The sequence below is a fragment of the Trichosurus vulpecula genome, chromosome 4, assembly GCF_011100635.1.
Source record: "Trichosurus vulpecula isolate mTriVul1 chromosome 4, mTriVul1.pri, whole genome shotgun sequence".
In the NCBI taxonomy this organism is placed as follows: domain Eukaryota; kingdom Metazoa; phylum Chordata; class Mammalia; order Diprotodontia; family Phalangeridae; genus Trichosurus; species Trichosurus vulpecula.
In genome coordinates this window covers 97115338-97671736 of record NC_050576.1, presented here as the reverse complement: position 1 = coordinate 97671736, position 556399 = coordinate 97115338, and the positions used below count along the sequence as shown (strand labels likewise).

General features: G+C 36.5%; 1 protein-coding gene across 1 annotated transcript; it reads left to right on the top strand.

Moving 5' to 3' along the window:
- The first annotated feature begins 124473 nt into the window (after window positions 1-124473).
- DENND1B (DENN domain containing 1B) lies at window positions 124474-512917 on the top strand. Its single transcript, XM_036754915.1, has 22 exons — window positions 124474-124867; window positions 127577-127641; window positions 229312-229355; window positions 304972-305021; window positions 317154-317273; window positions 355292-355361; window positions 358942-359022; window positions 382317-382370; window positions 385900-386010; window positions 409751-409851; window positions 420017-420062; window positions 425788-425889; window positions 437731-437856; window positions 449205-449306; window positions 480929-481019; window positions 484462-484502; window positions 485153-485221; window positions 488110-488166; window positions 489008-489115; window positions 507630-507709; window positions 508818-509034; window positions 509794-512917. Exons 1-22 carry the CDS (start codon window positions 124851-124853, stop codon window positions 510337-510339), a joined length of 2298 nt encoding a protein of 765 aa, XP_036610810.1. The 5' UTR covers window positions 124474-124850; the 3' UTR covers window positions 510340-512917.
- The last annotated feature ends 43482 nt before the right edge of the window (window positions 512918-556399 follow it).

The window sequence follows — 556399 nt, the reverse complement described above, 5'->3', positions numbered from 1 at the left end:
GCATATATTCTGGTTGCCCTGTTCCCCACTCAGCCCTGCCTTCGGTCACCCTGCTCCCCTCCCATCCCCCTTTCCCTTACTTTCCTGTAGGGCAAGATAAATTTCTGCGCCCCATTGCCTGTGTATCTTATTTCCTAGTTGCATGCAAAAACTTTTCTTTTTTGTTTTTGAACGTCTGTTTTTAAAACTTTGAGTTCCAAATTCTCTCCCCTCTTCCCTCCCCACCCACCCTCCCTAAGAAGGCAAGCAATTCAACATAGGCCACATGGGTATCATTATGTAAAACCCTTCCACGATACTCATGTTGTGAAAGACTGACTATATTTTGCTCCTTCCTAACCGATCCCCCTTTACTGAATTTTCTCCCTTGACCCTGTCCCTTTTTGAAAGTGTTTGTTTTTGATTACCTCCCCCCCGCATCTGCCCTCCCTTCTATCGTCCCCCCTTTTTTATCTTCTTCCTCCTTCTTTCCTGTGGGGTAAGATACCCAATTGAGCGTGTATGGTATTCCCTCCTCAGGTCAAATCCGATGAGAGCAAGATTCACTCATTCCCCCTCACCTGCCTTCTCTTTCCTTCCTACAGAACCACTTTCTCTTGCCACTTTTATGAGAGATAATTTACCCCATTTTATCTCTCCCTTTCTCCCTCTCTCGATATATTCTTCTCTTATCCCTTAATTTGATTTTATTTTTTTAGATATCATCCCTTCATATTCAACTCACCCTGTGCCCTCTGTCTATATACATATATATATATATACACACACATACATCTATACATACATACACACACATATACATATGAATATATATACATACACACACACACACACATATATATATGTATATAGATAGATAGATAGATAGATATATGCATATTCCCTTATGCTACCTTAATACTGAGGTCTCATAAATTATACACATCCTCTTTCCATGTAGGAATGTGAACAAAACAGTTCAACTTTAGTAAGTCCATTATGATTTCTCTTTCTTGTTTACCTTTTCATGCTTCTCTTGATTCTTGTGTTTGAAAGTCAAATTTTCTATTCAGCTCTGGTCTTTTCACTGAGAAAGCTTGAAAGTCCTCTATTTTATTGAAAATCCATATTTTGCCTTGGAGCATGATACTCAGTTTTGCTGGGTAGGTGGTTCTTGGTTTTAATCCTAGCTCCATTGACCTCTGGAACTTCATATTCCAAGCCCTTCGATCTCTTAATGTAGAAGCTGCCAGATCTTGGGTTATTCTGATTGTGTTTCCACAATACTCAAATTGTTTCTTTCTGGCTGCTTGCAGTATTTTCTCCTTGATCTGGGAGCTCTGGAATTTGGCAACAATATTCCTAGGAGTTTTCTTTTTGGGATCTATTTGAGGAGGTGATCTGTGGATTCTTTCAATTTCTACTTTGCCCTGTGGCTCTAGAATATCAGGGCAATTCTCCTTGATAATTTCTTGAAAGATGATATCTAGGCTCTTTTTTTGATCATGGCTTTCAGGTAGTCCAATAATTTTTAAATTATCTCTCCTGGATCTATTTTCCAGGTCAGTGGTTTTTCCGATGAGATATTTCACATTGTCTTCCATTTTTTCATTCCTTTGGTTTTGTTTTATAATATCTTGATTTCTCATCAAGTCACTAGCTTCTACTTGCTTCAATCTAATTTTTAAGGTGGTATTTTCTTCAGAGGTCTTTTGGACCTCCTTTTCCATTTGGCTAATTCTGCCTTTCAAGGCATTCTTCTCCTCATTGGCTTTTTGGAGCTCTTTTGCCATTTGAGTTAGTCTATTTTTTGAGGTGTTGTTTTTGTCAGTATTTTTTTCCATATTTTTTGGGTCTCCTTTAGCAAGTCATTGACTTGTTTTTCATGGTTTTCTTGCATCATTCTCATTTCTCTTCCCAATTTTTCCTCTACTTCTCAAACTTGCTTTTCCAAATCCTTTTTGAGTTCTTCCATTGCCTGAGACCGGTTCATGATTTTCTTGGAGGCTTTGGATGTAGGAGCTTTGATTTTGTTGACTTCTTCTTGCTGTATGTTTTGGTCTTCTTTGTCACCAAAGAAAGATTCCAAAGTCTGAGACTGAATCTGAGTCTATTTTTGCTGCCTGGCCATGTTCCCAGCCAACTTACTTGACTTGAATGTTTTGTCAGGGTATGACTCCTTGTAGAGTAAAGAATACTTTATTCCAAGCTTGAGGGGATGCGCTGTCATTTTCAGAGCTATTTTTATACAGCCAGCTCTGCCACACCAGCACTCCTCCTTCCTCAAGAACCACCAACCCGGATTGGACTCAGATATTCAGCAGGCTCTGCACTCCTGCTCTGATTCACCACTCAATTCCTCCTACCAGGTGGGCCTGGGGCCAGAAGCAACTGCAGCTGTAGTTCTGCAACTGCCCCACCTCTGCTGCCCCTGGGGTGGTGGCAGACCACAAACTCTTATCACTCTGTCCCAGAAGCTTTTCCCACTAACCTTCTCTGTTGTGTTTGGTGTTTGTGGGTTGAGAAGTCTGGTAACTGCCTCAGCTCACTGATTCAGGGCACTAGGGCTCGCTCCGCCTGGCCCCTGGCCTGGGGTCTAGCTGGTCCTGCCACCACACCACCCACACTGGGCTCTGCTCCCAGCTCCGTGCGTGATAGACCTTACCCAGAGACCATCCAGGCTGTCCTGGGCTGGAGCCCTACTTCCCTCTGCTATTTTGTGGGTTCTGCAGTTCTAGAATTTGTTCAGAACCATTGTTATAGGTTTTTGGAGGGACCTGGCAGGGAGCTCACGCAAGTCCCTGCTTTCCAGCCACCATCTTACTGCTGGTGCCAATTCTACCTCATGTCATGGTGTTCTAGCTCCTCATCCTGAAATTTTTTAATTAAGTGAAGGAGTTCTTCATATTTTCTGGCTCCTCTTCCATTAATGTCCTAATTTGGTTATCATAATGGTGTACTATTGACTCTTCTACAGCCACAGTGCAAGCCATTGCCCCTTCCTTCCCAAGTAAGGTTATTCCAGCACCCAAGACAAATCCCATTACATTCCAAAAGGGCATCAGAATAGTTGGTCAGACTCTAAGGTGCCAAGATTACACCTACAATATCATAATTTTTCCATTCATATAAGTACTGCCATCATTTAAGTTGATGGTTCCCTGTCATATTGCAATTGATTCCTGATAGGCCTATGCCTTTAGCCTCTTCCCAAGCACCCAACTGCCACTCTATCGTATAAATTAATTTACCTTGAAATCTTTAGTGGTTTACCATTGATTTCCAAATACAGTTCAGAATCCTTGGCCTAATATTCAAGGTCGTATGTGATCTTATATCATCCAGTCTTTTGGGCCATTTGTCTCACTGTATACTCTTTCAGATATTCTACATTCTAATTACACTGGGCTCTTACTTGAAACCATCCTTAAATAGAGAGTATGTTTTTATCTTCATATTTTAACTTCTGTCCTTTTTCTCCCCCACTTTGATATACTCCACATATTTGCCTTTTGGTATCCTCTAATCTCCATTAAACCTTTCCAGGTAGAATTTAGTTTCTTTGAATCCTGTATTTGGATAGCCATCTGAGACAGAAGATTGTACAGATAGCTGGAGAATGAGCTGAGCCTAGCATTAAAAAGAGAAGAATGATTTGGATCACTTTTGAGTAATTGTAAATCTCTTTTACTGACCTTTAGCTTGTTATGAAATCAAAGGCCCATCTTTTCAATACTAACATTTTAACAGAGCTACTATATTACAATAAGATGTGGAATATACCTCTGAACAACTGAAAACAAGTATCACAGAGAAGGCAAAAGAAAGGTCTATGATGGCTATGAAGAGTCTATACAGTATAATCAATGAGGAACTCTGAAAAGGATGTCAGTAAGAAATTGTGTGGCTAGGAGAGAAGATGGACTGGTCATATGGCAACAGCAAGGGGTGAGAGATTGCCAGCCTCACATACCCTCAAAATTTTGAGAGAAATTAAGTAATGTTTCTAGCATATTGGATGCATCCCATATGGTCAACTTGTGGGAGAACATGGACAAGAGACACAAGACAAGCATGTGTGGGTTGCTATCCGCAACACTGCAAAGAATTCTTGAAAGGATGAACTCCAAACCTTCAATTAAGGAGAGAGCCCAGCTCAGACATCTCTTCATTTCTCACCTGGTTGGACTACTTTGGAACTTCTCTGACTTCTCCACCATGGATCCAGTTGGTACCTATTCCTCACCCACCCTACCCCCTTTTCAGCTTCCTTTTTTGTTTTGTCTTCCCCCATTAGATGTAAACTCCTTGAAGATAGAGACTTTCTCTTTTGGTATTTGTATCCCCTGTGTTTAACACAGTTCCTGGCACATAGTAGGAGCTTAAATATTTATTGACTGACTACCTCGAACATACTTTACAGTCACTTAATAAACGCTTATTGATTGATTGAAAAGAGTAATGAATGGGGCAGCTAGGTGGCACAGTGGATAAGAGCCTCATTCAAGCATCAGGAGTATCTGAGTTCAAATCCAGCCTCAGACATAACACTAACTGATTGTGTAATCCTGGGCAAGTCATTTAACCTCAATTCCCTCACCAAGAGAGAGAGAGAGAGAGAGAGAGAGAGAGAGAGAAACAATGTATCTTGTTCATTTTTGTATCCTCCATAGAATCTAGTACAGTAATTTGCACTTAGTAGATGTTCAATATTTTTGTAGGAATAAAGACTAGACCTGTGATTTTACTGGTCTAGGAATTCTCTGTTGAGTAAGTTGTTTGTCAATGCAGATTTGAACCTTCTCTGCAGCTTCAAAGTTTTAGAGAGTTTTCTAGAACACTTAGAGATTAAATGATTTGTCCAGGGTCACCATGGTACTTTGTGTTAGAGGTGAAATTTGAACCCATGTCATTCTGGACTCTGAGACTCTCACTCTCTCCAGTATTCCTCTTTTGAAGATGAATTCATAAAATGGAAATAAGAACCAGGCCCCCCGAAGATCCCAGGAATTTAAGAAAAGTGAATTCAGCAAAGCGGAAGAAAAATTTGTTTTGAGTAAATTAACATAAGCCAAACAGCTAAGAAATAGAATTAGAGTTAGCATCACCACTAGTCCATCAGGAAGCCTAGACAAGGGAGGATTAAAGGGTAAAATTTTTGTTTTTCTCCAGCTTTGTAGGAAGAAAGAAGGCCTTGACAAGTTGAATGTCCAACTGCCTTGGTAGGTAGACAAAATGGTAGAACTTATATCTATAAGAAGAAGTCAACTATTCCAGCATCATCATTTGACATATGAGGAATCCAAATACTGAAGAGGTAAATGTGCTTTTTGCAAGTGATATTAAATAGTAGAACTCAGTGACCTTTCTCCTAATAGGCTTAATAGATTTAATAATACTGGAAAAGGGTAATTTGTCAATATATCCTTGCTTCTTTTCCCCTTACCCGCTTAAACTCTGTATTCACAGGTCGGTCTGATCTTAATTTGGTTTTCTAAGTAAATATCTCCTTACTGGGATGAAAATTTATAACCACCTGAAATCAGAATATGGTTAACTGGCCAGTTATAGATCTCACTATAAATTAATGATTTGACATTCCAGATTATATCAGTATTCTTTTTCCTTTACATTTGATTACATATACTTGTATACATATATTACATATATATGTATAAATACAAACACCAAGATTCAATAAAACTCTTCTTACTGTAAAAGACCTGCTCAGACTAAACCCTAGAGAACAGATCTATACCTAGTTATGTATCCTACCTTGAGACCTAACAATAAAATACAATAAATAAGGAAACTATAGTTAAAAATGACAGCTTTTATAAAACTAAGCACTTAAGAAATTAAATATTTCTTAAGAGTAATTTAGGGCATAGAAATTCTCAAAAGCTAAATAGCCTTTATGTTTATATGGCATCCCTTCTGGATCCACTCCTCCAACTGGACTCTTGCATTCATAGGTTGGGTCCCTTGCAGTGAGATGACTACTGCTTGCGGGTGTAGGGGTAATCCTAAGGGTTTAGAATTCTAATGCTGTTGTTCATGAACCCTCACCAATGTGTTCCCCACTAAGAGTCTTTCACTGCTGTAGACATAATTAGCTTTTAACAAAGGTGGTATGGTAAGAACAGCTGCAACAAAACATTCCTCTCAAATATGGGGTCACCCTCCTACAAATAAGCACAGAGTTCATGGGGCAAGTGAGAGAGAACCATGTTAGAGAAGAGCATGCATAGAGAATACTTGTTGCAAAAGGGTGATTCTTAATTGTACTGGAAGTCCTTTTTTTCCCTTGGTGGAATTGCTAAGCAGCAACTCTTAGGTGTTTGCTGGATCTTGAGGTACTTTTCTTACATCCATAGGCTACAATACTCTCCACACCTCAGGAGACTTTCTCCATTATCATATGACTTTTTCTACACGTATTGCTGTTTCTTTTATTGCCATTGACTTTGCCACGTGTGGTGGACACACCACCACTGCTAACATTTAGCCACAATAAATAAATAATATGACCTCTGGAATTCCAGAATTTACAAGGTCATTTGGACACTTCCATCTAGGAATACTAGTTCACCCAAGATCATCAAAGAACAGATGCAGATAACGTAGCTCATGTATTTAGAGCCTCTTTGGCTGAGTGAGACACAGGGAAGCCACCCTTCCCCCACCTAACTTGGGGAGGCAATTCAAAATGTTTCTGCATCACTGGAAGCAGCAAAAGAAAAGAGAGGATGGGCTGCTTCTTTTATATTCCCATTTAGTTCTGGCTCAGCAATCCCTGAGCCATCAATTCTTCTGGCTCCATGGCCAATTAGAAGTCTTTTCATGATCACACAGTACTAGCCACTCTATTTTGCCTGGCCAGAAACCAGCTCACCTCAAACTTCCATGTGGTCCCCTGGAGTGAAACCAGGTAAGGAATGGTTATACATGCATCTATTCCCATCATACTTCCTATAGATAAACATAGAGAGTCGGAGTGTTTGTTTCTTGTTCTCAGGAGAAAGGTCTTTTCTCTATATGAATGGCAACCAATGGATTCAGTGTTCTCCTGAGGCTCCATTTTTACCATCTTCTATCCCATCAGAAATCCTTCCCTAGAGTCTTGGTGGAAATACCTTAAGAAAGGAAAGATCTCTGTCTTCCTAGCAGGATGTGGAACAAATAAATTAATATTCCTAATAAGTTAAAACTAGTGATGTTTTCCTCCCTGCCACACCCCTTGACTCCTTTCTTAGCATTATATAATAAATAGCTTTCTTCTGAGCTCTTCTGTATCACTCTTGAATATTTCCTGATAAGCCCTTTTGTTCTCTGCAAGGTAGATTAGATGCCACTTCTCTATGGATGCCTTCCTTAACCTTCCCAGTTATTAGTGTTCCTTTACTCCTTTACTCCTCTTGTATTAGACTTATTTGCATTCCTATTTCATCTCTCAAGTAGAATATAAGCCTCTTAATGGCAGGAACCATTTCCTTTTTGCTTAGCACAAAATCTTTCACACAATAGGTACTTAATAAAATCTTCGTTGAATTGAGTGAATCATACGATGTGGCACTTTGTGAATGATCATTTTCCTTAGTTGACTTGCTTTGTTTACTTAGTACCCATCAAATATCTTAGTTTTGAATGTAATTCAGCTTTAAAAAGTAATAAAAATCATTTTAAAACATTCTGTAATTAAAAACTTTTATCATCAGAACAACTTCTTCATTCTAATTTAGTAGCGATTTTTAATGTCATAATACTTCTAGTAAAGTTGACTTTAAAATTCAACCTATTGAAACTTGGGAAGCTGAATATAATTGAGAGACTGAAAAGAAAGAGCTAAATAAACTTTCCTATTTTAATTATTTTTAGTAGCTTAAATTTATTTTTCTAACTGGAGTAAGATGCTAGTCACATGACTAACACTGAGGTTTTTATAAATAAATTTTAGTTCATGTTTCTTCAATCAGCATTTTGTTGCTTTTCACTTTGATTCAGGTCACTACCTGTCCTTGTTGCTCTTAATATATTTTAAAATGTATCCTTGGTCCTCCTTCCTTACCTTTTTCATTACAATCCAACTTCTTCCACTTGTTTCTCTAATTTTTGTGCTCCTGAAATCATAGAATTTAGATCCAGAAGATTTCTTTTCTAACCTCTTATTTATAGACAAGGAAACTGAACTCCAGAGCAATGACATTATTTGACCAATGTTACATAGCTAGATATTGGAAGCATAGTCAAAACCTTAGTCCATGTTTTTCCTAACATGTAGCCCTGTTATCTTAGTATCATACCCTGCCCCATACTAATCTGTTTCATCACTGACAGCATTTTTGTGCCAGATCCTAATATTTATCTTTGTGTTTGACCTGGTTATTCAGGTTTACTTTCTGCATGGGAAGTCTGGGTTGGGGTAATATTTAGAAGCATTATCTTATACCCCTCCCACCAATTCATTACCATTAGGTTTTGAATATTATTTTAAATATAGTGTAATTCTGATAAAATAACAAACACCTGTAAAACTCACTCAACCTTATCAATATTTAGGTTCACATCTTCAGCATATGCTTGTCATTATTTTTGTAATGTTGGTTTTCTAGCTTCAGATGTATGCTCCCAACTGTTGGACAAAAAATGTTATATGACGCTTTTAATGAATTTCCTGCACATCAGACTACTGCAGTATAGTGAGCGTTTAGTATGTTTTGAATATTTGCAAGACTGACCAAAAAAAAGCAATATTCTGAAATATTTTTGGATTAAATTTATTGATTTAAAGTATATGTCTTGCAATGGACAATAGGGTTCCCACCCAAAGACTACAAATGAAGCCTGAATTTAATATAAAGGGTGCCTATTATTCTTGATAAACATGGAATAAACTAATTTTTTTTTGATTTGTAGACTTCCTGAGTAGCCTTTTTGGATTCCTTGGTACTGTCCACAGACATCACACTAATCCTCTACACTTCACCTGTTTTGTACTGTCCTCTCTTCAGACACTGATTTCTGCACTGGGTGTTTTTCAAGTAGCTGAATGGTGTCCTGATATGTCATGCTCCATGCACAGTGAATTATCACTATCAATTCTCATGATTGAGGGCAAATGTTACATGCCCTTAAGGTTGCCTTTAGGAGATCCTTCTATCCTTTAATGGGACATCCAATAGCATACTATATACCACAGAGCTGACCATAGAAAATTCTTTGGGGGATTCTAACATTTTTGTAGCATAACTAGTTGAATCTGTGCTGATACCACAATGAACTTATTGCTCCACTGATATTACATATTTGGAACAATATCTTAAATTGCCACTTTGCATGGGTTATCTTGTATTGAAGGTGCATATGAAACTTACTGTTTTTTATGTGATGATAGTAAAAGTCTACGATCATATAGTTTAACAAAGTAATGAGTATTATTGCATGATACAAGTATGATGTGCTCCTGACTTTAACTTCATAGTACTGACTCTCCTCCAGCAAGCACTTATTTCTTCTTCAAGAAAAGTTCCCTGAGAAACCTACTAAGATAAGAGCTATCTGAAAAGGCAAGCTTCAGCAGCACTTGTAGGTGTTGTCTCCAATGGACCAAAATAAAGTTGCCATGGCAAATTGACCCAGTAATTGTTGTACAGCATTCTGATGATCAATCAACCTTCTTTTCTTCTTTAGGTTTTGATTTGTTCCCTCTTCTCCTTTTTCTCTACATTTTTTCCCTTGGTGTTAATATTCTCATCTGACCTCATTGGTTCATTTACCATCTTTTAAAAAATGACTCCAAATCCAGGCCTGCTCTTTCTTGAATTCCAGGCCACCATGGTCTGCTAGATTTCTCTATATTGAGCTCCTACCTAATTAATGTTCCCACCTAAACCTCTCCTACCAAAAAACTTCCCTATTCCTGTTGAGAGCATCATCATTCCTCCAGTCACACAGGGTCATAACCCCAATCATCCTTGACTCTCTTTTCTTTTCTCCCTCATATCTAATTAGTTGACAAGTCTTGTGGATTCCATCTCCAAAACATCTCTTCCAATAATCCCCTTATTTCCATTCATGTGACCACCCTATTTCAGATTGTAATAACTTCTTAGATGGACTATTATAATAGCTTCCTAACTGATCATCTTACCTTTAGAATCTCCCCTCTCCAATCTATCTTACACATCAGTGGCCAATATTTTCCTAAGACACAGGTCTGACCATTTTATTCCTTTGCTCAAAAAACTGTCTGTCATTCCCTATTGCTTCTAGAATTAAATAAAAACATTTATCAACCTAGTGTTTAAGGTTCCTCAGTCTGGATGGCCTATCTTTCTTGACTTATTTCACATTACTTCTGTGTATTCTGTGTTTGTGTCAAGCTACCCTTAGAGCTCTTCCTTGAACTCAACTTACCATTTCCTGCCTATAATCATTTACAGAAGCCATTTCTGACACTCTTTCCTTATCTCTAACTTTCAGAATCATTATCTTCTTCAAGCCTCATCTCATATGCCACCTGCACGAAGCCTTCCCTGATAGGCCCAGTTCTAATTGCTCAATTCCTTACAAATTACCTAATATTTCCTTATCCGTACATATGTTTTATTCCTCAGGTGGAATATAAGCTAGTTGAAGGCAGAACCTTTTTCATTTTTGTCACTGTATCACAAGAGTCCAGTATAGCACTTCTATAGTGTCTTGTATTTGGTAGGCACTTAAATATTAATTAAATTGAACTTGCCTATCTATGGCCATGTTCAAAGGGATGGCTTCACCCCCTCCTCTGTCTCTTCCCTTTTTCTCCCCACCTGGACCACCACAAGGTGCCCCATGAGCTCATGTCCCTGTTATTGCTTCTGTCTCTTTTGCGCTTATTACTGCTTGCTTGTAGGTGAAGGAGTATTAGGCTATAGTCTTGTGAATTTTAAAGGTTAGGAGATCTAAGTGCCAGAGGTCTGAGAGCCAGAGTCTAGACTAGAGTTTGTGATCTGACAGCATATCCCTAAAGAATGATCAGGACCCAGGCCAGCAGTATATTGACCCTATATCCTAGATATGAGTCCTATAAAAGGGAGGGGCTCATCTAGTGGTGTGTTGGTAAACGTTTAACAACTGGCTGGAGGGAGGTGGGGGGGGGAACGCAAGACATGCTTTTAAGTTTAATCTGCATAATTAACATTTTCTCTATCACTTTAAGCCTAGACAATCAACAAAACAATAAATCAAGCCCTAATTTGTAGTGTTTGCCAATTTACAAGGTGTAAATGTTCACACTGAAAATTTAACAATCCACCTGGCTCCCACACATCCTTTGGTTATCCTGAATTTGGCATTTGCCACTTAGAGGGGCAAATGCTTTGTAGAAACTCTTTTAAGTTTGAACTCCCTATCCTCAGGGATTATGAGATGGTATAGCACGGAGTACCCTCAGGTATATTGGAGGGAAATGTTTATACATCCGTTCTTCTTATACCTTTTCAGTAAATATTCTTTTGTAGAATTTAATTGACGTCAATCAGTTAAATGATGATGGAATACTAATCACTGGTGATTGATATTGGGGAGAATACAACAGAATCAGGGCTTAAGCCCATGGCATTAGACAAAGATATTAAATAATCTCTCGGGGTTATCCTTAGAACCCTGAAGGGAAGATGTGGCCTTGCTCTTGAGGACCTGACTCATTAGTGTGAGTATAAGTCAGGATGAGGATCCCCAGAGGTTTATTTGGGCTATACATAAAATAGCTTGAATGATTATCATAGGATCATAGATTTAGAGCCAGAAAGGACCTTATGGCCCATTTAGCTCAAGCCCCTAATTTTACAGATAAGGAAACTGAAATCAAGAGGGTTTGAGTGATTTGCCTAATTGAGGTCATCCAGGTGACTGGGGAGCTGGGATCTGAACCCCAGTTCTTTGGCTCCAAATCCAGCACACTTTGCATTGCATCATGCTTCGATGTGGAATCACAGCTTAAACGTATCTTCACTTAGCATTAATACCTATTACCTAACACAGTCTTTGATTGCTGGAAAAATAGTTAATAAATAGTAATGGTATTTTCAAAGGTAGCCCTTTTTGAGCCCTAGTAGACACAGAAAATGTATTTACATGATTTTTAAACATTGTATTAGAATCTGATCTTTTAAATAATTTTTCATATGCCAACACAGTTACCAAAGTCAAATGCCTCGGCTGAAGTCACAAATACAGTATACAAATCACAGTGCCGTTCTTGGCACTTCTGTAGTTGCTGAGGGAAAAAAGCGTGTCTGCTGTTCCATGACTGGAATGAAAGCTTTACTGACTTTCAGGTCAAGTATCTCTGACTTTGATGTGTACAACTAGACTACTGAGTATGATACATGTTAATATCTTCCCAACGGTGGACAAGAGAGATGTGCTTCGATGATCATCACACCATCCACAATCCCCTTCATGTTTTTACAGGTGTATAGTCAAGGTCTTTGAAATCCTGTGGAATGTGGTTTGCTCTCCCCCATACGCAGTTAAATAACAATAGCTCATGTTTGTATAGTACCTGGTTTACAAAGTGCCATACATTCATTATTTCACTGAATTCTCTCTTAAAATAACTTTTATTTGTAACTTCAGAGTTTACAAAGCACTATTCCTCACAGCAACCAGGGACATTGGTATTACATCTATCAACATCTCCATTTTATAGATGAGGAAACTGAGGTTTAGAAAAGTGAAGTATATTGCCCAAGGTCCCACCCAGTAAGTGCTACAGCCAGGACTCAAATCCAAGTTTCCAGACTCCTAGACCAGTGCCATTTCCACCCCACATTTCTGCACAATCTCAAAACAAATGGTTAGTGCTGTTCCCATGTGACTTATTGATCATTCTAGACCAACTATCAGCTAATGAGATAATATATGTAAAGCATTTTTCAAAACATACAAATGCCAGTTATTATTGTTATTATGCTGACTGTGTTAACTATATCCATTAAGCTAATTGGCTCTTTCATTTTTGTATTGAGCCAAGGAATATTTCATTCATAGAATCAGTTGTTTATTGGGCAAAGATATATATAGGAATAAGGAACCATTTCTATAGCAATCACCCTTGGGGTGTAACAACTCCAGATTTCTGAGATGTTCAGTGTCATGGATATTCAGGGAGCTTTTAACCAATTAGAAAATGCCTAATGTGACTTGGGTTCAGGACCCGTGCACCTAAACTGGAGCAGCTCTAAGATGAATGCTGATGGAATTTTTTTAGATAATAAGCAGCATGACTCATCAGAAACATTTATCAATATATATAACCACGTGACTCAGCACAAGCATCAGTCAATGTCTATAACATGGAATTATGGTTCAATAGGGATCCATCACTGCAGCATAGATGAATATCAGGGCGTGACCACTTATAGCTGGGGTGTCACGTTCTATTTACACCTGAGTTGTGGAAGGAAAGGGCATGCAAGATAAGGAAAATAAATAGTTCAAAGCTTATGAAATAAAAGTCACTATGTCATAAGCATTTTTCTAAAGGTCTCTAAGCTCTATGCTGGCCAGGTTACCTGGAGCAGCATAATGACTTTGGATATTTCTCAATGTCATGAATACTAGGAGCTTTACCAAGTTACATTTGTTTGATGGCCTAAGTCATTTGAAGCAGCGTTGATGGAAATGTAGATCTTCAATTGGTCTTACACTGTGAGTAAAAAAGTGATTATTAGGTGCCTGAGAATTAACAAAAAAAGAGAGGAAGAAAATGCTTTGTCCATCACTCCATGCTTGTTAAAGTGATCGATGCTGTGACATCTTTGGAAAATGGAGTTTTGAATCATTTCATGTTACTTCAGTCTAAAGTTTCCCCCCCACCCACCCAGGTACTTGTTTCTCTCATCTTCAGTTCTTTCTGCCCACAAAGCTTTGCTTGATTGCTTTACTTAGTTTGATTTGCATACCAGCTTCCTTGATCATTAAAACTGAGTAAGAGTTTGCTATAGTCACTGAGAAAATACTACAGTATATGTATTACCATGGTAAAGAAGCCAGGGCAGATGAAATTTTGGTGCAGAAAAATAGCAGCTCCAGGCAATAGTTATGAAAACTGCACCAGCTTCCCTCTCACTCAGAATATGCCTAGAGGCAGCAGATGAAAGTAGGGAGATACAGAAATTTCTGGCCGGTAGTAGACTGGCCCATTCTATTGTTGCAAAGCTGTTTGTACTTACTGGCAGAAGGGAGAGCTAGTGAGCCTCTTCAAAATAGGGCATTTTCATTAAGACAGTCTTTTCTTCCTAGGTGGCTCCATAATTTGCAGCCAAATAATATCACTGGGAGAACATTGGCATTAGAGAATTGGTATTGGACTTTTGCAACAAATAATTGTTAGGAATTATTAAAAAGTACTGTGCAATTTCCCAAATATGACTTGACTGGATCTCTTCTTACTCACTTTCATCCTATCTCATTGGCTCGTTGTCCATCTATATGGCACCTATTCAAGATATACCTATATATCTAACTCATAAATATCTTGCTCAATAGGATGTCTGTCATAGACTAGTCAATATATTTTTCATCCACTTTGTTTTTCAGTGTTGGTGGTTAGATCACTCTCTTTCCTGCCTTCTTTAAAAAGGGACAGAGCCTCTCCTTACACAATTAGAGCAAAAAGGCTGAGAATGCAAATGCCCTATTTTAAAAATAGCATCAATTGAAACTCATTCACACAGATGCAGAATCAATGTGTCAAGAAATGTAAATGTTAACAAGGTACTTTCCCATTTTAATAGAGGAAGAATGAATTAAAAAACGGGACTACAGTGGATACCTGAACAGATGGAAGGGGGAAGCAAGATATCAAGGGGAGAAAATGAAGGAAGGGAAAACTGAGGATGAAGATTATATTTTTCAGAGACTTTGTCATTTTCCCCAAGATGTTTACCTTTATTTGTCCATGAACACTGGCAATTTAATGGGAGCATCAGTATTAAGTTGTATGACACACGTCAACATTATTCTCATTGATTTATGAAAATTCTTTGGAATTTGATTTCCGTAGGGTTTGTTCATTAAAATATCTCCCAAATTTGAAAGAACACTGAATTGAGAGTTAGACCTGGGTCCTTGTCCTGGCTCTGTCCACTAAGTAAAGGTATCATATTGAGAAAATTTGTTACCCTTTCTGGGCCTTCTTTTTCTCGTCTATAAAATTAGGATATTAGGATAGATGAAGTGTAAGGTCCTTTTTGGCTCTCCAGTTTGGAGATTCCAAGTCCCAAATGAAACATAAAATTCAATTTAATTCACCATTTATTAACTGACTACTATGTACAAAGTATCAAACTAGGCACAGGAAATACAAAGACTAACAGAAGAGTTCCTGATCTCTGAGAACCTCCTATTGTGTTTTGGTTTGTTTTTTTTTTGTTGTTTGTTTGTCTGTTTTGTGGGGGGATGGTAGATATAGGAGTGGGATATAATGTGCACAAATAACTAAACACAAAATATATACAAAACAATGCTCCCCCAAATTAGTTTTTGGCATGAATCTGTTTTGTTGTTTTATTTTAGACTCATACACCAGAATACAAATACAGGAGAAAAGAAAAAATATCATAAACTTAAATATTGGAACTTAAATACAAAGAAAAAGGTATGTCATTTGCATAGCAGAACATAAGAGAGGATTCAAAATATGTAACAATAAATTTTCTTTTCAAGAAAGCCTGCATGATAAGTCCTACACGTTGTGTTGAAAGCTGTCCGTCTTTTCTTTGCTTCCTTGTAAGTTTTCTTTTGTTCTCTGCTGTGTACTTTTTAGTTTGATATTTTTTCAACCTTTCTCTCCCACCCCAGGCTACAATTAAGTGCAGATATATTTCTATATAGATATATACATACACATATATAGACATACATATATAGACATACATTTTCCCTAACAAATTCTACTCCTGATCTTTGTTTTTATGTTTGTGCACATCTCTTGTTTCCTATCCCTCCTGACTCCTCTCCTTTACTTCTACCCACTACCTTGCCCTCCTCTTACTTAGTGTACCCTGCTCCAAGGATCCCTCCCCTATTCTCCCATTCGCATAAATCTAAAGACCCTTCTATAGCCCCCTATAATGTATTCCCTCCTCCTCCCCTCTATAGATCCCTCCCTTGTCCTCTCCCCCCTCCCTATCCCCTTACCATTTTATTTCTTCTGAATTTAGAAGATTTGCATATTCTTCTAAATATATATGTGTGTATATATGTATATATATATGTGTGTGTGTGTGTATGTATATATATATATATATATATATATATATATATATATATATATATATATATGTGGATTGTTCCCTTTTAAACCCATTCCCGATGAAAGTAGGTTACCAGAACTAACAGCCCTCCTCCCTCATCTAATTCCTCTATGTTGATTGTTCCTCTTGCACTTCATTTGGCACTATCATATTTACATTGGTTTTTTTTTTCTTGTTACTTTTTAACATTTTGTCCTTGAGTGGGGGTTTCGGATTTGACTATAATATTCCTATGAGTTTTCCTCATAGGATCTCTTTCAAGTGGTGATTGATGGATTTTTCTATTTTTACACCCTACCCACCCCGTTCTAATGCTTGAGGACAATTTTCTTTAATTATTTCTTATATTATTCTATTGATTCTTTTTTTGATCATAGCTTTCGGGTAGGATGATTATTCTTATGTTTTCTCTTCTTGATCTGTTCTCCACATCAGTTTTCTTATAAGATGTTTCTCTTTCTCTTCTATTTTGCATTCTTCATGTGTTAATTGTTTCTTGATCTCTTATAACTTCACTGGCTTCTCCTTGCCCAATTCTAATTTTCAGGGTGTCTCTTTCTTCCTTAAGATTCTGGATCTCCTTCTCTAATTGGTTGATTTTCTTTTCATAATTTTCTGTTTTTCTTGGATTATTCTTAATTTTTTTTGTTTAGCTTTTCCTCCATCTCTCTCATTTGATTTTTAAAGTCTTTTTTAAGTTCTATGAATTCTTTTTGGGCAGATGACCATTTGATGTTACTTTTGGGGGTAGAAGAGGGTTTCTTTGCTTCAATATCCTCCTCTGAAGATGAACCCTGGTCTTCACTGTTCCCATAATAACTTTCTATGTTTGGATTCTTTCTCCTTTGCCTGTGCATTTTTTTTTGTAGTAATAGCTTAATTTTTGTAATCACCTCTAGTCCTGGGGTATGGGAATGGTGCCTCTTGCTCCAGATCTTCAGTTCTCCCCTCTAGCCTGGAACCAAAGTCAAACCTCCAGACTCTTGTAAGTGCCCACAGTCAGCAGAGCCCTTGCCCCAGTACTTCTGCACTCACTGAGCGTGAGCTGGTTCCGTCTCGCCCCGGTTGTTCCCCACAGCACAGCTTGGTCCGGCGTTCCTTCTCAGCAGAGATTTCCTCAATCTTCCCTGGCTCAGATGCCCAATTCCCCTCATTATACCTGGCAGTAAAAGCTACTTTAGGTGGGGTTGAGGCAGCATCCCAAACCAACTAACCCCAGGGCTTCCTGCTTGTTGTTAAAGCAGACCCTAGGCTGGAGGTGTTTACTCTTCACAGGGACCAAACCCAGTCCTGAGATTTTTCTTCATCTTCTGGAATTGTCCCAGGAAGACCCCTGTTGTCCCTCACTCTCCTTTATTTTTACTCGCACTCTGTTTGCCCTAAGGTGCTATTTTACCTCCGGTGGGGGGGAAAATCTTGAGACCTTGGAATTTTCTGACCTACTCCGCCATCTTCCCAGAATCCTCTCCCCGCCAAAATTCTTAAGTGCTTTTCATATAATAGTTGCTTAATAAATGTTTGTTATTGAAGAAGAAGAGAGCATTACAACTGAAGGGATCAATAAAGGCCTTGCATAGGAAGTGGCAACTGAGCTGTGGTTTGAAAAAAGCTTCAGGATTTTAAGAAGTGGAGCTAAAGAAAGAATGTATTCCGGATTCGTACAACCTGTGTAAAGACATGGAGGCAAAAAATAGGTGTTCAAATGTAAGTAGTAAGTAAATAAAAATTCAGGTGGGTGAAAATTCAGTGTAAACAAGCCTCTGAAGTTATTGTATCTTCTTTGATCTCTACTGCTAAATATAGGTGGGCATTTATTCTTAGACATCTATACTCATTGTCAAGGAACCAATTCTCTTCAGTAGCTATAACCCCTAGAGTCTGCCAACTCCATGACCAAATCTCTCATCCCCAACAAAGATCAGTGGGTGTTCACCAGCAGTTTTATCTTTTTTAAAAGTTTATTTGCTGCTCTTTATTTTTAATAGCGTAATAATTTTCCAATATCATCTGTCCTCTCTTTTCCTCCCCCATAGGGCTATTTCTTGTTCAAAAATAAAATCACTTAAATAAAACCAATTGACACATCACATTCATTTGGCAATGCACACATTTGGTACTCATAGTTCCTCATCTCTCTATCTAAATAGAATTTTCCCTCAAACCAATATCGGCCATTGCCTATAATTAACCTTTAGCTCCTTTTTGAGTTGTTTTCTTTTACAATGTTCCCTTAGTTCTTTCTTTAATCTCAGTTTATGTTAGACTGCTCAGGTTTCCTCATATTTGTCCCTTACTTATGGTACAATAATAATTTATTCACTAATATTTAGTATTATATTGCAAATTAATATTTGTATATTATACTATCGACAAGCATTATATATAATTTTAAAATTTGCAAAGTACTTTATATATGTTATCTCATTTGATCCTCATAACAACCTTGTGAGGTAGGTGCTTTTATTATCTCCACCTTAAAGATGGGGAAATTAAGGCTGATCGAGGTTAAAACGTGACTTGCCCAAGGTCACATCTAGCAAGTGGCTGAGGCAAGATGTGAACTCAGACATTTCTGATTCCAGTTCGACACTCTATTAACTACACCAGCTAGCTAAATGCAATAGTCCATTACATTTTATTGCTACAATTTGTTCATCTACTTTGTTTACATTTTTTGGCTAGTATAAGAAAGTGCTGCCATGAATATTATATTATATATGAGGACTTTCTGTTGTTGACCGACTTGAGGGTATCTGCCTAGTAGATGGATTACTAGGACAAAGGATATAAAAAGGGTATTTACTTTTCTTGCACAATTCCAAAGTGTTTTCTGGAATGGTTGGCTCAGTGAGTTATGCATCTTCCTGTAACCTCTCCTACATCATTTCTGTTCTTTATCATCTACCTGTGTAAGCCTGAGCAAGTCATTTAAGCTCTCTGTTTCAATTTCCTCAGCTGTTAAGTCATAGGACTGGACTCAATGGCCTCCACACTCTCTTATAACTCTAACTCTATGATTCTATGACATTTTCCAAATGGATGATTTTGAGGCAAAACCTCCAAGTTGTTTTAATTTGGATTTTTCTCCTTAATGATTTGGAGCATTTTTATATATTATTGTTAACAGTTTGCAATTCTTCTTTTGAAAACTGTATATTCATATCCTTTTACCTCTTAAAAACATTGGAAAATTGCTCTTTGTTTTATATCTGTATCAATTCCCTAAGTTTCTTGGATAGGCCTTCATTAAAGATATTTGACACAAATACGTTTTCCTCTAACCAATAGTTTCTCTTCTATTTACATTGATTTTGTTCATGCAGCAACTTTAAAAATTTTATATTATTGAAATTGTCTATTTTTTCTTTTGCAACTTCTAACACATGATTGTGAATTCTCCCATTAATCAAAGGTGCTCTCACTGTTTAATTTAAATTTACATGACCTTTTACATTTAGATCTCTCAGCCTTTTGAAAATTTTTATGATATATGGTATATGATGTCTGTCTGAACCCATTTGCTACCAAATTGTTTTCCATTTTCCCAGGAGTACAGAATGACAGAATCACAGAATTTGAGAGGCAAAAAGAGACTTCAACATCCATCTAGTCCAGGGGTGGGGAACCTGTGGCCTTCTAGATCCTTAAGTGCAGCCTTTTGATTGAGTCCAAGTTTTACAGAACATTACAGCCAGTCAATCAAGTAACACATTCCCTAGCACACCTGTTACCTAGAGTGCTTAGAATCTAAATTGAAAACTCCTACCTAATATATTCTCCTATTAGAGTCTAATAATAAAAGGATTTGTTCTCTAAAATTTGGATTCAGTCAAAAGGCCACTATTAAAAGTTCAGCATCAGAGTTGCTTAGTAAAATGAACCATAAAGAAACTCGGTCATTCACAGATCCATCTGTGCAAATTATTCCATTAGCAAAGCTGAAATAGTAGGCAGGTTAGATAACAAACATGTAGAAGCTTCTTATGTTGGGTTTTATAGCTGCTAAAACATTATTGTGTATGGGAGGGGCAACTCCTCTGTAGAACAGTTGCCACCATGTGGGGTATATTGGCCATGATTCACAAAATTTATAACTGAATGCATAGACGTGTTTGGACTTTTCTGCTGTTGAGCAGAAATTAACAATGGATAAGACAGCTTTGAGTTAGAGTCGTCAAGAAAATTTATGGAAGAAGCTATTTCAATTAGGCTTTAGGAGCTCGATAGGCAGAAAAGTGAGCTTTGCAAGAAGGTTTAATAGCCTGGAAGATGCTCATGACATTTTTAAGGGATGATAAGTAAAACAGGCTAGCTGGAGTGGAAGGTTCAAATTAGGAGAAAAGGGGAAGGGAAAGGAATAAGCACCTATATAATGCCTACTATGTGCCAAGCACTATGCTAAGCACTTTTTACAAATACTATCTCAATGGATCCTCCCATCAACCCTGGAAGGTACGTGCTATTACTTTACAATTGAGGAAACTGAAGCAACTAGAAGTTAAGTGATTTACTCAGGGTTATACAGCTAGTAAGTGTCTGAGATAAAATTTGAACTCAGGGCTTCTTAACTCTAGGCCCAGAGCTCTATCCACTGTACTACCAAGTATCTCTTAAAGAGTAGTATGAGATAACTTTGAAAAGCAATGTTCGGGTTCAGATTGTGCGGGTCCTTGAATGTCAACTGAAGAGTTTTAATGTTACCCTGGAGATGAGAGTGAACTCTTAAAGGTTTTTTTGGCAGTAGGGGAATTATGTGTCTAATTTAAGAATTAGAGACCTTGGGTACATAGCATCTCTGAGGGTGTCTGAAATGGAGATAGTCACCAAGAATTATGGCAGGGAATGGAAGCAGAGAGGAAGACTGTGAGTTTCCTTTCATTAATCTCTCTTGGGGCTGGGAGAGACATCTGTGGATACTCAGGATGGTCTTACTAACCCTAGAGTAGGAAATCCTGATTCCCCACTCCGATCAAATTTTCCACTTCTTTTCACCAGATGCCTTTGCATCAAGCTTTCATCCTTATTAAGCACAGCTCTGTAAATTAAAAAAAGTATACTTAAAGTTATTAGTCTGTTGCACTTTAGTGTAAATGCTAGATGTGAGGTTTGGTTTTAGTGATGTGGTTGAGGTGGGGCAGGCAGGAGGGAGGTTTGGGAAGAATTCTCTAGTCACCTTGTGGGGAAGAGAAATCATTGAGGTTAGGAAGAATAAAGAATAAGAATTCTGGAGCTTCAAGAGCCTTTTTTTTACCTAGGGCTGCCCTTATTGCAGAGCCCAAAATTCTGCAACAAAATTTTAGCAAACAATGTTATCTGATTTGCAGCCCCCCCCCCCCCAGGGTGACAATATCAGAGGGGAGAAGGGGCGTATGAGAGAGTTGTTACAAAGGTAAAACCAACAGGACTTGGCAACATATTGTATGCTGGGGGGGGGGCGGGGGAGGGTGAGGTGATGAGGATAATAACTAGGTTGTGAGTCTGGGGGACTGCAGAGAGGTCAAGAAGGATGAGGATTGAAAAAGATCATTAGACTTGGCATTTAAGAGATTGTTAGTAACTTTGGATAGAGCCATTTCATTTGAATGATGAAGTTGGCAGCCAGACTGGAGAGCCAGAGAGCATAGTGAGAGTGAGAAGGCACTCTCACTCTTAAGGAGACAGTGAAAGGTGGAAAAGTGGAGGCAACTATTGTATACAGCCTTCTCAAGAAATTTAACCACAAAAGGCAGAAGAGATAAGGGGATAACAGTTGTGGGGATGGAAAGTTCAAGTGAAAGTTTTTCGAGAATGAGGAAGAGATGGGCACGTTCGCAGGCAATAGAGAAGCAGCCAGTAGACATGGAATAACTGAAGATAAATAGAGGAGGCAATCTACAGGAGAAGATGGGATGGAATAGGATTACTTGTGCATATAGAGTAAGGAGAAGGAGAAGGAGAAGGGCCACCTCATTATGTGAGACAGGAATGAAGGAAGAGATAGGGGCAGAAAGTATCTGGGTGATGTGAGATGACAACGGGAGAAAATGGAGCTCTCCGAGAATAGTCTCAACGTTTTCAGTGAAATATGAGGCAAAATTATCAGCTGAGAGGGTGGTAGGAAAGGGGAACCATGGAAGGTTTGAGGAAGGACAAAAAGGTTTGGAAAAGACATTATGGAGAGTGAGAGGTAATAGAATTGGGAAGTGTAAAAGGTTTGCCCTGCCTCAATGAAGTCCTAGTTGAGATTATGTAACACATATTTGTAGTTGTCCAGTCAGCATGGTTTTTTGTGTTTTTCTCTAGCTTCATTCAATAGCACATGAATAGGAACAAAGAAAGTGAATGATGGGGTTAATGCAAAGACTGGAAGATCAAAACTGGTGATAAGGAAAGGGAGAAAGGAACTTGAAAGAAGAGAGGAGCATAGAATCGAACTGGTTCACTAAGGGATTAAAATGAGGAAGGAAGGAGGATATAACCAATGCAGGGGTGATAGCCTGATAAAGAACTGAGGGGTGGAGGGATTGGAGGTCATGATGAAGACAAAGAACAAGGTTAATGATTTTATAGTAGAGGGAAAGGTAGAATAACAACAAATTATGATCAGATAAAGAAATTTCAAAGTTCATGAACATGGAATTAGAATTTATGGATTATGGCAATTACATATGGATTATGTATATGACCATCTCTGTGTATACCTGAGCTGGGTTGAAGGAATAAGTAGGTCAAGAGAAAAGAGCATAAACTCTGGAACATGAAATTTAGAGTGTTTGGTAGAGTGTCTATATACATGTTTTCTCATTTAATTCCATCAGTAATGAACACATTAAAGTTCAGAAGGATCATGTTTTTCTTTTCTCTCTATTAGAATGCTAATTCTACATCATCAAATAGCTCCTTCCAAAAAAAAAATTACCTTTCTAGGTTTCTTCAACTCATGCTTGTATGTCAGATATTCTGTTCAACTCTTGTTTTTTCATCAAAAATACTTGAAAATCCTCTATTCCATCAAAGATTTATATATTCCCTGAAGAATTATTTTCAGCTTTGCATGGTCCCTTATTCTTGGTTACAAGTCTGTCTCTTTTGCTTTTTGTAATATTGTATTCCAATATTTCCTCTCATATATAGTGGAAGCTACCAAATTTTGTGTGATTCTTACTGTAATTCCTTAGTATTCGAATTGTTTCTTTCTAGATGGTTGCATTAATTTTTATTTGATGTGGGAGCTTTGGATTTGGGGCATGAAATTCCTGGGACTTTACCTGATAGGTCTTTTTTCCTTAGGAAATAAACAGTGGATTCTTTTCATCTTTGCTTTCTGATTCTAACAGATGTAGGCAGTTTTCATTTAGGATTTCTTGAAATATAGGTTTTCAAAGATCCATTTATTGGAAAAAGTTTATTTCTTTCTCTTCTAAGCTATTTATTCTTCTAACTCTTCACTCAAGAGCTTTTATTTAATTTTTTATCTCTTGATTAATTTCTCCTAGGTATTCATTCATGTAGTCCTAGTGGAAAAAAAATCTTTTTTAGCTTTGAGTCTCAGCTTATAGTTTTATTCATTCCTTCTTTGGAGGACTCTCTAGATTTGAAATAATTTTTTATACTGGTCAGTATTTTATTTGATTTTCTCAGCTCTCCATCTTTAATTCCTGAATTGGGACTTTGCACCAAGACTAGACTCTGCCCCCTGCTTTGGGTGGAGTTGTCATTACTTCTTGGCCTTGTCCGCAGTCCTCTGGGTTCCTGTGCTGACCTTTACCTCCCAGGGTTGGACTTTCTCTGGATCAGGGGTGGGGAACCCTTGGCCTCGAGGCCACATGTGGCCTTCTAGGTTTTCAAGTGGCCTTTGACTGAATCCAGGTTCCCCATCCTTGCTCTGGATCTTTGAGGTTCAGCCTACTGGATCTTCAAGTTATTCTCTTTCATCTCAGGGCATAATATTAGGGACCTCCAAACTCCTTTCTTTGATTCCCCTAAAGTATAGAAATACAATACTTTGCCAGGCCATAAACCAGTGTTCACACACATTAAAAGATGTTTCATAGACATGTAAAACTTAACTAAACAGAGGAAAAATAAAGTCTTTCCCAAGTTTCTAGAGGCAGAAAGTAGAAAAATTCAGAAGTATATGAGGTATTAAAAACACACCTGATTTCGAATATAATAATCTAGAAACACTCACCTAGAAGTGGCATTTGGAAAATATTTGTTGAAAAAAAAAATCGGGTTTAAGGAGGAAGAGATAAACAATGTAGCATTTTACAGTCCTAATTGCCAGACACCTTTGGCTGTCTGGTAAAACCTGTGGCACCTTCTCAGAACAATGTTTTCACATACATAAAATGCATAGTACTGCAAAGGAAACCAATTACACTGAAGTACAGCTATTGAAAAAAAATTTTTTAATAAGTTAACCAACCCCAGGTTAAGAACCTTTGCTCTAAATCGTTTGACTAAGAATAAATCAGGTCGTTGAATTACTTTTCTCCCTCTTGGCTTAAAACTGTAATGTCTGTAACAAGCCTAGGGCACAGAGTTTAAGAAGTCATTGGGGGGAAATAGTTAGAAGGTTTAGAAGTTATATTTGGTAAATCATTGTCTTAGCCATGGACAGGGAGACAAGGCTGTCAGTCAGGCCCAGGAGAAACAAGGAAAAGGCTGAGAATGATGAACAGGAGTAAATTAAGGAGACAGTCAAGACCCCAGGGACGCACAGAAGCCAGAGAACAAGGCAGAGCAGTAGGTCAAAGTCAGGCAAATCTAACAGAATAGGAGAAGCAACTCCTATTTGACAAGAAAACTTTGAATCAGAAGCACAGGCTGCCTCAAAGAGGAATCTTCTTATATTCTTCTTGCTGTGGTTTAATAACAGGAGACATGCAAATTATAATAGTTTTTAAGTTTCACCTCACACCCAGCAAGCTAGCAAAGATGTTTTGTTTTGTTTTTTGAGCTGGGATTTCACTGGTATACAGTATCGTTGATGAGGAAAGATGACATCTGAATGATACAAGGAATAGCTATAAAATCACAATAGTAATCCCCAGTGTACATTGTATGAATTAAATAAAACCTATTAATGGACAGTTTTCAAAAGAAGAAACAAATAGTGAATAATCACATGGGAAAAAATGATCAGCCTAACTAATAATGAAAAGAGATGTAAATCATAACAACTTCAAGATACCATTTCATGATCACCAAATTGGCAGAAATAACTAAAAGAAACAAAAAATTCAGTACTTATGGGGGTTGTGGAGAAACAAGGGCACTCATTTATTGTTGGTATAATCTCAAGCTTGTAGAATATTTTTGGAATGGAATCTGTTATCATGAAGGAAATTTTTTAAAAAATCATAACCTCCAAGCCAATTGTTGTGAATATACCCTGAAAGTATTATGTAAAACAATAAGAAAGAGCTATCTGAAGACTTTCAAACACAGAATCACAGAGTTCCAAATTTTGAAGAGCCAGAAATGACATCAGCAGCCATGAAGCCTCTCCACTGCTTTTATTTCAACATGATACTATACTGCTTCTTATTTGACCCAACTCATTCCTAGTCCAGTACTCTTTTCGTTATTAGATGATTGGTGTGGCTCATATATTTTATCATAGAGTGATTCAAGATAGGGAGAATTTGGGTATATCTTCACCCCTGCAGAATGGGTACACTCACAAAATCACAGACTCTGAAAGTTAAAAGAAACCTTAGTGGCCATCTTGTAATAACTAATATTTACATAGCATTCTGATGTTTGCAAAATGCTTTACATAACACATCTTATTTAATCCTCATGACTACCCCATGAGGTAGGTGCTATGATTATTCCCATTTTACAGGAAATTGAGGCTGAGAGGTTAAGTGACTTGCCCCCAGGTCATATAAGCCAGTAAGTGTTTGAGGCAGGATTCTAACACAAGCCCTCCTGACTTCCAGTCCAGCATTCTGTGGATAGGTCCTCCACTATTGTAACACACGTGACAAGCAGTCATCTAAGCCTCTATTTAAAGACCTCCAAGGAAGGGGAATGTACCATTTCTCAGAGGAAGCCCATTCCATTTTTGAACAATTTTACTGTTAGCAAGATTTTTCTGACCTCAAGCCTGACTTGTTCTTTTTTAAGGTCTATCCTCTCTTAAGGTCCAAAATAAAACAAATGTAGCCTCTCCTCCATGTGACCGCTCTCAAATTTCCCTTAGGCTCCCCTTTTCAGATTAAACATCAATTAGACAATCAAACATCACTTACTAAGTACTTCCTGTGTGCTGGACTCTGTGCTAAGTATTGCAAATACAGATGAAAAGCAAAAACACTCCCAGTTCCTTCAAACAATTCTGATATTCTGTATTTTCAAAGTCTTCAACATCCTGGTTGTCCTCTGGAAAACATCCTCCAACTTTTTTTATCATAAAATGGAGAAAATCAGTGTCCTTAAACTGTGGTACTCAGCATTGAATAGAATACTTCTGATATCTGCTGAGGACAGATTACAGAAGGACTTATTCTTATTCCAGATTCTGACTCGTATTGAGCTTCTAGTCCACTAGAACCGCCAGATTTTTTCTAAAAATTTGCTCTCTAACCACACCTCCCCCATCTTATACATGTGAAGGTGGCTTTTTTACATTCAAGTGTAAGACGTTACATTTTCTCTATTGATTCATCTATTATTATTATGTTATATAATATATGCTATATTACTATGTTATATTTGTCCCAATGCCCATCAAGATCTTTTTGGATTAATAATTTTTTAAAAGAGCAAAACATTAACTGAGTTCTTAGTAGAGAATTGGTCCTGTCAAGGAATTCTATGATATCACAAAAGTGAAGAGCCAGAATGAAAAGTAATGGGATGAATAAGTAGTAATGTTACTTAAACTTTTTAAAACCTACAGATTTTCAAATATATGGCACTTTCATTTGGCCTTCATCTTTGTTATGCTTAATTATCAATTTTTGTTAATCACTTAATAAAGTTATTTAATAAACTTCAATGAAGTTATTTGGATTTTATTAAAATATTATAATTACTTAAGACCACTAACAATAACAAAACAAAATATACTATAAAACAATAAGAATAAAATTGGTTTGGTCTTAGAAAAAGAATAAAGAAAATAGATCCATGGAGCAGAACAAATCTACATTTTAAACCACAAGGGAATGGAATCACAAAAAATTTTGCTGAAAAACTAACCAAAAATGAGTTTAGAGCCAAACCTCACACTAGACACCACAATGAACTCTAACTGGATCAGCAATCTAAATATATTTTTTTAAATCATAAAATGAAGGAAGAAAGAGGAAAAACATGCATTGCAACTACATAGAGAAGAAACATATTTACCAAGAAAACAAAAAAATAGTCCTTGGACAAAATTGGGAGGCGTGATTCAATAAAGATAGAGGGATTCTTGGATTTAGTCCTTAGTGATTCTGATTTAGTCTTCAATTGTTTAGCAGCTACATTTTGATGAGTGATTACTTTCATAAAATATTAATTTAATTGTTCAGTATTAATTTTTTTAGAATTTGAATAGTTTTTGGTATGAAGTTCTAGAATTTCTTTACTTTTATAGGTCTAAAAAAGTTTTCTGAGAATCATAGGTAGAAAAACAACTTCTGAGGCTGCTCTCCTCCATGAAAATCCATGTGCCAAACAAATGCTTAACTCTTGACCTATGTTTAGAGTTACAGATTTTGAGAGTTGAAAAGAACCTTGGCATCTACCTAGTCGACCCTATCCTTGGAGGACATGTGGCAGAACCTCAGTAAATAAATATAATAGCTAGCATTTATAGGCTTTTAGGTCTGCAAGGCACTTTACATGCTACCTTATTTAATCTTCATAACAACCCTGTGAAGTGGATGCTACTTTTATTCCTATTTCATCAATCAGGAAACTGAAGCTAAAAGAAGTGATTTGTCCAGGGTCACAGAGCTAGAATGATCTGAGGCAAAATTCGAATTTAATTCTTCCTGATTCCAATCCAAGAATGACTCTGAGTACAAGAAGTATTCATGATTATTTCCATTCGTGCAATGAGAAGAACAAAAAGAACAGGGGCAAAAATATACACCCCTATATACTATAGGGGTGCTTCAAAGTATCATAGTGATTTGTGCAGGAGTTCAGCTCTAGTGCAGGGGTTTTTAACCTTTTTGGTGTCATGGACCCCTTTGTCAGTCTGGTGAAGCCTATGGACCCTTTCTTCGCATATTGTCTTTAAATACAGAAAATACAATAAATAGGTGTACAAAGGAAACCAATCATATTGAAACATAGTTACTAATGTATTTTTTCTTTTTTATTAAGATTTTTTATTTTTAGTTTACAACACTCAGTTCCACATGATCCTGAGTTCCAGATTTTCTTCCCCCCTCTCCCCCATCCACTCCCTCTCCAAGACAGCATGGAATCCGATACATCTTCTACATATAACTTCACATTGAACTTATTTACACAATAGTCATTTTGTAAAGAAGAATTATGACCCGTGGAATGAATCATGAGAAAGAAGAAACAAAACAAAGAGAGAGAGAGAGAGAGAGAGAGAGAGAGAGAGAGAGAGAGAGAGAGAGAGAGAAGACAAAAAGGGAGCAAACAGTTTGCCTCAATCTACACTCAGTCTCCATAGTTCTTTCTCTGGATGTAGATATCTCTCTCCCTCATGAGTCCTTTGGGGTCATCTTTGAACCTTGTATTGCTGAGAAGAGCTAAGTCTATCAAGGTTAGTCATCACAGAATCCATATATCTGTGGTTGTATATAATGCTCTCCTAGTTCTGCTCCTCTCACTCAGCATTACATCGTGTAGGTTTTTCCAGGTTATTATGAAGTCTGTATCTTCCTCATTTCTTACAGCACAATAGTATTCTGTTACCTTCATATACCACAACTTGTTCAGCCATTCCCCAATTGATGGGCATCCCCTTGATTTCCAATTCTTGGCTACCACAAAAAGAGCGGCTATAAATATTTTTGTACATACGGGTCCTTTTTCCACTTGTGTGATCTCTTTGGGGTACAAACCTACAAGTGGTATTGCTGGGTCAAAGAGTATGAACATTTTTATAGCCCTTTGGGCATAGTTCCAAATTGCTCTCCAGAGTGGCTGAACCTGTTCACAACTCCACCAGCAGTGTAACAGTGTTCCTATTTTCCCACATCCTCTCCAGCATTTATCATTTTCCTGTTTTGTCATTTTAGCCAATCTGACAGGAGAGATGTGGTACCTAAGATTTGTTTTGATTTGCATTGCTCTAAGCAATAGTGATTTAGAGCATTTTTTCATATGTCTATAGATATCTTTAATTTCTTCCTCTGAAAACTGCCTGTTCATAGCCTTTGACCATTTCTCAATTGGGGAATAACTTGTATTCCTCTAAATTTGGCTCAGTTCCCTGTATATTTTAGAGATGAGGCCTTTATCAGAGACACTGGTTGTAAAGATTTTCTCCCAGTATTCTGTTTCCCACCTAATCTTTGTTGCATTGGCTTTGTTTATACAAAAATTTTTCAATTTAACATAAGAGAGCATTTTGTAATGCTCTCTATCTCTTTTTGGGTCATGAATTCTTCCTTTTCCCATAAATCTGACAGGTAAACTATTCTTTGCTCTCCCAGATTGCTTAAAGTATCAGTTTACTCCTAAATCATGAAAACTTTTTGACTTTATTTTGGTATCTGATGTAAGATATTGGTCTATGCCCAGTTTCTGCCCTACCGTTTTTCAATTCTCCCAGCAGTTTTTGTGAAATAGTGAATTTTTAGCCCAGAAGCTGAATTCTCTGGGTTTATCAAAGAGTAGATTGCTATAGTCATTGACTACTGCATCTTGTGTACCTGACCTATTGCACTGATCCACCACTCTGTTTCTTATCCAGTACCAAGTAGTTTTGATAACTGCTACTTTATAGTACAGTTTAATATCTGGTATGGCAAGGCCACCTTCCATAGCATTTCTTTTCATTAATTCCCTAGATATTCTAGATCTCTTGTTCTTCCAGATGAATTTTGTTATTATTTTATCCAGCTCTATGAAATAATTTTTTGGTGGTTCGATGGGTATGGCACTGAATAAATAAATTAATTTAGGTAAAGCTGTCATTTTATTATATTAGCTTGGCCTAACCATGAGCAAGTGATATTTTTCCATTTGTTTAGATCTGACTTTATTTGTGTGAAAAGTGTTTCATAATTGTGTTCATATAGGCCCTGGGTTTGTCTTGGCAGATAGACTCCCAATATTTTATAGTGTCTACAGTAACTTTAAATGGAATCTCTCTTTCTGTCTCTTGCTGTTGGGCTTTGTTAGTACTGTATGGGAATGCCGAGGATTTATGTGGGTTTATTTTATATCCTGCAACTTTGCCAAAGTTGCTTATTATTTCAAGTAGTTTTTTACTTGATTCTCTAGGATTCTCTAAGTAAATCATCGTATCATCTGCAAAAAGTGATAGTTTAGTTTCTTCTTTGCCTATTCTAATTCCTTCAATTTCTTTTTCTTCTCTTATTGCTACTGCTAACATTTCTAGTACCAAATTGAATAATAGGGGTGAAAATGGGCATCCTTGTTTCACCCCTGATTTTATTGGGAATGCATCTAGCTTATCCCCATTAAAAATAATGCTTGTTGATGGTTTGGGGTAGGTACTATTTATAATTTTAAGGAAGGCTCCATTCATTCCTATGCTTTCTAGTGTTTTTAATATTGAGATGATCATATGGTTTCTGCTAGTTTTGTTGTTGATATGATTAATTATGCTGATAGTTTTCTTAATATTGAACCAGCCTTGCATTCATGGAATAAATTCTACCCGGTCATAGTGTATTATTCTCATGATAAGTTGCTGCAATCTTTTTGCAAATATTTTATTTAAATTTTTTGCATCAATATTCATTAGGGAAACTGGTCTATAAGTTTCTTTCTGTGTTTTGACTCTTCCTGGTTTAGGCGTTAGTACCATATTTGTGTCATAAAAAGAATTTGGTAGGACTCCTTCTTCACCTATTTTCCCAAATAGTCTATAAAGTATAGGAATTAATTATTCTTTGAATGTTTGTTAAAATTCATGTGTGAAACCATCTGGCCCTAGAGATTTTTTCCTAGGGAGTTCATTGATGGCTTACTCAATTTTTTTTTTTGAGATGGGGTTATTAGGTATTTTACTTCCTCTTCTGTTAACCAGGGCAATTTATATTTTTGTAGATATTCATCCATATCCCTAAGGTTGTCAAATTTATGGGCATACATTGGGCAAAATAATTCCTAATTATTGCCTTAATTTCCTCTTCATTGGAGGTGAATTCACACTTTTCATTTTTGATACTGGTGATTTGATTTTCTTTTTTCTTTTTTCTTTTTTTTAATCATATTGACCAAAGGTTTATCAATTTTATTGGTTTTTTCACAAAACCAGCTCTTGGTTTTACTTATTAATTTAGTAGTTTTCTCAATTTCAGTTTTATTAATCTCTCCTTTGATTTTCAGTATTTCTAATTTTGTATTTAATTGGGGTTATTCAATTTGTTCTTTTTCTAGCTTTTTCAGTTGCATGCTGAATTCATTGATCTCCTTTTAATCTATTTTATTCATGTAAGCATCTAGAGATATAAAACTTCCCCTAAAAACTGCTTTTGCTGCATCCCATAAGTTTTGGTATATTGTCTCATTATTGTCGTTCTCTCGAATGAAGTTATTAATTGTTTCTGTAATTTGTTCTTTAGCCCACTCATTCTTTAGAATTAGATTATTTAGTTTCCAATTAATTATTAGCTCATTTTTTCCATGGTTCTTTGTTAAAAATAGTATTTATTGCATCCTGATCTGAAAAGGATGCTTTGACTACTTCTGCCTTTCTGCATTGGATTGTGAGGTCTTTATGCCCTAGTACATGGTCAATTTTTGAGTAAGTGCCATGTGCTGCTGAGAAAAAAAGTATATTCCTTTTTGTCCCCATTCAGTTTTCTCCAGAGGTCTATCCTATCTGCCTCTTCTAGAATTCTATTCACCTCCTTAACTTCTTCTTTGTTTATTTTGAGGTTAGATTTATCATGTACAGAGAGGGGGAGGTTGACATCCTTGACTAGTATGATTTTCCTGTCTATTTCTTCCTGTAATTCTCTTAACATCTCCTTTAAAAATATGCCTGCTATACCACTTGGTGCATATATGTTTATGATGCCTTTTAGCAGGATGTAGTCTCCTTCCTTATCTCTTTCAATTACATCTAGCTTTGCTTTTGCTTTGTTTGAGATTAGTATTGCTACCCCTGATTTTTTTACTTTAGCTGAAGCACAATATATCCTACTCCAACCTTTTACCTTTACCCTGCGTGTATCCCTCTGTTTCAAATGTGTTTCTTGTAAGCAGCATATTGTTGGACTATGGTTTTTAATCCATTCTTCTATCCACTTCTGTTTTATGGGAGAATTAATCCCATTCACATTCACAGTTATGATTACTATCTGTGTTTTATTTCTCCATCCTATTTCCCCCCAGTTTATGCTTTTGTTTCTCCCTTTCCCTTTCCACTCCTCAACAGAGATTTGCTTTTGACCTCCGCCTTCCTCAGTTTACCCTCCCTCTTGATTCCCCTCCCTTATCTTTCCCTTTTCACCTTGCTACTTCTTCCCTCCCTTCTGACCATCCCCCTTTCTTTCCCCTTTCCCCTCCTACTGCCTGTAGGACAAGTTAGATTTCTATACTTATCAGGATATGTTATTCCCTTCTTGAACTAAATCCAATGAGAGTAAAGCTCCAACACTGCTCTTCTCCCTCCCTTCTTTCCCTCTACCACACTGTGTCTTTGTGCCTCTTCATGTGATGTAATTTACCCTTTTCTACTACCTCCTTACCTCTTCTCCCAGAACCATCCCTTTCTATCTCTTAATTATTTTTTATCATCACATCAGTTATCTTATACTGATACCCACAGTCTATGAATATTCCTTTCAATTGTCGTAATAAGTATACGATTCTCAAGATTGACATATATATAAAACATATATAAAACAAAATAATCCTGTATCAGGATGTAACTAATTAGCCTTATTGATTAACAAGGGTTTTTTCTCCTGTTTACCTTTTTATGTCTCTCTTGAGTTTTGTATTTGGAGAGCAAATTTTCCATTGAGCTCTGGCCTTTTCATCAGGAAGGTCTGGAATTCCCTTATTTCATTGAATGTCCAACTCCTTGCCTGGAAAATTATGCTCAGTTTTGCTGGGTAGTTGATCCTTGGTTGTAGTCCAAGCTCCTTTGCCTTTTCAGAATATCATATTCCAATTTCTCCTGTCATTTAAGACAGAAGCTGAAAGATCCTGCATGATCCTGACTGTAGTTCCATGATATTTGAATTGATTCTTTCTAGCTGCTTGCAGTATTTTCTCCTTGACCTGGTAGTTCTGGAATTTGGCTATAGTATTTCTTGGAGTTTTCAACTTGGGATCTTTTTCAGGGAGTGATCGATGGATTCTTTCGATGATAATTTTACCCTCTGGTTCTAGGACCTCTGGGAAATTTTCCTTTAGTATTTCATGGAAGATACTGTCCAGGCTTTTTTCATCAAAGCTTTCAGGTAGACCAATAATTTTTAGATTGTCTCTCCTGAATCTATTTTCCAGCAAAGTTGTTTTTCCAATCAGATATTTCACGTTTTCTTCTATTTTTACATTCTTTAGTTTTTGTTTGACTGATTCTTGATGTCTCATAGAGTCATTAGCCCACTTGCCCAATTCTAATTTTTAATGTTTTGTTTTCTTCCTTTGTCTTCTCTATCTCCTTTTCCATTTGGTTGATTTTACTTTTCAATGAGACATTTTTCTCCATTTACATTCTGATTTTCCTTAACCAATTGCCCAATTTTACCTTTTAAAGATTTGTTTTCCTCATTGAATTTTTTTTCTATTTTTTCTTTTGCCTCCCTAATTTGGTTTTTAAAATTCTTCTTGAGTTCCTCCAGGAATGCTTTTTGATCTGGAGACCAGTTCACTTTCCCTTTTGAGGTTTCAGATGTGGGTGTAGTGTCCATGCTGTCCTCTTCTTAACTGGTATTTTGGTCTTCCCTGTCTCTGTAATTCAAATCAATCGTCTTTGGCTTCTTAGTGTGTTTTTTTCATGGTGTTTTTTTCCTCCTAGCTTCTAAAGTGGATCTCTGTTTCTGAGGCTCAGGGGGCTCTGTCCCAAGTTTCTTGTTCTGCAATCTGTGGGTCTGCTCACTGGCTTTATGTTCTATGGCCTCTGGTTTCGTGAGGTGTGGGAGAGGGGTGATCTGGCTGCTAGAGGTCTCCTCTTCCCCAGGACTGTTCTACAGAATGGGTGGTCTCAGCTCTTGTCTGTGCTGGTGTCTGCCACTTCCCCTGGCTGTGCAAAGCCCAGTCTGGGTTCCTGGTGTTGACATTTAGCTCCATCCTCTGGGGCTCAGTTAGTCTCAATGTTCTACTGAGGTGAGGGCTGCTGGGACACCTCTCTTCCTGAACTAGACTCCTTTTGCCACCACAGGAAGGGTCATCTCCCCCACTTCTCTCACTACTGAAGCCCCCCTTCTGGCTTCTCTGTTTCTCCTGAGGTATTATTCTCTCAGTTTATTCAAGGGAGGGATAAAAGCCATTTTACCTGCACATCATGGCTCCCAGAAGTTCAAGAAGGCAAGTTTCAAACCTTTAGACTGGGGGTTGGAGGCCTCTGGGCTAGCTGTTCTCATGGCCACAGGCTCTGCACTCTGACAGACTCCTGTCCAGGGCTGAGAGGTCTGGGGCTCAATCGTGGCCATAGCCGGTACTTCCGCCCTGGGCCTGTTCCTGCTCCAGCATTTCGCTCACCCAGTGACCTCTCAGACCAGCATGCTGGCTCACTAATCTATTTTTTTTTAAAGTTCACAGGTCCCCCCACCCCAGGTTAAGAAACCCTTCTTCAGTGTATCTAGATCAATTGTTAAACTGACGGATTGAAAACATGTAAGATTTGTTGATTTTAAACTGTTGGGAAGTGAAGAACAAACACATTGTTATGACTTCCTTAAGTTTGGGCACTTTATTATTAGTGTTTGCATTTTGAAAAAGTTGGATGATCCCGAAAAGAGTCATGTAGATGAGAACAGACCAAGAACAGATGTGGCACAAGACACTTTCCTGTATTATATGCCTATTGTCCTACAACAGAATCCTGCCTGTCAGGCCTTCTCCTGTCCTGGATAGCTTACCAAGAGATGATGAAGAAGCAGAGTAATCCTTCCTTTGTACACAGTGATTGGGGCCAGTGTGATTTTATAATTTTAAGGTATTGATCAAGGGGTTGAATTCTCCTGGGTCACTCAGTAGTCACGATGTATTAATATTAGAATACAGTGGGACCTCTGCACTGGGTTGCCCACCATTTCAAATATGTAAAGTGCTTAGTACAGTAACCAGCACATAGAAAGTGCTTGTTCTTTCCATCCTTCAAGGAGAGGACCTCTTCATCCCATGTGGCAACTTTTGTGTCACTAGCACCAAGGAAGTATGCTGTGGTGCGGTGAAAGGTGTGGTGGACTTGGAGTTAGGAGACATCTGCATGTGAATCCAGCTTTTGACACTTAAAGTAGCTTTATGGCCTTCGACAAGTCATTTAGCTTCTGAACTGGTTTCCTAATCCAAAAAAATTAATAATACAGTTATCCCTTCCACATCGCAATTTTCCCCATTGAGGTTTTGATATATTGTGGGTCGGCATATGACACTAACTGGGAATTTGGGGGGAGTTTTGTGGAAGCTACAGAAGATACACAAAGGCCAGGAGAGGACCCAGAAAAAGTTTAGAATCTCAGAAATGCATTAAATATTTATGTAGAATAAAAATATAAACATATTTTATCTTTTAGTACCATAATAATTCAGACTTCTTCTCTGGTATGAAGAGAGGGCCAAAAAATTTCACATGGATTTTCCAGATCATGAAGGTGTCTTGCCCCTTAACCCCCAACATGTGGAAGGGATAACTGTGCTTGTCCTACCCATATCACTGGGGGAGGGGAAGATTCATCCCCATTGTTTGATACTCCAGGGATGGCTCCTAGAATCAGTTTATAAGATGGGCATGCACTTTCCAACTCTTAATGGTTTTATAAAGGAGTCATTTGAAAATAAGTAGTGAAATCAGATGGTTGAGATAGAGACTCAAATACTATAATGTATGTAAACTGCTTTATAACCCCCAACTGTACTGGAAGGTTTTGGCCTCCCAGTAGGGGTTATTAAACTGGGATCCACAGAACCCCCATGCCAGGAGACCATGAATAAGTTTCAGTGGGTCCATAAATTTGTTTGTTATACTATTCTGATCATTCTATTTCAATATAATTGGTTTCTCTTGTGATCTTATGTGTTTTATTTCATGAGTTTAAAAGCATTATTCTTAGAAGGGGTCTATAGGCGTCACCAGACTGCCAAAGTAGTCCATGATACAAAAAATGCTTAAAAACACTTAGAGGGTGTTGTTTCCCTGTGGTTTCTTCCAATAGTCATTACAGGGTCATCAAAACCTCAAATGACTTTGTTACTCTGACTTAGCCTTCTTATGCTTTAGGAAATTCATCAACATCATTCATTTCTGTGGCCCTTGCCCATTGTTCCTGAGGTGGTTCCTCCCTGATGCCTCTAGGATGAGGTCTTATTTAAAAAAAATTAAATATTATTTAGAAAACACTAAAATCACTTTAATATCTGCTAGTAAGGCTACTTTAGTTTTTCTCTTTAGCTCATCAATTTTGAATTTCTGAACACAAACTAGCAGGTCTGAAGATAGTCTCTATTTATTTTAGAAAGGATGTAAGTACTTTTTAAGTGCCTAGCATGTGCCAGGTACTGCTTTATAAATGTTAACTCATTTGAGCCTTACAAGAACCCTGAGAGGTAGGTGCTATTCTTATCCCCATTTTACAGTTGAGGAAACTAAAGTAGATAGGGGTTAAGTGCCCTGGCCAGGATCTTGTAGCCAGAAAGCATATGAGGCTAGATTTGAACTCAGGTCTTTCTCACTCCAGGCCCAGTCCTCTTTCTACCTTGCCACCTTGTTGCCTCTTTACAATACGTGAATAGAAGACTATAGAATACCTTCCCTCCTTTAAAATTATCCTAATAACAGCAATAATACCTTCTATTTATAAGACACTTTTAAGTTTTGAAATTACTTTTATATCTGTTAGCTCATTTAATCCTCAGAAAAGTTTTTTGATATAAGTAGGGCAAAGTATTATCATCCTCATTAATCAGATTTGGACACTTACACTGACACAGTTACATACACAGAGGCTAGATGATTTGACAGAGTTCACACATTTATTTAGTCGCAGAGTCAAGATTAGAACCTCAGACTCCTGGTTGCAAGTCCAGGACCCTTCACCTTCACACAATTTCAGGGTTAGAAGGGAATTCGGAAGTCATCTAGTCCAACCCATACCTGAGCAACATCCCAGACAAATGATAGCCTCCAAATAAAGACCTCCAATGAGAGGAAACTGGTTACCTCCCAAAGCAGCACATCAAACAGGGCTACTCTAATCATTAGGAAGTTCTTTATGATGTCAAGTTAAAATCTTACTTTTAGCAACTTTCACCCACTGTTCCTTATTCTGCCCTCTGAGGTCAAAAGAACAAGTCTAAGACCTTTTCCACTAAAAAAAAAAAACAACCGAGAAAAATACTTAAAAGACAACAAGCTTGCCCCTCTCCAAGCTGAATTTCCCAGTTCTTTCAATCAGATTTCATTTACCTTGCATTTTTAATTTTTCTTTTTGTTGTAAATTTAACAATCATCAACAAATAGAAACATATTGTTCTGCAGAAAAGAACAAGATAGCAACGTGTATTCGAAACTGCAGACTTCTATTACATTGTTTGTTTTTAAAGTCTTAATTCAACACATTAAAGAGAAAAGGGGCAGCTATTTGTGTCCCCTTCTACATTTTTTCTTCTGTGCCTTTAAAAAAATTGGTTTATTTATGCCTTTTTTAAGCCATTTGCCACCTTTCCCTAAATTCACCACTCCACTCAGTAGAAGTCCTCCTTTAAAAAAAATGTATAGGCAAAAAAATTGTCGACATATTGGCCCTATCTGAGGATGTATATCTTATCCTACATCTTGAGTCCATTTCCCCTCTGTCAAGAGATAGGAAATAAGTTTCATCATTAGTCATTCTAAGTCATTATTATTTCACGCTTTAATCAGAGTTCTGAGGACTTTCAAAGTTGTTTTTCTTCATAGTATTGTGGTTGTCATTGCATAAATTGTTTTCCTGGTCCTGCTCATTTCAATCTATATTAATTCATGCAAATCTTCCCATGTTTCTCTGAATGTTTTATTCATTATTCCTTATGTTTCCAGTTCTCTAACCACACTAGTTGCCCTTTGCTGGACCCACTCTAGTTTGTCAATATCCTTTCTAAACTATGGCCCCCAGAATTGAACATAATATTACAGATATGTTCTGGCCCAAGAAGAGTAAAATGAAAGTATCATACCACATCACCCTGCCACTACCCCTCATTTCTGAGCTCCTTGTCTCTGTCAATGAGGATTAAGACTATTTTAGCTGTTTTACGGGTGATTTATTATACTGTTGTTAACTCATAACGAATTTTCCACCACAGTGTCTTTTTCACATAAATTGTTTACTACTCCCATAAACCCCATTTCGTACTTATCCAGTTGGTTTTTCTAAATACAAATAATTGCTTTCACAGGCAGCCGAGTGGCACAGTGGACAGAATATTAGACCTGGATTTAGGAAGACCTGAGTTCAACTCTATCCTCAGATATGTGTGACCCTGAGCAAGACAGTCATCTTCATCTCTTGCTTTCCCTGGCTTCTTCCCACCTAAAATTCTACCTTTTTCAAGAAGCTTTCCTGACCCCCTTAATTCTAGGACCTTCCGTCTGTTGATTATGTCCAGTTTATCCTATACATATCTTGTTTTTATATAGATGTTTCAATGTTGTCTCCCCCATCAGACTGTGAGCTCCTTGAGGGCAGGGACTGTCTTTTTCCTTTCTTTGTATCCCCAGCACTTAACACAGTGCCTGGCACATAGTAGATGCTTAATAAATGTTTATAGAATTAATAACTTCTATCTGCCTTGGTTTTCTCCTCTGTAAAATGGGGATAATAACAGAGCCTACTTCCCAAGATCACTGTGAGCAATAAAATGAAAGAATAATTGTAAAACCCTAGCTATTACTGATTCTTGTTGTCATTGTAATTGTCGTTACTATTATTATTATGGTCTCTCCCAGCTTTGTGTCTTCTGCAGACTTGGTAAATATTATTATCATCTATCCCACATCTCTCTGTCTTATCTACAATAATGGAATGAGACTTTGTGGAATAATTTACTGGCATCTAAGTATTCTAAGATTATGACATTACCCTGATCACACCACCCAGTAGACAGGAGTATAGGAACCATGTCAGGAAAAAAGATATGATTACTTTAGCATGATCTGTTCTTGATGACGTTGCTAGTGATCCCTGCATCCCTGTCTGCTAGTCAGTGCTCCCTCTTATGCCTAATTTAACAGCTGTTGCCTCAAACTAGCCAGTCGATAATTCCCAAAACACCTCAGGGGGAGGGGAAGATTCATCCCCATTGTATGATACCCCAGAGATGGCTCCTAGAATCAGTTTCAAAGGTGGGCATGCACTTTCCAAATCTTAATGGTTTTATAAAGGAGTCATTTGAAAATAAGTAGTAAAATCAGATGGTTGAGATAGATGAGCTCCAAATTCTTCTTAGCTGTAACATTCTTTGATTCTAAAATGATTCTAAAATTGTAAAATGATCAAGCCATTTTAGAGGCCAAAAAGGCTGCTCAGCTACACAGTTCCTATTAAAAATCTACCTTAAATCTCATTATCTTTGTCTTAAGTCAGCCCACCCTTCTTATCAGCTTTAAAGGCAAACACTTTTAAAAAGCCAATTAAACAATTAGACCTGTTTAAAATGTATTTATCTACCTCGGAAAAAACCCAGAAATCCAAAATGTAAATGTAAATGTCAATTTGTATGAGAACATCATCATATAAAAAATGTAAAACTCATTTATTTTTAGAAAATTTAAAACTTAAAATCCTTTAAAAATGAAAGTGACAGAGGAGTTGTCTTCAATTGATTCAAGTTTATGAATTATTAAATCAGTTCAAAGAAAACTAGTACTGGGGACACTCTGAGTTAGGAAATGTCTTTACAATGTGACAGATGGTGGCAGGAGAACTGGTTAGTCTGAATAAAATAGGTCCATTTAATCTCTTTGCTACTTTCAAAAATGGAGGGGAAAGTCTACTATTAATGTCGGATAAAATTTCCTGGGTAATTACAATTCAGCAAGATTTGTGTTTTTTCAAAATGGGGTGAACAAAAACTCCATAATCACCTCCTGTGGCTACTTCCTCTTTAGGAGTCTATTTTTTAGTGTTTAGGAGTTTTAAATTATGGTGCTAAATCATAGCAGTTCTTAAATGTAAGACAGAAGTGAATAGTTCTGTTGGTTCTATGGTATAATCATGAAATCACTGGGTAATGAAAAGTGGGAGACGTTGAGAAGGAGGGGCCAAGGAGTGGCCTCTTGTGACCTCTTGACTCCAAAAGTATGCAAATCATTTAGCAACATAAAAGGGATTTAACAATAATACAGTCCAAATTTCTGTAGTAAGAGTAATTTATATTCCTGCCTCCAATCATTGAGAAAGAAGGACAAAAAGATTTGTTGTGTTTAAACTGATAACTCAAAAGACTAAAAATTAAAAACATCTTAAGTGTCCGTCAGAAAAAAAGCACATGGTAATAGAGAAAGAAAGCTAACATGGCTATATCTCGGAAGAGTCTTTGAAATACATCAGATGTTCCTCACTACCTTCTTGTTCTGTCTTCATCTTTGTGTTGCTGGGAAAAGAGGACTGCCTAGGGAGGAGACCAGAATTCTCTAACAGCAAGCAATCACATTTACGTAGTACTTAAAGGTTTTTACAGAACTTGACTCAAAACCCTATGAATGGTAAGTAGATGAGAAGAGTGAGGCTTAGAAAAGGGAAGTGCGAGGAAACATGGTCATAACAGACAACATCAGAACCGAGATCCCTAGCCTCCTGGCTCTAAGATAGTACTCTTTTTCTCTACCACACTGCCTTAGCTTCTAGTGCTCTCACTAATTAGTTATGTGATCTTGTGCAAATTGCTTTACCTCTCTGTGCCTCAGTTTCTATATCTGTAAATTGAGAGATTTGTACTAGATAATCTTTATGGTCCCAATTTTTAAATTCTGTGTCATTCAATTTGAATGTCTTTCTCTATGCATCTCTATTGAGCCAGTTCCTCAAGCATACTGAATTGACAGAAGCAGGTGATCATCAAAGAGCAGTTTGACAAATAATAGTGAAGGCTAAGATAATAATAGCTGACATTTATATGGTGATTCAAAGTGCTTTCCATATTAACTTGTATTCGGAGCAGTTTGTATTCCCAGTATGCTTCATTTCCTATCCTTGTCCTATCCTATCCTGTCCCTCTTGTATGTTTGGACCTTATACTCTTGGAATTCTTACATTAGGATCATGTTTGAATACATGAAGATACATCTAAGAAGGTGACAATATGGGAAGGTACAAGATAAATGGGGTAGAAAAGGGGGCCTGGGATCTAGGAATGTATGAGTTTTTTTTTAAACCAACTAATTAGTTGTGATTGTGAGTGGTTTCTTTCCATGTATAATATTTTATAACTCTAAGCACCCTTTTCCTTAGTTTGAACTATCTTTGTAGGAGTAATGGGCTTAATCACCACAGACGGTGAAATATCTTCTAGAATGGGAAAAACAGTAATTACTATAGAGGTTACCATTAATTCTCTCTACCTATTGGTCCCCCCTTTCCTTCCTTCCATTCCAACTTTGGCTTCTCCTCCATTCTTCCTGTTTTTGGGGTCACCTTCATGCCTATAAATTTTAACAATAATAGCACTTAAATGGTCCTTTAAGGTTCATATAGTACTTTACAAATATCTGATTTAATCCTTACAACAATCCTGGAAGATAAGATCTATTATTATCCCCAATTTTAAAATGAGAAATTGAGGTGGACAGAGGTTAAGTGACTTGCCCAAGGTCACACAGCTAATACGTATCTGAGGCTGTCATGGAACTCATGGCCTTCCTGACTCCAAGTCCGTCGCTACATCTGTTGTGACACAATCCCATTATTACACACAACCTAGGCCTGGCACTTAGAGTATAGGGCTATAATAGGAAAGAGATCTGTCCCCTTCTTGCATACTCTTTATTGTCTTTGGAACTGACCCTGTAATATGACATCACTTAGAGCAAGATGACCCTTGATTCACTCAGCACTTAGCATAGTGTCTAGCACATAGCAGGTAATAAATGTTTATTGGTTGATAAATTGACTGATTCTGGTTTGCTTGAGTACTATTTCCAGGCATTGTAACCAATGACCTCTGTAGGTGAAGCTCCTATGGTCTTGTTTTTCTGGCAAAAGAGAAAGAATGTTGTTACTCTATCACAATGTTTTCTTTGGAACCATGAATTAGAGAGATGGCAGATTTTCGTGGCTATGGAATAGGACAACTATTAGGGATAAAGATAGAGATCGGACCCCTGATTTCCTTGGTACATGAATTTCTCATCTCTCCAGATGAGAAAACTCCCTCTACCAATAAAGGTTAACATTCCTCTGCAATTGATCGTCTTAGAGAGTTGCCTAGAGCATTGAGATGTTAAGTGACCTACTCAGGATCCAGTCAGCATGTGTTAGAGGTAGAACCTGAACCCTTTTCTTTCTTGATGTGAGTCGTATCTGCTCTATGAGTGTGGTCTCATTTTTAACTCTAACCTTTGAGCTACTTAGCTATAATGCCAATGAAATAGACAGTGACTGAGATAGAGGAAGAACAAGGTGAAATAGTTTTTTTTTTTTATAACTGATTTCTAGCTTATAACCCCATTTCCAAGAAAATACAAACTGCTTGGGAATGTTGCTCTTGCTTTTCTCTCCTAGCCTCCATTCCTGTTCTCTTTTTTTTCTTGCTCTCTTGTCTCCTAGTTTTCCTATTGTCTCCTACTATTTCCTATTATATTCAACTTTCTTTTCCCCCAAAGAAATGGATGTGTAGCCTAACAGGACACCCACTATTTAGATTTTTTTTAGAGATTGTGATATTCTATAATTTGCAGTCATTCTGCATCATTGGCAGAATAGTAGTTTTAAAAGGTAGTTTTTTGTGTCAGAGAACATCTTGAGATCTTGCTAAGATCTAACCCAGGCCTGCACAACATATGGCCTGAGGGCCTACCCAAGGATTTCAGGCAGCCCATGAAAAATGTAAGGTTGCCACTGTGCACTCTCTCCTGTTTGTCCTGTGACCCAAGGCAACCAGCCATCTTCAGTCTGTCTCTAGTCTAACCTATCTGTGGCCCAAAGAAGTTTAGCCTGTTTTAATTTTGGCCCCTACCTACCACCAGTTGTGCGGGTCTGATCTAACCTAAAACCTGCTTATTGTCCAGAGGTCTTTCTTATCCTAAATATTTCTTTTATGATCAGGGTTGAATGAAAAGGATGACACAAAGAAATAGGGATGTGAGTCAAACAGGAGAGTTGACATGAATGAGTTACAATCTGTATGATTAGAGGAAGTAACCACATCAATAAAACCCTAAATCCATTGTGAAACTTTTGAAATAATAATACAAGGTTTACAAAATGCTTCCCTCACAGCCATGTGACATTGGTAGCACTATTTTACAGCTGTAGCAACTGAAACTCATAGAGATTAACTGACTTGCTTGGGTCACAGAACTAGGAAGTGTCAAAGGCAGGATATGAATCCAGGACTCTCTGGCTACAGATTCAGTGTCCTTTGCCCTACTCTGTGCTGCCATTAAAACACCACCAAAATGATATTTTGAAACTAACTCATAATAGAATTTTTATCGTTTGATGATTAATAATTATCAAAGTGATTTCCAAAAGAAATTAAGATTCTTAATTAGATCCAAACATTTACTTGTAAATTAATTTTTTACAAAGTCTGGCAATTCTCAATGCCATCATCAACTGAATTAGACACCGATATGACTCAGAAAGACTACATTGGACAACTGGTTTGCTGTGTTTCTCAATTTATAAGTGTGTATACTTAATTATACTTATTGTAATAATAATAACTAGTGCTTATATAATGCTTCAAGGTTTGCAAAGCCCTTTACAAATATCTCATTTAATCCCCACAACAACTCTGGGAGGTATTTGTCCCATTTTCATGGGTTGAGTTGAGGAAACTGAGGAAGGCAGAGGTTAAATAATTTGCCCAGGGTCACAGAGCTAGTAAGTATCTGAGGTTGGATTTGAACTTAGTTATTCCTGACTTCAGGTCCAGTGCCCTAGCTATTGCACTGTCTCTTCCATTTCAAAATAGATTCTATTAGTACAATATTCACATCATCTTTAATTGACTTTCAAATTTGTAGTTTGGGTTTTAGGATGTCACATACTCATTAACTGAATAAAAGGCTGTTATCAATTTAGAGAGTTTACATAGTATAATCATTTGCCATTGGAATACGTTTCTCTGTAATAATTTTACTTTTGTTCATTGGTTTATGAAAGTACAGGTTAATCTAATACTTTTACTATTTCAGCCATTTTGGGATTTCTCTCTAGAGAAAATGGCAATGATGAAATAAAGTAATGAATTTGTCTTCTTCTATATGCCCATTAAGAGACTGTCCAAATTCCTGGCATCATTTTCAGTAACAGATTCACAAAATCCAGGACATCATAGTTGAATATGCAAATTACAAGAGCAATTTAAAAAAAAATTCTCAGCAGACTTAGGTGAAAACACAGCTGTCTTTCAGATAATGCCAAAAGGTAAATTACTAATGAATGTACAGTAGGTTCAAACAAGTACTACTGCTCATACCTATAGGTTACCAACCACATGGAAGTAACTGGACAAAATACTATGAGGCCAGGTCATGATACTGATTATATATGCTGGAACTTACTTTTCATACTGACCTGCTCTATTGATTTGAAATAAAAACTAATGAATAATGATAAAGAACTTGGAAAACATACATTTTGTGGAAATACTGACTTAAGAGTGACTAATTAGAAATGGAGGAAAAAAAACACTAAGTTATAATTTGTTTCAAATATGGAACAAAAGAAATTAACCTCATATTAGAGTAGGAACATAGCACAGCCAGTGGAGTACTAGCCTTGGAGACAGGAAAGCTGAAATACAATTTCTCCCTCAGAGAAGCTTTGTGATAAGGAGCAAGACACAAATTCTCTGAGCTTCAGTTTCCTCATCTATAAAATGGAGCTAATACTTCCCATAGTCCTATGTCCTAGGGTGGTTGTATGGTTCAACTGAGGAAATTCTGTCACTGCCCTTTGTATACATTAAATGTCTATATAAATGTCTATACATATACATATATATTTTTTATTTTTTTTACTGAGGAGTTGAATGATTTTTTTTAAAGAACTCAGATATGATATGATTAGGAATTCCCCTAGCCATGGAGGGGAAAAAAGTGTTGATACACTTTCAAATTTTCCATGACAAAGCCTGAGTGTACACTTGGCTAGGTGCAAGATTATGCTATAGCCCTATAAGCATCATGCTGGAAATCAGACATTATATGCTCAAGACCCTGGGCCAGCTGTCACTAACCACTTGTGTGACCTTTCCAGGCCTCAGTTCTTTCATCTGTAAAATGTGGAATTTGGACTACATAGTCTCTCTAAGGTCCCTTCTCTAAGCCCTTGAAATGTTGTAATTTTGTGTTTCAATTATTCCTAATTATTGTAACAACCTAAAAGTATGGGCTTCTGGGCTTCAGAAAAAGATGTGTTAATGAGAAATGCTAGCTAATATATGTGCAAAATAATATGTGAGAAACCAGGCATTAAAACATAATATCATTAATACCATACATACTTATCTCTAGTTATAATTCCCTGGGGATACTTTAGTAGTCAGAACATATCATGTCTTCTGATTCCTCATCCTTTGGTTCCTTTTTTTCTGGAAGTAAAGTATCAGGAAGTAGTCTGAAGCTTTCCCCCAACTCCACCGCTACTTAGCATTGCATTAAGGAGTATTTCACAGAATTTTCTTTCCTTTTCTCTTGTTTCTTCTTTTTGATTCTGTCTCTCTTTTAGACATGCCTAATTAAAATTCATCTTTATAGGGAAAAATTATATTCTCAGTTTCCTCATAGCTAGCAACAGTGTAAATTCTTGTAGCAGTTTCTAAAGATTTCAGAGGACCCCAAATTTCAGAAAGAGTCCCCTTATACTTTTTATACATTATTTACAAAATTAACCATTTTCTTTTTTTTTTTTTTGCAAAATTAACCATTTTCTATTCCCAAGGAGGCCATTGATAAGAAAAAGTCACTGTATACACCAACAAATATGTGGCAACACTTCTTGTAATAGCAAAGAATTGGAAACAAAGCAGATGCTTTGACATTGAGATGTGTGAATGGAATGGAATGTTACCATATTGTAAGGAATATAGAGAAGCATGGAAAGATCTATATGAACTGATGATACATATAATATGACTACAACAGTGTAAATGGAAGGAACAACCATAAAAAATTAAAAGTGAACACTGCAATTTTATAAAGACGAGCATGACTCAAAAGAAGAAATATGATAAGATGCTACCACCTCTGCCCTTTGCAGAGGTGGGAGATCCACAAGTATTGTACATTGCACATATTTTCAGACTTTTTCAATGTATTGATCAGTTTTCTGATTTTTTGGTCTTCTTTGTCTTTTTATTTTTTGTCTTAAAAATACTATTTGTTGTGTGGAGTGGCTTTCCTTCCTGGGTGAAATTATGATGATGTAAAAAAAATTTGAAATAAGCTGTTTCCATATTCCTCTTTAATACAGGGGTATATCAAGCAATATTTATAGTAATGAACAAAGGGAAAGAAGATGCCCAACAGAAACTATTTCCCTTGGTCTGAGTCTGGCTTATACTCAATCATCCTTTGCATTTTTTTTTCATATAGACTATGACTGGATAATTAATCTGCGATAAGTTGAGTAACCTATTTTTAGTAGGTACTTCTTATAGGCTTACAGGATATTGCTGAAGTGCATACTATATCATAAGCGCAATATTTGATGGAACCCTAGGTTATTCTGAGAGTCTATAAAATCTCTTGTTAAATTATTGGCTACAATACCCTGATCTGTCTTGGAACCTTTTTATCCTTCAGGCCCCCTGGGATTCTCAGAGGCTGTTGGGGCAGTAATAATTCAACAAACATACTCTGTGCGAGAAGTAGTAGGTGCTTGGGATACAAAGGTAAAAAATGACAGTCCCTGACCTCCAGGAGTTTATATTCCACTGGAAGAGGGATACAAGATTCTGTATAATATATAACATGAAAGAATAATGATGATAAAGGGGCCCTTCATATGAAGGTTCACTCTAATCCAGTCACTCCTCAACTCAACGGCTCCATGTTGCCTGCTAATACAGAATAACTTCTTATCTTGGCATCTGAAACGTTCTACAATGTAAACTTTGGATTCTCTGTTTCCTACTCTTATCCTACCCTTTCCTATATCCATCTGTCCTTTAGTTCATAACTTCCTCCACGTCAAGAAAGACTTCTGTCTCCTCCACATCACTCCCTACCCCTTACCATCTTTGCCTGTTGAACGCTCTCCCTTCATTTGAGATCTAAATCAGGTACCACCTCTTCTGAAAAGCCTACCCTGATCCCCCACCTAAAAGTGACCCTCCTCAAATTTCTCAGCCCTTGACTTGGTTGTCTTTTTGTGTATACATTCTCCCTTATATCACAGTTACTCATGTACATGGCTTATCTCCACTGTAAATTTATAACTTCTTAGAGGGGAGGGGCCCTGCCAAAGTTCTATATTGATACCCTCGGTGCCTAGCACAGTGCCTTGCACATTGCAGGTCTTAGTAGATGTTTATTGAAGCACAGAGGTAGCAAGGTATATGGGGAAAGAGAGCAAGGGAGCTTCGGTTGGAGTCTGGCCTCTGACACTGGGAGATGTGCCACCATGGACAAGCAAGTCACTTTACCTTAATAATCCTCAGTTTTTCATCCTTAAATGGGAATAAGAATATTTGTAGCACTAACCTCTCTTGGTTCTAGTTGTCGTTGTTTGGTTTTTGTTTCAAAGAGGACTAATGACATCATGGGGCAATGCCTTGACTTGGGTGTGAATTGGAATTAAGTGAGGCAGGTCAGCCTCGCTCTCTCTTCCTGAGTCATCGAAGTCCAGTGGCAGGACAAAAGTCAAGACAACTGGCAACGGCCCAGGAATGTAGTGGATGATCTTGGCACCTTCAATGTCTGACTAAGCTCTAAGCGCTGTACAGCACCTACTTCATATGTCTTTATGGCTATTGGAGCAAATTGTTGTCCTCCACCCATTCTGAAGGGGAAAGTCTTCATGTGCTTGGGCTAGACAAACCAGGTAGGTTCTAGTAAACATTGGTCAGTTAATCAGCATTTGTTAAGATCCAACAAGCTAATGTATGTAAAGCAATTAGTAAACCACATTACACTCTATATTAGCGTTACATCATCATCATCATCATCATCATCATCATCGTTAAGCGGAAATTCACCACAGATCACCAACAATCAGGAGGGAAGGGATGTCATATTAAAATCCGTGGTCTCATTCAATAATGAGTATATATCCGTTTTACAGGCTCTTAAAGTGACAGTTCCTCTCTATAGCATGTTAATGGGTTTTTTAACTCAAATGTACAGTTAAAAAAAAGAACACAGAAGGAAAAAAACATATGATTCCTGTGCCCTAAAATAAGAACTTTACCCCTTGGAGCACATACAGGCATAAGTACAGATTCAAAAAGATCACAGCGTTAGGAAGAGTATGTAAGGAGGGAGGAGTGATCATAGCATAAAACAGAGCACTTCTCCAACCCCAGAACAGAGAATTGAGTTGGCAATGGTGTGCTAAGGGAAGATGACCCTCTTTCTAAAAATGGGGAGGGGGAAGAACATGTCAGGCTTAAAGAGAAAACCCCTACTGTCCATGGAGGCCCATGGCATGTCCTTAATGTTTGATGAGGTTTCGTGTAGCTGTTCTCATTCATAATTTTGCTCATCTCTCTTAAAGATTTGAAATTAAAATATTTCCCTCAGAAATCCTAACCTCTGAACCTACTGTGATTTGTGTTTTCTTTGAGTTTCTACAGCACATGATCTGCTCTATACAATCCAGCACTTAATTATATTCTGTCTTGTATTCTTTTTTAGGAATTTCCCGTATGCCTTTTCTCTCCAATTAGTTTCTAAGTTGGAGGAAGAGGCTATAGTTCCTCTTTTTCATTTCTAGAGCTTAACAGGTCTGGAGAAACAGTTGGTACTTAATACATGTTTACTGATTTAACTGACTGGCTCAATTCAACAAACATTATTAAGTGCCTACTATAAGTGCTATGCTAGGCATCGAGGATACAAAAATGAGACAGTCATTTTAATCCCTGCCCACCTCCTTGACAGCTGTCTTGCTACCCAGATCAAAGAACATGCCTTGGAGGATTTAACTTAATCTTTCATCTCCAAAATCCTGCCCTGGGGCCTTGCTGTCCTGATTGGTGAGTGCCTCAGGTGCCTTATAATATCTGGGCAGATCCGTTCAAATCATGTTTCATTTCAGTCTCTGGCAATATATACACCTGCTTGACTGCTGGGTGCATACTCTCTTTCTTACTGCACCTCCTCAACTCCTCTTCCCTAATCTTGCTATTTAGTTCTGGAATTATAATCAGGTAAATACTTCCTTTGCTGTTGAAAAGAACTTGTCAATTTACTGCCCTATGGAGCAGCTAGGTGGGGTAATAGATAGTAGATTTCCTTCCTGGTGGAAACTATGATGATGTAAAAAATCAAAAATACATATTTTTTAATACCATGGGCAAGTCACTTAACCTCTGTCTCAGTTTCCTCAACTGTAAAATGTGAATAATAACAATAGCACCTATCTCCTAAGATTGTTGAGATGATAAAATGAGATATTTGCAAAGCATGTAGCACAGTGCCTGGCACATAGTAAGCACTTAATAAATGCCCTTTTCCTTCCTTCCTCCTTTCCCTCCCTGCCTTCCTTCCCTCCCTCCCTCCATTCTTTCTTTCTTTCCTTCCTTCCTTCTATCCTTCCTTCTTTCCTTCCTTCCTTCCTTCTTTCTTTCCTTCCTTCCTTCCCTCCATCCTTCTTTCCTTCATTCCTATGTCTCCAGTCTCCATTCTTCATCCTTGTAACTTTCCAAACAAAAATACTCCTTCCTGGTCATCATTCTCCTTTATGTGTCAGTCTTTCTCTATTAGAATGTAAGCTCTTTGAGGACAAAGATTGTCTTCGATTTGGTGTTTTTATCCCCAGCACGTAGCACAGTGCTTGGCACATAACAAATACTAAATACATTCTTTTTTAATCATTCATTCAGTCCCTGCTATCAGGAAGGTTACATTCCCCTAGAGTATGGAGTATAATATACACAAATAAATATAAGGTAATTTGAGGAGAGAGTGGAATAAGGGGATCAGGAAGTTTCCCATGGGAGGTGGCACCTGGGATTCTAAGATTCTAAGTATTCTATGATGGAAAATGAGGGTAGAATTATTTCACCTGACAGTTATGAACTGCTACTGAGCTCAGAGGGAGCCTGCTCCACTCATATGCTCATCTTCTGGAGACTCACTCGTCTCTTCTAAAATGGGTTCAGTTTGGGGAGAATCTGAACCCCTAAAAGAGGCTTCTTTTTCACATTTTTGACACCCTCTACCCTGGCATCCCAGAGATCTGTTACTTAAGGCTTAGGTCATAGGATCATGACTAGTGTCTCCCCAAGAGGGGACATAGAAAAGGACTCAAAATATTTAACAATATAAATTGGCTATGGGATTGGTATTTACTTCCTGTGTACAAAAGAAACACCAAATACAAAACAATCACAATCATTGCTTGAGAGAACTTAAAGCAAGATTCAATGCCTTTGCTACTTGGTACTCTCCTAGGAGGCTGAGAATTAAATCTCATCAGACCATTAAGTGTTTGCAGGACTACTGAATTGGCATTGTTATAGTTTATCCTGCTGCCAGATAGCTCCAACCAAGGGATCCAGGACCTCTGAATCTTTTGACTTTCTTGAAGTTGCCAGGTGCCTGGACATGTCCATCGTGAGCTTAATGTTTCTCCATCCATACTCAGAAAAAAGTACAACACAGAAGAGGCAGCTGGGGCTCTGAGATCCAATCTTAGGCTCCAGATTGACAGAACATGTGCTTGAGCACCCATGTGTTCACTGCTCTGTGGAAGCTAGGGTAGGGGAAAAATGATGAGCTATTTCCCTCTCCCATACTCCACACCCCTCCCCAACCTCCTAGGCTTTACAGGAAATGGCTGGAAGGCTCCCACTGTGATTTTCAGACAGGAAGATAAAGGTTCACCTGAGAATGAGTCACTCCCTTATAAAGGTCCTCAGAGTCTTTGGCTAGCACTGCTCTATGGCCAGTAATAGGTTTGCTTTCCTATGCCAGAGTGCCTCTCAGTTCCAAGTCACACATGGCTAGCTGGAAGCAGCCAGGGGCTTTGTCATCCCTAAAGTGCCAAACTCCAAGCTAGCCCATGTGGTCAGCTAGAATCTGGCTGGAAAAGCCTTATGAACGAGCATATACACCAAAGTTATACAAGCATAGAGGTAGCCTGTGCAAACACATGGATAGAGGGATTGATGGAACATAGAGTGCATGCATGGGAGTAATAAGGAATGTTTAGAAAGGCCACATTGTGAAAGGCCTTAAATACTTTTTGCATTATTTAAAGTAAAGGGATTTTTTGAGTAAAAAAATATCATTCTCCACAAGTCCATCTAATCTTTGAAAAAAATTTTTTGTTTATTTTAAGGGAAGTAAAATCTAGGGTAATGGAATGGGGTATTTTCTAAAGATATTCTTGGTTTGAGAGCAAAAGACTGTTAATCAGTGATAAAGTTTGGGGATTATGAGTCAGAAATCATGAGGTCCATCACCAACCTTGTGCACTTGCTTTGTAAACATTCCCATGAGGCATTCTTGGATGATAGGAGCTGTTTGTGGAATGAACATCATACAACTTCCTTAACCCTTGGAAAATTCAATATTAAATTCAGATTTGTCCATTGTTTTCAAGTCCTGTTGAAAATGCTTTGTTCAATCCAGCTTCAAATACTTCCTAGCAGTGTGATCCGGGCAAGTCATTTAACATCTGTCTGCCTGTTTCTTCAGGTATAAAATGAGGATAATAACACCTACTTCCCAGGGCTATTATGAGGATAAAATGAGATATTTGTAAAGTACTTTGCAAACCTTAAAGTACTGTAAAATGATAGCTATTACTATTATAGTTCTATGTTTCAAATGTATGACAAAAATCCACATCATAAGACAACGGAGAATGGGAGCATACCTAGACAACCTAAGATGGTATTATTCATGTAAGGGGGCTGATTTCAGGATATTAGAGCATTGGAGAATTTGTGGACATTCTTCATTGGCCTACCACCTAGCTGGGAGCAGCCATTGTGCTATGATTTCATAGTCAGAACTGTTGATATCTTTTAAAATGGACAGACTCAGCAATAATTGTGGATTTTTGCAGGGCTTGAGTCTGAAGGTGAAGGAGTCTGCAATGTGTCATTGACTTGAGGTTAAATATGAAAAGGTTATTAATTAGGAAGCTCTGAAAAACACTATGGAAAAGTCACCTCTATGATGTGGTTTGTGATTTTCATAGAGGCATAGATTTAAAGCACAATGTACTATAGCGGAAGGAAGTCTGGATTTGGAGTCAGAAAACCTGGGTTCAAGTCTCAACTGTGTCACTTCCTCTGTGACTCTGACCAAGTCACTTCACCTAGAATGCCTCAGTTTCCTCATCTGTAAAAAGAGAGTGTTGAACTAGAAGGCCTTTGAGATCCCTTCTATCTCTAGTCTATGACATAGAATTGGAAGATATCTTTGAGGCCATTTCCAAGTTACAGATGAGAAAAAATGTGGCCCAAGAGAAATTAAGTGATATAGCCAAGGTCATACAAGTCCTAAGTGGCAGCATTAATGTCTGAACCCAAAACTTCTGAATCCAGATTGAGTATGGTGAACTTTGAGAGGACATGGAGGAGAGTCACAAAAGGTGAACGGGCACGGATGTGTTGAAATCTATGTCATTGGAAAGAACTCCCAAATTGCCAAGTGCACAAATCCTTTTGAATATTGAGAATGATGGCTATTAATAGTCCAAAGAAGCATGGGAAGATATATATGAAGCAATGCAGAGCAAAGTAAGCACTAGGAAAATAACATCTACAAAGACTACAATAATATAAATGGAAAGACCCAGTACTGAGAACTGTGTTCAGTGTTTTACTTTGGGATTGAGGCTGGACTCAGAAAAGAATTGAGATAATGTACCTTGCTCCCTTCATTGGAGAATTGCTCTTTTCGTTGGCAAAGCCTGTGTGGAGGGGTAGAAGAGGTGCAATACATTGCATAGGCTATAGGGTAGTCATTGTGTTGGTTAGCTTTGATGAATTGCTTTTTTCTCTTGTTCTTTAAATCTTTGTTACAAGCTATGTTTCACCGGGTAAGGGATACGTTTGGAAATGAAGATGATGTAAAAGCAAGAGACGTCAACAAAAATAAGAAAAAAGATCTTGATATTTCTCCCCCTGGAATATTGCTTTTAAAACAATAAATTTAGGTTCAAGTTGGTAGCAAGTCCTATCTAAGCCATGTGATTAGATAGTTATAGTCACAACTTTTTGGAGGGAAAGAGGAAAACAATCAGGATTAGGTGACTTGCCCAGGGCCATACAGCTAAGTGCCTGAGAATGGATTTGAACTCAGGTTCCCCTGACTCCAGGGCTGGTGCTTTAGCTACTTCACTACCTAGCTGCCCCTATAGTCACAACTTTTTGCAGATCATAGAATCAGAGATTTAGAACTGAAAGGGATTTTATAAGTCATAGTATCTCACTTAACAGATGAGGAAATTGAGGCCCATTATGGTTAAGTGACTTGCTGAAGGTCACACAAGTAGTAGATATCAGAGCAAAGTTGTTCAAACCTAGGTCCTCTGACTCCAAAGGCAATATTCTTTACATTATACTATGCTACCTGCAGTGACAGAGGAACAAAACTGAGGCAAACTTGGTTTCCAAGAAACAGAGCCATGAGATGTGTTACAGACACAACGCGACCCTATGGTATTGAGTTGACTACAGAGTATTCTCTCTCTTACAGGCATGGAAGAGTAAAGGATGGTTTGACTACTTGACCATCCTTTGTTATTTACTTTGTTATTCCATTCTAATTAAGGATCATAGAATTAGAACAGTAAGAAGAGACCACACATGTCATCTAGACCAATCCTCTCATTTTTCAAATGGGGAAGTCAAGACCCAAGGAGGGTAAGTGATTTGGGCAAGGTGAAATATGAATCCAGGTCCTCTACTTCTAAAGACAGCATTCTCTCCACTGTGCCATGCCTACCACACATAACTATGATTACCCCCAAATACCTCACACCAAACCTGGTATAGCTAGGGATTCCACAGTTAAGTGGGACTTCTGTTACACCTAGTATGTGGCTGGATTATGGTAGCAATGGTAGGCTGAACTTTACCATAGGGTCTCTCTGGAAGAATTGGTTGACAATTCTAGGGTTGGATAACTTAGCTGACAGCAAAGCAATGGGGGCTCTAAATGTGAGAGCAAGACTCTGGCAGAATGGGGCAGGAGAGTATTTCTATATTTAAGTTGTTTTGAATATTCATAGGGACTGCAGGAAAATGTTGTTTTCCCTAATAAATTCTTAGGAAGCTGGAAAGTGGTATTCCAATTTTACAAACGAAAAGACAGAAATTAAGTCAATTGTATGAGGCCCAAAAGAGAATCTCTTTCAGAACTAAGATTCTAAGGCTTCTATTCTTATATTTAATATCACACATTTCTTACTGTTTCCCTCTTAATGAAAACCATTACACAAAATACATAATTGTTCATTTCTTTCATTATCATTTCAGAAAGGTATTTCTCATGCAATATTTTTTTCCTATTCGGTCTATTTGCAAAGCATGAATCTGAGAGGTTTAGGTGCATTGATTTCTTCAATTTAAATTACACTGGAGATTTATCTGCATAATACATTTGTGCCTGGGGTTGCAGCATACAGTAACAGCAGGGCTGTGTTATTGCACTTTTGTTTCAGTCAGTAGAGCAAAATTCCAGATTTATGTTCTGCTGTGCTTTATGACACATGAGCAAAACAGCATCCTTAGGAAAAGGATTCTGATCCCAAGGGTAAGACCCAAGTGAGACGACAATATCCTTTCAAATGTGATTTAGTAGAAGAAATCTCCCATCTTCCTTTTATTAACGTTTTTCTGATAGTCTCTTTAACGAAAAATCTTGTTCCGGTTCGTTATTAATTCAGAAATAGGGAGCTGGAGACTGGAAATACTACTACTATTAATGATGATATAAAGGCTCACATTCATATAGCACTTGAGGTTTGCAAAGCTCTTTATGTAGATTATCACGTTTGAGATGAACACTAGGTCCGGAATCACAAAACCTGGGTTCAAATCTTGTTTCTACTACTTATTACCGATGCAACCCTGGGCAAGTCGCTTAATTTCTCCATATCTTACTGTCCCTATGTGCTACAATGAGGGAATTTAAGTAGATAAATTCTAAAGTCCCTGAATCTTAAGAGATGAGTTTTGGTATTTTGAAAAATACGAACATAAAGACGTATAGGGAAAAGTGAGAGACATCCCTAGACATTCATATCTGTTGTAAATGGCCATGAGGTGCCACAGTGGATAAAGCACTGCCTGGTACCAGGAAGACCTGAGTTCAAATCTAACACCATACATTTACCAGCTGTTTTATCCTGGGCAAGTCACTTAACCTTAGTCTGCCTTGGTTTTCTCAACTGTAAAACGGGGATAATAACAGCACCTACCTCCCAGGGTTGCTTTGAGGAAAATGTGAGATAATATTTGCAAAGTGCTTAGACAGTGTCAGGCACACAGTAGGCACTTACTAAATGCTTGTTTTCTTCCTTTCTATATGACTACAAGTGAAATCGACACTTTGTGATCTCAATTATTTCAATCAATCAACCACAAAACATTAAGTCCCTACTATGTGCCAGACACTGTTGTAAGACCTGGGAAATACAAAGAAAAAAGCAAAACATAGTTCTTACTCTCAAGGAACTAATTCTAATTCTAATAAGAGAGACAGTGTTAAAGATTAGTTTCACATAAGAGTTGTACGAAATAGATGGAAGGTAGCCTTAGAAAGAAAGACTGGATGTAGATGGAAGTACAAGGAAAGGATTCCTGCAGAAGCTGATATTTGAGTTGAGTCCTGAAGGCAACCAGGGATTAAAAGGTGAAGGTGAAGAAGGTATTGGAATCACCAAATGTGGACAGGCAGAGTCATCAGAGATGGAAGGTGGACCATTGTATGTGAGGAGCAGCAAGTTGCCTAGTATAGTTTGACTAGTAGAAGAGAATCAACCTGGAAAAGTAGGTTGAGGCCAGGTCATGAAGAGCTGTAAAAGTCAAACAGAGGAGGTGAAATTTCATTCCTGAAAAAAATAGGGAGTCATTAGCATTTATTGGAGGGTATGTTGTGTGTGTGTATGTGTGTGTATGTATGTATGTATGTGTGCACATACGAGATATAATTAGACCTATACTCTAGGGAAATCACTTTGGCAGCTTCTTTGAGGATGGATTGGAATAGAGAAATATATGAGGCAGGGGGACCAATTAGGAGGCTATTGCGATAGTCCAGGCAAGAGGTCATGAGGTTTTGAACTGTGTCAGCAAAGAGAAGGAACCTATGAGAGAAATGTGGAAAAAGAAAGGACAAGATTTGGCAACCTACAGGTGAGGTTATTGAGAGTGGGGTGTAAGGGTAACACTGAAGCTGAGAATCTTGGGTGACTAAAAGTATGATGGTGCCCTTGACAGTAACAAGGAAGTTTGAAAGGCGGTGATAGGAGGATTTGGGGCAGGGAGGGAAGATAATATATTCATTCATTTATTCACTGAGCAAGCATTTATGGAGCATTCGCTACTTGTAAGGCATTGTCCTCGGTTCTATGGTGGTTATGAAAAGTAAGAGATCAAAAAATTAAATTAAATGACCCAAAACTCTCTTCTTAAGGAGTTTAGAGTTTAAAGCAACTCTATACCTTTGCACATATCCCCTTTTGTTTAGAGTGTATGTATTCCCTTTTCACTTCTGCCTTATAGAACTCCCAGCTTCCTTTGAAGCCCTCCTATATAAGGCCTTTCCAGATACCCTTCACCACACACACACACACACACACACACACACACACACACAGAGTATCAATTCTTTGTTTACCTATATATACATTGCATCCCTGCTCCCTAGGATGTAAACTCCTTTAAAGATGAGACTGTCTTGCTTCTATGCATTTTTCTCATTCCCAGAGCCTAATACAGCTCCTGGCACAAAGAAGATATTTCATAAATGTTTATTGAATTAAATTTGAAAGCAATGAAAAAGGCACTTTCATTAAATAGAATATTCATTCCTGTGGACCAGACTAAGCACATTAAAACAAACAATAAGGACCAGTTGGAAATTTCTTTAGGTAGGCAGTCAGTCAGTCAACAAGCATTTATTAAGTACTTCCTATATGGCAGGTACTGTGCTAAGTGCTGGGAAAACAAAAAACAACATAAACACATACATTTCAGTGCTATTAATATGGCTATTTTTCATGTCATGTTTTTGGTTGTCAGTTCAGTCCTAAAAGCAGGCCCACAAAGATGTCTTCAAAGACGGTGGCAGGCCCCTTGGTTTGCTGTTACATCCTGTGGCCTCTGTTCCTACAGAACCTTGCACAAAGTAGGCAGTAAATATTTGTCAAATGAATTCATATTTCAGAAATTTATTTTGTGGCATGGTTGACAGAATATTTCTTGCTATTGCTTTGTAAGTATTCCCCATTACAGATTAAAACTAAATATGAATTTTCAGAAATTTAATTTTAAGGTGAGGATATGCTAAAAAAATCCTTTCTGCTGTATAGTATTTCCTTAGATAGTTTGAGTTATAGAATCCCTATTCTCCATATAGATTTATCATGCTTAGGGGAAAAATTGGAGAACTTAGAAGGTGATATTAAATGGTCACAACAGGATACTCTTTTTAATACTTTGCAAGCTTTCTTCACAACTAAATTTTGAAGGGGAAAATGAGTGATAATTGGCTTCAGAAAATGTATTTATAGTAAAAATGTATTTATACCATTTTGGTGACTAGCCTGATTGATAGACCTTTCACTTACTCCTATAGGGCCATACACTGGTACCTCAGTTATGTCTTTGGGTTGATAGAATGTCAAAGGCTCTTCTTGTTTTTTGTAGCTGATATCAAAAATGAATGGTCAAACACCAAGTAAGCTATGAAAGGTCCAGGGTCCAGAAAGAGCTTTTACACCAAAAGCTATCAAGCATGAAGTCTTCACAGGGATGTGGGAAATTTTTCTCTGCCTCTGCCTGGTATTGTTTTCTTTTTAATTAGCTTGCTTCGGAAGATAGCCCACTCACCCCATGCCCTTTGTGAGTGGTCACCTAGGAGAACTTTTGCAGAGTTTAATATTTACTAATGAGTGTGTGTGTGTGTGTGTGTGTGTGTGTGTGTGTGTGTGTGTGTTGTAGAAAGGAAAAATCAGTTTGCTGAGTGGTGGGAAAGATGTTTAAATCATTCTAAAGAGTATGAAGTTGGAAATAAATCTTCACTCATGCTCAGCAACCTTTTATAATAGATGAGATGTTTCTAAAGTGATGTTGCTGAATAAGTATCTAGAGATGTGGTCAGTTAACCAAAACACAAAACACCTCTCAGATGAGCCCCCAAAGCATTGCCCATGCTAATGACTTACAGACTTTGTTCCAAATACTCATGAAACACACATACTGACTTTACATTTATAGTGTATGTAATATCCAGGTACACTGTGTTCCAAGGACCAAACTCTATCCTCAGTTAGCTAGTCTTATAAGTCCCACATTCATTCACTCAGGGAGTTGGGTGTGAGTAATTGGAAAGGGAATTTAGCTCAGTGTCATTATAGAACTGCTAAACCAAGGCACAGTGTTTAAAAGAGAATTTATTTGTTCAAGGTTAGGTGGAGAATGAGTTCCCAGTTCATTGGCTCTGGCCAAGAGTTGTGTGATCATCTGATGAAGGGTTTGGGGATTCTAGCAGGGAGCAAAACTGAAAGTGTCAGACATGTATGATTAGGAGGCAATGGGAAGCCACAGGCTTATAGATGATAAATTTACCTCACTATATCTTAATGCTGGATCATTGCATTTTCAGTATCATAGAGGCATGTTTTATATTTTTGGTAAGTTATGAAGGCTTTTTATGGACTAAATTTTTTTAAAAAATTAAAATTATTTAAAAAAAGAATTTATTACTTTCTCTTTCTCCCTTCCCTTATCACCTCACCTATTATGGCACTATATGAACTCCTAGCTCTTAATAAGAGCACAGTTTCCTAGTGCCTAGGAACTCCAAGCACAGAAAGCTAGATTCTAAAGGGCATACATTTGTATTTGTATGTCATAAGTATTTGTAGCTTGTCTGTGAGGTTGGCCATTAGGGTGAAGCATATTTTATGAATGAGTCTTTGCATCAACTGATTACATTTAATCTAATTTTATCTTTGATAAATTAATGCTGCTGGAGCTTTCTAATCTCATTTTCTTATTTCCAGTTTAGCCTGGTTCTCTTCTGCATCCAGATAATCAGCATCCTAATCAGAGAAGAAGAAAAAAATCTTCCTCCTGCTCCATCCCTCAGATTCACTTAAGGAGAGAATCCAATCCAATTCAATCCAAAAGCAATTTATTAAGCATTTAATATGTGCAAGACACTATACTGGTGATATAAACTCCAAGTGGTAATCTTGTCCTCAAGGAGCTTACATTCTACTGGGGAAAGAAGGATAAGGAATAATACAGATTATATTTACATATGTAATAGATAGATAGATAGATATACATATGATATGCATGATAATTTGAGAAGAGAGCCATAATGACTAAAGGGAGCGAAGGGGGTCAGGAAGGATTTCCTGCAGGAGATGGGACATGAGCAAAGGATTTTTCTCGTGCCACTTAGAAGAAAGCAAAGGAACATGTCTGCAGTGTCTGTGGGAGAATTGCTGCCCATACATGGCTAGATTCCTGGATCCTACCCAACAGACATCAACCATACCCTTCTAACTGGAGCAACACACAAGACTCATGGTTACAAATAAAAATGCAGTGCAAATATGTTCAGTGTGCGATTCGCCCTCTTCTGTGTGTGAACCTATTTAGGGATACTCTGGGCATCCCTCTGTTGGTATGTGATAGTCTGCGCTCTCCTCTCCAGAGTGGGGAGCTGAGTGCCATATGTTTAGAAATAGCACCAGAAAGAGATAGAGGAGCATTCTTGGGGAGTGAGGGGAAAAGCTGCTTAAAGTAAAATTGTATGTACAGTGCATATGGGGATGAAATGAAAGCAGCTATATTCCAATACTTTGAAATTAACTGGCCAGGAATTATTTATGACAGCAAAAAATGTGTATCTAACAGGGCCACTGACATTAGACTCAATTTAGGGATAATGATGATTTAGAAGCTAGCTGCTCAGAGTTTACAGTTTTGAGGGTTTTAAAAAAATTCTCCCACCCCCACATCCAATCCAACTGGATTCTAATTAGCAAAGGTACTCTCAAGTCAACCCATTCTGCTATCAAAAGAAGATTAAGCAGAAAGGGGGATGAGGCAAAAGAAAAAAGGGAGAGAGTCTTAAACCTAACCTGTCAGGCTAGTAATCTCTGAATTCTGTCTTTTCAAACAAAAGAGATTGCTTACTGTTTTCCTTTCAGACAGAGCATGCATATCTGGCAAGGTACCAGCAATTCCATTTATTCACTTGGAGTTGGGAACTTGGAAAATACAGAAAGACCAAAGTGCTTCTTGTGGGCACTCTACACAAATGAAACAAAAGCCGAGGGCAGCTGGTGAGGAGAAAATGAAGGACGTCAACGAGTGATGCACCCTGCAAGCGATAATGACTGTCACCAGGCTGGGCTTTACTCAAGGTAGAAAGAATTGCAGACCCTGTCCACGTGGTCAAGTAAGAATGATAACTTCACTGGGGTTCATTGTGCCCCATTAAGCAGGCCCTCCTGTATTTATATGAAACCTATGGACCCACTTCTGCGTTAGGGAACAAAAGGGAATAATGTAAAGAGAAAGCAAACTGTCCAGTTATTTTTCTGTAGACAGTATTGGGATATCATCTGCTCCTTCTCCTCTTCTTCCTCCTCCTCCTAACTAAAATTTATATAGTACTTTAAGGTTTGTAAAGCACTTTAAGAAAGGAAAGGAAATAAGCTTTTATATAGAGTCTACTGTGTGCCAGCTAGATGGCTCACTGGATAAAGCACTGGGCCTGGAGACAGGAAGACCTGAGTTCAAATCTAGCCTCAGATACTTACTAGCCGCATTACCTGGGTAAGTCACTTAACTTCTATTAGCCTTAACCCACTGAAGAAAGAAATGGCAAACCGTTCCAGTATCTTTGGCAAAAAAAAAACCCTCATGGACAATATTGGTATGCTATGGCCCACAGGGTCATGAGGAATAGGACACAACTGAACAAACAACACTATGTGCCAAGCACTGTGCTTTACAAATGCTCTGAAGGTAGGTGCTATTATTATCACCATGTTACAGATGAGGTAACGGAGGTGAACAGAAGTTAAGTGACTTGTCCAGGCTCATAAAACTATGAAATATCTGAGGCAGGATTTGAACTCAGGTTTTACCTGACTGCATGTCCTATGTTCTATCCACTGTGCCACCTAAGTGTTTTCCAGTATCCAGTGTCAATCTAAACTATGAACTTCTGACAAGAAAATTGGGGTCTACATTATTGCCTCACTTCATCCCCAAACCATGAAGCATGGATATTCCCAAGGGAATACAATGTTTGGAGAACTAGATTTCTGTTTTGAATTATCTAACTCAAAGACAGCCAGCTAGCTATACCAACTCTGCTTGGCTCCTCAAGCCATTCCTCTCCCTATAAGACTTCATGCCCTGATCTCCAAATTGTGACCTTCAGTTATTAGGACCTTTTCGGGATAAATGTTAGTCTATTCTTCTACCATTATTCAAATCACTACAATAACTATTTATGGAACACATATTATATTCTCAACTCTGTGCCAGTCACTGTAAAGGGATATACAAGAAATGTATGTTGTTTCTTCCCTAAAAGAGCTTATGGGCAAGATGAGATGTCTACACATCTAGTTTGTTTTATTCAACACTTCAGTGCATCTGTGTTCTCTTTTACATGGGTATTCCCTCTTCCAGCACAGATTATAACCTTTTCATCTGTTTTTAGCCTGTGCTGCTCTTATTCATGTCTTTCCATTAATCTTCCATAGAGTATTTATCAGATGTGTTAAAGCACTTAATTTTATTTTAATATTTTGTGACTACCAGTACAAAATGTAGACTATCTGCCTGAGTCAGCTAGGTGGTGCTGTGGATAGATTGCTGGACTTGGAGTTAGAAAGACCTATGTTCAAATCAGGCTCCAGAAACTTAGAATCTATGTGACCCTGGGCAAATAACTTAGCCCTCATCTACCTCAGTTTCCTCATCTGTCACCTAGGGATAAAATAGCACCTAGATCCCAGAGTTCTGGAGATTAAATGAGATATTTGTAAAAGCACTTAAAGCGCTATATAAATATGAGTTATTTTATTATTTTAGGTCTCACTTTTGCTCCTCAACAGGCCCATATTCTTTTCCATTCATTCATTCTTTAATAATGTGTTTTATGTCACATATATCACATAACCAGCTTACCCCCACAATTGCCTTGCAGCTAACCTATAATTATTTCCGTTCGGAAATCATGGTGTTCCTTGATCCACAATCGTGTAACATTCCTGAAAGAATATTGATAATGAAAAAATAGACTTTTGCAACAGGGAGCAGCTTGATATCATGATATCAGGGTAAATTATTAATAAATCAATCTACCCAAAATTAAGGTGGTCTGCTTTGGGAGGTGGTGAGATTCCTCACATGGGAGGTCTTCAAATGAAAGATAGATTTATTGGACATTCTGTAGTTTGAGATTTTTTTCCAAGTATGTGTTTGTTTGGTATGTTAGGGCCTATGGGATTTCAGCTCACCTATAATTGCCAGCTGGCCCATCATGTAAATATGTATATGTATATACATATATGGAAATATATGCATACTTGTATGTATCTATATTTATACATGTCTGATAACTTAATATCTGAGGTATTAAACTAAAGGAGGTTATTGACATCACAATGACTGAATGTTAGCCTATTTATAGTATCTACACAATACTTCAGAATCTGGAGACTGACTCAGGTGAGTGAAGAGTTAAATAAGCCTGGCCTAGGTGAAGCAGAATAGGCTCCTGTCTATGAGAATAACCCCCAAATCACCCATGAGGTGAGTAAGACTGTCTCCCAGCTTCCTTTCTCTTTCCTTCATCAGTTATATAAATCCTTATATAAAAATGCTCAAAATCCCAAAAGGTAGTTCTAGGAGAAGTAAGAGGTAACACCTTGCTAACCCATTAGTCGATACCCTGAATGTCTCTGAGAGAGAAGGAAAACTAACACACATTGGAGATGGGATCTTTCCTGTACAAAAATGTTGGGAAACCATTTTTGTGAGCTAATACCTTGTCTTCATCTATAAAGAATACCCTTGGGGCAGCTAGGTGGAGTAGTGAATAGAGTACCAGCCCTGGAGTTAGGAGGACTTGAGTTCAGATCCGACTTCAGACACTTGACACTTACCAGCTGTGTGACCTTGGCCAAGTCACTTAACCCCAATTGCCTCTCCTCCCCCCTCCAAAAAAAAAGAATACCCATAAATAAATCTCACTTAGATCTATGAAGTTTTATTAGGGGGGAGAAATTCTCTCTTTTCTCCTCCCCAGTGTAAAGACTGATATAACGCAGAATCACTCATTTGGAGAGGCATTTGCTGTTGAATGTAGGAGTTAAAAAGAATAAGAGAACTTGATCGATTCTATACATTTTACTGTGGATACCCAGAGAGAAGGGCCTTGGATCCCTTCACTCTAGACATGAACCAGCATACACTTTAGGCAAAATGAACAGTCCTATTTTTCATAATTTGGGTTTATCTCTCCCTGTGCTAGACAAAAACATTTTGCCTAGTTCCACTCAAAAAGTTAACTTCAGAATGAAACAAGTTGCGCTATTCTGTTTGCAAGACTAGCTAGAGACAAAACCAAATTATTTTTCCTAGACTACAAAACCTTGGTTGTATATTCATTTCTGGAGGATCCTTTATTCTAAATTCCCTCTTAATTATGTGTTCCTGAATAAAATTTCTGACCTGAACCTAGACAGTGAGCTGAGCTTCTTGCCATGATACTATAAACTCAAAGATACAGCATGAGTTCAAAGTTTATGGAACTATTTATGGTAGGAGAGGCATTTGCTAGTAGTAGATAGAGAGATGTCCTTCCATCCAGACAGACTTAATTCAAGTCGTGACACTAACATACAGTAAACAGTGTATTGTCCAAAACAAACAAACAAAAAAGACAATAATTAGGCACCAAAATGAGTGATAGAGCTCACTAGTGTGAAGTCAGGAAAGGGAAAAATGAGTGAGGGTTACAGTTGTGGGAAAAGGCTTCATATAACTGATAGTATTTGAGACTGGTGAAGGATGGATAGGTTTTAGATAAGTGTAGAGGAGTGGGAAGGGCATTTCAAGGTACTAAGGGTATTAGCAAAAAGCAAAATCATGGACTTATACAACATGATATATTGGGGTAGGATACTGAAGAGACTGGCATGACAAGAGTGGAGACTATACATCGGTGATTATGGGAGATAAGGTTAGACAGGTAAAGTCAGATATTGGTGGACCTTGAATAACAGGATGAGGAGTTTGGGGAGTATCTCCTTTCCTTTTGTCTGTTATCCCCAAGATGACAAATAGTGCCTTGTGATTAATAAATGCTTATTGGATTGGATTGGAACAATACTCCTACATCTAATTAAACTAAGTGATTATTCAGCATGTGCAAAGAGTCAGCCAGTAAGCTACCACTTAAGTTAATGGAAGTTTACAAAGTTAAAAATCTAAATGTGGCAAATGTTGCAGAAATTTTAGCCAAAGTGGTGTCATAAATTTGGTCCTTTAAAAGGAAATAGTCAAAAGAGCTTCAATGCTGTGCCAAGTCAGGGGAAATAACCTGTATGTGATTTATAGCATACCATCGAGTTAGGAGAAAATCTGAAGGAGGATTTACTTAAATCTTATGAAGACAATGAATTAGAACGTGGAATTGAGCCATCAGTGTGGGCAGGAGTAAGAAAGGTTATTGAAGAAACAGCTTGCCTCCCCCTGGAGAGAAAAACCCAGAAGCAGGGAGGATTTGTAGACTATCAGCATGTCTAAATGACTCTGTCACCCCAAAAAATGCAGGTCAACACATGACTCTTCAAAGTTAAGAAAGATTTCAACTCCTTTTCCACCCCCTCCAGTTCCTGGAATAAACCATCTCTTGTATTCCATGCTAGAAAGAACCATCGATGAGTTGGAACTCAGATTTGGAACAGAACACTGTAAAATCAATACACCAGCTGGAACACTGAGTTCAAGAAATGTAAATTTCTTGGAAAATGACCCCCCAACTTGGCAGTTATTACTCTGAATAAGGATGGTTCAGCATCTCCACCTGGAACAAAGAAGTAGTATATTTTTTCCAAACTCCTGTACTGTGTGAGGATTACGCTTGTTTATATCCTTGACTTATGATGGCAGTAAGATTTTTTAGTATTAATTCATTTAGTTTTTAAAGGAACATCACTGAATTTTTTCATGTTCTAAAATGTTTTAGCCTTTATTGTCTATAATCTCCAGTAAAAGTTTTTAAACAGAATTCTTTTTCTCACCTTATTTTTTTTAATTTTGTCTACTATTTTTTTATTTTTTTTTCAATTTTTTTTTTATTTTTAGTTTACCACACACAGTTCTACATAATTTTGAGTTCCAGATTTTCTCCCCTCCCTCCCCCCTCCCTCCCCAAGATGGCATGGAATCTCATATAACTACCATGTATAACTTCGCATTGAATTAATTTATACACTAGTCAAGTTGTGGAGAAGAATTATGACCAATGGAATGAATCATGAGAAAGAAGAGACCGAACCAAAAAAAAACCCCAAAAACAAAAACAAAAGAGAAGAAAAAAGGCGAGCATGTAGTGTGCCTCAATCTGCATTCAAACTTCACAATTCTTTCTCTGGATGAAGATAGCATTCTCCATCGTGAGTCCCCTGGAGTTGTCCTTGCACCTTGCGTTGCTGAGAAGAGCGAAGTCTATCAGGGTTGGTCCTCACGGAATTCATATATCTGTGGTTGTGTACAATGTTCTCCTGGCTCTGCTCCGCTCACTCAGCATTATGTCGTGTAGGTTTTTCCAGGTTGTTACGAAGTCTGTATCGTCCCCATTTCTTATGGCACAATAGTATTCCATTACCTTCATATACCACAGCTTGTTCAGCCATTCCCCAATTGATGGGCATCCCTTTGATTTCCAATTCTTGGCTACCACAAAGAGAGCCACTATAAGTATCTTTGTACATATGGATCCCTTTCCCTTTTGTGTGATTTCTTTGGGATACAACCCTAGAAGTGGTATTGCTGGGTCAAAGGGTATGAACATTCCTATGGCTCTTTGGGCGTAGTTCCAAATTACTCTCGAAAATGACTGGATCATCTCACAACTCCACCAGCAATGTAACAATGTTCCAATTTTCCCACATCCTCTCCGGCATTTATTATCCTCCTGCTTTGTTATTTTAGCCAATCTTACAGGAGAGATGTGGTATCTAAGAGTTGTTTTGCCTTTCAGACTCTCCCGGCTCAGAAATTTGCCCCACGCAGACTCCTTGCGGTTTCTGACTCTCTCAAATCTGCTCAAATTCACTTTTTTATGGGAATCTGACAGACCTTGTGAGAGAGAGCTCCGGTAAGACGCTGCCTTCATGTGGCCATCTTGGCTCCGCCCTGTAATTTTTTTAAAGATAAAATGAAATAAAGGACTTCGTGTAATGTTTCCAAGGGACAGAAAAAGCTACCTTAAGTCTGAGTAACATCCAAAGTCTCTTTATATGTTTTAGCCCTTGCTATTTAATCTAAATGCTACTCTTTAGGGGAAACCAAGGTGACTCAGCAGACAAAATGTTGGGCCTGGAGTAAAGACGACCTGATTTCAAATCCAACCTCTGTTACTTACTAGCTCTATGACCCTAGCCAATTCACTCAACCTCTATTTGCCTTATTTCTTCATCTAATAATAGCACCTATCTCCCACAATCTTGGTGAACATTAAGTGTGATAATATTTGTAAAGTACTTAGCACAGTGCCTAGTACATAAGTACTATATAAATGTTAGCCATTATTATTAACTATTGCACCATTGCTATTTGACAAATAACCAACAGAAAAAATCATGGCAAAAATGTCTTGTTGCCACTTCACTAATTAAACCCCCTTACAAGGATCTTTTCCATCTCCCTCAGAATCTTTTATAATAGGGACCCTAGAATATTTTTATTTATTTTTGTTTTTAAAGTAACAATTTTTTTTTGGTTAAGCTGGCCTTCTCACTACTACCTTCCCCCATTGAACGATTAAAAAAACTTGACAAATAAATCCCTCAATACAGATCTATATAATCTAATAAAATACATTACCATATTATGCCTGTATTCAGCTTCTTTCTGCATTTTAAGTTCATCACCTCTCTGTCGGGAGGTCAGCCATTCGTTTTATTTCAGTCTTTTGGACTCACGATTTAGCACTGTGTTGATCTAAATTCTAGAGCCTTTCAAAATTTTTTTCTATAATATTATCATCGTATAAATTGTCTTCCTAGTTCTGCTCACTTTGCCGTGCCCTAATTCATAAAGATCTTCCCAATTTCCTCTGAAATTGTACATTTCATCATTTCTTACCATAAAATAATATTCAATAAAATTCTTATAGCACAATTTATTTAACCATTCTCTAAAAGGAAGACTTCCTTTTAATTTCCAGTTTCTGGTTACCACAAAAAGAATTGCTGAAAATATTTTAGTATATATGGGTTCTTTTCCTTTTCAATGTCCTAGGAGTTTAGGCATAGTAGCAATATATTTGGGTCAAAGGGTATGTAATTTGATGACTTTCTGGGCATAGTTCCAAATTGCTGTCTAGGATGACTGGGCCAATTCACAGTCTTACTAATATTGCACTGATGTACCTGTTTCCTATGGCCCATACAAAATTTGTTGTTTCCCTCTTTTGTCATCTTTGCCAGTCACATAGGTATGAGGTCAAACCTCAGAAGTTGCTTTAGTTTGCACTTCTCTAATTATTAGCGATTTAGAGCATTTTAAATGATTATTGATAGCTTGAATTTCTTCCTTTGAAAACTTCCTATTCATGTATTTTGACCATCTTCTATTGAAGAATGGCTCTTAAGATTATCTTGTTCATTCCCCTTATCCTACACATAGAGAAAATGAGGCCTAGAAGCTAAGGCTCTTATCCAAGGTTTGTTGTTGTTTAGTTGTTTTTTGTCATGCCTGACATTCATGAACCCATTTGGGTTTTCTTGGCAAAGATACTGGAATAGGTTTGCTGTTTCCCTCTCCAGCTCATTTTACTGATGAAAAACTGAAGCAAACAGGGTTAAATTACTTGCCCAGGGTCAACTAACTGATAAGTGTCTGAGGCCAGATTTGAATTTAGGCAGATGAGTCTTCCAGGTGGGGCACTTTCTCCATTGAGACACCTAGCTGCCCCCTTATCCAAGGTAATGAATTCTTAAGTATCAGATCCAGGATTCAAACACAGGTCTGACTAAATCCATTGCTCTTTCCATTATGCTAAAGCTATTCGAGATGAGCCTGTTTCAAACTGAATTCTACTCCATAATGAAATCATCTTCTCCCTTGCATAAACTCACTAAACATTTCCCTTTAAAAGTTTACCCAAAATGGGCTTATATGATGACTTGTAGTTTGAATAATCAACCAAAGCAATACCTCAAGTTTACTTTTTACAAAGTCCAAGAATTTTAAATTTTTTCGTTTACGGAGTTTCATATATTCCAACAACACTTCTCTGAGTTGGGCAAGAGGCAGTTATAACTCTACTGGTGGGGAATCTGGCATATATCCATAGAAAAAAGAAATCATTTAGCCTAAATGACATGGTCACATCCCTTATTAGTGGCACAGACAGAACTAGAGTCCCAATTCCAAGTTCAGTGCTTTCCCCATTGTGTGCCACTATAGTGCTTCCCATTTGACACAACTCAGACTGAACATGGCCAAACTGGGAGAGGGGTTCAGGTAATCTAATTCCTAGTCCAGTGCTTTTTTTCACTATTAGATTATTGGTGGGACTCATCTTATCATAGATGGTTACCAGACAGTATTTGGATATTTTCTTTGCTGCTTCAGAATAAATATAACTATAGAATTATAGAATTTGAGAGTAGAAAAGAATCTCAATTGCAATCTAGTCCAGCCCATTCATAAAAGGAAATTCCACAGTAATATATATGGCCAATGGTCATCCAGCCTTTGCTGAAAGACTTCTGAGGAAAGGCACCTACTTCCTTTCAAGGCAGCCCATTTCATTTTTGGATTGCTAGGATTTTTTTCCTAAAATCAATCAAAAATTGCCTTTTTTCTCCCAGTTTCCACTTACTGCTTCTGCTTCTGCCCTTTGAGGCCACACGGAATAAGTCTACTCCCTTCTCCACAAGACAGCTCTTTGATTACTTGAAGAAAATTCTCATGTTCTCCATGAGTCTTCTCTTCTTCAGTCTAAATATTCCCAATTCCTTCAACCAGCCATCATATAACTTGGACTCATGGATCTTCACTGTCCTGGTTGCCCTTCTCTGGACATTTAAGATCAATCATATCAATATCTTTGCATATCAAACATATCAATATCTACTTTAAATTGTGGCTCTCAGAACTAAACATAATACTACATCTAAGGTATGATGAGAGCAGAGTTCAGTGGGACTATGACCTCACTATTCCTAGAAAATATTCCTCTCTTAATATAAACCAAAATTGTACTAGCTTTTTTAGATGCCATAATCACACTTCCAACTCACAGTGAGCTTCTGGTTCACTAAAACCCCTAGATCTTTTTCAGAACTACATGCCTCCCCAACCCCATTTCTGTGAAACTCATTTTGTATATCCAAGCCTAAGACTTTATGTATTTTTTTCTTTTGTAGTTAGTTTTGGATTTAGCTCTATGCTCTATCCTGTGGAGAGCTTTTGGGATCCTGTATTAAGAAGGCAGAATTTATGATTTCAAAGAGAATCTCATATATGTCTGAAAGGTTCGGAACCGCAGGATATAAGGAATTCTCTAGGTAGAAGGCAGAAGGACTAAAGCATGTATTTAAACTCCACAGTAACAGACCCACAAACCAGCATCCCCATTTTGATATTTTGATCAAAAGCTTCCAGGCCCAATAAGTCCACCTCACAAGAGTAACCAGGAGGCCACAGAGAAGCATGATGGTATAAGGTAAAATCGCGTACATGCTTCCTCTCTACGGTAAGAAGATTACCCACTGGCCTCAAGTCCTTGCTCAGCACTCCTCGCTCCACATGTGGGTCAGCTCTGCTACCGGCAGCTCCTGCGTCAGCTTCGGCTGTAGGCGTCTCTGGCTCCAACTGGAAAAGGAAAAAGGGATCTTCAAGCTGTCCTCTCCCCTCTTATAGAGTTTTTGACATCATCAAGCGCTGCCTGAATGACCAGGGCCGATTGGTTCTTGAGTTGGCCCCTCCTCCTAGCATAGACTAAGTTAACACCCAATAGGCCGTGGCTCTGGAGTCAACACCTCCCCTCAGCCAGCCCCATGACTCATCACACAGGAAGTTCTCTGTTCCCAGGCATGGTCTCTGGGCTTCCTGCCCCGGAAGAGGAGCACCAGGCCCAGCACCCAATGAGATAAACTGAGCCACCCAAAGAAAACAAAGGCCGTTCTGGTCACAGATCCTGACTCAGTTGTATCTCTTCTGTCTTTGCATCAGGGGTAAAAACTGATAAGAATGCCATCTATGCCTCTTTCCAAATCAGGGCCAAGAACAAATCCCAATAATATTTGTTGGACCACATTTCTTCATCATCAACTCATTACTTACCCTACTGTAATCTTACTTCTATCCCCATCACTCTTTCTCTAAGTTCACCGAAAAGCTTGCTAGCCAAATAGCCCTCTCTCAGTCTTCATACTCAGGTATTTCTGTAGCATTTGACACTAGGGTCTGACCCTTCTTCTATATATTGCCTCTTCCCTTGTTTTCTACAGCTGTTTTCTCTTGGTTCCCCTTACCTGTTTGACTTCTCCTGTTGGAATCTCAAAACATACATTCAAAAGAGGAGAAGAAAGAGCAAAAGTAGATGTTGTTCCTCTTTCTTGAGCCTGCTGAGTTGATGAATCCTTTTGTTCAGTTGCCAATTATCTTTGGAATATACCTTTTCTGATATACTTTCTCTTCCCTTCACAAAGGCCAAGGAAAAAAACCAGAAGCCTCTTGTCTGCTAACAAGAAGCCAGAGCATGTTTCACTGAATTGATCCAAGCACATGCTCAACACCATCACCACAATTCCTTCTTCCTATTATAGGGACCCAAGAACTGACAAAAGCATCTAGTCTCCTGTGCCTTTTTAATAAGAGGCCTAAGAAGATATCATTCCCTTTGGCTTTGTGAATTTGTGTGGACAATTTTCTTCCTCTAGTTTAAGGTCCTATTAGAGTTAAATACATCCATAAAATATATTTTTACTGGCCCTAATGAGATATACTCCATCCCTAGCCAAGAGCCATGGTTCTTTGGTTTTAAACAATAGTCCAAAAATCTAAATCTCATTTTCAGACTTGATCAATTGTTCGTTTCCCAAGACTTCCTTTTTTTCTGCTGAATCTTTGTGGTGATGAAAATACCACCCATCCCTTCAACTTCTTGCAAGCACTTCATAATCCCTAGCCACACTTTATAGGTTCATTATGGTGTAGTCATTTGCCCCCAAGTCTTGAGAGAGATATTAAGCCTCATCAGGTACAGGACAGCACAGCTCCCTAAACGTCACTGCTGAGGCATGTAACAATCTGCTGACAGCCAGCACCACTTGCTTTTCCTCTTAATAGCAGCTTTGAGTGGGTGCTGACCTTTATATGATCTTTTGTCCAGGGTACTGGGTCTCAGTTTGGAGAGAGGAAGCTCACCTATGAGATAAGATATGCCAAGGCCTACATGAATTTTTGTACCTTTTTTCTTGGGACTTCCTACCTTTTATACTCTTGCTGAGATATAAAAATAGGTATTTAAATGTTATGATGTTAAAGAATTTAAACTGGAATTCAGTTTTCAACAGTGGAGTAACTTTGACCAGAAGAGATAATGTATGTAAAAGCACTAAGTAAAACTTACAGTGTTATATGAATATGAATTACTACTACTACTACTACTACTACTACTACTACTACCACTCCTCCTCCTCCTCCTCCTCTTTCTCCTCCTCCTCCACTTCCTCCTCCTCCTCCACTTCCTCCTCCTCCTCCTTCTCCTCCTCCTCCTCCTCCTCCTACTACTACTACTACTGCTGTGTGATGTAATGAAATTAGCACCAGACTTGGAGTCAGAGAAATTTGGGCTTAGCTCCCTGTTTTGCCAGTTACTCGTTTTATGGCCCTGGATAAGTTGTTTTTATCCTTTCTAAACCTATTTACCCATCTGTAAAATGAGTATAAATAATTCTTGTGCCTATCTGGAAAGGTAGTATGAGCTAGGAAATCTCTAAGATGACCTCAGAAGCAGAAAAATCTGGGTTCACCCCCTGCTTCTGACATATACAGCTATATCTGAATAGAGACAAGTGATATAACCTCTCAGTGCTTAGTTTAGAAAACTCTCTACAATTAAATTACAGACAAGTTGCTTTGCCTTGGAGGCAAAAGTCTTAATAGCAGGAAACTACCTTCACTGATGAAATCACTGATCCAGACTCTCTCTACTATTCCCCTACAAAGACAAGACCTGGTAAGGAAGTTCATGCTTTTAAGTTCATAGCTAGGTGGTACCATGGATCGAGTGTTGGACCTGGAATGAAGAGGACCTGAGTTCAAATCCAGCCTCAGGCACTTACTAGCTCTGTAATCTTGAGCAAGTCACTTAATATCTGTCTACCTTTGTTTTCTTATCTGTTAAACATATATAATAACATCATCTACCTCTCAGTTTTGTTGTGAGGATCAGAGATAACACAATTATCTCTTCCACAGCATATTACAACTTTCCCTAACGAGGTTTTGTTATATCATGGGTCGGCATAAGAAATTAGGGAATCTGGGGAGAGTTTTGCTGAAGCCGCTGATGACACCTGAAGGCCAGCAGACACAGAAAAAAGTTTAGAAGCTCAGAAATGCATGCAATATACATAGTATTATATAATATCAAAACTCCATAAAAGAAAAAGAAAAAATTGGACTTCTTCTCTGGTACAAAGGGAAGGTCAAAATATTTTATGCATATTCTCCAGATCACAGTGCCCCTAACTCCCATGATGTGGAAGGGAGAACTGTATTTGTGAAAGTGCTTTGCAAATCCTAAAGTGATATATAAATGCTATTATGCTAGCTAACATCAGAACTCTCAAGCAATTGTTTCAGGAAATAAGATCCCAGATTAATTAGGAATAAAAAGCAATGATTAAGAAAAAGTCGAGAAATAGTTATAATACTATAGAAAATTTTCAGGTAATAATCTGCTTTGGTCTTGCTTGAAAGACAATCTCATAGAGGATAGAAGGCCAAACTTGGAGTCAGGAAAATGCGCCTGACACAAACGAGTTGCGTGACCATAGGTGTGTCACTTAGCCTCTTGGTGTCCTAGGCAATTCTGTTAAGAACGTAGGCTGGAAATGTGGAAGGACTTTCCAGAATGGGAATTTCCTAGACTTGATGAAACCAAAGGTTTCATTCAAACCTTACTCCCACCCTCCCAGAAAATGCAATCTGCTCTTTACGTCACAGAGTTGCTGTGAGGACAGTGCCATGTAAGATGTAAAGTCCTATATAAACATGAGCTATAATTATTATCATCTGGTGGTAGAGTATAGGAGTTTGCCCTGGAAACTGAATTGGAGTTTACATTGCTACTGTTCATCATGGCTGAATAGTCTTTTTGCCATTACCACTGCTACAGTAAGTCACAGTATTAGACACCCAAGAGACAGCATTGGGAGTTTTGCTGAAGCTTGGTAATACCTTGCCTGATAAATTGTAGCTCTATTCCACAAAGGGAAAACAGTAAGAAGAATTGTAACATTGCTCTGTATTCATTATCATCATAACCATTCCAGGAAGTGTTAAGTAGCCAATGTTAGTGTGCACATGTTACGGATGGAGACGCTCAGGAACTGAAAGAAAGTAGCTTCCTAAGGGAGAAATAGTGAGTAAGAAACAGAGTCATGAACAGGTTTTCTGACTCATAGGCCTTAGCTCTGGAGGGTAGTGATGGGATAGGGAGACAGAGAACGAAAAAGGAAAGACAAGAGAGACAGTGTGGCAATTGTGGACAAAGAGAATACCAGCCTTGTAATCCATGCTGACACATACTGGATATATGACCTTGGGCAAGTCATTTAACAAGTCAGTGCCTCAGGCTATTCTCTCTCTCTCTCTCTCTCAAAGCTTTATTGTTGTATTCTGTTTTTTATATTATAATCATTTACAGATTATAGATGGAGTTTGCTGAGATATGCAGGAAGTCAGAGAAGCCAAGAAGCTGAGTTGAGTAGAGATAGCATTCCAGCCATGGGGAACAGTCATTGAAAATGCCCAGAATTGGCAGGTGGAGTGTGATGGGTGAGTAACAATGGAGAAGCCAATGTTCAAGGCCCAATTGAGAATTCCTACTTTGGAGCCAAAATAGGTTCTCTTATTACTAGGCAATTTCATACCATTATATTATATATAACATATTACATATATATGACATATGATATATATGTGTGTGTGTATATATAAATATATATATATCAGGCAATATGATACTATTATAGATTTAAAGCTAAAAGAGAACTCAGAAACCATCTAGTTGCAACCTCCTCATTTTACCAATAACAAAATAGAGTCTTAGGGAAGTCAGATGACAAAGAAGATTTAAACTAACATGGATTATTTAGAACCTGTTACTGTCAATGTATTTTTTCTAGATTCTCACTGCCTAGTTTCCCTTCTCCCAATATCAACTCTATCTACTAATGTAAATATATCCATCTGACCAAATAAAGTGAAATTTATTCTTTATCTGCCTCTCTTACTACTAAATTTTCCTTCTTGTGCCCAGGTATAGATGCAAAGATACATGATAGAATGCTAGGCTTGGAGTCAGAAAGACCAGGATTCAAATTTCTTCTCCAACACTCATTGTATCACCCTGGGCATATCATAGGGTCTCTTGTGAGTTGGATGGCTTCCTAAGATTTATCTATAAAGTACCTTAGGCAACTCTCTCTGATAGATACTATTATATGAGAACTTGTGAAAAAAAAACCAAGGAGCAAGTAAGCAAATAGAATCCTAGTTAAAGCATGTATGACACATGGAGTTACCATACAGTAGGTAGGAATGTATACAAATGTCTTTTATTGTGTTAGATACGCCATATTTTGGGTTGCAGAAATAACACATGGTTGAGTCATTTGGGGTCTTGTAAAAGAAAAGTTATGTTCTTCTTTTGGTGTTAAGATTATAACGGCCCTTAAAGGTTCTGGGTCAGAACATATGTTTTCCAACATAATGTTTCCTGGCCTTTTTTGAGTAGTTAGAATTCTTCAAAATGCCATATTTTAGTGATACAGAATTTCATTTGCAATGTAATTTGCTATGGATAAAAATATGTAATGTTTGGTGGTTGTTTGTTATATTCCTTTTGTCTACTAAGAATGAAATTTGAACTAATGAAAACATTTAAAACATCAACAAGCTTTGGCAATCACTTATGTTTTAGTATTACAGAGATTTTTTTTTTGCTTAGATTCATTTAGATTCTAAGAAAAAGAAGTTAATCTGTTTTGAGAAGTGTCTTAAGGTTCTATAGGGTTTATAATGATTTAAATAACTACAATGGCAAATCTGAATCAAATGGTTTATTTTAAGGTCTTATTTTAAAGGTAATAGCAACATTTTTGTATCATGCTCGTTTTAAGAAAACCAACATACATACTGCGTTCTGTTTAAAATGTTTTCTCTTTAAATGTTATTTGTTTGATGTAAATCTTCCATTTCTGTTTATTTAAAATGATTTATTCACTGTCCTCTAGAGCTATCTTATTTAGACAGGTTTATTTAGATTGGAGGTACACTGGATAAAGCAGTGAACTTAAAAACAGGAACACCTGAGTTCAAATTCTGCCTCATACATTTACTAGCTGTGTGACCATGGGTGAGTCACTTAATATGTATCAGCCTCATCTTCATTTATAAAATGGGGTTAATAATAGCATCTACCTCCTAGAATTGTTGTAAGGGTCAAATGAGATAATATGAAAATCACTTTGCAAAACTTAAAACAAGATGAGATAGATGACTTCTAAGATCCTTTTCAGCCCTAAATCTTTTATCTATTTTTGCTCGTTCAGTCTGAATCATTAGAGCAATCTCTTTGCTGTAAGGAACAAGTTTATGTTTTCTAGGCTTAACAGTGGGAAGAAACCAGTGGTTTCTGGGTTGACAGCAAGGAATCAATAGCTGTTTAACCTCTTCCTTTTTTCATCCATTCCTCTTAAAACCTAATAAATGAATCAATGAAATAAGAACAAAGAGACTACATGGAATTAAAAATCTCTTTTTTACATAGATCTCACAACTCTTAATTGTAATAATAGGTTTGGGGTTGTTTCAGTTGTTTTGTTTTTTTGTTTAAACTTGACAAAAACCCTTTTGGATGTCAGGCTGAACTCTGGCAAAGCACAAGGAGTGAAGCTAGAAGAGATGCTAATATTCTGCTTTAAACAGGGATTTTGTCTGCCATTTTCTAATTGTTTTTCATTGATATGCTATTAGCATTTCACTTAACAGAAACAGTCCCAATTAGCCCAGCCCAGCAATGGATTAGGACCAGAAATGAAGATACTTGAACAAACTAAAAGTCCAAGGGAAATTTTTGGTTGGCAGAATGTAGTTACTGACGTTGGAATATGGCCATAGCGCCCTGGGCTCAGTCCCAAACCACACAGCAGCACATGGCAGCATCTGGGTGGGGATTATCTGAATCTGCCGTTTTGTGTAGGATTTAATCTCCTGGAAAGTAAATCCTCTTTAGGGACTATGAGGTAATTTATAAAGCATAACAAAGGTTCAACAAACAAGGTTTTTAGAAATCTTAATAAAAATGTGTTGTTCTGTGTACAGAGTAGACAAGAATGTGTAGAAAATCAAAATGTGTAGAATGAGCATCTTATTTATTAGACCACTACACCTGCTCTGAACACAATTAACTGAAAGGTGTCAAGACTACAAAATCCTACTGTGTTTATTATTTGGGCATGATAAGATAGCATGAGACTGTTAGAATGTTGCCTTCAAGGTTCTTTTCCAACAAGGTGTCCCACATACATCTGGCAAAATCATAGGAGATGATTATATCTTGAAAGATAGAGGGCAGAGCCAAGATGCCTGAGTAAAGTCAGGAACTATCCCAAGCCTTCCCAAATTCCCCTCCAAACAACTTGAAAATAACACCTCAGGGGGCAGAGCCAGAATAGTGGAGAGACGTGCTTGAGCTCTACCCCAAACACCTCCAAATACCTGTAAAAATGACTAAACAAATCCTAGAGCTATAGAACCCACAAAATGACAGAGTGAAACAAATTTGTAGCCCAAGACAACCTGGAAGGCCTACAGGATGGGTCTATTGCACCATGCTGGGAGCAGAGCATGTTCCAGTGAGGGCCATGCGGGTACAGCCCAGGCAGTGCAATTTTCAAAGGACTGAATCACTGGCAGCTGTGGCAATTTCCAGACTTCTCAACCTGCAAACACTAAAGACAAAGTAGAATGTCAGTGAGGAAACTCTGTTAGACCTGAGTGAGAGAAGAGCATAGTCCGACCCCAGCCCCAAGGTAGCAGAGGTGGCAGTGGTGGTGGTGGCAGCAGCTGCAGCGTCTGCTTCCAGAGCTCCAGGCCCACAGACCATGGGGGTAAGAAGTGGCTGATCAGAGGAGAATTGCAGGGATCTCTTTGCTGGCACTGATGTGGGATTCTTTTGTTTTGCCCTGCTTGGATCTGGGTCACAGTCCTGGGTGAAGGTCCTAGGGTGAGGAAGAGTGCTGGTGTGGCAGAGCTTTTGGCAGCTGTGGAGAGGTGATGCTTCTCACAGTTCCAAGGCAGAAAAGAGTGCTTGTGGTCACTCACAGACAAGAGCATAGGCCAGGAGAGTAGTAAACACCTCTCCTTTGATCATACCATCTTAGAAGAACTGCAAATCTACAGGGGCCTAGAAGTATTTCTGACAACAGCTGTGCAAAACCCCTGAAACTTGGGACACAGCATTCTCAACTCTGGAAGCAGAGTCCTACCTTGACAAAGAGCTCAAAAGTCAAGTAATTGGCTGGGAAAATGAGCAAACAGTGTAAAAAATCAGACTATAGAATTTTACTTTGGTGGCAAAGAAGATCAAAACATACAACCAGAAGAAGACAACAAAGTCAAAGCTCCCACATCCAAAGCTTCCAAGAAAAATATGAATTGTTTGCAGGCCATGGAAGAACTCAAAAAAGGATTCTGAAAATCAAGTAAGAGAAGTTGAGGAAAAATTGGGAAGAGAAATTAGAGGGATGCAAGGAAATCGTGAAAAATGAGTCAACAGCTTGCTAAAGGAGACCCAAAAAATACTGAAGAAAATAATAGCTTAAGATAGACTAACCCAAATGGCAAAAGAGTTCCAAAAAGCCAATGAGGAGAAGAATGCCTTAAAAAGCAGAATTGGCCAAATGGAAAAGGAGGTCCAAAAGCTCACTGAAAAAAAATAATTCCTTGAAAATTAGAATGGAGCAAATGGAAGCTAATGACTTTATGAGAAATCAAGAAATTATAAAACAGAACCAAAAGAATAAAAAAAGAGAAGACAGTGTGAAATATCTCACTGGAAAAAACACTGACCTGGAAAATAAACCTAGAAGAGATCATTTAAAAATTATTAGACTACCTGAAAGCCATGATCAAAAAAAGAGCCTAGATATCATCTTTCAAGAAATTATCAAGGAAAACTGCCCTGATATTCTAGAACCAGAGGATAAAATAGAAATTGAAAGAATGTACCAATCACCTCTTGAAAAATGTCCTGAAAGGAAAACCCCTAGGAATATTGTAGTCAAATTCCAGAGTTCCCAGGTCAAGGAGAAAATATTGCAAGTAGCCAGAAAGGAACAATTTGGATATTGTGGAAGCACAATCTGAATAACCCAAGATCTGGCAGCTTCCACATTAAGGGGTCGAAGGACTTGGAATATGATATTCTGGAGGTCAAAGGAGCTAGGATTGAAACCAAGAATCACCTACCCAGCAAAACTGAGTATAATACTTCAAGGTACAAAAATGGACATCAATGAAATAGAGGACTTTCAAGCATTCTTGATGAAAAGGTCAGAACTGAATAAAAAAAATTTAACTTTCAAATACAAGAATCAAGAGGAGCATGAAAAGGTAAACAGGAAAGACAAATCATAAGGGACTTATTAAAATTGAACTGTTTACATTCCTACGTGGAAAGATGATATTTTGTAACTCATGAGAGCTTTCTCAGTATTAGAGTAGTTGAGAGGTATATATATATATATATATATATATATATATATGCATATATATATAGACAGAAGGCACAGGGTAAGTTGAATATGAAGTTATGATATCTAAAAACTAAAATTAAGGAGTGAGAGAGGAATATATTGGAAGAAAGGGAGAGATAGAATAGGGTAAATTATCTCACATAAAAGAGGCAAGAAAAAGCTGTTACAGTGGAGGGGAAGTGGGGAGGTGAAAGGGAATGAGTCAACCTTACTCTCATTGGATTTGGCTTAAGGAGGGAATAACATACACATTCAATTGGGTATCTTACCCTACAGGAAAGTAGGAGGGAAGGTTATAAGGGGGGGATGATAGAAGGGAGGACAGTTTGAGGGAGGGGGTAGTCAGAAGCAAACACCTTTGAAAAGGGAGAGCATCAAAAGAGAAAATAGAATAAATGGGGGGCAGGATAGGATGGAGGGAAATATAGGTAGTCTTTCACAATATGACCATTATGGAAACGTTTTGCATAACTATACATGTATAACCTATATTGAATTGCTTGCCTTCCCAATGATGGTGGGTGGGGAGGGAAGAAGGGATGGAATCTGGAACTCAAAGTTTTAAAAACAAATATTGAAAATTGTTTTTACATGCAACTGGGAAATAAGATATGCAGGCAATGGGGTATAGGACTCTATCTTGCCCTCCAAGAAAGTAAGTGGGAAGGGGATAAGACAGGGGGTGGGTGGAGAAGGTGGTAGAAGGGAGGGCAAACTGGGGGAAAGGGTAATCAGAATACATGCCATCTTGGGGTGGGGGATAGGGGAAAGATGGAGAGAAAATTTGGAACTCAAAATCTCATGGAAATGAATGTTGAAAACGAAAAATAAATAAAATTTAAAAAAAAACACCTGAAATCAAATTCTGGAGCAGCAGAATCAACACAAGGTCAGGGTGAAACAATTTTCCAGCCCAAGACAACTTGGGAGGTCTGGAGGAAACATATGTCTCACCAGGGTAATGATCCAGCCTAGAACTCAATGAATATAGGCTGTACCCTGGCAAGCCTGCAGTGGACCTTGGGAACAGCTACATCAGCTACAGGGGCTTTAGGAGCTCTCAGCTCGCAGATAATATGGGGGTCAGATAAATAGTCAAAAAGAGATTACAGGGGACTCTTGCTGGCACTGAGTGCAGGACTCTGTTGCATTGTACATACACAGTTCCAAGTCCCAGGGCAAGGAGGAACACTAGTGTACTAGCTATTTCAGTGAGAGGGAAGCAGGGACCCTGGTAGTAGCTCCAGGATGGAGAAGAGTGTTCACAGCAGAGCAAGGGCTCTAATGCCAGGTCCATGGCAAAAAGCATTACTGATGTTTGCAATTGCAGGAAAGCAGGAGCCAGATTCATGATCCCATGTTCTTAAGGAGCAAAAACACTTGTGGCCACAGGAAAGCAAGGACCCTGGTCACAGTTCCAGGGTGGAGAAAAGTGCTTATGGTCACTGACAGACCAGCACACAGGCTAGGAACTCAGTGACCACCCCTCTCTTTAGATCATACCTTAGAAGAATCAAAAACTTACAGGCCTCCAGGCCTAGCTCTGAAAATAGCAGTATAAAAAAATCAGAATCTTGGGACACTATCCCTTCACCCCAGGAGCAGAAGAGCATAAAGTTAAAAGTCAAGAAATTGGCTGTAGAAATGAGCAAAAAAAAAGGACCTGACTATAACAAATTACTATGGTGATGGAAGATCAAAACACAAACCCAAAAGACAACAAAGTCAAAATAGTTATATGTAAAGCTTCAAAGAAAAATGTGAATTGGTCACAGGCCCAAAAAAGAAATTACTGGAAAAGCCCAAAAATTTTTGAAAAATCAAATAATAGAGGTAGAATAAAAATTGGGAAAAGATATGAAAGCAATGCAATAAAATTATGGAAAAGAGTCAACAGCTTGATAACAGAGACAGAAATAAATAAGAAAATAGCGCCTTAAAATAGAATTGGCCAAATGGTATAAAAGGGAGTGGGGTGGAATCCGCTGAAAAGAAGAACTCATTAAAAAGCAGAACTGGCCAAATGGAAAAGGTGGTATAAAAGTTCACTGAAGAAAATAATTCCTTAAAAATTAGAATTGGACAAATGGAAGCTATTGACTCCATGATACTCAAGAAAGAATAAAATAAAATGAAAATAGTGAAAACATAGAAGAAAATGTGAACTATCTCATTAGAAAAATAACTGACCTGGAAAATATATTCAAGAGAGATCATCTAGGAGTTATTGGACTAAGTGAAAGACATGATAATTTTTTAAAAAATGTCTACACATCATCTTTCAAAACATTATCATGGAAAACTGCCCTGATATCCTAGAACCAGTGGGTAAAATAGAAATTGAAAAAAATCTACAAATGATCTCCTGAAAGAGATCCCAAAATGAAAACTCTTAGGACTATTATAGCCAAATTCCAGAGCTCCTAGGTCAAGGAGAAAAAAATGTAAGCAATCAAAAAGAAACAATTCAAATATCATGAAGCTATAGTCAGGATAATACAAGATTTAGCAGCTTATACATTAAAAGATCAGAGGGCTTAGAATAAGACACTCTAGAGGGCAAAGGAGTTAGAACCAAGAATCACCTACCCAGCAAAACTGAGTATAATCCATCAGGGGAAAGAATGGATATTTAATGAAATAGAGGACGTTCAAGAATTCCTGATGAAAAGATCAGAGTTGAACAGAAAATCTGACTTTGAAATATAAGACTCAAGAGAAGCATAAAAAGGTAAACAGGAAAGAGAAATCATAAGAGATTCAACCAAGATTAAACTATATTCCCATATGGGAAGATGATACTTGTAACTCCTAAGAACTTTATCATTATTAAGGCAGCTAGAAAGAGCATACATAGACAGAGGACATGAATATGAGTTTGGCTATGGTGGGGTGATTTTTCAAAAATAATATTAAGAGGTGAGAAAGAAGAATGCACTGGGAGAAGAGGGAAGGGAAAGTTATAATGGGGTAAATTACCTCAAATAAAAGAGGAGCAAAAGGAAAACCTTTTAAAATAGAGGAGAAGATGGGAGGGGTGCCAGGCAATGCTTGATCCTTACTTTCATTGGAATTGACTCAAAGATGGAATATACATGCTCAGTTGGGTATAGAAATCTATCTTGCCCTAAAAGGAAGTAGGACAGGAGGGAGATAATAAGAGAAGAGAGTATAGAAGGGAGGTTCGTTTGGGGGAGGCAGTGGTCACAAGCAAAACAGACTTTTGAGGAGAGACAAGGTGAAAGGGGAGAGAGTGAAGGATAAACAGGGGGGAAACTAGGATGGAGGGAAATACAGAGTTAATAATCATAACTGTGAATGAGAATGAAATGAACTCATCTATGAAACAGAAGCAGATAGCAGAATGGATTAAAAACAAGAATCCAGCAATACGTTTTTTTTAAGAAGTAAACCACAAGCAGAGAGACACACATATGGTTGTATGTCCAGAATAAAAAAGTTGGTAAGTTGTGTAGTGGGATAAGAGGTAATTAATGAAAAGCCTATGTTTCATTGTCATGATCATGGAGAGCTTTATAAGCCAAGTTGATGAATTTGTATACAATTCTACAGGCAATAGGGAGCCATTGAAGTTTATTGGCCAGGAAAGTAACATAGTATGAACTATGCCTTAAGATGATTTTGACAGGAGTGTGGAGGATGGAGTGCAGAATGTCAGGTTTAAAATCAATGAGACTAGGTAGAAGGTTATTGTAATAGTACAGGCAGAGGACTGAAGGCCTGACCTAGGGTGATGGCTGAGTGAATAGAAAGAAGGGGATAGATACAAGAGATGTTGGCCTGATAGGAATTGCTTGGCAACTGATTGTGCACAGTGAGGAAAGTAAGGGGGGAAAATAAAAGAGAAAGAAATACTATGACTCTAAGGTCCTAAACTTGAGGTTGTTAGTGCCCACAACAAAAAGAAAATTTTGAAGGAGAGGCAGGTTTATTGGTAAAGGTATGACTTCAGTTTGGGCCATGTTGAATATGAGATTTTTATGGGAAATCTAGGTAGAATTGTTCACCTGGCAGGTAGAGATGCTCTGATTCTCAGTTTTTAAAAAATTTTTCCAAACGAGCAAAGGATGTGAACACAGTTTTCAAAAAAAAAAGAAATGCAATCAAATGACAACCCATATAAATTAGTTTTTTAATTAGTTACTAATCCAAATAACTAATTAGAGAAACACAAATCACTACTATGAGGTTTCACTTTGTGTCCTTACAATCAGCAAAAATGATGAAAAAATTCTCTAGACTTAAGTACCATGCCTCAGATGCCTTCTGACTCTCCTTCTACAAGTTTCTTCTCCCATTGATAAATTCTTTCCAGCACCTCCATTTTGGGGAAGGGTCCCAGACCAATCATCTCTCATTCTCCTGACTTTGCCATGATGCTCTTTCTGACTACTTCCACCTCCACCCCCCCCACTCCTTGAGGCCTATCTTTCTTTTTGCTTATATTTAAATCCCCACCATTTAATACAGTATCTGGCATTTAGTTCTTAATAATTATTTTGAATGACTGAATGAAACACAAAAATAATTTATGTTGGAAAGGCTATTGCAAAACAAGTACATTAATACACTACAACTCAGGCTGTGAATTAATCTAAACATTCTAGAAAACAATTTAAATTATATAAGAGAAGTTATCAAACTGTTCAGATCCTTTGAACCATCAATCCCATTACTTTGTATATACCCCCAAGGAGATCAGAGGTTTAAAGAAATGCCTCATATATAACAGAAAATTCATACCAGCACTTTTTGGGATGAGAAATTGGAACTGAAGTACCCAGAAATTGGAGCATATCAGCACATACTTTGTTACATAAATATAATGGAGTAAGAAACAAATGTAAGAAATTCAGGGAAACGAGAATATTTGTTTGCTTTGATTCTGAGTGAAGTAAGCAGTCAGGAGAAAAATATATAAATGACTAGAGTAATATAAATGAAAGCAACACTAAAAGGCAACTGAATGAAGATGATTTATAATAAGTAAGGGCCCTGGGAAACGATAACATAAACTTCCTTCTAATTAAAGAGGAAGGGTATTATGGGTGCAGAATGTTGCATATATTGTCAGACACAGGTGCTCTATTGGCTAGTTTTGCCTTGTTGTTTTTCTTTGTTATAATGAGGTTTCAGTGGGGAATGGGGTATTTATGAGGGAATAATTTTGCTATTTTATAATGTAGTGATAAAATAGGTTAATAATATATTTATTATGTAAAATGAGCCACATTTGTAATTTCAATCAATAAAGAACATATGATAAATTTTGGAAAATGTTAGTTCATCATGGTTTGAAAGGGAAAGTTGAGACCCATGGTCTCTCAATTTCTGTTGTCAGTCAACAACATTTGAGTACATACTGTAGATAGAATGTCATACTAGGTACAGGGAATTACAAAAGAAATAGAAAGTGTAATTCTTGACTTAAAGAAAATAACATTTACTATATAGTCATTTGACAACCTATGAAATCAAAGAGCAAGGTCAGGGTGCCCAGAGAAAATGATGTATAAATAGGCTTCCAGGTCAATGCTAGTTTTATGGATAAACAAATTATGTGGCTTTCCATCCTTCGTTTTGAGGCCTGCCTTTTCCTGCCCTCCAAATATCCTGTCTTTTTGCCACCTTCCTACTACCTCTTCTGAAATTCTTACTATTAAATTGACTTCTTAGATTAAACAACAACAACAAAAACAGAGGGAAGATAATCTAAACAAGACAATAAGTTAAGGGCCTACTCTATACTCAGCATTGTAACAACCTGTTGTGTAAAAAGAGAAGATGGTAGGAGCTTATGGAGGTGGAGGAAAAAAATGGGAGGGAAAGGTAGTATGTCATAATGGTTAGCGAAGACCTCTGAGAGGAGATAAGAGTTGAATTAGACCTTGGAGAAAATGTAGTGGTTTTGAGTCTGGGGCAGAGGATGGGCAAGTGGGTGGGGAGGTAGGGAATATGATCAAAACATGGAGCATCACTGTTAAAAGTACACTTGTTACATGGAGCAGGGCTTTTGACCCACCCACCCCACCTTTTTTTAAACCTTAGGATAAACATTGCCTGGAGGAAAGGGGAGTTTCCTCTACCCTAGACATCTACCTTAGCAAAAGGAGAAGTCTAGGTTGCCATTACTGATTAGTTTGTTGAAATAGTTAATTGTCACTTTAGAAGGAATAAAAAGCCTGGCCCTGAGGGAATAAGATCCAGAGCAGATCAGTATCAAACCCCAGCACCCCTCTGGAAGTGATCTCTATCCTCCTGGGAGCTTTCAGAGCAATAGCTTGGTGTTTGTGTGTCCCTTACTGAACTCCCTCTATTCTATTTTGGATTAGCATTATCTGTGTACCTGTTTTTATCTCTTCTAATAGATTGTAAGGTAGGAATTGTGTCTTACTTATCTTCCTCTCTCTTTGTATCTGCCCCAGTCTCGAGCAGTAACATGGGTGTAGTAGGCTTCTAGGGCTTGAACGCTGGGAGCAAACATGACAGAATCAGAGCAGAGGGAGAGAACTAAAAGGGCAAATGTGCTGTCAAGAGGGAGCAAAGTGGTCCAAGTGACCGCTTTCCTTCTCTTCCCCCACCCCACCCTCCCTTCCCAAAATGTTTATAGTCTAATGTTAGTCCTGATGTTAGGTAAAAAATAGCACATAGTCAAATATAAATGAAATATAAATGACATTTTCTAAAGTCTTCCCATGTATATGTATAAGCATGTGTTCATACTTATTTATATTTTATAACCCATCAGCTTCCCAAAGAATGTAGGATGGCTTACAAAATTAAATATACAATAACCACAGATAGAGACAAAAAAGTATAGTTTCTGAAGGAGGCATTTATGCAAGCTAGAACAAGAAGGAACCTTAGAGACCACCTTGTCCAACTCCCTCTTTTTACAGATGAGGAAATCAAAGCCTAGAGAGAGGAAGTGATTTGCCCAAGGTCACATAAGTAGTAGCAGAGCTGGGATTGGAACCCAGGTCCTTAGACAATACATCCAAAGGCTCCATTTGTATATCATTTCTCTGCAGGAAGACTTCATATGAGTTCACCTAGCTCCTAATGATATCCCTTCTCATATCACCTTCCGTCCACTCTCTACTTATCCTACACATGCCTAGTCAGTTTCGTATTTGTCTTCCCTATTAAACTGCAAAAATCACCCCTGGCCTCAAGGAGCTATTATTACAGTTAATCCCTGGCACACAGTAAGTGCTTAATAAAGGCTTGTTGACTGACTGACTGGGCAACTTGACCCTTTTCTTTCTCCCATACTATACTGCCTTTGCAATTAATGTGTTATCTGGAGTAGAGCAATTAAGCTAAAAAATAATAGCCTGCACTAATGTAATGCTTCATGCTGACAAAGCATTTTCATATACATGATAGTATTTCGTCCTCATAATGACTTTATGAAGTAATTAGCTCAAATTATTGTTATCCTTGTTTTACAGATGAGGCAACTAATACTTAGATTAAGTTCTTTGCCCAAAGTCACCCAGCTGGTGTTAGTCCTGGGAACTGAATCTTGCCCTTTCAAATTCTTTAGTCTAGTTCTCCTGCTATTATTATACTATGCTCCCCTAAAAAAGAAGCATATTTATTAAACATTGTTACTGACATTCAAAAACATTTATTGAGCACCTATTTTGAGCAAGGCACTGGTGAGACAAAGACAAAATTAAAAGTAGCTCTGCCATCAATAATCTTCCATTCTGCTGGGTAGGGTCCAATGTGTGCACAAATAAGTTAAAAACAAGGTAATTTGAGGCGGGAGGGAAAGAACTCTAACCACCAAGAGGATATTATTGTCAAGGGCTTGCGTCATTTAAATGTGGAAATAACCATGGCCTTGGGAAGAACCCTTGGTTGGGAATCAGGAGGCCAGAAACTTTGAGTAGGTAACTTAAAAACTCTATAGTATGAGAGCTGGACTAGAGGTTCTGTTCAGCTCCATGACCATGGCAGTAGATTCTAATGACTGAAAGAATTAACATAATCTCCCCACAGGAGCTCTGGACATCCTAGCACAGTTTGTTAGGGTTTTTTTTACTCACTTCTTGAATACTAGCAGGACAACACCCAATACATCTACAGATAGTAATAATCACTTTTGCTTTATCCTGAAAAATTATAACAAGTCCTGGCCCACTTTGGGAAAGAACTGAGTGAGGGGAGGGGAACTTCAAACAAAGAATTCCTAAGTCTTGCTGAAAGCTCAGTCCAACTCAATCTTTTGATGAGTAAAAATTTTTGAACATATATTAGACAAAAAGATCTGGAGATATTATTTCTGTCTTTAGGGAATTTAAATACTAATAACACAAATGCAAATTCTAATAATAGCTAACATATAGTATTTACTATGTGCCAGGCCCTATGCTAAACACTTTATAAGTAGTATTTCATTAGATCCTCACAATAACTTTAGGAGGTAAGTGCTATTATTATCCCCATTTTACTGATGAGGAAACTGAGTCAAACAAAGATTAAGTTACTTGCCCAGGGTCACACAGCTAGTAAGTATCTGAGGCCTCACTTGAACTCAGGTCATCCTGATTCTAGTCCCAGTACTCTATCCACTGCACCACCTACCTGCTCTATTGAATTTAAATCTAGAGAAGAAGATGACAGACACCTACGCAAAACAAATAAAAATATCTCTAAAAGTAATATGTGCAACTATAGCTAATTATTGTCCTACAGAAGTATATACACATGTCTATTTCTTTGAGTAGGTTTTTTAAGACCAGTATGACAAGAATATTGGTTACACTTCTTTGACTTTACTCTCTTCCTGTATTTTCTTACGTTTTTTCTTTGCTAGTTCTTTCATATATGTAAATCCCACCCACTTTGTCTTCTTTTATGTGATTCCCCCTTATCCATTCCCTCAATATTAAAGAGGATCTACTTGGGTGACAAATCTGCCTGAATTTTCAGGCTCTCACAGCATTAGATATGAAAACTTTCTGGGTAGTTCGATCCAGTATTAGGCTTCATGCCTTAGGGACAGTTGTAGTTTGGAATAGGGCCAGGAACCCTTTATTTCTTAAGACTTTTGTTTGCCTTGGGGACAGAAGAAGTTGGCAGTTTATAAATTTAATGAAGGCTTTTTTCTTTAACTGGAAAAATAACTCCCCTTCCAGTTACCCAGGCAGGAAATCTAGGTGTCAACTTAGACTCCTCACTCTCCCTCCATAATCTAATCAGTTGCCAAATGTCATTTCTTTCTCCACATTTTTCCTTTAAGTCCCTTCTAACCATTCAACCCCTACTCTAGTTCAAGCCCTTATAACTTTACACTTGGACTATTGCAATATCCTTCTAATTGGTCACCCTGCTTCAAGTGTCTTCCTTCTCCAATCCATTTTCCACTCAGCTGCCAAACTGTTTTTCTGAAACCTTAAGTGATTATATTGTCCCCCTACTCAGTAAACTCCAATGGCCCCCTATTCAGTAAACTCCAATGGCTCCCTATTACCTGTAGGATCACATAGAAACACCCCTGCCTGTCATTTGAAACTCTTTACAACCTGGCTCCTTCTTATTTTCCCAGTCTATTTACACATTATTTCCCTCTATGAACAAGCTATGCTGGCTTACTTCCCGATCCTTACACACAAGGCTCCATCTCCCATCTCAGTGCTTTTGTACCAATTATCCTTCCTGTCTGGAATGTTCTCTCTCCTCACCTTCATCCCTTGGAAATCCTAGTTTCCTTCAAGGTCCAGTTTAAGTGCCACCTTCGAAGGATAACTTTCCTGATCCTTCCAGCTGCTAGTGCCATCCCCTCTAAGATTACTTTCCGTCTACTCTGTATGTGCTAATTTGTGCGTGTTTTATCTATTTCATTAGAGTGTACATAAACTTCTTGAAAATAGGGATTGTTACTTTTCCCTCAGTGCTTAGCACAGTGTCTGATACATAATGCTTGTTGATTGATTCTACACTCCTCCCCATCCCTAACACTCATAACCCCGCCAAAGAATGTCAATTAAAATGACCAAATTTTAAACCAGGCAACAGTATTCATTGAGCACTGACTACTGCATGTAGAGCCTGTGCTTATTAGGTATTATGGGAGGGTTATGAAAGAAATAGAAGCTTTTTTTCCCCCCTCAGAAACTGGAGGAGGCAGTGAGAGAGCCCTACAGACCTTGTCATCTATCTGTCTATCTAATTTTACTTTATTAGGTTCATAGATTTAGAACTGAAAGGGATAGTAGTAGTTTTATAGTCTATCTTCTCCATTTGATTGCAAACTCCTTGAGGGCAGGGACTGTCTTGTGCCTCCTTTTGTGGATCCAGTACTTAGCATACTACCTGGCATATATTAGGTGCTTAATAAGTGTTTATTGATTGATTGATCCCTGCAGATGAGGAAAATGAAGGTTGAGTAACTTGTTCAAGGTCACGCAAATAAGTCACAGAGACAGTATTTGAACCCAAGTCCTCTGATTCCAAATCCCACACTCTTTCCTTTAGCTCCTCCAAAAACAGTTTACATTTGCATGGTGCTTTATAATCTGTAAAGTAATTAAATATGTAGCAAACATGCTCGGGGCTCACTAACCCAGAACCAGGCTGCTACATCTTCCTTTCAGTGTCCTAGGGGTACCCTGAGGGATTGAGGCATCTGTTCTCTAATGCTATTGACTTAAGGCCCCACCATTGTGTGTTGCCACTACCCAACCCGTCTCTTACACTGAGAGCCACTGGTGACTATTGCCCAGCCATTTATCCACTTAACATTAATTAGCTTTTACAAAGGTTTTTCATTTTGAAGATCTATTTGAAAATATAAATATTTCTCCTAAACACCTCACTGCCTTGGTCTCTGGGGAGAGTGAGTAGATTTAGCAAAGTCTCTATATAACATTGGTCCCACCAAGTCCATGTTCATATATGTCATGATTGCCAGATGAGTTCTTGCCTCAACTACTGCTGGGCTGGGTCTTGAAGGTCACTCCTTATACCTTTCTGTTGTTCAATTGTTTCAGTCACGTGGGACTCTTTGTGACCCCATTTGGGGTTTTCTTGGCAAAGATAGTGGAGTGGTTTGCCATTTCCTTCTCCAGCTGGCTGGAAAAACTAGTGTGGACTCTGACTCCCAGACCCCTGGCTTCCTGGAGGACTCTTTTAGAAAGTTGTAAGTTCAGAGTCTATAGATTAATATATTTCCTCTAAAACAGAAAAGAACAATCAGTGAAGCAGAGGGATTCTGGCTTCTTTTCATGGGGCCGCATGTTGTCCTCAGAAGGAAGAAGGCCTAAGGTTTCACATCTTACATCCTTGTTTCTCACTGGAAGCCATAATCTGAGTCAAACCAAGATAGAGCAACCAACGAGACTGAGTGGCCAAGGCTGACTAAAGCCTTCTAAGGGTGCCCTCAGTTCCTGTGCTGCAGCTCCAGCCAAAACGGTCGCTATCCACCATGTGGTTAGCAGACCAGAATCAGCTAAAGAATGTTTACAAATGCTCCACAGTCTCTCCAAAGCACTTCTAAACCACATTACAGAGCTGACTTATCCTCTTCCACATGGGGAAGTGAATCAGCCAGGCTTTCTAGCATACTGCTCCATTATACATATAATAATAATAATACCTCACATTTCTCACATTTCAAACACTTTGCAGTTTACAAAGTGTTTTTCTATAGCAGCCCTACAAGGCAGGTAGTATAAACAATGTAATCTTGTATAGTCATACCTCCTTTGGCCTTCTCCAACACTTAGGGCCTCAGGAGTTCAGTCTAAACCTCCCAACTATCCAAAGCAGTTGAATAGCTTCATCAAGATGGGCCACCATAAATGAGATAATGTAGATTTAGTTTATATCAGCTTGAATGTTTTTACATAGAGGATGATATATTTTGTTTTAAGCCAAACAACTTGTGACTGATAAGAGGAAGTAGCCTACGTAGGCTAAGGAAAGGGGAAGGAATGACAGTGTTAAGTTGGATTAACTTGGCTTAAATACAATTTTGGTTAACTTGGTATATTTTAAAGCAACCTTCCATATCCACTTGTTTAAAACTATTACTTATTTGTTGTCTAAATTATCCTTTGTTGTGGGATTTTAAAGTACTTATTTGTTTTGAATTTCCAGCAGAAATTCACAAGGCATTATTAAGATCCTGCAATAAATACTCCTACACACCTGAGACTCAAAGTCTCACTCTGAAATCCTGAGCATCTGATCACTGAGCATTCATCTTATCTTGTCTACATCCAGATCAACCATGATACTTTCTTTTTTTAAAAATAAATAAATTTATTTATTTTTACTTTCAGCCTTCACTTCCATAAGTTTTAAATTTTCTCCACATCCCTCTGTTCTCTCCTCTCTAAGACAGCATGCATAGGCTCTATGTATACATTCTTATCAAACATATTTTCACATTAGTTATGTTGTATAAAAGAATTAGAATGAATGGGAGGAACCATGAGAAAGAAAAAAACAAAACAAAGCCAAAAAAGAGAGCAAATAGCTTGCTTTGAGCTATATTCAGACTCCATAATTCTTTTTCTGGGTGTGGATGGCATTTTCCATCATGAGTATTTTGGAATTGTTTTAGGTCCTTGCATTGCTGAGAAAAGCTAAGTCTATCAAAGTCAGTCATCGCGCAATGTGGCTATTACTATGTACAATGTTCTCCTGGTCCTCCTCACTTCATTCAGCATCAGTTCATATAAGTCTTTCCAGGTTTTTCTGAAGTCTGCCTGTTCATACATTCATATACCACAACTTGTTTAGCCATTCCCCAGTTGATGGGCATCCCTTCAATTTCCAGTTATTGACCACCACAAAAAGAGTTGCTATAAATATTTTTGTACATGTGGATACTTTTCACATTTTTATGATCTCTTTGGGATACAGCCCTAGAAGTGGTATTGCTGGGTCAAAGGGTATGCACAGATTGGTTGCTCTTTGGGTATAGTACCAAATTGCTCTCCAGAATGGTTGGATCAGTTCACAACTCTACCAACAATGAAGTGTTCCAATTTTTCCACATCTTCTCCAATATTTATCATCTTCCTGTTTTGTCATGTTAGCCAAACTGATAGGTGTGATGTGGTACCTCAGAGTTGTTTTGATTTGCATTTCTCTAATCAATAGTGATTTAGAGCATATTTTCATATGACTGTAGATAGCTTTAATTTCTTCCCCTGAAAACTTCCTGTTCATATCCTTTGACCATTTATCAATTGTGGAATGTATGCTACTTTCTCTAACACCTTCATGCTCTATCCACTCTCCAACACTGAGGAGCTAACAAGGAAATCAACATTACCATTGTGGGAAAGGAGGAGTCAATCAATTGCTCAATGACACCAATTACCATACTTCAGTGTCAGTCAATGTTGACTGATTACTGAGTACAATCAACAAATATTTATTAAGTGCTTACTATGTACTGGTCACTATGCTAAGAGCTGAGAATACAAAGAAAATTTAAAAAAAATATTCAAGGAACTCACATTTTAATGGGAGAAGCAACACACAAACAATTATGTGCATACAAGATATATATACTGTAAATAGAAGGGATGTTAGAGGAAAGGGAACAGGAAACAACTCCTGTAGGCAGTGGGATTTGAACTGAGTCTTCTTTTTTTTTTCTTTCTTTTGTTGTTTTTTTTTTTTTTGAGGGAGAAAGGAAGAGCAATTAGGGTTAAGTGACTTGCCCAGGGTCACACAGCTAATACATGTGTCAGGTGTCTGAGGTCGCATTTGAACTCAGGTCTTCCTGACTCCAGGGCCGGTGCTCTACTCACTGTACCACCTAGCTGCCCCTTGAACTGTCTTGAAGGAAACCAGGGAAACTAGGAATCAAAGGTGAGCATTCCAAGCAAGGCAGATAGCTAGAGCCAATGCACAATAGCAGCAGGTGGGAAGAACAGCAAATAGCCCAGTTCAACTATTTAGTACAGGGCAAGGAACAAAGCATAAGAAGACTGGAAAGATAGGAAGGATCTGGATTGTGAAGGGTTTTAAGTACCTAGCAGAGTTTATTTTTGATCCTGGATCCTTTCGTTTTTACATCACAGTCAATTCTTTGAATACTCTCCCCTCCCACCTAGACATTGAACCAGCCCTTGAAACAAAGAAATAGTTAAGCAGAAATACCAAACAGTTGATTTCATCTGAAAGTATATTTGACATTCCACCCTAAGCAGTGCTTTCTTTGAAAAGAGAAGAATACAATGTTTCATTTTCTATTCTTCAGGATTGTTCTTAGTTTTTCAGACTCAGGAGTTCAGCTTCCTTTTAAACCTTCTTCACTTGCATTGTGGGGAAGTGGATTTCTGTTCTATTCCAGCAGCCTGTACAGTTTACAGTCAGAGGGCCTGGATTCAATTCCTGACTCCACTACTTCTTAATTCTCTGACCTTTGGCAAGTCACTTAACCACAGAAAGTTTTAGTTTCGTTATCTGTAAAATGAGGGGGTTAGACTAAATACACTCTAATTAATGTCCTTTTCAGCTCTAAATCTGTAATTCTATGTACTGAACTTTATTCAAACATTCCACAGTTGATGTGAAATGAGGAATTTCCTTTGTTTCCAGTTCTTTGCTACCACAAAAAGTGAAGTTATGACAATTTTGATATACATAGGACCTGCCTTTGTGTCTCTAATCTTGAAGTGTTATTTTAAGAAATCTTTATAGAGAAGTATAAGGTGTCTGACAGTACTTGTTTGTGTGCAATTTACCTGCTTGGCAGTAGGAAGAAAGGTGGTACTTATCTTGTCAATTTGTGAACAGATGTTGCCCCAGACTAGCTGCATAGGAACTGTCTAATAGAAGAGTATATTAGGCAGGAGTTTTAAATTTAGATTCTAAGCACTGTAGGTAACAGGTGTGCTAGGGATGTGTTAATTGATTGACTGGCTATAGTAAGCCCATGGCGAGAGATGCTGATTGTTGTATCCTTGCTATTTTGTTACAGGGGAGAACAATAGACAAGATTGTCACTTAGCGAAGAAAATATTGAAGACTGAAGTCTTTGGGGTGGGGGTGGCACTTTAATAGCAGGAGAAGGTTTTGATTTTATTTTGCCTAAAGAACCACGAAGACACTTTTACTGCTCAGAAAAATGCCTTACCGTTTTGGGGGATTTTGGGGCAAAAGTTTCATTAAGAAATTTGTTTAAAATTTCCAGAATAACAAACAGAGACCTTCAGCATAAGTCCTGACAATACTTTGATAAATTGTTTTAGTGTGATGTTAGTGAGTAACCGTTAGTGAGGAAATATGAAACAGTGGCTTTTTCAAGTTCAGATAACCATGTGACAGGACATTCAATTTTATAATAGTAACAGCAATTTGAAAGAAGACAGCCAAGCAATGCGACCAGCAGGAGGAATCCCCACCAGTTAACATAGAAAATGCTTATGATAGCTTCACTTCTGAGTTTTTGGCATCTGCTGTGAAATAATTCATCAGGCAGAAGAGCCAGATGTGATAGCCAAAGAGCAATTTTGAAGGGACCTATGATGGTGGAAACCTCAAGATTCTTTATATCATGAAAGTGTAGAGAAGTTATTTTTAGTGTAAGTTGAGCTATTTTCTTAAAAAAAAGATGGAGTTTACACTCTATTTGTATTTAGTGATTTGTTTCCCACTAAGACACTAGGAAATGGTTTTGAAGTTAGAGAGAAAAAGGAATTGAAAATAGAAGATTAGATTAGGCAAATTGGGGTAAACTAGGAGAAGAATCTGGGAGCCACAGGCCTTTGAATGATATAGAGGTGGGTTATCTAGTGCCCTTGGGAAAACTAAATCTGCCTTATTATTGTCACCAGCACTTTCACTCACAGTATCCAGAGAATTTCTAATTTGTAAACTTTCAATTTCTCTATAGGAAGCTCCTTTTAAGCTTGAAATCTGTTCTTAAACAGATATGATGACTCTTGGTTTTTTTTGTTTGTTTTTCTTAATCTAAAATTTCATTTGTGTAAATTGATCTGAATATCTGTAGAATAAGGTCTTATAATAAACGAGAAGATTATCTAGATAGCCTCCATCTGATACTAGACAAAGGGTGAAGTACATCCTTCTGGCAAAAAATTTCAGCTCCTTTTGGTGAATGCTGAAGGGCACTGAACCTGGAGAAAACTGTTGATTTTACCTTGTGGCTCTCATATTTACATGAAATTCTTTAAATAAGCACCTACCAACACAGGGCCTGGTACATAGCAGGCAATTAATAATTGTTGAAATGAATTGAATCAGTTGATTGCTGAGAATTTATTGAACACTTATGGTCCTGAAATGTCTTCTCCTTCCCTCCCACTCAGTGGTATCTGTCCAATTCCTACCCATCCTTTAAGATGTGACTAAAATCCCATCTCTTCCATGATATCTTCTATGATCCCTCTAACTTGAGGTTATTTTTCCAACTTTTCTCATTGTATTTTCATATTATACCTTGTTTTATAATTATTTGTTATACATGTGATCTTCCCCATGAGATTTTAAACTCCACAAGTGTAGGGATCGTGCTTTATTCCTTCTTCTTAGAATGTCCTACCTGCCCATCTCTACCTCATTCTCTCTGTTTAATGCCTAACTGTCTTTAAAGCTCAACTCAAATGTTAGCTCCTCCATGAAGCCTTGCCCTGGTACTTCACATATCATTTTGCACATCTCTCCTGCACTTACAATTTATAATTTTGCTTTAGAGTTATTTGTGTATGTGTGATACCCCCTGCCAAACTGTTACCTCCATGATGGTTCCTGTATCTCATCTAAACTTTCTCTCTCACCTAGCACTTGCCACTGGGAAGCTGTGTGCAGAGGTCCTCAGCAGGGCTTTAATAAATATTTGGTGAATTGAATTACTGAACTGAAGGGAAAGAAGAAATATGGTATGGTTAACATACAATGCATTACTGCATCACTACCAAGTAGCTATGTGTTGGGGGTGGTGGTAAAAGGGAGGGATCTCTGAAGCTACTAAGACCTTAACCAATGCTATAATATTTTCCTTTTTAAACATCTTATTTGTGTTCTAACGACAGCAAGAAGCCAACCAGCAGTCCACATTTCGATGAGCTGATTTAATCAGTCAATTAATATATCCCCAGCGCACCTGCTCCAGGCACAGGAACATTTGTGACCTAAATTAATCCCCATACAATAAAAGACTTGATCACACCTGTCCCTGCTCTTACTATTCCTTCAAGGGAGTTACCACACAACCTGTTTCTTACTTGACCATGGTCCTTTCCCATTGTTGCTAGTGCTAGGGGCCTAAAGGTGCTTTAGTATCTTTTTATCTTTTGTCTGTCAGTTTATTTCCACAACATACAATATTAAGCTAACTGAAAAACTAAGAAAAAATGACAAATGTTATTTTGATGTCATCGTAATGACCTAACTTTGTGGGACATATGTTTATATAGATTCGCACAGCAATGCAGAGAATCCAATGCAAAGTGTGTAATTTGTACATATTTATATTGGGACATGTCTTACCCATGGAATGTAAGTGCATTGAGAGAAAACAATTTCATTTTTGTCCTTGTACCCCAGTATTTAGTACAATGCCTAGCACTGAGTATATCCTTAATAAATGCTTGTTAATTCATTAACTGCTAAATATAACACCTAGGGATGGCTTAGTGAAGGGTCAATGATTTTGTCAACTTGAAACTCATTTATGACTTGGTAAATAAGTAGTAGGGAGATGCTCAAGGCATATAAAAGTTAGGTGATTCACCCTGTACTAGGTTTTGAACCTAGGTCTTCCTGGTTCCAAGATGAGCACTCTATCAACTATACCATAGACATCAAGTCTAAACAATTCTACATCTCTTTCAAGGCCTTAAAAGATCCCTTGCAACATCCCTAGCTAGCTCCCTAATTTTCCACTATTCTCCTCTCCTTCAATGAGCAAACCTCATCAGTGTCCCACATATATACCATGTTCATCTTTGTCTTCATGCCTTTTCTCATTCAATTTTCCCATGTCTGGAATGTCTTCTTCCCCTTCTCCTATAACTATCCAAAGCCCACCTGTCCTTTACAGCCCAGCTCACATTCTTCTACTCTGACCATCTTGGACCATAGTGACTCTTGTAGTCAGGACTACAATTTAGCATGTAATTCTTTCAATCAGTCAAAGAGCTAGATATGGAAGAGACTTCAGAAGTTATATAAGACCAACCAGTAGACTAAACACAAGAAAACTGAGAGCCAGTGAAGTTAAGTGATTTGCCAAAGGTCATGCAGGTGGTGAGTAAAAGATGGATACTTCTTGCATCTTAGTTTTATCTCTCCCAACAAGACTGTAAAATCTTTGAGGCGAGGGACCATGTCTTACATTTCTTTTGTATCTACCATTTCCTCTTAGCATGAACAGTGGTTTGGAGGTGAGAAAGCTTGGGGTGTGCTAACAAAACAGCAAGAAGTCCAGTGTTAAGACTGGACTCTAGGGTGTATGTAAAAGTTAGTGGTGAGATATAAGATTAAAAAGGTTCATGAAGAGACTGAGGGGAATTTTCACCCATTTCAGTAGGATGAAGAGTAGAAGGTGCAACACAAAGAATGAACTCTGTGCCTCTTTAGTTATACAATAGGGATAAGGCTTTTTCTCTGGTAGAGAGCTTGAACATCTTAAGAGGAAGTAGTTTCTTAGGTTCTAAGGAAGGAAGACCCTACTTGTGTTTTTCCTCCTATCTGTTCAACTGTTCCTTCTCAGTCTCCTTTGATGGGTCTTCTTCCATGACATGCCTACTAATCTTGGGTATTTTCCAAGACTCTGTCCTGGGTTCTTTATTTTTTCACTACTGGTAGGTAGGTGGTAATGTGGATAGAGCAATGGACATGGAGTTAGGAAGACCTGAGTTTAATTCCGGCCTTAGATACTATCTGAGTGACCCTAGGCAAGTCACTTAACCTCTACATGCTTCAGTTTCCTCATCTGTAAAATAAGGAATAATAACAGTACCTACCTCTCATGGCTGTTTTGAGGATCAAATGATATATTTGTAAAAAGGCTTAGGACTGTACCTAGCACATAGTAGATGCTTAATAAATATTTGTTTCCTTCTGTCCTTCCAATCTTACCTGGCACTTACCAACCCCCATGGATTCAACTACTATCTCTGCAGATGATTATTCCCATCCCTAGACTCTCTCTTGGGTTAAGTCACATTTCGCCAACCAACTCTTGAATGTATTGAACTATGAGTCCTATAGACACCTCAGACTCAAGAGATTCAAAACAGAACTCATTAGCTTTCTCTACCCCCAGCCCTTTCTTTGTCCTGTCTTTCCTATTATTGTCAATGGCACCACTGTCCTCCCAGTTACCCAGGTTTGCAACCTAGATTCATCCTTTACTCCTCATTTTCATTCAGCTCCCATACTCAATCCATTGCCAACCTTATCCTCCCTACCCTTACAACATCTCTCATATAACTCCCTTTCTCTCAACTCACACAGCTCCTGCCCAGTTCAGATTGTCATTGCCTCTTTCCTGGACTGTTGTTTTTTAACTGGTCACACTTCCTCAAGTCTCTCCCTACTCCAATACATCTTCTACTCAGTTGCAATGTGATTTTTTTAAGTGCAGATATGACCAGATCACCCCCTTGTTCAATGAGCTTGAACGGCTCATTATTGCCTCCAGAATAAAAAAAAAAATGAACTCCTTTGTTTGGTATTTAAAGTTCTTCATAACCTGACCCCCTCTTTCCTTTCTAGTCTTCTCATACTTTACTTCCACCCACTTATGATCCAGCTATACCAAACTATGTACTATTCTTCAAATAGGACATTTTACCTCCATTCTTTGTGCTTTTTATTGGCTGTCTCCCTTACTACCTCTTGCACTCTGCCCCCTCATCTCCACTTCTTCATTTCTCTGGCTTCCTTTAAGACTCTGCTCAAATCCTACTTTCTACAGGAAGCCTTTCCCAAATCTTCCCACTTCTGCTGCTGGCACCTTACCCTCTCACATTAATTTCCACTTACTCCATATATATAGTTTGTGCCTAGTTATTTTCATGTTTTTTTCCTTCATTAGGTGAGGGCAGGGGCTAGTTTTCTCCTTTACATCTGTAGCAGTTGACGCAGTGCCTGACACATCTGAAGTGCCTAGTAAGTGCATGTTGACTGACCTACTGACAGAAGAATTAGACCCAAAGACGCTCTTAGGTTTGTGGTTGTGGTAGGAGTGATATGTTAACCCCTCCTTACCATGACAATTAGGTTACTTTCTCTTTAAAAGGTATTGAGGCTTGGCTCCTCAGAGAACTAAGGGCTAAGACTATCAAAGATCATTCTGTTTCTCATCTCTTGAGTACAAAGCAGTCATGAAAACCTAGGGATTGGGGAAAGACTTTACGATGCTCACTCAGCTGAATCACCTCAAGGAGTTCTCCATACAAACCCTAGTTGAATTTCATTCTCTTGCTCTGGCTAAGTGAATCTCCTTTTGTTAACTGTTGAATGACCTATGAGTATCTCATTTTGTTCCAATATAGAACCTAAACTACCAGAGGACTGGCCTCTGAGTTAGGCCTCATTCAGAATAGAGGTAATCTAAAAATAGTCAGAAGAAGAAAAAATGAGTAATGGTGGTTGTTTACTCCTTGCTGAGGGTCCTAAGGCAATTTTCATTGATTTGACCTAAAAGGTATAAAAGTCTGCTAACTTTTGGAAGTGTGTATTTGAGATAAGTATGAACCTCCTGAAATTTTGTCAAAGCTAACAACTACTTTTTACTCCTGGTAATTCATATGGGAACAAACTATACTAGCAGGAAGAATCTGGACAGTATTGCTAAGGATTATGAAGTTCTGAACAAAATCTGAAGACCTTAGAGGACAGATGGTATTTTCATTACTTAGCTGACTGAAAGCCCAGGGGATTCAGAGCAGGATGGATCTGGGAAACAAAGAACTGGTGGAGAAGATGGTGCTTTAAAACAGGATGCAGATTTTAGGATCAAGGCTTAAGAAATAGGAATGAAAAGCTCCTGGTCAGGGAAGGAATACAGCTAACAAGAGCTAATAAAAAGATATTTTCAAAGATTCTTCAGAATTCAACAATTTAGCAAACAAATCTCCCCACTATGTGCTAACCTCTGGGGATACAAAGAAAGAAATCCAATAGTACCTTCCCTTGAAGAACATACATTTCTATTAAGGGATGTTTCATGTATAGAGATAAGTAAATGCAAAATCTTTTCCATTTTTTGTATATGCAGGCCTATGATTTTCCCAGTGAGGAATTTCACTCCACCAATGCAGATCAGCAACTTTTAGTCAGTCAGTAAGACAAAAAAAATTTATGTATTGTTTGCTACATACCAGGCATTGCTTGGGATACTAAAAGGTTAAGTGATTTGCCCAGTCAGTATGTGTCCAGGATTTGAAGTTTGGTCTCCTTTTACTCTATGATTACCCCAAAAAACTGGGGCAGCTAGGTGGCACAGTGGATAGAGTGCCGGGCCTGGAGTCAAGAAGATTCATCTTCATGCGTTCAAATGTGGCCTCAGACAGTTACTAGCTGTGTGACCCTGGGCAAGTCACTTTATCCAGTTTACTTTAGCTTTCTCATCTGTAAAATGAGCTAGAGAAGCAAATAACAAATCACTCCACTATCTTTGCCAAGAAAACCTTAAATGGGATCACAAAGAGTTGACCACGACTGAAAAAAATGACCGAACAACAACAAAAAGTATTTACAAAGTAAATATAAAATACTCTAAGAGAGAGGGAAGAGCTCTAAAAAATAGAGGGATCTAGAAAAAGACCTTGGAAAGCGTATGACACTTGAACTGTCTTGAACGCATCTAGGAACCCCAAGAGATAGGAGTGAGCATGGACTGCATTCCTGGGAAAGGGGACAACTTGGTCAAGGATATGGAATTGAGAGGCAAGATATGAAATGTCATATATAGGGGAGCAAATAGAAGGCCAGTCTGAATGCAAAGGAAAAATAGTTTAACAGAAATAATATGAAAAGACTGGTAAATGTAGGAGGGGGGCCAGATTATAGAACACTTTAGATTCCAGGGTGAGTACTTTGTATGTATCTTTTCCTAGCAACATTGGAAACCACCAAAGTTTTTTTTTTTGAGTAAAGGATTTACATGGACAGATCTGTGTTTTAGAAATATCATTTTGGCAGCTGTGTGAGGATAGATTGTATAGAAAAGGAAAAAAAATCTTAATATAATAAATTAATCAAACTTCTTCCTGAACCCCTCTTTAAGGTAATGGAATTACCACATTTTGCTAGTGATATATTTTTAGTCAAGAATAGGTTGAACTAGAGGGCCTTGGAAGTAGTCTCAAGCTCTGAGATTCTGTAATTCTTTTATCTTTTTTATTGCTAGTTTTTAATATCTTCAAGTATCCTACTTGAGCTATCTTTTGAGGAACTAGTATTAAGGTCTTGTACAAACAAGAGGGAGAGATCATGGTTAGAGATATGAATTTTGTAGTCATCTGCATAGTCATGATCATTGAAGCTTTGCAAGTGGATGAGATCATCATGGGAGAAAATACAGAAAGTCAAGATGAGAGTCCTAGAGAATACACAGATTTAAGAGGCAAAAGGAAGAAAGGAAGACCGAGAAGGTGAGAGAATTATGGATAAAAGAAATTCAAATGCTATAAAAACATCAAGCAAAACTGAGAAAAAGGCCACTAGATTTGGTCAATAAGAGATCACTGGGGAACTTTGGAAGAGTAGTTTCAAGGAATTATTTGAAATAGAAATCATATTCCAGGGGGTTTAAAAGTGAAGCCAGGGAGGACAGACTATTCATTTGCTGCACAGTTATCCAGCTATCTACTCAAGCCATCTTGCCATCTGTCCTACTGTTGCTGCCCTACTTCTCTTCACTTGGACCTATATAGCCTCTATACTATAGTCCCAGAATGCAAACCCCAAGTCCCAGAGGAAGTTAAATCAGTCAGATTTAGAACTTCATCCCTGTAAACCACTTCAATTGATGACTAAGTGCAAACTTAACTAGCCCATTATATTTAGGTGGCTCCAGTCTTCTAGACCAAGATTCATGTCTAATCCAGCTTAGCACAGTATGTGGTACATATTATACATTTAATAAATTCTTTCTCATTCACATTTATTCATTATGAGAGCTTTGTTGGTGATGAAAAGAAAGTTAGCAAAATAATAATAACTAACATTATTGTGGTCTATTATGCTAATAATTGCATTATTGGCACAAGTCCAACCTGATATAATCTTTTGACATGTTGTTGTAGTGTCTTAGTCAATATTTTTATTTATTCATGTAATTTTTCATTTGGATATTGGGCTATAGTTTTTGTTTTCTGTTTTATCTCTTTCTACCTTAGTTATTGCGACCATAATTGTATCATGGAAGGAATTCGGTAGAATTCTCTTCCTATTTTTTTAAATAGTTTGCATAATATTGCTATGAATTGTTCTTTGAATTTTTGATAGAATCCATTTGTAAATCCATTTGGTCTTGGGCTTTTTTTTCCTTTGGATGTTCATTTGTGGCTTGTTCAATTTTTCTGCTGAAATTGAGTTATTTAAATTATCTGGTTTTTGTTCTATTAATCTGGGCATTTTATATTTTTGTAAATTTCAACCATTTCATGTAGGTTGCTGAGACAAGGATTAGAGAAGATCACAGAGTATAAGATGGACTGTTTTGACTACATAAAATTAGAAAAATTTTGCACAATCAAAACCACTACATTTCAAATTAGAAGGGTTTTGTGATGGCAAAAAAATTAAAAATTGAGGGGATGCCCATCTATTGAGGAATGGCTCTATGATATTCTTGTGATAGGATACAATTGTGCAATAAGAAATGATGAGCAATCTGATTTCGGAAAAACCTGGGAAGACTTATATGAGCTCATGCAAAATGTAGTGAACAGAACCAGGAGAACATTGTACACAGTAACAGCAATATTCTATGATGACCAACTATGAACAACTTCACCATTCTGATCAATGCAATGATCCAAGATAATTCTGAAGGACCTATGAAGAAAAGTGCTATCTACCTCCAGAGAAAGATCTGATAGAATCTGAAGGCAGATTGAAGCATACTTTTTTTCACTTTGTTTATTTTTCTTGCTTTTTCTTGTATCATGGTCAATATGGAAATATATTTTTCATGATTTCACATGTATAATTGCTATCACGTTTCTTGCCTTCACAATAGATGGGGGAGGAGTAGAAGGAAGGGAAATAATTCAGAATTTAAATTTCAAAGACATCTAAGGTATCAACAGCCATATAAAAGAACATTCTTCCATCAATGATAATTAGAGAAATGCAAATTAAAGCACCTCTCAGGTTCTAACACCCACCTGATTGGCAAAGATGATACACCTGAAATAAAGGAAAATGAAAAATGTTGAAGGGGGGGTTGGAAAAAAGAGGCACATTAATGTAATATTGGTCAAAATGTGAATTGCTGGAAAACAATTGGGAACTATGCCCAGAAGGTCATTAAGAGGTGCATTCCCTTTTATTCATTGACAACTCTACTAGGCCTCCGAGATCAAAGAAAGAGGAAAAGGATCTTTGTATTTGTATAAAAAGTACATTATTACAGCTCCTTTTTTCTTTATGTTGGCAAAGAACTAACCTAGTCATCAACTGGGTTAATGCCTGAACAAATCATAGTATATGACTATAATATTGTACTATCATGATGTAATAAATGATGGGGAGAAACCTAATACCTCTACGAACTGATTCAGAAACAGGAGAATAATAACAGTACAATAACAATAACATGGTTAAAACAAATAACTTTGAAAGACTTAAGAACACTGATCAACACAACTGACTATGATTCTGGAATATTGATCATGAAGAAGATTACCCCCCTCCTGGCAGGTGATGGACTCAAAAGCACAATGAGATGTACATTTTTTAATATGGCCAATATAGAAATTGTTCTGCTTGACTATGCTTAGTGGTTATAAGGGTTTTCTTTTTCTTTTTTCCAGCAGTGAGAGGAAGGGAAGAAAAAAAATGAATGCTTGTTAATTGAAAAACAAATTTTAGAATAATAGCTGGCATTAATGTAGTGTTTTAGGTTTGGAAAAATGCTTTACATACATTGTCATTTGAGACTCATAACTGCTTTCTGATATATGTACCAAAGGGATCATTATCCTCATTTTACAGATTAGGAAATCAGAACTCAAAGAATGACTTGGTCACATAGTAAGTATCAGGATCAGGATTAAAACTTCAGTATTTCTGACTCCAAGTCTATTGCTTTATCCACCATACCATATGAAGAGATAACAGGATTGAAAGTAGTTTTTAGGCAGGGAAGACCTGAAACCTGAGTATGTTTGCAAGCAGAAGGAAAGGAGTAGGAGAAGAAGGAAATATTGAATATCCCAGAAAGGGTGAGAAATAGTTTGTGTCTCAGAAAATGATGGAGAAGATGGTTGGAAGGCCTTGAAAAAGAGGAAAAACTCTTTTCTATAAGACATTAGGGAAAGGAGGACAGGATGGGTGAAGACTGAAAAAAGTCTGAGGTAGAAAGAAGGGACATTGAGGAAGTTCCTATCACATAGCCTTGATTTTGACATTCTTGATAATGGAGGAGGTAAGGCCAACTGGTAAGAATGAAGGTGGTGGTGAGAGGTGTTTGGAGAGTGTATGAAGAATGGAAAAGGCTTGGGGAAAAAACAAAGGATTTAGGGTAGGAAGAGAGGGAGAGGAAGGAGAAATGGAAAAAAAGTCATACATAAATAGGGTTGAACAAATAATCTGCCACAGAGAAATACTATGGATTATTGTCCTTGTGGCCTTGGCCTAGAAAACTTGTTTGGAAGCAGCCAGTGAGATTAGTAACCTGTTCATTTCAATTAGACATGCTTCTTGCTTCCTGTTCTCAGATGCATATAATAACTGTATTTTTGCTTCTCTAATCTTTCCCCAAGCCTACATCCTGATATTTCCTGGCTGATGGTTCCTGGGTTGGCTTGGTAATTTAGAGTCAAGAAACGGATGATGGAACTGCACTAGGATTACTAAATCTTAAGATGCCTACATTTTGTAAAGAGATGACTATGCAGACTGTATAGAGATTCACGTGAAGGGTTTGCTAAAATGAATAGTCAAAGGGAACTGAAGCATAGGATTTTAGAGGATTCAGTGTTGGAATGGATAGAATTCAATTCGTTGTTACCACTTGAGCTATTTGTATAGTAAATTCCTTAGATGAAATGGTAGATGAGACAGTTGTTCCCATGGGGCCATACTCCCAACTGGGTACTTGTATGTAATCTGAGTCCCAAAGCCTATTGATTTGAGACTTTCTCTTTGTTGGTTGAGATCAATATCACATGTGGCATTGAGGGGTGGAGTTGGTGAGAAAGGAAGAGAAGAAGGATCCATTCTTTTCACTCTCTTCTAGCTTCCAACATGAAAAGAGAAAGATGCAGGTGATTCCATCCTTTCTTCAGGTCCATGAAGAGAAACAGACTTTAGGAAGAAGTTGACATGTAGATTTTCGATCATGTTACTATTCTTAGCTTGCTACACTAGAGACTTTGGGAAATTTCCCTCTGGGTGTGATCTGGGACAGTTTTTCTTGGTAGAGCCTCATGAGATACCTTGCTCCCAATTGAAGAACTCCTTCAATCTGCATTGTCTAATGTGTATTTTCATATATATTATATGGATAATATATGTATATATAAGTATATATATGCACTTTCTCCGATTTCTGTTTTTCTATCATGTTGAGTAAATAGGTTGCTTTGCTATGTGTCTTCATTGTGTTACTGGCATTTGGTGGGAAGGGGGTCATGCTTTGGATATGGAGCTTGGGGTACTCCTTCACCATTAAGAAATAGCAATTAGGAGCAATTAGCTTGAACCTAAAGGTTACATGTCTTAGACTAACAATATTTTTTTTAAAATTTAAATTTATTTATTTAACATATTTAGTTTTCAGCATTGATTTTCACAACAGTTTGAGTTACAAATTTTCTCCCCATTTCTCCCCTCACCCCCACTCCAAGATGGCATATATTCTGGTTGCCCTGTTCCCCAGTCAGCCCTCCCCTCTATCACCCCCCTCCCCTCTCATCCCCTTTTCCCTTCCTTTCTTGTAGGGCAAGATAAATTTCTACGCCCCATTGCCTGTGTATCTTATTTTTTAGTTGCATGCAAAAACTTTTTTTTTTGTTTTTGAACATCTGATTTTAAAACTTTGAGTTCCAAATTCTCTCCCCTCTTCCCTTCCCAACCCATCCCACTTTATTGCATTTTCTCCCTTGACCCTGTCCCCTTTCCAAAGTGTTTGTTTTGATTACCTCCCCCCCATCTGCCCTCCCCCCCATCATCCCCCCTTTTATTTTTTTTATCTTCCTCCCTCTTCTTTCCTGTGGGGTAAGATACCCAACTGAGTATGCATGGTATTCCCTCCTCAGGCCAAATCTGATGAGAGCAAGGTTCACTCATTCCCCCCTCACCTGCCCTCTCCCCTCCTCCCACAGAACTGCTTCCTCTTGCCACCTTTATGTGAGATAATCCACCCCATTCTATCTCTCCCTATCTCCCTCTCTCAATATGTTGCTCTCTCATCCCTTAATTTCATTTTATTTCTTTTAGATATCTTTGCTTCATCTTCAACTCATCCTGTGTCTGCTCTCTCTTTTACATATATATATATATACACACACACACACACATATATATATACATACATACATATACATGTAGATATATACATACATACACATTCACTTATATATATATATATATATACATAAACATATATATATGCATATTCCCTTCAGCTACCCTAATACTGAGGTCTCATGAATCATACATGTCATCTTTCCATGTAGGAATATAAACAAAACAGTTCAACTTTAGTAAGTCCCTTGCAATTCCTGTTTCTTGATTACCTTTTCATGCTTCTCTTGATTCTTGTGTTTGAAAGTCAAATTTTCTATTTAGTTCTGGTCTTTTCACTGAGAAAGCTTGAAAGTCCTCTATTTTATTGAAAATCCATATTTTGCCTTGGGGCATGATACTCAGTTTTGCTGGGTAGGTGATTCTAGGTTTTAATCCTAGCTCCATTGACCTCCGGAATATCGCATTCCAAGCCCTTCGATCTCTTAATGTAGAAGCTGCCAGATCTTGGGTTATTCTGATTGGGTTTCCACAATACTCAAATTGTTTCTTTCTGGCTGCTTGCAGTATTTTCTCCTTGATCTGGGAGCTCTGGAATTTGGTGACAATATTCCTAGGAGATTTCTTTTTGGGATCTATTTGAGTAGGCGATCGATGGATTCTTTCAATTTCTATTTTGCCCTGTGGCTCTAGAATATCAGGGCAGTTCTCCTTGATAATTTCTTGAAAGATGGTATCTAGGCTCTTTTTTTGATCATGGCTTTCAGGTAGTCCAATAATTTTTAAATTATCTCTCCTGGATCTATTTTCCAGGTCAGTGGTTTTTCCAATGAGATATTTCACATTGTCTTCCATTTTTTCATTCCTTTGGTTCTGTTTTATAATATCCTGATTTCTCATAAAGTCACTAGCTTCCACTTGCTCCAATCTAATTTTTAAAGTAGTATTTTCTTCAGTGGTCTTTTGGCCCTCCTTTTCCATTTGGCTAATTCTGCCTTTCAAGGCATTCTTCTCCTCATTGGCTTTTTGGAGCTCTTTTGCCATTTGAGTTAATCTATTTTTAAGGTGTTGTTTTCTTCAGTGTATTTTTCAGTATTTTTTTGGGTCTCCTTTAGCAAGTCATTGACTTGTTTTTCATGGTTTTCTCACATCCTTCTCATTTCTCTTCCCAATTTTTCCTCCACTTCTCTAACTTGCTTTTCCAAATCCTTTTTGAGCTCTTCCATGGCCTGGGACCAGTTAATGTTTTTCTTGGAGGCTTTTGTTGTAGGCTCTATGACTTTGTTGTCTTCTTTAGGCTGTATGTTTTGGTCTTCTTTGTCACCAAAGAAAGAATCCAAAGTCTGAGACTGAATCTGGGTGTGCTTTCGCTGCCTGGCCATATTCCCAACCAACTAACTTGACCCTTGAGTTTTTCAGTGGGGTATGACTGCTTGTGGACTAACGAGTTCTATGTTCCACGTTTGGGGGGGAGGTGCCAGCTCTGCCACACCAGCACTACTCCTTCCCCAAGAACCCCCAGCCCGGGCTGGGCTTAGATCTTCAACAGGCTGTGCACTCCTGCTCTGATCCGCCACTTAATGGCGGGCCTGGGGCCAGAAACAGCAGCAACTGTAGCTGCCCCACCTCTGCTTCCCCCCGGGGCTGGAAGCCGAACCGCGAACTCCTTCCACTCCCGCAGCTTTTCCCACTAACCTTCTCCGCAGTCTTTGGTGTTTGTGGGTTGAGGGGGTCTGATAACTGCCGCAGCTCACATATTCAGGGCACTAGGGGCCGCATCTGCCCGACTCCAAGTTTGGTTGTTCCACGCCACTCAGGCTGGGCTCTGCTCCATTCCGTTCCCAGCTCCCAGCTCCGTGTGGGATAGACCTCACCCAGAGACCATCCGGGCTGTCCTGGGCTGGAGCCCTGCTTCCCTCTGCTGTTTTGCGGGTTCTGCCGTTCTAGAATTGGTTCAGAGCCATTTTTTATAGGTTTTTGGAGGGACTCGGTAGGGAGCTCACAGTAGTCTCTGCTTACCAGCCGCCATCTTGGCTCCGCCCCAGACTAACAATATTTAAGGGAACAAATAGATATAATGCTAGCCCAATACCCCTTCTCTCTTAGGAGAGCAGTCTCTGGCCCCAGTCTCTTGCTTTCCCTCCTATCAGGAATTAAAGTCTCCCTTGGAAACTTTAGGAAGGTGGGTGGAGGAGATATTAAAAAGGTCTATTCCTTCCTCCCTGAGATGGCCACATTACACATAATAATGGGTTTGGGTCCCTGACCCCAGATGGTAGCTGACTACTAGTCCCCTCAGGGTTGTAGGGGTAACCCTGAGGAGTTGTGGCTTCAAATATGGTAGATCCTTTCTCCACTGGTGTGCTCTTCATTATCAATCAATCAGTTAATGTCAAATAGATTTTAGAAAAGGGATTTACTGAGAAGGTATGGTAAGAACAGTCAACAGGGAGAAAACATTTCCTCAAACCAAGGGTACACTCTGCCCCTGCACACACAAGATCCCTGGGGAAAGTGTGTTCAAATGTAAATTACAAAAGAAGTATAGGTAACACTTATGGCAAAATGGTACCTCTTGACTCCTGATCCTGGGTGTCCTTTTCTCCCTTAATAAGAGATCTTGTGAAGTAATAAAAATAGCTACCTTTATATAGTGCTCTAAGTTTTGCAAAGATAATTTTACAATTATTGTATTTTAACAACAAATCTTCACAGGTAGGTGCTATTACTGTTCCCATTTATTAATGAAGAAACTGAGGCAGACAGAGATTAAGTGATTTTCCTAGGATTACACGGCGTCTAAAGCTAAGTCTAAAACTAAAGTCTTCTGACTCCAAGTATTGCCTGTTTCTATCTGCTAGGCTACCTACACATCCCAACAGCTAAGTTCCTCTTAAGTGTCTTCCTCCAAAGGGTAGACAGAGCAGCTAGGCCCAAAGGTCTGTGCCTCTGCTGAATCTATAGCCAGCATTTCTCTCTCCTATGGAGAGTTTTATTCACCAACAGTATCACTATTCTTGGGGACAGACTTCTTCTGCCATTGTCCCTACTGCTTCAGAGGCCATTGCTACTGACTCCTGAGAATTCTGTTACCAATTTCTGTCACTGGGGCAACTTTGAAGGGGATCTCTGCATCTCCCAAAATCATGATGTTGCTGCATGGCTGTGTCTACTTTGAAATATGTCTGATATCAGAAAAGAATACAGAAAGAAATGAATACAGAGACAGAGGTGGCTATGTACTCATAGCCTCCATGGCCTGTGTGGGATACAGAACAGCCAGTCTTCCTCTTCAAGAGTTCCCAGGGCATCAGCACATTTGTCACCTTCCAGATAAACAAACAGAAGGATTCCTGAGAAAAACAGAAGTAAAATCTCTGTTCTCTTACCACTTACCTTGTTGTATAGGGCAACTAGGTGGTGCAATGGAAAGTGCTGGGCTTGAAGTCAGGAAGACTCTTCTTCCTGAGTTCAAATCCAGCCTCATATATTGCCTAGCTGTGTGACCTTGGACAAGTCACTAACCCTGTTTGCCTCAGTTTCCTCATCTGTAAAATGACCTTGAGAAGGAAATAGCAAACCACTCCAGTATCTTTCCCAAGGAAACCCCAAATGAGGTCACAAAGAGTGGGACATGACTGAAGAACAACTGAAAAACAAGATAAGATGAAAGAGAACAGAGATTTTACCTCTCTTTTCTCAGGAGGTCCTCTGTTTGCTTTTGGTATGCACTTCTCTGCTCTTGGCTAGATCTGTTATTTCCTACTGGTCCAATTTTGAGATAATATATACACAAATAACTATAAAATCTGAAAATGTTATCAAAGGTACAAAAGGCTATGGATGCTAAAGGTATAAAGGAAGTATGTGTGACTCTATCAAAACCAATAACCTTTACAGAGACAAAGTTAGCTTGAAACAATAGGTGATGAACTGCTAAACTTCACCAAATGGTAGAACCAGACTTAATAATTAATTAGCAAGCCTGTTGTAAACCAAATATGTTAGAGAAAGATGAATTAGTGGAGAGACTGGAGTTTTTGAAAGTCTAAAGCCATAGAGACCTCCCAAAACGGAAAAAGTGTCAATGTAGGCTGCAAAAAATGGAATTATACTGTAGTTTGGTGCTAGAGAGGATAACTGGGGACCTCTTACAAGAAGATAAAACCTGGAAGCAGATTAAAGAAGGGATTGATGCACAATCCTGCAAATGGTGCCTGTCCAAAACTATGGTGGTCTAGAAATTTAAGTAGGCTTCTTTTTCAAAGCATCCTTTCCCTTAGCACATGTATTTGGGATAAGCATACAATTTACTTTCTACCTCACTCTCCACTACCCTCCATCTCACAAAATCTTTGAGAAAACAATATATATGTATACATATAGTTTCATTAAATGAGATTGTTTTCCATGAGGAAAAAACTGAGCTTTTGCTTTTCATTTTGAAAAATACATTAAAAATAAAATAAAAAAATTAAAAATGCATAGATTTCATTAATTTTTATAAAAATTTTAAAAACCTCAATTAATGCAATTTCAAATTAGTGACATTAAAACTAATAGTTGAAGTCAAGAAAAGACATTTTAAAAGCTGGACAGAAAATTAAATGGTTATCAATTAAGTCAAGGCAACAAGTATTTTTTAAGCACTTACTCTGATAAATACTGGGGATACAAAGAAAGAGAGAAAAAGGAAAAAAGGACTTGCTCTCAAAGAGTTCATGGTCTAATGGGGGACACAACATGCAAATAATGACATATAAGCAAGATATGTTCAAGACAAATTAGAGATAATCAATAGCATGAAGAGGCATTGGGAAGGTAGGATTTTAGCTAGGGCTTGAAAGAAGCCAAATAGAAAATACAAGAAGTGTAAACTCTGAAAAAGAAAATACTTAGTATCCTGAAAATAGCACAAACATTTTAATTTTATTTTTTGTTACAAACATGGATAAAAAATGATATTTTCATTCTGATTGTCCTCTTTTTTTTTTTAAGTCAAGAGCTGGTTCTACTCTGGGCTCATCCATGGACATATGAATACTGAGTCTTGGCAATGAGTCTTAACTAATCTCACTCAGCCTCAGCATTTTTTTTCTTTAAGCTGTGATAAAAGTACTTGGCAGTTCGAAGGAAGAAATTATTAGATAATTTTCCTTCTCAAGGCCATATGGCCTTTAATGAGACTAATCTTAGATGTTAACTTAGATCAATAGGTAAAGAAGCTGAGTTTCACCAAAGGATCAAACCCGCTATAGCAAAGTTAATTATTGTGTTTCATGAAAGCTGAACAGGTCAGAGATAAACATGTTAAGGTCAAGAACAGGAATAGAATTCCTAGCAAACATAAGTTAAGAGTCCTCCAGGAGGGACAAAGGAGTCATCTTTGGGAAGAATAATAATAACTTTATCCTGCTTCCTTACTTCTATAAATACTACTATTTGATCAGTAAAGGTCTTTCAGCAAAAGAATGACTTGGTCACAAAGTAAGTATCAGGGCCAGGATTGAAACTCAGGTATTTCTGACTCTGATTCTGTTGCTCTATTGCCATACTGAAGGGGGAGCAGGATTGAAAGAAGGCAGTTTTAGGGCAGGGCAAAAACATAATATATTATTAAATAAATATGAATAAAATTTCAGTGTATTTAAAAAGCACATCAGGATAGAGATGCCATATGGCCTGTAAATAAGCCTGTATTGAAATGTAGACCAACTTTACTTATTATTTAATTTGAAGAAAAAAGGGTGATATTCATATGATCTATAAGAAAAATCTTTTAAAAAGCGATGAGGCACTTGATGTTGCCTGGGTTCTCTTCCCTGGTGCTTTGGGTTAACAGGGAAAAGTACACTTTTCCATCTGTGTATTCTTAAGATAAAGAGTCCCTAGAGAGTTTGCTTCCTGCATCATCCATGAATGATACCTATATTACCTGCTAATCTATACCTCAGGATTGTTGAGACATTCAACTAATGAAAAAAGATTGTAAAGTACTTGGCAGCATTGCAACGCCTATAAAAAGGATAATGTATATGTGGTAAAGCTTGCTTTCTGGCATGGATGTAGCCTTATGTGCACAAAAAGGTCATGACTCAACTATTGGGAAATGCCCTTCTCTGTTTTCTTGGAATGGACAAAACTCAGTTTTGGTATTCAAGTGAACTGTTACTAACAATAGCAGGCACTGGCCTAAAAAAACTTTCTTCTAATCCTAACATTAGCCCACTCTCTGTGATTTCATTGCTTAAGAATATGTACCTGCTCATTTACAGGGGCGTATTACATGTTTGTGTGAAAAATCATAGGAGGAAATGGGTCCCATGGCAATGGCTTTATCCCTTGCATTACAGAATTAAAATTGGTTTCTATTGAGTAGCTTGTATAGAGTAACCACAAAGATATAATTATGATAAAAAGTGAACATAATAATTAATGACTCAACATGTCCCTAGTCCTCCAGCCAATGCAATCATATCTCGAGCTGAGCTTTCTGGTTCAGAAGTCAGCCCATCCCAGAGGAGCCCAAGTTTCAGGAGGGTTAGAAGAGTAGATAAGTGACTTGGTCAGAAGGGTAGAGTGGTAGGGCAACTTTATCAGACCCCAAGGCAAATCCCATCTAGACTACTGAGCATTTTCCAGGACTAGCCCCTTTGCCCCCTAAAACAGTTTAAGGAATGTGGATTATCCCTTAGAACAGTGGACAAGTATTTGATTATCAATGGAAGAGAGATGAGAAACCTGAATAGGAAGGAACAGGTAGTGTATTGTGACTAATTATTTACTCATCTCTAAGTTACCTACCATCAACACTGCTCCTGAATAAAAATTTATCTCTTTTTTTCTAAGAACTAAGCAATGTAGTGTAGAGAGAAGTAGGAGGCCTAAGGATACAACAATTTTTTGAGATTCTTTAGGATCAAATCCCTGAAAGGTTCTAAAATTGATTTCATAGAATTTGAAGGTTGGAAGGGATTTCAGAGACCATTTTAATTCAGTTTATTACCCAACCCCTCCCCCCTCCATCTTTTCTATATGGCACCTGTAAAAGCTACTGGCTAGTGAGGGCTCAGTATTGGGTGCATTCATGTTTGGTGAGCCTGTTCCTACCCGTGCCTGATAATGTGGAATATAGCAGCCGTGCTCTCCATGTCAGAACATGGACAGGTACTCTCTGACTATTTCTAGTCTGTTACTATGTTGTGCATAAATGGTTTTTGAATAGCAGCTGAGTTGGACTTGGAGGGGCATTCAAAAGTTACTAACCAGCCAAAAACCAGATGGCCGGCTAGGTTTGAGTGAGGAGGCAAGGACTACCATAATAACTTGGTAAGAAGAGACAGTGCCAGCTTACTGTTCCAGGCCGTGAAACTAGGCCTACCATTTTGGCTGTCCCTGCTGTCATCTATTCTTTTCTAACTTTGGCAAAAATAAATGTTTAAAAAAGTATAGAAGACTGGGCTAGGTCTTTGTTAGTTTTAAAAGGTTGGAAGAACAAGCTGTCTAGTTTTTTCTATTAAAAAGCAAAACCCTGAACAGTTTGCCTAAGCCTTTGTTGCAGTGGATTGAAGGAAGGCAAGAAGGAGGAATGTCCTCTCCACCATCTATGCCAGATTTGGAAATGAACTTGCTGGAGGCTAATGCTTTAAGTTTGAGCCCACATTCTCCACAAATAGAGGTGGTATAGGGAGAGGATATTCCCAGGTGTCATACTTCTGTTCTTGTTGTATCTTTTCAGTAAATGTCCCTCTGTAAAAGCTAATTGATGTTCATTGGTTGAATAATACTGAGGGGTTAGTCACTGGAAGGTAATAATGATACAAGGTGATAATAATCAGAGCATATATGCTATGATCCAGTGACACTGGTCTCCTGGCTATTCCACAAAGAAGACACTCCATTTCTTGGTTCCGGGCATTTTCTCTGGCTGTCCTCAATGCCTGGGACTCTCTCCCTCCTACACCCCAACTGCTGACTTCCTGGGTTCCTTTAAGTCCCCCCCAAAATGCCAAATTCTACAGGAAGCTTTCCTCAACCCCACTTAATTACAGTGCTTTCCCTCTTTTATTTATTTGTCCTATATATAGCTTTCTTTGTATATATTTGTTTGCATATTGTCTCCTCTATTAGATGGTAAGCTCCTGGAGGGCAGGGACTTTCTTTTCCCCCTTTTTATATCTGCAGTGATTAGCACAGTGCCTGGCACATAATAGGCGCTTAACATATTTTATTGAATTGAACTGAAAATTAAAATCGGAGCTCGCTGTATATAGTAATAGAAATATTGTTTTAAGAACAAGTTTGAGCAAGTAAGGACCGATGAAGAAAGATGCTATCTGCCTCCAGAGGAAGAACTAATAAATAGAAGTATGCATACAAACAAATATATATATATATATGTGCATGTATATATGTATATATATGTATATACATACATATAATATATATTAATTTGTGTCTAATGGTAGCCATCTCTAGGGTGCGGGAAGGGAGGGAAAAATATAAATAGTGCACAGCAAAGAATAAAAGAAAATGTAGAAGGAAGCATAGAAAGCAGAATAGTTTTGAAAATGACAAGTGTTACTTATATAGTTTTTCAAAAAAAGTGAACAGTGTGAAATTTAAATTTCTATAGTGAATCCTCTTTTTAGGTTATGCTATGTACATGGAAATGTTCTTTTTTTCTTTATTTAAATTCAAAATGAATAAAAAGTTAAAAAAAGAAAATTAACATTGGGGGAGAACATACCAGAATGGGCCCTTCCATCTTAGATCCATCTATTCCATCTTAGAACCCTGAAGGGGAGATTGAAGGGCAGATGTAGCTAGTAGTCAGCCCTCTGAGGGACCTGATTCATCAGTGCCAGTGAGCATGGGGATAACTAAAGATGAAGCTGAATAGCAGAAGCTTATCTCCAGTAAGTAAAAATGATGCTGGAAAGTTGGATAAACCCCCAAAAGAGAAGATGATTGTTGTGTTATTTTATTTTTATTATTTTTACCCTTTACTTTTTGGAGTATTTATTGAGCCTTATAATACAAATGCAAAAATTTATCTTTACCTTTCAGTCTCCCAGACATTAGAACCCTTGAAATCAGACATTAAATCAAAAGGAAAGAAGATGCAAAAGAGTATTTTCAGCAAACTAAAATCAGATTAACACCTAAGTTCCTTCAGAGCTTTGAGGTGGCAGGCAACTGGATTTGAGAAGGATTTGGTTTAAATCAAGGCTAAATGTTCTGTAATAGGTTGTTTGAGGGACAATAGATAGGTTGGAATTGAATCTTTAACTTTTTACAGGCATATGTCAGAGAGACCAACCACCTTGGGTCTACCAAGTCCTGGTAGATCTTAGTCTATACTTTGGTGGCACTTCAAAAAACAGAGGCCTAGGCCAGTTCTAGTTTTTTTTTTTTTTAAGTATAGAGCAGAAAATCATGACTATGGATACTAAGAATCTTTGTGGGGCTTAATGTTTTAATCAAAAGCAACTGGCAACAAAATTGTTCTGTTGAATGTTTAATGGTATGCACACTCATTGTGTTGCCTAATAATTAGGCAAAAATTAGTAGGCAGAAAGGCCCAAAGACAAACACCTTCTTCACTATTTTGCCTAGGGTTGGTCATGTGGTCAGTATTGTAGTCAGCCATGTGGGAAATTCTGACCCTACAAAGTTATCTTACAAATGTATTTATTGCTGGCTTGCAAGGTGTGTCTTGGTGGTGGTGTCGTCATTCTTCCCCAAGTGGTGCCCCAAGATGCAAAGATCCAATATCCTTGTTGCTCAGGATACAAGGGTGGCTTCTGAGAAAAGCTCTGAAGGAACTTGGTTCTTGATTTCAGTCTGCTGGAAATACTCTCTTTCGTATCTTCTTTCCTTTTGATTCATAGGCATTTTCAGTTTCCAATGTCTGGGAGACTAAGAAGTAAAAATGAAGGTGAACTAGTAGAAATTTATCTCAGTTAAGACAAAAAATGATGCTGGAGAGTGGAGCAAACCATCTGAAACAGGGGAAGGAGATAATTGTTGTATTATTTTGAGAAAGTTTAGCTGCCCTCTGTCAAAAAGGCTTAGCAGTAAAGAGACCTTCACATTCTTCAGGACAAAAAACATACACATACACCTTATATGTATACACACATATACATACGTATGTATGTATATATTTCTGTCTATGTGCTCTCCTTCCTCATGTCTGCCTCCTGGCTTCTTTCAAGTCCCAGCTAAAATCTCCTCATCCCCAATCCCCCTTAACTCCAGTGCTTTCCCTACTCTGTTGATGATTTCTTAAATATTCATTATGCAGCTTATTTGTACATATCTGTCTCTCCCATTAGACTCTTGGAAAGCAAAGACTGCCTTTTACCCTTCTTTGTATCCCCTGTGCTTAGCACAGTGCCTGGCACGTAATAAGCTTTAATAAATGTTTATTAGTTGACTATATATGTGTATGCATATATGTGTTTATGTGTATGTATACATATACACACATATACAATATATACATATACGCATGTGTATAAGTATGTGTTTACCTATTACTAAGAAAAGTGCCTGGTACATATTAGGTGCTTAATCAGTTGTTTGCTCATTGATTGTTAGGGGAATTAATTATTTTTTTCAGATTTTGTAATGTAGACATAAAATAATATTTGACCTTTTCACTTCAAACTAAAAGCCTTATTCCTTACCTGGGACTGCCTTTTAAAACCACAGGCAACAGTATTATCACTACAATAGCTACTAGTTGGCTTAGGCAAGATTTCACTGGCAAAGTAAACTGTTGAAAAAATGATCATCATGTTTCAGGCACCTTATCAGCTAAAAGAGTGTTCTACTTATAGGTGGTTCCCAATTCAAGAAGGGGTTGTTTTCTAAAGCTAGATTTGCAAATAAGTTGTTTGGAATTTGGAACACATTTTTCTGTAGAAACAATGTTATAAATATTGACTAGTTTATCAGTTCAGCCCACAAAATCCAGTTCATCCCATAGCATACATGAAGTACTGTATTAATATTATTAGTTTAACTACACAACCACTACTAAACACATTGTTTCTGTGAGAAATTACAGTTTGAGTTCTAGCTGGAGAAACTAGGAATCCACCCTTCCCCCTCGTGACAGCTTGTTCTACAGGGAGAAGAGCCAAAACAGTGGTGGACTTGGGAGAGGGAGAGCAGACTAGCTTCCTCCCTGGGGACCAGGTACTTTTGAATGGTCCTAATATACAAGTAAAATGGACATTTCAGAATTGAGAAACAAAGGACAGTTGTCCACATGTTCCCTAGAGTGCTCCAAACTAGGAAATCCTTTCACTGCCTTGTTGGTCTCTCCTTTGCTGGCTACTTCCATTTCTGGGCCCCTGACCTACCCTTGAACTGTCTTCTACTAGAAATTCTCACTATCAACCCTCGCCCTGCCTGTTTGAATCCTTGTTGTATCCTGATCTAGGGAGCCTGTTTCTTATACATGTGCAATGGACTTGCTGGTGTTGGTTTTACATATTCATTCAAATGAGATAATAATATGATTTAAACACCGAAGTGCTGTAGCTTAGCTGTTCTTAATCCCTGATGTCCTAATCTTGCCTGCTAGCTCAGTAGGAAGAGTTTCAGGCCCATTAATGTATCTCCCATTCGATCCATTCCATTGGGATAAGTGGAAACAGAAATATCATTTCTGTTTAGATAAAGGGTCAGATTAGTATACCAATGTCTGGCAGTAGAATCTTTGTTATTAATCAAGGGAGATTCAATATTAGAAATTGAGTTTTTTTTTTCTTTTTTACCACTCCTTCCCAAATAGGGAGCACCCAGTGAGGAAATTCGTGTCTCAATGCAGATCAGCACCTGCTCTGCAACTTAGTCTGGGACACTGAGATATAGAAACCTAGAAATAGTATAATAGAGGAAACAGTTCCCTTATCTCTTCTTCATATTTCAAAATCTTTCCATGGCCTCCCCTCTCCTCTACTCATTCATTCATGCCTCAGAAGATGAGATAACCTTTTTCTTTGTCAAGCCCAATTCATTCATCTATACCAAGGACACCAAACCCTCCTATCTACCCCCAGAATTTTGTTCCATCAATCATCCTTTCTCTGATGTATCTTCAACTTTTCTCTTTCTAGTGGATCCTTTCCCTCTGCCTACAAACGTGCCCATGTTGCCATAGCCTAAAAATACCTTTTTCTTGACTCTACTACTAACTCAAGTTATTTTTCTTTTTCTCTCCTTCCCTGCTAGAAAGAGTAAGCTATAAACTTTCTTCCTCATCATTCATCATTCAGCTCTCTGTTGTCTGGTGTCCACCTCCGTCTTTTTAATGAAATTGCTCTAAGGTGACAGTTATCTTAAAATTTCAAAATCCGGGAATCTTTTTCTTTTTATCTTTTCAGTCATCATTCTCTTTGACCTTTTCAACATTTGAAACTTTTTGATCATTCTCTCTTAGGTGCTCTTTCCTCCCTCAGTTTCTATGACATTTTCTTGCATCCTTAATTTTTCCTTTTTCTCCTTTTTTTTTTGTCATTTTCAACAGTTCTTTTCTTTCTCCTGACACTCTCTTAGTGATAATTTGAAATTTTAGCCTTGTTTTTGTCTTGTTCCTTACATCAGGCTTACCCATTATAACAGTAGCATGCAAAATTAGGTTTTCAACTATTGGAACATACTCAATTCAACGATCATTTATTAAATGCCTAGCACATGCAAGACTCCGTGTTAAAGGCTGGGGATACAAAGATGGAAAATGACATAATCAAGACATGAGGGTATGTCACGTACACAAATAATGATGATACAGAGTAGAATGTGATAGGGCAAAAATCCAGGAAAAGAACCGTAGGAAATTTTGAATTAGGAGTCTCCTAGGTTTAAAACCTGGGAGTTGTTTTCCTCAGCTCTTTTTTTCTGACCCCAGGTACTTAATCAAATGAGAAATCTTGCTGCTTCTATCTCATTTCATCTGACCCATTTTCACCAATTATACCAATCAAATGCTTGTTGATTGCTTGGTTGAGAGATAGGAGTATCTTAAAGGTAGTGTTGAATATGTCTCTCCCATATGGTGTTCCCAAAGTTTCAGAATGAATCACACCTGTTGCTCAACTTATAAGGGATATTTCAGAGAGAGGTTATGAAGAAACTTGAATTTTCCATGACTTCCTGTGGAAGGAAGATTAGGTAAGGTTACATGGAAAAGGCAACACCTGGCCCAAGCATGGAAGGAAAAGGATTTCATCAGGTAATGATGGAGGGAGTAAAGCCTAGGCATAGACCTATGTAAGTGAATGGAGAGTAGGTATGGAACAAAAGAGGGCAATAACTAGTAGTAAAATCTTGTTGGGATCTATAGTGAACCAGAGTAATGTGAAATAAAGAAAAGTAGTCTGAAGCCATATTGTAGAGAGCCTTAAATGCCAAGCTAAGGGTGTTTTATTTTATCTTCTTCTAGACAATAGTCAAATAAATAATTGACTGAAAGACAAAGAATACGAAATGCATCTGTGTTGATTATTTTTGACTATTAAAAAGCAGTGGACTAGGTGAACAAAATATGGCCTTAAAGGTTTTTCTTTAACAAGGTGTTTCCCATGCACATGTCAAAATCATATGATTCCTTGAAGTAGCAACAAAGATTGCTTTGATAATCTTCTGATTTCTAATATTAAGCAAGCCATGAAAGAGGAAGACATGCTTGCCAAAGATGTTTATTACTGTCATGGAATACATTCATTAAAGAATCCAAGTGGAAGAGTGTTTCCCTATAGTTAGGTTCTTTAAGTGCTCCTGTTTGTGGATGACATTGTGTTGATTTCAAGCCACTGAACATTGTAAAGCCTCCTAAATGAGATCCATTGTCACTCATATAAGTTCAAATTAATTTCCCTTCAAAATTAAAACAATATGCATATATACATTTATATAACAAAAATGAACATTATTCAAAGTTGAAAACTTCAACTTTTGTTTTATACACTTATATTATGTGTATATTATGTGTATTATATTATATGTATATTTCCTCTATATGACAAATTTGAAAAATTATTTTTAATTTTGTTGGGTAGGATGTCCATATATTTGAATAATCTGGGAAATGGAGGGGTAAAGGGCCAATTATTATTGCTTTACTGTATTCATCCTTCCCCATCCCCCCACCCTAACCTCAAACTGCTGATGCAGGGACAGCTAGCAATGCTGCTGTATTCTGTTTGCCAAAGGGAAGACTTAATTATAACGAAAGAAGAAGTTCCACAAATTCAGTCGTGTATAGAGAGGAAGTGGTTTTCACTTCAGAGAGCAATGTGAAGCTTAGTAATTTCTGTAAAAAGAATAGTAATTGTAAGAGAATATATACAGTACATGTAATTAATGAGAATGCTTTGAAATTCACAGAATAATTTTTTAAAGAACCTCAAAAGCTTTAGTAATATTCATCTGAACCTCACATCCTAGTATGAAACACAAGTTAACAATTCCCATTTTTACAAATAAGGCAACTGAGAAACTTAGGTAAAAGTCCTTGTCCAAAGATACACTAATGTTAAGAACAAAAAAAACACATTGTGTTTGATAATTCATATGTCTTTATTCTGTTTCTCTGTCTTTTCTGGTTAGTTCTTGGTAATGCTACATTTTTTAGCATCCTGGACTGGTGGTCACACGATATGCAGTATGGCTAGAAAGCAGGTCCAGTGTTGGGAAAATGACCTTTTGATTCTAGTGATTAGATTCTGAAGATGCCTAGTGTGACATTAAGTATATCTCATACTAAAATAATGCCACATTTATCTTTCTGTCATTTTTGTTGAACAGCACTGAAGAAAAACTTACTTGAAGGAAAACATCATGGCCTGAAGGTTTCTCATTTGCAAAATAAGGAGGGTTGAACTATGTGGTCTTTAAGCTTTCTTTCTGACTCCTATGATCTGCTTTTCTGCTTTGTCATGTAGCAATGCAGGTTAGTGAGAAGACTACTGCCATCCTTTCAAGGAAAGTCTGTGAGAAGATGGTATTCCAACTCCTTTGAATTCCTCTCCATGGATAATCAATAGTGTTGATCCTCTGGTAGCATAACCTAAGATAAAAGGCATTGGTTTTCAAACGTCCATATTTTATAAGCAAAGGCAAGTGTATGAAAGTCTAGTCAAGCCAAGAATCATTTATCAAGTACCTGTTATGTGCCAACCGCTCTGCTAAATAAACACTAGGCAAAGAGAGGCAAAAAATAGTTTCTGCCTTCAAAAAAATTCAACACATAACGGGGGAGACAAGATGAAAAGAACCATGTACAAACTATCCATCTAGATATATCTACACACACATACACATATATGATAAATTGGAGAAAATCTCAGAAGGAAGGCACTAGTATTAGGGAGAAATTGGGAAAGTTTTTTTTTTGCAAAAGGAGGGTTTTTAGCTGATACTTGAAGGAAGCCAAGAGACAAAGAACATGCAGATACACACACACACACACACATGCATACATATGCATACACATACACACACATCTCTCTCTCTCTCTCTGTATCTCAAGATCCCTGAGGGACTATCTTTTGCCTCTTTTTGTATCCACAGGCTTTAGCACAGTGACTGACACTAAGTGTTTATTGAATTCAATATCACTTAAGGCACATACTTATATTACTGATGTTATGAATCAAAAGTTTTATTTACTTTTTTGCACTAATAATGGATGTTCCAGAAATAGGAGGCACACAAAAAAGTGAAGAGGACTGGGGCCTTGAACAGGCAGGTTACATTCAATTTTGGGGGAAATATCCCCAAGTGTCCTAGTGCACCTACTCCCTGAAGCAGGCAGGTGCGCGGCTGCGGACTGCAGTGTTCCAGACAGTGGGTTTGACCAGGTCGGATCGGTGCGAGCCTCAAACTCAACTCTCCAAGCCCGGGCTGCAAGGGCCGGACCTGTCACTTTCCCCAGTCAGTGACTCTTCACCTCCCTGGGAGTGTGGGAAATAGGGCAGGTCCAGGGTGCGACAGTCCCACCAGGGGCAGCCTGATCCCCAGGGGCCTTGACCTCTTGGGCAGCCGCGGCGGGGCGTGTGCGTGCTTGTGTGTATGCGCGCGCGCGCGTGTGTGTGTGTGTGTGCGTGGGGCCAGGCACCTGGCGGGACCTCGAGCTGAGTCACGACGGGGCGCGTGCCCAGGTTCTCCGGGCTGCGCGGGTTCTCCTCCCCTCCCCCCTCCCCTACCCCGGGGCGCCCTCCCCCTCCCGGGCTTCGCCCAGGGCTGCAGCCTGAGGGCCAAAGGACCAGGTGTAGCTGCCGGGAGAGGCGTCCGTGGCTCCCCTTCACCCCCCCTCTCCTCGGCACTTCCTGGTTCGCCGAAGGTGCCGGCGCCGCGGCGGCCACCCTCCCTCACAGGAACTGAGGGGCCGGAGCTTTGGGCAGCAGCTGGAGCCGGCGGGGGCGGCGCCGCTGTCAGAGAGAAGTGCAGTGACCAGGGACGGGCCGAGCAGGGCTGTACTGACGAACCCGCTTCGGGGGACGCGGACGCCGCCGCTGCTGCCGCGGGCAATGGCTCCGCAGTCTCCCGCGCTGTGAGCCGGTCCCCGCGCAGCCGCCGACGCCTCCGGCCGAAACCACTAGCCCGGGCCCTGACGGAGCCGCACCTTCTGGAGGGGCCGACCCCCGGGGCTGGCTGCGTGGGTCTAGGAGAGCGCGGAGTGGGCCGAGCTCGGACTCGACATGTAATCATGGACTGCAGAACCAAGTGAGTGAGGGGCGGGGGTCCAGCTTCCTCTTAGGACCCTCGGGTCCCACTTCCTCCTCGCCCTGGGGTTGGGGGGAGGGCAGGACGGAGACGCCATCTCTGAGGGCTCCGGGGGAGGGGGCGACTCACGGGGAGACTCTCGGGGCGGCCGCTTCAGTTCCTCCGCCCGCCCCCTGGGGAGGGAGCTAGGCCTCAAAGCCTTCCTTCCCCGGACACCGCGTCTCCAGCGCCAGGCGGCGGGGACCAAGCTGCCGGAGCAACCCGAGAGCGCCCCATACCGCGGCGGCTGCAGCTGCGGCTGCCCGCGTCCGGGACGCTTCTTCCATGGGGGAAGGAAGCGGGGAGTGCCTCCGGGATGGATACACCCAGGCTTGGAAACCTCATCCCCCGAGGTGTGTGTGTGTGTGTGTGGGTGTGTGTGTGTGTGTGTGTGTGTGTGTGTGTGTGTGTGTGTGTGTGTGTGTGTGATGTGTGTGTGTGTGTGTGTGTGTGTTGGGGGAGGCTGGGCTCCTCTCATCTTGACATCCTCCTCCAATCTCCCCCGCCCGCTGGGGTTTTCTTTATCTAGTGTGTCAGACTTAATGTGTGTGTGGTGTGTGGTCTCCAAGGTGTCACTTCATAGTTGATTGTTCTGAAGGTTTTCCTGTCCTCGAGATAGAACCACTAAGGCTTGGTGCCTAGGATGTCTTGGGTGGGTGGGTGGTGGTGTTCTGTATTTCTTGATACAGAGACTGTGTCCACAGGGTATTCCCAAACTTAACTAGCAGAATTAGGAAGTCAAAGTACCGGGGGGTACTACTTTTTTCATAATGCTATGGCTTATGATCTAATATTGTTTACTTTGGCTCATAAGGATTACTGCGTGGGTAAGATAGGTATGTTTCTGGAAATTATAACATGTAAATAAGAATATTAATATCTACAATTCGTACAGCATCTTAAAGTTTGCAAAGCGCTGCATATGTTACCTTCACAGTGCTGTTGCTAGTGATATAATAATGGTTTATCTGGCACATAAGGATAACTGAGCACGACTGATTTATTTCTGGGAATTATAACATTATGTAAATAAGACTAATGGCTGGCATTTATATATCACTTTAAGGTTTACAAAGCGCTCTATATGCTGTCTTCACACTGCTATGGCTAGTGATACAATATTGTTTACTTTGGCAATAAGTAACTGGGCATGGCAGGTTTATTTCTGGGAATTATGACATTGTGTAAATAAGATAGAATAATAGCAAGCATTTACCTAGTGTTTTAAGGTTTTCAGAGCATTGCGTGTGTTAACCTCATTTGATCCTAAAAAAGCTTCTGAGTTTTCTTAATAAAATTGTTCAGGACTACTGACATAACATGTAAAGAGCGTTGCAAGCCTTACGATAATACTAAATGCTAGCTAATATTTTGTGAATAATTTTGGAAAGGGTTACTTCTTCTTTTCTCTCTGGCCCTTTTAAAATAACATTTACATTTGGGTGAAATTGCCTCCTCACTTTAAATGTTGATATATTTAAGTGAAATTTAATTTTAAGATTTGGGAAATATTGAGCAATTTTTATGTATCACCCAGTGAATGTGAACAGTGAAATAATTTAGAATTATATGTAAGTTTTCTGTGGCCCATTTTTATGCTTAAGTAATGATTGGCTCTGTACTAGAAGGCTTTGAATGTGAACAGGTATATAATAATAATTTAGAACTCTATAACTTGTAAGAAGTTTTCTTTGGTCCTGTATTTATGCTTAGATAATGACTGGCTTTCTACTAGAAAGCTTTTCAAAGGTTGGAGGAAATGATCTTGACACTCATCACCTTTCCTGTACCCTTGGCCCTTCCGTTACTAATACTGTGGGAGTGTAGAATTCTTCGGGATTGTCTCCTTGAAATAAACTGGAAGTAAATGAGCAGGAAAAGAAAGCTTAATCTAAAAATATGCGATATGTCACTTTCTGTCTGTGCTGTGACAGTGGAGGTTTTGTAATTCACAAACTTTTTTTTTTTTTTTTTTTTTTTTTGCTAATTTCTATGTAGGATTAACTTCTGAAAGGAAGTATGAACAATTTTTAAAACAAAGTACCAAGATATTAACAGTCACGGAATCCATATGAACAGAAGTGGTTTAATCTTTTCTGTTCTATCCAAAAAGGAGATTAATGACCACTATGGGGTCTCTCAAGAAGACCTCAGTGTGTTTTTACAAATTTCATTCTTAGATGAATCCAATACTTAGGTAGATAGCCAGAAAAACAAAATTATTTTTTTTTCTAAAGGATGATTAATATAAAAATAGAATACTTTGGCTAGTCCTAAAGCTCCTTATCAGATAGTCTAATAATAAATATGTAAAACTTTAAACATGTAATCAAATTTATAAATACATTATTAACATTTTTAATGGTCTAACTTTTGGTGTAAAGCTTTGTGACTTAGTGAAATTCAGCTTCTATAGATCAGATTTGGTTTTATAATTTTTTTTTCTTTACTTAGATTGTCAACTCTTTGAAGGTTTACTGTAGATTTCCTTTTTATAAGATATAGTAAAGCATTTTTAAGAAGTGAATGAGGATGAAAGCTTGTAACTAAAATATGTAATTTTATGGAGTAAACTGAAAAGAGGAAAAACATTATTTTACTATTAAGAAACTTAACAAGTTTGAAAAATTGTCTTTCTGAATAAATTTAACTGAATTCTTTTCCTTGTAGAGAAAATCCAGAGAGAACATTCGACTTGGTATTGAAGGTGAAATGTCATGCTATTGAAAATGAAGGTACTTGTCTTTTCTTAAGAGATTTTTTTTTCTCTTACTACACATATTAAAGTTGAGTTTGAAACATGACAATACCAACAATAAGAGTGGCAAATGTATGCTCTGCAGCTGTCTCTGGTTGTTGTTAGCAAAATACTATGAAATAAGCAAATCATATCCGTATAGCTTGAATTTCTTTTAGTTTATTTAGTAATTTCAATAGGTTTACTTTTATCTTCTTTTCTTGTGTCCCTGTAAATGCATTTTTTTTGGTCAGATCTCCCATGATCTTTGCAGAAGATCTTTCCAAATCTTTCATGGTATCTTGCCAATACCAATGGAAATTCCACCAGTTTTACTCTAGTGCTTCTTTCCAAGTGCTGTAGGGTAGAAAGCTGATCTTAGTGTCAGGAAGACTTGGATCCAGGCTTCCCCTTCTGACATTGGCTGTGTGACCCTGGGCAAGTCCCTTAACCTCTCAGTACCTCAGGCAATTCTCTAAAACTCTTAAGTTGCTGAGAAGGTGCTGTTCTGCATTTTTAGAGGATGTGCCTCTCTGGGAGCTTGAGCTTTGTATATGGATCTGGTTTAAAATAAAAGACATTCTAGACTTTTACGTTCATTTTGCTCCTACTCCTCAGCAGTTTTTGAGTTAGATGAATTGGAAGAATATCATTAATCAATTTTCTACTGCCAGTCATAAAAATAATTGAGAAGAGAGTCATTGTAGTATGGTTTAATGAGTACTGGATTTGGAATCTGAGGAGAATCAGATTCAAATCATGTCTCTGGCATTTACTAACTGTAGGATCACTGACTAGTCATTTAACCTTCCTTAGCCTTATTTTATTAATCTGCAAATTGAATATAATACCTATAGTTCTTCTCTCACAGGGTTGTTGATAGGCTCCAATGAAATAATGCATGAAAAAGTGCTTTATAAATCTTCTTTATGTGTCTGCTATTATTTGTGAGCCTTTCTAATTATTCTGTCATCTTTGGTTTAATAGGGGGAAAGAAGCAATTTCTCTTGCTTATTCCCTTAAGCTAGCATGATTTTTATGAAATTGTCAGACTTGTTAGTCACATATAGGGTTATCAATTCCTAAATAGGTCTTTATTAGTATTTTGGTTGGGTATAGAATTCTGTAGTATTCAGGCTAACCCTTTGGTGAAAAGTCTGGGATTTAGATACCAAACTCAGCAGCAAATGAGATTGAGAGGAGTAGGTTAGGAGTATGCTCCTAAGTTGCTGGAACCACTTACATCAAAGAATAAGAATTGGTTGGCTCATAGGAGAACTGGGCTTACCTTCATATCTTAAAATCTTAGTATAGCTAGCTACTCCATAACGTCTCTGACTTAAGCCATAGAAGTGGAAAGACTTGCTACTAGTAAGTTGTGTTTCAGTTTTGTGTAGCTTTATCCAATCTTTAGAGTACCTTTATGACATTTGTTCGTTTTCATTCTTCTCATGACCATATAAGTTCTTCCTCCAGATTCAACTGGACATGCTATTTACTTCCTCTCCCTCTCCACCCATTTTAAATACCAAACTACCATATTATGACTTTTGGTCCAAAGTCTCTATAACATTTTACTAGATAATTGGATTTGGTGAGTGAAGTGGTGCTCATAACTAAGGTTTGTAAAGTATACTTTGGGGTAATATACAATACAAAAAAATTTTAAAATGTAGGCTACAGTTATTTGTTGTAAAATAATGTTTAGCCTATATATCACAGTCCTTTTTTTGTCAATCTGTCAACAAGCATTTATTAAGCACTTATTATGTGCCAGGCACTGTGAATACAAAGAAAAACAAAAACAGGATCCCTGCTCCCAAGGAGCTCACATTTTAATGGAAGAGACAGCATATAATAACTGTGTACATGCAAGATATATACAGGGTAAACTGAAGGTAATCTTAGAGGGAAGGAACTGTGGGGGAAGGAGGGTCTGGAAAAGACCTCTTGCTTAATGTAAGAATTGACCCGAATCTTGAAGAAAGTAGGGAAACTAGGAATTAGAGGTATGGAGGGAGGCATTCCAGGGATGGCGGATAGATGAAATTAGGAGGAGGAGGAGGAGGAGTTCCTATGAGAAGATTTTATATGTGATTCTGGAGGTATTAGGGAACCTTTGGAGTTTATTGAGTAATGGGGTGACATGGTCAGATCTGAGCTTTAGGAAAATGACTTTTTCAGCTGAGTGGAGGATGGAACTGGGAGCAGAGAGGCCTGAGTAAGAGAGATTAATTAGGTTACTGAAATAGTGTAGATAGGAAGTGACAAAGATCTACATTAGGGTGGTGGTTTTTTGAGTGGACATAAGGAATGTATTTGAAAGATGTGAAGATAAAATGACAAGACTTGGCAACAGAATGAATGTGTAGTGTGAATGTCAGTGAATGGAGGAGAATTTAGGTCTCCTTGTTAGGAATAGGAAAGTTGGGAAGAGAGGAGGAGGATTTTTTGGGGGGAAGATAACTGAGATTTGTTTTACACATGTTGAGTTTGAGATCCCTTTGGGATATCCCATTTGAAATTTCCAAAGGGAAGGTGGTCATATGAGACTGGAACTTAACTTAGGAGAAAGATTTAGGCCAGCTTGATGGAGCTAGGAATCATCTGTATAGATATGATGATTTAACCCATGGGACTTGATGACACATTAAATGAGATAGCATATGGAGAGAAAACATAAACCCAGAACAAAGTCTTGGGAGATGCCTACTGTGTGATCCAGAAAAAATCCTGAGGAGCAGCCTTCAGATATTTAGGAGAAGAATAAGGAAAGGGGTTATGAAAGCCTAGAAAATAGAGGGTATCCAAGTAGAGGGGGTTATGGAAGGCCAGGAAGGTTTAGGGTTGAAGAAAGACCCTTAGACCTGACAGTTAAAAGATTATCATTAATTTTGAGGAAAGCAGTTTCAGTTGAATGATGAGGTTAAAAGTCATATTGCAGAGGGTTTAGAGGCCAATAAGAAGAGACCCAGTGGAGGCACCTAGTGTAGAGATAGCTTTTTCCAGTTCTGTTGAGAAATGGAGAGGAGAGAGCTAGGACAATATCTAGAAGGGATGGTTGGATAAAGTGATTTTTTTTAAGGTGGGGTAGATATAGGTGTATTTGTAGGCATCAGGAAAGGAACCCATAGATAAGGAGAGATTGGAGGTAAGAGAGAAAGTAGGGATGGTGGGGGCATTCTGTTGCCGAATTTGGGAGGGGACTAGTTAGGATTCCTGGGTTATATGAGGATAGAAGCTGTGGCAGAAAGAAATCTGTGAGCCCGGGTTTAACTCATCAAGGAAGAAAGGAGAATGCCATCAGGATTAGTGGATAATGGCTACCAGGATTTTGAGTTAATGATAAATTTGGATTGAATGAATTTCAAAAAAGGAGTAGTTTCTCAGTAGTGATGGCAAGAAGAAGAATCTGGAAGTGGTAGTGGGGAGCAAGGAGTATTCCAAGTCTCCCACCATAACTAGTGAGTCAGGGGTATGAGTGAACATGTAAGCCAGTGATTTTTGTGTGGTTTTATTTTTCCACTGGGATTTCTGAGCATTTTATTCCATATTCCGTAGTTAAGGGAAGAAAGTCCGATTATTGATTTTTCAGCAAGTCTTATTAGTAACCCATCCATTGTCCATTTCAGTTGATAACTTTGGAGGTGAAACTAATGGTTAACGTGTAAATTTGGGATTACCTGCTGATTTCAATGATTTATTCTATTTCTGTTTCCATTAATGTGGATGGATCAGTTTTCACAGTTAAAAAAGCTACTTAATTTAATTTTGTTAGTAGTAGCCCAATCTCTTTCCTTTAAGATATTTTTTTACTTAAAAAAATCAAAGATGTATATTTCAGAAAATTGTTTTTTGCAAATAATAGTAATTAAGTGGGCTAAATAGGAAAATTATTGTCGTTTCAAGTTGAGAATTTTATGTTTCATAATATTATTTTCATATTTCATTTGTATAACAAATAATAAAGTCCATCAAAGACAGAAAGCTGTTTGAATGGTTGTTTCTCTATAAACATCTGGTTTCTTCTGCATTTGTTTTGACAGGACTTATTTACAGTCGGATGCATTTGATTTATTACTATTTAAATTGGTATTAGTAAAATTCTTGAGGTGGTAGTAGCAAACCAGAATACAAGGTCAGAGATTGTTACTTATCCCTTCCACATTGTGGTGCCCCTATGATCTAGAAAATCCATGAAAAAGTTTTGGCCCTCTCTTCATGCCAGAGAAGTCTGAATTATTATCATATTAAAAATGAAGATGTTTTTTAAAGGTTTATTTTTAGTTTCAGCATTCATGTCCACAAGATTTTGAGTTACAAATTTTCTCCTCTCTCTCCCCTCCCCCCCCACCTCAAGATGGCATGTATTCTGATTGCCCCTTTCCCCATTCTGTCCTCCCTTCTATCATCCCCTTCAGTCTCCTTTCCCCTTATTTTCTCATAGGATAAGACAGATTTCTACACCCCATTGCCTGTATATCTTATTTCCCAGTTGCATGTAAAAACCAGTTTTTAACATTTGTTTTTAGAACTTTGAGTTTCAAATTTTCTCCCTTTTTCCCTCCCCACCTCCCCTGCCCTTGAAAAGGCAAGCAATCCAATATAGGTTATATATGCAAAACACTTCCATAATCATGTTGTCTAAGACTATTTCCCTCCATCCTATCCTATCCCCCTTATATTCAATTTTCTTCTTTGACACTGTCCCTTTTCAAAAGTGTTTGTTTCTGACTATCCCCTCCCTTAATCTGTCCTCTCTTCTGTAATCCCCCCTCTCTTATCCTCTTCCCCCCTACTTCCCTGTAGAGTAAGATATCCAGTTGAGTGTGTGTGTTATTCCCTCCTTAAGCCAAATGCAATGAAAGTAAGGTTCACTCATTCCTTTTTACCTCCCCCCGTTCTTCCCCTCCATCATAACAGCTTTTTCTTCCCTGTTTTATTTGAGATAATTTACCCCATTCTATCTCTCCCTTTCTCCTTCTCCCAATATATTCCTCTCTCACCCCTTAATTTTATTTTTTAGATATCATCACTTCATATTCAACTCACCCTGTGCCCTCTGTCTGTGTAGATATGTATATTCCCTTCAACTACACTAATACTGGAAAAGGTCTCATGAGTTACAAATACCGTCTTTCCATGTAGGAGTGTAAACAGTTCAGCTTTAATATTAAAGTCCTTTATTATTTCTCTTTCCTGTTTACCTTTTCATGCTTCTTTTGATTCTTATATCTGAAAGTCAGATTTTCTATTCAGCTCTGGTCTTTTCTTCGGGAATGCTTGAAAGTCCTCTATTTTATTGAAAATCCATATTTTGCCCTGGAGTATTATACTCAGTTTTTCTGGGTAGGTGATTCTTGGTTTTAATACTAGCTCCTTTGACCTCCAGAATGCCATATTCCAAGACCTTTCATCCCTTAGTGTGGAAGCTGCTAGATCTTGGGTTATCCAGATTGTGTTTCCACAATACTCAAATTGTTTCTTTCTGAGTACTTGCAATATTTTCTTGCTGACCTGGGAACTCTGGAATTTGGCTATAATATTCCTAGGAGTTTTCTTTTTGGGATCTTTTTCAGGAGGCAATTGGTGGATTCTTTCAATTTGTATTTTACCCTCTGGTTCTGGAATATCAGGGCAGTTCTCCTTGATAATTTCTTGAAAGATGATATCTAAGCTCTTTTTTTGATCATGGCTTTCAGGTAGTCCAATAATTTTTAAACTATCTCTCCTGGATCTATTTTCCAGGTCAGTTGTTTTTCCAGTGAGGTATTTCACATTGTCTTCCACTTTTTCATTCCTTTCATTCTGTTTTATAATTTCTTGATTTCTCATTGAGTCACTAGCCTCCACTTGCTCCATTCTAATTTTTAAGGCAGTATTTTCTTCAGTGGTCTTTTGGACCTCCTTTTCCATTTGGGTAATTCTGCCTTTCAAGACATTCTTCTCCTCATTGGCTTTTTGGAGCTCTTTTGTCATTTGAGTTAGTCTATTTGTTAAGGTGTTGTTTTGTTCAATATTTTTTTCAGTATTTTTTTGGGTCTCCTTTAGTAAGTCACTGACTTGTTTTTCATGGTTTTCTTGCATCATTCTCATTTCTCGTCCCAATTTTTCTTCTACTTCTCTAACTTGCTTTTCCAAATCCTTTTTGAGCTCTTCCATGGCCTGAGCCCAGTACATGTTTTTCTTGGAGGCTTTTGTTGTAGGCTCTATGACTTTGTTGTCCTGCTGGGCCCATGTTGGGCTGTGCTCTGCTTCAAGCACAGTGTAATAGACCCTTGCCAGTGACCATCCAGGCTGGAGATTTGTTTCCCTCTGTTATCTCGTGGGTTCTGTAGCTCTAGAATTTTTTTAGAGTAATTTGATTTGTGGGAGAGTTTAGCTTGCAAGCTGCCATCTTCGCTCCACCCTGCCAATTCTGTTTTTTAAAGCATTTTTTTCCTCATTGGCTTTTTGGACCTCTTTTGCCATTTGGGTTAGTCTGTTTTTTAAGGTGTTATTTTCTTCTGTATTTTTTTGGGTTTCCTTTAGTAAGCTTTTCCCAATTTCTTCTCTACTTCTCTTACTTGATTTTCAAAATCCTTTTTGAGTTCTGCCATAGCCTGCAACCAATTCGAATTTTTTTTTGGAAGCTTGGGATGTAAGGTCTTTAACTTTGTTGTCTTCTTCTGCCTGTATGTTTTGATCTTCTTTGTCACCAAAGTAAGATTCTATAGTCTGAGTTTTTTACACTGTCTGATTATTTTCCCAGCCAATTACTTGACTTTTGAGCTCTTTGTCAAGGTATGACTCTGCTTCCAGAGTGGAGAGTGCTCTGTGTCAAGCTTCAGGGATTTTGTGCTGTAGTTTTCTGAGCTACTTGTAGGAATCTGTACATTTTCAGCTATTCTGAGGTGGTATGATCAAAGGAGAGGTGTTTCCTCCTGCACTGGCCTGTGTTGTGGTCTGTGAGTGAATTCAAGTACTGTTTTCTGCCTTGAAACTGCCAGGAGGACTCCCTCTCCACAGCTACCACAAGCTCTGCCACACCACTGCTCCTTCTGACCCTAGGACTGCCAATGAGAACTGTCACCCAGATCCAAGCAGGGCAAAGCAAGAGAATCCTGCCTCAGTGCCAGCCAAGAGATCCGGGCAGTTCCCCTCTGATCAGCCACTTGATCCCCCCACTGTCTGTGAGTCTAGAGTTCTCGAAGCAGCTGCTACTGCTGCTGCTGTTGATGCTGCTGCCGCTGCTGCAGCCACCTGTGCCCCTCTGGGGCTGGACCGTTCCCTTCTCTCACCCAGGTCTAACAGAGTTTTCCCACTGACCTGCTAAGTTGCCTTTGGCATTTGTGAGTTGAGAAATCTGGAAACCATCACAGCTCAGTGATTCAGTGCCCTGAGGCCTGCTCTACCAGGTCTGCTCCTGCCTGGTCTGTGCCAGTGCGGCCTGTGCTCTGCTCCCAGCATGGTGCGATAGACCCTTCCCAGCAAACATCCAGGACATCTTGGGCTGGATACTTGTTTCACTCTGTCATTTCATAGTTTCTGTAGCTCTAGAATTTGTTTAAAGTCATTTTTTACAGGTGTTTGGAGGGATTTGGGGGACAGCTCAGTCAAATTCCTGTTTTTACCCTGCCATCTTGGCTCTGCCCCTCTGATAAAATATGTTGATATTATACAATACTGTACATATATTTTATGCATTTCTGAGTTTCTAAACTTTTTCTGTGTTGTCTGCTGGCCTTCACACGTTGTCTGCGGCTTCTGCAAAATTCCCATTTGATTTTTTATGCCTATCCATGATTTATCAGAACCATGATAGAGAAAATTGAGATGTGGAAGGGATAACTGTATTTTCTTTTTGATTGATTTAGTGGTTGATAACCCCTTTGATCAGATATTAAGTGTGGAATCTGTTATTCTTCGTGAACTTAATTTCTTCATGGAGTTAATAAAATTGCTATTTTTATATGAGTTAACATTTTATTGTGTATTTCACAATGTTTTTCTTTATTCACCAAGGATTTATTAAGTACCTCTTGTGGACTGGGCACTCTCCTAGGAGACTGAAAAGCAAAGACAAAAATTAAACAGTTCCTGCCAAAATTACATTATGTTCGGTGTCTTGGAGCAACATATGTGCATATACGATATTAAATAAATAAATGCAGAGCACTTTCTGAGGTTGGTAATAGCAACTGGAAGAATCAGGATAGGTCTTGTTTTGGAGTTAGAACTTTAGCCAAGCATTGAAAGACTCTAAGATAGTTATAGTTCATATAAATCCTTTCACTTATCTGAACGAATTTCAATATATTTCTTTATATTCAGGGTTGCCACTTCCTTAATTTTTTAGGAGCTTGATATACAGATAATTGCTTGAAATGTCTTTAGATGTAGAAAGGCTTATTGATTTGGTGTATAGCTGCTATTAGTTTTGGTTAGGTGAAGTCTTCTTCTGTACCTTTTCCCCTTCAATCAGTCGGTCAGTCAATGTGCATGTATTAAACACCTCCTGTGTGTCAGGCACTGTGCTAAGAACTGAGAATACAAAGAAAGGCTAATGACGGTATCTGCCCTCGAAGGAGCCCAGAGTCTGTTGAAAATAACTGAATTAGGTATACTAAAGGAAATAGATGGTTAACATTTTAGACAGTAGCTTTATTTTTCACCTTTGGACATAATTTAGTACTTTAGTCAGTCAGTAAATATTTATTGTTTTTGCTACGTACCAGGTGCTGTGCTAAGCATCTGGGATACAAAAAGAGGCAGAAGATAGCTTTTGTTCTTAAGGAGCTCAAATCTGATGGGGGAATACAGCAAGCAAACAACTATGTCTAGATAAGCTATATACAAGATGAATAGGAAGTAATTAAAAGAGCAACAGAACTAGAATTAAGAGGGGTTAGAAAGGCTTCTTGTGAAAAGAAGTGTTTGAGTTGTCAAGCAGGCCAGGGAAGTCATTAGGCAGAGATAAAGGAGATCATTCTAGACATGGTGGTCAGCTACAGAAAATCCCCAGAACTAAGAAATGGAGTGTCTTGTTCATGGAACAGAAAAGAGGCCAGTGTCACTGTATTTAATGGACATGGTAGCGAATAAAGTGGAAGAAGCCTGGAAAGGTGGGGTGGGGGTTGTTAAGTTATGAACAGCTTTGAACACCAAACAGGATTTTGTATTTGTATTTGATCCTGGAAGCACCAGAGTTTATTGAATAGAATTGTGACATGGTTGGATCTGCACTTTAGAAAAATAATTTTGATGGCTGAATGGAGGATAGGTTGGAGTGGGAAGAGACTGGAGGCAAGCAAACCCATCAGCAGGCTATTAAAATAGTCTAAGCATGAGGCGATGAAGGCCTACACCAAGGTGGTGGCAGTATTAGAGGAGAGAAGGGATTTAGCTAGAAAAGGCAGGAGAAAATTAATGGGGATGGAAGGATCAAATGAGGGTTTTTTGAGGCTGGGGAAAACATGAGCATGTTTGTAGGTAGTAGGAAAGGAGTCAATATACAATGTAAAGATTAAGATAGTGGTAGAGTGGGGATGAAAGAGGGGGCATTTTGTTGGCGAAGACAGGATGGAATGGGGGTTAGTAAGTAAGGGGTAAGGCCACCACTTTTTGTGAGACAGGAGTGAAGCAAGACATAGTGAAAGTGTCTGAATGATATGAAATGGGAAAATGAGAGTTCACTGTGAATGACTTCAGATTTTTTTTTGTAAAATATGAGGGAAAATTCTCAGCTGAGAGGGTGGGGGGAGGTGGAGCCATGGGAAGTTTGAGGAAGGATGAAAAAATTTGGAAGAGCTGCTGTGGAGAGGGGGATATGAGTTGATAATGGAAGTATAGAAGGATTGCCTAGTGACAGTGAGGGCCCAGTTGGGGTTGTATAACAAATTTTTAGTTGACATCACCTTCATTTAGCAGCTCAAGCTGAGGCTTGCCAGAACACAATCAAAAATATGATAAAAGAGCCAGGGACCAAAGAGAAGAGGTCAATGTGGAGTTGCACTGGATCATCAAGTGGTGAAGATAGGGAAAAGAGAAGAAAGTGGTTAACACAGAGGAGATTGCCTGGAAGAGAACTGAGGAGTTGGGGGATTGAAGGTCATGGTGTGGACTGAGAGGGTTTGATAAGGGAGGGTAGAGTGAAAGATGGAAAACCAATAGGTTATCATCAGATAAGGAGATTTTGGAATTCTTAAACACGGAAGTGCTGTGTTTGTGGATGATGGATGGCAAGATCAAAGGTATGACCATCTTTTTGTGTGGCTGAGTTTGGGTGGAGGAAAACATCATGGGAAGTAAGTTGAAGTGCTGTATAGTTACGCTGGTGATTGAGGGAGAGTCTGTATATGTGTGTACACACACACACACACATATATTTAAAGTTCTCTTGTATGATGAAGGTAGGAGTTAGAGAAGAGAGAACAATCAAGTGGAAGGACCATTCCTTCTTCAAACCTCGACCAGTGAGCCAAGGGCAACGAGTGAAGGTGCAGCCAGTGTTGGACAGGGTGGCCTAGGAAGCTTTGTCTTGGGTAGGCAAAAGAGAGTCAGGTTTCGTGCTAGAAGATGAAAGGAGTAGGAGGGAAAAGATTTAGGATGATTGGAATTGTGTTGCCTATAAAATAGGCATTCCAGAAGTCACTGTGGATGGGGTAGGTGGGTTAGAATTTTGGGGTGGGAGGGTTTATGGTAATAGAAATAAGGAATCAGGTGCTGGGGGATGGAAAATGGAGTTTAGATAATGATCTGTAGGTGTTTAGAGTCACTGAGATGTGTAGGGGTAAGATCAAGTACAATACTCCTGATCTTTGAGTGAAAAGCTCCATTTCTTTTCTCAGAGGAGGCTAGAGATCAGGCAAGACACAAATGCGACATGAGATGGAAGGCACATGGTCAGATGGGAGGCCCTGTTTCTCTACTCCCTGTGGACTTTCCTCTTCCTTCAAGAGACAGGAAAGTTACTCCTTTTCCAATTTAGTTCCTACATGGGGAGGGGGTGGTGCTGGTGCAGGTCAGACTCATGGCAGGAGGTGGAAGTTGCTTAGGGGAAAGTTGCATTAGTCCACATGGAAGTGCAGCCAAGGCTCCTGGAAGCCTTTCTTAGGGGACACTAAGACTGTGATGGAAGAGGAAGATCTGGTTACTCTTCTTACCTGAGAATGGAAATCTGGTAGGAGGAGGGGAAGGTGGAAGTCTCAGAGACTTGAAGGAAAAGTACCTTGGCTCCAATAGAAGTCAGGATTAGGTCAGCATTCCTTCAGAGGACAAGTGCAAACAGGAAGGTCTCAGCTTGTGTTATCCTACTAGAAATTTTCTTCTTTATGGAATTATGTATCCTGTCAGGATTACTTCAAAGAGATGAGTATTCTTTTGGAAGTCTACCATACTCATAGTCTACTTAAGACCTCATATCATCTTTTCAATATGCTGTGAGTTTTGGGTTTTCAAGATTTTTCAATTTTTTTAAAAGTTTTTCAGTATTTCTGGATTTTGACCTTCATTACAAGTTCAGTAGTTGGCAGGTTCATTGGTAGGATTTCCTTTTGGGAAATCTCTCCCTCTCACCTTATCTTGGTGATGGCTGGATTTGTTGGTTGGTTGTGACAAAGTTGACCAGGACTCCTTAGCATTCTGCTTTTGGTAATTTCTGTTGCCACTGCCCAAGACAGTTGATTTCTAAAGCGATTAACTGTGCCACACTCAGTATCTGTGATTTGCTGGGCTTACTTGAGGAGCAGGAGCATACCACCATCTCTCATGTTCCAATAAACAGATTTCGTTCTTAGCTAGTTATGATGATTATATGCTGAAATTGCCAGTGTGCACTATAGATCACACCCTGAATTGTTCTGTATTTCTCTGTCCCTAGTATCTAAGCCTTCAGGAACCTCCTTCATACCTCCTTACGACTCAAGCATAACAAGATTTGTATAGCTTCTTTATACCGTTATGTAGCTTTTGTTTGTGGGACTACAGTTTTACAATGTGGAATGAAAACTTAGGAAGTAATAGCTTTGTTGAGTCATGTTACACGCTATAAAGTAGCATTGGTTAGAAATGGGATAATTGTTTTGTTGACAAACAAGGATAAAATTTATAAATGCTGAAAAATAAAGTTTTCATGCTAAGTTGTTTACAGTAACACTGTAAATTAAATTGCTTTCTCCTTCTGCCCCTTTTGTTCCAGATGCAATTGGATGTGTCAATGTAATTAAAAATTATTTCCTGGATATCCGAAATAGCATTTTTTTTCACAAAGACGAGGGGAAACTAATATGCTTAATATTTTTTTTTCTCAAGGAAAATTTAGTTCTTTAGAGTATAACCTTTTGGGCATGTCATTTTTGGTCTTTTGGGAAAAAAAACGTAAAATGAAGGGGACACAATGTTGAGAACAATTGTGTTTTTACATTAAGGGCTAATATGCAACCTCCTTTTAAAACTGCCTGTTAAGAGTATTGTAGCTTGTGTGGCAAAATTTCTGAACTTTACTCCTTATCTTGTGGCTTTTATGAGTGTAAAACAGCACTTAGCAATGTATAAATGTCGCAGAATGTATATTTTTGCATTATTTTTTATTTTCTCTCACTTATCCTTCCCCATTCTTCCTTCCCCCCCAAGGAAAGATAAAACTCTTGAAGCAATTATGCATAGTCAAACAGAACAAATTTCTATATTGACCTTATCCAAAAAATTATGAGAACATTGTCAGAGATACTTGTTGCAAAGTTTTTTTTTTTCTCTCAGTTACCTGTTTTCATATTCTTCTTAGACTAGATTAACTTTTCAGGTACTTTTGTTTTGGTATACTTCATTTTATTCTCTTACTCCAAGTTGACTTTCTGATATTAGATGGTAATTATATCCACTTGTTAGATTTGGGAGGCATTGACATGATTGCAGTTGTCCTTAAGAAGCTCCCTTTCAATATTGTTGAGGGCATCTAGGTGGTGCAGTCGATAGAGTGGGGGGGGGAGACTGGAATCAGGAAGACCTGAGTTCAGATTTGGCCCCCGACACTTAACTAGCTATGTGACCCGGAGCAAGTCACTTAACCCTGTTTGCCTCAGTTTCCTCATCTGTAAAATGAGCTGGAGAAGGAAATGGCGAATTCCTCTGGTATCTTTGCCAAGAAAACCCCAAATGGGGTCACTGTGTGGGATGAAAGACCCTCACCAATTAAATTTATAATAAGGAACTATCTCAGGGTGGGAACAGAAATAAATTTTATTCAATTCTTGAGACTAGGGCATCCTCTGCTAGAACATATCTAGTAAGGGAGGCGCTTTACAAGGGGCAAAGCACCAATAATTATACCTAACACAAGAGAATTCCCGCCCACCTCTGACCCTTCTTGCCATTGGCTGGGAGATGGGCTTACAATCTGAGCACAAAAGCTAGACAAAGAACTAGGAAATTGAGGCACAGAAACTCCAATTCCCATTCCCTTAGTTAATGATTACAACTGAGGTGACATCTATAAATCTAAGAAGGAGAATAGGATAAGGGGAGGGGGAGACCCTCTTCATTCTTCTACAGTACTTTTAAAGTAAAGGAAATCAGGTCACAGTGACCCTATTCTTACTGAGCAAATCTTTAAACCAGAACCAGAAGAAAGAACATAAATTTTCCCAGCAGCTGAGCCATCAGACTCTCACGACCTCAGAATTTTCTACTTCCCTATTTCTTGATTTTTTGAACATTTCTTAGTGTGTGTATACACACACACACACACACACACACATATATATATATATATATAGATAGATATATAGATATATAGATAGATATATATAGACATATAGATATACACATATATAGATATAGATGTGTGCGCATACACACACACACACACACACACGTATCTTCCCTGTGAAGTCTTAACATTTTATTTACTTCACACAATCCCTGCTTCTTCTTGACACTGTTTTGAAGACTTCACACACCATTGCTGATACGTATTATCTACCCACCTATCTTCATTCATTACACTTTTATACCACATTTTCTTTCCCATCATGTTGGTATCCCTATTACCCTTCTTAATAAATATGGGAAGGATTGATCAACAGATTGACAAATCAAAGGGGGCAGTCCCCTTTATAAGTACAAATACAGAGACCCAAAAGAAAACTATAATACAATTGTCCCTTTAAATTTCAAAAGTCTCTTCCCATATGGCTGTCTGGCAGGGAGCTTCACAAGTCTTCTGGTCCTAGGTTGTTTCAGCCACTTCCACAGCTTCTTCTTGTAGGAACCAGGTTTCTGTCCATTCTCCTACAAAAGTTACCTTAGCACAATTTTAAGTTACCATTTCTAATAATTATACCGTGAACATTTTTACAAATTCAAAATAGAAACTTTGGTCGGTTGCCATGTTTAAGAAATTCACATCAGAACTCAAATTCTTATACTTTACATTGACTCATTATTAATTTCCCCACCAAGAGGATGAGATTCCAATACACACATAAATACATTAAATAACCAAAATTTTTTTTAAACACAGTACATATAAATCTTAACCTTTTAGTCATGCCTTGTTTCTTTGATGGCATTACAAAATAAGCCACAAACCACTATACTTTTAATAGTATTAATTGTAACAAAACCTTAGACAAGCTTGATATTAACCAAATAACAAAATAATATTCTCACAAGCCCTTGACCTAATTGTCTCTATACCATTACCAAGAAAAAACCTAACTTATACAGAATGCTAGTTCAAGTCCTATAGTAACCTAAGATGTGCCATAATCAATTATTTTAATAGTTTTGTCACTGTGCTTACAAATCCTTCTGATTATAGAAATTTGCCACCAAGAGTGTAGGGACTTAGAGTAATGGGACCATATTTTACCCAGCTTCCTATCAACTCCAGGCAGAGGTTGTGTCAAATTGCAAGCTGCATTGAGCCAGGCCTAGTCTGCCAGGTTTCAGTTAAGGGGATCAAGTCAGGAGGGTCCCACCTCAGCGCATGCTGAATAGTTGCCCTCTCAACTTTTCCAAGAAATCATACCTCCAGCTCATGCCTGCCCTTCCATAGGGCTGCTGGCATCCTGGGTCAGCTTTTCCTTGATACTCACACCTGGAGTTAGACTCAGAAAAACAGTTAACAGTCCCATTAAGTCTTTGAATAGAAAGTTCCAATAATAGGTTTAGGATATGACTATGATCTCACATTGCTTAAGGAACATCCTTAAAGCTAGCTCTAAATAGCTTGCATGCATTTCCTCCCTTGTTCATAAAATCTTCCCATTGAGATCATAAGTTATTGCTCTAACACAGTTTCTCCTCTATTTTTCTGTTCTTCTCTAACTATGCCTGATCTGAAAGAATTGAACCATATAACTTTATCTTTATGTTTTAGACGATGGAATGGATTTAAATCCACATTTAACTTTTCCTATCAATACAAAAATACTCTACAATTTATCTCTCTTAAAGAGACTTACATTGAAATTCTTTTCCCTAATCTGAAGATGTCTCTGATTTCGTTCCAGTGATTAATTACTGGTAATTAATTACCATTTGTAGTAATACCTAATTGTTCTTATACCACTTTAAAACATTTAACCTTATCCATAGATATAATGTAATGTTAAATCCCAGCCTTAATCCATAGAATAGTAATTCAGCGTTACATTCGTATCCTCCTTCTTTTATCTAGCTGGTCCCATTAATATTAAAAAGAAAATATTATCCTTCAAATGACTATACAAGAGTACCAATTTACCCAATTATTTGACTAAAAACAACAAGATTTCACATATTTGCATTAATCAAATTTTTAATTTCCCCCCATAAAACCTTCTAGGTCTTTGGGTATCACAACTTCACAATAATAGCATTTTCTGACAATTACCTTTCCTTTTAAAGCTTTACCAGGACCTCACAATCGATTTTAATTTTTAAAAGAATGTCCTAAAAGCCAATTACTAAAAATTAGTCCTACTGACTTTAAAAGCCAGGTTCGGAGGTCAGCTAGTTTCTGACCCCACTGTTCTCTCTCTTTCAGTAAAACTTCCACGCTTTCCCAACTTATTGTACAAATAGGGATCCTAGTAACTGCTGCTACAAAACTTGGAAGTTTATAATTTCTTAAATTAAACTTCTTTAAAAGACATGGTCAAATGAAATGACTTAACAGTTTCCTAATCCCTTCATTATTTTAACAGTACAATTGTCAACCTAACGATACTTAGAGAAATTGCACAGATGATACAGTTGTTTACCAAACAATATAACAAAAATTTTAGAAATACAATACCATAAACAGTTGTCATGTATTTAAACCTTTCAAAACCATAGTTAATCAATTACCAATCTGGGCTGACTGTGTTTCCACCTTCATCTTATCACCATTGACATCTTCCACTTTTATCACAGTCTCTCCTTGCCTTTTCCCATAAACTTTAGTGACAAACAGTAAAATGAACTCTAATTTATCTTAAGCATTAAATTAGAAATGATACATCTTCACTTTTTACGTTTAGTTCAGTTCTTTTCTGGTTGGGTCCCATTATACAAAAACTTTTCTCCTTTATGTAGGCAGAAAAAAGGTTAAAATACTTGTCTACCCTGCCTCCCTCTGATCTGAGGGAAAAGACCCCCCCTTCTTTCTTGCTTATCTCTATAAGACCTGTAACTCTTTCTTATCTTGAAATATTTTTTTTAGTGCAGAGAAGTTCAAAGAGAATTTTTCCCGTGCACCTTTTAAGTCTTCCTCCTGCTCAGATAACTCTGCCTCTTGATCGGAGGTTATAATAAACATCCAAAGCCCTGAGAACTCGGTCTAACACTTCTCAAGCTTTCTTTCTTACATACCCTGTTTTCTCCCCGTTTTCAACCTAAATCTATCTCCCCCCCCCCCCCCGCCCCCAACTGGACTTTCACTGACAGTAACTTGTGGGTGTTTTTCCTTATAATGGTAAAGTTTATCCAAAGTACATCACACAAAACAAAACTGAATTGCCTGCTCTACTCCCCCCCACTTCTTCCCACTGCTGCTGTTCCAACCTGTCTCCTCAGGAATGCCAGTGGGATAGGGAGGGGCAAGGGGGAGTTTACTGATATTTCTGCCACTGCTGCTTTCTCTGCTGCTTCTGACAGGCTACACTCATTCACACAGACACATAAAAACATGGACAGGTAGGTACAGAAATCCAAAAACTTTTTCCCTAAAAGAATATCTACTGGTATACCTGGAAATCCTTGCTCCGAAATAATAGGCTTTGATTAATTTTTCCCCATTTCAATTTAGACGTCCATTGCCAGAGCCTCTGAGTCAGTGACTCTAGAAACCACAGAAGCTGGTCACCCAGCTTCTCCCAGTCGCCCAGGGGGGGTCACTTGGCGGTGCCCAATCTAATTAAGACCCTTGGGGCCGCAAGCTCTTGCCCTCCCCCGCTGGGTTATACTTGTATAACTTAACGTGACTGATTTCTCTCCACCGGCTGGAGTTTCAGTTGGGGAATTTTAATTTTAGAGTCGGAGCTCTTTGGTTTCTGTTCCCCTGAGTCTCTCCTTCTTTGGGATTTTGCCCAGCCGAAGTGAAAATACCTGAACAGTTCCGGAGACTATCAAAGAAATCTCCAAGTGTGCACCAGTCTTGGAGCCAATCAGGAGTCTCACTTACAAAGTGGGCAGATCCCGGGATGAGCCCCCAAAACTGTGTGGGATGAAAGACCCTCACCAATTAAATTTATAATAAGGAACCATCTCAGGATGGGAACAGAAATAAATTTTATTCAATTCTCGAGAATAGGGTGTCCTCTGCTAGAACAGATCTAGCAAGGGAGGTGCTTTACAAGGGGCAAAGCACCAATAATTATACCTAACACAAGAGAATTCCCGCCCACCTCTGACCCTTCTCGCCATTGACTGGGAGGTGAGCTTACAATCTGAGCACAAAAGCTAGACAAAGAACCAGGAAATTGAGGCACAGAAACTCCAATTCCCATTCCCTTAGTTAATGATTACAACTGAGGTGACATCTATAAATCTAAGAAGGAGAATAGGATAAGGGGAGGGGGAGACCCTCTCCATTCTTCTACAGTACTTTTACAGTAAAGGAAATCAGGTCACAGTGACCATATTCTTACTGAGCAAATCTTTAAACCAGAACCAGAAGAAAGAACAAAAAGTTTCAGGGTAAACTTTTCCAGCAGCTGAGCCATCAGATTCTCATGTCCCTTAGAGTTTTCCACTTCGCTATTTCTTGATTTTTTGAACATTTCTTAGTGTGTGTGTGTATATATTTATACATATCTTCCCTGTGAAGTCTTCACATTTTAGTTACCTCACACAGTCCTGAAGGGTTAGTTGATTACAACTGAAATGGACTGAATAACAGCACAGCAACAGCTGCACAATAGCCATTATGTTATTACTCAGCCTTTCTCCTAGAACTTTGTTCTTTCCTTAACTTGTAAAATTTCGAAAGTACTTTTAAAGACATCTGGAGATTTAAATTTTTTCTTATAAATCTATGAGAGTACAAGTCATTCCCCAATTGATACATGGTCAAAGGAAACAAACAAGCAGTTTTTCAATGAAGAAATCAAAGCCATATATATATATATATATATATATATATATATATATATATATATATATATATATATATATATAAGATTGGCTAAAATGATAGAAGAAGAAAATGACAAATGTTAGAAGGAATGAGGAAAAATTAGTAGAACTGTGAACTGATCCAGTCATTTTGGAGAGCAATCTGGAATTATGCCTAAAGAGTTATAAAATTGTGTATAGCCTTTGACTCAGCAATACCGCTATTAGGTCTGTTTCCTAAACTGATCAGGGAAAAAGGAAAAGAACCTATATGTTCTAAAGTATTTATAGCAGCTCTCTTGGTGGTGGCAAAAACCTGGAAACAAAGAATGCTCATCAATTGGGGAATGGCTAAACAAGCTGTGGTATGTGATTGTGATAGAATACAATTGTGTTGTAAGAAACGATGAGCTGGCTGATTTTAGAAAAACTGGGAAATACATGAAATAAAAGTTAAATGAGCAAAACCAAGAGAAAGTTATATACAGTAATAGCAATATTGCTCAAAGAACAACTGTAAACTGCTAAGTTATTTTAACTACTACAGATACTCAAATCAACTGTTACAAAAGACCTCTGAAGGAAGATGCTATTTACCTCTACAGAAAGAACAGATAAATTTTAGAAATATGCAGAGTATGGTGTGGGAGTGTGTGGGTGTGTGGGTGTGGGTGTGAAATGATGGCCTTCTCTAATGCTACTTCCAGGGTGGGGAAGAAAGGAAACAGTTCAGAACTTAAAATGTAAAAAGGTCATATCATAAGCAAATTAAAGGAGCAAGGAAAGAAATATCTACCAAAATTATGGATAAAAAAACTTCATGACCAAATAATAAATAGAGAGTATCTCAAAAGATAAAATGGATGATTTATTATAATTGAAGTTTTTACAAAACAAAATTAAATCACTTAAAATTAGAAGGGAAACAATTAACTGACCAAAAATATTTGTAAATAGTTTCTCTGACAAAGATCTATTATCAAAAATACAAAAGGAAGTGATTCAAATTTACAAGAACAAAAGTTATTCCCTATTAGATAAGCAGATGGTTAAAGAATATAAACAGACAGTTCTCAAAGGAAGAAATCCAAGGCTATCAAAAAGCCATGTGAAAAACTAGGAAAATGCAAATTAAAGCAACTCAGAGATTCCACCTCATACTTTTTTGCCAATCTATATGTATGAACTGAAACCTCAGAGTTATTTTAATACAGATTGGCAAAAATGACAAGAAAGAAAAATGACAATCTGTAGAGGGACCGTGAAAAACCAGGTGCACTAATATATTGTTGGTACCAGGATGAATTGGTCCAGCCTTTCCGGAAAGTAATTTGGAGCTATGCCCAAAAAAGTTACTACTCTATGACCAACTGATATCATTTCAAAAAGATCAAAGAAGAAGAAAATGAAAAAAATCTTTGATATGGTGGTTGATAGTTTACAGTTGTTTTTGAAACTGTTCACATCTCAACCACTTATTCAATAATTATTCCTGGTTTTTTGTATTTTCACTAATTTCCTGTGTCTCGTGGTTTTGTTATTATTATATAGAAATATTGATTATTTTATGGATTTGTTGTTTAGCCTTTTAATGGATCTCAACTTATTGGATTGTTGTAGTTTCCTTGCTAATTTCCTGGGTTTTGTAATCTAAGTAATTTATCAGGTTCTGTGCAGTAGGGATAATTTTATTCTTCTTTGCCAGCTTTCTTTCATTGCTTTCATTTCTTTCATGTTTACTAGGAAAGCATCCACTATTTCTCTTTTGTCAATAATGTTAGTGCTTGGTTTTAGATACATTTTTATCATATTTTTTAAAAAGCCTTCCATAGCTATGCTTTTTAGTTTATTTTTTTAATGCATAAATGAGTTCTGTACCTTTCCAAAAACTTTCTGGGTCTATAGATATAATTACATGGTTTTTATTATAGATTTAGAAATAAAAGGAACATCAGAATTTATCTAATCTAGCCCCATTATTTTTTCAGATGAGATTAAAGTTCAGAGAGTTAAGTGATTTCACCAAGTTAGAGGTCTCTGTACCAATCCAGCACTCTTTCCATTGTATCACATTGTTTGTATGATCATTATGCTAGTTGTTTTCTTAGCATTGATCCATCCTTGCATTCTAATATAAATCCAGTTTGGTAATAGTAAATTATTTGTATATGGTTGTCTTTTGGCTGTGATTTTATTTAAACATTTTAAAGTCAATATGGATCATTGAGATTATGCTTTATTTTTCTGAATTTACTTTATTCTTCCATAATTTAGGTATCAGGATCATATTTGTATCATAATCTCAAAAATCTTTGTGAGATTAATTTGCACGCATGTTAAAGACATACCTGATAAAGGTATGGGAAGGATAGAAAACAGTTTTACGGTCACATAGTTGATTGAAAGTTGTAGAGAAAACAAGATCTCAATTTGTTATAAGTTAGTTGATGATAAAAAAGCATATGACAAAGTAGAACAACATTCTAACTTAAAGGGTATTTGCTGACAATATCTTTCCTTTTTTTTTAAAAAAAAATTTTTGAATATCTGCCTTTAAAACTTTAAGTTCCAAATTCTCTCCCCTCTTCCCTCCCCACCCACCCTCCCTAAGAAGGCAAGCAATTCAGCATAGGTCCCACATGTATCATTATGTAAAACCCTTACACAATACTCATGTTGTGAAAGACTAACTATATTTTGCTCCCTCCTGTACTGGATCCAATTTTCTTCCTTGACACTATATCCCTTTTTGAAAGTGTTTGCTTTTGATTATCTCCTCTCCCTATCTGCCCTTCCTTCTATCGTTCCGCCTTTTTATCCCCTTCCTCCATTTTTCCTGTGGGGTAAGACGCCCAATTGAGTGTGTATGTTATTCCCTCCTCAAGTCAAATCCTATGAGAGCAAGATTCACTCATTCCCCCTCCCTTGCCCCCTCTTCCTTTCCAACGAACTGCTTTTTCTTTCTTTCTTTATTTTTGGAGTTCAGATTTCTTTATTATTATTTATTTAATATTTTTAGTTTTCAGCATTGATTTCCACGAGATTTTGAATTAGAAATTTTCTCCCCATTTCTACCCTCCCCCCCACTCCAAGATGGCATATATTCTGGTTGCCCCATTTCCCAGTCAACCTTCTCTTCTGTCACCCCACTTTCCCCATCCCCTTTTCCCTTACTTTCTTGTAGGGCAAGATAGATTTCTGTGCCTACCTGTATGCCTTATTTCCCAGTTGCATGCAAAATACAACTTCTTTTTTGAACATCTGCTTTTAACACTTTGAGTTCCAAATTCTCTCCCCTCTTCCCTCCCTACCCACCCTCCCTAAGAAGGCAAGCAATTCAACATAGGCCACACATGTATCATTATGTAAAACCCTTCCACAATACTCTTGTTGTGAAAGACTAACTATATTTTGCTCCCTCCTATCCTGTCCCCCTTTATTCAATTTTCTCTCTTGACCCTGTTCCTTTTCAAAAGTGTTTGCTTTTGATTGCCTCCTCCCCTTATCTGCCCTCCCTTCTATCGTCCCCTCTTTTTTTATCCCATTCCTCCTTCTTTCCTGTGGGGTAAGATACCCAATTGAGTGTGTATGTTGTTCCCTCCTGAAGTCAAATCTCATGTGAGCAAGATTCAGTCATTCTCCCTCCCCTGCCCCTTCTTACCTTCCAATAAACTGTTTTTTCTTGCCACTTCTATGTGAGATAATTTACCCCATTCTATCTTTCCCTTTCTCCCCCTCAATATATTCCTCTCTCATCCCTTAATTTGATTGGTTTGCCTCTGTCATATATGTGTGTGTGTGTGTGTGTGTGTGTCTGTGTGTATGTACATGTATATTCCCTTCAGCTACCCTAATACTGAGGTCTCATGAATTACACACATCATCTTTCTGTGTAGTAATGTAAACAAAACAGTTCAACTTTAGTAACTCCCTTATGATTTCTGTTTCTTGTTTACCTTTTCATGCTTCTCTTGATTCTTGCTTTTGAAAGTCAAATTTTCTATTCAGCTGGGGTCTTTTCCTTGAGAAAGCTTGAAAGTCCTCTGTTTTATTGAAAGTCTATATTTTGCCTTGGTGCATTATACTCAGTTTTGCTGGGTAGGTGATTCTTGGTTTTAATCCTAGCTCCATTGACCTCCAGAATAACATATTCCAAGCCCTTCAGTCCCTTAATGTAGAAGCTGCTAGATCTTGTGTTATCCTGATTGTGTTTCCACGATACTCAAACTGTTTCCTTCTGACTGCTTGCAATATTTTCTCCTTGATCTGGGAGCTCTGGAATTTGGTGACAATATTCCTAGGAGTTTTCTTTTTGGGATCTCTTTCAGGAGGCGATTGGTGGATTCTTTCATTTTCTACTTTACCTTCTGGTTCTAGAATATCAGGGCAATTCTCCTTGATAATTTCTTGAAAGATGATATGTAGGCTCTTTTTTGATTATGGCTTTCAGGTAGTCCAATAATTTTTAAATTATCTCTCCTGGATTTGTTTTCCAAGACAGTGGTTTTTCCAATGAGATATTTCACATTGTCTTCCATTTTTTCATTCCTTTGGTTCTGTTTGATAATATCTTGATTTCTCATAAAGTTACTAGCTTCCACTCGCTCCAATGTAATTTTTAAGGTAGTATTTTCTTCAGTGGTCTTTTGGACCTCCTTTTCCATTTGACTAATTCTGCCTTTCAAGGCATTCTTCTTCTCATTGGCTTTTTGGAGCTCTTTTGCCATTTGAGTTAGTCTATTTTTTAAGGTGTTATTTTCTTCAGTATTTTTTTGGGTCTCCTTTTGTAAGTCATTGACTTGTTTTTTGTGGTTTTCTCCCATCACTCTCATTTCTTTTCACAGTTTTCCCTCTACTTCTCTTACTTGCTTTTCCAAATCCTTTTTGAGCTCTTCCATGGCCTGAGACCAATTCATATTTTTCTTGGAGGCTTTTGATGTAGGGTCTTTGACTTTGTTGACTTCTTCTGGCTGTATGTTTTGGTCTTCTTTGTCACCAGAGAAAGATTCCAAAGTCTGAGGCTGAATCTGAGACTGTTTTCCCCGCCTGTTCATGTTCCCAGCCAACTACCTGATCCCTGAGCTTTTTGTTGGGGTACGACTGCTTGTAGAGTAGAGAATAGTTTATGCCAAGCTTGAGGGGCTGTGCTGCTATTTTCAGAGCTACTTCTACACAGCAAACTCTGCCACACCAGTGCTTCTTCTCCCCCAGGAATGGCCAACCAGGATTGCGGCCCAGATCCAGGCAGGGCAAAGGAGACTTTGCACTCCCACTGTAATCCTTGGCTTAATTCCTCCCACCAGGTAGGCCTGGGGCTAGAAGCAACTGCAGCTGTAGCTCTGGAAGCAGCCTCAGAACTGCACTACCTACACCGCCCCTACGTGGTGGCCGACTATGAACTCCTTTCACTCTGTCCCAGCAGCTTTTCCCACTAACCTCTGTTGTCTTTGGCGTTTGTGGGTTGAGAAGTCTGGTAACTGCCACAGCTCAATGATTCAGAGCCCTACCACCTGTTCCGCCCAGCTCCTGGTCTGGTTGTGACCCACACTGGGCTCTGCTGTACTCTGCTCCCAGCTCTGTGAGGTAGACCCTTCCCAGCGACCATCCAGGCTGTCCTGGGCTGTAGCCCTGCTTCCCTCTGCTGTTTTGTGGGTTCTGCAGCTCTAGAGTTTGTTCAGAGCCATTTTTTACAGGTGTTGGGAAGGACCTGGCGAGGTGCTTAAGCAAGTCCCTGCTTTCCAGCTGCCATCTGGGCTCTGCCCCCCTCATCTTTTCCTTTTTTAGATCAGAATCATACATGATTCCTTGAAAGATATACATCAAGAGAATTTTTTGGCTTTATTGTTATATTCCTACTACTACTAGTATTACTAGTAGTAGTATTACTACTACTACTACTTAACTATTTGCTTGCCAAAGGTGTTTATTATTGTCATAGAAGATGTCCAGTACAGAATTCAAATGGAAGAGATTGCCTGTAGTTGATGAACTTGTCCAAAAGCTCTTGTTTATGGATGACACAGTACTTATTTCTTCAAACTTGGGCAAATTGAAGAACTTCTCAAATGTGATATTTACTCATTCAGGTGTTCAGCCTAACTTTCTACACAGGAAAAACCAAATGCATGTGAAGAATGTTAATATGTACTTACAGACAAATCGTAGAGCTGAAAGAAAGTATAACTGTACAATGAACTGGGTTTAGCGTTAAATGGAAGAAAAGGAGTCCTTGGGTTGCATTTGGGAAATTATATAGAGATTTCAGTGATCCCTAATTTGTACTTGAAATAAAGGGCTGTGTTTTAACAGCCATATTTTTTGTTGATAGTATATATTGGTATGTCATGAAATACTACAGTCTCAGAAGAGTTAAAGTTTCAGGTTATGCATTGTGTTATTAGTAAAGAATTATATTACAGAGATTGAGTTAAGGATGTCACAGAGTTATCAGTTTGATCATTAAAGGAGGTAAATAGGTGGCTCTAGTGCTCCACTAGAGCTAGCCATGGTGTCCATGGGCTAGCAAAAGATCTAAAGGAAGATATTAGAAAGCAAAAGATCCACCTAACAAATTGAGTGGATTCCCTGTGAAGGTTTTTTAAGAAAACATGAACTAGCGTCAGACAGAGTAATGTTGCAATCTGCATCCTTGGAGATAGTATACACTTTGATTAAATCACGTATCTGGGGAAGTATTGAAGTATGTACCAGTTTTCTTCTGAGTGTTGGGGATGCAGAGATGGTAAAACAGCACAGATTTTTTTCCTTTGAGGAATTTACCCTTTAGTCGGGTGAATACATTAATACAAATGAACATATCTATAATGAGGATGCAGAAGAGGGTCAAAATTTTGATGTGGTGTGCAGGAATTAGGGAGAGCTTCATGGAGGTTTTAACATCTAAGCTGGGCCTTGAAGCTAAGAGTAGAATTTCAATAGGTGGATAAGTAGAGGGGACTATCTTCTTGGAAGGAAATGTATAGAAGCAGGAGAGGTCAAGTAGTTCAGTTTGATGATGGTATCTCAAAGAGAGGAGAGTAAAATAAGAAACAATGGAAAGATATCTTGAAAAAAAGAAGGGCATATCTACCAGGTTAAGGAGTTTGTCCTGTAGATAATTGGGACCCTGAAGATTTTTGATTCCACAAGTAAGAGAATCACAGATGTAAATTAGGAGGATTATTTTGGCAGCTTTGTTAAAGGTAAATTATAGAGGGCATGGAAAATTAGGAAGGTATGATAATAGTTGGTGTAGTGACAGTGTGGATAGTTGTGAAGAAATATCCACAGAACTTTGCAACTAGTTGTATGTAGGGGATGAAGGAGAGTGAAAAAGATTACTTTCACTTACTCTGTCTCTGTAGTATATGTGTTTGTCTGTTTCTCTGTCCATCTAGCTATCTATCTGTTATCTGTTGTTGTTTGTCAGCCATTCTCAAAGAGGACCAATGATATCAGGAGGATAAGTCTTGACTTGAAAGTGAATTGGACTTAAGTGAGGCAGGACTGTGCAAAGTCATTAGCCTCATTCTCTCCTCCAGAATCATCTGAGTCCAGTGGCAAGGCATAGGTCAGGAGGACTGGAGATGGTTCCACATGCAGTGGGAGACCCTGGCTTTTTTAAGCTAAGGTCTTTCCCAGGTCTCAGTTTGTCTGAGGCAACACCCATTCAGTGGTTTAAGGGTAGGTAAGAAATGAGGCAAAAGATAACCTAGTTTGCCTATTCCTCACAAAATCAATCTTGGAGGGAATCCTTGGAGTTTCTGGCCAGAATAGAAATAATTGCTATTTATCTCACTCTGAGCCATCAAAACCCAAACATCTAGCTATCTGTCTGTCATCTGTATCTAATTTCTCTGCCTTGGGCTCACTCTGTATTTCTAGGGGTACCTTTAAAGTATTTCGGGGCCTTCTAATACTATTGGATCAAGCCCCCACCCAACATATCTTCTCCAGTATCAATTGCGAGTGATAATTGCCCCAATATCATTTGCCAGTGCCAGGTCGTAGCTCCCCGGTGTTATTTAACCAGTTGATATTTCCTCTCTGCTCAATAAGTACTTAATATTAATTAGCTTTTACAAAGAGATATTTACTAAAGATATATTGCAGTAATCAGAGTACAAAAACACTTCCAAATTGGGGCATATTCTACCACCTTACCCCTGAGGAGCATGGACTCAAAGTGATTATTATTAAACATTTGCTCTACCATGTTGACTTCCAGATGTGGCAGAGCTGCTGGACAAGTTACTCTCTTGCCTTCAAGATATACTGTCTTGGCTGCTGGGAGATTTGCAGTTTAGGGCTGTATTGTTTCCTCACCCAACTGGATTGTCGTGACTGTGGTGTGTCATTACATATTTATAGAAACAGACTCCCCAAACATTCCTGTGGGTTGGTATCAGACAGAACAGATAGTACACGCTCAAAGCAGTGTGCTCCTATTGGCCAGTCCACAGTTATATATTTACCTAGTCACATATGTGTTCCCACTCCTATTAGGATGTGACCTCTGAGGGCAGGAACTGATTTTGCCTTTCTTTGTATGTCCAGCTTTTAGCACAATTCCTGGAACATAGTAAACATTAATAATTTCTTAGTGACTGATTGCTGACTTGGAGATTTTGAACTTCAGTGCCTGAAGGTGATGACATCAGTCCATTAGAGTTGATTGAATTGAGAGGCTGACATTGTCAGACCTGTTCTTTTGGAAGATTAAGCTGACATCTGAGTGGAGAATGAACTTCAGAGACTTCAGGAGAGACTTAAGGCAAGTAGGCCAATCAGAAGGCTTCTGAAATAGTCTAGGTGTGAAGGGATGAAAACTAGGGTTAGCTAGAGTGGTGGTAGTGTCAGAAGAGAGAAGGGTGTTATATGAGAGATGTGTATGTGTGATTGTCCATTTAAAATGAAATGGAATCTTTTTCTAAAATGGTTCTGCTCATATCAAGAAAGGGAGAGTGTAGTATTTCCCTGTACCCCTGCTTCCATAGAAATAACTGTAAACTGAGAATATAATATGCAAAAATTTTACTTCTGGACATGTAATATGTTTTGATATTTCTGCCATTGATGGTATGTATTTAAATTTGCTTGAAAATTCATAAAGTTTAAAATATATCTAATTAAAGCAAAATTTTATTTCCAACATTTGCACCTTTCCTTTTGCAAAAATCTTTTAGAAAAAGTAGTTAAATTTTGTTACAAATATTAGAAATTCTACCTCAACCTATAATTTGTTGCACTGACAGTAAATAGGGGCAACTCCTATCATTGGGATTCCTGGATCCCATGGAACTCCATCCAGTACTAACTGACTGACTTATTGACTGTAGCGTCTGAGAATCGAACAATGTGCTTCCTGTTTATAGTCAACCAATAGATTTACTCTTCCTTTACCAAAGTCATTTACTGAAATTATATAAGAACATGTTAATATAAAACATGGGAGTTTGGGAATATATTCCAAGACCTGAAGTGTATTCTCCCACAAATATACACACTGTCCATAGGAAGAGTAGGATAAAACTGAGAGTACAATGAAACACACAAGTAGGGGAAATGCCTGGCAAGGGGTTACTCACAACTCTTGTTACTTCAGGGCCTGGAAGTTCTTTCTTTTCTTAGAGTCCTCATGATGCTCCACTTGGGAGCCCTGCCATGAGGGCTCTTGCTCCCTGAAATTACCTCCTTTCTTGAATAGTGACTGTCTTTCCACTTCTCTTTTCCCTCCTGATGCCACATTGCATCTGCCGCATTATAGGCCTAACAGGACATCTAGATGTTTTGGTTAAAAGGTTTCTGACAGTCCTAGATACATCCACAATGGAATGATTATTTGATTAATATCAGGAAAGAACAGAGAGACAGATGTGGCCAGGTATTTCTAACTGCATAGAGGCTGGTAGGAGGTAGGGCAGCAATTCTTTCTTACCTCAGTCTTGAGGCTAGCTTTAAGTAATTCTCATGCTTCATAGCCAGAAAGAAAAAAAAGCACACAAAAAACAACACAAAACTTTAAGAGCCCATTACCTTGCGCTAAAATTACCCCTCAGTCAATAGCTTTTCTGGCTCAGCAGACACAGTACAGGCCTTTGTGTAGGCTGGAAGGAGCATCTCCCAAGGCTCCACAAGGTTGCCTGAAAGCTAGCAGAGAATATGTGTTCATGCTCTATATAGTCCACTAGTAAGTACAAACCTAAGTGTACTCTGTGCCTCTGTTACAGTTTTAATCAGAGTATTGTGACAGATTATAATTTAGTATAGAAATTTAAGCCAAGTAAATCAGTCATTATAAGAAGAAAACAAACCAAAAAAGCCTTGTCTGTTTTAGTAAGCAAACACTTACCGCTCTGCTTTCCAAAGAGACCATGGCAGCCAAAGGCAACTCCTGTTTAGAGTACAAACTTGTTTGTAAAGTCTTATAAAGAAGAATGATTGAGGATTATGAGTAGTGTTATTTCATGAAATATAAGTAGTAGAAGGAAAATTTTTTTAATGAAACCTTGGTAAGATTCTCAGCTAAGTAAAGTCATCTCAAGTGCATCTGAGGATAAAACAAGGAGAGCAAGCAGGGAAAAATGGGGAAAAAAGATCTGTACAGATATTTATACTCATTACTGTCAAGGACAGTGGAATTACTACTGCATTTGGCTTCTAACATCAGTCTCAGATTTGTTTCTTGAGGAAGTGGAAATGGCTCTGAAGAAAGCAAAAGCATGAAAAACAGCTGAAATAGGCCAGTTATTTTGCAGAGGAATCCGTACCAGAGGCAACATAATTTTGAATACGTAGGATTGATTCTTAGCAGATGTGAACAAAGAGAAAATACTAAATAAAGTAAATGAATAAATAAACATATGTTTAAAAAAATCAGGGGTGTTATTATTACTGAGAAAGGTAAACATTTTTACAAGAGTAATCTACACATGCATCAAGAGGATCATTGATATTCTCGTATTAGAAGGAAACATGCCAACTTTCCCAAGTAACATTCTGCAGTAGAGCAGATCTTTATCATCATACAGTTGACTGGATGATATAGTGAAGACAATCTCTACATGGTATAGTAAAAAGATTAATGGACCTGGAGTCAGGAAGACCCAAGTTCAAATGTGGCCTCAGACCCTTAGTAGCTGTGTGATCCTGGGTAATTTGCCTCAGTTCCCATTGTGAGGATCAAGTGAGAGAAAACTGATAAAACTTTGCAAACTTTAAAGCACAATATAAATACAGGCTTTTATTCTACTTATTGTTGAATCTGAAAAAAGCATTGTTTTGGTAGAGCAAAATGCTCCCCTAAAGGCTCTTCTACAGTGAGGTGTCTCTCAAGTGTACATCAAGATTATATGAGATTTCTTGGACTATGTAAAAGGGAGTTTTGTCTGAGAATTGTCTTGTTATTAGGGATGAAACAGGGAGACATATGCTTGCAAAGGGTTTTTGCTTCTGTCATGGAGATTGTTCTGCACTGAGTTCAATTTGAAGAGGGATTTCTTATAGATGATGAGGTCCTCCAGAGACTATTGTTTGTGAATAATGCTGTGCTGATCGTATCAAGCTCTGGACCATTGTCAAGCATCCTAAGTGAGAGCCATAATCTTGGAAGAATTTGTCATTCCAATCCACATTTGAAAAAGCAATTAGATGAAAATACTTCTTGTCTAGATACTAATGTATAGGTAGACTGGCAACAGATAGTGCCACCAATTTATCAGTGTATATACTTCTTAGACACACATTTCAAACGTGCAGTAAGCCAGGTCCTGGATGCGTGGGTTAATTGCCTTTGAGAGGTGACATAATGGCCTCAAGCTTCTTCTTGAAACCAAGAATCATATTTTTAATGCAGATATTCTACCAGTGATGTATAGCTGTGAGTTACAGAACTCTATCATCTCCCAAGAAATGAAGTTGAGGATCCCACGAAAGGGGATAAGATAAGCACATGGCGAATGTAAGCAGTCTGTAAGACATTCCAAACAAGGCATAATAAAGAAGTGCAGAAGCAGAGGCAAGGAAGTTGAAAACTCAAATCAATTTTTCTTTATTCAATTCTTTATCACAGTTTTATATTTGTGATATAATGATACTTTATGTCTGTGATATTAGAGAGAAAATGCTACATCAGGAGCCACAGGGATCATGGGATTTAGAACAGGAAGGGAACTTAAAGATCATGTAATTCAGTCTCCTAATTTACAGATAAATAAACTGAGGCCCATCCAGGTTAAATGACTTGTTCAAGATCCTATAGCTAGTTAAGTAGTAGAGCTCAGTTACAAATGCAGGTTTGTTCACTCCAAGTCTAGCATCTTTTCCCATATTGTTTAACAGTAGACCTGGCATTGGCTTGTCATCTGAGTCAGTAGATCTCAGTTCTGCTGCTTACTACTTGGGTGATCTTGGGCAAATTTCATTTAAATTCCTAATCAGTAAAATGATGGGACTGAACTAGATCCTCTGTAAAGTTCTAACTTTAGACTCTCTGAGTCATAGTGTTGATCTAGAGGGGTCTGCCCTTTTCATTTTCAGGTATATATACATATATAACAATGTATATATAACATAGATGTATTTATATATGTATCTGTATGTATATATACACATACCCATACATATATACATACATGAAACAAGCTCATTTTTTGATTTGGAAAAAGTCATTCATATGCATCCTCCCAGAAAAAAAAGAGATGCACTTAGGCATTCTCCTAGCCTCCCTCCCTCCCTCCCTCCTTCCTCTTTCGTAACTTGGATAGAAAAGTCAAGGAACCTGAGAGAAATAACTTTAGAAAAGTCAAACTAACTGCTGGCAGGAGCTCTTAGATCAGAAGAAATATATTATTAAATGTAGAGAGCTCTCTCTAATTATGAAATGAATAAGGACAGTGCTTTTGATACCAAACTATACTAATTTTCAGAGGCTTGAACTATATGTATATCTGTGATAAAAAAAATGTTAGTGTTTATAGCAGAGGCAGTAAACTGAAGCAAAGTGTAATGGAAAGGGATACCAGAGGGACTTAGATGACCTAAGTTCTGGTCCAATCACTGACTAGTCATGTGACCTATAGAAATCATTTTAAAACACTGAACATCAAACAAAAGGGACAATCCTCTCTATCCTGACTCTGGCCTAGGATTTTTGTGATGGCTAAATGAGATAATAAACTAGAAATCATTTTGCAAGTGATAAATAACAATAAGCTAATTGGTGTAGTATTATTCAGTCTGTATAGGTAGTTCATTGAAAAATGCCTATAAGTTCCAAGAAAGAGTCAAAATTAGTCATTAGGTTGACTAATGTTTTATTTTTAGTTAGATTAAGCATCATTACATATATAGGACAAAGACAGAGCATTTATGTCAGAGACACTCCCCACTCCCCAAAAAAATCAAAAAGCAAACAACCAAACACGGCATTCCCTTATTGAGGGACCAGAAAAGCTTTACTCAAGGGGAAAGGAAGCCACCATTTTTAAAGTTTGTGATATAGTTTCAGTTTGAAGAAGATACCTGGCAGAGGAAGGTCAAAAATATGTATTACCAGTATCCTGAAATGAGTGATAACTGATTTTTGGAGTACCCTGAGGATTTAATTAAAGATTAATGTCACCCACATGTACAAAAATATTTGTAGCAGCTCTTTTTGTGGTGGCAAAGAATTGGAAATTGAGGGGATGCCCATCAATTGGAGAATGGCTGAACAAGTTGTGGTATATGAATGCTGTTGTGTTATAAGAAATGATGAGCAGGTGGACTTCAGAAAAACCTGGAAAGACTTGCGTGGTCTGATGCTGAGTGAGGTGAGCAGAACCAGAACATTATACACAGTCACAGTCATGTTGTGTGATGACTAACTGATAGACTTAATTCTTCTCAGCAATGCAAGGTTCTAAGACAACTCCAAAAGGCTTATGATGGAAAATGCTATCCATATCCAGAGAAGGAACTACGGAGTCTGAATGCAGATTGAAGCTACTATGTTCTCATTCTCCTTCTCTCTCTCTCTCTCTCTCTCTCTCTCTCTCTCTCTCTGTCTCTGTCTCTGTCTCTGTCTCTGTCTCTCTCTCTCCCTCTCCCCCTCTCCCTCCCTCCCTCCCTCTCTCTCATTTCTTCTTTCTAGTGGTTCATCCCATTGTTTCTAATTCTTCTTTACAACATGACTAATGTGAAAATATGTTTAATGTGAATGTAAATGTAGAGCCTATATCAGATTGCATGCCATCTTGAGGGGAGGGAGGTGGAGAAAATTTAAAACTCAGACGTTTGTGGAACTGAATGTTGAAAACTAAAAATAAAAAAAGGATTAATGTCTAAAGGAGTAAGTAGGAACATAATGGTACTTTTTCAAGAGTTGAAAAAAAGCCCAGATATATTTCTAAAACGTTTAGCTTGAAGTCATCCGTCCTCAAAGCTGCCAGTGGGCGTAACACTGATGGGGCTGAGGAAAAGGGGATTCCTGATTCTAAAGGAAAGGAAATGGAGTAACATTTCAGCAAGGCTGGAAATATAATAAAGACCTAATAAATGTTTGTCGATAGGGATTGATTAAATTGCTTCTGCATCAAAACTTTTTGTTCCTTTATACATTATTCTATATGGCATTTTCTTTCATGGTATATATATATATATATATATATATATATATATATATATATATATGCTATACAGTTATATTTTGTCAATAGAGTTTAATTTGCTTAAGAATATTGTCGGCTTGCCTGCATTCAGTGGAAGTTTCTCCCAGAAGAAACTGGTGCTGACTGGCAACATACTATAAAGAGTATTCCCTAGACATATGTCAGATTTGTGGTGTTGTATTAGCAAGGCAATAAACACAACATCGATGATAATTGTGAATATGCCTATGTAGTTCTCTATCGCAAAATATGAGACTCTCCATATAGAAGGTAGAAGTAAAACATTTATTCAGACACCAGAGGACCAGATCCCATAACCAGTAAGTCCAACCCCTCCAAGTAGCAACCAACTCCCAAAAGCAGTAAGCCCACTTTATCACAACTTAAAGGAACTGAAAACACAGTATCACAGCATGGAGCCTCACTATCCCAAAACCATCCACCCCGTGCTGGGGCCTTCCCACAAATATACTCACAGCACAACCACCACATCTGCTTTCTCTCTCTCAGTTCTAACTGCTCTCTACCCGAGCATTTCCTGTGACGTACTTTCCTTTTCCTCTCAGCAAGCTCCTCCCACCACATATGACTTAGGTTTCCTGTGATGTAAGCAGGTCACATGGCCTATTAAGGGATGGGAAAGACCTTCGAATCTAAATTGTCATTACAGGTGTAATTCTTGTTTCATTCACCATTTGAAGTATAACCTTGGATAAGTCATCTAACTTCTTTGAGCCTATTGCCTCATCGGTCAAATAGATCTATCTACCCTACCTGTATCGTGGAGATATTATGAAGAACATATGAGGTGATAAACATGAGAAAAGATATTGTGAGTAGCAGAGCGCTATATAAATGTACATTATGTTACCTAGAATGAATGAAAATCATCTAGTGGAAGTAGAGGACCTTTGTAGAAGGGTACTCATGTCTATCAGAAATCCACTGGTGTAGATACTACAGTTTGTGCTTCTTTGGTTTTATTAATTAGGATCCAAAAGTCTTGCTCTATTTTTAGGTATTGTTTGAATTTGCCTCAACTTGTGCTATACTATGATAATGTTAGGGACATGGCGGCATTGAATGTAAATTCAGGTGATCTATTTAGAACTCTCTGCCACCTAGAACACTTGCTCCTCAGTGTTTGGAGTGACAAAGTTTCCCCTGTCCTGATTATCACAGGATCTTGGAGAGTAGGGGCTGCAATTAATTGATATTTTCTTCTGTCTTATAGTTGGCAAACGACAACATTCTATTACCATTTCCTCCTTGTGATTCAAATCAAGGCAGTAGCGTTTATTAAGCCTACTTTGTGCCAAGCACCATGCTAATAAGTGCTAATTCAGAGATGCTAAAGCAAAAAGCTTTTTCCCTGGCTGCCTGTCCCTGAACTCTCATTTCTTTCTTAGCATTGTTCTTCTGGACGCCATATTTACTTTTGTTCTTATTCCCTCTGGAATGTCTCTATTGTTAAGAAACACCTCTTCTTAGATCTCTTCATCTCATGCATTTTTTTTCTGGTGCTAATAAAAATCTGAATTTTTTCTTTCCCTTGTATACCCTCCCCTGCTCCAAAAGCAACAAACAGCAGATAACTTAGCTCTGTCCTGAACTCTTTCATCTTTAAGACTATGCAAATATCAATTGTTCTTTCCTCATCATCTTTTCTGATGGTGTTAGATAGAAATGTTCTTTAGGCTCATTTAAAGCATTTTTGGTATACCAGTAACATAGGATAACATGGATGATATATATCTCTTCCTGTTCCCACATGATTTTGATATCCTTGGCTAGGTCACTATACTTTGAAAGCTTTTCCTGCTGTGTGACTTGGTGATTATTTGGAATGGTGACATCTGTTAACAATTTTTTTATTAAGTTTATATGAATCAATATTATGTTCCAACAGTTGTGGACCACAGTTTTATCTGTGAATGGTCCATCTGTAGTATACTTTATTGGTTGAGTCTTCCAAGATATTTTGAAGTCTATATTGGTAACATGGAGATTTGTCATGTTAGTTCCTAAAAGATAGCAATATAATAATATATAATAAAAGATAGATGTATAATTCTAGCTATCATATCATGTTTTGCTAGGTATTTGATAGATACTAAATTTTTATGACTTATAGCAGTGTGTTGCATGGTATACTATTTCTTCGAACAGTCTACATTGAGATCTAAGTTCAAGTTTCTTAAGGATAACAACCTGTTGTTTCTGGGCGCAGTGGTCTCATCTAAGTCCCTCTGTTCCCGTAAATAAATCTGTAACCATTGTTGGCTAACTTCACACACATGTTGTTTACATGTTGTACTGTTTCATTCCACTTTTGAATCTTGGCCTTTTCATGGGTTTCGTCGGGTTGTAAGCCACCATGGACATTTTTGACAAATCCAATAGGATATCCCTGTTAACAGCTTTTATTTCAGCTTGATCATGTTTGCTTATTCCAGAAATATTTTTAGAATTTTAGTTCTGTTTCAAATGAGGTAATATTTATAAAAAGCTTATTAGCACAGTTTCTGGAATATGGGAGGCACTTAATAAATGCTTGTTGCCTTTCCCCTTGTAGTTTTTTTTAACTTTTTTTATTATATGTTCTAAGAATATCTATCAATTCTCTTTCTTCTCTTTGGAGTGGAAAATTTATCTTTCTGTAGCTGCTTTAGGATGAAGGGCCCTATGCTTTAATATTGTGTGGGTTTTTGTTCTAATACTTTCTACATCTATTATGGTCCTTTTTACAATTTCAAAAATGTACATTAAGATTGGTATTGCATGTCTTAATTGCTTTAAACATTTTCTTCCTGTTCAGCTTTGATTTCAGAGTGCCATTAAATCTCTTAATACATTTAGCCACCCCACAATCTCTGTTATCTTTCTGTGTGTGTCTTGCTTGGAGGAGACACTGCTTTGGTCTTTGTAGCTTTCACCTTCATAAGTTGGTTCAAAGTGACTTCTGGATTCAAGCTTGAAGCCATGATGAGGATGATAATGATAATGATTTCAAATCCTACTGTATACCTCAAAGTACTACATATCATTACTTGTTTTCTCTTCCCTAGGTCTAGTTTCTGAGGAAGAGTTGGTTCTTCTTGTCAAGAGTTAACCTCTGTTCTTGTGCTTTTGATTGCATCTCCTCTTATTTCTGCTTGGAACTTGCTTCCTTGATCTTTGTTGTTCATCCTTCATTCTCAAGGAGGACCATCAAGGCATCACTTTCGTGGTGATTATTAATCTTTCTCTTATAGTCATTCATTCCTGATGTGCTTACAAGCATGTTCATCCCTCCTCCATATGTAAAAAACCAAAACCAAAACTGTTTACTTGACCCTCATTCTCTATCCTATTTCTTCTCTAGTCTCTGACAAGCTACTAAAAAGATTAATCTATTCCTCTTCCTTTTCACACTTATTTCAGTAGGTTTACTCTTAGAATCAGGCTTCTGATCTGTATACTCTTCTGAAATTGTTCACTGCTAAATCTAATGGTCTTTCCTCACTTTTCATCTTAATTGATTTTTCTGTCCTTTTTAATGACATTTATGACTTCTACCTGGATACCGTTTTCTCACTTCTGTGTCATAATTGTTCTTTCCCGGTTTTACTTCTAATATCCTAGCCATGTTTCAGTCTCTTTTACTGTTACATCCTTTTATCTCTCATTCCCTAAGCTTAGACAACTGTTTCAACAATCCAGCTAGCAGCTTCTGTCGGGGTGTAAGATCCACCAACAACCAGCACCCAGAAAGTTGCCAACACAGGTCCTTTTGATATGCTTTACTTAAGGAAAGCAACATTAGGGGTTAACAGTCTTACTTTAATCCAGCATACAAATAACATCCACCTAGTTCAGGGGAAAAAGCCAGTACCCTGAATTACAGACCAAATACAATTCGTAGTTATCAATATCTGAGTGTTCAGCCGGGGAGCTCTGAGAAAGAATGCCAACCTCTGCGCTGGCGTGGAGAAGTTCCCCACCCCCAGTATCACATCAGATACAGATTAGTGACTCCCAATTGTCTCAGTGCTGAGAAATACAAAAACATCCCACTTTATTTGCCCCATTCAAACAAAGGCCAGAATCATTAAAGGTCAACAGCAAAAAGGCCCACCTTAATTACTATTACAGCAACCCTCAAGGTTTTGCTATGAGTTCTCTTCTTAGTCTACATTCTTTCTTTTGTGTTTCTCTAAGGTCTCATAGATTCAGTAATAATCTTTACAATGAGAATCCTGAATCTGTACTTTCATATACTCAGCTATATCTGCAATCTCTTTGATCTGGATATACCCTTCCAGTGATAGAAGTCATAACCCAACCATCCCTGCTCATTCTTTGTTACTCTTGACCATATTATCCAAAATTCTGGGAGGTCTTCCTTAATTTCTTTTGTTATTTAAGAGAATACCAGTGGAGCATTTGGGTTATCTATCTGTCTTCCTTCCTCCTTGATGTTTTACTAATCAAGTAAAGAGGAGTCAACAAGCATTTCTTAAATACTTACTCTGTGTCATGTACTGTTATAAATTCTAGGAGTGCAGATGTAGGCAGAAAGACAGTTGCTATCATCAAAGAGCTTGCATTCTAATAGGGGAAGACAACACATGTAAAAGGAAACTGAAAAGGGATTGAGGAGGGAGCTAGAAAGAAACATGGGATACTATGGAGAAAGTCCATAGTCAGAAATGGAACCCAGAGAGAAATAAAGACTTGTCTGGGCAATTTTCTTAAAATGGAGATTGTGGGAGGAATAGACCTATCAGACGAAGGGGCCTTAGGGGCAGAGGTTCCTTCCAGAGGGGCACTGGAAGATACTTCCTGTATGAGAAGGCCAGAGACAAAGTGAACTTCCAGGGCTTTTGTGGCATTCTGGGGAAAGTCTAGGGAGCCAAGAGTGAAGCATAGAGAGAAATTAAGATGTGGTTGACCTGGCAACTTTCCTTAAAATGGTGGTTTTGGAAGAAACTGACCAGCTCATCTCTTCTTATCATTCATTTTCCTCATGCCAGTATGTTTTTCTTCTATATTCCTGTGCTGTAGCCTCTTTTTACTTATCATGTACTGCTTCATTACTATCTTTGTGATTTTCAATTTCAGCTTTTAGAGACATGCGATTCATGACTTGAAGTCATATAGTAAAACACAAGTGTGCGTGTGCGTGTGCACGCACGCGTGCGCACACACACACACACACCCCTCTAATGTTGTGATTTCATTGGAAACTTCCAGTGAGGAAACTTACTCCACCAATGCAAACTGGCAGTTCTTCAACTTGTGGTCTTAGCTGGCCTGGGACATTAGGAGGTTAAATGTATTTATATCTCTGCAACATCTTTTTGTATGCATCTTCGCTTCACTTATACAACAACCACTCTCCTTTAGACCCTCAGTAACTTGCTTGGATTATTGAATTAGCCTTTTAATTGTTTTCGCTGCTTCAAGTCTTTCCCATTCTAATCCTTCTTCCATACAACTGTCTGATTTTCTTAAATTATAGATCTGATAGTTTCTCTTTCCCTACCTCTCATTCCAAAAACTCTGGTGAGCTCCATATTACCTCTAGAATAAAATATAAACTCTTCTGTTTGGTGTTTAAAGCTCTTCACAATCTAGACCATCTTCACTTTCTAGTTTTATTATACCTTACTTCCCATCACAAACCACTGGTGTAACTATACTGGTACCCAACTGCTAGTGCCTTCCCCTCTAGGGTTACTTTACATCTCGTGTGTGTGTGTGTGTGTGTGTGTATATCTCCACGTCCCAGGCCTGGGCAGGTAGCTTCAAGTCATCCCTGCAAGGTCCCCTTCCAGCCCCTGCCCACATTCCTCACCACTCTAATCTCTTTCTAGCTGTGAAGCATAATCTGGATTTCCTATGTGACTATAAGATTAAGTGGTGATGTACCCTTGAGTCCCATCTTTTCCATTCTCATCCCTTATGTGGTTTCACACCTGTTCATACTCCTCCTATCTTTCCTTTTGTGTCCTTACCACTTTGTTGTGTTTTTTGATCATGAGCCTGAATTTACTCAGACTGTTTAGCTGGGGAGAAAACATACAAATGACTGCTTGGCTTTGTTCCCTTGTATCTGACCTGTGCTTTTAGAGGGTCTTGGGGTTCCCTCCTGTGCCCAGAGGCCTCTTAGGCCTAGAGCTGAAGATTACATATCCTATCCCACACTCTTTAGGGCTCCTTGCTAGGTGGAAATCAGGTATACATCGGGCTAGGTGATTGCCTAGCTAAGTCCTAAGTAAAAAGGTGTCCGTTGTCAGTCCCAATTTAGTTCTCTTTGAGCTTCATGTCTGATTGGTGACTCTCCCCTGGATGCACTAGCTTCTTTTGATTTCTTCTTGGACTGGCCACAGTGTGAGAAGATCATTATTTAAAGAGAACTCCCTATTTGAACAAAAATCCAATTAATATATTAATCCAAAATAAACCCAGTTGCACCTTGACTTTTTTCCCAAAACTATGATGTAAAGGTAAAAGCCACCAAAAAATCGTAATGCAAAAAAGTTGTAATGAACTTTGAACCTAGGAACTGTTTTACTTTGTATCTCCAGTACTTGTATTAGACCCTTTATTTTTTTTTTGCCTCCATCCCCTTTTGTACACACACACACACACACACACACACACACACACACACAATCACCCTAGTTCAGACCCTTGTCACTTCTTTTTATTTTAACTTTGCAGTGTGTCTCCCTGATTCTAGTCTCTCTTCTTTCTAATTCACCACCAATTCAGCTGGCAAAATAATCCTCCTAAAGACAAATCTGAGTATGTAATTTTCTTGTGTAATCTTCTTGCTTCTAGGATAAAATTCAAATTTTTTAGCTTGAAATTTGAGGATCTCCAAACTCTGACTCAAAATGTACTTTTCTAGCATTATTTTACTTCATCTTGAATTATTAATCAATAAGCATTTCTTAAGTACCTACTGCATTCAGGTAGTCTGCTAGATGCTATGGATATAGACAAAAGTGAAAGTGTGCCCTTGAGGAACTTATAATCTAGCTGGGAGAGACAAAATTTATGTTTATAGGAATATATAGAATACATATTAATGCCATTATTAACACAAATTATTTTAAATCAAAAGCATACATGTTATGGGAGGCAATGTGGATCTTCTGATAATAACTCAGCTAATAGAAAAGCCTATTTTTGATGTTTAAAAGAAATAGGATAATAGACTGAGGGTCAGATAGCTTCTTTTGTGTGATTATTGTTCATAAAGAAAATTTAATAGGTTTTTAATAAAATGATTATTAAATTCAGAGATAAATTACTTTATGCAATAAAGAGATGAACACACATAGTTTTCCTCTTTACATTTGCTTGATTTTTTTTATTCACGTATTTATTGTTATTGGTATTCTAAGACTAAAATGGGTAATAAAGAACTGGTCCAGCTGCTTTTGAAGGCTTCACTTAAAGCTAATAAGATACCAAAATTTCTATTTGCACAGAGGAAAATACCATAGTTTTCATCATTTGCTTGTTCAAATGATTTTGTTGAATGTAATATTTGGAATCTTTGTATAAGGCCCAACTGACTTTCATTGCTTCCATTTTACAAGATTGACTTGATTAAATTCAGGAAACATTTTTGAGGTACCTATTATGTGTACAACACTGAGGATGCAAAGAAAAAAAATTAGGCTTTGTTTTCAAGGAGATTACATTTAACAATATGTACCCAGGTAAATAAAGGAGAGAGAGAGAGAGAGAGAGAGAGAGAGAGAGAGAGAGAGAGAGAGAGAGAGAGAGAGAGCACTACGAGGAAGAGTACACTAATAACTGGGGGTGTCCCCAAAATCTTTGCTTAGTGGTTGATACTTAAGCTGAACATTGAAGAAAGAGGAATTCTAAGAGGCAGAGGTTAGGAAAGAGTGCATTCCAAGCACAGAGAACAGCGTGTATGAGGGCAATGAGATTGGACATGGAATGTTGAATTCAGAGAACAACTAATAGGCCAGTTTGTTTGGAATGTAGAGTGTCTGAAAAAGAGTAATATGAAGTATCAGAAGTAGTTTTGGGGCATATAAAATTTTAAGTAACTTCTGTGTGGATGAGTGGTGTCTTTCAATTAGGGCTCAAAAAAGCCAAATGTGACAGTGTTCCTAAATGTTCTAATTTAGTTACAGCTCAGGTTGCTTAGTTATTGTAATTTGGAGCGAGAGACAGGACACAAGACAAAGTCTATAGTGTATAGGGTGGAAGTGCTACATATACAAATAGTATACTTATATGCTCATCACTGTAGTTAAATGTCATCATAGTTAAATGTAGTTGAACATTATTAAATGTTTAATGTCATTAAAAAAATCTGAAAATTAGATGGTCAGATTGAAGCTAAGAAATTGCCTCTTGTTGCACAATTTATACTGTATCATTATAGTATATTTCCTTTTAAGATTCCCATGTATGATATTTCCATACATATATTTATGACGTATGAAATTGATGTATGTATATATATATATATACATGCATACATATACATACGTATAAATGTACAATTTTTTCACTTAACGCTATGTAAATATGAGGCAACTTGCTGAGATTCTTTTTGCCATCCTTTATCCCCATTCAGTTTGTTCCTTTCCATGTATAGAATCTGGCGTGTTAAGTGAAAAACCATTACATAATAAAATTAATATGAGATGGAAACTTTGAGTCATGTATAGTGAGATTCTAGACATTAATGCTCTAAAAATTACTGCACATATAAAAATGTTATGACAGGGGCACTTAACTGTCAGAATCATCCATTTTGCATTTCATAATGTTCTCTATCTCTTATTTGGTCATAAATTCTTCCCTTCTCCATAACCTGACAGGTAAACTATTTCTTGCTCTCCTAGTTTGCTTATAGTATCAAGTCTTTATATCTACATCATGTACCCAGTTTAACTTTATCTTGGTATAGCGTGTAAGGTGTTGGTCTATGTCTAGTTTATGCTGTACTGTTTTCCAGTTTTCCCAGTGGTTTTTGTTAAATTGTGAGTTTTTTTTCTAGAAGCTAGAGTCTTTGGATTTATTGAATAGTAGATTACTATAGTCATTGACTATTGTATCTTGCATACCTAATCTATTCCACTGATCTACCACTCTATTTTTCCACCAGTACTAAGTAGTTTTGATGATTGATGCTTTAAAATACAATTTAAGATCTGGTACAGGTAGGCCACCTTCCCTTGCATTCTTCTCATTAATTCCCTTGATATTTTGGACTTTTTGTTCTTCCGGATGAATTTTGTTATTGTTTTTTGTAGCTCTAGATAATAAGTTTTGGTAGTTTGATTGGTATGGTTCTGAATAAGTAATTTAGTTTAGGTAGAATTGTCATTTTTATTAAATTAGCTCAGCCTACCCATGAGCAGCTGATATTTTTCCAATTATTTAGATCTAACTTTATTTGTGTGAAAAGTTTTTTGTAATTGTGTTCATACAGTTCCTGGGTTTGTTTTGGTGGGTAGACTCCCAAATATTTTATAATGTCTACTGTAACTTTAAATGAAATTTTCTTTCTATCTCTTGCTATTGGGCTTTGTTTATGTGTAAAATTGCTGATGATTTATGTGGGTTTATTTTATATCCTATAACTTTGCTAAATTTGTTTATTCAAGTAATTATTTACTTGTTTCTCTAAGTATATCATATCATCTGCAAAGAGTGATAGCTTTGTTTCTTCTTTGCTTATTCTAATTCCTTCAATTTCTTTTTATTCTCTTATTGCTGAAGCTAACATTTCTAGTACAATATTGAATAACAGTGGTGATAATGAATATCCTTGTTTTGCCCTTGATCTTATTGGAAATGCTTCTAGGTTATCCCCATTACATATAACGCTTGCATTAACTTAACTGTAGAAATGATCCTTGTATATATTTTATGAACTAATTTGACCTGTCATTTGTTATGTGAAATGATGCTAGTATTGTGGCTTGTAGTAGTCTTTTATGTTAGTTCTTGTTACTTGTACTTCCTTCGAGTGAAAGTGGCCTCATGAGAATCACACTGTACAACGATTTACTTGCTGTTTGTTTATAGTCTTGAAACATGCCAGGGGTTGGTATCTTTTTGTTAGGAGGAAATAAACAGCTTTTATGTCAAATGCTTTGAAATACTTTTTGTTCACAGAAAATTCTTTATCTGTCCCATGTAAATGAATGATTGATTGGATTCACCAGTTAGACCACGTAACTGACATATTTTGCTTTGGGTAAAACTTTATGATTTAGGGGTTATAGTGTATAAGGGGCAGCCAAGTAGTTAGAAAGTCACTGGAGTGCCTTTCTCCATGTACTCGCAGCTTCTGACTATTCTCATATTTGTTACAGCACTTACTTTGTCTGAACTAGAGGTTCATAACTCTTTTTGTGTCATGAACTCCTCTGGCGGTCTAGTGAAGCCTGTGGATCCTTTCTCAGAATATTTTTAAATATCTAAAATAAAATACATATGATTACTGAGAAAACCAATTATATTGCAATAAAGATGTAATTTTTTTCCTAACCAAGTGGGTGCCCAAGTTAACCCCTAGTCTAGACCCTCCCTCCCTGCCCTTTTTCATTCTATCTTGTTTTATACTAATTTGTATACATAACATTTTCTACCCTTTATATAGCACAATGCATTGTATTTAGTTAATGGTACTTAAAGTTGTTTTTTGAGAAGTCCAGGCATCCTGAACCAGGGGGTACTTGGACAAAATCCAAGCTCCATCTTTGTTAGTCTCCTTACTCTGACATAATCTACTACTATGTACTATCTACTACTAATCTGCTACTATGAAATCTGATATTAATTGATGATTTTGTAGTAAAAGCACCAAATGCCTAAGTTAAGGTTTTGCTTAACATTAAAAGGGAAAAATTGCTCCATACACTGAGCAGTTCTGCTTGGCTTTCTGTGCTCTATAATATTTATATACTGTTTAAGGATGGATATTTTCCCCATCTTGATTAATGTAATAACAGAAGGTGTAGAATGCTGAACTGAATTAGTCAACCAAAGTTGTAAACAAGTGCTTAATCAGTTTGGAAGATCTTTGATCTTTGAATGAAGATAGATCATGTCACTTAGGAACTGTCTGATGAGTGGCTGAAAGAATCAGATATAGATCTGGCCCATAATTACATTTGGGAGGTTTGGAATTAAAATCTGGTCTTAGATACTTACTAACTGTGGGACCCTGGATAAGTCACTTAACCTGTTTGCCTTAGTTTCCTTAACCATAAAATGGGGGCAATAGTAGCACCTTCCTCACAGGGTTATTGTGATGATAAAATGAACTGATATTTGTAAAATACTTAACAAAGTGCCTGGCGCATAGTAAGTGCTATATAAATGCTAGAGCTACTACAACTGCTGCTGCTGCTACTACTCCTACTACTACAATAACAACAACAACAACTACTACTACTACTGTGTTGTTAATTGTGTGTTCCTGCATCAGACCAGTCCACTGGTGAATGAATCTAGCAGTGGAGGACTGCTGAGAGGGAATTGCCATTGGTGGAAGGAGGAAAAAGTTCATCTTTCTCCTCTCAATCCCCACTGACCAGGTGATGCTCTAGTGGACTTTGAAAGGTTGAAAATCTGTCGTGACCATCATAACTGGTAGTAGTGATCCTGTAGCATCAGTAATTGACGACAGTGTCTTCTTCAAGTGCTGATAGACATAATGAGGATAAACTGACACATGGAGAAAAATCAGCTTTGGGACTCTACAAAGGAATATGTGGAGACCAGCAGAGACCTACACCTAAAGGGGACTTCACAAAGAGGGAAAAGGATTTCCAGTAGCCAGGAGCTATATTTATTCTTTGGCCACATGTGCTTTATAAGTTTGAGCCAGTTCTCCCCAAGATTCTTATGTGTGCAAGGGGTGAATACATCCCTGACTTGGAAGGTGTGTCTATAACAAATGTCCTTGTGATTTCTGTTTAGTAAATACCCTATCTAAAAGCTAATCGACTATGATAATTAAATGAAGGGCACAATGGATGGTGGTAGTTCATTAATGACAGTACTAGAAATTGCATCCCTATAGGGTCAACCCTAGAACTCTAAGGAGAGAAATAGTCAAATTCTGGGGACACAGCCTACTAATAGGAGTATTTCAATAGTTATCTCTGCCTGTTTCTTACCCCTCCTAAATATATTTTTTATTCTCATCTTGACCTCAGTCTTTCTACCCCCAGTACTTTCTCAGGTCATTCCCTATGCTTTGACTTTACCTTCTTTTTCTTTCATACTCAATTCCATAGTTAACAAATTCATTTCCACACAGTCTTCTTACTCTTGAATCCCTCACCCCCTTGTTCTCTTGCTACTCATTCCCTCTAGAATCAAATATGAAATCTTATGTTTGACTTTTAAACCTTTCCAGTCTTGTTACACTTTACTCACTCAGTGTAGTTTGTGATCCAGCAACACTGGCCCTCTTGCTATTCCTTAACACATGACACTCCATCTCCCAACTCTATGCCTTTTCACTGATTTCTCCTGTGCCTTGAATCTTCATTGTCTCAAATCACATCTAGTGAAGGAGACCTACTCCCCCCACTGCATATCTTGAATGTATGTAGTTATTTGTGTGTTGTCTCCTTCATTAGAATCAGAAGTACAGTCAACAACCATTTAAGTGTAGGTGCTATGTAAAACCAGCTATGATGATAATGGTGGTGATAATGTCCAATTGCATCTTCGTGAGAAATGAAGACATTGCTGGTCTTTGTACCTTTCTTATGTGGGGGTTCTAAGAGGAGCCATCTAATTAGATGGAAGGGCTGTGTGGGCAGAGGGCATTTCAGAGTTGTGAGATCCTTGAGGGTAGAGGCCATTTTTTTACCTTTCTTTGTATCTCTAGTCCTTAGCACAATGCCTGGCACATAGTAAGCACTTAATAAATATTTTTTGACTGACTCCTTTTTAAAAAATAATATTTTATTTTTCCCCCTTACATGTAAAAACAATTTTTAACTTTTTTTAAAAAAAGTTTTGAGTTCCAAATTCTCTTCCTCCTTCCCCTTTTCTAAGACAGGGGAATCAATCTGATATAGGTTATATAGTTTATCAATCTGATATAGGTTATATAGTTTATAACATGTGCAATCATGTAGTGTATTTCATTTTGTGCAAGAAGACTTGAGCAAAAAAAGGAAAGAAAGTGGAAAAATAGTAAGCTTCAGACACATCAGTTTTTTTCTCTGGAGGCAGATAGCATTTATATTGTTGAGAATTGTATCATTGTATTGCTGAGATTAGGTAAGTCATTCACAGATCTTCATCGTAGAGTATTGCTGTTACTGTGTACAATGTTCTTCTGGTTCTGCTAATTTCACTTTGTATCAGTCAGTTCATGTAAGTCTTTCCAGGTTTTTCTGAAATCATCCTGCTTGTCATTTCTTATAGCACAATAATATTCCATTACAATTATATACCACTTGTTCAGCTATTCACCAACTGATGAACATCCCCTTGATTTCCAATTCTTAGCCACCACAAAAAGAGCCACTATAAATATATTTATACAAATAGGTTCTTCCCCCATTCCTTTTTAAAAATCTTTTTGGTATACAGACCTAGCAGTGGTATTTCTAGATCAAAGGGTATGTGCAGTTTTTATAGCACTTTGGGCATAGTTCCAAATTGCTCTCCAGGATGGTTGGATCAGTTCACAACTCCACTAACTGTGCATTAGTGTACCAGTTTTCTCACATCCCTTCCAACATTTATCATTTTCTTTCTGTCTTGTTAACCAATCTGATAGGTGTGAGGTGGCACTTCAGAGTTGTTTTAATTTGCATTTCTCTAAACAGATTTAGAGCATATTTTCATTTGACTGTATGTAATTTTAATTTTTTTTCCTGGAAACTACCTGTTGATATCATTTGACTATTTATCATTTAGGAAATGACTTGTAGTTTTTTTTGCAGGGGGGAAGGCAAGGCAATTGGGGTTAAATGACTTGGCCAAGGTCACACAGCTAGTAAGTACTTGTATTCTTATAAATTTGACTCAGTTCTCTATATATTTGAGAAATGATGCCTTTATCAGATACTTGCTGTAACATCCCCTTCCCCCAGTTTTCTGCTTTCCTTCTAATTTTGGTTGCATTGATTTTGTTTGTTCAAAAATTTGTTAATATTATATAATCAGAATTATCCATTTTACATTTTGTAGTGCTCTCTATATTTTGTTTCGTCCTAAATTCTTCCCTTATCTGTTGATCCCTTCTTTAAACTGTCCCATGCTCTCCTAATTTGCTTATGATATCACCTATTACCCTTTATATTTAAAACATGTACTCATTTTGATCTTATCTTGGTATACTGTATGAGATGTTGGTCTATACCCAGTTTCTTCATACTCTTTTCCAGTTTTCCCTGAAGTTTTTGTCAAATAATGAGTTTTTGATTGTTATTCTTCCAGATGAATTTTCTTATTATTTTTTCTAGCTCTATAAAATAATTTTTGGTAGTTTGATTGGCATGGCATTGAATAAGTAGATCAATTTAGGTAGAATTGTTATCTTTATTTTATTGGCTTGGTCCACCTATGAGCATTGAACATCTTTCCAGTTGTTTAAATCTGACTTTATTTGTATGGAAAGTGTTTTGTGATTGTGTTCACATAGTTCCTGGGTTTGTCTTGGCAGGAAGACTCCCAATCATTTTCTATTGTTTAGTTATTTTAAATGGATTTTCTCTATTTTTTGCTGCTGCATTTGTTGGCAATATGACTGACTCCTTTATTGACAAATCCCAACCCCTGATGCCAACTCGTATAATCCACCTCCTTTGATTCTAATCATGTACTCCTGAACTGAACTAAAGAAAATTGTACAATTAAAAGTATCTGTTATCTGATTTCAATTGGACCCTCACTTTATCAGTGCAATTACTCTTCCATAATTTATTCTATATCCCATTCCCACAGAAGATATTACAACCCTCCTCCCTTTAAGGATCATTTGCCTCCCTCTTTCCCCTAATTCCTTCAAGAGTGTGACCATTCTTTTAGTCTGCTAGATTTGCACTTTTGCTGTTATCCTTAACTCCTTCATCTCACTAATCCCACAAATTCAGCCAGTTTCCAATTCTTGCTTTTTTCAAATTCTTCAACATCCCTCAATTCTATCTCTTCCCATCTTACATGACTATACTCTGACTCAGGCCTTCATCACTTCTTATCTGTATTTTTGCACTAACCTTCCTACTGGTCTTCCTGCCGAAGTTCTTCATAACCCGATTCATCTTCCACTTAGTTGCCAAGGTTATTTTCCTTAAGGGCAGACCTGATTGTGTCAGTCATTTCTGCAATAAACTCTAGTGATTTCCTATTACCTGTAGGATAAATTATAAATTCCTTTGTTTGTCTTTTAAAGCCCTTCACAATTTGGACCCATTTTTCTTCCTAACCTTATATGTATCACTACTCTTCTCTCACTTTATTGTCCTCCAAATTAGCCTTCTCTCTGTTCCCCACACAAGGCATTCCATCTCTTATATACATGGTATTGCACTGTTCATTATTCTTGCCTGGAATACATTCCCCCCTTCTCCCTAAGAATCCCTAACTTCAAGACACAACTCAAACACCAATTTCTTCGTAATTTTTTTCTGGTTCTCCCTGCACCTCAACTACTAGTTTCTTTCCTAATGCCCTTGTATTTAACTACCATTTGTTTATTTTGTACATATTCTATATATCTTTATATATGTACATGTTGCTTCCCTTAAGAGAATATAAGCTACTTGAAGGTAGAGATGGGTTTTTTTTTATCTTTTTATTCCCGGTATCTGGCACACTGTGGGCTCTTATTAAATGTTTATTGATTGATTATTCTTGACATTTTGATGGGCATTCACTTCCATTATGTCCTACTCCAGTGCTTCATCACTGAATAGTTCCACTGTGTTATCAAAGTCTGTGCCTAATGACCATAATGGCTCTGGCAGGTCCTACTAAGTTGGAAAGATTTTAAATGACAAACTGTAGGCTGTAATTAGACTAGCTAAGTTGAAAGAGTCTCATCACTGGAAGGTTAACCATAGCAACTCAACCATAGCAACTCATAAAGACCATTTGTTAAGGTGTGGAGTTGCATTTTATTAGTGGGGGGGGATAGTGCTTGATTATATCCATGAATGCTTGAAGTACTGAAATAAAAATAATAATAATTAACATTCATGATGTAATGTAAGGTAGGCAGATCTCTTCCTGTAGTATGTTAATGAGGTAGGTAGCGCAAATATCGTTACTCTGAAGAAATGGAGGCTTCTGAGAGATCTCCTGATTCCAAGTCCAATATACTTTCCACTAGACTCCATAAAGTAATGAGTGCATGAGAGATCTGTGAAAACATAATTAATATACTCGCCCCAAACTAAGGGTCAACTGGGAACAAGCAAACTGCTGAAGGAAGGTTTTTCTTTATATATTTCTGCTTTTCTGTCTTCTTCCTTTCCTTTATTTTATATACTCTCTCTCCCTTCTAGTTCATCCTGTGTACTACTGAGGAATAAGAACCAAATCATAGCATTTTCACGAGAAGGGAAGAAGGTAGCATTGGTTCCATTATACAGACACTTACTGAATACCTATTATGTGCTAAGTTCTGGGGTTAAAAGACAAAAAATTAAACAGTTTCAGAACTCAAGGAGTTTGCGTTCCACTAGGAAAAGCATGTACAAAGAATAAAATAAGAAATATACAAAGAAAAATATAAAGTAATTTGGGGGGCAGTAACAAACAACTAAATTTTTAAAGATCTCATTTTTGAGGTGGCACGTAAGTTGAGTCTTGAAAAGAGCTAGGTATGCCAAGAGACAAGAGGAGGAAGAACATTCCAACCACTGAAGACTGGTGGGGCAAAGACCCAGAGGTGTGAGATGGAATTTTGTGTACAGGTAACAACAAATAGACCAGTTTAGCATAAGCCAGACTGTGAGGTACTCTAAATGCTAAAAAGAAGTTTGGTTTATTCCTGAGGCCCTACACCTCCTTAGATTTCTTAGACCTGTGCTTTAAGAATACCAGTGTGGCATGTGGCAACCATGGGGAAGATGGGAGGGGGGAGTGGAGGACATTTAAGAAGCTATTGCAGTAATCCAGGAGAGGGAGGACAGGGGTGGTGGGTTTATGAATGGAGAGGTGACAGACATGGGAAATGATATGTAGACAGAATCACAGAACCTGTCAGCTGATTAGATATGAAGTTTTAAAGGAGGATGAAGAGTCAAGAATCACTGAAGTTTATTCTGTGTCAATGAGATTATACTTGATTTTTTCCCACAGTTTGAAACCACATGATTTAAGGAATGATTGGTAAGAAACATCAGTTTTCTCTCTGGAGGCGAATAGCATTTTTCATCATGGGTCCTTTGGAATTGTCCTGGATCATTGTCTTGATCAGAGTAGCTAAGTCTTTCACAGTTGATTATTCTTAAAATATCGCTGTTACTGTGTACAATATTCTTCTAGTTCTTCTCACTTCACTTTTCATGAGTTCGTATCAGTCTTTCCAGATTTTCCTGAAACCATCCTGCTTGTTATTTCTTGTAGTACGATGATATTCCATCACAATTTTATACATCTTTTTCATCCATTCCCCAATTGATGGGCTTTTCCTTAGTTTCCAGTTCTTTGCCACCATACACACACAAAAAACTGCTATAAATATTTTTGTGCAAATGGGTCCTTTCCCCTCCCTTTTATTGGTCTCTTTAGGATACTGAAATAGTAGTTGTATTGCTGGGTAAAAGGGTATGGGCAGCTAAAATTATTTATTTATTTATTTGGTTTTGGTAGATTTTAAGTTTCAAACTTTCTGCCTCCCTTCCCTCTTCATACTAGAAAAGGCCACCATGTGACGGATTTATAACATATGTAAAACTGCCCTATGCATACTTCTATTTATAAGTTCTTTCTCTAGATGTGGATAGCATCTTCCTTTTTAGATCCTTTGTAGTTGATTTGAGTATTTGTAATACTCAGAATAACTTGGTTATTCACAGTTATTCTTCAAACAGTATTGCTGTTACTGTATGCAGTATTCTCTTGGTTCTTCTACTCATCTAACTTTTCGTTATTTCATGTGAGTCTTTTCCTTGTTTTTCTAACATCAGCCAGCTTGTCATTTCTTATAGTATAGTAGTAATCCATCAATCATATACCACAATTTGTTTAGCCATTCCCTAGTTGATGGGCATCCACTCAATTTCCAGTTTCTTTTGCTACCACAAAGAAAGCTGCGTATGGGTTCTTTTCATTTTTCCCTGATGAGCTTGGAAAATAGATAATAGTGGTATTGCTGAGTCAGAGGCTATACACAGTTTTATAACTCTTTTGGAGTAATTCCAGATTGCTCTCCGAAATGGTTTAATCAGTTCACAATCCCACCAACAGTGTATTAATGTTCCAGTTTTTCCACATCTCCTCCAGCATTTGTCATTTTCCCCTTATATCATTTTAGCCAATCTGATAGATGTGAGATGATGGATCAAAATTGGTTTAATTTGCATTTCTCTAATCAATAGTGATTTAGAGCATCTTTTCATATGATTATGTATGGCTTTGGTTTCTTCATCAAAAAATTCCTTATTCAAAGCCTTTGGCCATTTATTGATTGAGAATGACTCATATTCTTGTAAATTTTTTAAAAAATTTATTTAATATATTTAGATTTCAGCTTTGATTTTCACAAAAGTTTGAATTACAAATTTTTTCCCCATTTCTACTCTCCCCCCACTCCAAGATGGCGTATATTCTGATTGCCCCGTTCCCCAGTCAGCCCTCCCATCTGTCACCCCACTCCCCTCCCATCTCCCTTTCCCTTCTTCTCTTGTAGGGCAAGATAAATTTCTATGCCCCATTTCCTGTGTATCTTATTTCCTAGTTGCATGCTAAAACTTTTTTTTTTGCTGTTGTTTTCAAACATCCGTTTTTAAAACTTTGAGTTCCAAATTCTCTTCCCTCTTTCCTCCCCACCCACCCTCCCTAAGAAGGCAAGCAATTCAACATAGGCCACACAGGCATCATTATGTAAAACCCTTCCACAATACTCATGTTGTGAAAGATTAACTATGTTTTGCTCCTTCCTAACCTATCCCCCTTTATTGAATTTTCTCCCTTGACCCTGTCCCTTTTCGAAAGTGTTTGTTTTTGATTACCTCTTCCCCCTGTCTACCCTCCCTTCTATCATCCCCCCTTTTTATCTTCTTCCTCCTTCTTTCCTGTGGAATAAGATACCCAATTGAGTGTGTATGGTCTTCCCTCCTCAGGTCAAATCCAGTGAGAGCAAGATTTACTCATTCCCCCTCACCTGCCCCCTCTTCCCTTCCTACAGAACCACTTTTTCTTGCCACTTTTATGTGAGATAATTTACCCCATTCTATTTACCCCCTTTCTCCCTCTCTCAGTATAATCCTCTCTTATCCCTTAAATTGATTTTATTTTTTTTAGGTATCATCCCTTCAAATTCAGCTCACCCTGTGCCCTTTGTGTGTGTGTGTGTGTGTGTGTGTATAATATATATGTATACTCATATATATATGCATATTCCTTTCAGTTACTATGATTTTTGAGGTCTCATGAATAATACACATCATCTTTCTATGTAGGAATGTAAACAAAACAGTTCAACTTTAGTAAGTCCCTTATGATTTCTCTTTCTTGTTTACTTTTTCATGCTTCTCTTGATTGTTGTGTTTAAAAGTCAGATTTTCTATTCAGCTCTGGTCTTTTCACTGAGAAAGCTTGAAAGTCCTCTATTTTCTTGAAAATCCATATTTTGCCTTGGAGCATGATACTCAGTTTTGCTGGGTAGGTGATTCTTGGTTAGCTCCATTGACCTCCAGAATATCATATTCCAAGCCCTTCGGTCCCTTAATGTGGAAGCTGCCAGATCCTGTGTTATCCTGATTGTTTTCCCATGCTATTCAAATTGTTTCTTTCTGGCTGCTTACAGTATTTTCTCCTTGACCTGGGGGCTCTGAAATTTGGCAACAATGTTCCTAGGACTTTTTCTTTTTGGGAGCTATTTGAGGAGGCGATCTATGGATTCTTTCAATTTCTACTTTGCCCTGTGGCTCTAGAATATCAGGGCACTTCTCCTTGATAATTTCTTGAAAGATGATATCTAGGCTCTTTTTTTGATCATGGCTTTCAGGTAGTCTAATAATTTTTAAATTCTCTCTCCTGGATCTATTTTCCAGGTCAGTGGTTTTTCCAATGAGATATTTCACATTGTCTTCCACTTTTTCATTCCTTTCATTCTGTTTTATAATTTCTTGATTTCTCATCAAGTCACTAGCTTCCACTTACTCCAATCTCATTTTTAAGGTAGTATTTTCTTCAGTGGTCTTTTGGACCTCCTTTTCCATTTGGGTAATTCTGCCTTTCAAGACATTCTTCTCCTCATTGGCTTTTTGGAGCTCTTTTGCCATTTGAGTTAGTCTATTTTTTAAAGTGTTGTTTTCTTCAATATTTTTTCAGTATTTTTTTGGTTCTCCTTTAGCAAGTCATTGACTTGTTTTTCATGGTTTTCTTGCATCATTCTCATTTCTCGTCCCAATTTTTCTTCTACTTCTCCAACTTGCTTTTCCAACTTCTTTTTGAGCTCTTCCATGGCCTGAGACCAGTTCATGTTTTTCTTGGAGGCTTTTGGTGTAGGCTCTTGCACTTTGTTGACTTCTTCAGGCCGTATGTTTTGGTGTTCTTTGTCACCAAAGAAAGATTCCAAAGTCTGAGACTGAGTCTGGCTGCGTTTTCACTGCCTGGCCATGTTCCCAGCCAACTTACTTGACCCTTGAGTTTTTCAGCAGGATATGACTGCTTGTAGAGCAAAGAGTACTTTGTTCCAAGCTTGAGGGGATGCGCAGTTGATTTCAGAGCTATTTCTATATAACCAGCTCTGCCACATCAGCACTCCTCCTTCCTCAAGAACCACCCACCTGGACCTGACGCAAATCTTCAGCAGGCTTTTCACTCCTGCTCTGATCCACCACTTAATTCTTCCCACCACATGGGCCTGGGGCCGGAAGTAACTACCGCTGTCCTTCTGTAGCTGCACCTCCCCTGCTGCCCCTGGGGCGGTGGCTGAACCATGAACTCTGTCCCACGCAGCTTTTCCCACTAACTTTCTCTGTTTTCTTTGGTGTTTGTGGGTTGAGAGGTCTGGTAACTGCCACAGCTCACTGATTCAGGGCACTAGGGCCTGTTCTGCCTGGCTCCTGGTCTGGTTGGTCCTGCTGCCTTCCACGCTGAGCTCTGCTTCCCTCTACTCCGTGGGTGATAGACCTCATCCAGTGATCATCCAGGCTGTCCTGGGCTGGATCCCTGCTTCCCTCTGCTATTTTGTGGGTTCTGCAGTTCTAGAATTTGTTCAGAGCCATTTTTTATAGGTTTTTGGAGAGACATGGTGGGGAGCTCACGCAAGTCCGTGCTTTCCAGCTGCCATCCTCATATTCTTGTAAATTTGACCGAGTTTTCTCTATATTTGAGATTTAAGGCCTTTATCTGAGAAATTCTATAAAATCCTCCCTCCCACCCCCAGTTTTCTGCTTTGAGTTTAATCTTGGCTACATTGGTTTTATTTGTACAAAATCTTTTAAATTTAATGTAAATGAAATTATCCATTTTATATCTCACAGTGCTCTCTCTTTTTTATTCATATATTCTTTTTCTATCCATAATTCTAATATGTAATATATTCCATGTTCTTCTAATTTTCTTAGGATATTTCCCTTTACATCTAGGCCATGTATCCATTTTGACCTTATCTTGGTAAAGGGTGTAAAATACTGGTACATATCCAACTTCTGCCTAACTTCTTTCTACTTTCCCTAACAATTTTTTTACCACATAGTATCTTCTTATCCCAAAAGCTTACATCTTCTTACATTTAATCTTTTGACATTTGTCAAACACAAGATTACTGTAATAATTATGTATTGTATGTCTACGCTGTTCCACTGATCCATGTTTCTGTTTCTTACTTAACCACTATCAGATAGTTTTAATATTTACTGCCTTATAATGTACTTTAAGATCTGGTATTGCTAAACTTCCTTCCCTTACATTTTTTTCATTAGTTCCTTTAATATTCTTGACCTTCTCTCCTTCCAAATGAATTTTATTATTCTTTTGGCTTAATGAAATAATTTTTTGGTAATTGGAATGGCATTTAATATATAGTTTAGTTTAGGTAGAATTGTCATTTTTATTATGTTGGCCTTGCCCATCCATGAATAATTAATACTTTTCCAATTATTTAAATCTGACTTTATTTGTATTAAAAGTATTTTATAATCATGTTCATGTATTTCCTGGGTTTGTCTTGGCTGGTATACTCCAAGGTATTTTATACAGTCTAGTTATTTTAAATGGGGTATCTCTTACTACCTCTTCTTGTAGTGGTTTGCTGGTGATATATAGAAATGCAGATGATTTATTTCGGTTTATTTTATATCCTGCTACTCTGCAAAAATTGATTGTTGCAACTACCTTTTTAGTTAAATGTCTAGGATTTTCTAAGTATCTCATCATATTTTCTTCAAAAAAGAGGGACACGTCCCTCCAAAAACCTATAAAAATAGCTCTGAACAAATTCTAGAACTGCAGAACCCACAAAAAAGCAGAGGGAAGCAGGGATCCAGCCCAGAACAGCCTGGATGGTCACTGGATGAGGTCTATCGTGCACAGAGCGGAAGGCAGCGGAGCCCACTGCCAGCGGCGTCAGGACCAACCAGACCAGGAGCTGGGGGGAACAAGCCCTAGTGCCCTGAATCAGTGAGCTGTGGCAGTTACCAGACTTGTCAACCCACAAACACCAAAGACAACACAGAAGGTTAGTGGGAAAAGCTGCAGGGGACAGAGTGAAAAGAGTTTGCAGTTCGGCCACCGCTCGGGGGGGAGCAGTGGGGGGAGGTGCAGCTATAGAACTACAGCTGCAGTTACTTCTGGCCCCATGTCCACGTGGTGGGAGGAATTAAGTGGCAGATCAGAGCAGGAGTGCAGAGCCTGCTGAAGATCTGAGTCCAATCTGGGTTGGTGGTTCCTGAGGAAGGAGGAGTGCTGGTGTGGCAGAGCTGGCTGTATAGAAATAGCTCTGAAATTAACGATGCATCCCCTCAAACTTGGAACAAAGTACTCTTTACTCTACAAGCAGTCATACCCTGCTGAAAAACTCAAGGGTCAAGTAAGTTGGCTGGGAATATGGCCAGGCAGCGAAAACGCACTCAGATTCAGTCTCAGACTTTGGAATCTTTCTTTGGTGACAAAGAAGACCAAAACATACGGCCTGAAGAAGTCAACAAAGTGCAAGAGCCTACATCAAAAGCCTCCAAGAAAAACATGTACTGGGCTCAGGCCATGGAAGAGCTCAAAAAGGATTTGGAAAAGCAAGTTAGAGAAGTAGAAGAAAAATTGGGACGAGAAATGAGAATGATGCAAGAAAACCATGAAAAACAAGTCAGTGACTTACTAAAGGAGACCCAAAAAAATACTGAAAAAAATATTGAACAAAACAACACCTTAACAAATAGACTAACTCAAATGGCAAAAGAGCTCCAAAAAGCCAATGAGGAGAAGAATGTCTTGAAAGGCAGAATTACCCAAATGGAAAAGGAGGTCCAAAAGACCACTGAAGAAAATCCTACCTTAAAAATGAGATTGGAGTAAGTGGAAGCTAGTGACTTGATGAGAAACCAAGATATTATAAAACAGAACCAAAGGAATGAAAAAGTGGAAGACAATGTGAAATATCTCATTGGACAAACCACTGACCTAGAAAATAGATCCAGGAGAGAGAATTTAAAAGTTATTAGACTACCTGAAAGCCATGATCAAAAAAAGAGCCTAGATATCATCTTTCAAGAAATTATCAAGGAGAATTGCCCTGATATTCTAGAGCCACAGGGCAAAGTAGAAATTGAAAGAATCCATAGATCGCCTCCTCAAAAAGATCCCAAAAAGAAAACTCCTAGGAATATTGTCGCCAAATTTCAGAGCTCCCAGGTCAAGGAGAAAGTACTGTAAGCAGCCAGAAAGAAACAATTTGAATATTGTGGGAAAACAATCAGGATAACACAGGATCTGGCAGCTTCCACATTAAGGGACCGAAGGGCTTGGAATATGATATTCTGGAGGTCAATGGAGCTAACCAAGAATCACCTACCCAGCAAAACTGAGTATCATGCTCCAAGGCAAAATATGGATTTTCAAGAAAATAGAGGACTTTCAAGCTTTCTCAGTGAAAAGACCAGAGCTGAACAGAAAATTTGACTTTCAAACACAAGAATCAAGAGAAGCATGAAAAGGTAAACAAGAAAGAGAAATCATAAGGGACTTACTAAAGTTGAACTGTTTTGTTTACATTCCTATATGGAAAGATGATGTGTATGATTCATGAGACCTCAGTATCATAGTAGCTGAAAGGAATATGCATATATGTATATATGTGTGTGTATGTATATATGTAGCTGTGTATATGTATGTATACATGTATATATGTGTGTGTGTATATATATATACACACACACACAGAGGGCACAGGGTGAGTTGAATATGAAGTGATGATATCTAAAAAAATAAAATCAAATTAAGGGATAAGGGATAAGAGAGGAATATATTGAGGGAGGGAGAAGGAGAGATAGAATGGGGTAAATTATCTCGCATAAAAGTGGCAAGAAAAAGTGGTTCTGTAGGAAGGGAAGAGGGGGCAGGTGAGGAGGAATGAGTAAATCTTCCTCACATCAGATTTGACCTGAGGAGGGAATACCATGCACACTCAATTGAGTATCTTACCCCACAGAAAAGAAGGAGGAAGGGCATAAAAATGGGGGATGATAGAAGGGAGGGCAGACGGGGGGAGGAGGTAATCAAAAACAAACACTTTCAAAATGAGACAGGGTCAAGGGAGCAAATTCAGTAAAGGGGGATAGGTTAGGAATGAGCAAAACATAGTTAATCTTTCACAACATGAGTATGGTGGAAGGGATTTACATAATGATACACATGTGGCCTATGTTGAATTGCTTGCCTTCTTAGGGAGAGTGGGTTGGGAGGGAAGAGGGGAGAGAATTTGGAACTCAAAGTTTTAAAAACAGGTGTTCAAAAACAAAAAAAAAGTTTTTGCATGCAACTAGGAAATAAGATACACGGGCAATGGAGCAAAGAAATTTGTCTTGCCCTACAAGAGAAGAAGGGAAAACAGGATGGGCAGGGAAGTGGGGTGACAGAAGGGAGGGCTGACTGGGGAATGGGGCAACCAGAATATATGCCATCTTGGAGTGGGCAGGAGGGTAGAAACAGGGAGAAAATTCGTAATTCAAACTGTTGTGAAAATCAATGCTGAAAACTAAATATATTAAATAAATTAAATTAAAAAAAAAACCAAAAAATAGTTTTATCACTTCATTGCCCATTGTGATTCCTTTAATTTCTTTCTCTTCTCTTATTGCTGTAGTTAGCATTTCTAATACAATGTAGAATAATATTGGTAATAATGGGCATCCTTGTTTCATTCCTGATCTTATTGGAAAGGCTTCTAACTTATCCTCATCACAAATAATGCTAGCTGATAGTTTTAGGTAGATGCTTCTTATTGTAAGGAAAAATTCATTTATGTCTGTGTTTTCTTGACATTTTATTTCAAGTATTTCTTTGACTACCTGTATCAACAGTCTTGCTACCAGCTGCTGTAGAGGTGTAAGATCCACCAACAACCAGCTCCCAGAAAGCTGCCAACACAGGTTCTTTGAGCTGCTTTTCGAAGGAAAGTAACTTTAAGGGGTTAACAGTCTCAGTTTAATCAAACACACAAATATTATTCACAGTTCGGGAGAAAAGATCAGTCCCCTGAATTTCAAGGCAAATACAAACAGAAATTGCGAACATCAATAGACAGACCTTGTCCGATTCAAATCACAACACATAGTTACCATTACCAACATCTGAATTGCAAAGTTTGCAGCCTGTCCAGAGTCTCAACACTCCTTCCATGAGTGTGCCCCAAAAATCAAATGCCAGACTCTCAATTATATCCAGTTTGGAGCCCTGAGGGCTCTAAACTCACCCACTGGGTCTGGGAAAGTTCTCCATCCCAAGGATCACATCATATGGAAATCAATGACTCCCAATTGTCTCAGTGCTGAGAAATACTCCAAGACAAAAAGATCCCACTTCATCTGCCCCATTGAAACAAAGGCCAGAATCATTAAAGGCACTTAAGAGAAGAAAAGCAAAAAAGTCCCACCTTAATTACTATTACACTACTTTCCAGAAATTTTGGTATGTTGTATCATTGTTGTCATTCTCTTTAATGAAATGATTGATTTTTTTCTGTTATTCCTTCTTTTACCTACACATTTTTTAAGATTAGAATATTTAATTTTCAATCAGTCTTTAATTTATGCTTCCATGACTCTTTACTGAAAGTAATTTTTTATTGCATTATGGTCTGAAAAGTGTACATTTAATATTTCTGCATTTCTGAATCTGGTTATGAGGTTTTTGTGCCATCATATATGGTTAATATTCCATGTGCAACTGAGAAAAAGGTATAATCCTTTCTACTGCCATTTGATTTTCTCCAGAGTGCTATCATATTTAACTTTTCAAACATTCTCTTCATTTTTTAACTTTTTTCTTATTTATTTTTACTATTAAATATATGTATCTCTGATAGGGGAAAGTTTAGATTCCATTCTAGTATAGTTTTATTAAATATTTCCTCCTCCAGCTCATTTAACTTTTCCTTTAAGAATTTGGATGCTAGGCTACTTGGTGGGATATATGGTGAGTAGTGATATTCATTCTCTGTGCTTCCTTTTAGCAAGATATAGGTTCCCTGCTTATCCCTTTTAATGAGGTCTATTTTTGCTTTGTCTGACATGGTTAGTATTCTTTTTTAACTTGAGCTGAAGCATAATAGATTCTCCTCCAGCTCCTTGCTTTAATTCTATGCTTTTTTTTCCAAGCATGTTTCTTTTAAACAACATATTGTTGGACTATGGTTTCTAGTTCAGTCTGCCATACACTTCTGTTGTATGGGTGAATTTATACCATTTACATTTATTATTATTACTATACATTTCTCTCCATCCTATTTTCTTGTTTCTTCTCTCTCTTTTAACCCTGTCCCTATTCTAAAATCTATTTTGCTTCTAACCACTGCTTCCCTTAATCTGCCCTACTTTTTATCACCTCCCTTTCCTCTTATTCCCTTCACCTTCTACATCCCTGTTTATTAAGATAGATTTCTGTACCCAACTGAGCATGTATGTACACACAAACACAACACACACACACATTCTTTCTTCTGTACCAGTTTTGATGAAATTGGCAATCTCATTTTCCCCTCTACTGTAAAAAGTTCTTCCTAGCGTGCATGTTTAAGATGAGATGATTATCCCCATTGGTCTTTCTCCGCCTTCCTTTTTCTCATATTCCTTTGTCTCACCCACCCATTTTTTTTGGGAGAACATCTCTACATAATCAACTCACTCTTGTGCCCTCTGTGTTGATTCCTTGCAACTGCCCTAATAATGATAAAGTTCTTAAGAGTTACATAGATCATGTTCCCATATAGGATTTTAAACAGTTTAACCTTATTGAGTCCTTCATGATTTCTCTGTTATGTGTATCTTTTTATACTTTTTTTTTAATCTGGTATTTTGATAGTCATATTTTCTACTTCTCGCTCATCTTTCAATCAGAAATGCTTGAAAGTTCTCTATTTCATTAAATGTCCAGTTTTTTCTTCTGAAGGATTATACTCGGTTTTGCTGGGTGGGTTATTCTTGGTTATTATCTGAAATGATAACTAAATTTTAAAATTATGAAATGGGGCAGGCACACTCAGTTCTTTGGGGATTCACTGGGAAAGACCATGATTGGCAGTGCGAAATGGGGTGGCAATCATACAATTTGTGTTCAATTAAACACAGAGGTTATGGGGGCAGAAAGCCCATTAACATACAGACAAGTGGGAAAAAGTGGTGCAGAGGCAGATGGCAGCATGGGAATAGTAGATTGGATAGTGAAGGAAGGCAGGCGGCATGATGAAGAGGATGGGGTGAAGGAGAGGAAGATAATTTCACTCATGTAATTATGGATTAGAATTGGGAACACTAGGCAGCATGGATCTGATAGACATGGAAGAGTGCTGTGGGGGTGGGGCAGGAGTTTGGTCTCATTTTTATGAGTTTGTTTTGTTTTTTGGGAGGGGAAACAGACCAACTCCTATCTGTGCCTCCTTAGGCTTAGTTCATTAACATATTCAGATGTCTCAAAGTTATTAGAATACTTAAAAGTCATCACCTCAAGCTTATCAGCACCTTTTTGATGTTCTGCTGTTCTAAAGCTGTGGAGGTCTGGATTTTGTCTGGAATTTACATATCACAGGACCAAAACCTTGACAAGCAGTGCCTAGATGATTTCTCCTGTTTCAGCACATATTACCAGGATGTCAATTTTAATTAATATAGGATACGGTTTGCAAATTATGCTCATTTGATCTTTGGGATGGTTTATATGTGACTTCCTGGTTCATCTTTGCAATTTTATTTCCTGCTATTGCCCCTATAAACTTACTGTACTGACTAGAAGGAGGGAGTGGTTAAGGGAACTAGAACAAGATACAATTTTAACACATAATCCTAGCCCCTTTGCTTCTGGAATATTGTCTTCTCAGCCCTCCACTTTAACATGGTGGTTGCTAAATCTTTTGTGATCCTGACTGTGGCTCTATAGTATTTGAGTAGTTTCTTTCTGGCTGTTTGAAATATTTTCTCTTTGATTTGGGAACTCTGGAATTTGGCTTTAATATTCCTGGGAGTTTTCATTTTGTGATCTCTTTCAGAAACTGATCGGTGGATTCTTGCAGTTTCTACTTAACCACTGGTTTTAGGATATTGGGACAGTTTTCATTTATAATTTCTTGAAATAGGATGTTTAGCCTCTTTCTTCTGTCATGACTTTAGGGTAGTCTGGTTTTTCTCTCCTTGATCTGTTTTCCAGCTCAATTGTTTTTCCACAGAGAGATTTCACATTTTCTTCTATTTTTTTCATTCCTTCGCCCTTGTTTTACTGTTTTTTGATATATCATGGAGATTAGCTTCCAATTGCCAAACTCTAATTTCTAAGGAGTTATTTTCTTCAGGGGGGTTTGCACCTCTTTTTTCCATTTGGTCAATTCATTTTTTTAATGTTATTTCTTTTAGTACCTTTTTTTGTGTGCCTCTTTTTACCAAGCTATTGCCTTTTCATAATTTTCTTGCATCATTCTAATTTCTTTTCCCATTTTTCCCCTCTTCTACTTTTATTTGATTTTTTAATTTTTTTTTTTTTAATTCTTGTTGGGCTTTTGTCCAGTACGCATTTTTCTTTGAGGCTTTGCTTGTAGCTGTTTTGACATAGTTGTCTGAATTTGTGTCTTGATCTTTCCTGCTAGCATAGTAGTTTTCTATGGTCAGGTTCTTGTTTGTTGTTTGCTCATTTTTCTAGTGTATTTTTTGATGTTTAACTTTATGTGAAAGTTGGGCTCTGTTCCCAGGGTAGGGAGGAGTACTTTTCCAACCTTCAGGCATTTCCATGCTGTTGTTTTCAGAGATAATTCTGAGAGTTTGGAAGTTTTCAGTGCTTCCAAGGAGGTGTGATCTAGAGAGAAGTATGGACTTTGCTTTGATCTTTACCCAGGAAGGGCCCCTGATCCCTTGCAGCTGCAATTGCTGTTGCTCCTCAGGGCTGCTGCTTCTGTGAGACCACAAGTGCTATTTTAGCTCCTCTGTTGACTCTTCTCCTTTGTGACCAAAAGCACTATTCTCTGCTGTGGAATTACCATATTTCCCCATGCATAAGACACACCCTTTTCCAAAAAATTTGGGGTCTAAAAGCTGAATGAATCTTATACAGTGGTTGTAGATTTTTTTACTTGCATTTGCCACTTTTTCGTGCTTGTTGTCTTTGCGCTCATTGTTTCACATTTGTTACCATTATATTAGGTTACTTTTTGCCACATTCTGCCCAGAAATGTCTCAGAAAAGATTTTCATGCAGTGCTGAATTCAAGTTAAAAGTGATCCAGTTTGCAAAAATCAATGAAAATCGTGCTGCTGAACATAAGTTTGGTCCTCTCCAATTGAGAAAACAATCCAAGACTGGCTATGGGAAGAAGAAACCCTACTGAAAATGCCATGGCAAAAGAAGGCCATGAGAGGCAAGAGTGAAGAAACCAACTATAGGAGAAGTTTGTACCTGGGTGAAAAGATCTGGGATAGTATCAAGATTGAGATCGTTGTCAAGTCATTTAAGAAGTGTGGCATTTCAAATGCCATAGATGGAACTGAGGACGAGGCAGTACATGAAGACAGTGATTCATCATCAAACACAGATGAGGACAAGCTAATGGATGGGAGTTTTGACAGTGATGAGGAGTTGTATGAATTTTATGATGAATAAAACTTGAGTTCAGTAACTTTATATAATACATTTTTTTCAAATTTTGGGCCCCAGAATTAAGGTGCGTCTTATACATGGGAGTGTCTTATACATGGGGGAAATATGGTACATCCTGGAGGTGGATATAGGCAGTGGAGTTGCCAAGTGGCATCTTATCCTGAGTCTAGTGTTAGCACAGGGATTCCCTGTAATCTCTTTTTGATGGTCTGCCTGAACTCCTTTATATCTGGCTTAAGAGCTCCCAAAGCTGCCCCTGCTTTCTCTATCGCCAAGGCCTACAATTTGTGTTGCCACCTTGTGGGTTCTGGGCCAGCCCCAACCCCAGTGTCATAGGTCTTTCCTTCTGACCTTCTAAGATGTCTTGGGCTGGAAAATCTCATCTTGACCTTTCGTTGACTTTGCTGCTCCTGAATTTGATTTAAGGGGTTATTTTAAAGTTTTTTTAGATGGGAATGTTGAAAGAACTAGGCTGTAGTGCTTCCGTTACTCTACCATCTTGACTTCTCATTTCATCTAAATTAACAGTTGGCATATAATTGGGAAAAATTTTAAAAAATATTTATTTTATAGTCTATTATAATTTTTTGTTTTTGTTTTATATAGGAATAATTTGTTCTTTTTTTCCATTTTTAAAGGAATCAGACTGTATATTTCATTAGTTTTTTTTAAACCCCCCAGCATTATCACATTAAAAAAAAGCCTTTTGATTTTGCTAAAGGCATCTTCATTTTTGAGGATTTCTATTTCGATATAAATTGGATTTTAGGTATTTTTTCATTATGTTCCTCATTCTTTGACTCGTTCCTTTTCTCTTTTATAGGTGGATCCATTTGGCTTACTACCACCTTTAAAAAAAAATTACTCAGCACCCCCCTGGAAATTTACTTTAGTTTTTTTTTTTAATTTGTATCATTTCAAAAAAGCATATTTTTTTTTTTTAAAAATGATGCATCTTAAATTTGATAATTTATTATAAATTTGTGGTTTTTCCTATATTGAAATTTTGATGATGCAATCATAACTGTATAGTATCATATTGTAAACAAGTCATTACATGCACATATTCCTGTCTGTGCATGCTGGACTTCCTGAAAAAATGTGATATCCTTGCCTGCCAACATTTGCTTGTTAAGACCTGTTGGCAGACTTGACCACTGATTGGTTATAACTTGCATTTTGTGTGTTTATTAGGAAAATATATAATCACTATGACTTTAACTCTGTTACACAACAGATGAAACATGTATGAACAGTTTTTCAAAATTTTCCTCTCATCTATTCTGTCTCTATGCTTCTACTACCCTATAATTTTTATTCCCTCTTACCCGCATTGCACCCCAGGCTACTCCACCCAGCAGGGAGCAGTATTGCCTACTTTGGGAACCTTTGATTAGAGATAATCTTTGTTTTTAAAATTTTTATATAATTTGTTCTTTGATCTATCTTTTCTTTCAAATTGCTCTTTAGCTTCAGTTTAATTGGTTCTTCCTTCAGAGGTCCTTTATTGAATTTAACTTTTATTGCATTTTGGTAATTAAAATATTTATTTAGTATTTCTGCTTTTCTGCATGTTTCTTGGGGGTTTTTTGCACTAATATATAGGCAGCTTTTTGAAAGGAATAAGCATGGCTGAGAAATATATAAATCTTTGTTTCCTTCCAGTAATCACTAGATGTGTATCATTTTAAATTTTTGTAGAGTTCTAGTCCTTAACTTTTTTCTTGTTTTTATTTTTGTTAGATTCATCACAGTCCTAAAGGAGTTCCTTGAATCCCCTCCGCCCCCCATGTTTATTATTTTCCTGTTTCGATCTACAGTTTGATTCATGGTTATTTTAGTTACTTACATGCTATGCTGTTTGGTACATATGTATTATAAACAATATTATAAACATTTATATTCTTTCATTATTTATGTTTCCTTTAAGCATAATGTAGTTTCTCTGCTTGACTCTTTTCATTGTATCTACTTTTACTGTGTAATCTCATTTGAAATAAGGCTTACTATCTCTGCTGTTCACCTGGAACATGATAGATTCTCTTTCAGCCTCTAATTTTAAATCTCTGTGCAATTTTCATGTTTTTAGTGTTTTTTTAAAATAAATAACATATTGTTGGGTTTTGCTTTGTAATCCATTCTTGTGAGTTCATCTGTTCATGTTTAATTATGATCGTTCATCAGTATTTACCTTCATTTTATCTTCGTGTACTTTTTCCTCCTCCTTCCCTTCCTCTGCCTCTTCCAATGAAAGAGATGATGAGAGAGGCATTTGTTTACTACTTGTGATATGTAAATAATGTGATATGTTTCCACTCCTATAGTTTTCTTCCCTTCTGTTTGCATGGCACAGGTTTTTATACTATTTTCTCTGCTTTTATTTACTTTCTCCACACTGCTCTCTTTGATGTTAGAGATTGTTTTTCTTACTACTACTCCCTCACCTATCCTGCCTTTTCTCTCTTAAATCTCCCTTTGCCCTAAACCTTTCTTCTCTGATTTTCATATTGAGTTTAATGTATCACCATAACATACTTTTTATGTTTATTTACCTTTCTTTGTACAGTTTAAATGAAAATGAGATTGGTGGGGTACTCATTTCCCTCCTCCTCACCTTTATTCATGTTTATAGTCTTTATCTCATGCACCCCTATTATTTGAGTCATTGAGTTCCCCCATCTTCCACTTTATTTTCTTCACAACATAGTTCCTCATCTTCCCTTTTCTTTTTTCCCATAACCACCAAAATGGAAACAAACCATCTGCAGGCACTGTCCCTGTCTTACTTATCTTTCTATGACCATTGCAGATGATAGGTTTCTGGGATGACATTTGTTTCTTCTCCCCTGTTAACATTTAAACAATTCATCCTCATTAGTCCTTTCCATTTGATCCAATGTGTAAATGTTTCTAGGTTTATCTTGTGCATTTCGATTTCACCTCCTCTGGTATGTCTGGGCCCCAAGTGCTGGTAGCTTCAGAGTCTCCTATTAAGATTTGTGGTTAGTTGTCTATTGTCAGCTAGACTTTGAAGTTAGACTTTAGTGTGATCTTCCTTTTTCCATGGGCCTTTTCCTCTCAGGTTGCTACCACAGTTTTCGATCCTTCTTCCCATTTCTCTCCATTTATCTTTTCTCCTCTCACCTCTTGAGCTTCTTTTGGACTCTGTCTCCTCCGCTTGTTCATCTGAGCCTTTGCTGGCCTTGCTGGCTATACTTCTGCCTGTCTTTGTGTCCAGTTACGAGATTGATGAGAAGTTTATTAATGCTTTTCTTTTGTTTTCTTTTTTAAAAATCATTTTTCAGTCTGGTGAGTTTTTTAGATCATTGTTGGAGTATATTATCTGGGAGAGAGGCTTTTCTCTGTTCTTTTAGACCTCTGTCTTAACTATTCCTTTGCTTTGTCCTTTTAGCTTAAATATTATAGCTTTGTTTTCTAATTATCATGTTTTTTTATCTACACATTAAAAAGGTTGTTCATTAATTCATTACAATACATACTTCACTACTTGAAAAAATTTGTTATTTCAGTTGTGTGGGCAGTCACTATGTTCTGCCTATTTTTGCGTCCCCAACACTAGCACAGTGCCTATTTGTATTGACTAACCGCATTAGTTTGGCATTTGATAAGTGTTCGTTGAATGACTGTCGTTCACTGATTCAGATTATAGTTCCTTCACCACGTCTCAGTGGACATTGTTGAATCTGACGACAGGGACAGCAACTCTTTCTATTGTTATTGAGCCTATCCAAACCAGCATAGACTGGGCCTGAGATAGCAGACATTTTGTCTTGTGGCATATATTCCAAGAATTTCTAGCTTCAGTAAAGTTGTGCTCCATTGCAATAACAGAGGGTCACTCTCATGGCATGACTGGACATCAGGGTAGGACTAAAGAGGAAGAAAAATTTATACAAAAAGATCTAATAACTTTTTATCCCTGTATTTTGACTGGAGTTTTATTATCAATTAATATAAAAAGATAGTGACACATCTTTGAAAATATATATGTATTGCAGTCTTTTAATTCAAGTTGTTTTTGAAATAATGCATTGTAATTTACTGAATGTATCCTTTAGTTATTTAAATTGCATAGAGCTCCAAATGCTGGAGGTTTGCATGTCATGTAATAAGCTTTGCATTATGTTAAGAGAGTGCATGAAGGAAAGGCTTGTGTGTCAGCAAAATATATTTACTGATCCATGCATGAATTGGTACCCATGACTGTTAAAGCTTTGAGCTTTAAGAGTTTTTCTCTTATCTTTATATTAAACAATGGAAAGTTTTACCGTATGGTCAAATAACATCTTCATCAGGTTCACAACAGGATACCTTAGTTAATTTTCAGCTGAGTGCTTGACAGGATTTTCCCTTTGGCTGGCTGGTTGGGTGAAAGTCTAGACATTGAGAAGCTAGACTTTAGTGGGGCCTCACAATATAGTTATTGTGAATGTTAAGTAAGAGCAGCTTCCTCTGATGTACAGACTCCATGCCCCCAAAGACTAGTACAAAGACATAGCTTTTGTTTAAGAGGAGGGAGCAAATCTGACTGCTGCATACTGTGAAAAACCTTTTATGAGAGGGGAAAAAAATCTTGCCTGGAAGGTTAAGGGTTAGCAGTTTAACCTCTGACCAGAAAATAAGGTGGGGGGGGATGGAAGGAGGAGGAATGAAGATAGCTAGGAAGCAGGGAGGAGAAGGGGAAAGAGAAGGGAAGAGAGAGGAGAAGAGATAGAAGAAAGGGGAGGGGAAGATGATATTGGGGAGGGGAGAGAAGAAAAAAATTCTAGGGCTATATATATTTTATTCATCTGAAACAGCTCAGAGCATATGATTGTCAGAAATCCTAATAAAACAAATGTGTTTCTGTTTGCTCTTTGATTTAATATTCTTAGGTAGAAGTATTATCTTTAATCTGTCTGATACCTCTCTAACTTACTGGCAAAAGTAACTAGAGGCAATTATAGGAGAAATTGAAATTTTTCCTTTCACTCCTTCCAATAAGAAACTTAATATACAGTTTTATTATACTAAGAAACATTGGAAATACTTTTTTTCCTTTTTTCCCTTGTTTTTCTTCTTTCAACAATTTTATCCTTGCAAAGATTAAATAAATTTAAGGAAACATATATTTTTATGCATATTATAGTTCTTTCACATTGAGACTTGAGAAATTTCTTTAACTAATACCATTAGTTTTTGAGTTGTTACTGTTGTCACACAGTGCCAACAGAGAAAGGAGAATCAGGAGACTTCTTGTTCTGTCTGTTTTGGCATTTTAAGTATTGAAATTTTTTCATAATCAAATCAAGAATCACAGAATTAAAGAGCTGGAAGGGACCTTAGCAGACATCTAATAATACAAGTCATACATGAAAAGAATCTCCACTTTAAATTATATGACAAATGATTGTCTGGGCTCTCCTTCAAGATCTGTGAAGAGTGTGAACCTACCTTGAATTCATGGAAGTTAAGGAATTAGTTAATAACTGAGGTCTCTATTCTTTGGGAAACCAAAGAGGAGTAAATTGCTAATGCTTCTCCTGTTGATAAGAGGATAGCCACTCACAGTAATTAGGACATTGTGCCCTAGTGAGTTCCTTGTTTCTATACCAGTATTATAGTACATTATATATCCCTCGTTCCTAAGATGAATGCTTTCGATAATCAAGAAATCAATTGCTTTAGTTTTCTAGGAATAATGATAGTTGCATCATTTACTTCACTTGGTCTTCATGAGGAAAGTGCTTTGTTAAACCTTAAAATGTAACCAAAATGTATTGTTGTAAGGTATGATTTAATGGGCGTCCTGCCAGAGTGTCTTCTTTCTCTCTTATCTGAACTGAATTACATACCATTATTACAGTGGTTCTTCTTAATCATCAAACTTCTCCTTGGTTTTACTTATTGTGATGTGTGTGTGTGTGGGGGGGGTGGGGGTGGGGTAGGGTGGGGTGGGGGTGGCGCTCCAGCATGGAGCTAGGTGGTGCAATGGATAGAGTGTTAGCATTGGAGTCAGGAAGACTCTTCTTCCGGAGTTCAGATCTGGGTCACAAAGAGTCAGATATGACTGCAAAAGATTAAACAACAACAACACACACTCACCTATGTGCATCTATGTACACACATACACACACACACACACACACACACACACACACACACACACACACACACGGCTCCACTGCAGAAGGTGGACTTTATTTTGACCAGTCCTTCTCCCAAACTACCCTCCCCCTTCTTAACTCCATTCAGCTTAGTATACACATACACTGATGTGTATATGTATTAATCTTTATGTAAACATATACACATTTATATATAAAAATTTATATATTCATGTATTCATTCTGAATTTAATAAATGCCAAGATAAACATCTTCTTATACAAAGTAGAATAGAAAAAAAGGCTTATATGAAATCTTGAATCTCTAATAGGTGGTTTGCTATTTTTTTTAAAAAACAGTATGTCAGAGAGGGCTACATTGAGATCCTTACCTTATAGTTTTACTGACTCTAAATTGTTTAAACTTTCCTTTACATATTTACATATATATTAGATATTGATATTAAATAATTACTTATGTAGTACCTTTAAACATGATGTATTTTTCTTGTGTATTTCTTTGATTCCAGTCTTTTTATTGGTATCTTGGCTGAGATCATGATTATTACCCCTCCTTGTTTTGAATTCATCTGAGGCATAATAGCTCCTTATTTGAACTCTGTGGGAGTTTTTCTATTTCAAGTGTGTTTCTAGTAAATAATAAGTTGTTAAATTATGCTTTCTAATCCTTTATGATACCATCCTCTCTTTTATGGATGAGTTCAGCCAATTCACACTTACAGGTATGGTAGTAGTTTGTATATTTTCCTCCCATTCGTTTCTCTTATGCTTTTCTTTCTCTTCTCTTATTGACGGAGAAGAGCGTTTTGAGAGTAGAGTGCCGTCAACACTAGTGATCTATATTTGATACAATCTGCTTCTATTTTAATTTCTTCTAGTACTTCTCTTTTCTTTGGTCCCCAATCACTGGTTATTACATTTTTTTAATCTCACCCTCCCCCTCTTCCCAGCTTCAGGTTCTACCCCAGAAGGTTGAATTTCTTTTGGATTGATCTCTCTCCCAAACTACGCCCTTAATTCCCTTCTCTTCTCTTCCTCTTCTAATTCCGTTCAATTTAATGTATTTCTTATTCTCTCCCCCTCCCCCTCCCCCCTCCCCTTCTTCTTCTCCCTCTCTCTCTCTCCCTCCCTCCCCATCTCTTCCTCTCTCCATCTCTCTATTCTCCCTCCCTTCCTCCAAACCTCCTTTGTTCAATTCAAATGAAATCTGATCATGGATCATCATTTCTATACTTTGAGAAGTATGATGAGTTCTATTTTTGGCGATACTGATTTGTAGTTGCCTGGAGTTTGGGACATCCAGTTAGAAATGTCCAGTAGGCATTGATGATGATGATGATGAATTGGAGCTTCTGAGAAATTAGGGCTAGATATATAGATTTGTGAGTCATCTGTATAGAGATAGTTGATGAGGTCAGCAAGAGAGAGACAGCATAGAGAAGAGAGAAGACTTATGATAGAGCCTTGGAAAGAGAACACAGAGAGAGGAAAGGAGGTGGGGGGGGGAGAGAGAGAACGCAGCAGAGGGCAATCTGAGAAAGATGCAAGGGGATTCATTCTACAATGTATTTAGAGAGATTGATATTGGTGATAAGGGCCACCACTTCATTAGGTACTGGGAAGGAACTGTGATATGAAGAAAGAAGGAGCTCTCAGTGGATTGCTTTGATTTTTTTTTCGGGGGGAAGAAGTGCTATCCTTGAAGAGAGAAGAGGTTTGGAACAGCGATTGTGGAGAGCAGCCAGACAGTCATTTAAGCAGCAGTAAAAGGACTGTGGTAGTGAGGTTTCAGTTGTGATTCATTAGCATACATGTAGTATAGCCACTCAGCTCAATTCTGTGACTTTCTCCATCTCCATTTAGCAGTATGTGAATAAGGTCAGAGTAGCTGTCTTGTGGGAGTAATTCAATATTGGATTTTGGCAAGGTATAAATCTACAGTTATCCCTTCCATATCACAATGGCTAGTGGCATGGTGCCCCTATGATCTGGTAAAGTTTTTTGGCCCTCCCTTTGTACCAGAGAAGAAGTCTGATTTTTTTAATGGGGTGTTTACTTATTGTAAAATTTGGGTTAAGTATTTGGTTGTAGGCTCTGTGTTGTCTGCTGGGCTTTGTGCATCCTCTGCATCTTCTGCAAAACTCCCCCAAATTCCTATTTAATTTCTTATGCTGAGCTGCGATATATAGAAACTGTGATGGGGAAAGTTGCGATGTGGAAGGGATGGTTGTAAATACGATAAAGGAGCAAGTGATTGATAGAGAAGATTGGGTAGAGTTGAGGAGCTTCCCTAAGTTATTGGTTCTCAAAGTGAGGGGCTGTGTCATGACCCCAAGAAGGTGTCATCAATCAACTGAAGGGTAGGAAAATGTGTCACATCTCACCCTCCTTGTAAAAGCCAATCACTGTGCCTTTCTCTATTATAGCCACATCACCCCCTTCATTCACTGTTACCCAGTGCTCCCCAGCTAGCAGATCTTATGTCTGTATAAGCTTCTACCCTCATCCCTTGCGCCTCTACTTAGGCCTCTCAAGGCAATTATAACTAAACCTCTACTAATGTGCTGCCAGCTACACAGTTGCCATGTAGAAAATCTCACTTTTTTTTTTTACCTGCCTCAGCTCATGGCTGGTTCTGCATTCCTTGATTGACTCTGTGTTTCTGAACGGGCGAAGAAATTTACCTCCCTCTCCCTCACCCCTTTTTGTTTTCAGTAAGATATTTGGGTACAAGTTGATCAGATGTAGATGGATTGCGTTCTTTGTCAGAGGGTTAATTATATTATCTTTACTACCAAACCCACCCTTCTTCTGAATATCTTTATTACTGTCCAGGTTATCACTATCCTTTCATTTACTCAGATTTATTACCTAAGATGTATGAACCAAGTAGTCTGGATGTAGTCAAACAGGAGAGGGAAAGATTAAACATTGACATCTTAGATGTCAATGAAATTAAATGTATGGGAATGGGTGAATTTAATTCAGGTGATCATTGCATATACTACTAGTCGCAAGAATCCTTTAGGAGAAGTGGGGTAGTCCTCAAAGTCAATAAAAGGGTGAGAAAAAGTACTGGGGTATAATCTCAGGAATAACAAAATGATATCTGTTCAAATCCAAGGTAAACTTAAACAAGTCTATGCTCCAACCACTGATGCCAAAGAAGGGAGAGTTGATCAGTCCTATGAAGATCTACATCTAGAAATAACACCAAAAAAAGGCATTTATCATAAGGAATTGGAATGCTAAAGTAGGAATCAAAAGATAATTGGAATAACCAGCAAGTTTGACCTGGAATATAAAATAAAGCAAGACAGAGACTAATAGAGGTTTTTAAGATAACTTGCTGGTCATAGTAAACATTCCGCTTCAGCAACCCATCTACATCTACATTACTAGATGGTCAATATTGAAATCAGATTGACTATATACTCTGAAGCAAAAGGTGGAGGAGCCCTGTATAGTCAGTTAAAACAAGCCCTGGAGATGACTGTAGTCCAGATTATGAACTTCTTATTGGAAAATTCAGACTTAAGTGAAGAAAGTAGGGAAAATTGTCAGATGGTATAGGTATGGAATAGATTGAAGGGATTAGATCTAGTAGAACTATGGACAGAGTTTCACGATATTGTACAGGAGGCATCAACGAAAAACATTCCAAAGAAAAAGAAGAGTAAGGAAGCAAAATGGCTATCTGATGAGGCTTTACAGATAGCTGAGAAAAGAAGGAGAGCAAAAGGAAAGGAGAAAAGGAAAGGTATACCCAACTGAATACAGAATTACAGAAAATTGCAAGGAGAGATAAGGTTTTCTTAAATGAGCAATGCAGAGAAATAGAAGAAAACAATAGAATGGGAAAGGCAATAGATTTCTTGAAGAAACTTAGAGGTATCAAGGGAATGTTTCATAAAGAAATTGGCATGATAAAAGACAAAAATGGTAGAGACAATAGAAGTAGAAGAGATTAAGAAGAGGTAGCAAGAATATACAGAAGAACTATAACAGAAAGATCTTAACATCCTAAAAGATGCTGCTGCTAAAGTGCTACAGTCAGTTTGCTGGAGCAAACTTGGAATTCAATCCAGTGGCCATTGGATTGAAAAATGCCAGTTTACATCCCATTCCTAAAGAAGGATAGTATCAAAAAATGTCTAAATTGCCAACATTTGTACTCATTTCACATGCCTGTAAGGTTGTATTTAAGATTCTGCAAGCCAGGCTTCAGCAATATATGAACCAAGAATTACCAGAACAGGATGGTTTTTGAAGAGACACTGGAATGAGAGACCAATTTGTCAACATTTTCTGGATTATGGAGAAAGCAAGGGAATTCCAGAAAAAAACACTTAATTTTTCATTGATTAATACACTGAAGCCTTTGACTGTGTGAATCACAACAAAATGTGGCAAGTCCTCAAAGAGATAGGAGTACCAGATTATCTTACATGTCTCCTGAGGAACCTGTATGTGGACCAGGAAGCAACAGTTAAAATTGAACATCGAACAACTGATTGGTTTAAGATTGGAAAAGGGGCATGACAAGGCTGTATATTGTCATCTTATTCATTTAACTTAAATGCAGAGTATGTTATGTGAAATGCCAGGCTGGATGAATCAAAAGCCAGAATTAAGGTTGCTGGCAGAAATAATAACAATCTCACATATGCAGACAATACCACTCTTTTGGCAAAAAATAAAGAAGAATTAAGAAGCCTTTTGATGAGGGTGAAAGAGAAGAGTAGTTAAGCTTGAAGCTTAACATTAAAAAAAACCAACTAAGATCTTGGCAGTTGGTCCCATCATTTCTTGCTAAATAGAGGGAGAAGAAATGGAAGCAGTGTCAGATTATATATTTTTGGGCTCAGTGATCGCTGCCAATGGTGACTGCAGTCACGAAATTAAAAGACATTTACTCCTTGGAAGGAAAGTTGACAAATCTGGACAGCATACTAAAAAGCAGAAATATTACCTTGTTGACAAAGGTCCATATAGTTAAAGCTGTAATTTTTCCAGTAGCAACATATGGCTCTGAGAGTTGGGCTATAAGGAAAGCTGAGCACCACAGAATCGATGCTTTAGAATTGTGGTTCTGGAGAAGACTTTAGAGAGTCCTTTGGACAGCAAGGAGATCAAATCAGTTAATACTTAAAGGAATTAATTCAGAGTATTCACTGGAAGGTCAACTACTGAAGCTCAAATACTTTGTCTATATAATGAGAAGACAGGACTTGAGTTTGCACAGACTTTGGGAGATAATGGAGGATAGAAGGGCCTGGCATGCTACGGTCCATAGAATCATGAAGAATTGGACACAGCTGAAAAACAATAGTAACAGCGAGATCTTGGTGTCTTCCTTTATCTCTCATTCCACATGTCAGTTGCCAAGTTCTGTTGTTTCTACTTTCACAGTATTTCTCACATCTTTCCCCTTCTCTCTGTTCAACCATTGTAGGGAGTTGGCAATAAGGGAGTATAGTGTTGAGGTAGATCAGGATAATTCAGCATTATAGAGATTGAGAGAGTAAGAAGAGGAAGGAATTTGCTATCTATTGGAGAATGAATCTGGGGCAGAGTATCAGTGGATTGGAGGGAGGAGCCCCACTGATGAGGACAGTGAAAATAAATAGCATACTCTTTGTGAACTAATGATAATTTAAACAATGTATAATTTAGTTATCAGTCCTTTAATTTTAGCCTTCATCATTGTTCGTATAATAACTTGGACAGGAACATATTTCTTACTTTTTTAATACTTAATTTATTTAATATATTTAGTTTTCAGCATTGATTTTCACAAGAGATTGAATTACAAATCTTCTCCCCATTTCTACCCTCCTGCCCACTCCAAGATGGGGTATATTCTGGTTGTCCCGTTCCCCAGTCAGCCCTCCCATCTGTCACCCCACTCCCCTCCCATCCCCCTTCCCCTTCTTCTCTTGTAGGGCAAGATAAATTTCTACACCCCATTGCCTGTGTATCTTATTTCCTAGTTGCATGCAAAAACTTTTTTGGGGGGGTTTTTGAATGTCTGTTTTTAAAATTTTGAGTTGCAAATTCTTTCCCCTCTTCCCTCCCTGCCCACCGTCCCTAAGAAGGCAAGCAATTCAGTATAGGCCACATGCGTATCATTATGTAAAACCCTTCCACAATACTCATGTTGTGAAAGATTAACTATGTTTTGCTCCTTCCTAACCTGTCCCCCTTTATTGAATTTTCTCCCTTGACCCTGTCCCTTTTTGAAAGTGTTTGTTTTTGATTACCTCCTCCCCCTGTCTGCCCTCCCTTCTATCATCCCCCCTTTTTTATCTTCTTCCTCCTTCTTTCCTGTGGGGTAAGATACCCAATTGAGTGTGCATGGTTTTCCCTCCTCAGGTCAAATCCAGTGAGAGCAAGATTAACTCATTCCTAATCACCTGCCCCCTCTTTCCTATCTAGAGAACTGCTTTTTTTTGCCACTTTTATGCAAGATAATTTACCCCATTCTATCTCTCCCTTTCTCCCTCTCTCAATATATTTTTCTCTTATCCCTTAATTTGATTTTATGATATCATCCCTTCATATTCAACTCACCCTGTGCCCTCTGTGTGTGTGTGTGTGTATATGTATGTGCACCTACATATATACATACGTAGACACACACATGTATATATATGCATGCACACACACACACACACACATATGCATATTCCTTTCAGCTACTACCAGGTCTCATGAATCGTACACATCACCTTTCCATGTAGGAATGTAAACAAAACAGTTCAACTTTAGTAAGTCCCTTATGATTTCTCTTTCTTGTTTACCTTTTCATGCTTCTCTTGATTCTTGTATTTGAAAGTCAACTTTTCTGTTCAGCTCTGGTCTTTTCACTGAGAAAGCTTGAAAGTCCTCTATGTCATTGAAAGTCCATATTTTGCCTTGGAGCATGATACTCAGTTTTGCTGGGTAGGTGATTCTTGGTTTTAATCCTAGCTCTATTGACCTCCGGAGTATCGTATTCCAAGCCCTTCGGTCCCTTAATGTGGAAGCTGCCAGATCCTGTGTTATCCTGATTGTTTTTCCACAATACTCAAATTGTTTCTTTCTGGCTTCTTGCAGTATTTTCTCCTTGACCTGGGAGCTCTGAAATTTGGCGACAGTGTACCTAGGAGTTTTCTTTTTGGAATCTATTTGAGGAGGCTATCTGTGGATTCTTTCAATTTCTATTTTGCCCTGTGGCTCTATAATATCAGGGCAGTTCTCCTTGATAATTTCTTGAAAGATGATATCTAGGCTCTTTTTTTGATCATGGCTTTCAGGTAGTCCAATAATTTTTAAATTCTCTCTCCTGGATCTATTTTCCAGGTCAGTGGTTTTTCCAAGGAGATATTTCACATTGTCTTCCACTTTTTCATTCCTTTGGTTCTGTTTGATAATATCTTGATTTCTCATCAAGTCACTAGCTTCCACTTGCTCCAATCTCATTTTTTAAGGTAGTATTTTCTTCAGTGGTCTTTTGGACTCCTTTTCCATTTGGGTAATTCTGCCTTTCAAGGCATTTTTTCTCCTCATTGGCTTTTTGGAGCTCTTTTGCCATTTGAGTTAGTCTATTTTTTAAAGTGTTGTTTTCTTCAATATTTTTTTTCAGTATTTTTTTTGGTTCTCCTTTAGCAAATCATTGACTTGTTTTTCATGGTTTTCTTGTATCATTCTCATTTCTCTTCCCAGTTTTTCCTCTTCTTCTCTAACTTGCTTTTCCCACTCCTTTTTGAGCTCTTCCATAGCCTGAGACCAGGTCATGTTTTTCTTGGAGGCTTTTGATGTAGGCTCTTTGACTTTGTTGACTTCTTTCTGGTTGTATATTTTGATCTTCTTTGTCACCAAAGAAAGATCTTATAGTCTGAGTCTTTTTATGCTGCTTGCTCATTTCCCCAGCCAACTACTTGACTTTAGAGCTCTTTGTCAGGGTATCACTGCTTTCAGAGTGGAGAGTACTCTGTCCCAAGCTTCAGGGGTTTTGCGCTGCTGTTTTCAGAGCTCCTTGTATTCTGCGGTGGTATAATACTCCTCTTCTGGCCTGTGCTCTGGTCTGTGAGTGATCTCAGGCACTCCTTTCTGCCCTGTAACTACCAGGAGGACTTCCTTTCCACAAACACTACAAGATCTGCCACACCAGTGATCCTCCTGCCCCAAGGACTGCCAACCAAGACTCAGACCCAGATCCAAGCAGGGTAAAGCAAGAGAGCATTGCTTCAGCACCAGCAAAGAGATCTCAGCACTCCCACTCTGATCAGCTGCCTGATTCCTCCCACTACCTGTGGGTCTGGAGCTGCAGAAGCAGCCCCGCTGCTGCTGCTGCTGCCACCACCCCTGGCACCACCGCCACTGCTGTTGCTGCATCTGCCTCTGCTGCCCCTGGGCTGGGGTCAGACTGGGCATTCTCTCACGCAGGTTCAACAGTTTTCTCACTTGCTCAGTTGTCTTTGGCATTTGTGGGTTGAGATGTCTGGAAATTGCCACAGCTGCCAGTGATTCAGTGCCCTGATGCTTGCTCTGTCAGGTCTACTCCACACCTGGTCTCTTCTGGCATGGCCCATGCTGGGCTGTGCTCCGTTCCCAGCATGGTGCGATAGACCCTTCCCAGCAATCCTTCAGGCTGTCTTGGGCTGGAGACTTTTTTCATTATGTCATTTGTGAGTTCTATAGGTATAGAATTTGTTTAGAGTCATTTTTAACAGGTGTTTGGAGGGATTTGGGGGAGAGCTGAAGCGAGTCCCTATTTTCATGCTGCCATCTTGGCTTCGTGGGCCCCCCACCCCCCATCCTACCTTTGACGGAAGCTGTATTCCCACAGTCAGGTGACTTAATCTCTCTGAATTCTGTCTGTAAAATGGGGATCATAATTCCTGTAGTACATACCAGACGGGATTATTGTGAGCCTCAAGAATATCATTTATATGAAGCATTTTGGAAATTTTAAAGTGCTATAAAGTCTATTATTATTGTTGTTACAGGAAAATTGTTCTTTTCATATTGTTTGATGGAATTCAGATAGAGATGCCTCTGGGAGAAATTGCTATTCTATTTTTTAATATTTAATGTCCTGTGGAACTGTGGCACACGTAGATAAAATAATTTCATACTGTTAAATAAAAGTATTAGGATGTAAGTTAATGTTTTAGGTTCATTCAAAACATCCTTGGTGTAACTCAAGTAGCAGATGGGATGATGGGGATGATATGTATCTCATCTTTTCCACCACATCATTTTGTCTAATTTTTTAGGTGTCCTATTTGAAAAGCTTCAGATTTCACTTGGCTAGGAGAGTGAAACTTTCATTTTGTGACATCTATTAACAAGTTTAAGTTGTTCTTAAGTTTTTGTGGACCATTGTTATGTTCAGGGGACTGTACAATAGTGTAATTTGTAATAATGGCCTGATTCTAATACACTTTATTGGTGGAGTTCTTCAAGATATTTTGAAGTATGTATTTGCAGTATTAAGAGTTAAAATCTGTCACTTCATGAAAAAAAGGATGCTAATGAGGTTCTGATGTCTAATCAGTTAATCATCAAGCATTTATGTGCCGGTGCCTTTGTGCCAGTCACTGTGCTCTGAGTGAAGGGATACAAAAAAAGGCAAAAGACAGCCCCTGCTCTCAGTGAGCTCTCACTTTAATTAGGGGAGACAACATGCAAACAACTTGGGTGATTGGAAGGATGGAAGTACCCTCAAAAGAAATAGGGAAGTTTTGAGAGTGAAGAGTGGTAGTAACAAGATAAGTTTATTTGGAAGAGGGGAGTATGTTGAGTTTGATATGCCAATGAGATATTCTTTTGGAGGTGTCCAGCAGGCTAGTGATGCAGAATTAAGAGTACCTGAGAGAGATAGTTGTAGGTATATAGATTTATGAATTCCCAGCAAAGATGTCAAATGAGCCCTTGAGACCTCATTGGGTGTTGGGCATGTGTGGGCAAGAGAGAGAAATGAGAGTGCTTAGGGATGGGAGGTGACAAAGAGAGACTGAGAGGCTCTCTGCTTTTGGGAGGGATACTAACTCTTAGCTGGTGGCAGTGAGGAGGGAGGGAATAGAAATTTCCATGGAAAAATCATCTAGCAAAGGTGATTGAAGAGCAATTGTTATACAGTCATGTGGACAACTAAGAGAAAGTAGTGAGTGTTATAGAAGCCAAATGACAAAAGAATACACAGAAGGGGTCTTCAGTAACGTCAAAAGCTGCAGCAGTGACCCCTGTAATAAGGATTGAGAAAATGTTTAGCCGTTGAGAGGGAAGGGCAGGTTAGGGAGTTTTATATCTAGAGGTAATAATTTAGACAGGATAGAAAATAGAGAAGAAGGGTCCAAAGATTTAATCTTAGATAACACTCACATTAAGAGGTGTTAGAACAAAGGAGTAGTCATAGAGAGGAGAACCGTGATGATGCATTGACAATTTTTATAGGATTTTAATCTGGAATTTGGGAATTGAATACTGAGAAAATTTAAATTTGTGATTTGAATGCCATAGAGTTAAATATTTTTCAAAAAATCCTTTCTTTTTTCTACACTTTCATTTATTGTCTGGACAGTTAAAGTACAAATAATTCAAACACAAGATTAAGAAAAGAAGCATTTACAAAAATCCCTTTTTCTCAGGATGAATGGAATCCTTTATCCTTTGTCTCATTATATATTAGTACTCAATAAAGTAATACCTCAGAACTTCTTTTCATGTCTTGTCCATCATCTCTGAATTAATTAATCAAATAAGGAAAAACAAAACCATAGTTCTAACAAACAAGTGAGTAATAATTTTCCTTAACAATAAATGTCTTTAAGCTCTCCAAATACATGAAAAGAAATCTACAAATTCTGTGTTATGTTTACTTCGCAAGTGTGATCATATTGTACCAACTTGGTTAAGATGAATTTTTACAATCAGCAAAATAGCAATTTAAATTTTATTTCTAGAGAAAAGCTATATTTTGAGACTTGAACCAGGTGATTTGATTGTTCATCATCTTTTCCTCTTATTCAGGTTGAGGGTGAAATGCACATGTTTTAAGAAAAATGTATTTTTATTCAATGCTTAAACCTCAAATAAAAGTCATTTGCACGTATGTAGTAGAACAGAAAAAAGCGATTGTATATGAAATTCATATCTGTTATATATAGCTTGTTTTTCTCTTTAAATATATAGTAAATTCATCCTGTAGCTTTCACAGCTCTTCTGCTTATCTGGCCTTCTTTCTGTTAACTTCTCTGCATCAAATAAGAAGATACCTCATTGGCCTTCCTTCCTTCCCTCCTTCCCCTCCTTCCCTCACTTTCTTCCTCTACTCTATTCCTATCCTCTTTCACCCACCCTCCTATCCCTCAGCTCAATTGAACAAAAAAGAAAAGAAAAACGAAACTCCTATGAAAGCTATGCATTGTTAAGCAGAATACAGTTACCTTGTCTGAAAACGTATGTCTTACCATATGTTGAATCCATTATCTCTCAGTGGAAAGGTGATCAGCCTGCTTCGTTATTGATTCTCTAGGGTTGTTGTTGGTATTTGCATTGATCAGAGTTCTCAAGTCTTTCAGATGCTTTTTGTAGATCAGTAATTAGGAAATAATTTTTCTGGACCTTTATGTTTACTTCTTATCCATATTTTCTTCAGATTGTGCAATCTTAATTCCTTTAACATTCATTATATTTTAATTTCCATTGTTGTAGTTCTTTGAAACAAGCTATGAATTATTTTGTTGTAAATCTCAGGTTTTTATATTTTTCTAGTTCAAAGGTTCAAATAGCAGTACTCTAGTTATAATGTGGCCAGTGTTGACTATAAATGGGAAATTATCTTATTCTTTCATGTTTGTGATGATAGTCATCAGTGTGCTTTATTATCTATAATGATAGTTTTCTAGTTGTATGACTCCAAACCCTGGATTTGGAGTCATAAGCTCAGGTTCAGAAGATTGTAGATTTTAGAGCAAAGTGTATTTCAAAGATCAAGATGAAGAGACTGAGAAATTTGTGGTTGTGACTTTCCAAAGCTCACACAATTAGTAAATAGTAGAATTGAGATTCAAACCCAAGGATTTTGACTAAAAATGCTGTTCTATAAAAGGGCAGTAATAGTGCTTTTACTATTTCCATTGAAAAATTATTATGAAAAAAATTTTTGTGAACTGTAAAATCGCAGAACCATAGAATTGTAGAGCTGGGACCTAAGTATTCATCTAATCTGACCCATATCTGAAAAAAGAGTTCCTATTTTAATATGCCCAATAAATGGTCATTCAACCTCTATTTGAAGACCTCCAGTGAGGAGAAAATCACCACCTACCAAGCCAGCCCATTCTATCTTTAGTTCTGATTTCACTTGTTTTTGTTACTGCCCTTTGGGGCCAAACAGAGCAAATCTAATGTCTTTCTCATTTCCCTTCAAATACTTGAATACCGCTATCGTGTTCCTTTTAAGTTTTCTCTCCTTTGGTTGAACACCCTTAATTCCTTCAACTTTCAGCTTTCATTATCCTGGTTGTCCTCCTCTGGATAGTTTCCACCTTATGAATAAATTAATAAAAAACATTTATTAAGTGCTTGCTATTGTGCACAAATAGAAAAGCAAGACCATTCTAGCTATTAAGCAATTCACATTTTAATGGGGATGGGGGAAATAACACTCGAGAAGAGGTTTCATCTGCAAATCAGATGGAAAGAGGACCCATGGTCTTTAGGATTCAGAAGCAAAGCAGGTGACAATGGATCTTCTTTAATGTCATTTCTACTGATAAATTCACATCTGTTTATGATGTTGAACTATTTGACAACACCAAGGACTTTGGTAGTGAGAATTTTAGCAGTGTCTTTCTTGAACTTTCAGAATGGAACACAGTTATTCCAGATGTGGTCTGAGTAGGGCAGAGTACTACCATTGAGAAACTACCATCTCCTTATTTCTGGAAGTTACTCCTATTGCAGCCCAAGATTGTATTAGCTTTTTTGACTGCCACATTATATTGTTGACTCATTAAATTAGCAGAATCCTCTAAAACCCCAAGATCCAACACTCTACCACATTTCTTCTCAAGGCAAAAGTCAAGACATTTCAACAATAACAACACTAGTTCAGATGAAAACTGACACGTGCTCTTCAGTCCGGTGACACCGGCTTTCTGGCTATCCCACAAACAAGACACTCCACCTCTGAACTCTGGGCATGCCATTACTATGAATATGATTAATGAAAAGAAGGTCCTTTCCAGCTCTTCCTGTGAACTATGAATCTAACCACAATTTATAAATTTGATTCTGTGGAAAAAATGCATTCTTAGTTCAGCTTGGATACTAGAGCCCTGTGATCTCTGACACATGTATGCCCTAAAAAATATAGAAAGGTTCAGAAAGTGTTACAGAGGACATAGAAATTGCTAATCTTTGTGACAGCATTATTACGTCTCAAGCCTTTGGTTTATGTTATGCCTTAAGACTTCAGTCGTACTACAGTATAGCTCCCATCAGAGACAAATAAGGAAAACCATCTTCAACGTCAATGGTTTCCTCAGAGATGAGGATGCTACACAGAGGTCACACCTAACTTTCTTGGTCTCCTTCCAAAAGCCTACTTTTGTGTGTTTAACTGCTTCCAGAGTAATTTCCAACTCTTTTGCCTTCCTCCTCTGCAGATCACTATTTTACCTTCCTCGTTGTGGTAGCAATGTCCTCCAAGACCCATCCTACTCATTCTCTTTCCTTGATAGGAGTTGGGTGATATGGTTTCCTTTTCTGTACTTGATGACAGGAAAGGGAACTAACAAAGGCATAGATGTCCTTCCTTCATTGTTCTGTGTGAATACTGTGGTCTTTAGAATTGCCTGTTGTTGATTGGTCACTGTCCCTGCAGTCAATTGTTCTGCACAACTGCAAGCCTGTACCACATACGTCACTGTTGCCATGACCAACATTCTCTTTCTATTGCTCATCGTTCTTGTCTTTCTCTTGAAGTGCTGGTTAATATTAATGAAGAGTCCATTCATAATTTCTGCCTCACTTGTATTTTTAGTGTCCCCCTAGGAGGGATAGAATAATGGACTTTGCATTTTTCTTTCTTATTTTGACTTTCTCACTTGTCTTTAGTTAAAGGCAGAGTCTTGAATTAAAAAGTATAGTCTGCAGGGACCTTCCTCTCACTCTTGTTAACCAGTTTTTCCGAATTACCATGCTAATGATGGAAAGAATGTTAGTTGGTTCCTCTTCCCAGGGCTACCTTGACCCAAGGCTTTAGCTTAGTGGAGTTAGGATGGATTCAGGGCTGGTGCCTGGGAAGGTACATTGAACTCATCTTCAGTTTAGTTAGAAACTGAGCCTCCCCATGGGCCAATATATCCAAGACCTCAAATTACCAGGTCTAAGTAAATCCTTGCCTGCCAGGTAGAATGATTTCTAGCCAAAAGGTCTGCATTGTACTTTAACAACCTTTTCTTGGAGTTTTTTTTGTAATGACACCCCATTTTACCACCACCACCATCATTACCACTACCTAAAACCCAGGTATCAATTAAAGCTCATTCCTACCCGATTGTAGCCCCAGCTACACACTATGCCAAACATAGTGTGGGGGGAAGCCCTTGCTTTACCAGGTGAAGCTTTTTCCCCTGCAGTTGATGGGTTTTGTTCCCTGAGTTGTTTGCTGCTTGTACCATTGGCTAAGTGGTTGGGGGTCCTCATGTTTGAAGTACTGTTTTGGGTACTCTATTTTGGGAGACTCCATTGCTTTTCTAAAGGTCTCCTCTTTTAATTCCAGTCTAAATTTGCTGCCAGGCTGAAAGCTCAAGGATACTATACTGGAAGCATAGGTTTCTGTAACTGCTTCCTCTTAGAGGATTACATCCTTTGATATTGGAGAGAATTCCAGGCACAGGAACAGCTAGTGAAAATGTCTGTAGGCAGGAGATGAAGTGAGGAACATCAAGGAAGCCAGTGCCAGTGGATCAAAGAGTCCATGGGTAGAGATGGTGATGGTGGTGGATTAAAGTGTAAAAATTCTGGGAAAGTAGGAGGACACATTTTGAAGGCCTGCATTAAATACTTCATTCAGTATTACAGCCTTCTAATATAAAATGGTTCCTACTTGGCAGAATTTATTAGTATAAGCTACCAATGATGCATATCCCTGCCTTGGTTATAGTCAGAGTGTGACTGCCAGCATCCTCTTTTCTCTGGGATCTAGAATGATGGAATGAGATATGGACCTTAGAGTTCAACTAGTCCAACCCCCTTACTTTTTATATGGGGAAATAAGCCCCAATAGGTACTCCAAAAGAGCACTGAGTCCTCTTTTGAATATTGATAATTATCCAGCAGGTGCCTCCCCTGTATTATCACAGGAACTGCCTAATCTAGAACCACTCTTCCTGTGATTTTCCCTAAATGAGGGTTACCCTTGCCCTTAAGTGCTAGTTTACACTGGCTTTGGAAGGCTAGTTTATGCTATCTTGAACAAAAGTGCTGAAATAATAGCTGCTTCAAGCAGCAGTAGTGCCACTACAAATGGGCACTGGTGGAACCACCATGATCATCTTAGAAAACATTCTTGCTCTGTGTACCAGAAGTTAGTCAACCAACTCTTCTAGTGCTTCTCATGCATGGCATTTATCAGGCCTTCTAGGGTTAGGGGGCAAAGAAGAACTGTTTCTGTTGTATGCCAGTGTTGTTACTGTCTTGTGACCATTGGAATAGGCATGCTCAGGAGAACCGGGAAGATTGCAGACACTTTCTCGGACACAGCATTTGATGGCTTTGTTTGATGCAGCCTCATCATTTCCAAAGCCCTTTGGTGTATGCTTTGCTTTAAAACATTGAACATGTTGCAGAAAGCTTTTCCCAGGGACACACAAAGCACAGAGAAATGCAAACATAACTTGATTCTGTTCTGCCTCACACAGGTCTTCTCTGGATCTCTTGTTTCCCCTCTTAGAACGCAGTGTTGCAACATGAGGGACAATTTAGAACGACTCGCCAAAAAATCTGGATTAGTCCAAGCTTTTATAGGCTGGTTGTAATAAGCCCTAGAATAGGGAGGGAGTTTAATGCTCTCATTAGAGTTATTGGTAACATCTGTTGCTTGCCTTTTTCACAGATCAATTGTTCAGTCTTCCTGAATGTAGTAACAGTGGAATCATGGGAACATCTTTCTCTGCCCTGGCATCCATACGGGGCAGGTGTGGGCAGGCTCCTGTGGAGAGAGGATTAGAGGATTTGAAAGAGGGAAATCTAACCCTCTCATCTCATGTCCTGGCAGTTGGAGGTAGAGATGGGGGAGGGAACTTCTCCAGCTCCAACAGTAGAAATCTCTGTAATGATGGGGCCAGTGGGTTTCAGTGGGGGTAGAGTTTTGTTAGTGGTAGATGTGAAACCAGTGGCAGTGGGAATTCGAGTGGGGATAGGTGCTCTGGAATAGGTAATTACTTTTGTAGTAATTGGTGGCAGGGTTAGGGGCTTCTAGTAGTGGCATATTATGGAAGCAGTGGCTCTAATGTTAATGACTTTGGTGACTGACCTGGCCTTTAATGGTGATGGTTATAGGCAGGGAAAATAACTCTAGTTTGTGTGCATGAAATTCATAATGTGATGAATGTTTTAAATTCTTTGACAGAGTTTTTTGTACTCTTTTTTAAAATAAATTTTTTGATATCTTGTTTTCCCACTGAATGCTTCCCACCTACTCCTAGAGAGCCATCCTTATTGAATTTTTTAAAAAAGGAAGTAAAAATGTCAGCAAAATTAACCAACATATTAAAAACCTCTGATTTTGTATGCAGTGTTTAACATATGTAACTTTCCATCTCTGGAAGGAAGAGGGATGGAGATGTTTTCTTATTTCTTTGGTGCCAAGGTTGGTCATTATAATTAAATAACATTTATTCTTTTTGTTGTTATTGTTGCTCTTATCTTTTACTTTGCAGCAGGCATTATGTAGATTGTTTGCCTTGCATCAATTGATATGTCTTTCAGTGCTCCTGTATTCATCATCATATTCACTGTTTCTAACAGCACAGTAAACTATTTTATCCTCATATTATACGATTTGTTTAGTCTTCCTCCAATCTATTTGTTTCCAGTTCTTTTCTGTTACAAAAAGTGATGCTATAAATATTTTTGATTTATATTGGGCCTTTCTTTTTGTCATTAACATGTAGCTGAGCAGACTGTTCCCCATGTCTACAATGTATACGTTCCTTATCTTTCAGAAGTCTTAGTTTCTTTCAATATTCAGCTTCTCAGGTGGTGTTTCATCCTTACCAGAAGCTTCAGACTGCCCTATGCCCCCCACTTGAATGTTTTTACTCTCCTTAAGTTTTGCTGTTGCGCTATGTCTGAGCCTTAAAATTTTTAGACATATTTTACTCGTGCTTATGTTGTATCCTTCCTTGTAGAATTCATTTAAACAATTTATTAAATACTCTATGTGTACAAGAATAAATGCAAAAATGCCTCTGTTTTTGAAAGCAGGGCCCATGTTATTTTCCATCTTTGTGTCTCTGTTACTTAGCACAATATTTTCTTTTTATGTGCTTAACAAATAATCTGGTGAATCAAATTAAGCTCATTTCCTATTTTGTCGCTACAGAGAGAGTAACTGTGAAGATGGTACACACCACACACATACATAAGAGCGTGGTGTATAGAAAGGCCATATTAGAGTCAGAGGACCTTGATTGATATTTTCACTCTGTTCCTTGTTCCCTGTTTGAGCTTGGGCAAGTTACTTCTCTAGGCCTCAGCTTCTATTTCTTAGTCACACCCAAAATAGAGAGAACCAGCAGAGGTCTGAAAAATTGAAATTGCGTATCACTACCAAATTATGCCTATATGCCAGGTTTATGATCTGCTTCCTAAACTCATCTGTTTCTTCTTTCTGTTGAGAAGTCATATAGTAATACTCCAATGAGAGAATCACTTATCTTTCTCTCTCTTTTGATTATCACTCAAATAGTCTCCATTCCTTCTGTTAGGACCTATTATTGTTGATTGCCTACACTTTGGGAATTTGTGTATAGACACTTAAGGTCAGGTTTTACTACTTTACTACAAAACATGTGTTTGGTTATTTTCTTGGGTTTCGTTTCCTGCAAATTTCTGAATGTTTCAGCTATTACTCTTCCTTCTTTGAGGGTATGGTATCTAACTTTGGGGGTAGAAACAGATAGTCTTTTCACTCCCTGTTAGTTGAAATCTCCTTTGATTAGATTTGCAAAAGACTTGTCTCTTAACTCACGGGAAGGTGGATAGTTGTAATACATTCAGATAAATTTTAATGTCCTTTGTTATGCCTTGGATACTAGCCCTAGGAAGACTACAAATGTCTCTGGTTTTGTTATCAAATTGGTAAATAGCTATCTGTATACCCCTGAGCTGGGAATTGACACCTACCATTATTGTTTTAGGCAGGTGGGTGTTGGAGTGTATAGAGATCTGGGCCTAGAGTAAGGAAAACTTTGTGGCCTCAAGACATTCACTAGCTATGAGATCCTGAGCAAAGTCACTTAACCCTGTTTGCCTCAGTGTCCTCATCTGTAAAATGAGCTAGAGAAGGAAATGGCAAACCACTCCAGTATCATTGCCAAGAAAACCCCAAATGGGGTTTCACACAACTGAAAAAGAACTGAACAACAGGTTATTGCTCCCTTCTTCCATTTACCCTTAGTGAATGAGCTCTCTAACCTGATAGCTTCTCTGGATGTATTATTAACATTAGACAAGAAGCTTCTTTCTTCTCAGAGAATCCATCTCTTTTCTGTTCAGGCAGAGCTTTAAATTTGTTTTTAAGCTCTAATAGTACAGCTGTCCTTTTCCTTTCTTTTCTCCATTGTGTAACACTTCTGTGCTAGTCTCTCCTCTACCTAAAATTCCCACTTTTCTCATTGATACCTCACATCTGTTTTCTTTAGAGAGCCCCTCATTCTGCCTAACAACTTGTAATGTTGACAGGTTCTCTTTGAATCCTTTTTCCTTCTCCTTTGAACATCAGCCTTTACTTGCTAAGTTGGCTATGGTAGAAACATAAAGATTGCCCTCTAGATGCAAGTCAGTGCACAATTTTCCTTTCTCTATAATGGTTGAGATTGTCATCCTTATATATTGAAACTACTTAAGAATATTTTGTCATTTCCCTTGTAAAGGCCACTCTTTGCAGAAGTTACAGAAACAACATAAGACTTGAGTAGCAATGCATTATCTCTTGTCACTTATCATTGTCCCATTCACCTCAGAGATCCTGTCCCCTTTTTTGTACTTTTCCCTCCATTATAAATAAAAAGCATTTTTTGTTGTCTTTAATTTTCCTCCTCAGCTCATTCTGTGTATTTTAGCATTCCTGACATGCTTTTTATAGTATTGTACCACCTTGTATTCACCTCTGTTACCCTGCCTTACTTCTCTCTCCTATATTTCTTTTAAAATCTTGGTTGGGTGGTGAGTTAACTGTGTATTTATATCAGTCTCTTAAGAGAAATCACACTTTCCCCTTCTTAATTGGACTTGTTTCTCTCTGTGTGTCTTTAGAATTTTATTCTTGGGCATCTCCCAGCGATGATTATACCTGAAACTTAAATACCTAGTTAAAACTTTTTATAATTAATTATCATGTTTTAATAACCACTACTTCGCTCAGATTACCTTTTTTTTCAACAACTCCCTAGTGACAGCTATACTCACATTCCCTTCAGTCTTGGACCAATTTATTATTTGTTTCACCAATTTGCCTCACCTACCAATCCAGTTTCTCAATTTGCTTTACTTACTTTATCTCACTTTATCTTGTAATGCCACTTACAATCTCCTTATGCTTCTTGAGTCTGCTTTAGGTTTTCTTTACCAGTCCTTCATATTCCTTTATGTCCGCTTTATTTCTCCTCCACCCTCCTTCCCTTGTTCCTCAGAAGTAGAATCTGGACCTGGAGATTGTTCCTCAAATTTTCTTCAGTTTGTCCCAAATTTTGCTAAATATATTCTGTCCAAATTTAACTTCTGATCTATATCACTGGTCCAAATCTTTCTAAGTCACCTCTGTATTTTTCTTTTCTTTTGTATTTGGCTTAAAATTTTCTTTTCTTGACCCTTCTCCAGCAGCTTTCTTCCATGGAAAGAAGCTGCTTAATACATTTTCAGATGAATGAATCAATGCACTCTAGATTTCTTTAGGCTTTTAAAGTGGACATCTAAACCAAAACCTTCACAGAGATTTAAATTATTCTTAAAGAGAGAAGGGTGTGTTTTCACAAGGAAGATGAGATTTTATCATTTAACCCAGTAAGGCAAAAATATCAAGAAATGTTTCAGTTGAAGTTGATGCTAGCATTTTGTTTCTAAAGCTATTTAAATTGTAAATAATCCTATTTCGGCACTGGGTAAACTAATTTATATTAGTTTATATAGTCCATAATATTTAGCTATAGAGTATTTTAATTCTTTTGACTATGACATAGTCCTAAATTCCTATCACACACATACTTGAGTTACCAAGTGGCCTAGTAGCCTTGGTGTTAAGAAGATCTGAGTTCAAGAACTGACTCTGACACATACTAACTGTATGATATTGGGTAAATCACTCAATTTTTTTTGGCAACTCTTGGAAGACTAAGTTACAGGTGAGTTTCTAGTCTGCACTTTTGGGGCCTATTTCTAGATTGGGAGCTCTCCCCACCCTGATGGAGTCATAGATCAAAATAAAAAATTATACATGCTATATTTAGAGCTGAAAGAAATCTTAGAATATATCTAATCTAACTTTCTCCTCTTGTTGATGAAGCTGAGACCTAGACAGTTTAAGGGAATTTTCAAAAGTCACAAAGTGAATTAGTAGAAAAGATAGGATTTGAATTTAGGTTTTCTAACTCCCAGCTCAGTATTTTTTTCCACTGTAATAATAATAATAACTAACTTTATTATGTGCCAACCACTGTGCTTTACAATTATTATCTTTATTTCTTCCTCAAAAGAACCCTTGGAGCAAAACCAGGTCCAGATTCTACTTCTGGAGAGTAAGGGAAGCAGGATGAAGAACAAATAGGTGGACATAGAGGAATATGGAGTATTGGTGAGGAAAACCTGAAGAAGTAGGCTCAAGAAGAATAAGGAGAATGTAAACAAAACAACCCTAATAAGAGGTGCCATTATTTTCTCCATTTTACAGATGAGAGAACAGTCAGACAAAGTCACCCCAGCTAGTGTCTGAGGCCAGATCTGAATGTAGGTCTTCCTGACCGCAGGCCCGGCACACTATCCAGTATGCTACCAGCTGCCTCTATACTAGGCACACGCATGTATGTAATTCCCATGTAGATCTGTCAGTCATTAGCTATTGGCTAATGTTTAAGAATCAGTATGCCTGAACTGGCATTTGAAAAGTTTAGAATTTCTCTGTGATTTAGTGTGAGAAATTGGCATTATAATTATTTCTTTTTTGCCCATTTCTTCCATTTCATTTCCAATCACAGTTTTATTCCTAGACCTGACCTGTTCAGTGTTGAGGTACAGATTATTATTATTTTTTCCCCATTTCACTTTTCTCTCTCTGGTCTGCATTCTTTAAAGAGCTTTTCATCTTTCTGTCATTTCTGTTCTTAGCTGCTGCTGCTGCTGTTAATAGCTTATAGTTGCTTTAGTTCTGGATTATAAACACATAATATAGATTCTCATTAAATAACATTGATTATTATTAGAGTTTTCTAGACTGTGATACAAAGGCTACATTATATTCTTTTGGAGGTAAAAAAAAACTCTATACTTTAAAAATCCAATATAATATGCTAACCTATAAAACAAATGTTAGTGTTGTCCTCCAAAGAAAAGATTATAATGGATTTATGCAGTATGTGTATGAACACTGTAAATTATTGCTATGTACAATAAGATAATATTTCACAGAATTCTGTATGGTAAAAGATATGAAAAAATTTCTAACTTTATTCTTGCTCTTGAAAATATTTTCTTTGTGCTTGATCTATTGCATAATTGTTGAATAGTCTCTTCCCATAAATTTAAGTGCACATTCTGATCCCTCTTTCTGGAATCTAACATATTAAAAGTAATGGCTAGCATTTAATTCATTCAGCTACCTTTGAATTAGTTTCTTTGAAAATTTTCTTTGGTATTCCAGTATTATTTTGTCAGTTGGTATTATGTTCAGTTATATGTATATTTTATTGTACCATAAAGTTTTTTTAGTGAGATTTTAGTTATTTTTTCATTGTTCTCTGTGAATGTTTACATTAAAATGTATATGGGCTAACTTGATATTAAGCCCTGTAAATTTAGTAAGTTTAAATTAATGAAAATTATATTTTATTGTCAAAATTTCCATTAAAAAGTTAAATAATCAGACAAATATTCTGGGAAATTAAGCTAGTTGAATATTTTATAGCATTTATGTTACTTGTTTTTTTTGTAATTGTTTTTGTTCATGGAGTTAAACTTACTCAGAAGCGTTCATAAAAAAATAATTTCTTTTGATGGGATAATATACTGATAGTTGGGATAAATAGAAAATAACTGGTGGTGCATGAAAGGAGAAGTAAATTGTATAGGTCTTAATACTTAAAATGAGATAGCCTCAGAGCCACTTCCAGTATAGTTTTGTTTTCCTCTGTACCTTTTATTTGAAGTATAATCGAATCTAGGATATGTTGAACATATCAGCTGACTAAAAGGAATACCAAGGGTTTCAGAAAAAAAAATAGCCATCTTCCTACTTACAACCTATTAACCTATTTTCCTTTCCTGTCTTATCATAACTTTTGTGTTGACTTTCAAAGATTGCTATCTGAAAAATGTCAAAACATAGATTCTCAGTTGTAAACTTCCTGTCATAGCTCAATCAAGATTGAACATCTGTGGTACAGCATTTCTTTCTTTCCTCCTCCCTCACTCCTGTTTTTTTTTAAACTTCCATGGAAGACCCTTGGGACAGATGGCCCCTCACTGTTGATGGTTCGATTACCATGATCACCCACAGCTTCAGAAGAGTGCGAAGAAAAGAAATTGCTTTCTTTGTCAAGGTGTTTTCAATTCAATTCTCACCCATTAGCCTTGTTTGGTTAAGTTTTGAATTACTCCGTCAGGTGATTGATGAGGTTTTTTTCCTCTTTATTATAATAGGCCTTTTTTAATGGGAAAAGATGTAGAAGAAAACAACTATACAAACCCTACTACCTATTTTTAAAAGGTTCTTTTGAAGCTGTTTTGTCATGTCCCTTAGCTGGAAATTACAAAGATATAAGTAAAAATTCAACTATTTGGTTATGTGGACATGGTTTTAACAATTTAGTTGTTGACAGAAAAAGAAGGAAGAAAAACAGAATTTTCCATTAAATTCCTTTTGAGTTTGTAACTTGATTCAGAAGTAACAGCCATAATTTAACAGTAGGTGATGAATTGTTATTTAAGCCCCTCATAATAGTGAAAATGTAATGAGATCATCATCCTACACACACACACACACACACACGCAGACGATTTTAGGGACACACAAATTTATAGGCTGAGAAACTTTTCTTTGACTTTTTGGGAGCGTGTATATTCATATACATATTTAAATATACACGCAGAGAAACACACATATATGGAATAAGTAGAAAGTTATTGTCATTTTTGCAATTGGCTATAAAAATAACTAGAATTATTTGTGTTGTGTTGTGTTTATATTTTCCTCAAGGGGATTTGCCTGAGTAAAATTGTGAAAAAATTAAATAAAAGAATATCTCATTTCTAGATCTCCAGATAACTTTTTCCTTGTTCTTAGTTGTGATTATAATAATCTTCTTTTCTTTTCCATCTCTGTATATCAATGTATTTGATGAGAGAGATTCTCAGCATTTCTCTGTAGATGTTAAAAATTTCCTTTTAAATTAATAATTTTCTATATATTTGCATGAGGTATTTTACTGAAGAAAACAATTTTGAAGAAATGATTAGAGTTTGAAATATATTGAAACTATCATGTGGTAACATTGTACTGAGATGCTACAAATTTAGAGATGAATAAAGTAGTATTATAGATTTAGAGCTTGGTGACACCTCAGACTCCATCTATTCCAGGGATTCTTAACTTGTGGTACATAAATAGATTTCAGGGAGTTTGTGAACTTGGATGGAGAAAAATTACATTTTTTGGTTTCACTAACTTCTAACAGAAATTTAACGTTTCCTTCAATTAAGAATTTTAAAAAATGAAACATTATTCTGAGAAGGGGCCCATAGGATGCCAGAGGGATTCAGGATGAAAAAAAAAGTTATGGACTTTTGATCTGGTCTTTATAATTTTAGAGACGAGGAAACTGAGGCTCAGAAGTTACACAGATGGTAAATTATAGAATTAAAATTTGAATCAAGGCTTTTGACACCTAATAAAAAACTCATTCTGCTGCATGACACTGCTTCTAGGAGAGCTTTATTTTGTATTATACTACAGGAGATGTATTGTGGTTGACTAGAAAGTAGATTGATTGGTAGTGAGAATTACTTTGTTCAGTCTTTTTTTCAGGTATGTCCAACTTTTCATGACTGCATTTGGGGTTTTCTTAGCAAAGATACTGGAGTAGTTTGCCATTCCCCGCCCCTCAGCTCATTTTACAGATGAGGAAACTGAGGCAGATGGCATTAAGTGACGCTATAAGCGTCTGAAGGCAGATTTGAACTCAGGAAGATAAGTCTTCCTGACCTCAGGCTCTGCACTCTATCCACTGTGCCACTTAGCTCACTTCATCTTGTCATTTCACTTATCTCTTATCATTTTCTTCACCTGTAAAATGAAGTAGCTGAATTGGTCCTAAATAATTCTATCTGTTCAAAATGAATAACTTTTTCATACTTTATTTTAAAGTGAGTATACTTGTATCAAGAGTGGCTGTTCTATTCTTTAAATTTAAACCTATCTTTCAGCCTTACTTCTTTAACTAAGTTTGGGAGAAAACATTTTACCATATATAAATAATTGAAATGAGAAGGTATAGGAACACACCTTGGACATGGAATACAAATTTTGTGTGTGTGTGTGCGCGTGCACATGTGTGTGTGTGCGTGTGCAAGTGTGCTTTCTGTTACACATAAAAAAGCTTGAGAAAGTTTTATATCCATATTTTTGTATATGTATTCCTTAAAATTTCATTTCCCCTTGATTTTGGTTTCTTGTGAATGTTGTAGTAAACATAATATTTAAAATTTTCAGTATAAATTAGTAATTAACAGACATAATACCTTACTATTATCTCATCAAAAACAATTTCATTCTTTTTTTATTACCTTTTGCAAATTTTTTTAAAGTGATGGACGTTTATTAAGATTATTTAATCAGTGATTTGCCTGAATCTTTTACTCCACTATAGGGGTCTTTAGAGAGAAAAGTTTTAGCTATACTTTTTTTAAACATATGGATTGCAGTGAAAATAGTTAATTTTTGCTTATATTATTCTATTTTTTTTGATCATTTAGTTCTTAGGTCAAATAATCGGCCTGGAAGAAATAAGCAGAGCATCAGTTGTCTGTATCTTAAACCTTTTAAAAAATCTCAACAAAGTGTTTTAAAACTAATAGGTGCTAAAATGCTTCTTTATGATGATATTAGCATTATATTAAATAAAATCTGTGTGATGTTTATTTTCAGTGGCTTCTGAGGAATAAGCCGCTGATATTTTGATACAACTACGAAACCTATTAGATTGGAAAAGTATATTAAATTCAGGTGACTGATAACTTGGATGGATCTGAGATCTCACCAGTTTGATTACTCTATCCAGCTACAGATCACAATCTATCACTGCCTCTCATTGTGTGCTGTTCTGGACAATGTCCAGTAAATCTTAAATAGCGATCTGCCCAATTCTTTGAAGGTTGTTCTCTGAATCTCTGACTGTTTCATGGATAACATTGCAGCTGTCAGGCTGCCTATATGATTTTTCTTTAACCACATGACTGGTTAACCTTCTCTCCTGGTTGTATATGTGTTTGATGTCTTTTATCTTATTCCTTATATTTGTCATTGCTGAAAATATTCCATAGTCTATAATCACCCACCATGTGCCTTTCCATTGCTCTATCTCCTTTATCTTTCCAGAATTTTCTCTTTTGATTGCTTCCAGATCTAGGTAGAAAGGGTCATACTCTGATTTCTGTTCAGATGTGTCCAGGGTTACACAACTAGTGTTGAAGGTGGGACTTGAACATAGTTCTTATGACTAAAAAGGACAGTATTTCATGCTAATATTTTGGTGTCTGGGTGTTTATTACTGTAACACTCACATAAAATTTACTTAAGTAGTACCTAAAAGAACGAGCATTAGAATAAGGATTAGGAAATCTGATTTCCAGGCATTGCTCTGCCACTAGCAAGATGTGTGACCTTCAGCTGCAATTCATTTCTTACTCTGATGCAAACAAGGGGATTGAATTAAATGACCTATAAATAGGTATCATTTTGTTGTAACATTCTATGAGTATATATCCATTTTAAGGGGAAAAGAAGGGATTGTGTATCATTTCAGTGAAATACTGTGAATAATTTAAACCATTATCTAAAAAACAAAATTGAAGTTTTTCCCTAAGGAATGGATTATTCATGAAGGGCTTGAAGAGGGTTCAAAGGATTCACCCCTTGAAGCTTTGGTTGAAGAATAATCAATTTTAAAAAAGCAATATTTCCACCCCTAGCTAGTTGTTATCTATCTTGGGAATCTTCACATTTTTCTGGGAAGAAACTGATCTCTTTTGGAAGAAGGTATGGAAAGTGATGGCATTAATTATTGCCACTGGTTTTAAAACATTTTTTCATTCCCATATCCCAATTCTAACTTTCTGAATAAGAAAGTCCTGTGTTAAAATTTCTGTGGAGAAGTTAAGATAATAAGATGCAGTCCCCCCCACCTCCCTACACACAATGGATATGCTTATATCAGATTTAAGGAAGGAGCTTAGTTCAGAGGTCCACTGTGTGTCATTTCCAAACCTTACAGGTTCTTCTCAAAATGTCTTTCCCTATATAGTACCTAAAAACTTATCTGAGGAAGGGAAACTCATAGGACCTGCTGCAGCCTTATCCAACTACTTAAGAGTCCATGTATTTCTAGCCATTGAGTTGGAGCCATCTAGTTCACAACTATACCTAAATAGGAATTCACTTTGTAGTAGTGATGGGGAATTTCCTACCTCCAGAGTTAGCCCATTCTATCTTTGGACAGTTTTAGTTAGTCATTACAAACATATTACCTTTATATTCAATTTAGAATGGAAATATGCCTCCATAATTTCTATCCATTGATCCTAGTGGGTCCAGGAAAAGCAAGTTTAATCCTTCCGCATGACATTGCTTCACAAATTTGAAGACACGATCTTCCTATTTATTAGTGGCTTTGTGAAATATGGTACCTAGAACTGGAACACAGTATTCCAGATGGGATATGATCAGGACACAAGTACAGTGGAACTATCACCTCCTTTCCAGAAAAAGTACTTTTTTCATCTCTAACTTTTTGGCTTCCAGATCACACTATTAATTTGTATGGGGATTTCATTCTGCCAAAAACCTATAGTCTTTTTCATTAGAATTTCTTCCAGTGATATCTCTTCTCTACTCTTCAATTAGCTTTCTGAAGCCAAGTTCAGGACTTTGTATTGATATCTATTACATTTCCATCTTGTTAGATATGACCTATTGTTGCAGCATGCTAATATTTTATGGATACTCACCCTGATATTTAGGATGCTAGCGCTCTGTCATTGGCAAATTTGATTAACCTGTCATCTGTGCTTTCATATAAATCATTAATAACTATATTTAACAAGAGCAAGTCAAGGACTGAGCTATCCACATGGACCGTTATCTATTAATTAATACTCCTTTGCACTGGTTATCTGCCTATCCCAAACCTACTAACAAGTTCCTAAATGTGTTGTAATCTAGTTCACATTTCTTAATCTCTTCCAGGGCATTTGGAGAGGGACTTGAAGTTTAAATACTTTGCTGAAACTTAGGTATATTATATTGGTTGCATTTTCTTGATCTAGTAGTTTCTTCTTGGTCTGATAAAGAGGAGACAGTGGTCCTTTATTGGGCACTCTTTTGGTTTTCCCTTACTCCCTATGTGACTTTGGACAAGTCAACCTCCTAATGTTTGAGTAGGGCACAAACCCTAAACTTGCTGACCCACAAAATAAGGTCATCAAATTAGATCTCTTATCATCTCTATTAACTTGGGATAATGACATGATTTTTCTGATCTTCAGCCTTGTCTTACATAAAATGAGGGTATTGAATTGGGTATTTAAGGTTCCTTCTATTTTCTAATTTCTGTGATTCTATTATGCATACACATATGCACATGTGTAGATATAAGTTTCATTATATATGTTATAGGAGCATTTAACATTATACACATACACATGTATTTATGTGTGTGTATATGTGTGTGTGTGTATGTGTACATATACACACATCTTGAATTCAGAAATGTCATATAGAGAAGTAGAAATAATGGTAATCTTGTGGGATCGTTTTTCCCCCAGTGAATTCTGTCTTTTCCAAACTGTATTTTCCAGCCATTGTTATAATTGCATCATGCTTGAAAAATGTACATTCCATTTAATAATATAGTCTCTGAAATTAAGTAATTCTTATTCTTTCTGCCCTTTTTCTTGAGGCTTTATTATACTATTAAGTCACTAAAATATTTTAAGCTCATTGTTGCTTTTGTATTTATTTGAGGAATATTAATGAACTGTTTGTTATGGAAAGAAATAGAATCACAGAATCTCAAAGTTGAAAGGAATCTTAGAAATTCTTTCACATCCAACTCTCTTCTGTTTCTATAGGTCATTACAAGAGAATACATGAGAATATCTTTCAGAAATTTCAAACATAATAGAATAACATTTATTAGAAAATTATCTAGTGGAAGACATTCCATTTCCTTTATTGAAATATATTTTCCCTTTCACTCTCTTACTAATTATGAAAATGGTCTGAGTCCATGTATAAAACTGATATTTTGTTACTGATTTTTGATGTAAATTCTGATAATGTCTGATAAATCTTTGTATCAACTTGTATATTTTTATTTAAATGGATATTTTAAAAGCATTGTTGAGTTCAAAATGCATGTTTTGATGCAGAGACATAAATTTGAGTGTTTTCCTCAATATTTATCATTTTAATTATAAATAATACAATTTAATTTTTCCTTTAAAAAATCCAAATATATACTGCCTATTTTCACATTTTCAGTTTGTTTCCGTATTATCAGTGGGAATTTTTAAAAAAATAATTAAGATAATGGCATATATGTGCTTGAAGTACTGTTAGACACAGGATATTTGAGAAATCTTATATACATCAGTCATCACTGGCAACAGCTATTTCTGCCAGCAATTCTCATCCTCTCACCCATAAAATCAGCATAAAATTGACCTAACATTGGGAGATCAGATGGAGTGTCTGGAAAGTAATCCTCAGGGGAAAAAAATTCAGTCTTTGTAGATCTCAATAAAGTGCATAAAGTTGCAGAATCGGATTATTCTCCCCTTTTTGGATTTAGTACCCTTTTGTTTCTTCCTCTGCAGTATTTGTGAGAAGTTGCCACAAAGATGTCAGATGCTATCTGAATCTAACCCCAAAGGCTGTAACAGACATAATCTGTTTAAAATTATGGACCCAGATGATTGTGTCATGTTTGTTTGGGTGGATAAAGAAGGAAAAGTTTATTTTGATAAGAAAGGAGACAAATATGTATTTTACTGTCATTATATTTCTAACATTTTTTGTATTTATTTTCATATGACTTTTTAAAAACAGGAAGTATAAAATAAATTGAGAGGGATTTCAGAGTACTGGATACATTGAAATAGTCTTACAAATCAGGTCCTGTTAAAAGAGGAAAAAAATTCGAATTTAAACACACAAATCCCAAACCCAGAAAGGGCATGAAATATCTTGAAAGTAGTCTTAAGGGAATTTTAAATTAAAGAAATTTAATTTGAAGAATAGTCTAAAGTGTTGTGAATTTCAGGGTGGACTGAAGGGATATTTTAAAGATTCAATTTGGAGAAAATTTATTCATGTCATTCATATAATAGAGATAGGTGATAAGCTTTTTGTAGTGAATTGGTGATTTGTTTACAGTGTCTTTTTTTGGTTTCTCAGGGTAATGTTTAATATTTTATGTAGATTTGCATAACTTTTAATTTTATAAACATTGTTTTAATAGATCTCATTTTGTAAAAATCTATATTTAATCTTAGATTGACCTATTTGAGATCCAAGGCAAGTAAAATAATCTCCTAAAAGATATTGTCTTCTAGACTGTCAACTCATCCTTCAGTAATATAGAAAGAACTCACATATACTGATGTAAGAAATTCTGTTTTAAATTGAAGAAATGTACTTTAAAGTCTATTCATGCCAAATCAATAAGAAATATGGCAGGGGAATACAGCTTGGCTATCATATTCTTTGGAAAACTGGCCTTAATTGTTCTTAAGATTTTTTAGTGTATTAATTACTGATATGAACTTTCATTATATGACTTATTTTTTAAGATTAGGGAAAAAGATCAAATTCAAAGGGTTTTTTCTTTACATGTTGAACATGTTTGAAATAAATTCTTTTGAATATCATATCCAATAAAATAGATCATCTGGGGCCAGCTCTTATTATCACGGAGAAAATCTTCTACATATTTATTGATAGGACAAAACAATAATAACAAACCTAAAACCTTTCACAGTTCAGTTTATAGAATATGAAAAAAAGACAATGTTACCTTTGGAAAAGTAGGGGATAGAATTACATTTCCTTTTATTCTTTATGTATCCAGACAGATCTCTGACTACTCAGTGTTTTGTTATGAAGGGTGCTAAATCTCTATCTGTAGTCCATCAATGATTCTTTATATAACTGTTGGTTATATCTTAGAGTATGGAAGGCATTTCCTAAGTAACTTATTAACCTTTGTTAACTCCCCATTGAAGCATACTTGTAGTTCTTTGATGTTTTTTTTAGAAGGATAAAAATTGAAGATAAATAACCAGAGAAATTTGCTAATACTGGTTAAAAATTTAGGACTTTACCTTTCCATTATATCGGTGGAATCATCAGATTTTAAAGACCTGTAGATTTAGATCCTAAGCGGGAAGCAAGGGTGAATTAAGTTGTTAGTGCATGTCTGGTGGTTACTTTACAGAATTTTTTGTAGAAAGGCAAACATAAAATTGTATGAGTGACCTTTTAATGTAAATTAAGCCTCAGTTGCATCCCAATATAATATTGTTACTTTAAACTGAAATATAATTTAGTATCTTTGAACTTATGACTGGAAAAATATTGAACTTACTCATGATTACTTCACTTCCAGTCTCCTCTACAAGTTGAAGTTAGTACATTTGTATATCAAGATAAATATTTGAAATATAAGCAGTGCTAAAATATCATTTTCTCCCGAATGTTCATCATATATTTTAATTTTAATTTGTATTTTTCTACTTCTCTTATTATTTTATAGTTATTATCATCTGATAAGTGAATTAATTGATTTGGCTAAAATTTCAATTTTATTTAAAGTATTTTTTGTTTTAATGTTCCAGAGTCATTTGAAACCTTTAGTTTAAACATTTAATTCGATAAGTAAATGTTAGAAAAATAAGGGAATTGAATAATGTCGAATTACATGTTGAGATATGTAAAGAAATTATATTTGCTTAGGCAAGTATTTACATAAATATTTGTTAACTTTGGTACAATTATGATTCCGAGTTTAGGGCAACTGTTTTACTATTAATGTACTATTCTTTGTCTTTAATTAATGTCACTTGTCAATTATTTACAGAACCGGTGGTACTGTGGAAGTTCCCAGAGGACTTTGGAGACCAGGTTGGAAAAAAATTAATTTTTTGTACTGGTTTTTATGGCTACTACTTCTAATGATTACTAAATATAAAACTTCTCCTTTTAAGTTTTAAAGTGGGAGGATGTGGGACACAAATGAAAAAGACTTCATATATGAGTAAGTAATTAAGAGACAATTATGTATGATGTGACTAATAAATACTTTTTAGTGTTTGTATTTTCAATATAATTTTAGATATGAATTTGGAAAAAAATTTAAAGTTTTTTAAAAAATCTGCCTTTACATTTGACAGTACTTGAGATTTCATTTAAAATGTTACTTCTATTTTGTTGAGCTAGAAGTAGATGATACATAAAATATATAAATGAATATTTATTTCCATATAGTATCTAATGTGAAGAAATTACACCAAAATTGAATTAACTATGTATTGTTATGCATTCATCTTTAAAGGGACATGATGTGATGATAGTGTGGGATCACTTGTTTTAATCATTTAAACTTTAGTCAACTACTGAAATTATCTCATTTTTAGTAGATAAAAATTTGACTTTGATACCATTTGTGCCAATGAGATTGAAAAGAATTTAAGAATTATAAATATAGTTAATATTATAACAGGTATGTTCTAGTTCTCTGACAAGAAAAAAAAGGATGCTTGAAAATAACAGTAGAGAAATCTAATGGAGATACTGAATTACTTTAGCTGCTACAGAAATTGAATCAGGTTCATTATTATCAATGTTAATATGAATTTGGGATAGTTTGTTTTTTTATTCTAAATACCTATGCATAATGATTTTGATAAATTCAAAAAATCTCCAGTCAGTTAAGAATTCATGTTTAAATCAGTTAATGCAGAAAGTGTCTGAACTTGCATTTGAACTCAGGTCTTCTTGAATCCAGGCCAAGCTCTCTGTCCACTTAGCCATCTAGTTGCCTCCTTCTTATTATGTAGCAATCACTATTTGTTTAGTGCTGAGGTTACAAAATAAAAACCCTCAAAGAGTTTACAATCTAATAGGAGAGCCAACATGTACATAAATAGATACGTATGAGATGTGTGTAGAGTAGATAGAATATAACCTTGGAGGGGAAAACACTTTTAGTTTGGGGTACTGGGAAGGGCTCCTGTATTGGTAATTAAGGTGGGACTTTTTTTTTTTTTTTTTTACTGTTTTCCCTTTTAGAATGCTAAAGTAATCAAGGGCCTTTGATTAAGTCTTACTAGGTGCAAAGCCCAGGCCCACACCCTTTTGCTGATTAGGTGTGAAGCCTTCAGGCCCTAAGAAGGGTATATAAACTCAGAGGTTAGCATTTTGTTTGGGGCTCTCGCTCATTGGAAGAGTGTTGGTGTGGAGACTCTGGGTAGCTGTTAAGGAGCTTCCCAGCTTTGAAGAAACCCACATGTTGGAACTTCTCGAGTAACAATGTGTTTCTGTAGATAGAGTGGTTTGTGTTATTTTCTCTGTTTATATAATGTATGTTTGTAACTTCTGTTTGTATTTGCTCTTGAGTTCAGGGTGCTGGCTTTTCCTCCTGAACTAAGTGAATGGTATATGTATGTTTGATTAAAGTAAGATTGCTAACCCCTTAAGGTTGCTTTCCTTAGAATAGCAGATCAAAGAACTTGTGCTGGAAGTCCTTCTGTGTGCTGGTGTTACTGGTCTTTCACCCACACAGCAGCTGCTAGCAACATTGATGTTACAGCTCATATAGAAGGTGGCTTTTGAGCTGAGATTCTAAGAGATAGAGGCAAGGAGGGATAGCAATCTAGGTATGAGGGACAACCAATGAAAAAGATGAAGGGGGGATGGAGTGTTGTATGTGAGGATTACTGAGTAGTGTATCTGGATCATTGAGTATGTAAAGGAGAGTGATATGTGTGAGATGACTGGAAAGATCCAAAGGGGTCAGGTTATGTAAAACTTTAAATGCCAGATAGAGTTCATATTTGATCCGAGAGGTAATAGAGAGCTAGTGGAGTTTATTGAGTAGCCGTCAGACCTATTCTTGCGGAAGATCATTTTGTCAGCTATGTGGAAGATGGATTGGGGAGATACTTCAATAAGTTAGATTCATTTAAAAGAATGGATTTGAGCTCTGGTTGTGAGAATTGAGAGAAAGGGAAGTATATGAAAGATACTGTGGAGAAAAAAAACAAGATTTGGTAACTGTTTGGAGTGAGCTGAAAAATCAGTTAAATTATTTTGCTTAATTATTTCTAGCACTACTCATTTTAAATTCTAGAGCAAAAGAAGAGGTCACATTTATTTTGTTATATATTTTTAGCTCTACAGGGAAGCAATGAACGTAGGATATGTGGATGGAAATGTTTCTGACTTAAAACTGTGAAGGGGAGGATCTACAGAGAAAGGATGATTTGAAAAGGTGAAGCATTCCGTAATTGATGGTTAGATTACAGTTACTTCACATGCTTTGTTTACCAATTTTATCCTTGTTCTCTGAAGTACTTTGATACTTCAAGGTTTACTTGCTGGAATCTGCAAGAACTTGTTCTTTGTTGGTATAGTTTTGAGAGCCCAGTATCAGCCCTTTTTACCAAAAGGCTGAATAATTGCAACAATGCTTTAGAAGAGTTCTTAGACTTTATATATATTAAAAAGCAAGGTTGTTTTTGGTGCCCATCACAGTGTCTTCATATTTTAGATACTCCGTGTACATCGCTTTGATGAATGATAAAGGTGGAAAGTAGATTCTGGACATATTGTGGAAGTGATTGAAAAAAAATGAAACAAATATCTAGACCATCATGTATATTTATAATGATCAAATTTGGTCCCCAAGAAGCAGGGGAAAATGGACCTCCCTTCTTTGCTGAGAAGGAAGCTATGGGTGAGGTTAATTACATATCCTTCAAACTCAGTTGATATACAGGTAAATTTTCTTAAACTGCTTTTCCTCCCTTTATTTTTAATTCTTCGTTAAATATGATGGCTCTCTGGGGGAAGGGATGAAGAATATATTTTGACATAAAGATAATGTAAAAAGAAAAACATCAAATAAGTTTTTCAAAAATATATTTTTATTTCATTAAATATTTCTCCGTTACATGTAAAAATTTTTTAACCATCAATTTTAAAAATTTTGAGTTCCAATTTCTCTCTATCCTTTCCACCCCACCTTCAACCCTCAAGAAGGCAAGCAACATGATATTGATTATACATGGGAAGTCATGCAAAATATATTTTCATATTAGCCATGTTGCAAAGGAAAATACACACACACACACACATCCACACACACACACAAGTCAAGGAAAATAAAGAAAGTAAAAAAAGTATACTTCTATCTGCACTCAGACTTTATCAATTCTCTGTCTGGAGGTGGTTCTTTAGAATTGCCTTGGATCATTGTTTTGAACCGAGTAGTTAAGTCTTTCACAGTTGATCATCCTTACAATATTGATGTTAGTGCGTACAGTGTTCTAGTTCTGCTTACTTCGTTTTGCACGGGTTCATATAAGTTCTTCATAGGTTTTTCTGAAACTGTCCTGCTTGTCATTTCTTATAGCACAACAATATTCCATCACAATCATGTACCACAACTTGTTCAGCCATTCCCCAATTTATGGGCATCCCTTTGATTTCTAGTTCTCTGCCACAACAAAAGAGCTGCTATGAATATGTTTTGTACAAATAACCCATTTTCCCTTTTCTTTGATCTCTTTGTGATAAAGACCTAGTAGTGGTATTACTGGGTCAGAAGGTATACCACAGTTTTATAGCCCTTTGGGCATAGTTCCAAATTGTTCTTTAGAATGGTTGGTTTAGTTCTCAATTCCACCAACAGTGCATTAATGCCCCAGTTTTTTTTTTTCCATACTTCCTCCAGCATTTGTCATTTTCCTTTTCTATCATGTTAATCAATCTAACAGGTGGGAGGTGATATGTCAGAGTTGTTTTAATTTACATTTCTCTAATCAGTAGTGATTTAGAGGACTTTTTCATGTGACTGTTCAAAGTGTTGATTTCTTTTTCTTAAAACTGCCTGTTCATATCCATTTATCAATTGGGGAATCGCTAATTTTTTTATCAATTTGGCTCATTTCCCTATATATTTGAGAAATGAAGCCTCCCAGTTTCCTGCTTTCCTTCTAATTTTTGCTGCTTTAGTTTTGTTTGTGCAAAGCCTTTTTAATTTCATGTAATCAAAAGTATACATTTTACTTCATGTGATCCTTTCTGTCTCCTGTTTAGTCATAAACTTTTCCGTTATCCACAGATCTGACAGGTACATTTTCCTTGCTCCCCTAATTTACTTATGATATCACCTTTTATGTCTAAATCATTTATCTGTTTTGACCTTATCTTGTTATATGATGGAAAAAGGTTGATCTATGTTTAGTTTCTTCCAATTGCTTTCCAGTTTTCCTGCTATTTTTTGTCAGATGTTGAGTTCTTACCCCACAAGGTTGTATCTTTGGGTTTATCAGATACTAGATTAATATGGTCATTTACTACTATGTGTTGTATACTAATCTTTTCCACTGTTCCACCACTATGTTTTTTAACCAATACAGATTGCTTTGATGATTATCTTTTTGTAATATAGTTTGAAATCTGGAACTAGGGCACTTTTCTTTCACAATTTTTTTTCATTGATTCCCTTCATATTCTTGACCTTTTGTTCTTCCATATGAATTTTGTTATTATTTTTTCTGGGTCTATAAAATAATTCTTTGTTGGTTTGATTAGTATGGAACTGAATAAGTAAATTTACTTAAGCAGAATTGTCATTTTTATTATATTGGCTCAGCCTATTCATGAGCAATTAATATTTCTCCAATCACTTAGATTCTTTTTTAAAATTGTGTTCATATAATTCCTGAGTTTGTGTTGGCAGGTAGAGTCCTAAGTATTTTATATTGTTTGCAATTATTTTAAATGGAATATTGCTTTCTGTTTCTTACTGCTGGCTTTTGTTGGTAGTATATAGAAATGCTGATTTATGTGGGTTTATTTTATATCGTGCGGTTTTTCTAAAGTTGTCAGTTGTTTTAACTAGGTTTTTAGTTGATGCTCTTGAGTTCTCTAAGTATACCGTCTTAGTATCTGCAAAGAGTGATAGTTTTATTTCCTCATTGCCTATTTTTATTCCTCCAATTTCTTTTTCTCGTCTTATTGCTATAGCTAGCATTTCTAATACGATATTGATTAAGAGTCATGATAAGAGACATTCTTGCTTCACCCTTTATCTTACTAGGAAGGCCTCAAGTTTATCCCTGTTACGGATATGTTTGCCCTTGGTTTTAGACAGATACTACTTATTTTATCATCCATGTATTCCTGTGCTTTCCAGTGTTTTTAATAGGGACAGTTGTTATATTTTGTCAAATGCTTTTTCCGCATCTATTGCTATAACCTTATGATTTTTATTGTTTTTGTTGTTGATATGGTCAATTATGCTGATAGTTTTCCCAACATTGAACCAGCCCTGCATTTCTGGTATAAATCCTCTCTAGACATGGTGTATAATCTTTGTGATATATTTCTGTAATCCCCTTGCTAGAATTTTATTTTAAAAATTCATTGAAATTTAATAAAGAAATTACTGTTTTCTTTTTCTGTTTTTATTTCTAGTTTAGCTATCAAAACCATAGTTGTGTCATAAAAGGAATTTGATAGGGCTCCTTTACCTGTTTTTTTTCAAAAATTTTTTATAATATTAATATTAATTATTCCTTAAGTGTTTGGTAGAATTCACTTGTAAATCCATCTGGTCCTGGGGATTTTTCCTTAGGGAGCACATTAATTGCTTTTTCCAATTTATTTTTCTGAGACAAGGTATTTAAGTCTTCTATTTCCTCATTTGTCAGTCTGGTGAGTATATATTTCTGTAAGTATTCATCCATTTCACTTAGCCTGTCAGTTTTACTGGCATATAATTTGGCAAAATAAGCCTTAAAAATTGCTTTAATTTCACCTTCATTAGTGGTGCATTCATTCTTTTCATTTTTTGATACTGGTACTTGGAGTTGCTTCTTTTACTTTTGTAAAAAAATAAAATTAGCTAATAGTTTATTTTATTGGTTTTTTCATAAAACCAGCTCTTAGTTTTATGTATTAGTTCAATTGGTTTTTTATTTTCAACTTTATTAACATATCCTTTGATTTTCAAGATTTCCATTTTGGTTTAATTGGGGATTTTTAATTTGTTCTTTTTCTAGTTTTTTAGTTTGAAGCTCAATTCATTGACCATTCCTTCTCTCTTTCATTGATATGCATGTTTAAAGATACAGATTTTCCCATAAGTCCTGCTTTGATTGAATCCCACAAATTTTGGTATGTTTACTCATTGTTATTATTTTCTCTAATAAAATTATTAATTGCTTCTATGACTCACTTTGACTCACTCATTCTTTAGGATTAGATTATTTAGTTTCCAGTTAATTTTTGATCTCTGCTTCTATGGCCCTTTATTCAAGGGAATTTTTATTGCATTATATTCTAAAAAAGGATGCATTTAATTTTTAACTGAGAGGTTTTTTTAATGCCCTAGTACATGGTTAGTTTTTGTGAAGGTTTCGTGTGCAGCTTTGAAAAAGGTATACTTTTTTATTCCCATTCAGTTTTCTCCAGAAGGCTATCATGTCTAACTTTTCTAAAATTCTATTTATATCCTCAACTTCTTTCTTATTTTGTTGTGGTTCGATTTGTCTAATTCTGAAAGGGGAAAGTTGAGCTCTTCCACTAGTATAGTTTTGCTATTTCCTCTTGTAACTTATTTAACTTTTTCTTTAAAAATTTGGATGCTATACCATTTAGTGCATATGTGTTGAGTATTGATATTAATTCATTGTCTATTGTGCCTCTTAGCAAGATGTAGTTCTCCTAATCTATTTTAATTAGGTCAGTTTTTGTTTTTGCTCTGAGATCATGATTGCTAGCTCTTCTTATTTTACTTCAGCTGAAGCATAATAGATTCTTCTCCAGCCCCTGTTTTAGTTCTATGTATATATCTCTGTGTTTCAAGTGCCATTCTTGGAAGTAAAATGGTTGGTTTCTGGCTTCTAGTCCATTCTGCTATCCCCTTTCATTTTATGGGTGAGTTCATTGCCTTCACATTCACAGTTGTAATTATTAACTGTGCATTTCCTTAATCCTAATTTTTTTCTATTTATCCTTCTCTCTTTCTTTCTATCCTGTCCCTTCTCTAATATTTTTTTCCTGAACACCACTTTTCTTTATGCGCTCTACCTTTTAGCACCTACCACTTTCCCTTATCCCCTTCCCCTCTTCCATACCTTTTGAGTAAGATAGATTTCTATACCCAGTTGAGATGTGTGTGTGTGTGTGTGTGTGTATACGTGTGTGTGTGTACCTTTTTTATGTGAGATAATTTCCCCCAATCTACCTCTCCATTCCCCCTGCTCTCAGGGCATCCTTCTTTCTCACTCCTCTGTTTATTCTTTTTACATCATTCCTACATAATCAACTCACTTCTGTGTCCTCTGTGTATGTAGAATCCTTCTAACTACTTTAATAACGATGAAGTTCGTGGTATATGAATATAATGGAATATTATTGTGCTTTAAGAAATGATGAGCAGAGAGATTTCAGAAAAACCTGGAAAGACTTACATGAATTAAAGCTGATTGAAGTGAGCAGAACCAGGAGAACATTGTACACAGTAATAGCAATATTGTGCAGTGATTGACTTTGATGGTCTTAGCTCTTTTCAGCTACAATGATCTAAGACAGTTCCAAAAGACTCATGATGGGAAATACTGTCCACATCCAGAGAAACAACTATGGAGTCTGAATGCAGATCGAAGCATACTTTTTTGTTTTCTTGCTTGTTTTTCCTTTCTCTTGGCTCTTTTCTTTTGTTCCGATTCTTCTTTCACAACATGACTAATGTGGAAATATGTTTTTAAAAATAATGATAAAGTTCTTAGAGGTTATATGTATTATATTGAAATGTTTGTCATTATTTAATCCCTTATGATTTCTCTTTCCTGTTTACCTTTTTATGCTTCTCTTTAGTCTTGTATTTATTTGAAAGTCAGATTTTCTATTTTTCTCTGGCCTTTTCTTCAGGAATGCTCAAAAGACCTCTTTTTTAAATTTCCATTTTTTTCCCTTAAAGGATCATACTCAGTTCTTCTGGATGGGTTATTCTTGGCTGTAATCCAAGCTCTTTGGCCTTCTAGGATATCATATCCCAAGCCCTCCACTCCTTTAATGTGGTAAATACTGAATCTTGTGTGATCCTAACTGTGAATGCACAATATTTGAATAATTTCTTTCTGACTGCTTGAAATATTTTCTCTTTGACCTAGGAGCTCTGGAATTTGGCTATAATATTTTTGGGGTTGTTCATTTGAGGATATTTTGCAGGGAATGATAGGTGGATTCCTTCAATTTCTATTTTACCCTCTCATTCCAGGATATCAAGGCAATTTTTCTTGGTAATTTCTTGAAATATGTTAGCTATCCAGGCTCTTTTCTTTGATCATGACTTTTATATAGTCTGATAATCTTTAAATTATCTCTCCTCAACCTATTTTCCAAGTCATTTGTTTTTCCAATGAGGTGTTTCACATTTTCATCTTTTTGTTTGGGGTTTTGTCCTTGTTTTATTGTTTCTTGATATCTCATAGAGTCCCTCGCTTCCACTTGCTCAGTTCTAATTTCGAAGGAATTATTTTCTTCAGAGAGCTTTTGTACCTCTTTTGTCATTTGGCCAGTTCTGCTTTTTAAAGAGTTTATTTTCATCAGTCAAGTTTTTTTAACACTTTTTTCAGTTTGCAATTTTGTTTTTTAAGGTGTTATTTTCTTTTTTAAAAAAAATTATTTTTTGTTTACAACACTCAGTTCCACAAGTTTTTAGTTCCAAATTTTCTCTCCCTCTCTCTCCTCCCCGCCCCCAAGATGGCATATTGTTCAATATCAGTTCTACATATGCCTTCACATTAAACTTATTTACACAGTAGTCAAGTTGTAAAGAAGAATTATAACCAGTGGAATTAATCATGAGAAAGAAGAAACAAAATCAAAAAAGAAGGGAAAAATAGAGAGCAAATAGTTTGCCTCAATCTGTATTCAGGCGCTGTAATTCTTTCTCTGGATGTGAATAGCTTTTTCCATCATGAATCTTTTGGAGCTGTCTTTGAACCTTGTATTGCTGAGAATAGCCAAGTCTACTGAAGTTAATCATCACAGATACCGTGTGTCTATAATCATGTATAATGTTCCCTGGTTCTGCTCCCCTCACTCAGAATCAGATCATGTCAGTCTTTCTGGGTTACTACGAAGTCTGTCTGCTCCTTATTTCGTATAGCACAATAGTATTCCATTACATTCATATATCACAACTTGGTATTCCTCAATTGATGGTCATCCTCTTGATTTCCAATTCTTTGCCATTAAAGTGTTATTTTTTCAGTGTTTTTTTGGGGGGGCTTTCTTACCACACTGTCACTATCTTTTCATAATTCTCCTCCTTTATTCTCATTTATTAACCTAATTTTTTCTCTGTCACTCCCATCTTGATTTTGAAAATTCTTTTAGAGCTCTTCCAGAATTCTTGTTGGGCTTGTGTCCAATTCACATTTGCCTTTGAGGGTTTGCTTATAGATGTTTTGAGTAGATTGTCTTCTGAGTTTGTGGCTTCGTCTTCTAAAAGTTACCATAGTAGCTTTCTATGATCAGGGTTTTTTTTTGTTTTTGTTGTTGTTGCTTGCTAATTTTTTGAATCTCTTTTTTGACTTCGAACTTATGTTAAAGTTGGGCTGTGTTCGCATCATGGGCAGGATTGTAGGTACTGTTTGAAGCTTCAGGCTTTTTTGCACTGCTGTTTTCAGAGCTCATTTTGGAAGGTTGGAAGTAATTGGTACTTCCTTGGTGGTGTGATCTGAAGAAAGGTGTGCTCACAACTCTCTTGGTCTACACTTTGATCCTTACACCGGAAAGGCCCCTGCTTCCTTCAGGCCAGAAAAGACGCTGTTCCCCAGGGTCCTTAATTCCTTGGGACTGGAACTGATACTGTTCCTCAAGGCCCCTGCTCCCCTGGGACCAGAAGTAATATTGTTCTTCAGGGTCCCTGCAACTTTCAGATTGCAAATAGTAGTGCTTCTCAAGTCCCTTGTTCCCTCATGACTGAAAGTACTCTTTTCTGCCCTTGAACTGTGAACCAAAAGGGAGATAATAGATTTACCAACAGCTTTCATGCAAAGGGGTCCACTGCAGTCTCTTTCTGACCAATGCTAGGTCCCCTTACTATCTCTTGTTTGGGAATTCTCAAAACTGCTGTAGCTTTCACCTCTATTACCATGTCCCAGCATTGGTGTTGCATCCATGTAGGCTCTGGGCCAGCCTCCATCCCCCATCCCCCTGACACAAATCTCTTTCATGTTGTCTTGGGAAGGAAGAATGTGTCACTCTGACCTTTTGTTGTCTCTGCCGTTTCAGAATTTGATTTGAGGTGTTATTTTAAAGTTGTTTGGAGGGAATATTGAAAGAACTCAGCTTTTCTACTCTGCCATCTTCATTCTGTCTTTGGAAGACAGTAAGTTTTTTTACATTTAATTTTTTAATTTAAAAATATATTTTATTTTGTTAAATATTTCCTAATCACATGTAAAATTTTACCATTCATTTTTTAAGGTTTTGAGCTCTAAATTCTCTCCTTTCCCCTTTTTCTCCCTTCTTGAGAAGGTAAACAATTTGATATTGATTATATATGTGAAGTCATGCGAAACGTATTTCCATATTAGCTGTATGGAAGAAAAAAGCCCAAAAAAATTAAAGAAAGAAAAAATAATGTAAAAAAAGGTATTTCAATCTGCATTCAGAATTCATCAGTTCTTTCTGTAGTGGTGGATGGCATTTTTCATCATTAATCCTTTGGAATTGTCTTAGATTATTGTATTGCTGAGAATAGCTAAGACATTCACAGTTCTTCATAATACAGTATTGCTGTTACTGTGTATAGTGTTTTCCTGGTTCTGCTTACTTCACTTTGTTTCAGTTCATATAAGTCTTTCCAGGTTTTTCTGAAATCATCGTTTGTCATTTCTTATAGTACAACAATATTCCATCATAATCATATACCACAACTTGTTCAGCCATTCCCCAACTGATGGGCATCCTCTTGATTTTCAGTTCTCAACCATCACAAAAATTGGTGCTATAGATATTTTTGTACAAATATGTTCTTTTCCCCTTTAAAAACAATCTCTTTGAGATATAGAGCTAGCAGTGGTATTTCTGGTTCAAAAGGCTATGTACAGTTTTACAGCCCTTTGGACACAGTTCCAAGTTTCTCTCCAGAATGGTTCAGTTCACAACTCCACCAAAATGCATTAATGTCCCAGTTTTCTACTCTTTTAGCACTTGTCATTTTCCTTTCTGTCATGTTAGGAAATCTGATAGATGTGAGATGCTACCTTAGAGTTGTTTTAATTTGCATTTCTCCAAGTATTAGTGATTTAGTGCATTTTTAATGTGATTATTGATAGTCTGAGGAGCAGTATCAATTGCAATCCCAAGGAATCAGGTACTTTGCTGGGTATGGACCACAGTGCAGTCCAGGAGAACAATGACCACATTTCTCCCCAGATAACAACACCTTGGAAACACTGAAAACTTTTAGTCCCTCAGAATGAGCTCTGAAAAGAACAGCATGAAAAAGCCTGAAGCTTGAGACAGTGCCTTTCCTTACTCCCCATTCTGGCAACAGAGCTCAGCTTTAACATAAAATTGGAAGCCAAGAAATGGGCTAGACAAATGAGCAAACAATGACAACAACAAAAGAACCTGACCATAAAAAGCTATTATGGTAACTTTTAGAAGATGAAATCACAAATTCAGAACTAGACGGTCAAGTCAGATGATTATAAACAAAGCTTCAAAGGAGAATATGATTTGGATATAAACCCAACAGGAATTCCTGGAAGAGTTAAAAATTGATTTGCCACTCAAGTAAGAGTGGGAGAGTAAAAATTAGGTAAATTAATCAGAGCAAAGGAAGGAAATTATGAAAAGACATTTAATAGTTTGGTAAAAGAGGTACAAAAAACACTGAATAAAACAACAACTTACAAAACAGTTGGCCTAATGGAAAAAGAGGTACAGAAAGTCAATGATGAAAATTACTCATTTAAAATTGGAAGTGGGGAAGTGGAAGCTAATGATTCCATGAGATATCAAGAAATAACAAAGGGAACACAAAAGAATGAAAAAATAGAAGAAAATGTGAAACATCTCATTGGAAAAACAACTGACCTGGAAAATAGTTTGAGGAGAGATAATTTAAAGGTTATTGGACTATATAAAAGTCATGATCAAAGAAAGAGCCTGGATAACTATTATATTTTAAGAAATTACCAAGGAAAATTGCCTTGATATCCTAGAGGGTAAAATAGAAATTGAAAGAATCCATCAATTACCACCTGAAAGATCCAAAATTGAAAACTCCCAGGAATATCATAGCCAAATTCTAGATCTCTCAGGTCAAAAAGAAAATATTTCAAGTAGCCAGGAAAAAAAAAACATTCAAGTATTGTAGAGCCAGTCAGGACCACACAAGATTTAGTATCTACCTTTTTAAAGGCGTGGTGGGCTTAGAATATGATATTCTGGAAGGCCAAAGACCTTGGATTACAACCAAGAATAACCTACCCAGAAGAACTGAATTTAATTCTTTAAGGGGGAAAAATACCTGACATTTAATGAAATAACAATTTTTAAGAGATGTGAAGAGGGGGCAGACTGAGCAAACAAATTCCTGATTGGCTTAATTTCCTGAGGATGAGTCCTCGTTTGCCAAGAATGATAATTGGGCATAGTGGAATTTTGTGGAATGAGAAGAAAGTTGGAAATAGCCATTGTGTACCGGTCTTCATTGAGGGCTTATTTGAAATTATGTTGCTGTTGTAGATTTACGGGAATAAACATGCTGAAGAGACCAGTGTAATCCTTGGCATAATTTTAATGTGTCCTACAATGCTTCTTAGATGTGGCTTAGATATTTTAATCAAAAACAAACATTCAGTTTTATATTAATTGATGGATCATCTGCTGCAATTTTTCCTTATTGCCCTCGTGAGAAAATGTCTTCCCTCATTGGATTGTACGCTCCGTGAATGTTGTAAGGACCATTTCCATTTCTGTTCTCCGCATCCAAACACATCTATTTGGTTATGCTATCATCGAAGTGTCACCAGAAGTTCTACCTCAACCTAATTGTCTTATGATATGTATTGTAGACTATTTTTGTTGATCTTGCCAATAACATTGACTCTATAACATTAATCATAAAATATCAGTGTTAAAGAGAACTCAGAGAGTGGTCTAGTCCAATTTATACTTTAACAGGAATTATTTCTGCAACACTAATGACAAGTGGCCAGTCTGGTCTCTGCTTGAAGGGAAACCAACTACTTTCTATGGCCATGTGTTTTATTTTGGAGTAGTTCCAGTTCTTTAGAACTCAGTTAAGCCCAAATAACTTTTTAAAAATATTTCTTGGCTCCAAATTTGCTCTCTGGGGCCAGGAAGAACAGTTATAATACAAGTTTCATTAGAAAACCTTAGAAAAATGAATGAACAAAGTACATATTAAGTGTTTACTAATTACAAAGCACTGCAGTTAATCCTGGAGATATAAATTAAAAACTTAGTCCCTGCTCTCATGGAGCTCAGAGTTGAATGAGGGTGACAACATGTAAACACAGATAAGCTCTATTGCAGGATAATTGGAGATAATCAACAGAGGGAAGGACCTAAAATTAAGGAGGATAGGAAAAGGTTTTCTGTAGAAAGAGGTATTTTAGTCTAGATGTTAGGAGAGAGGTTAGGACTGGATAAGTATTTTTGAGAATTATCAACAAAGAGATAATTGAATCCATGGGAGCTGATGAAATAACCAAGTGAAATAGTAGAGAGGGGAGAGGAAATGAGGGCCCAGGATAGATCTCTGTGGGGTACTTGTGATTAGCTGATGTGACCTGAATGAAGATCAAGCAAAGGAATCTGAAAAGGAGTTGTCAGAGAGGTAGGAGTAAAACCAGGAGAAAATAATGTCCCCCAAAAGCAGAAGATAGTATCAACGAGAAAAGGGCAATAGACTGTGTTAAACACTGCAGACAGGTTAAGAAAGTTGAAGATTGAGAAAAGGCCATTAGCTTTGGCAATGAGGAGATTGTTATTAACTTTGGAAAGAGCAGTTACATTTGGATGATGAGGTAAGATACTAGGCAGGAAAGAGTTAAGAAGACAGTGAGTGTGGAGGAAGTGCAGAGAGGAAGGCTCTTATACATTGCCTTCTCAATGAGTTTAGCACAAATGCTAGAAAAGATATGGAAATAATAGTTATGGAGATGGAACCAACCTTTCCAATCTTCTTACACTCTGTTCTACTTTACACACTTTATGAATAAACTACACTGTCCTATCTGTTGTGCTTTTTCCTTCAGAATGCCCCGCCATGCCTGAAATGTGCTTTCTTCCCACTTCTGACTTCTAGCTTCCTTCAAGACTCAGGTCAAATCCCATCTTGTGAAGACTTGCCTTTTCTAGTCCACCTAGTGCCTATTCCTCTCTAGTTTCCTTTAATATATATATATGTATATGTGTATATGTGTATATATATGTATATAAAATTTATTATATACATCTTTTATGTTCCTAGCTATTTACTTATAGTCTCCCCAGTTAAGAGTAAGCTGAGGTTGAGGCCTTTTTTTCCCCTCCTTCCTTTATATCCCCTGAACTTAGCACAATTCCTGGCACATATGGAGCTCTTAATAAATACTCATTAACTGATAGAGATGGTCTCCATTTTCTCTATAGATTAGAATATAAAATCCTCTGCTTAGAGGGACTAATGGAGAAAGCTTGGAAAGAGAAGAGGAAATTTCGAACAGCTGCTGTTCAGGATATAGTGAAGAGTCAATCTGTTAAGAAAAAAAGGATTGCTTTATTATAGTGGTAGGCCCAGCTGTTAGTGCTGTTCCCTCTCTAATGGCCTTTTATCTACTCTTTTTTTTTTGTGTGAGGAAATTGAGATTAAAAATGACTTGCCCAGGGTCACACAGCTAGTAAGTATCTGAGGCCAGATTTGATCTGAGGTCCTCCTGACCTGTAGAGCCAGTGCTCTGCTCTATCTACTGTGCCACCTAGCTGCCTTTATCTACTCTTAATATGTTTTGTATGTACATAGTTGTTTGCATATCATCCTTTTCTTTGGAGAGGGGCAGGGGGTGAGGGGGAGTGGGGGGGGAGGTGGAGAGGGTGTGGGAGGGTGGTTTCTTTGTGCTTAGCACACTGTCTGGAACATATTAAGTGCTTAATAAGTGCTTGTTTGCTAATAGATGGTCTCCTCTGTGCCATACACTGGACCACCTACCCAGCTTTTGGATACTATGCCTCACTTAATACAAATAGAGGGAGAAGACGTGAAAACAGTGTCAGATTTTATATCCTTGGGCTCAAAGATCACTGCTGACTGCAACTGCAGCCATGAAATTAAGGCGTTTGCATCTCAGAAGGAAACCTGTGGCTAATCTGGACAGTATACTAGAAAGCAGAGACATTGCCTTGTAGACAAAGGTCCATATAGTCAAAACTGTGGTCTTTCCAGTACCAATGCATGGCTGTGAGAGTTGGACTATGGTTATTCCTTCTACATTGTGACTTTCCCCATCATGGTTTTGCTATATCTTGGATCTGTGTAAGAAATTAAGTGGGGATTTTTGGGGAGTTTTACGGGAGCTGCAGATGACCCACAAAGGCCAGAACACTACACAGAAAAAGTTCAGAAACTCTAGAAATTCATAAAATATATGTGTAGTGTTGTATAATATCAATGTATTTTGTCTTTTAATACCATAATAATTCAGACTTCTTCTCTGGTATGAAGGGAGATCCAAAAAATTTTAGGCAGATTATCCATATTCCCTAACCCCCATGTTGTGGGAAGGGTAACTCTAAGGAAAGCTGAGCATTTCAGAATTGATGCTTTAGAATTGTGATGCTGGAAAAGACTTTTCAGAGTCCCTTAGACAGCAAGGAAATCACATCAGTGAATACTTACAGAAATTAATTCAGACTACTCAATGGAAAGAAAAATACTAAAACTGAAGCTTAAATACTTTGGCCTCATAATGAGAAGACAGGAGTCACAGGAAAAGATGTTGGGAAAGATTAAAGGCAAAAGGAGGAGACAGCAGAGGATGAAATCCATGGATAGAGTCATTGAAGCCACAGACATGAACTTAGATAGACTTCAGGACATATGGAGGATAGAAGGACTTGGCATGCTATGATCCATGGGGTAATGAGCTGTCAGACACAACTGAGCAAATGAACAACAAAACATAGCATTTGTCTTTTTGGTTGACTTATAATGAACTTGTTAGTGTTGTAAAACTCCTAGTTTTTTCATAGGAATTGTTTAGCCACAAATATCCTGTTTGGTATTAGGAATTAGATATTTTTGATCCCAAGTGGAATATTTCACACTTACTTCTTTTAAAAAATTCATCTTGAAATACGCAGTTTGGCTTTGTTACAGATTGAAAAGTGTGTGTGCGTGTGTGTGTATGTATGTATGTATGTATTTCACTTGATTAGATGGGAGAAGATTAAAAAGAGACTAGTGTGACAGTATCTGACCAACTGTCAACTTATAGTTTTGTGATCTCAGGCTCTTGGCAACCATGAGATGCAAGGGTAAAGGGTACGGGTCTGCCTGGAAAGAATTCAACCATTCAAACTTTCAGTTCAAGTAACAAGTTTTATTTGTGATGCAAATAGAAGTGGGCCAGACTCCTAGTGAGTCTGCTCATTTGGTAGGGACAAGATTGACCTTTTTGTAAGGAAAAAGATTGTGTGGAGCCTTGGCCTTTTCAAGCTAAGGTCTTTAACAGGTCTCAGTTTGACTAAGGCAGCACCCATTTAGTGATTAAAAACTTGATAAAAAAATGAGGCAAAATGGGGGCGGAGCCAAGATGGCAGCTGGTAAGCAGGGAATAATGTGAGCTCCGTACGGAGACCCTCCAAAAACTTATAAAAAATGGCTCTGAACCAATTATAGAACGGCTGAACCCACAAAACAGCAGAGGGAAGTAGGGCTCCAGCCCAGGACAGCCTGGATGGTCTCTGGGTGAGGTCTATCCCACATGGAGCTCGGAGCTGGGAGATGGGAGCTGGGAACTGAGTGGAGCAGAGCCCAGCCTGAGCGGCGTGGACCATCCAGACCAGAAGCCGGGCGGAGGGGGCCCTAGCGCCCTGATTTAGTGAGCTGCGGAAGTTACCAGACCCCTCGACCCACAAACACCAAAGACTGCGGAGAAGGTTAGTGGGAAAAGCTGCGGGAGTGGAAGGAGTTCCCGGTTCGGCTTCCAGCCCCGGGGGCAGCGGAGGTGGGGCAGCTACAGCTGTTGTTACTTCGGGCTCCAGGCCCACCTGGTGGGAGGAATTAAGTGGCGGATCAGAGCAGGGGTGCACAGCCTGCCGAAGATCTAAGCCCAGTTCGGGTTGGGGGTTGGGGAAGGAGCAGTGCTGGTGTGGCAGAGCTGGCACCTCCCCCCCAAACGTGGAACATAGAACTCTGTAATCTACAAGCAGTCGTACCCCACTGAAAAACTCAAGGGTCAAGTTAGTTGGCTGGGAATGTGGCCAGGCAGCGAAAACGCACCGAGATTCAGTCTCAGGCTTTGCATTCGTTCTTTGCTGACAAAGAAGACCTAAACATACAGACAGAAAATAAAGTCAAAGAGCCTACAACAGAAACCTCCAAGAAAAACAGGAACTGGTCCCAGGCCATGGAAGAGCTCAAAAAGGAGTTGGAAAAGCAAGTTAGAGAAGTAGAGGAAAAATTGGGAAGAGAAATGAGAAGGATGCGAGAAAACCATGAAAAACAAGTCAATGACTTGTTAAAGGAGACCCAAAAAAATACTGAAAAATACACTGAAGAAAACAACACCTTAAAAAACAGACTAACTCAAATGGCAAAAGAGCTCCAAAAAGCCAATGAGGAGAAGAATGTCTTGAAAGGCAGAATTAGCCAAATGGAAAAGAGGTCCAAAAGACCACTGAAGAAAATACTCATTTAAAAATTAGACAGGAGCAAGTGGAAGCTAGTGACTTTATGAGAAATCAGGATATTATAAAACAGAACCAAAGGAATGAAAAAATGGAAGACAATGTGAAATATCTCCTTGGAAAAACCACTGACCTGGAAAATAGATCCAGGAGAGAGAATTTAAAAATTATTGGACTACCTGAAAGCCATGATCAAAAAAAGAGCCTAGATACCATCTTTCAAGAAATTATCAAGGAGAACTGCCCTGATATTCTAGAGCCACAGGGCAAAATAGAAATTGAAAGAATCCATCGATCACCTCCTCAAATGGATCCCAAAAAGAAATCTAGGAATATTGTCACCAAATTCCAGAGCTCCCAGATCAAGGAGAAAATACTGCAAGCAGCCAGAAAGAAACAATTTGAGTATTGTGGAAACCCAATCAGAATAACCCAAGATCTGGCAGCTTCTACATTAAGAGATCGAAGGGCTTGGAATGCGATATTCCGGAGGTCAATGGAGCTAGGATTAAAACCTAGAATCACCTACCCAGCAAAACTGAGTATCATGTTCCAAGGCAAAATACGGATTTTCAATAAAATAGAGGACTTTCAAGCTTTCTCAGTGAAAAGACCAGAACTGAATAGAAAATTTGACTTTCAAACACAAGAATCAAGAGAAGCATGAAAAGGTAATCAAGAAACGGAAATTGCAAGGGACTTACTAAAGTTGAACTGTTTTGTTTACATTCCTACATGGAAAGATGATGTGTATGATTCATGAGACCTCAGTATTAGGGTAGTTGAAGGGAATATGCATATATATATATATATGTTTATGTATATATATAAGTGAATGTGTATGTATGTATGTATCTATGTGTATATGTATGCATGTGTATGTAGGTGTATATATATATATATGTGTGATTTTATATATGTATGAGTTGAAGATGAAGGGAAGATATCTAAAAGAAATAAAATGAAATTAAAGGATGAGAGAGCAACATACTGAGAGAGGGAGATAGGGAGAGATAGAATGGGGTGGATTATCTTGCATAAAGGTGGCAAGAGGAAGCAGTTCTGTGGGAGGAGGGGAGAGGGTAGGTGAGGGGGGAATGAGTGAACCTTGCTCTCATCAGATTCGGCCTGAGGAGGGAATACCATACATACTCAGTTGGGTATCTTACCCCACAGGAAAGAAGAGGGAGGAAGATAAAAAAAAATAAAAGGGGGGGATGATGGAGGGGAGGGCAGATGGGGGTGGAGGTAATCAAAACAAACACTTTGGAAAGGGGACAGGGTCAAGGGAGAAAATTCAATAAAGTGGGATGGGTTGGGAAGGAGCAAAAAGTAGTTAGCCTTTCACAACATGAGTATTGTGGAAGGGTTATACATAATGATACATGCGTGCCTAGGTTGAAGTGCTCGACTTCTTAGGGAGGGTGGGTGGGAAGGGAAGAGGGGAGAGAATTTGGAACTCAAAGTTTTAAAAACAGATGTTCAAAAACAAAAAAAAAGTTTTTGCATGCAACTAAAAAATAAGATACACAGGCAATGGGGCGTAGAAATTTATCTTGCTGTACAAGAAAGGAAGGGAAAAGGGGATGAGAGGGGAGTGGGGTGATAGAGGGGAGGGCTGACTAGGGAACAGGGAAACCAGAATATATGCCATCTTGGAGTGGGGGGGGAGGGTAGAAATGGGGAGAAAATTTGTAATTCAAACTGTTGTGAAAATCAATGCTGAAAACTAAATATGTTAAATAAATAAATTAAAAAAATAAAAAATAAAAAAAATTATATGTGCATAAAAAAAATGAGGCAAAAAAATGGCCTCTTAAAAAAAAAGATTGGGGGGGCGGAGCCAAGATGGCCACATGAAAACAGCGTCTTATCAGAGCTGTCTCACAAGGTCTGTCAGATTCATATAAAAAAGTGAATTTGAGCAGATTTGAGAGAGTTAGAAACCACGAGCAGTCTGAGTGGGGCAAATTTCCGAGCCAGGGGAGTCTGAAAGGCCGAAGGCACGAATCCGTAGGCTTGGAGAGCGCTTGGCGTGCGGAGCTGCTCCAGACCAAAGCGGAAGTGGCCGGCCAGGAAACCCACGTGGGAGACAGTCGGAGAAAGCTGGGCGCCCAAAACCGGTGGAGATCCCCAGGCCTCCCAACACATGACCGCAGTCTTTGGAAGCGACGAGAGGCAGCGCAAAGCCACTGGCGGTGAAACACCCACTCCTGAGGCTTGCAGCCTTAAGGAATGAAACGGGGATTCTTGAACTTCCGGGAGACATAATGTCCAGGTAAACGGCTCTAATCCCTCCCTCCCTCACCCAGAGAATTCCTCAGGGAAAAAAAAAAAGAACGCTGGAACAGAGGAGAAAGAAGTGGGGCTTCAGTAGTCAAATAGTAGAAGTTCATTAGTCCCAGAGGGGCAGAGCTGGCAGGGATCAACACCAGGAGCCCAGACGTAATCTTGCTCCCCCAGGGGAAGTGCCAGGCATCAGCTCAAACAACAAACAGCTGAGACCATTGCTGAAGAGCAATAGTGCTGGAGAACACCCATAGGGAGTGAGACGTCAGGGAGCCAGACCCCTCCCCCCACACCTCAGGAAACTGAAGGCTATAATTCTAGACTCACAATCCCCAGAATAAGAAAGCTGGGAGAGAGAGAACCCTGAGCCCCAAAGGCAGACATTTGTTGTAAAGCCAGGAAAAGGCAAACCAACATGAAGAAGAACACAAAAAAAACCGAGGACAATAGATTCTTTTTATGGAGACAGGCCTGATCAAAATACCAATTTTGAAGAGGACAGCAGTGACACTATAGATATATCTGATACCTCAAAGGATAATGTGAACTGGTCTCCAGCCCAAAAAGCATTGCTGGAAGAGCTAAAGGAGGATTTTAAAAACCAAATTAGGGAGGTAAAAGAAAACATGGAAAAAATGGAAAAGTCCCTAAAGAATAAATTGGCGAAATGGCTGCAGAGATTCAGAATCTAAGTAGAGAAAATGACACCCTGAGAGGTAAAATCAACCAATTGGAAAAGGAGACTCAAAAGCAAAATGAAAACACTAACTCATTAAAAATTAGAGTTGAGCAAGTGGAAGCTAATGAATCTATGAGGCACCAAGAAGTAGTAAAACAAAATGTAAAGAATGAAAAAATAGAAAAAAATGTGAAATATCTGATTGGGAAAACAACTGACCTGGAAAATAGATCCAGGAGAGACAATTTAAGAGTTATTGGTCTACCGGAAATCCACAATGAAAAAAAGAGCCTTGACAGTATCTTTGAAGGAATTATCAAAGACAACTGCCCAGAGGGCAAAATAGTCATTAAAAGAATTCACCGATCAGCCCCTGAAAGAGATCCCAAACTGAAAATACCAAGAAGTATTACAGCCAAATTTCAGAATTGTAAACTCAAGGAGAAAATACTGCAAGCAGCCAAAAAGAAGCAATTCAAATATCGTGGAACTACAGTCAGGATGATGCAGGATCTCTCAGCTTCCACATTAAAAGACAGGAGAAATTGGAATATGATATTCTGAAGGGCAAAGGAGCTGGGACTACAACCAAGGATCAACTACCCAGCAAAACTAAGCATAATTTTCCAGGCAAGGCAATGGACATTGAACGAAATAAGGGAATTCCAGACCTTCCTGATGAAAAGGCCAGAATTCAATGGAAAATTTGATCTCCAAATACAAAACTCAAGAGAGACATGAAAAGGTAACCAGGGGAGAAAACCCCCACAAACCTTATTAACCAATAAGGGCAGGTTGTTTGCATCTTTATGTGGGATTATATCACCTTATGTATGTTATATACATACACACACACATACATATATATATATATGTATGTATATATACACACACACACACACACACACACATATATATACACACATATATATATGTCAGTCTTGAGAATGGTACAGCTATTATGACAATTGAAAGGGATATACATAGATTGTGAATGTCTGTATAAATTAACTGATGTAAGGATAAAAAACATAAGTAAGAGATGTAAAGGGAGGGCTATGAGAAAAGAGGTAAGGAGGTAGTAGAAAAGGGTAAATTACACCAAATGAACAGGCACAAAAACATTATAGTAGAGGGAGAGAAGGGAGGGAGAAGAGCAGTATTTGAGCTTTACTATCATCTGATCTGGTTCAAGAAGGGAATAACATACCCTTATAAATTTAGAAATCTAACTTGTCCTATGGGAAGTAGGAGGGGAAGGGGGGAAAAAGGGAGGGGGGTGGTCAGAAGGGAGGGGAGAAGTAGCAAGTGGGAAATGGTTAAGATAAGGGAGCGGAATAAAGAGGGAGGCGGTCAAAAGCAAAACTTTGTTGAGGAGGAGAAGGGAAAAGGGAGAAATAAAAGCATAAACAGGGGGAAATAGGATGGAGAAAAAGACACAGATCGAAATCATAACTCTGAACGTGAATGGGATGAACACTCTCATAAAACAGAAGCAGATTGCCGAATGGATTAAAAACCATAATCCTACAATATACTGTTTATAAGAAACACATTTGAAACAGGGGGATACACACAGGGTAAAGGTAAAAGGCTGGAGTAAAATATATTGTGCCTCAGCTAAAGTAAAAAAAGCAGGTGTAGCAATCCTAATCTCAGACCAAGCAAAAGTAAAGATAGATTTAATTAAAAGAGATAAGGAAGGACATTATATCCTGCTAAAAGTAACCATAAACAATGAATCAATATCATTGTTTAACATATATGCACCAAGTGGTAAGGCATAAAAATTCTTAGAGGAGAGGTTAAGGGAGTTACAGGAAGAAATAGACAGCAAACCTATAATATTGGGAGACCCCAACCTCCCCCTTTCTGAACTTGATAAATCTAACCTCAAAATAAATAAGAAAGAAGTTAAGGAGGTAAACAGAATTTTAGAAAAGGCAGATATGATAGACCTCTGGAGAAAACTGATTGGGGATAAAAAGGAATATACTTACTTCTCCGTGGTACATGGCACATACTCAAAAATTGACCATGTACTAGGGCATAAAAACCTCACAGTCCAGTGCAGAAAGGCAGAAGTAGTCAAAGCACACTTTTCAGATCATGATGCAATAAGAATTATTTGTAACAAAGAACCATGGAAAAATAAGCTAAAAATTAATTGTTAAAAAAAAAGATTTGGGAGGAGAAGACCCTCAGGGTTTCTGGCCAAAACAGCAACAATTTTATTTATATTCATTCTGAGCCAGTCAGAGCCCAAATAATGACCAAGTAGGGTTTGGTCTGGGCGCAGAGTGATTTGAGGTTAAGGCTGGTCTTTAAGAGAAAAAACCAAAACAAAAGTTTCAGAGATTAAAATTTCCATTCCCTTTGGGTAGAGCATTGGCTGGTAAGAGTCTGACACCTTATGGGTAGAGAGAAGAAAGAAAAGGCAAGGCAAGAAAGAAGGAAGGAAGGAAGAAAAAAAGAAAGCTGTGTTGTTCAACTGCAAGTTTGGTTCCTAGTGGGCAGCTCCTTCTCTACTGACAAGTGGCTCTTTGTCCTTGGTCGTCAAAGAGGACCATGACATCAGGGAGGTGATGCTATTGTTGAGATTTAGGAGTTTAGGGGTGTTCGGGGCCCTAAAATACGGACACACCGGGTCCTGCCAAATGAACTCAACCCAAGCCTTCTTACAGCCAAAGAAAAACAAAATTTATTAAAGATTCACTATATTGGGTAGACTCTAAAGAGTCTGAGCATTTGTGACGCTTGTATTGACAAGTGGGGTAGATTGAATCTGAACGCAGTCAGGGAGGCAAGATGGATTTTATATACAGAAAAGACTGTGGGAGGGATGGAGGGGTAGTCAAGTAGTCTGGGGTGACTAGAGCAGGGGCTTAGGGAAGGTCTTGAGGAGGAATCTAAGGAGGATCTTGATGGGACTGGGGTAACAAGGGGTCAGATGCCAGGAATGAGATTAATGGTGGGAAATGGCTGAAGGCTACTTGAAGATGATAGACCATGCTGGGCTAGGGTAACAGATTTGGATATAGATATTTTGATAGGATCAAGGGTGGGAAGTAGCAGGACAATGAAGGGCTAGGCTAGGGTAAGAGTAACAGAGATTTGGGCCTAGTGATAATGAAAGGCTTATGGCCCCAGGCAAAGTCCTCATCGGGTGGAAAGATTCAAGGAGAGTTCAAGGGGGCTCCCAGAGCCTATACCCCATCACTATGACATGCAAGTGAATTAGATAAGTGAGGGAGAGCTGTGCAAAGTCACAGGCCTCACTTTCTTCTTCCAGAGCCATCTGGGTCCAGTGGCCAGATACTCATCAGGACAACTGGAAAGGTAGTAAGCCTTAGAGCCCTGAGAATAGCAGACTCTTCCCTCATGTCTCCTCTTCCCCCAACTGCCTCTCCTGATTCTAGTCCAGGCCCCTGCAGCTATTGTCCTAGGAAGTAACTTCTAGGGACATGCAATCTGGAAACCACTTCTTGAGGTGTTGAAGCCACCTACTCAGCACCCATAGCTACTGCAGATCCAGAACAAAAAGTTCACTACCAAAGTCTTTAGTACTGGCAAATTGTTCAACATCAGAAATAGATATAATTTTGTAAGTGGAAATAACATTAAAGAAGGTAGCTAGGTGGTACATCTAATAGAGTGCAGGGCCTGAAGTCAGGAAGCTGACCTCAGACATTTATTAGCTGGGTGACCCTGGGCAAATCACTTAATCAGTGGCTGCCTCAGTTTCCTTAACTGTAAATGGGGATTATAAGAGCAAGCCTTGTAATATGCACTGTGGATAAAAAGAAAAAGTAGTTCTTATGGGCCCAGCTGTTAGTGCTATTCTCTCTTTAATGGTCTTTTATCTATTCTATATATTTTGTATGTATGTAGTTATTTGCATATCCTTTGGATTGTAAGCTCCTTGAGGGCAATAATTTTTTTCCCCTTTCTTGGGAGATAGCACTCATATCAGAACATTCAAGACAAATACAGGATACATGATGAAACGTAACCTTAGAGGGGAACCAACTAGTAGAAGGGGGGGAGGGTAGGATTAGGAAAGACCTAGAATAGGTGACATGTGAGATAGGTATCAAAGGAAGCCAGGGATTCCAATATTCAGAAGTTAGAAGGGACAGCATTCTAGGAATTGGAATGGTTATTGCAAAGCAAGGAGACTAGATATGGAGAGTAGTATGTGACGATCCTAGAGTATGGAGGGCAGTAGAATATAAGAAGATTAGAAAGGAAGACAGGCCAGATTTTAAAGTTTTAAATTACATATAAAGGACTTTATATTTGATCCTGGAGATACTAGAAAGCCAGTAGAATTTGTGTGTGTGTGTGTGTGTGTGTGTGTGTGTGTGTGTGTGTGTATGAGAGAGAGAGAGAGACAGACAGACAGACAGACATATAGATATACACAGACAGACATGGTCCTCCTGCACTTTAAGAAAATTATTTTGACAGTTGAGTAGAGGATGGATTGGAATAGAGAGAGACTTGAAGCAGTCAGACCAATTTGAAAGTTTTTGCAGCAGCCCAAGTGATGAGAAGAGATGAGGTCTTGTATAAGAGTATCCAATATGTGAATGGAGGGAACAGGACATAGTCAGATGCTGTAAGGAAAGAAATAACAAGATAAGCCAACTCTTTTGCAATGTGGGGTGGTGAGTAAGAAAGCAACTTAGGATGACACCAACTTTGTGAACCAACCCAGATGACTAGAAAGATAATTGATATGGAAGTTCAGAAGCTCAGAGGTTTGCAGGGGAATAATATTTTCTCCTTTGGGTATACTAAGTTTGAAATAGTTCTATTAATGCTTGTTTTGAAAATGCAGATGTATTCCAATGTGGTTGATATATTAGGGAACAATTGTAGCATAACATGACTTTCAGGTTTGCTTATGCACAATTTCATCCATGAGAAAGCAGCAAACTGTGCCTAGTTGAACCTAGCCACGTAGGAATGCACAAAAATATACACACCTCTACCAGCTATGAGTTACCCTATAAGGTTATATTTTGCTATTATTTCACATTTGTGAAATTATATTAAATAAAAACACTCATTCAGCATCCCAAGGTGAGTGAATCTTGGAGCAGTAGCCCTCTTCCCTGTAGCCATTGACTTTCAGCCCTTGGGAACCAGGGTGCAGTCTCAGCAGAAGCCTAGGGCTGCAGATGCCCTCACTCTTTATTTTAGTCTTTATATGTTTCTTAATCACATAAAATCCGTAAAACTGTGTAACCATTTTTATTAAATTTCTTCTTTTTAAAAATTTGTCACTGACAGTTTTTGAGTGATGAACTTGTAACCTCATTTTCCCTATAAGCTCTGGTTTTTATTGCATTGTTTTATATAGCATGGTGACTGTTAGGAACACATGTCATGTTATAGGTAAATGGCTTGTGTTGTCCAGTGGGCAGATGATATGGGGCTAGAGCTCCTGAGAGAGATTAGGACTAGATAAATAGATCTTGGAATCCTCTGCATAGGGATGATAATTAAACCCATGGAGTCTGGTGATACCACCAAATGATATAGTATATAGAGAACAGGACCCAGGACAGATCCTTGTAGAGACATCCACAGTGGGTTTGAGATGGATGAAGATTTAGCAAAAGAGACTGTGAAGGAGCAATCAGACAGGTAAGAGAATAACCAAGCAAAAGCAGAATCATAAAAAGTAGGAGAGGAGAGAGAGTATTCTGGAACAAAGATAATTAAAAATATCAAATTGTCAAATGAGGAGATCAGAATTGTAGAGGGTTTGGAAAAGATTAAGTAGAAGTACTGTTTATAGATGACTTTTAGCTGAACAAGGGAGGAGAGAGAGGACTGTAACCGGGGGTCTTGGTAGGATATGGTGCAGGTTTTTAAGAATGAGGGAGAGTTGGCCATATTTGTAGGCAACAGGAAAGAAACCAGTATGTAGAGAAAGATTGAGAATTAGATATAGGAAGACATTGTGCTGGAGAAGAGAGGAAACAATGGAATCATGGAGTACATGGAGAAAGATTGGCGTTAGTAAGCAAAAGGGTCACTTCATTTTTAGAGATTGTAGTGAATGAGGGTTTTGTGGCAAATGATATTAGAATTTTGTGAAATGAGGAGGAGCAGAGAAGAAAGAGCTCTATGCTCATGGCTTCAATTTTTTCCTGAAGCATGAGTTGAGATCCATAGTAGAGAGGGAGGAAGGAGATAACATAATGTTTAGAACACAGATAAGAGATAGAAAATCAATTACAGAGGAATAGTAGGATTGCCTTTGTGTTGTGTGAGGGCCTAGTTGAAATTAGCTATTATAAAGAGGACTTCAAGGGTCAGAGTCAAGATGGCAGAGTAGAGGAAGCACTCAACTGGCAGCAGAGCCCTACTTTAACATAAATTCAATAAGTTAAGAAATAGGGTGGAAAAATGAGCAAACAGCAATAAAAAGAACCTGACCATAAAAAGCACGTGGTGACAGGGATGATCAAGCCACAAACTCAGAAGAAGACAAGTCAAAACCAGTAAAAAGCAAAGCCTCAAAGGAAAATGTGAAATGGACACAAGCCCAACAGGAATTCCTGGAAGAGCATAAAAAAAAAAAACAACCAATTTTTAAAATCAAATAAGATTGGTAAAGGAAAAATTAGGCAAAGAAACTCAAAATTAAAAACAAAAAGAATGTAAAATTTTTTACATGTAATTGGCAAGTATTTGACAAAATAAATGAAAATATACTCAAAAGAAGAAATTAAGTAGTATAAACTTATAATGGACCTAGTCAGTACAGTTTCATGATTTTCTCCATTATACATGTGAATTAGGAGCAAATGAGGTGGATGGTGGGAGTAATACAGGGTTATTGTTTTCAAGGCATGAGTATAAATAAGACAAGAAGCAAAGAATTCAAGAGTAGAGGATACTGTGTTGAGTGTAACTGATCATCAAGGAATCAAGATTGGGAAACAGAAAAATTAAAGAATATGATCAGAAAAGTGAAATTTAGATTTCTTAAAGAAGGAGGTGGGGCACTTTTAGGCTATGACAAGATCAAGGGTATGACCATTCTGTGTGTGGCTGAGGTGGAATAGAGGAGTAGATTATGGGGAAAGAGTAGGTTGAGAAACTGAGGAAATATCTGCCTGCATGTTGATATCCCCTGGACCGAGGTAAGGTTGTGGTGGAGAGCAAGACTGTGATCCAGGTAGTGAACTTGCTGATAAAGGAGCAAGATAATAGCTGCCAGAATTTGGACTTTGGGATAAATATGGATTGAATGAACCTCAAAGCAGAAGTGATTCAAGAGTGACACTGGTAAAGGATAAGCCTAGAAATGGCAATGGGGAACAAGGATTAATTCAACGCTATCACCAGAACCCTTATAGTTGGGAGGTATGATTGAAAGTGTAACCAGTACAGGAGAAGGTTGTAAAGGGAGGTAGTATCAGGAAGAAGGCAGCTCTTAGCGCCAAAAGATGGAAGAAGTGAAGTGAGAAAGGGAGAGATTTGAGATGAAAGCAAGGTTACCAATTATAGAACATACTTTTGAGAGGGCATATTGGAAGGGATGGTCATATCTTGACTAGGGTTTCAGGGATGGGTAGGTAGGGTTGAGGGAAATTGGAATGATAAAGTGGATATTTGAGGTTTGGAAGGGGAGTTTGCTCTTCAGCAACCAGGGCATTAGTATCACAGAATGGGGCGAGTGGGAGGGAATAGGAATATGCTAACCGTTGGAGAATGTGTCCACAGTCACATTGAAGTTTGCTGATGAGTGAGGTGATCAGAAGGTTCAAGGTTGATGATTTGTGTTGACAAAGACTTCAACTGCCAAATCTGCTGTATTGCTGTGAATTGGGGCAAATCTCTTGCTGTTGTGGTCTTAGCCTCCTTGTTTAGTTGGAAGCCTATCAAGGGGAGGATGCAGGAGGTGTTTTCATCCCCATTTGGCAAGCCCCATGGAGCAGGGCTTGGATGTATGGAGGCTAAGTGAGGATGGCAAAAGATATATTACAAAATAACCGTCAGGAATAAAGAATAAGAAAGGCCCAAAATGTATGGATTGTACAGAATCTCCATGTCTATATATCATGAATGTTTTCTTTGGGGATAACAATCAATCAAGCAGTCTGCTTAACAACCAAGTGCCTATGATGTGCCAGTGATGCATTATAGATGATGATATAGGAAAGGAGATTGAAAAGGAATGGTCGGGCAGGTAGAAAGAGAACCAAGACAACAGGATCACAAAAACCCAGAGAAGCAGATATATCCAGGAAGAGAGGATGGTCAACAATGTAAAATATTCTAGAGAAATCAAGAAATATTAAGACTGAGAAAAGCTGTTAGACATTTTAGAGAAAGTTAGTAACTTTGTACAGAACAGTTTTATTTGAATGATGAATTTTGGAAACCAGATTACAAAAGGTTGAGAGCTTTATGAAAAGAGATCAGGAACTATTGTCAAGGCAGAGATCAAACTCACAAGACTTTTTTTAAATGGGAAAAGGATATAGTCTACAATTAAGTCAGTTCCTACTTCACTTATTTAAGTTATCAAGAATGAAAAATTCATCAGGTGCAGAACCCAGATGGTAGAGAATCAGTGTGCAGGGTGTCCCTAAAGTCTGGATACATAGGCAAAAATGCATATTTTGAAATATTTGGAATATTAACAGATCTTAGCCCCCTTGACTTCTTTTTCTGGGGTATGATAAAGGAGAAGGTCTACTCAGTGCAAATCACAATGCAACACACTTCATTGAATGCATAAAGAGTGAATGTGCAAAAATTGATGGCAATGTGGAGTTATTGCATCAGGCTCACATGAATCTTGCAAAGCACATCAACCTTTGCATCACAAATGATGGAAATCATATTGAAGATGTTATTTGTTAATATTCCAATTAAATAAAAGGTTGTTGAAAATTTCATTCATTTCATTTCTTGAAAATACACATTTTTGCTTGTGTGTCCAGACTTTAGGAACACCCTGTAGTGTGAGATCTTGTCCACAGACTCCTCCAAGTAGATCTAGAAAATACACTAGACCAAATCCCGATGAGGAAAATCCAGAAAAAGTCACAGTCATTTGTTTGGCCCACTTTGACATAGGCTAATAGATAGGAATATTTGAAGACCCTGGAGACAGAGTTGAGACAGTAGCATCCTGCCTTCAGAGCACTCTAGCACTTAGGGAGAAGCTGTGTGAGAGGAGGGTTCCAAATCCAGATTGGGCCACTGCCAGACTCCTACTGGGGTACTGCAATGGGACTAATGTGAACTGGCTACCCAGTTTCAGGTCACAGAACCATGGGGGACTGAGAAGGGGACCTGTGCAGGGGAATTCCTGGATAGGGATACTGGGCAGTACATTGTGAAAGAATGTTCAGAAACCAGCAGCAGAAGTGTGGCTCAGAATCTGGACTCAGCAGGATTTCACTTCTAGGATCTAGCCCAGCCTTCAGAGGAATAACCAAGGCAAGAAAGCAGACCAGAGGGAAGCCTACAATTCGGCCACTCTAACAAATGGAGTTAGCTAGCCAGCTTATGAGGGTGCAGTCCAGTAGCAATTTACTCTTGTACAGATTCAAACCCAGGTCAGGAACTTGAAGAATTTAAACCAGAGGAAGGGGAAAGCAATCAGACTTCCCCTGGATCAGACCACTTTTGGAGCCCTGTAAGTTTGCAGTTCCCTAGCCTGTTGTAGAGAGTCTGGCATAACACAACACTCAATGCTCTAAGAAAGCAACAACAGGATGATCCCAGATCTTTCCTCCAGAGGTGTGGCAGAACACATCTTGAGTAACAGATCCAGAGTCAGAAAGTAGGATAGAAGAATAGACAAACAAAAAAAGACCCCCACTATAATTAGTTATAATGGTGGCAGGGATGCTAAAGATACAAACACAGAAGAGAGTGATTCCAAAACATCTACAAGCAATGCCTCAGCTTGGGCACAGACTCAGCTGAAATTACTGAAAGAGAGAAAGCAAGAGTTTATAGATGCTTTTTATAAATGAAATGAGGGCCCTTGGGGAAAAAATAGAAAAGGAATGAGAACTATGGGAGAAAGAGTTGGAAAGGGGATTAACAGCTTGGCACAAGAGGTACAAAACCTTGTCTAAGCCACAACCTCTCTGAAAATTCAAATGGATCAAATCAGAAGTTGATGCCTCCATGAAACAACAAGAAATATTAAAACAGAATCAGTGGCAAAAAAATAAGAGAAAAATGTAAGACATCTCATAGCAAAAACAACTTAGCTGAAAAACAGATCAAGGAGAAAAAAAATTAAGAATCATTGGAGATAATATCTTCTAAAATATTTATAGCAGCTCTCTTTGTAGTAGCACAGATTTGGAAATTGTGAAGGGATGTCCTTTAATTGGAGAATGGCTCAATAAGTTGTGATACATGATTATGATGGAATACTACTACTGTGTTGTAAGAAATGATAAGCAGGTTGATTTTTAGAAAAACATGGAGAGACTTACATGAAATAATGCAGAGTGAAATATGCAAAATCAAGAGAACATTGTGTACAGTAGCAGCAGTATTGTTCAAAGACTAACTGTGAATTACTACCTATTCTGAGTAATATGATCATTCAAATCAACTGTGAAGGACTTATGGAAGAAAATGGTATCTCCCTCCAGAGAAAGGACTGATATGTGGACATATGTATGGTATGGTTCCACATGTGTATCTATATCAAATGTTGGACTTCTCTAATGCAGGGTTGGAGGAGAGGGGGGGGCGGAGAGAGAGAACGAGAGAGCGAGCGAGCTTGGAATTCAAAATGTAACAAAAATAAATAATTAAAAATAAATTGGTTAAAAAATAAAGAATTACTGGAGACTATTTGAACACAATGAATCATAAAAGTGTTAGATATTGTATTTTAAATCTTGAAAGAAAACTGCCTGGATCTCTTAGAACTGAGGGTAAAATGGAAATCGAATCTACTAGTCACATCTTAAAAAAACCCTAAAAACATGCCTTAGTCAACAAACATTTGACTTCCTTGTTAGGCAGAGAAAGATGATAATCAAGGGCAATACTAGTTGAGAATACAATTCACTTGTAAAATAATATGTAGAAGATATTGGAAGATTATTAGAAATATTAGAAGCCTCCTAAAACAGAGATAAGTGGAGGATAAAAAAAATTAAGGGAAACTCAGTGAGACAAACAAGTATAAGTAGTCATCCTGAGAGTATCTGAAGATAAAAGAAAAGAGAACAATAGATGAAAAAGTGGAAGAATTTCTAAAAATTCTCATATTAAAATAGAGAAATAGAGTTCTAGAAGTCTCAAAATGTTTACTACATTATTATTAACAAAATTGATGAGAAAAACTCCATAACTTTTGATACATCTTATTTAAGATTTTCTGAGAAGCCCAGAGACTAGTCCTGATAACTTACAGTAGGTAGCCCATGGGTATTTAGTGTTAGGAAACATTATTTCAGTAATTAATTCTAGGGCTTTTTACATGGAAGGCACTTTCCTTCTTTAGTTGAATATGAACAACTATTTTAAGAGTCTGCAGGTTCTGCCTGAATTATGGAATTGAATTGTATCTTTGACAGTATGACTTTAAGTAGGCCAACATAAGATTGTCTTTGCAAAGCACTATTCTAAGAACGAATTACTTGATTCAGTAATCTCTATGTTCTACCACTACACCTAGTTTCTCTAGGGGTCTGTGATACCTGAGCACTGTTTTATCATTTACCCTGCTGTACTCTGCCCTTCCCTTCATTTTCCCTTATTATCATTAAATTTTTTAGAAATTAAAAATATTTTATTGATGCTTTGGGATTTTCATATCACAGTTCCAAATAACGTTCTTCTCTCTCCTCCCTGCTTCCAACATGCACTTAGAAGGATACTTGTGAGAGAAACACTAAGAAAGGAGCCTGTAGAGCAGGGGTTTTAATTTTTTTTTTTTTGTGTGTGTGTGTGTGTGTGTGTGATGAATCTCTTTGACAGTCAGTGATGCCTCTGGACTTCATCTAAAAATAATATTTTTAAATGCACAACATATAACAAATACATTACAAAAGAAACTGATTATAATGAAATATAGTTATTAATTTTTTTTAAAAGTTCACAAATCCCAGATAAAGAATCCCTGCTATAGAGCAGACACTTAGTAAAGATAACTGAAGTGACCTGTTTCTATAAAGTCAATCAGTAAATGAAAGATCTTTCCCCACCCATTGAATAGGCCTCAGATGGCACCAACAAAGGGAGGCCTGATTAGAGGCAGGCCCACACTCTTTCACTAACTAGGTATGAGGCCCCAGGCCCATACCCTTTTGCTAGTTAAGCAGATTTGGGCATGAAGCCCTCAGAGCCCTAAGGGGCATTGCTAAGACCAGAGCCAATGGTATGTGCACTGAGTTCTAGTCAATCAGATGCTGGCTAGGACTGTATAAAAAGAGAGCAGCAGAACTGAGAGCAGCACGATTCAGAAGCAGACATCAAGAGGAAACTGAGGCAGTGAGAGCTACAGGAATCAGAATTCAGCCCAAGTGGACGGAGGAGCAACTCGGAGTCTACAGAGCTGAAGAAGAAAGTGCTGAGCAGAGAGTTAGGGTTTGTGAATGATTGTTTACAAGAAGGCCCTAGCAGGGGAGAAGGTTACAGGATGACTTGGCTCCTTGCTATAATATTGCTATAGTATTACACTTTCCTTGTTGCTACATTGAGGTGGGCTCACTGGCTTTGGAATGTTATTGCTACTACATGGAATTGGAATTACTGGTCCTGGGATTGTCTAAATAAATGTTATACTTTCTCTGCCTTCTACCCAGACAATTTCTTATGCTTTGTGATTCAGAACCATCCAGGCATGTTCATGGTCATCCTCGAGGTCATGAATCTTGCCTTACTGATATAGTTTCTCAGCATCTAATGTTCATATGACTTAATAGGAAGACTCATATTAGAGAAAAATGGAAAAGTTTGTATAAAATAATGGAGAATTGAATGAGTAGTACCAGGAGAACAATACGGACAATAGGTAGAGTTAAAAAATGATGCCTGAAAGGCAGCTGTACTCCGATAAACCTGGAAAGCATGGTACCTGGAACTGTTCAGTGACTGTAGGACAAGGTTATATTGCCTAGCTGTGATTTGGAGGGAATTTTGATTTCTTACCATGAGATAGATGTGAGTCATTTCACAGAAGAGATCCTGCTTTGGAGCAATAGGTTAGTTCCAAGACCATACCTCTCTGTGGACCAGAAGAGACTCCAGAGCCAGGTCTGAGAAGAATCCTCAGTGCTGGGACCAGAAGAAATCTCTTGTCAGGTCTAGGAATAGATTTCATAGCTTGCAAAACTTGTAGATAGAATGTTATGTTTTAATTATTCTTTGCTAAATGGGAAGCTAACAAATGTGGGGCTTAGGAGTTAACAGTGTACAGGCATAGAAGTACATTTTCCTCACCACGGTGAGTCCTAGCACCCTGAGAATGAGTTGTGACAATCCTGTCTGGGAGCCTCCAACCTGCCATTGTGAGTGTAGCCAGCCCCAAGAGAGAAGAAATAAGGAAAAAAGGGCGGGGGGTGGGGTGGTTTGTCAGGACACTCTATACTTATGATAGAAAAACAGTTAAGCCAAACCACTGGATACAATAACTATCTGATAGAGTATGCAACATTTTGTATCCATAGTTCACTATTTCTTTATTGAGAACACAGTACCTGTCCTCTGAAACCAAGATCAGTCATTGTAGTTAGTCTGAATTTGTTTGGTTACCTTTTAGAATCATTTTCATTTTCTGACTGTAATTGCTACCTTTTTGTTCTCCTGGTACTAATTATTCTGGAATATTTTCCATAATTTTATGCACATTTTCCTATGTTTCTCTGAATTCCCCATATTTGTTACTTCTGATTATCCAATGATATTTTATTATATTAATACACCAAAGTTTGTTCAGCTGCTTCCCATTGATTGGTACCTGTTATTTCCAGTTTTTTACTACTGTAAAAGGTAACACTGGTAATTTTTTTAAATTTTTTAAAAATTAAAAAAACTTTCAATAGCAGACTTGCATACTTGAAAATGGTGATATGGCATTAAATAAGTTTGAAAATATTTGTTGTGTTATTACCCATAGTCAAAAGTTCATGAGAACATTCTGTAAATTCCACAAGTCTTACAGAAATGTGAGACCAAAATGACCCATGGTAGACAACTTGTGGTGGATTTACAGTGTCTTTGTTTTCTGGAGTAGTTGTAATTTCAAGAAAAGAAAGCATCCTTCTAAAAAGAGGCTTTGAAAAAAATTCAGATATTCTTTGTCTTGATTTTTTTGGTTCACAAAGTGTAGCCAATGTAATTAAATTAAAAATACATCCTGAATAATATACTTACCTATTATCATGATTATATAAAATAAATGATCGGGATTAAATCAACAGATTGTGCTTAATATTTTTTCTGTAGTTTGAGGCAGGCTGCTAGTGAGCTGACAAAACAAATTTAATGCTGTATATTTGTATGTATATACAGCCATGTACAAACATACATACATATTTTCTTTCAGATTCAGTGACATATCATATCTCACTCCTTTGACCATTTGAGAGGGATGTTTTCTATGATGTTAAAAGTAAATGAAAGTAATCCATTATTAATGTGTTGCTTTCTGAAAATTTTTAGAGTTTTCTTTTATAGATGGTTCAGGCAAAATATTGTAATTACTTCATGATTTAAAATTGATGTTAAGCACTTTTTGGTTCCTTACATCATTGCTATATAGTAACAGTTTATTTCATTTTAGAGTTTTTAAAACAAGAGGATGTTAAGTAGCCAGAAATTTTGGCAGATTTTCTTGTTAGCCTTGGGATTTGAATTTAATTTTTAAAAATGTTATTTTATTTCTATTCTAAATCATTTCCATTTTGAATTACTATTTTATAGATTTTATCAGTGAAAATGTAGTATCAATTTATTTGTTTCAACCAGATGGTAAATTTATATTCTGAATCAGTTTTTCATTTGTGTTACTTTCTTCATGTATTATAGATCTCTGTCTCCTATAGACATGTGATGTAATGTTCATACAAAAGCATTTCTGAAAAAGATTTTATTATTCAATTAAAAAGTAAAATAAGTTCTTATAAATGATGGTTCGTTTACATATAAATGCTAGATGATAATATTTGTTATTTTTAAAAAGGCTTGTCTCATTACTCACACTTCTTAGATGTTATATCACTGTTGGCTATTATTTGTATTAACAATAAATTTAATAATAAACAGTCCATGATAACTCTAATTAGTACATTAAATATTTCAGAACAGGATGTTTAATGTAGACCTGACATGTAAAATTATTATTTCAATTTTTATAATCCAGTTTATTTAAAGAGATAATTATCTACATAAAGCAAAAGATATAAGATGACATAGAAAAGCGCATAAATAAGTTTATGTAACTTATAAATATAAACTTAATATTATAAATGAACCCTATGTATGTACATAATCATATAAACAAGCAACATAACCATATAAATAAGACCTAATAGCTATCACAATAAATCAAGAAAAACATATTACGGTTAAAATTGGTTAACTCATATTTCTATAGTAAAAGCAATTGACTTTTTGCTAGTTGTCCTTTTTTCACAGATGTATAGTTAATTAGAAAATTGAAGGCAATATTTTATCTTTTAAAAAATCTTGTCTGACCTTCCTTTGTTTTTATGCTTGCATTTTCTAAAGTTAAAATTTTAAATTCTTACTATAATGCATAATGTAGCTGGGAGGAAGAGACAATATATTTTAGAATGTTTGTTTTTGATACTAAAACATTTTTTTGAAATAATAGTGTAAAGAGAAACCTATCTAAAAATACTTCTGTTGGAATGAGTGTTTTCTCAGCATGGATTTTAGGATATAATATTTTATTTGAAGGCTACATGTCAAAAACAATGAACAGATATCCCTCTAGTGTGTTCCTTAAGTGAAGTTTTCATATTCACTCTTAAAGCTCTAAGATTATACCATTCTAATATTTAAATATCTTAGATTGGTTTGTACTTTCTATCTGGTCTTATAATATTATCTTTTGAGATTAAATAGCTAGGTAAAATAGATCTTATAGGACTGAATTTGATTTTGGAAAATTTTGTCTTTTTACTGAACTATGATTAATTGATTAAGAGCTCAGCTCTGTATTTATTTTTTAAAGAGAACTTGTATTGGGGCTGGGGATGGAATATGCAGTGTGCTAGAGCAGAGAGGAAGGGATGGCATCAGCATATATGGAGAGAGGGATTGGCTTTTGAAAGGCAGACTATCTGTTAGAGACCTGGGAAAGGAGGAAAGAGTAGGAAATGCTGAGACAAGAATGGAAGTGAGAGCTCTGTGCTCAGATGCTTTTTAAGGTACTTGAATAAAGGCAAAATACTAATCTCCATAAAAAACCCTGCTGGTTTTAGTTTAAAAAAAAAAAGAACTTGTAACCTTTGAGAATACCCAGATTACAAATACTAATTGTGTTAAATTCACAGAAGTTAGATTGAATAACCAAAAATAATTAATCAAAACCCAGGGCATTGTGATTTTTACATAAAGTAACATGACCAAGCAGTTTCCCTGTCTCAATTTGTAGTTTTTCTTAACATATTTAATCTTAAAATTAAGTTAAAGTTAGATGAGATAAAATGGAGAACAGGTATTTTTTTCCTTTTATGAGGTTACAAAAAAATCACCACTTATTTTGTTACAGTTATTTACTTATTCAAGCAAAATATAATATTAGATAGAGTGGGAAATACATTGAATATAAATAGGCTGGTTCAGTATATTTATATTTTGTTTTTGTAAAAAATATTTTAGGGCAATTATTTGGTAATAGCTAAGATGCTGAAACTTGTATTTTTCATATGACAAATGTTACTGAATTTTCTCTTTCTTTTCTTTGCCATTTGCATACTTTCCCTAGCAGATCAGATCTCTAAAAGAAGAGTTGTACTTATATTTATGAATTAATACCAATTTATAGTTTGGGGGGACAGGTACTATAACCCCATAGTCATTAAATTGTGAAGTTTCAAAATTTTCTCTTTGAGTTAAAAATGTTGAACTTGATCAACATATGGTACTAGCCAGTCTCATCTCCACCAGCTCTTTTGTTATCTTGTTATTGTTATAGGTATTAATGACAGTTGTAAGCCATAGTTCTAGATGTAGGGGTTAGTCCACCCTGGGGAGAAGAGGGAAAAACAGCACTGTGGATTATGGAAATATGAATTGATCTAAAAAGAGCTCTCTTGTAATAGAATGAGGCTCAAAGAAAGACTAGGAGAAACTGATGAAAAGACGATGGAATATGATGTGAAAATGATCATTTGAAATCTTTTCCTTTCATTCCCAGCTGCTGTGTTCTGGTGAAAAGGCATGCATTTGTATATCTTAAGGCAGAGCAAAAAGGAACCAGATGAATGGTTTTAGTTGTTAGATATGTTTTCATTTTGAGTTACATAAATTATGTGCATCTTAATAGACTGTATATTTACATTAGCCTTTTTAGACTCTTGCAGATATAATGCTGAGTGCTATATTTCAAAAATGTGTTACGTTATGTGTTTATCCAAATAATATTATTTGTTTAATACTGCTTTCTCCTATAGCTGTAGCTCAACTTAAATTAAAAAATAAATATTGCTACCTTTAACATTAAGTACAAATATTTTTATTTTTGTATGTATTTTATACATTTAAAATATAAATGATTGAATTTTTATTTTGGGAAAATAATTATGTAGGTATTTAGTTTCTGTTTCTTTTCATTTTTGTAAGCAGATGAGATATAGATCATAAATAAGATGTAGTTGAATTTTTAATAGAGGGTTTTTTAAATTGCATTTTCTTATCTTTAGAACTCAATAAACTATTTTTAATAGACCTTAATTATGTAGGAATGTACTGCCTAATAAGCAATATAAATTGACTTTTCCTGTAAAATGCATATATACATTCAATGTTTTTCTAATTAGCCTTATTAATATATTCAAGCATGGAGATTTCTGTCCCAATGCAAGAAATTCCTTGTATGAGAACTGTTTTTATCAGAGCACATCAAAATCCATTTATGATTTAATAGTTAAGTCCTAGGGCACTACTTTAGGCACATAGAGGTTAAATGATTTGCCCAGAGTCACGTAACTAGTTTCAGAGATGGGATTATTATTCCTGATCTGTTATTTCTGACTCCAAGCACGGGAATCTATCCATTATGCCACACTATCTCTATACTTGTGTATGCGATATAGTATAGTATCATATCATATTAATATTACTTTCCCATGTATTCTTAATTGAAAAGCTTGGATTCCAGATTCACAGAGTTTAGAGGTGGAGATCATTTAGTCTGTTACCTCATTTGAAATTAAAAGTCAAAGCGTTTAAGTGATTGGTTTAGGTTTATGAAGCAATATATGGTAGTCCCAGGATTGAAACCCAGGTCTCCTGTTTCCATATCCATGGCTTTATACCAAATCATTTTCTTTCCTCTTAGCCTTACCCACTCAGTTTTTCTAAGCAGTTATCTTCCTGGTGGACTTTTTGCCGTTGCTTACTATGAGTACGGTACTGGTATTAAGGATGCTAACCTCTTTCTCTTTCTTCTAACTTATAGCTTCCAGTTTTCCTCTTTTCCTCTCAACCTTGTCCACTTTAGCTTCTGCTTTCTGGAATGGAATGATGTCACTCTTCCACCTTTCATTGTAGCTGCTGGAGAATTTTAATTTTGTTCCCAATGGCAGAATCTATAAAAATCTGTCCAATAAGAGGAGTTCCCTACATAGTTATCAAATTATGCCAAAAATATTTTTGAAAATCTATGGTGTACTAAATAACAACTGACATTTATACGGCACTTTAAGGTTTCCAAAGCACCTTATCTGCCTTATTAGAGATTTTTCATAATGCTTAGATGGGAAATATAGTTTGTTTTTTTCTTTTTTTATCTTCATTTTTCAAATGAAAATACTGAGGCTCAGTGAGATGAAATCTGTTGCCAATGGTCACACTTCTAGTCATTGATGGAACTTGGATCTAAACTAATATCTCTTTGTATTCCAAGTGTAGGACTCTACCTACACTACATTGCCTCCCTGACTTTTCATTGCACTAAGCATTGTGAGAGCTGCAAAGGAGTAGGATACATATTGCCTGTCCGCAAGAGTTAGAAATGTAATTTAACAAACATTTATTAATATTTTCATGGTGTTGTACCAAATACTAGTGATACATAGATGGAAAAAAAAGGCAAAGTAATTGCCCTTAAGGAGATTGCAATATGGGAGTGGGGTAAGACACAGACAAATAATTATTCTCTGTAAATAAATTAGTCTCTTCAGTTATTTTAGCTTAATCTACTTTAAGGCATTTCTGTTCCCACAGGCTCTCTTCCCTTCACCCTCAAGCATATACTTTTTAAAAACCCCTTTTCCTAATTTTGCTTAATTTATTATTTTTTCTTCCTTTTATGTCATTTTTAATTCTTCCCCTCATTTTTCCCCTCATAGAAAAGTAGTTAAATAAAATCTCTTGTCCTGTCCTCTACTTCAACTTGTTGTGTTCTTTAGTTTTAATTGTAAAAAATTGTTTTCTGCACCGTTCTCTAAAAAAGGATTTCTTCGTCCCATTCTCTTCATTACTTATCTTCTTTTTCTGTTATAGACTTTTATTCTTTGACATTTAATTTAATTTGCCATTATACTATCACCCCACCCAAGCTTTCTATTTCTATTTCCCTGTTGGTTAAGATGAATTTCTGTAACTAACTTCATGTGTATATATAGTATTCCCTCTTTAAATCAGTTTCAATGATACTGATGTTCAAGCATCACCCAATTCACTGTCCCATTTTCCTCTCCATAAACCCCGAACTCTTCCTTGTTCGACTCTATAGTGTAAGATAATTTTCCCCATTCTTTCTCTCCCTTCCTTTAGTACATCCCTCTTTTTCAGCCTTCCATTTTTATTTTGAGATCATTCCAGCATAATAGATTCACATGCATGCCCTTTAAGTAGGATTGTTTCTATTGGCCCTAATGATGATAAAGTTTTTTGGGGTTACATGTATCTTCTTATCATATGGGAATATAAATAGTTTAATCTTATTAAGCCCCTTTTGATTTCTCACTTATGTATGCCTTTTTATGTTTTTTTGAGTCTTGTGTTTGAATGTCATATTTTCTCTTTGGCTCTGGTCTTTTCATTACGAATGTTTAAAAGTCGTCTGTTCTATTAAATGTGCATTCCCCCCCACCCCCCGAAGGATTATATTTAGTTTTACTGGGTGTAGAATATTTTTGGTTATAATCCTGGCTCCTTTGCCTTTTGGAATATTATATCAAAAGCCCTCTGCTTCTTTGTCATGGTAGTTGCTAAACCTTGTATTAATCCTGACTGTGACTCCGTAGTATTTGAATTGTTTCTTTCTGGCTTCCTTGACCCGAGAGCTCTGAAATTTGGCTATCAGACTCCTGGGAATTTTTATTTTGTAATCTCTTTTAGGAGGTGATTGGTGGATTCTTTCAATTTCTACTTTGTCCTCTGCTTCTAAGATACCTGGACAGTTTTCCTTTTAAAAATATGATGTCTATGCGCTCTCTCTGTCTCTGTCTCTCTGTCTCTGTCTCTCTCTCATATCATGGCTTTTATAGTCCAATAATTCTTTAATTGTCTCTCCTCAGTCTATTTTTCAGGTCAGTTGTTTCCCAATGAGATAGTTCACATTTTCTTCTATTTTTTTCATTCTTTTGACTTTGTTTTATTGTTTCTTGATGTCTCATGGAATCATTAGCTTCCACTTGACTAAATATAATTTTTAAGGATTTATTTTCTTTAGTGAGTTTTTGTACCTCTTAGCAAATTCTGATTTTTAAGGAATTTTTTCCAGCATTTTTTATACATCTTTTACTATTTGGCCAGTTCTGTTGTATTTTTATTTAGTATTTTATTTTTCCCCAGTTACATGTAAAAACAACTTTAACATTTATTTTTAAAACTTTGAGTTCCAAATTCTCTCCCTTCTTCCCTCCCCACCTCTGGTTTGAAAAGGCAAGCAATTAGATATAGTTATACATGTGTTATACATGTGTCGTCATGAAAAACACTTCCGTAATAGTAATGTTGTGAAAAACCTGCTATATTTCCCTCCATCCTATCTCTCTCCTTCCCCTGTGCCCCCCTGGTTTATTCTGTACTCTCCCTCCTTTCACCTTGTCCCTCCTCAAAAATGTTTTGCTTCTGACTACCCCTCCCCCAATCTGCCTTCTCTTCTATTACCACCCCCCTTCTCTTATCCCCTTCTCCCTTAATTTCCTGTAGGGAAAGTTAGATTTCTGTGCCCAATTGTGTGTGTGTATGTTACTCCCTCTTTGAGCCAATTCTGATGAGACATTTACTCATTCCTTCTTACCTCCCCACCTTTTCCCCTCCACTATAAAAGTTTTTTTCTTGCCTCTTTTATGTGAGATAATTTACCCCATTCTACCTCTCCCTTTCCCTTTCTCCCAGTACATTCCTCTCTCATCCTTTAATTTTATTTTTTAGATAATTATCCTTTCATATTCAACTCGCAGCTGTGACCTCTGTCTATATATACTACTTCTAACTGCCCTAATAATGAGAAAGGTCTTATGAGTTACAAATATCACCTTTCCGTGTAGGAAAGCAAACAGTTTAACTTTAATACATCTCTTATGATTTCTCTTTTCTGTTTACCTTTTCATGCTTCTTTTTAGTCTTATTTGAAAGCCAAATTTTCTATTTAGCTCTGGTCTTTTCTCAAGAATGCATGAATTTCCTCTGTCTCATTGACTTTCCATTTTTTTCCCTCATGGATACTCAGTTTTGCTGGGATAGGTGATTCATTTTTTCCTTGACCTGGGAACTATGGAATTTGGCTATGCTATTCCTAGGGGTTTTCCTTTTGGGATCTCTTTCAGGAGGTGATCAGTAGATTCTTTCAATTTCTATTTTACCCTCTGATTCTAGAATATCAGTGAAGTTCTTCTTGATACAGTATTTCCCCATGTATAAGATGCACCCTTTTCCAAAAAATTTGGAGTCTAAAAACTGGGTGCATCTTATACAGTGGTTGTAGATTTTTTAACTTGCATTTCCTGCTTTTTCACGCTTGTTGTCTTTGCGGTCATTGTTTCGCATTTGTTACCAGTATATTAGGTTATGTTTTGCCACGTTCTGCCCAGAAATGTCTCAGAAAAGATTTTCACACAGTGCTGAATTCAAGTTAAAAGTGATCCAGTTTGCAAAAGTGAATGGAAATCGTAAGTTTGTTCCTCCTCCAACTGAGAAAACAATCCGAGACTGGCTACGGGAAGAAGAAACCCTACTGAAAACGCCAGGCAGAAGAAGGCCATGAGAGGCAAGAATGAAGAAACCAACTATAGGAGAAGTTCGTACCTGGGTGAAAAGATCCTGGGATAATATCAAGATTGAGATCATTGTCAAGTCATTTAAGAAGTGTGGCATTTCAAACGCCATAGATGGAACTGAGGATGAGGCAGTATATAAAGACAGTGATTCGTCATCAAACACAGATGAGGACAAGTCAATGGATGGGAGTTTTGACAGTGATGAGGAGTTGTATGAATTTCATGATGAATAAAACTTGAGTTCAATAACTTTATGTAATACATTTTTTTTTTCAAATTTTGGGCCCCAAAATTAAGGTGCGTCGTATACGTGGGAGCATCTTATACATGGGGAAATACGGTAATTTCTTGAAAGATGATATCTAGGCTTTTTTTTTTTTTTGATCATGGCTTTCAGGTAGTCCAATAATTTTTAAATTCTCTCTCCTGGATCTATTTTCCAGGTCAGTTGTTTTTCCAGTGAGATATTTCACGTTGTTTTCTATTTTTTCATTCTTTTGGTTTTGTTGTATGATTTCTTGATTTCTTATAAAGTCACCAGCTCCAAGTTGTATTTTTATTTGATTTTTTTCTGTAAGTTTTAAAAAATCTTCTTTGGTTTTTATAATTTATATTTTGGTGTTGAATTGGGTTGTTATCATTGCTTTATCTTCTAATATTTTTCAGTTGTTTTTCTAATTTGCTAATCTGTTTTTTTTTTCTCTTTTGTTGAGGAAAGTGTTGGCCAATAATAGGTTCTAGCCCAAACCTCACTTGCTCATTGTTTGGGTTTTGATGGCTCTGAGAGAGTGTAAATAGCAGTTGTTTCTGTTCTGCCCAGAAAACTGGGAATCTTCCCCTCCTGAACTGATTCTTTTTTGAAGGCAAATTAGGCCATCTTTTGCCTTCATTCCTACCTAGCATTTAATTACTGAATGGGTGCTTCCTCAGACAAACTGAGACCTGAGAAAGACTTCAGCTTAAAAAGGCCAAGGTCTGTAACTGCATCTGGGGCCATCACCAGTTCTGATCTACGTCTTGCCACTGGACTCAGATGACTCTGGAGGAGAGAGTGAGGCTGATGACTTGGCATAGCTGTGCTTCACTTAAATCCAATTCACTTGCAAGTGAAGACATCACCCTCCATTTGTCATTGGTTGTCTCTGAGAATGAAGGACCAATAAAAATACCAACAATCTGATGAAAATGTTTAGAGATACAAAATTCCCCCCCAGTGGTTGCTTTGGTCTTATCAAACAAATTTTGTTATGTTGTCTTGTTGATATAAATGTATTTTTTAAATCATCTATTGTTATAATTTGTTCTTTGACCCTTCAGTTCTCTAAGATTAAGTTATTTAGCCTCTATTTAGTTTTTAATCCTTTTTTCAATGACTGTTGAGTATGATATATATTCCTGTGAAGATTGATCTATTTATTTCAGGCCTATGGCAGGCATGACTCCATGATTGACCCACTTATGTACCTAGAAGTTGCTATGTATTCTATACTGGTTTAATTAACTACATTTAGGAATGCAGTACAATGCTCTGTGGATCATATTCAGTTCAGCAAATTTTATCTAATCCAGGCATGCAAAGTTGCTTGCTGTTTGTCCTTCATTCTGGAATTGGACTGTGACATCAGAGAGGTGATACCATGACACGAAGATGAATTGGATTTATGTGAGCAAGGACTGTGTAAAGTCACCAGCCTCACTTTCTCTTCTGGAACCATCTGGGTCCAGTGGCCAGATATAGATCAGAACAACTGGAGATGGCCCAGGATACAGTGGGGGACCTTGGCCATTTGAAGCTCAGGTCTTTAACAGGTTCTCAGTTTGACTGAGACACCACCCATTCAGTGATTAGGGCTAAAAAAAAAATGAGGCAAAGAGTGGCCTCTTGGAAAAAAAAAGTAGATCTGAGCACCAGCCCTGGAGTCAGGAGGACCTGAGTTTAAACCTGGCCTCAGACATTTGACACACTTACTAGCCGTGTGACCTTGGGTAAGTCACTTACCCCCAATTGCCCTGCCTTCCCCCCTCCAAAAAAACAAAAACAAACAAAAAAAAATAGATCTGAGACTAGAAGACCCTCAAGGTTTCTGGCCAAAACAGAAACATTGTTATTTACATTCTTTCTGAGCCAATCAGGGCCTAAACAGTGACCAAGTAGGGCTTGGTCTGGGACCAGAGTGATTTGGGATTAATTCTAGTCTGTGAGAGAAAAAAACAAAAGCTTCAGAGATTAAAATTTCCATTCCCTTTGGGCAAAGCATTGGCAGGTTAGGGTGTGATACCTTGTGTGGAGAGAGAAGAAGTAAAGAGATAAAGAAAAGGTAAAGAAGAAGGCAAAGGAAGAAAGAAAGATAGCCATGTTACCCAACTGGAAGGTTGGGCTCTAGTGACCAGCTCCTTCTCTACTCACGGAGGTTGCTGTTTGTCCTTTGTTCTCAAAGAGGACCATGACATCAGGGAGGTGATACCATGACATGCATCTTTCCTAATCTTGTAGTCAATAAAGGGGTACTCAGAGAGTAGACCACATGGCAATTGGCTGCCTCAAAGGTCCCCCTCTGACTTAGACCTTTTTAATCTGCCCAGTGATAACAATTGTATATAAGGATAGAGACCCAGAGATCTGAGTTATCTTTCTGAATATGCATCCCAAGTATGCCTTTACTGCTACTTGTGCTGTCCATGGGACTGTAGCACTATTCAGTTATAAATTTGCATGCTTGTGAGTAATAAACTGACTAGTAAATTTTTGGTCGCTTATGTTCCTTCTCAATACCTTACCCATTCTCACAATTATGTTGTGAATGGTGAAGGATGTTTAATTTTTTTTCCTGCTTTTTTGTGTAATGTTTTTATCCCCTGATACATGGTCATTTTTTTTTAAGTTTTATTATCTTTTTCTCTTTTTAAAAAGTTTTAAATTTTATTCTAAACTGAAGTACAGAATAAAAAGATAAAAAAGATATTGCCATGTACACAGCAGAACATAAGAGAAAATTCATTGCAAAGCAATAAATTTCCATTTCAAGAAAAAATGAGTAAACAAAAAAAGATAGCCATGATAAAAACTATCATAGAGCTATTTAGCCAAGACATCAGGACAAAAGAAAAGATTAACTCTACACTCAGTTGGTGCTATATCTGTTGGTTCCAAGCTCTGAGGTCTTTTGGCCATATGTAGCCTTGTTCTTGTTCCTCCTTCCTTCAGGGTATATCCAGCCATAGGCTGTATCGTCTTTTCTTGCTTCCTGCTTGGGGCATAGCTTCAGGCTCTGTTGCTACTTTGCAGCAGCAGGCCCTTCCCATTCCCCATTCTGGAAGACTGATCTCTGGTTGTTGCTTTTTGTTCAACAGGGCTAGAAAAATGATTGGTTGTGGATTTTCCTTGGACTTCCTGATCACAAGTTGATCTGGTCCTCTTTTTTCTATTTTTTTTGGAGTAATTGTGAGAAAGAATTAGACTTCTTTTCGTTTTGCCATGTTTGCCATTCTGCTTCCTCATTTTACTCTGCTCTCTTTACCGTTTTTCTTCTCTACCCTTCTCTTAATGCAGCCTAAGATAGCGTTAGGTTAAAATTTGCTGAGTTTGTGGTTCACTAAAAATCTTAGAACTTTGGGACAAACCCTCCATCCTTTGTACCTCCTTCTTATGTACTTGTTCAGGTAACTTTTAAACCCAACTGCAGGACTTTATTTTGTCCCAGTGAAATGACATTTTATTAGACTTGACTCATTATTCTAGCTTTCTTATATCTTTTTAAATTTTTTAAATATCTTACATTTTTATCATCTTGTTTTTCAAGTATATTTTCCTTATTCAGCAGGCCATCCATTTTTGATCTTTTACTTTTCCCAGATACATAAATATGCCAAAGGATCCATGAGCTCATTTATTGGGGCACTCTTTTCAGTGATACAAATTACAACCTATATATGAATTTCCATTCTTCGTTACTCTTATGTATGTTCTCTTGTAAATTAGTCACAAGATGTTCATCTGGTTTTGTGGGGATGTCCATTTGAATGCCTAGGATTCCCTTAATGTATATGTATTTTTTTCTTGTGAAGATTTTGCATAAATTGGAAAATATACATATGTCAGCCATTAGCTATGTGCTAGGCATAGTGTTAAATGCTGAGGATTCCAACCAAGGCAAATCTCAAGGAACTCACAGGCTAATGGTGGATAAAACATAAAAATAACTATGTATAAACAAGCTATGAACAGGATAGATTGCAGCTAATGAATAGAAGGAAGTCACTAGAATTAAGAAGGATCAGGAAAAGTTTACTGTAGAAAGTAGGATTTTAAATGAGACTTAAAGGAAGCCAGAAGGTAGAAATGAATAGGAAAAGAATTCCAGGCATGGGAGGTACCTGCTGAAAATACCCAGAGTGGGGGAGATAGAGTGTAAGGAATAACAAAGTGTATTACAAAATATGTAGGGGGGAGAATAAAGTGTGAGATGATTGGTTGAGAGCTTGGGTGACTGGTAGGATGGTGCTACCCTTAACAGTAACAAGAAAGTTTGGAAAGGGGGAATTTTTTTGGGGAAAGATAATGAATTCAGTTTTAAACATATTCAGTTTAAGATGTTTATGAGACATCTGATTTGGAAAGTCTAATTGACAATTTTAGATGTGAGTCTGTTGGTTAGGAGAGAGAAAGCTGGATAAGGAGATTTGAGAATCATTACTGTAGAGATAATAATTAAAACCAGATATGAGAGCTGATAAGATCCCTTGTGAAATACTATAGAGGAAGAAAAGGCCTAGCATAGAACCCTGGGGGACACTAACATTTAGGGTGTGTGTGACCTGGGTGAAGTCAAGCAAAGGAGACTGAGAAGCAGCTGCTGGAGAGATCAGAGTAGAACTAGGATAAGGTAGTACCACAGGAAATCAGAAAAGGATGATTAGCAGTGTCAGAGGCAGCAGAGAGATCAAGAAGGATTCAAATTGAAAAAAGCCCCTTAGGTTTGGTAATTAAGAAATCGTCGGTAATTTTGGAAAAAAACCAGTTGAATGGTAGGGTAGGAAGCCTTAAAGTTGAGAATGGAAATGGAGGCACCTATTGTAGCTGGTCTTCTTTATAAATTTAGCTCTAAAAGGGAGAGGAGATGAGACAAGATCTGGTGAAGGGGAGACATAGAGATGTTTGTAAGGTGGTAAAGAATCAGCCAGCAGACAAGGAGATATTGAAGATAAGTGAGGAGATGGTAGAAGGGGAAAACTGCTGGGGAAGACTGGATGGAGTGGGATCACTTTTGTTTGTAGAGGAATTTGCCTTGGTAAGAAGTCATCTGTTTGAGATAGGGAAGAAGGAAGAAATAGTGGCAGAAGGCATTTGGGTATTGTGAAATGAGGAGGAAGGGAGACAGAGGGAGCTCTCAGTGACTAGACTTAATTTTTTCAGTAAACTATGAGATGAGGTTCTTAGGTTAGAAGGTAGGGGGAGGGAGAGAAATGATCATTTTGAGAAAATTTGAGAATGGGTGTGAAAAGTTTGGAAGAGCCACTGTTGTGAGTGGGATAGTGAATCCCTTAGGGAGGTATAATTGGATTGCCTTTCCATAGTGAGGGCCCATTTGAGATTATATAACATAAATTTGTAATGGACCTAATCAGCAGAGGTTTGTGATTTTCTCCACCGTTGTAGTAGCATGTGTATAGGAGCAAAGGGGGCAAATAATGGGAGTGATGTATGGCTGAAGCTTGGAGGGCAAGATTTATAGTAGGATAAACAAGGCAAGTGACTCAAGAGAAGAAGAAAGATTGAGGTTGAATCGTTTTACCAAAGGGTCCAAATGGGGAAAAAAGGAGAGTGTAGCCTGTGTAGAAGAAATGATCTGGAAATGAATTGAGAGATGGAATGATTGAAGGTGATACCAGGACAGAGAACAGAGTTTGGGATTGCAAGGCAGAAGGGGAGGTGGAATGACAGTAGGCTATCATCAAATGGGGGAATTTCACAGTTCATGTTTATGTATGTGTTTCATTTGTAAGTGTGAGCATGATCAAAAGTGTGGCTGTCTCTGTGTGTACCTGAGATGGAGTGGAGGAATAAGTCATGTAAAATGAGTAAGTTGAGGACCTTTAGGTTAGGGTGTTTGATGGAATATCAGTATGTATGTTGAAGATCCTTAGTCTGCCTTGACCAGTGAATGGGAGCAAATGGGTGAGTATAATCAGTGTTGGAAAGAGTGGCCAAAGAATCTGTGTCATCAGAAGATGGAAGCTGTGCAAAGGAAAAGATTTAAGATGAAAGCAAGGTTTGTTTGTTTTAAACCTACTGAGTTTGTATTTCAGAGAGCACAATGAAAAGAGTAGGTAGCTTTAGAGTAGGACATTGGACAAGCTTGGATGAAAGAGAGTGAACCAACCAGAGATCATGAGATGAGATTTTGTTAATCAGTGAGGAATTAATTCTGGTAGGTTTTCATTGTGTGTCCTTACAAAGTCTTGGGGGATTAAGGTGAGTGAGGCTAAAGGAGTGATACTACTCTTCTACCCTCAAGGCAGTCTGAAGGCTTCATGGATTCCTGTTTCCCCTCTTCCCATGGAAGGCAGGAGATCAGGCAGAAGACTTGACATGATAGAATAATGTTCTCTTGGTTGCCTTTTGGGGGCGGGGGTGGTAGCAAGTAAGGTCCATGATTTTTACCTTAACTTTAGCATCCTCTCCTTTTTTATTTATTTTGAAAATCTGTTCAAAATTTTGTCATCTCCAGCATGATGAGAGTGATTTTTTTTCTGCCATATTAAGAATTAAACAGGAAAGAGGTCAACTGAAAAACGGAAAAGATCTATAAGTATTGCTATACCAAACTCTTTTCAAGATCAAGATCAGGAGAACCACGATGTCTAGATACCGTGAACTATGTACTTTATTGAATTCAGCTATTTTCCCATATTTATTTTATTCAATACTAATTCTACTTTCTTTAGCAGCGTAGCAAGGATGTGATGTTAGTATCTACTTATAGATCTTTTCCATTTTTCAGTTGACATCTTTCCTGTTTAATTCTTAATATGGCAGAAAAAAATCACTTTTGCTATCATTCCTCACCATTCATAATTCATCTTGAACTTTAATACTCCTTTTTTATTGAATTTTATTTTACCAGAACACAAATACAAAATAAACAAAAACATATCATAAACTTAAATATTGAAACTTAAATATAAAGTAAAAAAGAAAAAACCATGTCATGTGCATAGCAGAACATAGGAGAGGATTCAAAATATTTAACAATAAATTTTCATTTCAGGAAAGCCTGTATGATAAATAATACACCTTGTGTTGAGAATTGCCCATCTTTTCTTTGCTTCCTTATGTTTTCTTTTGTTCTCTGCTGTGCACTTCTAAAAACTTTGTTCTTTTTTTTTCCTCCCCCCACCCCACCAGAAGGCTACAATATAATTTAGATATTACTTGATATATACATATACACACTTATACATATATACATGCATATATAGACGTATACTTTGCCAAATATAATCTACTCCTGATCTTTGTTTTTTTATGTTTGTACATATCTTTCATTTCCTATTCTTCCTGCCTCCTCTATTTTACTTCTACCCGCTACCTTGCCTTCCTATTAATTGTCTAACCCTGTCCTCCACTCTGCTTTCCTATTACTAAGGATCCCTTCCCCCCCCCATTCCTATTAATCTAAACTCCCTTTACCTATTCCCTCCTTCTCCCCTCTAAAAATCCCTCCCTTGTCCTAATCCCTCCCTTGTCCTTTCCCCTCTCACTATACCCCTACCATTTAATTTCTTCTAAATTTAGAAGACTTTTATACTCTTCTAAATATATGCGTATTGTTCCCTTTTAAACCTGTTCCCCATGAAAGTAGGTTACCAGAACTACCAGCCCTCCTCCCTATCTAAATCCTCTTTATCCTTTTTTCTTCTTGCACCTCTTTTGTATAGAATAGTTACTGTTTTTAGTTGTTTCTAAATGGTTTTACTTCTTAAATTCCTATCATAGTCAGGTTTATCCCCTCTTTCTTATGAGCTCCTATATTATTAATAGGAATGTTAGACACACATTTTACATTTTGTTATATAAAAGGTAAGCAATCTGTTCTTATGAATCCCTTATAGTTAGTCTTTGGTGTGTACCTTATATTTCTTTTGGTTCTTGTATGTCGAATCTTCTGTTGAGAATTTTTAAAAAAAAAAGTCTTGAAAGTCAGAGGGTTTGTCAAATGTCCATTTTTTTCCATTTGATATAATACTGAAATTTGAAGGGTATGATATTTTCGACTGGAGCTCCAGGTCTTTTGCTATTTGATATGTTGTATTCCAAGACCTGTGGTCCTTTAATGTCTCTGCTCCTAGGTCTTGTGTAATTCTAATTGTGGCACCATTGTATTTGAATTGTTTCAGTCGTGATGCTTTTAATATTTTATCCTTGAGCTGGGGGTTTAGGAATTTGACTGTGATATTCCTATGAGTTTTCCTAATAGAATCTCTTTTAAGTGGTGTGCGATGGATTTTTTCTACTTCTATTTCCCTGTCTTGTTCTAATGCTTCAAGACAATTTTCTTTAATTATTTCTTGTATTATTGTATCAAGATTCTTTTTTTGATCATGACTTTCAGTTAGTCCGATTATTTCTATATTTTCTCTTCTTGATCTATTCTCCAAATCTGTTGTTTTTCTGATAAGATGTTTCACTTTCTCTTCTGTTTTTTCATTATTCATGTTTTGTGTAATTATTTCTTAATCTCTTATAATTTCACTGGCTTCACTTTGCCCAATTCTAATTTTCAAGGTGTCATTTGCCTCCTTGAGATTCTGGATCTCCTTTTCTAATTGGTTGATTTTCCTTTCATAACCTTCTTGTTTTTCTTGGATTATTTTTATTTTTTATTTTTTTTTAGTTTTCCCTCCATCTCTGTCATTTGATTTTTAAAGTCTTTTTTAAGATCTTCTATAAATTCTTTTTGGGTAAGTGACCATTTGATGTTGCTCTTTGGGGGTTTCTTTACTTCAATATCCTCCTCTGAGGATGAACCCCAGTCATTTCTATTACCATAATAGGTTTCTATAGTTGGATTCTTTCTCCTTTTGCCTTTGCATTTTTTTTTTGGCAGTAATAACTTGCTTTTTATAATCTCCTCTAGCCCTGGGGTATGGGAACTAGTGCCTCTTGCCCCAGATCTTTAGTTCTGTCCTCTAGCCTGGAACCAAAGCCAAAATTCTAACCTTCTGTAAGTGTCCACAGCCACGGGCTTTCTACCCCATTGCTTCTGCACTCACTGGGCTTGTGCTGGTCCCTTCTCACCCCCACTGCTCTTAGGAGAACAGCTAAGTCTGGCGTTCCTCATCAGCAGAGGTTCCCGCAGTCTTTCTGGGCTTAAACCCACGATTCCCCTCAGTATCCTTGGGCGAAAAGTTCCAGTGGCAGGGGCTGCGGCAGCCTCTCAGATCAACTAACCCCGGGGCTTACCGCTGGTTGTTTAAATGGCTTCTCAGCTTGTTGTTGAAACGGAGCTAGCCTGGAGTGTTTTCTCCTGGCAGGTACCAAACCTAGTCCTAGGGGTTCTCTTCAGATCTTCTCCAACTGTCCGAGGAAAACCCTGGTTGTGCCCCTATTTTTCTTTGTCTCCACCCACACTTTGTTCGCCCTAAGGTGCTATTTTAACTCCTTTGTGGGGGAAAATCTTGAGAACTTGGAATTTTCTGACCTACTCTGCCATCTTCCCAGAATCCTCTCAACCTTTAATACTCCTGATGTTTTTTTTTTTTTTTTTTTTTACCAGGCCTCACCACACTTTTCTATTCTTCTTCCATTATGTACTCTTTCTTTTATTTTCTTTACGTGTCTTTTAAAATCTAGGTTGGTCGCTGAATTTCCTTTGTATCCATATCAGCCTTTTAAAAATTACTTTATTTTTTTCGATTATCGAGCATTTATCTTTTTTTCTCTCCCACTTCCACAGGCTCCCTGAAAAAGAGGAACCTCTGTTTGACATTAGCATAGTCAAGCAAAATGTATTCCTACATTGGCCAAGGCTTTACTTGTAGATATTTTCATGTCACCATCTTCTGAGTTTGTCTTGACTATCCCTGTCACCATGGTAGTTTTTTATGGTCAGGTTCTTTTTGTTGTTGTTTGCTTATTTTTCCAGTCTATTTCTTGACTTTGGATTTTGTGTTAGAGTTGGGCTTTGCTCTCCTTTGGGAGGAGTTGGAGTTGGGGGGGGGTGGGCATCAGCGTCCTAAGTTTCAGACTTTTTTGTCCCTTCGTTTTCACAGCTAGTTTGGGGGTCTCTCTAAGTCTTTGTTGATTCCAAAGTAGTACGATCTGGAGAGAATTGTGGCTGCTACTCTTCATATCTTCACTCTGGTCCTTGCCTAGGTAGGACCCCTGTTCCCTTCCCACCCACCACAGGAGCTCCTCCTTTCCCTGAAACTGCTACCTAGAACTGGGTAATGACAATGGAGTTGCCAGGTGGTGCCTGCTCTTACAATGCTAGCACAGGGGTCCCCTGCAATTTCTGGCCATGTTTTCAATCCCCTTACTGTCTCTGCGCAGTGAGAGTTCAGCTGGTTCTGCTGCTGCTACTGATGCTGCTGCCGCCTCCAAGGCCCACAACTGGTGTAACCACCCTGCTGGGCTCCCAGCCAGCCCCCACCCCAGTATCATAACCCTCTCCTAACCTCTGAAGTTATCCTGGGCTGGAAACATATTTTACCTCAATCCTTTTTTGTTATATCACTTTAGAATTTGATTTGACATGTTATTTCAAAGTTGTTTAGAGGGGAGTATTAATAGAGTTCAGCTTAAATGCTCTCTTTACTCTACCATCTTGGTTCTACCCCTATATTATCTTTAAAGTTCCATATTTTCTAAAACTTGTATAACTTTAGCTTGTACCATAATTTTTTATCAATATCTGGAGAAAGTAAAGGAAAATTATTTTTGCTCAAAGAATTGAAAACCATGGAATGTTTTGGGGATATTTTATGGAAGTTATTAAAAATGGAACTACTAGAGCAGTAAGGTAACAGGCTGATATTTGGCTCAGGAACTAAAATATAGCCAGGCCAGAATGAGTGATTAATCTTGAATCAGTAAATCAGGACACAGATTTCAGATACTGTATACTACAAATGCTTGGACTATTGTCTCACAATTTTAGTCTGTCACTAATTTATAAATATAAAGTTTAAAAAAAAACCCAACTACATGCTTTTTATTTTTTGTTAGGCTTCTATTGCCTTTGAATTTAAATTTTGTCAAATTTTTCTTGAGTGACTGCTTAATTTCTAAGATATTAATTGAAAGTGTAGGCTATTCTGCAAGCTTGTTGTACTGCCCTGTTCATAATGAAAACCTCTCCTGAAATGAAAGGCCAGCTCATACTATGGTGGCCCTCTACATTGTGATTACTGAGTTAAGGTGCCAATTGTTTTTTCATTTCTTGTAATGGAGAACGCTTCCCAGTTGATATTGAAGTAAGAACGCAGTTTTTTTTTTTTTTACCAAACAAAAACAATAAATAACAGTGAATTTTTAGTACTTCTGGACTTGTTCACTTTTCCATAAGTGACCCAGAATGGAACCCTGCCCTCTCGTTTTCTGGGTCTCTTTTCTAAATCTTGAAAGGGATTTTTCCCTCGTTAAGCTAAAGCCTAAATACATAATTGATAGATTTGTATGGAAATTTTTGTCTTTTACATGAATTATGTATATTTTTATTTAAAAAATTATTAATAAACAATGTAAAAGATCCTTCTTTGAGGCTATTCATGCTATCCTATTTTACTTTGTACCTTTCATTCTTCTAACTGTAGCTTGTTGTTGATCCTTGACTTCTTGCTGGACTTTTACACAAACTTTACTTCTAGCTTGTGGTGCTCAATATTGATGCTTGAAAATATAAAGTGTCAACAGCTGGAGATCATAGGATACTAAATATGTCTAAGCTATTAAGTACTACTGAAAGTAATTTTAGGGTAATAGAATATTAATGGGTTTAAATGTGTAGATCCATTTTCTTATGTTGCTCTTGTTTGTTTTTAATCATTTTATATGTTTATCCTGTAAAATAGATTCTGAATTAGACAAAGTTGCCAGGTAATCATTAACTACTCTTACGTGTATTTATATTAATATTAGAATCTAAGCTCATTGCGATGATTATTTAATCTTTATACCTGTAATCTCTAGTTCCTAGCATAGTACCTGACACATAGTAAGCATTAATAAATATATACACACCTAAACATGCGTAGAAACATATATAAAGTATATATACCCACATATACATGTATACGTGAGCATATATGCATATATTTGCATCTGTGTATAGACAGTGTCACCAAAATAATGAAATAGCTTAAGCTAAACTTCAGGATGTTGTACTATATTTCCAGAACTCTTAAGGGGATTTACTTCAATTGAACAGATATTTATTAAACTGTAAATATGTCAGGAGTGCTAGGGCCTGGGATATATTCAAAGACAAGTAAGACTTATTTTTTCCCCTTGTGGAGCCTACAATCATGTGGGAGAGTTTTTTTGCTTTACTTAAATATTGACTATCAGTGTTTATGTATTGACTTGTCCTTATTGTTACTGTTTTATATTAGACTCATGTAAATTTAGTGTTGGGAGGGACCTTGAAGTTCGTCTAGTCCTATATCATCTCAAACCTCATCACAGTTCTTTTATACGTTTATCATCTTTAGGATAAAAGACAAGCTCTTAATCCTGGCCTTGAAAGTTCTTTATAATCTGACTCCAGCATACCTTTCTAGATTTATTTCATACTACTCACCTTCTCATGGTCAATTTGCCATCTAAATTGGCTTACTAACAATTAGCCAGAGTTGATATATTACCACTTTGTGCCTTTTTACTGGCTGTCCCCTCTTTTGTTGGTTGCATTTCCTATTCACTTCTTAGAATTCCTACTATCTTTGAAGGCTGAGATCAGGTACTGCTTTATATGCAAAAAATTTCCTCTCATTCATTCAGTCTATAAGCATTTATTAAGTGCCTGTCATGTGCCAGGCTGTGTGCTAAGCTCTTTGGGTACAAAAAAAGCAGGAGACAATCCTTGCTTTTAAAGAACTTAAAGTCTAATGGGGAGATGACATACAAACAATTGTGTGACAAAGAAGCTAATGACAGGTTAAATTGTATAGCATAAATAATTACTGAGAGAAGGCACTAAGATTAAGGAGGACTGGGAAAGGTATCTTTGAGAATGTGGGGTATTAGCTGAGACTTGAAGGAAAGTAGGGAAACCTGCAAGTATAAATAAAGAGGAAGAGAGTTCTAGGCATGGGGTATTATAGACAATAAAAATTCCTGGAATGCACTATGGAGATGGGATGTGGTGTATGAAGAATAATAAGGAGTCCAGTGTTAACTGAATCATGGAATATATAGTAGTGGGATGGGGTATAAGTTATGAGAAGATTGGGGAAGTAAATAGGAATGCATTTACAAAAAGCTTTGTGGAAGTGATAGGGCACCACTGGAGTTTGTTGAATAGGGAGATGATACATTCAGAACTGAGTGTAAGGAAGACAATCACCCTGGTATCTCTGTCAAGAAAACCTCAAATGGGGTCACAGAGTTGGACACGACTGAAAACAACTGAACAGTGATGCAATATCGAAAACTATATTTTGAGGTATAGAAACATCACAAACAAATGCAGAAAATGGAAATAATAGACATTTACTGATGAGAATGAAATGAATTACATTTAGCAAAAGGCAGTTGAAAGAAGGATTAAAAGTTAATTTGTGGATGAATAATTTAATCCCCCAAAACAGAGGAGGGCCAACAACAAATCATAGAAAAATCAATTGATTTCATTAAAAAAATGGCAACAATAAGGCAACACATCCAAGCTTTTGGTAATTAGCTAAAGTAGTCTTTAGGGAGAAATTAATATTTCTAAATGCATTCATCTATAAAAGAGATAAAGGATCAATAATTTGGGAATACAACTACAAAACTTTAAAAAGTAACCAAAAAAATCAACTGAACACCCGAATACAAATCCCAAAAATGAAAGAAGAGATGAACAAAATTAAAAACAAGAAAGTATTGAATTGACAAAAGTAGAAGCTTTTTTTTCTTTTCCAGAAACAATAAAATGAACAGCTAGTCTGATGAAAAAGAGAGAAGCAAACCAAATTGTGTTCCCTATCTTGCCTAATTATATGCCAAAAAAACTGATATTTTTAAATTATCTAATATCAGAAAAAAATTGAAAAATCTATATATAAATATACTCTCAAAGGGAAAAAAAATACTTTCAGGACAGATGATATGAACCAGGCAGTTTCAAAGCAAGAAAACCAAACTATCCATAGCCATATGGCCAAAAAAATGCTCAGAAGTACTAATTATTACATAAGTGCAAATTAAAACAACTTTGAGGTTCCACCTCACACTCATTAGATTGGCAAAAATGACCAAAAAAGAAAATGATGATTCTTAGATGGATGAGAAGTGAAGACACTTAAATGCACTTTTGCTGAATTGGAACATCTATTCCAGAAAGCAGTTTGGAATTACATCCCTAGAGGCACTAAACTGTACGTAACCTTTGATACTACTAATAGGTATGTAACGTCAAAGAGATTAAAGAAAGAGGAAAATACACATACACATAAAAATAAATATAGGTCCTCCCTCTGCTATTTCCGCTTTGATCTCATCAGCTCCCATGGATTCAATTATCATATCTATGCAAATGATTTTCAGATGTGTTTATCCAGCTGTAGCTTCTTACATGACCTCTATTTTCACATCTCCAACTCTTTATCGGACATCGAGAATTAGATGTCCTATAGACATCTTAAACTTAACATGTACAAACCTGAACACACTATCTTGCTTCCAACTCTTTCTATTCCTTACTTCCCCATTACTACTGAGGATACCAAAGACTTCTCACACACACCCTGTCCTCTCCCTTTCCCCCAATCCAAACAGTTTTCAAGTCCTATTATTTCTACCTCCATAACATCTTTCCTCTAACAGTGCCATTACCCTATCTAAGGCTGTCATCACTTCATGCCTAGACTATTGAAATACCCTACCAGTTGGTCTTCATGTCACAAGTCTCTTCCCCACTCCAGTGTATTCTTTACTCAGTTGTCTGAGATTTGAACTGGAAGTCTAATCTTCCTGAATTCAAATCTGGCCTCAGACACTTACTAACCTGTGTGTAACTCTGGCCAAGTCACTTAATCCTCATCTGTAAAATGAATTGGAGAAGGAAATGGCAAAACACTCCAATATCTCTGCCAAGAAAACCCTAAATGGGGTCACAATTAGTCGGATGCAACTAAAACTACTGATCAACAACAGTCATTTTGAAATATCTTTCTTTTATGGGTTGCCATGGGCAAAGAAAAATCACCAGATTGCCAGCCTACTGGCAGCATTTTTCTGATGTTCAAATATAGTACAATCCTTCTAATGCTAATTTATTTATGTATCCTTCACAGATTCCTTAGGGAACATTTGCAACACAACAAATGATATAATTCATTTTGTTGTAGTGGTCCTTTGTTTCAAAAAACACTGAAGTGGTTAGATTAGAAGTAAAAGTTGATGGGTAGTTTTTAGTGGTGTTAGTAAGGATCTTGAAGTTAGTGGGGGATAATGAGAAATAAAATCTTAGGCAGAAACTCTCATGTTAATCAGATTTGGGGAAATCATATCAGGGTGAGGAAAAAAAGGATAGAATTTGCAAGATGGTTTATAAAAAGAATCTTTAGCTAATAGACCATAATGCCTTAATGTGTGCTCTTTCCTTTTTCTGCTTTTCGTATTCCCTTCTGTCATAAATTAAATCTATTATAACTTTTTTCTGCACATTTTGCCACCTAGCTGTGTTTTTGTGTATATTTATGTATATATGTTTATATATGTATGTGTATATATCTGTGTGTATGTTATTCTGGTTTCTTTTCCTTTTGTCTTGACTTTTTAAATTGGCATTAGATAAAAGTGATTTTATGTAGACTCTATAGGTCTGATCATCTGCATAAGACTGACAAATAAATTGAATACAAATCCTTGAAGTCTCTGTTTCAAAGCAAGGTTTTTTATATGTGTGAATTAAGAGGTATACTACAATATTTGCTTTGAGGCAGTCATTTAAAGTCTTTCAAGATAGAATTTTCCTTTGATTTGTAGATTCTTAACGTGTTGAAAAAACTTGAAATGAGAGACACTCAGTATTGTTCCTAATTTAAGGAAAGTGGTGATCAGTTAAAAATAGAACTAAATAAAATTTAAAACTTTGTTCTTTGGCTCAAATTTTGGTACATGTAGCACCTGCATTTTCTAAGTTTGTAAACAGATTACTTGTATCTTCTAAAAGAAGAAAATGCAAATTTAAATTAGAAAATTCTGGGTCATTATAGTGAACTTGATTTTGCCTCCTTTTTATAAAGGATAGCTCTAGGTACCTTTACAACAATCTTACTATATTCCAAACTTTTTTTAAGGTTACCTTGGAAAAATAAAGACATCTATTTACTTTGCTTCTGGGAAGATATATGAATTATAACCAGTTATATAAGTTATAGCCAGTCTTTATTTGTGCATGTTGCCTTCTATTTTTAGGTTTTGTTGGCTTCCAGATCTTAAATGTGTGGTGGGCCTTCTCATACCAAGTTTGTAGCAGAAATGGAAATCTGGTATTTTCAAGGATTGATATCTTCTGGTTAATGCTTCTGTTTCTGTTTTATCCTCTGTACATGGAGGCATGTAGATTGATATTTCCTTATGGTTTAAGGGTGGTTGATTCTTCTCCCTTACAGTTGTTATAGCAATTAGTAAGTAAAGTAACTACTGATATATCACAAGTTACAAAAGAATTTAGTATTTAATGCTCTCTTGCATATGGAAAAAGCTTAACCACGCCTATGAGATACTCACAGAATGGAAGATACTAATATGTTTTCTTCCCTTGTGTTTATTATAGTTTTATTACTTTAATTTGGCTCTTTGATAAGCATCTATCTTAAAATTAGGAAAACATTCTGAGAAACCTGTATCAGATAGCTTTGAAAACAAAATAAAACAAGCCTTTTGATTTAACATAGTGCTTGATTATAATGGGCCTTTTTTTTTAATGATTTTATAGAAATAAAGGAAAATGCATTGTATTTCTTTGGTTAAGATATATAGAAATGCCACTTGCATTATGGGTTATGGAACATAAAAGTGTTTCTCATTTTTCTTTGCCACTAGTGTCAAAAAAGTATATTAAATAATCTTTAGTCGCAGTCACTGCAAAAAGCCATTTTGTTTTAAGATGATACTTTATGATATACTAAAATTAGACTTTTTGAAGATTATGGTTTTATAATAGAGTAGAAATAGGACTACATTTAGAATGAATGTATCTGGGTTTAAGATCTGACTCTCATAGTGTGTTATTTTTCCTGTCTGAGCTTCAGTTTCCTCTTCTTTAATTTTGGGGTGATAAAATACTGGCTTTAAATTCCTCATTATGTGGAAAACACTTTTAAAATTGTAAAACAACATGCAAATTTATATTATTTCTGAAATAAAATTTTCTTTCTTCTTCTTCTTCTTTTTTTTTTTTTGCTATTACCCTTCATTGGCTCATTTTATTATCTTGTTTGGAAGCAGAATCTAAGTTGTTGGACCAAAGGCTCAAATTTCTATTTTTTAATTTATTATTTTTATTATTTATTTCTATATGCCTTCCTACTATGGAAGACTGCGCTCAACAACACAGTACATAAAAATGCTTGTTGTTCCTGGAGAGTTATTATGACTTAGAGTTACCTAAGTTTTATGCTTTGGATTTATATTGGTATTTGGTACCTACAATAGTTGAGACTTCTAGTTTTCTTTAAATTTTGTAATTTTATAGTGTACAAATAGCTTTCCTAGCAATAACTCTATGAGATATGGAGTATAAGAACAATTGTCAACTTTATGCAAATGAGAAGAATAGGTCTCATAATAGTTAAGCAACTTGTCCAAAGTCCCTTGGCTATTAAGTATAAGAGCTCTCGGATTTGTATCAAGGCTTTCTGACTCAGGACAATGTTTTCCCCGTAGTTTAAAATAGAGAATTGTGACTTGCTTCCTAAATATGTTAGACTCTGTGATGGCAAGCAGGGTGGGACTTTTTGCCTTTGTTTTCTCTTTAGAAGTGCTTCTCAGCACTAAGGCAGTCAAATACCTTTGATCAGTCTTGCCTTTTAAATGTAATGGCCAGCAAAGTGGGACTTTTTGTTGTCTTTTGTTCTGGAATGCTTGTCAGTGCTGAGGTCATCAAGTGAGTTTGATGAGTCTTGCCTTGGTTTCAGTTGGGAGTCTTATATTCAATCAAGTCTTTGACCTGCTTAAGAAACAAGAAAGCCCTAGGCCCCAGGCCCTAGGCCCCTTACCCTTTTGCTAAGTAGGTACTAAGCCCCAGGCCCTGAGAAGTGTATGTATGATCTGAGGTTGACAGTTTTGGGGGCTTACTCATGGGAAAAGAATCCATGTGACTTGTCTAGAGAGACTCTGGGTAGTAGCCACTGGCGCCGCACCCTCCCCCCCTCCAACCCTGAAAAACCCAGATATTGGTGCTTCTTTCTCTCTCTGGTAACTGTATGTATTGCTATAGTTAGACTGTTAGAAGCCTGTCTACTGATGTGGGTTTATTTGCTCTGTTTATATAATGTATGCTTGTAATTTCTGTTTGTATTCTCTCTGAAGTTCAGGGTGCTGGCTTTTCCGCCTGAGCTAAGTGAATGATATATATGTATGTTTAATTAAAGTGAAATTGTTGACTCCTTAAAGTTACTTTCCTTAGAAAAGCAGATCAGGGGCGGAGCCAAGATGGCGGCTGGTAAGCACGGACTAGAGTGAGCTCCGTACCGGAGTCCCTCCAAAAACCTATAAAAATGGCTCTGAACCAATTCTAGAACGGCAGAACCCACAGAACAGCAGAGGGAAGCAGGGTTCCAGCCCAGGACAGCCTGGATGGTCTCTGGGTGAGGTCTATTCCACACGGAGCTGGGAGCTGGGAGCTGGGAAGGGAGTGGAGCAGAGCCCAGCCTGAGCGGCGTGGACGATCCAGACCAGAAGCCAGGCGGAGGGGGCCCTAGCGCCCTGAATATGTGAGCTGCGGCGGTTACCAGACTCCTCGACCCACAAACACCAAAGACTGCGGAGAAGGTTAGTGGGAAAAGCTGCAGGAGTGGAAGGAGTTCGCGGTTCGGCTTCCAGCCCCGGGGGCAGCGGAGGTGGGGCAGCTACAGCTGCTGTTGCTTCCGGCTCCAGGCCCACCTGGTGGGAGGAATTAAGTGGCGGATCAGAGCAGGAGTGCAATAGCCTGCTGAAGATCTATGCCCAGTCTGGACTGGGGGTCCTCGGGGAAGGAGGAGTGCGGCTCTGACAGAGCTGGCACCTCCCCCCCAAACGTAGAACATAGAACTCGTTAGTCTACAAGCAGTCATACCCCACTGAAAAACTCAAGGGTCAAGTTAGTTGCTTGGGAATATGGCCAGGCAGCGAAAACGCGCCCAGATTCAGTCTCAGACTTTGGATTCTTTCTTTGGTGACAAAGAAGACCAAAACATACAGCCTAAAGAAGACAACAAAGTCATAGAGCCTACAACAAAAGCCTCCAAAAAAAACATGAACTGGCCCCAGGCCATAGAAGAACTCAAAAAGGATTTGGAAAAACAAGTCAGAGAAGTAGAGGAAAAATTGGGAAGAGAAATGAGAAGGATGCGAGAAAACCATGAAAAACAAGTCAATGATTTGCTAAAGGAGACCCAAAAAAATACTGAAAAATACACTGAAGAAAACAACACCTTAAAAAACAGACTAACTCAAATGGCAAAAGAGCTCCAAAAAGCCAATGAGGAGAAGAATGCCTTGAAAGGCAGAATTAGCCAAATGGAAAAGGAGGTCCAAAAGACCACTGAAGAAAATACTACTTTAAAAATTAGATTGGAGCAAGTAGAAGCTAGTGACTTTATGAGAAATCAGGATATTATAAAACAGAACCAGAGGAATGAAAAAATGCAAGAGAATGTGAAATATCTCCTTGGAAAAACCACTGACCTGGAAAATAGATCCAGGAGAGATAATTTAAAAATTATTGGACTACCTGAAAGTCATGATCAAAAAAAGAGCCTAGATACCATCTTTCAGGAAATTATCAAGGAGTACTGCCCTGATATTCTAGAGCCACAGGGCAAAATAGAAATTGAAAGAATCCATTGATCGCCTCCTCAAATAGATCCCCAAAAGAAATCTCCTAGGAATATTGTTGCCAAATTCCAGAGCTCCCAGATCAAGGAGAAAATACTGCAAGCAGCCAGAAAGAAACAATTTGAGTATTGTGGAAACCCAATCAGAATAACCCAAGATCTGGCAGCTTCTACATTAAGAGATCGAAGGGCTTGGAATGCGATATTCCGGAGGTCAATGGAGCTAGGATTAAAACCTAGAATCACCTACCCAGCAAAACTGAGTATCATGTTCCAAGGCAAAATATGGATTTTCAATAAAATAGAGGACTTTCAAGCTTTCTCAGTGAAAAGACCAGAACTGAATAGAAAATTTGACTTTCAAACACAAGAATCAAGAGAAGCATGAAAAGGTAATCAAGAAACGGAAATTGCAAGGAACTTACTAAAGTTGAACTGTTTTGTTTACATTCCTACATGGAAAGATGATGAGTATGATTCATGAGACCTCAGTATTAGGATAGTTGAAGGGAATATGCATATATATATATATATATATATATATATATATATGTTTATGTATATATATGTTTATGTATATATATAAGTGAATGTGTATGTATGTATATATCTATGTGTATATGTATGTATGTGTATGTATGTATGTGTATATATATATATGTTTATATATATATGTAAAAGAGAGAGAGCAGACACAGGGTGAGTTGAAGATGAAGGGAAGATATCTAAAAGAAATAAAATGAAATTAAGGGATGAGAGAGTAACATACTGAGAGAGGGAGATAGGGAGAGATAGAATGGGGTGGATTATCTCGCATAAAGGTGGCAAGAGGAAGCAGTTCTATGGGAGGAGGGGAGAGGGCAGGTGAGGGGGGCATGAGTGAACCTTGCTCTCATCAGATTTGGCCTGAGGGGGAATACCATACATACTCAGTTGGGTATCTTACCCCACAGGAAAGAAGAGGGAGGAAGATAAAAAAAAAATAAAAATAAAATAAAAGGCGGGGGGATGATGGAGGGGAGGGCAGATGGGGGTGGAGGTAATCAAAACAAACACTTTGGAAAGGGGACAGGGTCAAGGGAGAAAATTCAATAAAGCGGGATGGGTTGGGAAGGAGCAAAATGTAGTTAGCCTTTCACAACATGAGTATTGTGGAAGGGTTATACATAACAATACATGTGTGGCCTAGGTTGAATTGCTCAACTTCTTAGGGAGGGTGGGTAGGAAGGGAAGAGGGAAGAGAATTTGGAACTCAAAGTTTTAAAATCAGATGTTCAAAAACAAAAAAAATGTTTATATGCAACTAAAAAATAAGATACACAGGCAATGGGGTGTAGAAATTTATCTTGCCCTACAAGAAAGGAAGGGAAAAAGGGATGAGAGGGGAGGGGGGTGATAGAGGTGAGGGCTGACTGGGGAACAGGGCAACCAGAATATAAGCCATCTTGGAGTGGGGGGGGGAGGGTAGAAATGGGGAGAAAATTCGTAATTCAAAATGTTGTCAAAATCAATGCTGAAAACCAAATATGTTAAATAAATAAATTGCGTTAAAAAAAATAAATAAAAAGAATGAAAAAAAAAAAAAGAAAAGCAGATCAAAGAACCTGTACTAGTAGCCCACCTGTGTGCTGGGGTTATTGGCCATACACAAACAGAATCTCAACTAAATTTTCCCCTAAACACTTTCTCAAAGAAGTACAGAATTATTTAAGCTAGAAGAGAATTTCTATGTAGTTATGGAAACCACTAAAATCCTACTCATGTACCTCTTAATTGCATGGAAGTACACCTCTCTTCTAATTTTTTTCTATAATTATGAACTTAATAACAAGCACAAACATTTATTAATATAAAGAGAACAAAAAAGAGGATTACATATGAAAACGAACTTTAGTTATGCATACTTTGTTTTTTAAAAGTATATGTTATGTGTATGGATCTCTCTCATTCTCTCTCTCTCTCTATATATAATATATATATATATTATATATATATATGTATTATGTAGTGACTATGTAGTGACTAACTCTCATAAATGTTTCCAGAACTTTTTTCCTTCTGTGTATTTTTTAAAAATTTACTTATTAATTACACTAACTTGTACTCTCTGTAGAAATATACCCAAGCAAAATCAATTGATACATTTACTTTGATAATTTGTTTCTCGTTCTGTACTAACTTACCCTCTTTGTTGAAGCTTGTCTAACCCATTTGTAATGAACAAATACAGCCAGGCAAAGGAAACCCACTTGTTTCATGTACCCGAAAGTGTATTTTTCAATCCTTTCATTTAGTTCATTAGCTCTCTGTGGAGAAGCAAGAGGCATACTTCATCGTGAATGTTTTGGTTGTGATTAGTCACCTGATATGATCAGAATTCTGAAGTTTCAAAATTGTTTTCCTTTACATTATTTTGGACAGAGTCCAAATTATTCTGTCTCTGATTATTTATTCTGCCTCATTTTACACATTTTCCTAGTTTTCTCTGAATAAAAAAATGGATGAGGAACTAATCAACAAGCTTTTATTAAGCTCTTTATACTTTTGCTGGGAGTACAGTCATAAATTAAATAGTCCTTGCCCTAAAGGACTTCATTCTTTTGTGGAAACAACATGTACACATATAAGCATATGCAAAGTTAATGCAGGGTAATTGAGGGGAATAGGGTAATAGGGTATAGGGGTAACAGCTGCTGTTAACATCAGGAAAATCTTTACATAGATGGTAGCATTCAAGCTAAACTTTGAAAGAAAAACTTTGTCCACTCTCTACAACTTCTTGGGGACTTGAACATCCATCCATATTGACTATTCCTCAAACATCCTAACCACTCTCCTCAAACCTACTCATTTCCCAAGAGCTACTCCTCTACCTCACCTCAGCCACACACTAAGACAATGATACCCTTTATCTTGCCATCCCCCACAAATGTACCACCTCTAGGTTTAAGTGTTGTGAATTATCCTCATTCAGCTATTATCCAACCATAATTTATTTCTACTTCTCCCTCTGCCTTCCTTATCAAACCCTGCTATTTTTTTAAATTCTTTTTTTTTTTTTGGAGGGAGAAAGGCAGGGCAGTTGGGGTTAAGTGATTTGCCCAAGGTCACACAGGTAGTAAGTGTGTCAAGTGTCTGAGGCTGAATTTGAACTCAGGTCCTCTTGACCCTAGGGGCTGACTCACTGCGCCACCTAGCTGCCCCCAAACCCTGCTCTGTTAACACCATCACCTTCATTCCCTTGACCCCTCAGTTCTTTCTCAGGCCAACACCTTTGCACTAGCCATTTTCTCTTCTTTTTGCTATATTGACCTCTTGGCAAATCAGTTCAGCTCTATAGTGTCTCTTTTCTTGAATACCTAGCCCCATTATCATATTGCTGTTTGTGTCCTGCCAAGCCTCAGCCTTATGTGACTCCTACCATCTGCTGCTATCACTCTTATATGTATATAGTTGAACGAAAGTGGAGAAAATCACGCAGCCATTCTTATTGGGCCACTACAAATTGCTTTTACACAACCTCAACTTGGCCCTCACTGCTGCTAGGCAATCTTACTTTACCTCCCTTATGAACTCACTATCCCTCTCTCTACAGTGGCTCTTCCAGACTATTTGGTTCCTCCTCAAATGAGGAAGGAAACCTCCCATGGCTCCCTATACTCCTACTTTCTCAGCTGAGTACCTTGACTCATATTTTTATAAAAAAAATTGAGGCCATTCTCTTTGAGCTCCTTCTCTCCTCTCCCTTATCTCATGTCACTCATATGCCCTTTGCCACTATTTCCTCCTTCACCACTCTCTCACATGAAGTATACTTCTTACCAAGGCTATCTCTTCTACCTACACAAATGATACCATTTCATCCTGTCTCCTCCAACAACTGCCTCCCTGTTCCCTCTTTATCACTTATTTTCAATCTCTCCCTATATACTAGCTCCTTCCCTACTGCCTACAAATAAGCTCATGTCTTTCCATCTTCAAAATACCCTCACTTTATCCTTTCATCCTTGCTAATTATCATCTTATATCTCTTCTGCCCTTTGTAGCTAAATGCCTAGAAAAGGACATCTATAACCAGTACCTTCTTCATTCCATCAAAACTACTTCCTTTAAAATTACCAATGATCTCTTAATTGCCCAGTCCAAAAGCTTTTTCTCAGCCCACATTCTCCTTGACCTCTCTGCTAACTTTGACATTGTTGAGTACTCTCTTCTCCTTGACACTCTCTTCTCTCTAGGTTTTCAGGATATCACTCTCTTCCTGGTTCTCCTTCTGTGTGGACCTCCTACGGACCAATCATTCTCAATCTCCTTTGGTGGATTTTTATCCCTGTCACTTCCTCTAAGTGATATGGGTATCCCATAGAATTCTTTGCTGGGCCTCTTCTCTTCTCCCTCTTTATTACCTCACTTCATAATCTCAGCTTTCGTGGATTTAGTTATCATCTCTAGGCTGATGATTCTCCAATCTACCTATCCTGCCCTAAGTTCTCTGATTACCTTCAGTCTTACATCTCTAACTTCCTCTCAGACATTTCAGACTGGGTGTAGTAGACATTTAGACTCAGCATGTCCAAAACTGAGCTGCTAATTTTTTCCTTTTTTTATTCCCCCCACCTCCATCCTAATTTCTTTATTACTGTTGAGGGCAATACCACCTTTTTTAATCTCTCAGGCTTGCAACTAACCTAGGTGACATCTTCAACTCTATACCCTCATCCCTCTTATGTAATCTATTAGTGATGCCTTTTGATTTTACCTTTGGAGTGTTTATCCTCTCTTTTGTCCTCAGACACTGCCATCACTCTGTCATAGGCCCTCATTAACTCATGCCTGGTCTATTGCGGTAGCCTGCCGCTAGGTAGGTTCATCCTCCCTTTAACTGCTAATGATTATCCTAAAGTGCAGGTCTGACCAGACCCCCCCCCCCCCCCAACCACCATTGAGTAAACTCCATTGGTTCTTTTTGCCTCTAGAATCAAAATCCTTTGACAGTCGAAGCCCTTTGTAACTTAGGACCCTCCCATCTTTCCAGTCTATTTATATCTTAGAACCTGCTTCTTTGATCTAGTGAAACTGGCCTCCTTCCTATTCCTTGAACTGTATACTGCATTTCTTGTTTCTGGGTATTTTCTCTGATCATGTTCCATACCTGGAATGTTCTCTGTCCTCATCTCTGCTGACTGAATTCCCTTTCCTTTAAGGCCTCACTGAAATCCCATATTATATAGGAAGATTTTAACCTCTCTTAATTCTAGTGCCTGCCCACTTTAAAATTCCTATTCATCTTGTATATAGCTTATTATATATGTGTCTGTATATACATACATATATACATATGCATATATGTGTGTGTGTGTGTGTGTGTGTGTGTGTATATATATATATATATATATATATGTGAATATATATGTGTGTTTGTGTGTGTATTTGTTAATTGTCCTCTCCCATTAGATTGTGACTTCCTTGAGGTCAAGGACTATCTTTTGCCTCTTTTTTGTGTCCCTAGTATTTAGTACAGTACCTGGCAAGTGGTAGGTTCTCAATGTTTATGTACTGACTGTTGACTAAGTGCTACAAATAAAAGCAAAAAGAAAGATAGGAGACTCCCGAAGGAGCTTATTTTTTAAAGAGGGAAGACAACACATAATAGATGAAAGGGAGTTAGTTGTTTAGAATAAAATTTTGCACTTATAAGACATTTTTATGTTTAAAAATGCTTTATCTACATTAAGTAATTATTACAGGTCATTATTCCCATTTCACAGATGAGGAAACTGAAGCTCAGAGATTTAAATTACTTACTCATGGTCACCCAGCCAGTAAATGCCATGGTTGGATTTGTAACTGTTTTCAAGACTTCAGGTCTTGTATTCAATCTACGATATTATGCTGATACTGTTATTAGAAAGCAAGTGTTAATTCTTGCTCCTAGCTGTAATGCCTCTCTGGTACATATATTCTTTTTACTTCTGTAAGTTTTATTGTTATTACATGATAGTCATTTTCATATAATACTCAGCTTGTTCTTGTCATTCCCTAGATTTCCAACTCTACCTTGTAACAAAGCAAAAACAACCAATATTTTGACCATTTCTAAAATTGTAGTCAATTTTTGAGCACAGTTATGACCAGGCAACCTTTTGCCCAGAGTCCTCCTCCCCTCTACTAAGGACTTTGTTATCTTTATTCAGGAGTCCTTGTTGGTATTTTCAGTTACTCAGAGTTTGGCTTTCTTTTACTGATCTTCTCACTTAACATTTGGTACATAATATTGTTAACAAGAAAAACAGGTAATTATTATGATTGTCAGTTATTCCTTATATAGAAAGGAAAAAAGATTTAAATCAGGATGATGCAATTTTAAGTCTAGTTTTCCAGTGGATCTACGATCTTATCAGTTCCCCTCAGCAATACAGATTATAATATTTCTGAACTGGCTCATCTCATGTGACTTTTTCATCTTCTCCCAAAGTTCATAACAGAGGATCTATTTGACTTTTTTCAGGGCTGTCTGGTCTTTTGACATTGAGGAGATGCCAAGGGAGTCAGAGACTTTTCATTCCTTATTCTTCCTACTTGATAGGTGTCGATCCAATCTTCTTCCATTGTACATTTATTACATTCCATCCTTTCCCCTGCTTCTTCTGTATAGTTCTTTCTTTGAAATATTTTACAGTCTCCTTATAGCCACCATGTTCCATTTTACTGTTTTCACTGGCTTTCCCCATGCCCAGAATTCTCTGTCTCATCTCTACCTCCTGGCTTCCTTCAGGTCTTGGCTATAGTCCCACTTTCTGTAGGAAGCCTTTTCTAGTCCTTCTTAATCTTAGTTCCTACATTTTTAGGTTGTGTCTAATTTATCCTTTGCATATCTTGTTTGTGCATAGTAGTTTGCATGATGTTGTCTTTCCCATTAGACTGTGAGCTCCTTGAGGACTGGAAGTGTTTTTTACCTTTCTTTGTATCCCTAGCGCTTTGCACAGTGCCTGGAACATAGTACAGCATCTTGTGTCGATTTGTTGTATAGTTCACTGCCATACATCACTAAAAGAATGTTAGTGTTAAAAAGATGTATCAGAATCTCAGAGGAAAGCATCAGTTAGTAAAAGAACTTTAAATGATTTCTCAAAATCCTACTCTGCCCTCCTTTTGTTCAAGTAAGGGCATTTATGACTTCAGACACTTATTGTGTGACCCTGGGCAAATCATTTAACTTCTGCTTCAGTTTCTTCAACTGTAGAATAGAAATGTTAACACTAGCACCTACCTCCCAATGTTGTCAGGATCAGATGAGATAATAATTATAAAGCACTTGTCATAGTACCTGACATATAATAAACACTATATAAATGTTAGGTATTATTTCTTACTCAGCTTATTTTCTGTTTGCCATGTCTGTTCACAATATGAACACTTGTGGATATCCCTGTGGATACTTTAGACTAAATTATTTTGAGTGATTATGGATCTCAACTAGGAGGCTCGACAGTGCTCTGGGGCTTGATGAAATCAGTACTGTTTTAGCTACAGTTAGGAGAATTTGGAAAACCTCTTCATTTATAGGAAGTTCCTTTTCAACTGGACTCTGTGCTGGATTTTGTGTGACACTGACAAATACATGACCTCTTCTCTGCCCAGCTTCATATTGATAATGCTGTGGTTATCACACTATCTTTCATGTTGTATATTTAAAAAAAAATTGGTTAGCTTCGAAATATATATGAGAGATTCCTTGTTGGAAGAGTGCTTTTAATGTGACATTTCCTTATGAATCAGATGCTTTTTTTGTAGCCAATACATAATTAGCACTTTAGGGGTGAAGCAGTCAGTTATAGTAGAAAGAACACTGGTTTTAGAGGCAAAGGACCCATGTTCAAATCCCATCACTAGCACATACTACCTGCATTTCAATTTCTTCATCTTATAAAATGAAGCATAGGAATTTATGGTCTCTGAGAATTCTGTCAGCTCTCTTTGTCTTTTCTGGGATCTGGTATGATCAATATCTTTCAGTTAATTGTGTGATAAAAAAGCTGAAGTCTTTTGTGGATTTTCACTTGTTTTTCTTCTGTCAATTTTCCTCTAGTACAATTATCAAAGATGCCTTCCATTTGTATAGATTATTGGTAATTCTTTTATTGGTAATAATAATGATCAGACAAAGGCTACAAACAAACACTTCTCAAAATAAGAATTACAAATGATTTACTACCCTATGAAAGCAAAATCCAAATCATTTATAATAAGAGAAATGAACTCTGAGGTTTCACCTCACAACCAGCAAATTGCCAAAGATAACAAAAGATAAGATATAGTTAATGCTGGAAAGAATTACAGAAAAACATGCACACTAATACATTGTTGGTGGAGCTATGAATTAGTACAGATATTCTGGAAAGCAGTTTGAAGTTTTGCAAATAAAATGGCTGATATGTCAATTCCACTGTCAGTAGTGGAATCCTAGATTCCACTATTGGACCTATACCCCAAGGAGGTTCTTGACAACAATAAAATATATACTAATGCACCAAAATATTTATAGCAACATTTTTTTTGTAGCAGCAAAAACTAGAAACAAAAGTAGATTATAGAGGTAAATTGATGAAGAACCTCTCTGTTCTCTATTAAGAAATGTATTTATGGGGGAAGGTATTATATACACATGCATAAATATATATCACATTTTGTCAAGTATCCTTTGTGAAATTGTGGAATTTAATAAAAATGTAAAAAGAATAATTACAAATTCAATTTTTGACATGAATTTTCTTGCTACAACTTTTGGTTCATTTTTGGAAATTTTACTTTAAAATGTTTTCTCGTCTAATGAAAATATTATTCTTGGGTGTCAGCGAGCCGTTAATCATTAAATCTGATAGGTGAGAAAGTTGAAGACTCAGAAAATAGTATTTGAAGTTTTTTCAGTTGTTGCTGTGGTCATTCTCTCCTACCAAGATTTCTGGAACGTTGGTTTCCTGGATGTCTTTCTACCTCCCTGCTTTTCCTTAGTCTTATTTTATGTTTGATTATTCATCTCTCATGACCTAGCGTGTGTGTTCCTCTGAGCTTTGTTGTAGGCCCCGTCCAATCTATGTGTATCCTCAAATTATTACTTAAAGTGCGTGTGTGCGCGCTGGTGCTCTCTCTCTCTCTCTCTCTGTCTCTCTCTGTCTCTCTGTCTGTCTGTCTCTCTCTCTCTCTCTCTCGTTGGAGATACACTTTGTAGAGAAAAGTTTTTGGTCATTTTGTAAAAAGTATTTATAAGCTATTGTTATTCACAATTTTCTGTTTGGCTTTCAATTTTTCTTTATGTTGCTTTTTTCAGCAAGTAGATAATATTTAGTCTTGACTCATAAATTTTTGTGGAAAAATTGAGATGTTTAGGAAAAATGACATAATGACCAAATGGTTAGAAGATTCAGAATAAATAAACCTTATTTATTGTGATTTACATGAACTGTTCATCCACAAATAGACTAAAGGGAAATTGGTGCTTGCTAAAGAATATATAGTTTAAATTATAACTTTGGTTTATGAAAGACAAGCTAGTATGATAAGGGGATTGTTTCAAAGCATATTATATCTAAATGCCAATTTTATGCCTCTGTCAATGCTTTCTTATACATTTGCATATTCTATTTTCAATTAACTATTGCTACTGAAAGGACATAATCCAAAAAGAAATTTTAAATGCCTCATCTCCTGCCTTAAAAAATATTTCAGTTTGAATTGTACCTGTAATTAAGGAAGAAAACTGAGCCCTAGGAGCTAGGTAGGACTTCCAGCTATTGATCTGTGTAAACCCAGCTTACACTGTCAAGGGAGAAACAATCAACTGCTGAGCTGCTTTGTCACTGACATAAGCTGAGGGAGGATTTTTTTGTCTATACTGTTTATACACCAGTCTATAGACCTGCTGGCTGGTTGAATTTTAAAGAGTGCGGAGGTTTAAAGACTTGTCCCCTGAGGGATGCTCCTGCCAGTTGGGAAGCGAGCTGAGGCTGTTTCGCAGAAGTTATGTGCATGTGTGTTAGTTGGGACGAAGATAAAAAGGGGGAGGGGTGGGAATTTGAGTAATGAATGGAGAAGCAATAGAGTTTATTTGAGTTTCAAAACTGATACATGAGGTATTATAATTTGTACATATTTCTATTAAAGTGTAGGATTTTAGGCACCCATGGGTTTTAAAAATGTGTTTCATAACTCAATATTGAATACATAGTGTATAATGTTCACCTCTAGTTAAATCTTCCCAATATGATAAACATGACTTTTGTAGTTACTGCATTAAATAATCTATAAATAAGAATGATTAGCAAAATGAAAAATTTCATTTTCATTTTGTTTAGCATAAGTAGAGGAATAACAAGTGATTGAATGAAATCTTCTTTGATATAACTTTATTAATATTTTACTACAGTAGCAATTTTTGTACAAGTTTTGTTTGTTTTGATTATTTACACTGTTATATCCATGGCAAAACTGCTAGCAGGGTCCTCTGAGGATATTTTTTGTCTTTGTCCCTCTCATAAAGGGATTTTCACAATCAAGACAGTGTCCTGCTATGAAGATGGCATATTGTCTTTTACTTTGGCTTATTCTTTCTGTCTTAGTAAGTTAAATATGTTGATACAAATTCCCGTGGTACTAGAATTGTAACTTAATAATGGGTAACTTTATGGTAATATCTTGAAATAGTCTCTTAAAATAAACTGCATTTTGTACATCAGAACACTTCAGTTGATCCTCATTTTTGTAATTTTTTTCCAAATGCACACTTTATTGATAAAGAGGTTGGGAATAGATAAGTTTTCAGGACACTATACACAGATTGTTTTTTTGCTTTATTGAAACAAATATTAAAAACCCAGTACTTTACTCTAGATTAATATGTAGTCCTGAAAGGATGTTTAAAGATTATAGAGATAGAGATGTTTTTCTGTCTCTGAACTATCTTTATCTCTAAAACATGAATTAATTTTTGGGTATTTTGTTAGGAAATATGGAAATATTCCTCTTTTTTGTATTGCCACTTTATTGGTAATTATTTGTATTTTGCTGCATTTGCCTGATGGACTTGTTTTTTCTTATCTTTAATTCTCATTTTTGTAGTTTTCAGCTAATGTGTGGCTATTTTCTTCATTTTAATGAAAACATTTTAATTTGTTGCTAAGCTTCTTTAACAAAATTACACAAGATAGAAATACTGTACTATTTATTTCAATTGTCTGCATTATGACTTCTTTTTTAAGAGTGAGATTTGTAAAGAACTTAGTTGTTAAGCTTTATCAAGGGGTTAACTATGTAAATGCCTTTTTTTTAAACCAGTGGAAGATCTTTTTTAAACATTTGACTGAGAAACATGTAGAGTTGTTATACCTCTCAGTAATTCATTCTGCTGCCAACTTCATTCCCCTTTCTCTGCCTGCATTTTAATTGAAACAACATTTATATTTTTGAGCCAGGATCTGTCAGAAGTCCCTGTGGCTAGTCTGTGGTACAAGTAGCAGCAGACGTGGCTTACCCATATGGTGCGGTGCTTCTTGTAAAATCCATATGGCCTTGTTGAAGGGAATCCCAGCGGGGATGTGAAGGGTGTTAATACCCTTCAGGCCAGGCCTTTCCCTCCTGGGGCTTCCATGGCATTGTCTTTGCAATCTGCCAAAGCACAAACATAATTCCTTTTTAATAATCAATTATTTTAGGCTAGGAATTTGTGCTGTAGTTCTTGGGGGGTGTGTGTGTGTGTGTGTGGAAATCTGTGTGTGTGTGTGTGTGTGTATAATTATTATATATAGATGTGTATATATATGTGTTAAACTTGTTTTTTATAGAAGACATCATAGAAGAAAATGTTAATTGTAAAATTTTTAAAAGGTTGATTAAAATTTGTTTTTATTTGTATTTTTAGGAAGTACTACAGAGTGTGCCAAAATTCTGTTTCCCTTTTGACATTGAAAGGTACAGTATAATTAATTGAAGTAATTTTTGCCTTATAGTAGTATGTTTTAAAAGCTATTCCCCTCACATTTCAGTAAAAAACAATTTTCATTACCATGTAGTATTTAGTTAACAAAACTTTTAAATGAAGTAATCAGTATTATGGATTAAGGTACTATCAAATATTGTCTTATTCTCTTCCTTCACAAACCGGTGTGGAAGTGTTTGGTTTTTTTGGTCAGTTCCTCCCATTTTCCCCCTTTGTTCTTCAGAACATGTAAATGCTAGTGGAAACATTTTAATATGCTCTTGATTAAAACCTTAGAATTAGGTCTTTTGATACAGATCTATAGATCCTACTTTCTGTCTTACTTGTGTCTATCTGAAAACCCCATCTGTGTAATATAAAGCTTGAAGATAGTTGTCTACTAACAATAGCTTTATGGAAAGAGTTCATTGTACTAGGGGAAAAAAATCTAACAGGTTTGAAATTCTCTTGTTTGTGGTTCACTGAACAAATAGTAGCTGAAGTATTGAATAACTATCAGGTTGGAATTTCTTCTGAGTGTCCTGTAGTTCCTGATATAAAAATCAGATCATTTGTTAGTTTCTTTTTGATTTGCATACATTGTTAGCAAGTTATTCTGAAATCAGCATTATATTTTAGTGAAGTGATGATAGATTGTTAAGACACTTGGGTTTTTAAGATTTGCTGTATTATTGACAAATCCTTATGTTATTAGCTTTAAGAGACTCAGTGGATTCTTAAGAAGTTTGAAGGAAAAGTCCTCCTGCTGACCATGCACATATTCCTTAAGAAATATCATGAAAAATGTAAAGAGAAAAGCAATGAAATGAAGCTATGGTAATTGGATATACATTGTCTTTAATGAAGTTGTTTATATAACTTTTAAAAAGCAGACTATAGCATTCCTTAAATTGTGTGGTATTTGCAGTGGTTAAACTTATAGTATGCAAGCTTAAACCATTTGGGAGCACCGTTGCACCAATAGCAATATCACTCCTTTTTAGAATTCATTTAAGCACTTCAAAACCAAAATTCAAGTGCCATGGGTATTCAGTTTTGTAATATGGAGTCAGGTAAGGTTCTATTACTGCCCTCCAGTGGCAAGAATGTAGTCAATAGAATTTGAGAGAGAGAGAAAGAGATTTACAAATAACACTATACACATGTATGCATTTATTATGTGACATAAAATACAGTTTCAGTTCAACTATATTATACCTTTGATATAGTAAGCATAGCTACTTATTATGCATACAATTATATAATTTATCTTATGCATTAGGTTAAATTGTTCATAACTTCATTTTCTGTACGAAGTGAGTTTAGTTTATTTTTAGACACCTGTATTTCAGTAACATCGAAGTAACTCAGTAGAGGTTTTTGAAAATATGCTAATTACAATTTCCAGTTGTTGGTTTTAATAAGTTAGATTTTTGCAGGACTTTTTGTGTCAAAAGAAGGAATTGTGCTTTTTAAAATTGGAGAGTTTTCTTTCTACAAATCATGGGATATTAATGAAGAATAAAGCAATATTCCTTTGAACTCTTCATGTACTATGAAATGTCACTTTTAGATGTAAGGGAAGGCTATTCAGCTAGGAATTGAATATTCCACTGGTTACTGATTAATTACTGGTCAGTTAAGGACTTGGATGAATGAAATGACTGTTGGTACAATGCTTGTAAATAAGGTTGAAATGTCATTAAAAAGAACAAAAAGGAGGGAGAATATTTGCATATGTAGAGGAGATATGTACTGGAAAAATCTTTTTGAGGACACTGACGGATCAATTCACAAAGCATCCGATGGGGGGAGGAGGAAGAGGAGGGAGCAGAATCTTGCACTTCTAAATGAATTGGTCCCAGAATTAAATAGGAGCATTAGAGCAGTCTAGATTGCTTTTGGAAATTATAAACCTGCTTTAATGGCCCCCGAATTTTCAGAAAGCCCACACACTAGTGGTATTATGTGACTACGATTTACAGAACATCCCATTCCAACTCATCCATTATATATTATTACTCCATCAAACATGCTTTACTTCCCATTTTCTCAAATTATTCATTTCCAGTGATGTACGCCTTCACCCTACTTCAGCTACATACAAAGATGGGTCAGTTCTCTGATCTTATTATCACCTAAGTATTCTCCTGTTATATCATGATCTCTGAATGTATTTATCTGATGATAATTTTTCATCATTCCATTTTTCTTTCTGTTTAATGACCCCTAAAACTATTTCTACCTCTCAGTTCTTTCCTACACCATCACCTGTAGGCTACACTCTCCTCCTTTCCCCATCTTGACCCCTTAGTGAACCAGTTTAGCTTTATACTATCATCTTCTCTTGAGTCCTTTGCCCCTTTATGCAGTAGTTAATCCTGCTCTACCATGCCCCAGCCATAGATTACTCCTACCACTGGCTGCTTTCACTCCTCTTCACATGCAACTGATTGAAGCAGAAAATTGTTAAACTGTACTGATCACAAGAGGGTGCTAGCAAATGTTTAACAACTAACGCTCTTGGGGGGAAATGTACACATATACTTTTGAATTTAATCAGTATTTATTATTTTTCATCACTTTGTCAAGTCTAGACAGTCAGCAGAACAATAAATCAGTCCCTGACTTGTAAGCATTTGCCAACTTCAGAGGTGCAAATGCTCACATTAAATTAATAAAAATTTAACACTCAGCTCTTATGAGCCAGTTTGAGTTGGCTTCAGAACACCCCTGTCTTCTGCATCCACTACCCATGTATGCACATAATCTCACTGGACCCTCATTGTAGCAATGTAATGTTTTTACACCTCCCTAATCAATTCATTATCTCACTCACCAGAATGACTTTTTCAGAACTTTCCATCTCTCCTCAAACCTCACATGGCTCCTACCGTCCCCACACCCTCCACCAATGTTTTCACTGAGAAACTTGATACTTATTACACTAAAAAAATTGAGAAACTTAATATTGATTACACTGAAAAAATTCAGTGATACCTACTTTTCCCCACTCCTTCATCTCACATTACTTATGTATAGTCCCCTCCTGTGTCACATGAATAGTAGGCCTTCATGTTTTCAAGGTAAACCCCACTGCAAGCACAAGTAATCTCCTTCTGTTCTGTCTACTTCAGCAGATTGACCACTCTTATTTCTGTTCTTTCACTGATCTGTAAGGGCTTCCTGTGTCCTGATTCCTTGCTTCCTACAAACATAAATCCATGTCTCCTCATTCCTAAAAACCACTCACTTGATTAGTTCATCTCTTCCAGCGTTCATCCTTTATTTCTCCATTCTTTTGTAAATAAACTTCTTAAGAGGCTCATTTACAATCAGCTTCCACTTCCCTTGTTTTAAAATTCTACAGTTTGATTTCCAATCTCATCTCTCAACTAAAATTGTTCTCTCTTAAGACCTCTTAATTACCAAATATAATGTCCTTTTTTCAATCCTCATTCTGCTTGCCACCTCTGCATCCTTTGACACTTGTCAGTCACACTCTTCTTGTTACTCTACTCTCTCTAGGTTTTTGTGGCATTGCTCTCCCCTGGTTCTCCTTCTATCTATCTGATAGCTTGTTCTCAGTCTTTTTTTCTGCATCTTCATCCAGATCATGCCCAATAAATTTGAACACCCCACAGGGCTCTTTCCTGGGCCCTTTTCTTTTCATCTGTTATACTCTCTTGCTTGGTGATTTCATGAATTCCTATTGATTTAATCATCAAATTTATGTGGAAGATTCTCATAGTTGTCCAGCCCTAATCTATTTTCTGAATTCCAGTCTCACATCTCTGTATGCCTGTTGAACATCTCAAATTGGATGCTCCATAGGCCTTATATTTAATATGTTCAAAACTGAACTCATTATTTTTCCAACCCTACCCCCTAAGAAAGAAAAAAAATACCTTCCTTCTTCCTGACTTCTCTGTTACTATTGAGGGTACCACGATCTTCCCAGTCACTTGTTCAGGTTCTCAACCTAGATGTCTTTGACTTCTCATTCCATCCCAACCCCTGCCAATCTGTTGTGAAGTGCTGTTAATTCTACATTTGCAACATCTTTTGTATATGCCCACTTCTCTCTTTTGATGCTGCCTCAACCGTAGTGCCCTCGTGATCTGATGTCAATTTCTATTGCAATAATCATTTACTTGGTCTCGCTGAGTTTAGTTTCTCTTCACTCTAATTCTATTACAGCACATTTTTTGGTGATCATCACATGATTCTACTGTAGACTCAATGATTATTCCATCCATTGCAATATGTCATTTGTAGAGGATTCTGGGAAGAAGGTGGAGTAGGTCAGAAAATTCCAAGCTTTCCAAATTTCCACCGCAAACAAGACGAAATAGCACCTCATAGTGAATGTAGAGCATTAAAAACAAACTAGAATTGGGGCAGAACAGTGGTCCTCTTGGGACAGCCAGTCAATATTAGAAGAAAAATCATAGAACCAAAGTTTGGTCCTTGTGAAGTGTAAAACACCCCTAGGCTAGTTCTGCTGAAACAGCAAGCACAAGCCCTGCGGCTAGCTAGGTTGGTACATAACCTGGGCCCCAGCTGCGGGAATTTTCACCTCCCAGACGGTGTGGGCACAGTGTGTGGAGTTGGATATCTGAATGGGGAGAAGATTGGGGGAATTTCTGCTGATAAGGGATGCCAGGCCCAGCCACGCTGCCAAAATGTGGCTCTGAGCAAAAAGGAACCAGCACATGGGATGCTGCTGGCTGTGGGCACTGACAGGAGGGTGGAGTTCTTGGTTTCACATCCAGGCCAGAGGGGAGAACTGAAGGAGGATCCAAGGCCAGAGGCACCATCCCTCATACCACAGACCTAGGGGTGATTACAATAATAAGCTGCTACAAATAAAAAAAATGAGCAGGCAAAGGAGAGAGAATCCAACTATAGAAAGTTACTATAAGAATAGAGAATATTGGGGTTCATCTTCAGAGGAGCAAAAAAAGCTTCTTCTACCACAAAGAGTAATGTCAGATGGTCACCTGCCCGAAAAGAATTAATAGAACTTTAAAAATATTTTAAAAATAAAATGAAAGAGATTGGGAAAAATTAAAAAAAAAGAACAGGGGCGGGGGCCAAGATGGTGGTAGGAAAGCAGGGACTTGCTTAGGCTCTCTCCCAAATCCCTTCAAACACCTGTAAAAAAATGTCTCTGAACAAATTCTAGAGCTACAGAACCCATGAAATAACAGAGGGAAGCAGGTCTCCAGCTCAGGATGGCCAGAATGGTCACTGGGAAGGGTCTATCACACTGGGCTGGGAGCAGACCGGAGTGCAGCCCAGCGTGGGCCTCAGCAGGACAGACCAGGCGCTGAGGAGATTGGGCAGAGCAAGCTGTAGGGCCCTGAATCACTGAGCTGTGTCAGCTACCAGACTTCTCAAACCACAAACGCCAAAGACAACATAGCAGGTGGGTGAGAAAATTGCTGGATGGGGGTGAGAGGAGTGTGGAGTTGGCCCCAGCCCCGGGGGTGGCGGAGGTGGTGCAGCCTGGTGGCTGCAGCAGGAAGTTCCTGCGGCTGCTTCCAGAGCTCTGGCTGTGGTTGGTTCCAGCCCCAGGCCCACCCGGCAGGAGGAGTCAAGCTGTGGATCAGAGCAGGAATGCAGGGAGCACTTTGCTGGTGTAGAGGCAGGGTTCTCTTGCTTTGGCCTGCTTGGATCTGGGTTGCTGTCCTGGTTGGTGGTTCTTGGGGAGGGGATACGCTGGTGTGGCATAACTTGCCATGTAGAAGTAGCTCTAAAAACAGCAACGCAGTGTCCCTGAAGCTTGGGACAAAGCACTTGTCATTCTGAAGGCAGTCATACCCTGACAAAATCCTTAAGGGTTAAGTAGTTGTCTGGGAACATGGTCAGACTTTGAAAGACTCAGACTATTACATCTTTTTTGGTGACAAAGAAGATCAAAACATACAGCCGGAAGAAGTCAACAAAGTCAAAGAGCCCACATCAAAAGCTTCCAAGAAAAATATGAATTAGTCTCAGGCCATGGAAGAGCTCAAAAAAGATTTGGAAAGGCAAGTAAACGAAGTAAAGAAAAAAACTGGGAAGAGAAATGAGAGTGATGTGAGAAAATCATGAAAAACAAGTCAATGACTTGCTAAAGGAGATACAAAAAAATACTGAAGATAATAACACCTTAAAAAATAGACTAACTCAAATGGCAAAAGAGCTCCAAAAAGCCAATGAGGAGAAGAATGCCTTGAAAGGCAGAATAAGCCAAATGGAAAAGGAGGTCCAAAAGACCACTGAAGAAAATACTACCTTAAAAATTAGAATGGAGCAAGTGGAAACTAGTGACTTTATGAAAAATCAAGAAATTATAAAACAGAACCAGAAGGATGAAAAAATGGAAGACAATGTGAAATATCTCATTGGAAAAACCACTGACCTAGAGAATAGATCTAGGAGAGATAACTTAAAAATTATTAGACTACCTGAAAGCCATGATCAAAAAAAGAGCCTGGACATCATCTTTCAAGAAATTATCCAGGTGAACTGCCCTGATGTTCTAGTACCAGAGGGTAAAATAGAAATTGAAAGAATCTACCAATCACCTCTTGAAAAAGATCCCAAAAAGAAAACTCCTAGGAATATTATAGCCAAAGTCCAGAGTTCCCAGGTCAAGGGGAAAATATTTAAGCAGCCAGAAAGAAACAATTTGAATATTGTGGAAACACAATCAGAATAACCCAAGATCTAGCAGCTTCTACATTAAGGGATTGAAGGGCTTGGAATATGATACTCCAGAAGTTAAAGGTGCTAGGATTAAAACCATGAATCACCTACCCAGCAAAACTGAGTATAACACTCCAGGACAAAATATGGATTTTCAATAAAATAGAGGACTTTCAAGTGTTCTTGAAAAAGAAAAGACCAGAGCTGAAGAGAAAATTTGACTTTCAAATACAAGAATCAAGAGAAGCATGAAAAGGTAAACAGGAAAGAGTACTCACAAGGAACTTACTGAAGTTGAACTGTTTTGGTTACATTCCTACATGGAAAGATGATATTTGTGACTCATGAAAACTTTCTAAGTATAAGGGTAGTTGAAGGGAATATACATACATACATACATACATACATACATACATACATACATACATACATACTATGTAGACCAAGGGCACAGGGTGAGTTGAATATGAAGGAATGAGATCTAAAAATAAATAAATACAATTAAGGGGTGAGAGAAAACTATATTGGGAGGAGAAAGGGAGAGATAGAGTGGGGTAAATTATCTCACTTAAAAGTGGCAAGAAAAAGCAGTTCTATTGGAAAGGAAGCGGGGGCAGGTGAAAGAGAATGAATGAATCTTGCTCTCATCAGACTTGACTTAGGGAGGGAATAACATACACGCTCAAATGTGTGTCTTACCCTACACGAAAGTAGGGGAAAGGGGATAAGAGAAAGGGGATAATAGAAGGGAGGGCAGAGCGGGGAAGGAGGTAATCAAAAGTAAACACTTTTGAAAAGGGCCAAGGTCAAGGGACAGTATAGGATAGAGGGAAATATAGTTAGTCTTTCACAACATGACTGTTATGGAAGTGTTTTGCATAATGATACATGTGTGGCTTATGTTGAATTGCTTGCCTTCTCAAGGAGGGTGGGTGTGGAGGGAAGAAGGGAGAAAATTTGCAACTCAAAGTTGTAAAACAAATACTAAAAAAGTTGTTTTTTACATGCAACTGGGAAATAAGATATATAAGCAATGGCGTATAGAAATCTATCTTGCCCTACAAGAAAGAAAGGGGAAAGGGGCTGGGGGGGGGAGTGGCGTGACAGAAGGGAGGGCAGACTGGGGAAAAGGGCAGTCATAATATATGCCATCTTTGGGTGGAGGGAGGGTAGAAATGGGCAGAAAATTTGCAACTCAAAATCTTGTGGAAATCAATGTTGAAAACTACAAAAATATTAAATAAAGAAAAAAAAGAAAAAAATTAAGAACAATCCAAAAAAAAAACCGCAACCCAAGAAGATTATGAAAAGAAAGTCAACCAAAGGAGATCCATAATCTTAAAGAAGAAAACTATTCCTTGAAAATGAGAATTGGGCAAGGGGAAGCCAGCGAAGTCATGAGACCAAGAAATAATAAAACGAAATATAACGAATGAAAAAATAGAAGAGACTTTTAAACATTTCATAAACAAAACAACTGATCTGGAGAACAGATCAAGAAGACAAAACACGAGCATAATCAGACTGTCTGAAAGCTATGATCAAAAAATATCTTGATATAGTAATACAAGAAATAATTAAAGAAAATTGTTCTGAATTGTTAGAACAAGAGAAAAGTAGAAATAGAAAAAAAGTGTATCAATCAACCAGAAAGAGTTACTATGAGGAAAATCTATAGGAATATCTTAGTCAAATTCTGAAAACCCCAGCTTGAGGAAAAAATATTATGAGCAACAAGGAAAAAAAAACACTTCAAACATGGCAGAGCCACAATTAGAATCACACAAAACCTAGTAGCAGGAACACTAAAAAACCACAGGTCTTGGAACACTATATATCAAAGAGCAAAAGAACTGGGATTGAAATCAAAAATACCATGCCCAGCAAAGTTATGCGCAATCTTGAATGGGAAAAAAACAGATATTCATTGAATTGCCAGACTTTCAGGATTTTGTTGCAAAAAAAACCTCAATTCAATAGAATTTTTTTTCAATAGAAAATTTGGCATACAAATCCAAGAGAAATATAAGATACACATCAAAGACTAGAAGGGACTCAATATGAGGAAATGTGAAATGTATGTCTAAGATTGTTATCAGTAATTGGCAGTTTGAAAGAAAGATTGAGGTGTACCTGAATATGATGTGGTTCTAAAAACTAACCATTTAGAAAAAGGTAAAAAGAGTAATGAGGTACCAGAGGAAGAAGTGACAGAGAGAAATTAGGGGAAATGGGCTAGTAGTTCTGGAACCCTGCTCTCTTTGCGAATGAGTTAAAGAGAGAACAATACATATCTGTCTATCTCTGTCTGTCTGTCAATCTATATATCTATCTGTCGATCTATCGAAGGTTACAAAAGTCTTCCAAATTCTGAAAGAAATAAAAGGTTAAGGGAATAGGGAGGAGGGAGAGTATAAGGGAGGGATTTTTAGAGGGAACCTACTCATAGCAGATCTTGGTTAAAGAGAGAACAGCATATACATTTAGAAGGGAATAAAAGTCTTCCAAATTTATAAAGAAATAAGAGAGAGAGGGAATAGAATAAGGGGTGGGGTATAGAAGGGTGTTTAAATTAATGGTAATGGGAGAATAAGGGAGGGATCTTTGGAGGGGGGGTAGGTTAAGTAATAGGAGGGCAAGGTAGCAGGTAGAAGCAAAGTAGAGGAGTCAGGAGGGATAGGAAATTAGAGATAAACACAAACATAAAATAAAGATCAGGAGTAGAATTTATTAGGAAAATAACCAGGAGTAGTAATCATGATCTCAGACACAGTTAAAGTTAAAATAGATTTAATTAGAAAAGAAAAATAGGAGAACTATACTATATGTCAGCCATATCAATCGAAACCTTTTTAGACTGTTTAAAATAAGTACACAGTATAAGGTTGGAATATTGCTCTGTTGTATAGGAAATGATGAGTTGGAAAGTATGGAAAGACTAGTACTTATGCAGGAAGAGGTTCTGCACCCTCAGAGAAACAAAGGACAAATTAGTACAGTCTTACATATATACATATGAATGTATATGTTTATAAATAAGTATGGTTAAAGATATCTAAGTATATGTAGGTATATGTATATTTGTGTGTATATGTATATTTGTGTGTGTATGTATATGTAGGTATGTGTGTATATGTGTGTGTGTACACACACACACACACACACACACACACACACACATATATATATATATATATATATATATATATATATATATATATATATATATATATATATATATATATATATATATATATATCCAGGCTTAATTGTAGCCTTCTTGGGTGGAGAGAATGGGGGGGAAAGAGTTGTTCATCTTTTCTTTGCTAGGTAAAATAATAACAAAATTCATATGGAAGAAAAAAAGATCTAGAATATCAAGGGAATTAATGAAAAAAAATGCTAGAGAAGGTGGCCTAGACATACCAGATCTTAAATTGTATTATAAAGCAGCAATCATCAAAACTACTTGCTACTGGCTAAGAAATAGAGTGGTGGATCAGTGGAATAGGTTAGGTACACAAGACACAGTAGTCAATCACTATACTAATCCACTGTTTAATAAACCCAAAAACCTCAGCTTCTGGGATAAGAACTCACTATTTGACAAAGATTGCTTGGAAAACTGGAAAACAGTATGGCAGAAACTAGGCTTAGACCAACATCTTATACTATATTCCAAAATAAAGACACGATATGATATTCTGGAACCTAAAGATAAAATAGAAATTGAAAGAAACCACCGATCTCACACACACTTAACTGGAAGTTAGGCTGATATTATAAGCAAATTGGAAGAGCAAGAAATAGTTTATCTTTTAGCTCTGCGGAGAAGGGAAGAATTTATGACCACACAAGAGATAGAGAACATTAAGAAATGCAAAATGGATAATTTTTATTATATTTCGTTAAGAAGTTTTTGCACAAACAAAGCCAGTCCAACCAAGATTAGGAGGGAAGCAGAAAATTGGGAAAGAATTTTTACAACCAGTGTCTCTGATAAAGGCCTCGTTTCTAAAGTATATAGAGAACTGAGTCACATTTATAAGAATACAAGTCATTTCTCAATTGATAAATGATCAAAGGATATGAACAGTCAGTTTTCAGAGAAAGAAATTAAAGCTATCTATAGTCATATGAAAAAATACTCTAAATCTCTATTGATTAGAGAAATGCAAATCAAAACAACTCTGAGGTACCACAACACACCTTTCAGATTGGCTAACATGACAAAACAGGAAAATGATAAATGCTGGAGAAGATGTGGGAAAATTGAAGCACTAATGCATTGTTGGTGGAGCTGTGAACTGATCTAACCATTCTGGAGAGCAATTTGGAACTGTGCCCAAAGGGCTGTAAAACTGTGCATACCCTTTTTGGCCCAGCAATACCACTTCTAGGGCTGTATCCCAAAGAGATTATATAAATGGGAAAAGGATCCACATGTACAAAAATATGTGTAGCAGCTCTTTTTGTGGTGGCCAAGAATTGGAAATTGAGGAGATGCCCATCAGTTGGGGAATGACTGAACTAGTTGTGGTATGTGAAAATAATGAAATACTACTGTGCTATAAGAAATGATGAGTAGGCAGATTTCAGAAAAACCTGGAAAAGACCTATATGAGCTGATGCTGAGTGAAATAGAAACAAGAGAACACTGTGTACACTAATAGCCACATTATGTGATGACTAACTTTGACAGACTTCACTCTTCTCAGCTATGCAAGGATTAAGATACCTCCAAAATACTCCTGATGGAAAATGCTGTCCACATTCAGAGAAAGAATTATGGAGTCTGAATGCAAATTGAAGCATACTATTTGCTCTCACTCTTTTTTTTTTGTTTGTTTTTTCTTTCTCGTGTTTTTTTTTTACCATTCATTCTAATTCTTCTTTATCACATGACTAATGCGAAAATATGTTCATAAAAATGTATATGTAGAGTGATTATCAGATTGTACGCCGTCCAGGGGAGGGGGGGAGGGAGTCAGAGAAAATTAAAAATAGAAAAGCTTATGGAAATGAATGTTGAAAACTAAAATTAAATAAATTAATTTAAAGTTTTAAAAAAATTATCCGGGAACACTGCCCTGATATTCCGGAACCTAAGGATAAAATAGAAATTGAAAGAAACCACCGATCTCACACACACAACTGGAAGTTAGGTAATTTCATTAATATCTGTAGATATTAAAATTTCAAATAAGTGATTTTTATTTAATAAAATAACGTATGTAATAAATGTTATTGTATTAACCATAAAATATTCAGTATTATAAACATATCAGGTTTTAGAATATAAGCAGTATTAAGGATGAAATATATCCTTAGGTATTAGCTAAAAGACATCCTCAGTATGTATGTTATTTTATGGTATCTTTTTTCTATATTGCATGAGGTAATATTTCATAATCTTAACTATTTTTTAGGGTTTCCCAAAATCAAGTTGGACAACACTTTACATTTGTGCTCACAGATATTGAAAGTAAACAGAGATTTGGATTCTGTCGTTTAACATCAGGAGGCAAAATTTGCTTATGCATCCTTAGGTAAGTACTTGTAGTGAAACAATTATACTGCTAGTCATGCTATGTTTTTCTGATTTATATTACTGTATATTATGTTCATTTAAACAGTTCATAACCATATCTCATTGAGGACTGAGAAACATTGGTATGAAGCATAGTGCTAATTTTTTCCCCTGTGCAAAAGTTTGAAGTCATTGAAAGAGCAATGCAGCTTTATAAATATAATTTAGCCTCTTTGTCTTCCTCTGGTTCAGTTCTGAAATCAGCTCTATATATTCTGCATTCAGCTGACTATCATATTCTTGACAATATCCATTGTCCATTTGGCTCATTCTATGTGGATAATTAAGCTGGATTCTTTCAAATTATTATGGATCTCACACAGGAGGCTTTGCATTGTCCACAGGGGCTTCTAGAGGATCCCACTGTCTATAGGGAACTCCTCCTCAATTTGTGCCTTGTTTCGACTGTACTCAATTCGTGTTGGCAAATAGCTTTGGCAAGGATTAGTCTCCCTGTTTCATGCCTTGCTTGATGTTGATAATCAAATGTTAACCACACAAACTTATCTTTGCTCTTATATCTACAAATGAACTATTTGTATTCTTAATAGGTATGTGGGAAATAATTTGCTTGAGAAGATTATTTTAGACTTCATTTTTCTTTACTCATTCAAATGTTTTTTTCATAGTTTAAACATTTTAAGCACTTTGTTCCTTTCAGTCAATTTTATGACTAAAAATGTAGTCTTCTATGGAATGGCATTTACAAAAGCCTGCCTTTTCTCTTCTCGTATTTTCTCTAAAGATGCCTTTGATACACATGGAAATCAGCCCTATAAAGTCTATGAAGTTGAAAAAGCAAACATATCAAAACAAGAGTTCTATATTCTTGCTGTCTTCTTGTTCATATAGTAATACTATCATCCCCACAATCATATGATTCAATGTTCACTTCTTTCAGATATCTTGAGAGCTTATCCCTCAGTGCAGTGCTCCTCATATGATATTACCTCTAGTATAAACACTGTCAGTGTAGTTTTGGGTTGGTGTAGCTTTTCTTTAGTGTTATTTCCACTTCTTTATGTATCAAATCAGGGCTTGTTGGTGGAGAAAGCACTTATTTATAGAAATCTTGACAGCTTTTTCCCATATTTCATTTGTTTATTGTCTGCCTTTCGGTTTCATCCTTAAATGTTTTGGGGATGATATGGATCAGTTGAATCACAGTAACTTGCTGGAGATGTACTTTTATTGTTATGAAACAAAAGTCGCCAAGAAATCAAACCTGAGTTTTGCAAACCCATGAATAGAAGGACGTGACACATTGTTCTAAATAATTTTAGCCTCTTACCAAAATCACCATTCCTGTGACTTTTTAAAATCAAAACATCACTCTCTTATATGTGTTATATTCCTCTATTAGAATATAAGCTCTCTGAGGGCAGAGATTTCCCTGCTTTTAGTATTTTTTTCGCTAGTACTTAGTAAAGTCTCTGGAATATAGTAAGCACTTAATAAATACTTTTAATTTGATTGATCAATTGTGTGCACAAAGTGGAGTAAAATATTACCAAAAAGATGTATGACTGGGGTTCTGACGTAGTAAGAGTGATGGGTAACAGATGTACATCCTGCTTATTGCATTGGCATCTATATAATGTCAAGAGATCAGGAAAGCAACCCTCAGCATGTTGGGTGAGCCTCCTGTGAAGATTGTTGGGAGAACACGAACAAGAACTGCATAACAGCATGAGATGAAAACCTGTGGACGGCTTATGGTCTGTACCATTCTTTTCTAGACATACATCTCCTTGCCTCAGCTTCTTCTGGCTCCCTTCTCTGTTAGTTCTCTGCCCCACTAAGATTTCATGTGGGGTATATCAGGGTTTCTATTTTCTCTTTCCTCAGGGTGGCATCCCAAAGTATTTTTCTCCCCCATGGGGACTTTTGTCTTGAGGATGCATCTCCCCAAAGTCCCACTCTCATATACTTTTCTATGTGCTGTTATTTTGTAGCCCTTAACACCACAGACTTTCTAGGTACTAGAATTCTAGTTATGGCTTTATCAGTCAAAATAACTCTTAGATTTAGCAGTTTACAACTTGAAAATGGTAGTATCATCAATTAAAATGAAGAAACCAGGAAGAAAAAGGAGATTTTGGGGGAAAGATGAAAGGTTTGGTTTTATTTATAAGTTTGGAGCATAATCCATTCAGTAGACAGTTGTAATTATGTCATGTGCTCAGGAAATGGTCAGACATGCAGTTACAGGTTGAGTCATCCACAGAAACTTAATAGTTTGTTATTAAAAGAGATAAGATGGAAATAATGTGTGCATTGAGAGGAGAAATCTGAGGAGAGAAACCTCAGAAAATATGGAAATTTTTGAGGCAGAGAAGGAAGAGAACAAAAATAAGTTAGAGATACAGGAAAAATAATAGAGGCTCTGTGTTGAGGAGTTAGAAAATATGAAAAAAACATTCTATGTTACATCGAAGTGAACATATTGAAGACTGAGAAAAAGCCCAGTGGATTTATTAATTAGCATGTCATTGATGACCTTTGAAAGAAACCATTTCAGAATAGCGTTAGGGAAGGAAACCAGATTGCGAGGCCTTTAGGAGCATAGAGATGGTTTCCTCAGTAACTCTGAAACTGAGGATCATTTAAGTGTGGGCAAAGGGGAAACAAATCTATTGCTTTTTACAAGAATGATGGTCTATTTAGAGAACCTTAAAATTCAACTACAGTTATTTTATTAAAGTTGAGGGACATAAAATAAACAAACACAATTAACAGCTTTGATGATATATAAAAAAAAAAAAACATAGTAGCATAGTGTTTGGGGAAGCCCAAAACTCCAGCTACTGTTTGTTTCATTTTGCGTGTTAAATCCTTCACTACTCCGTTAGGAGTTGAGTAGCATAGATCATCATCAGTACCTCATAGTTAGTCAATTCGTTGATCAAAAATGTTGTCTTTCATGGTTTTTTTGCCTTTAAAATGTTGTAATTGTACAATTCATTCTCCTGGCTCTGCTTACTTCCCTTTGCATTAGTTCATACAAGTCTTCCAGATTTCTTTGCACTAATCACTTTTATCATTTCTTATGGAAAGCTAGCAATTCTAAAAGACAGGTCAGTAGGCAGTATATTCTAGATATGGGAAAATGCTCAGAAACAGGAGCTAGAATGTGTTTGGACAATAAGTAGTCCAGTTTGGCTGAAGGAAAGTTATGTTCAGGAATCCTGAAGAGGTAGTTCAGAACCAGGTAGTTAAGGACCATATATTCCAAATGGAGGAGTTCGTGTTTTATTCTAAAGATTATAGGGAATCACCGGAGGTTTTTGAGCAATAGAATGATGTAGTCAGTCCTTTTTCTTAGCAATATTACTTTGGCAGGTATATGGAGGATGGATTTGAAAGGGCGAGAGATAGAAGGCAGGGGTGTCAATTAGGATTTCATTGGAATAGTCTTAAGTTAGAGGTAATGAGAACATGAACTAAAGGCCAAATCTCATGGACTTTTACTCAGTTCTCATCCTTCTTAACCTTTGCAGCATTTGACAGTGTTGGCCACCTTCTTTTCCTAGCTACATTCTCTTTTGGATTTTTATGCCATTGTTCTCTACTGGTTGAATTCTTTTTTGAACATCTGTTTTTAAAACTTTGAGTTCCAAATTCTCTCCCCTCTTCCCTTCTCACCCACCCTCCCTAAGAAGGCAAGCAATTCAACATAGGCCACATGTGTATCATTATGTATAACCCTTCCACAATACTCATGTTGTGAAAGACTAACTATATTTTGCTCCTTCCTAACCTATACTCCTTTATCCAATTTTCTCCCTTGACCCTGTCCGTTTTCCCAAGTGTTTGTTTTTCATTACCTCCTCCCCCATCTGCCCTCCCTTCTATCATAACCCCCTTTTTATCTTCTTCCTCCTTCTTTCCTGTGGGGTAAGATACCCAATTGAGTATGTATGGTATTCCCTCCTCAGGTCAAATCTGATGAGAGCAAGATTCACTCATTTCCCCTCACCTACCTTCTCTTCTTTTCCTACAGAACCACTTTTTCTTGCCACTTTTATGCGAGATAATTTACCCCATTTTATCTTCCCCTTTCTCCCTCTCTCAATGTATAGGAATGTAAACAAAACAGTTCAACTTTAGTAAGTCCCTTGCAATTTCTTTTTCTTGTTCCTTTTCTTGATTACCTTTTCATGCTTCTCTTGATTCTTGTGTTTGAAAGTCAAATTTTCTATTCAGCTCTGGTCTTTTCACTGGGAAAGCTTGAAAGTCCTCTATTTTATTGGAAGTCCATATTATGCCCTGGAGTATGATACTCAGTTTTGCTGGGTAGGTGATTCTTGGTTTTAATCTTAGCTCCACTGACCTCCGGAATATCGTATTCCAAGCCCTTTGATCTCTTAATGTAGAAGCTGCTAGATCTTGGGTTATTCTGATTGTGTTTCCACAATACTCAAATTGTTTCTTGCTGGCTGCTTACAGTATTTTCTCCTTGATCTGGGAGCTCTGGAATTTGGTGACAATATTCCTAGAAGATTTCTTTTTGGGATCTATCTGGGGAGGCGATCGGTGGATTCTTTCAATTTCTATTTTACTCTCTGGCTCTAGAATATCAGGGCAGTTCTCCTTGATAATTTCTTGAAAGATGGTATCTAGGTTCTTTTTTTGATCATGGCTTTCAGATAGTCCAGTAATTTTTAAATTATCTCTCCTGGATCTATTTTCCAGGTCAGTGGTTTTTCCAATGAGGTATTTCACATTGTCTTTCGCTTTTTCATTCCTTTGGTTCTGTTTGGTAATATCTTGATTTCTCATAAAGTCACTAGCTTCCACTTGCTCCAATCTCATTTTTTAAGGTAGTATTTTCTTCAGTAGTCTTTTGGACCTCCTTTTCCATTTGGCTCATTCTGCCTTTCAAGGCATTCTTCTCCTCATTGGCTTTTTGGAGCTCTTTTGCCATTTGAGTTAGTCTACTTTTTAAGGTGATGTTTTCTTCAGTATATTTTTCAGTATTTTTTTGGGTCTCCTTTAGCAAGTCATTGACTTGTTTTTCATGGTTTTCTCGCATCCTTCTCATTTCTCTTCCCAATTTTTCCTCTACTTCTCTAACTTGCTTTTCCAAATCCTTTTTGAGCTCTTCCATGGCCTGAGACCAGTTCATGTTTTCCTTGGAGGCTTTTGTTGTAGGCTCTTTGACTTTGTTGACTTCTTCTGGCTGTATGTTTTGGTCTTCTTTGTCACCAAAGAAAGAATCCAAAGTCTGAGACTGAATCTGGGTGCATTTTTGCTGCCTGGCCATATTCCTAGCCAAATAACTTGACCCTTGAGTTTTTCAGCAGGGTGTGACTGCTTGTAGAGTAAAGAGTACTATGTTCCAATCTTAGGGGGGTGCGCTGTTGATTTCAGAGCTATTACAGCCAGCTCTGCCACACCAGCACTCCTCCTTCCCCAAGAACCCCCAACCTGGACTGGGCTTAGATCTTCAGCAGGCTGTGCACTCCTGCTCTGATCCGCCACTTAATTCCTCCCACCAGGTGGGCCTGGGGCCAGAAGCAACTGCAGCTGTAGTTCTGTAGCTGCCCCACTTCCCCTGTCCCTGGGCGGTGGCTGAACCTCGAACTCTATCCCCCTGTCCCGAGCAGCTTTTCCCACTAACCTTCTCTGTTGCCTTTGGTGTTTGTGGATTGAGAAGTCTGGCAACTGCTGCAGCTCACTGATTCAGGACGCTAGGGCACGCTCCGCCCAGCTTCTGGTCTGGTTGGTCTGGGCCACCTACACTGGGCTCTGCTCCGCTCCCAGTCCCTGCACGAAAGACCTCACCCAGCAACCATCCAGGCTGTCCTGCACTGGATCCCTGGTTCCCTCTGCTATTTTGTGGGTTCTGCAGTTCTAGAATTGGTTCAGAGCCATTTTTTATAGGTTTTTGGAGGGACTTGGCAGGGAGCTCATGCTAGTCCCAGCTTTCCAGCTGCCATCTTGGCCCGGCCCCCTCTCTCTTCTACTGGTTGAATTTTTACCTTTCTGACTATTCCTTCTCATTCAATCTCCTTTCTCCTTTGCTGGTCATTCATCTAAGGCTCTGCCCTAAGCCATCTTTTCTTTTCCCTCTATACCCTCTTGATGATCTCATCAGTCAGTCAGTCAACAAACATTTATTATGGATCTATTACGTGCTAAGAACTCTGCTGAAAGATGGGAGTTTAAAGAAAGGCAAAAACCTTTCAAAGAGTCTTATTTCAAAGAGTTCATTCTTTTGGAGGAGACAAGTTTAAACAAGTATATACATACATACACACCATACAAACCCAGAGAGAGGAGGGAGGGAGGGAGGGAGAGAGAGTGTGTATATGTGTGTGAATACACACACACACACAGATACATGCAGAGAGTGAGCATATATATGTATACGTAGAGTGAGAGTATATACACACATATACATATATACACACACACATATATATGTGTATATATATGTGTGTATGTATGTGTGTGTGTGTGTGTGTGTGTGTGTGTGTGTATATATATATATATATATATATATATATATATATAAACCTATATTTACACCTACACACGAATATGTGTGGTTTTGTTTCCAGTACTCATTTCCTGACTGTAATTGTCAGTGACTGACCACCACATACCTGAAATGCCCTCCCTTCTACCTCTGCCTCCTAGCTTCCTTGGCTTCCCTTAAATTCCCACCTTTGTCAAGAAGTCTTTCCCAGTCCCATTTAATGCTCGTGCCTTCTCAATTCCACCCCTCACTCCCAGACACTAAGAATGGTGTGGTCAGATTAGTAAGAAGGGAACAGAGAGAGAAGTGTCACAAATAACCTGTGTGGAAGATAGTATCAAGAAGAAGATTATTGACAGTGTCAGAGGCTGCAGAAAAGTCAAGAATGATGAGGATGGAGAAAAGGTCATTAAATTTCTTAATTGAGACGTCACTACTAACTTTGGATAGAGCAGTTTGAATTGAGTGAAGGTGGAATCTACTCTGCAGAGAGTTAAGAAGAGAGTAAGAAGAAAGGAAGTGGAGGCATAAGTTATATATGACTTTTTCCAGGAGTTCAGCTACCAGATGTTTAGAGAAACAGGATGATAGGTAGCACAGATGAACAGTTCAAGAGGGTGTTTGAGGATGAAGGAGAAATGGATATTTTTGTAGGCATCAGAGGAGTAGCCAGTAGACAGAGAGAGAGATTGAAGATTAGTGAAACAGTGGGAATGATAAAGCAGGCTATCTACTGGAGAAGCTGGAATGGAATCAAGTGCATATAGATAGGCTTTCTTTGGCAAGGAGAAGGATTGCTTCTTCATGTGAAACAAGGGTAAAGGAGATAGTAGGTGAAGATGTTTAAGAGATGAGAGATGCAGAGGATGGGAGAAGAGGGAGGAGTTATTGTTGATTGAACTCAAATGTTTTTAGTGAAATATGTGGCAGAATTTTCAGAAAAACCCAGAAAGATTTATATGAACTGATGCTGAGTGAAGTGAGCCAAACCTGGATAACATTGTATCCAGCAACGTTGTATGGTGATCAGCTGTGAATGACTTAGCTATTCTCAGCAATACAGCGATGCAAGACAATTCTGAATGAATCGTATGATGAAATATTCTGTCCACCTTCAGAGAAAGAACTGATGGAGTCTGAATGCAGATCAAAGCATACTTTTTGAAACGTTCTTTATTTTTCTTGGGGTTTTTGGCTGTTTTCTTTCACAATGTGACTAACGTGGAAATATGTTTTGCATGACTGCATATGTATAATCTATATCAAATTGCTTGCCTTCTCAATGTAGGGGGATGGCCAGGGACAGAGTTAATTTGGAACTCAAAATTTATAAAAAATGAATGTTAAAATTTTTACATGTAATTGGAAAAAATATTTAAGCTATTATTCTGTCTCTATTCTCTGGGCTCCTGCTTTTGTGATTCCCCCAAGTATTGAGTGCAGTGTTCTGCAAGGATCTCAGCAGCAACTCAGCTAGGAAGCAATAAACTTTCAGTGTGCTCTAAATAGGCTAATCTAGAGCCCAGTCTGATTGCTGCCTTTTTTCTTTTCTTTCTTTTTAAAAAAAATATTTGGCAAGCTCTGAATCATGATTTGTATCCAGGCAACACAAAAGCAGGTTTGTCTTTGAGGAGAGCTCCAGTGGATAGTTCCTGGCCCCAGCTCCTGTTAGCTAGCTGGAGGATTTTCAGGTTCAGAGTGACAGAGGTATTTCCACTGACCCCTCCATACTCCTTGCTCTGCTTACTTACATGTGGCCTGAATCTATGAGCATTCTGATACAAGACTGACAAAACTGTACTATGCCTTCCCCTTTGCGCCATTAGTTCCTTTCCTTCTCACTTGTATTCGGGCTTAATTTATGGTCTTGGGATTGAAAAATGACCTATGATATTTCTCCTTGGATTTGCTTATCACTACTTGGTCTGATGCTCTTTTGAGATTTTTGTTGAAATTCTTTTGGGAAAGAATTCAGTTGTGCTACTTTCTTTTATTCTACCTTCTTTGCCTATACCCTGACAATAGAAATTCTTCATCTACTTAGTTTCTTGTTATATGGATAGATAGTCCAAATTATTTTTTGTGATTATGTATCTTTGCTGGGAGGCTCTACAGTGTTTAATTGGCACAGTGTCCTCTGCAAGTAGGATCTTTTGGAAGATCTCACTTTCTATAGACAATCCCTTCTTTTTTGCGAGGCGTAAGGCAGGGCAATTGGGGTTAAGTGACTTTCCCAAGGTCACACAGCTAGTAAGTGTGTGAAGTGTCTGAGGTCGGATTTGAACTCAGGTCCTCCTGACTTCAGGGCTGGTGCTGTACTCACTGTGCCAACTAGCTGCCCCAAGACTCCCTTCTTGATTTGGATTCTTCGCTCTACTATAGTGGTACAACTTTGGAGAGAATATTTCTCCTATTTGATGCCTTGTTTCATATTGTTATTCAGAGAATTATTGAACAACGATTTATGCCTGTTATATTTTTTAAAGATTCTTGCGTAATTTTGATCCATGCATGGGAAACATCTTGGTGAAGTAGGCTTTAGGATGTTATTTGTGCCACAAAATCCAGTGCTGTTTTTTAGCCAACAAGCACAGAAGGATCCCTTGGTCTTTTTATCTTTCCTGATCTATCTGCTGCACGACACTGTTGACAAATCTTTCCTCTTGGATATGCTGTCCTTGGGATTTTGTGACACTTCTCTCTCTCTCTCTCTCACTCTCTCTCTCTCTCTCTCGGTTGTACTAACTTTCTAGTTGCTTCTTCTCAGTCTTCTATACTGACTCATCATTCATATTTTACTACTTAACTGTGGGTGTTCTGCAAGACTCTCTTAAGCCCTTTCTTTTCTCTGTGTAAGTTTTCTCTCTTTCAATTCATCAATTCCTATGAAGTTAATTATCAGCTTTATGGTGATGACTCATATTCTCCTTCTGGTCTTCATTTGTCAACCCCGCATCACCAGTTTTCATTAGACATTTCAAAAGGGTTGTCCTAGGAACAACTCAAACTTAATATATCATAGCAGAATTTATTTTCTTGCTCCTTATACCCAAAACCCTTCTTCTAAAATTCTTTATTTCTTTTGAAGGTAATACCATTCTTCCGTTTCCTAAATATTGTAACCTAAGTGTTATTTCTAATTCCTTACTCTCCTGTGACCTACACCTCCAGTCAATTGCCAAATATTAATCAAAACTTTCTCATTGCTTCTCTAGTCTCTCACTATGGCCCCTAGCCCCTACTACCATTTTAACTTATACCCCTGACTCATATTTTACAGAAAAAAATGACAATCCATTCACTGTAAACTCCCTCTTTTACCTTCTTCCTCATATTGTATCACTGATGCCTTCTTCCATTATCTCCTCCTTCACACTTATCTCACATGATGAAATGGCATTACTCTTTACCAAGGCTAACCACTCTTCGTGTTCAAGTGATCTCTCATTCAATTTCATCTCCTCCAGCAGATTTTCCCCTCTTTTACTTCACTCTTTCTCTTATTTTATTTTCAGTCTTTCCCTCTCTACTGTCTCATTTGCTACTACTTGTAAGTCTGCTCATGTCTCTTCTATCGTCAAAATACCTCATTTTATCCTTCTCTTCCTACTAACTACTGTCCTTTATCTCTTTTGCCTTTTGTGGCTAAACTTGAAAAGACCTTCTACATTAGGTACGTCCACTTTCTCTCCTCTCAGTTGTTCAGTCATTTTTCAGTTGTGTCCAATTCTACCTGACCCCTTTTGGGTTTTTCTTGGAAAAGATATTGGAGTGGTTTGCCATTTAATTCTCTGGTTCATTTTATAGATGAGGAACTGAGGCAAACAGGGTTAAGTGGCTTAGCCAGGGCCACAAAACTAGTAAGTGTCTGATGCTAGATTTGAACGCAGGAAGATGAGTCTTCAGGTCTGGCATTCTATTTACTGTTCCACTCAGCTGCCCCCAATACCTGTTAAGCACCTGCTATGTGCCAGGCAGGGTGTCAGGTGCCAGGGATACAGAGAGAAAAAGGAAATAGTTCTTGACTTCCTTTGTACTGTAGCTTCTGACCTTTTCACTCCACTAAAACTACTCTCTCCAGAGTCACTAAAGATCTCTTAGTTGCCAAATCCAGTGGCTGTTTCTCAGTTTTCATTCTTCTTGACCTCTTTGCAGCCTTTGACACTGTTGGTCATTCTCTCCTTGATACTTTCTTTTTAGGACACTACTCTGTCCTGGTTCTCTTCCTACCTATATGACCACCCCTCAGTTTCCTTTGCTCAGTCCTCTTCTAGATCATTTCTTCTAACTGTAGGTGTCTGTCAGGGTTCTGTGTAGGGTTGTCTTCTCCCTCCATACTACTTCACTTGATAATCTCATCAGCTTCCATGGATTTAAACTACCATCTCTGTGCTGATGATTCTCAAATTACCTGTCTTACCCCAGACTCTCTGCTGACCTCCACCTTCACATTTCCAACTACCTTTTAGACATTTTGAACTAGACGTCCATTAGAAATCTTAAACTCAGTATGGCCAAAACTGAACATGTTTGTATTGGTAATTAAAGTGGGACTTTTTTTTTTTACTGTTTTCCCTTTTGGAGCACTGAAGTAATCAAGTACCTTTGTTTCTTTGATTAAATCCGGGAGTCTTTGATGAGCTGCTTAAGAAACAAGAAAGCCTAGTTCATATAGGTTTGAGTCCCATGGTTGTGATGTCTGAAGAAGAGTCACATGGTTTTGAGTTGCAGGGTTGTGACGCCCTTTGACCCTGAACAGGGCATATAAACTCAGAGGTTAGCATTTTTCTTGGGGCTCTCACTTGCTGGAAGAGTGTTGTGTGATTTGACCAGATTAGACTCTGGGTAGCTGCTGGAGGCCCCACCCCGCCAGCTTTGAAAACCCAGATGTTGGTGCTTCTCTGGTAACTATGTAGTATGATTTGGTTAGACAGAAATGTTGATGTGTTTATATTGTCTCTGTTTGTAACTTCTTTTTGTACTTGCTCTGAAGTTCAAGGTGCTGGCTTTCCCTCCTGAACTAAGTCAATGGTACAGGTATGTTCAATTAAAGTAAGATTGTTAACCCCTTAAAATTGCTTTCCTTAGAAAAGCAGATCAAAAGAAACTGTGCTGGCAGCCCTTCTGAGTGCTGTTGTTGTTGGTATTTCACCCCCACAATAGCTGCTAGCAACATTGCTGTTAGGGTGTCTTTCCCACTAAACTCTCCCCACATCTACCGTATTATTGTAGAAGGTAACACTGTCCTCCTAGTCCCTCAGGCTTACAACCTAGGAGTCATCCTGGACTCCTATCTTTCACCTCTCATACCTTATCTGTTGCCAAGGCCTGTTGATTCCTTGGCAATATTTGTCAAATATGCTTCCTTCTTTTCTCTGACATTGGTACCAGTCTAGTGCAGGCCCTTATCCTGTCACACCTGGATTATTTGTGGTAGTCTGCTTGTGGGTCTCCCTGCCTCAGGTTGCTCCATACTCCACTCTATCTATCATTCAACCACTGAAGTGATTTGCTTAAAGTGTAAGTTTGATCATGTCACACCCCCTTACTCTCAGTAGAAGGGGTTCCCGTTGCCTCCAGGGTCAAATAAAAAATTCTCTGTTTGGCATTCAAATCCTTTCAGAGACTAGCTCTGTCCTACCTTTCTAGTGTTTTTACACTTGACTTCTCATCATGTACTCTTCGATCCAGTGACACTGGCCCCTTGGCTATACCACAGATAAGACATTCCATCTCTTGGTTCCAGGCTTTGACTGTCCCCCATGCCTGGAATGTTCTTCCCTTATAAACCTCATCTATTTACTTCCCTTTTCCTTAAATCTGAACTGAAATCCTATGTTTTATTGGAAGCCTTCCCCAACCTCTCATATCTAGTACTTTCCCTCTTATTTCCAATTTATCTTGTGTGTAGCTTGATTTGTATATATTTGTTTGCATCTTATCTCTTCTATCAGATTGTAAACTCCTTGAGGGCAGGGACTGTCTTTTGCCTCTTTTTGTATCCCTAGTGCTTAACACAGTGCCTGGCACATAGTAGATGCTTAATACGTATTCGTTGATTGATTGGTTATTGTTTCTACTGCTACAGTGTCTCTTGCATTGGGCCCCTTTCTCTCCACTCACTTTTGTTGTTGTTGTTCAGTTGTTTCAGTTGTGTCTGATTCTTTGTGACCTCTTTTGGGATTTACATGGCAAAGATACTAGAGTTGTTTGCCATTTTCTTCCCTAGCTTATTTTATAGATGAGGAACTGAAGTAAACAGGGTTAAGTGACTTGGCCAGAGTCACATAGCAAGTAAGTGCCTGAGGCTAGATAGGAATTCCTCAAGATGGGTCTTCTTGACCCCAGGCCTCACACTTTATATGCAGTGCAACCCAGCAGCCCGTCCACTCTCATAACTACCAAAATCTTCCTTTTTGATTGGAGGGAAAAAAGAGAATAGACAAAGCATTTTTTAGCAAAAAGGATTAGAGTTGAAGGAGATCAGTAGGATGGCCTGGTTGTCAATCAAGTAGGAAGCAAGGAGTTAACTAAAGAAAGGCTAAATAAGTTATAGTATATAAAAATATTGGTGAGTCAAGAGAAACAGTTAATATGAAGATTTCACAGAAGCCTGGAAAGAATTATTTATGTATATATATTTGGACTGATACAGAGTGAATTGAACAGAACCATAGTGCAACTGCTTCTTTTCTTTGTAGACATCAGGGACTATGGGTATGGAACATGGCATATACTGTCAGAGTCTGTTGATAACACGGTAGGTTTTGCTGAACTGTTCCCCCACCTCCCCCTTTTTAAAATTACGTTAACATTTAGGTCCTCATCTTCTTTTGTCTAGATTATTACAATGGCCTCCTAAGTGGTCTCTCTGCCTCAAGTCTCTATCCACTTTGGTCATTTTCCACACAGTTGCCAAAATGATTTTCTTTAACCACATATCTGACTATTTAATTTACCTACTCAATAAATTCCTGTTTCCTTTAGGACTTAATATAAACTCTAATGTTTAACTTTTAAAGCCTATCACAATCTGGCCTTCAGCCTAACTTTTTGCCTTCATTGTACATTGCTATCATCCCCATATGCTATTATTTAGCAAGATTCTCTACTCTTTTCTTCACATACAGCATTCTGTCTGTTACCTCTTTGTATTTTCATGGCAGTCACCTATGCCTGGAACTCCTTCTTTCCTTACCTTTCTCTCTTTCATCTAGATGCAGCTCCGTTAACATGCTTTACCTAGAGCTTTTCCCAATCTCCTCAACTTCATGGTCTCTCCTTCCCAAATTATAAATTAACTACTTTGCATTTATTCTGTTTTGTTTATCTTGTATATTTCTGTATGTTCATAGAGTCTTCTCTGTTAGGTTATACATCTTTAGGAGTAGGGATTCTTTCACTTTTTGTATTTATATCTTCCAGTGTCTAGGACTGAATAAATGCTTGTTAATTGATTGATGAATCTAGTTCACTTTGCATCTTTCATTTAGTTGTGTGGTGATAAAAAAATGCTCTAATATGGAATACTGCTTATGAAATCTTGTCTTTCTCTCACTAAAGATGTCCTCATTACAATCTTTGTATAGATTATTCTTATGAAAACTGTATATTACTGGAAAAGCTGGCATATAAGTTAGTAGCTATCAATGTGGATCTGTGATTTCTTTGATTTAGAAGTTCCCTTCAATGATATGTATCACAACTGGTCCATGCCCACCTCTCCTGTGTTTTCCTCATCTGTGTAAACTTTAAGTTTCCCAGGGGACCCACCCAACTTTCTAAAGGCTTTTTAACTTTATTCTGACATTGCAAAGGTACCAGTGGATAAATATGGCTGTTTGTCTGTCATCTCTCACCCCCAAAATGTAATCAGTCTTTCTCTTCTTCCTGTCTTAAAATTTCTATTGACATATTTTACTTTTGTTCTTCAGAGTTCCTCATTGGTAATATATTGTAGTCTTGTATATACTAAGAGCTTTCTGTTTCCTTCTGGATATAATATTCATGTTTCCATATTCAAAGTCACTTGTATTTCATGCCTTGCTGCTATATAGGAATGCTGATAGAACATTAGGATTTAAAAGTTGGACTTTTGTTTTCATGGCAGTTAATAAAGGAGCTTTGCAGTTTCCCTAAGGCAGTGTAACATGCTCTCCTCCTACTGTTTTACTCTGGATCTCACTCGTTATCCATCTGCCCTGTGTGTTCCTACATATATATGCTGATGATCAAGCTCTCTAGTTGGGATTCATAACTTGTGATCCATGGATCCCCAAAGGAGGTCCTTGGATAGATTTCAGTGCCTCTGTGAATTTGAATGGGAAAATAAATATCAGCTTTGAAACACATGTAATTAGTTTGTGCTTTTCTTTGTAATCCTGTATATTTTATTTTGTACATTTAAAATGTTATTTTGAGAAAGCTTTACAAACCTGCTGAAAAAGGGTCTAGGACACACACAAAAAATGAGCCAAGGGTGTCCATCCAAATGTATGTTGTTTGAGCAATAAATATTCCGAATCCATTTGGTCTTTACTGTGTCAGTGGACAAACAGTGTTCTCAGAATTGATGTAGTCAGTGTAATACATAGATAGCATCTGGAGGATCTCACTGTTTATCAGGAATACTTAAACCTAGGTTTGGTGCTGTCTTTTTTTTTTTTAACATCAAAGTGTTAAACATCTTTGGCAAGCACATGTCTCCTTTTTTATGCCTTGCTTGATATTTTGATCAGAGAGTTGTTGAACACAGTTATAATTTTTATTGTTATACTTCCCAGGGATCATGAAAAATTTTGATGTATGGATTAGAGATATCTTATTATAACAAAAGTTTGAAATTGATGTTTTGTTTTACCAACTCAAATACTTTTTTGTGGCAATGGAATCTTGTATCTGCGAAATCTTACAATCAGTTGTAAAATTGTCAAGATGAGGTATAATGTTGAAAATCTCTTCTAAAAGATTGTTTATACTGTACTAATACCTTCATTAAGGACGTACTGAGTTCATGTATAGATGATTCTCAAGATTTTGTTTAAATGAAAGAAAATAAGTCCAGTTCCCCCTTTTGATTTTCGGCTATTTGTTTAAATGATTCAGGGTTAAGTTTTTTCATATGCATGGCATATAATTTTTTAGCTGGGACTTGAAGGAAGCCAAGGAAGTCAGTAGGCAGGAAGGTGACCATGCCAGATAACCAGAAACAACCAGATAAAATATGTTGAGTTGTGAAGCAGAGTATGTAGGTTGAAGAACAGCAAAGAAGCAGGTGTCACTGGATTCAAAAGTATGTAGTAGGGTGTAAGAAGGCTGGAAAGGGGATGTATTTGTGTGTTGAGAGGTATTGGTTATGAAGGACTTTGAATGCTAAAAACAGAATTTTTTTTTGATTCTGGAAGTAATAATGGACTTGATTCAGCAAGCTAGTAGGCAAATTTAATTGTAGTGTAGAATGCATGTAGAATAACATGAAATAGATCTTGAAAGGTAGGATGGGAGCCAAATTGTGGATGGCCTTGCATGCTGGAGTATGGAACTTGTATTTTATCCCAAGAAGAGTAAGGAATTATTATAAATTTTTTGAGTAAAGGAGTAGCAGGAGTCAGGTGGATTATGTGTAATGGCAAGCAAAGTGGGCCTTTTTGCTTTTTTTTTCTTTTGGAGTGCTTCTCAGCACGAAGGCAACTAAGTACATTTGATTAAACCTTGCCTTTGATTGAATCAAGAGTCTTTCATGACCTGCTTAAGTCACAAGAAAGCCTAAGTCACATGAGTTTGAGTCACAGGGATGTGATGCCCTCTGACCTTGAAGAAGCGTATGTATACTCTGAGGTTAGCATTTTGTTTTGGGGCTGACTCATTGGAATTGTGTTTTTGTTATTCGGCTAGACAAGACTCTGGGCTAGTCAAGACTCTGGGTAGCCAATAAGGAGCACCCCTTGCCCCTCTCTTTAAAAACCCAGATATTGGTGCTTCTCTCTCTCTCTCTCTCTGGTAGCTATGTATGTATTGCTGTGGACAGACAGAAGTCCTGTCTGCTGATTTGTTTTATTTGCTCTGTTTATATAATTTCTGCTTGTGTTTTCTCTGAAGTTTAGGGTGCTGACTTTTTCCACTGAAATAAGTGGCTGATATATGTATATGTTTAATTAAAGTGAGATTGTAAACCCTTTAAAGTTGCTTTCCTTAGACAAGCAGATCAAAGGACCTGTGCTAGCAGCCCTCCTGTGTGCTGGTGTTATTGGCCTTATACCTCCACAGCAACTGCAAGGAGCATTGTTGCTACATTATGATGAAGCACATCCCATATGTACATTTTTAAAGAGAAATATATTGACTTTTTTGTAGAGTCTCATTTAGAGTTATTCAGAATTTTGCTGTAACTTTTTTATATCACTTTTAAAAAAGAGATTTGCAAATACTTATCTGATTTTTTCTTTTTTTAACTGTCAGATACTATACACCGAAATGAGAATTTTGAAGCTTTATTTTACTAGTAAAATTCATCTATCTTTTTATTTTTCAGCATTTTACCTAAATTAATTACCTATTTGAATATTTCAAAAAACTTTTTTCTTGCAATGCTTGTTCTGTTTTGCAGAATTAGCTAATAAAAGCTTTCAGATATGTTCATTCAAAATGCATAGTACATTTCAGAATTCTTTGTAGTTTTTTTTTTGGTTAAAATGGTTTTTTTATTCTTTACTTAAAATACTGATGAAAATGAGACCTCTATATATTAAAGGAAAACATTGAAAGAGAATTATACATGAAAATGCACAGTTTGCTTTTTTAAAAGTATATAATAAGTTCAACTTTCCGTATTCAAAGCTTTACAGGATCAAGGTGATGCAGTGGAGAAAGTGTTGGAATTGAAGTCAGGAATACTGAGTTCCATTGCTGCTTGTACCACTTACTAGATATGTGCCCTCTGGCAATTCACTCCCTGTCTCTGAGTCTATTTTTTCATCTATAAAATGGAGATTGTGTTTGTCCTTCCTCCTCCAAGAGGACCATGACATCAGAGAAATGATGTCATGACTTGCAATTGACTTTGATTTGAGTAAGGGAGGGCTGATAAAATGGAGATAATAATTGCACCTACCTCATAGGATTGTTGGGAGAATTAAATGAGATAATATGCAAGTCATTTTGCAATCTTTAAACACAATATAAATGTTAGGCATTTTTAGAAGAAATTATGATATCTCTTGACCTTTTTGTTCTCTTGTGTTCATTTTTTTAAAAGCTTCGGTAACTCTCATTTGTTTTTCTTTTTTCTCTTTTTTTTGTGGCTACTGTATCCATGGCTTCGTTTTCCATCTAAGCTCTTCCCCTTCCTATTGGGAAAAAAAAAGAAAATCTAAACCTTTGTAACAAATGTGCCTTGTCTTGACAAAATTCAGTGTTCATTGCTATTAAAAATTATGGAATTGTAAATATAAATGGGCTTAATGTAGTCAATAGTACTTACCTAAATTCAAGAATAAAGTTTACAGAAAGGGAAAAATATTATGAATTGTCCATGATTTTTTAAAAAATCAATTAAATTAAAGAAATTAAAATATTTTAAAGAGTTATTTTTAAGTCAGCCTTAATGACAAAAGTATATTTACAAGTATGTACAGTTTTAGGGGGAAATTAAAGATAAAAATAAAGTAATAAGAGATTTTTCAATAGTGAGGTTGTATATTGAACTTCTTTATAGTTAAATCTTTCAGTTCCACAAAATTTTCTAGCCCGTAGAATGAATTGAAAGATTTTGCTGAGAATGAAACAATACCAAATTTCTTATTATCTTCAGTGTTTTTTTAACCTTATTTTTGTTTTATGTAACAGTAAGAATTAAGTGGTTACTGAGTAGATATTTTCTTTAATTCTGAGTGAGTCTCATTACTATACCATATTTGTTTTTATTATTTTGAGGTATGATTTTTGTTACATATATTGATTTTTCCATCATGAATTCTACTCCATTATAGAGGTACATTTTATTTAGCTTCCCCTGTTGATCACAGATTTTAGACTTAGAAGACACCTTAGTAGTTATCTAGTCCATAATACATAATACTTGTTTTATCACAGATGTGATGATAGCATTGATTTAAAAACTCTGTAACTATTGTTTTCTTGCTTTTATAAAATACTAAATATTTTCTTTATTTGATTAATGTAATTTTACAACTATAAAATTGTTGCCTATAACTCCAAATTAAATAGTATAAGAAGGAACACAGAAGGAATTTGTAGATTTTTTCTTTTTTTTTTAAAAGCATAACTTAAACTTGAAGTTTTTACACCCTTCTGTTAGGAAAATCCCTTATAAGCAGAATGCTTCAGTTTTACACATTTTGTGTCAGTTTTCCAAATGGAAAAGAAGCCTGTAGATGTTAGATATTTAGGTATAGAAAGGCAGTTTCCTTACTTTTATTTGATTACTAAAGTTAGATTCCTGCTGATAGTTAAGGACTGTTAGTGGTTACCTATTTGATAGAAAACATTTCCTTTCCTTTATTTAACCTTTGAGTCATGAATGTAAAGCTTTAATCAGAGCTTATAATGGAAGTGGATGCTTTCTAATAGTAACAAAATTGACCAGTGACTTTGTGTATAGGTCTTTCTTTTGTTTTCTAGTTATTAAACTGTATGAAGAAAATAATTTTGTAAATGAACCATAAATATGTCCTTCCCAGCATTTAAAAATTATTAGTCATGATGTATTCATTTTATCTTTTTTTGTAGCCTAAGGAAGTCATAACACTGAAGTGGTTTTTTTTAAAACAAGTTGTTTCTTTTTTGTTGTTCATGAAGTCATTTCATTTCATTTTTTATTAAATTGCTGAAGTAATTATATTCTTATCAAATCACTACTCTGTGTGTTGCAGTTTAAAAAATAAATTTATTTCCTTGTTGAAGTTTGTAAATTGATTAGAACAAGAAGGCCTGGCCTGAATTTGACCTTAACTTTAAAGTTGGACTTTAACTTTGAGTAGATTGTATTTAGCCTTATTCTAAAAACATTAATCAGTTTGACAGCTTCTAAACCACTGTGTGTTAAAAATTGATTGTTTTGTCTACGTCATTATGTCAAGGTGTAGGAACTCTTTTTGCTTGTACAGATGGCAACCAGTCTACAACTTACAGTCTTAGAGATTTTCTTGAGGATCAGAGAGGTTCAATGATTTTTCCTCGGCGACATATTTACTGTGTGTCAGGATTAGGTTATAAATTCAGATTACCTGAATCTAAATCCCGTACTATTCACTACACCACACTACCTCTTGTATCTTTGTTAGTGTTTATTGAATAATTTGAATCTTACTTAAAAACTAACAAGGAAATTAAAGTTCAAATTGACAGCCTTCAACCCAAGAAGGATATTACAACTTCTATTTGTAGAGAGTTTACGGTTAATAAAATCTCCCTTCTTTAGTTTACATGGAAGATATTTTAAATCCAAAACTAATCTTTATGCCATTACCTGCAAAAAAGCCTTTTGGTTTAATTTTTTTAAAGAACAGCCTCTTAACCATCCTCTAGAAATACTTTCCAACAACACCTCAGTTTGTTTTTGTGACACTAGATTTTAAAAAAAAATTAATTATTTTCATTGAACAAAAACTGATTTTTCTCTTCCCCCTTCCATTTGAAAATAAAGAAAAACAGGGGCAGCTAGGTGGCACAGTGAGTAGAGCACCAGCCCTGGAGTCAGGAGGGCCTGAGTTCAAATGCGGCCTCAGACACTTGACACACTTACTAGCTGTGTGACCTTGGGCAAGTCACTTAACCCCAGTTGCCCTGCCTTCTACCCTCAAAAAAATTAAAAAAAAGAAAATAAAAACAAAGCTCCTGTAATAAATATGCACATGCAAACAAAACACATTTCTTACATTGGTCATGTCCAAAACATATATGTTTCATTCTATACCTTGAGTCTATGTCATCATTCTCTCAGGAGGTAGGATAGTATGCTTCATAATGAGCCCTGTAGAATTATAGTTAGTCATTGCATTGTTCACAGTTCCTGTTTTTCTGAGTTATTTGTCTTCACCTTGTTGTTACTGTGTAAATTGCTCTCTTGGTTCTGCTTACTTCACTCAGAATCAGTTCTATATATGTCTTCCCAGGTTTCTCTCTAATTGTCCCCTTCATTTTTCCTTAAATCACAATAGTGTTCCATTATATTCATATGCCATAATTTGTTCAGCCATTCCCCAATTGTTGGGTTGCACTTATGGTTCCAGTTTTTTACCATGAAAAAATAGCTGCTAAAATATTTTGCATGTATATGTTCTTTTGCTGTTGTTGTAGTTGTTTTAAATCTCTGATGAATAGGCCTAGTTATAGTATCACTGGGTCAAAAGGTATGCACACTTTAATAACTTTTGGAACATAGTTCTAAATTGTTTCAAAAATTGCTGGCTCAATTCACAGCTCTTCCAACAATGCATTAGTATGCCTATTTTTCTGCGTCTCCTCCATTTTTGAGTTTTTTTGTGAACTTTGTCAATCCAATATGTATGAGTTGGGACCTTCCTTTAAGGTGCATTTCTTAATTCTTAGCAAATTGGAGTATTTTTCCTTTTGACTGTTGAGAACAGTTGTTCCCTGTTTAAAGCTCAAGTCTTAGCAAGTCACCCTACTATCCAGTTAACTCCACTGACTCCTTATTACCTCCAGGATCAAATATAAAATATTTTGTTTGGTTTTTTAAACTCTTTATAACTTGGCTCCATATGTTGTGGGACCTAATGACATTGGCCTCCTTATCGTCCTTACACAAGACACTCCATCTCCTAACCCCAGAAGTTTTTACAGATGTCATCTGTGCCTGGAATTCTATCCCTCCTTTTTTCTATCTCCTGGCTTCCTTGGTGGCTTTCAGATCCCAGCTGAGATCTCACCATCTTCAATAAGCCTTTCCTTGTCCCAGTTAAGGCTGGTGTCTTCCCTCTAAGATTGTCTAAAGTTTATCATATTTATATCTTATTTGTACATAGTTGTTTACATGTTGTCTCCCCCATTAGATTGTGAATTCATGAGAAAAAAGTTTTTGTTGTTGCCTTTTTTTGTATCCCCAGTTCTTATCATAGTGCACCTATGACACATAGTAAGTGTTTAGTAAATTCTTGTTGGCTGATTTAATTTCCTTTGGCCGTTTGTCAGTCTTCTAATAAACCGAAATCAATCCTTATATATCTTGGAAATGAGACCTTTATCTGCTGTACAGTTTCCCCCCTCCCCCAATCATGTTTCTTTTCTTATTGGTTTAGTTTGTGCAAACCTATTTAATTTTATGCAAAGTTGTCCTTTTATCTTGTGAAATCCCTTGTTTGATCATGAACTCCTTATCCAGAAATATGAAAAGTAGTTTCTTCCCTGGTTTTCTATTCCATTTATAATGTTACCTTTTATGTATAATTTATTAATCCATTTGGAGCTTCTCTTGGTATAGTGTGGAGAAAAATGGGTCTGTATTTAGTTTCTGTATGACTGCTTTCCTGTTTTCCAGCAGTTTTTGAGTTCTTACCTTAGTAGCTTTGGGTTTATCAAACACTTGATTTCTTTGTTGTTTTGCATTTTTATGTTGTGTGTCTGATCTGTTTCACTCTTTAATCTCTCTCAGTCTCTCTCCCTCCCCCCGCCTCTCTCAATTTCTTAACTAGTACCTAATCATTTTAATTATTACTGCTTTGTAGTATAGTTTTATATCTGCTATCGCTAGGTTTCCTTCCTCCTCACTTTTTTTTTCCATTTTCTCTCCTTGAGATTCTTGTCCTGACATTCAGGACATTTCAGGTATTTCATTACCTTTTTTCTAGTTCTCTAAAGTAATCCTTTAATAGTTTGATTGGTGTGTCATTGAATAATTAAATTAATTTACATAATGCTGTTTGTCTTGCATTGGCTCAGCTTACCCTAGAATAATTAATACCTCTTCAGTTATTTAGGTCATTTTTTATTTCTGTAAGTAGGGTTTTGTAGTTGTATTCCTATATTTCCTACATATATGTGTTGGGAGATAGGATTTCAAGTATTTTATACTTAATATATGTGGAATTTCTCTTTAGGTTTGTTTTATGATTTATAATTTCTAAAGGTTGTAAAATGCAAGTTCCAGAAGTTCCTAAGACTTTGGAAACCCATTTTTGTTAAATTGAGTAAGGAGAGGTTCATTACTAAAAGGCTGAATAACAGTGGATGATTTTAAAAAAAACTGTGTCAACCTATGAAAAGGGTTAAAATGCAAAATTACGTTCAGAACATTGTAACCCACTTTCACTTTGGTTGAGGCCAACAGATATTTATTAGGAGTTCACTGTTCAGAGCACTATGCAAGGTGCTGTAACTGTTAAAAGGACAAAATGGAAAACTGTCTCTGCCTTCCAAAAGCTTATATTCCGCTGGCAGGGAAATGATGTATACTTAGAATTGTAATAAAAATCTTGTAAGTGTAATGTTAAACTATCTGAGGTCAAGGCTAATACTTCCTTTTTTCTTTGTAACTTCAGTCCCACAGTATATGGAATGTGTATATGAATATGGAAAACCCTTAATAATTTTTCCCCTACGAGTAAAAGATAGATAGATAGATAGATACATAGATAGATAGATAGATAGGTAGGAGGGCTAGGCAGACAGATCATTTGTTATTGTTCAGATGTTTCAGTCATGTCTAACTCTTTGTGACCCCATTTGGGATTTTCTTGGCAAAGATATGGAGTGGTTTACCATTTTCTTCTCTTGCTCGTTTTATAAATGAAGAAACTGACGCACATAGGAGTACACAGCTAGTAAGTTTTTGAGGCCAGGTTTGAACTTGGGAAGATGAGTTTTCCTGACTTCAGGCCTGGCACTCTATCCACTGTGATACCTAATTGCCCCCAACTGCTAGTGCTCTACCTCATAAAATGCCTTGTATTTTGTTACATTTCATATACAATTACTCTCTTTGTGTTTATTCTGTATCTATTTGTATATGTACTTGTTTCCCCCCTTGTAATATTGATACCTCACAAATAGAGATTTCATCAATTGTATTTGTATCCCTAGAACATTGCCTGACACATAGGCATTCAGTACATGCTTACTGATTTACTGATTGCTTGGGAATTCTAGCCCAGCTAGTAGGAAAATGTGGAGTGCAACTCTTGCTTTTTATCATTGAAAGGGATTGACTGGACAGCATAGACAGGTACAGACAGGGTCCCATAGAAATTCATTTTATATAGCATTATTTGAATTTGGAGTCAGTCAAAGGGTCTCACTTGAGGAACTAGAGGGCCACATCTGGCCTCGAGGTTGCAGGTTCTCCACTTTGGTAGCCATTCAACCAATTCTAAGACTATCATGTAGCCCACTCTTTTCATTTTTCCCATAAGAATAGCAAAAAATAATGAAATAGTTTCCTAAAATCTAGGAAAAGCATTCACACCATGAATATATTACATGTTTGCACTGGTATTGTTGCAGAGAATGAAGAGGTAGGGTAATTCTATGAAGAATTTGATGAGCCTCTCCAAATTAAATCAACACATACTTTGATAGTACTAGCTTAATATCACCTTGTTAAAAGGAAGTTTTGTTTGGCTATTTTTGATGAAGTTACTCAGCTTTCAGGTCTTCATCAACTATTGCTAGAATTTTTTCTGTAATCAAAGTCAAACTCACTATTCTATAATTTGCTTACTCTACTCCTCTGGTTTTTTTCCAATAACTTTTGCCCATCTGTGGTCTTATGTTACCTCTTAAAATTCTCCCAAGTCTTTTAGTTGTTAATTATAATGGTTCTACAGTTACATCAACTTATTCTCTTAGTATCTGAGAATATAATTCACATGGGACAGGTGATTTGAAGTCATTAAGAGAAATATCTCCTTGATTATCTTGCCTAGGCTGGGTTTGAGGGATCACTGCTCCTACTTCTCAACTTGACATGTAAGATTCTTAATATTTTGGTCCCATTTACATTTTCAGAACCATTCATGATTCCCCTCCATTTTATAATTAAAGGCAGACTAGATTACTTGCCACTCCCATGTTTGTTGAATGACTACATTCAGATGTCATGTACTTTGTCATCAAGTTTATTAATAAGGAAAAAAGAACTAATACAGCGAAAAGCCTAATTTCCTATTATTGCTGTCCATGAAGTGATGTACTAGGAACTTTTAGAGAAAAAGTAGGAAATAAGCATATGAGGAATATCATCACAGTCTTTTAGGACAAACAACTTAAACTTAAAAAAAACCCTGTCTTAGAGTATCTCTGTATTGTCACTCAAAGAATAGATTGGCAGAGTTTGGTGTATACAGAGTTTTTGGCTTCTTAGAGGATTCTCTTACCACTGAGTTTTTGAAAAAATAGTTATGTCAATTACAACCCTCCAGTGAAGATATTGAAGTCACCATAGCTGCTGGATTTGTTTTTAAACAATGAAAGCATGATACATTTTAATAAGTAAAACATGATAAAATCATATTTTCTGATCCTACAAGTTACTGAGTTTAATCTCCTAATTAATAGGTTTTTATGAGAATATTTTTAAATGCTTTATGATATTTTCCTGTTTCCTTGTCAGGAAAATGTCATGTGTGTGGGATTTTGCTACTTCATTTAGTAAAATTCTCAGCATTTGGATGATTAAGAAAAAAAGCATTTTTTTTCAAAATGAAGTCATATTGCAAAAGTACTTCCAGTGATAACTTACTGCATTTAAAAATTTTTTTCTCTTCAAGACACTGAAAGCAATCTATTAGTTTACTAATTATTAAATTTTTTTTAGTATAGGAGTTATAACATGGAAGAATTCATTTCATCAAGCTGTCAGTCAAGTAGTAGACATTTATTAAGCACCTACTGTGGTATCCACCTTCACACAGCTCTCCTGTGGCTCCAGGGATCTGTGGCATGCACAGTACCCACACCCAGTTAAACTGTCTCAGCAGATGGGCTAACCCATGTTGAGAGTAACCTGCAAACCTCAGACCTGTCGGTGAGTTAGGGGGATGTCTACCTCAACCATGTGAAGAATTTCCCTGGCAGAATGGACAGATAGATGAGAACAGTTTGTTCCAAAGTCTTATGAAAGTGGGTAAAGAAGGTGCTGTGTAGCTCTTATAGCCTGGTCAAACATCAAAGATACCTGGGCCATCACCAGTCTCTGACTTTTGTCCTGCCTGGACTCCAATGACTCAGGAAGACAGAGTAAAACTGATGACTTTGACTTTGTACAACTCTACCTCACTTAAATCCAATTCATGCACAAGTCAAGACATCACCTCCTGATGTCATTGGTCCTTTTTGAAAACAAAGGATGAACAACAGAACTGTCCTAAGTACTGTAAATGCGAAGATGAATAGAACAGTCCTTCCCATTAGGGACCATCAGTGATTCTTTTAGAAGAGACACCATACACATAAGTTCTTAAATAAGTATATGCAAAATATATATATATAGTCAATACAAGGTAAAATTTTGGAGATGGGAGATGGAATATTATGTTTCAAGAAGGCTTATTTGACTGTACTTTAGAGTGTATTAAGGTTACAGAAGCAAGCTGAGGCTAGATTGTGAAGTACTTTAAAAGTTAACCAGAGAAGCCTATATTTTATTCAAATAAAAGCTATCTGCTTTTATTGAGTAGGGGAGTAACATGATTATAATCTATACTTAAGAAAACACCTTGGATGGTGGAGCCTATTGCAGTGATATAGAGAAGAGTTGCTAAAGGCTTGATGTGAATAGAAAACGAGATAGCTGCAAGAGATACTGTGCAGGTAGAAAAGACAGATTTTGAAGTCACTATAGCTGTTGGACTTTTTTTAAAAAAAAGGCAAGAAACATTTTAATAAACTACTAAAACCATGTTTTCTGATACTGTTATTGAGTTTAATATACATGTATATAGTAGTATAGTATATTAGTATAGTGATGTAATAATATAGTATAGGAGTATATATTTTTTATGAGAATAATTTAAAATGCTTTATAGTAGTTACAAGTTTCCTTGTCAAGAAAATATTGTATGTATGTGTGTGTAACTTGACTTCTTCATTTAGTAAAACTATCAACATTTGGATGATTAAGAATAAAGGTTTTTTTAAAGTTTTCAAAATGAATAGTAATATTACAAAGGCAATTCTAGTGATAATTTGCTGCATTTTAAAAAAAGTTACTTTCTGCTTAGGGTTTAGAAATAGACTGGATATGTGGGTTGAAGGAGAGTGAGGGGTCAAAGATGATGCTAGGGTTGTGAACATAGGTGACTGGAAAGACTTGCAGCAGAGATAGGGAAATTCAGAATTAGAATGTGTTCAAGGGGTCAGAGTTCAGCTGAGTTCATGTTGAGATTGAAGTGCCCTTGGGACTTGTAGTATGAAATAAACAAGACAGAAATGCATAACTGGGCCTCATGAGAGAGAATAGCAATGGATAGATAGATCTAATAGTAATTTGCATTAAAATGATCATTAAACTCATGAGAGCTGATGAAGTTGCCAGGTGGAAGAGAATAGAAATATTTAAAGGGGGCTCATGATATAGCTGTGGCTTAGACCCATAGGGAGCATGAAATGGAAGGTAACCCCAAAAGGATGATTGAGAAGGAATAGTCAGGGAAGAGAAAGCAGTGTCAGGAAAACCCATGGAATGGAGAGTTCAGTAGTGTTAAATATTGCACCATCAGGAAAGATTGAGAAGAAAGCCACAGCATTGGCTCTTAAGAAATCATTGGCAACTTTGAAGAGAACTCTTTTAGTTAAACAGTGATTTTGAAAGTCAGATTGTAAATAGTTGAGAAGTTAGTGAGAAGAGAGAAAGTGGAAGCAACTATAAGTATTTTTTCTAGGCATTTGGATGCAAAAGGGAAGAAAGATAAGATTACAGCTTGAGAGAAGTGGTAGAGTCTAGTCAGGTATTTTTCAGGATGCATTTTGGTAGTTAGCGGAGAAGGAACCAGAAAGATATTCAAGATTACAGAGAAGGACTTATTGTGGGATCAGTCTGATGGAGATATAGGAAGGGTTGGAGTGTGTGTGTGTGTGTGTATGTGTAAAGAGAGAGAGGAGAGAGAGAGAGAGGTTAATTAATTAGCCTTCCTGAACCTTACCAGAGTTTGCAGTAAAAGACACAATCTTGAGGAGTAAATGTAGAAAAGGGCACAATAGGGAGATTATGAGTAATGTGGCTGTTTTCTTAGTCATGTATGAGGTGGGGTTCTTTTCTGAGGGAGAGGAGAGAAAGAAGGGTATGGGAGGCTTGAGGAGGGAAGAGAAAGCCTGGCATTAACCTCTGGTGAGTGGAATAGAGAAACAATTTAGGGAGGAGTAAAAAAAGATTACTATAGTGAGAGCCAGTTTCATTCCTTCATTCAGTAGCAATTAAGTAGGGATAAAGGATGAAAACATTATGTGTAATCCTAGGTTGGAATTCATCCTATATCGTCTTTTATTAGCTGTTTTTTTCCTGATAATTTTCTTTAGTAAAAAAATGTATTGGGGGGGCGGAGCCAAGATGGCCGCATGAAGGCAGCGTCTTACTGGAGCTGTCTCACAGGGTCTGTCAGATTCCTATAAAAAAGTGAATTTGAGCAGATTTGAGAGAGTTAGAAACCGCGAGCAGTCTGCGTGGGGCAAATCTCTGAGCTGGGAGAGTCTGAAAGGCCGAAGGCATGAACCTGTAGGCTCGGAGAGTTCTCTGTGCGGAGCTGCTCCAGACCAAAGCGGAAGCGGCCGGCTGGGAAATCCACGTGGGAGACAGGCTGGGAGAAAGCTGGGCGCCCGAAACCGGCGGAGATCCCCAGGATTCCCAACACAGGACGGCAGTCTTTGGAAGCGAGGAGAGGCAGTGTAACACCACCAGCCGGGAAAACACCAACTCCTGACACTTGCAGCCCAGACTCAGCTTCCTGAACTTCCGGGAGACATAATGCCCAGGTAAACGGCTCTAATCCCTCTCCTCCCCACCCAGAGAATTCCTTGGGAAAAAACAAAAAGAACGCTGGAACTGAGCAGAAAGTAGTGGGGCTTCAGTGGTCAAATAGTAGAAGTTCATCAGTCCCAGAGGGGCAGAGTCTGCAGGGGTCAACGCTAGGAGCCCAGACGTAATCTTGCTCCCCCAGGGGAAGTGCCAGACATCAGCTCAAACAACAAACAACTGAGACCATTGCTGAATAGCAACAGTGCTGGAGAGCAACCATAGGGAGTGAGACATCAGGGAGCCAGACCCCTCCCCCACACCTCAGGAAACTGAAGGCTATAGTTCTAGACTCACAACCCCCAGAATAAGAAAGCTGGGACAGAGAGCCCTGAGGCCCAAAGGTAGAAATTTGTTGTAAAGCCAGGAAGAGGCAAACCAACAAACATGAAGAAGAACAGAAAAAAACCGAGGACAATAGATTCTTTTTATGGAGACAGGCATGATCAAAATACTAATATGGAAGTGGACAGCAATGACATTGTAGATGCGTTGGATACCCCAAAAGGTAATGTGAAGTGGTCTCCAGCCCAAAAAGCACTGCTGGAAGAGCTAAAGGAGGATTTTAAAAATCAAATTAGGGAGCTAAAAGAAAATATAGAAAAAAAGATTGGCGAAATGGCTACGGAGATTCAGAATCTAGAGAGAGAAGATGACACCCTGAGAGGCAAAATCAACCAATTGGAAAAGGAGACTCAAAAGCAAAATGAAAACACTAACTCATTAAAAATTGGAGTTGAGCAAGTGGAAGCTAATGAATCTATGAGGCACCAAGAAGTAGTAAAACAAAATGTACAGAAAGAAAAAATAGAAAAAAATGTGAAATATCTGATTGGGAAAACAACTGACCTGGAAAATAGATCCAGGAGAGACAATTTAAGAGTTATTGGTCTACCGGAAATCCACGATGAAAAAAAGAGCCTTGACAGTATCTTTGAAGAAATTATCAAAGACAACTGCCCAGAGGTCCTAGAACCAGAGGGCAAAATAGTCATTGAAAGAATTCACCGATCAGCCCCTGAAAGAGATCCCAAACTGAAAACACCAAAAAATATTATAGCCAAATTTCAGAACTATAAACTAAAGGAGAAAATACTGCAAGCAGCCAAAAGAAGCAATTCAAATATCGTGGAACTACAGTAAGGATCACGCAGAATCTCTCAGCTTCCACATTAAAAGACAGGAGAAATTGGAATATAATATTCTGAAGGGCAAAAGAGCTGGGACTACAACCAAGGATCAACTACCCAGCGAAACTAAGCATAATTTTTCAGGCAAGGCGATGGACATTCAATGAAATAAGGGAATTCCAGACCTTCCTGATGAAAAGGCCAGAACTCAATGGAAAATTTGATCTCCAAATACAAAACTCAAGAGCGACATAAAAAGGTAACCAGGGGGGAAAACCCCCACAAACCTTATTAACCAATAAGGGCAGGTTGTCTGTATCTTTATGTGGGATTATATCATCATATGTATGTTATATACGTGTATACACACACACACACACACATATACATATATATATATGTCAGTCTTGAGAATGGTACAGCTATTATGACAATTGAAAGGGATATACATAGATTGTGAATGCCTGTATAAACTAACTGATGTAAAGATAAAAAACATAAGTAAGAGATGTAAAGGGAGGGCTATGAGAAAAGAGGTAAGGAGGTAGTAGAAAAGGGTAAATTACACCAAATGAACAGGCACAAAAACATTATAGTAGAGGGAAAGAAGGGAGGGAGAAGAGCAGTATTTGAGCTTTACTATCATCTGATCTGGTTCAAGAAGGGAATAACATACCATGATAAGTTTAGAAATCTAACTTGACCTACGGGAAGTAGGAGGGGAAGGGGGGAAAAACGGGGGGGGTCAGAAGGGAGGGGAGAAGTAGCAAGTGGGAAATGGTTAAGATAAGGGAGGGGAATAAAGAGGGAGGGTAAACTGAGGAGGGCGGCGGTCAAAAGCAAAACTTTGTTGAGGAGGAGAAGGGAAAAGGGAGAAATAAAAGCATAAACAGGGGGAAATAGGATGGAGAAAAAGACACAGATCGAAATCATAACTCTGAACGTGAATGGGATGAACACTCTCATAAAACAGAAGCAGATTGCAGAATGGATTAAAAACCATAATCCTACAATATGCTGTTTACAAGAAACATATTTGAAACGGGGATACACACAGGGTAAAGGTAAAAGGCTGGAGTAAAATATATTGTGCCTCAGCTAAAGTAAAAAAAGCAGGTGTAGCAATCCTAATTTCAGACAAAGCAAAAGTAAAGATAGATTTAATTAAAAGAGATAAGGAAGGACATTATATCCTGCTAAAAGGAACCATAAACAATGAAGCAATATCATTGTTTAACATATATGCACCACGTGGTAAGGCATACCAATTCTTAGAGGAGAGGTTAGGGGAGTTATAGGAAGACATAGACAGCAAACCTATAATATTGGGAGACCTCAACCTCCCCCTTTCTGAACTTGATAAATCTAACCTCAAAATAAATAAGAAAAAAGTTAAGGAGGTAAACAGAATTTTAGAAAATGCAGATGTGATAGACCTCTGGAGAAAACTGAATGGAGATAAAAAGGAATATACTTTCTCCTTAAAAGTACATGGCACATACTCAAAAATTGGCCATATACTAGGACATAAAAACCTCACAGTCCAGTGCAGAAAGGCAGAAGTAGTCGAAGCATCCTTTTCAGATCATGATGCAATAAGAATCATTTTTAATAAAGAACCATGGAAAAATAAGCTAAAAACTAATTGGAAACTAAATAATCTAATTCTAAAGAATGAGTGGGCCAAAGAACCAATCAGAGGAACAATTAATAACTTCATTCAAGAGAATGACAATAATGAAACAACATACCAAAACTTATGGGATGCAGCAAAAGCAGATCTTAGGGGAAGTTTATTTCTCTAAATGCTTACATGAATAAAATAGGGAAAAAGGAGATAAATAATCTGGGCATACAGCTGAAAAAGCTAGAAAAAGAGCAAATTGAAAATCCTCAATTAAATACCAAATTAGAAATTCTGAGAATCAAAGGAGAGATTAATAAAATTGAAACCAAGAAAACTATTGAATTAATAAATAAAATAAAGAGCTGGTTTTATGAAAAAACCAATAAAATTGATAAACCTTTGGTCAATTTAATTAAAAAAAAGAAAGAAGAAAATCAAATTACCAGTATCAAAAATGAAAAGGGTGAGCTCACCTCTAATGAAAAGGAAATCAAAACAATAATTAGGAATTATTTTGCCCAATTGTATGCCCATAACTTTGACAACCTTAGAGATATGGATGAATATCTACAAAAACATAAACTACCCAGGTTAACAGAAAAGGAAGTAAAATTTCTAAATAACCCCATCTCAGAAAAAGAAATTGAGCATGCCATCAATGAACTCCCTAGGAAAAAATCTCCAGGGCCAGATGGTTTTACATGTGAATTCTATCAAACATTTAAAGAACAACTAATTCCAATTCTTTGTAGACTATTTGGGAAAATAGGTGAAGAAGGAGTCCTATCAAATTCTTTTTATGACACAAATATGGTACTAATACCCAAACCAGGTAGTGTCAAAACAGAGAAAGAAAATTATAGACCAATTTCCCTAATGAATATTGATGCAAAAATTTTAAATAAAATATTAGCAAGAAGACTGCAGCAACTCATCACGAGAATAATATACTATAACCAGGTAGGATTTATTCCAGGAATGCAAGGCTGGTTCAGTATTAGGAAAACTATTAGCATAATTGACCATATCAACAACAAAACTAGCAGAAACCATATGATCATCTCAATAGACGCAGAAAAAGTCTTTGACAAAATACAACACCCATTCCTATTAAAAACACTAGAAAGCATAGGAATAAATGGAACCTTCCTTAAAATTATAAATAGCATCTACCTAATACCATCAACAAGCATTGTTTGTAATGGGGATAAGCTAGATGCATTCCCAATAGGATCGGGGTGAAACAAGGATGTCCATTATCACCCCTACTATTCAATTTGTTACTAGAAACATTAGCTATAGCAATAAGAGAAGAAAAAGAAATTGAAGGAATTAGATTAGGAAAAGAAGAAACTAAATTATTACTTTTTGCAGATGATATGATGATTTATTTTGAGAATCCTAGAGAATCAAGTAAAAAACTACTTGAAATAATAAACAACTTTAGCAAAGTTGCAGGATATAAAATAAACCTACATAAATCCTCAGCATTCCTATACATTACTGACAAAGCCCAACAGCAAGAGATAGAAAGAGAAATTCCATTCAAAGTTACTGTAGACATTATAAAATATTTGGGAGTCTATTTGCCAAGACAAACCCAGGGCCTACGTGAACATAACTATGAAACACTTTTAACGCGAATAAAGTCAGATCTGAATAAATGGAAAAATATCAGTTGCTCATGGTTAGGCCGAGCTAATATAATAAAAATGATTATTTTACCTAAATTAATCTATCCAGTGCTAAAGCAATCGAACTACCAAAAAATTATTTTACTGAGGTGGACAAAATTATAACACAATTCATCTGGAAAAACAAGAGGTCTAGAATATCTAGAGTATTAATGAAAAGACATGCTATAGAAGGTGGCCTAGCCATACCAGATATTAAACTGTACTACAGAGCAACAGTCATCAAAACTACCTGGTACTGACTAAGAAACAGAGGTGTGGATCAGTGGAATAGGATAGGAATGAATACAAGATGGAGAAGTCAACAACTATAGTAATCTACTCTTTGATAAACCCAAAGAGGCCAGCTTCTGGGCTAATAATTCACTATTTCACAAAAACTGCTGGGAAAATTGGAAAATGGTAGGACAGAAACTGGGCATAGACCAATATCTTACACCATATACCAAAATAAAATCAAATTGGGTTCATGATTTAGGAGTAAAGGCTGATACTATAAGTAATTTGGGAGAGCAAGGAATAGTTAATACTTATCAGATTTATGGAAAAGAAAATAATTCATGACCCAACAAGAGATAGAGAGCATTACAAAATGCAAAATGAATAATTTTGATTATGTTAAATCGAAATATTTTTGTACAAAAAAAAGCCAATGCAACAAAAATTAGGAGGGAAGCAGAAAATTGGGAGAAAATATTTACAACTAGTATCTCTGATAAAGGCCTCATTTCTAAAATATACAGGGAACTGAGCCAAATATATAGGAATACAAGCCATTCCCCAATTGAGAAATGGTCAAAGGATATGAACAGGCAGTTTTCAGAGGAAGAAGTTAAAGCTATCTATAGGCATATGAAAAAATGCTCTAAATCACTACTGATTAGAGAAATGCAAATCAAAACAACTCTTAGATATCACATCTCTCCTGTCAGATTGGCTAAAATAACAAAACAGGAAAATGATGAATGCTGGAAAGGATGTGGGAAAATTGGAACATTGTTACATTGCTGGTGGAGTTGTGAGATGATCCAGCCATTTTGGAGAGCAATTGAAACTATGCCCAAAGGGCTATAAAAATGTTCATACCCTTTGACCCAGCAATACCACTTCTAGGGTTGTATCCCAAAGAAATCACACAAGCTGGAAAAGGACCCATATGTACAAGGATATTTATAGCGGCTCTTTTTGTGGTAGCCAAGAATTGGAAATCAAAGGGATGTCCATCAGTTGGGGAATGGCTGAACAAGCTGTGGTATATGAAGGTAATGGAATACTATTGTGCCATAAGAAATGGGGATGATACGGAGTTCATAACAACCTGGAAAATCCTACATGATATAATGCTGAGTGAGCGGAACAGAGCCAGAAGAACACTGTACGCAACCACAGATATATGGATTCCGTGAGGAGCAACCCTGACATACTTCACCCTTCTCAGTAACACAAAGTGCAGGCACAACTCCAAAGGACTCACGATGAAGAATGCTATCTACATCCAGAGAAAGAACTATGAAGTTTGAATGCAGATTGAGGCACACTTCATGCTTGTCTTTTTCTCTTCTCTTTTGTTTTCGTTTTTGGGTTTGTTTTTTTTTGGTTCTGTTTCTTCTTTCTTATTATTCATTCCATTGGTCGTAATTCTTCTCCGCAACTTGACTAGTGTATAAATTAATTCAATGTGAAGTCATTCGTGGTAGTTGTATGAAATTCCATGCCATCTTGGGGATGGAGTGGGGAGGGAGGGGAGAAAATCTGGAACTCAAAATTATGTAGAACTATCTGTTGTAAACTAAAAAATTAAAAAAAATGTATTACAGTTAGATGCATTTGATATGGAAAAGTATCATTATAAAACAATTTATATTGTGTATTCTCAGTAGAAATAAATGCAGATAGATACTATTTCCTCAGATTTTATCAGTTTAATCTGTGTTTCATCTTGGTAAGGTTCATTGAAGGCATTGTATTTTAACTGAATAAATAGTTTACCATTTTCTTTTATAAAATTTTCTGACAATAAAAATAATGTGAGTTTGGAAAGACTAAAATATTCTTTATTAACTCATTTATATCTACAGTACTTTTATTGCCAAATTTGTCATGGTATGCTAAATTGATATTCTGTGTTGAGTATTTTTTAAAATTTATTTAATATATTTAGTTTTCAGCATTGATTTTCACAGAAGTTTGAATTACAAATTTTTTCCCCGTTTCTACCCTCCCCCCACTCCAAGATGGCGTATATTCTGGTTGCCCCATTCCCCAGTCAGCCCTCCCATCCCCCTTTCCCTTCTTCTCTTGTAGGGTAAGATAAATTTCTATGCCCCATTGCCTGTGTATCTTATTTCCTAGTTGCATGAAAAAACTTCTTTTTGTTGTTGTTGTTTTTGAACATCTGTGTTTAAAACTTTGAGTTCCAAATTCTCTACCCTCTTCCCTCCCCACCCACTGTCCCTAAGAAGGCAAGCAATTCAACATAGGCCACATGTGAATCATTATGTAAAACCCTTCCACAATACTCATGTTGTGAAAGATTAAGTATGTTTTGCTCCTTCCTAACCTATACCCCTTTATTGAATTTTCTCCCTTGACCCTGTCCCTTTTCAAAAGTGTTTGTTTTTGATTACCACCTCCCCCCATCTGCCCTCCCTTCTGTGATCCCCTCTTTTTTATTTTCTTCCTCCTTCTTACCTGTGGGGTAAGATACCCAATTGAGTGTGTATGGTCTTCCCTCCTCAGGTCAAATCCAATGAGAGCAAGATTTACTCATTCACCCTCACCTGCCCCCTGTTCCCTTCCTACAGAACCACTTTTTCTTGCTACTTTTATGCAAGATAATTTACCTCAGTCTATCTCTCCCTTTCTCCCTCTCTCAATATATTCCTCTCTTATCCCTTAAACTGATTTTATTTTTTTAGATATCATCCCTTCATATTCAAATCACCCTGTGCCCTTTGTGTATGTATGTGTGTATACCTACATATATACAGATATAGACATACACATATATACATATATGTATACACATATATAAATATGCATATTCCTTTCAGCTACTATGATATTGAGGTCTCATGAATCATACACATCATCTTTCTATGTAGGAATGGAAACAAAACAGTTCAACTTTAGTAAGTCCCTTATGATTTCTCTTTCTTGTTTACCTTTTCATGCTTCTCTTGATTGTTGTGTTTGAAAGTCAAATTTTCTATTCAGCTATGGTCTTTTCACTGAGAAAGCTTGAAAGTCCTGTATATTCTTGAAAGTCCATGTTTTGCCTTGGAGCATGATACTCAGTTTTGCTGGGTAGGTGATTCTTGGTTTTAATCCTAGCTCCATTGACCTCCAGAGTATCATATTCCAAGCCCTTTGGTCCCTTAATGTGGAAGCTGCCAGATCCTGTGTTATCCTGATTATTTTTCCACAATATTCAAATTGTTTCTTTCTGGCTGCTTGCAGTATTTTCTCCTTGATCTGGGAGCTCTAGAATTTGGTGACAACGTTCCTAGGAGTTTTCTTTCTAGGATCTATTTGAGGAGGTGATCTGTGGATTCTTTCAATTTCTATTTTGCCCTGTGGCTCTAGAATATCAGGGCAGTTCTCCTTGATAATTTCTTGAAAGATGATATGTAGGCTCTTTTTTTGATCATGGCTTTCAGGTAGTCCAATAATTTTTAAATTCTCTCTCCTGGATATATTTTCTAGGTCAGTGGTTTTTCCAATGAGATATTTGACATTGTTGTCTTCCATTTTTTCATTCCTTTGGTTCTGTTTTATAGTATCTTGATTTCTCATCAAGTCACTAGCTTCCACTTGCTCCAGTCTCATTTTTAAGGTAGTATTTTCTTCAGTGGTCTTTTGGACCTCCTTTTCTATTTGGCTAATTCTGCCTTTCAAGGCATTCTTCTCCTCATCGGCTTTTTGGAGCTCTTTTGCCATTTGAGTTAGCGTATTTTTTTAAGTGTTGTTTTCCTCAGTATTTTTTTCAGTATTTTTTTGGTTCTCCTTTAGCAAGTCATTGACTTGTTTTTCATGGTTTTCTTGCATCATTCTCATTTCTCATCCCACTTTTTCTTCTACTTCTCTAACTTTCTTTTCCAACTCCTTTTTGAGCTCTTCCATGGCCTGAAACCAGTTCATGTTTTTCTTGGAGGCTTTTGGTGTAGGCTCTTGCACTTTGTTGACTTCTTCAGTCCATATGTTTTGTTCTTCTTTGTCACTAAAGAAAGATTCCAGAGTCTGGGACTGAATCTGGGTGTGTTTTTTCACTGCCTGGCCATGTTCCCAGCCAACTTACTTGACCCTTGAGTTTTTCGTCGGGGTGTGACTGCTTGTAGAGCAAAGAGTACTTTGTTCCAAGCTTGAGAGGATGCACCGCTGATTTCAGAGCTATTTCTATACAGCCAGCTCTGCCGCCCCAGCACTCCTCCTTCCTCAAGCACCACCAACCCGGACCAGATGCAAATCTTCAGCTGGCTCTGCACTCCTGCTCTGATCCGCCACTTAATTCCTCCCACCAGGTGGGCCTGGGGCCGGAAGTAACTACAGCTGTCCTTCTGTAGCTGCACCTCCCCTGCTGCCTCTGGGGCAGTGGTCAAACTGTGAACTCTGTCCCCTGCAGCTTTTCCCACTAACCTTCTCTGTTGTCTTTGGTGTTTGTGGGTTGAGAAGTCTGATAACTGCTACAGCTCACTGATTCAGGGTGCTAGAGCCTGTCCTGTTAGTTTATGTTTATCTTTAAAATTTTTTGATGAATATCATAGAATACAACTAAGTAATTAACAAAACTTGCTATGTAATAGAAATATTGAATAAAAATCTCATGAAGATAGTAGTAAAATATGCAGCTAATTTGTTGAGATGGATGTATTTTAAATAACAATTAGGAAAAATTATATGCCTGGAACAGAATATTATATTCATTCATTCATTCATTTATTAGTGTATTTTTTGTGTCTTAGATCACATCAAATATTTTAAATAATATGCTTACATTACTTTTTATTGCCATATGAATTTTCAATTCTTTCTACATACGTATTTTAAATATTTTTTTTCAGCTACCTTCCATGGTTTGAGGTGTACTACAAGCTTTTAAATACTTTGGCAGATTATTTGGCTAAGGATCTGGTAAGCAATCCTTTTTGGGGGGATGGTGTTTACAGTAAAGTTTTATATTTAAAATGATTCAGTAACAGCAGCATTCACTGCTACATTTGAATGGAGGAAGAGGAATATTTCTCCTTTTCACTGTCATTTCTAGTAAGAGAGAATTTAGAGAGAAATTGTATTGACTCAGGGGTAGTCCATTACTGCTTTACTTCTTTGTCTCTTAAGAAGAAAGCAAATTGCTTGCAGCATTTAATTTAAATAATAAATCAACACAGTTTTTATTTTCATGAGCAATTATCCTGGATAATAAAGCAAAAGATTTACTTTGTCTTTATCTCATTAGTATTAACGGTGTTCATTTATTTGTTCGTGCTTTATATAGTTGAAAAATAAAAAAGACAATGACCAGCCAGATCTTCTCAGATAAAATGCCTGAAAATGTTCGGGAAAATCTTTTCTTACAGTTGTTAAGATGTAAAATTTCTGATGAGATATTCTGGCATAGACGAGTTTAATTATTGTGATTAAGTTGCTATATATGCCTGGAGAATAATGAATTTGATTATTTTTCCCTGTTAATTTGTTCTTTTTCATAGAGGCCCAAAGTAGTTGCTTTTATTTGTTTTGCATTCTTTTTATTCTTAAACTTCAAATCTTCTATTCTGAAGTGATGAGCTTTTTAACTATTGTCACCTGAATAGCAGATGACCTCTTTTGTACCATCAAACTCTTTACAGTTTTTCAGTTTTATCAGTAAGGAGTTGGTTTCAAGTGTATTCAAGGAGTTGGTTTTAGTGTATTATTAGCATTTTTCTAGGTTTATTGCTTTTTTTCCAAGTATAGTTTTTTCCAGTCTTTATGTAAACTTGAACAAACTACCTCATGTCTCTCTTAGTTTCTCTCCTTTCTACTGTCATATAATGATAACAATAATAATCATAATTTCAAGTTATAGAAATTTCAAATTATTTGAAGTAAATTTTTCTAAACTAAAAAAATATGGTAAGTACTTCTTTTGTAGGATTTGATTTTAGATTAAACTATTGACTTTCTCTTTTCAAAGACCTTCAACTCAGAATGAGTGTCTGAAGTTACTTTAAAAATATTTGACATGTTGGGTATGGTGGTGATGCATCTTTGAAATCCTGTCTACCAGGGAGGCTGAAGCTAGTAGATTGCTTTATCACTAGCGCTCAGAGCTTCAGGTAGGCTTTGTCAATAAGATACTGTTATGGTATCAGTGTGGTGAGTCTCTAAGGAGGTGACCAGATAGCCTAAAAAAGGGTAAACTAATGCAGATTGTAAGTAGCAGATCAGAGCGCTTGTGCTAATCAGCACCAGTATTATACCCCTACTCATGAATGAGTACGGGGTACTTCCAGCCTACATGAGAACTGAGTTCTGGAAACCCAATCTTAAAAATAAATAAATAAGTCAATAAAATATCTGCCTTATTCCCTGCCCCTGCCCTAAACTTTAAATTATACGTAGAATAGGGCAGTAAGATAAATTATAATAATTATATTCTAGGATACCTATTTCCCCATTTAATAATATAAGGAATTAATCACACAAATGGTGGTATGCATTTTGGGGGACAAAAAGACTTGAGAGATTGATTTACAGAAATCCATAAATATGTAAAATAGCTAAACAAGGAAAAGTCTTTAGATAAGGGTATTATGAAAGAATGCTTGTCTTCTGGCACTAGTAGTTCCTAAGGGGGAATTTCACAGAGTGCATGTTATTGTTGTTCAGTTGTGCCTGAGTCTTCATGATCCCTCATGATCTTGGCAAATATACTGGAATGGTTTGGCATTTCCTTCTCCATTAGATTAAGACCAATGAAGATTAAGTGACTTACCCAGGATCACACAACTAATGAATATCTGATGTCAGATTTGAACTCAGGTCTTCCTAACTCCAGGCCCAGTGCTTTATCCACTGAGCCACCCAGCTGCCCCCAGAGTACATAACAATAAGTTCACTTTCTATAATGTTAAAATATTTAACACATTTCTATTTAGTTTTGTTGTTAAAGGTATGCTTCTTTTTTGTTAAGTTGTTTTATGTCCTGAAATAAACACTTTTTAATCCTTTAAAAATGAAACAAACACCTGATTTTTCAATGTCAGTGTGTATGCAGACATTCATATATACAGTAATAATATCCATCATGATGAAAACAAACATAGCAAGGAAATTATGGAAATCATACACCATTTTCTACAATATTCTATAAACTCATTGAATGATCAAGCAGAAAATGCCTCAGCTGCAAATTAACTTTTTCAGGTGTAATCAGTACCATAAATTCATAAAAGTACATGCTTCTAGAATCACCCTTTAAGATCCAGTTTAGGTAACTGTGGGTTGTTAAAGCCAAGAGAAAACACATAATCAGCCATTTTCTTAGAAGCAGCACAGTATGGTAGAAACATAGGGCTTAGGGTGTAGAGTAACTAGATTTAAGAGGATGTGGATTAAAAGTGACTGATAAGTAACTTAACATCCTAAGGCACAATTTTAGGATCTGTAAAATGGGGATAATATCTATTCTACTGCTTCACAGGATCACAAATTATACAAAGTATTATAAAGCTTTTTTGCCTTTGTATAGTATAAAGCTTAAATTGCTTTATATTAATAATAATAATAATAATTATGGAATGAGTTTCCTCATCTGTGAAATGTAAAAAAAAAATTCACTACTTAACTCCCAGGTTTTTGAGGAAAGTCCTTCGTAAATATAAAGCGCTAGAGAAGTGTGTGTAATTTTTATTATTCTAATTTCTTCAAAAGCTCCTTTTGTGTTCCTTAAGTGTCTAGCACATCTCTGCCTCTTTCGTTATGTATTGTCTTAGTTAAAGAAAATTTTGAAACAAAGAATAGCAAATTAAAAAATAAATATAAAAGTTGCGTACATTTGTTTTGGCTTTACACATGTGATATATATTTATATTATATGCACATATAACTGTATGATTTGTAGTACTTTGTAGTAGACATTTATAGAAAATGAAGTGTTAAATCTTTTGCTTAGAGACTGCTACATTGTGGGCTAAGTGTGAGATAGCAACAGCCAGTGAGGAAGGATCTGTCAGAGTAATCTACTTCTTGCACATTTTAGTAGAGTATGGATTTAGATGTGGATAATTCACTCATCACATGAAAATTCTGCTACTCTTTTAAAAACTCAGCTTCTTCCTCAGAGAAGAAAATGTGATTTATGATTTACAAGTACAAATCTACTTTTATCTTTTTGGAATTATCTTCTATTACTGCCGTGTGCTTTTCATGGTAAAGAAAATAAACAGATTTTGCCAGAAGAAATATTTATGTTAAAGAAATATAGCTACTGCTATTTCCCAGAGATAGGTATTTCTGCAGGTAAGTTTATATTTATTGGAATTATAAGTTTTGCACTTGTAAAAAATTGGCAGAGAAAATGCACATGAGAAATACATAGGAACTCAAGATTTTTATTAAATTATGTGTGCTTGAAATTGGTCCTGATAAGTAATTTTGTTTCAAAGATCCATTAATTTGCAGTATGATCAATTTATAAAATGGACTTGTGCCCTTTTTCCTCCCTCAGGAAAATGATTTGAATGATATGCTAAAATCAATATACAGCCACCCTGTACCAAAGGCAAACACTTCTGTCAGTTTGAATGTGGTGAGTATTACCTGTATATTTTTTTATTTCTTGTAACTGATTTTAACCTCTTTCCTTCCACATCTTCCTAGGTCTCACTTCTCTTAATCCACACCCTCTAGTCATTTTATCCCTATCTACTTTCTCAGACTGTTATTTCCCCTAGGAGCTCCTGCCATTGTCTTTAGAATAAAATACAAACTCCTCTGTTTGACATTTAAGAGCCCTTTATAATCTTGTAGCCTGCTCTCTTCCAGGCTGATAGCACATTATTTTGCACCACACACTCTAAAATCCAGCTAAATTGGCCAATATAATGTTTACATGTCATTTCATTACCTACCTCTGTATTTATGCACAGGCTTGTACTCTTGGCCCTCCTCCCTATGCTAGAATTTTCTTCCTTCTCATCTTTACTACATGGCATACCTAGTTCTTTGCAAAACTTAGTTCACGTTCTCCACCTCCTTTAAGATACTCTTCCTGATTTCCTTACGGATTCCCATTCCTACCCAATCTCTATGTATTTATTTTGTATGTGTTGTTTATTTACTTATTTGTAAAAATACTGTATCCTGCTAGGAGAATATAAGCTCCTCAAAGACCTAGGTTTATGTATGTATTTGTATCCTAAACACTTAACACTAGGCCTGGAACACATAGAATAGGTGCTTCATAAATGCTTGTTTGATCAATTGGAACCACAGTAGTTTTACATTAAAACTTGAAACAAAAGTTTCTGTTTTGACACTTATTCTTCCAGGAAAATATTGGTGATGGTCCTAAATTATTTTTTAATTTATTTAATATTTTTAGTTCTTAGCATTGATTTTCACAAGAGTTTGAATTACAAATTTTCTCCCCTTTTCTACCCTCCCCCCCACTCCAAGATGGCATATATTCTGGTTATCCCTTCCCCAGTCAGCCCTCCCTTCTGTCACCTCCCCCCCCATCCCCTTTTCCCTTACTTTCTTGTAGGTCAAGATAAATTTCTATGCCCCATTGCCTGTATATCTTATTTCCTAGTTGCATGAAAAAACTTTTTTTTTGAACATCTGCTTTTAAAACTTTGAGTTCCAAATTCTCTCCCCTTTTCCCTCCCCACCCACACTCCCTAAGGAGGCAAGTAATTCCACAGAGGCCACATGCGTATTATTATGTAAAATCCTTCCACAGTATTCATGTTGTGAAGAATAACTATATTTTGCTCCTTCCTATCCTATCCCCTTTTATTCAGTTTTCTCCCTTGACCCTGTTCTTTTTTGGATGTGTTTTTGATTACCTCCTCCCCCTATCTGCCCTCCCTTTTGTCATCCCCCCTTTTTTATCTCCTTCCTCCTTCTTTCCTGTGGGGTAAGATACCCCATTGAGTATGTATGTTATTCCCTTCTCAGGTCAAATCTGATGAGAGCAAGATTCACTCATTCTCCCTTACCTGCCCACTCTTCCGTTCCTACAGAAATGCTTTTTCTTGCCACTTTTATGCGAGATAATTTACCCCATTCTATCTCTCCCTTTCTCCCTCTTTAAATATATTTTTCTCTCATTTCTTGATTTGATTTTATTTTTTTTAGATATCCCTTCATATTCAACTCACCCTGTGCCCTCTGTCTATACATATATATACATATATATGTATATATATATGTGTGTGTGTGTGTGTGTGTGTGTGTGTGTGTTGTGTGTGTGTATATTTCCTTCAGCTACCCTGACATGAATTACACACATCATCTTTCCATGTAAGAATGTAAACAGAACAATTCAACTTTAATAAGTCCCTTATGATTTCTCTTTCCTGTTTACCTTTTCATGCTTCTCTTGTTTCTTGTGTTTGAAAGTTAAGTTTTGTATTCAGCTCTGGTCTTTTCACTGAGAAAGCTTGAAAGTCCTCTATGTTATTGAAAGTCCATATTTTGCCTTGGAGCATGATACTCAGTTTTGCTGGGTAGGTGATTCTTGGTTTCAGTGCTAGCTCCATTGACCTCCGGAATACTATATTCCAAGCCCTTCGATCCCTTAAGGTAGAAGCTTCTAGATCTTGTGTTATCCTGATTGTGTTTCCACAATACTCAAATTGTTTCTTTCTGGCTTCTTGCAGTATTTCCTTCTTGATCTGGGAGGTCTGGAATTTGGCAACAATATTCCTAGGAGTTTTCTGTTTTACCCTCTGTTTCTAGAATATCAGGGCAGTTCTCCTTGATAATTTCCTGAATGATGATATCTAGGGTCTTTTTTGATCATGGCTTTCAGGTAATCCTGGATCTATTTTCCAGGTCAGTTGTTTTTTCAATGAGATATTTCACGTTGTCTTCCATTTTTTCATTCCTTTGGTTCTGTTTGATAATATCTTGATTTCTCATAAAGTCACTAGCTTCCACTTGCTCCTATCTAATTTTTAAGGTAGTATTTTCTTCAGTGGTCTTTTGGATCTCCTTTTCCATTTGACTAATTCTGCCTTTCAAGGCATTCTTCTCCTCATTGGCTTTTTGGAGTTCTTTTGCCATTTGAGTTAGTCTATTTTTTAAGGTGTTATTTTCTTCAATATTTTTTGTGTCTCCTTTAAGCAAATCATTGACTTGTTTTTCATGGTTTTCTTGCATCATTCTCATTTCTCTTCACAGGTTTTCTTCTGCTTCTCTGACTTTCTTTTCCAATTCCTTTTTGAGCTCTTCCATGGCCTGAGACCAGTTAATGGTTTTCTTGGAGGCTTTTGATGTAGGTTCTTTGACTCTGTCGACTTTCTTTTGGCTGTATGTTTTGGTCTTCTTTATCACTAATGATAAATTCCAAAGTCTGATTCTGAATCTGAGTCCTTTTTCGCTGCCTGGCTACGTTCCCAGCCAACTTACTTGACTCTTGAGTTTTTCAGCAGGGTATGACTGCTTGTAGAGTAGAGAGTACATTCTCGCAAGCTTGAGGAGCTGCGCTATTGTTTTCAGAGCTATTTCTACACAGCAAGCTCAGCCACACCAGCGCTACTCCTCCTCCCCCAAGAACCACCAATCTGGACTAGACTCAGATCTGAACTGGCTCTGCACTTCTGCTCAGATTCACCACTTAATTCCTCCCACCAGGTGAGCCTGGGGCTGGAAGCAACTGCAGCTGTAATTTTGTAAGTAACCTCAGAGCTGCATCACTTTCGCTGCTCCCTGGGTGGTAGCCAAACTGTGAACTCCTTTCACTCTGTCCCTGCAGGTTTTCCCACTAACCTTCTCTGTTGTCTTTAGTGTTTGTGGGTTGAGAAGTCTGGTAACTACCACAGCTCACTGATTCAGGGCACTAGGGTCTGTTCTGCCCGGCTCCCAGTCTGTTTGGTCCAGGCGCGGCTCATGCTGGGCTCTGCTCCACTCCGCTCCCATTTCCGTGCAATAGACCTTACCCTGCAACCATCCAGGCTGTCCTTGGATGGAGCCCTGCTTCCTCTGCTGTTTTGTGGGTTTTGCAGTTCTAGAATTTGTTCGGAGCCATTTTTCATAGGTATTTGGAGTGACCTGGGGCGGGGGAGCTCACACAAGTCCCTACTTTCCAGCCGCCCTTAAATTATTCTTAGATGACAATCCTGACAGTTTTTTTTCACATCCTTTAACTGTCATAATTTGCTGTGTGAGTTAATCTGTTTTGGTGGTTGTTCAATCACATAACTGGTATTTTTGAAACATAGGTTATCCAGGGGCCATTCTAGGAGCTCCCTTATGATTCTTACTTGTAAATTTGCCAGTTAGAATGAACAAATTTGTGAGATCTTTGAGGACTTTTTCTCATCTTGGAAAACTTTAGCTTTACTTTAGGCCAGTGCAAAGGAAAAAAATATCAAAATAAAATTTAAATTTCGTATGTTGATAACAAAGCCTTTAATTTCCACAAAGCTTGACAAAAATCAAAGATACATAAAATTGTGTTTTCTATATGGAAATAAAGAAGGATGGGGATTGGACCTGTTATTTTATTGTTGTAGGAAACTCTCAGGTAAGGAAATTGTTTCTGCGAGTTCAAGTGACACCTTCTCTGCAACTTACAGATTAGGTTGTTGCCTAGAGCAGTGAGGGTTAAGTAATCTTGTCAAGGTTCACATAGATATTGCATATCAGAGATGGGACTTGAACCTAGGCCTTAGAGAGAGAGACAGCATAGTATAATGTATAGAGAGCTAACCTGAAACCCAGGGAGATTTGTGTTTAAATTCCACCCCTCACACATAACTGTCTCTGATTCTGGTCAAGTCATTGAAACTGTTGTTGTTTTAGGCAACTCTGAAACAGAGAAAAAATGATAACTTAATAATGGAAGCCTGTGGTAGTTGAGAGATTTATCTACCCTAGAAATATTGTGCAAAAACAGACAAATGAAGAAAAAACCAATACAAACTTATTAAAAGAACATGATTTGGTGTTCCTTTTCTGGGTTTATAACAATTGTCTACTGAGTTTCATCTTGGTATTCTGCTATGTCTATGATCTGTGATGTCTTGAATGTAGCCTATTTAGGTCCACCATGGATTTTTCAATTGCTCTTTGGGTTCTTTGTGGTTTTATTTCTTTTAAAATAATGGTGTCCCATGAATTATAGCTATAACTTTTATTTTTTAATTCATTGTTTCTTTTTTAAAATACTATGTTATTTTTCCTCAATTACATGTTAAAACAGTTCTTAACTTTTGAAAAAAAGTTTTGAGTTACAAATTATTTTCCTCCGTCCTTTCCTTCCTCTCCCCCTCCCTGTCTGAGGCTGTAAATTAACCTGATATAGGTTATACTCTACGCAATCATGTAAAATATTTCCATTTTAGTAATTTTGTACAGGAAGATTCAAACAAAATAAAAATGAAAGAAAGAATGAAGAAGAAAAATTATGCCTATGTCTGCATTCAGACAGTATCAGTTCTGTTTCTAGAAATGGATAGCATATTTCATCAAGAGTCCTTTAGGATTGTCTTGGATCATTGAATTCCTGAGAAAAGCTAAGTCATTCAGTTCTTCATCATACAGTACTGCTGTAACTGTGTATAGCATTGTAGTTCTGCTCACTTCACTTTGCCTAAGTTCATGTAAGTCTTTATAGGTTTTTCTGAAATCATCCTGCTTGTCATTTCTTATAGCACACTAATATTCCCTCACAGTTATATACCACAGCATGTTCAGCCCTTCCCCAATTGGTGGTCATCCCCTCGATTTCTATTTCTTAGCCATCACAAAATATTTTTCTACAAGTAGGTCCTTTTCCCATTAAAAAAAATCTCTTTGGGATACGGACCTAGCAGTGGTATTGCTGGATCAAAGGATATACAGTTTTATAGACCTTTGGAGATAGTTTTAAATTGCTCTCTAGAGTAGTTGCATCAGTTCACAACTCCAATAACAGCGTGTTAGTGTATCAGTTTTCCCCATCCCCTCCAACGTTTATCATTTTTCTTTTCTTGTCATGTTAGCTGGTGTGAGATGGTACCTCAGAGTCGTTTTAATTTACATTTCTCTAATTAGTAGTGATTTAGAACATTTTTATATGACGATAGATAGCTTTGATTTCTTTGTCTGAAAACCGTCTGTTCATATCCTTTAACCATTTATCAACTGGGGAATGGCTTGTATTTTTATAAACTTCACTCAGTTCTCTATATACTTGAGAAAAATGAAGCCTTTATTTAATCAAAATTATCCATTTTACATTGCTCTCTATATCTTGTTTGTCCTAAATTCTTCCCTTATCCATAGATTTGACAGGCAAATTATTCTGTGCTCCACTAATTTGCTTATAGCATCATCCTTTAATATGTAAGTCATGTACCTATTGTGACCTTATCTTGGTATATGGTGTGAGATGTTGATCCATACCTAGTTTCTGCCATACTGCTTTCTGTTTTTTCCAGAAGTTTTTGTCAGATATTTAAGGTTTTGTCCCCAAGGCTTAGATTTTTGGATTTGTCTATACTAGATTACTATGGTCATTTACTATAACATATTGTGTGTCTAATCTATTCCACTGATCTGCCACTCTGTTTCATACTACCAGATTATTTCGATAATTACCTGAATAAGTACTGAATAGGTAAATTAGTTTAGGCAGCATTATTTGTTTTTATTATATTGGCTTGGCTTACCCATGAGCAATTAATCATTTTCTATTTGTTTAGTTCTTACTTTATTTGTGTGAAATGTGTTTTGTAATTTTTTTCATATGGTTCTTGGATTTGTCTTGGCAGGTAGACTCCCAAGCATTTTATTATGTCTACAGTTATTTTAAATGCACTTTCTTTTTCTATCTCTTGTTGCTAGGCTTTGTTGGTAATCTATACAAATGCTGATGATTTATATGGAATTGTGTTGTATCCTGCAACTTTGCTAAAGTTGTTAATTATTTCAACTCATTTCTTAGTTGATTGTCTAGGTTTCTCTCAAGTGTACCATCATATCATTTGCAAAGAGTGATAGTTTTGTTTCCTCATTGCCTATTCTAATTCCTTCAATTTCTTTTTTTTCCTCTTATTGTTGTAGTTAGCATTTCCAGTACAGTGTTGAATAATAATGGTGATAATGGGCATCCTTGCTTCACCCTGATTGTATTGGGAAGGCTTCTAGCTTATCCCCATTATTGATAATGCTTGCTGATGGTTTTAGGTAAATATTACTTATCATTTTAAGGTAAGCTCCATGTATTCCTATGCTCTCTAGTGTTTTTAATAGGATTGGGTATTGTATTTTGTCCGAGTCTTTTTGTACATTTGTTGAGATAATTGTATGATTTCTGTTGTTTTTTTTGATATGAACATTCATTATGCTGATAGTTCTCCTAATTTTGAACCAGCCCTGCATTGCTTGGTCATAGTGTATGATCCTTGTGATATATGGCTGTAATCTCCTTGCTAGTATTTTATTTAAAAATTTTGCCTCAGTATTTATTAGAGAAATTGGTTTATAATTTATTTCTCTGTTTTGGCTCCTGTTTAGGTTTCAGCACCACATTTGCATCGTAAAAGGAATTTGGTAGGATTCCTTCTTTGCTTGTCCTTCCAGTTAGTTTGCGTAGTGTTAGAATTAATTGTTCTTTAACTGTTTGATAGAATTCACTAGTGAATCCATCTGGCCCTGGGGATTTTTTCTTAGGAAGTTCATTAATGGCTTGTTAAATTTCTTTTTCTAATTTTTTTTAAATATTCTATTTTCTCTTCTGTTAATGTGGGCAATTTATATTTTTGTAGATACTCATCCATTTCAAGATAATCCAATATACTTGCTTAAAATTGGGCAAAATATCTCCTAATTATTTCTTTAATTTTCTTTTAATTGGTGGTGAATTCACCCCTTTCATTTTTGATACTGCAATTTGGTTTTCTTTTTCTTTTTTTTAAATTAAATTAACCAGTGGTTTATCTTTTTTATTCTTTTCTTCATAAAATCAGCTTCTAGTTTTATTTATTAGTTAATGGTTTTCTTACTTTCAATTTTACTAATCTTGTCTTTGATTTCAGGATTTCTAATTTGATGTTTATTTGGGGATTTTTAATTTGTTTTTTTTTCTAGTTTTTTAAAAATTATATACCCAATTCATTCATCCGCTCTTTATTTTGTTGATGTAAGCAATTAGAGATACAAATTTTCCCCTAAGTATCACTTTGAGTGTATCCCATAAGTTTTCATATGTTGTCTCAATAAAGAAATATGTTTTTTTTTCTCCTGAAGGATTATACTTAGTTTTGCTGGGTAGGTTGTGATCCTAACTCTTTTACCTTCTGTTATATCATATTCCAAGCCCTCCACTTCTTTAATGTGGAAACTGCTAAATCTTGTGTAATCTTGATTGTGGCTCCATGATATTTGAATTGTTTCTTTCTGGATACTTGCAGTATTTTCTCCTTGTCCTGGGAGCTCTGGAATTTGGCTATGATGTTCCTGGGAGTTTTCCTTTTAGGATCTCTTTCCAGGGGTGATCAGTGGATTCTTTCAGTTTCTGTTTTTAACTCCAGTTCTAGGATATCAGGGTAGTTTTCCTTGATAATTTCTTGAAAGAGTTTGTTTTTTTTAATCATGGTTTTCAGGTAGTCCAATAATTCTTAAATTATCTCTTCTGGATCTATTTTCTTCGTTAATTGTTTTTCCAAAGAGAAATGTCACATGTTCTTCAATTTTTTTCATTCTTTTGGCTTTTAAACAAAGTATTTCTTGATGTCATATGGAGTCATTAGCTTCCACTTGCCCAATTCTAATTTTTAAGGAAGTAGTTCCTTCAGTAAGCTTTTGTACCTCTTTTTCTATTTGGTTAATTCTGCTTTGTAAGAAGTTATTTTCTTTGGTAAATTTTTGTGTGTTTTCCCCCCTTTTTTTGTGTTTCTTTTACCAAACTGTTGACTCTTTTTTCATGATTCTCTTTCATTACTCTCATTTCTTTTCCCAGTTTTTCATCTATTTTTCTGATTTGCTAGGAGATGTTTTTGGGCCTGAGAGCAAATTAAACTTTTCTCTGAGGCTTCACATGTAGCCATTTATCACTGTTGTCTTCTAAGTTTGTGCCTTGATCCTCCCTGTTACTATGCTTTCTGTAGTCAAGTTCTTCTTTTGTTATTTTTCCCTCCATTTTTTATGCCTATTTTGTGGGCTTTGGCTTTTGCTTATAAACCATCCCAACTGTGTAATGGGATGGGACTTGGGGCTTGCTACAGGCTTTCCCTGGGCCTCAGAGCCTTGTTGTTGATTTGAACTGGAGGGTAGGCATTGCTTCTGGTTTCTGCTGGGATGGGGCAGGAGTCCCCTTCTTGTGTGTTTTTTGCTGGCCTGACGAGGGAGGAGACACCTTGCTGTTGGGTTGATATGGAGGCCAGGCCCTAGGGGTGAGGGTCTTGTTGCTGGCTGCACCCCCCCTCAAGTTCAGGACCTTGCTACTGGTCTGCAGTGGGGGGCTAGGTAGCCTGGTGGCCTTTCTGAGGTTGGGGCACCTGGGAAGGTGCTGCCTGTATTGTAAAGGCTGCTGGTTTACAGGAGGGTGTAGCCTCACTCATGGATTGCCCTGGCTTCGAGCTTCCCTGCTGGCCTCTTGTCATGTGGCCTGAGGCTGTTACTCTTGGACCTTTCTCTCCTCCCACCATAGTGAGACAGACTTTTCCTGCTGAGCTAGTAAGCTGCTTTCTTGCTCCTAAATCAGTTCTGAGATGATTTTTCACATTATATGGAGGGGAATTTGGGAGGGGAGAGTTCCTGCCTCACTCTACCATCTTGGCACTGGAAGTTGGTAGGTATAACTTTTAGAAGTACATAATGATTAATTCAATAAGTTATGCTTATAACTGCATATCATATTGCATGGGAAATTTATACATATATATGTGTATAAATTTGATTCCCTTTCCTATTGATGTTGATTTTACAGGTTCTTAAAAGCTTGTTGCTATCAGTGCAATGTCATCTGAGAATCAGGAGCATTTGAAGAATCCTGACCCCATTAGACATCAGGACTTCTTTACTGACACTAAATACATTAGGTGAACAACCCCTAGTTTCACATTGCAGTTAATGTTAATATTCATTGGATCATTAAACAGTTATTTTATATTCTATTCATCTTAAATACTTGCATGATTTTAGTTTATACATGAAAGATACTTTAAGAAGAGTCCCTTATGTTTGTTGAATTTTGTGTAGAATCAAATATATTCCTAAATTCACTGTACTATATACTTGGTTTCTTCTACCTGTGTTTATTCAGGTCCAAAAATTCTTGCTGATTTCTTCTTAGGAACTTATAACACTTAATTGCTTTTATTATAAATTACATGTATTACATTGAGCAATATATTATTCAATATATTACAATCAGTATATTACAGTGAGTGTAGAATCAATCAGCAAGCATTTATTAAGTAATTACTGTGTTCCAGGTACTGTGCTAGGAAGTAGAGATAAGATTTTTAAAAATGAAATGACCTTCATTCTCAAGGAGGTTGTATTCTATCTTGAGAGACAGTACATATATATGTATACATACATTTGTATACATATATATGTAAATATATACTAAATAAATTCAGGAATAATTTAAGAAAGGAGGATCCTAGCATTTGGTGAGATTGGGAAAGGCTTTGTTTAGAAGGTGATGCTTGAACTGAGTCTTGAAGAGAGAGAGGAGGACGGATTACTCTGTAAAGAGGAAGGAGGAATGTATTCCACTGCGGGAGATATCCAATGCAAAGGCATAGAAATTGAAGATGGAATTCTGTGTGTAAGGAACAGTGAGGAGGTTCACTTTGGCTAGGCCAAGAAGAGGAGTAATGTATTTTACTGAATTTGGAAATGTAGGTTGAGGCCAAGTTGTGCAAGTTTTTCAAAATTAATCAGAGGAGCTCTCATTTAAATGTAGAGGCATTAGGTTATCAATGGAATTTATTGACTAGGAGTGACATGGTCAGATTTGTATTTAAAGAAAATCATTTTGTTAGCTATATGGAAGAATATATTGGAGAGAGGAGAGACTTGAGATATGAAGTCCTATTTAGAAACCATTGCAGTAATACAGACAAAAAGGTGATGAGGGCCTGAATTCATGTGCTGACTTTGTGAATAGAAAAAACCAGGTTGGATGAGAGAGATGTTGTTCAGGTAGGATGTCAAAAAATCAGTAACTGATTGGATGTGCATTGAGGAGAGAGGTTAATACCATGGTTACATACTTGGGAGACTGGTAGAATATTATTGTTTATAACAAAAATAGGGAAATTTGGAAGATGGAGTCAAAATATGGTAATTCCATTAGCCTTGCTGATGGTATAGGTCACTAAAAATGTCAGTAAACCTGTTCCTTTTCGTGTTTCTTTTTTATCTGTGTGACTTTATAAATTTTTAGTATAATCAGGCTTTGATGGATTTCGTATGCCTACATATTTTTAAACTATGAACAATCTTTATGATAACATTGGTTAAGTTGGAAAACAGCAAGCTGTGATTAATGAGTTTTAATAATAGAAAAATTTGATTTAGTGCAAATTATAAATGATAGTAGGTAGCATGTAATGTGAGCCAGATTTCAATTAATGTGACATGTGTGAACTAATGAAGGGTTTTAACTTGCCACAGCATAGCTTGTACTTTAATTGCTTTGCATATGGATGTAATATGCAGCTAAGTAGCAAAATACCAATATTTGTGTTAATTGTTTTTAAAAGAGCTCTGATCAAACTGGACAACATGAATTCTTTAGATTGAAACGCTGTCAGCCCAAAAAAGAAGAGACCTCTTACATTAGAGCAAAAATTTGATGTAATTGGATTACATGAACCTGGTCATAGCATCTCTAAAATAGCATGAGATGTTGGGATGCTTGAAGCTCTGGCATGGAATATTATAAAACATTCAGGTGAAATAAAAGAAAAGTTGTAAAGCTGGGTATCAGTCTTTAGTGGTTTGCAAACAGCTATGAGGAATAGGATGATAGGTAATAATGATAGGTTATGGGTTATGATGATAGAAATGGAGCATTTTTTTAGCTGTTTGGATTGAAGACTGAAATAAAAATGCAGTTCCTCTTAGCAGAGTATTCAGACAAAATCTTCAAATTTATTTAAATTTGCTTTAGGAAACATAAATGAAGTGGAAAACAAAAAAAAAACCTTTATTGTTAGCAGCTGGTTTGATCACTTTAAAATTGAGTTCACTTGTAAAATGTTAAAATTCCTGGAGAGATAACTAATTTAGATCAGGAAAAAAAACAGCTGTAAATCCTTCTGTTTTGAAGAAAAGGATCAAAGAAGTGGCTATAGTGATCAACAGATTTTTAAAAATGTATATGTAAGAAACTTATTCTGGAAGAGAACTGACATTTCTCAGAGAAAAAACTCAATCAGCATTTAGAGTTTCTAAGGATCACGTAATATTTTTATTGGAAAGTAGAAGGGGATTTTAAATGAAAACCAATGCTTGTTTATTCATTTCTAAATCCTTATAAGGTTAGAACCATCAATTGTTTCCAGTTCTTTGGCAGGCACATAAGAGAATGAGTGACTTAAGTTATCTTTAAAGATAACTTTAAACTAAAGATTGACCATATAAACAACAACAACAAAAAAAAATGTGATTGTATCAATAGATACAGAAAAAGCTTTTGATAAAATATGACATTCATATTAAAAACAATAGAAAGCCTAGGAATAAATGGAACTTTTCTTAAAATGAAAAGTAGTATCTAAAACCAAGAGCAAGCATTATTCGTGATAGGGATAGACTAAAAGCCTTTATATTAAGATTAGCATTATTATTCAGTATATTGTGCTAGAAATGCTTTTTATAGCAATAAGAAAAGAAAAAGAAGTTAAAGGAATAAGCATACACAATGAGGAAACAAAACTATCACCTTTTACAGATACAATAGTATTAGTAGAGACTCAACTAAAAGATGGGTTAAAAAAACCCACCAATTAACCTTTAGCAAAGTTATAGGATACAAAACAAATCCACAGAAAGTGTGAGCATTTCTACATTTTATTAACAAAACGCAGCAAGCAGAGCTAGAAAAAAAAATTGTTTAAAGTAACTGTAGGCAATGTAAGATACTTGGAAGTCCACTTGCCAAGATACACACAGGATACAACACACTCCATATAAATAAAGACATATCTAAACAATTGGAGAAATATTAATTGTTCATAGATAGCCTGATCCAATATAAGAAAAATAACAATACCACCTAAGTTAATTTGCTGATTCAGTGCCACACAGTCAAACTCCCAAAAGATTATTTTATAGAGCTAGGAAAAAATAACAAAATTTATCTGGAGGAACAAAAGATCAAGAATATCAGGGGAATCAATGAAAAAAATTGTGAAGGAAAGCAACCTAGCAAATACCAGATCTTAATCTACACTACAAAGTGATAATCATCAAGACAGTTTGTTACTGGATAAGAAATAAGAGTTCTTGATCAGTGGAATAGATTAGGTACTCAATATACAGAAGCAAATGAGCATGGTAACTAATGTTTGATAAACCCACAGAGCCCACCTATTGGGACAAGAACTGACTATTTGTCAAAACTTCTGGGAAAACTGGAAAGTATTCTGGCAGAAACTAGGCATAAATCAACATCTCACACTGTATATACTAAGACAAACTCAAAATTGGTACATTATTTAAATATAAAGGGGAGCACAGAAAAAAAATTACCTGTCACTTCTATGGATAGGGGAAGAATTTGTGATCAAACAAAAAATAGAGAGGATCATGATATGTAAAATGGATAACTTTAATTACATTAAATTAAAAATATTTTGTACAAACAAAACAAATGCAGCCAAAATTAGAAGAAAAGTAGGAAACAGGAAAGAAATTTATAGCAAATTTCTTTGATAGAGGTCTCATTTCTCAAATATGTAGGAATTGAGCCAGATTTATAAAAAGAAGAGCCATTCCCCAGTTGAAAATGGTCAAAGAATATGAGCATGTAGTTTTCAGAAGAAGAAATGAAAGCAATTAATCATCATATGAAAAAATAATCTAAATAAATAATAGAGAGATGCAAATTAAAATAAGCCTGTGGTATGCCATATACCTATCAGATTGGCTAAGATGACAAAAAAGGAAAATGACAAATACAAGAGGGGATGTAGGAAAATAGATGCTCTAATGCACTATTGGTGGATCTGTGAATTAGTCTAACTATTCTGAAGAATAATTTCTATGCCCAAAGGCTATAAAACTCTACATAGCCTTTGATGCAGCATTATTGCCACTAGTTCTGTACCCTAAGGAGATCGAAGACAAAAGAAAAGGACCCACATGTATAAACACTTATAGAAACTCTTTTTTTGTGTGTGGTGGCAAAGAATTTGAAATTGAGGAGACACCCATCTATTGGGGAATTGCTGAACAAGTTAAGGTATTTAAAGGTAATTGAATACTGTTGTATTCAAGAAATCACAGAAATGATAAAGAAGAATGAAATAAATGATAAAGGGGATGGTTTCAGAAAACCCTAGGAAAATTTATGTGAACTGATACAAGGTGAAATGAGCAAAACTAGGAGAACAGGTAAACCATAATGGCAAGATTGTAATGATAATCAGCTGTGACTTAGCAACTCTGACCAATGCTGTGATCTATGACAATGCCAAAGGACTCATGAAATGCTATCTCCTGAGAGAGGACTGATGGACTCTGAGTGCAGATGGACACATAGTTTGTTATTTACTTGTCTTGCTTTTTTCAACTTGGCTAGCGTGAGCATGTAAATTTTCAGAAAAGTGGATAAACTCTGCATTTAAATGAAGATTTAAAGAAAGAAGATAGTTCATTCTACACTTCTAAAATATTTTAAATAGTAATAATGCTGTTTTTCATCATGTCATTCGGCTTTACATATGTTATTCAGCAATTTAAATTTTTTATTTCTTTAACTATTCTTATTTTCTAGTAAGTTTGAACCAGAAATATATATATATATGTATTTTTTTTTCTTATCCTTTACTCATGTGTTGATAAATGAATAAAAGCTTATTTAAAAATTTGTTGTTTCTTATTTCCATTGGGCTGGAACTAATTACCATATTTTATAAAGAACTGTTATTTCAAATAGTGTGAAATCAAATAATGTGATCATTTCACTTTAATTGAAACCTAGCTATGCATTCAAGAAGGTAACTGAAACTAGGTCTCTGTTGAATTGGGTTGTCTTTCACACAGTAATATAGAAAATCTGTATTTAGCTGAGTATGTATTGACCCCACACACAGCTCATTTATACATTTTCATCACAGAATATATAGCTAAAATTCCTCCTATCGGAAATATACGGCTTTGTATTCACTAGCATATATTCCTTTATTCTTCCTATCCCCATAACATTTGTAGATATTATACCCAATTTATTCTTCACCTAATGGCTCAGCATGTCTTCCTTTGTTGTTGTTTATCCTTATTATAATATCATTGGCATGGTTAAAAATTTCTTGAAGTAGATTTTTTTTTCGTTATTCTGAAAAGTCATATATTTGATTATTTTCTTAGTCACTTAATTGTTCACTGCTACTTTGGCATTCCTATGACTTCCTGGAGGAAAACCTTTCTCTCACTAATGTTTAGTTGCTCTGAGGTAAAGTTGGTTCATGGATTCATATTGTTTGCATCTGTAGTACTTGAGACAAGAGGTTTATAAAAATAATAAGTGTAGATCTAAAGATAAACTAGTGTCAACAAGGTTAATTACTTAAATTTTTTTATTGCTCTCTTTTGTTTTTCTATTATCTATATTTCTCAATCTATTTCTTCCCTATCCCCCTCCCAGAGAACCTTATAGATGAGGAATAAAAAATATTGGGAGGGGGAAGAGGGGGGTGAGAGGGAGGAGTAAGCAAGACTAATCTGGAAATATAATAGAAGCCCGTTATTGGACCTCTGTCAGCAGTTACCTGGCTCCCCTATCTAAATTGTTTCAACCGTTCCCTTCTGCCACTTGTGAATTTTGCCTTATCCTCTTGGCTATCGTAATATCTTTCCTAGTGTTTAGCATAGTGCCTAGCGCATAGAAACCACTTACTAAATGCTTATTGACTTGACTTAAATGGTGTGCCCAAGGTTATATAACTAGTAAGTGAAAAAAGCCAGTACTGAAAACTAGTTCTTCCCATATTTCTCTCAGACTCCAAATCCAGTTTTCTTGACACCAACCTGCTTTCAATTGGTGTTCTCATGAAAATATAATTTTTTAAATTGCATTTTTTTTCTATGTAAAATGTGCCCTGTGATTGGGGGTTGACATAAGACATTTATGTTCTATTACTACTACCCTATTTAAGGCCCTTAACACCTTTTCCTTTTTTCATAAAGCTCAGGCCTGACCATGTCACTTATCCTTCCTCACCTTCTACCTCCAGTGAACTATTTTGTCATTTAAAGTTTTTTTTTTAATAACCTAGCCCTCATTTTCCACTTACTTAGTAGTACAACCATATCCGTCTGTTTGCCATTTTGCATCCATGATGTTATGATGTTCCATTTCTTGTGTATGTGCTTTAGCAGTGATTGTCCCCTTTGCCTGCCTGGAATATATTCCTTCCTCATTTCTCCCTTTTGTGTGTGTGTGTGTGTGTGTGTGTGTGTGTGTGTGTGTGTGTGTGTACACACACACCTGAAGATGTTTTTCATTTAGACTTAATAGTTAATACAATAAAAGCTTGGTCCATAAACTATTGCATCAATACCCAGTTATTCTCATGTCATTTTGAAATATTTAAGGACCTTATTTTATACACAGATACGTAACTAAACAGGCAGATGACAAGTCCAAATACTCTTTACTTAGTTGTTTAGGACATGGTATTGACTATAGTTTCAGATTGAAAATAGTAAGAGGTACTAAGGTATTACAGCAATGAGATGCATTATAAAAAATATCACAGCTTAACTTGCCCTGGTTAGAGAGATGTGCTACAACAGGAAGAAGCAGGGACATGAATATAATAGCATCAGTACTGGTCCTGTGGACCTAAGCCCAAGGACTCACAATGACCCAATACACTTACAAGAATAGTATAAGCAGCCAAGCACGTGGCAGAATACACAGCCAGGCTCAGAATTAACCAGATGGTAAGATTTCTTATATGGGGAGATGAATTAGGAGGGTCCAATCTCAGCTTCCCCAAGGTTGCCCTCCCAACCTTATTCTAGATCTCAGATGCCACCCTTGAACTGCTGGCATTTTTCTTGAAGTGGTGAAACAGTGGCCCAAAGACACAAACCTAAAATCAAAGCTCAAAAGGAGTATTCAGGATTCCAAAAAGTTTCACCTCAAACAGCAAAGTCAAACTAATCCCAGTGATCAATACTCTCAAGGTATTGCAATAAATTAGCAAACAAGTGGAAAATTGTTGGGCCTTCTAAAAAAAATCACATAAAATATTTTTGCTTAACATTCCTTTCTCCTAGTATTTCTCTTTCTCAAAAACTGCTTAAAATCCATCCTGATGTAAAAAGGCAGTCATTAGAATCTAATGAAGTAATATATGACAGCTGTAACCTCCAGAGTGACAGCTATCTCTCTGTTATTCAACCTTTATAGCAAAAATAAATCTTTTAAGACTGGAGTTTGTTAATACTAATTTGGTTAAAATGTAACTTCAGTATAAACCACTCTAGATATAACTTTATAATTAAACAAATTCCTAATTACCACCACACCACCCCTTTATTAGAAAGTGTTTGCAATGGGGGAAGCAGATTTAGGTTTCTAAGTAGATACATCCTATTTACTGTAGGCAAGGACTTAGGGAATATTAACAGTTTTCAAACATTTTCTTTTCCTTTAACAGTTTAGCTCATAATCTAGCAGTATGTGTATGTGTGTGTACATAGGGCCTTGTCTGTTAGAACATAGGCTTCTTGGGGGCAGGGAATGTTTCCCTTTTGTTTTTGTAGCACAATGTCTGGAACATAGTAGGTACTTATAAATGCTTGATGATTGATAGATTATTCCATCCTCCAGTCTCATCATTTTCCAGTCTGTAAATTAATTTTCTTAAAACTTCACCTTACATTTTTATCATTTTTAAGCTTATAATTCTTTAGTTTTCCACTGCCCTTCTTCCTATGTTATCTCTTGCAAATTTCCTACGTGAACCTATCATGGTAGCAAAACTTTACTTTGCTCTGTGAACAAATACGATTTCTTCAGCACTTGCATACTTTTGATCATTCGGTGTTCCAGTTTGCTTTTCTCCCCTTTCCTCTTTACTTAAACCTAAAGATTAGTGTTCTTCCAAATCTCACCTTCTTTGTTTTGACGGCTCTGAAATGATCTTTCCTTTCTCTAAACTTCAGTGGTTCCATCTGTATCAGTAAGGCAATAATAACAATGTAGATGATAATTGTCAAAATGCCTATGTAATTGTGTATCGCAAAGTATACGAGACTCTCCTCATGGAAAGTAGAAGTAAACCATTTATTCAGACACCAGAGAACCATATCCCACAAGCCATTTATCCAGTCTATCAGAGCAGTAAAATATTCAATACATAATATCACAACATGGAGCCTTGCCAACCCAAAACCTCTCTGACCCCCTGCTGTGATCTTCCCAAAGACAAACTCATAGTATAGATGTAAGTCTGTTTAGCTATCAGAGGTCGGCTTTCATTACCTCAGCTCTAATAGTCACAATGGTCATTAACAGTCATAACGGCTCACTCTCTCAGTATTTCCTGTGACACAACTTCCTTTTCCTGTCAGAAAGCTCCTCCCACCACGTGCATCTTAGGCTTCCTGTGACTAAGCAGATCACATGGCCTATTAATGGGCGGGAAAGATCTTCAAATCTAAATTGCTACTATATTTGGCCGCAAGATCTTTCTTATCCATTACGTAGGGCAATGGGAATTCTGGGATAACTGGTGTTTTTGATGTCCCATCTCCCACCAGTATGCAATCATTTTATTCATTAAGTCAACAAATATTTTAAAATTGCCAACCAGTGGCAGGAACTGTACTTGGCACTGTGTTAACAAAGCAGTCCTTCCCCAGAAAGAGCTTACATTTAAGTTCTGGGTGGGTGGAGGGTGCAGCTGGGGATTCTAATACAAGTATATACAAGTTCCTTTCGGAACAGTTTTTGCAGACTTTAACATGTGTATATTCATTGAATGGTTGCTGATACTTGTTTTATTATGAAACCTGTATATGTGTTGATATTGAAACTATTGTAAGAAGTATGAAGTTTGTATTCCTAAGATACATACTGGCGCCTAGCAGTTTACTTAAAGCATTCTAGGATATCTTATATATTTTCATCCCCGCCACCCCATTTTTTAAATTTTAAGCAGTTTTAATGCTTACCTTATGACATGAATCCAGGTGGCTTTTCTGATATCCTTTTGTGCCATAAGGTCCATAGGATAAAAAGGTTGGTTGTCTAGAAACTCTTGAGTCATCAGTCCTAAGCTGCTTAACTCCTCTTCTTGGGAGCCTCATAGTTGTGCTTATTTGATCTTAATTTCTTTAGTCTCTAACTGGGATTGCTTGTTTTATTATTGAGTGAATTTGGAATTCCAGGAGGATTGCCTTCAATGGAAGGGATCCTTTGGGAGAAATTTCAGATGCCCTTTGGTCTACGGACCCAGAGGAAATTTGCCTGAATCTCAGAGTGATTGGGGACCCCTAGAAAAATTTGCTGTGCCCTCTACAGAATGGGTTACCTAGAGAATTTTATCTAGTCCCCAGTTAGGATGACCTTATGTGACATGGAAATCATGGAAAAAATTTTTACCTAGTACAGTTTGGTTTCTCACCTATGCGTGAAGAGGTGACTTCAACCCTGTGGGGAGAGCCCCAGAGGATCAGAAAATTCTGTTGAAAACCTATACTTTCTCTCTGAGAAAGTAGGCTTGATTTTGTTTTCCTTTTGTTTTTCTTTCCTTTATTGTTTTGTCTTGGGAAAATTCTTTTGGGAAACAAGACAGAGTAAGCCACTAGCACTTTGTAAAAAATGTTTGTTTATTTGCATCATATGTATCCATACTTGTAAGGATATTTATTATAAGGTTTGATTATGAATTATGTCAAAAATTCTTCTCTTGAACCTCTTTAGTACAAGGCAGTGGGCAAAGAATCCAAAAAAGAACATCAGACCCTCCCAAAGTCACTAAAGAACTATCTTTTAGATTGGGTTTTTTTTTGGATTTTACCTTTCTCAAATTCTAGGAGATTTGCACTGGTAAGAAAATAGTAAAACTTGGAGGTGAGTGTAAGGGTTGTATTGAAACCATATATACCCCATGATACCCTAACTAGATGAGAGAACTCTTCCCAGTAAATCAATCAATCAACCAGAAGTTCTTAAACTAAGTATAAAAAGACCTTCAACTAGAATGAATTGTGTTATTATAGTCCAGGGAAACCTGACCAAGTAGCAGGGATCATCTATAAAGTATCAAAAAATTAAGCAAGGTAGTAATTTTTCCAGAAAATCGAATATCTTGCTTTCTAATACATTCCTGAGAAGGAATTTCCAGGGCATGGAAGGAAGGTCCTTGGCCAGGTCTCTCCCTGGTCTCCCAAACCCTGTTTGACCAGAAAAAGACTTTCAGCTTCAGATGGAGGATAGTAGGCTTGCAGTCTGCCCATCAGTGTTCTAAATGGCATTCCCAGATGAGCTGGTGATCTGGAGTATATCTACAAGGAACCCAGCAAAGAGATCACACTATGCCTAACAGGAAATTTTGAAGAATCTACTAGTGGTAAAAAAAAAAAAGGCTCCAGGTAATCAGGAGCTATGAGTTATTCTTTTGGTATAGCGATCTCTAAGCCTGAGGCCTCTTTCCTCTGGACTTTTTACTTGAGGGAAAGTTTCTCACACAGAGAATTTTTGCTAGATGTTTTATACCAACTGTGTATAATGTACCACCTTAGAAAATATCTCTAAAGACTTCTTAAGGCTAGCTAACTACATTAATTCTCAACAAATAATTTTGCGAGGAAAACATACCAGTGGAGTCTCAAGTCAGTGACGTTACAGAATTACCTTTGGCCGTCCAGGGCTGCTTTTAAAAACCTGATGGGGGACAAGTAGCCAGCTTGGGGAACCACTCATTAATGGAACTGGGTTTGGAGAGGATCCTCAGCATACATGGGCAACATCAGATTAAGGAAATACCATCTTCAACTTCTCACCTTTCCAGTTCATTTTCCATGTAGCTGCCAAGTTATTGTTCATAAATACAATTTTGACTATGTCAGCCCCTTGTTCAGGAACCTTGATTAGTTCTTGAGGGTAGGATAAAAAAACAAACTCTTTTGTTTGACATTTAAAGCCCATAATAATCTGGCTTCATCCTACCTTTATAGGAATGTTGCACATTTCTCTCCATTCATTGTGTTACATCCAAACAGACCCATTTGCTGTTCTTTGAACATGCCGTTACATCTCCTGTCTTTGCTCTTCCCCAGACTGTTACCCATGCCTAGGATGCAGTCTCCCTTCGTCTAATAGAATCCTAAGGCTATTTTAGTGCTGGTTCAAATGGTGTCTTCCTACAGGAGGCCCATCACGACACACCACAACATCCCCCTGTATCCCCTTGCCATCCATCCTCCATGGTGTAGAGCCCTTCCTCCTTGAGTACCAGAACTAATTTATTTATTTGTTTTTTACCTTTGTATTCCCAGCACCTGTAGCACAATGCCTTCCACAGAATAAACACTTTTATTTGATTAATGCTAAAGAGTTAGCTTCCAAATCTATTTTAATTAATTCCACTTCATAGAATGTTTATTATATTCAGTATAGAATAGCAATGGCCTATTCTGTTTATTTTTTTCCTGCTGTGAAAATGCCTTTCTGTAGCAGTTAATCAAATTTGTATATATAGGTATTTTAAATTTTCACTCACCTCTTGTGTGTTTTTTTGTAAAATAAGCAGAATTATATTGCCATTGATATCCTTTCCAGATAAAATTCTCTGATAGATATATTGCTATAGACTTGCCTCAGTGATACAGTTGTGATTTTAACTTAGCATACCAAAATGAAATAATTTTTTTCTCATGCATTACAAAAGAACCAAGAGAGATTTGTCAGTGAACAAGTTCTGAAAATTCAGCCTTCCCAAGTTATGGTGAATTAAAACGACATTAAATGGAAATTACAATTTAGGTTGAAAATAAAATTACATGTTGCATATAAAGGGTATATTGTATATAAAATATATATAAAATGTACCTTGTATATAAAAGGTGCTCAGTAAATATTTGTTGATTTAGAATCAATTTTAAAAAATTACAAAGTATTTTTACCTGCCCTTTAAGTGGCAATTCTTATTCCTTCCTCTAAAAAACTAAAGATAATTAAAAATATTTTCTGTTTATATAATATCTTTAAAAAGCAATTTTCAGGAAATATGAGTCTACATTTTCAAAGCAAAATCAAACTAATTAGAAGGCCATATTTATATTTACTTTTCCTTTCAAGAGGAGCAAACAATTTCTGTACTAATGACTCATGTTATATTTCTGTCTTGAGATCTCCTGTAACTCTGAGAGATATCTTTTGATGATTTATACTTTGAATTACTCCCTCTCATCAGAAAATAATAGCTTATGACTGTTATTTAGTATCTGATTGACATGTAGTATGGTGCTTATTATCAATTTTGTTTTTTTGCCAGTAGTGAAGAATTTGTTTTAAAGTATTGTGTCCATATATGAAAAAGAAATAGGATTTAGTTTTGTTGGTTAAAATGAACAGAAAACAAAACTTTTCTGCTAATTATGGTATAATCTGTTTTTAGGTTATAATTTTTTGATGGTGATGGTACTGTTTGTATGTCAATATTTATAATGACTATCTTCTGTAAATATTGCTGTTTATGCTGTATATTTCCCTTCTAACAATTGACAAAAACAGAACCTTCAATAGAATAGGTGCTTGATATTTGTTGATGAGTGAGCTTTTTTGGTAAAAATTTACTTTTAATATCTGATACTCATCATTTGAAGTTTAATTATAGGTCCTAAGAAGTTTTAAAACAATAGAAAACTGATAGTTTTACATTTAAAGTTATTTCAGAAATAAAGTGTGATGTGATAAATATTTTAAAGTTGAGAAATTTTTGTCCTACATTCTGTATAAAGAAGAAAACATCACAGTGATAAACTATGCTTCCTTTTCTCCAAACTCTTAGAATTAAAGGCTTGTAGAGAACAAAGTGAGCAAGGGAAACTTCCTGATAACAGAAATTAAACTGTTTAATTTGTTCAGTTTTATTGCTACTCACTTAAATAGTGGTCTGTAATACATCTATATGCACATGCATGTGCACGTACATATATGCATATGTGTATATGTACATAGATTGTATATACATATACCTACATATGTAGTCACTTATAGTCATCCATCCTTTCTTATGAATTGCCTTGGGACAAAAGTTTTTAGAAGAACTTTATGCCTTAATGGGTCACAGTTCTTATTTTGTGAGCCTTTCCAAAGTTAGTGTGCTTTATGAAGATATGAGAATCTTGTACTTTGTCTCTTAATAAACTTTTCTCCTGTCAGAATTATTTCTTTCAAATTTATTTTGGTTGATTTTAATTGCTTTTTAAAGTGTGAACTGATTTATCACCAACACCTAATCCCTTATACTGGAGGCTTACTGTTACTTCTCACTCTCAACTTCGTTATGCCATTTAATAATGACTTAATTTCAATGAAATCTGCGTGGTATTTAATAAGATTTTGTTAATTTGATGAGTAATTTCTTTGATTTCACCTTCCCCCCATTGTATGTACTACTCTACTAGATTTATTAAATGCATTCACTATGTTTTGTTCTTACTTATATTTTTTTTTTTATTGACTAGCAGTCTTACTTCGTTGCCCCTGATTTAACTGGACTACCAACAATACCTGAAAGTGTAAGTATTTTAGTATTTTCAAATCAATTTTCTCTTTGGAAATTTTCTGAACAGAGCTTAGAAAAGTCATTTTTGTGCCGTAGGCAGGGTTTGAAAATTGTGCTCCCTATATTTCTAGTGAAGACTTTGAGCTTTCACTGTAACACGTACAGCTTGATTTATCACAAAGTAAATACTTATGTATGTTGCAGAGTAGAATTCCCTGACATCAAAAAATATGTGCCTTTATTAAAATGAATAATAATAAATTCCTTCATCACATGCACCCCGCTATATATTGCATGATATTCAGCAATCTTACTTGCCTAACCTTAGTCCTGGCTATGCTTGGAAATGGAATTTGATAAAGAGGGATTGAAATAACATTGTAAGCTATTTCAAGGGGGCATTATGCTCAGGGAAGAGATGCTTCCTTCAGAAGCTAAGAAGCTTGGTTCTGTGCCTGGGGCTCTCATCCCTTCTTTTCAATTCTCTTTTCCTTTTCCCATTAACTAGGTATGTCTGAATCTGGGTAAGGGTATAAAAAGGATTTACTTTCCATTTATTTAGGACAGGTGAACAGTAATGCTTATTCTTTATTTCCAAATGGTCTCTTTTATCAATTAGATTAGATTCCTTCTACTATGAATGTAGCTTTTGTTTCTAGTGTATAGGAATGAATACAGAAATTAAGAGAATAAAATAGAAAAATGCATTTGCAATTTCTGACATGACCACCACATTTTTGAATATCTGTATTGGACTGCATTCAAATCATTCATGTTCTATGACATGATTTCCTTCTTTTTAATTTTAAATAAGAAGTTTTTTGTAGGTCTTGAATTTTGTAACGTAATGCAAAATGTTATCATTTAAATGGAATAAAATCTAAAATGTTGACATTTAAAATGAAGCTCAACTAGAAAAATTTTGTAGTACTACACTATTTTTTAAAAATTAGGACTTGTAATATAGCTTTCTGTATATGGAATAGTACTTTGCATTGCTACTGATTGTTAATTTCTTTTCCTTACTCATGTCTCTTCAAATGTAAAATGTGCTTATCCCATGGTGTTTTCAGGTTATACAGTAAACTTAATAAAGGGTTTATTGTATGTGGGTGTGTGTTTCTATTTTTGGATAATTGCAAGAAAATAAGAAACTTTTTCTATCTTTTGCATAATTTTTCCATTTGTCTGAAAGTAAAAAACAGGCACAACACAAATAACTAAATGGAAACATAACTGAAGGAAAACAAGGCAATAATAAATACTATCTGATATATTTAGGTTTTCCTTTGTTCTTCTGTTCTTTAAAAAAAATTATCCAATCTAACAAATTTCTTTCCCACTGTCCAATTACATTTGTCACGGGTGGATGACTTTATTGAACTGACAGAAAAAATTTTAAGTAATATTCTATAGTTGCCAGTTTATTAATATCAAGACAAAAAATAGCATAACCATAATGTGTTAGTTTTACTATCTGCCAAACCCAAATAACCCATCTGCAAAAACTGTGTAGCAAGCTGCTTAGAGATCCCAGTATTCTTATTGTGGGTCTGAGACAGCCCATCAAAGCCCTTAAATCCCTTAATAGTTTCTGTACCCTTGTGTACTGTGTATCATGGGCCAGTTACCGCCTGTTACATTTTCCCTTGAGACTGACTGACAGTACTTCAACTTATACACCCTGGCCCCTTCACTGCAGTGTGCTTCTCTCTGTTACAAATGGCAGATGCTAGTTACTACCCTCCCCCAACTCTTTGCTCAGAAATAAATGTACAGCTGAGAGGGCTAATTACCTGATTCAGCTATTTAGATAATTTCCTCCCCATCCCCCAGAAAAAGCTACTTTTCTGGAACTTTAAAACAAACAAAAACTTTAGCAGACTGTAACAGAATATAGACCTTCACATTTGTAATAAATTATTTTTTACTTAAAAAACAATAAATTATGTCTTTTAGCTATATATAAGAAGAGTGTGAGAGAAAAAAGGATGAACAAATAAATATGACTCCCATATACAAACTAATTCCCCATTTAGTACTTTGATATTTATATAAGACTATTATCTAAACAAATGGTTACTCTCTTCACCAGTGGAGATCACAGCCCATTCATGCTGTTCCATCCTGTGTAATGGTTGATCATGTCCTTTCATAGTTTTTCTATAAGAGTTTCTACTCATGTATTAGGAAAACTTCCTCTAAGTTTTCATGTTTTATAGATATCAATTTAACATTTAGATTATACATCTGTTAGAAATTTTTAAAAATACAAGTTAAATAATCAGCATTTGATAATTATCATTATTAAACCTGACATTTTTATAATCTTTTAAAAGCTTGAAATCTGTTTCATATACACAAAATGGAAAGTCCTAAAAAGAGTTTTGAAAATGGACCAGTTGTTTTGGAAGATGTAGTGGATTTAAATGTAGAAAACTCAAAGACAGTATCCTATATTGTTAGGATTCAGGAGACCCAGGTTCTAATCCCTCATCTGAAACTTAGCTATGTGACTCTCACTTTTTGAACCTCAGTTTCCTCATCTTTAAAATGAAGGGTTAAGACTAGATTAAATCTGTAGTACCTTCCAAGTATAAAGTGCTGTGTAATTCTAGGAAACTAATTTTTTCGCATTTATCTTTTCGGACTGAGTCAAAGATGATCAGCAGCCATCTTCACTGGTTCACCACTGACCCTTCAGGTCTAAATTACTTTATACAGCAAGAGGTTTGGTCTCCTCTCTCACGATTGCTAACATTGCTAGATTGTGCTGGTGAACTATATAGTTCCATGGGGTTTGGGCCAGGGTGGTAGTGGTGGTTGTAATTGTCAACTGCATATTTAACTGCCTTATTTTCTCATTTTACCAAACACTGTTTAAGTTAGAGCTCGCTGTAGGGTGCTGCTATTGTCAGGTTGATTCTCTACCATAGCCAGTTTCTTCTTCACTTTCTACTTTTTGCTTACACTTAGGATGTTTTAATGTATAAAGAATATTTGTTATACTTAACATTTTTAATACTTTTAGGAAAGAAAGTTCACATTTTAATGAAGGTGGGCATGAGAAAGACCTTTTTATGTTGAAAGTTTATCATATTAGGGGAGGATTTTTATGTACTTAGGAAAAATAAGTGGAACTTTGCTGAAGTATTGCTTGATATACTGTAGAATTTAATCTAAGGGAGATTTCATGGATTGAATCCAAGGGATTTTAGCGAAGTCCCTCATTAATTAATTAGGTAGCATTAATAAACAAAAGACACCCCCCCAACATCAGTCTAGGAAATGTTCCCAGTATACTATAAAGTAAATGTGTGTGTCTGTGTCTGTGGCTGTGCCTGTGTGTCTCAGTGTCTGTATAATAGTAGTATAATCTTCCTAATTTGACCCAGGCAGTAAAGTAATATTAAATAACATTACTTTGATGAATATTTGTTCTTAAGAGCACTTTTTAGAAAAATTCATTTTTTATATAGATACACAAAATATACTTTATATCCCCTGTTAACATGTAACTGAGTATTTTTTTACTCATCCAGAGAAATCTTACAGAATATTTTGTTGCTGTGGATGTGAACAATATGCTGCAACTGTATGCCAGTATGCTACATGAAAGGCGCATCATCATTACTGCTAGCAAATTAAGCACTGTAAGTACTTCACACATTTCCTTTTAAGTAGGCTATATTGAGCTTTTCACAAAGAAGACCTACAGACCTCTGAAGATTTAGATATGTTCCATGTGTACTTATAAGACAATATCTACATACTTTTTTGATATATGGTTTTAATCTGGCTCTTGAAGTACAAAAGTCTGATTTATATAAGGCCTACTCAGATACATTAAGTCAGGTTAATTATTTTTTTCTTATCAGGAGATGAGACTTCTTTAACTCTCCAGAGTTCATTTCAGTGCCTCCTACCGTATAAAGAATTCTTAAGAGCTATTATGAGATCTTTATTATTCACTTGTGGCTTTTTCCATTGGAGCTACTTGAAAGAAATCAAGGGGCCATGATAATAGCTCCTATCCTAACCTGGTAATAGGTAGATTCATCTTTGTTCCAGAGTAGTGCTTTGGGAGTGTAATAGCTCTGATTTGGAGGAGCTTTTCAAACTGATAATAACTTACAACTCAATAGCATTTTTTTATTATAGATTTTATGCTACTGTCCTTCCTAAAATGTTCTATGTGGAGGCCTTTCTTTTTAGCATAGACTATTTAAATATCATAATTTTACATTGTTAAAAAATGTTGAGAAGTACTTTGATATGCACATTAGTTTTTATTTCAAGTGATAAAATGGTGGTGGTAGAGTTAACATTGTTGTATTATATCTAAATAGATATTTTAAGATAATTTTATTTGACAAGTATTTATTGTTTAATTACATATTTTCCATTTTAAAGCTCGGTCATTTTACAAATTATTCATCACTACTTATATAAGCAATTACTAACTTTTCATATTTTGACTTCATATAGTAGAAATACCTTTCTCATTTCATAGAATTTTGAGTTGGAAATTACCTTAGAGGTCCTGTAGTTCAACACCTTAATTCACCTGCTGGACGACTCCTCAATTTCCTTTGCTGGGTTGTAATCCAGAGTGCTATCTCCCAGAACTCTGTTTCGGACCTTTTTCTATTTCCCTTCTATACTGTTTATACAATAAGTCAATAATGATGAGATCACCAAATAAAATAAAGAGAGAAGAGAAAAGGGCTCACAGAACAGAGCCCTGAGCAGCACCTATGGGTAGCAGATTTGACTTAGATGAAGATCCAGCAAAGGAAACAGTAAAGGCCTTGTAGATGGGAAGGAGAACCAGGAGAGGGTAGTATTATGAAAACCTAGAGAAAAGAGAATATGAAGGAGAAGACTGTGATAGTGTCAAAGGCTACAAGGAAGTGAAGAAGGATGAGAATTTAGAAAAAGCCATTAGATTTGGCAGTTTAATCTTTGATTGGTAGTAACTTTAGAGAGAGGAGTTTCAGTAGACTATTGAGGAAAAGAAGAGGAATCACCTATTGTAGATGGCCTTCTCAAGGAGGTTTAGCCATAAGAGGGAGGAGATAAGAGATGATAGCAGGGGTGGATTATCCCATGGATTATCATCTCTATAAAGATGATTCCTCATTCTATTTTTCCTGACCTAATCTCTGTTCTGATCTTCAGTCTAATATCTCCAATTGCCTGTTGAAAATCTGGAACTGAATATAACATAAACATCATAAACACAACATGTTAAAAACTGAACTCATTTTTTTCTCATATGCCTCAAGCCCTTTCCTCTTCCTAACTTCCTTCCCTTTTATTGGCTTCCTTACTGTTGTTCACACAAGACATTCCATCTACCTACTTTTGGCTTTTTCATTGGCTCTTTACCAAGCCTGGAATTCTTTCCCTCCACATTTCTTCTTCCTGTCTTCCCCAGCTTCCTTCAAGTCTCAGCTGAAGTTCCACCTTCTGCAAGAATTCTTTCCTAGTCCTACTTATCCTTAGTGCCTTCATTCTGAGACTATCTCCAGTTCATTTGTTCTGTGTTGTTTGTACATGGTTGTTTGCACATTGTCTCCCATTAGACTGTGACTTTTTTTGCATCTTTTTGCATCTCTAGAGCTAAGCATAACATTTGGCACATAATAGGCATTTAAAAAATGCTTCTTAGGGGCAGCTAGGTGGCCCAGTGAGTAGAGCAGTGGCTCTGGAGTCAGGAGGACCTGAATTCAAATCTGGCCTCAGACACTTGACACACTTATTAACTGTGTGATCTTGGACAAGTCACTTAACCCCAATTTCCCTGCCTTCCCCCCTCCAAAAAAATGCTTTTTGACTAAATGTCAAGGCCATCCATTGTGAGATTCTCTTATTCCCATCTCCCTATTTCATTCCTCAAAAACTCTCTATACCTTTCTCCAGTTTCTGATCCTTTATAGACACAGAGAAGTTGTAACACTGGTGGAACTGGGACTTACAACTAAGCACTCTAGACTCCTAATCCCCTTCTCTCTCATACCTTGGTGCTAACATGTTTTTTGAGAAAAGGACATGCAAATAATTATAATAGCTTGATTTATAGGTATAAAGGGAAAAAATCTGAATATGATGTTTTCAGATACTAAAAAATGTGTTTTGTTGAGTATTTCTCACATTTTAAAATTGTGTTATTTTATGTAAAAACATTTTAACCAAAAATAATCACTTAGGCATAGGACAGTGTTGTTAAAAACAGTACATTTCACATTAGAGGAGTTGTGAGAAAGTATGCCAATTTGAGCACTGTTTGTTAGTGAATCTGTGAATTGGTGTAGCCATTCAAAAAAGCAATTTGAAACTATGCTTAAAAAGTTAACTAAACTTTGTATACCCTTTGACCCAACTCTACTACTGCTATGCTTATGCATCAGTGAGATTAAAGAAAGAAGAAAAAGACCTACATACAAAAAATGTTTGTAGCAGCTCTTTTTTTTGTAGTAGCCTCAAACTTGAAACCAAGAGGATGGCTAAACAAATTTTGTTACCTGAATGTAATTTGAATGTTTATTGACAAAATGGACAATTTTCGAGGAAACTGGGAAGACCTTTATGAACTGATACAGTGACATGAACAGAACTAGGATACCAATTTATATAATAACAGCATTACAGAGAAAAACATCTTTGATAGTCTTTAGAACTCTGATAAATGTATTGATAGTCATAAATCACTAGTCCAAAGAACTGAAGATTAAACATGACACCCATCCCTTGATAGAGAAGCAATGGACTTAAATTCAAGGGGCATATGTTTTCTCTTATGGCCAAAATGGGAATTTATTTTGATGGACTATGAATATTTGTTAAGAGGGTTTTGGTTTTCATTTTAAAAATTTCTCATTGGCAGGCAATGAGAGGTAGAGATAATTTGTAATATGGATATATATATATATACACATAAATGTTTTTAAATAGAGTACTTTTGAGTGAAAAGAAATAGTTTTATTACATTTATTGGGGTACTATTAATATTGTTGCATGACTTTTCTAAGATTAATGATTTTAGTCATGGCAGAATAATCTGAATGATTTAAAAGCATTTCCATACATATTTTAATTTCACTTCACAACAAACCAATGAGGTAACATTCAATTTCACAAATACAATGGCAGTTACAGGATTAAAACTCAGGAAAGATGCCTCCTATCTCAGTTTTGTTTTCACTAGGTCATATTTGATTTATTATTTGAAAAAAGTCACAAAAATAAAAAAAATGATTTTTGATAAATTCTGAAGGCTTAAAAGTTAACTTCATATTTCAGAAGTTGACATGATCAATTTGTCACAACTTCATGTGTCACAGATGTCTTAGCTCATGAAGTTTCTATAGCTATAGTTATTTATAGATCATATTGGAATTACTCTGGAGACTTAATGTTTAACTCTCAATGCCAGTTTTCATTGTATTTTCATATTTTGAAAAATGTCCATCATGTTCTTGGAAAAGTCAGTTCTAGACCACTTAATTTTTCTTAGTCTTCATTATAAAAATACTTTTTTGAGTAATTCCTTAGCACTTAATCTGGTACAGAATTAATTATTTTAAAATGATATTTAGTTATTTTTTTGTGATTTTTACATTAAATGAATTGGATTAGATGACCTTTATTGTCTCTTAAAGCCCTTAGATTCTGCAGTTCTAACAATTTTTTCAATTTAATAAATCATTTACTTTTTTGAATTTGCATGTAAGATCCTGAGGCCTTTGCAAATATTTTTAGCTCAACTTTGAAAAAAAATTACTTCCTCTCCCCTAAATGACTTATATTTGTTTTCTTTAGGACTAGTAAAGAGTAAAAAAAAAAAATCAACTTATCAGGTAGCATTTATTTTTAAGTATAGTTAACTACTTGATTAGAATAGACTGATGTGGATTGCATGTTTATTTATCTATAACTTAACACTTTTATTTGTGAAATATTTTTAAAAATATAAAATGCATTTTAGAAAATATTGCTATCCACATTCATTATCAATAAGTTTTATTAAAAAGGACATTTCACTTTAACATTAACTAATTCAGCTGTTTTCAGAAATGACTTTAGTACATGCTTGGTATTGTTAAGGGACTTATCTTCTATCGTTGAAATCACCTTAATTCCAAGTATTTATGACAGTTCATTAAGATCTGGCTATGATGTCACCTCTTAAATACTTCATTTCATTATCATAGGACAGTAGGACTAATAAGAACATGATTACTCAGTTCCTCTTTTCCTGTCTCCTAACCCTTTTTGGTGTGGCAGACACTGAATTACTTGAATTGCAACATTTAACTGCTGTAATTTTTATGCTTTGGTCATATTAAAGATCAAGGAGTGAGTGGTATTGTTGTATAGAACAAAAAATACCCTTTTGAGATTTATTTGAGATTTAATTACATTTTCTTTAGAAAGGTGGCAAGGGCCACAATGAATTGACCAACATTTTCAGTTGGCAAATAAATTAATGCATTCTTATTTCATGTATTAACAAAACTTAACTGTGTATCTGGTTTTAATATGAGAAAATTTCACTTTAACATACTTCAACAGAAAGTAGTCTCTGTTTTCCTTAAGAATCTGCTGCCACATTTTTATGTATTGGCATAGGTGAAAATTCCTCTACATCCTTAATTCTATTCTAGCTTCAGGGACATTATTTTACTGGGACGTTGATTCTTTTGCTAGAATTGCATTCCAATGAATGTAATAATATGATTTTCATTAACCTTACAGCTTGCTTGGGGCTTTAGTGTTACAATAGCTAAAGATTCAGTTAGCTGACGGATCGCATTCTGTAGTAGGCTTTTCTGTAGTACAGTTATAGGTTTCAGCATTTTCAGTAAGGAAATTTTAGAGTGATTTAAAATTTTTAAAGGATATAAATGAAATATTCTTAAAAGTGAACATTTTAATTTTGTTTTGACAGTGTTTACATAACATTACATGTGCATGTTTTATTATACACTGTTATATTTATATGTGGTTGGTTTCATTGGCCTGAGACAAAATCAGTTCTTAAAAATTTCAGGTGCAGCATAAATTAAGATTTGTGAGAGTAGACTGATAAACCTGGTCTACAACACTGACTTTATGCATGCTGTAGGCAGGTCCTAGATGTTTAAACCCCAAGTGAACTTTATGTGATAGTCTACCATAACATCCTACTGTACTCTCATGTATTCAAAGCAAAGGAATAAATGATGATTTTACAACAGTGCATCTGTTGACTTATTGCTGTTTTGTGACCAGAGGTAGGGAGGATTGCTGTTTAAAACCGTGTCATTGGTTCTCAAGTCAGTCAAGCATGAAGGCTTGTCATATCCCTCTATAATTGTACCTCACTAGGCTTTCACTAACTAGTCAGCTGGGGCTGTGCATTTTGTCTCAAACACCCGGCTGACCAGCATTTGACAGGAGCTTTCTCATCATCCTGTCAGTAATATGTTAACTAGAGTGAATCTTTTGTGGCCTCTAATGGAGAGTGGAAGGGATGCTTTACTTCAAAGCAGATGTCTAAATGTTAGCTCCTATTTTGACCGATATTTGTTTGGCAAATCTCATCTCCCTAAGTCTGTAAGCATGTTAGTTACAGGGATTTGGTTGGTTAACATATGAGGTCATGCTAGAGTATTTTGAATAAGCGATATGCTCTCAGTAGTAGAATTGTCTTAAGGTGTAATTTTTTTTTGTAATTGTCATTTCTGTCTCAAGGCACATAAGCATAACTCTAATTCTGTCAAGGATGTATATTAAGAAAGCCGTTAACAACCCCAGAAAAATCAGACCTTAAAACATATATTAGCCAACATGAAGAGGGGAGTCTAAAGGATTTTGCTCACTCTGAGTTATTTCTTGGTTCACCTTGTCAGAATACCAGTGTTTAATCTGAAACTTAAGAATTGTTCTCAGGCAATTTCCATCGGCAGAAGGACAAAAATTACCTTAGACTTTAGAGGAGAGGGGTGTGTGTGTGTGTGTGTGTGTGTGTGTGTGTGTGTGAGAGAGAGAGAGAGACAGAGAGAGAGGAAGAGAGAGAGAGAGATGGACTGCTTGGGTATTGTCATGAAGCTTATAGATGACTTTCTCAGAATATTTTTAAATTAATAAAATACACAAATTTACAAAGGAAACCAATTATGTTAAAATTCAGTAAAATATTTTTAAAAGCAGGTTAATGGTTCTCCAATTTAAGAACTCCTAAAGAGCATAACACTTTGACATAAATTGTATATGATTAGTATGTCACCCACATTTAGATTTTTTTTAAAGTTCTGCCATAGAGTCTCTAAACCTTAAGGCTATAATATCTAGTTGAAGTAGGACATTGTAATTTCACATACTAAAGTCTTACCATCTGTATCAGTTATTAATTTGATCATTCCTTGAACTTTATTATATTCTATGTTTGATACTGTAAGAATGTAACTGAAGTAGAACTTCTAGCATCTCCATGGATTTTTCAGGCTTTGTACTATAGTTCATTAATGGGGGATAGATAGGTTAATTCAGGGATGTTTAAAGAGATGATAAGAAGAAACTTCCAACTCAGGGAAATACTGAGAATTCAGATCTTTTCACACTCATGAATCCAAGAAGCTAAGGGCAGCAGCACTATCTGATAGTTTTGTCAGTTTGTCCCCTTAAAAACACACACACACGGAGCTAAAAACATCTGGTTGTTACAGAACAAAACTTTTCAACATAATGTGTTTGAAGCACACTGAAGCATTCACACTGTACATTGCAAAATGAAGTCATATTCTAAATATTTGTACTGCTACTAACAACAAGAATAACTCAGTCACACTTTTATATACAGCACTCAGATTTTGCAAAGCACCTTTCCTCATGAACACCCTTGTGGTAACAGTAAGGATTTCTACTTTAAAGATGGGGAAGTTGAGACTAAGAGAGATAAAACCTTTTCTTAGCTATTTAAATGGTCAACCACTTATTGTAAATTGCTTTATATTATAATTTTTTGTATATAGATCCTATCTTTTACCACATTCAGGACAAGAACCTTTTAAAAATAGATTTTTAAAAAATTCCTCATAACAATCAGCACAATCCTTGTACATTACATACTAAATAGTCTGGTGGCTATTTACTGTAAAGAAACTATAGTATCTAGACATACCTACTCCATCTTTGTAAATGTGATTGAATGAATCCAAGTATTCTATAGAGCTTTCTGTTTATCTGTATTACACTTTGTCTTCGTTCTTGCTGACTATTTACTAGCTATTTTTGTAAAAGTATCTTTTTAAGGGTATTTGAAGAGGCAGGGGACCTAGTAAAGGCTCAGACTCTGATGGAAATAACCCAGGATTTTAATTGTCAAATACATTTTATTCTAAAGGCAATGGGAAGGCAGAGATGTTTGTTAGGTGGCAGAGTTACATGACCAGGATTGTTGCTTTAGCAACTTCATGGAGCAAGACACTTTTTAATGAGGAAGATTCTGTAGGAGACTAGACTAGGCTAGACAAGGCAGATAACTGGACATGACATTTGAAGGATGGGGGAAGTTGAGAACAACTTCTAGGTTGTTAACTTAGATTACGTAGAAGAATGCTGGCACCATCAAAACAATGATATAATTATGAAGTATATAGGACTTGAGGAGAAAGATAATGAGTTCTGTTTTGGTGATATTGAGGTAGAGATGTTTAGATGCTTTGGAGATGTCCAAAAGGCAGAAGACAGTTAGAGATGAAAGACTAGAAGTTGGGAATAGATGGGAAGTGGATACAGATATACTGAAGTTAATAGAATTGTTGAACCTGTAAGATCTGATGGTGGTGGAGGAGGAACAGAGAGAGAGACAGAATGAGAGAGAGAGCAAGAGAGAGTACACCATAGGGTACATACACATGTAACGCAACAGTCAGGAAAACTTATTGCTTGCTTTAACAGCCTCCATGGTAGGAAACTCAACAGGTTGAGGAATCAGAGGTACTGTTTCTGGGTGCTTTTATATGCTTGTGGTATTTCTGCATGATACATCACCAGTGCAAAGCTTTTCATTATACTTGAATAACAGAAACTTTCCTACTCTAGTTGCCTGTGTGTCAGGACCAACTAATTAGCAATATTCCATAGTTCCCATGACTTGAAATTTCTAGTTTTGCCGCAGCCAACCGTCATTTTCAGGTATTTTTATACCAGATAGGGCCAATTTAATCCCAGGCAATATGGCAAATCTCACAATAGCCTATGACAGTCTATATACATATGTGGCAATGGGGCAGATGTCAGAATGACCTGTGCTTATTGATGAATGATATATGAAGCCAGTGAGTGACTGAGTTCTTATTTGTAGTAGTAGTAGTAGTTTTAGTAGTAGTAGTAGTAGAAGAAGAAGAAGTAGTATTAATAATATACATTCATTTTATATTATATGGGAAGTTTTCAGCAACCTACTGATTAAGACAGCTACTAGGGTGGGAATTTCAGGGTTGAGTGGATTAACTGTCCTGCGGGACTGGGGTAAGGGGCAATATTTCTGGAAGTCTGGTCTGGAAGATGCAGTGCCAGGTGGGGAGAAATGGGATAGCAGCAAGGAAAATAGCATAGGTGTGAGATATGTTATAGGGTAAGCTGTAGAGTAAATCTAATAGTAGAATATCAAATCCTCGTTGTGGAGGGGAGGGCTCCTAAAGTAGTGGTTTTCCTTTAAAATACAGAAAATAACAAAATTCCCATAATTTTTCTTATGCATAAAGCCAGTTCACCTTGACTGCTGAGTATGGGAGGAGAAGAAATGTTTAGAGGCTGGAAATATACATTAGGCCCAACTTGAACAGAGCTTTAAAAGCTAAATAGAGGAATTTATATTTTATCCTAGATGGCCCAAATCTAATGTGGCTAGCATAGACAGTACATTTCTGAATTCTGCAGTATATCATCTATAATTTTAAAAGATGTTTCTCTGTTTTTCCTCCCTTATTTACTTAAGAGAACTTCATATTCTCAGACCAAAAACCCATCAATTCCCCAAATAGGAAATGACTAGAAATTCCAAATTTCGTTATTATTGTTTAATATTTTACAGCTTCTACCTCATATGTCCTCAAAGATATCTGTTGTTTTGGGTTATCCATGCCCGCACATTTCAAGTTTCTCAAAATGTATTTAGGAATTATAAAATTACTTGGATTCCTAAGATTTTAAAAAATTCTTATCTGCCACCATCATTTTATCAAATTATTTATTTCTTATTATTGTACTGCTGGTTGCTTTATGATGAAATTTAAGTATTAATTTCTGAAAAAAAATTTTAGTTCACTTACATCTAATAAAAGTTTTTGTGAATAATAATGGATGGACAATTGAAATGAAATCACATAACGGGTTTTTTTTTTAATTTAAAAATCTGTTTTATAGTTTGGTACATTTAGTTGTGGATTCGACATCTGTAAATTGTATTAATTTTTTTAAACCAATAAGGCACTGTTTAGTACTTTGAATGTATATCTTGTTCATAGATTAGACTGGATTTCTGAAGTTTATTCTAAATTGAATTTTAAAAATAAACAGTATTTACTCTTTGACTTACTTAAAATTCTCCTCTCTAACTGCAAAGTCCTCTTACCTTTCTTACTCCTATCTAAACCTCCTTACTCTCGTTATGTCCAGTTCCTTGATCCCTTTCTCTTTTCATAGCCCATTATCCCCATTCTAGCCTCAGTTCCTTTCTCAATAATTTCACATTCCAACACAATACTTTTCTCTGCTGTTGAATCTCTGAAGCACTAGACTTTCTACTGTTTCTATAGTGCTAACCCTCAGTGTTAGTTCCATCATCAAACTTTTTCATTGCTGCTTATAATCAGCTTAATTTTGATAGAAAAAAGAATTTTTAAGTTGGATGATTAAGTCCACTACAGCTTTTAAATTTAGAAGGGCCATTTTGTTCTTCCTTCTAGTCTCTGAGAATGATGAAGCCCTTTTCCCTGTCACTTTATCCCTCTACCTCTTTCCCTCTCTACTTCCTTCTCTTCTTCCTACAAAGATGCATAGGTTAATGCAACAGCCTCCTAATTGGTCTCCCTGCCTCAATTCTCTTCCCTCTAGTCCATCCTACACGCTGCTACCAAAGTAATTTTCCTAGAGCACATTCCTGATCATGTCATTCATCTATTCTCTAGGATAAAATAGAATCTCCTCTTTATAGCTTTTAAAAGTTCTGTACAACCTGGCTCCAGCCTCTTTTTCTAGCCTTATTGGATACTTCTCCTTCTCTCATGCTCTACAATCCAGCCATTGTACAGGGTGTTCCTAAAGTCTGGACACATAGGCAAAAATGCATATTTTCAAGAAATGAAATGATTGGAATTTTCAATGTTTTATTTAATTGGAATATTAACAAGTAACATCTTCAATATGATTTTCATCATTTGTGATGCAAAGGTTGATGTGCTTTTGCAAGATTCACGTGAACTCGATGCAATAACTCAGTAACTCCACATTGCCATCAATTTTAGCACATTCATTCTTAGAATATGAATATGAAATCATATGATGTTATTTCTTAATATTCCAGTTAAATAAAATGTTTTTGAAAATTTCAATCATTTCATTTCTTGAAAATATGCCTTTTTGCCTATGTGTCCAGACTTTAGGAACACCCTGTATATTTTTCCTCCTCTCATGCTCTACAATCCAGCCAAAGAGCTCCTCTATCTGTTCCTCACACACAACATTCTTTCTCCTGTCATCTTGACTTTGCAGTGGCTGTCCCATATACCTGAATTACACTTCTTCTTATCTCTGCTTCATAGCATTTCCTCTTTTCTTTAATATATGACTTAAGCATCATCTTCTACATAAAAAGCCTTTCCTGATCCACCCAATTGTTGGTTCCCTTTCTCCAGAACTACCTTGTATTTAACTCATTTGCACATATTTGTATTTATTAACTTTACAGCCATGTTATATTTGTTTATTGTCATTTCTCCCATTAGAATTCAATCTCCTTAAGAATAGGAATTATTGAATTCTTTGTGTTTTGTATCCCCAAATACCTAACATCTTAGTAGATCAGTTCAGTCGTTTTTCTGTCATGTCCAACTCTTTGTGACCCCATTTGGGAGTTTTCATGGCCAAGATACTGTAGTGGTTTGCCATTTATTTCTCCAGTTCATTTTACAGAAGAGGAAACTCAGGCAAATAGGATTAAGTGACTTGCCCAAAATCATATACGTAGTAAATGTCTGAGGCAGGATTTGAACTCAGGGAGGTGAGTCTTCCTGATACTAGGCCTGACACCCTATCCATTATGCCACCCAGCTGTCTCCTGCTTAGTATTTAGTAAGTACTTAATAATACTTATTAATTGATTGACTGATTTCAACCCCTCTGTGACTTGGTAGAAGTTATTTGAAAGTTACTGTGGTTAAAAAAGTATCATTGTCTCAGATCCATCTAGGTGAATTCAACAAAGCTCATCCTATACATGGACCATATTTAGAGACATCTTAGGTTGTAGGACTTCTAAGAGCTTGAATTATTTTTTTTTAATAATCTAGGGTCATTTCCATAGGATCTTACTATGGATTGAAAACTGGACTGGTACTCAGAGATCAAGAATTACAGTCTTTCATTTATAAGTGAGAAACTGAGACTCCTCTGTAATAAGTACAATAAATATAATAAGCCTTTTATAGTAACAGAGTAGTTTTGTAGAGGTTTTTGCACATCTTAGGTACCTTGAAAAAATTAATTGAATTAAATTATGAAATAAGATTATTGCCAAGGGTTTCTTTTAACCCCACTAGTGGATTTTTTGTTGTTGTTTTCAGTCTTTTAAAGTATAATATGGATTTTTAAATCCTGCCTTTGCGAAGCAGATTAGGAGAGCAAGGAATAGTTTACCTGTCAGATCTATGGAGAAGGGAAGAATTTATGACCAAATAAGAAAAAGACAACATCATGAAATGTAAAATGGATAATTTTGATTACATTAAATTAAAAAGTTTTTTTAATAAATGAAACCAATGATACTAAACTTAGAACGAAAGCAGAAAGCTGGGAAGCCAGTGTTTCTGATAAAAGCCTAATTTCTAAAATATATAGAGAACTGAGTCAAATTTATAAGAATACAACTCATTCCCCAACTGATAAATGGTCAAAGGATACGAACAGGCAATTTTCAGATGAACAAGTTAAAGCTATCTACGGTCATATGAAAAAAAATGTTCTAAATCACTATTGATTAGAGATATGTAAATTAAAGCAACTCTGAGGTACCATCTCACCCCTATGAGACTGACTAATATGACAGAAAAGGAAAATGATAAATGTTGGAGAAGATATGGGAAATTTGGGAGACTAATGCATTATTGGAGTTGTGAGTTGATCCAACCATTCTGGAGAGCAGTTTGGAACTATGCCCCAAAAGGCAATCAAATTGTGCATACATACCCTTTGATCCAGCAATATCACTACTAGATCTGTATCCCAAAGAGATCATACAAATGGGAAAAGGACCCACATGTACAAAAATATTTATAGCAGCTCTTTTTGTGTCTGCCAAGAATTGGAAATTGAGAGAATGCTCATCAGTTGAGGAATTTCTGAACAAGTTGTGGTATATGAATGTAATGTAAGAAATGATGAGTAGGTTGATTTCAGAAAAACCTGGAAAGACTTGCATGAATTGATGCTGAGTGAAATGAGGAGAACCAGGAGAGCATTGTACACAGTAACAGCAACACTGTGTGATCATCAAGTATGATAGAGTTGGCTCTTCTCAGCTATACAATGATCTAAGACAATTCCGAAAGACTCATGATAGAGAATCTTCTCCACATCCAGAGAAAGAACTGTGGAGTCTAAATGCATACTGTTTTCATTTTTTTTGTTTTTTTTTCCTCATAGCTTTTCCCTTTTGTTCCTATTCTTCTTTCACAACATGACTAATGTGGAAATATATTTAATATGATTGTACATATATAACCTGTATCAGATTGCTTACTGTCTTAGAGAGGGAGGTGGAGAGGAGGGGAAGGAGGCAGAAAAATTTAGAAATCAAAATCCTATAAAAGTGGATATTGAAAACTATCTTTAGATGTAATTAGAAAAAAAAGAGTAGAAAATGGGGAAAAAATAAAATCCTACCTTTGAAAGGGAACAAAAATCAGAATTTATAGATATAATATTAAGTCAAAATATGGTGCAAGTTACCAGTATTGTACTAATTCTGAAAATGATCTAGTAGAAATTCCAATTTCTTTAAATTCTGGCCTTTTTAGGGTGTAATCACCTCTGTTACTTCTTATCAGAACAAGAGCATTCTTTTAAGTCTTGTTATTTGCATATAGCATATACCTAGCATACCTAAGACAGTTAATCAAAATAATTAATAGAAGTAATAAATGACTTAAGTATGTCAGTGGGACACAAGATAAGGGGACAAAAAAGCTTCTGAATTCTTATTAATCCATACATAATAAGCAAAAGAAAAATAAGCAAAAATTGTTTTAAATAACAAAATTATTAATATAAAGAAATTTGTTTCTCATAACAAAAGCTTATCAGTGATATGAAAGGACTTCTACAAAGACAGTTTCAAAAAAAAGTTTTTGATGGAAATCTAGGAACATCCAAGGGATGGGAGGTTTATTTAATGGTCATAGTTATCTTGAGCAAATATAGTAAAAATGTCAATATTCTCCAATCTGACAGATTTTAAAAATACACAAGTTATTTCTTAAAATTTATGTCATAACAAAATACAAATGAATACATAGATGAACAAGAATATCAAGAATTATGAAAAAAGAAAATGGTGAAAACTAATGCTACTTGATTTAAAAATGTACTGCAAAGCAGTGATTACAAATATTGTTTGGTATTGGAAAAAAAGGAAGTTAGAAATCAGTTGAGAGATTAGTAAGATTAACATTTTTGAGCCCAGGCTTTTAATAATGGGTAATAAAATCATTACACATTTAGAGCTGAATAAATGTATTTAAGAAAAAGGCTTTCAATCCATGTCTTGTACCACACACTAAAATAAACTCTTAAATGCTCAGTGATCTAAATATGTTCTTTAAAAAATCATTTTTAAAAACTGGCAAAAGAAATCATATATTTACCATAGCTATGGAAGAGAAGGGCATTTTGTAAATCAAACCAATTGAAGAAATCCTTGAAGACAAAATTTGTTGGTTTGAATATTGCTAAGTGGGGGGGGAATAATCTATTATAGCATACAAATTACCTGGGACAAAGTAAAATAATTGAAGTTATTGATATACACTAAATCCTGCAACTTTTTACATCTTAAAAAATTCTATGCAATATACTTGCCTTTTGCTGTAATCACTTACTTCACATGCAGTACATCTTGAGTTCATAAGATCTTGGCACATATTCTTTAATGCATTCTGAAAACATCCCTTCATCAGATTGGGTATTATGCATACTTTTAACAATCCATTTTTCCAAGTCTAGCTTGATAATATGCCATAGATTTTCATTGAGGTTTGGATAGGGCAAATTCCAGGCCATTTAAGCATGTTTACCTCTATCTCTTAAATCAGTTTCTTAACCTTTCGCTGTGATAATATGTACCAGTCATTGAAGTGTGCTTTTTGTGAGCTACAGCTGCCATGTTTCCTTGGAATAATATCCAACCTGAAAAATCTCAAAATTAAAAATACAACAAAAAGGATTAATGAACTATGTATGTGCATTCATAAAATGATAGTAGATGAACCAGTATTTAGGAAACCAGTTCTATGTAGTTTCATCTGGTTAACGTCAGATGCTTTGAATCAACAGTGTCAAACACATATGCATGACTATTGCTGTCACAAAATGAAATCGTATCAAAATGGTTGTTTGTCCAAAGTAATTCACATGTTACCATATGTGGAGTAAGGCTGAATAAAGAGCTGACTGTCATCAAATTACTTGTCTCAGATCACAGAACTACTAACTGTCAATAGTAGAATTTGGACCCAGGATTTTCTGACTCAAAGCCCAGCATTAGCCAGTATTGTCTTCTCCTTCCTGTGAGAGAAGAATGAGGGAGAGCAGTTGGAGATCATAGTTCTGAAAACAGAAATGGGACAGAACAGAGCCTTACTCCTAGGAGATCCTATGCTGGGGCTGGGAGGGAGGAGACAAGAAAGTGGTAGACATGACTATATTAATAGTCACTACTTAGTTTCCTCTCTCGGATTTTTGTTTTTTCTGAGAAAATAGTTTAGGTCTCAGAATATGTTGTCAAGGATATAACTATTGCTAATACTGTTGACATAATCATTATCACCCGGCCTGTGGTTATGTGATTTTTATTCATCCCTTTGATATATGCTCCACTTAACACCTCAGGAAGCTCAAAATGTAAGGGCTACCTTAGAAACATTAGTCCAGAGATTCTGGATCTCCTTTGCTTTTCTCTGCAGCCAATAAGCAGGTACAAAGTGAATAGAAAGATGCTGATGTACTTTTAGGGCTAGTGGAAGCTTCTGTTGTCTTGTTTTCACCATTCAACTGTAAAGGACTTTAAAATCATAAAGGACTTTCCAACTTGGATTATAAACCTTTATATATTAGCTACTTCAGTAGAAATTAAGAAACAAGTGGAAGGTAGTAGAATTCCAGGTAGACCTAAAAGGGTACACAGAGCAAAAACAATTACTTTGGACAAGCAACTATTTTTCTTCATTTATTAACTTATTTGGTTCTACCTTGTTAAGTGCTAAAAGTTTTATGAAAAATTTCATTCCTTATTTTACATATTCATTTGCTTTTGCTGATAGTTTTAAAATTTGTGTAAAAATTTAACATACTATCCGTTATAAGAGGATCTTAACATTTTTCCCTGTCCTGGACCCCTTTGGCATTTCAGTGAAGTCTGTGATCTCCTCAGAATAATGTTTTTAAATGCATAAAATAAAATTGAACTTCAAAGAAAACCAATTATATTGAAATGTAGTTAACAAAAGATTAAAACCTCTAAGTTCATAGGCTGCTTGAAATTTATCCACAGAAATTTTGTGCTTTTGTGAACCCCAGGTCAAAAAACCACTGTTATAAAAGTATTTCTTTTTGATAGTCTGAATTTGAATTTATTGATTCTGTAATTCTTTTTTGAAAGGAAGGAGATGGCATGGTAAATACAGAATAAGGTCTCCTAAGTAAATTGATATATAGGAAGAGTCCAAATAATGGACGTTGAAAGTTGGTTGTTAAATTTTAGGATTGGTTTGGTGAGACAATGGAGGAGGAACAAGTAAACTAGTAAGTATAAAAAGTATAATAATAAAACCTGACCCAAAAAATGTTGCAGAGTTGAAGAAAGGGTTCATATTTAGATAATTTTGAGGAGGAATGAATGAAATAAATAAGTACTATGTGTCAGTTTAGTACAGTGAAGGTGAATAAGAAAATGGAAAAAGTTTGGTCTCTAAATGTGTGTGTCTGCATATATGTATATGGAGAGAGAGACAGGCAGAGAATATTATTAAAGGGATGCACGTGCGCCCACACACACACATGCACACACACATGCACGTGTTACGTTAACCAAATAGTGACTCTCATTTACAAAATTCTTTTCTCAATTTCAAAATTCTTTTGAAAATGCATCGTAAGTATGGATTTTTTTTATTATTTTGCAATAATAATGCATTAACTTTGTAGTTTTCTTCTTAGTATGTTGTTATTCTTCTCATCCTTTAATATGAGTGTAAATTAAGTGTTTATTTTAAAACCAGATGGTTATTTATCACTCTTCCATCTGCAGCATTTTATTCTCTATAGTTATAAGTTTTTTTAGTGCTCAGATTTCTCATTTGTGTATTGGGTAAAGTGCTAACAGAATGAACTAGTTAAATCCTGGATAAATATTCTAAACTATGTATCATTGAGTTTCACATCCATAACACATTCTTAGAGGGCAAAAATCTGCCCTGTCACACATGTTGAAGTCAGTGGGATTTCTGCATGATTACTGAAGATACAGATTGGCAAGGAGTTACTAATATTAAAGAGTAGCATTAATTGTACTAGCAGTATTGGTGGGAATTTGAAACCTCTGATTACTGTATATGCTGATTAATATTTTGATAATGTTTTCACAGTGAGTGTTGCTCAATAGCATCTGCTTTTCTTACCTTATCTGCTGATTGTGGAAGAATTTGATACATCACTCTGTGTTATTCAGAATATATACTTTTCTACTTTAAATGAAATAGAGGCACTTTTTATTTAGCTCAAAACATTGTTTGTAATGCCTGCAGTCTTTTTCAGTATGAAGTATACATTGGATTTTGTTTCCTAAAGAGCAGTGCTTGTTTGAATTTTGTCATAAAGGCATACTCAGATTTAGACTACAATTTGCAGAATATTTGTTCAGTATTTTGAAGACTTAGTCTTTGTTTCGTAAGTCTACTCTGGGAAACCTAATGAAACTGCAAATCTTAGGGCTAAGTAAAAGTTTTGTGAGATACATATCTGACTAAAATGGATAATTAATGGATAATTTTCATAGAGTTCATTCTGCTGTACAATGGCCATTACTTATCTTTTTGTGTGTGGGAATATTAACTCTGTTAAAATAGCATATTCACAAAGAAAGATGTTTCATTTACCTTTGGTCATAACAACATTCTCTATTCAGTATTAAAGACATTAATACCTCTATCTAGAGATAAAGACATGTTTTTAAGCTTCTAGAATTGGTGCTATATGAGGTAGATTCCTTGAATACTAATCATTTTAGAATTTTAAGTTCTCTGCTCATCAGTTCTATCAGAATAAAATTCCTACTCTAGACCATGTGAAGTTGTTTACCACATATCTTGGAACTCAAGACTCAGGTTCTGTTTCCAAAGTGTGGCTGCTTTTCCCTCCAACACAATTCTATTTCATATAGTCATCCAGCTCCTTTTGCATAATAGGAGTCACTAGGAGAGGGAGTCTCTGTAGAAAGTTTTGCTTCTGTAATGCCAATCATGGCAGCACACCTGAGGACTGCTGCTGTGAATAATTTTAAGGGTCTAATCCTATAGTATAATGAATTCTCTATTCAGAACTAAACATTGTTCAATAAACTTAATTGTAACATTCCTAGCAATATCCTTAAGCAAAACATATCATTCTGTATATCTGTATATAGGGGTGTGTGTGTGTGTGTGTGTGTGTGTATGTATATATATGTATACATATATACACACACACACACACACATCTCATAACACTCAGTATGTCGTATGGCACATAGCATATATCATTGTATTCTGTAGCATTCCCCAAAATACTTGTTTATACAATCCGAAGGTCCTAGGCCAGTGTCTTCCCCAGCACAATATATCATCCTTAAGGGGTAGCAGAAAACAAACATCATCCACCCCTAGATCACAGTAAGTTACAGTTTCCTCAATCAATACAGAGTGTCCAAGTAAAGTCCTCTCTTATCCTCGACTCAAAGCTGACTTCCAAACCCCTTGGCTCCTCCTCTGTGGGCCTACCTGCTTCCAGCTCTTGCCTGGATTCACACATAGGCAGCTCTCTGCTCCTGCTCCTAGTCTCAGTTTACAGGGACTGCTCCACTTGAAGCTCTTCCTGCTCCTGCCTGACAGCAGGCTCCAGGGGCTCCTGCCCACAGCTTCTGTTTGTCGGAAAACAAAGCTTAACAGGGCTACAGCAATGTTTACACACATCATCTGCACCAGCATCTTAATTCACTTTAACAGTTCTTAAAAGGGGCTTTAAGCTAAGCCTCCTTCCCCTGGGCAGGTCTCCGCCCTTCAGCTCAATTCACTCATAAAGACCAACAGACTGAGCTTCCATCTGAGAAATTAATGCAGACTAACAGACTGGGCTTCTGTCTGAGAGATTAACAGAGCACCAACATCCCAAACATTCTTTCTGTTAGGCCTCCCCCACAAGCAAGTTCCCCCAGGAAAATTCCTCCCTCTGCCCACTCATGCTAACCTCTCTCCCTCAATTCTGCCTCTCTTTTACTTCCCGCTCTTTTTTTCATTGGGCAGGCTCCTACCACAATGGGCTCCATGTGAAAATAGGTGCTATATGAAATTGGCTTGGTTTAGAGTTGGTGTATATGATTTGACATACTCTTACTAATATGCACATAGATATGTAATTTCATCTCTTTTAAAATTCAGTAAACATTTATTAAGCACCAGCTATGGGCCAGGCACTATGCTAAGTGCTGGGCATACAAATACGAAACAGAATGATTGTTCCTCCCCTCAAGGAGATTACAATCTAATGGGGGCAGACAATACAAAGAAAAAAAAGAAGTTGTAACGGGGAGAGGGAAAACCAGAGTGTCCCCACCACTGGGGCATGATAAAAGAAATGACAAGCAGGATGATTTCAGAAAAATCTGGACTTACATGAACTGATGCACAGTGAAGTGAACAGAACCAGGGGAACATTGTATACAGTAACAGCAGCACTTTGATGAAGAACTATTAATGACTTAGCTATTTTCAGTAATACAAACCAAAAAAGTCCCAAAAGACTAATAATGAAGCACACTATCTACCCCCAGAGAAAGAGCTGAATACAGACTGAAACATTCAGTTTTTTACTTTCTTTTTTTTTTCATTTTTTCCTTTGAGTCTTCTAGTGCAAAATTACTAATATGGAAATGTTTTGCATAATTACACATGTATAACCTGCATCTGATTGCTTACCTTCTCAGGGACAGAGGAAGGGAGAGAGAAGGATACAATTTGGAACTCAAAACTTTAAATAAAAAGGTTTAAAAAAAGACCAAGCAGAGTGGGAAATGAAGAGTTACTTAGAAAGTTCTGAGCCCTCAAATAAAGGTAGACTTTGGGAATTTATTACTCTGTCCTTGAGTCTTCCAGTCAGAGAGAAGAGGTGTCTGAGGGGTCTGGGAAGCTGAGTCACTCTGCATGGTGATGAGATTTCAGGGGATCAGTTTTCCCATGATTTTTGTGGATTTGAAATTCATGGTATCTGTGGAAGTTCCTTCCAACAATACAAATCACAGCCAATTGATTACAGTTGATCCACTCAACATTCTGGAGACTTTTTTTTCCCTTTTCTCCTGACATCAAGATGATATCTGGTTGTCCATCTTGTCATGTGACCAGTCTATCCTCTCTTCTATTTTACATCACGTTGATATTATATTTTATTAGGCTTTTTTTTCCTTTGCGTTTCCCATTGATTATACATTGAACCTCTCTCTTGCCTTCAATATGTTATAAATTTTTAAGTTTTGGAAATCGCTTTGCTGTCTGCAGTACCGCAACACTCTTAGGATGTTGGTATTAAAGATGTGCCTTTGTTTGCAGGGACAGCAATTATCTGAAGGCATTTCATCCTACTTTTACCAGATTTAGTTCAGGACCTGATTTTTTTGTTTTTTGTCCAACCCATTTCTACTATCTGTACTAATATTAAAAATGTAATTCACATTTATATAGATTAAAAAATTTACAAAGCACTATTTGTAAAACAAACCCAATTATAAAATAATCATACAGATTTGCATATGTAAATTGTGAAATGCCTCAGTATTACATACTATATTTCTAAAATATGCCCAGCTGTTTTCCCATTTGCTTAATTTATTAGAAATACTTGGTAAATGGCTATGAATATAAACGAGAAGAATGGAGGCTTCTGTGCAAAATCCTGAGTATTGAGAGCCTTCTTAATGGATGTGCGACTTATATAAAGTAATTTCAGATCCCTAAACAAATTGGTAGTAAATATTTGACATGTTTAAAGAGTACTCTAGGGTGAATTTTCAAGGGAGAATTTTTAACTCCCCTTGAGAATAATTTATATGTCCTAGTTTCCTAAGATCAGAAAAATCCCTAGTGAGCAGTTAAATTAATACTTGAAATATGCTTTGTTGTTTTTATTACCAGGATAATATCCAAATTAATTTATTACTTTCCTTTAACTAACATTTCAGATTATTTGTAAACCCTGTTTCCACTTCTTCTGACAAGATATTTGCTATAATAATTTTTTTCCCTAGCCATTGGTAGAGTCTCATCACAAAACAATTGGGTTTGGCAGTTATTTAGGTGGATGTTTGAGAATTAAGATCTTTATCAGTATATACTCTTATTTTGCGAAACTTTCAGCCAGACAATTTTAGTAGAATAATTTTCTTGGTCCTTAGCCATACTTATGCTGGGTAAAGCAATAGTAGAGTATGATGAATGAAAGCATGGAGCTATATTTTATGGTTTGTGTTGATTAATAGGGATAATTCTATGCTAATGTTGGCAATGTCTGTAACTCCAGGTATGGCTATTTCTTTATACATCTTTGCTAGAAATCAGAGTAAAAATCATCAGATGTGTTATTTAGAATTAGTGACTAATACAGGTATCATCTTCCTTTAAAATTTAAAGTAGGAGGATAGTAACAATGTCTGGATAATATTTAACATAGTGGTAAGTACTTTATTAGAGGGCCTAGCAAGTATGCATTTTTTACTAAGAGTAGGAAGTTGATGTGGATGAGAAGATTGAGCTTTTTTCCTATTAACTATACTTTTTAAAGGATACCTGTTTGTAACAGTTCACTTCTTTGGAAAAATTAGAAATGTAGGGGCCTTTGGAAATTATACTAATCCTTTCAGAAAGACAACTCAGTACAGTGATTGGGCAATATAATCTATAGAACAGAAAGCATTAATTTAGTTTCCATAGATGCCTTAATTTAAAACCTAGAGGTAACTTAAGGAATGCATGAATTTGACACAGTGAATCAGAAATAGAAGTCCAGAATCACAGCTAATCCTCTGACTTTTCTCTACTTCAAGTGGAGAGAACATAAATAATTTCATGATCTGTAATAGTCACACACAAGTATTTGAATGCCTCCTAGTGGTGCTTTCTCTAATTATAATGGTGTTTTAAAGAGAATACTTGATAAAGATATATAACAGATTAAAATGCTAAAGCTTCTAACTGCTGTGGCACAAGTACTAAAAACATTAATGGTATTATTGGCAAATGAAATTAAAATAAAAATACATTGTTTCAGATGCAGAAAAAGAATTCAAAATCAAGTCAGTATGTATTCTAGATAAATGCTGAGCTAAATGATAAAAACATTTCTTACTGTATGTTTATTTAACAAATGATCCACTAAATATACTTGAACCAAAAAAATTAGTAATAACTTCAATTTCTTTACAAGTGTAAGGTACTTTTAAATTTTAATATATTAAACTTTATTGGCCTCTTTGTAGTAATGACATTCCTATTCTAAAATATCAGATTTTAAGTGATTGATTTTATAGAATAGGTGTAGGTAATACTTTATAAAATTCTATGCTTCGTTTCATATAAATGCAATAGCATTATCAGTAGGCTTGACATCCCAACACTAGCACAACTAAATGATTGGGAATTACTGCTTTAATCACTTCATGACACACTTGAAAATAGTGATTTTATATATAAGTAGATAGACCTTTCATACAATGGAAATTAAAGCAATTTTTAAAGAATTGTGATGATAGGCCCATTGTGGGACAGGGAGGAGACATTCTTTTGTTAAGCATTCAGAAACAATTAATGCCTGGCTACACAAGAAAATAATAATTAAAATTCCATTTACCTTTGAAATAGGAGCACTATAATTGTAGCTGTTTTGACATAAAAATAGGATACAAAATGTTAATCTGGAACGAACAGTTTAAATATGAAATTATGATATACTTGGCTTCCCGTAGCATAGCTGTCAAGCTTGGGCAGTTCGCTGGTCAATAGTGACATCCTCTGTGTCAGTGAACAGAGTCTCTTGGTACCATAGCCTGCAGTTCACACATTACTGAAACTCCAACTGTCGAACAGTCAAGTCCCTTGGTATTACTGCAGCTTCCAGACTCTCCTGACTGGCTCATGTTTCATTCTTTGGCAATTTGCCCTAATGATATCCCTCAGGAGCTTTCAGACCTTCTTCTTTTCCATATTTAATCGCACTATATTAATCTGAGTGATGAGCAAACTGTGATGCACACATTTTATTTTTTTGCATGTGATTTTACTGGACTCATCCAAATATTAATTTTATATTTATTTGTCATTGAAAATTTTACCCTTAGTTATATATTTTAAGTAGACAAAGCTGCCCAAGATTTACTAGAAAACTGATTATTTCTATAGTTTACAAAGAAGTGTGTCTAAAATACATATTGCTCTTAAATTTGTGATGGTAAATATGATCATATAATTTTCTTCATGAAGTTAATATTGAACGTTGTTTTATATTTATTATACTTAGTTTTACAGTTGTTAGTATTCATGGAAAACTTTGAGCTTTACTTTTCGCTTTTAAAACAAGTTATTCATTATCATCCTTTTAAAAAATTTTTAGTTAACTGCTTGCCTTCATGGATCAGCTGCACTGTTATATCCAATGTACTGGCAACATATATATATCCCAGTGCTTCCGCCACATCTACTGGACTACTGCTGGTAAGTTAGGCAATATAATGTATCTTTATATCTTGTACTATCTAAAAGTCTGCAACTCTGTTGTTTTATATTTTTGAATATCTCAGATATTTGTAGAATATGCAGTCCTATGCATTGTGTTTACAAAAGGTTTGTTAATGATGTATACTTAGAAAAAAGAAGCCTTAGATATTTAATTTTATAGTTACATATATAAAATAATATTTCTCTACTAGGACATAGTTATCATTCCCACTGCCCACCCATCAAAGGAGACAGGGAGATTTTAGGCATAGCCTGTGTTTCACAATGGACCTGGAATAACCAGTTCTGGATGGATACCAGTGGAAGGCTAGGCCCTCTCTAATTGTCCTGATCTATATCTGGCCACTGGACCCAGATGGCTCTGGAGGAGAAAGAGAGGGCTGTGCACAGCCCTCCCTCACTTAAATCCAATTCACTTGCAAGTCATGCCATCATTTTCCTGATGTCATGGTCCTTTCTGAGAACGAAGGACAAACCATACAATCACAACCAATGGAAGACAGTACTTATGTGGTCATAACATTCAGTCCTACAGTCAGTCCTAAAGATGTAGTAGAGAAAATTATTCTCAATTAGAGTTGGCTTGTGGGTTAGAAGGGTGGAAAGAGGATGGTCTAGGGAATTGTTTATTGGATCCTAGGTTTTAGAATTGGTTAGGACCCTTAAGATATTCTAGCCTAATCCCTTCATTTTTATTGAGGAAATTGAGACCCATAAAGGTTAAAATATTTGTTCAAGTTCTTAGGGCCCTAGTATAATTTTGAAATGCCTGGGGATTGCCTAGAATTACAGGAGTTATTTCAGGAATATTTTAACAGGTTCTCTTACAGCCTTCATCCTGATTATAAGATGAATATTATCTTTATAACATCTTAACTTTTTATTGGTATACCTTAACACTGTACCTATGGAGTACCTATACCAAAGGAGTCTGGTAGTTGGTTTTTTAAGCTACCTTTTAAAATAACAGAAATTTACAATTTGCTCTTAAACCTGTTAAAATTACATTTATTGGTAAAAAATAGTTTAAAATTAAGGGAAGAGACTTCATTTTTAATCTTAGGATTTTTATATTAATAGAAAAGATACTTAAAATAATTTAACTTTTTACATGATGTTAGATGATTTTTCTGTTGAATTAATTTCTCTGATTAGTTGTATAAATAGTCATCCTCAGAGGAAACAGATCATGTCTGTAGCATAACATTCGGGAGAAATACTTTATTATCAAAATATTACAGCCAAACCAAGGTTAAGAGGTTTGAGCAGAAGCTTTCCACAGCTGTACCTCCATGAGTACATGGAGGTACAACACCCCGTAATGGTGCCCAGTGACCTATCAATGCAGTACTGATTTTTTTCATCATTGGGAAAAATAGAGGCAGTTGGCAGGGCATTTCTGGCATCCTCTTAGAATTAGCAATTGACCACTGTGTCATAGGTTAACAACTTTGTGAATAGTCTTGTAGCTAATTAGTAGTTAAAGCCAGGACTAGAAACAACCTTCTTTTAACTTTTAATAAAGAACTCTTCTCATTATTTTGTAAACTAACTTCACACCTGCAAGAGTATAAACGTCTTTTTTGTAATAAAGAACTTACCTTATAAAATATTTTTATCACTCAAACAACCTCCTATATTGACTTGCATTTAGTAGATGTTTAGTAACTATTTGTTAATTGGGCTTTGTTTAAATATTCAATTTTTTAAAAGCCTTTTTATGTAGTCTAGTTTTCTAAAAACCTACCTACAAGAACATAACTTTAGTACATGAACAGACCTTCATATCTAGAGTAATAGATTACAACAGCTAACCTCAGTATCACATTAAATGTTCTGTGTAAATGCTCTTAATTCTTAAGAGGTAAGGTAATAATTCTCTGATTTAGACAATTCACTGAACTGTTAAAACTTAGAGAATTTCTAAATTAAAGTACAAAAAACATCATTATTGACAGCCTTCCTCTAAATAAAGAAAATCTGAGAGTTCTATGACTTTTCTAGTGCTACTACCTTTTCTTGTCATAATTGATTATTTTAAGCCCTGTTGTTAGTAGCCTGGTTTTTCCTGCCACTGATGGCTGTGAAAGGCAGCACTAGATTTACTGTCAACCTTTGAATCTTACTACTGTTCTATCCCTTCTTACTTGAAGTCACCTAGAATGATGATGGTGATGATGACTAACATTTATATAGCACTAATTGTGTGCCAGATACTGTGTTAAGCCTTTATGGTTACTGTCTCATTTGATTCTTACAACCCTGGGAGGTAGGTGCTATTATTCTTATTTTACAGATGAGGAAACCAAGATAGAGAGGTTAAGGACTTGCCAGAGTTATGCAGCTGTTAAGGGTCTGAGATCTAATTTGAACTCAGATCTTCCTGACTTTTGGTCTGGGGCTCTATACATTACAGCATCTACCTGCCTAGTAGAATCATTTCAAGCACTGACTTCATGCCACATGGCCTGCCTAATTGGGGGCTTAGATAAGTAGTCTATGAACCTTGAGATATCATTGAATCCAGATATAGCCCTAGTATTCTCAGAATTTTGATAGCAGTCCATGCTCTAGGTCAGGGCTGTCCAAAACATGGGCTGTGCGCCCTGATGCGGCCTGCCTGTGTCCACCACAAGCACAGAAATTGACACAAATGCTTTAGTTAAAGCATTTGTGTCCATTTCCATGCCAGTAGTAAAACACAGGCAGGCCTCACGAAATCACACTGCAGGCTGCATGCTGCCTGCGGGCCGCACTTTGGACAGCCCTGCTCTAGGCTAAGATTTTGGCTTAGTTTTTTTTTTTCTTAAAATTTTTTTTCTTTGTTTCTATCAGCCATGATCCGTCTTCTCAACCTACTTTTTACCCCTCAAATTGAGAACACAAGAAAAAGAAAACCTATGACAAATATATACAGTCAATCAAAATAAATTTCCTCATTGGCCGAGGCCAAAAAATAATTACCTCTTTCTGCAATCTGCTTCCCCACTATCAGGAGGTGGATAGTATATTTCATCATGTGTCCTCTGGAATCCTGGTGGGTCATGACTCTTTTAAGGATGCAGCACAGTCTCATTTATGTATGATGACTTGGTCATCCATTTCCCAGTTTCTGAGCACCCGTCAGATTCCCATTCTTTGCCACCTCAAAAAGAACTAGAAATATATATTTTCTTTTTTGTTGTATTGTTTTGTTACATCTGTAGAGTTTATTTTGCTTAGGAAAATAATGGGTGGAGGGTTGCCTAACCTCTCTCTATTTTCTATTACGCTATTTTCCCCTTGCACTCTTATTTTGCTTGGAAGGTAAATATATTTCTGTATCCGTGTGTGTGTGTGTGTGTGTGTGTGTGTGTGTGTGTGTGTGTGTTTGTCTTTGTGCTCATGCACAATTGTTCATGTCCTCCCTCCTTGTGACCAGCTCAGCAGAGAATGAGATTCCAGTGTTCTTGGCTGAATTCTTTTCATAGGAAGGTAGGAAGAGGTAGTGTGCTACAGAGGAAAAGTACTGAACTTGGAGTCAGAAGAGACCTAGGCCAAACTAGGCCTCACCATCATAGGCAGATGATCTGAGGCAGAGTTTCCTAATTAGTAAAATAGGGGCGTGGGGCCATAATATCTGCACATAATACAGTATGGTTGTGAATATTAAATGAAAATGTATTTTCAAATATATTCTTTTATTTTTTAGAATAAATGTTTATTGATAGATTGATTAAAGAATTTTTTGAGTAAAGCCTGGTTCTTTCTCTTTTTTTCACTCTTTGTGTATATTTGTGCTACATTGAAGCAAATAGAGAGGGAAGGACCCTTTTATACCACACATATATTGTATACCCTTCACCTGCTTCTGTTGAGGACATGAAAAATATTTTTCATATACCCATTTCAGAAATTCCCAAATATGAAATTGAAAATTAATATCGCTCTTTATTTTATATTATTTTATTAAGTCTTAATTAATCAGAGCTACTTATTCCCTGCTTGTGACACAATCAGCCCTCCACCCATTATTTTCTCTTTTTTCAGGACTTTCTAGTCACAAAATTTCAGTCTAACAAAAATCATTAACATGTAAATTGCTAGGTTCCTCTTCTTTCACAGAAATTGTTGGTCACTGAACTTTCCAGAAGATGTTAGTTCACCTTGTGATAAACTGATATAAGTTATGGTTAGTAACCATGGCATGGGCCAGTTAGAGGTGAGATACCCTTTTGTTATATCAGGTTGATGTCGTTATTTTTGAGTTCTTCTCTGTGAGTATAAAAGAGCTGTCATGACGTCAGATGTGTCCTTGGTTACTGAGAATTCTTGGACACCATTTATTGAGAATTGCTAGCTTTGCTAATAAATCAACCCTTCTCAGAACTTTATTGCCTCAGTTTCTCTTAATTGCAGTTTTTTGTCAAACACTGAAAAAGCCCATTGAGGCAGCATAAGTATTCTTTCTGATTCTACTAATTTGATCAGAACCCTCCTGTAATTTCTGTGAGGATTCTACTCCTAAGTAATAATATCTTTTCCTCAGACCTCTGAGGTATTAGCATATAAAGTCATGGTGCCATCTTGAGGCTGTTCCTAGTAGCCATCACCTTAGTATATCAGGAGAAAATTATTTACCCCACAGGTGTAGGAGCAATACAACCAGCACCCTTCTTCCAATGACAAGTTCTTACAGAATGACAGTATTCTAAGCTAGTGAATGTTTTGAGATATTTTCTAGATGCTTTTGCCTTACCAAAGGCTACCTACTCTTTTGAGGTAATGTGGCTCCAGGAAATTAGAAAAGTGACCATTTATGAAAATACTCAACTTCTTGTTCTTAAGGAGATAATCATTTTCTATTCTATTCTCCACAGAATTCTGTTTGTACTATACTATGGCCATTCAATTGGTTGCCATCCATCCACAGGAAGATAAACTAGTCTCTTATTCAGAGCATATAGCTTTTAAAAATATGACAATATAAATTATGTTATAAATCACACCAAGTAATAAACTATTAATGGGATCGTATTCCACCTGGGTGGTCTGCTTGTAAGAATCTATCCTCCTAAAAAACAAAATATACCCATCTCCTGATTTGCTGTTCACATAGTAATTATATTGGAAAAAAGATTAATTGCTACCCAAAAGACCCTCAAAAAGCATTCGCATAATGCTTTCTGTATCCAGTCTTGGCAAATAACTTCATTGAAAGAAAAGTGCAGGACAGTTTTGCATATTGATGATAAAGCATCTGTTTTACCAAGGATATCCTTCTGACTTATTAACACTATAATCTAATTAGGAAATTCCAGCTAGGGTTGCAAAATTACTTTTTATGTGATTTAGTCAATTTCACATTAGGATGTACACAATCCTCGTTTCGTGAGAAAGGAATAATTATTGTTCAATTAACTTTATGTTCTGCAAAGCATGGTAATTATTTTAGAAAATGATGCTCTAGATTAATTATGGTTATAGTACTAATATGCATATGTTTTGAATTTTGTGAGAAATTAGTGAGAAAAAACATGTAGAAGCACCCAGTAATTTCATTATTGATGTTTTCATGATATTTTCCTTTACCAGGTTTAGTTTTCAGAGCTTATGACCTATTCAGGAGATCTCTCTAGATTTTTTTTTAAATGGCCAATTTTTAGGCATTTATTGTTAATACTTTCATAAGAAACAGTTGTTTTTAATGATGTTCAGTTTCTTAAAATAAAAATTCTGCCAAGAAATATTGTCTTTCTTTTCATTAGTTATATCCTGACAGTAGGCACTTAATATTTATTGGGCTGGATAGTACAACCAGTGACAAATAAGTTGTAAAATCCAGTAGTAATTGTTTGTATCTCAAAGATATCAGTAGGGTATGTGACTTTGCAAGATGAAGCTAATAAATGGGTAGTACTTTTGTACTGTGGGCACCTCTAGACTTAACGCTATAAAAGGAGGTGAATATATTCCTACATAGGTACTTGCATGAGAAATCTCACTTATGTAGTGTTTTACAATTCACAAGGTGTTTTGACATGCATTGGCTCACAACAATTACATGACTTTTAAAGTGTACATATTACAAATCTGTGTTTTTTTGATGAAGAAACTGAGACTCAGAAGTTAAGTAACAATAAAGGTCACATACTAAGAGTTGAAACAGGGCTTGAACCCAGATCTTTTGGCTCTGTGACTAGTTTTCTTTCCAGTACTGTATGGTTTATATAAAATTAAAACATTTAAATTTCCACAAAGGTAATGGGATTAGACTATTATTGTCAATGGTGTCTAGTTACTAGTTTGTAGAACTAGAACTGTAGAGTTTCAGAGCTTCTTACATAGCATATTATTTGGATATTTAATCAACGGTACTTTTGCTTATCTTTTTTGAAATCTCTAAGTAGAGTATCTACACAAATATTACATTCTTAACAGTTCTCCAAAATAGGAGGCCATGATGAAAAGATCACTGTGCTTATAGTAAAAAAAAAAAAAAAAAGCTTGTTTCTTAGTCCTGATATTGCCTAGTCTTAATGACTTTGGGCCAGTCATTTGACCTAAGCCTTCATACGTAATATGGAAATGATGCTGTTTGTAGGATGAAAAGCTTTTTATGGAAGATAGTGATTCTTGAGTGATATCCCTAATATTTAGCATAGTACCAGGCATAGAAGGTGCTTAATAGGTATTTGTTGATTATGCTATTCTATTCCTAGGGTTTGTGTGCAGAAAGTACTTTGTAAACTGACATTAGTTGTTAAGTCATTATTCAGTCCTGTCCAACTCTTTGTGACCCCATTTGGAATTTTTTTTAAGCGAAGATACTAGAGTGGTTTACCATTTCCTTCTCTAGCTTATTTTACAGCTGAGGGACTGAGACAAAACACTTTGTAAATTGTAAGTGTGATTTGCCCAGGGTTACACAGCTAGTAAGTGTCTGAGGTCAGATTTGAACTCATGAAAATGAGTCTTTTTGATTCCATGCCTGACACTCTATCCACTGTGCCACCTAGATGTCTAAAACTAATATCACAGTTAATTAAATGTAAATTGTTGTTATTATAGATTAATTTTGTCAGCTCATTTCAATTTTCTATGGTGTTTCATCCCTCCATATTTAAATTGGACAATGAGGGGCGGCTAGGTGGCACAGTGAGTAGAGCACTGGCCCTGGACTCAGGAGGACCTGGGTTCAAATCCGGCCTTAGACACTTGACACATTTACTAGCTGTGTGACCTTGGGCAAGTCACTTAAGCAAGTCACTTAACCCCAATTGCCCTGCCTACTCCCCCCCCCCCCGCAAAAAAAAATACAAAAAAACACACAAAAAACAAGACAAAAAATAAATTGGACAATGAGAATAATTGATTTCTTATGTCAGAAAATTCAGCTCAACATTCGTTAGGTGTTTATGACAGTATGCTAAACTTCTGGGATAAAAAGATGAAGACAAAATAGCCTCTGCCCTCAGGAGATTGCATTCTCCTGAAAGGATATGAAAGATATTTAGACAAAATCCAGAGAGTTTTATGATAGTATTGATGGTCATTAACTTGTTAGGTAAAGTTATCCATCTTACAGGGAAATTTGGCACTTTCATGGTGATATGTAGAATAATGTATACTTTTCATCATCTTCATATTTTTCTAAGCAGTGAAGAGGAAGTAGCTGTGTCCAGAGTCACTGAAGATCATGCAATTTTGTCTATTTTGCCTTGTGGAAATTGTCTAAATGTGGGCCCAGAAAGTAAAAAATGCTCATCTTTTATACTTTATCCCCTTTCCCGTATAGTTCCAGATAGAATATTAATTTGAGAACTGAGGCTAGAAAGGTTACCAGTTATTCCTGTTTAAAACAGAAGATTGATACACATTCATAGCTATAATAATAGCTGAATTCAGAGTATTCCATTATGGCACTGTCAAGAATATCAATGACAACATGGGATCCTTCAATTTGCTTTCATTTTAAAAAAAAAATTGTAGTGTAGTATATTTTTTGTCATTTTCATTTCTCAATGTATCCCTTCCTTTTTCCTTCCCAGCAAAGCAACCCCTTATAGCAAAGAATAAAAAAGAGGAAAGGAAAACTTCTAGTAAATAGCATATTTTAAATGTTTAACATTATATGTAGTGTTCCACATCCTTGGTCTCCTATTTCTGCCAAGAAGAGGCCCTCAACTTTCAAGTGTATATTTTGACCAAAGAAAACATTCTAAATATTTATCTGTGCCAAATGATCTTTTTTATGAAAATTAAGGGGAAAAAGCAAAGATAAGATAGGTCAAGACAATTTAGAGACTTCGTTCAGAATTAAAAATTTCCAATTTTTTTGACTCTTAACACATGGGATAGAGTTGAGTTCACTTTCCAAAAGCTTGTTTTCTTTAGATTGCTTGGTCCATAAGCATCTAAGAGCTCAGTAATATGCTAGGAACTATACTAAGCATAGGGAATATAAAGCAAGACAAAAAAAGTCCCTGCCTTCATAAGGTTCTAATGGGGGAGACAATTCACAAATAATAGATATGTACTGAGTAGTTGGAGGATAATCTAAGATGAGAAAGTTCTAGCAGTTGGGACATGGGGTAAAGACTTGCAGAAAACAGGCTTGGTAGAGTTTGGAATTTTAATGATGGAAATTATTTTAGGAATGATTGTGTAAATTGTTTGAGAAAAGGAAAACAACACTCCCCCACCCCATTTTGAATGATGGTTTACACTAAACAGGATTCAAGAATTCTTTAAAATATATTTGTCAATAATAATTTTTAGAATTCTGTTCATTTGTTACAGTCCATGTGTAAAAACCTGTCCATTCTCAAGTGGGCATACTACATAATGTATATAATGTGTTGTTTTTAAAATGCACAGTTAAAAGTTTCATTTTGTCCTTGATCTCCTTCATTAGAGTTTAGGGCAACCCTAAGCTCATGAAGAAGAAAACTTAGCCAGAGTGGCTTCCCCTGCCCACATGCCTTGAGGCTGCTGAATCTCATGATCAAGCCAAGTTCTCAATGGAAGGAGCTGAAGATTTCCTAGCCCATCTCCTCATTAAGTGTTCACCAATCAGGGTCGAGTTTCACTTGTCAGGGGAGTTCCTGGTCAGAAGGAACACTCCTAATTTGAGGTGTGTCAGAATCTCCCTTGGCCTTTTTGGTTACAGAGAAAAGCCAATAACCATCAATTTATTGATTATTGGCTATCCTAACTAATAAATTGGTTATTAATTCCTGAGATGAAGTTTCATTTTTATATTTAATATTAAATATTGTTGCTTTGGATCTAATTTAAGACTAAGTGGATATTTAGATATCCAGTAGCATCATTTTTCAAGCATTTTTTAAAACACCTGAATAATTTTTTACCACAAAAGTAACACTGGTGTCAAGAGAAAGCCTGAGATAAAATAATTTAAAAGTTTGAAAGAGGAGAGAGACTATAGTAGCACAGATAAAACATTGAAAACAGATAGGAAGCAGTGAAAACAATTAAAATAAGACAAAGATTCTGTTATCTTATTGGAGCAGATAACTTCCTCTATCAGGGCAGATCGTAATGTACCCACAGCATTATTAATAAGAGTAAACATTTATTAATCATACTTTACATTTATATAGAACTTTCTAGTTTACAGAGTACTTCAGGGGAAGTGGTGACGAGAGAAATATGTATATTTTTAAAATGTAGTTTATATACTTAAAATATGGTCTATATCTATGGAGTTAGAATTAAATTTAATGGAAAATGTAGTCAAAAAAAGAAAATGACAGTTGTTGGTTAATTGGGCTATGATAATGTGCATTGTTGGGTTATGATAATGCATATTCTTGGGTTATGATAATGGACATTTTATAGAAAATAATTCAACTCAGGTTGTGACCCAGTGATGGTATTTCCAGGTAAAATTTTCAGTTTTTTAAAAAATGTAATGTTCACAATGGAATACCTGCTCTTCCTTCATGTGTTTAGTAAAAATCCTTGGTTTAATTTATCCTAGTTAATGGAGTTTGACTTTGTTTTATTGACATTTCAAGATTATTTTTGAGTGTATGTAAAACACTGATACAAATGAGAATTTTAATAAACGTTTCTACAGCTTCTGAGTTACTTACATTATAGTTTGAGTTTTAATGTGGTATATATTTCATTTTAGTGCCCCAATGCCATACCTGATTGGAATTCACTCCAGCCTCTTAGAGGTAAGTATTTTTTCAGACTTAAACTACATTCTAAAAATTGTAGTCATAATGATTTTATTTTCTTGAAAAAAAAATCTTCAGTTAGTTTTGAAATAGTTTCAGCTCCTGTATTTGGAATGTTTGCATAGTACTTTTTGTGATGTTGTTCCAATACTAAGTTGTTTAATATGACAGTGACTATTTTTTAAGATCTGAAGCACATGAACATTAAAATATCCTGTATAGAAGTTTTATGATTTGAAATTTTGAATTTTTTCATCTTTACTGAAGTAATTTTTATGTTTTTTATTGTTTCTTCAGAGTGACTTTTGTCTTATATAACTTATTTTTGAATTGATTTTTTCAAGTAGGACACGTGGTAACCTATGCCTTAATAGCATATTCAGTACATTTCTTACTTTGTGCCCTGTAATGTAATGCTTTTTAGAAGTTTACTTTTTGAACATGCATTTTATTATGCTTTATTTTATTATGTTGTTGTGTAGTTGTTTTTCAGTCATGTCCAGCTTTTTGTGACTCCATTTGGGGTTTTCTTGGCGAAGATACTGGAGAGATTGACTGTTTCCTTCTCCAGTTTATTTTACAAATGAAGAAACTGAGGCAAACAGGGTTAAGTGATTTGCCTAGGGTCACACAGCCAGTAAGGATCTGAGGGGAAATTTGAGCTTAGGAAGATGAGTCTTCCTGACTCCAGGCCTGGCACTCTGTCCCCTGCACCACCTAGCTGCTGTTTTGTTTTATTAGACAGCCTTGCTAGCTATCTAAATGTGGGAACTTTTCCTATTGTCTTAATGTGAAGTATTTGGGGGGGGAGTGGGAGGTTGGTTATAGTTCTCTACCATGTTTCTTAATATAAAGAACATCAAATTGACAACTGACGATTTCAGTCAACTGGGTGGTGAAACACATGGCTTCTTATCTATGAGACTTAAAATGACTTCTTTCAAGATTATCATCATAAGGGGAAGAGGGAAGAGAGCACTTTTATCACAGTGATATTCTGTTTTTGATTCTAGAGCCTAAGACATGTCCCCTGGAGTTTACCAAATGTTGATATAAAAAATAATATCTTGCAGATCAAATCCTTCTCCACATGGCCTATTCACACAATTCTACTCAACTTAAAAAAAGTAATTTAATCTATTATAAGTTCAGTTTACTTATAGTTTCACGTTCTGTGTCTATACATCCCATTCCTCAATTTAGATGAATCCAGAAATTCTTCTTGTTTATTCCAAAGTTCCATTTGGAAGTTTTTGCAGTGGAAGGCCTGGCTTATGAAATTTGCTGCTTACTCAGTTCTAGTGCAATGTAGGTCTTTTAATTTTTTTTCCTGTTGAGACAAAATGCAAGGCCTGAAATGGATGATATAATTTAGAAATTTATTTATAATAGATATCATCTTAGTAATAACTAGAATATATATGTATGTATACATTGTTGTTGTTCAGTTGTGTCCAACTCTTTGTGACTCCATTTGGGGTTTTCTTGGTAGAGATAATGGAGTGGTTTGCCATTACTTTCTCTAGCCCGTTTTAAAAGATCATGAAATGGAGGCAAATAGAGTTAAGTGACTTGCCCAAGGTTACATAGCTTGTAAGTGCCTCAGGCCAGATTTGAATTCACACAGATGAGTCTTCCTGACTCCAGGCCCAGCGTTCTATCCACTGGGCTACCTAGCTGCCTGTATGTATACATACATACACATATATTTGTATGTGTGTGTATGTGTGTCTATATACACACATGTAAGTTTTGTATAGTGTTTTCTCATGTTATCAAATGTTACCTCATTTGATCCTCACAACAACCCTGAGAGATAGATGTTAGTATTAGCCTCATTTTACAGATCAGGTAACTGAGGCTTAGAGAGGTTAAGTGATTTGGGCAGGGTCACACATCTGTTAAGTCCCTGAGGTAGGATTTTAACTCAGGTCTTCCTGATTCCAAATCTGGAGTTCTGCTTTGTCATGTAGCTGCACTTAATTTTATAGTAATATTTCATGCATTAGTTCCTGTGACATATTAATGTAATTATCATCTTTCCCCAATTTAATATAAGTAAACTTTTTTATAAAGCTTAAAATCTTACTATATATAATGCCTTAAATTTTTTATCCTTTTATATTGAATATTTAAAAATAATCATTCAACTTGTGAAAAAGAATGTGTCAAGAAGAATTTTATAAATCAAAACATAAATAGGTAGGAATGGGCTCTAGTGCACTTTTTTTGGTTGTTTCAAGAAATAACTGACTCAGGATTCAGAATCTTGTGTGGCATTAGTTTAGCCTTATACAAAGTGTAACCTTATTTTGTTGTGATATGAATAAAGAGTTACTGAAGGTGCATTTTAGATTCAGGAATTTTGTCTGACCACATATGTCATTAACTTCTGAATTGATATAATGGTATTATGTCCTAAAAGATGATACGCTTTTTGCCATGCCAATCTTAATATAAAGTCTTCATATTTTATTTATCACAGGATAGTATATGCCTGACATTTACCTTACAACAGTACAAAAGTATAAAAACATAAAAACTGAACAAACTATATCTGAAATTGAATTATAGATATAGTTGCTTACAAATATAATATCCCTTAGCTTGGTGTATTTCCTTGCTTTTGGCTGCAATTATAGCAAATTTTTTTTGATGAAGAAGAAAATCATTCTCTTATCATACACTTTTTTCTTTCCTCAAATCAGCTCCAACTTCTCATCATTTCTTTAGAGACACCTAAACCTAGTTACCCACAGAAACATGAAATTAATGTAGCCCTTTATGAATCTTTCCTTTGATTATTTTATATGTAATTATGAGGAAAATAAGACTGTGGTTTTACATGTTCATACAAATTTGCTTCCAAAATAAAAATAAAACATAGGCTTTGTCTATTTGCTTTGCCCCTAAAAACAAGACTAGGGAAAACAGAGCAAATTCAAAGAGACATTGGAGAGATTGGCAGTATGCAAGCAGGTTCTACATAGGTGTGGTTTCATCTTTCTCATTCCAGAGTCAAAAACAAGCAACTATAAAGAAGAAGTTTGGCCCATTTTCAGAAGGATAGGCGATTTTTGCCTTTGTGTCATTTATTGCCATTGAGGCATGTTTGCAGAGACACATTTACAGCAACACTTTATGGAAACATTATGCCTTAGAGTATGTGTGAGAACAACTACCTACTTCACTACTTGAGGTTCCTTCCTTTAAAATGTTTTCTTTTACTTACTTTCCTAATATGTTATTCATTCATTAGTTCTAAAGAAGATAATCATTTGTTTTCTATGCCTTTTATCAGAAGATCACTTTTTATTTTCTTATTCATGTAAATTCGTTTTCTTCACTACATGAGAGCTCTATGTGAAAAGGACTCTGTGTTCCCATTTCCTTTTAAAGATGGTAAGAGTGATTGTGGATAAAACTAGGTAGAATACAAACCCCCAAAATGATTTAGACTTAAATATTGTAAAAAGAAACTTGAAAATCATATTTATCTGTATTTTCTTTAAATTCCTTTATGTTAGCCTAAAATATCTATCTATTGATATTTGTACTTTTGTTTCCATTCATGAGTCCTTCCATTTAATATGACAGCTAGCCTTGATAGCTTATAGGTAATACTCAAATAAGATTCTAAAGAATATTGTCTATTTCCTTGCATTTTTCATTTCTTTATGCCATTTTCATTTTTTTCAAAATTGTTTGATTCATTATAATACTCAGTTATTATAATACATGATAATACTCAGTTTCTATATCCTTCCTGTAATTCTCAATTTTAAACTTTTTTAAAGTACACAAAATTTCATAAAAGATATTTTAAATGATATTTTAAGCAGACTAATATTAAAAAATGAAATTATTGTTTTCTTTGATAAATTTTCAAATACCAGTAATTTTATTATCTGTAAGTATTATATTTGGATATATCAAACTACTGCTAATTATGTTCTTAGATATATTTATTTTATTTATCTGTTGCCAAGAAAGTAACTTTGTAGACTTTTAAATCGTAGCATTGCTACCAAAAGTTTCACTTTTTTGCTGACTGATACTCCAGGAGAGAAGAGTGACTTAATTTTCATGATATTGTTCTGTTGAAGAGATTTTTTAAGAAGTATATTGACAATGTGGTAGAATTCATCAGTAAGGGCATTTTAGCTCTTACCCCAAAAATTTGGTCGCTCATGCCTTGGTGCAAAAGATCGAACCATGCATTTTAAGATAAACTTAGCATTTTTCACTTTGGGTTCTTGGCTTAACTTTTTTAATTGGTCCAATCAGTTTATTGTATGAAACATTTAATAAATTAATAACATTAAAAATTTTATTATAGTGTCTTGGGAAAATATCTTGTAAGATTTCCAGTTGACTAAGGGCTTGTTATACCTAGAAATGCTGAAAAAACATAATAGTATTACTTAGATGCACCAAAAAGTAGTATTCGTTGCTAAAATTTTAAAAGAGATGACAGAACAATTTAATTTGGTAGGAAAATATAGAATTAACCTTACTTATTAGTAAGGGAGGAAATAAAAGGAGCGTATGAACTTGTTAACTAAAGTTTTTGCCCAAATGCTCAACTGGCTGGACCATTTTAACAAAAGTGACTGACTGAGTCGATTTATTATGCCTTTAAATCTTCTTCCTCAGGGTCAATTTGATAAACCCATGTCAAAAATATTTTATTGCAGTACTCATGAATATTATTGCTAACCATAAGTTTTATGTTCATTTCTGTTCCTGCCCTCTTTCTGCTGTTTTATTTCTCATCTTTAAGATACTTTCCTCATCACTGTGTTATTAATTTGTTAATTATTTAGCAGTTGTTTTTGTTTTGGAACGTGTTAATGCAATGCATTCAAAGTAAGAGAAAAATAGCAAATGTTTCTAATTTTGAAATTATCCCCCCAAATTACAGTACCCATGATTGTAAGAAAAGTCATGAATTTAGCAAAGTCAAATTTATTGTTAAAAGTTTATGGTATGACATATTTATGAGTATTTAAACCTTTAGCAGCTTGATATTACTCTTACCTAAGTATTACTCTGATTTACATATTTCTCAAAGTGCTGTGATTTTAATTTTCAATTCAGTTATGTTTTTGTTAGTTTCCCTAGATTATGAGTTCTAAATGTGTGTACACACATGTGAGTGTGTTAGCAGACCCTCTTTGGCACTCTGGTGAAGGCTATGGATACCTAATATTTTAAATGCCTAAAATAAATGTGATTACAAAAGAAAGCAATTATATTAAAATACAGTTATCAGCTTAGAAAAATTCATAGGCCCATTTTTAAGAACTCTTGTTTCACATTTTCATTCAGTTGTTTGTAAGGGGAAAGAAATACTTTTGCATCAAAGTTTAAAGTCCTTGATGTTTCTGCAGTGTGATTTATGTATATCTATTTTATAAAGGTGTATATTATGATTTCTAATTTAACAACTTCTACTTCAAAGTAATATAATAGTCCTCAAATGAGAGCATTTTATTAAATGCATAAATGAATCTGAGAACATAATTCTTGCCAATTCATAATTTTTAAAGCTTTCTTAGGTGGACAAGAGGACTTTTAGGAGTTTCAAAAATATAATTAAGTTCAGCTAATCTTATTACCTTGATACATAATTTAATAATGATAATCTCTGTTTACAAATTCATATTGTGCTAAGTAAAAGAAAATGTATTTATTCAAAGTTGTATGTGTTTTTTAACAGAGAGTAAAAAATAAATCATTGGAGGACGTGGTTATGTTAAATGTTGACACAAACACTTTGGAAACACCATTTAATGACCTGAGCAACCTACCAAGTGAAGTGGTAAGTCTGAAGGCTATTTCGTAATGGGTGTGTATGCTTTCGTCATGGTCTTTGAATTATTAGTAGTTATTTTTGTCCTTTTTTCCTACCTGATATAAAAGCAAAATTATCATGGGTGGGGTAAAAGAAAAAGCATAAGCCTTAAAGTCCATGTTTAAGATTATTTTTCCATTTTTGACAGTTGAGGAAACATTGAATGGAACATCAGATTACTTATTTTAAAAGCAAGATAATAATTACAAAGCTAGCTGCATTCATTAGGCATAGCTGCTTTAGACGTAAGTCTCTTCATCTCATCTTAATCATTATATTACAAAGTAGGCATTTCTGTCTGCCTAGTGGCATGTCTTGCAAAAGAACGAGAGAGTTTTTGAAGGCAAGAAGAAGAAGGGGGCCAATTATCGGCTTTTGCTTCCCTGCCACCTGCCAGTGCTTTTCCTTTTAATTAATGATCTGATGGCACTGGTCAATATAATAAGAAATGCTTGTACAGTTGGGGTCAGAAAATTCTGGCTTTGATCTCTCTCAACTTTCTGAAACATTTATTTGTTTTCTCTAAATTATTTCAGTTTTATTTTAATCTTTTCTATCCAGCTGAGGGCTGCATGAATGAAAACCTACACTATTTGTCATATACTTTGGAAGAGCAAAGACTGCTTACTTAGAATTCTATTTGTAAATTAAACTGCAAACCCAGTTTGTCATAAAAGACATCTGATCCTTTTGAAATGACGAAAACTGTCTTTTGTCTGTAAAGGCTGATAAATTAAGTGCCAGTTTTTTTCTGGTCTTTGATCTTGCAGAGGTTTTTTTGTCTGCAGCTCATAATGGAACATATTCTGTATTTCATGTTAAATAGTCTCTAAAAGTGCATTTCACTTTTCTTTTCTCTAGCATGGAACTGAAAAGTATCCTGGCACTGCTTCTATATTTATATGTGTTGGCTTGCTTGTCTTAGAATGGAATAATGGAATATAATAATATATTACATTTGTATAGAACATCATATTTTCCAAGAGTATGTAAAATTGGTGTTATATAATGGTTTGGGGAAATTGTAAAATGTAATATAATATGAAAAGTGTTTTGAAATACACTGAAGGAGCTTGACTATATGAATTTTAAGATTTTGGACTCTTACTAGAATACTTATAATTATTATTCCTCTAGTATAATAGGGAGTGAAGTATTCAAAGTAAAATCTAAGCTACTAATAAATAACTACCATGTTAATGTTAGCTGACTTTGCAGTAAATTAAAACTAAACCAGTTCCTTGCATTTCAGTAAAATTCCTGTTGAGTATATCCAAATCTAACCCAATGAACAGTTATCTTTATAGTTTCTAATATCTAGACTTGCTCATTATAAAAATTTTGCAGAAGCTGCTAGAAATGATTACAGTTTTTCATTAGAAATCCATCAAAGTAGCCTTCTCTGAATAGAGAAAATAATGAGTAAAAATTCAATCTCCACTTTAGGAATATATTCTGCATGTGTATACATTTCCCACTGTAATGCCCTCAGGAAAGAATAAGGGTGCTTTGTAAAAAATGAAGTTCAGTTTTTCTATGTTTAGTGTTAAAATTATTATAGTCGCCTTAGTGATAGATTATAGATCCTTTGAGAATTATGTTTTTATTATATTTTTCCTACCAAGGTAGAAAGAAGAGAAACTTCATTCTTCGTGGAAGCTAATTTGTTTATTAAAAGCACTCATATAAACATATATAGACTTAAACACCACAAGAAATATAAATCTCTGAATATACACAATGATATCTTATGTTTTATTGATAAGAAATTTTATTTAAATATAAAAGTCTTAATAGAGAGAATTCAAATATCATAAAGTTGGGTTAAAAGGTATACCACAAAAAAGTGAAATTGTAATTAATTTAGATACCTAGAGATGAGGCCCACAAACTTATAGAAATGTCTCTTGAAAATTACATAAATAGCAAAAACTATAATGTGAAATTAGAACAATCTGCTAAAGTCTAAGGAAAGCTTATCACTTGGTGCTGAAAGCAATCTGGGCAATTGTGTAACGATCCCAGCAAATTAAAAATTTTCATCAGTCTTCCCAAACTACCTATACCTAGAAGATGTGATAAAAAGCATAGCATCTTGATTTGTACAATGGCAAAATATTTAAAACTAATAATATATGTTAATCTAATAAAAATATGAGATGATATTACTAGATTTTCCTTTTAGTGACTGAAAAGAAAAACCTGAAAATGATTATTATTGGTATTGTCTGATGTATAATAAATTACCTGAGATTTAAAATGGGTCCTTTTTAAATCATTCACCAAAGCATTTAAATAATACTTACAGGGTAGATGACTTTCTATGCATGTGAACTCTATTATTGTGTCAGATTGACCAGTGGTCTTGACTGTTCAAAGGTCAGTGGTCACAGTTGTCCTGAATTACCAGTCCTTTTTTCCTGTGGACCCTCTGCTGTGTTGCATGCTGTAATCTTCTTAATGGCTTCATTCCAATATTCACACATAATATTTTAGATTTATTGACTGTTAGAAATACTACCATGCCAGTAGCAGTTCCGCTACTCCTAAGGTTATTTCAAATTGGAAAAATAAATCAGAGCATGGCTTTCAGGAATCCTTTGTTTTCCTTAAGGAGGGGGGAAAAACTGCTTCCTGTCTTCTGACAAGAACACTTGTTTTTAGATTTCATCATTTCATTGTAGATTTGGATCATTAAAAAAAAGAAAAAAAACAAATAAACAGCCACTTTATTGAGAATGAATTTTAAAATAAATTACTGTTACTCATGGTGCATTTTCAAGGTAAATTATACTTTTAAAATGTACTTGTGAAGTTGGTGTTGTTTGAAAATTTAGTTATTTGAATAAAGAAACCATTATGAAAAAAGTATAGCTATGATCAAATATTTGAAGATTTTGAGTTAGAATGTAAAATATTCTTTCTTATTTTGAAGCAAATATTTATTTATTACTAGCGTATGTTACATGTTACATTTTATGGATATATGCTTAGTTATGATTTTGTATCCATTTACTCTCTTTTATTGTGTGTGTATGTGTGTGAGTGTTATAAATGTGTAATACATGTATTGATATGGGGTCACTTTAGGGAAACGGATTTAATTGAATTTTTATTTTGTTTTTACATACTAATTTTGTGAGAAAAGCAAGCACTTCCTTCATTGCTGTTTAATTTCTAAAATTTTGCTACAAAAAGTCAGTTAACATTTATTAAGCTCCACCTTTGTACCAGACAGTATGTTAAGAGCTGGGATATGAAAAAAGGCTCACAGGTTAAAAGGGAAGAAAATTGGAATAATAAATTGGAAATATATTTCTTAATTATTTCAAAATGTATATTCTGAAAATTGATTCTATTGAAATGTCTCCATTAAACTCTTTTTATTAAACTCTTTTTAGTTCAGTAAAGTAAACTTTGGATTATTATCTAGTCTGGAAAGTAAGTGTTAGAGTTTATTTAAAGAGAAATTAAAACTTTTATCTCTAGATATTCTATGTCTACTGCAGAGTTGTAGATAGAGTGTTAGACTTAGAGTGAGAAGGGCCTAGGTTAAATTCCATTTTACTTGCTCACTAGCTGCATGATCCTGTGCAAGTCACTTATCCCCTCTTTTACTCCATTTCTTCATCTGTAAAATGTTGGGGTTGGATTTGATAGTTTCTAATGTTCCTTCTAGCTCTAATCTGTTATCCTGTGAAATGAATAATGACTTAAACATACGATCAGGAAAAAAGCCATTATTCTATGTAAGAAATTTACATTTGATAGTATTTGTATGTGTGAGAAAATGATTATTACTAATACTTTGGAACAGATTAACACTTTTTGTTCATATTTTACCAAGAATTAATTAGCATATCCTATAAGATAGGACAGTATTCTTGACCCTGGAAAAGGATAGCATTAGTGGTAGAATCATAGGATGAATTGATACATGGCCTCCTATATTTATGCCCTAGTCACTGTAACATGCTTCTCTTCTTAAATCATGTATACTGAAGAGATTTCTTACAGGTTCAATCACCATCCCTAATTTTTTTTAATTCCAGTTTCATTATAAAAAGGAGTAAATATGATCTGTCAGGCTTCTGATCTCTTTAAAGTACCATAATCTTTCTTTCCTTATTTAATACTAAGTCAGTGGCAATTGGGTACCTTAGTTTCTGGATATAAATCCCACTGACAATGTAACTCCTCCCACCTTCTGATAGGAATTCAGTGAAACATCATTTTTCTAAAACTCACTGTAGACCCCAGAATGTGGTTGAAAGTGATTCCATTGACATTACCAAATGGGGATTAAGTTGCTAAACTTCTCAATAGATCTCATTATAAAGTAATATTACCTTAATAAACGTATGTATGTGTATATATGTGTATCTCAGCATTGACAGGAGATGGTTAGGTTTATTATGAGACTTTCATGGGGATTAATAGGTTTAATAGTGTTACTAGCATAGGTGGCAATAGTTCATAGAGTGCTAGACCTGGAATCAGAAAGACTCATCTTCATGAATTCAAATCTGATCTCAGATGCTTATTAGCTCTGTGATCCTAGGCATGTCATTTAATCTCTGTCTGCCTCAGTTCTTCATCGGTAAAAAAAATGCTCTGGAGAAGGGCATGGCGAACTATTCCAGTATGTTTGCCAAGAAAACCCCAAATGGGGTTATGAAGAGTCAGGTATGACTGAAACGACTGAACAACAACAATAGCATATGAAAAAAAAATTGTAACAAAAAACAAATGATGCAAAAAATTGGGGAACTTCCACTAATTTTGAATAGCTGCCTTCAAGACAATTGCTTATTTATGATCTCTCCCTAAGTTAATTAATGTCCTTTGGTTTTAAAAACAAAGACAGTGGTTTATCTTCATTCAAGGCTTTTAAGTAAAACTTTTTATTTGAATGCTTATCAAGCAAATCAGTTTGTTTCATGATTTTTCAGATCATATGTCATCCATGTTTTCCCAAATTATATTGAATGTTATTCTTACTAAATTTCTATACATATTTAACACAGTAGGGTCAGTTAGTTATAATATGGATTATGACAGAAAAAAAGACCTGAAAAATTTTATATTGGTTGCAGGTTTGTCATACCTGTGCTTTATAAAAGCCTTTGCTTTCTATTGTTTAGCAGTTAAAATGACCTTCTCAAGAAATGGTCAGGTCATACAAAAAATAAGATTTAGATTTCAGTGTAATTGAGAGAATTTCTATTTAGCTCTCAAGTCACTGTGTCTTCAAGAAGCAACTATTGCTTTTACCTCGTTAACCCATACAGAGACAATTATTCTATTTCTCAGCTAACTTCTTTTATTTCCATAGATAGTGATCATCAATTTTACAACCAGCAACATTTTAAAAGAGCTTTTTATCTGACTTTGATGCCAATGAAATTGAAAAAAGCTGAAAATTAAGCTTCTAGTGCTATTTACCTACGTTTTGGGATTTGTGTTTGTATTTAGAAATAGAAAAAGCCTTGCTACTGCAACTGAAGCAAGAAGATTTGTAAATTACATTTTGTTTTAAATTTCTTTCCTGCCATTTAATGCTTCATTCTCTTAAAGTATTTTCAGAGATTATCATATATCTGCCATATATATCTATATCTGTATCTGTATGTATGTATGTATGTGTAGTGGCACTTTTCATGTGAATAATTTCACCTAATCTTCACTACTAACTTATGAATTGTATAATCCGATCAATTTTTTTCTTGAGACTTAGAAATTTTATTTCATGAAACTCTGGAAAAATAGTGCTCCTGATTTTAACAGGCTTCCTGCTGTGAACCTGTAAAATTTCAAGTTACTGATCTCAGTAACCAAAACTGTTTTTAAAGTATTCATTTTGTGTGAAATTCTAAGTATCTTTTAGATAGTTTGAAAGTAGATATGAAAAATGACGATGTGTTTAGCATTGTTCCAGAGGACACACCATTATCCGTGCTTTAGCAGACACCCTTTCAGAGGTAATTGCCTAGGTTTTAGATCTTATTGAACAGATTTTACATTAGATTTTTAATTTTAATTTTCAGGATGTTTCAGAGTACTTGAGCAGTAAACTTTCTACTTTTTATTTATCTCTCTATTTCCTAATCTGGAAATCTAAATAAGTAATTATTCTGTGAGCTAAGAAATATGTCACAATTTAACTGTTGTAAATTAAATCACTTGGAATGACCGAATTGTGTAGTTCAATGCTGCCCAAAATAACATAAAAGAGGTAAATAGTAATGAACTCTGGGATCATTCTTGACTCTTCTCTTTCTTTCATCCTTCATTTTTAAATCAGTTGTCAAGCCTTTTTTCTCTCAAACTCCACAAAAATTCTCCATGACAGCTCTTACATCTGTCTCTTTTTCTCTCACCACAAAGCTACCAGCATAATTCAGGTCTTATCACCTCTTGTCTAGATTACTTTAATAGTCTGCTAATTCATTTTCCTAATGCTAGTCTCTCCCATCTCCAATTTTTATCGAAAGACTTGCCAAAACAATCTTCCCAAAATAGGGGTCTGACTCTTGTCACTCTCCTGCTCAGGATGCTCCAGTGGCTTCTCATCTTTTTACACCTTGACCTCATGCCTAGATCAGTCTCTCCTTCTTCATCTCTGCGTCATGGTTTCCCTGGCTTCCTTCAGTGAAAACCCTACCTTCTATAGGAAACTTTTTGTGATATTCTTTCATTTTAGTGTTTTCCCTTTGTTAGTTATTTCCAACTTGTCCTGTGTATATATTGTTTGTACATGTTTGTTTGCATTTTGTCTTCCATGTTAGACTGTGAGCTCCTTAAGAGCAGAGACTGTCTTTTGCCTTTCTTTCTATCTATTAGCCCAGTGCCTCGCACATAGTAGACACTTAATTAAAGTTCATTGACTGCCTGTTGAATAAAATACATACTCATTATTTTGGTACTGAAAGCCTTCCACAATCTGGCTTCCAGTAATTTTTCCAATCAGCTTCCATATGGTGTCCCTTTGATATTCTATATTTTGCTCAAACTCCATTACTCCTCATATATTCGTATTTATTATAGTATCTCCTGTCTCCATGAATTTGGACAAACTATTTTCCATTGCCTGAAATTTATTACCTTTTTAGCACCACCTTTTAGATTCTTCCATCAAGGCTCTACTTGAGATCTGCTTCCTTTAGCTGAGTGTTATGGAGTCAAGAGGGCCTGATTAAAATCCTTCATCTGACTCTTAATACCTGTTTGACCTTGGGCAAGTCACTTAACTTCCCTCGGCCTTGATTTCTTCATCTGTAAAATCAAGGGGTTGATCTAGACAGCCTCTGGGTTCCCTTCCAACTCTAAAACTGTAACTTTATGTTCCTCATTTCTCTGCAGATATTTTTGTCCCCTCCCTCTTTATTTGTGTGCTTTTGAGATTCTCCCTGTGTGATTTAAGTTCCTTGAGGTCAGGACTACATAGTCTTTGTCACCTCTCTTCATGATCCAACACATTGTCTTGCACATAATTAGTATTTTACAATATTTGTTGAATTGAATTTAATAATGCCTTAGATAGGGAAATGTATCTTAGATTTTACATTAAACTTAAGATCCAATTCAGTACTTGGGCCAGTAAAAAATTGTTCAATACATACTTTCCAATTGCTTGTTTTTGAGAAAAAGAAATTATTCTATATGAGAACCTGAATATTATATAATAGGAAGTCAAATTGTGTCACAAAATAGAGTCAGTTTTAGAGTAGCACAGAAGGTTATGCTTTTTTTAATAAGAACAAAAGAAGATGATGGTTTAAGATGGTCAGCTTTGGCCAAATGTGCAAACTTGATACTTAAGAAAGAAATGGGAAAAATCACAGGGTTGTAGAAAACTGAACAGTTTATTATCATAGATAATCTACTGCTTAGCCTCTCTTCTTTATTCTATAGCTTTCTTAATATTGAAAAACATTTAGGTTTTATTAGTCAAGTCATGTCAACAAGCATTTGTAGTAGGTCATTTTCCCTTTAATGTTATCTAATAGAAAACGCCTTCAGCTCTCCTTTAGTCAGTAGTGCAATTCAGTTTTTATTTTCCTGATCAGTGGCATTTGCAGGATGATTTCATTACTCTGAACCTCTATATAAAGGTCTAATATTAATTAATCTTTACTTGTTTGTTGAGAGAAAATGTGATACTCCAGTACAGGTTGCATTTTTGAATCCTATATATGACACTAACTGTGGCCCTGGGCAAATACTTGGGCTTTCTGAGCTTCACTTTCTTTATGTATAAAATATTACTAATAATAATTGCAGTAGCTTCCTCACAGGTTTGTTGTTAGGGAAGTGCTTTGTAAGTCTTAAACCATTCTGTAATGTATGATGCTGTTGTTTAGTTGTTTAGTCTTTGTTACCCCTTGGACCGTAGTACACTATTGCTATTGATGGAGTTTTCTTGGCAAAGATACTGGAGTGGTTTGCCCATTTCCTTTTCCAGTGGATAAAGGCAAACAGGTTAGGTGATTTGCCCAAGGTCACATAGCTACTAAGTGTCTGATGCTGGATTTGAACTCAGGTCTTCCTGACTCCAGGTTCTGTGCTTACTCCATTCACTGAGTCATCTAGCTGGTATGGTAGTGCTGTTTATTCCTATGATTTCCTCCTAGTACAATATAAGGTCCTTGAAAGCAATGACAGTTATGCTAGATTTCTTTTTCCATGTGTCTTTGGTGCCTGGTATAATTGCATATCTAAAAGGCACTTAATAAATGGTTATTTACTTGATTTCAATTAAATTTTCTCCACAGACATTTTAATGCCAAAATAATGATAAAGAGAAATTTGGTGAGTATAGCAGTAGTGAATGAGGCAGTATGATGTAATGGAAAAGCACTTAGATTTAGTATTAAAGGACCTCATTTCAATTCCTTGCATTGCTACTGTGTAACACTGGGCAGTTCACCCCACTTCTCTAGGCCTCAGTTTCCATCTGTAAAATGAAATATCTCTTAATTCCAGTGCCTTCCTTCTATAAATTGTTTTCCATTTATCCTGTATATAACTTGTTTGTATATATTTGTTTCTTTGTCTCAAAACAAATGAATTCCAGTTCTAATTGGAACCTTTACACATTATGAAATGAGTCATCTTCATTTTATTAAATGACAAAAATAAGTCAGTCATCTCCTGAATGTCAAAATAATTTTGAAATAATACCTGTGTGAAGTATAACTACTCATTTTCCAAAGCAGAATTTTTAAATGTGGTAAAGTTATAGGAAAAATTATTTCAAAAATAAATTTTAAAATATGAAAAGCAGAACAGCTGACACTGTGCAGAAGGCTGTATCTATTATATATGTATATTACATGCACACTTACATATAAATGTAAACTGCTGGAGAGCTAAAGAAAATTACAGTGGACAATGATAGCACATAGCTCAGGGTAAGAGCACAGTTGACAACATTGTTTTGTCAAACTTTAACATGTTCACATCAAAAATAGTGGCATGATTTAAAAAATATTTATTTTCTTCCTACAGATTTTCTTACCTTAGCACAATGGAACACTAAACTGTTACTGTTCTTTTCTTTGAAAAAGAAATGTAGGAATGACTTCAAAACTATTTTTGTGTGCTGCTGATGGGAGCCCATTCAGCATGAAAAATTATATGGAGAGAAGAATACCTTTGGCTCTATCTATGCTTAACATTGGAGTGGGGTGGAAAATATTTATTAGAAAAATATATAAGAAAATACAAGGTATCGTTCTTGTTAAGCTTTCTTGTGATTATTTCATAGTTTTCATGTGAATTTTGATAGTTCCTTTAGGTTAAATACTAATCTTCTTGTCTTTTTTGTGTCTCTCGATTCTAATAGGTATGTCAGTAACTTTTCCAGGTCTAATTTGGAAGTAGAGTAAGATACATTTATGGTCAGATTATGAGGGCCTTGGTTTACTTATTTTTTTTTCATTAGAAAAATACCCTCTCCCTCTCCTTTGTTTACTATTTGTAATTTTTCTTCAAATTCAAAGTATAGCCACAACATGAGTATGTAGAAGGAAATTTTTAACAGTCAACTGTTCTCTTTATTAACTTATTGAAAATAAAATCATTGTTACTTGATACTCAGTCTTCAAATTAAAATATATTTTCAGATTTAAATAAAATACAGGACAAAATTATTATGACAAGCATTTATTATTTTAAATATACAATATATCCAGTCTTACACTAATAAAAGCTTTTAAAAAACATTTTGCATCTTTTGAGATATATTTTAATACATTTTAAAAAGGTCTTAAATGAGCACTAGTGTATGCAACTCTATGGGCTAAACAAATCAAACTCTAAACTTTTATCTGAATCTATGGAGCTTGGATATAAATTGAAAAGACCACAGCTATGGGGAGAAGACCTATACTGTAAAGGCCTTTCTGCATAGATTATGAACATCATAACTCAATAATTTTTTTCAAAACTATGGTTATAATTGGACCCAATGGGGGTCTCTTTCTTTGATCAGATCACAGTAACTGTGACTTTACACTGGAAAATGTCACTACTGTGAAGGTTTATCACCTGTAGAGCCAGTCTTTTCTGTGATGCTGTGTTCCTTTCTCATTAGCATTATTCAAAGTTTAGTAGTTAATTAGGTTGACACTTCAATTACAATCATCATCTACAAGAGCACTCATGACTTGCATAAAAAACCAAAAAATATTTTTCCTATATACATTCAAAAGGAAGGAATGAAACTATTTTGGCTATAGGATTGGCTCATGAAGGCAAGAATACATCGTATTTTTTTTTAAAGAAAAGCATTTGATTTTGTGCTTTTTTCCTATCAATTTAAAAATATTTTGAACCATCTTAATTATTTCTGTGATAGGTAATGATGAGTAATTGCATATGAATGAACATATTTTTCAAGTGAACAAGCCTAAATTTCCATGCTTTCTAAGTATTTTAATATTGCACAATTTGAAAAGAAGAGGATGGAATGAGTTGGAGGCTGAACAAACCTGTATTCTCTCATATTTCATTTTTTATTACGTTTAGGTCAGGAATTTTGTTTAATTTAAAGTGTCATAGCAAATGAAGGCTATTATATTAGTATATATATCATAAATATCTTCTAAAATATGTAAAATTTGAACTTTAAATCATCAAGCCAAATAAGATTGGTAAACCTCAAAAACCAGGCAAAAAAATTAGGTGTTGTTTTTTCTTAGAAGGGGTACTTTGAAAATAAAAGCATTTTTGTTTATTTTAACCATTCTAGTATTGAGAAATGCCATAAAGACAATTATATTGAAAAGCCCCCATCCTTCTTAAGTAACAAATAATGGTTGACCAAATGCATGGTTAGAAATTATACATGCTAATAAGGCATTTAAAAAAACACAACTTAAAATCAAGTAAATGGTAAGTAAACCTTGGGGGCCCTTAACAAATAACCTTACATACATAAATGAAAGATACCCAACTGACTTCATCTCAAACAAGTAGACACATGTTATGATTGCTAAAATCTTTCTGAAAAGTGGCTCACAAGCAGTTTACTATAAAATAATTAAAGATTATTTATGTCAAGAGGCCTTGGGAAAAAAAAAGAGAGCATAAACCAATTTACATTAGCACTTTACCATTATCTCCTGCTTTCCTTTCAATTAACGAACCAGCAGGTGCTCTCTACAGTTAAAACGATAAGCTATCAAAGAGGAGGATGATTTTTTGGCTGACCTGCAGACACTGTGGTTTGCCTGCTGATTGGGTTCATACCTTGCTGTACCAATTTCTGAGGTGTTAATTTAACTGTTCCTCTCTGTCACACAGGTCTCGGCCTTGAAAAATAAACTGAAGAAGCAGTCTACAGCTACGGGTGATGGAGTAGCTAGGGCCTTTCTTAGGGCTCAGGCTGCTTTGTTTGGATCCTACAGAGATGCATTGAGATACAAACCTGTAAGCATTTCTCCATTATTTCAGTTTGTTTGAAATAGGGAAAAGTATGAACCCCATTCACACCTGAAAAAGATTTGGGGGTGGGGGTGTCTTTAATGTATTTTTTTAAAGAAAGATTATTTTCACTCCCTTTCCAATATTTATTTTGGGTCCTAAAATTAATACATTTTTATGGATGTTAAACACTTTCTTAATAGTTCATCATTTATCTTAAATTAGCATTTCTCTTCATTTCCATTTCTGTAGCCTTCATTATTCCTAAAAATGTGACAGAACTGATTCATGAGTTGTATTAAGCTATTTTAAAATATTTACCAATTCTCATTAAAATAAAAAAATGAAAATAAATGACAATTGGACTTAAAAGATTGTTTAGTTTTAAAAGTATAATAGGTGAAAATAATAAAAAAAAATTTCTATGTGAAATCTTTCATCTTAGTGATCTTCTTTCCTCTCTGATACATTATGATATTCAAAAGTGTATTATTCTTTGTTTTACATGTCTAATTTGTATCTTTTAAAAAATTATACATTACAAATAACCTTAACATTTTGTCCTTTTTTTCAAATGGATAGAGAATGAAATATATTGCATCTTAGTTCTGTCACCTGAGTAGAGAGTATCAAGTTATTGTAATCTAATAATATTCTGTGATTAAGGGAACAAATTAGCATTATTTCTTGTGTTATATATTTTACAACAGAACATGCGTATACCTTAGTAACATTTTAATAAGTATTTGTGGAATTGAGTTTAGTTTGTATTAATTAAAGCAATACTTAGCACGTGCGGAGGAGAGTAAGTGGTCAAACACAATAAACTACTTTTAGTTTAGTCAAGTTGTAGTTGTATTTATGCTTTTAGAGAAGTACAAAGTTGTTCTTTTGTTCTCTTCATTGTGGTGATTGATTTACATTGGTTAAACTTCCTTAGAGATAATGGTAATAGCTTATGTTGTCATCTGGTCTTTTATCAATTTTCTATTTTTTGGCATCAGTAATGTCTGTTTAAATAAGTCAGATTGGACTTATCTCAATTATGTGTCCTATCTTACTTTTATTCAGCTCAATCACTACTACTTCCAGGAGGCCTTTTCTGTTCCCTGCAAGTGCTAGTGCCTTCTCCTCTAAGGGCTACATTCCATTCCATCTACTTTGTGTGTGTTGTGTATATGTGTTTTTATATAAAGTTCCTTGAAAGTCAGGACTGTTGCTGCTTTTTCTTTGTATCCCCAATACTTAGCACAGTGCCATAGTAAAAGCTACAAATGCTTGGCATAGGTGTTTATTATTGCTCTAACAAGTCTTTCATGTCTGTTTGAATGTATTTCATTTTTATGATGTATTGTGAGTCAATATTCACTGTCCAGCACCTCCCCTTCCTTCTCTTTCTTGAAGAAAAGGGTATGTAGAAGCATGAAGCCTATACGTGATCTATTGGTATGAAACTTCTGTCTCTAAGCCTTTGGCTGCTTTCATTTCTTGCTTCTCAGCTGTGTTTTCAAACATACTTTTCTTTGCTGCTTTCCTGTGTTCAACTTTTCACTGAAAGCATCAAGTATTAAAAAGTATATCTTGATTGAATTTGAAGGGCCATATTCTTCATAAAATTTCTGTGCTTCTTAATCCTCTCCGTGTTTTAGACTGAAGTCATCTTTGCAGTGGTCTTTTTGCAGTTAAGTGTGATGAGTACTACAGTGCAAAAAATGATGATTCTTGTTACCTTTGAAGACAAAACAAAACCCACTCTTCCAACTCCTTTATTGCCACTCAATGAGCCACTCCTCTATTTAGTTGCAACTTTGGTCTTATGATTTAATTTATAAAGAGAAGGTTTAGTTTCATATTATTCAGTTCCTCCAATATAACATCTGTTTGGTCATTGGCCAGTAAGCTCATATTTATATTACAAACAGTTAATGTCTATAGATGGTCTTAAGAATTATGATTACCTGCCCCCTTTGCCACCTTTTTTTGCGGCTCTGCCAGTATCACTACTGAAGTAGAAGAAGGCCTCAGAAGACTGAGTGCCAATTTGTATTTTTCTTTGATTCAAGAGGTTTGACATAGGCAAATAATTTATTACCAAATGACCAGCCTAGTTAGTGACTAGCATCTCCCTGCTTAACTGTTTTGATCCTTGGAATACAGATGTAATCTGTTCTTTGAATTGTGGTTGAAACCCTTCCAGTATAGTAGAACATGCCAAAGCTTATGGTTTGCTTGTGTAGCCTTTTCTCTGTGAGTGACGGATGTAACAATGAAAAAGGCATATTTCCTGTCCTCTAGGATCTTAAAATCTGGCATGGGAAATGTAATGTTCATAACTATCATATGACAACATGCATAAAGTACAACATGAGAAGTATGGATAAAGTGCAATGGTACTCAATGAGAATAAAATCACTTTTGGTAGGAAGTGACTGGGGAAGGTTTATTATGGAAGGGATGCCATTTTAAGTTAAGCCTTGGTTGGTAGGATTTCACTTGGCAAAGATATGGGAAGAATTCATTCTTGGTATAGGAAATAGCATGAGGAATGGCATAGAGGTTGGGAAGAGTGAGTAGTAGAGTTTGGGTACAGTGTATAGTCAAGAAGAGATGTAGTATAAAGTAAGCTTGGGAAGAAAGGTATAAATACTTTATGGCAGTTCTTAAATGCCAAATTTAATTTGGTAGGCATTGGAGAGCTTTTGAAGGTTTTTGATTTAACTTGGGGATGGAATCTTATCAGAACTTTACTTTAGGAAGACAATTCTAGCAGTTTGGCATCCCATATCCCTTAACAATTTGATTTCAGCCTTCCTTTCCAGGCTTATTTCATAAACTTGGCATCCTATCTCTTGACTTCATACTTGTAATACACTCCCCCATTTCTGTCTCTCGAAATCTCTAGCATTATCCAAAGCTAAACTCATGGAAAATATCCTATGTGAGACTTTGTCTGATCTCCCAATTGCTAATGATCTCTCCCTACTCAGATAATTTAGTATATACTTAGTCATTGACATATTCTTTCCACTCAGTTTAATAATCTCTGCTTGAAGTCAGGAACTGTTTTGCTTTTGTCTTTGCATTGCCAGTGTTTAGCATAGAGCCTTGCACTCAGTAGACATTTAATAAATGTTGATTGGATGGTATTGGATTGGAAAAGATATCCTGGGGGTTATAAGAACAGCAGAAGTACTTAATGTAGTCTGGATGACCCATAAGAGGATCTTAGTAACAGGTAGGAATTCATTGTAACTAAATTTTAAGTAATAATCTTCCCTTTTTCCCCGAAATTCAGTTTCATCTGAATTTTTAATACATTTTGCTTAACAGTTTTTATTATTTTATGGCAAAATGAATTAATATCAATAAATTAATTAAAAAGTACATGTAATTTCCTACAGAGTGTGCTAACCCATTAAAAGGGAGAGAATTCTAATGCAGCTATTATAAAAGCAATTAATATCTTGTTAAGGTATTGTTTGTCCCAACTATTAAGTTTCTGCTCTTCAGCACAAAACCCCTACTGAATTTTGATTAATTAGGCTTTGAAAGTAGATTTTTGAAAATATTTTGTAGATCAGTATTAAAGGAATTGTTATGTTGATGTGTTCTATTTGCCTTTTTAAAACATTTTATTATTTATTGTTTACTTTTTTCTTTTTAAATTTTTAGTTTTAGATTCTCTCTTTTCCACCCCATCCCACATCCACTGAGAAGGCAAGCAATATGTTGTCTATTATACATGTGAAATCCTGCAATATGTATTTCCATATTAGCCATATTTCCAAAAAAGGCAAGAGAACTAAAGAAAGTGAGAAAATTATACTTCATTCTGCAGAGTTCATCAATTCTCTCTCTGGAGGTAGATAGCATTTTTTAATATGTCCTTTGCAATTGTCTTGGATCATTGTAGCCAAGTCTTTCACAGTTGATTATCATTACAGCCTTGCTCTTACTGTGCATAATGATCCCCAGTTCTTACTTTGCATCAATTTCATATAGTTGTTATGTTTTTCTGAAACCACCCCCCTTGTCATTTCTTATAGCACAGTAGTACTCTACCACAATCATATGCTACAACTTGTTTAGCTATTCCCCAATTGATGACCATCCCCTTGATGTCCAATTCTTTGCTACTGGAAAAAAAAGAACTACCATAAATATTTTTGTACATATAGATCCTTTCCCCTTTTCTTTGATCTCTGGAATACAGACCTAATGGTAGTATTGCTGGGTCATAGGGTATGCACACTATTATAGTCGTTTTGACATAGTTCTGATTTGTTCTATGGAATAGTTGGACCAGTACGCTTCTCTGCCAACAGTTCATTCATGTACCTATTTCTCCCTCTTCTCCTCCCTATTTTTTAAATAAAGAAAATGTTCATACAGATTTCCTTTAAATGATTCCAACTCTACCTTTTATTCATTTTAATTGAGATTCACAGGTGAAGTTAAAATTATTCAATTGTAGAACTTTAGATCCTGAAGGGAAGTTAGATATCATGTAGATCAACTCTTTTATTTTATAGATTAATAAAATAGATCCCAAAGAGATAAAATGACTTACCCAAGGTTATACCATGATTTAAGTTATTTTGGAGCATCTTTATTTTGAATAGGCCAGCCTCTAAATAAACAAACCACATACATGCCACTATGTAACTGTACTTTTTTTTTAGCCTGAGAAAGAATTTAACCAACCCCATTTATTTCAGGCACATAGAACAGAACCAAAGAGTTCCAAAAACTTGACCTAGGTCACACAGATTATTAGAAGTAAATGTGAGAGTAAAAGAATTAGGGTCTCATAATAACTCTGACTGTCTCTATTCTATAACTCTTTCCACTCCACCATGTCATGATGGTGTTTGAAAAATCATTTCAAAATCCTACTAAAAGACTTATCAAAGGCATTCAATAGAAAGAATACCTATCAGTTTTTAAATACCTTACTCTTACTCTCTCCAGACTTCACCTTCTCCTCCTTTGCTACAGTGCCCTTTCAGGAAACCTCTGCCCTTGAGTCCTCCTTTTCTGATTTCTGATTACCTCTCTGTGACCACCATTTTGGAAGGGACACCAGCTCTTTCACCTTACTTTTGAGGTCTGTTCTCAGATTTGAACAAAGATCTTTGCCTGTTCCACTTCTGAGAATTCTTTTCAGACCTAGCTCTGAGGTCCCTTCTGACCCATTTAAAGATATGATCATAACCAATTCTGTTTATAAAGAGTATAATCTATTTTGTGAAGTATTCATCTCTATCTCATGAGAAGACAGAAGTCACATTTCTACCAGCCAGATCACAGCTAGACCACAAACATTTGTCCCATAATCATTCATTCTGGGTATTAAGTCTTCCTATTAGTCATATGCAAATTAGAAGCCATCATTTTTACTCAGTAATTTTTTACTCTGTCTTTTCTCTCTGGGTTCCTTTCTCAGTGTCTTTCTTACAACTGACTTTTTCTCTGCCCCCCTCATTAATAAAATTGTCCATGGAAGGAATGGTTACCATATTATAAAAACATAGAGCATATCAAGTAATAAGTAGAATAATTGTACCAGGACTTCCTTGTCTTTCCTGAAAATATTAGTATCTTCACATATTTTTTCTTAGTGATTTAACCAACAGAAATTTTATTCACTTGTAGAATAGTAAGGGGTAGGTATTTAGAAAGAAAATGGAGTTTCATAGTTACAGATTGTGGAACAGTGGTTATGAGAAATTTTGTATGTGTGTGTGTGTGTGTGTGTGTGTGTGTGTGTGTGTGTATATATATATTCATAGCATATAATGCATATAATAATAATAATCTTTTAGTTCTATTGATTGGATCATATGATCAGAAAATTTAAAGTTAGAGGGGGCATTAGAGTTTATCCCAGGGATGGGGAACCTGCAGCCTCGAGGCCCCTAAATACCATCCTCTCCTTCCCTGCCCCTGCCACCCCATGTGGAAATCAGACAGTTATGTTTTTAAAAATATCTGTCAGTTTCAGAAGCTTTTTAGACAGTCTGTCAGATTTTGAACAGCTTCTGTTACATTTACATTTTAATAACATACTTAGAAAGACCATAAAAATAAACTAGTATTATTTTTAATTTTTAATGTAATTATTATTGCTAGTCTAATTTCTTTTCTGTTAAATCTAATTTCTTCCAGGCTTTGTCTTTTGACTTATTCTAACTTAATAAACTGAATCTGTGAAATATATCTGTGGTAGGGTAAATATAATTTTTTTAAATAATAAGTTTTCTCTGTCTCTGTAATAGTTCTTCAAAGTGCTATAAAAACAAACTGCATGGAGACCAAAAGAACGCTTGGATGGCAGAATACTATCCAGTAAAAACATCACTAGATATGAACTGGGAGGTAACTCTCAGCAAATGACTTTATTCAAAAAAGTATGAAATGAGGTCCTTAGCTACAAGGATGGTGGAAGGATTGTTCTCTGAGGTTTGAGGAATAAATTAATCAATAAGTATTTATTTTGAACCTATACCATGTCAACCACTATTGTACTTGCCATATGTATAAATAATAAAACAATGGCTTTTCTTAAGGAGCTATTTTCTAATGGAGAAACAATAAGTTCATATATAATTATATATATATATATATATATATATATATATATATATATATATACACATACATGTGTGGATATATAGATATATAAAACAAGTACATAAGTACGTAATGAATTTTAGGAGAATAAATACAAATACGTAGGCCTAAGTGCGCAGTGGATAGAGTGCCAAGCCTAGAGTCGGAAGGACTCTTTTTCCTGGCCTTAGGCATAAGGCCTCCTCTGGGAGTTGTTTAGGGCATACCAGTGGACATGTCGTTGGTTACCAAATGACCTACTGATTTGCCAAGAGCATTTATGCGGTTCTTAGCCTATGTTGGGATTAGACACTGAACACCCCAGTCTTGAAATGCTCATCCCTTGAGTCCAATGGCATTGCATTGTCTTGATTCTCTTACCTCTATGTTTCTTCTTTGCCTCCTTTGCTAATTTCACTTGTAGTTTTTTGTTTTTGTTTTGGTGGGGGAGGGCAGGAGACTTCCCCTGGGTCCCATAACTAATGTGGCTGAGGCTGGATTTGAACTCAGGTCCTGTTGACTCCAGGCCCAGTGCTCTGTCTACTGAGCCATCTAGGTACACACACGCACACACATGCACACACGTCGTTTCTTAAATTTTGGTATTCCTTAAGATAGTGGATCTCATTTCTTCTTTCTCTTTTCTCCCTTCCTTGACAATCTCATTTACCCTGGGGCAACAATAATCACTTGCACACAGTGGTCTCCCAGACTAGCATTTCATGGTGATTACAGTAGTGTACTTGTGATCAGGAAGACCTGAGTTCAAATCATTCATCTGACATTGGCTTTGTGAAAATGGACACTTAACTTTTCTGAACCTCACTTCCCTCATTTATAAAAATTGAGATGATGATAATACCTTCCTCATAGAGTTGTGGGCATCAAATGAGATAAAGAATGGTACTTTACAAATTTAAAATGCTATTGGAATGTCTATTATAATTTTCTCTAGTGCTGACTTTTATCCCAACCTCCACTTCCACATTTTCTACCAGAATGGTAGACATCTCTACCCAGCTATCCCAACATCATCACCAATTCAACAGACCAAAATAAGGTCATCATCATTGCATCCAAACTAATTTCTTAATTACCCTTTTCTGCAGCCTTTCTTCTTATCAGCCATGCCAGAAACCTTTTGAATTCTCTTTAACTCTTATTGTCCCAAACAGTCCATCTGGTCATGGTTACCTCCAGAATATCTTATATAAATCCTTTCGTTGTGTTCAGGCCCTTATTAAGTTGTTCCGTCCACAATCATCTATTAAGAACTTACTATGTGCCATGTACTGTACTAAGAGCTGGGAACACAAATACGAACAAAAAGAGCAACAGTACTTGCCCGCAAGTAACATGGGTTCTAATAGGGAAAGACAACACACAAAAGGAAACTGAAAAGTGGGTTTGGGGGTGGTGGTAGAAGGTGCCCAGTACAGGAAACAAGAGGCATATAGATTGCAGCCTGGTGAGAAATGAAGAAATAGCTGACCTGGGCATCCTCTTTACAAAGAGATCCTAAGAGTAGCCATCCAATTAGAAGGAGGGGCCAAAGAGGTTGAGGATACTTGGGAGGTGTGAATTCCTATGCTGGGGTAATCTTCCAGGATGAAGTTTTCTGGGACATGGTAGAGAAATGTGGAATACAACCTAATGAGAATTATATCAGCAAATCAATTGCAGAACACTCCTAAGGGGTCAATCAGTAAACACTTATTAAGTGCCTATTATGTGCCAACCACTATGTTAAATGCTGGGGTACAAAAAGAGGCAAAAGACACTTCCAGCCTTCAAGGAGCTCACAAGCAAATAAATGTCTATAAATTACATACATGACAGATAGGAAATAATTAAAAGAGGGAAGGCACTAGAATTAAGAGGAATTGGTAAAGATTTCCTGTAGAAAATGGGATTTTAGTTGGAACTTAGGGAAACTAGTAACTGGAGATGAGATGGGAGAACAGTGCAGGCATTGGGGACAGCCAGAGAAAGTGTCTGGAGCCAAGAGATGGCATGTATGTAGTTCATGGAAGAGCCAAAAGGCCAATGTCAATAGATTGAAGAGTATGTGGCAAAGAGTCAAGTGCGATAAGAGTGGAAAAGTAGAATGGGGTCTAGGTTAAGCTGAGCTTTAAATTCTAAATAGAGGATTTTGGATGTGATCTTGGAAGGGATTGGGAGCCACTGGAGTTTATTGAATCAGGGTGGGGGTGGGGGTGAGGAGTGACATGATTGAACCTGCTCTTTAGGAAAATCAGTTTAGTGGCTAGATGGAGGATGGGGAGAAACTTGAGGCAGGAAGACTGACCCAGCAGGCTATTTCAGTAACCCAGGCATGAGGTAATGAGGGCCTGCACCAAAGTGATACCAGTGTCATAGGAGAGAAGGGGATGTATATGAGAAATGTTTCAAAGGTGAAACTTACAAATCTTAAAAATGAATTGGGATGAGAGAGAGGAGCAGAGGATGACTCCTAGATTGTGAGCCTGAGGGACTGGGAGGATGGTGTTTCCCCCTATAGTAATAGGGAAAGTAGGAAGGGGTGGTGCTTTGGGGAAAATGATAATGAGTTTGGTTTTGGGCATGTTTAATTTATCTATTGTGTATCCGTTTTTAGATATCTGAAAGGTAGTTGGGAGATGTAAGATTATAGGTCAACAGAGAGGTTGGGGCAGGATAGGTAGATTTGAGAATCATCAGCATAGAGCTGGAAATTAAATCCATGGGAGTCAATGAGATCACCAAGTGAAATAGTGGCCAGGAGAGAATGAAGAGAGTGAGAGGAAAGAAAGTAAAGGCATCACTTATTGTAGATGGCCTTTGCAAAGAGTTAAGCTTCAGAGGGTAGAAGACGTATTAGGCAATAGTGGGGATGGGATAATCAAGTGAGGGTTTTTTGAGGATGGGGAACACATGGTCATGTTTGTAGGCAGTGAGGACTGAGCCAGTAGACAAGGGGAGATTGCAAATAAGTGATAAGAGTAAGGATTCCAGAAGGGGCAGTCCCTTGGGGGAGACAGGGATGGAATGGGATTGCTTAAGCAGGTAGAGGGATTAGTCTTGGGAAAGAGTACCTTACAATTATCATGAGACAGGAGTGAAGGAGGAGATAGTGGCAGAAGGCATCTGAACAATAGGAGATGAAGAAGAGGGGAGAAGAGGAAAGTCACTGACAGTGGTCTCAAATTTTTTCTGTAAAATAGGAGGAAAGATTCTCAGCTAAGTGGGTAAGGGAAATGGGGAGGATTGAGAAAGGAAGAAAAGGTTTAGAGGAGCTGATGTAGAGAGTAGGATAGTGAGTTGACAGGGTAGGTATAGAAGGATAGCCTAGCAAGAGTAAGAGGCAAGTATTACTCGATAGTATTTTTGCAAGTACCACATAATAATCAAGGCCACCATGTCCTGGCACCAATCAGCCTGATTTTCCACTATTTCCTTATACCTGTATTACTTTGTATCAAACTTATTCTCCTTTCAAATAATCTCCTCACGTAAAGAGTTTGAATTTAGTCTTTGTATATTCCATGGCTCCTTAAATAGTACTTTTAAATTTTTCTGAACTTTACTCTGATTTAATAGATTCACTTTTTTCTATTTACATTGAAATGTGGATTTTCAGTACAACTCATTAATCATTGTTTTGCTTTTCAATGGTATTATTTTAAATCCACTCCTCTTTATAAGTGTTATATGGTCAAGGGCATAGTTAGAGAAGAAGTCTACAGATAGTGAGGGATCTACCAGTGTCAGAGTTGTGTGATGAGTTTGGAAGTACATGAATGGTAAGCAATGATAGACCCAGATAAAATTTACGTAGTTTGTATTTGCAACTGAAGTGGTGCTGATTTGATAGACACCTAGTTCTATTATAAAGCAATGCAAAGAAAAAATGGAATAATTATTATACTAAGGGAGTAAAATGTGAAGGCAGATGTAGGAAATAAATATCTGCTTAGAATTTCATTTGTAATCATGAAGAAAAGATAAGACTTTGAAGTGAAGAGCAAATTAACAAATTAAGTGTATGAAAAATATATTATGCAAATCATTAGAATACTAAGTAATCAGAATTTTACAGTTAGCAAAAATTTAAATATATTAATTTATATTTGTTGTGTATTTGCTAATCTGCATATTTTATTATTTATTTTTAACATTCTTTCTTTTTAAAGTTAATTCCAAATTCCTGCCCTACCTCCTACTCCTCCCCTACCTACTGAGAAGGCAAGCAAAATGATAGCAATTTTGTTTGCAAAACCATGCAAAACATATATCCCTATTAGGCATGATATGTATATTTAAAATCTAACCAGTAGGCGTGTTAAGCCTTTATTAATTCTGTGATTTTGGGAGTATTGAGGATTGAGTGCTTCCGTTACTTAGGCCTGGCTCACTTTTGTTGTGAGGGAAACAGCAATTAAGCATCACTATCTACTGTATATTGTACTTAGCAGAGACAAGCTTTGGAAGAACTGTATTTCCTAACTGACAATTCTTTCTGTTAGAAGATCTGAACAACTTGCCACTCCCATTGTCCCATAAGCTCCATGAAGGGAGACCTGTGTATCCCAAAGTGCCCAAGTTTATATACATGTGTATGTATGTATGTGTATGTATATACATGTTTGTATTTATGTGTATGACTATAGATATAGATATTTATATATGCTGAGTACCCCATAACTAGATGGTATCTTCATGATTATTTACTGATGCCTTTACAAATCTCTATTTAAATTTAGGGAGAGCCCATCACTTTTTGTGAGGATAGTTTTGTAAAGCATCGTTCCAGCTTAATGAAGCAATTTTTGGAAACCGCAGTGAACCTTCAACTTTTCAAGCAGGTAAGTGTGAACAACTTTAATTCACTTCTCTGATGTACAGTTATCACTGTGACACTTTTTTATTATTTTGGAGCTCTGTTTAAATCCTGCTAAACTTGGATCTTTTCTAGGGATAAGTAACCTGTTTCTTTTATTGCCAGAGGAGATGTTCCCCCTCCCCCTCAGTTTTGTAATACTCTAGCCATTTTTTTGTGCAGACTTAAAAGGAAACTCCATTTGTGAAATATATACCTTATACTCTCCAAACTCTTCTCCTCCTCCACCACCATCACCACCACCACCACCACCACCACCAGTTGCTCTGCTGTCATACCTGGGGGCGCTGAGAAGTTCATTAACTTCCCCTAGGTCAGAGTCTAAGTCAGGATTTTTACCTAGGTCTTTAAAAGCCACCTATCAATCTACCACCCCATGTTCCCTCTCCAAGTGCCCTCTGCAAACTTTATATGTCAATAATTACTGCTATGAAAAACTTCATGTTTACTAACTTGTAACTGTTGGGATCTGCTAAGGACAACATATTTACCCCCAGAAGGCAACATACCTTAGTGTATTTAAAAAGCCTTATGTTGAGTCAGGGTAGTGTGGCAGAGGAACTTAGCCTCAATAAGCAATTATTTAGTGCCTGCTCGGTGTCAGGCACTTTGCTAAGCCCTGGGGATACAAAGAAATGTAAAATTCAGTTACTGCTTTCAGGTTGCCCACAATTTAATGGGGGATACCACATGCTAACAACTATGTAGAAACAAGCTATATATGGTTGGTTGTTGTCCTTCATTCTCGAGGAGGACCAAAATGACATCACTATGTTAGAGTCAAGTTACAGTGTGCCCAGCTATGCCTGACCTGACCAGTACAAGCTCAGAATGATCTTCCATAGGTCAGGCAAAAATAGTCCATGTGAACATGTCGGTGTGGATTCTCTAAAATTTCACATCTCACATTTCTTTTGAGCTACTTCAATGCCATTTTTGCTCTTAGAGCACAGCACCTTCTTTGATGAGGGCACGAGATGCTGGATGGCCCTGTGCCTGTGTTGGCTGATAGGTGCCTGTGTCTCCCATGTCACAAAATCAATTCCAAAGTTCTTCAGAGAGATCTTGAGAGTGTCCTTGTGTTGCTTTGTCTAACCACCATGTGTGAGTTCTCTGTAAAATAGTCTTTTGGGCAGGTGTACATTTGGCTTTTGAACAGCGTGTCTAGCCCATTGGAGTTGCCCTCTTTGCAGTAGAGTTTGAATTCTTGGCAGTTTAGTTCAAGAAAAGACCTCAGTGTCTGGTACTTTGTTCTGCCAGGTGATGCTCAGAATCTCTCTAATTCAAATGGAAATGATTCAGTTTCCTGGCATGGCTCTGGTATACTGTCCAGGTTTCACTGGCACACAACAATAAGGTCAGCACAAAAGCTCTATAGACCTTCAGTTTTTTTAGTCTAATACCTCTTCTCTTCCACACTTCCCTTCGGAGCCTCCCAGACACAGAGCTAACTCTGGCAATTGTACATCAACCTCATTATCAATATGTACCTTATTGGAAAGTATGCTGCTAAGGTAAGTGAACTTATATACCATATCCATTTGCTATAACTGATAGTTATGGTATGGCGCTGGCTGGTAAAGCAGCTGTGTTTTCTTGGTGTTAATTGTTAGGCCAAAATTAGCACAAGCAGCGGAGAATTGATCTATACTTTCTTGCATTTCTGCTTCAGAGGCTGCATTGAGTGTGCAATCATCTATCAACAAAAAATCATGCACAAACTTTTCCTCCCCCTTAGTCTTGGATTGTAGCCTTTTCAGGTTAAATAATTTACCATCAATGCAGTAGCTGACCTTGATGCCATGTTCATCGGCATTGAAGGCATCTGACAGCATTGCTGAAAACAGCATGCTAAAAAGCATGGGAGCAAGCGCACAGCCTTGTTTCATTCCATTGGTGACTGGGAAAGCTCAAGAGCATCATCCATTATCCAGAACCTAGGTAAGCATGCCATCATGAAATTGATGTACAATATTGATGAACCTCTCTGAGCAACCAGATTTTGGCATGATTTTCCATAGGCCCTCATGGCTGACATTATCAAAGTCCAACTCAACAAATGTTCTATACATACCTCTTTGTTCTGCTCCTGGCATTTCTCCTGGAGTTGTTGGGCGACAAATACCATACTGAACATTCCTCAGCCCTTTCTAAAGCCACACTATATTTCAGGTTGATGGCCATCTTCCAGGTGAAGGATCAGCCTATTAAGCAACACCCTGGCAAGCATCTTGCCAGTAATGACGAAGAGAGAAATCCGTACCCCAACCCCAACCTTGTGGTTGTCACAAGACAATCTGTTTCCTTTACCTTTATAGAGATGGACATTGGAGGCATCCTTGAACTCCTAGGGGATGATCTCCTGCCATATGATCTGGAAAATTTCAGTCATTTTTTGTATGACCCTCCACCTTGTAAATCTCAATTGGAGTAGAATTAGCAGCAGCTGCTTTGCCACAGGAGAGGAACTTACTGGAATTCAGAACCTTTTCTTCAGTTGGAAATTTGGCTAGAGAGGGATTGACTTCAGGCTGGGGCAAACAGTCAGTGGCTTCAACATCGATTCATGATTATCTGTTGAGAGCACTGTGGAAGTGTTCAGCCTTTCTCTTTAGGATCATGTTCTTAGCACTCATCAACATAGCTCCATCAGCACTGAGTAGTTGAGACACACCATATATCTTTGGCCCATAAATAGCCTTTAGGCATCATTAAAGCACTTTGGATTGTTACTATCTGCATAAAACTAATTTCATCTGCCTTCTTACTGAACCTAGAATCCTGCATCTCTCTAAGCTTCACTTGTACCTTACTTTTGATGGAGTTAAATGCTACCTTCTTCGAGACAGATGAACTGTCCCACTGGTAAACCCTGGTAAACCCATTTTTCATTTACCAGCTTCTGAATTTTCCCATCATTTTTGGCAAACCAGTCTTGATGTTTGCGAGTGTTATGACTAGATGAGTAAGTGCACTGTTATACAGCATATCTCTAAAAGCTGCTCACCCCTTTTCTGCTCCACTGTTGGTAACTGGTGTATTGGCTCAATTTTTCCTCCAAGTTAGCAACAAACTGTTCCCACTCACAGAAGTGTTCTGATCTTCTAAGTCTTCTGTTAGTCATCTTGCCTTGAGGCTGCTGCTTTTGTTGAATGTGAATATTTAGGTTGGAGAGGATAAGTCTATCATCAGTGCAACACTCTGTGCCACACATCCCTTTTGTCACTCTCACATCCTATCTGTCTCTTCTCCTTACAGTAACATAGTATATTAAATGCTAGTGTTTGTTGTGATGGTACATCCACGAAGTTTTGTTGGATTTAGGTAAGCAGAAGACAGTGTTAGTGATAAGAATGTCATGAGACACACAGGACTTCAGTAGTAAGTGACCGTTGCTGTTTCCAGCTCCGTTCCTCCCAAGGGCTCCTTGCCATACTTGGTAGTGTGTCCTTATTCTTGCATTAAAATCATCCAGAATTGTAAGCTTGATTTCTTTTGGCATATTGATCATGAGGGTGTCCACATATTCATAAAATTTTTCTTTGACCTCTACAGGGTTTGTCATGGTAGGAGCATAGGCACTAATGATAGTGATGTGGCACTTTCCTCCAAATGGCAATCCCATTTTCATGAGGCTGTTGTTCACTTCTTTTGGTAGGCATACAAGCTTGTTGACTAGATTAGTTTCAATTGCAAAACCCACTTCACCTGCATGGCACTCCCCTTCACTGTGGCCACTCTAAAAAAACATTTATCCAGCTCCTACTTCAGTAAGCTGGCCTTCATTTGCCAGCCTTGTTTCACTCAGATTTGCTGTGTAGATGTGATACCTATTGAATTTTCTTGCAGCAAAAGCTGTCCATCTTTCAGATCTACTGGATTTTGTGTTGTCCATAAATGTTCACACATTCCATGTACTGATGGTGAGTGCAATCATCTTTGCAGAAGTTTTTGTACATTTTTTTGTGTTTCAATCACAGAGTAGGATTCCCTTCCTGCCGTGGTAAACAAGTCTGGGTTGGGTAAGCAAACAATTTTTAGGGTACCTTTTCTAGCCCCTTCGTAACACCAGGAGGTGAGCAATATGATCCTTAAAAAGCTGCTCAGATATCCAGGGGGCTGCCAAATCTCACTGCTGCTTCCAGTGAGAAGATGACCCCGTGGCCTGGGGCCACCTCTGTGCAAGGTTTTGACTACAACTGCCAGTGTATCCCAACCTGCTATTTCATCGCATGCTTATTGCCACAGCACTTTGAGATAGGTGAAGATGGTAAAATGTGAGGTCTGTTGATTCATGCCTAAATTAGATTTTAGTGAGGAAGAGTTACATGTGGTTGGCTTCACTCTCCCAGAGCCTTAGTAGTCCAATGGCAGGACAAAGTCAAAGTAACTGGTGATGGCTTAAGATGTAGCAGATGACTTTAGTGTCTTTGATGTCTAACTAAGTGCTAAGTGCTTCACAGTGCCTGCTTCAGGTGCCTTCATGGCCGTTGGAACAAGTTGTTCCTATCCACCCATTCTGCCAGGGGAAGTCTTCAATACTTGGGGTAGACACCTGCCTACCTCACCAAAGTGTTTGAGACTCCTCAGTTACCCTAAATCTGGTTTATCCCATCTGCCAAAATGGTTTACTAGGGTGTTGCTGCTGCACATGCTACAGCTTCTTGGAGCCACATGTGAAAGTCAGTGGATCAGGTAGACACCAAAGGTAGAGAGCAGTCCTGAAAAGGGCTTGGCGGCCCTCATATCAGAGGTACTAACTAGTCTTCTCTGAACATACCCTATGCCCCAATAAATAAGTAATGGACAAACAAGTAAATAATAGATAAATTGAATATACTCAACAGTGTTAAGGTCCTAGATGATACGTCAGATGCTTTCTAGGAAGCTCTAAATTTCTATAATTCTGTAAATAAAATCATTGATTTAATCAAGTCTACTAACCGTTGACTTTTAAAAACCACTGAAACTTTTTATTGAAAAGTTAAAATCTGTATTAAGGGGTTTCATGTCATGATGGTATGGTAAATTCACTATTAATTAAGCAGTCATCATGAGCCTGTCATTCACTCCTTTTGGCAGGCATACAAGCTTATTGACTAGATTAGTTTTGATTGCAAAACCTATGCCAGCTTCAAAGTGGAGGGAGTCTTGGTGCATGATTTTCTGTTTGCAGATGATTGTGCAGCCTCTAAAGCTGAGATGCAACAAAGTATGGATCAGTTCTCTGCTGCTTGTGCTAATTTTAGCCTAACAATTAACACCAGGAAAGCACAGGTGCTCCATCAGCCCCTACCACACCATCCATACGTGGAACCATCAGTTACAGCAAATGGAGAAGTTTCGAATGCTGTGGATAAGTTCACTTACCTTGGTAGTATACTTTCCAGGGATGCACATGGGGATAATGAGGTTGATGCACACATTGCCAGAGGTAGCTCAGTGTTTGGGAGGCTCAGAAGGAAAGTATTGGAGAGAAGAGGTATTAGACAGATTAACAAACTGAAGGTCTGCAGAGCTGTGATGCTGACATTGTTGTGTGCCTGTGAAACCTGGACAGTCTACCAGAGCCATGCCGGGAAACTGAATCACTTCCATTTGAATTGTCTTAGGGAGATTCTGAAGCTCACCTGGCAGGATGAGGTACCAGACACTAAGGTCCTTATTTGAACTAAACTGCCAAGCCTTCAAACTCTGCTTCAGAGAGTGCAACTCTGATGGGCTGGCCAGGTTGTTCAAATGTAAGACATACGCTTGCCAAAAAGACTAATTTATGGAGAACTCACACAGGGCAAGTGTTCATGTGATCAGAAGAATCGATACATGGACACACTTAAGGTCTCTCTCAAGAACTTTGGAATTATGTGACATGGGAGGCATTGGCACAGGACTGCTCATCATGGCGTGCCCCCATCAGAGAAGGTGCTGCGCTTCATGAGCAAAGTAGAATTGAAGCAGCTTAACGGAAATGCAGGATGTGCAAGTTTGGAGTATCCACCCCAATGTTCACATGGACTATTTGTGCCTGACCTGTGGTAGAGCATTCTGAGCTTGTATTGATTGGCCTGATCAGCCACGGAAACACTGAAACTTGACTCAAGCATAGTGATGTCATTTTGGTCCTCTTTGAGAACAAAGGACAACAACCAAACAAACAACTAACCAATTGCCTACAAATGAGCTTATGTTTTACTCATTCTCAACAAAACTTCACTTGAGCTCCTTATACTTGCTACCTGTTGTTCCATATCTCTACTCACTTTTGTAATCTCCTTGAGAAAGCCATCTTTAATAGGTACCTCCACTTCCTTTCCTCTCACTATCTTCTTAGCTCTTTGCAGTCTGGCTTCTGACTTCATCGTTCAACTGGAACTGCTCTCTGAAGTTATTAATGATCCCTTGATTGCCACATCTAGTGGACTTTACTCAGTGCTCAACCTTCTTGACTTCTCTTCAGCTTTTGACCCTCTTTTCACCCTCTTTTCCTTGCTATTCTCTTCTCTCTAGGTTTTCATGTGACTGCCCTCCCCTAGTTCTTCTGTAATGCTGCATTATACTACTTAGCCAATCCTGTATTCCTGGCATAACTCCAACTTGGTCATAGCACATAGTGTTTTTAGTATATTGTGGCAGCCTCTATACTAATATTTTATCTGATCTTTTTGCATCAGTGTTTATTAGTGTTATTCGTCTGTGGTTTTCTTTTCTGTTTGGTTTTTCCCTCATTTAGGTATCAAGGCCATATTTGTATCATAGAAGGAACTTAAAGGATTTCTTCTACTTTTGTAAACTGTTTATGTAGTATTGAAATTAATTATTATTTAAATATATCATATAATAAAAGTTTGTTGTAATAATGTTTACTTACTTAAATTCACCTGTAAATCCATCTGGTCCTGGATTTTCTTAACTTTGGGGTTCAATTATGGCTTATTCAATTATCTTTTTCTGAAATTGGCTTTTTAAAATAATCTTTCTTTTTCTGTTAATCTATTTTATATTTTTGTAAGTATTCCTCCATTAAATTTAAATTGCTGGTTTTGTTGGCATATAACTGAGTAGTTCCTAATGGTTTGCTGCGTTTCTTTAATTGTGACATTTCCAAAGTTCACTTTTGATACCAAAAAGTTCATTTCCCCTCTAAAAATTGACTACCTGTTTTCTTTTTAACGAAAGACAGCTAATAGTTTTATTATCAGTTTGATGAGGTTTTTGCTTTCAATTCTGTTAATCTTTTCTTTATTTTTTCACAATTCCTAGTTTAGTGTTTAGTTAGGATTTTTTGTTTTGTTGCCTTTTTTGTTGTATTGTCAATGATCACCTCTCTTTATCTTTTGTTGAGGAAAGTATTTAAACATATAAATTAAGAACTGCTCTAATTATGTCTTAAAAGTTGTATGATATTATTTCATTGTCTTTTTCTTCAATGAAATTTTCAGTTTCCCTCAGTTGTTCATTTATCAACCAATTCCTTATGCTTATATTAGTAAGTCTTCAAATCATTTTAATTCTTTCTTAAAATTCCTTCCTATGAAAATATTTTTATTGCACCATGGCCAATAAAGGAAGTGTTTAATATTTCTGCTTTCCTAGCATATCGCCATTGGATGTGCTACTTGATTTTGGTTTTAGTTAGATGTTTTTATAATATTAAAAAAATGTTCCTCTATGCATATACTTCATAGGGTTTTTAGTCTAAAAGAGTCTTGTACTTTGTCAAAGGCTTTTCTGTATCTATTGAGATGATTTTGTGTTTTTGGATATTTTGTTTTTGATATGATTAGTTATATTGATTGTTTTCCTAATATTGAACCATCTATACATTCCTGCTGTAAAACTCACTAATAAATGATTTCTCAGATAAATCTCTGAAATCTGTGTCAAAAAATTTTTGCATCAGCAATCATTATTGTTTCTCTGGTTTAGTTATGAGACTATTTGTGCCTCATAAGTGGATGCTGTTAGGATTCTTTCTCAATTTTTGAGAATAACTTCTGAAACATAGCTACTAACTGTTCTTTAAAAATTTGATCAACTTCTCTGAATCCATCAGGTCCAGGAGTTTTTTCCTTTGGTAGTTCCTTTCCAGCTAGATGTATTTCTTTTTCTGAGATCAGATTATTTAAGATTTCTGTCTGGTCTTCTGATAGTTTGGATAGTTAGTACTTTTGAAGGTGTTCTTCTATTTCTTTTGTGTTCCAAGGTATGGGGTTTTTTGCATAATAAAATAATAAATAAATAGAAATAAAAAATTTAATTGTTCCTCTTTGAAAGCAAAAGATGAATAACGACAGTTTTTTTGGCATATAACTGTGCATAATATGTTCTGATTATTCTTTTTTTAAATTTAATTTTAGACTAAAGGACCAGAACACAAATACAGAGTAGAGAAAAGGAATGAAACATAACATGAACTTAAATATTGAAACTTAAATACAAAGAAAGAAATAAAAGCATGTCGTGGGCATAGCAGAACGTAAGAGAGGATTGAAAACACATAACAATAGATTTTCATTTCAAGAAAGCCTATATGATAAATAATACATGTTGTGTTAAGAATTGTCCATATTTTCTTTGCTTCCTTGTGAGTTTTCTTTTGTTCTCTGCTGTGCGCTTTTTTACTTTGTTCTTTTTTTCTCTCCCCGCACCCCACCCCCAAAGGCTACAAGAAAGTTTAGATATGTTTCTCTATAGCTATAGATATATACATACACATATACGTATGTACATACATAGACATATGCTTTCCCAAACATACTCTACTCCTGATCTATATTTTTATATTTGTGTGTATCGCTTGTATCCTGTTCCTCCTGATTCCTCTACTTTACTTCTACCAACTACCTTGCCCTCCTATTACTTGCCTACCTCTCTCCAAGGATCCCTCCCCATCCTCCCGTTCCCATAAATCTAAATACCCATCTATAACCCCCTTTTACCTATTCCCTCGTTCTCCCCTCTAAAAATCCCTCCCTTCTCCTCTCCCCCCTCTCTATACCCCTACCATTTTATTTCATCTAAATTTAGAAGACTTTTATACTCTTCTAAATAAATATGTATTGTTCCCTCTTAAACCCATTCCCGATGAAAGTAGGTTACCAGAACTACCAGCCCTCCTCCCCATCAAATTCTTCTGTATGGCTTCTTCCTCTTACACCTCTTTTGTATAAAATAGTTGCTCTTTTTAGCTGTTTCTAAATGGTTTTGCTTTTTAAATTCATATCATAGTCAGGTTTACCCCACTCTTTCTTATGAGCTCGCCAATTATTAATAAGAATTTTAGACATACATTTTACATTTTACGCTATATAGAAGGCAAACAGTCTGTCCTTATGAATCCCCTATAGTCAATCTTTGGTGTGTATCTTATGTTTCTCTTGGTTCTTGTATGTCAAATCTTCTATTAAGTTCAGGATTTTTCTAACAAAGTCTTGAAAGTCTGAGAGTTTATCAAATGTCCATTTTTTCATTCAAGATAATACTTAAATTTGTGGGGCATGATATTTTTGGCCAGAGCCCCAGGTCTTTCACTCTTTAATAAATTGTGTTCCAAGACCTGTGGTCCTTTAATGTCTCTGCTGCTAGGTATTGTGTAATTCTAATTGTGGCACCAGTATACTTAAATTGTTTTAATCTTGATGCTTCTAATATTTTACTCTTGAGCTGGGGCTTTCTGAATTTGACTATGATATTCCTATGACTTCCTCATATGGTCCCTTTTAAGTAATTATCGATGGATTTTTTTTCTATTTCTACTTCCCTGCCTTGTTCTAATGCCTCAGGACAATTTTCTTTAATTATTTCTTGTATTATTGTATCAAAATTCTTTTTTATCATAACTTTCAGTTAGTCTGATTATTTTTATATTTTCTCTTCTTGATCGATTTTCTAAATCTCTTGTTTTTCTTATAAGATGTTTCGCTTTCTCTTCTATTTTTCATTATTCATGTTTTGTTTAATTATTTCTTGATGTCTTATAATTTTGCTGGTTTCACTTTGCCCAATTCTAATTTTCTTTTTTTTTTTTTGGAGGGATGAAGGCAGGGCAATTGGGGTTAAATAACATGCCCAAGGTCACACAGCTAGTAAGTGTGTCAACCAATTTTAATTTTCAAGGTGTGATTTTCATCTTTGAGATTCTGGATCTTCTTTTCTAATCAGTTGACTTTCCTTTCATAACCTTCTTGTTTTTCTTGGATTATATTTTTTTTAGTTTTTCCTCCATCTCTGTCATTTGATTTTTAAAATCTTTTTTAAGATCTATAAATTCTTTTTGGGTAGGTGACCATTTGATGTTACTCTTTGGAGATTTCTTTACTTCAGTATCCTCCTCTGGAGATGAACTCCAGTCATCCTCTATTCCTGTAATAGATTTCTTTCATTGGATTTTTTTCTCCTTTGCTTGTACCTTTTTTATGGTAATAGCCCTGGGATATGGGAAATCGTTCCTCCTGCCCCCAGCTGTGCATAATGTGTTCTGATTATTCTTTTTATTTCTTCTGGTTTTACTGTGATTTTACCTTGCTCATTTGCCTCTCAGCAAGCACCTCCCACCACATGTGTCTTAGACTTCCTATGCTGTAAATAGGTCGCATGGCCTATTAATGTGTGGGAACGATCTTCATATCTAAGTTCAGATGAGGTTTCTTTTATGAATTTGGATGCTAAGGCATATGGTGCATATAAATTTCTTACTGATTGCTTTGTAGTCTATGGGTTCTTTCAGCATAATTCAGTTTCCTTATTTATCCTTTTTTATGTTTTGAATGTTTGTTTTTGCATTGTCTGATAATATGATGGCAAATTTATGTTTTGTTTTGTTTTGTTTTTTATTCAGTTGATACGTAACAAATTTTGTTTCTATCTCCTTAGTTTTATTTTGTCTATGTCTTTATTTTTTAGTTGTGTTTCTGGTAAGCAACAGTTTATGGGGTGGTTTTTTTATCCAATCTGTTATCCTTTTTCATTTTATTGGATTATTTAATTCAGTCAAATTTAGGTTTATATTTTCCTCTATCTATCTCTGAATTTTTTTTTCAGGTTGTGATGCCCCCCCCCCCCGCACTGTAAATACAGTACTATATTTCTTCAGTTACCTTAATCTTTTTTAAGTTATCTCCGTTCCCACTGGCTCTCTTCCCCTCCCCCTTGATTCCTTCTTCTTCTTTTACCCCTTTCCCATTAGAGAGAGGTTTTTTAAATTAATTCCTCTCTCCTGCTTTTATCTGGTTATGTATTTCTTCCCCTCCTCCTTTTTTTTCTCCCAGTCAGGTAGATTTTCTACCCTTCTTTTCATGTAATGCATTGGATTATTTGTTTTTTTTTAATTAAATTTATTTATTTTTAGTTTTCAACATTCACTTCCTTAAGATTTTGAGTTCCAGATTTTCTCCCCATCTCTGCACTTCCACCACCCCAAGATGGCGTGTAATTTGATATAGGCTCTGCATGTACATTTATGTTAAACCTATTTTTACATTAGTCATGTTGTAAAAAAAAAAAAAAGAATTAGAATCAATGGGAGAAACCACAAGAAAGAAGAAACGGGTAGGGGAGAGAGGGAGCTCAAATAATATACTTCGATCTGCAGTCAGATTCCGTAGTTCTTTTTCTGGATGTGGATAGCATTTTCCATCATGAGTTTTCTGGAGTCGTCTTAGACCCATGTTTTGCTAAGAGATAAGTCTATCAAAATAATTCATCACACAATGCGACTGTTACTGTGTACAATGTTCTCCTGGTTATGCTCACTTCATTCAGTATCACTTCATACAAGTCTAGCTTTTTCTGAAGTCTTCCTCCTCATCATTTCTTATAGCACAATAGTATTCCATTACATTCATTTACAGCAACTTGTTCATTCAGCCATTCCCCAACTGACGGCCATCCCCTCAATTTCCAATTATTAGCCACCACAAAAGGAGCTGCTATATTTTTGTATATGTGGGTCCTTTTCGCATTTGTATGATCTCTTTGGGATACAGACCTAGAAGTGATATTGCTGGGTCAAAGGGTATGCACAGTTTATAGCCCTTGGGGCATAGTTCCAAATTGCTCTCCAGAATGGTTGGATCAGTTCACAACTCCACCAACAATACATTGGTGTTCCAATTTTCCCACATCTTCTCCAGCATTTATCATTTTCCTGTTTTGTCGTGTTAGCCAATCTGATAGGTGAGATGTGGTACCTCAGAGTTGTTTTGATTTGCATTTCTGTAATCAGTAGTGATTTAGAGCATGTTTTCACATGACTATAGATAGCTTTAATTTCTTCTTCTGAAAACTGCCTGTTCACGGCCTTTGACCAGTTCTCAATTGAAGAATGACTTATATTCTTATAAATTTGACTCAGTTCTCTATATATTGAGAAATTCTTTATAAATTTTAGAAAAGGCCTTTATCAGAGAAACTGGTTGTAAAAATTCTTTCCCAGTTTTCTGTTTCCCTCCTAATTTTGGTTGCATTGACTTTGTACAAAAACTTTTCAATTTAATGTAATCAAAATTATCCATTTTGCGTTTGATCATAATATTTTCTATCTCTTGTTTGGTCATAAATTCTTCTGTTCTTCATAAATCTGACAAGTAAACTATTCCTTACTTTCCCAGTTTGCTTATAATAACAGCCTTTATATCTAAATTGTGTACCCATTTTGAATTTATTTTGGTATATGGTGTGAGATGTTGGTCTGTGCCTGGTTTCTGCATACTATTTTCAGTTTTCCCAGCGGTTTTTGTCAAATAGTGAGCTGGCTTCTTTGAATTCATCAAACAATAGATTACTATAGTCATTGGCTACTGTGTCTAATGTACCTAACCTATTCCACTGATCATCACTTTATTTCTTTGCCAGTACCACGAAGTTTTGATGGTTACTGCTTTATAATACAATTTAAGATCTGGTATGGCTAAGCTACTTTCCCTAGCATTTCTTTTCATTAATTCCCTTGATATTCTGGACCTTTTGTTCTTCCAGGTGAATTTTATTATTTTTTCTAGCTCTATAAAATAATTTTTGGTAGTTTGGTATGGCACTGAATAAGTAAGTTAATTTAGGTAAAGTTGTTGTTTTTATTATATTAGCCAAGCCTACTGATTTAGTAAATGATGGTTTTCCAATTCTTTAGATCTGACTTTATTTGTGTGAAAAATGTTTTGTAATTTTATTCATATAACTCCTGGGTTTGTTTTGGCAGGTAAACTCCCAACTATCTTATAATGTCTACAGTAACTTTAAACGGAATTTCTCTTCCTATCTCTTGTTGTTGGGCTTTGTTAGTAATATCTAGAAATGCAGATGATTTATGTGGGTTTATTTTATATCCTGCAACTTTCCTCAAGTTGTTTATTATTTTAAGTGGTTTTTCACTTGATTCTCCAGGATCCTCTAAGTGTATCATCATATCGTTTGTATAGAGTGATAGCTTAGTTTCTTCTTTGCCTGTTCTAATTCCTTCAATTCCTTTTTCTTATTGCTAAAGTTAACCTTTCTAGTACCATACTGAATAACTATGGTGATAATGGACATCCTTGTTTCACCCCTGATCTTCTTGGAAATGCTTCTGGCTTATCTCCGTTATATATAATGCTTGCTGATGGTTTTAGGTAGATGCTATTTATAATTTTAAGGAAGGTTTCATTTATTCCTATGCGTTCTAGTGTTTTTTTAAATAAGGATAGATGTTGTATTTTGTTAAAAAGCTTTTTCTGTATCTATTGAGTTTATCATACAGTTTCTGTTAGTTTTGTTGTTGATATGATCAATTATGCTGATAATTTTCCTAATATGGGACCAGCCCTGTATTCCTGGTATAGATCCTACCTGATCTTAGTGTATTATTTTCATGATAAGTTCCTGTAATCTTTTTGCTAAAATTTTATTTAAAGTTTTTGCATCTATATTCATTAGGAAAATTGGTCTAAAATTTTCTTTCTCTGTTATGACTCTTCCAGGTTTAGGTATCAGTACCATATTTGTATCATAAAAAGAATTTGGGTAGGACTCCTTTGCCTATTTTCCCAAATAGTCTGTATAATATTGGAATTGATTGTTCCTTAAATGTTTGATAGAATTTGCTTGAAAATCTATCTGGCCCTGGAGATATTTTCCTAGGGAGTTCATTAATGGCTTGTTCAATGTCTTTTTCTGAAATGGGGTTAATTAGATATTTTACTTCCTCTTCTGTTAATATGGGCAATTTATATTTTTGTGAATATTCATCCTTTTCCCCAAGATTGTGTAATTTATTGCCATACAGTTGGGCAATTTCTTATTCATTGGTGATGAATTCAACCTTTTCATTTTTTTTCATTTTATTATTTAATATTTTTCATTTTCAACATTGATTTCCACAAGATTTAGAGTTACAAATTTTCTACCCATTTCTACCCTCCCCCCGACTCCAAGATGGCATATATTCTGATTGCTCCATTCATCCCTCCCTTTTGTCACCCCCCCCCCCCACCATTCCCTTTCCCCTTTCTTTCTTGTAGGGCAAGATATATTTCTATGCCCCATTCCCTGTATATTTTATTTCCCAGTTGCATGGAAAAACAACTTTTTTTGAGCATCTGTTTTTAAAACTTTTAGTTCCAAATTCTCTCCCCCCTTCCCTCCCCACCCATCCTCCCTCCCTAAGAAGGTAAGCAGTTCAACATAGGCCACACATGTATCTTTATGCGGAACACTTCCACAATAATTATGTTGTGAAAGACTAACTATATTTCCCTCCATCCTATTCCTGTTCCCCTTTACTCAGTTTTCTCCCTTGATCCTGTCCTTTTTCAAATGTGTTTACTTTTGATTATCTCCTCCCCCTATCTTCCCTCCCTTCTATCATCCCCCTTCTTTTATCCCCTTCCCCCTACTTTCCTGTGGGGTAAGATAGCAAATTGAGTGTGTATGGTATTCCCCCTCAAGTCAAATCCAGTAAGAGCAAGATTCACTCATCCCCCCTCCCCTGCCCCTCTTCCCTTCCAACAGAACTGCCTTTTCTTTCCACTTTTATGTGAGATAATTTACCCCAGTCTATCTCTCCCTTTCTCCCCCTCTCAATATATTCCTGTCTCACCTCTCTGTCTCTCTGTCTCTCTCTCTCTCTCTCTCTCTCTCTCTCTCTCTCTCTCTCTCTGTATATATATATATATATATATATATATATATATATATATATATATATATATATATATATATATATGTATATATGTATGTATGTATGTATGTATGTATGTATGTATGTATATTCCCTTCAACTACCCTAATACTGAGAAAGGTCTCATGAGTTGCATACATCATCTTTCCATGTAGGAATGTAAACAAAACTTTAGTAAGTCCCTTATGATTTCTCCTTCCTGCTTACCTTTTCATTCTTCTCTTGATTCTTGTATTTGAAAGTCACATTTTCTATTCAGCTCTGGTATTTTCATCAAGAATGCTTGAAAGTCCTCTGTTTCATTGAAAATCCATACTTTTCCTTGGAGCATTATACTGTTTTGCTGGATAGGCAATTCTTGGTTTTAATCCTAGCTCCTTTGACCTCCGGAATATCATATTCCAAACCCTTCAATCCCCTAATGTGGAAGTTGCTAGATCTTCTGTTATCCTGATTGTGTTTCCACAATACTCAAATTGTTTCTTTCTGGCTGCTTGCAGTATTATCCCCTTGTCCTGGGAACTCTGGAATTTGGCCATAATATTCCTAGGAGTTTTCTTTTGGGCATCTTTTTCAAGGCATCTTTTTGCTCATGTGTCCTAGAATAAACCAATAGTAGATTGTTAATAAATGCTTATTAAATTCATTAATTAATTTGTTTAAACAAGTCAAGTTAAGGCCTTCTCATTTGTATTCTATTCTTTTTTTAATTAAAATTTTTTATATTTTAGTTTACAGTGCTCAGTTCCGCATGATTTTGAGTTCCAGATTTTCTACCCCCACCTCCCACCCTCCCTTCCCAAGATGGCATGGAATCCAACATTTCTTCTACATATAACTTCACATTAAACTTATTTACACAATAGTCAAGTTGTAAAGAAGAATTATGACCAATGAAATGAATCATGAGAAAGAAGAAACAAAAGGAAAACAAAAACAAAAACAAAAGAAAAAAAAAAGGACAGCAAATAGTTTGCTTCAATCTGCATTCAGACTCTATAGTTCCTTCTCTAGATGTAGATAGCTGTCTCCATCATGAGTCCTTTGGAGTTGTTTTTGAACCTTGTATTGCTGAGAGGAGCAAAGTCTATCAGTGTTAGTCATCACAGAATTCATCTATCTCTGATTGTGTATAATGTTCTCCTAGTTCTGCTCTGCTCACTCAGCATTATATTGTGTACGTTTTTCCAGGTTATTATAAAGTCCGTATCTTCCTCATTCTTTATAGCACAATAGTATTCCATTACATTCATATACTACAACTTGTTCAGCCATTCCCCAATTGATGGGCATCCCCTGGATTTCCAATTTTTTGCTACTACAAAAAGAGCCGCTATAAATATTTTTGTACATATAGGTCCTTTTCCTACTTGTGTGATCTCTTTCGGATACAACCCTAGAAGTGGTATTGCTGGGTCAAGGGGAATGCACATTTTTATAGTCCTTTGGGCATAGTTCCAAATTGCTCTCCAGAATGGCTGGATCAGTTCATAATTCCACCAGCAATGTAACAGTGTTCCAATTTTCCCACATCTTCTCCAGCATTTATCATTTTCCTGTTTTGTCATTTTAACCAATCTGACAGGAGAGATGTGGTACCTAAGAGTTGTTTTGTTTTGCATTTCTCTAATCAGTAGTGATTTAGAGCTATTTTTCATATGCTTATAGATTATCTTTAATTTCTTCCTCTGAAAACTGCCTGTTCATAGCCTTTGACCATTTCTCAATTGGGGAATGACTTGTATTCCTCTAAATTTGGCTCAGTTCCCTGTATATTTTAGAGATGAGGCCTTTTGCAGAGCCACTAGTCGTAAAGATTTTCTCACAATTTTCTGCTTCCCTCTTAATCTTTGTTGCATTGGCTTTGTTTGTACAAAAACTTTTCATTTTAACATAATCAAAATTATCCATTTTGCATTTTGTAATGCTCTCTATTTCTTGTTGGGTCATGAATTCTTTGCTTTCCCATAAATTTTATAAGTAAACTATTCCTTGCTCTCCCAAATTGCTTATAGTATAAAGCCTTTATTCCTAAATCATGAACACATTTTGACTTTATTTTGGTATATGGTGTAAGATACTGGTCTAAGGCCAGTTTCTGCCCTACCATTTTCCAATTTTCCCAGAAGTTTTTGTGAAATAGTGAATTCTTAGCCCAGAAGCTGAATTCTTTGGGTTTGTCAAAGAGTAGATTGCTGTAGTCATTGACTACTGCGTGTTGTGTACCTAACCTATTCCACTGATCCACACCTCTGTTTCTTGTCCAGTACCAAGTAGTTTTGCTGACTGCTGCTTTATAGTACAGTTTAACATCTGGTATGTCTCACTACCTTCCCTAGCATTTCTTTTCATTAATTCCCTACATATTCTAGACCTCTTGTTCTTCCAGATGAATTTTTTTTATTGTTTCATCCAGCTCTGTAAAATAATTTTTTGGTAGTTCGATTGGTAAGGCACTGAATAAACAAATGAATTTAGGTAAAGTCATTTTTATTGTATTAGCTCACCCTAACCATGAGCAACTGATATTTTTCCATTTATTTAGATCTGATATTATTTGTGTTAAAAATGTTTCATAATTATGTTCATGTAGGCCCTGAGTTTGTCTTGGCAGGTAGACTCCCAAATATTTTATAGTGTCTACAGTAACTTTAAATGAAATTTCTCTTTCTGTCTCTTGCTTTTGGGCTTTGTTAGTAATGTATGTGAATGCCAAGGATTTATGTGGGTTTATTTTATATCCTGCAACTTTGCTAAAGTTGTTTATTATTTCAAGTAGTTTTTTACTTGATTCTCTAGGATTCTCTAAGTAAACCATGATATCATCTGGAAAAAGTGATAATTTAGTTTCTCCTTTGCCTGTTTTAATTCCTTCAATTTCTTTTTCTTCTCTTATTGCTACAGTTAACATTCTAGCACCAAATTGAATAATAGGGGTGATAATGGACAACCTTGTTTCACCTCTGATCTTATTGAAATGCATCTAGCTTATCCCCATTACAAATAGTGCTTGTTAATGGTTTTAGGTAGATGCTATTTCTAATTTTAAGGAAGGCTCCGTTTATTCCTATGCTTTCTAGTGTTCTTAATAGGAATGGGTGTTGTAATTAGTCAAAGGCTTTTTCTTCATCTGTTGAGATGATCATATGGTTTCTGCTAGTTTTGTTGTTGATATGATTAATTATGCTAATAGTTTTCCTAATATTGAACCAGCCTTGCATTCCTGGAGTAAATCCGACTTGGCTGTAGTGTATTATTCTTGTGATAAGTTGCTGCAATCTTTTTGCTAATATTTTATTTAAAATTTTTGCATCAATATTCATTAGGGAAATTGGTCTATGATTTTCTTTCTCTGTTTTGACCCTTCCTGGTTTAGTTATTAGAACTATACTTGTGTCATAAAAAGAATTTGGTAGGATTCTTCTTCACCTATTTTCCCAAATTGTCTATAAAGTATGGGAATTAATTGTTCTTTAAATATTTTATAGAATTCATATGTAAAACCGTTTGGCCCTCGAGATTTTTTCCTAAGGAGTTCATTGATGGCTTGCTCAATTTCTTTTTCTGAGATAGGGTTATTTAGGTATTTTACTTCCTCTTCTGTCAACTTGGGAAGTTTATGTTTTTGTAAATATTCATCCATATCCCTAAGGTTGTTAAATTCATGGGCATACAATTGGGCAAAATAACTCCTGATATTTGTTTTAATGTCCTCTTCTTTGAAGGTGAATTCATCCTTTTCATTTTTGATACTGGTGATTTGATTTTCTTCTTTCTTTTTTTAATCAAATTCACCAAAGGCATATCAATTTTATTGGTTTTTTTCATAAAACCAGCTCTTGGTTTTATTTATTAATTTAATAGTTTTCTTGATTTCAATTTTATTATCCTCTCCTTTGATTTTCAGTATTTCTAATTTGGTATTTAATTGGGGATTTTCAATTTGTTCTTTTTCTAGCTTTTTCAGTTGCATGGCCAATTCATTGATCTCTTTTATCTCTATTTTATTCATGTAAGGATTTAGAGATACAAAACTTCCCCTAAGAACTGCTTTTGCTGTATCCCATAAGTTTTGGTACGTTGTTTCATTATTGTCATTCTGTTGAATGAAGTTATTAATTGTTTCTGTGATTTGTTCTTTGGCCCACTCATTCTTTAGAATTAGATTATTTAGTTTCCAATTAATTTTTAGTTTATTTTTCCATGGATCTTTATTACAAATAATTTTTATCGCATCATTATCTAAAAAGGATGCTTTGACTACTTCTGCCTTTCTGCATTTGATTGTGAGGTTTTTATGCCCTAGTACATGGTCAGTTTTTGAGTATGTGCTATGTATCGCTGAGAGGAAAGTATATTCCTTTTTATCCCCATTCAGTTTTCTTTAGAGGTCTGTCTTATCTGACTTTTGTAAAATTCTATTCAACTCCTTAACTTTTTTCTTGTTTATTTTGAGGTTAAATTTATCAATTTCAGAGAGGGGGAGGCTGAGGTCCCCCATTATTATAGTTTTGCTGTCTGTTTCTTCCTATAACTCCCTTTACCTGTCCTCTAAGAATTTGCATTCCATACCACTTGGTGCGTACATGTTAATTAATGATATTGCTTCATTGTTTATGCTGCATTGTAGCAGGATATAGTGTCCTTGATTATCTTTTTTAATTAGATCTGTGTTTGCATTTGCTTTGTCTGAGGTTAGGATTGCTACCCCTGCTTTTTTTTTTTTTTTACTTTAGCTGAAGCACAGTATATTCTACTCCATCCTTTTACCTTTACCCTGTGTGTATTCCCCTGTTTCAGAGGTGTTTCTTGTAAACAGCATATTGTAGGATTATGGTTTTTAATGCATCCTTCTATCCACTTCCGTTTTATGGAAGAGTTCATCGCATTCACATTCAGTTATGATTACTGTCTGTGTCTTTTTCTCCATCCCATTTCCCCCTTATTTATGCTTTTATTTCTCTCTTTTCCCTTCCACTCCTCAACAGTTTGGTTTTGACTACGACCTTCCTCAGTTTACCTTCCCTCTTGGTTCCCCTACATTATCTTACCTTTTTCCCCTTGGTGCTTCTTCCCTCCCTTCTGACCACCCCCCTCCCTTTTCTTTCCTCTTTCCCCTCCTACTGCCTATAGGACAAGTTAGATTTCTATACTTATCAGGGTATGTTATTCCCTTCTGGAACCAAATTGGATGAGAATAAAGCTCATATACTACTCTTCTCCCTCCCTTCTTTCCCTCTACTATAATATGTCTTTGTGCCTCTTCATGTGATGTAATTTACCGTTTTCTACTACCTCCTTGCCCCTTCTCCCAGAACCATCCTTTTATATCTCTTAACTATGTTTTTTTATCATTGTATCGGTTATTTTATACTGACACCCACAGTCTATAAATCCCTTTCAATTACACTATTCTCAAGATTGACATATATACATACATACATACATATATATATATATATATATATATATATATATATATATATGTATATACACACACACACACACACACACACACACACATATATAAACATATATAAAACAAAGTAATCCTATACAAGGATGTAAGTAATTAGCCTTATTGATTAACTAGGGATTTTTCCCCGTTTATCTTTTCATGTCTTTCTTGAATTTTGTATTTAGAGATCAAATTTTCCATTGAGCTCTGGCTTTTTCATCAGGAAGGTCTGGAATTTCCTTATTTCATTGAATGTCTGCGTCTCCTTGCCTGGAAAATTATGCTCAGTTTTGCTGGGTAGTTGATCCTTGGTTGTAGTCCGATCTCCTATGCCTTTCGAGATAGCATATTCCAGTTTCTCCTGTCATTTAATGTGGAAGCTGAAAGATCCTGCATGATCCTGACTTTAGTTCTCAGATATTTGAATTGTTTCTTTTTAGCTGCTTTCAGTATTTTCTCCTTAACCTGGTAGTTCTGGAATTTTTCTATAACATTTCTTTGAGTTTTCTATTTGGGCTCTCTTTCAGGGGGTGATTCGTGGATTCTTTCAATGACAATTTTACCCTCTGGTTCTACGACCTCTGGGCAATTTTCCTTAATGATTTCATAGAAGATACTGTCCAGGCTCTTTTTTTCATTGTGGCTTTCTGGTAGACCAACAATTCTTACATTGTCTCTCCTGGATATGTTTTCCAGGTCAGTTGTTTTTCCAATCAGATATATCACGTTTTCTTCTATTTTTTCATTCTTTAGATTTTGTTTGATTGATTCTTGATGTCTCATAGAGTCATTAGCTTCTGCTTGCCCAATTCTGATTTTTAATGTTTCATTTTCTTCCTTTATCTTCTCTATGTCCTTTGGCAGATGGTTGATTTTACTTTTCAATGAGACATTTTCTCCATTTATATTCTGATTCTCCTTAACCATTTCACCAATTTTGCTTTTTAAAGATTTGTTTTCCTCAGTGAATTTTTTCCGTTTTTTCTTTTGCCTCCCTAATTTGGTTTTTAAAGTCCTCCTTGAATTCTTCCAGGAATACTTTTTGGTCTGGAGACCAGTTCGCTTTCCCTTTTGAGGTTTCACATGTGGATGTAGTCTCCATGTTGTCCTCTGTTGAATTGGTATTTTGATCTTCCCTGTCTCCACAATACGAATCAGTGGTCTTTGAAAGCTTCTTACTGTTCTTTTTCATGATGTTTTTTTCCTCCTGGTTTCTAAAGTGGATCTCTGCTTCTGGGGCTCAGGGGGGTCTGTCCCAAGTTTCTTGTGTTGGGATCTAGCTTCATGTGCTATGGCCTCTTGTTTCTTGAGGTGTGGGGGAGGGGTGGTCTGGCTTCTGGCAGTCTCCTCTTCCCCAGGACAGTTCCACAGCGCAGGTGGTCTCAGCTGTTTTTTGTGCCGGTGTCTGCCACTTCCCCGGCTGTGCAAAGCCAAGTCTGGGGTCCTGGCATTGACATTTGTTAGCCCCACCCCCTGGGGCTCAATTACTCTTGTTGTTCTGCTGAGGTGAGGGCTGCTGGGACACCTCTCTTCCTGCGCTAGTCTCCTTTCACCACCACAAGAAGGGCCCTCTCTCCAATTTCTCTCGTTGCTGAAGCCTAACTTCTGGCTCTTCTGTTTCTCCTGAGGTAGTATTCTCTGGGTTTATTCAAGGGAGGGGTGAGAGTTGTTTTTACCTGGCTATCATGGATCTGGGAATTTCAAGAAGGTGAGTTTCAAACCTTCAGACTATGGGTTGGAGGCCTCCAGGCTCTGCACTCCTACATACTCACATTCTGGGCTGAGAGGCCTGGGGCTCCATTGCGGCCATAGCTAGTACTAATGCCCTGGGCCTGTTCCTGCTGCGGTGTTGAACTTACCCAGTGCTCTCCCAGACCAGTGTCCTGGCTGGATTCCTCTGCTGTTCTTGGTTGGTTTGGTCTGGTGCCCTTGTGTGTGCCTGGCGCTCCCACCCCTCTCAGTCTCCTGTTTGCTTCTAACTCTCTCAAATCTGCTCAGATTCACTTTTTTAGACATATCTGACAGAATTTGTTAGAGAGCTCCAGTAGTTCGTTCCTTTCATAGTGCCATCTTGGCTCCATGTCCCTCCTATTTCTTTGTTCTAATTTGACATTGTGAGCAGTGTTCTGATTAATTTGACAGTTTGACAAGGCATATTGATTTGAAAATGGCAGTGGCAAATAGTCATTTTCTATCTGTTAGAACATAATCAGTTCCATTTTGTAGGTCATGTAGTATTCACCCTAACTGCTTTCTAACAGTGTGACATACATAGTAAATAGTGTTGGACTTGGAGTCAATAAAGATCTGCGTTTAAATCTTAACTCTGACATTTATTAGCTATATGACCATGTCCTAGTTATTTAGTTACTTTGAACCTCAATCTTCTTATCTGTGAAGTGAAAATACTTGAAGTACCTATATCAGGAGACTAATCCTGTCCTTTCTATTTCCTATTTACCCATAGATGTATTAGCTGACTCAACCCTTAGCATTTATATTGTTTCTGCCTATTGCCTAGATTAATTGTCGGCTCTATAAAGGTCTCCATGGCTTCCTCACTAAGTACTTCTTTCCCCTGCCTATAGTATGAGTTGCTCTTCCAGGCAGATCATCTCATATTTTCATATTCTAACCCTGTACATGAACTCTTCCTTCCATAAATACCTCCCACCAACTTTGCTGTGTACCTAAATGCCTACCAATGTATGGAAGTCATCATTATTGAGCTGACAATCCTATTCTTACTGACTCTAGATAAAGTACTGTTCACAGCATACCCTACTTCTCCTTCCCTCACACATTCTCCCTTTGTAGAAAAATGGCTCTTGTCCCAGGCAAGAAACAATTCAGTAAATTGAATGTGTGTGTTTGCACATGGATAGAGATTCAACTCTAGATTTATCTACATAAAACATCTTCTTCCCCCAGTCTTTAGGGACAAGGAATTGGTACCATATTATTAAGTGTTTATTGAGAATTTTTTAGGAAGAAGAACTTCAAATGAACTATATTTGTTATCACAGAGTATATATTAAAATAAAAATGTTCTGACCCCAGGAAACTTGGCTGAGTGTTTTAATAGTTGCCCTCAAATAAATAAAGAGTTTTAAGTTTTTAAAGTCAATCTTTAGCTTTTTTCTCCAGCTCTCAAGAAGATTAATTTCATTAGTTGAGACAGCTGTTTTTGTACCCAAGAAAGGGTTCTTATTTTAAATAAATATTTTAGATAAGACAATTTTTGCTCCAGGCTAAAAGTAAGACTTCAGTTTGTAGACTTGATGGCTGTGTTACTTCAATGCCTCTGCTCCTTTGCTTCAGGCTGGCATCTTAATACTGAATATGGTATTTTTAATACTGGCTTTTTATCCTTGTAAAAAATTCTGTTCAGAGGGGCTGGATCTATTTTTTTTTAAATCAGACTGATATTACTCATGCATCTTTTAAGCGAAATGACAAAATTATTTTTTCTACTAATGGAATTCAGTTATTTTTTGTTATCAGTTTTAGATTAACCAAAACTAACTATATCAGATGGATTGTGTTTTAAATTTTATGACTTTGGGGAGGCGGAGCCAAGATGGCAGCTGGAAAGCAGGGACTTGCCTAGGGCTCTCCCCCAGGACTCTCCAAACTCCAATAAAAAATGGCTCTGAACAAATTCTAGAACAGCAGAACCCACGGAATAGCAGAGGGGAGCTGGGCTCCAGTCCAGGACAGCCTGTAGGGTCTATCGCACGGAGCTGGGAGTGGAGGCGAGCAGAGCCCAGCCCAACCAGACCAGGAGCTGGGCAGAATAATCCCTAGCACCCTGAATCAGTGAGCTGTGGCAGTTACCAGACTTCTCAACCAACAGACACCAAAGACAACAGAGAAAGTTAGTGGGAAAAACTGTGGGGACAGAGTGAAAGGAGTTCACAGTTTGGCCACTGCTGGGGTGGGGGGTCATGGGAGGAGGTGCAGCTACAGAACTATAGCTGGAATTGCTTCCAGCCCCAGGCACACCTGGTGGGAGGAATTAAGTGGTGGATCTGAGCAGGAGTGCAGAGTCTGCTTAGATTTGAGTCCAGTCCAGATTGGTGGTTCTTGGGGGAGAAGTAGCACTGGTGTGGCAGAGGTTGCTGTGCATAAATACCTCTGAAAACAACAGCACAGCCCCTCAAGCTTGGGACAAAGTACTGTCTACCCTACAAGCAGTTATACCCCAACGAAAAGCTCAAGGGTCAAGTAGTTGGCTGGGAACATGACCAGGCAGCAAAAACGGACTCAGATTCAGACTCAGACTTTGGAATCTTTCTTTGGTGACAAAGAAGACCAAAACATACAGCCAGAAGAAGTCAATAAAGTCAAAGAGCCTATATCAAAAGCCTCCAAGAAAAACACGAACTGGTCTCAGGCCATGGAAGAGCTCAAAAAGGATTTGGAAAAGCAAGTTAGAGAAGTAGAGGAAAAATTGGGAAGAGAAATGAGAGTGATGTGAGAAAACCATGAAAAACAAGTCAATGACTTGCTAAAGGAGAACCAAAAAATTACTGAAGAAAATAACACCTTAAAAAATAGACTAACTCAAAAGGCAAAAGAGCTCCAAAAAGCCAATGAGAAGAATGCCTTGAAAGGCAAAATTAGCCAAATGGAAAAGGAGGTCCAAAAGACCACTGAAGAAAATACTACCTTAAAAATGAGATTGGAGCAAGTGGAAGCTAGTGACTTTATGAGAAATCAAGATGTTATGAAATAGAACCAAAGGAATGAGAAAAAGGAAGACAATATGAAATATCTCCTTGGAAAAACCATTGACCTGGAGAATAGATCCAGGAGAGATAATTTAAAAATTATTGGACTGCCTGAAAGCCATGATCAAAAAAAGAGCCTAGATATCATCTTTCAAGAAACTATCAAGGAGAACTGCCCTGATATTCTAGAGCCACAGGGCAAAATAGAAATTGAAATAATCCACAGATCGCCTCCTCAAATAGATCCCAAAAAGAAATCTCCTAGGAATATTGTTGCCAAATTCCAGAGCTCCCAGATCAAGGAGAAAATACTGCAAGCAGCCAGAAAGAAACAATTTGAGTATTGTGGAAACCCAATCAGAATAACCCAAGATCTGGCAGCTTCTACATTAAGAGATCAAAGGGCTTGGAATACGATATTCCGAAGGTCAATGGAGCTAGGATTAAAACCAAGAATCACCTACCCAGCAAAACTGAGTATCATGCTCCAAGGCAAAATATGGATTTTCAATAAAATAGAGGACTTTCAAGCTTTCTCAGTGAAAAGACCAGAGCTGAATAGAAAATTTGACTTTCAAACACAAGAATCAAGAGAAGAATGAAAAGGTAATCAAGAAAAAGAAACTGCAAGGTACTTACTAAAGTTGAACTGTTTTGTTTACATTCCTACATGGAAAGATGATGTGTATGATTCATGAGACCTCAGTATTAGGGTAGCTGAAGGGAATATGCATACACATATATGTGTGTGTATGTGTATATATATATATACATATATATATATATATGTATATATATATATATATACATATATATATATGTGCGTGTGTGTATGTATATATGTATGTGCAAGCAGGCACAGGGTGAATTGAAGATGAAGGGAAGATATCTAAAAGAAATAAAATCAAATTAATGGATGAGAGAGGAATATATCAAGAGAGGGAGATAGGGAGAGATAGAATGGGGTGGATTATCTCACATAAAGGTCGCAAGAGGAAGCAGTTCTGTGGGAGGAGGGGGCAGGGCAGGTAAGGGGGAATGAGTGAATCTTGCTCTCATCAGATTTGACCTGAGGAGGGAATACCATACATACTCATTTGGGTATCTTACCCCACAGGAAAGAAGAGGGAAGAAGATAAAAGAGGGGATGATGGAGGGGAGGACAGATGGGGGTGGAGGTAATCAAAAACAAACACTTTTGAATGGGGACAGGGTCAAGGGAGAAAATTCAATAAAGGGGGATGAGTTGGGAAGGAGCAAAATATAGTTAGTCTTTCACAACGTGAGTATTGTGGAAGGGTTATACATAATGATACACATGTAGCCTATGTTGAATTGCTTGCCTTCTTAGGGAGGGTGGGTGGGGAGGGAAGAGGGGAGAGAATTTGGAACTCAAAGTTTTAAAAACAGATGTTCAAAAACAAAAACAAAAAAGTTTTTGCATGCAACTAGAAAATAAGATACACAGGCAATGGTGCGTAGAAATTTATCTTGCCCTACAAGAAAGGAAGGGAACAGGGGATGGGAGGGGAGTGGGGTGACAGAAGGGAGGGCTGACTGGGGAACAGGGCAACCAGAATATACGCCATCGTGGAGTGGGGGCGAGGGTAGAAATTGGGAGAAAATTTATAATTCAACCTCTTGTGAAAATCAATGCTGAAAACTAAATATATTAAATAAATTTTAAAAAATGTCCAGGGTTAGGAGATGGACTATCTTATGAGAGTAACAGCAAGGCGACCAGGAAAGGCTGGAAGGGACCGGGTTATGAAGGGCTTTGAAAGACAAACAGGGGATTTTATAGTTAATCCTAGGGTTTATTGAATAGGGAGATGACATGGTCTGACTTGAACTTTAGGAAGATCACTTTGAGAGATGAGCAGAAGACAGGTTGCAGTGGGGAGAGATGAGGCAGGGATACCTGCCAGCAGGCTATTGCAGTAGGCCAAATTGGGGTGATGAATGCCTGCACCACTGTGGTGACATCCAGAAAAGAGAAGGCTGGGGGAGGATACAAGAGATGTTGGGAAGGCAGAATCCATGGGAATGGGCAACTGACTGGCTATAGGTAGTGAGAGTGAAGAAATAGGGGTGACGTGAGCCTAAGTGACTCATAGGATGGTGGTGTGTTCTGTAATAATAGAGAAGATAAAAAGAATGGCTAAAACTCAGCAGGGAAAAGGCGTATGATATTTAAAAAAATAAATTTTTTACGGGGTAACTATGAATTCATGGTGGCTTTTTTTAATTCAAATTATAATATTAGAGGTTGCTGGGGCACTACTGGAAGGGTTAAATGACTTTCCCAGGGTCACAAGCCAGTATGTATCAGTTGCTGAAATTCAAAGTAAAGCCTTTCTGACTTCACAGCCAGATACCTATCTACTACTATGTGCTGCTTTTTAGATAGAAGAATTAGAATGCCTGAGAACTGTGAGTAATCATATAATTCATCTTGTAGGAGAAAGATATAATTTAAAGTAAAATTTGCATTCCTTTCAAGTTAAACATGTAGATGTAAGAAAGTGTTTTTGCAACCTCCAGGAAGTTTTACATTAGTTTCACATTTTATATTCTTTTGCAGTTTAAGGTTCTCCATTTTAAAAGTGTAATTTAAATGGCAGTTATCTGTTTTCATTTGATCATATCATCTACTTCATAACAGCTAAAACTGAAAGTATTTTTATTAGTAGCATTAATTTAGCTCTTTTAAAGTTTGCAAAGTCCTTTACATTTGTTATCTCGATTCTCACATCAGATCTCTAATTACTACTCATATTGCTATATGAAACAACTATTAAATGCACTGGAACAAAAAGCAGTGACTTTCTTTTCTGGAAGAAGAAACTATGTGGCATGTATGTCGTGCTAGGATATAAGGAAGCATTTTGTAATTCTTTGAAAAGCTGCACTTCATACACTATCGCATGGGTATTCTTTATGTCATGATTATGTACAAATTCAGGATCTTTTGAGACTTAAGTTACAATTTTGTTGGTACTTTTTTGGTAATTTTTTAAAAATGCCATATACTTATTTACATAAATCATTTTTCTCTTGATTTTTCATAAATGTAAGTTCCAGGAGCTATGTTACAGTTTTGTTATCTTGTAGCATATTCTTTTAGTTATCTACATCAAGTTCCTAGAGTTCACTTTAGAAAAAAAATGATTATTCATTGAACAAATGAGCTCCTATTAAAGTTTGGACACATTTCTGGTAACTGTGAGTGCTACAGAAATTAATAAGGTACTGTCCTTGTTCTTAAATAATCTAATACACTGCTAGGTAGGTGTTGATTAATGTCATACTCTAATCTTAAAACTGGATACTCTTTGAAAAAGCACTGTCAATCTGCAGTGTTTTATTTTATCCCTGCATTGCTACCATTGTTTTTTTTAATAGTCATCCTTGGCATTACTTACATCTAAATGGCTTATTCTAATAATCTGCAAGCTGAAAACTGAATTTCAGTGTTCCAATTATCTATGAGTATGTTTTTTTCCAGATGATGAGGGTGACCATTAATCAGGTGTCAGGTTATGTCATGTAGCAAATTCATAACTGTTCCAAAAGAGATAATGTCTTTTCGTTCAAAGACAGTTTTCTACACAGCAGTAGCTTAAGATTCGCTTATCTCTTTGACTGTGAAAAAATCCAGTGATAGTTCATGGTCAGACCAGTATAATAACTCATTTTGAAAGTGGAAAAAACTTGATTTTGAATCCAAAAATGAAGGAGAAGTTTAGCCAAGAGAAAATTAACAGGGAGCAATTTTATAAGCATTCTTGTCCATTGTTACTACTCCTCAGTTTATTCATTTGTAGCATATTTTAAAGAACTTTTTAATTCATTTTGTAAATTGACAGGTACCAGATTGCCACTGACAATTGTTTGCCAACAGAAAAATTTTTCTTTTCTTTCAAAATAACATTTAGCACTTTGTGAGTAATGTTGGTTTCACTTTATTTGTATTCCCATGCCTGACTCATAGTCGGAGCTTAATATACGTGTGTTAATTGCTGTTTCATCCTCAGCAAGTGTACTTAGCCTTTGTGTACCTCAACTTCTTCAATTGTAAAATGGGAATAATAGTAGTACCTACTTCCCAGGGTTGTTGTGAGGATCAAATGAGATTATAATTGTAAAGTACTTAGCACAGTGGCTGGCACATAGTACATGCTTAATGAATTCTCATTCCCTTCTCCTTCCCTTTCTCTGTCCACTTACATCGCCCTCAGGTTTTGGTTTATTAACTTGTATTGGTGTTCATTTGAAACCAATTTTTAAATTCATAATTTATTATTTATCACAGAAGCTAAAAATATTTGATTGTCTCATTAGTCAATCTTGTATTTAAGCATGTTTTCATTAATCACAATGATTTCTTAGTCTAAGCATATGTTGTGTGATCCCATACTTCAGGCAAATATTTCATAAATTATTTCAGAATATGTGATATGAAATTACCAAATCAAACATTTTTTGGGGGGAACTTTTTACTTCAGCAAAAGAGATTTTCAGGAACAAATAAATATTCATTGTTGGTAGACCCTTCTACATGTTGAAAATAGTTGATTCATTGTTCCCTCCTCCCTAGCTGTAGATATGCAACTATACCTGAGAATTGTGCAACTAAAGACCTTATACAAAAGTCACCAAGTAGAACTGCTATATTCGTGCAGCCATTAATTTACCTTTACAAAGAACTGCATGGTAGAATGTTAGCCTTTATGTTATCTCCTAGTTATTTTCAACTTTTAGCCATTATAGGTATGTTTATGTACTTTTTACTTTGATATTACAGAAGAAAAGCCAAACTGGTTTGTCAATTTTACATAATTATGTTTTTCATTTTTAGTAAAATAAAAGGTGATTGTGATGCAGTTGCTCATTGTGGGAGCAAAATGTATTTTTTTTAGTAACCAAATCATTCATTTGGCTTGTGTAAAATCATTTTTTGACCTGTACTGTAGAAATACTTTTCTATTTCTCACAGAAGGGGCCTTGGCAATCTTCCTAATGAACTACCAAAATAACAGTCTTAAAACTTGTGTTATGTCAGAGGAAAAAAAATTAATGCTCTACTGTGTAGATGTCCAAAGCAGCCTGTTCCTCTCCCCTAACCTCCATGGCCTTAGACATTTCTCTCCTCAAAATGATGTGAAGTAACATTTATAGGAATCTTGAACAAGGAAGATCATAATGTGATAAAATGCAAAATTGGTTTAACATTCTGCAGTAGTCACTACTCAGTTCCATCCTTGACCTTCCCCTTAGGAAATGAGAAGGCTTTCTTCCTGTGATCAATATCTTAACACTGAATGCAAAAAAGTATTCTCCCTCTCCCCTTACTTACGTCTCAGTGCCAGTCACTGTATGGGAGTGGAGAAGCAATGATCTTACCTAGAGAACATGTTTGATTATCACCTTTGATCCATTTCCTGGTACCTTATACTTTGTTCTATTTACTTTCCCAAAGGGAAAAGTCTGGAAGGGGTTTTAGGCTGGAGAAAATATTGTTTCTCATTATTTTCAGTAGAACTAAAAGGAGGTTTTTTAATATGCTTCCTCAACTATTTTATAATATTACCATATTTAAAAATATGGCTTGCTTTCTGATATATAGATATTCTTGTAGTTTAGATAGCCCCATTTTTGTCAGTTCAGTATACATTCTTATCTATGTTATAGTTATGGTTTTAAGAGCATTTTTCAGTCTATATGAAATAACAAAGTGGCTACTCTTTGAATGGTTTTCATTATTAATGATTAGTTATTTTAGGGCCTATGCCATCCTTCATAAAAGTCATAGTTTTACATTGATTACTTGACAGTGAATGGTTGAAATATGCTTTTTGTTGTACCTTTGCGTCATAATTAATTACACAGTTATCAATCACCTACTGTGTTCTATCCCTATGTTTGCCGCCAAGTTTCTTATTATGTTATTGTATGTGCTAATAACAGCAATAGCTTTACATAGGCTTGATACTTTACAAATCACTCTGCTGACCACAATCCTGAGAAATAGGTCATACATACAGTATTACCCTGATTTTACAAATGAAGTTCCTTCAGTGCAGAAAGGCACAGTGACTTGACCAACATCATGTGACAGAGGCAGAGCTAGGATGGGAAACTCGGCTCTTTCCATTGCCTCATATTTCTGTATTGGATAAAGTTTTAATATTGCGAAATTAACAGTAAATAATGAACATGACATCCATATTTTTCTATTTCAGTTTATTGATGGTCGACTGGCAAAACTAAATGCAGGAAGGGGGTTTTCTGATGTATTTGAAGAAGAGATCACTTCAGGTGGCTTCTGTGGAGGTATGGACTAAGTTAGAACATTAATTATTTACTTAAAATTATTTTATTTTAAAATTTTAACTTTTTAAAATTCCTTTTCACAAGTACCTAATGACACTGTGATATTCTCAAAAGAGTATTATTTTATTTCAGCTGGTGTCTAAATTCTCTGATTTCACAGTTGTACTAGTAAATGTTCACTGAGCCTAGCAACATGCCATCGAAACATTAACATTAGCCTACATTCCTTCAAACTTTAAAACATTAGTTAATAAATGAAATGTGGGGGAAAAAAACACCCCATCAGTCTAAACAAAATAATGAGGAAAAAAATCATGTTACATAGAAAAATTTGGAACCAGGTAAATGTTTATGAAATTTAACTGGAAATATATCTTCTAAAGCTAAGAACTAATAATAAATACAAGAGTAAGAATTACTTTAATGATGATTTTAAGTGGAAAAAAATACATGTTCCCAATTGTATAACATGACAATTGCTTTTTCTGAACGTGATATGTCTTCTCATATCTTTTATATAGCCATACTGTTTTTTCACTTTGGTCTGCTGTCTTTTTTATGTCTCCCAACTTTGCAATGAGGCCTCATTCCATTATTTTGTCCCTGAGATAATTTTGATTATATCTACTTTTCAAGAGTTCTTTAATTTGTACATTCCTAAAATCCATTCAATAAATATAAATTACACCTGTATATGGCACTATGCTAAGGGTTACAGGGGAGATTAACGTATGACCGAGTTGTTTTTCCTCCAGGAGATTTATGACTAAGGCCAGATTAGACATAGTAGTGTGGGTGGGCTTGACAAGTGCTTGTGAAGAAGGCCAATGATCAATTTTTAAATTGAGGGGGAGCCCTACATTTGCTAAGAGATGCTTTTGGCTTTGTAGTTCTACACTCAAGCATGAATCTAGTTGTTCTCTCCCCTGTCATATTAAATAGTTCATTAAAACAATCAGAATCATAATAATAAGACTTATTTGCATTTTATTTTTATTTGCATTTTGCTAGACTAATGAGCCTTAAAATCAAGAAACATGAAAGAATGTATATTCAAAGGTGATGAAAAGGAAAAGTTACTGCTTCTCTGGTATTTTCTAAAATTTCTTCAGTAGCAACCAGTTGTTCCTTTATATTTGTATCCCTAGTACTGGTATTCATAGAAACAATTTGTTTGAATTTTAAAATTTAGAGATAATATCCTAAGAAATCAGAGAATATTGTCTGATACCCAACTACGTTGTTTCCTAAATGAAGATTTATCTGGAAAAGTCAGTGGAAAGATACGTTTGATTCCCCTAAAGCACATGAGATGTAATAGCAACCTTTACCATGTCTAACACAGCCATTCAAAACAATGACTGAAATTTATAAAATTAACTGCTATATAAGTCTATTACATTTAATGCTCTAAATCACCTTAGAAATCACCTCTTTAGTCATCTATTTCAAGATAGTCTCTTTCTTACAAGGAGGCTAATGAAGTTTTCAAACTTGAACTTTCTGGAACTACAAGCAAGGATTCTCAAAAAAGCACCCTTGTCTTTGAATTTTTGTGGATTAAAATGGTCTAGGAAGCTCCAATTAATTACCTGAATTGTTCAGTTTTTTAAAAAATGAAAGTTTTACCTCTTTTTAAGAGGAGACATTATTTAGGCCTGATATTTAAATGTTCTGTCCCATACAATTAAATAATTTCATGCTGAACAAATTTTCCTTTATTCTGAAAAATCTGAATAAAAGTCCCAACCAAAATTATTTTCTTTTTTAGAAAGAATAATTCTTTTAGATTGGATTACACTTAAAACACTCGTTTACCCAATTCACGTATTAGTTAAAACTTTTATTTTTCAATAATACTAATTTTATTTAAAAGTTTTGGTGACCTCCGTGAAAGCATTTATTACAGAGGACTGTGGACCAATGATAAAATTGATAGGATTAAACTATAAAAGGGATCATAGTTCTACCCTATTACTGTCACAAGATGTCATTTTCAATTCCACACACTCTGCTAGCCCCACAGGTCATAATGATAATGAGACAGCAGTTATGTAAATGCTGAATATATGCCTTCAGCAATTTGTCCACGAGCTGACAATATTCAGCTTGTCTGAGTTGAAAAGTAAAAAAGCCACATTTTAACACACAATTTCCATTGAAGCTAAATCTTTACTCATAAGCCTAGACAGTCAAGATGATACTACATTCAACACTGCTGAGTCAAGGAAACTAACTTTGCCTTCCAAGTTAAATGTTTCCAATATAATATTCTAATTGTAATGGGGAAAAATCATTTAAGATTTGGATTTGCCAAATCCATCTGAGTGGTCACATTATTTCAACATTTCCATGACCCAGGAATATCTTTAGGGAATAAAGAAAACAAAGTTTTGTACAACTATGTGATTATTACATATGGAAACTTGTATTTATGTGGTACATTTTACCTCAAAATTATGAAACTATTTACATATATAATCTCATCAAGAATAATTTCTATTAAATTATGGCTATATAAAATTTCTATTAAATTGTGGCTGCAATTCTTTCAAAAGAGCAAAGAACAATATGTTATTATGTATAGCTTAAATAACCTGCTATAATGTTCTAAAAGTTATTTTTTTTAAAAAACCCCTGAAGATTGTTAGGATACTGGCTAAAATAGGACCTTTTGAGTCACTGCTAGTTTATGATAGGCAAACCTAAACTCCTGGATTAAAGAAGACATGTAAAATTGCTGTTGTTGTTCAGTCATTTCAGTTGTGTCCCACTCTTCATTACCCCATTTGGGGTTTTCTTGGCAAGTACTGATTTTCCATTTCCTTCTCCAACTCATTTTACAAATGAGTAAACTGAGGCAATCAGGATTAAGTGACTTGCCATGGTTACACTGCTAGTAAATGTCTGAAGCCAGACTTGAACTCACAAAGAGGAGTCTTCCTGCCTCCAGGCCTATCACTCTCTCCACTGCACTACCTAGCTGATATTGTTATTATGTGTGGTTTTTGTTAATTAAAATTTTTTTCATATAATTAAGTTCATTAGAAATGCAATTAAAACAAATATTGTGGGAAGAAATAGATGATAGGACATGGAGTTTAGAGTTGAAAAGGACCAATCACCAAGACAACCCTTTCATATATATTATTTGCCCTTTGACTGAATCCAAACTTCACAGAACAAATCTCCTTAATAAAAGGATTTGTTTTTTAAAACTTGGACTCAGTCAAAAGGCCATACCCAAGTACCTAAAAGGCCATAGGTGGCCGCTAGACCCACAGGTTCCCCACCCCTACCCCAGGATATTCCATTACTAATTTCATGATACCCTAGATAAATAGGATTTGCCCATTAAAATCCTAGAAGTATACTTCATGATTGCTTAGAGCTAGGATTTGTTGCAAAATATAATTGATGATTTTTCTTTTTTATATTCCAGGAAACTCAAGATCTTATCAGCAATGGATGCACACAGTCAAGGTAGTTTAAAGGAAAATTAGGGATAATCAGTTTCATATATCTATGCCATTTGAAATACATAGTTGCCTTTCAGTAGAACTATTTTGCAAATCAATCACTTGATCATATTTTTTGTTTCCCAATATTTATACGGATAATTTTAAAATTAAAAGTGTTTTATATACAGAATAAATGCATTTTGGAAAGCATAACGTCTCTCAGTTTGGCCTAGGAATTCTCTAACTTTGTCATACTACACAATCATAAATGTGAGTTAGATGTGACAGTGAGATTTAATAGGAATTTTATCACTGCTAGCAAGCTGGTAAATGTTTTTATAATAGTCCAAACTCATACCAAACAGGAGACTTCCTGCATAACAATAAAATAGTTGATAATGGTAGTGTTTATTTCTGTTAAACATTTAAAATGTAATAAACAGCTCATTATGCTGTTTAAGTCTATACTGATATATATGTGTTATCTGCGCTAATATATATGTATGTGTGTATATATGTATACGTATATATCTTGTCTCATTTGTAAATGAAATATAAGTTATTTATATTTCAAGTGTATGATTATTTACTGTTTCAGGGCCTATTTGCATTTTTAATTATGATATCTAAATCTGATTTTTTATATGATGTGGTTTGTTGTTGTTGTTACAGAAGGGAAGTGCGTTATTTAATACAGCAGTGACCAAAGCAACCCCAGCCGTACGAACAGCATATAAATTTGTAAGCTCTTTTCATTTCTTAAATTAAAAAAATTAATTGGTAAGTAAAAGACTGGTGGAAAAAAACCCAGCTTTTTCCAAATCAGTATTTTTAAATACATTTTTACATTAACAAATAAGCAAGTTAACCTTACTAAAATTTTTGTCACAATTGTTTCCTCTGATATGGTATTTGAAGTTTTTAAGCAAAGTTTTGGAATTTAGTGGGACTTCATCCTGGATTGTATTTCATCCAATCCCCTTATTTTACAGATCAGGAAGAAGGTATATGTTTAATAAATTATCTAGGGTCAAAAACCAGAAGTAGAACCCAGGTTGTTACATTGATTCATATTAGGTATGGTGAAATCTAATAAATTTAAATAAAAGTTATGAAATAATTTTAAGTTCTATACCATTTGAAAAAAATTTCAAACAGTAATATATTGAAATAGGTAAACAAATAAGTTAATTCTCACATAAGTTTAAAATTCATTTAAGGCTCATTGTTATCAGAAATTACCGTTGCTTTTATTTCTGGCTCCTCCGTGCACTCTTTAGTCTAGCTGCATTGGCTTTCTTGCTCTTCCTTAGACAGGATCTTCCATCTCTTATTTCTATGACTTTACACTGACTATCCCCCTTGCCTGGGATGATCTTCCTCATCACCTTTGCCTCACACTTTTCCTGGCCTTCTTCAAGACTCAGATGAAATCATGCCTTCTACAGGGGGCCTTTCCCAGTCTTCCCAATTGCTAGTGCTGTCTCCTCTGAGGTTACCTTTCATCTACTCTGTATCTTATGTGTATCCAGTAATTTACATATTGTGTCCTCCATTAGAATGTGAGAGAATGAATTGTTTTTTACCTTTAAAAAAAAGTTCCCAGTGCTTAGTACAGTACTTATACATAATTAAGCACTCAATAGCTTCTTGTTGACTAACTGCCTTAGAAACTTTTCCAGAAGTTTTTTTACCATATAGATATTTTTTCTTTCTAATTATAGTCATATTTTTATTTGACTCATCATGTTAGCCAGAAGGAGATACTAGCTAATGTCATTTTTGGAAATGAAAATTTTAATACAAGAAAGGGGAGGGGAAAGAAGAGAATAAGCATTTCTTTATCCTCGTGACATTCCTGCAAGGTGGGTACTGTTATTATACCCATTATACAGTTGAGAAAACTGAGACAAACAGAATTTAACTGACTTGCCCAGGGTCACACAGTTAATAAGCATCTAAGGCTGAATTGGAACTCGAGTCTTCCTGATTCGAAGCCTACTGTTCTATTTACTGCACTACCTAGCTGCTTCAAAGTCAGGAGCCCAGTTATGAGGCTGCTATAATAGTCCAAGCCAGAAATTTAGAAAGAACCCGTGACTTAGTAGGTATGGGGACTCTTTTCACCAATGCAGATACAACCCAGTGATTTAGTAGATAAGTCTTAGAAAATTGGCTGAGGCAAATAAAGGTTAAGTGATTTGCCAAGGGTCACACATGTATTGTCAGAGGCAGAAGACTCTTATTCTTCAAGTCCAGCATTTTTCCATTATACAAGGCTGTCTCACTGGAAGTAAATTATCTCTCTAACACAAATTACAAAACTTTGGAGAAATTATTCCTAAGCTAGCATCAGTTTCATTATATAAATCCACCCAGTGAACGACCATCCAACTTAAAGATCTCCCAGTGGGAAAATCCACTGAGACACACCTTTGGAATATTTTATTTTTTGTTTTACCGGTGAGTTCCTTGATGTGAGGAAACTCCCCTTACCAGCGTAGTCTTACAGAGTTACCTGAGGTATTGAGAAGTTAAGTAACTTGCCAAATATCACATAGCTTTTCCTCAAATCAAGCCTAAATTAGATTTTTTGCAGTTTTCACCCAGTGTTTTTACTTCTGATGTCTACACTCAAGCAAAACAAGCTTGATCCCTCTTCTGAATGGTAGCATGACAGCCTTCAAAATACTTGAATATACCTCTCAGGTTTATCTCTCCTACCTCCACTCCCACCCAACTTCTCTTCAAGTTAAATATGCTTATCTATTTTAACCAATACTTATAGCTAAGGATATCAAATGGTTTTGGGATTTTCTTGTTGGGGATTTCCCCAAAAACAAGTTAAAGTGATAAGAGCTACAGAAAAATTAAAAGACATTCACAGAAAGTTGCCTTCTAAGCATTCTGTGCACTTTTTTTTTAATTCGCTACAGAAGCTGAGGAGCACTAATACCTCATAATGATTCCATAGGTATTCTCTAATAAAGCAAGAGGGTAGCTTTTACTTTCTGAATTGTTTCTAATTCTATGCCTACATGGAACAGCAAACCTATTCTGATAAAAACCACTGGTCAAATTCTCCACAAGCATGTACAAGTACTTCATTTCTCCTAAGGTGAATTTCTTTGTAAGATGTTAATGAGAACTACTTTTGTAGTCTTTTTAAATGTACATTTTCCCCAAAATGACCTACCAAATGTTTTGATAGTCTTTTCCCTTCCAACCACCATTGCTGGGCATCCGTTATCTGGCTAACTCCTAATATATGCTTTCCAATATGGGATGGTAAGTTTGTTAAATGTTGTCTTTGCTTGGAATTTATATTCAAAGAGAATGGAACTACTCACATATTAGTCAGTAGTCAATGAACATTTATCAAACACCTACTCTGTGCCTGGCACTGTGCTGAATGCTGAGGATACAAAAAGAAAGTCCTTCCTCAGCATATGAACATACCAGACATGTATTAACATACTTTATCTACCTTGGACAGATATGTAACTTGGACAAATTATAAGTGTTATATTTTATATCTGAAACCTGTCTACTTAATATATAATTTTCATTGTTTTCTCATGGCTCACTCTTTGAATAGAACTAAAACAGATCCTTTTTTCATCCTCTAGGCAAAGAATCATGCTAAACAAGGAATAAGAGAAGTAAAGAGTAAACTAAAACACAGGGTATGTCAGAGTTTTCCTTTCTTCCAACTTTGCACTTGCATTAGTTTGAAGCTTGTACGTTTACATTTTATTATACATATACATTATACATCAGCTTGAAGCTTATACAAATCACATGAGATTTGTGTTTTTAATGACTTTTGAAATATGCTTAGTCCTTTGTTCAGTAATACATTTTTCATAACAAGCCCTCCAGCAACTATCTGTCATTCTATATGCTTTCACTGAATAATCTCTTTATTGTTTGCATGTTTTATCATTGAACAACAGAAGTCTTCAAAGTTATTTTAAGGCATGTATGTTTTCATAAAGTTGATTGCCTTGATATCATAATAGAAGTTTTTGCATCAAGCTGAGAGTTTAAAAGGTGAGGGTCTTTAGCTTAGAATTAAATCAGATATTTTTGTTTTATGTGGCCTTTATAGTATTAGTTATGTTAAGCTGGGCAATGTTTTCAACTTTCCGAAGGTAGAATTAATTTTAATATATATATTCTGAAGAGTTTCTCAGATTACTGTATTTTCTTGAATTTCTACTCGGGTCAGAAAGGGAAATAGTATTAATACTGTGTAACATTTTTTCTTGTAATAAGAGATAAAGCAAACAAATTATGTTTAAGATAAAATTTACTTAAATTATTAAATATTTACAAAACTCATTTTGAAAGCTATTAGCTTCAAAATGAATTTCATTTTTCTACTGAAAAAATCCTATACTTCTGTCAGCCAATTATATAGCATTTATATTCATTGTAGGGCCTATCTTTTCAACACCCCTTTTTTTTTTTTAAAGAAACTAGGTGAATATGTTAAATAAGTAGTAAAAGTATCTCTTTTTATAGGAAAATGAAGAAGACTATGGATCTTGCTCTGGTTCTGTACAGTATACACCAGTTTACACATTACACAGTGAAAAAGGTGGGAAGCTAGAGAAGCATAAACTACCACAGGTAAGGCTTAGAATATTTACTTAAAATAATAACCAATTCGTCTTCATTTTTATATTATTTTTGAACTATTTATTCTCTTTTTGACCAGATAACAAATGTTTCACTTTTATATAGTGCTTTTTATAGTAAAGAAAGTACCAGATTGCATAGCATTCTATTTCCTTTATGTGTGCCTTTGTATAGGCCCCACCTCTGCCTAGAATTTGCTCCATCTTTACTTTTGCTTCTTAGAATATGTGGCTTCCTTTAAAATTCAGCTAAAGCACAACTCTTACATGAGCACTTCCTGACCTCCCTACTTGCTAATGCTCCCCCATTACCTTGTAAATATATTTTGTTTTTACTTAAGTACCCGTTTCTCCAATTAGCAGGTAAATTTCTTGAGAGCTGAGATTTTGTTTTTGTCTTTCTATCCATACTGCCAGGCTAGTACTTGGCACATAGTAGACACTTAATAAGAGCATTTTTGATTGATTATACATGCTCTGTTTAAAAATAAGTTTATGTGCATACCTAAATACACACATTTATGGAGAGAATTTTGAGAATTGGAAATACATTCTATACAAAGGATAGAAAGGGATTTTAAAGTCCCTTTCCCTCCAAATTTAATGGGTCTTGAGTTATTTATTAGAAGTAAATAGATTTCCTCTCAGGATGGCCTAGTCCAAAGGGATCAAACATGCAGTCTGTGACATTCCCAAGTGCCCAAACTAGATTAAAATTGGAATTAACTGGAAAATATTTAACAAAGTAAATAAAAACACAGTAAAATATATATATATATATATATAATACTGCATTTTAAAACCTAAGTCAGTATGTGACCTGCAAGAATCCTTATGTATGGTATGGTTGCTCCAATTTCTATTTGAATTTGATGCCACTAATCTAGTTTATAATATGGGTCATGGAACCCAGGGTGTTAGAAGAAAACTCATGGATGTTATTAACATTATATTTCACCATCAGTTTGTTCTTTTTTAGTTCATAAGAAACAAAGATCATAGTAATTAATTTCATCTTTTGATTTTAATTCAGGTGTCCCTCATTTGCAAAATAGAGAGTATTTAGATCTGTAAGGGACCTCAAAGATTATCTAATCCCTGTTCCTCATTTTATCTATAAGGAACCTGAGGCTCAGAGATGTTACTTTCTTAAGCCACACAGGAAATAAAAAAGTAGAGCCTTGGATTTAAACCCAGTTCTTTGGGCTCTGAATGTGGTCTTCTTTCTATACAGTCTGCTTCTCTTTAATTCATTTTGTTTTTGGCAATATACCAGGACAGTTAACGTTTTTCTTTTAAAGTATCTGAGATTTAATCGTAAAATTGTAGGATTTTAGAATTGTATCTTGGATGGTCATTTATTCCAAAATTCTCATTTTATGCATGAGGAAATGAGACTCAGAGAATGTAAGTGATTTAGTGCTGTCTAGCTAAGAGTAGAACCAGAACCAGAGCTCAGGTCTTCTAACTTTAAACCCAGTTTGCTTTCCTAAAAAAAAAAAAAAACAGTCTCCCAGGGAGAATGGGGAAAAAGGGAAACCTCGCTAGACAGTATTTATAAAGACCTGTCTAGAGTTATCGTCCCTAGATCCTGCGCTCACTGCTGCCTCATCCCACAGGTATCTTTGCACCCGTTTCCTTGCCCCTTTCTCTCATGTCATAAGTGAGAGCAGACCAGCCAGTCTGGTGGCTCAGGTCTGATATTGGAACAAAATGAGACATTTATAGGTTATTCAACAGTTAACACAAGGAAATTTTCTTAGCCATAGCTGGAGTAGGACATTCAGATTACCTTACTGAGATCTCTGTTATATTATAATCTTCTTAAGGGCAAAGAGTGTCTTTTTTCATATTTGTATCCCTAGCACTTAACACAGTGCCTGGCACATTGTAGGTGCTTCATAAGTGTTTATTGACTAGAGCATAGAATGGATAGAGCCTTGATTCAGCTGAATGCAGCATTATTTCGCTAATCTTCAGTCAGAACAAGGAAGGAAAACTACAAGGTCAGATCCTTTGTCCCCTGAACCAAACTAAATCTTAAAGACAGTTTCAATACCTTTTAAGGAAAAACTGCCGTAACCTGCACAGGCTTTAGGATGTTGTTTCCACCACTCATCCCCCAAGTACCCTGGACCACCTTCATCTTCATACTGGTCTGAGGGAAAGAATACTTAGGAAAGGTAAGCTGGAAATAAGCTATTTAGAGCACAATGTGAATAATACTACCCCTAAGCAGTCATGTGAGCAAGTAGGTGGCACAGTGGATAGAGTGCCAGGAATAAAGTCAGGAAGACTCATCTTTGCAAGTTCAAATCTGGCCTCAGACCCTTGCCAGGTGTGTGACACATAACCTGTTTTCCTCATCTGTGTCAGGCACTGTCCTAAATGCTATATCATTATTGTCTCGTTTGATCATCACAACAACCCTAGAGGGTAGGTGCTGTTATTATCTCCATTTTACAAATGAGGAAACTGAGGCAGGCAGCAATTAAAGTGACTTCCCCAGCGTCACACAGCTAGTAAGCGTCTGAGGCTGAATTTGAACTGAAGTCTTCCTGATTCCAGGCCCGGTGCTCTGTGCTTTGCATCACCTCTTCTCTAATCTGTCTATTCTGGATTTGATTAAAGTCAGGTAGACCTGTAGTGGAGGGATCTATGTGATACACTAAGTTCTTCAAATAAATAAGTTATTGAGTGCACAAATATTAACTTCCTCAAGGGCAGGAACTGTTTCATTTTAGCTTTTGTATTGCCAGTGCTTACCAAACTGCCTGGCACACAGTGTGTGCTTATTAAATCCTTGTTAAAGTATTGTTGAATAGAATTTACTAAATGGTAACTTAGGAACATGATTTTAATTCATTTCTATGGTTTACCATGTCATTACCACAATATCATATCTATTTTTAGGCCTCCAGGTGCTCTAATTTTCTATAAGTGTATTGTTTTAATTTATGGTATGTCTACGTATATTAATTTTCAAATGCCATTTGGATTGTATTCATTCTCTGCAATGTGATTAATAAGTTTTTAATTATTTCTTTGAATAAGACCACTTAAATGTGGAAAAGAAATTTTCTTTGTAACCCCCAAAGGAGTCTAAAATGAAAAGTAAGAAATAAATGTGGAGAAGTATGTGAGTATGTGTTAAAAATGGCAAATAAGTTAAAAAAATACTGCTGTCACTAAAATATCATAATAGTTATTATTTTCTTCTTTCACATTTTTATAACAATGTAAATGTAAAAGCAGATTACTGATTTATGTTTTCTAGTAAGCCCTGCTTTTAAAAACGTGCTATGATGGAGAAAATAACACAAGGTTGCATAACACACTGCAAATTATTTTCTTATATCTAGTCTGAATCTTATTTGATGGCTTTCCATCATGTGATATCATGGTATAGCTCAAATTGCATCTATTACTAATAAATTAAAAAGTAACATCCTATTTAAGATTTTACTCTTAGAAAGCTCTAATTGTTAAGATATATTTTTTTCTGACATGAATCCTAGATTTTCCCCTTTACAACTTCCATCCAGTTTTCCTAGTTCTGACTCCATCCCAAAATAAGTCTAATCCTTCTTATATATGACAGCTTTGCAAGGACTTGTACAATTCTCATGATCCCTGAGTCTCTTCTTCTACAGGCCAAAGAGCTCCATTTCCAGAAGGTGTGGACTTGAGGCCCATGAAGTCCCCAGGACAGCTACATTTTAAGAGTGCCAGCCATCTCACCTCACCTCTATTTCCTTAAAGTTTACATGAAGACCTAGACTTCAGTCACATGACTTACTAGAGATAGACTATGTCTACTAAATACCTGGGTCATCTTGGAAGCAGCAATGAAATTGAAGACACATTCTGAGGAACATGGCTGTGATTATAGTGAATTGACTGTTACAAAGTAGAGTGAGAGTAAGATTGTGATAGTGTTAGGGAAAGAACATTATCTTTTCTTCCTTCCCTCAAGAGGCCCCTGTTATTCATGAACCTTAGCTGACTTAAATTGTCCGATACTGAGTTTACTAAAAGTAGTAAAATATTGAGCAGGCCACTGGCAGATACTAGGCAAGTTTTAGTCTGTTTGTGTATTATTTTAATGCCTGACTATTGAAAGAGGAGAACTTAGAATTCTTTACTTTGTCTGTCCTATGAAGTTAAAAATTGGTCTACCTCAAAGATAACCTGCTGGGCGGTAAAGACAATCTACCATGACTGGCTTTTGTCTCTTTGCACATAAATAATTAACTGATAAGAAAATGTGTTTTTTTAAGACAAGTATATTCTGTATATAACTTTGCGACTGGCCTCATCTTCCTTATATGAATCTGACTGAATTAGGAGAATAGCATTACCTTATAATAAATGGTGAATGGATGAATACACCAATCTCACTACAATGTTTATCCTTAAGTTCCATGTTGTAGATCCCACCATTAGGACCTTTTAGTAACTAAACTTCCTAAAGAAAGTCAGAAGTGGGGAACCTGCAGCCTCGAGGCCACATGTGGCCCTCTTGGTCCTCAAATGTTCTACAAAGTTTGGATGCAGTCAAAGGGCCACACTTGGGGAGGGTTACAGGGTAGCCTTGAGGCCTCAGGTTCCCCACCTGTGGTCTAGATTATAAGATCATAAGGCCAAGAGCAGGAATGGGCGTTAAAAATCATCTAGCACGGTATCAAACTCAAATCAAAATAAAGGCCACTAATTCACATACAGGAATCCCTGCAGGCCACATATTGACTTAGTTTTAAAATGTAATATTATCTGTTTTATTGTATTTTTATTTATTTTGTTAAAAATTTCCTAATAACATTTTAACCTAGATTGACCACATTTGGGAATGTTATGGGTCTCATACAGGTCATATGTTTGACATCTGATCTAACTCAGCCCTTTTACTATGCCAGTGAGTAAAATAAGTTGTGGAGAGGTTGACTTGTTCAAGTTCACTTGGTAAGTAAAAAGCAGAGTGATGTTTAATTCAGGCACTTTCAATCCAAGTCCAGCTCTCTTTGCTCTATACTACGCATTCCTTTTAGAGTTTTCTATATATACTGTAATCGATACACGTAATAATAGTGTGGTATTATTTTTACTATATTTTAATAAGATGCACATTGGCCCACCCTGTGGGCACAGGGACACAGAAAATTGCACGGTGTGCTCTCTTCACAACTCTTAATATTTTAAATCAAGGTCCGATCATGAAGAGTCATAAAAAGGAGTTGTTCATTTGTTTCAATCATATATGACTCTTCATGATTATATCTGGAGTTTTCTTGGAAAAGAAATGAGAGTGGTTTGTCATTTTGTTCTCCAGCGCATTTTGCTGATGAGGAAACTAAGGCAAACAAGGTTAAGTGATTTGGCTCAGGGTCACATAGCTAGTGTCTGAGACCATATTTGAACTCAGGAAGAGTCTTCCTAACTCCAGGCCTTATACTCTATTCACTATGCTATGGTCACCAGTAATCACTGATTTCATCATAGCACTACAAGGACTGCCTGCCAAGACATAAAGAGTTTGCCATCTGTGTTAGTGGTAGGAATTTCCACACTGGGGAAAGTAAAGATTTTCTAAATATTGAAATACTTCATAAACCATACTCTTATATATATATTTGGTTAGTGATATCTTTTTACTCAAAGAAATAACCTTGACTTGCTTCATCCACATTTATAGCTTATGTGGCCAGTCATTTAAGAATTGTATTCAGAATCAATATAAATAACTTATCAACATTTGTTCGAGGTTTGTCAATGGATTTTTATTTGTATTTTAGAAAAACTAGAGTATGATCATTTGCAACCATAAAGTATTTTAAAGGTAAAAATGAGTCTTGAAAATTTTTATAAATTGAGTGCTATAAAGTGTCCCAAAACAACTAAATGTGTCTTGTGTCAGAGTTTTCTTATACTACTGGCTTATCTATAGAACAGAACGTGAATATACATTCCACTCCAATAAATAGTAATTTGTGTGCTGGTCTGCTAATTAGTATAATTATTTTCCATTTTGTTGATGAGGCTTTAAATAAATGTCAAGGGGAAAGCCATGAAGATTTCCCAATTAGGCTTCACATTTGTAAAATTGAGCCCTTTTCCCTTTCTTGCAAAGATGACAGTTCCAACTGTAGCCCTGGCCTAACAGGACTCCAGGGAAAGGATCTTCCTCTACTTTTATTGAAAATAGAGCCATTTGAGCCCAGAGAGAATGTTGCCACTGGTTATAATATAGAATAGTTTTTAACAGTTAATATTTACTAATATACCCTACTTTCATAAATTTCTTGTTTTTAAAAAAAAGCTACTCTAGATGTTTAGAAATGAACAGTGAATTGAAATTAATCACAGTACAGTTATCTGTGAAACCTAATCTAAAGGTAATTTATCTGTTATGTGAAATGATGGTTTGAGTATATTTACTTTTTAATTTGCACTCGGAAAATACATTTTCTGGAAAGGAAATTCCCTCTTATTAATTACACAGTTAATCTGAAACTAATATTGCTTACACTTCCTTAGGTTAGCTCTTGTGGGGAGAGGGGAACGGTATGTAAGAGAGAGAGTGTGTGTGTGTGTGTGTGTGTGTGTGTGTGTAAAAAGAGTATGTTAGTGATGTTAGTGTGAGTAAGCAAGGGAGCTTAACAGAACTGCAAATCAACATTAACAGATGGATTGCCCTAAGCAAGGGAAAACCACAGCAAAATCTAGTGAAAGTAGAAGATTGAAGCTTTTTTATTGTTAAGCCTTATTAAAACCTTGGCATATACGTTGCTTTTAGCTATTTCATTTCTTGGACTAATAAAAATTCATTCCATCTTTTTAATCTTTCCAATGAATTAAATATATAAAAACAATATAAGGAATCATGAATGGTAGATTATGCCCTCCTTTATTATATGCTAAACATTATACATATTGAAAACTATAGCAGTTTGCCACATACACATACCTATTTACTTATGTTTATAAGCAGGAAAAGTACATAAAAATTAAATTAAGACATTACTTTAGTGAACCAGTAATAATTCTATTTTACTTTTTTTTTCCCATTCTAACCATAGACTATAGCCTTCTATTTCAAGATGTGAACAAATGGAACAATCCGTTTAATGCTGTTTTGCTTACCTTAAAACATACACACACAGACACACACACACACACACACACACACACACACACACACATATGCATATACGCACAAACTTCCACTTAGCCAAGGCAAATCCAACAAGATGCATCTTTTTATAATAAAATAGAATTTTTATTATTTTTTCCACGCAAAACCATTACACAGAATAATAGTGTAAACTTAAACTGAACTACTACCTTTTAGTGGTCCTAATGTTTTTAGTGACTTTACAAATCATTGTAATGGGTAGTCTTAAGTATAGCATAGTATCTATGAATTTGTTTTATAATCTGACCATGTGCCTTTTTCTCCAAAGAGATATGGGTAATTATGGTACCTTTAGGTAGCTACTTTTAGGGATATGTTAGTGAGGTATATTTTAAAGATATATTTGGTTGTGAGTAGATATTTGTAAGGAATCCAAGAAACAGATTAAGCAAGAAAACTGAGCAAATGCACTAACTTTTGTGGTATATGAGAAAATCAGATTTTAAGATTCTACACGTGAAATGTTTCTGTGACCATAATACAGATTGTCTAAGTCTCCCTGTTTTAGAGATTGTAGTAGGTAAGAGAAAAATTGAAATATTTTTATTTTTAGTGCTTATTATTTAATTTTCTTAGGAATTTCAGTCTATTTTTGGAATAAAATGAATAGAGAGAATGATGCTCGCTAAGGAGATAGAGCAGCTCTCAGAAAAGATCATCATGTATTTGTGTTCTTTTGAGAAACACTTCTAATAGAAGAAAATTTTCCATTCATTTAGTCTAGAGTAAGTATATTTAATAATTATCTGTAGAGAAAGCTAGCTGCTTACCAACGCTGGTCAAGAAGAAGGTGGGTGGGTCCCAAGTACTAAAGCAGAACCAAGGTCAAAGAGGACAAAGAGAAGAGAAGATAATTAGAAAGTGGAATGTAGAATATAAATATTGCATAGGAGTAAAACCAAGTTATGTCAGTCCGTGCTGATTTCAGAAGCATAAATTCTCAGTGTTTTGTTTACTTTGGCTGTGTACTGAAGAACTACTGTTATGACTAAAATGTTAGCCTAATGTGATAGGGAAATCCAGTGAAAAGGGCTTAAAAGAATTTTTCATGAAGCAAAATGAATGATATAATATTGAATGACACATGTCATGTCCACTAATAGTGAACATGAACCTAATATAATTCATTAGTAGTTCTAAAACAGGCAACATTTTAGCATGCAAGTTGATGCTTTCACAAAGTATTTTTTCAGTATATTTTAAACAAGTTCTGATTCTAAAAGAAATTTGGATTAGTTTGAAGAATATGGACAGCAAAAATGTTAGCATTTTGTTTTTTCTTTAAGGCAAATTGTTTTATCTCTGATGTTCAGGTATTTCTATTCTTAAATGTTGAATTTCCTTTTAATTGGGAGAAAAAAAGTATGCAAAAAATTCACCTTGTAGATTACGAGACTGCCCTCTGGTGGGCATTATATTAAACTTGTTTTATATGAAAGAAGATCACAGTAAAATTTAAACATCTTTCGAAATAAAATCTTTTAGAAACAAAGTGGAATAAACAATTGAATACTTATATTGCCATAAATTTTTCCAGGAACATGTTCAGTCAAAAGAATATTTAAAAATTAATTTCATTTTACATTATCTAGGAAGACCAGATGAATGATAGTGCTTTTACCTGAAATTCTGACATCAGAAGGAACAAGTTAGAGGGAAACATAACATGATAGGTTTTGTGAGAGTTAATTTTAATTTTAAAGTATCGATGGAACACCTAAAGTAGAGATATCCTATATAGGCAGTTGGATAAGTAAATCTGGAGGTCAGAAGACCTCGAGAGACAGACCAGGTAATTAATTTTCTTCAGCTCGACACTGAAAACCAAGAGAGAAGAAAGATGACCAGTCATTCCCATCTTGGTAGTTGGTATCAGTGCAGTTCTTGTTTTACCCTGCTAATGCCAGAACAAAAATGTTTAACTGGTCATTGGTACCAATATAAATAAGGCAGTAGTAAAAGAGCACAAATCACTTTGAACTTTAGACACCGTTGAATGCTAAAAATAATTGGTAGATATGATTTTTGAGCCATTTCTTATGATATTTCAAAGATTACAGTAAACATATGAGGTGCTTTAGGATTGAAAGAAGACAAATATTACCCTAATGTTTTTTTTAATGGTAAGAGACTGCCAACAGTAGGACACTCAACTTCCATTCTTGAAACAATTCTAGAATGGCTCATTAAAGAAATAGTAAATAATTAAAAAGAAAACGGTGATTTAAGAGTCCATATAGCTTCATTAAGAACAGGTCATGCTAGATTTAACTTTATCTTCTCTGCCCTCTTTTTTGACAATTTTACTAAACTAGGAGATTTGAGGAATTTTGTAGATAAAATTCACCTAGATTTTAATAAAACATTTGCTAAAGTATCTCATAATGTTCTTGTGGAAAAGAGAAAGATGTAGACTAGATGATTTAAAAAAAGATTTACTCAAAATTGGTTGACTGGCTATTAATGATTCACTATCAACTTGGTAGATCTCTAGTGTAGTGCTCCAGGAATCTATACTTGGTTTTAATATTTTTATCAATGACTTGGATAAAGGCATAGATGCTGTGCTCCTCAGATTTGAAGAAGACATAAAACTAAGAAGAATAATTAAGACACTTGATGATAGAGTCAAGATCCAAAAAAGTCTTTGGCAGGTTAGAGTATTGGAATTAATCTAATGACATGAAATTCATTAGGGATAAATGAAATCACACTTAGATTTTAAAAAAAAGTTTACAAGTATAGGAAGGAGAAAGCATGGCTAGAAAGCTATCTGAAAAAGGTCTAGGAGTCTTAATAGATATTTCTAAATATTATAAATAACAAATATTTGTAGTTATAAAGCAGTTAGTGCAATACCTGACACATATGCAGAATTTTAATAAATGCTTCTTCCTTTCCCCTTCTCCCTTAGGGGATTAACATACTCAATATATGCCAGCAGTGTGATATAGCAGTTGATGTGATCTTGGGCTGTATAAATAGAGGCATAGCATCCGCTAATAAGGAGGTTGTATTTCTTCTGTAATCTGTCTTGGTCAGACTACATCTGTAGTATTTTCCTAAAGTACAAACCTGACTGATTTACCACCACGACAACCAACCCTACTTGTTAAACTCCAATGGCTCCTTATTAATCTTAGGATCAAATATAAACTCCTTTGTTTATGATAAAAAGTTCTTCATAATGTTGCCCCTATCTTTCCAATACTCTTGCACATTACTTCTCTCCATGTGGTCTGCAATAAAGTTCGGATATGCCAGCCTGTACTATATAGGTTGTCTTCATCAGAATATAAGCTCTTTGAGGGCAAGGGCTATTTTTGTTTTATCTTTGCATCCCCAGTGCTTGGCATAGTGCCTGTATGTATATAGTAAGTGCTTGTTGATAGAATGATTCTGTGTCTCACAATTTAAAAGGACAGTGATAGCCTGGAGAACATCTAGTGGAGGGCAACCAAAATGGTAAAGGGCCTTGAGTATATGCCTTATAAGTATTAGTTAAAGGAATTGGAACTGCTTAGCCTGGAGACCAGTTAGCAGATTATTATGGTAGTCCAAATGAAAAATGATGAGGGCCTAAACTAGAGTTCTAGTTGTGTGAGTTGAGAGAAGAGGATGTATACAAGAGGTTTTGTAAAGGTAGAAGTGACAAGATTTGACAATGGATTGGATACATAAAGCAAGCTAGAAATACAGGATCATGCGAAGGCTGAACACTTGAGTAAGTAGTAGGATAGTGGTGCCCTCTCCTGGAATAGAGATAATGCAATGGATACGGTGTGGAGTCTACAATCATTAAGTCCAAATCCGGCCTCAGACACTTTGGAGTCTGAGTGCAGATGGAAGCATACTATTTGCTCTCCTTTTCTTTTGTTGTTCTATTTTGTTTCTTCTTTCTTGTGGTTCCTCCCATTAGTTCTAATTCTGCTTTAAGTCATGACTAATGCGAAAATATGTTTAATATAAATGGATAAATAGAGCCTATATCAGATCGCATGCCATCTTGGAGAGGGGTTAGGAGAAGGGAGAGGGAGAGAATTTGAAACTCAAAATCTTAGGGAAGTGAAAGTTGAAAACTAAAAGTAAATAAATTAATTTTAAAAAAAAGAATAGAGAATACTAGGTAGGGCATGTTTGTAAACCACAGGAAGGAATTATTAGAAAGGGAAAGTCTGAATACTAGAGGGAAAGAGAGGATGATAGTAGGAGTACCCTGCTAGAGAGGATAGGAGGGGATGGATTCAAGGGAGACTGGAGTAAAGGAGGAAATAGTGGAGGATGGTAAGAAGTGGGAGGCAGAGTAGAAAAGAAAATGGTGCACAACGGCCTAGATTTTCTTGGTAAAAATATGAAGCAAGATCCTCAACTGACAGGATGTGGAGAAAGGGGTACTTTGGGAGGCTTGCAGAGAGAAGAGGGTGTTTAGAATAGTCATTGTGTACATACATATATATAAAACACACACACGATTAGGATAGGAATTGGAAAGTAGAGAAGAAGAGGTAAATTTCAAAGACAATCAGGAAGAATCTGATGAATTTTAATTACTGATTAGTTATAGTGGTTAAAGGGCATTATTTATTTTTTAGATAAGTTAAATGTTTGGCTAGTCGATTGGTTTAGTATAGACTAGCTCCAGTCTAATATCAGTAGTCCATATTCAGTTTTAAAGGACTTCATAGAAACCTATCAGTTCTCAGTCTCTTTCCCCTGTTTTAAGTCATAGTTTGGAAATTTAAATAGATATTTCTAAAAGTATGTCATAACACAATAATTTAAATAAGAAACAATTATCAAAAGATTTTTAAGACCTCATTATATCCAGAAATGATCTATGGGCTTAAATGATCTATGGGCTTATCTTAGCATCAAAAGCCTCAGGGTCAAGGCCTGCCACTTTGGTTTACTACCTATGTGATCTTAGGAAAGTCATTTAACTTCTCTGAACCTCAGTTTTTTCATCTTTCAAATGAAGGTTGTCTGCCGTGTGATCTCTAAGATCTTTTTCAGTTCTGTGCTTTCATGTTCTATAATTTAGATGTTATTAAACTTTAAGTATTATATAAATAAAATATTATCTTTTTTAATTGGTGTGACTTACTAAATTTTAATTATAAAAGTTTATTGAAAGAAATATAGTTAGTTTAATTTTTATTGGCTTTTAATTACCTTAACATCAATCCTTGAAGAGACATATTCAAACTGTTAAGTAGAAGGGAACTAACTTCACATTTTACTGAAAATGTAGTAGATAAGTTTTGAAACCTTTTAAAATGTTGAAATATTGAAACATTGTCAGCAATAGTGAAATTGCAAATATCTTGCCATTTATCAAAGGGTTATGTGATTTTTTTTTCCTTTGAGGATACTTTATCCAATATCCTTGTTAAACTAACTGTGTGAACACTGATCAATAATGGCTGAAACCTTGCAAGTTGTTCCTTGGAATGCTGTAGTAAAACTGACATTTTCAACCATTAACATTCATGACAAAATAAGTTTTGAAATTGTGTCCTACCTATATTTTTAGATCATTACTGCTTAAAATAGTGGTTTTCATGTACTTCGCAAGTTAGCCAGTTTACGACCATGATAGACAAGAGACAAAATAAGACTTTCCATTACCATGTGAAATTCTTTCTAACTTTATAGGATATTGGCTGAAGAAGGGAAGGCTATGGTACTTATTAAAATATGGTAGCATGCCATTGGTTAAACTTATTGGTCTGTGATATTTGCAGGAAACTGAATGTAACAAATCTGTGTCCTTGAGACAGCTTAAATGTTTAGCCAGTATCTTGGTTTGATATGATTAGATCTATTCAGGACTCATCATCTATCCTCAGTTTTAAGGGACTTTATGGAAAGATATCAATTTTTGGTCTCATTCCCCTTGATTTGAATCACAGTTTGTAAGTTTAAGAGTTGCAAATAAAAAGAGTCCTCCAGGCCAATTAAACAGTGAACCAAAAGTCAAACTGTAATGAAGAAAATGAGTCAAAATTAATCACATTTCCTGGTGATCCTCAGGATAGCCACTTTTCTGGGGCCACTTCATAATCCATTTCGTCTGCCAGGATTGCTCCCATCTCTGTCACAGTTACTGTTTTTGAATACATTTGATTTCAATTTTTTAAAAAAATAATTGGCATTGACAAGGTAAGGAATCCAAACCATTCACTGTTACATGAAAGTGGTGCTTCCTACACAAAGATATCAATTAAAATTAAAGTTTTAGCATACATACCTTCTCCCATCATATGACTTGTCAGTTGTTTCTAATATTTTTATCTTTAGTCTCTGATATGTTTTTAGTCAGAATTTTGAAAATTCTTGTTAATATATATAGTGTTCTAGAGCAAGTTCCAACTTTTTAGACATTAGAAATATTTTTCCTTGACGTAATTAATGGTACTATAGCTTTTAAGAAAAACTTCTCTCTGGATCAACCAACAAGTTTTTATTGAGCTCCTACTATATGCCCAACAATGTTGCTATGTCCTCTGTGTGTGTGTGTGTGTAAGAACTTTATATATGAAGTTGTGTCATATCACTGTTTAATATCATTAGAACTTCTTTCCTCAATTTCATCTATTTTGTAATTTGAAATATTGAAAGCCCATCTAAATTTTTTTTACCCGAAATGGTACTCCTCAACTTGGAACTAAAAGGAAATTTTAATTACCTTTTACCCACTGTAGCCAATCAGCCATAAAATCCAACAGATTCTTCTTCTTTTCCCCACTTCAAGTCCAGTGCTCTAGCTATTATACCACCTACCTGCATCAACAAAATGTGAACAATTCTGATTGAGGTAAAAGGTAAAAAAAAATTGTAATCGATAGTCTTTGTAGAAATAATTGGTGCACATCCTATGTCATATTCTTCGTGTATCTCATCACATTGCAAAAACCCGTTAATCTACCCAAAACAGTTACTGATTAGTCCTTGTCCCCATTCCATAGAGAACTTAAGAAAGATGTTTATCTAAAGTCACACAAACACATGGCAAGTTCAAGAATAGAACATATGATATTCTTAGCCCCCGAGAGCTTGTGACTTTATAACTAGAATCTGACTACTTTTTTCTCATAAAAATTGAAGTTAGTTATCTTTAAAAATCAGTATAATGTACTTTCTGGAAACTGAATTTTATACTTGCTGATTTTATGAATATACAGCTGATATCATTATACTCTATTAAGACTAGTATTATAGAACAACAAAAAAGGGATGTTGGGGTTTTGTTTCTTGTAGTAATAAATTTAAGCAAAGAGGCTAATATAAGTCAAATCAGGAAGGAAACGGAGGCTCTCTTTACATAAAATTTATGGAAAAAGTAGCACATACTTCACAATGCAGAAAAGACAGAAATTAAAAGCTTAAGCAGAGTATACAGGCAATGGAAGGTTTGTCTTAATGTCTGACAGATTTTGCAGCTGCATGCATTATGCCACAACATCTAGCAGAGCTTTGAAAAAATATTTTTAGTGTTCCTTTGAAAGTTGTTAAGAATTTTTCTTTTTTTCTTTTCCTCTTTTTTTCATATGTCATCTGTGCCTATTTCTCTCTCCTGTTTTATTAACACGCTAAAGGAAAAGCTACCTATTCACCAATGCATGCTGTACTGTGTTTTGACTAGCTTGGTGTGATCCAAGGAGCTCTAGTTGATATTTTATGGTGAAAGTGTTTAGTGACCCTCAGAAAGACCATAATATACTTACTAATTTGAGATTTTTCTCTATTTGTAATCAAGTTACTTTCTGACTAAATGTGATCTCTCCTAATACACAGTTCATTCTTTTGATACCTATGCTTAGTTATTTGCCACATAGACAGATGGCACAAATAGATAAGTGAAACCTTTTCCTCTTGTTGCAACTTTTGAGATTGTCATTCTCCTCATTTGTAGACAGTTTTATTGGAACTCATGATTTCTTTAATGTGGATTGTAAGAATATTGAAGAAAGCTAGATTAGCCAGTGTTTGTTACTCTTGTTCGTATTTTACATATGCAGCTCCACATGTGGTGAATTTTCTATAATGTAAATTAATTCAATTCCAGTTTTCTGCTGACTTTTATTTTTAAAGTTATAACTTGAGTCATTTCTTCCATGTTGTATTTTCTAGTATAATGTTCTAATATATTATTCCACCTGAATATATGTAACATATTTTTCAGTGCCACAGACAATAAGATTGTAGATTTAGAAGTGGAAATGATATTAGAGGCCATGTAACATAACCTTATTTTGCAGATGAGGAAGCTAAGGCCCAGGAAATTTAAGGATTTGCCCACCATGACACAGAGTAATCAGTCAGAAGCAAGATTTGAACCCAAGTCCTCAGACTCCAAAACCAAGTTTCTTTCCACCATAGGGCACTGTCTCCCCTATAATTTGCTGGAAATAATAGTCTGGTCATAATATGAGTTGAAAAATTTCATAGAAAACACTTCTGCTAATTTGCATATTGGACAAAAAAGCCTCACAATGTAAAGGCAAAACTTTTTGGCAGTTAATTTTATCACTATTAATCAGAAATTGATTTTATTCATTAAGCCTATGTTCTTTTTTCCCCATTAGTTATTTGGCATCATTTATTTAATAATAGTTTTCTATTCACTTAGTTATGTTGTGCCTAAAATTAATAGAGAGCAAATACTCTTACCTCCTGAACATTCCTCAGCAGGTATTAGATATAACAGTTGCTCTTACTACAGTATGCAAATGACAAAAACATATTCGTCAGTATTTAAATTTTAAAAGATATTGTTTCAAAGAAGGCAACTGATTTCTCCAAGGTTTTCAGTGTCCTGTAGATATCCAGTAAATGTTTAATGGATCAGATATTAAATTATAATTATAACATTTTAATTGTGTTTGTATAGTCTATTAAATTGTAAGAGACTGATAATACAAAAGGGGCAACAGTATATTAATTTATTTCTAATTTTTTTTGCAAAGACCAGTCACTTTTTTAAACCTTATGCATTGATTATTAGTCCACTTACACTGTGTGCTGATAAATAAAAAAGTAAAATTCAAATGAATGAAATTCAAACTCATCATCCTTTAATGTCAAACATTAGTGGTTCTAATAAAGTCAAGATACTAGCCAAGCAAGTGGTTGGAGTTGTCAGTTTAAGTGAAAACAGAACCCATAATTTAGTCTATCCTGCCATGGACATTCCCTCCCTGTCACTGATAAATACAGTGGTCTTTCCTCAGTCTGCATCTTTAATGTTCTCTCTGCGGGGTTCAAAACTTAATTCTCTTTACTCTGATAATGTAACTTCCTTGGTTTTCTTGGTACTACCTGTTGGATTGATACTATTGAGTCTCCTTTGAAGGTTCATTATCTATGACCTACCCCCATCCATGAATGTACCACAGGGTTCATTGGGCCTCTTGTATTTATGTGATCTCTTCAGCTCCCATAGAGTAATCTATCATTCATCTCTATGCTGATGTATCCCAAATGTACATATTTAATTCCTCTCTCGAGCTCCTGCCCCACATTTCTAGTTTCCTGTTTGACATCTCTACTTGGATGTCCCAAAGTCGTCTCAAATTCATCATGTATGAAACAGAACTTACTCTCTTTTCCCTTAAACCTACCCTTCTGTTACCTTCACTATTTCTATTAAGAGAACTACCCATCCTTCCAGTTACTCAAGATTCACAACTTAGGATTCAGCCTCAATTCTTAACTTTCCCTCACCCCCATATTCAGTCATTTACCAAGTCTTGTCCATTCCACTTCCTCGGTATCTATTAAATCTTTCCACTTCTCTCTGTTCACACCACAACCACCATAATCCAGACCCTCATCACATCTTACCTGGACTTTTGGAGAGAGTTTCTTCTACCTGGTTTCTTTAATCCATTCTTTCTTCTCTATGATTGATGTTTCACTCAGCTGCCAGATTTTCATTTGTAAAGGGCAGATCTGACCATGTCATTTCTCTGCTTAATAAGCTGCAATGACTATGTGTTGCCTTAAGAATGACGTTCATGCTCCTCTATTTTGCATTTCCCATCATTTATAATCTAACCTCTCTCTCCCTCTCCCTCTCCTCACCCCCACTTTGTTCCTTTTCCTACCCTCTCCCCTCCAGGAAGGTTGGCTTCCTAATTGTTCTCCATAGATGCCCCTCTTCCTTTGCACCAGCATATTTAGAATGCTCTTTCATGTAATCTGTCTTCTTAGAACCTCTAGCTTCCTTCAAGAATCAGTTTAGGGAGTGTCTCCAACAGAAAACCTTTCCTCATCCTCCTTATTGTTAGTATTCTTTCTCCTCAAATTATTTTTTCTATTTGTCTGTGTATGAGTTGTATTCTGCTAGTACAAAGTAAGGCATTTGAGAGCTAGAATTTTTTGTTTTGTCTTTGTAACCACAGTGCCTAGCATAATACCTGGAATGTAGTGTGAAATAAATGCTTGGATTATGACATGAATCAATGACGCGAATTATCAAACTTCTTTCTTACAGACTTCTGACTATCTCTTGAACATGCCATCTGCTCTCTGACCAACATTCTCGCCTAAATCCCATCAGAATGTTGTATTTCTGCTCCCAGGGCTTTGGGTTCTGATAGGCGAGCTTTTACCCTATCTTGCAGTTGCCAAGACTTCTGTGCCAGTTTCAAAGCCGCCTTCTCACCATGTCCCTCCCAACCCCACTTTCCAGTCCTCTTTATTGTCTTCTCCATTAGAATGTAAGCTCTCTGAGGCATTCCTTGCTTATTATTTGTATTCCCAGCTCAACACAGTGCCTACATGTTTTAGATGAATAAATGCTTTATTTGTCTATCTTGGAAGTGGCAGTATAACTCACTAGGCAGCGTCCTAGATACTCCTGGTTTCTAGTTGCTTACCAATTTAATTTGCTTCATTGGACGCTTCCCAGCGGTTCTGAATTGAAGAACAAAGGGCAGTTACCTCCAGTGGTGCTTCAGGCAGAGAGTTAGATTTTTAATACTTCTATTTACCTAGCTGTAGAAATGGATTATTTGCAGTATTTATAAGTTAAGAATTAAATGTGTATACATATATCCCCATACACACACATACACACACATATTTGGGGGGAGAGGTGTAGAGGTGTTAGGGGATTTTTATGATTAAGGTACCAGAAAAATAATTGCCCAGTTCTCTAATCTTGACCAGCTATTAAAACTAACAATAATTAATAAACATCCTATAAATAAACAACCTTGAATGGATATTTATTTTTAGCTTTCTCAAAATAATATTATTCTAGAAATTGCATATAAACTGATCATTTATTATTAATCATAACTTTTAGGCACGCTTAAAAAGACAAATTAAAAGCACTGACTGTGTCCTGTTTGAAGATGAAGATGATGACATCGACAGAGCAAGCAAGTAAGTAAATTTCTTGTTGTCATATTGCCTGAGGTCTTAAAGCAACTGATGCTTTGGGTCTCAGTGAATATTTCAAAACTGTAATATAGTGCAGTGCAGTGTTATAAACAACTAAACCTTCCCAGGCACATGCCTGTAATCTCTGTTAGGGGAGACCAGGGCTAGTGGTTCTCTTAAAGCTGGGACTTCTGAGTTACAGTAGGGCAAGAGCAATCAAGTATATGCACTAAAGGACATTAATATGGTAAGCCCCCTACCTCCTTCTGGTTGGGGAGGGGGAAGAGTGAACTGAAGCAGGTTAAAGGGCCAATCAATAGCAGGATAAGGCCATAGCAGCTACTGTATGTCAAGCCTGGGCAAGATAGAGAGACTCAATATCAGAACAAATAAATAAAGAGAGAGAGAGACAGAGAGAAAGAAATGAAGAAAAGAAGGAAGGTAGGCAGACCAGATCCTGGGGTGAAAGACTGAACTTTCTGTTCCTTACACACAGCATTCCATCTCCCTTTGCACAGGAATTTCACATTTCTGGAATGCGTTTCCTTTTTAACTTAGATACTCTAGTTAATGTTAAAGCTCAGCTTGACTGCTACATTCTTAAAGGGGTTTTTTCAGATTTCCCCCCCCCCACCGCTAGTGCTCCTCTCGCAAAATTACCTTGTATTTATTTTGTATATTCTTTAGTATTTACATTTTGTCTCTCCCTATGGAATTTTGTTCCTTGAGGGCAGTAACTATTTCATTTTTGTCTTTGTGCCTTGCACACCTATTATAGTGATTGGTCCTTATTAAGTACTTATTGATTGTAGTTGAAGATTTTGTATTCATTCTTGAACCTAAATTCTTAGTGCCTTAGAATAACTTCTATTTTTGCCTCTCACTAAAATCAGCAAAAGTTGAATTGCTATAACAAAGTCCCTGTCCTTCAAAAACTTTGGTTGTCGAGGTACAACATGTATTTTTCCTGTCTTTTCGTTCAGTTGAAACATACTCTATGATTCAAAATTTAATCATGAATATTATAATTGATCAAAAGTTATTTACATGCAGATTTTGCAATCTAGAAACTATCTTTTTGCATGCTTTCAGTTTGGCCTTTTTTCTTTAGGTTATCATCAGAAGACAGCGAGGAAGCTTCTGCTTATTTTTATGAAAGTGATGATTCTGTTGAAGCTAGAGTAAAGACTCATTACCCAGGTGAAATGGACTTACTAGGAGAAATCCTTGATACTTTGAGTACACATAGCTCAGATCAAGGAAAGCTATCAGCAGCAAAAAGCCTGGATTTTTTTAGATCAATGGATGATATTGATTACAAGCCTACGGTTAGTCTTTCCTTTTTTTTTATTTTTACCTTTGCAATTCAGTGTTTCAGCTTACAGACTAACTGATATTCCTTTTCATTTGCTGTGATTGTCTGGGCCTATGATAAAATCTGTAGGTTGTTTAAAGTCATTTTATGTTATGCTGTGTTAGGTAAATTCCAGTACTTCAAAAAATATAGTGCCATTTTATTACCTAAAGTTATGCTTAGTTATCAAATGCTAATATTTCCCTGTAGGTTCTGTGGTTCAAGTCACTGCTGTCACTAATTAGACTTCTTTCTGTCAAACAAAAAACATTAGCTTTCAATCCATTTTATACATGTCTTCTTTGGGGAAACATTTACATGAAGTATGTCGCTCTGGTGTTCCCAGAAATATTAGCAGACAGAGATTTTGACATTTATTTATTTATAAAAAGCTTCCCATTTTGTTAGCTTAAAATTAATAATAGTCCGCATACTACATTACAGAATAACTAGCAGACACGATAAAGTCATGGCTCTAGTTTTATTGCCAGAGAAGACCAGCCATCCACCCTATATGACCTTGAATGTCTGCGTTCCAAGACGAGAAGTCCAAAAGTGGGTGTGGAAGCTCAACTTCTGTTTCGTTCTTACCATTACCAATAGAGAAGTGTGGGAGAATTTAGTTAACACCTTCAGTCACTTTCTTCATGGAGGTGAACATTTATCTTGAAATTTTAAAAATGCCATGAAGTTTTCTTAAATAATTTATGTCTTAAATTGTATGTTCTTTCAGAACAAATCCAATGCACCTAGTGAGAGTAATCTGGCTGTACTTTGTAGCAGTTCTAACGATCAAGCTGAATGGAATCTTGGTCAGGATGATAGCGCTCTCCGTGGGAAGCATCTCCCACCATCCCCAAGAAAACATGCTTCTTCTGCTGGTTTCACAGAATCTCTCTTCATTCTGAAAGAGGAAAACAGTGAAAAACACCTCAGTGCCAACAATGTGAATTGCCCAATGATGGTGGCAAATTCAGCTTCTCCTGTAGACTCAGTTCTACACCTTGGTTCTGCAGAAGAATCACAAACAGAGAGTCCTTTCCAAGGAAAAACTGAAAATAATGAAACACTAAGCCATACCTCAGATGATCAACTTAATCTCAGCCTTAGACGACATCTGTCTACTCTAGTTCCATGGGAAAAAGATGGGAATGAAGCAAAGGAAACTTCTGGAGATGTTGGACTACTTCAGGAAGTGGTGACATTATGCCATATGTCATCTGCTTTCCATCATGGTTTAAACATTTCAGATGATAACAGCAGCGGAAATAAAGCTTAAGTTTATTGTCAAAGGGGAAATAACTTCCTTCAAAGGTTCATAAGGAATCCTCTTAGACTTTCAAGTTACATGTTAATCAGGTTTTGTAGGAATCATAACTCATAATTTCAAAATACTGTTTGTTTTGGTACATGAATTTCGCCTATTTCAGCAATTTAATGGCTATTTCGTCCATTGATTTGTTTATTTGGAGTCTTAAAAATAAAGCCAACTGTGACGTTGTGCTCTTAGATCAGGTACTAGTTTGTTGAGTCTCCATATTTAACATGATTGCCCCTGGAATATGGTGCTTAATGTCATCCATTTTATTTATCCAGAGGGAAGCATATATAGCTTTCAGATAACCAATTAGTGCTGCATTCATTTGGTTGAGCATGAGCTGAACAAGTTGTTAGAAAATGAGCCTGATCAGCAAACTGCCTTAATCTTAAGCCTATATTAAATATTACACAATGATCATGAGTGATGTATGGGACTATACTTCATTGTCTCAGAAGGCTAATGTTCTCAAGAGCAATAATGACTTTTTATGCATTGAATCAAGGGCCAAAAACATTTTTTTTCTGGATTAAAAGAATCTAGTAGAAATGTTGCATATAATTTATAGAAAGAAAAATAAGGCCATGTCTTCCAAAATTTGAAAGGTACGAACTCACCTTGTACTCAGTATGTGAAGTGCTGAAACATAATGTGAAGTCAGTGAACTTCTGTTTACAGCTGAGACACTTTAAATAGTTTCTACTGTCCCCCGTGTACATCTCTACTATCTAGGAGTCTTGAGTAAGGGAAATATGGGATAAACTGAATTCACAGACAGTGTTGCTAAGATTCATTTTATTTTTACAAACTAATCTTTTGAAATACCATTTACTTTAAATTTTAACATTTCTCTGGATTTTGAAATTTTGAATTAGGTTTAATATCTTCCTAGATTTTGGAAAGGAATAATGATCTATTTCATAGTGGTATAGGATACATCCAAAAGTACAGCTAGAAAAAACAGTGAAATGTTACATTTTAATTGGTTCTGCAACTTTTCTATATTATACACAACTATATCATCAAAAACAAAGAAAATGGACAGTAATTTTAGGAAAAGATAATAAAACAGTCTACTTGGAGAATTTTGAGAGGCAGTCCGATGAACATTAGATATTCACTATGAAATATTTACTAAAGGGAACAATTTTTCCATATATGTTTGGTTTCTTAAGTACATTTTTAGTTGCCCAAGATCTTTTAAAAAAATACAAAGCAAGGGCTGTTTTTTTTCTTGTCCACACTCCAGAATTACAGTTGGTCACTTTGATATCCATTTGGTTTTCAAATAGAATAATGTGTATACTGTATAGCTTTTCTGAAGAAAAAAAAAATTTTGAAATATCTTTTTATATTACAAAAACTCAAAGCTTTATCAGATATTGCCTTAATAATCTGCTCATTCGAAATTTCCATTATAATTCATTAAGGTTACATGCAATGAAAAGATTTTATTTTGTGAATATTGTTTTAAATAATAGAAAAGAAACTATAGGATTGCTGAACAATTTCTGAAAAGTAAATTATATCACCTACCTTAATTGGCAAGTACTACTTTACTATTTGCAAAAAAACAGTTAACTGAGATAGTTCTTAAAAATAAAGTTTAACAAAAATTATTGCTTTAGGAATCATTCACATCTCTGAACTTTAAAAAATAACTGAAATGTAGAATATGTAAAATTCATTTTCGTCCATTTGCCTAATTGCATGAATCATGATTGTATCCCATGGCCTGTGTTTGCCTCCTAAATCCTTCACATAGTGTACAAGGTGGGCAGTTATACAAATGTGATCATTTTGCTGAAAAATGTTTTGCCATAAATATGTAAGTTACATATCTGATTAAGTGATTTAAGGTACGTTTTTAAGATGGTGTAAGTTATTTTTTTAGTTTCAATGACATTGTAAAGGCTAACATTTGTGCCTTACTCAAACATATAAAATTGGTAGTTGTCCATAATTTTAAAATCCTTTGTTACTGCCAAAATAGCCACAAAAGTAGCCAACACTGGTATTTCAAGGCATTAATTTATACCTATATTCATAGGTCAGTAGTCTTCATAGTGTTGTAGGTAGTCTAATAAGAATAGTCCAGGAATTAAACTATTCTTAATTTCTTTTTTTTCTTCCTTTTATAAAATTACTGATAATTGATGATGAAACAAATTTAATTTATACATTTCTCTCTTCTCTTAAGGAAAATTATCATGAAAGAATTTTTAGAGGAATTAGGATTATATTGATTAATAAGGACTCCCTTTTAATTTTTCAATTCTTCCTCAACAAAATCTTGGCCGTTATTTAGTTCCTATCAACAAAGAGTCCTGTATGCTTCAGACTTTGATCCAGTTGTCTTAGGTACCATATATACTCTATTTTTGAGGAAGAAGAAGGGATAGGAAAGTTAGAAACAGGAAAATTCAGACTTAGAAACTGTAATTTTGTTTAAAAATGGCACATTTAGCCATTATGTCTTTTTGAATAAATGTAAAACCATAAATGTAGAACAGGATTTTCTTTTCTGATTAAATAAGTAATGTTTCAGTCATTCAATAAATATTTATTTGAGTACCAAGTATAGGTAAAGGTACTGTGCTAGACTATGGAAAATTTATAAAACTGTGTTAAACTGTGTTAACGACAGTCCCTGCCCTCAGGGAATTTGAGATCTAATGTAAAATGGAAAGCATTTCACATCCTTAAGGTAATATTAATTCTATCTAATAAGCGTTAATTATCTAATAATTGTGGCCATCAATTTAAAAAAACTTGCATTTTGTATAGAAGTCACTAAAAGGGCCAAAGTTTTCTCAGAAAGAGAAGGAAAAGGCTTCTCTATCTGGTCAAGCTAAAGAACCCTGTGACTAAAGACCTTTAGAAAGTGTTCCCAGTTTTAAGCTTTCTTTTCAGTCTAATATGCTAATTAAAATAAGGTGGGCTTCCAAGACTGTCATTTAAAGGCTATTGCCAGAGTCCTTTTAAAATGTGAACAAGAATGTCATTTTAGCACATTGTATTAAAGTATTTAATCAAGAAAAACAGACTTCCCCCCAAAGAAAAATCTTTATAAGTCTCTTAAGTCAATATGATAAATTCAAATTGATAGAGGATCTATTTTTTATGCATTACCTCTTAGTCTATTGGTAAAGACACATTCATCCCTGTAACTATTGCATACTTTTCAGTTAACTGTAGTAACCTTGCTATATACCTTCTGGAATGCCATTGAATTGCATGGTTCTTTTAGAGAGTTGGGTAGATTCACAACAAAGGGGGGAAAAACTGAGACTATATTTACCAAGAAAGAAACACTATAAATTTGGGGTTTTTTAAGATGTTTTATTCTTCTAAGCAAATTAGCTACTCTTAAGTTAGCTATTATGGTTGTCTTGTTCACTATGAAACACCTTGCATCTTAGTAAATCAGAAAATAAATTCAAGAATGTTAAATAAATTCCCAAGTTTTATTGCCAAATACAAAGAACCCCCCAAACCACCCCCCCACACACACACACACACTTTTAAGGTAGGAAATACTTTGAAAAAATCCTTATATCAGTATTGGCGCCTTTCCCATCTAGATTCCAATAATAGTGTTACTGTATTTTTTTTATTGAGATGATGTTGCTTTTTTGAGCAAATTAACATTTTGATCCAATTGTAACTAGGGATTTATGTGGATTTATAGGGAAGTGTATTAGATTTCAGAATTAATAGGATTTTGTGCAATATTTTTTCTTGAATAATTTAGTTAACACAAATATGTAGATTTGTTTTCTAGCAGATAAAGGTCATATTTTTTCAGTTATATAAAAATATTTGTAGCATTGTTCATTGTGATTATAAAAGAAAAGTATGTGGTGTACATTGTTGTTAGACAGGTATGTTTTCATTTATTTAAAATTAATATGAGTGTCAAATTGTGGTGTCATAATGGTCTTAGCAACAGAAAATATGCAATAAGAAAATATTGTACCTAAGATTAATACATTTAGTACCATGAATCAAAAGTATTGTACTTGGTAGCTAATATGCTTATTCAAATGTACATTTAGGATTCTGGTTGCTGCATTTGTCAGGTAATTCCTAAGCAAATTATTCATGTCTGCACCATCTAAATTACATAGCATTTTTATGGCGGTGAGCACATATTCAGATTGTGACATCCCTTATTGTGATATGTCTTTGCTAAGGTTCATAAAGGGCATTGCTTATACTTTGATTCTCTGTAAATTAGGTGAATTTTTCTTGTATGTATGTACAGTTTGTTTAACCCTAGAGCTTCTATAGATTCCTACTTTTATTATACTTGAATAAGGCGAAAAAGCACTGTGGAAAATCTGTAGTTTTGGATGCAATATGCAAATACACCAAAAAAATCAGGTACTGTATAATTAAGATAATCTTTTTTGTTTCACTCGAATGTTTTTCATTCAAGAAGCTATGTGTAAAATATATTTAGTTTAAAAAATCTTATTGTTTAAATGGTAATTTTTAAACTTCAATGATGAATTATTAGAAATAATGAATCTTAACATTGGACCTCAGTTGTATCCTGTGTTACCACAGTAGTCCTTCAGTAATTATTTAAGTTAACTCAAGTCCTAGACTCAGTTACTCTAAGTTTAGAACAAGATAAAAATATAAACATGTGCCTAGAAAATGAACTAAATATATGTTGTGCTCCGACATCACAACACACTATTAGTCTGCTTAAAAAGCCTTTCATAGTCATATAATATATAGACTTATTATTCTGCTGCACCATTGCTAAAAATGCAAACAAAGTAACTGCATATGAGGCTCTTAAAATGGTAGAAAGCAAAACCTCATTATGTAACAGATAGGTTTGTTACAGTTATTTGACACTTTGTAGGATCTAAGATTTTCTGAATGTAGGTACTATCTCCACTGAAGCAGATGTTAACCCCCCTATGCCTCATCTCTTGTGAGTTACTTAGCTAAGAATATTTATTATGTCTGACAAACCTTCTGGTGATCAGTCTCTTGAACTTAGATCAACTGGTTCTCCAATGTTGGAGACCCAGAATGCCAGGCATACTGGTATTACTCACTTCTTGAAGACTTTGTAGACCACCAGAGACTGTACCTCATGAGCAGTAACCTTTGAGAATCCAGGGTTGTTATCTTCACGGTATGAAGTGTTAGAATAGGACCACTGGAAAACTGAATTATAGGTACAAAATTGAATGTTTCTGTAGCTTTTAATATAGAAGTAGAACTGTTTTGAATAAACTTTAAAAAAATAAACATCTGCATGTCACCTTGACCTATAGTTAGTCACAAATATTTATAAAAATTTGTACCTAGCATTAAGATTTGATTCATTGCTATTGCATCCTTCAGACTACAGTACAAATCATCTCCAAAGTTGCAAACCAGAGCTTTGTCTGCTATCTGGAGCACAATGTGTATGTCTGTGTACATATATATATATATATAAGTAATAGAAAATGTATGCGTATGTGCATATATGTGTGTATATACACATACAAGAGACTTCATATATGTGTGTATATCTATACATACGTGTGTGTATGTATATATATATATATACACACACACAAACACACATATATAATATATTAGAGACTGCTGTGGAATTTAAAATGTAAATGCAAATTTTGGGTGAACTCTACCTTGCCATGAAGTGCCCCAATACTGTAACATAAAATAAAATTTGTCCATGTCAAAACTTTGGGTGATGAAGCCTCTAATAAGTAACAACTGATTATTCTTCTCAAGATGAATAACTATCACAAAGATTCCACTACTTCTGTCCCTGGGTAGTGTGGTTCTTGGTGCCCATGTGGGAACTCAGGTTTAGGCCTAGACAAGAAATCATACAGACAGCCTGCAACCAACAAACCAACTGTTTCATAATACTGCAACCATGTGTGACAGGCTTTGAAGTCAAAGGTAAAGGATCACACCTCTCCTCTTCCCCTTTTAGGCCATGTGGATCCAAGAAGTGGACTTGGGATTTTGGCCTTTTCTTTAGTCCTCTTCTGTTCTTAGCTCAGAGAGTGGTGTCTCCAATGCATGATCTTGAATCATGGGCATCCAGGGTCCAGGAATCTAGGACAAGTATTGTAGCCAGATCAGTAGAGAAGCCCTAGAGCGTGAAGATCTAGTCCCAGAGGATTTTGGACTTGAACTTGGTGAGACTAAAGCTTGGCAGGGACTGATCTGAACTGTAAGCTAATCTCCCTTCTCAGACATTGAGGTGGTATAAAGAGGGATTATGTCCCCAGGATGTTGGGGGAAAGTTTGTATGTTTGTTCTTGCTATATTTTTGAAGTAAATATTCTTTCATAAAAGCTAATCTGGTGTTAAGTGATTAAATAGAACTGGAGTGCTAGTCATTAGACCCTTAAAATGAGGAACATATTTGGTTCATACCAGTGGCAGAAGAAAACTCTGGTTGCTGGAGGGAGTGGGGGTAGGGGAGTAGGAGGAACAGGAATGTGATAGACCTGGTTCACAGTGAGGACAAAAATCAACCCATGTTCCACGTGAGACCTGATCTGGGATAAAATAGGCCTTTTGTATTTGTGGAGATCTTTAGAGAGCAGCACCCTTAGGTATCCCTCAGGTCTCTGTCCTAGGCCTTCTCACTATGCTACTTCACTTGTTGATAGCAGTTCCCATGGATCCAATTATCATCTCCATGTAGATTATTCTCAGATCTCTTTATCCATCCCTAAATTCTCTCCTGACCTCCGGTCTCATGTCTCTAATTGTCTATTAAATATCTTGAACTGAGTGTCCCACGGACATCTTAAACTCAGCATAGCCAACATTGAATTCATTTCTCCCTAACTTCCCCAAAGGATACCATCATCCTCCCAGTCATCCAGGCTCTCATCCTAAGTGTCATCCTGAATGCCTCACTCTCTTACCCCTGTATCCAGTCATGTCATGCCATGTCCTGTCAACTTAATCTTTGCAAGATCTCTCCTATCTGCCAACCTCTTTGCTTTGATACAGCCACCATCCTGGGACAGACTCTGATCATCTCACTTTTAAACGATTGCAATAGCACTCTGGTTGGTCTCCCTGCCTCCAGCTTCTCACCACTGGAGTCCAACTTCCACTCAGCTACCCAGGTGATCTTCATAAAATAGAAGTCCAAACATGTCATCCCCTGTTCCATAAATTACAGTGGCTTCCTATTACATCCAGGATCAAATATACAGCCCTCTGGCTTTTAAAGTCCTTTATAGCCTGGCCTCTTTCTAGCCTTCCAGTGTCCTTATACCTAACTTTCCTCCACGTACTTTTCAATAGAGATGTTAAACATGTGGCCCATGACAATCTCTAGGGGTGCCCCAAATCTGATCAAAATGTAATTGGGAAATATTTAACAAAATAAGTAAAAGTACAATCAAGTATAGGTAATGTTACATTTCAAAGCCAAATCTATGCCGCCTATGGGGATCTTTACATATGGTTTAGTGGACTCCATTTCTATTTGAGTTTGACATCATTGCTCTTCAGTATAATGACACTGGCTTCCTTGTTCTTCACATGCAATATTTCATCTGCTGACTCCATGCATTTTCACTGGCTGTCCCCTATGCCTGGAATTCTGTCCCTCACCTCTGCCTCCTAGTTTCCCTGTATAATCCCATTTTCTTCAAGAATCCTTCTCCCTAAGATTATTTCCAATTTATTCTGTTGTGCATGTTTGTGTGTGTGTGCATATGTATCATGGTTTGCATGTCATTTCCATTGTTAGGGGGGCTCTGAGAGCCGGGATTGTTTTTGCCTTTGTATCTTTGTGCCTTTATTTCTTGCTGCCTCCTGATTTCCAACCTCCTCAGGTGATAGCAGCCAAACCTTCTTTTGACCTTGTATCTTGTGCCTTCTATTTCCTGCTGGGGACAGTGTGTCCCTTGTGGGAAGGCAGCAAGGGGCCAGGCCATGCTTCTTACATATGCCCCAAAACAATAACTTCCATCTGTGCCACACAACATAACTTCCACCTCCTGCCTGATCTCCCAGAAGGGATAGGTAGAACCTATGGTGCAAAAAGGAGCAATCTTGACTTTGACCCCAGGCCTTCCATGCCCTACTCTGCCTGTTAATTGAGGGAACAGGGAGAGGAAAGAGAAGAGAAGAAGAAAAAAGTTGGAGGGCAATGGGACTTCTTTCTCCAACTATGCAGGTTCAATTTCCATCTCCTGTTGCACCCTTTTCCTGACTAATCTCCAGGAGGTTTCAAGCAGGACCTTGCTTCTGACCACGTGACTTTAGGCCTTCCATCTCTAACTGCACTTACCTCCAGCCTGATACTCAGCTTCCTTTGGGAAATGGAGTGGCACCGTCCACTCAATGAAGAAATCCTCACACCTGGTCGTATCCCTAACTTCCCAGAGGTTCTGAGCTCCTGTAGCTCATCAGCCAAACTCCATTCCCATCCCTCTCTACCTTCCCATGCCCGTGAAAATGTGAAATGAAAGGCTCTAATGGTCGTGTTAGATCAAGTACTGTTAATATGAGTTCAATGGCATGGGACCCATTTCAAACCTTGCCTTTGCTTTGGACCAGTCATTTAATATCTCTGTAGTTTAATTTTCAAATTCCTATTTGAATGGCTGCATTTGTCTCCTGTCGTACTGGTGAAAATTCATTCAAAATGTATTTCTTGAGACTGTATATGTGTGTGTGTGTGCACAGCACTGTCTCCTTACACATCTGTCTTTACTATCTCCCTCTTTCCAGTTCAGCTTCCAGTTTTCTTGTATTCCTGCTCACATCTCACCCTATATACTTTCAGTGTTAAGAAGTTTTGAAATGTCTTATTAGAGGAGCATCTAGGTGGCACAGTCAGCTAGCTAGCACAGTATATAGAGCTCTGAGCCTGGAGTCAAGGAGATCTGAGTTCAAATCTGGCCTCATCTACTTAGCTTGACCCTGGGCAAATCAATTAACTTCTGTCTGCCTCAATTGCCACAACTGTAAAATACGAGTAATAATAAACAACTACCTCGCTCAACAACAACACCTGCCTCACCAGGTTATTGTGTGGGTCAAATGAGATCAAAGGTAAAGTGCTTGGCATAAGACATGGTACACAGGGCCTACCATAAAAGCCACTTAATAAATGTTTCCTTTCTTTGTCCAAAGAATCTTTTAAGTCCTGTGTACAGAGCTTTCAACTCAAAACATTCTGGAAATGTAAAGGAATGTCTCATCTCTACCAATGACTTGCACATGATACTTTTTACCCAAAGGCTGATGCATGCCTTGATCTCATTCTGACTGGTCTAGTCACAAAGTTATCCTGGCCAAAAGAACCACTCTGAGTAGTGTCAGATGTTTATCTAAGCCAACCACTCCTTTCCTCCCCCTTAGGGTATGGGCACATGTGGGGATTCTCCTTTTGTTTCATTGCTTCCGTCCCAGTTAATTCAGGTTCAGGTAATCTGGTATGTTCATGTACAATATTTCAATTATTTTATGGGTTAACTAGGTTTCTGTGGGCCAAGCTGGGAACAATGGACTAACTGCTATTTCTAACTTTGTTTCTTTTGGGAAATGTAATCCAATTTAAAAATCAACTATTATAAGTTTGAGAGTCCTTATATTTAACTTAATGAAAATTCATAAAATATGTAATGTGCCTATCATATATATTTATAACCCCTAGATGTCACTATGGAAACCAAAGCTAACTGGCAGCAAAATTGTCATCACTTGTCTCAAGTGGTAGGAACAGAATCCTCTCAGACCATATCTGTCTCCGTCTACTGCAGTCATTTTAGAGATGGGACTTCTAATCCTTAGCTATACTGTTTCCTCCCTTTGTGAAGGAGGGAGACTGCCCCAAGCTTTCCTTGTTCCAAGTAATCTTCGTTTCCAGATATCAGCTAGATAAGGTCATGGCTTTTCACCAGGAGTGATGGCCTAAGAGCCACAGCGATTCCTTCCTCTGCTGATATAGACATCTTATCAACATCTATATTGATATTAATGCAATTCTAGCTTGAGCTCTCTGGTTAGGGAAGTTTCCTCTAATCATTGATCAGATTATAATCTCTACCCTATTTTATACCCTGTAGATTTCAGATACCACTGTGTTTTCCATTAATTTCCTCCATATTCCACCCATGTACAAAGCCATTTACCACATTTCAAGTCTGAACATACATTTTTATGTGAAAGGAAATCAAATCAAATTAAAGCCTTGCAAAGAAACAAATCAGAAACCAGGGATGATGTTGCACCTACCTAAAGGAGACAGAAAGGAGGTGAAGAAGCAAAAAAAGGCTTTAGCACCTTTTTCTATAGTTCTTAGCAGTGTGATCACTCACCAAACTCACTTGAAAGTCTTTTTGATTCCTAGAGCAGAGGTTGCCTGTGAAACTAGCCTTCTATGCCCAGTCTAGTCCTGGATCACATATTGTACAATGTCCCCAGGGACCTGATTAATCACCATAGTGCAGCTGCTCAGCTCCTGTGACATCTTTCCTCATGCTGTCTCTCCTCTCTGACTCCTCCCACTCTCTCTTACCAGATGCTTTTAAATCTCCTGCTGTATAACCTTGACATTCATTTCTAAAATGAGTCTTCAGTGCACAGATTACAAAATTAGCTAACCCCTGAATGCTTTTTACTTATAAAAAGTCAGTTTCCTTAAAAGGGCATATTACATATTCTAATAATGTGAATTCACGATCTTAAGCTTTTTTCTTCACTGTGATGCGAGGTATCTTTTGCAATAAAATTTAACTTAGTTTCATAGACTTCTTTACAATTTATGTTTTGGGGGAACTGTTCAAAAATGTTATCTTTTTCACATTTCAAAGTTTAATCTGCAATATTAACATTTTCTCCATCATGTTTTTTTAAAAAAATGTATTTTATTCTGAACTTAAGAAATAGAACAAATATTTCTGTAACATAATAGAATGGGGGGAAAAGATGATTTGTACATGAAACTGCAAATCTGTTATGTACTACTTGTTATTCCTTTTAAATATATAATAGTTACATAATTTTCCTTTTTTCTCCTTTTTTTCTTCCCTCCCCACCAGCCTTAGAGATGGCTACCATTAAATACGTGTGTGTGTGTGTGTGTGTGTGTGTGTGTGTGTGTGTAAAACCATTCTACACATACTTCTGTTTTTCATTTCTCTGTACGCTGATAATGTCTGCATATGTCCTTTGTAGTTAATTTAGGTATTTATAATAGTCAAAATGACTTAGTCACTTTAAGAACAACTTTGAGTAATATTGTAAGTGTACACAACATTCTCTTGGTCTGCTTATTTCACTCTTCATTATTTCATGCAAGTCTATCCATGTCTTTCTAGGATTGTCGAGCTCATCATTTCTTATAGTACAGTAGTATTCCATCACAATCATATACAACAACTTGTTCAGCCATTCCCCAATTGATGGACATCCACACAATTTCCAGTTCTTTGCCATCACAAAGAGAGCTGCTGTGAATATTTTAGAACATATTGGTTCTTTCCCTCTTTATCTAATCATCTTTGGAAATCAACTAGTGGTTTTGCTGGTTCAAACAGTATAGGTAGTTTAATAACTCTTTGAGCATAATTCCAGGATGGTCTCCAAAATGTTTGGACCAATTGTTCCAGTTTTTCCATATCCCCATCCAACATTTGTCACTTTCCCCTTCAATCATTGTAGCCAAGCTGGTAGGTATAAAATGGTATTTCAAGGTTGTTTTAATTTGCATTTTTCTAATCAATAATGATTTAGAGCAATTTTATATGACTATAAATTGTTTTGATTTCTTTATTGGAAGACTGCCTGTTCATATCCTTTGACCATTTTGCGGAATGACTCATATTCTTATAGATTTGACAGAGTTCTTTATATATTTGAGATATGAGACCTTTATCTGAAAAGCTGTCTATAAAATTTTCCTGTAATTTTCTGTTTTCCTTCTCATCTTTGCTACATTTATTTTATTTGTACAAAAACTTTTAATTTCATATAATCAAAAATATCCATTTTATATATCACAGTGCTCTCTATCTCTTATTTATTCGTAAATAGCTCATCTATCCTTAAGTCTGATAGGTAACATTTCATGTTCTTCACATTTTCTTATAATATCTCTTTTTAATATCTAGGTCATATATCCATTTTGATCTTATCTTGGTAAATGGGTACAAAATATTGGTCTACGCCCAATTTCTGCCAGACTGCTTTATAGTTTTCCCAACGATTTTTATCAAATAATGAATTCTTATCCCCAAAACTTATGTCTTTATACTTGTCAAATTGTATATCTACTCTGTTCCACTGATCTCCTTTGTATTTCTTAGACAGCACCGGATAGTTTTGATAATTACAGCCTTATAATATAGTTTGAGATCTGGTACTGCTAAACCTCTTTATATTTTTTCATTAGTTCCTTTGATGTTCTTGACTTTTTGTTTTTCCAAATGATTTTTGCTGTCAGTTTTTCTAATTCAGTAAATTAATTTTTGGTAATTTAGTTGGGATGGTATTGAACATATAAATTAGAATAGATTAAATTGTCATTTTTATTTTATTGTACCTGCCTATCCATAAACAATTGATATTTCTCCAATTATTTAAATTTTATTTTATTTGTATAGAAAGTTTTTTTACATATGAGATTTTATTCATATAGTTCCTGGGTTTGTTTTGGTAGGTGTACTCCCAGGTATTTTGTGCTAAATGGGGTATCTTTTATTATCCTTCTTGCAGGGTTTTGTTTTTTATAAATAGGAATGCTAATGATTTATGGAGATCTACTTTATATCCTGCTACTTTGCTAAAGTTATTAATTGTTTAAACTAACTTTTTAGTTGAGTCTTTGGGATTTTCCAAGTATATCATCTGCAAAAAGAGGTAGTTTTATTACTTTATTCCCTATTCTGATTCCTTCTATTTCTTTTGCTTCTTTTATTGCTATTTCTAGGATTTCTAATACAATATCAAATAATATTGGTGACAGTGGGCATTCTTGTTTCAAAAAATGTGATCATGTGAGACATGATTAACAGATTTAGTAACAGATCATTAACAGAGCACTGCTAGAATCCCTGGGACTTAATTTAAAAATAATCACTACAAGAGAAAATTTATTCAACAGTTATTTATTTATGCTGCTCTGCAGTCATGTTAAGCCATTTCACTTCTGGGTTCTGTTTCCTCTTTTGTAAAGTAAGATTCTTTGTAGGTGCTTGTACTTGGCTAGTTCACCATAAACTTTTTTTTTTCCACATGAATTGCCAAAAACAAGGTAAGAATGACTAGCAAGTTAACTCCCTTCCTTTATTTTTATAGCTGTGTTTTTTGACCATTAATAACTCATATTTATGTATCACTTTAAAATTTGTAATGAGCTTCATAAAAATGTATTTTACATATATATATATATATGTATATATGTATAGTGCGTGTGTGTGTGTGTGTGTATAATGTGATCCTTATAATAACCGTAACAAGTAGGTGCCATTATTATCCCCATTTTGCAGATTGAGGAAACTGAGGATGAGAGAAGTTAAGTGGCTTGTTCAGGATCAAATAAGCATCTGAAGCAGGATTCAAACTCCAGTAGCATGCCCAAGTCCGCAGCTCTATTTACTATGCCATGTAACTGCTCCTATTAAATTTCATTGGCAAAATAGCATTGGCACATCACTCCAGACTATCTATCTATCTATCTATCAATACTAATTATTATTCAGTATATTAGCTTTATTTCCAGCTTTGTCTATACATAAAATAATCATTGTTTCCATGACTTCATCTAAGTCTATAATAGAATGTTGAGCAGAGCAAATCCTACAAAGGCACCCTACAAAGGACTGCTCCAAGCTGACATCAGTCTCTTCATTGATGATGGATTTGGGATGCGAAAGTTCCTTAGTATTCTACTATTTAGACTAATAATTTTGCAAAGAAGAAAAGGAGGACAAGAAAGAACTTTCCTATGATCACAAGTGTAAGTAAGTGGCAAAATTGGGAAATAAAATTTGGTCCTCTGACTCCAGCTTCAGAACTTTTCCTAGAATACATTGCCTCACCAATTAACAGTCTTTTGGTCTTGTTCAGTAACTCACTTCTAAACCCAGTAGAATCATCCAATCCATATCTCTCCATCTTGTCCACAAGACTATTATGAGAGACTTTGTCTATACTTCACCAAAAATCTAAATGTACTCTCTCCATGGCATTCCCCTGGTTTGCTAATTAAGGAATTCTTTCCAAATGAGAAATTAATTCATGTTAGAGAAATTATTTGGATGCTCATTATTAACTTGCAGGGAAGACTCTAATGAAATGCCCTCAGGTATCTTAACTGTTTGACCTACATATCAATAACTTTGATAAAGACTTATTAAATTTGAAGATAACAGGAAGGTGGGAAATGAAGGGAGGGGAGAGAATAAGCATTTATATAGTAACTACTATGTGCCAGGCATTGTGCTATATGGTTTTACAAATTTAATTTGATCCTCACAACAGCCCTGCAAAATGGGTGCTAACGTTCCTATTTCATAGTTGAGGAAACTAGGGTAAACAGAGGCTAAGTGACTTGCCCAGGGTCACACTGCTAGTAATTGTCTGATGCTAGATTTGAACTCAGGTCTTCCTGACTCTAAGCCCAGCATGCTATCCACTGCCTTACCAGCTGCCAGTCAGTATCCCTACCCCCCCCCCAAATCCATCAAATTTAAAATACTTATCTCAGTCAAATAAGACAGGTAGGTGCCTTAGTGGGTAATTTTGAACTTGAAATCAGAAAGATCTGAATTAAGTTCTGCTTTAGAGACCTGCTGGTTGTGTGAACTTGTTAGCTTCTGTCTGCCTCAGTTTCCTGAACTGTAAAATGGGGATAATGGTAGTGCCTATGTTACAGGGTTGTTGTGAAGATCATAATCACATACCACAACTTGTTCAGCCATTCCCCAACTGATGGGCATCACCTCAACTTCTAATTCTTTACCCCCAGAAAAGAGCTGCTATAAATATTTTTGTACATATAGGTCCTTTTCCTTTTTGTTTTTTATCTCTTTTGGGATACAGACCTAGTGGTGATATTGCTAGGTGAAAGGGTATGCATGGTTTTATAGCCCTTTGGGAGTAGTTCCAAATTGCTTTACAGAATGGTTAAATCAATTCACAACCCAAACAGAGCATTAAATTCTCATTTTTCCCAAATCCCCCAAACATTTGTCATTTACCTTTTCTGTCCTATTGGTGTAAGGTAGTACCTCAGAATTATTTTAATTTACATTTCTCCAATTCAATAGTGAATTAGAGTATTTTTCATATGGCTATAGATAGCTTTGATTATTTCATCTGAAAACTGATCATGTCTTTTGATCATTTTTCAATTGGGGAATGGCTCTTATTTTTACAAATTTGACTCAGTTCTCTACATGTTTGAGAAATGAGGTCTTTAGCAGAGAAACTTGCTTCAAAATTTTTTTCATAGTTTTTCCCTCCATCCTATGCCCTCCCTTGTTTATTATATTCTCTCCTTACACCCTGTCCCTCCTCAAAAGTGTTTTGCTTCTGACCACCCCCTCCCCAAGTCTTCCCTCCCTTCTATCACCCCCCACCTCTTGTCCCCTTCCCCTTCCCCTTCTCCTTTCCTCTAGGGTAAGTAAATTAGGTTTCTATACCCAATTGAGTGTGTATATTATTCCTTCTTTGAGCCAACTCTAATGAGAGTAAGGTTCATTCACTCCCCCTCATCTACCCCTTCTTCCCCTCCACTGAAAAAGCTTTTTCTTGCCTCTTTTATGTGAGATAACTTCTCTAAATCCATTTGATTCCTTTTCTATGCATCCAAATCCGGACTAGAGATGGGTCTAAGAAATCTGGGTCCTCCAGAAGTCCGTGGTTGGGAAGTCAGGATGGCTGAGTCCTGCCCTTGGGGGAGGAAGGGAGGTCAACTGGGTTGGTTGGAAGGATCCTGTGCCTGGGTTCCTTTGTAGGGTGTGGGCCTCTAGTTTCAGGCAACCTGTCCCCTGAGGGCAGGACTGGGGACAGGCTGGACTGGGCAATCTTCCTGAGCTTTGGACAGTGCTTGTCAATTCTTCTGCACTTCATTTAGGATCCAGGTCTGGTAACAGATAAACACTGGGAAACCTGGGGAGGAAACACGTAAGGGCAACTGCACTGGCATCCCCAGGATGGCTAGTAGTGCAGGTTCTCTTATCTACTTTACTAGGAAAGACAGCTGTTTCAGGAGTCAACAGTCTTCTTTAATTAAACAGAAAAAATACAGAGAAGAAAAATAAAGACCAACAGACAGGGGTCTACTGCCTGAATCAAAACAATACGGCTATGCATGCTTTACATTCACCACTGGATTGAGAGAGCCTTTACCTCTGAGCAGTCAGAGAGCTCTGATCATATGGCCACTCAGAGTCTTGACCCGGGAATCACAACATCTTTCTCATAAGCAAGCCCCCAAAGCAAAAACTCACCTCTCAGGATATATACTCTTTCATTTAATAGTCTCAGTGCCTAATTAGAAATTAATGTTGTGTAAGGCTTCCTACAAGCAAGAAGCTTCCCTTAATGTGCTCCACATGAGGCCTATTGATGGGTGGAGAAGATCTTCTTCCCCATTGACCTTGCAACATGGTGTTCCATGCCCCAAGACACCAGGCCCTGCAGGGCCCCTTTGCACATCATGGGGCCTGCAGACTAACAGTCATTTTTAAAGGTATTTAGAGGAGTTTTGGGGAGAGATCAAGTGAGTCCCTGCCTTTATTCCATCATCTTGGCATCTTGGAAGTCATTATCAGTCACTGCTTTAGTCAGTTCTGAGGTCTTTCAAAGTTATGTCACCTCATACTATTATATATGGTCATAGAACTTTTTCTCATCATTTCACTCTGCATCAGTTCATATAATTCTTTATGTATGTAATAGAATCAGCATTTCCCTATTGCAGCTTCTTTTCTCCTACCCACTCATGGGGAAGAAGCTACAACAGGGAAATACTGATCCTATAACATATGACCACATATGTTAGAAGAATCTAAAGCTGCCCCAGGACCTGAGTGGTCCCAGATTACCTGATTACCTGATAAAAAGCCCTGACCACGTGGAGTCCAGGCCTTTCAGGTTGATGCCTAAGATCAAAAGAGTCACCATAGCATGTTACCATATGGAGATGGGGGGAGATGAGGAACTTGTATAGAAAAGCTAAATGCCACTGTATCTTTGCGGCATATCCTCACTGTTAGGGCAAAGTAAAATGTTAAATGTTTTATGATTTACAGGTACCTCATTTCATCCTAAAATCAAACCACAACTAAGAGAGTGCTTGCATTAGAGCCATGTCTCCAACAACATAGTTCTCTAATTCCATTATATTCATCACCACAATGTATTCAGCCATCCTCCAACTGATGGACACTTTTTAAAAATTTCCAGTACTTTGCCACAACAACAACAAAAATGCCGCTATAAACATTCTTTTACATAAGAGTTCTTTCCATTTGTCAACCTCGTTGGTGTACATCTAATTGTAGTCTCTCTGGGTCAAAGGATGTATTTTATTACATTTACTAAATCTGTTCTTCACCCTTATTGAGATACTGGGTCCCTACCTATTTTTCCAATCCATTCATTCAATTCTACAAAATTTATTGAACACCTACAGCATGCCCAGAACTATTCTAGGCTCTGGGGTTACAGTAAAAATGAAAAACAATCCTTTCCCTCAAGGAACTTGCAAGCTAGTATGGGATTCAATATATAAACAGATCCATAAATACAAGATAATTTGAAGAGGTAGGGAACACTAACAACTGAGAGTAATGTGAATAGCTTCTGCCAGAAAGTGGTGGTTAAGCGGATCCTTAAAGAAATCTTTGGGTTCTGAGAGCCAAAGGACAGGATGAAGTGCTTTCCAGGCATCAGGACAACCTGTGAAAAGGCATAAAAGTGGGGGATGGAATCACAATTTCTAGAAACAGCAATTGGCAAGGTTACTACAATGTAGAGTATATAATATAGGGAATAATTAGAAACATCTATAAATGTAGACTGTGGCAGACTATAAAGGGATTTATATAGCAGGCTACATGGTCAGCAGTTATTAAGTGCTTCTTCTTGTTCATCCTTCATTTTCAAAGAGCACCAATAACATCACAGGGTGATGTCTTGACTTTCAAGTGAATTGGATCTAAGCAAGGCAGAGTTGGACAAAGCTGTCAGCCTCACTCTGTCTTTCAGAGTCATCAAAGTCCACTGGCAAGAAAAAAGTCAAGACAACTGGCAATGTTTGATGTCTAAGGAAGCTCTAAGCTCTTCACAGCACCTGGTTCAGCCACCTTCATAGCCATTGGAATGAACTGTTCTCATCCACACATACTATTGGGGGAGGTACCCCTAAATCACCAACAAGTTTGAGACCTGTCAGTTATTCTCAAACTGGTTTAGCCTGTCTGACATGACAGTTTAGCAGAGTGTGGCTGCTGCTCATGCTTCAGCTTCTTGGAACCACAGGTAAGAGTTGGGTGTCAGGTAGATACCAAAAGTGGATGAGCAGCCCTTGAAAAGGGCTCACCAAGCGCTCACACCAGAGGTGCTGGTCCTTCTTGAATACCACATATACTGAGTTCTAGAGAAACAAAGACAAAAAGAGCACCTGCCTTCAAGGAACCCACATTCTAATAGGGGAGATAATATGTAAATAGTTAGGTAAATACAAGATATATAGAGAGTAGGTAGAAGGTAATCTCAGAAGGTACTAGCAACGGGGGTGGGGGGGGGGCACTAAGGAAGGCTTCCTGGAAGAAGTGTGACTTGAATTGAGTCTTGAAAAGGCCAGAGAAACCAAGAAGCTGAGAGAAGGGGACTGACATTTCAAGACAAAGAGAACAATTGGTACAATGTGATGGAGATGAGAAATGGAATGCCCTGTTCAAGGAATTACAAGGAGACCAATGTAGCTGGATCATAGAATGTGTAGAGGGGAGTAATATATCTGAGTGGAAAGGCAATGTCAGGTTATGAAGAGCTTTAAATGTCAAACAGTTTATGTTGGATCCTGAAGGCTGTAAGGAGCTACTGGAGCTCATTGAGGAAAAAGGTGATGTGGTCAGACAGAAACTTGAGAAAAATTACATTGGCAGCTGAGTGAAGGATGGATTGGAGTGGGGAGAGATTCGAGGCATGGAGACCAGCTAGAAGGCTATTTCAGTTGCCCAGATGAGAGATGACGAGAGCTTGACCTAGGGTTGTGACTGTGTAAATAGGAAGAAGGGAACATATACTAGAAATGTAAATGTAGAAATAACAAGATTTGGATGTAAGTTAGACATGTAGGGTGAGAGTGAGGAATAGAGAATGACACTGAGGTTATGAGCTTGGATGACTGATAGGTTATTGGTACTTTCATCAGTAATGGGGATGCTTAGAAGAAGGATTAATGGGACAGATGATGAGTTCTGTTTTGGAAATGCTGAGTTTGAGTTGCCTATGGGATGTCCACTTTGAGGTGCCCAATAGGTAGCAGGCAAAGAATGATTGAAGCTCGGGAGAGACACTACTGCAGCATGTATAGATCTAGGAATCATCTGCATAGAGATAATAATTCAATCCTTTGGAGCTGATGTTACCAAATGGTTTTTACCCCAGAAAAGGGCCCAGGGCAGAATCTTGGGAGATATGGATAATTACTGAGACAACATTTATTAAGTACTTACTACTGCCAGGCACTGTGCTAAACACTGGAGATACAAAAGGATGCAAAAGACAGTCCTTCCTCTCAAGGAGCTCACAATCTAATGATTAGTAGACATGAGATGGGCGAAAAAATCAGCAAAGGAGATTGAGAAGAATTAGGTAGATAGGGGGAAAACCAAGAGAGAACAGTGTCACAAAAACGGGGGCCAGGGAGAATACAGAAGGAGATTGGAATCAAAGCTGCAGAAAAGTCAAGAATGATGAGGACTAAAAATTTTGGCAATTGAGAGATCACTGTTAACTCTGGAGAGAGCAGTTTCAGTTAACCGGTGAAGTTTGTAGTCTGAATCAAGAAAGTTAAATTAAGCAATGAACATTCTATCAACATTTATTAAGTGATGCTATATTCCAGGCACTGTGTTAAGCTCTGGAGATAAAAAGGGAAAACACAGTCACTGCTTTCAAGAAGCGCAATCTAATGAGGGAGAAAACATTCAAACAATAATGTACAAAGTATATATAGGATAAGTTAAAGAAAATCAACAGAGGGAAGCCAGGAAAAGATTTTTGCAGAAGGTAGGATTTTAGCTGGGACGTGAAGGACTCCAGGGAAGTTCAGAGGCAGAGATGAGGAAGGAAATTCCAGATGGGGAGGATAGGCAGTAAAGATTCAGAGTCGGGAGATGCATTATCTTGTGCCAGGAATAGACCAGACATTGAGAGCAGGGCTTCACTGAATAGGCAACTTTGAAAGAATGGATGAGTGCTGGCCTTTGAGTTAATAGATCTAGTTGTGAATCTTGTCTTAAATACTTAGTAGCTAGCTATGTGACCATAGGATTACCTACTCAGCCTCTCAGAGACTCAATTTCCTCACATGTAAAATAAGAATAATACTTCCACTGCCTTCCTGACAGGGGTGTTATGAGAAAACTGCTTTATAAACCTTAAAGTTCTAGGCAAATGTAGGTGATAAAATGCTGCATGTGTCAGTTATTAGTTAAGTTTAAGATTTATAAAGCTTTTCATGTATCACCCTCACTTACTATGTGTATCCTGCTAGCCTTTCTCCTAAGTCCTCTTCTGTCTCTGCACTCCACTTGGTAGCACATCAGCTCTCATCGGTTCAATTTTCATCTCTATGCAGCTAGGAAGCATGGTATATAGAACACTGGGCCTGGAGTGTGACAGATCTGAGTCCCAATGAGGCCTCAGCCACTAACTGTGTGACCCCATGCAAATCAATCTCTGCTTCAGTCTCTTCAATTATAAAGGAGGGATAATAATCATCTAAAGGAGTATATATAAAGTACTATCTACATGCTATTTATTATGGTTATTGTTACACAGATCTGTGAATCATCTACATAGGAAGGAAGAATGAAAAGCACCTGTGTGCCAGATGCTGTGCTAGGCACTTTACAAATCCCTTTATACAAATCCCTCACGACAAACCTATCGAGCTTTAGTCTCTTTTCTTAACTCTAGTACGACATTACTAACTGCGTATTAAATGTTTTGAACTGAATGTCCTGTAGACACATGAAACTCAACATGTACAAAACAAATTCATTAGCTTTCTTCCCAAACCCATTCTTTAGAACTTCTCTATTCCTGTCAAGGGCACATCTATATTTCCAGACCCATGAGATTATCATCAGCACTCTTATCACGGTCCATGATTGCACTGATCAGAGTTCTGAAGTCTTTCAAAGATGATAGCTTTTACCATGCTTTTGTTGTACAAATTGTTCATGTAGTTCAACCCAACTAAATTATAACTCCATTTTTCCTGGTTCCGTTTTTTTATATAATTTACATTTTCTTCTATTTTTCCCAACTCTTAATATTTTAATATTTCTTTTTTAATGGTGTCATTAACTTCTGTTTTGCATATTCTAATTTTCAAGGAGTATGTTACTTAAGTAAAGTTTTATATCTATTGTATGATGCTGTTGATTCTCCTTCCAGGTATTTCATTCACAGTTCTGATTTATTCTCCAGTTCTCTGCTTTAATGTTTTAATTTCATATTCATAGCATTTTAAACTTTTTGAAAGCTCTTGCTTCATTTCTTTTCTAATTGATTCTTTTGGGCACTCCCTGTTTTTCTTTGAGAATTTGTTTGCAGGCATTTTGAAATTATTTTCTTTTTCTGGTTTGGGGTGTTTTATGACCTTGTCACTATATTAGTCCTTTATAGTAGGAGTCTGTTTTGTTTTGCTGTTTTTTGCTTTGTTTTGTTGAAGCATTCTTTCAGTCTACTTCCTAGATTGAGAGCCAGACTCAGCACTCTTCTGCTGGGACTGCAGTGACCTTGTAGGTTCTGGTCTATAATATCTAGATTCCTATAATTATGTTCTCCTGGTACTTAGTCCTGTGTTCTTCAAAGATTACAGGTTGTACAGGTCAGGAAGCTTAAACTTTCAGTGAACCCCAAGTAATCTGATAAAGGCATGGTGTGATTACTGCCATCCTAGTATTTCCCAGTCTTCCAACTCTGATTTGTGTCTATGCAATATAACTGCACATTTGCCCTATGTGGAGCTCCTGATGGACAGGTTGCTAGCCTGCTCCTAGGCTGAATTTTTGCTCTTGCTCTCAGGTAAGAGGGACAGTGCTGCTGGCCTACCCTTGGTTTGAGCTTGGGGGCTAGGGTCAGAGCAACAGCATTACCAGAAGCTAAATCTATGATCTTACTTTAGGATCAGAGTAACAGAGCTCTAAGCCTATCCCTGTTAGACAATTCTTGTCCAAGTAATTTACCTGTGAGCCAAATTCATGGTGTTAGACTGGGAAAAAAATGTAATCTTTTGTGGTTTCTCCTTAGATTTGCTTATCACAACTCAGACTGGTACTCTTCTTAGATCTTTGTCAGAATAGTAGTGAGAGGCAAAGGGGAGCTGAAAGAAGAAGAGAAGGAGAAGACAGAAGGTTACAACTCCCAAAATTTCTCCTGTCAAATTGATTGTCCCTTTTTTTAAAAATCACACTTTAGTTTTCAGATGTTTATATTATTCCTCATTTTTTTTAGTTTTGCCCACTTTATCACGAAACAATTACATGTAAATGAGCTGAGATATTCCTTATAACTCTGAAACCTTCAATATGATCTAAACTGTTCCATCGGTGTCCTTGAAGTTATGTTTATTTACACTCATATTTATCCTTTTTTTAAATAAAACGTCTCCCTATTTCTTTAAAACTTCAAGCTATTCAGATACAGGGAGGCATCATTCTACATCACTGTGCATAAGTGACTTGAGTCTTAATGTTTGTTTATTCCACAGTTAATTTTCCTTCTACAACTACCCAACTTCCAACTGAAAGCTCTGTTTCTTCCTGTATATCCATTTGCGGTTTTTATTTAAAAACAAATATGTAGGGGCAGCTAGGTGGCACAGTGAGTAGAGCACCAGCCCTGGAATCAGAAGGACCCGAGTTCAAATCCAGCCTCAGACACTTGACACACTAGCTGTGTGACCTTGGGCACTTAACTCCAATTGCCCTGCCTTCCCCCCTTCAAAAAAAAAGGGGGAAAAAAACCCAAAAAAACCAAATATGTGCAAACAACCTGTGTACAGGATTAAAAAGGACATAAAAGAAGAAAGGCAGTAGAATTAAGAGGGGATGAGAAAAAAGAAGGTGGGATTTTAGTTGAGACTTAAAGGAAGCAAGGAAATCCATGAGGGAGAGATGAGGAGCATTCCAGGCGTGGGGTACAGACAGAAAATGCCTGGAGCCAAGAGACAGAGTCATCTTGTTTCTGGAACAGCAAGGAAGCCAGTGTCACTGGCTAGAAGAGTATGTGGTGGGAAGGTAGGAGGGGGCTAGGTTATGAAGGGCTTTGAATGCTAATTTTATTTGATCATAAAGGTAATAGGGAGCCATTGGAATTTATTGGGTGAGAGGGTGACAGGGTCACATTTGTGCTTTAGGAAAAAAATCACTTAGGTGGCTAAATGAAGAATAAATTGAAATGGGTAGAGACTTGAGGCACGTAGACCCACCAGCAGGCTACAATAATCCAGGCATGAGGTGATGAGGACCTACACCAGAGAAAGGGCAGTGTCGGTGGTGAGAGGAGGGCATATCTGAGATGTTGCAGAGATGAAATAGGCTTTGGCAACAGAATGGGGGGTGGTGTGGTGAGAGATAATGAAGATCCAAGGATGACACCTAAATTGAGAGCCTGAGGGACTAGGAGAATGGTGTTTCTCTCAATAGTAACAGGGAAATTTGGAAATGGAAGGGTTAAGAAGGAAAGATAATGAGATGTCTGCTGGACATCTAGTTCGAGGTATCTGAAAGGCAGTTGGAAGTGTGAGATAGGAGTTCAGCAGAGAGGTGGGGCCAGGATAGGACAATATGAGAATCATCAGTGTAGCAATGGCCATTAAACCCATGGGAGCTGATGAGATCACCAACTGAAGAGGGAGAAGAGAATAGTGTCCTGCACAGAACCATGTGGGACACCATTGGTTAGAGAGTATCACCTGGATAAGGACTGAGCAAAGGGGATTGTGTGTTCTGATAGGAGGAGAATGAGAGAGTGGAGTGATATCCAGAGAACCTGGAGGGAAAAGGGTAATCAGTTGTGTCAATGACTGCAGAGAGGTTGAGGAGAATGAAGAATAAGAAAAAGCCATTAGATTTGGCAATGGAGAGATCCTTGTTAACTTTGGAGAGAGCAGTTTCAGCAGAATAATGAGGTCAGAATCCAGATTGCAATGAATCAAGAAGAGAATGAGAGAAGAGAAAATGGAGGCACGTGTTGTAGACAGGCTTTTCTTTTAAGGGCGGGAGAGTTTAGCTGTACAGGCATCTCAGAGTAGAACCCCAAGGCTGGAGGAAAGGGTGACCTTTTCTCCACTTTTTCTTCTTAATACCTTCTTCCAGAGACACTGCAATAGAATCTGCTATTTCATTCCCCAAAAGTTTCTAGTGATCTAAATTTTGCCTCAGCCATGAAGAGCCCAGGGGTTAACTAGAAATATATATAAATGTAAAGTTAGGCAGAGAACCAACCTAACCTCTGCCCAAATGGTAAGAACTTGCCTAACCTGGGGATTAGAGCAATTGTGAATTGAACTTATGATTTTTCTTCAAATAGAAACTTCTGAAACTGAAGAAAAGCAAGCCTCGTGGACCTTAGGAGTCATATCATTGCCCTCTATGCCCAAATGGGTTAAATTGCAAGGCTATAGTATACAAACAAATCTACACCCCTCCAAAAAACCTATTAAAATGTAGCAGCTTTTTAAGATTCCAAGTTGCAAAGGACTTAGCTGGAAGGCCATCTAGTGCAACCACTACATTTTATAGATGAGGACATTGAGGCCCAGGGCATGACTGGTCTAAGGGTACCTGCATGATTGGTGACAAAACCAGGACTAGAACCTAAGTTTCCTGACTCCCAGCTCAAGGCTCTTTCCACCACATTAAGAAGGAAAGAGAAAAACAGAGGTCTTTTAATCTAATCAGGGCTGACACAAAGCATAAAGGTTAAGACCTTCATTTTGTATTTATATTTATATTTTTTCCTTCTAGGATTAATGACCTCTCATCTCTCATCAGAACCACTACTCACAATTTTTGTACCTGGGGAAAATGGCACAGAACATGGTTTGGGCAAAAAAGCATGAAATATGCCCTCAATTTATTTGGGAAACAGGCAATAGTCTCTGGGTCATAGGGAGGATGCTTATGGAAGGCAATGCATTGAACGGGTCAGGTCTTGGCCAGGGAGAAGCTCACTAGAAGTAATGGATAAAGAACTGTCCTGGGAGTAAGAAATCCTTGGGTTCCAGTCCTGTTTCCACCCATGTGGTTGTGTGACTCTGGGCAAGTTATTTATCCTCTCAGTTCCCAAGACAACGCTCCAAGATAACAAATTGAAGAGAAAATGGTGCTATGAATTGATAGAGGGAGCTCATCTCAAGATTACTCCCTACCCCAATTAAATCAGATTTTTTAAAAAGCTAAGTTTAGGGGTTTTTTATGCTCTTGAAGGAGTAGCCCTCTAAATCATGGCATCCAGAGATAAGGCTTCCACACAGGTTTATAGGTCTCTTCGACAGTAAGCACAAAGATGAGATTAGTTGTAATTGGCTGTCTGGGTGGGGAGTATCTATTACACAGAAATTCCCAAGACACAATTTCATGAAATGGTTCATAGTGTTGATCCAACTCTCTTATTGAGAAACTAATACTCACACTCGTTCCTCCTTTTAAGAAGTTGTGTAGACATATGTTAAAGAATCAATTCCATGCCAGGTTTCTTATTTAAATGGAGAGGATATAATTCACCTCATGATTCAAGAAGGTGCTTTGCTCACCTTAAATAAGCCTCAGCCTCCTTCTGTAACATTTTTAAAAGTTCCATCCTCCAGTCCCTTTTGTACTGAGGGAAAAGGCTGAAGACATTTTATTTCACATCTTCATCCCCCTAGCTTTTAATGTTTTCTCTCTCCTTAAGTAAATTATGTATATACTTATCATCTGTTTACATGACACGTTCTTCCAGGAGAAAGAATGTGAGCTTCTTGAGGGAGAAATTGTTTTTCCTTTTATCATTGTGTGTGTGTGTGTGTGTGTGTGTGTGTGTGTGTTTTGGAGGGGGGAAGGCAGGGCAATTGGGGTTAAGTGACTTGCCCAAGGTCACACAGCTAGCAAGTATGTCAAGTGTCTGAATTCAAATTTGAACTCAGGTCCTCCTGACTCCAGGGCCGGTGCTCTGTTCACTGTGCTACCTAGCTGCCCTTCTTTTGTCAATATATCTCTTATTATGGTATTGTAACACTTAGTATGGTATATGATATGTAGTAGGTTTTTAACAACTGTTTGTTGGTTTAAATTAGATTATCATCCTTGTTATATACCAACCATCACTACATAACAAGTGTCCACACCATGCACTGTCATTCACCAAAAGAAGTACGTTGAGTACTGGTTGTGCGCAGGGCTCTGTGCTAGGCATGAGGATCAAACACAGACACTGGTGTTAGTACTGAACTTAAAATCTTAGATGGCCCAGTCATTCTGAGACTAACAGGCTAGAGTCTTATTATGTCAACCGTGCTAAAGGCGTAGAAGAGTTAGTGCAAATGCTTCAATACATTCCTGCATAGGCTTGGTATCTAAATCATCCCCAAACCCCACAGCTTTGGAAAAGCATGGGAGCTGGTTCCATTCCTGGTTTCTTGGTTACTCCTCAGCCCAAGCTTGTGCTTACATACTTGGGTGTGATATTAAAGGCAGGCAAAGGCTAGGCAGCATTGACTCATATGGTTTTATTGAGAGTCTAAATATTTAAAACTAGGATTTTTCTATCACAGATAGGGAGCTGGAAGGACCTCGGAAGCCATTTAGTCTGACTTTCTCATTTTGCAGGATGGGGTGTGTGAAGTCACTTACCTAAGGTCATTCAGGTAATAATTGGTAGAGTTAGGATTTGAACTCATTTGCTCAGGCTCAAAAGGCAATGTTTCCTTAGTGTCTTAGGAGCTTGTGGGGCAAGTGAAGAGAACATTCTCACAAAATGAGAATCTTGCTACCTACCTGGCTTGGCAGACATTCAGAAACTCCACCCTTCACTGGATTCTTCTAATCCTCTTGTCTTTCTCTGCAGCTTAAATCTTATAGTATTGCCTAGCAGAACAGGAGGTAGGATTGGGGCTTTTATGCTTATCTGGGTTTCCAGATAATTTGCACCTATCAGGGGCAGAAGAAAGGAGGAAAAGTCTTGTCCAAGATTGCCAGTGACTTTCTGTTTCCTATCACAGTCTCTAGTTTGTGCCAGATGTCTTTATCTTATCATCTGAAGCCACCAAAATCTATATAGCGTGTTCCCTTCACAGCCCCCAATTCTCCTTTTCAACCTTAACTTTGGTTACTTTTGAGAGTAGGGGATAAACTGTCTTCCCCTTCAGTGACTGTGCGTTCTTCAAGGAGGTCCCATCCCACCCCACTGCCCTTGCATTCATTAATAGTCAACATGAGTTGCGGGTGTTCTCTAAGAGGACTGGAGCTCATCTTGCCACTGAAAGTTCCTTAACCATAATTACAGTTTCAGGGCGAGGGAGGGGGCAAGGAGGAAGCAAATCCACTGAAGCTTCTGGGATTCCAGATTATTTTTATGTGATATGACAAGTGACAATAACAGCCAAAGACCCAAGCAAAGCCTGAAGTGATGATGGGAGGCTGCTAGTGAGGGGCTCAGCTCAGGCAAAGGCAAATTGGCTTGTTATTTTTCCATCAGACAAAATACTAAGAACTTCTTCATAAAGCTTGCAGATCCCTAGAAGTAGCTGCCCTTGTAATCAAGTCTGCAGAAATTCCCTTTCCCAGGGGAATTTTTCCCCCAGTGAAACCTGAGAGACTGCAGTGGCTGAACGACCTGTGGCCAGGAGCTGTCTGGCCTCTCCCTGGATTTCTGACATGAGTAGTTGGAATGTAAACTTTTGTTCTCAAGAATTCCCCCTTTCTTTATATGTTGCTGCCCGTTAGGAGAGCCCAGTGTTAACAATGAGAAGCCATTGTGTGTTTTAAGGATTAGAGTGAATAATCCAGACAAGCACCTGACATTTGGTGTGTTTCTTGGAGCCCTCTACATAGCCATCTAATGATTCTGACAATGTAAGTAACAAAGTAAGCAAGAATTAAAATGTCATTTTCAGGTATATTTGTATTTAAATTATTGGATAGAATCCTGACTAGATTTGCCCCCTGGCATATTCTAAAGGGGGTCATGGCATTGTTCTGAGAATATGGATACTTTGAATGCTATCCTGAACAATGTTGGCATTTTGGCCTAATTAATTGCATCCTATTTTGTGATTTGTCTGGGGTGGCTTTGATCGCTGGCTGAATTTTTCCCCCTTCCTATCTCTGTGCTCATCCTTGTCTTATTTGAAATGTCAACAGTTCAGTATTTGTGTAATTGGCTTCTTTCTCATTTTGTCTCTTCTCCCACAACCCCATTACTCACTTCACTCAGTGCATGAAAGTTTTATCTGGGACTCAAACTACTGTGAGTTCAGGCAGATTCTTGTAGTCTACAAGTTCTGTCAATCCTTTCAATATTCCTCATGTCCAGCATTTCCCCTTGCAAGTATGACAGAGAAGTCAGGAAGACCTCATTTAATTCTGCCTCAGATGCTTTCTAGTTGGGTGACCTTATGCAAGCCATTTTCCTTCTCTGGGCCTCAAAATTATAATCTGTAAATTGAAGGGGCTGGACTGAATGGCTGCTAAGGACCCTTCTAGCTCTTACACTAATATCTGATGCTCCTCTCATGTGTGAGGCACTGTGCTAGGTGCGAGGGTCAAAGCCATAGAGCTGAAATATGTACAATGCTTTAAGGTCGATAATGTGCTTTAATATATATATATATGTATGATTGCATTTGATCTATACCAGTGGTGTCAATCTCAAATAGAAACGGGGGATTGGCTTAGAAAACCACATATTAACATTCTCTGTGTTCTGTTGTAGGGTCATAGTGGTTAGAACACAGGACCTGGAGTAAGGAAGATCTGAGTTTGAATCTGGCCTCAGACATTTATTAGCTGTGTGCAAGTCATTTAACCTTGTTTGCCTCAGTTTCCGTGTCTGTAAAATGAGCTGGAGAAGGAAATGGCAAACCACTCCAGTATCTTTGCCAAGAAAACCCCAAATGGGATCATGCAGAGTTGGATACAACCAAACAACAACAACCACCACAAAAATGTTCTATTATATTTTTATTTATTTTGTTTAATATTTCCCAATTACATTTTAATCTGGTTCAGGCTGAATGTGGAAGGTTTTAGCTAATGGGATGGGTGTTTGGTCCCTTTGATCTATATAACCACCTTGTGAGTTGGGTAGGATAATATGCAGATGAGGGAAACTAAGGCCCAAAGAAGTTACTAAGTGACAGGGATGGCATTCAAATTCAGCTCTTCTTGACTCCAAGCCTCATATACTATCCTCTACACCACACTGCCTCCCAATGTGTTAGAGAATTCTCCATTTATTTTCAGTGCACAAACTTATTCATTGTCAGGTTACAGCTTATTTCCAACTAATTTGGTTGATTTCTCCTACTAAATAGCTATTGAAGATAATCACTAGCTATGGCCTTGGGTAAGTCACTTCACCTCTTGGACTCAGTTTCTTCATCAGGAAAATGAAGGCATTGAATCATCATAGCATCATAGTTCTAGATCTGGAAAGGATTACAGGGCCAGTGTAAGTCTAACTCTTCATTTTACAGATGAAATAACTGGAATACAGGGAGATAAATGGGTTTGCCCAAGGCCACCCAGGTAATAAACATAAGATATGGGATTTGAATCCAGATCCTATGACTTTGCAGATGTTGCTCTTTCCATTATGGCACACTCTTAAATAACCATGGAGGTTCTCTCCTACTTTAAATCCTGTGATTGTAGAATAAAAGATCATTTTGAGGAATTGGACCTAGAATCTAGACCCAACTTGGCCACTTTTTATCACTCAGTTTCTCTGAGCTCATTTACTCAGCTAATTCCATTAATGGAGTGAAATTAGAGTTGAGGGACATCAACAAATTCAATAAAAATCAAATTCAGTGTTTATTAAGTGCCTACTACATGTAACAGATTATGTTCTGCCCATGAAGGAAACCACAAAAAGCACACATTTTCTGGCCTTGAGAAGCTTACAATCAAAAACAGAGAGCAAAATAAAAATACAAAAAACTAGAAGACACATTATAGTATGACAAGGACACAGGAGCAGTCTAGAGTGACATGAGAAATACAAAATGAAGTGGTCCCTGGGCTGAGTTCAATGGGAGACACAGTATGGAACAAGGGGAGAACTAAGAGAGTACAAAGGCATGGCCTGTAAAATGAGGGGAAAGCGAATTGCATGCTTTCCCTGCAATGTAGGGTGAGTGAAGGTATGTGAAAAGCTCTGATTTGTAGCTTTGGCCAGTTTCCAAGGTGTGATCCCACTAAAAATTTTAGTAATTGGTACTCCAAAGCCCTGTTCAAGCTGTCTCCCTCATACTCCTATAGTAGGGGATAAGGCTGAAAAACAAAAGTAGCGTAGGTGGGAGATATTTTGCAGACAGGGTTGGACTAGACCAGAGATTCTTTACCTTTTTTGTGCCATGGCCCCCTTTGGCACTCTGGTGGAGTCTATGGACCCCTTCTCAGAATAATGTTTTTAAATGCATAAAATAAAATACATAGGGTTGCACAGAAATTCAATTATAATGAAATAAAATTATCAAAACATTAAAAAAGTTCACTGATCCAAGGTTAAGAATCTCTGGACCAGGTAATCTTTAGGGTCTTCTGCTTCTGAAATTATTTGGACTTTCGAGTATTTTGATTTGCAAAAGATCTGGACCATATAATTATTTATGAATGTGAAGAAATTATAGTTATTTATAATGTTTTTATACAACCACCTGTGATGTGTGTTTAAAATATGTCTAGCACTCATGCCCTGCCCAACTAGTATTCAGAGAATGAGCACAGCTATGGAGGTGCCTGTGGCCCCATATGACTGCTGCATAGGACCAGGTACTGCTCATAATCCCCTCCTTCCCACTCACCCCTCACCTTCCCAGATTATTTCGCATATTTTCACAAGGTTTTTTAAGGTCATGGTCCTTTTAAGAAACTAATTGTAGAAACCCTGAGTTTGGGGTAAGTTTTAAAGAGCCAGGAGGCCACCATTAATAACAAAACTATTAAACAGTCATTAAGCACTTACTGGAAAAGAAAGTGGGATCAAGAGAGCTGTTAACAAAGCAACAAAAAGAAAAAGGCAACATGTATTAAAATCTCAGCATTATTACCATAGGCTGGTTATATATTTCAAGGTAATGGAATTCCAAACATCTGGAGTGTCTCCTCCTTAATTATCCAAATAGCTATAAGAAATGATGAGCAGAATGGTTTCGAAAGACTTATATAATCTGGGAAGACTTATATGAACTGATGCAGTGAAGTGAGCAGAACGAGGGGAACATTGTATACAGTAATAGCATTATTATAACAATGACCAACTGTGAAATAGCTACTCTCTTCAAGACAATGATCCAAGATAGTTTCAAAGGACTCATAATGAAAATGCTATCTACCTCCCGAGAGAGGTGATGAATTCTGAGTACAGATTGAAGCATATTTTTTAAACTATTTTTCTTGGCGGGGGAGGGGGGTTGGTGTGTTTTCTTTTGCAACACGGCTAATATGGAAACAATTTTACATGACTTCACATGTTTAATCAATATCATATTATTTGCCTTCTCAATGGGTAACGAAGAATCATAAGGGAGGGAGAGAAATTGGGACTCAAAAATTTTTTAAATGAATGTTAAAAAAAGTTTTTACATATAATTGGGAAATATTTACTTAAATAAAAATGTATTTAAAAATTATCCAAATAGCTGAATTCACTCACTCATTTTTGGACGGAGATGAAAGCAACAGAAAAACAAAAAAGTTGAACAGTTTGTTTTGGTTTGGTTTGGTTTCATTGTTTTAAAGAAGAGAACAGAAAAGGTTGTGTTGGGAAACAGAATGGTACTAGAGAGTTTGGAATGGAAGAAATAAGGACCTGTTCGTCCCTCTTAGATACTCGATGATCAAGTTATATGTAGCAACAAGAGGAAACTAACACTCTTTCTGAAACCATAGACTAAGAGACCAAGGTTTATAATACCTTGATTTTGATAGAAAAAGTAGATACAGGACTCCCAGAAGGATTAACCGTTATTCTAAGGCTACAGTAGGTGAACAAAAGTTAAAATCCAGGGTTAAATGAAGCTAAATAGTGACTTAACCACATTTTGTTAGTCAAAATGCAACCAATTGTACCTTCAAGTCCTGTTTCAAAAATCCTTGCTTCAAATGATATTTTCTCCTAAATCTGGATGTGAAGATATATGCCATTAACATTTAATCAACAGAGATTCCAATATTTTAATAATTATTTTTATGTAGAAAATCAGTACAGACTGGATTGTGAACTTTATCAATTAGTTACTACTTCCTGGAGAAGGGATCCTTATAGGAAAGCCTTTACAATAGCTGATTCCTGATAGAATGAAGCTACTAGGAGTGGTCTCATGGAGGAGTTAGCCAAACTATATTGGCTATGCCTTTTAAATTCAACCTATTTCAAAGAGTGTGTGTGTGTGTGTGTGTGTGTGTGTGTGTGTGTGTGTAGGAGAAGGACTTGGTCAGAAGAACTTCTTAAAGAGCAAGAGAAGTAAAAGGAAGAAAAGGACATAGGAAAAAGATAAGGTAGTTGGTAAGATGAAGTAAGAGGATAATTAGAGAAGAGAAAGGAAGTTTGGCAAAGCAATCAAGGTGTTAACACCAGTTAAGAAGAGAGGCAGCTCTATGGCTGAACACCTTTACATGCAGTCTGTCAGATTAGTTCTGCAGGGGACCTATAAGAACAACAAAGACTGAAGATCTTGCTTCCAGCAAGTACGGAAAGCAGGAGAATTTTCATTGATAATAGCTAGCATGTATGTAGCACTTACTGGATTTGGAAAGCACTTTGCCAATATTTCATTTAATCTTTACAAAATCTCTGAGAGATAGGTTCTGTTATTATCCCCATTTAACAGAAGAAGAAACTGAAGCCAAGAGAGATTAAGTGATTTTCCCAGGGTCACATAACTAGTAAGTGTCGACGGCCAAAGTTGAACTCAGGCCTTCTTAATTTCAGGTCTAGATCTCTATTTCCTCCCCGACCTGAGCAGAGTACATGACAGGCTATCTATACAGACTGGTTATGCCCATATAAGAGAAAATAAAGGAACTTGAATGCATGTCCCACCCTTCAGATTATCAGGACGAATTAAGTTTATTTAAAAACAAAAAACCAAACAAGAATAAAAAAGCAGATGAGCAGCTCTAAAAAGGTGAAAATAAAGAAAATGGATGTAAAGAAGCAAATGGGAATCCTGACAGGATATAAGGCACTGGATGAATATGAACAAAATGTCTTCTCTCACTGATGCTGAGTGAAGTGAGCAGAACCAGGAGAACATTGTACACAGTAACAGCCACAGTGTTCAAGGACTGACTTTGATAGACTTAGCCCTTCTCAGCAATGCAAAGACTTAAAACTTTTCCAAAGGACTCCTGATGGAAAATGCCATCCACATCCAGAGAAAGAACTATGGAGTTGGAATGCAGAGTGAAGCATATTTTTTTTCCTTTTGTTTTGTTTCTCATTGGTTTCTCCCGTTCGTTATAATTCTTCTATGTAACATGACTAATGTGAAAATGCATTTATTAGGAATATATGTGTAGAACCCATATCAGAATGCATGCCATCTTGGGGAGGGAGGAGGGAGGGAAGGAGGGGGAGAAAATTTAAAACTTACGGAAGTGAATGTTGAAAACTGAAAATAAATAAATTAAATATTTTTAAAAATGTCTTCTCTCCTCTGACATTGCCTGCGCTGGTACAAGCCCTCATCACCTCATTCTTGGACTATTATTGCAAAGCCTACTGGTTGGTCTCACTGCCATAAGTCTCTCCCCACTTCAGTCCATCCTCCCTCAGCTGTCAGTGATTTTCTTAGAGTGAAGGTCTGACTATGTTACCCCTCTACTCAATAAATTCTATTGACTCCCTATTGCCTCCAGGATCAAATACAAATTGCCTCTTTGGTATAAGAAGCCTTTCATAACCTGCCTTACCTGCCCCTCCCCACTCAATCCAGTGTTCTTATACCTTACACCCCTCCCCAACACCCCCACCACCACACACACACATCATGTACTCTGCAATCCAATGACACTCTCTGGTTATCCTTCAACAGAATGCTCCTTCTCCTGGCTCCCAGCATTTTAACTGGCTATCCCCCATGCCTGGAATCCCTCCATCCTCACTTCTTCCCCCTAGTTTCCCTGGCTTTCTTTGTCTCAGCTAAAATACCACCTTACACAGAAAGCCTTTCCCAATCCCTCTTAATTCTGGTGCCTTCCCTCTGTTGTTTATTACCAATTTATCTTCTATGTAGCTTGTTTTACGTAGTTGTTTGCACATCCTTTCTCCTATTAGATGGTGAACTTCTTAAGAGCAGGGACTCTCTTTTATTTTTCTTTGGATTCCCGTGTCTTGGCACAGTACTGGCCCTTAACTCATATTTATTGAGAGACTTACTGACTGATGGGTAATAACTCCACGGCAAAAGCTACTGAAGTAATGACCTGATAACATTAGAGAATTTGTGATATATCTGAGGCATGTTTTGAAGATATGACAGAGTACCTCAAGTTTTATAAAATCAGATAATTACTGTCCATTTCTGGTGAGTTTTATGGACACAAAGGATACTTCCAGAAGGAAGTTAGAAATCATTAATATTACAAAATCCTGGGAGAAAAAATTGAAGATATTAGTGTGGCACAGATAAGGTATCACCACTCACTCCTGCCCATTGAAAGCAAAAGCTGCAGAAGAGAATTGCAGATTTCATATAAAGAGATGGTTAAGAAGATGGTACGTGAGAATAAGATTTGAATTTCTAAACTATGACTTATAATCATGTACCTAATTAGGGCCAGTAGTAATGTATATGGCTGGAATCTCGTAAATTTAATCAAAAGGGCTTTAAATTAGAAAGAAAGAAAGAAAGGGTGTAGGAGGAAATGGCCTAATCTATGCCTATCAAACTAGATTACCATAGAGATGAGCTACAAAGTACAAAGAACAGTAAAGATATTTAGGAGTTCTCAGATACAAAATTTAAGAAAGGAGTTGGTAATTAAAGCTAGGATTCTAGTGTCTATACAGTTGCACAAATGATAGCTAATAAGTACAGAAAATAGGAGATCCTTGTTCAAAAAGCCAACCAGAATGATGTTATAAACAAGAACATTTAGAGAACTTGGCCATCTAGAGGGAATCTCTTTTCAATCTTTTCTTGGAGTCTGTGCTGGATCTCCTCCATGATAATGGTGATCAACTCTGGCAAGCATACATCTTCCTGTTTTTCACTTTGTCTGGTTCTAATGATCAGAAGATGATCAACTAAGATTATTTCTGTTGTTACATTTTTCAAGGAATCTTGGATAATTTTGATGAACGTTTTTGAAAAACACCTCCCCCGTGCTTTCCTCTACCAAAATTGAATGATCAATAAACATTAAGTACAGTGGACTCTTACTGTGTGATATCACTTTAAAAAGCCTTCCCGTTCTGTACTGGTGTCCTCATTGAGGATACATTAAATATATTTATAGATTAACCTCTTTAAAATGTTGTACAGATGGGAAATCAGGGATATAGATTTATCGTTATTGGTGTTCTCTTGGTTGTCATTTTTGGTATCAGTTAATTTCAAGTTTTTTCCCCCATGTGTAATACTACTGGGTATCACTGTGGATATTGACAAGGTGTACTGAATCCTTTGTGTTGCTCCCTCCTCCTCACTAGATGGGTATGGTTCTCATCTTTCCCAGGCTTTTCCTATCTTCTCCCTGGCAGGGGTCAGCAAACTACAACAGCTGGGCCCTTTGCCTGTTTTTGGAGGGCTGGTAAGCTAAGAGTGGTTTGTTGGGCTTTTTTACATTTTAAAATACAATAAAACTTTATTTTTAAAATGTAAAAACCATTCTTAGCTCCGGGGCTGGGCAGGTTTTGTCCATGGGCTATATAGTTGACAGACCCCTGGAGAGTGAGATCTTTTCTTTAGTGTCTGCCCTGTCCTTCCAATCCTGTCTTATCTCTGAGATTTAATCAGCTGCATTTCCTGTAAAGCAATTGGCTATATGATAGCCTTCAAGTCCCCGCCTCTACTGTTTTGTGGAGGTTATATCAGATGAAAGTTATTAAGACAATCACACTAGCCTAGAGGCCCGTTTAAGAACATTTCTGTCTGGCAAAGGTTTGGTTCTCTGACCTAGTTTTAAATTTTGTGAAGTTCAGCTAATTCTTCTCTCTAAAATGTGAGGCAAGATCAAGATACAGGAAACATCTAGATAAAAGATGCAGGTACCTACTACTAGAAAGGTATGGGCAGAAGTTAGAGAAAGAACAGATTTTTTTAAAGGACTTTCCCTTACTCTTTGATGAAGTGAGTACAACCACAACTTTTAATCTATGTCCTCTGTTCTGAAATGCCTAAAGGGCAGTAGCCTACTTCCATCTCTCCCTTTCTGCAGTGGCTTCACCCTCCTATCAGATTCTATTCTCAACTTCCTTTTTATCAGAATTAATTATTACTTGGTGTAGTGATTTCTGCTTGTTCCACATGTATTTCTGTATGCTTATGACATGTCTATGAATGCTCTTCTTCCTTTTTGGAAGAAGTGTTCATCTGTAACTACTTTAGAATGGTAGACCCTGTACGTAGTTAGTATTGTATTGGTTTTTGTTAGTATGCCATCCAAATTTGGTATGATCAATACTACATTTTTAAAAATGTATGTTAAGACTGGTGTCTTAATTGTTTTAAATGTTATTCCAATTAATATTTTATTTTATCAGCCATAGCTTTCTTCTTTATAGTTTTATTTTCAATGTGTTTTCATGCTCAAGGCCATTAATATCTATCTTTCCTTGGCATGCATTAAGAAACTTAACACTTATCAAATACAAATGTAACTTTTATATCACTGGATAAAGATTCCCTATAACAAAGAGGCTATCTAATATATTTTTCAGTTAAGTTCTGTAGCTCATTATTCGCATACATCAAGAGATTAATGAGATGTTTTAGTTCAAACTCCTTTTTAATTTGGAGGTCATATTTAGTTCAGTTTAGGAGAAATGATAATGGATTTAATATTAGGAAGAATCATAATGTGCTTAAACTTTTTTCCCTGAAAAGTTTCATGTTTTACACCAATGATTTTTGACATTTTTGAGTTGGTGACGTGATTTAAACCAAGAAAAGTTTTCCATGGAGACATCAGACACTTGAGTATGCTCACTATGCCTGGGTCTGATTTGTGTATTTATAGAACATGAGTGTGGGAATGATTGAAAAGTTTTTCAGAAATCAATAGATACAGTGTAAATGTTATAGTGTTTTCAGGCAGCTTGTTCAATATAATTACACAATAGTTAAGAAGTTATTCTTTATATTCCTGGAACTTTTTGTTACAACTTCTTCTCTTCCTTAGCCAATATTCTATTAATAGATTTGGATTTTTGTGTGATACAGGCTGTGAATATATTCTAAAAAGGATATGATGGAGTACTGGGCCTGTATTTGGAGGGATCATCCTTTGAGAATAATTGTGATGCCTTCTATCAAGAAAGACACCATCAGTCCTGTATCTGAGGGAAAGCTGGTGAGGTCTTTGCTTGGACTTTGTGTCACTGGGAAGTACTTGAGTCAATAGCTACAGTTCTTATTCATTCCCACCAATTTCTAGTTTTGCACAGAAGCTAATTTCAACCATATAACTTGACAAAACTTCTTTCGTTCATTATATTGATTGCGCATGAGCTTTCTATTTCTTGTTTGATCTAACTTGTGTGTTTGTTGTGTTGAGCCTCTTGTGACCACATAGAGGACCAGAAAATTTTCACTTCCTCCTATTCTTGGTTCATTTTTTCTTCTATTATTTTTTTACTTCTCAGGCTTCTTTAGTAAAATTTTTGATTGCTGAAATATTAAATTTTTCTTGCATTACTTTGACTCCTTGTATTGCCTTAATATTTTGCTTTCAATTACTTTTTTCTGGATTTTTGTTCTGTATATTTACTTTTTGTTGCCTTTAATTGGGTGATATGGAGATTGCTTTTTCTAATGTCCTATTACATTTCTATGTCTATTTCTAGATATTCAAATCTGCTGATGCCTTTTCATTGATTTTTTTATAGTCCTTTCAAAGAACTTTTACCCTGATAGTTTGACACTGATAGTTCTGCCTTTTCTCCTATTCTTTGTACCATGGCAACAGCTGCTACAGGTACTACTGTGTATAATTTCTGAGATGTCTTTACACTTTTTGTCATTTATTATGGAGAAGAAGCATGATGCATGTACAGCATATACCAACTTTTAAAAATTACTCTATTTTTGGTGAAATTGATCTGTTAATTGGATTCATGTCATAAAACTGAGAACTTTTCTGATGTGGTCATATCTCTTTTTAAAAATTGAGACATTGGCCTTTTTAAAATATGCTTCATTAGGCAGAATTTTTGAACTTTCTATTATGTGGAGGTTTTAAGTGACTTTAGGGTTTTAATCTTTCCCCTCTTCAGATCTTAGTAGTTTCTCAATTTCATCTCATTTCTAATCTAGGCTCAGGAATACAGTTCTTTCCTAGTATTACCCTGTACTGCATTAGCAATATATTGCTGTGCGGCTTGATGTCAAGGGTATCATTAACAAAAAATAATATGAAATCCTCTCTATCTGATGAGATGTTCCAATTTTATTTTGACATAGTACTGGTGCACAATAAAAGTATTAATGTCTTCAGTCCATTTCAAGCTAGTCAGTGCTATGTGCACTAAAGCAAGAGCTTGGGCATTGGTTCTGATTTGTTCTGATATAGCTTGCCTTCTTGCGGTGTCAGAACACAATAGGGAGCCATTTGCTCTACTGTGCTCTGTCAGTCTGATCATCCTAATGGTTCTGAATAGAGTCATCATGCAACCCTGTCTGTCACTTGATCTCTTTTTTAAATTCATAGGAACAGTTTCATCACACTGACCAATCAGTTGTATCTAAAAAACTCAATTTGCCGGAAATCCTTGTACATAACCCTGGTTAGCATTTTTCCATTTCCAAACTTTGTAATTTACCTTTCTCCCACCCCTACCTCCCTGTAAGGCACAGAATATAGGGTGGTCTTGGAGGTCTTTGTTGTTGTTGTCTTATTTTCATTTTTTGTGGAGTTCAGATAGAAATGGCCCAATAACATGTTTCTAACCCTACTAATACTCCTATAAAATGATTGCTTTTAGGGTTGAATGAAGGTTTTGGAATACACACTCCTCAGAAAGCACCCTTTGGACAACTCTAGCGGCAGATAGGACAATGGGTATGGTATTACCTTATACACTGTCCCCATGCTTTTGGGTTTATCATCAAGCTTCCTATATTTTGAGAGCTTTCCACTCTATGAGCTTTGGTGGTTATGAGTGTTTATGCTGACCCATTTAAATATTGTTCTTAAATTTTCATGGATCACAGGAATGTCTAAATGATCGTGGGAGGCAGTTTTGTCTTCGATAATGGCTCCTGCTCTAGTATAATTTATTTGAATTGAATGCTCAAGTATGTTTTGTGGTTTGCATTAGTAGTACAGAGATGTTGATGATTAGCAAATATCTCAGAAAAAGTGAAGATTCTGAAGGATTAGCATAACTTCATCAAGAACAGGAAGTTCTAGATTAACTTTGATTTCTTTTTTGATAGGATTACCAGAAAGGGGGATCAGTGGAATATTATAAATATAGTTACAAAGGTTTCAGCAATGAATTTGACAAAGATTCTCATGATCTTCTTGTGGAGAAAAAAAGGAAAATATATGTTAATTGATATGACAAGTAGATTTGGAACTGACCAAAGGATCAGATCCAAACGTTAGTCATGAATGGCTTAAAGTTAGATTGTAAGAAAATTGCCGATGGAGCACTCCAGGGATCCTTACTCGGCTCTGTAATGTTGAACGTTTTTATCAGTGATTTGGATGAAGGTATAGAAGGTATCCTTGCCAATTTTCAGATGATACAAATTTATGAGTGTTGCTAACTCACCAGAAGGAGGAATCGGGATTCAAAAAGATGTTGACAGGCTGGAATCTAGGGGATTGGGATTGGACCAGTAATTTCATTGTGCAGAATACTCCTGGCAAGATGCTTCCTCTACTAATACAGGACAGCACCTTTGCTTCACCTTGTAGTCTTAGAGATTTATCTAAAGCAATTAGAGGTGCAGTAACTTGTCCAAGGTTACTTCCAAAATATATCAGAAACAGGACTAGAACTTATATGATCTGAGTTCTGAGGCCTGCTTTCAACTAGCTTTCTTGTGCTGCTTCTATAAGATAAATATAATGGTGTAAATGTAATGTATTACAGTTGGGTTTATTAAAAACTAACTTCAGAAGGACAAGGTGGGGAGAGTAAGGCTGGACAGGAGGTTTTTTAAATTTTTTTTAACTGACTGAAAGCTCAAAATGAATGAATTGTGTGAAATATCAACTAAGATAACATAATCTTAGACTGCAGGAAACTTTATCTTCTTTTAAAGGAAATAGGATCCATTGGAAATTATTAGGCAGGTGAGGATATAGTTATACCTGTGCCTTAGCTTAATTTTGGCAGCTAAGTGAGGGAGAAAGAATGAAAGCGGGTATACTCATTAGGAAGTGTGTACACTCACAATATTCTAGGCAAGTTGTGATGAGGGACTGAATCAGGGTAGTGATTTGAGTGCAGAGATGAGGACAGATAAAAGATGTTGAAGATTTAATGAACAAGACTTAAAAACTGATTGGATATGGGGGGTGTGAGAGAAGGAAGGGTCAAGGATAATATTAAAGATCAAAACTTGGTGGTACCCCAAACCTTATGTAGGGAAATCAGGGGAACTTGTGTCTAGTCCTGGCTCTGCTGCTTAGGCAAATGTATTCTTTTTAGACATTTCACTTAACCTCTCTGTTTCTTAATCTGTCAAATGAGGATAAGAATCTAGACCCAGCCTTCCTCTTGAAGATCAAATGAAATAAGATATGTGAAAGTTCTTCACAAAACATGAAGTACTAAAATAGTGGTATTATTACTGAAACCTAATAAAGTCCAAATTAATAAGACTTGTTTTCTCTGTGTGTTTGGCTATTTTCAAGGTAGTGGTGATGAACAGTAACTATTATTTCATTTCGTATAGTGGGTCCAAATTCAACAAACATTTATTAAGCCTTTATATGCAAGAAGTATGATTGGACCAATACAAAACTATCCCTACCCTCAAGAAGCCTATATTTTACAGCATGAGACAGATAAATCTAATGCAAGGCAAGCTAAGGAGGGAGAGAACCCTAGCATCTGATACCAAGTGGTCTCCTCAGCTGACACATAAAAGCATGCCACAATCAAAGCTCTTTTCATGTACCTTTCCCCCTTCTTTTTCTCCTGGCAAGGTTTTCTCATTCTACCAGCATAACAAATGCTAAGTAAGTGGACCTAAGTGACAACTTTAATTAGGGCCATCAACTTCAAGGGGAAAAAAATTATAATTAGGAAATTGATTATCCCTGCTTTTCTTCCATTTGAAATGTTTAAACCACATTGCCACGAATGCAATATGTAAATTGAAATAATTAAGACTGTTCCTTGTCAGCTGAGGAAAGCTAGCATGCACACAATTTCATCTTCATAGCTTCAGACCAGAGGTGTATCTAGCTGTAGGGTGACTGAGGCTTCATTCTAATACTAAATTTAAAGGATATAGAGAGCGCTCACTGTGCTTGAGCAGTGTAGGATTATTAAACCTTAACACTGGTTAGCAAGACTAGTTAGTTAAAATAGCTACCCATACCTCCACCTCCTTGCTGTATCTTAGCCTGGTGTCCACTGGCCTCTCTTTGCTCTTGTCTGTGTGTGGACCAGAGTCTTGTCTCCCTTCCTCCCCAATTGAATGTATTCTTTCTGTCCTTGACTCTAAACAGTCTTTTGTGATAGTCACAGAAGGCACAAATTTTCTAGCTGCAGCTCTGTTTTAGAGCATCAAACAAAGGATACCTTGGCACGAATGAATTAAAAAACAAACTAAGTGTTTACACAGGTAGAAAAGCCTGACATCCCCTGTCCTTAAGCATTCTAATAGGAGACATTCTAATAGGAGAGATTACCTGTACAGGAGATATGGAAAGACCTGTGGTGCTTAGGGTACAGTGACAAAGACAGGAACGATGCATCTCTTTTAGTGTACTTTACATTGATCAAACTATATTGATTCCTGATGTTGAATAATTTGAAAGCACCAAGGACTTTGTCATTGAGAACTTTGTTTTCCAGGTCTTCAGTATCTCTGGCTACTGAGGAGATGGGTGCTTTAGCACCTGCAGGAGCAATTGAAGATATAGCTAGGTGGTGCTAGGTGGTGATAAAGCACTAGTCCTGGAGTGAGGAAGACCTGAGTTCAAATCCAGCCTCAGAAATTAACTGTATGATGCTGGTCAAGTCACCTAGTCTCTGCCTCAGTTTCCTCAACTGTAAAATAGAGATAACAATAGCACCTACTGTGAGGATCAAATGAGATAATATTTATAAAGTGCTTAGCACAGTACCTGGCCCTTAGTAGATGCTTAATAAATGTTTGTTTCCCTCCTTCCCTTACCCCACCCCCCACTGTCAGATTTCAGCTCCACAAGGGTAGCTTCCCTGGATAATAGTTGTGATTGTAGGCAGTAGGAAGAACTGGTGAGGGGTGGGAAGGTTGTCTGCTGCTGTTCTTTATGCTCTTGGTCTGTCGCTAGCAGTTGGTCAGCACTTGGTAGTTGGGGTAGTGTCAGAAATGGCAGGCCACCTCTACCCAGGGTTTGCTCCCCTAGAGAATGGTTATGGTGTCAGGAGACATGCTTCTTTATTTAATCACAGAGTTAAAAAATACATATAACCCAAACATCAGGGTTCATTCACATGGGACTTCTCACCAATGGAGACCAATGCTCTCTATAGCTGTGTGAGAGCAGAGTTGGTGAGAGTTAAAGAGAAGGGATCTCTCCATTCTGGTCTAAGGCATCCAGCTCCAACAAAAAAGATAAACCATTCCACCCTCTCTTCAGGTCCCTGAAGGGATGAGAAAGACTGGGAAGAAGCTGATTTGTAGAGGAGTTGGCACTTTGATTATACCCTTATCCCCAGCTTGTTGCACTTAAGACTTTGGGGAATTTCCCCTTTGGTGAGATCTGGGACTTTTTTATTTGGTTGAGCTGAGTTATCTTGTTCCCAGTAAGAGAGCTCCTTCACTCTGCTTTGTCTGGTATATATTCTCCTCTGTTTACTTTCTCTGATTTCTGTTTTGCTATTGAATTGGATAGATGGGCTTACTAGCTATTTGCTATGCTTGTTCATTGTGGAACTGACTTCTGGTGGGAAGGAAAATCAAGCCTTGGCCACATTGCTTGGGACACTCCTATCTATGGGTAGGGCATAGCTTGAACCCCTACACTAACAATATTGGAGGTAGCAGGTATAATTCTAGCCTGGTGTCCCCTCTCCCTGAAGAATACAGAATGGCCAGCCTCTGGCCCTAACTTCCTGCTTCTCTTCCTAGCAGGAATAATTGATTACATTTATACAAATATTGATAACTTCAAGTCAGTGCAATATCTTTATAATGACGTTGTTAGGTAACAGGATTAATCTTTACTTAGTGTGTTCACTATATGGCTAAAGGCTTTTAAAACTGTGAAGTTTTAAATGATCCCCAGAATTCTAAGCTTGACATTGTATGGCTTGACAATTTTTTTCAATGACTTGGCTAAAGGGCAGGATGGCATATTTATAAAATTTGAAGATGCTGAGCTTATCAAGATAGCTATCATGCTGGATAACTGAATTTGGATTCTCAAAGTTCTTGATATTGGGTCAAATCAAATACTTTGAAATAGGGTACAGCCGTGTTAAATGAATTAACTTGACAATTACAGCGTGGGATATTGTTTGGTTATTGTTTGTTAGTGTTTGATTCTTCATGACCCCATAGCATACCAGGCCCTTCTATCCTTCACTATCAAAGTCTGTCCAAGCTTATGTTCATTGTTTCCATGATACCCTCTATCCATCTCATTCTCTGCCATTCCCTTTTCCTTTTGCTTCAACCTTTTCCAATGAGTCCTATCTTCTCATTATGTGGCCAAAGTATCTGGTGAATGGCCTGAATTAATTTCTTTGAATATTGACTAATTTGATCTCCTTGCTGTCCAAGGCAGTCTCAAGCATCTTCTCTAGCACCACAATTAGAAAGTGTCGATTTTTGGGGTGCTCACCTTTCCTTACAATCCAACTCTCACAGACACACATGGCGGGTGGAAAAACCCTAGCTTTGACTGTACAGACATTTGTCGGCAAGGTGTCTCTGATTTTTAGTATGCTGTCCAGATTTGCCATAACTTTCCTTCCAAGGAGTAAGCATCTTTAATTTAATGGCTGCAGTTGCTGTCTGCAGTGATCTTTGAGCCCAAGAACATAAAATCTGTCACTGCTTCCATTTCTTCTCCCTCTATTTGCTAGGAATATGTCCTGCAATAATATATGAAGATGAGATAGCTGTGGCTATATAGTTCTTTGGGGGGGGGTGATATGGGGGTTTTAACAGACTAAAAGCTGGAAATTAATCAATGGTAGAACATTAGGTAGGCAAATGGTAGGCAAAAAAAAATGCTAATATGGCCTTAGGCTATATAAAGATGGACATAGCCTCCAGAAATATGATGATAACCCTATTCTTCTCTGTTATGATCAAAGCACATCTGGAGTTTGTGCTACATGCTACAGTTTAGGAAGGACATTGATAAATTCGATGCTATCTAGGTGGTGAAGGTACTCAAATTTAGAGGCAGCTAGGTGGTGAATTAGAGCACTAGACCTGGAGTCAAGGAAACCTGAGTTCAAATCCAGTATTGGATATTTCTTAGCTTTGTGACCCTGGGGAAATTACTTAACCTTTTTCTGCCTCAGTTTCCATACCTGTAAAATAAAAATAATAGCACCTATCTCCCTAGGTTAAGTACAAACTTTAATGCACTATACAAATGCTAATTATTGTATTCGTTATTATTGTTTGCTCCTTCCATATAAGGATCAGCTGGAGGAACTGGGGAATAGAAGACTTCAGAGAGATGAGCTTAGTATCTGAAGTGTCATCAGGTCAGAAAGGACTGAAATTTGTCTTGCTTGTTCTCAGAGGGCAGAACCAGGAATAAACAAGTTGAAGTTACCTTTGTAGCTAATTGAGTCAAGATTAGGAAAAAACGCTCATCAATGTAAGCTCTTGTAAAGTCAAATGAGCTACCTCAGGGGCTAGTGGGGTCTGGTCCTCCTTACTGGGGAGTTCGTCAGGAAAAGGTGATCTAGATGATGACAAAAGAACATTGTAGGAGGAATTTATTTATTTATATATTTATTGCTATGAATTAGACAAGATGGCCCCTCTGGTACCTTCCAACTGAAATTCTGTGATTTTGTAAAGTTGTTATATTTGAGACAACATATTTTGACTAATATCTTGAATATGAACTGTACTGTAATATGCAAATTGTACACTTTTAATGACCTGTAATTTGCCTTCACTGGGAGTTTGTTTTGCTTCAGTCCTGCTTAAAATCAGTCATTGATCCTGGGA

What these genes read in the sequence shown, in the direction of transcription:
- DENND1B (XM_036754915.1), top strand. An exon ending in CAGAGGACTTTGGAGACCAG is followed by an intron (nt 229,356 to 304,971) that starts GTTGGAAAAAAA and finishes TTGTATTTTTAG; the next exon opens with GAAGTACTACAGAGTGTGCC. An exon ending in TTCCCTTTTGACATTGAAAG is followed by an intron (nt 305,022 to 317,153) that starts GTACAGTATAAT and finishes ACTATTTTTTAG; the next exon opens with GGTTTCCCAAAATCAAGTTG.